Raw genomic sequence first — 576,716 nt, forward strand, 5'->3', positions numbered from 1 at the left:
CATGGTTTCGTCGCAATTATCTTCTTCGTATCTATGTTTATCTTTTCAAATTCTGTGACTGCCAATTTTATTGGTGTCCATTCCCCTTCTACTTTACTGCCTACTGAGCTATTCCTTATTGCTGTATCTATATCCTTAAAGAACTTCAAGCGTACCTCATAATTCCTTGGTACGTCCATATCCCATTTCTTTGCTTATCGATTCTTCCTGGCTAATATTTTGAATTACAGCCTACTCTTCATCACTATAACGTTGAGATCTGAGTCTACGTCTGCTCTTGGGTACGCTCTACAATACAGTATCTGATTTCGGAGTCTCTGTCTGACCCTGATGTAATATAATTGAAATCGTACCGTATCACCCGGCCTTTTCCAAGAATGACTCCTCCCCTTGTGATTCCTGAACAGAATATTCGCTATTACCAGCTGAAATTTATTACAAAACTCAATTAGTCTTTCTCCTCTCTCATTCCTTACCCGAAGCCCATATTCTGCTATAATATTTTCTTCTATTCCATCCACTACTACATTACGGTCCCCCATGACTATTAGATTTTCACCTCCTGTAACGTACTGTATTACCCTTACAGTATCCTCATATACTTTCTCCATGTCTTCATTTTCGGCTTGCGACGTCGGCATGTATGCCTGATCTATTTCTCGGTGTTGGTTTGCTGTCGATTCTGATAGGAACAACCCTATCACTGACCTGTTCATAGTAACACACACTCTGCCCTACCTTCCTATTTATAAAGAATCGTACTCCCGTGATACCATTTTCTGCTGCTGTTGATATTATCCTACACTCATCTGACCATAAGTCCTTGTCTTCTTTCCGTACCACTTCACTGACCCCTACTATACCTAGATTGAGCCTTTACATTTCCCTTTTCTGGGTTTCTAGATTCCCTACCACGTTCAAGCTTCTGACGTTCTTCGCCCCGACTCGTAGTACGTTATACTTTCGTTGATTATTCAATCTTTTTCTCATGGTCAACTCCCCTTCCGGAGATCTGAATGGAGGACTATTCCGGATTTTTTTCCAATGAAGAAATCACAATGGCACTTTATCAGTAACAGATCACATGTCCTGTGGATACACGTTCCGTGTCTTTAATGCAGTGGTTTCCATTGCCTTCTGCAATCATTGCTGATTCTCCCACCTTAAGGGGCGGTTTCCCACTCCTAGGACACGAGAGTGCCCTGAACCTCTGTCCGCTCCTCCGCCATCTTTGACGAGGCAGTTAGCAGAATGAGGGTGAATTCTTACGGTGTGGCGGGTTTCTAACCCATGATCGAAGACATTTTGATTACTAACCGAAGACACAAACTTTTTTTCTTAATTTCGTTTTGTTCGTTTTTGTCCGTTAGGTTTATTCGGGGCGGGCGTCCTGTGACACCCTTTCAAGTTCATCGTTGATCAGTTTACTCAGTGTTTTTTATTACAGAGGGAAGATGACCCTGCGACCGAACACGCTGAGCTAAAGTGCCGGCGAACCCTAGACCAAGGGCGTTGTTAACACAAAAGCTCTATGAATAAATTGATATACAGCTAAGCGACTGTGTGAAAATCATTCCGTTACAATGAAGACACGTGTTTACTGCTTGGGCTGTGGGCTCCACCCTTTCAGTTTGGGTCACTTCGTGATTTTCCGTCAGAGTTAGGCTAGCATTTGAGCTGGTCCTTCCACCAGCGCAAGTGGACATGTTACTAGCTACGTTTCTTATTGTCCCTCCCTGCCGGAGGAACACCCATTAGCTTACTCATAGAGGCTCAGGGCAGAACTTCAACCTCACCAGTACCTGGCCAACGCTTTGGCACGTATGCGTGCTATCTGGATGACTTAAAAGCGTTTGATACGGTAAAAGAATTTTGAAAATGCGGATAAAATGGTGTAATATGAGAAAAAAAATGAAGAATGATTGTTTTCATATGTACATTTACAATTTTCACATTCACCTTTTTCTGGGATTTGATTGAAATCTGAACACATGGGATGCCGTGCCACAGCGGCAAAACAAAGGTAATCCACCTTGTGTGCAAGGTATACGAAACATCCGAAATACCCTCAGACGTCAAGAAGAGTGTGCTAATCCAAAGCCGGTAGTGCTGATAAGTTTGAATGTTATCGAACCATCAGTTTAAAAGGTACGGTTGACAAATAGTGGCCCGAATCATTTGCAGAATAATGGCGAAACTGACAGAGACCAACCTATGAGAGGCTCAATTTTGGTGCTGGAAAGATGCAGGAACGCGCGAGGCGATGCTGACGTTATGGCTTATGGTTCAAATGGCTCTGAGCACTATGGGACTTAACTTCTGAGGTCATCAGTCCCATAGACTTGGAACTACTTAAACCTAACTAACCTAAGGGCATCACACACATCCATGCCCGAGGCAGGATTCGAACCTGTGACCGTAGCGGTCGCGCGGTTCCAGACTGTAGCGCCTAGAACCGCTCGGTCACAGCGGCCGGCTGTTATGGCTTACCTGAGACGAAAGATTGAACAAAGGCCAACCTATGTTTACAGCATTCGAAGACATCGAGAGAACATTCGAAAACGTTGACTGGAATACACTCTGTGAAATTCTGACGGTAGCAGAGACAGTATACAAAGAGCAAAAGGTTATCTCCAATTTGCACGGAAACCAGACTGTTGTTGTAAGTGTCCAATGACATGAGGGGGAAGCAATGGTTGAGAAGGTAATGAGACACATTTGTAGCCAATTCTCGATGTTATTCAGTCTGTGCATTGAGCAATCTATGAAGGAAACGAAATAGATATTTGGAAGGGGTTTACACTTCAGGGAAATGAAATAAAATTTGGGGTGTATCGATGACGTTGTAATTCTGTTAAAATGCTTCAAATGGCTCTGAGCACTATGGGACTTAACATCTATGGTCATCAGTCCCCTAGAACTGAGAACTACTTAAACCTAACTAACCTAAGGACATCACACACATCCATGCCCGAGGCAGGATTCGAACCTGCGACCGTAGCAGTCGCGCGGCTCCGGACTGAGCGCCTAGAACCGCTAGACCACCGCGGCCGGCTGTAATTCTGTCAGAGACTGTAAAGGACGTGGAAGATCAGTTAAAAGCATTGTATGTCGTATTCAGTAGAGGCTATAAGACAAAAATCGACAGAAGTAAAACAAGGGTCATGCAATGTAGTCGAGTTAAATCAGGCGATGGAGAGTGCGTTAAGGAATGCGACACTAAAAGTAGTAGAAGAGTTTTGCCGTTCGGGCAGCAAAATATGTCATGAAGCCGAAGTGGAGAGGCTATAAAATGTAAACTGGAAGCAGCAAGAAAAAAATCATGAAAAAGAGTAATTTGTTAACGACGAATATAAATTATATGTTATAAACTATTTTCTGAAGATAATTGTCTCGAGTGTAGCCTAGTATGGAAGTGAAACTTTGAAAGCTATACAGTTCAGCAACGAAGAGAATAGAAACTACTGAAATGTGATACTACACATGATTCTTAAAGGCTAGAGGAATAGATAGAATAATGAATGAGGAGATGCCGAACCGAATCTGGTTCAAATGGTTCAAATGGCTCTCAGCACAATGGGACTTAACAGCTGAGGTCATCAGTCTCCTCGAACTTAGAACTACTTAAACCTAACTAACTTAGGGACATCACAGACATCCATGCCCGAGGCAGGATTCGAACCTGCGACCGTAGCGGTCACGTGGTTCCCAGACTGAAGCGCCTAGAACCGCTCTGCCACAGCGGCCGGCTGAACCGAATCTGGGAAAACCAAAATTTGTGGTAAAATGTGACTAAAAGAAGGAATCGGTCGATGTAACACATACAGAGAAGTCAAGGAATCGTTAGCGGAGGAAAGTTGTGTGTGAGTGTGTGTGTGTGTGTTTACGGAGGGGGAAAGGAGCCGAAAATTGTAGAAGGTGAACAACGCTTGATTACAGTAAGCACGTTCAAATGGATGTAGGCTATAGTATTTATACAGAGATAAAAGACTTGCACAGTATACAAAAGCGTTGCATGAAACCATTCATCACAGCGAAGACCAGAACAACAACAACACACCAGACCAGAACAACAACAACAGACAACAACAACAACAACAACAACATACGATGCACATTTTACTTGAGATCCTACGTATAATTTGGAATACAATAATTACAACACATTGTGGTGAATCTTTCAATATGCTCCGTGATACCGCATAGCATGCAAATTACCAATGAGATCGTTCTACGTTGGGAGCCAGATGGTAGTGAATCCTTCAGATCTCTGTGATATGACATACACCACGTGATCAAAAGTATCCGGTCACCCGAAAACATATATTATTCCTATTAGGTGCATTGGGCTGCCTACTACTGCCAGGTACTCCGTATCAGCGGCCACAGTAGTCATTTGACATTGTGAGAGGGCAGAATGTGACGCTCCGCGGAACTCACGGATTTCGAACGTGGTCAGATGATTGGGAGTCACTTGTGTCATACGTCTGTACGCGAGATTTCCACACTCATAACCATCCCTAGGTCCACTGTTTTCGATGTGATAGTGAAGAGGAAACATGAAGGGACACGTACAACACAAAAGCATACAGGCCGACCTCGTCTGTTGACTGACAGTGACCACCGACAGTTGAAGAGGGTCGTAATGTGTAATAGGCAAACATCTATCCTGACCATCAAGCAGGAATTCCAAACTGCATCAGGGTCCACTGCAAGTACAATCACAGTTCGAGGGGCTGCGCATAAGCCACACATCATGCCGGTAAATGTCAAACGATGTTTGCTTGGTATAAGGAGCGTTAACATTGGACTATTGATCACTGAAAAAATGTTGTGTGGGGTGACGATTCACGGTACACAATGTGACGGTCCGATGGCAGCGTGTGGGTATGCCGAATGTCCGGTGAACGTCATCTGCCAGCGAGTGTAGTGCCAACACTAAAATTCGGAGGCGGTGGTATTATGATGTGGTCGTGTTTTTCATGGAGGGGGCTTGCACCCCTTGTTGTTTTGCGTGGCACTATCACAGCAGAGGCCTAAACTGTTGTTTTAAGCACCTTCTTGCTTCCCACTGTTGAAGAGCAATTCGGGGATGGCGATCGAGCACCTGTTCACAATGCACGGCCTGTGGCGGAATGGTTACACGACAATAACATCCCTGTAATGGACTGGCCTGCACACAGTCCTGATCTAAATCCTACGGAACACCTTTGGGACGTTTTGGAACGCCAACTGCGTGCCAGGCCTCACCAACCGATATCGATACCTTTCCTCAGTGCAGAATTACGTGAAGAATGGGCTGCCATTCCCCATGAGACCTTCCATCACCTGGCTGAACGTATGACTGCGAGAGTGAAAGCTGTCATCAAGGCAAAGGGTGGGCCGACACCATACTGAATCCCAGCATTATCGATGGAGGGCGCCACGAACTTGTAAGTCATTTTCAGCCAGGTGTCCAAATACTTTTGATCACATAGTGTAGAATGCAAATTACCAGGGAGATGGCCACACGCTGGACTCCAAACGGTAGTGAACTCAAAAATCTGATCCCTGGCACGAAATGACATGCAATTTACGAATGAGATCGTCTCACGCTGGGAGCCAATAATTAAGTGACTACTATGATCATGAAATAAAATAGCAAAAGGTTATGAGATTAAGTGTTGTAAGTAGGCTGTCTAGTTCTTTTATTGGTAACGCCACGTAACGCTCTTTATGAAAATCACTGGCTGTGCTGTGTGCAGTCTGTGGCTGGTTTGCATTGCTGTAATATTCGCCATTGTAGTGTTGGGCAGTTGGCTGTGAACAGCGCGTAGCGTTGCGCAGTTGGAGGTGAGCCGCCAGCAGTGGTGGATGTGGGGAGAGAAATGGCGGAGTTTTGAAATTTGTAGGACTGGATGTCATGAACTGCTATGTATATTATGATTTTTCAACACTATTAAGGTAAATACAGTGTTTGTTCTCTATTAAAATCTTTCATTTGCTAACTATGCCTATCAGTAGTGAGTGCCTTCCGTAGTTTGAATCTTTTATTTAGCTGGCAGTAGTGGCGCTCGCTGTATTGCAGTAGTTCGAGTAACGAAGATTGTTGTGAGGTAAGTGATTTGTGAAAGGTATAGGTTAATGTTAGTCAGGGCCATTCTTTTGTAGGGATTTTTGAAAGTCAGATTGCGTTGCGCTGAAAATATTGTGTGTCAGTTTAAACACAGTCATGTACAATTGTCCAAAGGGGACGTTTCATATGGCGACCCTGCCTGGATTCTTAAATGTTTTGAATCTACGTGTAGTAATGAACAGCTTATAGTCAAAATCATCATGTTGGCGAGTCGCATGTCGGTCATTGTTATGTAGTTTCGGCGGTTCCATCTCAAATTTCGGTGTACCTTGCCAATTTCTTTCATAATTTCCGTAGTGCCCTGAGTTATTGTTTTGTGGCTGTTCCGTATTTCTATGTTCCTCTTCCCGTATTGGAGAGCGAGTGGCCTCTGAAATACGTAATTCTTGTATTACCTGAGTCAGCTGATCTTGTACTTCCCGGATTTCTCTTTGGTGTTGCATATTAATTTGATTCTGATTTCGTTTGAATTTCCTAATTTGTTCGCACTCTTCTGTGTCATTAAAGCGTACCGGTTTTGTGTCATTCAGATTATCATCTACCTTCGTAGATAAGTTAGTGAACTGATCCGAAAGTTCGGCTACTTTCTCCGATAGTGAACACATTTCCTCAGTGTGTTTTACTGAACCAAGTTTCAGAGTGTCCATTTGTGTTGAAATCGAATCTACTGTGTCCTTTAAGTTTTCCTGAGTTTTTGCAAGTTGCGTAACCGAATCGGTAGATGCAACTGAGTCAATTTTAGCCCACAAGCTCTCATGATTTTCATGAACAATTGTTTGCAGTTCTTTTATGGCTGCTTCGTGATTCTGTAATGCATTTTCATGCCGCGAAAAAATAGGTTGAAAATGCTCACAAATTTGAGTTTTTACGTCATTACAGACTTTTTGACATTTCGGTTCAATGTTATGTAACTCAGTAGTTAAATCTTCACGTGTTTGTTCGTGTGGTGTCTAACTTCCGAAGATTTTGTTCCATTGTGTCTAACTTTTGAAGCTTTTGCTGTGTTTGTCTTTGATTTTGTTCCATTTGTTGCATTAATTGCAATAATAATGTATTAGTGTCTGGAATCTGTTCCTCTATGCTTTTCGGCAGAGAATTTGCACCGGCAACATTCACATTTTGACAAGCAGAAAATGCGTCTTGACTTATTTGAGAAAACGGTGAGGACGCCAAACCTGAATCTACAGTATTTGCAAGATTGTGTCCTGTCATTTCGGATTCCTGAGCCGAGCTCTTGCCGACCGATCGATCGATAATGCTTCCCTTTTCACTAATTGTATCACTGCCTACAGCATTATTTGCAGCCCGCTCCATTTCCCTATGCACAATTACCAAATTACTACTTTGAACATTAGTTAATTCATTACTCGGCGGCGCTGATAAGCTACGCTCGTCGTCACTATTATTTCTCAGTTTACTTTGGAGCCTAGTATTACGTTTTTCACACACCATTATTGTCACAATATATTTCACACGACAACACAGAAAAGCACAATTTGAAGAGCAAAATAAGAAAACACATTAACATAGCACTGAAAATAATATCTAGCAGCTGCAAAATACTTGTTGCAAATCTACATGCATGCCACACCGTTTTACTGTACAACAATGAAAGACTGCAACTACAAAGGAGATTCTCTCTACAATTACGCGCTAGCAATAAACAAAATCTACACTAATTATACAAAGTACAAGAAAAAATCAGAAGATTCCAGTGAGGTATCCTCGGCTAAGGGTCGACATATGAAACGTCCCCTTTGGACAATTGTACATGACTGTGTTTAAACTGACACACAATATTTTCAGTGCAACGCAATCTGACTTTCAAAAATCCCTACAAAAGAATGGCCCTGACTAACATTAACCTATACCTTTCACAAATCACTTACCTCACAAAAATCTTCGTTACTCGAACTACTGCAATACAGCGAGCGCCACTACTGCCAGCTAAATAAAAGATTCAAACTACGGAAGGCACTAACTACTGATAGGCATAGTTAGCAAATGAAAGATTTTAATAGAGAACAAACACTGTATTTACCTTAATAGTGTTGAAAAATCATAATATACATAGCAGTTCATGACATCCAATCTTACAAATTTCAAAACTCCGCCATTTCTCTCCCCACATCCAGCACTGCTGGCGGCTCACCTCCAACCGCGCAACGCTACGCGCTGTTCACAGCCAACTGCCCAACACTACAATGGCGAATATTACAGCAATGCAAACCAGCCACAGACTGCACACAGCACAGACCGTGATTTTCATAAAGAGCGCTACGTGGCGTTACCAATAAAAGAACCAGACAGCCTACTTACAGTGTTTAATAAGCGAATGTAACACATTGATTAGACAATTAAAACATGATATGTTTGCTTTCTTTACAGTACCTTTTCTACATAAAATTGCAAATCTCATGGCGGATTTGACTGGCCGTGGACACAGTTATTAAGGAGAAGCGGGGGGGGGGGATGAATCTTCTCACCATTCTTCTCAGTCATGTGTCGTATGTTGATGTCGGGATTGCGTGCCGCCTCGGAGCTGTGCGGTGGCGGGTAGGTCGCCCTCCCCCATGTCCTGCGGCTTTACGTCGAGGCCCGGTTATGGTCTCCATAGCCGAAGCACTGACATCATGGTGTGGGGGGGGGGGATTTTAGGCAGAAAATTGCAATGCTCAGTTGAATGTCTCCTTCCCAAGCACTAGACATCAAGGATTCGTCTAATTAGCCTGGAACAGGAAAAAGTAACAAAGTGACGATGAACATTCGGATGGGAATAAAGATCATATACAAAATCAGCAGTCTAAGTAGGCGATGGTTGGAAGAGCGTCCATGACCTCTTGCTTTCGCGCTGTATCACCGCCTCTCTCTCCACTTCTCATCACTCTCCTTAGCTCACAGGTTCCTCTCTCGGCATTGTCACTAGTGAACTAAATTTTCAGTGCCACCCAGTGACTCGCCTCTTCGTGACGACAGCTCTGAATGCAGGGCGTAAATATTCTGTTTTGCTTGGGCTGGTGTGTTGATTCAGGAGCTGTTGTTTTTCTCTTGTGTCCACTATCGAGGCTGTTCCCAGCGTTGGTCCAGCATATTGTTCCGATGTTTTCCTGCATTCCTTAGTTGACGTGAAAACTGCCACACAACACTTCTTTGTAAGGGCTGCCTCTGTATGAGCTCTGGAAAGTCTTCTGTTTGTGCTTCTTACAAGAATCTGCTGGAGCTCTTGATTTAAAAGCAAGATTCTTACTGTGGTGTCACCGCCAGACACCACACTTGCTAGGTGGTAGCTTTAAATCGGCCGCGGTCCATTAGTACATGTCGGACCCGCGTGTCACCACTGTCAGTGATCGCAGACCGAGCGCCACCACACGGCAGGTCTCGAGAGACTTACTAGCACTCGCCCCAGTTGTACGGACGACTTAGCTAGCGATGCAACACTGACGAAGCCTCTTTATTTGCAGAGAAGATAGTTAGAATAGCCTTCAGCTAAGTCAATGGCTACGACCTAGCAAGGCGCCATAGCAATTGATAGTTATCGTATGAAGCATGTCTCATCAAGAACGATACCTCATGCCATCCTGCGTGAGCTTATAGCGTGCATTTCGGCCTTCCCTAGCTATATAACACTTACTATCTGGAAAATATTTTTTTAAGCAAGCTGACTTCATCCGCAGTTCCATAGTTTCAAACACCTGTCTGTCCGAATTCTTGGCGTGCATGTCTCTATGCCACGTCTCATTGCCTTCAGGGGTCCATGAATACTCGGCATGTCTCTCGCTTTTTAAGGCAGGTGAAAACTGCTGCTGCCATCCAGGAGTTTGACACACTTCCACGTGTGCATTCTTGACGCTTTTGTATCTATGCTTTATCTCAGTGCCTGCAGGGTCTCCGAATTATCGACACATTTATTACCTGCCATTCTCTTCGCAAGGTGTGCATTCTTATGCAGCTGCCAGTCTATCACCTTTGTGGTTGCAGAATGCCCCCAAGCCTCTGTCTCTGCAGGCTGCTATATCAGGTTCGACTTTGTCCTCATCCTGAGTCATTGGCTTTGCGAATCGACGAAAGTGGTCACTGACGGAGGAATTACAATATATAGTGGATAAAGTAGTAAGTCTAGCTAAAAAACAAAACATAGTTTATATTGGTTCATTGAAACTAGAACAAAGACAGATTTCGAGCTGACAGATTTAACCTGTTGGCGGTGGCAGCATTTTAGTAAGAGAAAGGTTAGGAGTGGAATAAGAACATGATGGGCCCAAGTAATGAAGAGCGCTATTGACAGTGGTATGACTGGCTGAGAAATGAAGAGACAGAACTGTAACTAGGAGAAAATTAAAGGATTTGCTTTGCTCTTTGACACAGTGAGCTGACCATACATGTTCTTTTTTAGAGGAAAGTTTGTGAGTTTTACAGTAGGAAGCGCTTCAGCTTTTTCTTAAAAGCAACAGGACACTGAGTAGTGGGTAGAGTTTCAAGATAGTTTGTCTCAGAGGCGGTCAGGAACAACAGGGGAGGAGTTTAAGAAGTGAGATTTTGTGTTTAGATTGTGATGAGATGAAAAGCACTTCATCACTGATGTGAGGTAATGCGATGCATGCACACTGCTGAGCTGATAATGTAGAAAGTTATGGCACTCACATAACTTGTCTGTTCGCAAATCCTAACTTGACGTATGAAACGTTGGCTTGGTCAGATAGATGGATGTTAAAGATGTAACGCGTTTATGTACAGTTCTAACCGTCTGGACCTAGAACTTTCACTACTCGATACATTGTAAGGATACCGTGACAGAAATCCTTGTTAGCGAGCTGCCTAGTATCACGCGCTCGCTGGCGAGCCTCTGATTCTGCAACTTCCTGTAGTTTCTCGCCTTTTTCCGGAGGATTGGACATGGTCGTCTTGCGTCGATACGGCTTATCACTGGGGAGGGCGCGAAGCCAGTAGTGGAGTGTGGTCAGTCGAGTGAACGTGTAATGAATGAGTCGTGAGCGGGAAATACACGAAGCTGAGTTGTAAGGTGCTCAGTTGCACTAAAGTATTTAGTTGAACTGAGAGAAATATATTATTAGAATAAGAATATTGAATCCACCTTGGCTTTTTTAGTGCGAATAATTTTTGAAATTTGTCAGTTTCATTAAAGTGAATGAGTGCGATAAAATTAGGCGTGTTTTCTACTCTTTGCGAGTTGATTAAAGTAAGTTATAGGATATTATCTTTTATTTCAGAAGAACCTTGCCTTCTTATATAATAAATTGTGAAGGAAAAGCCACATCGAATACAGCGAGGCCGCAGTTTGGTTTTCGTAAGGTAGTGGCGGAAGTAAGTCTCTCCCTAAAGTCAGATAGCCAGCCAATATGATCATGTTCGGATCATTTGGAATTAAGTTGTTGAGAGCTTACTATGCAATGGATTACGTAAGTCTAGTGGAGGTTCGGTACAGCGTATGGTAGCACAAGTTCACTGTTGATAGTCTGTGGAAATAGGATCTGGACGACATAGAAGGAAGAAGTTTTACTCTCATTGAGGCAATGTTTTGTGCCTAGTTCAGGTGCTTGTCGAATGTTACAGTAAGATCTTCATTATTTTCTGATATGGTACTGCGATACTGTCGAATAGTATATAGCTGTTCGCGGAATTAAGATGTAATTAAATTCTGAAAGAATACTAAAATTATTTGGGCCTTCTATTTATTTATTTATTGTTCCGTCGGACCAAATTAAGGAGAAGTCTCCATGGTCATGGAACGAGTCAATACATAAAATAATAACACGATAGTAGAAACAGATAAAATGAAATATAAAAAACATATGCAGGCGACAAGTCGTAAGTTTAAATAAAGAAAATCAACGATGTAACACTGGAATTTGCTTAATTTTGTAGCTCTTCCAGGAGCTCCTCGACAGAATAGAAGGAGTGAGCCATGAGGAAACTCTTCAGTTTGGACTTAAAAGAGTTTGGGCTACTGCTAAGATTTTTGAGTTCTTGTGGTAGCTTATTGAAAATGGATGCAGCAGAATGCTGCAAATACGCCAAAGTCCCAGATTTTTCGCCCTTACGAACTATGAAGACAAATTATGATTCATCTGGACAATGGCAGTACTGACATCTTCAGGTTTGGCACTTGAGTTAATGTTGAAATCGTCGGCTTATGTGTGATATTAAGACCAGGAAAAGACTGGTGATATATGTTTTACATACAAGAACAACAACAGCGGGCCCACAAATGAGCCCTGTGGCACTCTTGAGTCAAGTTTCATCCAAGACGTCTTGTGACTGTTTATCAGATAGTTTCCAGATAGTTTCCAATCCCCTGCCGTGCACTATCTGAAAATTCCAGCTGTCCCTTTTTGCAGGGCAATATTTCAGGTTGGCTGTATCAAATGCTTTACAGGAGTCTAGTTGTGTCAAATTGTACCCACACGGTTTTAATGCCATATTTGAGATAATAATTACTTAGCGCAATGTTCGTGATGTGGCGTTTACGGAAATTGGATTGGTATTTGTCGGATAAGTTGAATTTGCTGACGTATTTACTCAGTTCCTTTACGTAAGGTAGAGGAAATCAGAGGGTAAAAATCAAACCGATCATAAGGAAGGTAAATGTGTTAATTTACCTGAAGCACACAGCCTCGTGCGAATGACGGAATCAACTCGCGTAGAGTACCCACTCAGTTTGGCACCACATGTTGTGGCGTGGCGTGCAGTCCGGGCCACCCCTCGGACTGTTCCGATGGACTGACCGGCGATGGACGCGCGAATATTGATCGACCGACAGAACGGAGAGGTCAGAGCTTGTTGGACGCCGCGTGGCCTACCGGTCTGCTCGCAGCCGCCACGCCGTCGTCCGCGGGGTGCGTCGGCTGGCTTTGCCGTGACGTCAGACACGGTGGCTGGGCAGGCAACCCGCTACACGCGCCGAGAGTGTTGCCTTTAAGGAGCACAAGCACAGAGCCCAGCAACAGTGGCTTGGCGTAGCACGTTGCTTTACGAAAGATGTTTTCCTTTGTTAATCCAGTATGTTGCTGTAGGAACAAACTAAACATCGCTCTTCTGTAGGAAACTGTTTACCTTATATTAAATGCAGAAAAAAGCGTCAGTTTACTTCAGCTGTTTGCGCTCGTTTCTGCACAGGCGGAAGTCCACCGCTGCACATTCCTGTTGTTAGTAACAAAGTTGCTGCTACTTGCGTGACTGACGTAGTGACTAGCAAAATCGAGACAGCGAGTTAATGGAAAACACGATGATAAAATCTTCTACTGTCTTTTCAATAAGATTTTTTGCTACGCCAGTGTTCATTTCAAAATCTCAGCTTCACCAGCATTCATATAACTGACCTTCTGATGCTGAAGCTCTAGCTTCAACGTGTAGATCGGCATAGTAATAAACGCCGCTGAAAAGACAGTAGAAGATTTTTATTACCTATTTTTTCACGAAGTGGCTACGTTTTTAATTAGGAAAAGGCGCATGGCGAGTTTCAAATGGAATAAAATATATTCATAGTCAACACACTCATACGAAAATTTTACTTAAAAATAGCTGAAAACGTACAACGGCAGAAATACCAGTCAAGTTACACTGGTGAATGTGAGAGAAAGAAAGATGTAGCAGCGACTGGAATAGTCTGGAAAAGGATAACATATAAACAATTACGCACTTCTTTATAGTTTTGGCACACTTTATATGAAAAGTTAGACGTCTTTGTTACAACTAGATTATTAAAAGTTCATAACGAATTCTACTGCAGGTTTATTAATCTAAGGGGAATGGTTCTTCAGATACGCCTGATCGTTGGTAACTTTTTTCCTGGAACACTGGAAACCAGTAAACACGGTAACTAGTCACATTTCCCTGAAGAAAATGGTAATTTCAATTTCGTGAAGGAAAAATACTTTGTAGTCTGGTGCAGCACAAATTTTACAATATCTGTACGTGCAATGAAGTCTGCTGCCCTCTAAATATCTGCCTCTCACCCACGACTACGCTCGCATATATTAATCAAATGCAACCTCACTAAAAGTCTCTATTTTCTATATGTTACAGCATGATGTATCTCTGTTTGTCACACAGAATTTAAATGATGGCGTCGCTGAAGATCTTCAAGCGTCTCTGAAGCTATAATTGATGCGCAGTGCTCAGCGGCTAAAATGCGATGGGCTTGTGACTAATAAAGTATGGAAGTATGGATTAAACACATTGAGGATTGTACAAGCGTTGCTTTCATTACGTTGAATGGTATTATGTATAACATATCAAACAACAAACGCATTTTCACAAATATTATAAAGACATATAATGTTCTAAAGTCAAAAGTAAATAGCTTCTTCAAAGAGTAGTTATTGTTTCTTATTTAACGTTATATCCTTCAGATCAATAAATATTTTGCGCGAGTTCTAAAGCAGCCTGTGTTCTTTCTCAGCGTTAAAGTTATCTCCATCCCAAATTTCATCCAAATCGTGAAAGCGTAACAGAGAGAGCTACTTTCGCTTATATAATATTAGTATGGATTACATCAGTAACCCTACCCCAATTTCTTAAAGACTCGAACTCCCAACTATGAAACAGTTTGGTCAGATTACAAATGAATTAATGTTACATATTTAACATTAAGCATGTAAGTAAAAAAAGGTTTGAAAACGTTTGAAATTATCTTTAAAATTTGTTGGTAGACACTAATTTGCGATACGTTTTAAGGAAAAGCTAGTATTTCATGCATCTGAATGTTTTTGCCGGCCGTGGTGGCCGAGCGGTTCTAGGCGCTACAGTCTGGAACCACAGGACCGTCACGGTCGCAGGTTCAAATCCTGCCTCAGGCATGGATGTGTGTGATGTCATTAGGTTAGCTAGGTTTAAGTAGTTCTAAGTCTAGGGGACTGATGACCTCAGAAGTTAAGTCCCATAGTGCTCAGAGCCATTTGAACCATTTTTTGAATGTTTTTGAGTACTTACCTCCTGAACAATGTGCCGTACAATGATACTCTTGCAGATAAATTTAGCGATATATGAGGATATTGTCTGCAAAATGTGTTGGGAACAGAGTTCGTAATAAAGAAGTAATAAATTAAAGCGTCATGCTTGATGCTGAAATTATACAGTAGGAACAGCGAAAATGTAGTAAGCGACAAACGTTTTTCCTATCGTCGTTTTGTGGACATTGTCGTCGAGAAAAGGTTTCGTAAAGGTATTAAATTATGTGTAAAGTTTGTTACAAGTCATTAATTGCTCTCATTCTGAAATACTCCATGAATATATTCTGTCTAATTTGTTGTTGCTGTTGTGGTCTTCTGTCCACCGACTGGTTTGATGCAGCTCTCCATGCTACTCTATCCTGTTCAAGATTCTTCATCTCCCGGTACCTACTGCAACCTACATCTTTCTGAATCTGTTTAGTGTATTCATCTCTTGGTCTCCCTCTACTATTTTTACCCTCCACGTTGCCCTCCAATACTAAATTGATGATCCCTTGATGCCTCAGAATATGCCCTACCAACCGATCCCTTCTTCTAGTCAAGTTGTGCCACAAATTTCTCTTCTCTCCAATTCTATTCAATACCTCCTCATTAGTTATGCGATCTACCCATCTAATCTTCAGCATTCTTCTGTAGCACCACATTTCGAAAGCTTCCACTCTCTTCCTTTCTAAACTATTTATCGTCCACGTTTCACTTCCATACATGGCTACACACCACACAAATACTTTCAGAAACGACTTCCCGACACTTAAATCTATACTCGATGTTAACAAATTTCTCTTCTTCAGAAATGCTTTCCTTGCCATTGGCAGACTACATTTTATATCCATGGACCTTGAATTACACTGCCTCAAAGACATAACACAGTCTCCAACTGCAGTACCTGTCTTATCGTGCTAAACGTTTAAGATAAGACTGTACCTTTTAGTGGTAGATACGGGGTCAGTGCGGCGGATAGCTAACCGAGTTGCCGCGTCGGAGAATTTCCCCGTTAGGGGACTCTGGCTGCTGTGTTGTCCTCACGCTCGTATCGTCGTAATTGACATTCCACTGTTAAGATAGTTGTCTGGGGACGACCCGAAAGCCAACATATTTAAAAGAAATAGATCATGAGGATATTTTAAATATTTAAATTCATCACTCTTCCTCTTTTGTTTTTTCCCGTTTCCCTTACGGGGTGTGCATTGTTGTATAGGTCGATGCGATTTTAGTGATAGTTGATGGCCAGAAGTTCTTTCTGACACCATGCTGTCTTCGTTCCCCCTCTCTCCTCCCCCATCTACCATCATGGGACGGAATGCCTGTACCCGTCCACCTATATCTAGAATATTCTCACGTGCAAGTGTGGGAACCTTTTTCTAAATGTTCGTCTTGCGTGTTTCAGAGGAAGAAAGTGGGGATCACCTCGTAGTTACTGAAGTGGATGTGGGAAACGCCCAAAAAACACATCCACGCTGGCCAATTCGCCAACCCTCGTCATTAACGAGCGAGGCGGATGCGATCTGGAGCAGCCTCCCTTCCCAGCGACACGGAAGCACAATACTAACGCGCTCGGCTGTCCGGGCAGGTCATTCAGATTCGCTCAGCAACCATATGAAATACTACAAATAAAATTTTTGTTGCCCCTGGAAACGGTTAAACAGGAAAGTGAGTCCGAGCATGATTAGTCGTTTAGTAACATTGGCTGCTATTTACTAAAAATATTACATTGTCGAGGGACAGGAAAGGGAAGCAGTGATTGGGAAGGGAGTGAGACAGGATTGTAACCTATCTCCGATGTTATTCAATCTGTGTATTGAGCAAGCAGTAAAGGAAACAAAAGAAAAATTCAGAGTAGAAATTAAAATCCATGGAGAAGAAATAAAAACTTTGAGGTTCGCCGATGACATTGTAATTCTGTCAGAGACAGCAAAGGACTTGGAAGAGCAATTGAACGGAATGGACATTGTCTTGAAAGGAGGATATGAGATGAACATCAACAAAAGCAAAACGAGGATAATGGAATGTAGTCGAATTAAATCGGGTGATGCTGCGGGAATCAGATTAGGATATGAGACGCTTAAAGTAGTAAATGAGTTTTGCTATTTGGGGAGCAAAATAACTGATGATTGTCGAAGTAGAGAGGATATAAAATGTAGACTGGCAATGGCAAGGAAAGCGTTTCTGAAGAAGAGAAATTTGTTAACATCGAGTATAGATTTAAGTGTCAGGAAGTCATTTCTGAAAGTATTCGTATGGAGTGTAGCCATGTATGGAAGTGAAACATGGACGATAAATAGTTTGGACAAGAAGAGAATATAAGCTTTCGAAATGTGGTGCTACAGAAGAATGCTGAAGATTAGATGGGTAGATCACATAACTAATGAGGAGGTATTGAATAGAATTGAAGAGAAGAGAAATTTGTGGCACAATTTGACTAGGAGAAGGGATCGGTTGGTAGGGCATATCTGAGTCATCAAGGGATCACCAATTTGGTATTGGAGGGCAGCGTGGATGGTAAAAATCGTAGAGGGAGACCAAGAGATGAACACACTAAACAGATTCAGAAGGATGTAGGTTGCTGTAGGTACTGGGAGATGAAGAAACTTGCACTGGATAGAGTAGCATGGAGAGTGGCATCGAACCAGTCTCTGGACTGAAGACCCCAACAACAACAACTTACATTGTATCTTATGGAGCCTTTTTCTTGACTGAAATAGAAATCCGCTTACGCGTTTCACAGTGGCACAATGGTTAGCACATTGGACTCGTATTCGGCAAGGTGGCTGTTCAAATCCCTGTCCGACAACGCAGATTTAGGTTTTGTGCGAGTTTCCCTAACCCGCTGAAGGGAAATTCTGGGATCGTTCCTTTGAGAAGCACACGGTCGATTTTTCTCCTAGTACTTCTCCACTCCGAGTTAGTGTCAGTCTCTAAAGACCTCACCGTCGACCGGTCACTAAACTCCTATCACCTTTCCTCTCAGCGCAGTTCAGCTTCTCGCCCCCTATGCAATAACGAACCAGGTCCGTGTCCACACTTTCAGCATACTTCCAGTTTTACTCATCCATATCTGATTTTATTTCTATGTTTATTCTTTTGTGTCTTCTGACTTGATCCTACTATTTGTCGTTCTTCCCCGAACTAGTCAAATTCTTTCACAGATTTGAGTCTTTCTGTACTGGTGCTACACCTTTCTATAGTGTAGGCCTATCATAACAGCTGCCTTACAGCAAAGTTATGAAAAATTTAACTAACGCAATCTTGATAGGACTGCCAGTACTATAATAATAATCTGTATCACTAAAACTGCTGTACAGCGTTCACTCTCTATGTTAATGTTAAACGAATCTCTGAGTATGCCTGTTAAGATGTAAGACAGGGTGCAACGGCCCTAATATTTTCAGGTAAAATAAAAGCAGTAATTAATAAATAAATTTCTCACCAAATGTACAATAATATAGGACGAAAATAACGATTATTTTTGGAGAAGCTGAAAGAAAACGACAAACTGCGATTCTTTCGGATCATTATCCGGAGCTATAAGTTCATTATGAGACAAGTAGCTTAAACACTTTCCATTTTCCTGTCAACGCAACACTTCCGACTTTCTTTTATTGTGGCCAGTCCGTCTCTCGTGACATCTAGTGGTCAATTCCGATTTACATAAGGGTGTCCGGATACTTCTGATCAGATATTGTATGTATTTCATGGACACAAAAGAGTAATTTAAATTCTGTTTTCAAATATTGACAACACAGTAAAAGTGAAGGCATGTAGGCTCCTGCGACAATTTTGCGTATGTTTGATTTACATTTTATGTAATTTTTGTGAGTACGATCACCATATATCGTGGCCTTGATAGTCAGATGGTCAAATTTAAAGAAAGGAGCCACTGTATCGTAGAAGAAGTCAAGGATCTTGATTTATTATATTACGAACAAAACGGTCTATACAACAGTTTCTTAGCTGCTACTGTGATTAATTTCGACTGTTGTTCCAGCGACACACAAGTGTCGCTGGTGGTGATCCTTTTCTTTTTGATATGTTTAAACAGACTAATTTGGCCGGAACGCGCCATGGTAGCTAAATAAAATATAATAGACTGTTTTATTCGTAAAATAATAACCAGTTGGTGAAAAGTACCTCACATATTACCTTTGTGCTGCGTAAGTTGCTGATCATGGTCGTTTCAAATGAAACTGCTGGCAAATAAAGATTTGTTTGATCAGTAACTAAGTGACAAAAAACGCGACTATCTTTAAATATTTACGACTTGTGCGGCACGTCCTAGACGAAATCACATTGATGTCTATGTTAGTCGATTAGGAACGACCGAACTCTGTTTAATTTTCTGGATGCTTTTGGAACCTATTTTTACTTAGTTACTTGCTTGTTGCCTATATACAAAATTCACGTTAAACGTTATGATGTGGGAAACGTCAACAGAACAAATTTAGTGCTATGTCCGTCGGTAGAGGTCTTCCAGCAGAGAGTGTGGCTCCATTGTCACTAGTGGACAAGCTCAAATGTTTGGGGATCACCTTCACGCGTGATATACAGCGCACGATCTCATTTAACTATAAACGCCTGCTTCACGCTATCCGCGCGAACGTTCGTGGCAACCTCCTGAGAGCATTGGACATGTTACAGGGGGTGGATTTTGTTAACACTCATCTAGTCTCGCGACTGCCTAATTTAGCACAGATTTTACCGGTGCCAAAGGCAATGGCACACAGACTTCAGGCGGCGTTCGGCTACTTTGTAAGCGCGGCTCTTATCCTCAAAGTCCGCTAGATCATGCTGACACTTCCTCCTCGAGATGGCGGCCTCGGCCTTGTCAACGTGCAAGCAAGAGCAGCTGCCCTTTATGTAAGTACGATGGTTAAGTCGTGGACGCGCCGCCGAACTGGATTATCGGGAAGCCTGATTCACGAACTGGCCCCTCCCTCTCGAGTGGCACCTGTTGCAGTAGTCCTTAATTCTTCCTCGCTCTCACGTGTCAGAACATTTTTCATCGAATACAGTTATGTCCATGCCCACTTACCTAGAACCAGAAACCCTACCGCACGTGATGTTTACCGCCTAATGATGAAAAATCGTACTAGGAAAGTTTTGGTTTTGCGTTCTGTGCACCATATCCTCCTGGACACGAGCGCTCATGCGATCTGGTATCTGGTCGTTAATGGAAAATACATGACACAACTTCGTCTACATGTCATAAAAGTGACAGATTTGCCGCTGTGTCCTCGCAGACGCACACTTGATACGGACGAACATCGACTGATGCGTGGATCTTCTGCAGAGATGTGGAGCTGATTCAAAAGATGCTTGCCTTTCTTCTACGTACGGCTCCCCATGCCATTACACCGAAATCTCTTCTGTTCCCAGATGAGACATACTTCCCACGTACGAAGACCAACCCTATGATCTGGATAAAAGGCCTCTCGATTTCTTATTTGTTCCATGAAGGTGATAAGAGTGTTCTTGATTTTTGGACGTTCCTGCAAGATCGCTTTACTTTTCTCGTGCACCATCCGCGATACCGTCAGTACTGTGCCAATTTTTTGGGTAGTGCCTTCTTCGATCCCCCCTGCAGCTGGGGTGTCCCAGGCATGAGAAGGTAATTTCAGTGAGATTTCGTAATACCAGAACTGATCCAATATATCGGCAAATGCAATATTCTTCGTGAAGACGTGCCTGGAACACACTTGGGATTCAGTGTGCGTCCACCCACAAGTTGGTGGGACGCGGAAGCCATTTTGCCTGTTCTGCCAGGAGGTCGTTTCCTTTAAATTGTGTAATTCCCTTTTTATTTTGTTTGTTATTGATGGTAATTCTACATCAATGTTTTTCGCCTGGAGGGCGTCCTATGTGATCTCACCAAATATATAAAAATAAATAAATAAATAAATAAATTAGAAGGAAAACAAGATGGTAGAGCACTTGCCCGCGAAAGGCAAAGGTCCCGAGTTCGAGTCTCGGTCCGTCACACAGTTTTAATCTACCAGGAAGTTTCACTTATGAATTCAATTTAAGAATAATTTATTTCCCAGCCGTTCGAGCTTATTTAGTGAGGGGTCTTACAGTGGCTTTATGTCTTTACACATCAACGATTACACCCTACCACTGTATTTTAGTCCTTTCCATCGACTCTCAGTGCCTGAGTTATACCTTTCGCTGACACAGACGAGCTTTCTTATCATTTTTCACGCAGCTGGACACTACAACGTCGGTATACGTACTACAGTGTTCCTGCGATGCTCGCTGTGGTTAGGAGATTCTCCTCCACCACTAAGTGTTGCCAATGCTGAAAAAGCACAGCCCGTTACGGCCACAATACATTTGCTTTCTGAATATGCCTAGTAGCTCCTCAACTGGCCACAGGTGGCCGAATGTAACACCGTTCGAGTATTCCCGTCAAGGGGAAATATTTTGAAGCATGTCGAGCCTCGGCCCAAAGGGTGGCATTCAGACCATGTAATGAAAGTTGGAAGATGTTTCCAGAATGAGATTTTCACTCTGCAGCGGAGTGAGCGCTGATATGAAACTTTCTGGCAGATTAAAACTGTGTGCCGGACCGAGACCCGAAATCGGGACCTTCGCCTTTCGCGGGAAAGTGCTCTACTAACTGAGCTACCCAAGCACGACTCACGCCCCGTCCTCACAGCTTTACTTCTGCCAGTACCTCGTCTCCAACCTTCCATACTTTACAGAAGCTCTCCTGCGAACCTTGCAGAACTAGCACTCCTGAAAGAAAGGATATTGCGGAGACATGGCTTAGTCACAGCCTGGGGGATGTTTCCAGAATGAGATTTTCACTCTGGAGCGGAGTGTGGGCTGATATGAAACTTTCTGACAGATTAAAACTGTGTCCCGGGCCGAGACCCGAACTCGGGACCTTTGCCTTTCGAGGGCAAGTGCTCTACCAACTGAGCTACCCAAATTTCATATCAGCGCACAGTCCGCTGCAGAGTGAAAATCTCATTCTGGAAACACCCCCGAGGCTGCGGCTAAGTCATGTCTCCGCAATATCCTTTCTTTCAGGAGTGCTAGTTCTGCAAGGTTCGCAGGAGAGCTTCTGTGAAGTTTGGATGGTAGGAGACGAGGTACTGTCAGAAGTAAGGCTGTGAGGACGTCGTGTGAGTCGTGCTTGGGTAGCTCAGTTGGTAGAGCACTTGCCCGCGAAAGGCAAAGGTCCCGAGTTCGAGTTTCGGTCCGACACACAGTTTTAACGTGCCAGAAAGTTTCAAAGTTGGAAGAGTTGGATGGTGGATGGAGAGGGGTGTTGGAGCGGTGGGGTTGCGTTAGTAAAAAGCCGGGTAACGCCAGGCTGGTCATCTAGTTTTGATTACAAAGAAGAAGGGACTTCGTAACGACGGAAGTTGTGAGGCAGTGATGTAGTGTAGCGATAGTGCAGGCGGCAGCGGCGCGCTATACGTCGCCTTGTACCAGCGCAGTGCAGGGAGGGCTGGGCCGTGTCACGGCGTGGCGCCTGCAATTAGAGAGCTGCGTAATCCCGGGCCGCAGGCTGCTCCTGAAACATTAAGCCGCTTCGCGCGCCGGCCCTTCAATGTTTAACGCGCCGCCGGCAGAGGCGGGGTGGGGGAGGAGGGCGGGAAGCGGAGGCAGAGAGCAGGATGCGGGGGCGGCGTCGCCTTGACCTCGACCCGTGGAGGTGGAGGCGGCGGCAGCGGCGGCAGCGACTGCGGCGGCGCCTTCAGGGGATCCCACGGCGTCTTCTCGGCTTTCTGCCTTAACTACGCTCATGCGTGACCTGTACTCTGCTCTTCAGGCCTCAATATAAACGCTGTGTATTGATACAGATTTTGTGCAGTTCCACTGAAGATATAATGGTAAAGTTCGGTATAAACTGATGAGACAAAACGTAATGACCACTGCCCACCGCGACGCTGGATGTCGCCAGGTGCCGTTGCAGGCACGTGACGGTATAACAAACCGACTTTGACAAACGACACATTATTATTACGCAGAGGTTGTGAACGACTATCTCGAACACAACGAAGCTAGTCAACTGTTTACGTTCTACTGTAGTGAGCATCTACGGAAAGAGGTAAACTATACTACTGGCCATTAAAATTTGTACAACACGAAGATGACGTGCTACAGACGCGAAATTTAAACGACAGGAAGAAGATGCTGTGATGTGCAAATGATTAGCTTTTCAGAGCATTCACACAAGGTTGGCGCCGGTGGTGACACCTACAACGTGCTGACATGAGCAAAGTTTCCAACCGATTTCTCATACACGAACAGCAGTTGACCGGCGTTGCCTGGTGAAACGTTGTTGTGATGCCTCGTGTAAGGAGGAGAAATGCGTACCATCGCGTTTCCCACTTTGATAAAGGTCGGATTGTAACCTATCGGTTTATCGTATCGTGAAATTGCTGCTCGCGTTGGTCGAGATCCAATGACTGTTAGCAGAATATGGAATCGGTGGTTTCAGGAGGGTAATACGGAACGCCGTGCTGGATCCCAACGGCCTCGTATCACTAGCAGTCAAGATGACAGACATCTTATCCGCATGGCTGTAACGGATCGTGCAGCCACGTCTCGATCCCTGAGTCGACAGATGGGGACGTTTGCAAGACAACAACCGTCTGCACGAACAGTTCGACGACATTTGCAGCAGCATGGACTATCAGCGAGGAGACCATGGCTGCGGTTACCCTTGGCTCTGCGTCACAGACAGGAGCGGCTGCGATGGTGTACTCAACGACGAACCTGGGTGCATGAATGACAAAACGCATCCGTGTTTGGCGACATCGCGCTGAACGCACATTGGAAGCGTGTATTCGTCATCGCCATACTGGCGTATCACCCAGCGTGAAGGTATGGGGTGCTATTGTTTGCACGTCTCGGTCACCTCTTGTTCGCATTGACGGCACTTTGAACAGTGGACGTTACATTTCAAATGTATTACGCCCCGTGGCTCTACCCTTCATTCGATCCCTGCGAAACACTACATTTCAGCAGGAATAATGCACGACCACATTTTGCAGGTCCTGTACGGGCCTTTCTGGATACAGAAAATGTTCGACTGCTGCCCTGGCCAGCACATTCTCCAGATCTCTCATCAATTGAAAACGTCTGGTCAATGGTGGCCGAGCAACTGGCTCGTCACAATACCCCAGTCACTACCCTTGATGAACTGTGGTATCGTGTTGAAGCTGCATGGGCAGCTATACCTATACACGCCATCCGAGCTCTGTTTGACTCAATGCCCAGGCGTATCAAGGCCGTTATTACGGCCAGAGGTGGTTGTTCTGGGTACTGATTTCTCAGGATCTATGCACCCAAATTGCGTGAAAATGTAATCACATGTCAGTTCTAGTATAATATATTTGTCCAATGAATACTCGTTTATCATCTGCATTTCTTCTTGGTCTAGAAATTTTAATGGCCAGTAGTGTATTAGTAGGTGCCAAATGGCTGGACGTCCACGACTCTTCACGGAATATGGAGTTCGGAGGCTTGTCTTCTCTGCAAAATGGGATAGATGGTGATCTGTGGCATCTCTTCTGAAAGAGCACAATACTGATGCACGCGCAAGTGTTAAGGAGCACACCGTTCATCGTAGATTGTTGGACACGGAGTTCCGCAACAGACCAACTCTACATGTTCACATGTTGACCCGACGACATCGTCAGTTGCAATTGCAGCCGGCACGGGACCATCGGGATTCAACCACCGATCAATGGAAACATGTCGACTCTTCGGATGAATCACATTTTTGTTACACTATGTCGGTAGTTGTTTCCGTAAACGTCGTCACCGAGGTGAACAGCGGCTCGAAATGTGCAGCTCGCCACGGACGCAGGCTGGAGGGAGCAGTATTACGCTATGGGAGACATTCTCCTGCTCCGCATGATTGGTAGGAGTCTAGCACCAACAACAGGACTAGGGAATTACAGTCCCTTGCTTAGGATGTTCTTAACACTACACCACAAACGGCTGTGACTGGAATGGTGCCTTGACTGGGAAGCATGGAATGCTGATTAATGGCAACGCATTGTGCTCAGCGATAAATAGCGGTTCTGTTCTACCCCGGACGACCATTGTCCGCCAGTATGGGGGCCTGGGGAGAGGTCCTGTTTCCCAATGTTTGAAAGAGGCGTAGCGATGTTACTTCCAGCTTCATGGTGTGAAGACCCATCTGGTGTTACTACAGGTCACGGCTGGTAGTGATTGACAGTACAACAGGATGTCTTGGACATCCTGCGTCCTCATGGGTTACGTCTGATGCGACAGTATCACGGTGCCATTTTTCAAAAGGATAATGCTCGTCAAACGTGGCACGTATTCCTACGAACTTTCTGGATGACGTTGACGTACTCCCGTGTTCAAGACCCCCAGTTCTGTCAGCGATGTGTGGGATCATTTGGGGCGACTACTCCGTCCTAGTGCCAGTGCCCAAGATATTAAGGAGCAGTTGAAACTGGTCTTGGGGCATCCTGCAACAGGAGTGGGTATAACGGGCTTACGACACGCTTCCCAACCGAATCAGTGCATGCTTACAGGCCAGAGATGGTGCACACGAAGTCTGCCGCGATGGACACTTACTCGACCAGAAAATCGACAAAAGTGAGACTGAACGATGTTGCTGAGCAGAATTTAACCCTTTCGGGACTCAAGGCCTGTATACGTGGCCCGACACGGCAGTCATTATGGGACGCGAGGCCCATATACATGGCCCGATTGTAGCGTCACACACCCAGCGCTGTATCTAGGGACTGGCTTGGAGTATCGACACGGGACGGGGCGCATTCTGTTGGGAAAAATGTGAACTACACCCGGAGCGCGGGTGATCGGCAAGTTCTCAACTCCTCTCCCCCCAGTCTTCTCCTTAGAGTTCTGCTAATTGGTCGCGCTGTTGCTAGGGAGCTCGCGTGACACCTACCAAAGTTAGAAAGTTTGTTTTAAGCAAATTTTATGAAATTTTGTAGTTTATTGACATAAATCAAATTTTTCATCCCTCAAAATGGACTTTTGATTTTTCTTCCTACGGACGTCCCATAAGAGATAAATTTGTACAGGGTGTCCGAAAAGACTTTCCCTGATTACATAAATTGACAACTCAGGCTAGAAGTAAGTTACAGATATGAAACTTGTGTCGATTTGTTTACAACTATCAAAGTTTTTTTCTGTTTTAGGTTCGCACTACGTAAGTAGTGGATGAGGTGCAGTGCCCAAGAAGCCATGTTAACCAATCAGGAGAAGGCACAGTGTGTCCTGTGGTACCATGAGACACGATCACCAACCACAGTGCAGAGACACTTCCAGACAACATCTGGAAAGAATCCACCTGCTGTCGAGGGCATTAAAGCCTGGTATGAGAAGTTCAAGAACACAGGATCGGTTGCTGACCTTCCGAGGTCTGGTCGACCAAGAACCCCAGCAGACAGGGTGGAAGCTGTAAGGCAGTCTTTTCTGCGAAGTCCGAAGATATCGGTTCGCAGGGCCTCACGTGAATTACAGATGCCAAAAAGCTCTCTCCATGACATTTTACACAAACGTTTCGTGCATACAAAGTGCAAATCGTTCATGGCTTGTTGCCCAATGACAGAACACGTAGATATGACTTTGCGGTCGAAATGCTATCACGTTTTGAGGACGATGATGGTTATCTCAGACGAATTGCCTTTTCCGACGAAGCGACCTTTTTGTCAGTGGAGTAGTGAATCGCCATAATGTGCGCATTTAGGGTTCACAACCCCATGGCGAGGTCATGGACTGCACCAGAGGCAGTCCAAAGGTGCATGTTTGGTGCGCGCTATTGCACGATCTAATTATCGGGCCATTCTTCTTCGCTGAGGCTACCATCACATATGCAGTGTATCTGGATATATTGCAACTGTATGCTGTTCCCCAGCTGCTTCAGTATCAGCTCGATGTCTTGTTTCAGCAAGACGGTGCATCGCCTATTGGGGTATGGACGTCCGTGCCTATCACGATATGACCTTTCCTGGGCGATGGATTTGGCGTGATGGGCCAGCGGTTTGGCCTCCACGCTCTCCTGACGTAAGACCATTAGACTTCTTTTTATGGGGTTATGTCAGGGACGAGGTCTACCGAACACGTGTACCAGATCTTGAAACCCTGCGGCAACGGATAAGCACAGTCGTTGAATCGATCCCTCCAGAGATGTTGGCTAATGTGTGGACGGAAATTGAATATCGCCTAGATGTGGTACGTGGTGCTCATGTGGAAGTTTATTGATGTGTGAAAAAAAACTTTGATAGTTTGTAAACAATTAGACACCAGTTTCATATTTTGTATCTTACCTCTAGCCTGAGTTATCAATTTATGTAATCAGGGAAAGACTTTTCGGACACCCTATATTTTGTATGTCGTTTTAAAGCTAAAACTTTAAAGAATAAGATGCAACTAATTTTAATATGTCTGATTCAATGCATCACCTCTCAACTAAAAAAAAGTAAAAAGAAAATAAAATTTTTCATTTTTTTTCTATTTTAACATCACCGCCAAGTCAAAAAGTGCGCGATATGAAATAATGAAAATAGTATGCCAGTAAAAAGCGTGTTTTAAGCTTCATTTACAAAAAGAGCTACACCGATAAGTCAAAAACTGTAGACGAAAGAAGCCTAAGGGATGTGGAACCCGCACAGCACCACCGAATTCCTCCGCTTTGGGGAAACGCGCTCCGTCCCGAAAGGGTTAACATTTCTCTCAGCAGGAAAAGAGGTAACAGTCGTAGTGGCGATACATTCGGTAAGTAACACAATGGAAGTTTCTAAAAAGCCACTTTTACAACCGATTTCTGAGATCTTGATTTCCTCAACCCCCAGTATCTCCCCTATGAGCGCATGTGGTCACTTTATTTGTAAAGAATTCATAAGTGACTTCTAAGAAATGGGTCACAAAAAAAAAAAAAATGGTTCAAATGGCTCTGAGCACTATGGGACTTAACATCGGAGGTCCTCAGTCCCCTAGAACTTAGAACTACTTAAACCTAACTTGTGCTGTCACCGCCAGACACCACACTTGCTAGGTGGTAGCCTTTAAATCGGCCGCGGTCCGTTAGTATACGTCGGACCCGCGTGTCGCCACTATTAGTGATTGCAGACCGGGCGCCGCCACACGGCAGGTATAGAGAGACTTCCTAGCACTCGCCCCAGTTGTACAACCGACTTTGCTAGCGATGGTTCACTGACAAAATACGCTCTCATTTGCCGAGACGATAGTTAGCATAGCCTTCAGCTACGTCATTTGCTACGACCTAGCAAGGCGCCATTGCCAGTTACTATTGATACTGAGTCATGTACAGTCAAGAGCGACGCTCATCATTAATGGATTAAAGTTAAGTATTCCACCAGCTACGTCCGTTTTTCTAAAGTCTAAATTCCTTGTCCTGTTCCAGACCTCACGCCAGCCTGCGTGAGCTAAAACGCGTGCCTTTCGGCTTCCTCTAGTACCCGGTGTTGGCTCTCCTGCCAACCCACAACATAACTAATCTAAGTACATCACACACCTCCATGCCCGAGGCAGGATTCGAACCTGCGACCGTAGCGGTCGCGCGGTTCCAGACTGAAGCGCCTAGAACCGCTCGGCCACACTGGCCGGCAAAATGGATCACAATTTTCGCAAATAAATACTCAAAAATTGTATGCCTTTGATTCTGAATTTCCTTGCCGGCAACTAATAAACCCTAATGTGCATGACTTTCTCTCGAAAAGGTAACTAAAGAAAGGGTATCCATCAGTGATATGGCATTATGAAAGTGTTTGTGCAACCCATAGGTCAGGGCCGGCCAAACGCTGCACAGTGTGCAGACGTGCGGAAGTGCTGCACATGTGCGCACGCGTGCGACAGCGAGCGACAGCGACATTTGTTATTAGACATGTGTCCTAAATGAACGGCAGCGGCTCCACTTCCATGTGGTGCAAGCAATAGCGCAACATATCCAATCTCGTTTACCCCTGGTGACCGTAACCTTAACAGAGAAGTAGTGAGAAATGGCAAGTACTGTGAAAAAGCAATGGACGGGAGATCTATGTTCTCAGTCGTTTAAAAATGACTGGGAACTGCAATTCTTTTTTGTAGCCGTTGGCGAAAACTCACAGTGTTTGCTGTGCCCCCGAAAAATAGGCGGCCAGCGTAAGTTTTCAATTGAAAGACATTACAATACATATGACAAAGACGAGTGAAGTGTACTCAACAGTGAAGAACGGCAAGCAAAGTTAAATGTCTTTAAGAAAATGGATGAGACACATCAACTCGATTTTACTGTACGTCAAAGTAACTGATCCTTCTTGAACTCTTAGGTTCTGGGAAACCCTTTTCCGAAGGGGAGTTTGTGAAAGGGTGTCTGATTGATGCTGCAGAACTTGTGTCCTACGAACGTTAACAGGTTTCAAGAAATCAGTCTATCCAAACAAACATTGACAAGACGTATCAGTGCTATGGACGGCGATCTGCACAGGCAGCTAATAAATAAGGCGAAATACATTGTTGCTTTCTCTGCTGCGCTCGATGAAGCAACAGATCTTACAGATACAGCCCAGGTTGTGATATACATACGAGGTGTCGATAACGCACTTTGTGTAACAGAGGAGCGACATCTGTGCGTAGAAACATGCACTACATGAACGCTGACGGCTGCGGCGTGCACGCTGTGACCCGGAAGTTGCACATGTGCAAGAGCGCCGCACGCGTGCAGAATTTCTGGCCGGCCCTGCCATAGGGGGAAGTGGAAATGGAGATATTTCTTAGAGCTATTTCAAGAGGGCAGTGGTAATATCTCTCTCTTGGGTTAACTTGCTGTCTGTTGCCGACGGCTGAATGTTTTCGGAAGGTAGTCGCATACAAGAAATTTATTGCGCTCAGCACTGACGTTTGTTTCCTTCACGATTCCACGGTAACTTTGACGAACACGGATAGCCTCAGTGCTGCGTTTTCCTGTCACACACTCGTAAAACGGCGGAAACGGTCCTCTGTGAGTGCTGTTAATGATTTCTCGTTCCGACTTTTTGAGTCCACAAAGAGGTAAAAGCACTTCGCACGGGCCATTTGATACGGGCAGACGTGCCTGTTTACGTCGGAGCAGAAAGTCGCCGTCTGTGTCGAAGGAGCGAGCAGGTAGGGGCGGTGGTGGGGGAGGGGAGGGGAATCGCATTCCGCCCCATATTCCGAGATAAGACTCGGCGGTGCTTAAAAGCTCGCGAAAACAGCCAGTTTTTCCGCTACATTTGCGCGCGCGCCCGCCGGTTCATTTAGCGATGTTTTTAGGGCGGCCGGAGACAGCGGGTGTTTGTCGCTGCGCGACGCCGCGGTCAGAGGGCACTGCGCTTGTTTACCGCCGCTAAATCTCGCCGCGCGCTCCATGCGGCCAATTTGGCAGCCAGAGTCTCAAGTTCTCCAAGGCGAGGCGCTGCGCTGAGCAGATAGCGCAGGCAGGGGCTGCGTCTTACTTCCGTACCGTCGGCGAGCGAATAGATCAAATGCGCTGGGAATTACACTGACAAGGGAACCTCCCCATCGCACCCCCTTCAGACTTAGTTATAAGCTGGCACAGTGGATAGGCCTTGAAAAACTGAACACAGATCAATCGAGAAAACAGGAAGAAGTTGTATGGAACTATGAAAAAATAAGCAAAATATACAAGCTGAGTAGTCCATGTGCAAGATAGGCAACATCAAGTTTCACGTGTGTGAGGGAGCGCCGCGGTCCCGTGGTTAGCGTGAGCAGCTGCGGAACGAGAGGTCCTTGGTTCAAGTCTTCTCTCGAGTGAAAATTTTACTTTATTTATTTCCGCAAAGTTATGACCTGTCCGTTCGTTCATTGACGTCTCTGTTCTCTGTAATAAGTTTAGTGTCTGTGCTTTGCGACCGCACCGCATAAGCGTGCGACCGTGCGATTAGTAGACGAAAGGACGTGCCTCTCCAATGGGATTCGAAAACATTTGATCGCAAGGTCATATGTCAACCGATTCCTCCACAGGAAAGCACGTCTGACACATTCTATACGACACTGGTGACGGCATGTGCGTCACATGACAGGAATATGTTGTCGTCCCACCTAACTTGTACACTTGGCGAATGGGTAAAAAGATTCTTCTACCTTGCTCGATTTAGGTTTTCTTGTGGTTGTGATAATCACTCCGAAAAAGTGATGAAAACAAAAGAGTTTGTCACATAAACTGAAAATGAGGAATTAAGATTTTCACTCGAGGGAAGACTTGAACCAAGGACCTCTCGTTCCGCAGCTACTCACGCTAACCACGGGACCACGGCGCTGCTTCACACACGTGAAACTTGATGTTGCCTATCTTGCACATGGACTACTCAGTTTGTATATTTTGCTTATTTTTTCATAGTTCCATACAACTTCTTCCTGTTTTTTCGATTGATCTGTGTTCAGTTTTTCAAGGCCTATCCACTGTGCCAACTTATAACTAAATCTGAAGGGGGTTCGATGGGGAGGTTCCTTTGTGAGATGACAAAAGTCACGGGATAGTGATGGCGGCAGTACCGCAAACACAAGGTATAAAAGGGCAGTGCATTGACGGGGCTGTCATTTGTACTCGGGTTTTTCATGTGAAAAGATTTCCGACGTGACTATGGCCGCAAGACGGGAATTAACAGACTCTGAACGAGGAATGGTAGTTGGAGCTAGATGCAAGGGGCATTCCATTTCGAGGGGACTTATGACCTAAGATGTTGAGTCCCATAGTGCTCAGAGCCATTTGAGCCATTCCATTTCGGAAATCTATAGGGAATTGAATATTCCGAGATCCACAGTGCCAAGAGCGTGCTAGGAATACCAAATCAGACATTACCTTTCACCACGAACGATGCAGTGGCCGACGGTTTCGCTTAACGACCGAGAGCGTTTGTGTAAGGTTTTCAGCGCTAACAGATAAGCAACACTGCCTGAAATAACCGCAGAAATCAATGTGGGACGTACGACGAACGTATCCGTTAGCACAGTGCGGCTAAGTCTGGCGTTTCAGTAGTATCTTGCATAGTGTGTGCAATAATGGCAAAGTGGAGGTGAGATCAAAAGACAGTAAGGGCAGATAAGTGTGAGAGCCATCACACAATCATCATAACACTTTATGCATCCAAGTTGGTGACAAGAATAATATACAGAATAATGGAAATGAAGGTTACTGGAATAGCATCATAAAAAACAGCACATCACGTGGTATCAGCACAGACAAAATAGTATCAGAAATAAATGAACATAAGGCATATACATGCTCGTACCAAAGGACACACATTTTTGTTATGAAAAAAAAAATGAGTGAAAGTTTGCAGCGATCAGACCACCCAAGGTATGTGATCCGCTAGGCACATGTCAGAATAAATGGTACCTCTTTCAATTGTTGTTTGCATACACAAGCGTATGAAAACAGAAAAATGTGGAAGGCCTAAACTTACGGTAAGAGCACCGACCTGCAAGATTCTCCCTACCGGGCACGTCGCCGCCTAATAAAATGCTGAAAAATCAAGAATGGTGAAAACAAGGTGCAATAGAAATTGTATAAGCATGGGAAATATGTCAAGTAAAATGTCTGGTGTGTTTTATAGGTTTGTGGACTCATATATAAAATCAAAGCAAGCAAATTTGCTGGTAATGCAAATAACGACTTCTGCAAGACAAATGCCGAATATCATAGTTCTGAAAAGTAGCAAAAAAGTTATACAAAGCTGAAAAGCGTTAAAAAAATATATATGAATAGCAGTAGTGTGATGTTTTCAGAATGCAAGAAGTCTAACTGACGAAATAATTTATGTCGCCAAAATTCACGCATATCAGTAGTGTAAATAACGTAGCTTGTGTTACATAGAAATTTCGTAGAATAAAGGCCGTAAAATTTTCTTCTGAAATTCTTGCTGCTGAAATAAGCGTGCGTATAATTTGGTTCACAATCGTAGCCATATTCTTGGCGCTAAAACTTACCTTATTGGTATTTCAGTAATTTTTCATTACTGCTATACGATGGAGAGTGAAATTCAGTACATATCATTCAGGTGTTGCATAGCTAGAAAAGACGTAAAAAGTGGACAAATTCAGTGTATCAGTGTCAAAATCGTGTCTAACGTCGCAGTCCGGGAAAGCAAAAGCGTATAAAAAGTAATTTACGACATGGCAGTGAAATCCCTGTACTAGCAGGACAGAGCGGGTGAGGTAAATATTTGTGGAAATGGGGCAAAATAAGTTGCTGTCAGTTACACTCAACATATAAATTTTATAAGTTAAAACACATAATAACATAAGCAAGAATTAAAAACTCTCAAGGTTTTAACGAAACAGCTCCGTTGATTTGATTTAAATCGGCTGAAGGCCACATACGATAATCCAGGGCCCAAGGCCTAAGCAAGGAATTGAGGTACAGGGGTTCTTATGGAAGTTTCACTTCTTTCAAAAAAAACTTTTTTTTTACTTCAGTAATGATTCAAATGGCTCTGAGCACTATGGGACTTAACAGCTGATGTCATCAGTCCCCTAGAACTTAGAACTACTTAAACGTAACTAACCTATGGACATCACACACATCCATGCGCGAGGTGAGATCAAAAGACAGTAAGGGCAGATAATGTGAGAGCCATTACACAATCATCATAACACTTTATGCATCCAAGTTGGTGACAAGAATAATATACAGAATAATGGAAATGAAGGTTACTGGAATAGCACTCAAGGGAGAATGGATATCATGGAAAAGTGAGTACAAGTCTCACACAGTATTCTACTATGTCAGGAAGTGTCAGATAGTGTCAGATATGATATGAAGAGGCGTTCAATAAGTAATGCAGTCGCGCGGTTCGAGACTGAAGCGCCTAGAACCGCTCGGCTACTCCGGAAGGCTTACTTCAATAAAAATAGGCTGGAGGCCTTAGCTTAAATCTCTCCCATAGAACTCGGCTGAAGGCCACACATTAAGCAAGAACAGTGTTACAGTTTAATGACAAAACAAAGATTTTCAATGTTAATTCTAAACAGGCTGAAAACTGGGCTGAAGGCAGCATATCAACAAACAATTTAACAGCTTAAGGCCTAGGAATAAGAGCTTCCAGTTTGAAAAGGCTGTAGGCCTTACCTTAAAATATTTCGTGTAAAACTGTGAAGTCCTCACAATAAAGAATAACAATCTTATGACTTAAGGGCAAGACAAAGATTTTGACTTTCTAATTTGTGAGAGATTAAAACACGGCTGAAGGCCACACCTACCATGCAGAAAACAATTTTGCGGCTTAAGACCTAAAAGAACAGCCTTGCAATTTAAATAAGCTAATACTCGGCTGAAGGCCACACACAGTACTTAAAAATAAAAGGAAATGACTATGTAAAACAGAAGAAGCGGCGCTCAAAAGGTTCCAAGGGTCGGCTTGCGAAGTACCACTAACGCACGCTTAGGTGAGACTGACACCCCAACCGACAACCTCTTAATAGGAAGGCTGCACAGCATCGGGACGGTTCACGACCGACCGACAATCTGACCGATTTCCAACGGTCAGAACCAGCAGCACAGAAATGGAAAATATCGGCCAATGAAGAGTAAACCAAGATACCAATAACTTCAAACGCGGCCTCACCAAGATCAAGGCATCAAATACCACTCAAGTTTAAAAGAATACCAAAAACACAAGTCATAACTGTCAAGTCACTACGGGAGGCTGCAGATTCTAGGCAACAACTCACACGACTTGTTATCGGCCGCTATGGCCGAGTGGTTCTAGGCGCTTCAGTCCGGAACCACGCGGCTGCTACGGTAGCAGATTAGAATTCTGCCTCGGGCATGGATGTGTGTGATGTCCTCAGGTTAGTTAGGTTTAAGTAGTTCTAAGTCTAGGAGACTGATGACCTCAGATGTTATGTCGCATAGTGCTGTAAGACGTGTATATTTCTATCCTCTATTGTCAAACCACAATTTATGAAAGATGTTTATATTTTATTAATAGGATTAAGTAGGAATAGTTAATATTTGTCATTTTGGAAATAATTGTGGTAGCAGGGAATGTTTGCATCAAAGTATTGTTGGTGGGAGAGACCGCACACGGATATAATTTTAAAAAGGGCGGGAGAGACAGCGTATGGATACATTTTAAGAAAAGAGCGGGAAAGACGGCGCATTGATACATTTTGTAATGGTGGAAGGGATTGTCTGCACCAGAAAGCATTGTTCGCGGGAGAGACCGCACTTTAGCGTTCGCAGGAAGTCAGTAGTAAGCGAGATGTGAAGCGAGTCGGTAGCAGGTCTGAAGCGATAGGTTGCGAGGAGCGGTGTGCCTGCCAGCCACCAGCTATGATTTACAGGAGATTATAAACGGATGTACAGAGACACCAGCTAACTATTATCATAATAGGAACTAATATTATTGAATTATTATTATTATTATTTTTTTTTGAGGAACTCAAGACTACTAAAGGTATGTCTGTGCAATGTTAGTTGTACTATTATTGTAAAAAGTAAGTCCCATTTGAACGTTTTTAAAATCATTTCATCACCAACATTAAACATTTGAAGAATCGTTTTCAGAATATACTTTATTTTTGCCAGCAATATTGCATTACTGCATTTGAAAAGGCTGAAGGCCTTATCTTAAAATATTTCATGAAAAACTCGGCTGAAGGCCTCATATTAAAGAATAACAATCTTATGACTTAAGGGCAAACCATCAACGTAAAACTTTGAAAAATTTTATTGTTGTCAAGAAAAAGTTTCGCTATGAATTACGTAACTTCAGTCAAATTAATTAAAGAATATTAAATAACGTCAGCTTTGCTATTAAAGAATAACGTCAGCTTTAGTAATAAATACAGCCACTTATTATGACAGCCCACCAGCAGCTAATAGAGTATAGTAAAACAGAGTAAGTTTATTGATGTCGCAGTTCGATGTAGCAGTCGGATGGCTATCCAGTAACAGTAAAAAAGGTAAGGAACAGTTTTGGGTTGCAGGTAACGACTGAGGGCCACGACGACGACACATTCTATGTTTCGTCGAAATAATCAGAAAATCACTTTTAATAAGCAGCGTTTAAATTTGTATGTGAAGATTGCACATATTATAATTGAGAAAGAGAATTAATTTCAAAGGGAAGATTTCATTTGTTATTATTAAGCAACCCCCCCCCCCCCCCCCATGAACCATGGACCTTTCCGTTGGTGGGGAGGCTTGCGTGCCTCAGCGATACAGATAGCCGTACCGTAGGTGCAACCACAACGGAGGGGTATCTGTTGAGAGGCCAGACAAACGTGTGGTTCCTGAAGAGGGGCAGCAGCCTTTTCAGTAGTTGCAAGGGCAACAGTCTGGATGATTGACTGATCTGACCTTGTAACAATAACCAAAACGACCTTGCTGTGCTGGTACTGCGAACGGCTGAAAGCAAGGGGAAACTACAGTCGTAATTTTTCCCGAGGGCATGCAGCTTTACTGTATGATTAAATGATGATGGCGTCCTCTTGGGTAAAATATTCCGGAGGTAAAATAGTCCCCCATTCGGATCTCCGGGCGGGGACTACTCAAGAGGATGTCGTTATCAGCAGAAAGAAAACTGGCGTTCTACGGATCGGAGCGTGGAATGTCAGATCCCTTAATCGGGCAGGTAGGTTAGAAAATTTAAAAAGGGAAATGGAGAGGTTAAAGTTAGATATAGTGGGAATTAGTGAAGTTCGGTGGCAGGAGGAACAAGACTTCTGGTCAGGTGACTACAGGGTTATAAACACAAAATCAAATAGGGGTAATGCAGGAGTAGGTTTAATAATGAATAGGAAAATAGGAGTGCGGGTAAGCTACTACAAACAGCATAGTGAACGCATTATTGTGACCAAGATAGACACGAAGCCCACACCTACTACAATAGTACAAGTTTATATGCCAACTATCTATGCAGATGATGAAGAAATTGAAGAAATGTATGATGAAATAAAAGAAATTATTCAGATAGTGAAGGGAGACGAAAATTTAATAGTCATGGGTGACTGGAATTCGAGTGTAGGAAAAGGGAGAGAAGGAAACGTAGTAGGTGAATATGGATTGGGGCTAAGAAATGAAAGAGGAAGCCGCCTGGTAGAATTTTGCACAGAGCACAACATAATCATAGCTAACACTTGGTTTAAGAATCATGAAAGAAGGTTGTATACATGGAAGAACCCTGGAGATACTAAAAGGTATCAGATTGATTATATAATGGTAAGACAGAGATTTAGGAACCAGTTTTTAAATTTTAAGACATTTCCAGGGGCAGATGTGGACTCTGACCACAATCTATTGGTTATGACCTGTAGATTAAAACTGAAGAAACTGCAAAAAGGTGGGAATTTAAGGAGATGGGACCTGGATAAACTAAAAGAACCAGAGGTTGTACAGAGTTTCAGGGAGAGCATAAGGGAACAATTGACAGGAATGGGGGAAAGAAGTACAGTAGAAGAAGAATGGGTAGCTTTGAGAGATGAAGTAGTGAAGGCAGCAGAGGATCAAGTAGGTAAAAGGACGAGGGCCAGTAGAAATCCTTGGGTAACAGAAGAAATATTGAATTTAATTGATGAAAGGAGAAAATATAAAAATGCAGTAAATGAAGCAGGCAAAAAGGAATACAAACGTCTCAAAAATGATATCGAAAGGAAGTGCAAAATGGCTAAGCAGGGATGGCTAGAGGACAAATGTAAGGATGTAGAGGCTTATCTCACTAGGGGTAAGATAGATACTGCCTACAGGAAGATTAAAGAGACCTTTGGAGATAAGAGAACCACCTGTATGAATATCAAGAGCTCAGATGGAAACCCAGTTCTAAGCAAAGAAGGGAAAGCAGAAAGGTGGAAGGAATATATAGAGCGTGTATACAAGGGCGATGTACTTGAGGACAATATTATGGAAATGGAAGAGGATGTAGATGAAGATAAAATGGGAGATATGATACTGCGTGAAGAGTTTGACAGAGCACTGAAAGACCTGAGTCGAAACAAGGCCCCGGGAGTAGACAACATTCCATTGGAACTACTGACGGCCTTGGGAGAGCCAGTCATGACAAAACTCTACCACCTGGTGAGCAAGATGTATCAAACAGGCGAAATACCCTCAGACTTCAAGAAGAATATAATAATTCCAATCCCAAAGAAAGCAGGTGTTGACAGATGTGAAAATTACCGAACAATCAGTTTAATAAGCCACAGCTGCAAAATACTAACACGAATTCTTTACAGACGAATGGAAAAACTGGTAGAAGCCGACCTCGGGGAAGATCAGTTTGGATTCCGTAGAAACACTGGAACACGTGAGGCAATACTGACCTTACGACTTATCTTAGAAGAAAGATTAAGGAAAGGCAAACCCACGTTTCTAGCATTTGTAGACTTAGAGAAAGCTTTTGACAATGTTGACTGGAATAATCTCTTTCAAATTCTAAAGGTGGCAGGAGTAAAATACAGGGAGCGAAAGGCTATTTACAATTTGTACAGAAACCAGATGGCAGCTATAAGAGTCGAGGGACATGAAAGGGAAGCAGTGGTTGGGAAGGGAGTGAGACAGGGTTGTAGCCTCTCACCGATGTTATTAAATCTGTATATAGAGCAAGCAGTAAAGGAAACAAAAGAAAAATTCGGAGTAGGTATTAAAATCCATGGAGAAGAAATAAAAACTTTGAGGCTCGCCGATGACATTGTAATTCTGTCAGAGGCAGCAAAGGACTTGGAAGAGCAGTTGAATGGAATGGACAGTGTCTTGAAAGGAGGATATAAGATGAACATCAACAAAAGCAAAACGAGGATAATGGAATGTAGTCGAATTAAGTCGGGTGATGCTGAGGGAATTAGATTAGGAAATGAGACACTTAAAGCAGTAAACGAGTTTTGCTATTTGGGGAGAAAAATAACTGATGATGGTCGAAGTAGAGAGGATATAAAATGTAGACTGGCAATGGCAAGGAAAGCGTTTCTGAAGAAGAGAAATTTGTTAACATCGAGTATAGATTTAAGTGTCAGGAAGTCATTTCTGAAAGTATTTGTATGGAGTGTAGCCATGTATGGAAGTGAAACATGGACGATAAATAGTTTGGACAAGAAGAGAATAGAAGCTTTCGAAATGTGGTGCTACAGAAGAATGCTGAAGATTAGATGGGTAGATCACATAACTAATGAGGAAGTATTGAATAGGATTGGGGAGAAGAGAAGTTTGTGGCACAACTTGACCAGAAGAAGGGATTGGTTGGTAGGACATGTTCTGAGGCATCAAGGGATCACCAATTTAGTATTGGAGGGCAGCGTGGAGGGTAAAAATCGTAGAGTGAGACCAAGAGATGAATACACTAAGCAGATTCAGAAGGATGTAGGTTGCAGTAGGTACTGGGAGATGAAGAGGCTTGCACAGAATAGAGTAGCATGGAGAGCTGCATCAAACCAGTCTCAGGACTGAAGACCACAACAACAACAACAACAACAACATTATTAAGCAAGAGATAGGAACCCTAAGAGAAGGTTTCATAGGTTATTGTAGAAGGGAAGGTTGCGTAACAAAAGAGATATAGAGGAGACGGGAAGGTTTCAGTGCTTAGAGCCATCTGAACCATCTGTTATCACACGCGTCAACGGCTGAGGAAACAACAATCCACAAATGACGAACAAATCGTAACAGTCAAGTTTTAAGAACAGGTAACTAATTACTCAACTTGAGGATCCTGCTTCGGAAGAAAGCGAAAAGTCGCTCGCACAGCTAGCGCCTCCAGATGGAACAGCGCGTGCCCGCCGCCAAAAGCCCCGGCCTGGCTTCGCGCTGTGGAGACTGCGTCGCTGCTCAGTTCCAACAAACCAACAAGGTCCAACCACATCCCAACTCGGAAAATGGTGTTCGTCCTGAGGATCCAAGACGTCGTCAACTGAGACGACTGCCGAGCCAACGACCAACGGCAACCCACCTTCGCCGACAGAGGTCCCGGCGTATACCAACACCATACGGACCCGACTACTGCTGGCTGCCAACTCTTCGCCGACTGATCCTGGCTTCAGTGCTCAGCAGACCACATGTCGCCATGCGACGACCAGCCGATCGACCGACCAACAGCCTTCCGTCTGCGTCGACCACGGTCCCGGTGCTTACTCGCACTGTCTGCCTTCCGACTGACTCTGCCGACTCACTGCTCCGTACCCGACTGCACTCCTGGTCCGTCTCCAACTGAACTGACTTCCTTCGGCCGGACGACGATCTGGAGACATTGGCTCGGACCCAACCATGCAGAGGGAACACTACCGAGATCTCTGCGCAGGAAGGAACCGGCTGAAAGACACGTCGTCGATGAGGTGACAGACCGAACGACTAACCAACTGTGCGGACCTCACTGGAGCTCCGTACCCGACCGCCCTCCTGGCCCTTTCCAGGTCACTTCCAGACACTCGACGGCACGGAAATACTATCGGTACGTACTATGGTACGACAGTGCACTATCGATAGACGCTGCTGCTGCCATTCACGGACAGTTAAGGCAGGAAGCTAATGACGCTAGTAAATGAAATAAGAAAACGAGGCGGAAGTACCGTAATAGAAGATGACAAACAATAAATAGCATGAACCGGACCGCGCACGGCTTAGGCAGAATCTGCTACTGTATTGTATTTACATAGCGCAATATATCTGATCCAACTCTGTGTTTGGCTTGGCATAATATTCTCGAGATGAATGTAAATGTGATTAGTTTTGGGAATCGATCTTTCCTAATAAATATGCTTGAAAGTTTGGTGCTGGTGATATTGGACCCTGGTTATTTTATTGTGGACTGATTTGCTGTTGATGACTTAGCGATTAATTTCATGGGATCTGTTCACTGCTGTTAAATCAGATTGGCATTGCGAGTATAAGGAAGTAACTTTGACGCCAGTGGACTTGATGTATGGGCAGCAGAGATTTATTTTGGTCGACGTGGCGCTACATTGCTTCGAAGTAAGCTGTGGCGTGCCGTTATACGGCCCTGCGGCATTGTTGATAGCGCCGTTGCTGGTTTCAAGGACGGCGTAGCACTTACCTGTTGCAGCTATCACACTTGTCTCTCCGTGGCCTCTGACGTTAACAGTTTTAGTAGGCACAAATGGTTCATCAGTGTTTTCTGAGATTATCAATCTACTGTTGCTGATGGTAGCGTTAGAGGAAATACTGACAATTTCAAGCTGCTTAATAGAGATCATGGTTAATTCCTCGCCGGCCGCTTTGACCGAACGGTTCTAGACGCTTCAGTCCGGAACCGCGCTGCTGCTACGGTCGCAGGTTCGAATCCTGCTTCGGGCATGGATGTGTGTGATGTCTTTAGGTTAGTTAGGTAGTTCTAAGTCTAGGGCACTGATGACCTCAGATGTTAAGTCCCATTGTGCTTAGAGCCATTGGAACCGTTTTGGTTAATTCCTCAGTAAAATTTTGCTCTGTATTGTCGATGTTTTTCTTTAAGTGAGATTTGCGTCTAGGCAACATATGTAACGGGCTCTGTTATTTTCAATGGCCTTAATATCTGTATCTACCTATTTGAAACGACTATCGGTCGTTTCTGTGCATGATTTAGGCTCGTCACGTATGCTGGAAAATTGTTCATTGAACTGAGTGGTGGTGTCACCTTGATTTTCTCGTATGCTGGAAAACTGTTCATCATTTTTATTAAACCGTCCATTGAACCGAGCAATGCAGGCATCAGTTTTGTTAATCTGTTTAACCATCATTTGCATGAGAGTTTGAAGCATTGCTTCCAAATTCGTTAGAAATGATGTGTCGGGTGTAGCCTGTGTTCTGCCTGGTGCTGTGGAGGTATCATCCACGACCATGAACGTCTCGTTTGTTGTATTATCTGCATAATTACCACTAATGGAAGCTGAGGATTTTTAGAAACAGACTGGGTACTTTGCACTACTGTGTTCTCTGACATACTATTGGCATTCTGACTGACTGTACAAGTATTAGGGAGTTTATTGACCTGATTCGGTAAAAGAACCTGTTCTGACACCTGCGTGTTAGAAATGTCTACTCAGCGACGTTCGCTGTGCCGGTATCAAAAGTCTGAGCAGATGGTAAATTAGGTGAAATCATACTGTCAGTAAACTGTACATTATTTTGGGAAACGGAACTCACGTTTTCTGTGGTGCTTTGCAACTGTTTCACTGCAGAGTGGTTATTATCATCCTCAAGATCGTTGTCAATAATCGGAAAATCGTCTATTTCTGTATCTTTAACTGTCAATTACGCGCCGGAACCTTGACACTTTTGTGCGGAACCGTAAATCAAATACAGATTACACAGACAAAGACAAAAATTATTCAGTTATCGAATAAAGAAAAAGAAGGCGGAGAATAAAAATGCCAATGAACTGAGGAAGAAATTTTGTACGAATTAGTAAATTGCGATACGCCAAAAAATCTAAGTATTATTATCGCTATAGAGTGGTTGAGAAATACAGAATATATATACCTGACTATTTTAGTATCTAAGATTTCAAAAAGCGAACGACTGGCAGAGCTGTCAGCAAGTGTAACATTCTTTAAATATAATTTGAGATACTTAAGTGAGTGCTTATGCACATAATAAATAAATGAAATTGTCTTACTTGATCTGCTTTGCGGTACACTAAATGAATGCATGATTGTGCAATGGATATAACTGGAGTTATCGTGTAGTGTGTTGTAACAGCAAGTGGTGTATTTACTCTGTGTTACTGCTAGCGAAACATTTAAACGCATTGGTTTGGAAATGCAACTCCCAGTACCAGTAAAGAAATACAGTCACTGCAAAATACATTCATCCCCTTGTTCACTGAATAGTCTGACCCTGTTGAAAACTGATAACATTGGTCCCTGTGCAGATAACAAATAAATTAAATTGTCTTTCCCCTAAAGCAGCAATGGTGGAACGCGATATATTCTGCTCTCTCACGAAAACAATAAAATATGCTAGCGACAGACTCAGCGGTGTGGAGTGCTGGCCGTATTGCTTTGATATATATATAAAATTCTTTTGGCTGATAAATGAAAATATTGAAGAAATATCCAATGTCTTTGAAAAACATATGACCTGGACAGGGAGGCGGTACTGGTTTGGGCGAGATTGTATTCGAAGTTAAGTTTGGCTTTCCAAAATATCTGACAATTGACTTTACATTACTCAGAAAAGTTACATCCTTTTTTACTAATTGATTAGCAAACAATGACATTTATATAGCAAGTATTACCTAACCTCACTAAAAATCATAAAAACAAATCATCAAATTACATATACCTGTGTTAACAAGTCTTAGAAAGGTTACAAAAGGGAAATATCTAAGTAGCCTTTACATAAAATCTGGGGTTATTCAACAACTGCCGATCATCAGCCAACTCGTCTACACTAACGCGCTGGAAACACGAACGTCATAAATATTTACCATCTTTACCTTGCTTGTGAGAAGTCTTCTGCCTCCACATTTACACCTCTAAAACACTTGTACTCGAAATTCCTATATTATAGTTTAACACCTGGTGGCTTCAAAGAGCACACCGCAAAAACCGCTTACCTCATCCTTTCGCATCCATTTACTCTTCGAGTGGGCTAATGAACTAATTGCTCAAAATAATTTTCTGAGAAAGCATTCAGTACAATTTCGTATTACGTTTTATGCCTGCCGCCAGCTTCAAACGTGTAATTTTTGCAGCATATCGAGGGTAGATTGAAGTCACCACCGACTAGAATTTTATGAGCGGGGTACTTATTTAAAATGAGACTCAAGTTTTCTTTGAACTGTTCAGGAACTATATCTACTGATTTGGAGGGTCGGTAAAACCATCCAATTAATAGTTTAGTCCGATTGTCAGTTATAACCTCTACCCATACTATTTCACACGAACTATCTACTTCAATTTCGCTACAAGGCAAACTACCTCTCACAGCAATAAATACTCCACCGCCAACTGTATTTAATCTATCTCTTCTGAACACTCTTAGATCGTTTGAAAAAATTTCAGATTTAGCCAGCTCTCTGTACCTACAACTATTTGAGCTTCAGTGCTTTCTATTAGGGCTTGGAGTTCTGGTTCTTTCCCAACACAGCTACGACAATTTACAACTATAATACCAATCGTTTCTACAACTATCTTACTGTGTTTTACCTTCCCACTTTTAGACGGACGTTCCTTCTGTGGTTCCCTGAGACCCTCTAACCCAAAAAACCTCCCAGTCCCTTCCACACAGCCCCCGCTACCCGTGTAGCTGCCTCGTGTGTGTAGTGGACTCCTGACCTATTAAGCGGAACCCGGAAACCCACTACCCGATGGCGCAAGTCAAGGAATCTGCAGCCTACACGGTCACAGAACCGCCTGAGCCTCTGATTCAGACCCTCCACTCGGCCCTGCACCAAATGATTACAGTCGGTTCTATCGACGATACTGCAGATGGTGAGCTCCACCTTAACCTCAGAAGCAAGACTGGCAGGCTTTACCATTTCCGCTAGTCGCCCGAAACCAGACATAATCTGCTCCGATCCAAAGCGACACACGTCATTGGTACCGACATAAGCCACCACCTGCAGTTGGCGGCACCCTGTACTCTTCATGGCATCCGGAAGTACCCTTTCCACATCCGGAATGACTCCCCCTGGAATGCACACAGAGTGCACACTGGCTTCCTTCCCCTCCTTCGCAGCCATGTTTCTAAGAGGCCCCATTACGCACATAACGCTGGAGCTCCAAACTACCAGCAAACCCACCCTCTGTGAACGCCCACACCTTGCGGGCCGAGAAGCTTCCTCTGCAACAGGGTGGACGACTGCATCCGGCTCTGAGACATCGTCAGCCTCAGATGACGCCCGAAACCTGTTCGTCAAACGAACCGGTGAGGCCCTACGAACGGCCCCTCGGAAAGTTTTCTCTGCCTGCCAGACTTTGGAATGATCTCCCACTCGACCACGGGTCAGTGGTCAACCTCAGTGCAGGTAGTACCCGGGGAGGTCACAGCAGTGGACCGATCGGAGGACACGTGGGACGTGCTCGACGTCCCTCGCATCCCCGCGTTCGATCCCCCACAGTGACGCCCTTTGGCAGCAGCCTCAAGCTGAGTGACGGATGCCAACGCAGCCTGTAGCTGTGAGCGAAGGGTCGCCAACTCAGCTCGCTTCTGTACACATCAACCGCAGTTCCTATCCATTACTGCAGTCGCTCCTGTTTGAAGCTCGTAAAAATATACAACAAACGAACGGTGTACTCACCTTATTAGCAGCAGGAACGCGAGGTGCTCTCTCACTGACGTTCTAACTGACACTGAGTACTAAGCAAACAAAAGCCTTCACGATACGAGGGTCAGTAGCAACGGCGGTACTCTACACTGCACTGTCATTGAAATAAAAGGTTGTGCCCAGTAAGCACTTGAACATGCAAGAAATTACAAGAATAAACTAGTAACTACACAGATAACTGAAAATAAGTCGCTCCTGTTTGAAGCTCGTAAAAAATGTAACAAGCGAACGGTGTACTCGCCTTATTAGTAGCAGGAACTAGCGGTGCGTTCAAATGGTCAAATGTGTGTGAAATCTTATGGGACTTAACTGCTAAGGTCATCAGTCCCTAAGCTTACACACCACTTAACCTAAATTATCCTAAGGACCAGCCGCATAGTCCGCGGTGCGTTCTCGCTGACGGTCTAACCGACACTTACCGATTCATTTTATTGTATCTGGTTCACTTTCAGTACTCTGGTCCCCATCTACCATACGAACGACTGATGAGACAGAAACATCACGGCACGACTTGGCGTCTAGAGAGGAGCCAGAGATAGTAATCACCACGAGGTTGTTCATATGTATTGATCGACCATGAAAATGTGACAAATTCCAAGTCAGTCAGTTGCAATCAGTCTAGAATTCTTCAAATCCCACGGACGTAATCTGTCACAGTCTTTACATGTCGAATCTGTAATGCGTAGCCGGCCGTTGTGGCCGTACGGTTCTAAGCGCTTCAGTTTGGAACCGCGTGACCGCTACGGTCGCAGGTTCGAATCCTGCCTCGGGCATGGATGTGTGTGATGTCCTTAAGTTAGTTAGGTTTAAGTAGTTCTAAGTTCTAGGGGACTGATGACCTCAGTAGTTAAGTCGCATAGAGCTCAGAGCCATTTGAACCATTTTTTTTTGTAATGCGTAGCCGGACGGTGTAGCCGAGCGGTTCTAGGCGCTTCAGTCCGGAACCGCGCGACCGCTACGGTCGCAGGTTCGAGTCCTGCCTCGGGCATGGATGTGTATGATGTGCTTAGGTTAGTTAGGTTTAAGTAGTTCTAAGTTCTAGGGGGCTGATGACCTCGGATGTTAAGTCCCATAGTGCTCAGAGCCATTTGAACCATTTGTAATGCATAAAACAGGTAGCTAGATAGACGTGTTACATAGAGACGTGCCGTCTCTGTTAGTTTCTATTTATTTATTGATCTGAGTTCAAAGAACATTAAACTACTATATATATTGTAAAAAATACAATCTAGTATTCATTACAGAGAATTTCACACTTCATGAGTCCTATGTTCAGTAAGCAGAATTTCACGGTTATTTGCTGCAACCAAGTCTTCCATTTCACAGGGTTCGCTCAGGTTACTGCAGACGAACAAGTGCTCATTGTTCTGTCTGGTCCCACATTTACAACATTGATGCCCCACTTCTTCAAATTAGAAATGCACCCCTTTTCTCAAACTGTTGAAAGTTTTCCAGGTCCCATATTGGAGATGGCATCCTGATCATAGCCCCTCTTTTGCTCTCCATAATCCTCCAGGAGATTTTGTTCTGCACAGCTCAGTTCGGTGGGCTTCTGCTAAACTCTGGACTTTGTGCAGTTCTAAGTGGGAAGCTTCTTCTGGATTTTGGTCGTGAAGGATAGATGTGAGTTTCGAACAATTGATGCCGTGGATCTGTTTCTTGCGCTTTCTTTTCATTCTCTGCTGCTACCAGTCTTCTTACACCTAGAGGAAAAACGTTGTTGATTGGGGTTGGTCTTAGACACCCTGTGACTATGCAGTCTATCTCATTTTTTGAAGTACAGCAACTTAGCATGCGCAGAGTTTCTCCATACTGATGCGTGTACTCCGCAGCAGAGAAACACAGAGTAAGTGCGGATGTGTGGAGGATGTATGTATAATTTCGTAAGGGACCAAACTGCTGATGTCATCGGTCTCTAGACTTACACTCTACTTAAACTAACTTATGCTAAGAACAGCAAACACACCCATGCCTGAGGGAGGACTCGAACCTCCGGCGGGAGGGGCCGCGCAGTCCGTGACATCGCGCCTCAAACCGCGCGGCCACTCCGCGCACCTGTGGAGGATGCTAAGCTGCGTCCTCATGTGGTATTTGTTAACTGGCGGATAAAGTTTTTGCTGGTGCATATCTTTTACCTTGTCTCTGTAAATTGTTTTTTGTAGGTTAAGGCGTGAACCAACTTTAACCCTAATTATCGAGCTGAGCACAGAAATTTAGATTGCGTCCTTTCCAGGTGATATTAAACTTTCTTCTTGCCTCGTTATTGCTTAGTTGGAAGTCACACACTTGAGTTTTGTCCGGGCTGGATTTCAACTGGTTGTCATCATAGTGGATAGCAAGCACTTCGAAAGGGATGTTATATTGGAGTCTACTTCTTCAAATGTCGCTCCCTGAGCAGCAACAGCTGTGTCACCTGCGTAGATGACGTACCGATTTCTAGTGTTGAGTGGCTGATCATTGGTATATATATTTCTAGAGTATAAGAGAAGGACGATATACAATAAGGAGTTTTTAGAACTGGAGGGAAAAGGTGACGTATTGTTACTTGTTGCTGAGGCTGATCTCTCAGCTGGCAGCAAGGGATGGGGCTTATGCAGACGAAGCCATTTTGTGAGATATGGGAAAATTATTACTTGCTAGAGGATATGAGGGTAGCTGGATACTCGAATGTGGAATTCAGGGTATTCGAGCAGCTGAATGGAAACTTGGAAATATTGGTCGGAAAAATATAAAACTATCTTACAAGGTGGGTCTCCTTCCGAGGGTGTCTGCTAGATTGTGTAATATACCACATGAACTACAATGATCCCAATACATTTCTCTGGAGCATACCTGAACTTCGAGTAGTGTCGATGATTCTCCTTCCAAGATTACATCCTGCATTGTCTCAACCCTCCTCAGTTCAGTCACTAATTTAAACGAATATTTTTCTTAACATGACGCATGAAGTACAAGACAATAACATCTTTACAACCGCGATCATGCGTGGAACAGTATTATTCAGTGAGTTTTACATGATCCATATATGCGTGGTTATTCATCTACATCTGTACGCACGCTCTGCAAACTATTGTGAAGTGTATGGCGGGGGACACTCAGCATTGTACCACACGATAAGGTTTCTTCTCGTTCCCATCGCGTTTGGCGAGCGAGAAGAGTGAATGCTTTCATCAGAGGTGTCCAACCCATTGCCCGCGGGTGGCATTCGGCCCAAAGAAAGTGAAACGTCCCCTTTGAAAAATTCTACATGACTGTGCTTAAACTGACACACAATATTTTGTTAGCGCAACGCAATCTGACTTTCAAAATTCCCTACAAAAGAATGGCCCTGACTAACATTAAACTATACCTTTCACAAATCACTTACCTCACAAAAATCTTCGCTGCTCAAGCTACTGCAATACAGCAAGCGCCACTACTGCCAGCTAAATAAAAGATTCAAACTATGGAAGGCACTAACTACTGATAGGGATAGTTAGCATATGAAAGATATTAATAGAGAACAAACAATGTATTTACCTTGATATCATCATATATAAATACAGCAGTTCATGACAAATTTCAAAACTCCGCCATCTCTCTCCCCACATCCACCACTGCTGGCGGCTCACCTCCAACCGCGCAACGCTACGCGCTGTTCACAGCCAGCTGCCTAACACTACAATGGCGAGTATTACAACAATGCAAAGCAGCCACAGACTGCACACAGCACAGCCAGTGATTTTCATACAGAGGTGGCGTTACCAATAAAAAACCTAAACAGCCTACTTACATAGCCCCCATGCTCCCCACAAAAAATTTTACAAATTGGATTGGGCAGTGGCCAATAGAGATTTGAAAAAATTTTTGATAGTTACAATAACAAAGAAATCAAATGCACACACTTATTGATATTATGTTGGTCAAAAGCTCAAATTTTCTCACAGTCTATAAAGACAGTCCTGATCATTCATCACAGTGAAACTGCCGTTTCTTTTCTCAAAGTCTGAGCAGTAAAAGACAATGCACACGGAAGTAGTGGATTTCCATGCCGTCTTGAAGAAGTAGTGTTGTCCTTCCAACGGAAAGACAGTGCTGACTCTTGACATGCAGACAGGTAATGGGCCACAACAGAGCAAACCCACAGCGGAGTCAGTCGAAGTTTTGAAGAATATTGGTGGGTAGGTCATCACAGAGCAGACCCACTGGAGTCCTGGTAGAGATTGTGGTATTCGTGGGCCACCAGAGGTGCAGACCCACTGCAGTCCTTGTAGAAATAATGGTATTGGTGGGCCATCAAAGATGCAGACCTACTGTAGTCTTTGTAGAAATAATGGTATTGATGGATCATCAAAGATGTAGACCCACTGTAGTCCTTGAAGAGACAGCCAGCAGCCATCTGTTGCGACTGTGCAGGTGCACAATCACCATCGAAGAGTCTTGCGGAGAATATAGCAAGTCCATAAACCACCACTTGTGCACTCACAAAGTTTTTGAAATTGTCCTTAGAACCAGCAATGCTGTTATCCAGTCCCTTGCTGAATCATTAACACACGTGCAAACACTATCAGTCCCTACTTCTCACATATTGTCCATATACTATGACCAACAGAAACGTGTGCAGTGATATGTAACTTCCATGTTAATAATATCATGAACTGGTGACAATTACAATTTTATAACATAAGAATACAATAACAAAGGTACAAAATACATCATTAAAAACATAACTATACAGATAACATTTGTAGTACAGGCTTTACAAAAGAATCGAACTAACATATACATCAGTGGAATTATGACATGTGTACATACATAAAAGATCACAATAACTTTTGAAACATCAACTTCACACATGAGCATTAAACAGAACGGAATTAATAATGTCTAACATCTTTACAAAGTAAATAACATATTATTAATGCAAATTATATTTGAGGATAACAGTATTCCTCATCATAGTTCATGTAGCTGAGTATGAGAAAAATTCTACAACATAAGTCTGATGAGGTAAACATATAAAGACAGGAAGAACATATATACACAAGGGTACCCAAACACATAGTGGGATAACACAAAAGGAAAGGACAGGGTTTGTTTCATTGCAGTATTCTGCAAACAAAACTTTCTTTGCTTCTTGGAGATCTCCCTTCATTCATCATTATTCCCAAAAGTCCTATCTAAGCCTGCCTTCTGTATTTTGTTCACATCGTCTGTCAAAAACAGTTTTTCTCTCTGCTTTCTGTATTCTGTTCACATCCTCTGTCAATAATAGTTTTTCTCCACTGTACAGTATCCTTTTTATTTTGCCAGACCATTTTCTGATAGCTTCTCAATGCATTTCTTATAAATTTATAATAGTTAGTTTCTTATATAGTCTCCTCTTAAGCTAACTTAAATCTACTGAGCTCAGATACTAAACTAAGGGACGAGGCAATGCAGCAGCACATAACAAATTAACACAAACAGCAATGCAAAAAAATGGAAAACTGCAAAGCAAGCTACAGTAAATATAAATTACCAAGCAATGCAACATTACAACTAATATGAGCCAATGTACAGTAACAAGAAAAATAAGGCAGTAGTAAAACTAGCTTAACAGAGTAACACAATTTAAAATTCAGTAGCACTATGCCTGGCAAACAGCAGCAGCAAATATAAAAATATAAAAAATATAAAACTTATATCTATACATGACAAAGCTCAAGCAGAAAAGATATTACAGTAAAAACAACAATGCAGATAAGGGAAGTGTATATTCACATCTTAATGTCTATGTAAATTAAAGTGGTGCACCACAACAACTTATTATAAAAAAAATATTACCATGTACTTGAAAAGAATATTATGTGTCCAGTTACTGTTACTAGTCCCTTCTTATTGTTCTTTCCTTTCCAAGTGCTCCTTTTTTAAAGAATGTGGATTACAAAATTATTATTTAATAGATCTGTTGACAGAAAGTGTTCACATTAGCAAATGCATCGAAGTTTATTTTATAAAACTAATGCTGCAACACAGCTGGAAACTAGATATCAAATGAAATAAGCAATTACGCAAACCAAAGCATAAAAATATCATTCAATAGTCATGTGGCATTTCGTAAGTCAGTAGCTCTCAACTCTCGTAGAAAAACACTTGTCATAATCAGGTGTGCAGATGTACGAATATTTCCCATTAATTCATAAGCATTGCAGTAATTAGCACAAAGTACGAGTAATCATATGTTTTCAGGTAATGAGCGTGTAATATTTGCGATGCTTTCTACAAAGGAATGTCAATAGCAAGGTTAATGGAAGTAATGAGGGTGTCGCATTTGCAATATTTTCTCTAAAGGAATGTCAATGGTGAGGATAAAGGCCTGCCTTTTTTCTTTTTTTTTTTCCTACCTGTGCTTCCAGAAAGGCACACCCTAATGGCTTGTTCTCCAGGTGTTTGACACAGCTGCATGCCCACGACGCATTACGTGCAGGTGGTCACTTAACTTTCTTACGGAAATATTTACGACACCAGTTTCCGCTACAGTGACAGTCTCACATAAAAATATTTCACAGGTCAAGAATTAGCGTTGCAAATCTGTACAAAGAAAATCCTATGAATATAACGTTGTCCAAAAAATTTTCGCCGGCATTGTGATACATTCACGCATTTACACACATTTCATAACTCTTAAAGTACGATTCTTGGTTTCCAACATCCTTTTCATAAATCAGAGTCCCTAAACACTACTCATTATTCCTTACCTCATTATACATATACATATTCGTCGACACTTCTTCAATATTTCATCATGAGAAATACGTAGCATAATAAACATTCCTCAACAACATAATACACATCGTCGTCGTAATAATAACATCATAACACTTCAGTCAAATCTCAAAATCGTCGTAACTTCCTCCAATAATTTCTAAGCCTAAAAAAATTCTCTGCTCATGTCAAAAGTGTCAGCTGCCTCAAACGTACTTTAAAAATCATGAATCCATACCAAATACATCATTCAAAGCTCTCATAGTATCACAATGGTTCCGAAAAAATATGAGCATTTCACAAAGTACAGACAAAATACAGTTTTATAAGTGTGAAGTTATCCAACTGTGTAATTACGTAAACATCTGTCACTGATGTAATAAAAAAAGTTTATCTCTCAGTTAAATGATCAGATAGCTGTGTAATTTGTGTGTTAGAGAAATATGGTACCGATGTGTAAAGTTGTATAAGCAAATACCATATTAGCTAGCGTTCCTTGTGGTTGCCAAACACATGGTACACAAAGTAGGCGTATACCCCCCTGAGGATTAATGTAATTATACCCTCAGGTGTTACAGATTACACCAATGGAATGAAATATATCACAGAAAACTTTCTTTGTAATTCAAAAATCTTTAAAAATAAATGTTTTAAGTATAAAATTGACCACTCAAATACGTGTACTGTAGCGCTAAACTGTGCGTCTTGTAACATAATCTCTGTGGAAGTGTCGTAGTTATCGTCCTCCGAAAGCTAAGTTCTGCAGAAGTCAATGTACTTACCTCATGATAAACAAAAGTGAAATGCTTTGCGTATAGATATCATAGTTATTATGCTTATTATTGTGATGAAGAAATTACTGTGCTGTAACGTATTGTTGTGCTACGGAAAAGGCTGTCTCATTGTAGCTATACCACAAAAGTTACTATTAAAACATGTTTTACTTTCCAGAAGAATTCAGAAAAACTGTGCAGATATAAAACAGATACACTGCAAAAGCAACAAGGTAAATTGTATCACACATTAGTAGCGTCGTGATATAGTCATGTAGCTGTCAAATAAACTAACCACTGTGTCACCTGGTATCTCTCAGAAAGCACCTTGAATCCATAATGTATTTGCAAGTACCCCAAAATGTTGCATTAAAATCTCATTAGCAGTGCAGGTATATGTTCTAAGTATGTGAGCCTTATAGTCGTTACGTAATCGTGCAACTAACAAGCAAGAATGTACACACACAATAACACTGTGACGTCTGTTCACTATAACAATGCATTCGTAATTTCTGTTTAAAAATGTTCCCTAGGTTCTAGACTGGATATTTAACTTCAAACATTGTTGCATGTTAACAGTTTCTAAAGCATACTAGTAACGTGAAGTGAAACGTTTTATGGCAAAGACAAAGTTAAAAAGCAGATTATCTTTCAATAATCGGTTTTACATGTGAAATGTGGTACAATCTTTTACTCTTCAAAGTACTCAGAATTTCAGCTTGAACGCAATTATCATGCAGTATACGTCGGTAAAGAATACTGAAATTTTTAACCACACACACACACACACACACACACACACACACACACACAAGCAAGTACACATCATGCACATATGACCACCAAATCCAGCATCTTGGGCTGGAATGCAGGTTTATTTTTCTCTGAGCCAGCCGGCGGACGTGGGTGCCTGCGGCGCGAGTCATTGTCTGTCTCTTTGTTGGCGCGCGTTGTTATTGGGATTAGGAGACCTAACTTCTACAAATTCGCCTTGCCGAGAGGGCCCAGCTCTGTTAGAATCCCGCCAGTTCTGATGAAATTCACGTCTGTCGTTTTGTCGGTAGTTTACATAGTTTCTTGTTTGTCGGTCATGTGGTGGAGAATTTCTCCCTGAATCGTAACTCTGCGCCGAACTGTTGTGTCTGAAGTTATTCTGCCTCCCTTGATAATAATTGTTTTGGTTCCCATATTGTCTGTTTCCCTGATTGTCTCTGTGATAGTCATTACTACGGAAACGCGATCTTTCTCTGTAGTTATTACTACTCTGCCAACGGTTGTCATACGGGTGGTGTCTGTTTTGGTCACGATTTGTGTTGTGAGAATAGCCTTGTCGTGTCAAGTTATTACTTCTTTCATCGCGGAATTGCGACGGATGTGACCTGTAATTGTTGTGCTCCTGTTTCTGCGTTCCCCGATTGTCAGTGTCAATTTCCAATTCTTGTAACAGACCCTGAAATGCTTCAATGTCGTCTTTGCAACGTCCTGCCAAAATAATATGTCGTAAATGTTCAGGCAGTTTGATTAAGCAAATGCGGATGAGTTCTGAGGGGCTGTATGGGTTTGAAAGATACTGATTCTTTTGCAACATGTCTTCAAATTACTTCATAAGACTGGAAAATTCAGATTGTTCGAAACGTTTCATCATTATGATGCTATGTTTTACTCGGTCTTGTGTGGCTTGAGACCAATATGCTGAGAGGAAGGCATGGTAAAATTCTCCTTCACTGTGACAATCGTGAATGACCGATCGCATTCTTACAGCTGGTTCATTCTCTAAATAGCCACACATAAATTCTAATCTGTGTTCTAACGACCAGTTGGGAGGAAAACAATGAGAGAATTGATGGAGCCATGCTTGTGGATGAATGTCGTTGCCAGAATTCTTAAATGTTTTGAATTTACGTGTAGTAATGAACAGCTTATAGTCAAAGTCATCATGTCGGCGAGTCACATATCGGCCATTGTTACGGCGTTTCGGCGGTTCCATTTCAAAATTCGGTGCACCTTGCCAATTTCTTTCATAACTTCCGAAATGCCCTGTGTTATTATTTTGCGGCTTTTCCGTATTTCTAAGTCCCTCTTCCCGTGTTGGAGCGGGAGTGTCCTCTGAAATACGTAATTCTTGTATTACCTGTGTCAGCTGATCTTGTACTTCCTGGATTTCTCTTTGGTGTTGTGTATTAATTTGATTCTGATTTTGTTTGAATTTCCTAATTTGTTCGTACTCTTCTGTGTCATTAAAGACTACCGGTCTTGCGTCAATCAGATTATCATCTACCTTCGTAGATAAATTAGTGAACTGATCCAAAAGTTCGTCTACTTTCTCCGATAGTGTACTTATTTCTTCAGTGTGTTTTTCTGAACCAAGTTTCAGAGTATTTACTGTGTCCTTAAAGTTTTCCTGAGTTTTTGCAAGTTGCGTAACCGAATCGGTAGATGCAACTGAGTCAAATTTAGCTTGCAAGGTCTCATGATTATCATGAACAATAATTTGCAGTTCTTTTACGGCTGCTTCGTGATTCTGTAATGCATTTTCATGCCGTGAAAAAATAGGTTGAAAATGCTCACAAATTTGAGTTTTTACGTCATTACAGACTTTTTGACATTTCGATTCAATGTTATGTAACTCAGTAGTTAAATCTTCACGCGTTTGTTCAAGAGTTTGTTCCAATGAGTCTAACTTTTGAAGCTGTTGCTGTGTTTGTCTCTGATTTTGTTCCAGTGTGTCTAACAGTTGCTGTCTTTGTCTCTGATTTTGTTCCATTGTGTCTAACTTTTTAAGATTTTGTTCCACTGTGTCTAACTTTTTAAGATTTTGTCCCATTTGTCTCTGATTTTGTTCCATTTGTTGCATTAATTGCAATAATAGTGCATTAGTGTCTGGAATCTGTTTCTCTACGCTTTTCGGCAGTGCATTTGCACCGGCAAAATTCACATTTTGACAAGCAGAAAATGTGTCTTGACTTATTTGAGAAAACGGTGATGACCCAAAACCTGAATCTACAGTATTTGCGAAATTGTGTCCTGTCATTTCGGATTCCTGAGGCGAGCTGTTGCCGACCGATCGATCGATAATGCTTCCCTGTTCACTACCTGTTTCAATGTCTACACCACTGTTTGCAGCCCGCTCCATTTCCATATGCACAATTACCAAATTACTACTTTGAACATCAGTTAATTCATTACTCGGTGGCGCTAACATACTGCTTTCATTTTCGCTGTCATTTCTCAGTTTACTTTGGAGCTTAGTATTAAGTTTTTCACACGCCATTATTGTCACAGTATTTCACACAACACAGAAAAACACAATTTGAAGATCAAAAATAAGAGAACACATTAACATAGCACTGAAAATAATATCTAGTTAATTGCAGCTGCGAAATACTTGCTGCAAATCTACATGCATGCCACAACTGTTTTACTGTACAACAATGAAAGACTGCAACTACAAAGGAGATTCTCTCTACAATTACGAGCTAGCACTAAACAAAATCTACACTAATTACACAAACTACAAGAAAAAATCAGAAGATTCCAGTGAGGTATCCTCGGCTAAGGGTCGACATATGAAACGTCCCCTTTGAACAATTCTACAAGACTGTCCTTAAACTGACGCACAATATTTTGTTTTTTTAGCGCAACGCAATCTGACTTTCAAAAATCCCTACAAAAGAATGGCCCTGACTAACATTAAACTATACCTTTCACAAATCACTTACCTCACAAAAATCTTCGCTGCTCAAGCTACTGCAATACAGCGAGCGCCACTACTGCCAGCTAAATAAAAGATTCAATCTATGGAAGGCACTAACTACTGATAGGAATAGTTAGCAAATGAAAGATATTAGTAGAGAACAAACAATGTATTTACCTTGATATCATCATATATAAATATAGCAGTTCATGACAAATTACAAATCTCCGCCATCTCTCTCCCCACATCCACCACAGCTGGCGGCTCACCTCCAACTGCGCAACGCTACGCGCTGTTCACAGCCAGCTGCCTAACACTACAATGGCGAGTATTACAACAATGCAAAGCAGCCACAGACTGCACACAGCACAGCCAGTGATTTTCATACAGAGGTGGCGTTACCAATAAAAAACCAGCGGAAACTGCTGTCGTAAATATTTCCGTTAGAAAGTTAAGTGACCACCTGCACGTAATGCGTAGCGGGCACCCACCTGGGTGACAGCCGCCCGAAAAAAAAAGGCCATTAGCCTTTCAGCGGCACTGGTAAAAAAGCAAAAAAAGGCAGGCCTTTATCCTTGCCATTGACATTCCTTTAGAGAAAATATTGCAAATGCGACACCCTCATTACTTTCATTAACATTGCTATTGACATTCCTTTGTAGAAAGCATCGCAAATATTACACGCTCATTACCTGAAAACATATGATTACTCGTACTTTGTGCTAATTACTGAAATGCTTATGAATTGATGGGAAATATTCGTACATCTGCACACCTGATTATGACAAGTGTTTTTCTACGAGAGTTGAGAGCTACTGACTTACGAAATGCCACGTGACTATTGAATGATATTTTTATGCTTTGGTTTGCGTAATTGCTTATTTCATTTGATATCTAGTTGCCAGCTGTGTTGCAGCATTAGTTTTATAAAATAAACTTCGATGCATTTGCTAATGTGAACACTTTCTGTCAACAGATCAAAACTTTGTGAGTGCACAAGTGGTGGTTTATGGACTTGCTATATTCTCCGCAAGACTCTTCGATGGTGATTGTGCACCTGCACAGTCGCAACAGATGGCTGCTGGCTGTCTCTTCAAGGACTACAGTGGGTCTACATCTTTGATGATCCATCAATACCATTATTTCTACAAAGACTACAGTAGGTCTGCATCTTTGATGGCCCACCAATACCATTATTTCTACAAGGACTGCAGTGGGTCTGCACCTCTGGTGGCCCACGAATACCACAATCTCTACCAGGACTCCAGTGGGTCTGCTCTGTGATGACCTACCCAGCAATATTCTTCAAAACTTCGACTGACTCCGCTGTGGGTTTGCTCTGTTGTGGCCCATTATCTGTCTGCATGTCAAGAGTCAGCACTGTCTTTCCGTTGGAAGGACAACACTACTTCTTCAAGACGGCATGGAAATCCACTACTTCCGTGTGCATTGTCTTTTACTGCTCAGACTTTGAGAAAAGAAACGGCAGTTTCACTGTGATGAATGATCAGGACTGTCTTTATAGACTGTGAGAAAATTTGAGCTTTTGACCAACATAATATCAATAAGTGTGTGCATTTGATTTCTTTGTTATTGTAACTATCAAAAATTTTTTCAAATCTCTATTGGCCACTGCCCAATCCAATTTGTAAAATTTTTTGTGGGGAGCATGGGGGCTATGTAAGTAGGCTGTTTAGGTTTTTTATTGGTAACGCCACCTCTGTATGAAAATCACTGGCTGTGCTGTGTGCAGTCTGTGGCTGCTTTGCATTGTTGTAATACTCGCCATTGTAGTGTTAGGCAGCTGGCTGTGAACAGCGCGTAGCGTTGCGCAGTTGGAGGTGAGCCGCCAGCAGTGGTGGATGTGGGGAGAGAGATGGCGGAGATTTGTAATTTGTCATGAACTGCTATATTTATATATGATGACATCAAGGTAAATACATTGTTTGTTCTCTACTAATATCTTTCATTTGCTAACTATCCCTATCAGTAGTTAGTGCCTTCCATAGTTTGAATCTTTTATTTAGCTGGCAGTAGTGGCGCTTGCTGTATTGCAGTAGCTTGAGCAGCGAAGATTTTTGTGAGGTAAGTGATTTGTGAAAGGTATAGTTTAATGTTAGTCAGGGCCATTCTTTTGTAGGGATTTTTGAAAGTCAGATTGCGTTGCGCTAAAAAAAAATATTGTGTATCAGTTTAAGGACAGTCGTGTATAGTTGTTCAAAGGGGACGTTTCAAAAGTTTCAGTGCGGCCCAAGACCTGAGCAACTATTACACGACCGGAAAAAAAATGCATAAAATTAGTTTTATTTAAAGATATAATAAACTCGATAATTTCAGTTCTAAAATCCAATCACACTACGCTCTTCTCGCACTGGCTCATCCCTCTGCCGGCTTTCTTTTATTTTTCAGCGTATATTGTCTGTATTAAGGATGTATTATGTGCAGCCCGAAGATACTCGTCTTCCTTCCGTTGTGGCCCACGTAAGCTAAAAGGTTGGACGCTCCTGACTTAACTCCTTCTGTGAGTATTGGCGTTAGTCAAACCTAGTTTTGGGGTTGCCTATTCCGAGCAATAGTCCGTCACTGCAGCTCAGTGGTCAGCGTGGAGGCCGCCATGCAGAGGACCGGCGTTCGATTGTTGTTACTGCCAGGAACTTTTCCCTGGTCGAAGCACTGGAGCGGGATGTACTCAGCCTCTTGAGGCCAACTGAGGAGCTGCCCGACGAGTAATAGTGGCTCCAGGCCACGAAAACGGACAACCAGTGTGCCGACTCCAGGCCCATCAATGACGCCTTTGGCAGAAAATGACACGGCGCTCAGTTGGTACCGCTGATCCCGCTCTCTTTATGGGAGTGAAGTATGTCTGTAGATTCTTCACTTAATAGTGATTCTTAAAACGTTATAAGTAGGCTTTCGTGCAAACTTTTCTTCCATGTTTACAATTCTGCCAAGTCAGGTTTTTCAGTATTTCTGTGTCGCTCTTCTGTGTCTCAAACATGTGACAATTACTGCTGCCCTTCTTTGAATACGTTCAGTACCGTTGTTATTTTTTTTTACTATGGACCACACACTCTTGAGCAAGATTCGAGATAGGACGCCAAAATATTTTGTAAGCAATCTCTTTTGTAGACTCACTGCGTTTCTTTCAGTATCCTATCGCCTGCTTTTCCTACGATTGAGCCTGTGTGAACATTCCACCTCAAATCACGTCGTATTGTTACTTCCAGGTATTTGCATGAGTCTACTGATTCCAAATGTGACTCAAAGAAACTGGAGTCATACGATACTGCTTTTCTGCATTTTGCAAAATGTACAGATCTATATTTCTGTAAATCTTACGCAAACTGTCCATCTTTGGACTAGGCTGAAATCTCATCATGGTCTTACTGGATATTTGTGCAGCTGTGTATCATTATACACTATCTAATTAAAAATATCCAGACACTCAAATGTAATGCACTTCACCACTAGATGTCAAATAGGCGGAGCTGCAGTTCTGAAAGGGGCTGGAGACTACTGTACTGTCAATAGACAAGCAGTAACAGCTGACTGAGTTCGGTCAGCAGAGCTTAGTTTACTTCGGACGTGGACTTGACGAGTCAGACCTCATGTTCTGATGGACATGAACTGTCGAGCATTGCGGAATGTGGCTGTAAAAAATCGAAATCAGCGAAAGGAGTCACATGCGAATGAAATGAATAGGATACAATGCTCAAGCGGCTCCTAATAAATCACTTGCAGGGTGACAATTCTTGAACTATATGAAGTAAAATCGTCATAACGTCTGAACGGTATGCGTTAGGACGTTCAAACTGCGCAGTTGGCCGCGGGGCATGACGGGAACTAGTATGTGCATTGCTGTTTCGTCAATAATTAGGGGACTGAGAATCCGCATTTCGCGGTCGAGTAGTCTCTTCACTCTCAACGGGTGACTGCGTGGTGCTCAGTGTCCTGTCACGGAATAATTGGTGCGATATTTCTTGATGGCAGGGTGACTACCGAACGGTACTTGAGGGGTTTGGAAGATTTCTTCGCCTTGATCAAAAGTGACCCTGATTTTGACAAGATGTATTTCATGTAAGACAGAGCTCGACCATATCGAAGCAGGTGAGTGATGCCCTGGAGGAGCACTCTGGGGACCGCATTCTGGTTCCGGATTACCCAGAGGCCACTGGCGTGGGCCTCGGTTGGTCGCTGTATGCTTCGGATATGAACACGTGCGACTCCTTTTTGTAGGGCTATATTAAAGACAAGGTGTACAGCAACAACCCCAATGCCATTGCTGAGCTGAAAACAGCCATTCAGGAGGTCATCGACAGCATCGATATCCCAGCACTATAGTGGGTCATGCAGAGTTTCGCTATCCGTCTGCGGCACATCGAACATGTCATAACCTAAATCCGAATATCTGTAGCGACGTTTACATGTTGAATAAAGTACGTGCACGCCATAATTTATAACTAATTTACGTTTTTTCATGTAGTTCAACAACTGTCACCCTGTATTTCTGTAGTCAGTACGACGCCTCAGGTGATGCAGAGAATAACGCCACTAGACATCAGATGATTGGAAACAAGTGACTTGGACCCTGTGACTATCCGATTGAATAGTTTGCATTTGGTGAATGCCTAGGAAAGGTTATCTGCCATCATCTGTAACGCCAACAGAAAAACATCGATGGAGATAGTGTTAGGTACGGGGATCTTAGGGTGTAGACACCCCATGGCACTTGAGAAAACGCTGAATGCGGAAGGATATGAACACATATGATAGCATTGTATACTGAGTACAGTAAAGGAACAGTTTGGAGACGATGACTTTATCAGCATGGCGATGCACATCGTCTTAAAACACCATCTTTGAGACTGCTGTTTATGGTCAATAACGTTTCTGAATCAGAATGGCCTAAACCCAATGGAACACCTTTGGGATCAGTTAGAAGGATCAGTTAGAACTTCGGCTTCTCTCGATACCCCAGCGTCCAATATAACTAACTTCTCTGGTTTGGGCTTTTTAGGAAAAGCGGGCTGCATTCTTCCACAGACATTCAGACATATCATCCCCTTCAACGCGCAAGTTGCCGAAGTGGAGTCAACTCGAAAGACTTGCACCTGGCGAACGGTCTATCCGACGGGAGGCCCTAGTCACACGACATTTTTATTACCTCATTGAAAGCGCCCCTAGCAGAGTTCATGCCATCATAAAGGCGAAAGACGGAGGCGCCCCTGTTAATGTAAAATAACAGCTATCCAGATACGTTTGATGAGAAAATGTATATAACTGTATCATCTTCCAGAATTCTGAGGTTGCTACTAATACTGTCTCTCACGTCGTTAAAATAAAACACGAACAACATTCGTCCCAACACACTTTCATGCACCTGCTTCAGATTATTGATATTTCCTTCGATGACTTTCCATCTAAGACAACATGTTGTGTCCCTAATGTAGTCACAAATTTTGACTGACATCTCATAAGAGTTATAAAATGGCAACCAAAGGACTATTCAAGACTGTATGTGGAATATATCGGATTGGCGACATACCACCAGACATTCGGAAAAATATATCCGCGATTTCCGAATGTGGCAAGGGCAAATAGATGCGAAGACTATCGCATAAGCAGCTTAACATCTCACGCATCAAAGCCTCTGACAAGAATAATATATATAAGAATGGAAAAGATGACTTAGGGTCTGTTCGCTGACGATCAGTTTGGATTTAGGAAAGGTGAGGGCACCGGAAATGCAGTTCAAATGGCTCTGAGCACTATGGGACTCAACTGCTGTGGTCATAAGTCCCCTAGAACTTAGAACTACTTAAACCTAACTAACCTAAGGACAGCACACAACACCCAGCCATCACGAGGCAGAGAAAATCCCTGACCCCGCCGGGAATCGAACCCGGGAACCCGGGCGTGGGAAGCAAGAACGCTACCGCACGACCACGAGATGCGGGCGGGAAATGCAGTTCTAACTTTGCGTTTGATAGTGGAAGCAAGACTAGAGAAAAATCAAGTTTCGATTTAGAAAAACCTTTCGACAACTTGAAATAGCGCAAGATGTCCGGAAGTATGAGAAAAATAGGAGATTGCTACAGGGAAAGACGGATGTTGTATAAATATACAATGATCAAGATGGAATAATAAGACTGGAAGACCAAGAACGAAGTTCTCGGATTAAAAAGGATGCAAGACAGGGAAGCGGCTTGTTGCCCCCATTGTTCCATTTATACACCGAAGAAGCAATGACGGAAATAAAGGAAAGATTCAAGGATGGGATTAAAATTCTGGGTGAAATGGTATCAATGATAAGATTCGCTGATGAGATTCCTGTCTTCGGTGAAGTTGAAGAAGAATTACAGGAAAGCGAAGGCTTCCACAGCCGTTTTCGCTATCAATAAAATTCTTCGGGGTACGTGAGCGCATTGTCAATATGTAAAATACTCGGACGTTTTGGCCACTGTTGCAAGTGATCTTCGTCAGGGTGCTTTGCTTCAAACTAAAATACGTACTGAGAATGCGGTCACGTACCCTGAAGAACAGCCGGCCGGTGTGGCCGAGCGGTTCTAGGCGCTTCAGTCTGAAACTGCGCGACCGCTACGGTCGCAGGTTCCAATCTTGCCTAGGGCATGGATGTGTGTGATGTCCTTAAGTTATTTAGGTTTAAGTAGTTCTAAGTTCTAGGGGACTGATGACCTCAGCTGTTAAGTCCCATTGTGCTCAGAGCAATTTGAACCATTTGAACCCTGAATAACTTTACTGACAAGAATTATGGATCTGTTGAACGCAGTGAGAGTAAACCAGAAAAAGATCAGAGTAATGAGAAGTAACAAAAATGAGAACTACGAGAAACTCAACATCAAAATTGGTGATCTCAAAGTGGACCATGTTAAGGAATTGTATTACCTTGGAAGCTAACTAACCCATGACGGACGAAACGAGGAGGATATGAAGAGCTTACTAGTAGAAGCAAAGAGGGCATTCCTGGTCAAGAGATACGTAGGCCTCAATTTCAGGAAGAAATTTCTGAGAATGTACTTTTTGAACACAGCATTGTATGGTTGCGAATCATGGACAGTGAGAAAACCGGAGCAGAAGAGAATCAAAGCGTTTGTGGTAGTCTGCTGTAGAAGAATGTTGAGAATTAGATTGACTGATAATGAATGAGGAGGTTCTTCGCGGTATCGGCGACGAGAAGAAGATATGGGAAACACTAACAAGAAGTAGGGACATCGTATACGTGTTGAGGCTTCAGGGATTACCTCCATGATACTAGAGTGAAAACTGTAGGGGAAGACAGCGATTAGAGTACATCCAGCCAATAACTGATGGCGTAGGGTGCATTTGGTACTCTGATATTAAATGGTTGTAAGGTGGGCATGTCATTTTGATTTTTGTAAGTTATCCATGTGCACGTCAAAGACGGAGCAAGTTATGTTACTTTTGTATAATCTTTGGTCTTGTTGTGGCACACAGTCTTTGCCTCCGCGCAGTCTGATACATTCTTAGTTGAAGTGTTGTGCCGGCCGGAGTGGCCGTGCGGTTCTGGAGCCGCGCGACCGCTACGGTCGCAGGTTCGAATCCTGCCTCGGACATGGATGTGTGTGATGTCCTTAGGTTAGTTAGGTTTAAGTAGTTCTAAGTTCTAGGGGACTGATGACCTCAGAAGTTAAGTCCCATAGTGCTCAGAGCCATTTGAACCATTTGAAGTGTTGTAGGTGATGGACGTTTTCAGAGCTGCGTTGACTTTTGATTGTATCTGTTACATGAAGAAAGATTTATTGTAAATGACAGAGAGATTGAATATAATGTATATTTTGAAAGGTGAAAAGAATAAAAATTTTGAATAATTTTTTTAAAAGAAGAAGTTTGAGGTAAGAATGCAGCACAGCCCATCTAGTTTGTCGGGATGATTATTGTCAGCTAGTTAAGTTTGTTCACACGCTCAGAGCTGAGAGAAAGACCAACCTATTTCCCAGAGTCATGAATTAACAGATCAACTGATTAAGCTGTTTGGTTTTTGTAGAAATTCTCTGTTAACATTGTACCTTTTTAAAATCATTTTCACATTGTTAAGCATAGCATTCTTCATACTAGTGTTAAATGTGAAGATCACGTGAAGTTTTTCTCTGTCTTTTTGAATCCCGCTGTTTAAAGGTTTATCGCTATGCACTGCCGCATTGCACCACGTTGTATGCAACAGTTTAAATATGGTTTAGAAATTTTATTTAAAAATGGAAATCTGTCTCAGCCGTTAGCTGCTTGAAGTACGTTGTTGTTCTTTCGAGAAATCTGCAACAGTGTTGTCAAGACGCGAGGTTAGCGGAAGTTTTTATTAGGGCTAGATAATTGTTTTACTTCAGTTGCGCATTTAATATTCTAACAACCCTACCACAACAAAGGTCAAATTTTAATGATTGTGGTGTTGCTCACGCTGCTAAATACTGCATTTTCGGGCAACAACAAAGTTATTATGTGGCAGGTGTCATTAGAGCACAGTTAATGGTCATTTCATGTAATAATGAATAAACTAGGTACTCATCTTTTCGTGTTTCCCACGCTGGTCTCGTTGTAAAATCATGGCTCAATCGTCGAAAATCTAGGTGGTGATGACTCCAAGCTCGGATGCAAAGAGGCCTAGGTTTTATTCTGCTATATTCAAAAGTTTTGTACATGCGCTTCACAAACCATTCTTGAAGACTAAATCATTCAAAGTTAGCACAATGGTGATGTAAAAAAATAATCAGCACTCCAAATTTAAGTTACACTTCTTTGTTATTGCTTTTGTTGCGATAGCACGTAACACACAAACCATCACTTCACAATACAAAACATACTTGAAAACATCTTCCTAACTGTTAAAGTTCACATTTTATAAACTGGCTACAATATGCGTCTTTCCAACATGACGTCCAAGACTTGACTTTCTCAAGGTCCGACTCTAACTCGCTAACTACTAATCGCTTACACACCCAAAAATCAGAGTTACAAGTACGTCAAAGATCATAGTGATAAATGAAAGAATACACATAAGAATAATATCATTGCAATATAAACATATCGATGTATCACAAATGAAATCAAATCTGAATTTTGTCTCAGAAATATGTTAAGTAGTTAACAGAAACACAGTAGAATATTGCTGGTATCGAGAGGTTCAGGTGAGGTGCCGTAATGGTTACGTAATTCAAGTACCATTACAAATATAAAGACAAATTGTATTCAGACCAGTTAGAGTGCAGTTGAAATTAGGTTCTCTATAGTCAAAGGTTAGCATTGGAGTTTAAGTTGGACAACAGTTTGTGGGTACATAGTTTTGGTAATACCGGTAAGTAGACTTTTTATAGAGTGGAAGATGAATTTAGGCCAACTTATATAAGGTTCGCGCAGGAGACGAATTCGTGGTAGGCCCCATCAAACCAGTCCGAAGACCAATGACAGAAATATTTTTTAAAAATCTGATTCTAGAGGTCAAGAAATACTGGATGCAACGGACGTCTTGATCAGTGGCTTAAGGGTATTATGTGATAAAAGCGCGCGCTGGGTTTTGCAGTATTTTCGGCACCCATGCTCATTGACATGGAGGAGGCTATTCTGTTGGAGATACCACGTTACGTTTGACCTCGGTGTAAGTAGCAAAATATTCAGCACGGACTCGTCACGCAGTGGAGGAAAAGACAGCCCCGAGTGGTCGACAACAATCAAATTTACATTGTAAACGGCTTGCAATAAACAGATACCAAAATACAGCAAGATCAAATAAATTTTTCAGGCGATTGCTAGCAGCATCGACACACACTGTGCTGTCTTATAATATGTTCATCACAACGGGAGAGGTGAAAATGGTCCTTTATCGAAATCGGTTGTGATTAAATATTCACTGATCAGCCAAAAATCATGACCACTGCCCACTGCGACGCTGGATGCCGCCTGGTGGCACTGTGGGCAAGTGACGTGCTAACAAAAGTGTGTAAGCGGAGCAGACACGGTCGGGGTACCGCTCTGGCGAAGATATGGGCTGCAAATGGGGAAATCCGTTGAGATAAACGACTTTGACAAAGGGACGATTATTATTACGCGGCGAAGCTGGTCGAATGTTCGCGTGCTACTGACGTAGGAATCTAGGAAAGAGGTAGAAAGGCAGTGAAATTACCATAGGCGCTAAATGGGTGGACGTCCTCGACTCTTCACAGAAGGTGGAGTTCGGAGGCTTGTCTGCTCTGTAAAGTAGGACAGAGGATGATCTGTGGCATCTCTGCCGAGAGGGCACAATGCTGGTGCGTGCACAAGTGTTTCGGAGTACACCCTTAATCGAATATTGACCATGGAGATCTGCAGCAAACCACTACTATGAATTCACATGTTGATCCAACGACATAGTCAATTACGATAGTAGTTGGCACGGGACCATCGGGATTCGACCGTCGATCAATGTATACACGACCATCTACGGGTGAATCACATTTATGCTACACTAAGTCGATGGTCATCTCCACAAATGTCGACATCGAGTTGAACGGCGGCTCGAAACGTGCAGCACGCCACTGACACAGCTGGTGGGAGCGGATTATGGTACGGGAGACATTATCGTATGCTTGCATGAGACCTGTGGTACTAATCTATGACACACTCACAGCTGCGAACCATCTGTGTCCCTTCTTACTTTATGTCTTCCCCGACGGCGATGTCATCTTTTAGTAGTGTAACTGTCCGTGTCTTGGAGCCAGAACTGTGCTACGGTGGTTTGACGAGCATTATAGTGAACTCATGTTGATGTCTCGGCGACCAAATTCCAAAGATATAAACCCTGCGTAACCCATCAGGGTCACTATCGGGCGCCAACACTGGGTACACAAATCAGCGGCCCATTATTTGTGCCAATTATATGACCCGTGCGTAGACATCTAATGCCACACACCCCCATAAACGTACCAACAAACTATTGGATCTCTGATAAGCGGAAACACTGAGTGTTTTGTTCCAAAGACTGACAAACCAGCTATTAAGCTGACTCATCAGTGAATTGTAAGACAGCACAGTGTGTACCATACATTTCTCCAAGCACAGCAACATCGTCGTAAGCTTGCAGAATCCGATCAATTGAATACCGAAGGAGTGAACCGTTACACAAGCAATAGGCGAGCACCGTATCAAATGGCGCTATCTGAAGGCTCCGTGATGACGAGATGTCGACGCCTCGGCGACCTTACGGAACTCATCTGGGTTACTATGGGGCGCCATCACTGCTTACGCAAAACAGCGGCCCATTATTTACGTGATCGCGCGCCCTTGCTTAAGCGCAAAAATCCGCCAGAGGGCGCGCCCGGAGTACCCTCTGCTAGAGCCGTCCGAGGCGTAGCAAGGCATTGTGTCTACTTGTCAATCGCAGCATCTCAGGCTCCATATCCACACAGTGGCTTGGTGCGAAATCCGAATCACCGCCTGCTAGGAGACTTAAGATTCTACAATACATATTTGCCGATGAATTGGACGATAGTTTCGTGGATCACTTGTGCTACTCTTCTTGCAGGCTGGTGTAACCTGTTCTTTCTTCTAACCCTAGTTTCTTGTCAGAGGAATCTACGATGTACTATAGCTAAAATGGAAATTAACTTTTTTTCAAACGCTGTATAGAAATTGACAGTGACTGATAACAGGAAACGGCTAAAACGGTCACATAGTCACCCAATCTGCGTTGCAAGTTTACAATGTAACCCTGTCCAGAAGACAAATTCATAGAAAACAATTATTTTACTACCAAAAGTTTTGTACACTTAAGGTTACTTTTCAACATATTCACCAAAAAGATTGAGACATTTATCGTACCTGTTGACATGCTCTGCAATACCCTCTTCAAAAAATGTTGCCGCCAATGTTTTCAAATGAGCATTGACGTTTTTTGAAGATCTTCATTGGTTTGAAAGTGTTGCCCTCCTATCCACGTCTTTAGTTGAGGGAAAGGGTGAAAGTCGCTGGGTGCCAGGTCAGGACTGTACGGCGGATGATCGAAAATGTCTCACTGAAATTGTTTAAGGAGCCGTTTGGTTGTGCCAGCAGTGTGTGGACAAGCGTTGTCATGGCTCAACACAATTCCTGAAGTGAGCATTCCTCTTTGTTTGTTTTGAATGGCTCTCCGCAAATGTCGTACAGTTTCACAATAAGCAGCTGCATTGATAGTAGTTCTGGGGCGCATAAACTCTACAGGCAACACACCTTTATGGTCCCAAAATACAGTAGCCATAAGCTTTCTGTTGTTGAATGTTAATTTGAATTTTTTGGTTTGTTTGGTGAATTTGGATGCATCCATTGTTGTGATTGTCGTTTTGTTTCCGGTGTGCTGCATTTGATCCAAGTTTCATCTCCAGTAACAACTGATTTCAAAAAGTTCCCTCCTTCATCGTGATAACTGTCAAGGAAATTTAAAGCTGGCGCCTTTCGGTGACTTTTGTGGGCGTCCGTCAACATTTTTGGAACCCAACGAACACAGAGTATTTTGTAGCCTAAATGTTCAGTAGCGATAGATTGTATGACAGATCTTGGTACCTCCGGAGTTTCCATAGACAGAGCAGTTTTGGTGAACCTACGATTTTCTCTAACCATTCTGTCAACACGTTCAAGGTCAGCTGTAGCGACAGACTTGCGTCCTTGGACCTCTTCATCATACACGTCATTTCGGCCATCTTTAGACTTTCGGCATCTACACCATCAGTCACGAAGTTATCACCGTACACTCGGCTCATTCTCCGATGAATTTCTACTGCAGTATTCCCTTCTGCTTGCAGAAACCGAATTACATTTCGTAATTCACACTTGGCAGGAGCAACAATGGCGGCAGCCATGTTTACGTGGCTGTAGTGCAACGCAAACTGATGCCTTGAGGTCGGCAATGGCGGAGTGTGTAGTGCGAAAGTTGCGCAGTAGCCTACAGTGCATGTCCGTTTTGTGCCGCTCGCGTAGCTTCTATACTAAGCGATCGGAGGTTGAAAAAAAAGGGCCTTACATCAGAGGATTTTGAAAGTCTTAGTTTTTAAATGTTCCTATCAATCTTAATTTGAAAAAGTCTTAGTTTTTAAATTTTCCTGTCACACTTGGTTTGATTCAAACTCCTTTCCAGTACACTTCCGCCCACTTTGTGACATCTCTCTTATAAAGTCTGAGCAAAACTGTTTTTCAGTTCTTTTTTGGCATAGCTCAAAATATCTCCCAGAACACGATTAATGGATACGGAAGGCATCAGAAGCCCCCTTTTAGTCATACATGTTCTCTATTTCACAGTGACTTCTGCATGTTTAGGAGAAGTTATTAATTTATTATCAACTTTAGTAGATGCAGAGTCGTATTAGCAGCAGTAATAGTAACAAATATAATAGTAGTATAGAGAAAAAATAACAGAAATCAGACGTCGGTACGCCTTTGAGCTTCTTGCAATCATGTGCTTAATTGTTGCACAGTATTATTGTTGTGTGCCGCTACTGTCACCTTCATGCATAGTTCAGTCAGTTGCCCTAATGCTGGTATTGGCTGAAGCTAATTTTAAGAAGATGATTCATGCGAAGCAGGAAGTATTTTTGAAGGAGTTTTGTAGGAAGAAGTAGTGTCGAAACAAACTTTAATCCTGCTAATATGAATGTTTTGGAAGATTACAATATTTTAGATAGCATTACTTCATCAGAGTATGAAAATTAAATTCCACATCAACAACTTAGAGATGCCAGCACATACATTAGCCATGACAGAATTAATTGGAATTTTGATTCTGCCGGAATACTCGTATGTCTGTTTAGATCACAAAGAAGGCGTCGGGACCAACTCGTGGACTGAAACCAGTAAACCTAAATACGCCAGTGACTATTTCATCTCCAAGGAAATAGATACGAAGCCATCGATTGTAAAAGTATACAACGCAGAAGAGTGGCTGCTTCACATGGTAAAACATGGAAAAATGTTTCATTTGTTGAAATGAAGGATTTTCTTGGTTTTTTATCGTTTGTTGGTGTTGAGAAGAGTTGGGATGTCCCTTTAAGAGAATTATTCTTGGATGAAAAGGCAAATTCTACACATAAGGCCACAATGTCAGTAAATAGATAGAAGGAACTGTCTGTGGGACAATTGGATGACAGCTGTCACACAGACACTTCCTTGTTCCTGTTATGAATGTAAGAACTGATATCTTGGTTACATCCACTCACGGGTGATGCATCTATCATTGCTGTCGATCGTTTGTACATATGTGTGGTAAAACGGGAACTGTAACAACATTTTATTAGTGATTAAAGTTAACAGTTTACATAAACAACTAAGACTTTCATTTCAGATCTGAAGATGGCTCGGTAATGAGCTGGATCCTGTAATCATTAAAGAAAATTTGCGGTCCTGACGTAAGATTTTTGCCACACATGTTTTAATACAGCAAGTCAACTATTAAATTTAGACAATGTGTGTGTGTGTGTGTGTGTGTGTTTGTGTGTGTGTGTGCGCATATCTTGAGGTAGCGTAACTCACGGCGCATCTAGTATTTGAGAATGATATGGATCTACAAGGGCCTGTAAACATAATTTCAAACATTTTCGAAACCATTGTTCATTGACAACCCCCCACAAAATAATGAAAGGAAAAGTTTATATGTTCATACCGTAAAAATTCAGTTTCAGGCATGGCGTTTTAATTTATTACTTCCGTGCTACTGACCCTATAGGCATCACATTTTGGAGATATTTTCTACAAGTATCACTAAATACACTGAAGCGCCAATGAAACTGGTATAGGCTTGCGTATTCAAATACAGAGATAAGCAAACAGGTAGAACACGGCACTGCAGTCGGCCACGCCTATATAAGACAACAAGTGTCTGGCGCAGTTGCTAGATAGTTTACTGCTCCTAAATAGGCAGGTTTCAAGATTAAAGTGAGTTTGAACGTGGTGTTACAGTCCGTCCACGAGCAATCGAACGCACCATCTCCGAGATAGCGATAAAGTTAAGATTTTTCCGTATGACCATTTCATGAGTGTACCCAGAATACCAGGAATCTGGTAAAACAACTAATCTCCGACATCGCTGCGGTTGGAAAAAGGTCCTGCAAGAACGGGACCAATGACGACTGAAGAGGATCGTTCAGCGTGACAGAAATGCAACCCTTCTGCAATGGTGGGCCATCAACATGTGTCAGCGTGCGAACCATGAAACTTCTTTGTTTGAGTCTTAAACTTCTGAATGCAGCTGAACCTACTGTCTCGTTACTTATTTTTATCATTTCAGCACTGACCTACAGAGTTTTCTCTGACAAAAAGAACTCAAACTTAACCTATTCATTTATTACCCACAATATACAAGCGCAACGCAATCTGGCTGCTCTAAAATGACAACATGACTTCAGATAATGAACACAAAAGAATGGCCCTGAATTGCAAGAAATCCTAACAATAACCCATACTTTTTCATAAGTAGCTTACCTCACAGAAAATCTTCATAACACGAACTTCAGCAATTACAGCAAGCAGCAACTACAACCAGATAAACAAAAAGATTCTAACTTCTATAGGCTCTAACTACTAGGAGGCATCTGGTTAGCAAAAGAAAGATTTTGTTGAAGAGCAAACAATGTATTTAGCAGATTTTACCTTATTCATGTGACATCCAATTCCAAAAATTATATAGTGGTCAATAACTTCACTACCCAAACATTACCAATTACACCCATCTTCATTTTACAATGCATGTCCTACCAACACTGAGTCTCCATGAAGCACACATGTCCAAGCCATCCACTCACTAACTGCTAACTGCTAGACAGTCCACTGAGGGCGCAGAGCGCTGTCAGCGATATTAGTTACAGTCTATAGCGCTGCCAACATACGAACATATAAACAGGCTACTTACATAGCCCCGCTGAGTGGCCAAGACTAAGTTGTTCAATTTTTTTATATTAACAATATCAAATAGGTCAGATGCACCCAAAGGTTAAGTAATATGCTATTGGTCAATAAAGTAAAACTTCTCTTCACAGCCCCTAAAGGCAGTTCTAATTCGGCAGAAGTCTATGCCAGTTTTGTGCACAAAGGCTGAGCACTAAAAGAAAATGCACACGTAAGTAGTGGACCATGATACAGTTTGAAGGAGTAGTGTTGTCCTTCCCATGGACACTCATTGCTGAGTCTTGATATGAAGATTTCAGTTGAGAACAATGGTAATGGGCCACAACAGAGTACACCCACAGCAAAGTCAGTCGAAGTCTTGAAGAATATTGATAGAATTGGTGGGTCACCACAGAGTAGACCCACAGTACTCCTTGCAGAGATTATGGTAGTAATGAGCCACCAAATGTGCAGACCCACTATAGTCCTTGTAGAGTAGTAATGGGCCACCAAAGATGCAGACCCACTGTAGTCTTTGTAGAGATGACCAGCAGCCATCCGTTGCGACTGTGCGGGTGACCAATCATAATTGAAGAGTCTTGAGGATAATGTAGCAAGTCCATGAAGTACCACTTGTACACTCCCTATTTTTTTTTTGCAATATCCTTAGAACCAAAAATACTGTTAAGCAGTCCCTTGCTGAATTATCAACACATGTGCAAGCACTAACACAATTATATAATCTCTGTGACCAACAGACAAATGTGTGCAGTAAAATGAATCCCTACTATTTACCTAACTTGAAGAACTGGTGTCTATACAATTACAATTTAACGGTATACAGATACAATTAAAAATGTAAAGAAAACATCATTATAGTAAACAACATGATAATACAAATAACATTGGTAGTAATACAGGGTTTACAAAAAGAATAAAAATAAGCATATATACGAGTATTACAGGAATTATGACATAAGTAAATAAATGAATAATGAGATATAATTAGAAGCATAACAGAATAAATAATGTTTAAACACTGCCTAACATAAAGAACATGGTACAAAATCAGAGATTAGATTTGAGGATAACAGTGTTCTTCATCATAGTTAATGTAGCTTAGTATTAGAAGGAAAAAATTTTTTACCAAGTTTATCTTATCAGGTAAACACACAGAGATAGGAACACAAGGGTACACATAAACATAGCGGAACAACACGAAAGGATAGGACGGGGTCTGTTTTCAGGTGTAAATGTGTGAAAGTGTAAGATTCGGCACTGCAGTACTTGTGGTGCGCATTTTATACCTACTTTATGCTCATACCTGTTTTACTTTCAACCGAAACTACTTCATTTCCAACCAAAACTTCATTTAATTCTCACTGACCTCTCTTACTTCAACATTTGCTTCCTCAAAAAAAAAAAAAAAAAAAAAAAAGTGTGGTCTATCTGCATTTAACCAAAACTACTTCATTTCCTCTTACAAAATAATTATTCCTCATTATACAATACTTTTTGGACAGACCTTTTTTTATAGCTTCTCAATGCATTTCTTCCCAGCTCATTATAACTCATTGTTTTATATAGCATACCCCCTCTTAAACTAACTTAAATCTACTGAGCTCAGATATGCAAACTAGAGAACGAGGCATTGCAGCAGCATACGAAAAATTTACACAAACAACAATGAACAAATGCAAATTGCCAAACAAAGCACAAGCATATCTAAATTAGCGAAGCAATGCAACATTACAACTAATATAAGGCAATTTGCAGCAAACAAGAAAAATAAATCAGTGGTAAAACTGGCTTAGCACATTAATACAAAGTAAAATTCAATAGGACATTGCCTGACAAACAGCAGCAGCAGATAGAATAACTTATACCTAAACATTGCAAAGCACAAACAGAAAAAATATTACAGTAAAAACAGCAATGCAGATTAGGGAAATATATGTGTAAGCTTACAGTAGCATGTGTACATCTGTGATCATCAAAAACTATGCAAAGTGCCAGGACAAGGAACAAGATCTATCACCCAAGTAAAATGCAATGATTCTATGTCACATCTTAACGCTAAAGTGGTGCACCACACTGACTTATTCCACCAAAAAATTACCAAGCCCTTGAAAAGAAACTTATATATGCAGTTCCTGTTACTAGTCTCTTCTCCTTCTTACTGTTCTTTTCTTTCCAAGCGCTGTTTTCTTTGTTTGAGAATGCGGATCATAAAATTATTATTTAATGGATCTGTTGACAGAAAGCGTTCACATTAGCATATGAATTGAATTTTATTTTATGGTGGTGGTGGTGGTGGTGGTTAATGTTTAACGTCCCGTCGACAACGAGGTCATTAGAGACGGAGCGCAAGCTCGGGTTAGGGGAGGATTGGGAAGGAAATCGGCCGTGCCCTTTCAAAGGAACCATCCCGGCATTTGCCTGAAACGATTTAGGGAAATCACGGAAAACCTAAATCAGGATGGCTGGAGACGGGATTGAACCGTCGTCCTCCCGAATGCGAGTCCAGTGTGCTAACCACTGCGCCACCTCGCTCGGTTTTTATTTTATAAAACCAATGCTGCAGCGCAGCTATGAAACAGATATAAACAAATAAACAATTAAGTACAAAGCAAAACATAAAAACTTCATTCAACAGCCATGTGGCATTTCATAAGTCAGTAGAAATTCTCTCAACTCTCATAGAGAGTCACTTGTCATAATCAGGTGTGTAAATGTAAGAATATTTCTCATCAATTCATAAGCATTTCAGTAAGTGGCACAAAGTACAAACTCCAAAGTGTAATCATGTGTTTACAAGTAATAGTGTATGTCATGGCTGTGGTGTATTCTGCAAAGAAATGTTAATAGCGAGGTCAACGGCCTCTCTTTTCTACTGCTATGCCAGCGCATGTGGGAGTGCAGTGAGCTTCAAAGCGGCTGAAGCGACACCATTAAAGTTGACAGGCAACACAGCAATGGGTATTTCGTGCTGGCTAACGCGCAGCCCGGCGCAGCAGAGCATTACATCAAGATCACATACAAAATACATCACTCAAAGCTCTCTCGGTGTCATAATGGTTCCTAAATTAAATGTGAACAATTCACAAAATGCAGACAAAGTACAATATTCTAAATGTGAAGTAATTCACCTGTGTAATTACCTAGACGTATGTCAGAGATGTAGTAAAAATGTTTATTTCTCGCTGTGTTAGAGAAATATGGTACCGATGCATAAAACTGTATAAGCAAATACCATATTATCTAGGGCTCCTTGCGCTTGCCACACGCTTGTTACACAAAGTAGGCGTGCCCCCATGAGGGATAATGTAATTATAACTCAGACCTTACAGATTAAATCTGCGGAATGAAATGTATCACTGAAAACCATCTCTGTATCATTGTAGTTCAAAAATATTTCTAATAATGTTCCTAGTACAAAAAGTAATCACTCAAATGCGTGTCATATAGCGCTAGATTATACTTCTTGCTGCAAGAAACTTTCTGTCATTGCTTAACGGTAAAAATGTGCCAAGCGTTGTGGTTATCGTCGTTCATAACCAACATTTTCCAAAAATCGATGTACTTACCTTGTCATATACAAAAGTAAAGTGCTATACGTATAAATGTCGTAGTTATTACGTTCATCGCCGTGACTTTGAAAGTACTGTACCGTAATATATTGATGTGAGACTGCAGACATAAAACAGATACAGCATAAAAGCAATAATGAAAATTGTGTCACTGATAAGTAGCGTCGCAATATAATCGTGTATCTGTCAAACAAACCAAATATTGTGTCATCTGCGACCTCTCAGAAAGTAGTTTAAGTAAAAATGTTTTTTCAAGTAAACCAAAAAGTTGCAGTAAAACCTCGTTAGCAGTATATGTTTTAAGAACGTGAACCTTATAGTCGTGACGCAATCGTGCAACTAACAAGCAAAAATGTACACACAATAAGACTGAGTCGTCTGTTCCCTATAAAAGTGAACTCGTAAAATTACTGTCTTAATATGTTCCATAGGTTCTTGACTAGATAGTTAACTTCAAAACATCGCTGCATGCTAAATGTGACAAAGCGTAATAGTAACTTGAACTGAAAAATTTAATAGTAAAGACTAAATCAGAAAGCAAATTATTTCTCAATAATCGGTTTTATGAGTAAAAACTATGAAATGTGCTTGTAAGGTTTCAAAAAGGTCCTGCCTATCAGTGTCATTACAGTTGTCAATTGTTTGAATTATTTCTGAATTAAAACATTAGTATCTAATACTTCATCTACGTCATCCCTGTCGGTACTTGAATGTGATTATTAGTGTCAAATTCCATCGAAAGTTCCAAACTGTGATATGATAAAAGGTAAAGCCGATTGATTTCCTCGTCATGGTTTGAAAGCCAATCTTCAAATTTCAAAAGTAGTGACGTACCTTCTTTCTCTAAACTTATTTCAGCTTCGTGAAAGTTTAAAATTGCTTTGTACTCATTGAAAAACTCTACATCTAATATAATCTCCGTCGACGATAATGGAATAATAAGAAAATTCATAATATATCTGTGGCTTTGACAAAAGAATTCTAAGTTAGTTTGTTGGAATACATCTACACTTTTTTCAAAAATTGCACATTGTAACTTAATCTTACGTCAAGGAAATGTGGGGCAATTGTTCGATTTGTTGCATTTACTAAAAGCTGTTTCACTAATTACCGAAATAGGACTGCCGGAGTCAAGTACTACTGTAAATTGTGTGTCATTTGTTGTGATGTGAATTACAGGATATGCAGTACTGTTCTGTTTCATATCATGTTCCTGGCGTAAAACGTCCCTAATGTCTTCCATTTTCACGTAATTGATAGTCATGGCAGCTATGTCGTCAGCTTCGTACGTAAGTACGTTATGTGACTGCCTGCGGTGTGAGTCATTGTCTATTACCGCTCTGTTGTCGCATGTAGTTACTGGTATTTGGAAGTCTAACTTCTACAATTTCAGCTTGTGGAGAGGCCCCTGCCCTATTTGAGTCACGCCAGTTCTGATTAAATGCAAGTCTGTTGTTATGACTGTAGCGTTTGTTGTCTTGTCGGTAATTTCTGTAATTTCTTTCTTATTGATTAAGTGATGGAAAATTTCTCTCTGATAAGTATTCTGGTTCCCATATTGCCTATTTCTACAGTTGTCTCTGTCGTAGTCATTACCACGGAAATGTGACTTTTTCTGTAACTATTGTTATTCTGCCAAAGGTTGTCATACTGGTGATGTCTGTTTATGTCACGATTTGCGTTATAACAGTAGCCTTGCTGTGCCGGTTATTATTTCTGTCGTCACGAAATTGTGATGGATGTTACCTGTAATTGCTGTCGTTTTCTTGTTTTCGCATCATGGAATTGTCTGTATCGATTTCCAATTCTTGCAAAAGTCCCTGAAAAGCTTCGATATCATCCTTACAACGTCCAGCCCCAAAAAAAGTCTTGTATTCAGGCAATTTAATTAAGCAAATGCGAATAAGTTCCCAGGGGCTGTACGGGTTTAACAAATACATACCTTCAAAATATTTTACGGGGCTGGCAAATTCAGACTGTTCGAAATGTTTCATCATTATAATACTGTATTTTATGATAAAAATCTCCTTTACTGAGACAGTCTCGAATAACCGGTCGCATTCTTACAGCTGGTTCATTTTCCATATACCCACACATAAATTCTAATCTGTTCTCTAATGAGAAATTAGGATGAAAACAATGATAAAATTGATTACTCCAAGCTTGTTGATGTATGTCATTACTACAATTCTTGAATGTTTTAAATTTTCACGTTGTGATGAAGAGCTTATAGTCAAAGTCATCGTGACGCCGAATAGCAAATAGGTCATTCTACATCGTCTTGGCGGTTCCATCTCAAGGATCGCTGCACCCTGCCGATTCCTTTCAAAATCTCCGAAAAACCTTGTGTTATTCCTTTATGACTTTTCCGTATTTCTATTTCGGAGAGCGAGTATCTTCTGAAATATGTAATTCTTGTATCACCTATGCCAAATGATCTCGTACTTATCGCATTTCTCTTTTGCGTTGCGTATTAATTTGTTTCTGACTTAGTTTGAATTTCCTAATTTCCTCCTACTCCTCTGTGTCAGTAAAGACTATCGGTCTTTTATCATTCAAATCATCATCTACCTTCGTAGACAAATTTGTTAACTGATCCGATAGTTTGGCTACTTTTTCCGATAATGTGCTGATTTCCTCCGTGTGTTTTTCTGAGCCAAGTTTTAGAGTGTCCATTTATGTCGTAATCGTATCTACCGTGTCCTTTAAGTTTGCCAGATTTTTTAGAAGTTGCGCGACCGTATCGGTACATGCAACTGAGTCAATTTTAGCCTGCTAGGTGTCGTAATTTTCATGTACATTGGTCTGCAGTTCTTTTATGGATGCTTCATGATTCTGTAATGTGTTTTCATGTCGCGAAAAAAAAAAAGCTGAAAATGGTCACAAACTTGTGTTTTTACATCTTCAGAAATTTTTTGATATTTCGATTCGATTTTGAGTATCTCAGTGGTTAAATCTTCACGTGTTTGTTTAATTTCGTCAATTATGTTTCACTTTTGAAGTTCTTTCTACGTTTGCTTCTGAGCTTGTTCCATTGGTTGCAGTGTTTGTTTCTCTGTTTGATCAAATTTTTGAATGAATTGCAATAACAATGTATTAGTGACTGCAACATGTTCCTTTGTGTTTTTCGTCAGTGCGTTTGCAGCGGCAATAGTCATATTTTGAAAAGCAGAGAATGTGTCTTGACTTAATTGAGAAAAGTGTAACGACGGAAAACCTGAATCTACGGTATTTACACTATTTTGTTCTGTTATTTCGCATTCCTGAAGTGAACTGTTACCGACCGATCGATCGACAATAGTTTCCTGTTCAATAATTGTTTCAATGTCTACCCTGTTATTTACTGCCTAGTACATGTCCCTACGCACTAATAGCAAACTATTGTCGTGAACATTTGTCAGTTCGTTACTAGGTGGTGCTAACAAGCTACGCTCGTCGTCACTGTCATTTCCCTCTTTGCTTTGCAGCCTAGTTTTCCACTTTTCGCTCGCCATGATTATCACAATATTTCGCACAATAATACACAAAAAACCATTTTAAAAGCAAAAGTAGGAAGACACACTAAAACAGCACTGAAAATAATCACAATATAATTAGTTGCAAAAGCGACTGCGAGATGCTTATGCAAATCCACATGCATGCCACAATCGCTTTGCTCATTACAATACAGTACAACAATAAGAAACTGCAACATTAAAGGAAATTCCATATATACAATTACGCACTAGCAGTAAACAATAATTTATAATCATGCGCTAATTGCTCAAACTACAAGAAAATCAAAAGATTCCAGTGAAGTACCCTTCTTTGTCTGAGTCTTAAACTGCTGAATGCAAACCTACTGTCTCGTAACTTATTTTTATCATTTCAACACTGACCTACAGAATTTTCCCTGAGAAAGACAACGCAAACGTAACCTATTCATTTGTTACCCACAATATACAAGCGGAACGCAATCTGGCTGCTCTAAAATGACAACGTGACTTCAAATAATGAACACAAAAGAATGGCCCTAAATTGCAAGAAATCCTAACAATAACCCATACTTTTACATAAGTCGCTTACCTCACATAAGATCTCCATAACACGAAATACAGCAATTACAGCAAGCAGAAACTACAGCCAGCTAAATAAAAAGATTCTAACTTCTATAGGCTCTAACTACTATAGTTCAATTCTTTTATCTTGGCGGCTCGCGCATGCTCGCCTAGACGATGGAGATTGCTGCGTTGCCAGTTGCACACGACGCACGTACCAAGAGAAGCAGCGCCATAGTATAGCATAGTTCGCAAGCTTACGTTTAGGGGGGAGCGCGCAGTTCATGAAGTAAAGCCACCACGGCCGCATTAACCCTTTCGCTGCTACAAAGACGTGCTCCCTGCATTCCGCGCTGTGGGCGATTTTGTCACTGCACTGCTCGCCTGTGCAGACACATTGTGTTTCGACTGCTTTGACACTCTTTATCATTCGATTCCACAAAAACTATTTGGCTCAAAAATTAGATTTTTACACATCTTCTTGACTGATACCTTCCCCCCATAAATGATTTAATTTTGTTTCGATGTTCAACGCAGTTATTATGCAGCATTAAATATAGTAAACCTTTGCACGAAATTTTGAAGAGTTTGCAGAGGTAAAGTCCATAGAGTATACTTTCCGGATGGTCGATTTTAGTTGCCACAATGTTGAGAATGAAATGTGGACAAGATACCTATATATTTCATTTAATTTAAGTACCACATAAGTGTCGTATGTAATATTGAGAAATATTCCACCTTTCGCGACTGTAACAAAAGTTTTACTTACACTGGGCACGTTTGGCTTTATTTTAAAGCACTTCAATCAATCAAAAGGAAGTAGACAAAATACATTAAACAAAACTGTGGACTTACAAAAACATTAGGACTTGAATACACCGTCTGTCAGTGAAGTGCACAGAGCTATATCAAATGTAATTTTGTGTGTGGCACACACAAACAGCATTTATTTGCTAAAACACTGATGAGCCAACACAAACGTTGAATATTGTGCTACCGCAGCACAAAATTAGCGAAAGGTGACTTGGCAATGGAGAACACAAAATACAGTCCTCTTATGATGCTTCAAAAGAGAGAAACGCGTCTGGTCTAAATAAGTCGCTTATTACAGTCGCAGAAGACGGATATATTTCAATACCATTGGTAAAACTGCGACTGTGGATCAAAAACAAGAAATAGAACACGAATACCATTGTGTATGTGCCATACCTTTCACCGATGGAAGTGCTTTAAAACAAAGCCAAACGCGCCTTGTGTAAATAAAACTTTTATTACAGTCGCGAAAGACGGAATATTTCTCAATATTACATACGACACCTATGTGGTACTTAAATTAAATGAGATATTGTTATACAGTAAATATTATATGAAATTTAGGTATCTTGTCCACATTTCATTCTCAACATTGTGGCAACTAAAATCGACCATACGGAAAGTATACGCTATGGACTTTTACCTCTGCAAACTCTTCCAAATTTCGTGCAATGGTTTACTACATTTAATGCTGCACATCAAAACAAAATTAAGTCATTTATGGGGGGAAGGTATCAGGCAAGAAGACGTGTAAAAATCAAATTTGTTGGCCAAATAGTTTTTGTGAAATCGAATGATAAGTGTGTCAAAGCAGTGGGAACACCATGTGTCTGCACAGGCGAGAAGAGCAGTGATGACAAAATCGCGCACAGCGCGGAATGCGGGGAGCACGTGTCTGCAGCAGCGAAAAAGTTAATGAAGAGGCAAAGCACTAGAAATTTCATTCAAACGAATAAAATTCGTGAAGTAAGGCACTCCAATATAGTTTTTAAATAAAGAAAATATTAAGCACCGCACGAGGTTTGAACTCATAACCTTTAACTAGGCAGCCCAACACCTTAACCGTTCCGCTACCTCAGCTAATCGAGAACTGTAACTCCATAAGGACTCTAACACCTCACGCAACTACTTATAAACACTGTTGGTATGAGTATGAATTACTCACGCTTCGTCGAAGTACGATAGGAAATAAACAATTACCGCTGTTCTTTATTGCGAAAAAGCAGTTCGTGAGATTGAAACAAACACCTTTCCTTGCTATCGCCTGAATTAGGAGTCTTATTGCTTGTTTGGTTTAATTAATTAATAGAATATGAAGCAATTGGTATATAGAATGCTTTTTCCAAACTTTCTGTAAAAGAAAGTCTGCTATCAAGACATTGCTTTTGTTCTATTACTTTATTTATGACTGAACGTTTCTAAAACTGAAGACACTCGTCCGTGCTCTGCACTGCTGTCGAGATCTGGCAACGACGTTCTCTGTTAATTGGCTGACTGTGTTTTGTGACGTCAGATGCGCAGAACGAACCTAAACTCGGCCGCCAAGATATATGACGCGCACTTTAGAAGGCATCTGGTTAGCAAAAGGAAGATTTTGTTGAAGAGCAAACAATGTGTTTAGGAGATTGTACCTTTTCACGTGACATCCAGTTCCAAAAATTATGTACTCGTCAATAATTCCACTATCCAAACATTACCAACTACATCCATCTTCATTTTACAATGCATGTCCTACCAAGACTGAGTCTCCGTGAAGGACGCATGTCCCAGCCGTCCACTCACTAACTGCTAACTGCTAGTCCGTCCAACCACAGAGCCTCTTACCGAGTGCACAGAGCGCTGTTAAAAAAAAAGTGGCTCTGAGCACTATGGGACTTAACATCTGTGGTCATCAGTCCCCTAGAACTTAGAACTACTTAAACCTAACTAACCTAAGGACATCACACACATCCATGCCCGAGGCAGGATTCGAACCTGCGACCGTAGCAATCGCGCGGTTCCAGACTGAGCGCCTAGAACCGCAGGGCCACCGCGGCCGGCCGAGCGCTGTCAGCGATATTAGTTGCAGTCCATAGCGCTGCCAACACACAAACGTATTAACATGCTATTTACAACCATTCCACGAAACGTCATCGATATGGGCTTTTGGAGCCGAAGGCTCACTCATTTACCCTTGATTACTACACGACACAAAGCTTTACGCCTCACCTGGGTCAGTCAACGCCGACATTGTATTGTTCATGACTGGAAACATGTCGCCTGGTCGGTCGAGTCTCGTTTCAGATTTTATGTAGCGGATGGACGTATACGGATATGGATACAACCTCATGAATCCATGGACCCTGCATGGCAGCAGGGGACTGTTCAAGTTGGTGGAGGGTCTGTAATAGTGTCGGGCGTGTGCAGTTGGAGTGAGGTGGGATCCCCAATAAGTGACTGGTGACACGTACATAAGCTCAAAAATGGATCAAGTGGCTCTAAGCACAATGGGACTTAACATCTGAGGTCATCAGTCCCCTAGACTTAGAACTACTTAAACCCAACTAATCTTAAGGACATCACACACATCCATGCCCGAGGCAGGATTCGAACCTGCGACCGGAGCAGCAGCGCGGTTCCGGACTGAAACGCCTAGAACCGCTCGACCACAGTGGCATGCCGTTCGTAAGCATCCTGTCTGATCACCTGCATCCATTAATGTCCATTGTGCATTCCGACGGGCTTGGGCAATTCCACCAGGGCAATGTCACACCCTACACGTCGATAAGTGGTACAGAGTGGCTCAAGGAACACTCTTGTGAGTTTAAACACATCCACTGGCCCCCAAACTCCCCAGACACGAACACTGAGTCCATGCCACGTCGTGTTGCGGCCCTTCTGCGTGCTCGCCATACACGATATTAGGCAGATGTATCAGTTTCTTTTGCTCTTCAGTGTATATCTGCAAAATTATATTGTTGTTAAGATGGTAGTAGGGAAGGCGAATGGTCGACTTCAGATTATTGAGAGAATTTTAGGAAATTGAAGCTCGTCTCCAAAGTAGACCACTTATAAATCACTATTGCCACACATTATTGAGTACTACTCGAGTGTGTGGGTTGCCCATCAGATTGGATTAGGGAAGATGTCGAAGACATACAGAGGCAGGCTGCTCGGTTTGCTACTAGAAGGTTTTATCAGTACGCAAGTATTGAGGAGATGCTTCGTGAACTCCCTGGAGGGATGATGACGTTCATTTCGCGGGGCATTATCGAGGAAATTTAGAGAACCTCATTTGAGGTTGACTGCGAGACGATTCTACTACCGCCAACGTACATTTCGAGTAAGGACCACGAAGAAAAGAGTAATTTGTTCTCGTATGGAGACATACAGACAGTCGTTTTCCCCTCCCATTTGCGAGTGGAACAGGAAAGGAAGTGGTTAGTAGTTGTAGAAGCTATCTTTCGTCATGCAACATGCGGTGTCTTGCGGCGTGTGTAAGCAGATGTAGCTGTATATGCAGATAGTTCAGGCGGTAACATCAGGGTACTGAGATCCACGGAAAACTGCAATGTCTTCAACAATAGTCGTTTGACACGCGTAACGTCATGTACTCAAGACATTAACTCACTAGTGTAGTAATCTTCCCGCACAGTCAAAAACGCTTATGCGCCGGCGAGAATCCCCTGATGGAAGAGCACCATAACAGTTATTCTGGTAGTATACAAATGGCAGACAATCGATTTAGGACATCTAGTTGCCCTAGCCACCAACGGCATGTGTATGAACTCTTCGACTTACGGGTCAAGCTTATAATAACAGAAAAACGTGATAAAAAAAATAATGAAAAATTCTATGAACTCTATCGTGGAGGGTGTTGTATCTTTCACAGTCTGTGTGCCAACTGCAACCTTACTATCCAGCAGTGAAACGGATTCCCTGCCGAGCACGAGTATTGACATGGACGAAAGGTCAGAGACGCTTGGGCTTCATATCGTGGCAACTGCTTTTAAATGCCTGGGCTAGCAGGACAGAGCAGATTAGGTTGTTTAAAGATGCCAAAATGAGTTCCTGTCAGTTGCACTCAACGTACAAACTTTATTTATCAGCACACAATATTACAACAAGGATGCAAAACACTCAAAACTTTAGTCGACCTCCTTTGATTAACTTTAGATCGGCTGAAGGCCACATTCAGAATCCAAGACACAAGGTTTAACCAAATTGAAATAGGTTCTTCTGGAGTTTTCACCCAAGAATATTTTCTAAATCTTCAATCTAATCGGCTGAAGGCCTTAACAATTTAATTTTAATGGTACTAGGCTGGAGGTCGCATATTAAGCAATAAGAGGAGTTTCAATCAAAAGGCAGAAGGCCTTATCTTAAAACATTTCATGCAAATTGGGCTGAAGGCCCTATTCAAAAGCATAACAATCTTATGCCTTAAGGGCAAGAGAAGAAGATTAATTTAAGAGATATTAAAATTCGGCTGAAGGCCACATATCAACAAATATGTTTAACGGCTTAAGGCCTAGAAAGAGTTTCAATCTTGAAAACCTCTCCAGTAATATTCGGCTGAAGGCCCCATATAAAAAATACAACAATCCTGTTCCTGATACTGAGCGACATATCGAACAAAAGGGGATTTTCACCCTACAATTAAGACTGTCTCCTATTTCCCGGGTTCCCTCACTAGGAGTCTCAGAGCCTCTCACGTGTTTAACTTCAAATTGAAAAGCCGAAATGCGTACCGCCCACCTAGCAATACGATCAGTTCTACGCGGCCTAGCCAACACCCAGCTCAAGGTCTAATTGTCGGTTTCTAGCTGAAAAGACCGATGTTCAAGGTAGAAGCGGTACTTCTCCAATGCGAACAAAACGGCCAACGCCTCGCACTCGTAGACGGAGTACCTAAGTTCGGCACCAGTTAACCGACGAGACGCGTAAGCTAATGGCTGCCTCTGCCCTTCGAACTCCTGGAGGAGAACAGCTGAAATACCAGCATTAGATGCGTCAGTTTGGGCAATAAACCTTTTATTAAAATCTGGTACTCCGAGAACCGGAGCATTGGATATGGCTGCCTTAATGTGCTCGAACGCAGCCTCTTGGGTGGGTCCCAATTCAAAACGCACGCCCTTCCGGCGCAATTCGTTCAAGGGTGCTGCCAGCTGAGAAAAATTTGGGACAAATCGCCTAAAATAGTTCGCCGTGCCTATGAACCTAGCAATTTTTCTTTGATAAACGCTTTCACTAAAATGGATCTATGGTGGACAAAGTGATCAGCTGGGGATCGACACACGACACTAACCGAAACACTAATCGCTTTATCTGACTTCATACACATCAATCCGGGTTATGGCACAAACGCTATGCCACCATCGCGCATCTATACTCTACTATTCCAAAAAAAGAAATATATGGTTCTAAAGAACAGGGTGCTGAGAAACATATATTGGACCCCTACATTGGAGTAGCGAATACTTTACCCTCCTTCTGGTCAGGACGGCACACCACGATGCGTTCGGCGACTGAAGTCATGGATGGCCGAAATCTGTTATTAATGGCGCGCGCCTGAAAAATGCAAGTAGACGATCTTGCGTTCAGTTAATTCGGAACGCAGGTACTTCCCTATGAGCCTCTGAAACCCCAGTGGATTCTAGTGTGCAGGTGGGCCTGTTTGCTGGTGTGCCATACCAATTTGACTCCGTGCCATGACTACGCATGACGGAATATGTCAAATGTTTAGATGGCCGACTCAAGACAAATAAGTACACCCACACATCGCTCGTTGTGTGCGTGATGCTGGAAGCAGTACCTCTGACGGTTCAGAAGGAGACTGGCACAGGCTCTAAGTGGCATACTAGCCAAGGACACAAGTCTCACCGTTCAGGTAAGGACCTGCAGTTCTTTACCAGCAAAGCGCCAGTACAAGAGTGATCTTCTCTTTCTTTCCACTTTCCTCCTCAGCTTAGTAGCAAAAGCCCATTTACATCTTTGACTTCCCCCACTTTAACACGAGCCAGTCACGAACTAGAGAGCGGCATTCGAAGCTGAGAGAGGGCCCCTTGCTCTGCATACACCGATTTGACAAATCAGAGACTTTAAAGTTAATTGCAAGAAAAGGAAAAAAGATTCAGCTTTGCAGCCTCTTTCCCATGCGTTCACGCTATGTCTTTTGCTAACAACATGACCAGGATGGAACCACGCCCCTCCATAAAAAGCTTGTTATCTCTCCTATTGCGTCCATTTCGATGTTAACAAAGAACAGCCATAAACTCGGTAAAAGCCTCGTGCTTTCACAAATATGATTTGTAACAGAATCTGGCCGTCTGGGCGCCAGTGACCTGTCCCACGGAAATTCACAGGATGCTCACAGTTGTCGCTCCGGCTTCCTGCCTAACAAGGGCCCATCCTCTGCTTTATTGCCGGTATACAATGCACTGGCCATTGCAGTGGTGACCTCTCCGCGCTAGTCAGTCTACCTGGACACGGATGCCAACTGAACAGCGCCAACCAACGTGTTTGCACAATGAGACCGCAGAACACGGCCGTCCGGAAATGTTTCCACTGAAGTTCCACAGAAAAAACGTGTTTCCCTCGCCGTGCGCTTTTACTGCAGGCGTTTAAATCAGCATCCTATTCCTTTGAGAGCAGGTAAAGTTTACCGTTATTGCTTCCCTAGAGCACGCAAGCAAGATCATTAACTACTGTCCACCATTTCATCATGATGTATGAAGTCAAATCATAATAAAGATCATCTTCCCTAAGAACATGAACCGAGCGGGGTGGCGCAGTGGTTAGCACACTGGACTCGCATTCGGGAGGATGACGGTTCAATCCCGTCTCCGGCCATCCTGATTTAGGTTTTCCGTGATTTCCCTATATCCTTTCAGGCAAATTCCGGGATGGTTCCTCTCAAAGGGCACGGCCGATTTCTTTCCCCGTCATTCCCTAACCCGAGCTTGCGCTCCGTCGCTAATGACCTTGTTGTCGACGGGACGTTAAACACTACTCTCCTCCTCTTAAGAACATGATGCGGCATAACACCGAATCAGAAGTGTGAGTGCCCTGCAATCTTTCAACCCTACACAACTGATAACAGTAAATGCAATAAATAATTAGACTTCACAATACTACAGTATTACAGGTTATTTGTTTATAGTGCTTAATATTGCCCATTTCGTAAACTGTAACTTACTGTGGTAAAAAGTGTATTTGGTGCACATTGTAAGTGAGTTCTGACTTTGGCAGTTTCTCAAAAAATGTCAAGACCTTACAGAAAACGGTTCAAATGGCTCTGAGCACTATGGGACTTAACTGATGTGGTCATCAGTCCCCTAGAACTTAGCACTACTTAAGCCTAACTAACCTAAGGACATCACACACATCCATGCCCGAGGCAGGATTCGAACCTGCGACCGTAGCGGTCACGCGGCTCCAGACTGTAGCGCCTAGAACCGCACGGCCACTCCGGCCGGCACCTTACAGACTTAAGAGTTATAAACATATAGCTTGTAGTACTGTAATACTGTGTAGTTTATTTACTCCGCTTAATATTTTTCATTGCGTAAAATGTAATTTCAACGTTAAATAACAAGTTTGGTACACAACATTCTGTGCAAGTGAGCTGCATCTTCACTTATAAGACCTAGTGTGGCCTTGCAGATGCTAATAAGTTTTTTCCTGATGGTAGCCTAACAAGCCGAAAACTAGTTAAAAACAAACAAAAAAAACAATAGAACAAAAATAGTGTATGTGTTATTTAACTGTAAAAGTCTGCACTTTTAGCCCTAATTTCTTGATGTGACATGTGCATGCACTGTCAAAGCTGCAGATAAAATGTTCGTCCTAACCTCTCAATCGATTTCAGCCAAACGTACTGTGTGAATAGAAATACTGTGTGAGTAAGAGCCAGCAGCATCCTATTGGGGTAGGGGTGATGAAATGGAGAAAGAAGTGGGGAGTAAGAGATGAAGATTACAGAGAGGGGGAAAGAGGACATGGATGCAGATGTGGGGGAGGAAGAAACTGACGGAGAGTGAGAGGAGGAAATGGACAAGGAAAGGGAAGAAGAGGAGACCGTAACGCGTCCTCTTATATTATTATGTTTTGCTATTGTTATAGTTAGAAAAATCTTTATTCAGTCGATCGTCGAAATTTTGAAATAAAAGTTATTGTGGATATCGCGTAATAAATATTTCGCGTGAAGCGCTGTTGCGACACAGGCAAAGATCAGTTGTGGAAACTAAGTCACTGAATATTACAAATAATGTTATTAAAGAATACGGCCGACTGACTACATCAAATAAGAGGGCACGTACATTCGCGAATGATTAGTGAAAGGGAAAAAAAACGTTAATACTGTGTAGGAAATGAGTCTTAAATATAGTTACGCTTGTACACACTTAAACGTATGCGAACATACGACGGGATAGAGGCACGTACATTTTGAGTGCAATCATCCCCCTTGGCCTGGATAAAAAGAATTACAATTAAATGCATTTATTCATCTTAGAACGTAAATGCGTGGACTTCGAAATTGAATGAAAAGAAAGACTGCAGGTTCTGAATGTCGCGGCAAATCTATTGAAACTGACGGTAGTGGCCACGATGGAAATAGATGAACACATTCACTTACCTCTAGTGTTGAGCAGCGTCGCCGTGAAGATCGTCGTCTCCATCAAAATTCTCTGCATAAAAATTAAAATAATTTTCCAGAATTTCTGGAGCTGGGACCCATGGTATCACAAAAGACGAAATCGCTCTGCTTCAGAATCACTTTCGTCATTTAACCCAATTTTATCAGTAAAAAATGGCACAACACGTCTTAAGACTGAGACAGGATAACCGCGAAAGGTAACTTATTCTAAAATTAATAAACGAAGAGCGTAAAGCTTCTTTTGTTCAGCAAATGCTTTAAGCATTAATCTCTGTTAGTTGAACTAGTGTCTATATGTTCATAAAAAATTTATATAATTCCATTCCAAGACGGGCAAAGAGAGGGGTGAGGAGAAGATGGATTCCGAGAGAGGGAGGAGGAGATGGAGAGAGAGATGGCGAGGAGGAAATGGACAGAGAAGAGGAAGAAAAGAAGACAGAGAGTGAGAGGGTGAGAAGAATATGGACACAGAAAGGAAAGAGGAAGGGATGGACAGAGACGGGAGCAGGGGGAGATGGACAGAGGATGGAGGGTGGAGGAAGCAGAGGGAGGGAGGGGGAGTAGATGGATATAGAAGGTTAAGGAGGAGATGTGCAGAGAGAGGGGGAAGGAAAGAAAACAAGCCCGGATGCCCTGGCAATACCGGATACTCAGCTAGCAGAAAAATAATAATAATAATAATAATAAAAAGGACTGTTCCACCGCTTGTAAGAGAGGAGGAAATCTGTCCCCAGACGTCTGGCCTACGCGGGCGATGTATGGTCTGACATTACGCTGCTTTAGCGTGACCCCCCTAAGGAAGAGCTGGCGCGCCACCATTGGTGCTTCGTTTATCAAGCCCAGGCGGCGCCGCTGCCGGAACAGGGGCCGTTCTCCACCGTCTCCGGCCCGTCTCGCTGACTGCCAGAAGCATCCTCCGCCCCTCGCATTAGCCACTACTCGCCCGGTCTCCGCCCCTGCCTGACGCCTGTACGCCCCCGTGACAAATTCGCTCGCACCGTTCGCGCTACATTGAGCCCGCGTGTCCCCGTCCAGCGGTCATTATGAATGTGCCAGCGTGTATCTCCCTGCACCAGCAGCCCGCGGTCCGCAAGAGTGGGTACAGTGCGGCTGTACGAAGGGTCTCCCCAGCCCGGACGGCACCAACACCGACTCAAAGGAAGGCCTCGGCGCTTGTTGGTGACGTCACGTCAGCTAGGCACGGCGAACGCCAGGTCTGTTGCAGGCAGAAACGCCTGGGCGTGCTTATCACTATAAATCTCTTATTTTTGGACAAAATGTTCCGTATTGTATTGGATTATTTAGATGAAAGATTTTCTTACTATCGTAAAGCTACAAATGAAGATCATATGTCTGCATTACTGAATTCTGTCGAAACAAACGTAGATCAATATGAGAAGATACTTTGCCCCATTGCAAGCTTCAGAAATTTTACATTAAGTAACTATATTTACTTGATCCATTTTGTTATCGAAACCAACCCCAACCCCCTTACAACGAACTCGTTTCTTTTATTTATTTATTTATTTTCGTTTGAGATCGTCAATGGAAATGTGAACTAATTTACATGTGTAAATGTCCAACTGTTGCCAGTCATTAGATTACAGTCGTTTTCAACGAAAGGAATTCTAAACAGGAAACAAAATACACTCCTGGAAATTGAAATAAGAACACCGTGAATTCATTGTCCCAGGAAGGGGAAACTTTATTGACACATTCCTGGGGTCAGATACATCACATGATCACACTGACAGAACCACAGGCACATAGACACAGGCAACAGAGCATGCACAATGTCGGCACTAGTACAGTGTATATCCACCTTTCGCAGCAATGCAGGCTGCTATTCTCCCATGGAGACGATCGTAGAGATGCTGGATGTAGTCCTGTGGAACGGCTTGCCATGCCATTTCCACCTGGCGCCTCAGTTGGACCAGCGTTCGTGCTGGACGTGCAGACCGCGTGAGACGACGCTTCATCCAGTCCCAAACATGCTCAATGGGGGACAGATCCGGAGATCTTGCTGGCCAGGGTAGTTGACTTACACCTTCTAGAGCACGTTGGGTGGCACGGGATACATGCGGACGTGCATTGTCCTGTTGGAACAGCAAGTTCCCTTGCCGGTCTAGGAATGGTAGAACGATGGGTTCGATGACGGTTTGGATGTACCGTGCACTATTCAGTGTCCCCTCGACGATCACCAGTGGTGTACGGCCAGTGTAGGAGAACGCTCCCCACACCATGATGCCGGATGTTGGCCCTGTGTGCCTCGGTCGTATGCAGTCCTGATTGTGGCGCTCACTTGCACGGCGCCAAACACGCATACGACCATCATTGGCACCAAGGCAGAAGCGACTCTCATCGCTGAAGACGACACGTCTCCATTCGTCCCTCCATTCACGCCTGTCGCGACACCACTGGAGGCGGGCTGCACGATGTTGGGGCGTGAGCGGAAGACGGCCTAACGGTGTGCGGGACCGTAGCCCAGCTTCATGGAGACGGTTGCGAATGGTCCTCGCCGATACCCCAGGAGCAACAGTGTCCGTAATTTGCTGGGAAGTGGCGGTGCGGTCCCCTACGGCACTGCGTAGGATCCTACGGTCTTGGCGTGCATCCGTGCGTCACTGCGGTCCGGTCTCAGGTCGACGGGCACGTGCACCTTCCGCCGACCACTGGCGACAACATCGATGTACTGTGGAGACCTCACGCCCCACGTGTTGAGCAATTCGGCGGTACGTCCACCCGACCTCCCGCATACCCACTACACGCCCTCGCTCAAAGTCCGTCAACTGCACATACGGTTCACGTCTACGTTGTCGCGGCATGCTACCAGTGTTAAAGACTGCGATGGAGCTCCGTATGCCACGGCAAACTGGCTGACACTGACGGCGGCGGTGCACAAATGCTGCGCAGCTAGCGCCATTCGACGGCCAACACCGCGGTTCCTGGTGTGTCCGCTGTGCCGTGCGTGTGATCATTGCTTGTACAGCCCTCTCGCAGTGTCCGGAGCAAGTATGGTGGGTCTGACACACCGGTGTCATTGTGTTCTTTTTTCCATTTCCAGGAGTGTAGCTTCATACATCGAAAATACTGCTGAGCTTAAACTTTTTTAAACATGCACATTAGAAAAGATAAATATTCCCCTCTTGCTACTGAAAGGAGAAACTTCATAAGTTAAAAAAATTTATTTGATAAAACAAGTATCTCTCTTTTGCCTCTTCTTCTGCCCCCACCCCCTCCACCGACGTGTACAATCGCAAAATATTTCATTAACATTCAGTGCTCCTCACCCCATAGTCAACCAAGATACTTAAAGAAGAGCATCAATATGTTCACAGTTTCTTGTAAAAGCAACCCATGCATGGGGGCTTAATTAAATTATGAATGCAAATACTTTTTAATTTTTTAGTAGCTGTCTGTCCGATTACGAGGTCTCGTAACCGGTTGGCCCTGACTAGTATTACTCCACAATCTGACTGCATAGAATAACAACAAAGAATGAAAGAAAATTTCCGTTAACACGATTAATTAATTAAGTCCCCAGCAACTATAAAACCTAGGAAACAACGAAACACAAGTGTAGCTGTTCTGTGTGTGGAAGTGTGATTCAACGTACACATCTGGCACGGTTCTTCCTCAATAAGACCAGATATTTTAAACACCATTTATACTGAAGTAATTAAAAAAAACTGAAATACTATAATTGCACATAGAAATCAGAAATACAGTCTAATACAAGAACACGAGCCAGATGCTTTGTTGACTGAACCTGTGACCAAGAGGCATTATTGTTTAAGACATTGAAATAATAAAAAAAGGAATTTTTTACCTTCATATATATTGACGAAAAGCACACTCTGATCATTACAGCATCCCCAATCCAACAATATCTGGTGTCTAGCCCATCAAAACAATATGACAACATCTGAACAAGCACTCTCCATGGGAACTTCTCAACAACGACTCACCACTGCTACATCTCAACAAGCACTCTCCACCACGACTTCTCGACAAGCACTGCCAGTGGAGGCGGCGGAATAATACTCTTTGGCGCAATCTCTGGCGCTGTGGCTCAGTGTAGCCACCTTTCACCCAGTACAAACGTAACTTCCTCAGATTTACAAATATGGTAAAGAAGCACGAATTCAGTTGCTGCTGGACCATGAAGTTGTTTTCGCATGTCAATCCTTAAAACAGGTGGAAATTTAAGTTCAGGAGTACACTATTTGTTAAGAAGTGTAATGAATTTCACTATTAATTGATTGCAGAAATCTCTCAGAACAATGTGTGTTGGTTAACTACCGCCAATAGTTTCACATTTTCCTGTGTCGGAGATGGAGACACCACCATTGTGAGTATGCCTGCAACAGACCTGGCGTTCGCCGTGCCTAGCTGACGTGACGTCACCAACAAGCGCCGAGGGCTTCCTTTGAGTCGGTGTTGACGGCACACCGCTCGCTCCCAGTGATGCCCCACAGTAAACATTGATCCGGCGGGACGGCGCACTGCAGAGGGACGAGGAGGCATTTTTCAATTTGCTTCGCTCCAGGTCAGTCGCGGCCCAGTGAGACAGGAAGATGCCGTCTTCTACAGAGCAAGAAGCCGTAGCGCGTCCTGACGAGCACCACACAATTGCTCTCTGCAGCACGCGTCATAATCCACTGGACGATGGGGCACGGCTAAGGAGGACCACCATCACGCAAAAAGCGACGTACTTGACAAATAATCAGTGGAGTGTCTTCAAAAACATGAAGTATGACTTTTTCCAGGAAGTTTGTGTACGCTTGCTCCATGAGACTGTTTACAAGTAGATGTGGTCCAACTAACCGATCACCAATGATACTGGCCCGCATGTTGAAAAGAACCGCACTTCGTGGTAAGATGGGACTGCTGCATGGTAGTTTTTATATGCCCATATATGTCATTACGGACGTTTGTGATGCGCCTTATTTGAGCTGCGCTTCATCTGTGAGGGGGGAAGCTCGGATTTGTAGCACACTGCTGCAAGAACTGCTGACAGAAAATGACTCATTGAGGGTAATCTGATGTTGGCAGGGCCTGTACACATTGCAAATGATAATGACAAACTGTTTCTCTCGCAACAGTTTCCAAATAGTTGTATGATGAACGCCCACTGGCAGAGCTAATATGAAGAATATCCTCCTTTACATCTGGAGTCTTAGATCTTGGTCCTCTCCTCTTAAAAGCAAAATAACTAAACTTCTCACCGAGACCCAGACTACAATCGAGAAATTCAAATGTCTTCCGATTTGGACAACTTCGCTATCGGTACCGCTCCTGGTACGAACGGCGAGCCAACGTAACATCAATACTCGCTCGCCAACGCCTGAGAGAGATTTCAGAGAATCTGCATCTGGCTCGCAGCACTGCCTGCAAGTGAATCACGGGCTCTGCGAAAACTGAAAAACAAGAAAACCAAAGCGTTTCAAATGTGACGTACAGGGGATGAAGAACGTTAAGTGCGCTGGTGTGGTCATAAATGAGGAGGCTCTCTTCAGAACAGCCAAGGAAACCAATACGTGGGAATCAGTAAATAGAAAATTTTAGAACATCAGGATTTAACATTCATGTTTCGTGATGGACCTGTATAAGGACTAATCTGTACTGGAAATACTGGCACATGTCGACAAATAATTGAGAACGTTTGAAGTATGTACTACTCTGAAATGAATTGATTGGTGCGGAAGTGGAAATCGTGACGAACTAGAACAAACTAGTCACAAGACCGATAATTTCTCCACTCCCACCTCCAAAAAACGACTTCAGGTATTTCATCGATTCTTCTGTCGCCCTTCCGACTCTTGCAACACTAACGCTGAACCAAAAACTTCACTACGACACCCACTCACTCAGTGAAACTACCAAGATTTTATAATGGGGTATGGCTTGGTCTAACCCTGCGATCACGCTAGTATTAGGTTGTTAACGAGATGCCGCGAACACTTTGAGTCACTACAGTTCAAAAAATGGTTCAAATGGCTCTGAGCACTATGAGACTTAACATCTATGGTCATCAGTCCCCTAGAACTTAGAACTACTTAAACCTAACTAACCTAAGGACATCACACAACGCCACAGTTGCCAGTGCTTTTTTTTTTTTTTTTTTTTTTTTTTTTTTTTTTTTTTTTTTTTTTGTCATATGAGTTATTCGAGTCTTACCACTAAGGGAAATTTGGACGTACTGAAATAAATTTGGCTGGAGGAATCTGTACGCTGTAACATCAGAAAATAAAATTCTATAAGCTTCAGAATGTCTTTAATAATTTAACAAACCACCTCAACACTATGTGGTGCTTTTATAAAGTGAAGCTACATGTTACAAACACATTGTATTATATTATGATAGGTCAAGTCCGCCCCCAGTAGCTGATTGGTCAGGGCGACAGAATGTCAATCCTAAGGGCCCGGCTGGGTCACAGATTTTCTCCGCTCAGAGACTGGGTGTTGTGTTGTCCTAATCATCATCATTTCATCCCCATCGACGCGCAAGTCGCCGAGTGGCGTCAAATCGAAAGACCTGCTCCAGGCGAACGGTCTACCCGACGGGAGGCCCTCGCCACACGACATTATCATTATCATTACGATAGATCAAATGGGAATCTCGTTTGCTGCTTTATACGAACTACATGTCTGTATGAACATATAGTCTTCTGAACAAAATGATGGTGAACTATAACAAACTATGAAACGAGAAGCACGTTATGCTTTGAGATTGTTATGTGAGGTAGAAAAAAAAAAAAAAAAAAAAAAAAGCTATTGAACATGGCATACAATATGCTGTGTAGCACGAGTAAACTATTTTATCATTTTATAACGCAAAATAAACATTCCTGAAGGTGACAAGATTTCTTTCTTATTCCGCTAAAAACAAAGAAGCTATATGTTGTCAAATCAATCAAAAGGTCATAAATGGAGTGCCAGTTGCAGATACTTGTTTTGCCGAACCTGAGATGTGGCTGCAGAAAATAAAATGTTCTAATCTTGCACCTATGCTCCAACACGCTCATAATACATGGCGTTAGTGACCTTGAGTCGGAAGAGGTGGCTGAGGTATTAACCATGGTTGAATCCCATCTTTATTAGAGATTTTATATTCGTTCAGTCTCTGTTGCGAAGCATGTCTAAATTTTCGGGGAACAGAAGACCGAATTTTTGCATATGTTCTGCCATTTATAAATTTGAGTAATTCCAATTATATTCCCACTCTGCAACAGTTCGTTTAATAGATTGATTTCTTTTTTTTTTGCCATGTATTTTTCTTTTTACTATAGTCTATACTGGTTGCTATTCCTGTGTGGTCCCATCAGCGCGTGAACAGTAGGTTATGCAACTCATTTTTAGAGTTCCGTACCTCAAGTAGTAAAAATGGAAACCGCATAGGATCACATTTTGTCCATCAGTCTGTATCACTTTTCCACAGGAACGGGTAGCCGTATTAAGTAGAAATTTATGTCGTATACTAAGATGTACGACGGTTCCGCCTCTGTGTAAAACATTTAAGGTTCCAAGTTAATGCAATCAAAAGATACGGTCATTTACATAATATATTTTGATACTTTCACACTTACTGCTAGATGTCATAGATTAACTATTTACGTGTATAATTAAGTTTGTACGGAACCCTCGCAACGCAAGTCCTACTCTCACTTCTCCGATTTTGTTTTCGTCAAGCAGGAAGGTTTTATTCGAGATTTAAATTCACCATACTGTTTACCTATTCTTTGCCTATAAATACATATATTTCAACGTAATCTCCGTCCAATTATATGGCATTACGCTACCTTGAAGTAGGAGCGTACATGCCGCCACTGAACCACTGTACTGGTGTGATTCTCAGCCAAGTTCTAGCTGCATCAGTAACTTCTCCATCGTTGCTGCAGTGCGCCCCACGATATCTTTCCTTCGTTGGGCTAAAGAGGTTGAAGTGAGAAGGTGATAGGTCCAGCTTGTAGGGTGGAAGAGGAAGAATTGCCCACACACGTTTCGTGATCTACTCTTAGGTGTGTAGACTTAGACTGATCAGGCAGAACAGTATGACCACCCACCTAATAGATGACTTTTCAATTCTTTCCTGTAATTCTGTGGTTCCAAACCTTTCTGAGACTATTACTCATGAGTGCAATCAGATATTGGCTAGTTCCCCCCCCCCCCCCCCTCCTCCACCATCAACAACATTAGCCCCTAACTGAACTTTAGAATGAAAAAGTATTTTCTTTGAACGGTTTAACTTTTTAAATGATGAAAGAGTAAATGATATTTAGTTTTCCTGGGTGTCTTATTAAACCCCAAAATAATGAATCACTGAGACAATTGGTATCGGTTAATTCTAACAATATTTTATTTATATTTATAGAAAGATGAAGTAATTTTCAGCGCATCGATAGTGTTTGTTACAACTCCTCCTCAGAAAAGAAAGATAATTATCCACATTGATGGTAGATATTTATTACGAAACGTGTTTCCTCTGTTCCACTCTCCTCCCTAGTGATACCTGCTTCACTTATACCCTGCAAGTCCATTTTAAAATCAACCGAGTCAGAGGGTGTACACTATATCTATTGCTTGTGTACCACTAGATTCCTGGAATCCTTACCCTTGAAATGGTAGAAATTGTGATAAAGGATCACCAAGATTACAAACACTCTCATGATGATGCTCGAGATCACGAAAAGTGCAGTTGGCACCTCGCATCTATCAGTAAGGCCATAAGTTTTTTGTGAGTCCGTAGAAATGGGGAAGAAAAACGTGATTAAACTGTTAGATAGTGGGATCCCAGCTTGTAAATACCAATAGAAAAAAACTGAAACCAATTCTTGCTGCTTTAATATTCTGTGTCAGTCATGACATATCAATTAGAGCAGTGGTTCCCAACCTTTTTAAAACTGGTTTGAAAAGAGTGCAAAACTTACAACGCTCTCCCTTCAACCCGGGAGAGTGTACTAGCCATGAGTACTTTTCTAAGCAAGTTTTTTGTAAAGGCCTTTTGTAGCTTTTTATCACCAATGTACTTTTTGAAATCATTAGACAAATTTGGAGCATGTGGATTTGTTAGCACCAGATACTTGACTTCGTCTGGCACTGAATGGTTTATGCATTCGCCTAAATCAATGAATGTAGCTCTCCAGGCTTGTTGACAGAAGAAACTTAAGTTAATGGGTTGACGTCATCCCACTCATTATCGTCATGGGAGTGATATCAGACGACTCAGTACTACTGACAGTGGCGGACGTTCTTCTCGATAGATAACGTGAACTCTAAGTTGTTGTGAGACGCACTTTCAAGCGGATTGGATCTGCAACTTTTAATGAATCATGCAGGTTCCTTTTCTGTGCAGCAGAAATACCTTTTTGTCGAAAGAAATTGATATCCATCTCTGAAATAAATACAAGCAAACTTAACTTCCGAATAAATTAACAGCAATCTCTTTCAGAGGATCTCTAACCTGCCATTGTAAGCCAGCCTGTGAATTTAGTGTGCCGGCCGAAGTGGCCGTGCTGTTAAAGGCGCTGCAGTCTGGAACCGCAAGACCGCTACGATCGCAGGTTCGAATCCTGCCTCGGGCATGGATGTTTGTGATGTCCTTAGGGTAGTTAGGTTTAACTAGCTCTAAGTTCTAGGGGACTAATGACCTCAGCAGTTGAGTCCCATAGTGCTCAGAGCCATTTGAACCATTTTTTTGTGAGTTTAGTGTCATTTTTATTAGAAATAATAATATGCATTATGTATAAAGATGGATGCTCACCTGGAAAACTGTAAATATTTTGAGCGGATCTAACGAAACAAGAAAACATCTACATCATACTCCGAAAGCCACCTAATGGTGTGTGGCGGAGGGTACTTTCGTACCACTATCTGATCCCTCCAACCCAGTTGCACTCGCGAAAAGTGCGTGGGAAGAATGCTTGTCGGTAAGCCTCTGTATTGGCTCTAATTTCTCGAATTTTCTCCTCTCGATGAATACGCGAGATGTATGGGGGGGGGGGGGGGAGTAATATGTTGTCTGACTCCTCAAAAGTGTTGTCCCGAAACTTCAATAATAAATCTCTCCGTGATGCTCAACGCCTCGCTTGTAACGTCTGCCAGTGGAGTTTGTTTAGCATCTCCGTAACGCTCTCTCGCCAGCTAAACGATCACGTGACGAAACACGCCGCTCACCGTTGGATCTTGTTTATATCCTCTGTCAGTCCCACCTGACAGGGATCCTAGATGGATGAACAATACTCAAGAACCGGGCGAACAAGCGCCTTATAAGCCACTTCTTTCGTGGATGAGTTAATTTTCCTTAAGATTCTTCCGATGAATATGAGTCTGGTATTTGATTTTCCCACTATATGTTGTATGTGGTCATTCCATTTAAGGTCGCTCTGGATAGTTGCGCCTAGGTATTTTATGGCGGACGTTGTCTCCAGCTGTTTGTCATCAAAAGCGTAGCTGTACGGTAGTGGATTTCTTTTGTATATGCGCAATATGTTACATCTATTTACATTCAGGGTGAACTGCCAGAGCCTGCACCATTCATCAATTCTCTGCAGGTGGTTCCGCAAATTCTTGCTATCTTCTGGCGTTGCTACTTTGGTATAGACAACTGCATCATCTGCGAATAGCCTTACAGAGCATCCGACGCTTTCTACTAGATCATTTATGTATATTGTAAACAGCAACGGACCTAACACGCTTCCCTGTGGTACTCCGGATATTATCTTTACATCTGTCGATTTTGTTCAGTTAAGAGCGACGTGCTGAGTTCTCTCTGCAAGAAAGTGTTGAATCCAATCGCAAGTCTGCTCCGATACTTCTTAAGCTCGTATTTTTTCCATTCAACGGCAATGCGGGATGGTGTCAAATGCCTTACTCAAATCAAGCAACGCGGCATCAACCTGAGCGCCGTTGTCCACTGCGCTGTGGATCTCATGGAGGAACAGAGCGAGCTGAGTTTCGCAGGATCTCTGTTTGCGGAATCCATGTTGATTTTTATAGAGGAGGCGTCATAATTCTTGAGCATAAAACATTTTCCATAATTCTACAACAGATTGACGTCAACGATATAGGTCTATAATTTGAGGATCTGTCTTACGGCCTTTCTTAAAAACGGGAATGACCTGCGCTTTTTAGCAGTCGTTAGGCTCCTTACGTTGCTCAAGCCATCTACGATAAATTACTGCTAGAAGGGGCGCAAGTTCTTTCGCATAATCTTGATAGAATCTTAGAGGCATCTTATATGGTCCTGACGCCTTTCCGCTACTAAGTGACTGTAGCGGCTTTTGATTTCCGCGATCGGTTGTCTCAATATCTGCCATTTCGACGTTCGTACGACGGCTGAAAGGAGGGACAGTGTTAACGATCTTACGGGGTGAAACAACTTCGAAAGACCGAATTCAGTATTTCGGTCTTCTCTCTGTTGTCTTCCGTTTCGGTGCCGTTGTGGTTACTGAGAGAACGAATAGATGAGTTTGAACCATTACTGATTTTACATACGACCAAAATCTCTTAGTGTTTTTTCTCAGGTAGGTTGACAACGTCTTACTTTCAGAATCATTGAACGCTTCTCTCATTGCTCTACTTACTTTCATTTTCGCTTCATTCACCTTTTGTTTGGCAGCTAGGTTTTTACTTATCTTGAATCTGATATGAATTGCTCTTTGTTTACATGACTATAACACTAAGGACACTACAGTATACCCATGATGTTTTTATATTTACACTTTTACCGACTTATTTACACTAATTAAAAAGTTATTTGCAGTGACTGAATAGTCCGCCCCCGGTAGCTGTGTGGTCAGCGCGACACCAATCCGATTCCCGGCTGCGCCGGAGATTTTCTCCTCTCAGGGACTGGATGTTGTGTTGTCCTAATCATCATCATTCCATCCCCATCGACGCGCAAGTCGCCGAAGTGGCGTCAAATCGAGAGACTTGCAACCGGCGAACGGTCTACCCGACGGGAGGCCGTAGTCACACGACATTTATTTTACTGACTGAATACACTATAATAAGTCCACACCAGACATTGGGACCTCTATAATGAAAAAGCTCGATTTTGACAAGTTAACAGCGAACTTACGCATAGTTGTGTTATGTTGCCGCGAGGGCTTGGGTGGGACAGAGGAGAAGGGATGATTCGTCAAGAGCGTTGCGCTTGCACGCATTTTCCCGATGTACACGCGCCTTAAGAATTCTTGAACTCATATAAAAAAAACCTGATGTATACATGTAAAAAAACGCTACATAAAAATATTATAGTGTTGAGCCACTTGTACGTAACACCGACTTTTAAATCAATTTCTTGAACGAAAAACACATGACTACTGTGTAATTTTTTTTTTTCCTTTCTCTGAAAGCTAGAGGGAGGGGTACCCAATGGAGGCCCACTCCGTTTTGTCCCCGGGGATGGGCGTTCAAGGCGCGAACCACTTCGTCATAGTGGTCGAGTTAGGCTTGTTCCGCGCACCTACGTCACACATTCTTCGAGAGCCAATGAGCGTTCCGTAGTGTTCTGGGCGCTCTGCTGTAAATGTTGTAACCAATGCGAGCATTGAATGTGATCGTATCGAGTTATTTAGGTAATTTTTTTCCACTTGTAGCGAGTGATCATCGCTGATAGTGTTGCTAGCGACAAATTGGTTCAAATGGCTCTGAGCACTATGGGATTTAAAATCTGAGGTCATCAATCCCCTAGAACTTAGAACTACTTAAACCTAACTAACCTAAGGACATCACACACATCCATGCCCAAGGCAGGATTTTAACCTGCGACCATAGCTGTAGCGCGGTTCCAGACTGAAGCGCCTAAAACAGCTCGGCCACAGCGGCCGGCTGGCGACAAATTCTACGTTACCAAGCGAGAGACATAATTTGCAGGAAACACGATTTCTTCAAAGGCAAAGCACGTCTATGGGCGTACTGCAGTTTTCGCTTGGAACCGGCAACAGTGCAGTCGCTGTCTTTGCCTAGTCTCGCAGTGTTACGCATCGAACTATTGTTGCTCATTTAGTACTAAGGCTAAGTGATTCGGCTTTTTATCGTTACTCAGATATTTTCTAAAAGTTTTGGCTTTGTACTAATAGCACAGTATTAAGGGCTTCTCCTATAGTATTATAAATAAAATCTAAATGTAACGTTAATATTAATTAATAAACGAAAATATGAATTTTAGTGCGCAGGCCAAATGATAATCCCTGCATTTTCATTGCAGCAGGCAACCGGAATACGAGATGATTCACTGTTGCAGTTTCCCCATCAGCGCTATAACTGGGTAGCAGCATCTTATCGCATCTTATCGCCCCTACCTCATTCCACATTTCGAAAGCTTCTATTCTCTTCTTGTCCAAACTAGTTATCGTCCATGTTTCACTTCCATACATGGCTACACTCCATACAAATACTTTCAGAAACGACTTCCTCACACTTAAATCTATACTCGATGTTAACAAATTTCTCTTCTTGAGAAACGCTTTCCTTGCCATTGCCAGTCTACATTTTATATACTCTCTACTTCGACCATCATCAGTTATTTTGCTCCCCAAATAGCAAAACTCCTTTACTACTTCAAGTGTCTCATTTCCTAATCTAATTCCCTCAGCATCACCCGACTTAATTTAACTACATTCCGTTATCCTTGTTTTGCTTTTGTTGATGTTCATCTTATATCCTTTCAAGACACTGTCCATTCCGTTCAACTGCTCTTCCAAGTCCTTTGCTGTCTCTGACAGACATTACAATGCCATCGGCGAACCTCAAAGTTTTTATTTCTTCTCCCTGGACTTTAATACCTACTCCAAATTTTTCTTTTGTTTCCTTTACTGCTTGCTCAATATACAGATTGAATAACATCGGGGAGAGGCTACAACCCTGTCTCACTCCATTCCCAACCACTTCTTCCCTTTCATGTCCCTCGACTCGTATAACTGCCATCTGATTTCTGTACAAATTGTAAATAGCCTTTCGCTCCCTGTGTTTTACCCCTGCCACCTTCAGAATTTGAAAGAGAGTATGAGGGTATACAGTACATTTTCTGTACCTTCTGTTATGAGACATGACACTTTCCTAACTCACCACATCAGTTACACCAAAATTGACAGTTTTAGAGTCTTACATCTACATCTACATATATATACTCCGCTAGCCACCCCAAGCGGTGTGTGGCGTAGGGCACAATTCGCCCCCCCCCCCCCCCCTGTTCCACTCGAGGATCACCCGTGGGAAAAACGACTGTCTGAACGCCTGAATACGAGTTCTTATTTCCCTTATCTTTGAATGATGATCATTACGCGATTTGAAAGTTGGTGGTAATAATATATGCTGCACATCCTCGGTGAAGATTGGATTTCGGAATTTAGTGAGGAGCCCCTTCTGTTCAGCGCGTCGTCTGTCTGCAAGTGTGTCCCACTTCAAACTTTCTATGAGATTTGTAACGGTCTCAAGACGGCTAAATGTACCAGTCATGAATCTTGCCGCTCCTCTTTGGATCTTCTCAATCTCTTGAATCAGACCCAACTGGTAAGGGTCCCATACAAACATACGAACAATAAGACTGGACGAACTAACCTATTGTAAGCTATTTCCTTTGTTGAAGGATTGCATCGCTTCAGGATTCTACCAATAAACCGCAATCTAGAGTTCGCCTTACCCGTTACTTGTGTAATCTGATCATTCCATTTGGGATCATTTCGAATAGTCACACCCAGATACTTGACTGAAAAAAATGGCTCTGAGCACTATGGGCCTTAACATCTGAGGTCATTAGTCCCCTAGAACTTAGAACTAGTTAAACCTAACTAACCTAAGGACATCACACACATCCATGCCCGAGGCAGGATTCGAACCTGCGACCGTAGCGGTCGTGCGGTTCCAGACTGCTGAAGCGCCTAGAACCGCTCGACCACACTGGCCGGCATACTTGGCTGATATTACCGCTTCCAAAGACTGATCATTTGTTTTGTACTCGTACATTAATGGGGATTTTCGCCTTGTTATACACAGTAGGTTACACTTACTAATAGTGAGAGATAACTGCCAGTCATTACACCACGCATTCATTTTCTGCAAATCCTCACTGATTTGTTCACAACTTTCGTGTGATACTACTTTGGCTCTGAGCACTATGGGACTCAACTGCTGAGGTCATTAGTCCCCTAGAACTTAGAACTAGTTAAACCTAACTAACCTAAGGACATCACAAACATCCATGCCCGAGGCAGGATTCGAACCTGCGATCGTAGCGGTCGCGCGGTTCCAGACTGAAGCGCCTAGAATCGCTCGGCCACACTGGCCGGCATACTTGACTGATATTACCGCTTCCAAAGACTGATCATTTGTTTTGTACTCGTGCATTAATGGGGATTTTCGCCTTGTTATACACAGTAGGTTACACTTACTAATATTGAGAGATAACTGCCAGTCATTACACCGCGCATTTATTTTCTGCAAATCCTCATTGATTTGTTCACAACTTTCGTGTGATACTACTTTCCTGTAGACTACAACATCATCGGCAAACAGTCTAAGGCCGCTGTCAATACCATCAACCAGATCGTTTATGTAAATCGTAAAAAGCAGAGGACCTATTACGCTGATATGGGGCACACCTGAAGTTACTCTTGTTTCTGTTGAAGTTACCCCGTTCAAGACGACATACTGCTCTCTGTCTGTTAAGAAAACTTTCTATCCGACTGCATATGTCATCGGATAGACCGTAAGCTCGCACTTTTTGTAGCAAGCGACAGTGCGGAACTGAGTCGAACGCCTTTCGAAAGTCGAGAAATATGGCATCAACCTGGGAACCGGTATCTAGAGCCTGTTGTATATAATGCACAAAGAGGGCCAGCTGTGTCTCGCATGACCGCTGTTTCCTAAAACCGTGCTGGTTTCTGCAGATGAGCTTCTCAGAGTCTAGAAAGGTGATTATGTCTGAACACAAAATATGTTCCATGATTCTACAACAAAACGATGTCAGTGAAATTGGCCGGTAATTATGTGCATCCGATTTTCTACCCTATTTATAGATTGCTATGACCTGGGCCTTCTTCCAGCCCCTTGGAACTTTCCGCCGTTCCAATGATCTCTGATAGATGATAGATAAGAATGGTGCTATATTTGTAGCATAGTCAACATAAAATATTACGGGGATACCGTCTGGGCCAGATGCCTTTCTGGCGTCTAAGGATCTTAACTGTTCTACAATCCCAGATACACTAAACACTATGTCAGCCATCCTTTCGTTTGTTCGATAATTGAAAGGGGAAATGGTGCTGCAGTCCTCTATCGTAAACGAGTTTTTGAAAGCTAGGTTTAGAATTTCGGCCTTCTGTTGATCATCATCAGTTACATTACCCGTACTGTCAGCAAGAGAAGGTATTGAATTATTTGTAGCGTTCATTGATTTTACGCACGAATTCTGGCATGTACTGGATAAATTTTAGCGTCTGGGCGCGATTCAGAGAATGCACATTTCGAAATCGAGTCTTCAGCCACGTTACAGAACGAAGCAGCGGAATTGCATCGCTGTGAAACGTCCGCTGACAACTTTCGCCTCGCTACCTCAACCTGAATATCACGTCTCCCGCCGAACTGCCTTTTATTTCCGCGTCACGAGGCAGTCGGAGTGGGGAAGAGGTCGCCGAAATGGAGTAGCAAATAAAGCTGTCAGAATACGTGCTACGAGAAGGGGGGGAAGGAACGCGGAGGGCAAGGCGCGAGGCCCGAGGAATCGGGTGACAAGCGTCCCCTTGACACAAATCCCGGCCGGCAGTATTTGAAGCAGCGAAACAATCTCCCGCTCGAGGAGGGGGCAGGGCGGGGAGTTGTGGAGGGGAGGGTAGAGGAGGGGTGGGGGGAATACAGGCGCAACAGCCGCGCCTGCCGAGCCGCGCTCCCGATAAACGCGGCCGCGCACTGCCGCCCAGATTGCGTGTGAAATATTTAAATGGCGGTGCGCTGTTTATGCCCTCGTAAAGAGGCCGCCATCTGAGGGCTGCGCGCCTCGTAACGCCGCCCATCATGGCCGGCAGCGCTGATGCCCAGGTGGGCGGCGCAGCGTCTAGCGGCCTCGCTCAAGGAGCCGCCTGAGGAGGTTGGCAGCAATGCCGTGTACCTCCCCTACACCGTAAACAGGGCGTCGAAAAAGTTTGCGCAAAGTGTTTCATTATAAATAGGGTAAAGGGGAAGTGTTGCGACACAAAGTTTAGGAATTAACGAAATGTTTCTGAGTTTCTGCACAGTTCTTGATGTGACAGTTACTTTTCCTTTTTCCATTCATCAGTCTTCTGACTAGTTTGATGGGCCAGCCACGAATTCCTTTCCTGTTCCAACCTCTTCATATCAGAGTAGCACTTGCCTCTTAAGTGCTCAATTATTTGCTGGATGTATTCTAAACTCAGTTTTTAAAAAAGTGGCTGTGAGCACTATGGGTCTTAACATCTGATGTCATCAGTCCCCTAGACTTAGAACTAAGACTAAGGACATCACACACATCCATGCCCGAGGCAGGATTCGAACCTGCGACCGTAGCAGCAGCGCAGTTCCGGACTGAAGCGCCTGTCGCTTGTTACTGTTTTCCATATATTCCTTTTCTCCCCAATCCTGCGGAGAACCTTCATCACTCCTTACGTTGCCAGTACACCTAATTTTCGACGTTGTTCTGTGGCACCACAACTCAAATGCTTCAAATCTCTTCTGTTGCGGTTTTCCCAAACTCCGTCTATTATTCAATGCTGTGGTTTCAAACGTACATTCTCAGAAATTTCTTTCTCAAATAAAGACCTATGTTTGATTCTAGTAGGCTTCTCTTGTTCAGGAATACAATTTTTGTCAGTGCTTGGTTCAAATGGCTCTGAGCACTATGCGACTTAACTTCTGAGGTCATCAGTCGCCTAGAACTTAGAACTAATTAAACCTAAGTAACCTAAGGACATCACACACATCCACTCCCGAGGCAGGATTCGAACCTGCGACCGTAGCGGTCGCTCGGCTCTAGACTGTAGCGCCTAGAACCGCTCGGCCACTCCGGCCGGCTTTTGTCAGTGCTATTTTGCTGTAAAGTCCCCTTTGCTTCCTAAGCAGCAGAATTCTTTGACTTCGTCTATTTCGTGATCACCTGTCCTGATGTTAGTTTCTCGCTGTTCTCATTTCTACTACTTCTCATGACTTCTTTCTTCGATTTACTCTCGGTCCATATTTTGTACTCATTAGACCATTCCGTTCAATAGGTCCTGTAATACTTCTACACTTTTACTGAGGTAGCAGTGTCATCAGCGTATCTGAACATTGATTTAATCCCATTCTTCCGTCACTGTTTCTACGACGTATAGACTGAAGGGCAGGGGTCAAAGACTACACCCTATCTTAAACCCTTTTTAATCCGTTCACCTCCATTCTTACTGTTCCCTCTTCGTTCTTGTTTTTCCTGCAGTGTACCCTACTTTTCTCAGAATTTCGAATCTCTCGCACCATTTTAGATTGTCGACAAATACTACGAACATGTCTTGATACTTCTTCAGTCTTGCTTCCATTATGAACCTCAACGTCATAACTGCCTCCCTGGTGCCTTTTCCCTTCCTGAAACAAAACTGATGGCCATCTAACACCCTCAGTTTCCTTTTCCATTCTTCTACATATTGTTCTTGTCAGCAACTTGGATGCATGAGCTGTTAAATTATGTGTTATTTCTCGTACTTGTTGGCTCTTACAGTCTTGGGAATTGTGTGAATGACTTTTTACCGAAAGCCTGGTGGTATACCACTAGTTTCGTATAGTGTACACAACAACGTGAACAATCATTTTGTTGCCACTTCCCTAATGATTTTAGAAATTGTGGTGAAATGTTATCTATCCCATCTGCTTATTTGATCTCAAGTCTTGCAAAGCTCTTTTAAATTATGATTCTAGTACTGGATTCCCCATCTCTCCCCTCTCGGCTCCTGTTTCTTCTCCCATCATGTCATCAGATAAGTTCTTCCCCTCATAGAGGCTTTCAGCGTTCTCTTTCCACATATCCGCTCTCTCCTCTGCATTTGACAGTGGAATTCTCATGGTTACTTAGGGATACTAACTCGTTAATTTTCAAGAAAAGGTGCACACTGAAGTGACGGCGTCATTGGGTGCACATCGAAGTCGCTGTCTCCCTGTGAGCGATTACATCGAACGCTCGAATCTCGGGATGTCGACGAGAGAGACGAGAAAACACCAACACATTGAAAACATAAGGTATTAACAAGAGAGAATAACAGCAGTTTTTTCACTCGTGGAGAGTTATTAAAGAAATGAATAAATTCACTTACATTGCTAATCAGGTAATCGCCATCGCGCACAACATTGTGTGTGTTGTGTTGGCAACGGGCACCATTCCATTTTTCCCGTACCAGGGATACACTTTTGACGCGTATTTTAGGGAAAGTGCGTGACTCTAACAGGAGAGATATTTGCCAGATTGTCGTAAGTTGTGAAAATGTAAAAACTGAAATATCTAAAATTCATCTCGATTCTCAAGTCAACCGTTTCCTTAACAGAGATGTAAGTGATTTCTAGAGACGCTAAGTGTACTGTGTGTGCACGGATGGGTCGTTGGCCGATGCAAATTCTATAGAATGATTGACGAATGCATGATCAACTCCCTTGTTGTCCATTGATTTGCATGATTTACAAACATCGGTGATCACTTCCGTACCCCGTAAAATGAAATTTTTAGTGAGAGGTACTAACGTTTTCCTTCCCCTGAACCACACAATTAAAATGAAGTACTTTCTTGACTCCCGCTCGATAGCTCAAAAAACTTAAATGTTTTTATTTTGTTCTTAAGTAATCGTCCTCTTCCATACTTGCGAGTGGCGATGTAAGATTCATCTACTTCTACAGTTTTGTTCTGATCACCAATGGGCAAACTATCATTAGTAACAATAACATAACACACTTCCCGACCGTAATAGACAGAAACTGTATCCATTCAATGTTCCCACCTGGACGCAGTCTCCTCCAATGTAAAATTACGTATCCAGGACGCAACAAGTATGACACTGTGGTCAATACTTAGTTTTATACTGTCAAAACACATTATCTTTATTATAGTACTTCTTTTCCTGCTTTTCTTAAACATAAGCTGCAAAGGGAAATTAACTTCCAATTTTACAGAAATTTCGGAGCCCCAGTGACCACAATTTCTCGCGCTATAATTTGGAAGCAATTCATATTGCCAACAGTATACTAGGCATTTTTCAGTATCACTCAAATGGGGAATCAACATCCATATTTTCCGTTTCGAGAGTCGAGCGTTAGATATACTGTACATCACTCACAGCGAGGTCGCGACTTCGACGTGCAAAGTTTTTTTTCTTTTTTTTGGAAATTAGCGCTAATTCTAATGATTTAACAACAAACAGGAGCCAGATATGGTAAAGCTACAAGGTACATCCTAGTTACAAACCTTCTCTAAACGGGGTGTCAAAAAAGCTCATGTACAGTGTTTCTGTACTGATGGAGAAATGAGTAGTGGATTGAGAGACACATTATTGCAATTAACAAAATGTTATTTAGTTTTTACAGGAGTCTTCAACAAAATATGTCCTAGAATGATGGGCGCCTACGACGCATTCACCATTTGATCAAAAGTAAATGAACTCCTATTGGAGGACATCAATATGGGATGTATCGATCTTTAACATTTGTGGCGGTTTGAACTTTGCTGGGGACACTTACGATGAGGTGTCTGAATGTCTGTCGGGAAATGGCAATCAGTTCTTCCCCTACGGCCGAAACCAGAGATGGTAGCCGGCCGGTGTGGCCGAGCGGTTCTAGGGGCTTCAGTCTGGAACCGCGCTACCGCTACGGTCGCAGGTTCGAATCCTGCCTCGGGCAAGGATGTGTGTGATGTACTTACGTTGGTTAGGTTTAAGTAATTCTAAGTTCTAGGGGACTGATGACCCCAGATGATAAGTCCCATAGTGCTCAGAGCCGTTTGAACCATTTTTTGAACCAGAGATAGTAGCGATTTTGGACACTGGGATCTGGAGCGAAGTCGGCACTGTGACTCAACCGAAAGGTTCAACCGAAAGGTCGCTTCAGAGATGCGATCTTATGGCGGGTTCATATTAATGCTGATGCAATGATCGTCTCTGCACTGCTGTTCCTCTACAGTGCACAGGAAATGCGTTAATATCCGTCCAAATTTAGTGTCAAGTGCAACAAGGCAATCACATCCTAGCCACGAAAAGCACCCGCACAACGTAGCACCACCTTCTCCGTAATCCATTGTTGTCACTAGATGTGATGGCAGGTAACATTCTCGAGGTGTTTGCAAAACTCAAACCCTCCCATTAGCGTCATTTACCACTAGACACCACTCGTTTACAGTCATCCCTGTCCAATGGCGTCGCCCTTTACGAGCACCGACTACTGAGACATGTGGCTCATGAGGAGCTCCTCGACCATTTTACCCCATTCGTTTTTACTCCGTACACACAATGATTGTGCTGACTATACTGCTTGTAACACCTTAGGACTCAAGAGTGATTCTCTCCGCACTTCCACTGGTTTTGTGCTATTTTTCCTTCGGTGTTTCACTTTACAGCCACATCACCAACAGTCGAATTTGGCAGTTTCAGAAGGCTGTAAAAATCAGTGATGGAATGGTTAAGTGGCATCACATGACTAGTGCACGTTCGAAGCCGATTACACCCAAGCCTTCTACACCCAACCGCGATCCCCTTCCAAAAGGTTCACTCACTGAAAGCACTGGGGGGTGCAGTTCTCCAGTACATTTCACCATACTGCGACAGCCACATATCGCCGGCAACTACGAAGGACACGGGCGCTGCTCTGTGATAGCAGATTCCGCAATATGGATATGATTCCCCGAACGCGTTACGTCAACACTTACCTAGCGTCCAAACTTATTTTGCGCACATTTTACCGCTAACAACCGCCATGGCCTGCACTTTCCAGGCGGCGTACGGACAATTTGTGAGTGCAGGTCATATATTCAAAGTTCGCTAGATTACTTTTGCGAGGCCTCCACTGGGAGGGGGCCTGGGGTTGACTCACATCCACAACCGCACGCGGGCATTGTACCTACGGACGATGCGGCTGCCGGCATGTGTGGCGGAGCGGTTCTAGGCGCTTCAGTCTGGAACCAAGCGACCGCTACGGTCGCAGGTTCGAATCCTGTCTCGGGCATGGATGTGTGTGATGTCCTTAGGTTAGTTAGGTTCAATTAGTTCTAAGTTCTAGGGGACTGATGACCTCAGATGTTAAGTCCCATAGTGCCCAAAGCTATTTAAACTCTTTTTTTTTTCTTTTTAAGCTGCGGCTCGCATGGACTGCGATCAACAATAGTTTGACGGGGACGCTGGTACAGATTGTCGCGCAGCGAGATTTTCGTCCACCTGTCACCGTGGGCCACATAGATCCGTCTCTTGCCCACATCCGCAATTTTCTGGTCGAACTGAGTTACACGGCCGAGGATCTACCGGCAACGAGGACGCCGAGCACGAGAGAGATTACTACCGTATCTATCAGGCACGACAACCTCGTAACAACGTCGAACAACAACATCCAACCATCCGCTGGACCAGGGTGTGACGACCCGTCCACAGTCCATACCTGCCCACTTACGCTCGTTCCCTGTGGTATATGGTGGTGAACGGCAGATTAGCCACACGCCATTCCATCCATCTCACCGACGACCCTTTGTGTCCGCACTATGCCGTCGTCGATTCGGACGCGCACCGCCTGACGTGTGCTGTGACAGGCAGATGCTGGGATCTTGTACAGTGTATGCTGGCGCTCCTGTTGCGACGACAGCCAGAGTCTGTCACGCCAGACGAATTCCTACACCCAGATACCACTTACTTTCCCACTACAGGAACGAACGCCGTCAACTGGCTGACGGGCATGGTGCTGTATTACATTTTGCAAGCCGCTCCCGAAAACGCTCTGGACTTCTGGGTTCACCTGACAACTAGAGATGTTTCGAACTCGTTCATTCCAGTGAACTACTTCATTCATTTCACTCTTTGCCGTGAAGCGTTCAAATGAAGTAGTTCATTCGTGAAGTACGGAAGCCTGTCAAAGTTGCCCAGTTCGCCGCTCAGCCGCTGCTACGCTCGCTTCGCCTCGCTCGTACAATGAAGCTTCGTAATACTTCATAATTTTACCAACAGATGGCCGAACTATGCAGTAACGTGCACGCAACGTTTTACGCTCTTACAGCGTCTGAGTTAACTTAAATAGAGCATGGTCGAAGGGGACAAAGGAAAGATAAACAGAGAAGCCTGTCACATATAAAGAAGGTATTACCTTTAATCTTGCTCGAAATTTTCTCATGAAGCGTCCAAAAAAGTCTTTATCTGCCAAATGAAATATTATTTGTGGTATTCATGAACTGAAAAATAGGGCTACCAACGAAATGCAGTCCAATTTTATGTTCCTTGTAAAATTTAATCCAAAATAGAATGAGTGTGTTTACCACTGTCACAGTCTACATACCTACGTTAAGTAATTATTCAGAAGTTTTCCTGTAGATTTTATTTTTGTTGAGAATAATAACCCTCCAGATTCAAAATGTAAACTGTCACCTGTAGTCATTGGTACGATTTCAGGTAAAATCCCTCTTTCTGTGTTATTAACAAACCTTTTATTTTCATGTGGGCTGTGCGTGCTCACACAGCCAGCCCCTTCGTTTATATCTTTAATATTCATTTGTCTGCAAGCGCTGCCAACGTAGGGCTACCCGTAGACGCGAAGTATAACTGCACAAATAGTCGCAAGTAATGTCAGCACTGCACGTAGCAGCTGACGCTGCCTTCCCCTCGCCCCTCACCTCTCCAACCACTCGTAAACCTATCGTTCCCCACAAACCCCGCGCGATTCGTCGACAGGCAGCAGAGGGATGACTGAAGTGAAGGGAGGATGAGTGACGTAGCGCCGATGTAGTGGGAGAGGGAGAGGGGAAGAGAGTGAGTGAACTAGAAAAAAGTGTGGAGTGTGCTATCTGTGAAGAGTTTGAAGTACCAGTTCATTGAAATTGAGTGGTTAGTTCACACTTGACGGAAGTGAAGCGTTCATTTGAACGACTCATTCACGAGCTCCCCGTCACTACTGACGACTCATGAGGCGTTCCGCCACCATTCATTGTAGCGCACACGACTGTCAAACTAAATGGCGCATTTTTCGAGGATTATCCTGCCCATTGGGGCGTTCCGAGTACTAGAAGGCACACTTAAAAATGATCGACGGCACACGATTGATCCTCAGAGCAAACGGTTTAGAGGGAGTCCCCTTTACATTCATTACGCGAAGACGACTCGGAAGCTTCTGTTGGAGGTAGCAGGATCCCTTTAAGTGTCAATAAGTGAATTTGATCCAATAGAGTTCTCTAGATCCTATCGAACCCCTTCCCTCTCCTTGGCGCTGGGAGGGCGGGAATGGGACATTGAGGCCAGGCCTCTTTGCCCCCGACCGTTCTCTCAGGCCCTTATGGGGGAAAAAAGACCCTCCAGAAGTCAGACAGTCAGATCGGTACCAAAAGTTGTCTGTCGATAAGAGTATAAACCAAAACTCCGATTTACTTCCTACTATGTGCTTATAACACTGCAACTGTATTTACCTAGCTTGTGTAATCAAATACCAAATTTGGTTTATCACGTACTATGCCCCAACAGAACGAATAGTCCTGTCACGGAAAAGTCACGTGTAACATTCCTGTCCGCTACTGCTATATCATAACCTTAAAGTTGGAGGCAGGTCGTGAAATAAAACTATCTTGTTAAAGCAATTATGGTATAAAGCAACAGAGCAGTGTTACCCTCTGAGAGGAATTTTGTTGTGTTGACCGTGTTGTACCTAACGGAGGTGGCTTATCGGAAGTGAAAGTCAGAATTACGTAAATATTTGAACAGTAACAAACAATAATTTTGACTAACTATACTGTTTAAAGAATAAGGAAAACGGTCGCCAGCCTAATTAGGGAAGAGAAAGATTAACGTTCTCGTTTAAGAAAGTAGGTATGAGTAACTTTAACGGACAAACACAACCTAGACTGGCCACACGCGAGTGCAATGAACTCTGACACATACATATGTTTACAGTAAGATTAAAGTTAACAGCTAGAGCAGCACAAACTATTTGCATAAATATAACGAATAACGAAACGCACTATTACTTTCAGTGCTTATTCAAACTGAATGGTCTTTATAACGTTATTATTACTATTCACTGCAGAATCATTAATTGGACATAGGTTCAGTATTATTGTTCAAATATTTTCCTAGCTGACATAAATTTATAAATGCAGTTCACTGCATTTTTATGAACTGGTCACAATTTAAATATCTCTAAAATAAATACTATTCTATTTAGAATGAAAGTTAAATGGAATTCTCTAACATGTTACTTCTCACTGTCTTTTGAATAAAGAAATTATGGTTTTCATAAATAGTGGTCATCCCGTTACTTGTTACCTAGCATTAGCACAATAGACAAACTGTGGATCCTGTTATACTATTAATATGCACTTCCAAAACACAAGAGAGACAAACACTTTGCAAACTTGTAACTTTCCTCTATTGCAGTTTTCCACTTTTACTACAGTGAAACACAATGTTGACAAATTTGCAAGAAACTGACTCACAGCACTATGATCATTAACTAAGCAAAATTTTACAAGCCTCGGTTTTAAGAACTTTTAATCTTTAAAAGAAAGGGCAAATTGTCTTTATTACCACAGTCTTCTACTTTCAAGTAAATGATTAAATAGGTGACTTTGAAACTTCACAAAACTACATTTACTACCTCCCACAATTTCATGAAATCCACAGTAAATCTGAATATTCCCTTCTTACCAAAGATCAAACAACATTATTTAATTATTTGGCTTTGAGGTTTTCATTTTTTCCACAAACTAGGACACTCGGTAATCATAGTTCAAATGGAGAGGAACCTGAGAGGTGTTGTGATACGGAAAAAATCAAGGTAGGTACATAAATTCAGTTATAAGTTACCTTATATTTGTGCACACTAAAACATCCAATAACCTGATCCTTCACTGTACATTATTATAGTATTCAGATACAGTGATTGCGCAATCTGGTGGCAACTGTATGTTGGTAGGTGGATTTGCAGGTTGAATTTCTGGACTCTGTTCCTTCTTGGTGGCGATGATGGATACCAATTCCAGAATCGTTCCAGCTATTTATCCATCCATCCGAGGCATTGGAAAGTGGCAGAAAAAGCCTCTCTCGGAACCAGCACACTATACAACTTTTACATGGCAGTGCACAGTTTGGTAGCTCGTTCCCGACTGACTCTCAATTCCACCTTTTCTACCTGGGACAACCACAATTTGCGCGCGCTACACAGTTCCGTTCCCGAGGGGAACCACAGCAACTTTTACGTACAGAATAACTAAGAACCCTAAGTGAAGGTCAGCAGTTTACATAACAGCAAACAAACATTTTAAATAAAACAGAACATTTGCACGTATTAGTGTTTCTACAAAAAATTATTCACACAGAAATTACAATTATATACAGTAAGTTTTGTTCGCTCCAAATGGGACAAAGAATTTAAATGACAGATATACTACATTGCATAGAATCAAACCATGACATAAAGTTTTTAAAAAGAAAGGAGTATACAATTTTGTGTTACCGATTCAATCAAACAACATTTACAGAAGCTCAACGATATAACATTAAATAAAACAAAAGCAAAATAAATCAGTAGAGTATTAGAGCTATGGTGTTGGATGCTGTCGTCCAGCATAACGTGCGCCTCAAACTTTAATTAAAATAGCACCAGAAATATGGAGCATAGGAAACGCATAACTGTTGTAAGAGGTATGCGCTATATGCGCTGCCTGCAATAGGCAAGGCATAGGAGAGTCTCTGACCAGAGAGCAGTATGTAGTTAGTTGTTGCTTGTCGCTAGTTGGCAGTAGTCTTGAGTAGTCGGCAGTAGTCGGCGCGTGTCTGCGTTTGCCTGCAGTCTGCTCTGGTCGGGATTCTGGACGATGAGTATGACTGTATAAGGTAAAGAAGCAGCCTCGCGCATATCTAGTAATGTATGTAAACTGTCATCCAATCTTCTTAAAAATGCCCCAATAATAATTTTTATAATATAATTTTTTTTTAAAAAACAGCATTCATTTCAATTTAAAGAATGTATCCAATGCATGATCATTCCTTTGACGAATCACAAATGTATAGGCCAGCATTGCACGGAGCTGTGCCGAAAATTTTTTAGGTAAGAGCAGATATATTCGCAGTTTTTATTGAGGTAAGAATTTTTACTTCTTCTATTCAGAATACAGGGCCGTGGTGCAGCGCTGCTGTCGTCATAAAATTTACCAGGTTACTGAATATTTTTTATTTTGGGGTTTTCGGAATTTTTCTGTTTCAAACTTAACATTAAATGAGAAAAGAATTTTGTGAGTACATTAAATGTGAATGCATTTCTGCACAGAGATCATAAATGGGAACCAATTTTGTTCAGAGGTTACAATATTTAAAAATTCGTTTAATTATTATTTCTGTCGTGATGTTACACATGGTTCATATTTTATTAATATTTTTGCGGGGAGGTTACACTTGGCGACATCCGGCCAGGATCGTATTTCTTTGTGAATCTTCTGAGAAGTAGTCATATATCTGCTCTTATTTACTTAAATGTAGTTTGCATCTGGCGCAACGCATTTACTAATTTGTCACTCTTTCTTTCACAGATCATTGGCAATTTGTTGCTCTTTGTTGTAATTGTGTTTGTTGCATTTTTGCATTGTCCTTGTTTCATTTGTGCTTAATTTTTGATTTGTGAAAAATGCCGCGAAAACCTGTTAACAGTACATAGCGATGTGTAATGAGTGAAATAGCCGACTCGAATAATTTGACCGATAATACTTGCGACACTCAGTGTCTTAATGATAGTCCTCCATTTACAGACAATCAGTGCGTACTGATCACTAGTAATGATTTTGATCCTAATGATGAACAAATAAATTCAATTGTGTCCTCTGTTAATTTAACGACAATTGATGACGCGGGACGTTCTGTTACAATGAATGCTGCCCAGTTTAACACACGCGATTTGCAAAATTTGAATTGTGAACAGATAAATTTTTCTAACGAAAATGAACAGTGTACTCAAAGTACGACAGATTTATTTAATTCCGGTGTAGTGACCAACAGTGCACATCCGATTAGCAAACCTTTTCAAGAATTTCAGAATGACCAAATGGTTACAGAAAACGTGACAATTGCAGGTACGTCATCAAACAGCACAGAGAATACAGTAGGTAATATTGGCTTGGATCAAATTATGACAGTATTGCTACAACCTTTTCAAGAATTTCAGAATGACCAAATGGTTACAGAAAACGTGACAATTGCAGGTACGTCATCAAACAGCACAGAGAATACAGTAGGTAATATTGGCTTGGATCAAATTATGGCAGTATTGCTACAACAGAGTGAAAATTTCAAACAACTTAGTGAACAGAATAAAAAACTTAATGAAAGTCTTAAACAGGCAAAAAAAGAACAAGACAACAATCACAAACAACTTAGTGAAAATCTCAAACAACAAATTAATGAAATTAACGAAAAACGGGACAACAATTTCAAACAACTTAATGAAAATAATGAAAATCTCAAACAACAACTTAGTGAACAGATTACAGCCGTTGCCGCGCAATGTCATGATACTAAAGAACAATTACGTGAGAAAATTATGGCTTGTGCTAGGAAAAGTAGTGAAGAAATTAGATCTGTGGCACAAGAATTAAATAATAAACATGCACCTACAACTAAATTACTTAGAGACGAAATTAGTGCAGTCGCTAAACAATGCTCTGAAAACGCAACACAGTTACGCGACGAGTTTAAATTAATGTCAGCAGAACTTTCACGCACACTGGATGCGATAGTAGACGCGAAATTCGACCAACAGAACAGTCAAATTGACGAACGTTTTAATCACCACCTACAAAACAGTGAAACGCGTTACCGTAAATTCATACAGGAACAAAATAAAGTAAAACGACAAGTCATGGAAACAATTACCGCACAGAGACAGGAAGATAAACGTAAATTGTTTACGAAAGCAAGAACATACGTAGACAACAATATTGCTACAGTATCAGACGAAATTAATACTGTCAAACAATTGAACACCGAACTGCGTGATGAAATTTCCGATCTTAAATCAAAAACAGATACACACACAGTAGACTTTCAGACAGTGACCGACAGACTTGAACAATTAGAACTAATACAGGATCCCGATGCCATCAAAGCAGACATTAAAAAATTGAACGAAACCACACGTAAAATACAAAAACAGATTAATGCTTGTGACACTAAAAACAATGATCAGGTAAAAATACCGACTGAAAAATATGATGAATTGACCAGTCATATTGATGTTATCGAAAGTAATAATGACACCAAATCAGACGACGCTTCACCGATTTCGTTTAATCAAACGCCTGAATTCCAAAATTTACAACAGACGATCAGTGAGATAGATTCGTCCAATAATACATTATGTAGAAAATTGTCAACTTTACAGCAAGAAGTGACAGAGATGAAAAATGTTTCAATCATCAACACGTTACAGCATACGCCACTTTGCGAACATTTGTCAGAGTCACACAGCCAGTATAATTTATCTAATTTACAGAGAGTATGTGAGTTAGATTCCGAACAGTCACAGACAAATAGATTCTCATACAATCCTGAACCTGTTCAGACATACAGAGACGATAATTTTGATTACAAGCATTTTCTATCCATGAGAAAATTTAAAGTATTTAAAAATGACAGAACACAGAGTCACGCTTTGGAGTGGATACGACAATTTGCTTTGTATTTTCATCAGTTTGGCCTGTAATGCAGAAACTAGCACTGGATTGGATACAACAACTTGCTTTTGAATTTTCAACGGCATTGCCTGTAATGCAGAAACTAAAATTTATTTGCAGCGGGTAATTCACCTCAGGGGATTCATTACACTTCGATGAATATGTGCCGAGGCGTGCACAGGGTCCCGAGCCGTAGTAGTCAGAGGTGTACAAATTCCCCTTGCAGCCTGCTTGCCCCTAGCACCTCTGCAACCATTCATGCAGGTCAGCCTGCCGCGATGTAAACACAAGAGTGCACGTGTACTGAGGCATAGTGGGCAATGCGGGCGATACGGGCTCCCGCAAGCCCGGGCTACCTGGGTTCCCGCAAGCCTGCCAAGCTTCACGGGACCCGCTCAGCTTGCTGCGCCTGACAACAGGTTGCGCTGTCAAGCTACCGTGACTAGAGTAGCCAGGTAGTTAGCCTGCAGTTCATTTATCGCAACGGTGGAGGCAGCACAATGAATAGGTCGAACTTTAGTGAGATTGAAAAAAAATTGACAACTTGCGAATACATGCTGGTAACGAAACAGAGCACAAGTGCTGCATGGGAAACGTTTTCGTGTGTCTATGAGGCCGCTTCAAATAAATCGGTAGGTGTGTCTCAATGCAAACTATGTAAAAAGCTCTTAAGTACTTATTCGGGAACCTCGAGTATGTTACGACATGTGTGCAAATTTGACAAGCAGTTCCCTCACTCCGTAAATATCTTGAAAGAGGACAAAGATTTAGTGGCCGAAAAGTGCGTCGAAATGTGTGCTAAGGACCTGAGACCATTTAGCAGTATAGAGGGAGAAGGATTTCTTAATTTAGGGCAGACACTGATCGACATAGGTAAAAAATATGGCTTAGTTGATATTAAAAATGTTATGCCTTCCCGACTGACAGTAGCTAGGAAAGTTCAAACCTTAGCTGATAAAGTGCGCAGCAAAATGCTCCCAGATATAGTGCATGCGATTCGTTCTGGTATATGTGCCAGACAATTACAAAAGGGTGCATTACATGTCCGTGACAATGCATTACATAAATTCAGACTGGCGTTTGAATAAATATGTACTAATGTGCTCTGCGTTTCCTGACTGCCCAAAAACTGGCTCGAATATTCGAAACGAGTTGGAAGATGGCTTAGAAACTATGGGTGTTTCTCGTGAAGACATTGCCAAAATTACGTTTGTCACAGACCAGGGCAGTAACATTGTCAAAGCTCTCGAAGTATATCAGCGTCTTCCATGCATGGCTCATAGTATAAACACAGTCTTGAAACATGTTCTGAGCGAACAGTTTTTGAAAGAAAATGTTCCAAATATATTAGCCATTCTTAATACAGTGCGGGCTACGGTTTCGTACTTCAAGAGAAGAGGTCTCTGTGTGAGACTGAACTCATCTTTAAAGCAGTGGGTTTCAACTCGTTGGAATAGTTACACTCCTGGAAATCGAAAAAAGAACACATTGACACCGGTGTGTCAGACCCACCATACTTGCTCCGGACACTGCGGGAGGGCTGTACAAGCAATGATCACACGCACGGCACAGCGGACACACCAGGAACCGCGGTGTTGGCCGTCGAATGGCGCTAGCTGCGCAGCATTTGTGCACCGCCGCCGTCAGTGTCAGCCAGTTTGCCGTGGCATACGGAGCTCCATCGTAGTCTTTAACACTGGTAGCATGCCGCGACAGCGTGGGCGTGAACCGTATGTGCAGTTGACGGACTTTGAGCGAGGGCGTATAGTGGGCATGCGGGAGGCCGGGTGGACGTACCGCCGAATTGCTCAACACGTGGGGCGTGAGGTCTCCACAGTACATCGATGTTGTCGCCAGTGGTCGGCGGAAGGTGCACGTGCCCGTCGACCTGGGACCGGACCGCAGCGACGCACGGATGCACGCCAAGACCGTAGGATCCTACGGAGTGCCGTAGGGGACCCGACCGCCACTTCCCAGCAAATTAGGGACACTGTTGCTCCTGGGGTATCGGCGAGGACCATTCGCAACCGTCTCCATGAAGCTGGGCTACGGTCCCGCACACCGTTAGGCCGTCTTCCGCTCACGCCCCAACATCGTTCAGCCCGCTTCCAGTGGTGTCGCGACAGGCGTGAATGGAGGGACGAATGGAGACGTGTCGTCTTCAGCGATGAGAGTCGCTTCTGCCTTGGTGCCAATGATGGTCGTATGCGTGTTTGGCGCCGTGCAGGTGAGCGCCACAATCAGGACTGCATACGACCGAGGCACACAGGGCTAACACCCGGCATAATGGTGTGGGGAGCGATCTCCTACACTGGCCGTACACCACTGGTGATCGTCGAGGGGACACTGAATAGTGCACGGTACATCCAAACCGTCATCGAACCCATCGTTCTACCATTCCTAGACCGGCAAGGAAACTTGCTGTTCCAACAGGACAATGCACGTCCGCATGTATCCCGTGCCACCCAACGTGCTCTAGAAGGTGTAAGTCAACTACCCTGGCCAGCAAGATCTCCGGATCTGTCCCCCATTGAGCATGTTTGGGACTGGATGAAGCGTCGTCTCACGCGGTCTGCACGTCCAGCACGAACGCTGGTCCAACTGAGGCGCCAGGTGGAAATGGCATGGCAAGCCGTTCCACAAGACTACATCCAGCATCTCTACGATCGTCTCCATGGGAGAATAGCAGCCTGCATTGCTGCGAAAGGTGGATTTACACTGTACTAGTGCCGACATTGTGCATGCTCTGTTGCCTGTGTCTATGTGCCTGTGGTTCTGTCAGTGTGATCATGTGATGTATCTGACCCCAGGAATGTGTCAATAAAGTTTCCCCTTCCTGGGACAATGAATTCACGGTGTTCTTATTTCAATTTCCAGGAGTGTATTTTGACATGCTTGTATCAGTCCATTCTCAGATTGATTCAGTGAAGGCTGTTTTACATAATGAAGGTGCCTCTGATAAGATGCTGGGTTATGATCACCATATAACTGGCCAGCTTATAGAATTTCTTAAGCCGTTTAAAGAAGCCACAGTTGATCTAGAGAGTGACAAGGATCCAACCCTACATTTAGTTCTACCGTGGTTTTATGCCTTAAAAACTCACTGTACCGTACGGGATAACGATGAAGAGGTTTGTAATTTTATTCCATCTGAATATTATAGAACCACTTGTGAAATATGTATGTTGAGAAAATGTATTTTCAGGACATGAAACCTTTGAAACAAGCCGCTTATGCCTTCCTAGAACAGAAAATGTGCGTTAGTATGTTGCATAAAATTGCAACGTTTATGGTGGCTAACTACCGCACATTAAGAAAGTTAACCGAGGATGAAAAAATTGAAGTTTACCAAGCAGCACGACAGATGTGTGCTGAAGGTAAGCTCCTAAGATAATGCATATATTCTTCATCTACATGTACATGGTTACTCTGCAAGACACACGCAAGTGCTTAGTTGAGGGTTCATCGAACCACTTTCAACTTATTTGTCTCCTTTTCTCGAATTTCGCGCGGGATAGAACACCTACAGCTCTCCGTCTGAGCGCTGCTTTTTTGTATTTTATTCTGATGATCATTTCTTCCAATGTATATGGGACTCAACAATATCTCTTCGAATTTGGAGGTGTAAGTTGGTGATCGAAATTTCACATATAGATCGCGCCACGTCAAAAAACGCCATTGTTGAAATGATTACCACCCCAACTCTTGTGTAATTTCCGCGACACTCTTTCCCCTGTTTTACGATAATACCAAACCAGCTGCCCTTATTTAGACTCTTTCGACCTCTTCCGTCAATAGTAAGGCTCTCCAACTTCGTAGCAATGCTCCAAAAGAGTGTTTTGTCATTAAAACGCCTACAGCATTTTCTGTGTGTCCATTCCTATTTAAGTAGGTCGTAATTGTAATCAGAGGTATTAAGTAGAATCTACAGCCTTTAGATTTGACTGGTTGATCTTGTAAACGAAGTTTAACGGACTTAGTTTAGTACACACAGGGATAACCTCGCTCTTGTCATTATTTATTGCCAACTGCTAATTTTCACACCAAAAATATATACCTTATTTAAATCGTCCTGCAGTTAGTTTTGATCTTCTGGTGACTTTACAGGACGATAAATGATAGCATCATCTAAAACCTATTATAATTTCAACTATGTGTAGTACGATCTTCACATTATTCTGCAAATATTAATTGGAACCTGTACAGTTTCAGTACAAGTGCCCAATCACAGCAACCAAGAAACAAATCCAGGGCCGTACAAAATGGCGAAATTTGAGGACTGGGCAGAAGAGCCTCCTCTCCTACATGATGAAGTCAGCAGATACTTGCAAGAACACTGTGTGAAGAGGGAGATATTCTACAGTGGTGGAAAAATAACTCCCAACGACTTCCTCGACTTGCGTGTGTGGCAAGAAAAATATTAAATATACCAGCCACTAGTGCGTCTAGTGAGAGAATTTTTAGTTGCGCTGGAAACCTAATTAGCGAAAAACGATCACGTCTTAATGCAGACAGACTTAACGATCTCGTCATAATTAATTCAAACACTAATCAGCAGACACATTGAAAATACAGTAGAACATTAAACGGGAAACTATGAGTTTGAGCGCAAATTTACTAGTTAAGAGTGCAGATTTCTTTCTTGTGCTTTCTGGGCGTCAATTTCTGAGATAGAAATTTTGTAATGCATACAGTTCATTTTTATTTTAGACTAAAATTTTTGATTTCAATCCTTCCAAGTGACATTAATTATTGTTTGTAAACCAATTTCTGTTTCTTGGGTTTGCAAAAGTAGCCAAATATTTTTAGGAGTATCTGGTTTGCCCTAAATAATACTTTCAGGGGAACTGAAGGAAAATTGGTAAAGATTTTATGTTGAAAAGTGTTCTGGAAAATAAAATATTCATTTGTGGAGTAAGGCAATACACATTATGAGTTTAAATTACAATTTATTTTGTTGAGTTCCACACACATTGCAAAATGTAATTTTATTCTTGTATTTCTATATTAAGGGGAATCCCACATGCAGAGTCAAGATGCTGAAGACCTAGACACTACAAATACTCCTAAAATGAAGAGCGTCTTTTTCCATGAATGTATTGTAGTAGGAATATAATGGAAACTCTGAGCCACTCTCCACAGCGTCTATATCTGCGTCATGAGGATTCAGACTCGTCGTTTAGGTCTGTGTTATGAGGGTCTAGAGTCGTCGTTTAGATTTGCATCATGCAACTAAACACTCGTCGTCTTAGTCTGCATCATGATGGTCCGAAATATGGTCCCTCATGATGCAGACCTAGACTACAAGTGTGTACTCTCAAGACGCAAACGTAGGAGCTGCGAAAAATGGCTCAGGGTCGCCATTGTATTCCCAGTACTATAGTTTTTAGACGAACTGGATACGAAACAAGTCCTTCGATTTTGTTAAAATGCATTTTGGCAATTTAGAATGATTTTTCCAACTTCGAATGAATTCACAGAACCAGTAAAATACATCCTGGAAACGTAGTTAAATATTTATATAATTGGTGTCATACTTAGCTGAAACATACTAAAGTTAAAGAATCTAGACTTCCAAAATCTTAATTTGGTTCTCATTGCAGTACAGTGGTTAATAGGGGCGTAGATAATTTATTCTTCTGGGGAGGTGACCAATCTTCTTTTTGGGGGGTGGAGGTTCACTTCTTTAGTACAAATATCCATCCGTTTCGGTGTTGAAAAGTGCAGCACAGACTGCATTGCGTTGCCTGGGCATTTATTTATTCCATACTCTCGTAGTCCATCTTCCCTCCCGTTTTTTTCTCTCTATCCATTTAGTCCTCTCCCACTATCTCTTTGATCACCTCCACCCCCCCCCCCCCACTCCCCATCCCTTGGTCGGCCGAAGTCGGCAAGCAGTTCTAGGCGCTACAGTCTGGAACCGCGCGACCGCTACGGTTGCAGGTTCGAATCCTGCCTCGGGCATGGATCTGTGTGATGTCCTTAGGTTAGTTAGGTTTAAGTAGTTCTAAGTTCTAGGGGACTGATGACCTCAGAAGTTAAGTCCCATATTGCTCAGGGCCATTTGAACCATTTTTGAACCCATCCCTTGGCCCATCTCCCCTCCACCCTCTATCCTTCTCCTCGTCCTCTCTCTGTTGGATTCCGCCACCTCAGTTCATCTCCTCTTCACCTATCTATGAAAACTCATCTGTCAACTTTTGTGGTGATCAGTGAATCAGTGTCAAAGTTTATTGCTAGGTAGCATTTATTGTAATATTTTTTGATACGCAGCATTGATAGTTTTGTTTTCTGGTGCGTAAACAAATGAAGTTGAAGGTGTCCCGACAGGGCAATATGCGACATACAAATAGCCATGTGAAAAACATGATTTTCGAGATTGATGCCACAAACATATAACAACTGCCCCTGCAATTTATCTATCGACATGGCAAATGTAAGCTGCACTGGAAATTATAACCGTTTAAAGTCGAATGGCATGTCGGTCGGAATCTTAGTGATATTGGAATCAAACTGTCCTCACCTTTGTACTTTCCTTTTAAAATTGTGGCTTCGATTACGTTCTTCTTTAACTTCTTCCCTGCAAGCCGGGTGCCATTACAAAGACGTGGCTGGTTTACCTTTCGCAACATGATTGCCGCCGGCCGCGGTGGTCTAGCGGTTCTGGCGCTGCAGTCCGGAACGCGGGACTGCCACGGTCGCAGGTTCGAATCCTGCCTCGGGCATGGGTGTGTGTGATGTCCTTAGGTTAGTTAGGTTTAAGTAGTTCTAAGTTCTAGGGGACTTATGACCTAAGATGTTGAGTCCCATAGTGCTCAGAGCCATTTGAACCATTTAGCCACATGATTGCCGATCCGACTTAATTACAGATTGGGAGGCGGTAATCCGGGGAAATCCAGCGAATTTAAAAATTCCGTAGGATAGTTGACTACATCATCTTGGTTAGTAACGGAATAAACCGACTTGTATGTCAGCAATTCGCCAGGTGTCATATTTTGAATCTGAAAATTCATTTCGTTAACATCAAGGTTTTTTGCAGCCAATATAACACGTTCACTCAACCAAAAATGGTTTGCAACTGTTAAACGTTATTTGCTGTGCGCGAATTGTCCAACACGATGACTGTGAATGTCAGACAGCTCTCAAATTTCAAAAAGATCATAGACATTTCGTTTAAAAGAAATATATATATATATATATATATATATATATATATATATATATATATATACATTTCTTTTAAACGAAATGTCTATGATCTTGAAGAGAGTACCTTACAAAAGATTTTGACATCGTTTGCGGGTTACCATGAAAGTTCACTATGTACGCATGTTTCCATGGAGAAGGTTTTTGAATATTTACATGTGCATGTATATGTATATATATATTTTTATATATGTTTATGTATATATATGTATATGTATATATATGTATATGCGTATATATATATATGTATATATGTATGTATATGTATATATATGTATTTGTCTATGAGTATATATATATATATATATATATATATATATACTCATAGACAAATACATATATATATATATATACATATTTATACATATATACATATATATACATAAACATATATACATATATATACATACATATACATGCACATGTAAATATTCAAAAACCTTCTCCATGGAAACATGCGTACATAGTGAACTTTCATGGTAACCCGCAAACAATGTCAAAATCTTTTGTAAGGTACTCTCTTCAATGTACTGTCCGAAATATTATGTAGACAGTGATGTTCCTCTTGATGGTCAAGTGTGCAAAATTTCTTCAAGATTGTAGGTTGGTGTAGAAGTGTGTACGTGAAGTACCCTCCGCCATGCACCATTCAGAATTTTAAGCAGGCAGCGCCCTTCATCCTGCTTTGAATATCAAGTGTGCCAAATTTCATCAAGATCGGAATAAATACGTACAATTTGTCGAGTTCCGTTATGTAAAGGAACCTCTGCCATGCACCATATGAAATTTTATGTAGACTGTGACCTTCCTCTTGGTTTCAAGGTATAGTGTGTAAAATTTCATCAAGATTGTATGCAATACAAACACACGGACACAATGAAAACGCACTTTCAGTTTTTGTCAAATTTTCCAATTTTTCGGTCGATTTTCGAAAAATTTTATTTCATAAAAACCTTGTCCTGAGAATTACGAACACAGCAAAAAAAATTTAGCCGAACTGGTCCAGGCGTTCTCGAGTTTTACGCTTATCAACACATTTGGCAATTAATTTTTATTTATATAGATAACAAGCCCGAAATATACGCGTAAAGGAAGAATATACAAATAAAACCAATATTTTTTTTACCTGAAATTAATACATATATATATAATGTTGGGGTTTGTCTTTTGGTGCTCAGGTAAAATAAAAACTTTTGATTAACGTTCATAATACGACAACGACGCGCGCAGACTAAACAGCTCAGCAGTAATATTAGCAGGCAAGCAAGTTTCCCGCAGCCTGCCCGGGTTGGGTTCTGCTTGGCTTGGCTGGGAGTGAAGCAGCCTGCCTGTTCTGTTGACAACGAGCGGCGGCCTGCCCGCCTGGCCACCGGGCAAGCATGGGCGGGTTAAAAGCGGGACATGTACACCTCTAGTAGTAGTGCTATTTCATCTTTAGTTTTCTGCACTGCTGCCTTCTCTTCTACTATCCTTTGTATCTATCAAAACAGCTCTTCAACTATCGATCTATCTAGGATTACCTATGAGTAAAGAAAACATGATACGACAAGTTTTACCCGAAAGTGACAATTTTCATTAGACACTCCAGAACTACCAGCGTAATTTTAATGAAAGGCAGAAGTGTTATCATCAGTATCATCAAAATTATCAGCAACAGCAAACGCATTTTGGTAACAATAGAGGTTTCCCCACAACAGCAACAAAACCAGCCGGTTAGCATACCTAACCAACGATGTAATGTACAAGGTCAACCAAGCTTTAATGTTTCGCCGCCTACGCGTATAGCGTCGGCTCCACCAAATAGTAACGCACAGCAACAAGGAAATAACTACGTACAGAAACACACCATTTCAATTCCTATCGCAATGCACCGTATAGAAATGACTATGATGACAGACGTAAAAGTAATGAGCACAATTTTCAGCGTACGTTTAATAACAGTCGGTCTTACCAGCAACAAAATCATCCGCAACAACAGATTATCATGAATGAACCAGACAGTAGATATCATCCCGAACGTAATACGTCAGGACGAAATAACAGAACAGTACAAATAGTTGAAATGCCACAGCATCCTCCCGCAAATAATAGCACGTCAGATAGAATTTGACTAGATACAGTACAGGCTGCATCTTCCAGCAACGCAAGCAATACTTTTGACACAGAGAATCTTGTTCACGAAAATGTTATTACTTTTGACGATATCTGAGACATACTTTTACATGAAAAACCAATAGTCTGAATTAGTCAATCTAAAACAAGCCTTGTTGAATGCACCACTTTTATCACACCCAGATCCTACTAGAAATTTTTCCATTGCCACCGACAGTTCTAACACCGCTTTAGGCGTACACATTTTTCAGGAAACTGAAGAAGATGGTTGTACAGTAATTAAAAACATAGCCTTTGCGAGTCGCATTCTGTCACCTGCTGAACGCAATTATTCTGTTACAGAACTTGAAACATTATGTGTTGTATGGGCATTTACGAGATTTCGGCATTTTCTTTATGGAAGTCACACTACCGTTTACACAGATCATAGAGCTATATAGTTTTTACTTTCCGCTAAATTTACACACGACAGATTAAGTAAATGGAAACTTTATTTACAGGAATTTAATTTTTCAATTGTTCACATTCCCGGTACACAAAATATTGTAGCAGACACACTATCGCGTTCTATCAGCAACAATCAGCAAGACATCGCAACCAACTTCTGCAAAGCAAATGTCAGCGTCATGTACATTCAACAAGTTGCATTTGAAAATTTCATTTCGTCGTCATTACGAGACATAGCACAAGTGCAGAGTAAAGACAACGTATGGAAAGAAATTAAACACCTTTAGCAAGATAGGAATAATGTTACCATTAGAAACCATTACACTGTACGCAATAACATTCTGTTTCGCCGCTCTCACCCTGACAGCAACAATTGGTTATTATGCATTCCTGACGAACTTGTTAACAAATTAATTTGGTATACTCATTTAAGTTACGCACATTATGGAGCCAGAAAATGTTTTCTTATAATGAGACAGAACTGTTATTTTAGCAACATGGAGAAACGTATTCGACGAGTTTTAGCGTCATGTAAAATCTGCCAGAAAGTTAAGTCAGATACGACTTCACATATTCCTCCATTACATCCCATTGTACCTGTTAAATTGAGACACATGGCCGCTGTAGACATTTTTGGTCCGATTCCCAGAACTAATAGAGGTATTTGCTACATCTTTGTCGCTGTTGAACTCACTTCAAAATTTGTTACCTTCACTCCGTTACGGAAAGCTACTGCTAAAACTATTTCGAAAGCATTTGTAAAACATTTTCTATTTCATGTAGGGCATGTATTGAAAGTTATTTCCGACAATGGACCACAGTTTCGATCTGCTATATGGATACGTATGTTACGAGCTAGAAACATTTCTCCGATCTATATATCCAGGTACCATGCTTCTTCGAACCCTTGTGAACGATTAATGAAAGAAATTGGTAAACTGTGTAGAATATACTGCCATAAAAAACATATTGATTGGGACGCACACATACTCTCATTCCAGGATGTAATTAATTCCATACCAAATGAATCTACTATGCTATCTCCGTCTGTTATACTGAAAAATGTTGAACCACCTAACAAAATTAAAGAATTAGTAACCTTTCCTACATCTCGTCGACTACGACACCATGAAATAATTGACATTGCGTTGAACAACATCAAACGTGCCGCAGAGCGCCGGAGAAGACAGCAAAAACAGGTTTGTACACGCCGTGACTTTCACATTGGACAGAAGATATTAGTACGCACACATTACTTATCTAATAGAGGAAAAAGTAGATGTAGTAAATTTGAGCTTTTATACGCAGGTCCATATCGAATTCGCAGGATTCCTCACCCCAATATAGTACACGTCGAAACTCTGAGAACCAGAAAAACCAAAGGGAATCACCATATCTCCAACATCAAACCCTTTATTGAATGAACATACTTTATGATTTATCACACTGTAATGCCATTTCCTGATTTTTTATGACCACTTATGCAATTATATTCGCATGAACACTTACTGATGATTATCGTATTTTTTCTTGGCAAGTGCCCGGCAAGGTAAGGTTAGCAGGTCGCTCTTCTTGTCGTTACACATCAGATCGTGCACATTTTTCCAGATGAATTTACACATTTTATGATCACGTATGCAATTATATTTATGTGATTACTTACTGATGATTATCATATTTTTTCTTGGCAAGTGCCCAGCAAGGTAAAGTTAACAGGTCGCTTTTCTTGTCGTTACACATCAGACTGTGCACATTTTCCATTCTTTATGTATGTATGATTGTTTTCCTGTTTTGTTTGTATGCACTATGAAATATTTAAAATGTAACAAACACCAGTTGATTTTGACATTTTGCCTTATGATATCTCAACATTGTGACTATTTTACATTTTTTTGCTGCTACATTGTGATATTCTGTGTACACTTTTGCACCTGTATACTGTCTATGTTTTTTACATATTACGTTTTCTGTCATGCTATGCTGTATGCTCAATTATATCACTATAAACCAGCTTTTATTTAATGGGTATATGATTTGAATGCAAGACACTAATCATTGTTTATCATTTTCAGAAAGAAATAACGTGTAAAAGAAATAAATTAAACAAAAATGGGAATTTCACCTTCGAAATGAACAAAAGAAGATGCAATATCTCGTCACGATGAGTAAATGGATCAGAATTAACGAGCATTACCAAGAATATACTATACACATCCTATGATAGCAGTCTTAACTAATTTTTTCTTTCAGAATACGAGGCGATTGATGCAGGCTGTTAGACAGAACTACACATCTTAGTTTTAGTGATGAAATATGCTAGAAATAAGGAACTCTATACTATGAATAGTTGTGTAATGAATAATGAAGTGACTTTTTTGCAGATGATAATGAATGATGATGAATAGTGATGAATGAAGTTTTTCTTTACAGGTGATGATAATAATGGAGTTATGGTGATATGGATAATGAAGTTTTTCTTTGCAGATGAGAATAATGATGGAGTTTATATATTTACTGCTAGTTAAGAAATGCTATGTAGTTATTTAAGTATTTGTTGCAGTTCGTTTTGACAGTATGTCTTATGTCGCATGGTATGATGACTGAAGGTTTTGGAAAGGACAGCTAGAGGACATATATATTTAATACACATTTCACTACCTGTTAATTCGAAGTTCACTACTTTTCAGCATAATATGCGTTTCTTCTTTCAGCTTAATAGTCCATTTTGTATTTTTTTTTCAGGAGAAGCTATTCATGAAATTAATGTGCTATAAGCATTTGGTCATTAAACATGCATTTTTTTTTACCCATTTGTGTGTGTCATTCATGAATGTGATCACATATACTCTATTTGTTTCATAACCTTGCTACAGCTGACTCATGACGAATGACATTACCTATCCTCATTTGCAGCAATAAGTCAAAAGCAAATATTGTTATGCCCCAGCAATTAATTATCGACCCCAACGCAATGCATTGCTAGCACAAAAAAAAATGTATTAACAGTCCGAAATAATGCTACCAGTTTAAGAGAGTTCTGAGTAATACTGAATGATGGTTTTTTTCTAATCACAGACCTTGAGTAATTGTTACAGTGTGTTACATTTTAAATATGGTATATGTCACTTGAATGATGAAAAATATTTTGTAATATTCAATACTTGCTGACCAACGAATGCCACTGTTTCTTATATTTTAAATTTATATTATGTCACTTTCATGCTATATATATGAATACCAGTAGCTTGATGCTACACTCATTATCTCTTGTTTTGAATGATGACTTCTGATGGTTTGTAACTGGTCAATGAGTGCCAATGTTCTCTGTTAACAGATGAGTTATGAACATTATTCTGTAATACTTCATACATGGTACAGAAATGTTCAGTAACTGGGCGATGAGTGCCACGAATTACTCAAATCAGTTGATAGACTAGTGTAATTATCAATGATGACTGGCATAAGACTTAATTTCCTTCACCTTCTGACCTAATTACCAGAAATTACTACAATATCCGTTTGTCCTGTCTATCCTCATGATCATGGAGCACTCTATTTGGTTTTTGCACTAATTCTACGTTGGTGTACCTTACAAGAACGTGGTGTTGACACGACATGCTGTCCACCGCCTTGAACGATGGAGATGTTATTATGGTCCCACTGTTTGGTGTACCCAATGTACTACCAAAATGATAACATGGAATATTACTACGACATTTCAGTGTCTTGGCTACACTGATTAATACTTCAGGGAAAAGAACTTCAGATTGTCTCACTTGGTGTTGTGCATCTGTAGAAAGATATGGACTTTCAGCCCAGTTGCGTGCAACCTAATGTGCTACAACCATGATGCAATCCTTCCCTTTCCTATGCTAGTTCTTGTAAAATAGTAAAAAAAAAACTACAGTGCGTGTGCACTTTATGTCATTTGTTAATATGATTTGTACTCATTGCGTATACATTTTGTGATTTCCTGATATGTTCTGTACTACAGTGCGTGTGCACTTTTGTCATTTCTTAATATGATTTGTACTCATTGCGTATACATTTTGTGATTTCCTGATATGTTCTGTACTACAGTGCGTGTGCACTTTTGTCATTTGTTAATATCTTTTGTACTCATTGCGTATACATTTTGTCATTGCTTGATATGTTCTGTACTCAGTGCATGTGCACTATATTTTTAATTTCATGTTCTGCACTTATATATATGTATATATTTTGTGATTGTAAACCTAGTTAATTAAGAAAAAATTGTTGCTCATGGCAAGTCCAATTGACTCACCATAGCTGCCAAATTTTTGCCCCCCCCTCCTTCCCGGTGGAGGGTTATGTAAGAGGTGTGCGCTATATGCGCTGCCTGCAATAGGCAAGGCATAGGAGAGTCTCTGACCAGAGAGCAGTATGTAGTTAGTTGTTGCTCGTCGCTAGTCGGCAGTAGTGTTGAGTAGTCTGCGTGAGTCGGCAATAGTCGGCAGTAGTCGGCGGGTCTGTGCTTCTAGTAATGTATGTAAACTGTCACCCAATCTTCTTAAAAATGCCCCAATAATAATTTTTATAATACAGAGTAATTTTTTTTTAAAAAAAGCATTCATTTCAATTTAAAGAATATATCCAACGCATGATCATTCCTTTCACGAATCACAAATGTATAGGCCAGCATTGCACGGAGCTGTGCCGAAAATTTTTTAGGTAAGAGCAGATATATTCGCAGTTTTTATTGAGGTAAGAATTTTTGCTTTTTCTATTCAGAATACAGGGCCGTGGCGCAGCGCTGCTGTCGTCATAAAATTTACCAGGTTACTGAATATTTTTTATTTCGTGGTTTTTGGAATTTTTCTGTTTCAAACTTAACATTAAATGAGAAAAGAATTTTGTGAGTACATTAAATGTGAATGCATTTCTGCACAGAGATCATAAATGGGAACCAATTTTGTTCAGAGGTTACAATATTTAAAAATTCATTTAATTATTATTTCCGTCGTGAGGTTACACATGGTTCATATTTTATTAATATTTTTGCGGGGAGGTTACACTGTGAGTAACTAATATGCTTAGCTTCCGTGGGTGCAGAGTGAGATCGTCGTACCACAGGTCATGGGTTCAGCCCCAATGATGACAATTTTTTTTGCTGTATTATTCTTGAAAGTGTTACGTGGGACTATTAACACTTCTGTAGAGTGATGCAGTTGCTTCTTTATTCTTCTATTCCGATTGTTTATGTTTGTTCTGCGAAATTGCAAATGCAGAATCTGCTTCATCACGAGTGGCGTATGTTCTGTCACACATGTCTAAAGAACACCACAGCTGTCTATATTGTACAAATGTACTAGATAGGTTTACTACTTTCAGCTAACGAAGCGAAAGCAGACTGCCAAAAGAATTTGCTACAAACTCTGAAAATTGCTTTTACGCTTCAGGAACATGTTCTCCTATATAACACTTTCAAGCGCAAACAGTAAAACAATTTGTCGTCAGCTGGTTTGAGCGCGGGACCTTTTTGCAAGACAACCACACGCTCTACCAACTCACACACACGATATCTGCAAAACTATCACAGTTACGCCTTTCCTGTTCTGCGTAGTTCTGGTGTTACTTTTAATTAACGTTAACGCATGTTCTACTGGGCCGGCCGGGGTGGCCGAGCGGTTCTAGGCGCTGTAGTCTGGAGCCGTGCGACCGCTACGGTCGCAGGTTCGAATCCTGCCTCGGGCATGGATGTGTCTGACGTCCTTAGGTTAGTTAGGTTTAAGTAGTTCTAAGTTCTAGGGGACTGATGACCTTAGAAGTTAAGTCCCATAGTGCTCAGAGCCATTTGAACCATTTTTTTGTTCTACTAGACGACAGCACATAGCGCGAATTAAATTTTTGGTTTTACTCCATCCACATACAACGTTTGGTAACGATCTGAGTGTCGGACATCTGAAGGTTTTGGGTTTTATCTCTCCTGACTGACCATTCTGCGATTACTGTTTCTCTACTGGCAACAGAACACACCTCGCCTCCGTTTATGCTAGCTGGTGCGCCTCTAGTAATCAATTCCGTATTACATAGTAGTGTCCGGATGGTTTCAATCATATAGTGTATAGTGTTAAATAATCAACTCTTTATAGGCGACAGATTACATGTTTTATGATTTAAGATTTTACTGTAGTCTCGCCGTTTACAAGGTCTTATTTTAACGCTGGGTACTACTCGACTTTTTGAGGCTCTCTCGGCGAAATTGATAGTTTATTTACTCGCAGATTTGTAACAGATTGCTTGTATAACGAAGATGGCATGAAAATACAGGTGTTTGAAGAAATACAAAATAAGTACTATTGGTACAGTTTTGGGGATGGTCATTGTACTTTAGAGTGAGGGGGTTGAAACAAAAGAGTGAACATATAGAGAGCAACAATACTATCATTCGCGTGATTGGAAGGGAGGACAATGGCTACGGAAAAAAAGCTGCATTGGGTTAGAAGTTACCTACAGGAAATTTTTGAAATTATTTCTTGTACCGTGAAAAGAAGAAAGGAAACTTATACCTTAATGTTCCCTCGATTCGATGTATTAGAGATTGAGCTTCAGTTCGGTAATGAACAGAAGGGACATCAATTGCGGTGTACTTAAAGCAAACACTCCGGTATTATCCAGAAGATATACAGGGCAACCAAAGATAAGGTGAATTAGGATAACCAGATGGAGCCTAAAAACTAACTTACACAGAATAATAATAACTATACTACCTTGTTCGCTCATTAACGTGTTCTGAGGATTTTGCATCTTAGCCTGGAAGTTTTAACAAAGTGGGACGTTACTGTTAGAAATTAATATCCGCTACTTTTATTAAACATGCAAAAACGTCAGAGGTTGAACTGTGTAGTACAGACTGTTATAGTGGGGTATTGTTAGTTTTCTGTTTTATTATTTATGATCAATTTAGCTGTAACTAGTCACGCGTCGCTGTGGCTCAGTCTGGTTAAATGGAAAAGAAAGAAAAGAAAGAGCACGCGATCTTGATAAGTATGGGAATTGTATATACGTCTTAATCTCCTTCTTCCCCCTATCTCTACCCATCTCCTTCTCTCCCTCTCTTTGTCTGTCTCTTCCACTTCTCCCCGTCCATCACCTAGTCCCCTCTTTCTCCATCTCTTCCTGCCCCTCCTCTGTCCATGTCCTCCCTTCCTCCCTCTATGTCCATTTCATCCCATTCCTCTGTCCGTCTCCTCTTCCTCCCCTGTCTCTGACCTATGGCCGTGTTTATTGTTACTGGAAATTCAGGTTCTGTAATAGTATTCTAATCATAAATCGGTAAGCCATAAAAACAATTTTCCTGTTTTCTGAGAAAATTGTCTGCGAGAAGAGAAAAAACGGTACATTGTTGTGTATACTGTTTATGTTTAGAAATATATGTCATGAGAATTAAGAGAACCAATTTGTCTAACGGTTTAAATGCCCCGCTATCGGATTTAGAACGGACTACGAGAAAGAAACAAAAAGCGTCACATTCCTTTCTCGCTGTCAGACTTAACAGGAAACTTGTACATCATTGCTCAAAAAAATACGTAGCCTATGTCCGTCTGAACGTTTAATACAGTATCGTTTAAAACTTGAAGTAAGTCAGTCAAGTACTTTTTGAGATTTTTGGTAACAACCGTTCACCTTTATACAGTACATATTGGTTTATATACTATACATTTTAAAATAGGTATATAAAAAGAAACTCCTGTTCGAATGCATGTTGAGTCAAAATTTTGAAGCAATCATTTAAGAGCTTTCAGGTATATAAGATTTTGAACAAACGAACATCTACGTTTTTGTTTGTGTAGAAAGATATGGAGGTGAAAAGAAGCGAGAGTGTAAGCGAGGAAATTAGTATAATACACACATCAAAAAAAGTTTCGCATCACTCCGGTTCCCAGAACTCCAGAAGATAACGTTGACTGTGGATATTGTGTCACAGACACAGTCCCTTTGACTGTTCAGAGGTCTCACTAAACCCGCCCAAACATGTAAACAACCACGCATGAGCAGCGCCTATTAGACGAAGGGGGGCCCGACAGCCGATCTGTTCCAGTGATTCCACCAGGAAGGAGGTACACGGCTCGTGTTGTCTGTAGTTCACCCACGCCACGCGGTTCGATCGTGTCCACATTGTTACTTTGTGCCAGGAAGGACTCTCAACAGGGGAAGTATCCAGGCGTTTCGGAGTGAAACAAAGCTATGTTGTTCGGACATGGAGGAGATACAGAGAGACAGGAACTTCCGATAACATGCCTCGCTCAGGCCGTCCAAGGGCTGCTACTGCAATGGATGACCGCTACCCATGGATTATGTTGAATAATGCTTTTGGTGCAGCCACAGGACGTCGTGTTACGGCTCAAACTGTGCACAATGGGCTGCATGATGCGCAAATTCATTCCCGACGTCCATCGCGAGATCCATCTTTGGATCCACGACACCGTGCAGCGCGGTACAGATGGGCCCAACATGCCGAATGGACCGCTCAGGATTGGCATCAAGTTCTCTTCACCGACGAGTGTCACACATGCCTTCAACCAGACAATAGTCGGAGGCGTGTATGGAGGCAACCCGGTCAGGCTGGACGCCTTAGACACACTGTCCAGCGAGTGCAGCGGGTGGAGGTTCCCTGATGTTTTGGGGTGGCATTATGTGGAGCCGACGTACGCCGCTGGTGGTCATGGAAGGCGCCGTAACGGCTGTACGATACGCGAATGCCCTCCTCCGACCGATAGTGCAACCATTTCGGCAGCATGTTGGCGAAGCATTCGTCTTCATGGACGACAGTTCGCGCTCCCATCGTGAATATCTTGTGGATGACTTCCTTCAGCATAACGACATCGCTCGACCAGAGTGACCAGCATGTTTTCCAGACATGAATCCTATCGAACATGCCTGGGATAGATTGAAAGGGCTGTTTATGGATGACGTGACCCACCAACCACTCTGAAAGATCTACGCCGAATCGCCGTTGAGGAGTGGGACAATCTGGACCAACTGTGCCTTGATGAACTTGTCGATAGTATGCCACGACGGACACAGGCATGCAACAGTACAAGAGGATGTGCTACTGGGTGTTAGAGGTACCGGTGTGTATAGCAATCTGGGCCACCACTTATGAAGGTTTCGCTGTATGGTGGTACAGCATGCAATGTGTGGCTTTCAGTAAAAAGGGCAGAAATGATGTTTATGCTGATCTCTATTCCAGTTTTCTGTACAGATTCCGGAGCTCTCGGAACCGAGGTGATGCAAATCTTTTTTTGAAGTGTGTATCTGCTATTGCCACTTGTAATGTGGCTGTTCTTTTTCGCCTCTTATTCTTTCTAAACAGTGTCATCTCTCTTTGAGACACCACTCAAAGGACATACAAAGTAACAAAAGAAGTCACACAGGTTGCAGTGTACGTCCGAGGTTACAAGAGCACGAGTTTACCTACTCTCCTAGCCACCAGACTCCTCAGATTTAAATCTAACCGAGAATCTGTGGGACCACCGATCGCGCTATTCGCGCCGTGGACCCTCAACCGAGAAACCTGGCGCAGGTGGCCTCGGACTGCAGTCGCCGTGGCTCCACATCCCTGTAGGTACCGTGCAAAACCTCAATGACTGTCTTCCTCCACGTCTCGCAGCGATCCGCTTTTGACAGTTGGTCACATTAATGTGCAACTTACTCAAAGTTTCCATTGCGGTTGCAAGTGGCCTTTGACAGGATGGAATTAACACATCACCTTGATAAAGACAACTTTTTTTAGTGTAAGGAGATGATAGTGGTGCCCGTTCACCAACTAAAGCAGATGTTTGGTGTACCGTTCACTTCAGTTCAGCAGTATCTACAGCTTTGTGTCTTGTCCACCACATTGTTGAAGCGATTTCATAATAATAATAACAATAATAAACAAACCGCCTTAAGTCACAAGTTGCGTTTATTTACTGCACTAGGCATTTCGAGCCCTGGGGGCTCATCTTCAGGTGCTTTTCAGTGATTTACATCAGGTTTTTTAGCTGTTTGCCTGCTGATATTACATTTTTGTGTTACAACAAGGTATATTGTAGATATAAGTTTAACAGTGTTAATAATATGAAAATAACTTACAGTTTAACATTGTATGATGTCTGCTTCTGATGTGCAGTTGGTATACACAAAATACATCTTCAGTTTTGCAGTACGTAATGGGATATATACATAGTCACACACTTTTTCGCACATTGTAGTAGCAAAACGTAAACATGCAAAAGATTCCCTTTCATACAGATGTTCTATTTCTAAATATAATCGATTTTCTTGTTTCACAGAAGATAATATGATACAGTATTATTAGTACACAGGTATTATTAAAATAATTACTTGGCACCATGTTGTAGGTTGTCAGCTGTTTGTACTATTATAGATTTGATTCCTCAGGAAAGAATAAACTTTTAAAGGTGTAGAAAAAATTGTGGCTGTTAAACTCTGTTTGTTCATTCAAAAAGTTTTCGGAATATTTTTCTTTGTGTAGCATTATTTCTAACCGTTCTAGAAGATTAAGTTTTATACTGTTGGGTTCTGTGTGAAGTACAGTTAGGCTGTTGTGTATGTCGTCAAGTCTGTGTTTATTAATATACACGTGGTTAGCTATTGTAGATTTTTCAAAATGGTTTAGTCGAAAGGCGTCGGTGTGTTCTTTATACCGCGTGTGGAAGGTTCTTCCAGTTTTTCCTATGTAAAATGCAGGGCAACTGTTACATTGTAATTTATATATTCCACTGTGTTGTGTTACTGGCCTGTTTGTGTTCACTGTGTGAGGTAAGTGGTATCGAAGTTTGCTGTTTGTGGAGAAAGATATATATATATATATATATATATATATATATATATATATATATATATTTAATAAGTTAGCTTTTTTGTGATACTGTGCCTAAGTATCGAATGCTTGTGAAGATTTGTTTTGTGTCGGTAGTTTTCTTTTCAGTGTTTTTGTGAGTGATGTTGGTCTTAATTTTTCTAGATAGTTTATCAATTGATTTTACAGAGTAACCATTATTTACTGCAGTTGTTTTGATAGTATCTATTTCTTGTGTTAGTGCTTTGGGTTTTAAAGGTAATGTATGTGCCCTGTTCAACATTGATCTAAATGCAGCATATGTATGTGTGTTCGGGTGGTATGAAGATTCATGTATTGTGATGTCAGTGTAGGTTGGTTTTCAGTAAATGTACAAGTTACGTTCTTGTTGTTCATTCACAATTGTGAGGTCTAAGAAATTTATGGATTGAATTGTTTCATGTTCTATTGTGAACTTTATTTTATTGTGGAGTGAGTTGAATGATGCGAGGAGTTCTTCAAGTTCATCTTTAGTGCCATCACATAAGAGTAGTGTGTCATCTACATATCTCTCGTAATATACAATTTTTTGAACAAGTTTATTTTCTCCTTTGAAGAACTTATTCTCTAAGTGGTTGATGAAAATGTCAGCAAAACACTAACACAAGAAATAGATACTATCAAAACAACTGCAGTAAATAATGATTACTCTGTATCAATTGATAAACTATCTAGAAAAATTCAAACCAACATCACTCACAAAAACACTGAAAAGAAAACTATCGACATAAAACAAATACTCACAAGCATTCCATACTTAGGCACAGTATCACAAAAAATAGCTAACTTATTAAATAGAAATATTAAAATATCTTTCTCCACAAACAGCAAACTTCGATACCACTTACCTCACACAGTGAACACAAACAAGCCAATAACACAACACAGTGGAATATATAAATTACAATGTAACAGTTGCCCTGCATTTTACATAGGAAAAACTGGAAGAACCTTCCACACGCGGTATAATGAACTCACCGACGCCTTTCGACTAAACCATTTCGAAAAATCTACAATAGCTAACCACATGTATATTAATAAACACAGACTTGACGACATACACAACAGCCTAACTGTACTTCACACAGTACTGTACTTCCACCTGGATGACAGTTTTCGCATTTTCAGGTCGTCATGCAGGATTGTGTGCACAGAACCCACAGAAATGCCAACTCTGGAGGCGATCTGTTCAACATTCATTCGGCGATCCCCAAAACAATTCTCTCCACTTTCTCGATCATGTCGTCAGACCGGCTTGTGCGAGCCCGAGGTTGTTTCGGTTTGTTGTCACATGATGTTCTGCCTTCATTAAACTGTCGCACCCACAAACGCACTTTCGACACATCCATAATACCATCACCACATGTCTCTTTCAACTGTCGATGAATTTCAATTGGTTTCACACCACGCAAATTCAGAAAACGAATGATTGCACGCTGTTCAAGTAAGGAAAACGTCGCCATTTTAAGTATTTAAAACAGTTCTCATTCTCGCCGCTGGCGGTAAAATTCCATCTGCCATACGGTGCTGCCATCTCTGGGACGTATTGACAATGAACGCGGCCTCATTTTAAAACAATGCGCATGTTTCTATCTCTTTCCAGTCCAGAGAAAAAAAAAATCGGAGGCCTTAGAACTTGAATGCACCTCGTAGAAGTGCTCGAGATGATCTGATTGGCTGCTTAACATATTACCCAGGAAGAACTCAGGATTTCCCGCACTTTTTACTAGGGCTTTCTGCCTCAAATCTACGAGTCGAGAGAGTCGCTCTGGAGCCGTCTTCTGGTTAATACCTAAGTTAAATCGCTCTGATCAAATTTGTACGAAAATGAACAAATTCGCGTGTTTGATCGGCTCGCGTGTCGCTGACGAAAGTGACTACCCTGCTGCGTAGTTTTGAGCCGTGCTGCGCCTCGCGTTGGTGCTGTTTGCAGGTTTCCGCCCTCTGTTGGAGGCCAGACGGTATCATTTAGTTGGCATTGTTGCGGTTGTTTGTCTTCTTCTCGTGTTGACTGGCGCCACTTGGTTTCGCAAGCATTGCGTGTCCTCTAATGGCAGTAGCGACGGTTGTCGATGTGTAGTAACTGTTGCCCTATCTTTGGGTCGTGTGAGTGGCGAGATCGGTTGAGGACTTACGAGAAGCTAGGTCCGCACAGCGCGCGAGCACGCCAGGGCGGCTGGCGGCACGCATGGACTGCCGGGTGGAAGGGCTGTGGTCATGAGGGTGCACCACTTCGTCATAAACCGGATACAGAAGGCTTTAAAGATGAGTGCCTTTCAATCCAAGTAGAGAAACCTCCACCATTATGACATCTCGCGATTCTCCAGTGACTTGGGTTCGTGTTGCTGCTCGTAGTGTCGCCGAGGTGAAGAGCAGCGATTGCAGTGCTTGGGGAAGGCGGATCTGATTAGCTTTCCTCGACTTCTTATTACTATTTACTGCGTTCAGCTTGTTACGGTTTGTTAAATTCAACCGGCGGCAATTTTTCTTGCCTGGTGGCTGCTAACTCCCCAGTTACCAGCTCTGGGGGTTATTGTATGTAACGACAGTGTACATTTCCTCGCCTTGCCGCTGCTGTCCGGTAAGGCGGGTAGTTTTGACAAATTTCTTGATTGTAGGGCGGTTGGTGATTCCTCTACTCTGGTGGTAATGATTCCTCTCTCGTTCTGGGGGCTCTAAACCCAATATTCTGGACGTGGTGCAGACTGCCGGTTCTGGCTTTGGCGTATTGTTCCATCGTTGCATTTGGTTAATGGGACGTCAGGTAGCTTCAGCAAGATTATCATTAGTCGTTCGTTAGACTGCCACTAGTCTGAGTTACCATCTTGTGAAGTGAATGCAACTCTTGGCTGCCAGTCTCATCGTTCGCCAAAGTGTTTGTTGCCGGACGTTCTCAGAGGTCGATTCCTGGAGCACCGTCTGGATCACTTGCTTGTTTTTTTCAACTAACTTTTGCTATTGTATTTGCTGTTATACAGCAGGTTTCACATTTTTTTATATTATTGCGGTTCCTGGCGTGTAAGGCCATCAGCCGTGATTGTGGTCGCTTGCCTTAAAATTCTAATTTGGTATTTCTATTTACACAGTAAGCCTTTAAAACCTTATTTACTGCCATTCCTGGCGTCTGATGCCGTCTGCTGTGTTTGTGGCGACTTGCCTTTAATATTTCAATACCTGTAGTTTATAAGTTGTAACGAGCTTTAAACAATTCTTATTTTTTGCCATTCCTGGTGTGTAAGGTCTTCTGCCCAGATCACAGCGGCTTGCTTTTAAAACATTATCTGTTGTATCTGTATTTAACGGTGATTTGCTAAATTGTAACTCACGGAAAACGCTACCATTTACATTGTTGTTTATTCCTTCATTAATAACGTGTGGCATTTTTAAAGTATTGTTCAGTCTGGAATTACTGGTTTAAAATAAATTGTGTGTAACTCTAAAAGGCAACCAATAGTAAATGATTACGGCCCCGTCCACAATCGTAACCGAATCCTGCCTTCCCTTGACTACCACCAGGTTTCAATTTTGTGGACGTTTGAGCTTTGAGAGTGGTTTATTTTAGGGGACATTCGCGTGTGAACATTTCACGTCATCCATAAACTCTGCGTGGCGTGTTTCGTGCAAATTGCGAGACATTATGGCGATCACTTCTTTACAAGAAGCCTACTGAAAGACTGAAAGTGTTAACTCGGAAGTAGTCGTGGGTCAATGACTGTTTAGGACGTTCGAAGTGTCGGGTCGGAATAAATATGTACTGGCTGCTTTGGGGCGTGAACTTGTAACAGAGACAGTCAGTAACATTGCATAATTGATCTTGGAATATTAAATACAGATCTGATAGGCATTTTCCATGTTTTAAAGACCATAAATCAACTTAAAGGAAATTTTAGAGATTTTTTTCAAACGAGTCATGCAAGAATCCCGAAAACTCGATGGTTTAACTACCTTTCAGTCCATGTGCTGGAGTTATGTGGCCTTTTCGTGGTAGGTATTTAGTCGAATTTTCGTCAACACTGCTATTGTCGGCTAAACCAGTATTTACCATCGCAGAGTGAAGGGGTAGACGACTTGAAACTAATCCAGGTAGGGGGGATGATTGTTTAATGGATAGTGAGAGAACAACCCGTTCCGCCGCAACGTTTATAAGCTTTTGATAGTCTGCAGTAAGAAGTCTGGTATTCTGTTTCCTTAAAGGTATTTCAAACAAAACACTATGAGTTCCGTGTCGCATTTGATGTATAGGGACTTTCAAAACGATTAAGCCAACTTCACAAAGATATTGATACGTTCGCATCGAAATGTTTTCGGTAATCGGGTGGCGATGCTTCGGCTTGAAGTTGTTTGGTACTCTGGGAGAGCGAGCGGTTTCTGGATGAGCGGTCTGGAAACGCGGCACGAGTGCAAGAGAGAGAGAGAGAGAGAGAGAGAGAGAGAGAGAGAGAGAGAGAAGGGCTTGGGCGGTACAACCGGAGCATTCGGCCAGCAGCACAACATGAGTATTGTGTAGGGCAGAGGTGAGTGTTACCTTGTAAGAAAAGAATCAAATGGCTCTGAGCACTATGGGACTTAACTTCTGAGGTCATCAGTCTCCTAGAACTTAGAACTACTTAAACCTAACTAACCTATCACACACACCCATGCCCGAGGCAGGATTCCAACCTGCGACCGTAGCGGTCGCGCGGTTCCAGACTGTAGCGCCTAGAACCGGTCGGCCACCTCGGCCGGCTTACCTTGGAAGAGCAGAAAGTCGTCTTACTTGGCGGTGGCTATATAATGGATAACCATGTATAAACTCGTCGGTTCCCCAGTGGGATTAACATAATTTTGAGAAGTGGTACAATCTATTTTGGTCGCATTAAAAAAATTCTTTGATAATGTTACTTACCGGCACCTCTCAAACTATTTTGTGTTAGTGGTGACTTGTTCAAATCAAATGGCTCTGAGCACTATGGGACTTAACATCTATGGTCATCAGTCCCCTAGAACTTAGAACTACTTAAACCTAACTAACCTAAGAACAGCACACAACACCCAGTCATCACGAGGCAGAGAAAATCCCTGACCACGCCGGGAATCAAACCCGGGAACACGGGCGCGGGAAGCGAGAACGCTACCGCACGAGTGGTGTCTTAAAAATAATTTTGATGAAATGATTGTCGCATTTATGTCAAATAATAGGTACCTACTACTTTGCAATGTTGTGTAACATGTTGCCAGCCTATTGTGAGACACACAGAGAGAGAAGTAAGACAGCTTCGAATGACGAGGAACTTGCAGCATGGCACCTTGGTGACGTGGCTTGGAATCAGCCACATAAGAGGACGCCATTAGTAGAGATAGATAGCAATATATATGGTCAGACAAAATTCCCACGGCGTTGACTGGCCGAAACGCAAGACAGCAGATTCCTACCCCGTGTCGCGGAGAGCTGGAGACGCAGTGCCGCGCGGGGTGGCCGCGCGGTTTAAGGCGCCATGTCACGGATTGGGCGGCCTCTTCCACCTGAGGTTCGGGTTCTCCCTCAGGCATGGGTGTGTGTGTCGTTCTTAGCATAAGTTAGTTTAACTAGTGTGGAAGTCTAGGGAACGATGACCTCAGCTGTTTGGTCCCTTAGGAATCCACGCACATTTGAACATTTTGGAGACACAGTCGCAAGGAGTAGGCCACCATGAGTGTACGCGTGTCGGTCGTAGCTCCAGCTCGTTACGTTAATCTTATGAGTTCTAATTAAAAACAGAATAATCAACAGTAGCCTCCAGAGCCAAAATACCGAAAGTGATTTCATTTTCATTGGTTACAATCTGTTTTATTGCTCATATTTCGTATTCGCAGTCCGTGAGCGTGAGATCGCGCGTGTGCGTCGTAAATGCATTCTGGATAAGCTGCCTACAATTGCAGACTAGATACAATTGCGTAGTGAACTGTGAAGTGCAGTGTATGTGACGACTCGAATGGATAAATGGAATTACATGGTACCCTTTTTTATATCATGTAAACCGGTAACAGAGAATTCCCTTAACAATTCATCATTGCAGCTAAACCTACGCATACAAATCCGGCGAGTGCACGAGCAGCGCCTCCAATGCAGCGGAAGGGGAATCATGTGAAAGAAACAGGTTAGTAGATTTCACATCAACAACCGCGAGATGTGACGGACCTGCTTGTCTCCAACTACGACACCGCCGCGTACAGTTGCTCCAGTACAAACAGAGACTGGTATCCGGTCTTTCAAACGCAAGGGGAGTATTTTATCTTCTAATCTCTTTTGGATGCTTTTAAATAATTCCTCCACATTGTTCCTAACCGGCGCCTTTGTGATATTTTGAGTCTTAGGGCGTTGCAGTGCAGTCGTCGCATTACTTTAGTAAAGGTTACCAGTGTGTGCTTGATGTAAATTTATGGTACTTAAATCGTTTAATTTTTACTACTGAGTCTGGGCGCAGTAGTTTGCCGCGAGCGAACCGTTGCCTCCTTAACCATTTCAAATATATACTATTGGCCATTAAAATTGCTACACCAAGAAGAAATGCAGATGATAACCGGGTATTCATTGGACAAAAATATTATACTAGAACTGACATATGGTTACATTTTCACGCAATTTGGATGCATAGGTCCTGAGAAATCAGCACCCAGAACAATCACCTCTGGCCGTAATAACGGCCTTGATACACCTGGGCATTGAGTCAGACAGAGCTTGGATGGCGTGTACAGGTACAGCTGCCCATGCAGCTTGAACACGGTACCACAGTTCATCAAGAGTAGTGACTGGCGTATTGTGACGAGCCAGTTGCTCGACCACCATTGGCGCGACGTTTTCAATTGGTGAGAGATCTGGAGAATGTGCTGGCCAGGGCAGCAGTCGAACATTTTCTGTATCCAGAAAGGTCCGTACAGGACCTGCAGCATGCGGTCGGGCATTATCCTGTTGGAATGTAGGGTTTCGCAGGGATCGAATGAAGGGTAGAGCCACGGGTCGTAACACATCTGAAATGTAACGTCCACTGTTCAATGGGCCGTCAATTCGAACAAGAGGTGACCGAGACGTGGAACCAATGGCACCCCATCACGCCGGGTGATACCCCAGTATGGCGATGACGAATACTCGCTTCCGATGCGCGTTCACCGCGATGTCGCCAACACGGATGCGACCATCAGGATGTTGTAAACAGAACCTGGATTCATTCGATAAAATGATGTTTTGCCATTCGTGCAGCCAGGTTCGTCGTTGAGTACACCATCACAGGCGCTCCTGTCTGTGATGCAGCGTCAAGGGTAAACGCAGCCATGGTCTCCTAGCTGATAGTCCATGCTGCTGCAAACGTCGTTGAACTGTTGGTGCAGATGGTTGTTGTCTTGCAAACTTCCCCATCTGTTGACTCGAGACGTGGCTGCACGATCCGTTACAGCCATGCGGATAAGATGCCCGTCATCTCGACTGCTAATGATACGAGGTCGTTGGGATCCTGCACGGCGTTCCGAGTTATCCTGCTGACAGTCACTGGATCTCGACCAACGGGAGCAGCAATGTCGCGTTACGATAAACCGCAATCGCGATAGGCTACAATCCGACCTTTATCAAAGTCGGAAGCGTGATGGTACGCATTTCTCCTCCTTACACGAGGCATCACAACAACGTTTCACCAGGCATTACCGGTCAACTGCTGTTTGTGAATGAGAAATCGGTGGGACACTTTCCTCATGTCAGCACGTTGTAGGTGTCACCACCGGCGCCAACCTTGCCTGAATGCTCTGAAAAGCTAATCATCTGCATATCACAGCATCTTCTTCCTGTGGGTTAAATTTCGCGTTTGTAGCACGTCATCTTCGTGGCGTAGCAATTTTAATGGCCAGTAGTGTATCTGTTACATGAATGAAGATGGAACCCTGAGTTGAATTTTAGCATAAGACAACGAATTTTTTATTTTTTAAAAAGTGATTTGCATTCGTGAAGGCGTGTTTTTTACGTGCATTCACAAGCTTGAGGTACTTTTTCCAGCCGGCCGGAGTGGCTGAGCGGTTCTAGGCGCTTCAGTCTGGAACCGCGCTGCAGCTGCGGTCGCAGGTTCGAATCCTGCTTCGGGCATGGATGTGTGTGATGTCCTTATGTTAGTTAGGTTTAAGTCGTTCTAAGTTCTAGGGGAGTGGTGACCTCAGAAGTTAAGTCCCATAGTGCTCAGAGGCCTGTGTGTATTTTTTCCTTCTGCGCTTAGGATCAAAGATTTCGTTTAACTTTAACAACTGTACAACATTCCCTCCACCGGACGCAAGACAAACATCTAGACGATAGGGAAACTTCACCTTAGTTTTTCCAGCCTGTCTAGAACTGCAGCAATGAGAGCAGTTGCTATGTGGCGCGCTGCCGTTCACCCAAAGTTGTTAGAAGGGGAGGCACTGCGCAAATTGACCACAAGATCACTAGAGGCGGAACCGCTAGTATAAAAGGAGGCTGGGGGTCTCGTGTTGTCGACAGAGAACCAGTAATAGCAGCATGAGTCGGTTAGGAGAGCTCAGTGCCTTCGAACTTGGAACAGTCATTGGATGTCACCCAAGTAACAAATTCATCAGGGATAGCCTTCTGATGCTGCACAAGTCGACTGTTGGTGATGTGATGGTGAAGTGGAAAAGTGAAGGAACAACCACAGCTAAATCGAGATCAGAAAGGACTCATGTACTGGTGGACAGAAATCCTCTAACAATGAGGGGGTGGATGTAAAAAGATCTGCTGAAATCAGCGGAAAGAATGAATCGTGATTTCCGAAGTGCTTCTGACGGTTCAGCTAGCATAATGACGGCACATGGAGAATTTAAAAAAAATTGAATGCAGTGGCCGAGCGGATCCTCATAAGCCACATAGTTCTGACAAGCGACGCTTTAGGTGGCATAAAGAGCGACGCTACTTGCAGTAGATGGCTGGAAACGATTGATTTGGAATGATGAATCATGCTGTACCCTGTAGCAATTGGGTGAAAGTTTTCGGACTTGGCGAATGTCTTGTAAACTTACATGTTTTCATGACAAAGCACCCTGTAATGAAACAGGATGTGTCAGACAGTGGGTTTTGGACAATAAAATTCCTGGAAAGGACTTGGCTGCCCAGTGTCCCGAACTGAAACTATTGGAACATCTTTAAGATGAATTAAAGCATCGTGTCCTCTCCATGCCCCAATGTCCAACATCACTAACTTTTCTAGCTTCGGTTCTTGAGGAAGAATGGGAATGCCGTTCCTTCACAGAGATCGAGACACTTCATTGGAAAGTGTCATCGTTCAGGCGAAGGGATTTACCCCATATTAATGCAAGGAAGGCAGATTGGGTTTAACGTCCCTTCGACATCGACGTAAATTTTTGGAAATTTGTAGTAAACTCCTGTGGGACAAACTTCTGAGGTCATCGATCCCTAGGCTTACACACTACTTTAATCTAACTTAAACCATCTTACGCTAAGGACAACAAACACACCCATGGCCGAGGTAGGACTCGAACCTCCGACGGGGGAGGCGAGCGACCCGTGTCAAGGCGCCTGAGACCGAGCGGCTGTCCCACGCAGCAAAATCAAGGCCATTATAGACGGAGCACAAGATCGGATTGTTTCAAGGATAGGGAAGGCAATCGGGTGTGCCAAGGAACCATCCCGGCATTTGGCTGGAGCGATTTAACGAAATCACGGAAAACGTATACCTGGATGGCCGGACGCAAGTTTGAACTGTCGTCCTCCCCAATGCGAGTCCAGTGTACCAGCCACTGCACCGCCTCGCTCGGTCCCATATTAATGTCTACTAACAAGCCTCCGGATTCTTGTAATCACATAATGTAGATGAATTTTTTCACCGATCGAGGTGGCGAAGAGATTAGAGCACTAGATTCTCATTCTCAAGGACGGTGGTTAAAATCCGTCTCCGGCCATCCGGTTTTGCGTGATTTCCCTAAATCGCTCAATGCTAGTGAGAGGATTGTTCCTTTGAAAGTGCGCGGTCGATTTCCTTGAAACATCCAGAGCTTGTGCTCCGTCTGTAACGACCTCGATGTTGACTGGAAGCTAAACCCTTATCTTTCATTCCTTAACGGGACTGTTCACAAAATAATATCTTACCCTTCGACCAAGAAGGCCAGTGTGTGTTGCGAGATTCATACGCCCATATGGTTAACGTTTAGGCAGCTCAGTGTTAATAACTGCTCTTACATGCAGGGGTCAGTGGTCCTCCGTCTCGTTGGAAAATAAAATTTTCGGGATTTTCTCGCAGTCTTGGAAAATGTCGGATGTCTAGCATACCCATCTTATGTGAAAGGGTGTGTGAGTGTCCTAGTTGTAACAGGGACACCGCTGCCGGGAACCAGATGAAATGGCAACTTACAGTTGACCCAAAGCTAAATTTTAGTTCGACAACACCGTTCTGCCACCAATCATGTAGGAGAAGTGAAATCGAATGACTAAGATGAATAGATAACATTCCATCAGAATTTGTAAAATCATTGGGGAAAGTGGCAACAAAACGACTATTCACGTTAGTGTGTAGAATATATGAGTCTGGCGATATACCATCTGACTTTCGGAAAAGCATCATCCACACAATTTCGAAGACGGCAAGAACTGACAAGTGCGAGAATTATCGCACAATCAGCTTAACAGCTCATGCATTGAAGCTGCTTACAAGAATAATATACAGAAGAATGGAAAAGAAAATTGAGAATGCGCTAGGTGACGATCAGTTTGGCTTTCGGAAAAGTAAAGGGACGAGAGAGGCAATTCTGACGTTACGGCTAATAATGGAAGCAAGGCTAAAGAGAAATCAAGACACTTTCATAGGATTTGTCGACCTGGAAAAAGCGTTCGACAATATAAAATGGTGCAAGCTGTTCGAGATTCTGAAAAAAGTAGGGGTAAGGTATAGGGACAGACGGGTCATATACAATATGTACAACAACCAAGAGGGAATAATAAGAGTGGACGATCAAGAACTAAGTGCTCGTATTAAGAAGGGTATAAGACAAGGCTGTAGCCTTTCGCCCCTACTCTTCAATCTGTACATCGAGGAAGCAATGATGGAAATAAAAGAAAGGTTCAGGAGTGGAATGAAAATACAAGGTGAAAGGATATCAAAGATACGATTCGCTGATGACATTGCTATCCTGAGTGAAAGTGAAGAAGAATTAAATGATCTGCTGAACGGAATGAACAGTCTAATGAGTACACAGTATGGTTTGAGAGTAAATCGGAGAAAGACGAAGGTAATGAGAAGTAGTAGAAATGAGAACAGCGACAAACTTAACATCAGGATTGATGGTCACGAAGTCAATGAAGTTAAGGAATTCTGCTACCTAGGCAGTAAAATAACCAATGACGGACGGAGCAAAGAGGACATCAAAAGCAGACTCGCTATGGCAAAAAAGGCATTTCTGGCCAAGAGAAGTCTACTAATAACAAATACCGGCCTTAATTTGAGGAAGAAATTTCTGAGGATGTACGTCTGGAGTTCAGCATTGTGTGGTAGTGAAACATGGACTGTGGGAAAACCGGAACAGAAGAGAATCGAAGCATTTGAGATGTGGTGCTATAGACGAATGTTGAAAATTAGGTGGACTGATAAGGTAAGGAATGAGGAGGTTCTACGAAGAATCGGAGAGGAAAGGAATATGTGGAAAACACTGATAAGGAGAAGGGACAGGATGATAGGACATCTGCTAAGACATGAGGGAATGACTTCCATGGTACTAGAGGGAGCTGTAGAGGGCAAAAACTGTAGAGGAAGACAGAGATTAGAATACGTCAAGCAAATAATTGAGGACGTAGGTTGCAAGTGCTACTCTGAGATGAAGAGGTTAGCACAGGAAAGGAATTCGTGGCGGGCCGCATCAACCCAGTCAGTAGACTGATGACCAAAAAAAAAAAAGATGATAGTCTTCGTGTGCTTATCAGTGGAAAACTTATTTTGCGAATTTCCCCTATAAAATCAACTTTGCTCAGAATTCTGGACCTACCGATGGTTGCTGAAGTGTAGGATGTTCGGATGAAGAGATCAGAAAAATACTGACATCAGGTGTATTATTTAAAAAAAGTGCTAAGATTGCATGGAAAGTTAAAGGGGAACAGCTCGTTTTGTTCAAATTTGCTTCTGGCCAAGCTAGATCATAGCAAGGTCTTTTTATCGGTGTTTTTGAGTGGTGCCACTTTAGAATAGATGATCGAAAAGCTTGGAAGTGAGAAACGCACCACCGCAGAGAAAACAGTGAGAGAGATCAGCGCAAAATCACCCGTAAGGTTGGCTGTATGGGCTACACTATGTGATCAAAAGTATCCGGACACCCCCAAAAACATACGTTTTTCACATTAGGTGCATTGTGCTGTCACCTATTACCAGGTACTCCATATCAACGACTTTAGTAGTCATTATATATCGTGAGAGAGCAGAATGGGACGCTCCGTGGAACTCACGGACTTCGAACGTGGTCAGGTGATGGGGTGTCATTTTGTCATACGTCTGTACGCGAGATTTCCGCACTCCTAAACATCCCTAGGTCCACTGTTTCCGATGTGATAGTGAAGTGGAAACGTGAAGGGACACGTACAGCGCAAAAGCGTACAGGCCGACCTCGTCTGTTGACTGACAGTGACCGCCGACAGTTGAAGAGGGTCGTAATGTGTAATAGGCAGTCATCTATCCAGACTATCACACAGGAATTCCTAAGTGCATCAGGATTCACTGCAAGTACTATGACAGTTAGGCGGGAGGTGAGAAAACATGGATTTCATAGTCGAGTGGCTGCTCATAGGCCACACATCACGCCGGTAAATGCCAAACGACGCCTCGCTTGGTGTAATGAAACACTGGACGCTTGAACAGTGGAAACACGTTGTGTGGATTGACGAATCGATGGCGATCCGATGGCAGAATGTGGATATGGCGAATGCCCGATTAACGTCATCTTCCAACAGTAAAATTTGGAAGCGGCGGTGTTATGATGTGGTCGTATTTTTCATGGAGGGGGCTTGCACCCCTTGTAGTTTTGCGTGGCACTATCACAGCACAGGCCTACACTGATGTTTTAAGCACCTTCTTGCTTCCCACTGTTGAAGAGCAATCCGGGGATGGCGACTGAATCTTTCAACACGATCGAGCACCTGCTCATAATGCACGAAATGTGGCGGAGTGGTTACACGACAGTAACTTCCCTGTAATGGACTGGCCTGCACAGAATCCTGACCTTTGGGATATCTTGGAACGCCGACTTCGTGCCAGGCCTCACCGACCGACATCGATACTTCTCCTCAGTGCATCTCTCCGTGAAAAATGGGCTGTCATTCCGCAAGAAACCTTCCAGCACCTGACTGAACTTATGCCTGCGAGAGTGGAAGCTGTTATCAAGGCTAAGGGTGGGCCAACACCATACTGAATTCCATCCTTACTGATTGAGGGCACCACGAACTTGTAAGTCATTTTCAGCCAGGTGTCCGGATACTTTTGATCACATAGTGTATATTTCACTGGTGGAGACACCCCGTTAATGCAGTCAGACTAACAGAGACAGACTGTCCAGCTAGTCTTAGGCAGTTTCTCGTTTGTCCTTTTGGTTTTGGAACGTTTGTGAAGTCTCCGCGGAAGTCTATCGCCTTCTTAACCAGCATCTTATTCTAACCTCCACCTGCCTGGGATCAGATGTGCGTAAATGGTGTCAGCAACCAGGTCGCGACGGGGGAAGATGCTGACGGTCACCGCGATCAATGAAACTACGCGCTCACGCAGTCTGCGAACCGTCTGCACACTAAACTACTTTGCTAAGAGTTGTTGCCAATGCAGCCCTCTCCACTTAGTTACCCTCAGGGACAATGTCCGCACTCTTTCTCTCAGGACACTTCCTCCCGCTTTTTACTGATTAGACTCCCTTGGGGCTGGACGAACTTTTTAATCTTTTGTAATCCCGTGGAGAAAAGGAAATAATAAAGGACAATTCGGTGTTATTCCACTCTGTAAAGGGTGCCCTGCAATTCTTTTGTGGTTGAGGTTCCATACACACAAAAATTAACTCATTTTCTGCGTGTCTGTTACTTGTCTGTGGACTTCCCCCTGTACCTGTGGACTTGCACCTTTTTCGCTGAAACGTCTGTTGTGCGTTCTGTTATCCAATGCTACCCTGGTCAGGGAAACTTTCAGGTAGGCAATCATTTATCCGGAGATAGCCGGCGGAAGTTACAGTTAGAGCAACAGGTCCAATAGTTACGATCAATAGTATTCCACCATTTCATTTTGCTGTCTCTTTAAAAGATAATTTTAAAACTAGGACAGCCACAGCTAAAGTTCAAAAATGGTTCAACTGGCTCTGAGCACTATAGGACTTAACATCTGAGGTCATCAGTACCCTATAACTAAGAACTACTTACACCTAACCAACCGAAGGACATCACACACATCCATGCCCGAGGCTGGATTCGAACCTTCGACCGTAGCGGTCGCGCAGTTCCAGACTGAAGCACCAAGAACCGCTCGGCTACGCCTACCGGCACAGCTAAAGTAATTACACATAACTGACTGACCAGTTCATACAGTATAACAACAGTTTACATATAGGTGTTAAAATTATTAAAATATAAAACTGAATGAAAATTTCAATATTTCGCTGTAGCTGTATTTATTTAAGTCGATTAGAGACTCACATAGCCGGATTGACAGTTTTTAAGTTGCATCTTCTGGTGTATATCTGTACAGAAAATTTTATGAATTAATACTTTGATAAAGAGGAAATGAAGTTACTGCGATATCTTAAATTTCTGCGTGAGTAGACTTAAACAAAGAAGAAAATCTTATTCATCTAGTCAGAAAACTAGCTGTGTATCACATACGCCACACAAACAGTTCGAAATTACTTAATAGTGTCAGTACACGGACGGCACCCACCACACACGCTCCGAAAACACTCTTGACGTCTCGTAGTTTGTGCTGATAGCTGTTACGATTACTATTATATTAGGGACAAAAATACATCAGCGTTTCGGCTTCCGGTAAATTTCATTTTCAGCATAAGATGCTTCCCTTCGATAATTGGTGCCCCTAAAAGATGAAATTAATTTTTCATTGTGGTTCAAAGTATTGATTTTATTAGTTTTCCTCACTAAGTTTATTTTTATTCTTCAGTCACTCCAGGACCCAGTATTATCCTGCATAATATTTAAGAGGAGCATCGTCTGTTGCTTGGCATAGGGCCACAGGAACATATTTTAATCGATAAACTAAAGTCCCTCCGAACAGGCCGTGAAGGCCCAATGGCACCGACTGACCGCCGTGTAGTCCTCAACCCACAGGAATCACTGGATGCGGTTATGGAGGGGCACGCGGTCAGTTTACTAGACCGGAGCCGCTACTCCTCAATCAAATTGCTACTCAGTTTGCCTAACAAGGGCAGAGTGCACTCAGCTTGTCCACAGCGCTCGGCAGACCGAATGGTCACCCATCCAAGTGCTAGCCAAGCCCAGCAGCGCTTAACTTCCGTGATCTGACGGAAACGACAAGGCCGTTGGCATTTTAATCGATAAAGTGATGACAATTCGTGATTTTAACAAGTCAGTCCCGTTTTTGGCCCATGTTACATCGGGACTGTCCCCATTTCTGTTCCCTTTTAGTTACTGGTTCACCGGTTTTTAATCAAGGACAGCTTCTGATTCCCAATTCCATTCCTTCGCTTTCGTTGATAATTGATGATGGTTTTTAGCAACTGAAAAAGGCTGAGAAATTTGCCTTACCACGCCAACTGTTACTCCGCGGTATTCTGTAATAACTTTGTTTACTATGTGGCTTAGTATTTGTAAGTAACCATCTTTTGGTATGAGATTAAAAATATTCCAGAATGAGATTTTCACTCTGCAGCGGAGTGTGCGCTGATATGAAACTTCCTGGCAGATTAAAACTGTGTGCCCGACCGAGACTCGAACTCAGGACCTTTGCCTTTCGCGGGCAAGTGCTCTACCAAGAGCAAAGACAAAGGCAAAGGTCCCGAGTTCGAGTCTCGGTCGGGCACACAGTTTTAATCAACCAGGAAGTTTCATTAAAAATATTATTTATTAAATACGTACAGGTTCGCTCTCTGTGTGGCGTATGTGATCTACACATAGCTTTCTAACTCGATGAATAATATTTTCTTCCTTGTTTAAGTCTCTTCACTCTGTAATTTAAGCTATCTCAGATAACTTTATTTCCCCATTATCAAAGCATTAATTTATAAAATATTCTGTACAGGTATAGAGCCGAAGATGCAACTTAAAAGTTACGAAACCGGGTGTGTGAATCTGCAATCGACTTAAATAAATACAGCTACAGAGGCCTCTGGGACTTTTCATTTAGTTTTATATTTTAATAGTTTTAACATCTGTGTGTAAACACCTGATATACTGTATGGATTAGTCAATTAGTTATGTATAACTCTATCACGTTGAGATTGAGATACTCGTACATAACCCTCATTTAATGCTTTCCTCTTGAGTTGCTGACTCGGTGGCAAACCACTTATAAATCACCCATCATTACATAAGAATTTCGCCAGAATATAAAGTGCAGCCTCCTCTTTCCTCAGATTATTATCTGACTGTTAACTGTAGCTCTCTCCGTTAATGTTACGTACTGTATAGGAAGCATGTGTCTGTGTACTTCTTACATGAGAATATCGTAATAGTGTCTGATGGTACTTGACAGAAAACAAAATTTATTGTGCTCGCCACATCACCTCATTACAGAATGGCTGGCTCAAAGTCAAGTACTACAAGAAAAATTACAACCCTTTCACTTGACGTCGTTAGCCAAGTAACGACATCGGCCAAGCCCGGAACAAGCGTTTCCACAAGTTACGACTCTCCTTTGCTTGCTTCACGACTGACACTTTTCGTGCATTTTACGAACAACTTCCTTGGTTTAGGTGAAGTAGTTACACGAAACATATGCAGTGAGACAATTTTAGACACGAAATGGTCAGTTTTATTTTCCTCAGATTTTGAGAGCTGCAGGACTGTAGCGATACCTAGTCATCAATTCGATCGTTTAACTCGCTCTCTCTTTTGAGTTTTGTGTTTTACCGCCACGCTTGTTTCTTCCGTTCGTTCCAGATGTTCCTTCCAGTCTTGTATATGCACTTCTGCTTTATTATTTACTGTAAAAATACTCACTTCTTTTCTGATATTTTCATTAAGAATCCTGTCCAGCATAGTGCAACCTTTGACTGATCGTAAAAATGTCATCTGAGCCTCCCAAACATGGACAGGGTCTTTTCTCTTCATAGCTACAGTACAGTAGGCCATGCATATTATAGAATTTCATTTTTGTCTCTTTCTGTATTTTTTTAATGTTCCACCTATTGCGCCATTGTCGCATGTAGTCTGACATTTCTGTAATATAATATCTACATCTTTACCTTCGTACAAACCAACATAGCTCCCTAGGAAATTGAAGTACTGAATTTATTTCAAAAGCTGATCTCCATTTAGCTTTTAGCATAGCACAGCTTAGCACTGCGTATTTACCATGGGATGCCATTGTCTTAGTTATGTTTAATACTGTCTTAAAATTATAATTCTCCCCGTCATGTTTAAAACATGGTCTGCTCTTTGTAGTTATTCTTCATCATTTACCATTAATTTAATGTTGACAGCGCTTAATAGTATGTTAATATTTTTTATTTTTATTTTTAGGGCGCTTTTTTCCATTTTCGGATGGCATCATATTTTTAAATCTTAAAAAGAGTAGACGACAAAATAAACCGTTGCCTCATACCTTGTTTTATTAAAATGCTTTCCCCTCTGTAACTGGGATGTCAGGTATAATATGAAACGCCCCCCTAGAAAAATTTATGAATTACTGTACTGATAAACCTCTACGTTATTTGATTTTCAAACAGCTGAGCAAAACTGAACGTACTCAGACATTACTCTCTTTACTTATTCTGATGAACACTAAACTGACACACAATATTTTTAGCGCAACGCAATCTGACTTTCAAAAATCCCAACAAAAGAATGGCCCTGACTAACAATAATCTATACCTTTCATGAATCACTTACCTCACAAAATCTTCGTTACTCGAACTACTGCAGTACAGCGAGCGCCAATACTGCCAGCTAAATAAAAGATTCTAACTACTGAAGGCGCTAACTACTGATAGGCATAGTCAGCAAATGAAAGATTTTGATAGAGGACAAACAATGTGTTTACCTTAATAGTCTTCAAAAGTCATTATATATAACAGTTCATGATATCCAGTATTACAAATGTACTGTTTCTGATGGACACACGTCCAGATCATCCGCTCTCAAAATTCTGTCATCTCTCTCCCCACATCCACCACTGCTGGCGGCTCACCTCCAACTGCGCAATGCTACGCACTGTTCACATCCAACTGCCCAACACTACAGTAGAGAATATTTCAACAATGCCAATCAGCCACAGACTGCACACAGCACATCCAGTGATTTTCATACAGAGCGCTACGTGGCGTTACCAATATGACAACCTAAACAGCCTACTTACAAATACAAGAATTAATTCACCTGTAAAGACGACGTCGCTTCTATCCGGTGACGGCATATGTCACCTGTAAAGACGGGTCGACTTCGATCCGATGACGGCATATGTTACCTGGGGGATAGTAGATCCACTCACAATGATTCCACTGTCGTCCGCAAACAGGCAGCGCAGTGGGATAGCTACCAGAGCTCCATCTGAGTCTACCTTTTAATAGGGGATATTCACAGCCAGAAGGCTCAGTGTGGTGCAAACATGTGAAGCAAGCATGCAACAATTCCACACAAACTTCCTACAGCCTAAAGAGCGAGTTTGAAAAGGGTCAAACTGTGTCTTCTGATTGGCCCCATGGTCGTTTTGGAGTATTGCCACACAAGTTGGATGTGCTGCGTCAGTTGTGCAACGACTCTGGTACCAGTGGTCAGTGACCGTCCTCACACACGTAGATGGGGTTCTGGACGTCTACGCAGCACAGACGGCCGCCAGAATCACCGTCTAATGACCACAGTGATAGATCGTACGGACCCGTCAGGTTAGCCGAGAACGCTAATGCACTGCTTCCTGGACTCAGGTAGGCGCGCCGGCCCAGGCTCGAATCTGCCCGGCGGATTAACGACGACGGCCGGTGTGCCAGCCAGCCTGGATGTGGTTTTTAGGCGGTTTTCCACATCCCCCTAGGTGAATACTGGGCTGGTCCCAAATTCCGCCTGAGTTACACGGCTCGCAGACATATGAACACTGTCGCACTATTCCATGGATTACACTTGTTGCAGACAGTGCGGTATACTAATTATGTCCCCGGGGGGGGGGGGGGGGGGTACAGAGTGGCGCCCGGAAGGGCATCCGGCCAACCCTTAAACCGATTAACCATGCCGACCCTGCCTAACTGTGGGAAAAGGCACAAGTGAAAGAAGAAGAAGAAGAAGAAGAAGTGGTAGATCGTACGGCCAGCACAGCACACAGGCCTTGTGAGTTCAGACCTGTCAACAAGAACTGTTGCGAAACGGCTATTAGCAGTGGGACTACGGGCACACTCACCTCTAGTCCATCTTCCACTCACTACACAGCATCGACGTTCGTGGTTCGACTGGTGTCGTCAGAGGTTCACTTGAAAGATGAAATTGCTGACTGTGGTCCTCAACCATGAAAGCAGATTCTGCCTGCAGACAAGTGACGGTCATCTGCACGTACGACAAAGACCTGGTGAACGCTGTGTCGCGGAGTGCATTCATCCAAGACACATTGACCCCCACCACAGGCCCTGTGGTCGGGGGTGCGATACGCTACAACTCTAGATGATCCTTGATGTTTCTAGATGGGACACTAACCAGCTTCCCATTCTCGCAGAACGTTCTTAGACCAATTCTTTTGCCGTTCTTGCAAAAGGACGGTGATGTGTTGTTCCAACACGGTAATGCTTCTCAGACACTGCCTGTGAAATTCAATATGCTCTACAAGACGTGCAGCACCTTCCCTGAGCAGAACAATCTACGGACTGGCGTCCAATCGAGCACATGTGGGATATGATGGGACAAGAAGTGACTCGTGCAACACATCGACCAACAAGCCTTACATAACTACGTGAACGAATCGAGTAAGCGGGGCATAACGTATCCCAGGACGGTGTTCACCATACGTATGATCGACTGGATGGCAGAGTAAACGCCTGCGTTGCCACCTGTGGAGGCTACACCACGTACCAATATGGATGTTTCAGGGTGGGTTGTTGCCTCAGAACCGCTTGTGCTGCTGATCTGTAAATGCAATAATTTCATGTGCTCCATATCCAGTGTTGCAAACAATAAATCTTTGAGTGAATTGGAAACCTCTAGAAAGGGTGTACTCTTTTCTTTCTGAGAGTGTGTAATTTCCATCATACAGACTCTTGATGAAGTTTATTACACTACTGCCCGTTAAAATTGCTACACCAAGGAGAAATGCAGATGATAAACGGATATTCATTGGACAAATATATTATACTAGAACTGACATGTGATTACATTTTCACGCAATTTGGGTGCATAGATCGTGAGAAATCAGTACCCAGAAGAACCACCTCTGGCCGTAATAACGGCCTTGTTACGCCTGGGCATTGAGTGAAACAGAGCTTGGATGGCCTGTACACGTACAGCTGCCCATGCACCTTCAACACGATACCACAGTTCATCAAGAGTAGTGACTGGGGTACTGTGACGAGCCAGTTGCTCGGCCACCATTGACCAGACGTTTTCAATTGGTGAGAGACCTGGAGAATGTGCTGGTCAGGGCAGCAGTCGAACATTTTCTGTATCCAGAAAGGCCCGCACAGGACCTCCAACACGCGGTCGTGCATTATCCTGCTGAGATGTAGGGTTTCACAGGGATCGAATGAAGGGTATAGCCACGGGTCATAACACATCTAAAATGTAACGTCCAATGTTCAAAGTGCCGACAATGCGGACAAGAGGTGACCGAGACGTGTAACCTGGATTCATCCGAAAAAATGACGTTTTGCCATTCGTGCACCCAGGTTCGTCGTTGAGTACACCATCGCAGGCGCTCCTGTCTGTGACGCAGAGTCAAGGGTAACCGCAGCCATGGTCTCCTAGCTGATAGTCCATGCAGCTGCAAATGTCGTCGAACTGTTCGTGCAGACGGCTGTCGTCTTGCAAACGTCCCCATCTGTCGACTCAGGGATCGAGACGTGGCTGCACGATCCGTTACAGCTATGCGGATAAGATGCGTGTTATCTCGACTGCTAGTGATACGAGCCCGTTGGGATCCAGCACGGCGTTCCGTATTACCCTCCTGAACCCACCGATTCCAGAGTCTGCTAACAGTCATTGGATCTCGACCAATGCGAGCAGCAATGTTGCGATACGATAAACCACATTCGTGATAGGGTACAATCCGACATTTATCAAAGTCGGAAACGTGATGGTGCGCATTTCTCCTCCTTACACGTGGCATCACAACAACGTTTCACCAGGCAACGGCGGTCTACTGCTGTTTGTTTATTAGAAATGGGATGGAAACTTTCCTCACGTCAGCACGTTGTAGGTGTCGCCACCGGTGACAACCTTGTGTGAATGCTCTGAAAAGCTAATCATTTGCATATCATAGCATCTTCTTCCTGTCGGTTAAATTTCGCGTCTGTAGCACGTCATCTTCGTGGTGTAGCAATTTTAATGGCCAGTAGTATAATATGCTCTACAAGACGTGCAGCACCTTCCCTGGGCAGGACTATCTACGGACTGGCGTCCAGTCGAGAACATGTGGGATGTGATGGGTCAAGAAGTGACTCGTGCGATACATCGACCAACAACTCTTACGTAACAACGTGAACAAATCGAGCAGGCGTGGCACAACGTATCCCAGGACAGTGTTCACCATCTGTACGATCGACTGGATGGCAGAGCCAGCGCCTGCATTGCCACCTGTGGAGGCTACACCACGTACCATGATGGCTGGTTCAGCATCGGTCGATACCTGTTGCCTAAGAACCGCTTATGCTGCCGATCTGCAAAACCAATCATTTCATGGGCTCCATATGCAGTGTTGCAACAATAAATATTTGAATGAATTGGAAATCTCTAAAAATGGTCTTTCTGGCAGTATGTGATTTCCATCATACAGGCTCTTGATGAAGTTTATTAAGTGATCTGAGTATCCACAATTTGGCGTAATTTCTCGCAGCATGCAAAATTTTACATAACTTTTAGATATTTTTTCATTGTTGTTGTCGAAAAGTCATCTTGCATACATGTTCGTAAGTTTTAGGTAGGTTCGGCAGGATAATACTGGATTTCTTCCAGTGGGAGTGCTTCTATCGATTCAATCCGGACCTCGACCTGATCTAAGTAAGTGCTGCAGTATTAAATTTCCGCGACAACTCGGCCGCACAATTTTCCATACGGAGGAAACCTGCGCGCGGTCGTATGACAGTAACCACGGGGCGGCGAACACGTCAGCAGGCCGGCATGCAGATCTCGCGTCCTCCCCCAGCCCCCCTCCATCCCGCACCCATCCGCAGTCTGCGCAGTCGATGGCGTCGCCACTGGGCCGTGATAGATCCAATTGAGCTGGCGGCGCGGGGCCTGGCGCGGGCGATATCGCTGACTCAGGCCGACACGTCTGCTGGGAGAACCTCCCCCCCCCCCCCCTCTCGCACCCACTCGCTCCTCACTGCTCACTGCGGGTCGTAGGGTGAAAGGGTGGGGGCTTGACGACGGCGGGGGAAGGGGGAGGACACCACCGTCTCGTCCCGCTCTGTGACTTTTTCTGCGCGATCCCGCGGCGACTGACGCGGAAATCTGAACCTGACGTCCCGCCTTAAAGACCGACTGCCGACATCGATAGATTCCGCGTCTTGGTGGCGCGTATTACGGAAAGACGTAGCCAATTTATAAGCTCCTGGAGAACGTAGGGTAAGGTGCCAGCCTCATTTCGTAAATGACGCTAAGGTCAGCCTCGGCGACTGTACGGCAAGAAAGGAAGAATGAATTGGTTGCTGGTGTTAATAACGATCGTCCTCCTTTACCTCCTCTGTATTACTGCAGATGACGTGTCACTGAGCACATTTGTTCTGTGCGTGCAGTACACGCGAGGCGCCTAGTTGTTTCCACTGCACTGTGCGAAATACGAAGGTTCTGTTACAGTTCACTAACCTGCTGTCTTCAAGTTGATGTACCCAGCGCAGAAAAGAGCACGCAGGTCGTAGGTTCTGTATCTTGAGGCTGAAACTGGCTTTTAGCGAGGTTCTGTTCTGAAATAATGAATCACTTCCTTGGAATGCGACTCGCGTATTTTGATATAGCCACACAAGAAGACTACATGAACTTAATACAACACCTTCTGATACAGCAAAGTACATGATCAAACACAATGTTTACGAAAATGTATCTTTACACTATTTGTGGCACGTGTCTGTGCCTCATGACTACCGGAGTGAATCTTTTAATACTGAATACTGGCAAACACATCCTGCCACAGACAACATGTCTGTTCTTCTCGACTGCCTAATCCAGAGTGACGAACAGGAGCTTAAATGAAACTTGGAAACACATCCTACGACAGACAACATGTCTGTTCTTCTCGACTGCCTAATCCAGAGTGACGAACAGCCCGAAACACTTCGTGCGCCATACCAGAAAAGGCGTGACCCGAACGCTTCCGAAGTGCTTCGTCTGCCATTTCGTCAGTCTTTTGTTTTTGATTTAAATTGTTTTTAATAATTCTAAAACGACTGACTGATAGTCAGCTGTTGAGAGATATTTATATTAAAAAGTGAAGTCATTCCAATGAGTAGTTTAACCAATAATAATAACTATACTTTAACGTTTTGGCGCCCTTGCTCCGAACACAGCAGCCAATCACAGAGCAGTAGCATTATGCAGGCGGTCTTTCTCACGGGAGTGGTACCGAATCTAACATCTGTCACAGGTACCTCACACCACATTTCGTCATCTCCACTGCTCTGGGAACAGCTTCTTGGAGCCTAATGTGATGGCTGACTAAGTCAGAAATATTACAACTGGATGTCACCATCACAGAGACAATTAAGTGGGATTGGGTTCAACACTTGAAGAAGACGCAAGGGTTCTTCCGCCAGCCGTAGCGTACTCCGATTTCAAATTGTCCCAGCATGAGATAACTGGTGCATGGCTTGCGGTAAGTCGGGGTTGAGGAGGAGACTGGGTGAGCTGTGTTGAGGACGAGGGTAGTCTCTGGAGATAAGGTGCTCTGAACGTAAAACTAATACACGTACAACGACGATAATTAAACAATTTATTTCTTATACAGCAATTTAGACTTCTCATCGTACTTCCAGGAGAGGTCAGTGTTCTGTAATTTTGCTGACAGTGTATATCCTATTTTCCATGTCCTGCTAAGGATGTGCCTTTTCTCAACCCAACAAAAACTTATTTTTATTAGAGGAAAACAGAGAGGACATAGTTGACTGTATAATGAACCGTGTTCATTATACTGAAGTTAAAAAATGCACTCAGCACTCCGTCTCCAGGCCACAACTGGCCCATCGAGACCATCCGACCGCCGTGTCATCCTCAGATGAGGATGCGGATAGGAGGGGCGTGTGGTCATATGGTCAGCACACCGCTCTTCCGGTCGTAACGATGGTTTTCTTTGACCGGAGCCGCTACTATTCGGCCGAGTAGCTCCTCAGTTTGCATCACGAGGCTGAGTGCACCCAGAAAAATGGCAACAGCGCATGGCGGCCTGGATGGTCACCCATCCAAGTGCCGGCCACGCCCGACAGCGCTCAACTTCGGTGATCTGACGGGAACCGTTGACCGAAGTTAAAAAAATGGTGCAGCAAAATTAAATGAGACAATACAGTTGAACAAACACACATACGAGGAGTGTGAGAAAAGTAATGAGACTGATTTTTTACCGTCCAAAGTTTTTATTTTCTTCAAACAATATTGTCACCTTCAAAATCATTCCCTCCAACAGCTTTACACTGGCGGAGTCGTTGTTCTCAGTTTTGGTAGCAGCACTGAAAGGCTTCAACAGGTAGAGCCTTTAATGAAACTTTTCAATGTTCTTCAGAGTCCCAAAATGACGTCCTTTTAAGACTTTTTTAATTTCATGAAAAGAGAAAATTCGCGAGGATTCAGATCAGGTGAAAAGGGGAGGAAAATTTGAAACAGCAGGAATGCCTTCTGAGGTCAGAAATTCAGTGACGGAAGCGGCCGTGTGACATGGGGAGCTGTCATGATGCAGCAGCCATTTTGACACAAACTTTTCACATATAAAACTTCGCTCAAAATTTGACGTACGTTGAGAGTGTTTACATTTAACAGGCCACCCATGATCCTTATTGTTAAACAGCGATCTAATCTCACAAGAACACGCACTCGTTCGAGGTTTCCGCTGGTTTCTGAAGTTGAACTTCTGCCTGAGCGAGTTTCATCTTCAGCGTGTTCTCTGCCGTCCAAAAATTATTTGTGCCAGCAAAAAAACCTGTGCCAGCAAAAAAACTTGTGCTCTTGATAAGGAATGTGCCCCATAGGCCTGTTTCAACTTTTCGAAGGTGACAGTCGCAGAATCCCCAAGTTTGACACAAATCTTGATGATATTCCGCTTTTCCATTTTCGTAACACACATCAGAAACACAAATTCACTGATGGTGCTCTCAAACAACACGTGGTGGCTGTACGTAGCTGAAAGTCGGACTGAGCCTCTGGAAGGGATGAACACTCAGGTCTTCACAAGAAGAATACCACCCAGTTGCCAGATCACTCGCAGTGTTGTCAGTCTCATTACTTTTCTCACACACCTCGCACATACACATTATGCAGAAACCCTAGAAGCAGCACATTGCACTACTGCAGTTACTCACTGCAGGCAGTACTCTATCAGGGGCCTAACAGTGCTGGAAACGACGGAGTATGTAACAAGGAAGAGTAACAATGACTAGACAAGTTCTACTCATGGAAAAACACTGCTCACGTTTCCACGCGGCGTCATCGATCGATACGGACCGAGAACGACTGCACAATTTTACTGCACTTTTAACAAAGCGATACTGCCAGTTTTATGGCTTCACCGTTTAAAATATTTCATTGAGCTGGTCCCCGACCACCTGGCTTCAGTTACCAACTCAAGGCGGTGGGCACTGGGGGATGGGAAATGATCACTCCCTAGGCTTAACGTGTCCAAGTCAAGGGCAAGAAACTCCCACACTTGTCAAGACGTGGAGAGGCAGTGCCGATACCAGCGGGATTACGTTATGTACTGTAGCCTTGACTCCAAGCTGTCGGGAATATTGGTATCCCTCCGTCTAACAGCCAAAATTAGCACTCACTTTAACGCACTAAAACCTTCAAAGCATATTTCATGCCCTTATTTGCAACTTTATTGTTAATTTACACAAATATTCGTATGACAAACCCCAAGCCAAACAGATGTGTGTAACAACATATGTGATCAAAAGTATCCGGACACCTGTCTGAAAACGACTTACAAGTTCATGCCGCCCTCCATCGGTAGCACTGGAATTCAATATGGTGTCGGCCCACCTTTAGCCTTGATGACAGCTTCCACTCTCGTAGGCATACGTTCAGTCAGCTGGAAGGTTTCTTGGGGAATGGCAGCCCGTTCATCACCGAATGCTGCACTGAGGAGAGGTTTCGATGTCGGTCGGTGAGGCCTGGAACGAAGTCGGCGTTCCAAAATACCCCCAAAGATGTTCTGTAGGATTCAGGTCTGGACTCTGAGCAGGCCAATCCATTATAGGGATGTTACTGTCGTGTAACCGCTCCGCCACAGGCCGTGCATTATGAACAGGTGCTCGATCGTGTTGGAAGATGCAATCGCCACCCTCAAATTACTCTTCAACAATGGGAAGCAGGAAGGTGCTTAAAACATCAATGTAGGCCAGTCGTTCACCAGCAGCGGATGTGATGTCGCAGTCGGTCAGGCAGTCCCCTCGCCGACAGCTTCTGTACAGTGGTGTACGCCTAAGCTACTTGAGTTCTATTCTAATGCGAGTAATGGAAATAATTACAAGAACGGAAGAGAAGCCATGTCTCCTCAAGGATACTAATCGCTACCGGGTGCGCAGAAAATGTGACGTGCATACGAACTAGTTGTGCGTGAATTCCGAACGGAGTAAGTGCCGAGGCAAGTGGCAGGATCATGGCTCAATAGTGACATTCTTGTCTTCCTGGCGAAGCAGACTTGCAGATTCAAAAGCGAATGCACAACTGCATGGAAGGTGTCCACAAAAAAAGTGCCTGTTCTCCAAATTCTTAAAGAGAAATTTCAAGGTTTGATAAGGGTTCAGTTTTCGTCGCAAATATGCCAGACTGTGAGAACTCCAAGATTCCATTGTGTACAGCAAGACGGGAAGCTACCGGGATGACTCAGAGCCATGGCACTAGTTCGGGGATTCAACTAAGCGGAGACGTTTCGAAATTAAGTTATGGTAGAAACTTTTTGAAAATTGACGGTGAGTCTGTTCTTGACAAAACAATCCTGGTGTTTGGTTGTGAAGCAACAGAGAAAATACTTACACACGATTGCTTGACACTTGACACAGCGAACAGTTTTTTTTAAAAAATACAGGTGTTAAAACTATTGAAACTGGATGAAATGTCCAATGATCCGCCGTAGCTGTATTTGTTCAGCTCACTTATAAATCCACACAACCGGTTTTGCAACTTGGAAGAGTTGCATCTGTAAGTAGGCTGTTTAGGTTTTTATATTGGTAACGCCACGTAGCGCTCTGTATGAAAATCACTGGCTGTGCTGTGTGTAGTATGTGGCTAGTTTGCATTGTTGTCTGCCATTGTAGCGTTGGGCAGTTGGCTGTTAACAGCGCGTAGCGTTGTGCAGTTGGAGGTGAGCCGCCAGCAGTGGTGGATGAGGGGAAGTGAGATGGCGGATTTTTGAGAGCGGATGATCTGGACGTGTGTCCATCAGAGACAGTACATTTGTAAGACTGGATGTCACGAACTGATATATATAATATGACTTTTGAACACTATTAAGGTAAATACATTGTTTGTTCTCTATCAAAATCTTTCTTTTGCTAACTGTGCCTATCAGTAGTTACTGCCTTCAGTAGTTTGAATCTTTTATTTAGTGGCAGTAGTGCCGCTCGCTGTGTTGCAATAGTTCGAGAAACGAAGATTTTTGTGAGGTAAGTGATTTGTGAAACGTATAGGATAATGTTAGTCAGGACCATTCTTTTGTAAGGATTATTGAAAGTCAGATTGCGTTGCGCTAAAAATATTGAGTGTCAGTTTAAGCACAGTCATTTATAATTTTTGAAAGGGGACGTTTCACGTCTTCTGGTGCAAATATAAATGCTACATCATAAGTTACAGAACCCCGCAGAGTAATAACTGGTGTGGCTAGGTGAAGATTTCAGCATTCCTCAGTTGATAAAATGATAGAAAAGGCCATCGTCAATGATGAACGTCGTGCCTGTGTTAAGAGGCGAATCATAAGCACTCTTCTTAAAATATGCTCCCTGTTATATCCTAGCCAGTAATGCCACCCGAGCCCGCTGCCAAAAAGGTTGGCAGCATCAAAGTCCGGACGCCGTCCGCATAAGCAGCGCCAGCGAGACAGCAAATCGCCGCAAGTCTGCGCGCGCCACCGCTGGCTTCTGGCTTCTTAAGCGCTGGAGTCGCGAGCGCTAGGACAGTTCTGTATTCGCCGCTCAGTTGTATACTCGCCACCGAATTGTGTACTGGCTAGTCAGTTGTGTGTTCATCGCAGCAGAGTTGTTGTTTGTCGTCAGCCGACGCTGACCTAGCCGCTCCGACTCGAACTAGACAGATCTCTGTAGACACGGAGTTCACTATTGTGTTTCTGTATCTTCGTCAATAAAGATAAGTACCGACTTTTATTTACTCAGAGTGTTTGGGTTTTTATCTTTCTGTTCACTGTTCCAGCGGACCGGTCGGCCCGCTATTAAAAGTGTGGCGGTGACTTCGTAAGCCGTTTCTACAGCGAATTGTTTGTCGCTACGAACACCGCCACAAAACTGGCAACGAGGTCTTCCGAACTCGTGTGCAGGGCTGGTTCAACTCGTTCTTGTTATACTAATTATAGAAATAAAATTTTGGGGGCTGGTTTACTTTGTGTTCACTATGTCTGCCGAATTACAACAGTTGATCTTGTTACAGAGTCAGCAAATACAAAGTCTGGTGGAAGCAATCGCCAAACAAGCGGCTAATCCTCCAACACAAAAGGAACAAGCACAGGCGGCACCACATTTCCGTGCTTTTGATGCATCCAGAGAAGAATGGCGAGAATATTTCGCGCAGTTGCAGGCGCACATGACAGTCTACAAAATCACAGGTACTGAGCCGCAGCTTTATTTCATTTCCACTGCAGGCGTGGAAGTCTATCGACTACTTTGTAAGTTGTTCCCGGAATCCCAGCCAGAAGCTTTAGACTATGACGTTGTTGTTAACAAGCTTGCTGAGTATTTCGAGTCGCGAGTTCATGTGGCTGCAGCCAGATTCAAGTTCTTCAGATTAAAGAAACTGCCACATCAATCTAATAAACAGTGGTTAACAGATTTACGGGGCCTCACCCGTCAGTGCCGATTTAATTGTATGTGTGGAGCTTCCTACAGTGATGTCATGTTACGAGACGCTATTACTCAAAACATTGCAGATTCTCGTATTCGTGCTGCTATCTTAAAGTTGCCTGACCCGTCATTAGAGACTGTGATGAACATCATTGAAGCCCAAGATACTTTTGACTATGCTGAGTGTGAGTTAGATCAGCCATGTATTTCTCAAATTGCCTGTGCTAAGCAAGTTACGTCACGCCCGCGGCCCCACCGGCAGAGTCAGACTGTAAACACTAGCCGGCCGCGTCATGTTAAACACATTCATCAGCCGCGTGTGCAAAATGCAAGAGTTAAGTCTTGCCCTAAGTGTGTTCTTGCTCATCCTCGTGAACGTTGCCCGTTAAGAAACGCGGTTTGTCACTTTTGTCAAAGGAAAGGACACATCCAGACTGTTTGTTTGCGTAAACGCAAGAACAATTCTAGTGCTGCCCAGCCCATGGAAATTCATGTTCTTCAAAGCCAGCCCGCCCAGAAGGTCGCGTTTAAAGACTCTTCCACGGTTCGTGTGGGTAATAAACTTGTTCGCAACAAGCCACCCACCCAGCCCTCTGCTCTGCGACCCAAGCGTAATTCAAACGCTGTAAAAAGTAATGTACAGACTGCAAGTGAAGCGGGGGTTGTTGTTCCACCCGCCCAACCCACGAGTTGTCATAAGCAGCGAACACGCGCTATACGCGCTGATTTTGTGTCTTCCGCCTCCACTGCACCGACCCAGAGACAGTGTAATAAACTATTTGTGAAGCTACGCATCCAGGATAAGACCTTCAATTTTCAATTAGACACTGGTGCGTCTGTGACTCTCATAAATAGTGCTACGTATGCGGCTATCGGCCGCCCTAAACTTTCAGCGGCAAAACATTCTTTGGCTACTTATAGTGGAGAACAAATTCCTGTGTTAGGTGTATGTAGCGTGCCAGCCACATTCCGTGACAATACAAAAACAGTTTCATTCACAGTGCTCCGCGCTACAGACAGTGTAAACATTTTCGGATTAGACTGTTTTGACTTGTTTGGCCTGTCTATCCAGGACAATGTGTTGCAAATTAATTCTGTTGTTGTTCCTCAAGACAGCATAACCGATTTGTGTAAACGTTACAGTGACATATTTAGAGACGAACTAGGTTGTGCTGCGAACTTTGCCGCTCATATTACGTTAAAAGATAATGTTCAGCCTCGATTTTGTCGTGCTCGTCCAGTGCCTCACGCCCTCCGGGCACCTGTAGAAGATGAACTTCGTCGTTGGCAAAACAACGGTGTTATTCAACCCGTTTCAGCGAGCCAGTGCGCTTTTCCCTTAGTTATTATAAAGAAACCGTCTGGCAAGTTACGTTTGTGTGCTGATTTTAAGTCGACAGTTAATCCTCAGACTGTCATTGATTCTTTTCCTTTGCCTAGACCGGACGAGCTGATGGACAAGTTAGGGGAAGCTCGTTTCTTTTCCAAAATTGATCTCCGTGAAGCATATTTGCAATTGCCCCTCGACGAGCAATCACAACAGTATTTTGTCATAAACACGTCGTTGGGGTTGTTCCGTTTTCTGCGTTTGCCTTTTGGTTGTGCGTCAGCTCCAGCTGTTTTTCAGCGTTTTTTGTCACAATTTCTGGCTAATGTGCCATCGTGTTGCAACTATTTGGACGATATTGTTGTGTCCGGTCGGACGCCTGCTGAACATTTCCGTAATTTGGAGTGTTTGTTTACAGTGTTGTCTCAGGCAGGCCTACGTTGCAACATCGATAAATGTTCATTTTTCCTTACGGAGTTGGAATATCTGGGACATGTTATTAATGCTCAAGGCATTCATCCCTCCCAGTCACATTTAGCAGCTATTCGTGATTTGCCCGCCCCTCGCAATCTGCATGAATTGCAAGCAGTTCTTGGCAAATTGACATATTATATTAGGTTTATACCTAATGCATCACAGATTGCTGCACCGTTGCATCGTCTCCGCCGTAAGAATGTTCCGTTTGTGTGGTCAGCTGATTGCCAATCAGCCTTTCAGCAGCTTAAAGAGGCTTTATTGAATGATCGTTGTCTGGTCCATTACGACCCTAACAAGCCTCTGGTGTTAGCTTGTGATGCCTCTTCTTTCGGCCTCGGTGCTGTGTTGTCTCACCGAGTCGGTAACACCGAACGTCCTATTGCGTTCGCATCTAAATTGCTAAACAAAGCTCAGTGTAATTATAGCCAATTGGACAAGGAAGCGTTGGCTATTGTGTTCGGTGTCACAAAATTCCATCACTACCTCTATGGTAGACCATTCTATTTAGTAACAGATCACAAGCCCCTGACGTCACTGTTTCATCCGTCTAAACCAGTTCCTCAGCGGACAGCTCAGAGACTACAACGTTGGGCTCTTTTGTTATCACAATACCAGTATGAGATACTGTATCGCCCTACAGCTCAGCATGCAAACGCTGACGCGCTTTCTAGATTGCCGATTGCTGCGGATGATGTCTTCGATTCCTCTGACGACTCTTGCCATCAGATTGACGCCGATGAGCATCAATCCCTCCGGGATTTTCCGATTGATTATCGTCAGGTGGCACGTGAGACAGCTACAGATCCTCATCTGAGTTTACTATTACGTTTTGTTCAACGTGGTTGGCCGTCCAAGGCAAAGGACATATCGGATCCTGTGGTTCGTCGCTATTATCCGCAACGTCATCTGTTGTCTGTTTCGCACGGAGTTTTGCTGTTACGCACCGAGAATGACCAGCTTCGTGTAGTGGTTCCCCAAGTGCTCCAATCCAAGGTCCTCGACTTGTTGCATCAAGGTCATTGGGGAGTGGTCCGCACCAAGCAGCTTGCCCGCCGGCATTGTACATGGATCGGCATTGATAAGCAGATTAAGCAGATGTCTACAGATTGTTCGACGTGTGCCGAACACCAAGCTGCTCCGCCTCAACGCTATTTTGAGTGGGCACGCCCTGCCGGTCCCTGGCAGCGAGTACATATTGATTTCGCTGGTCCATATGGGAATTCTCGTTGGCACATCGTGATAGATGCATTTAGTAATTTTCCGTTTGTTGTGCCCTTGCAGTCTACAACGTCTGCACAAACTGTACAGGCGTTGACTTCAATTTTTTGTATTGAGGGTCTTCCAGAAGTTTTAGTGTCTGACAATGGTCCACAATTTACCTCTGCTGAATTTGAAAGCTTTTGTTCTGCCAATGGCATTCGCCATGTTCTTACTCCGCCGTTCCACCCTCAATCGAATGGTGCAGCGGAACGTTTTGTACGCACATTCAAGGATCATATGTACCGCCTTCGTGCTACGCACTCTCGTCAGCAGGCCCTCATCACGTTCCTGTCGTCGTACCGGACCACGCCACGCGACGGCCCTTCGCCTGCGGAGCTTCTCCACGGCCGTCGTCATCGCACCCTACTACGGTTGTTGCACCCCCCGGATCGACCCGCCGCTTCTGAGCATCGCACGCGTTTTCAGCGCGACGACGCCGTTTTTTTCAGAGTTTATCACGGTCGCCGTCGTTGGGAACGTGGTACCGTGATAAGTGCCCAGGGTCGCGGTTTTTATACTGTTCAAGGTGCTACTGGGGTGCACAGGAGGCATCAGAACCAGTTGCGCCGCGCTGGCCGCCCGGATTCTGCCGCTCGTTCTTTGTCCACAGATTTGATCCGCGGCGGGTTCCAGCCGCGCCTTCCGACTTCGCTGCCGCCCCCAGGGCAGCAGCAGCGGCCGTCGCCGCTACCACGCCGACAGCCCGTCCCGTTGATGCCTCCCGCGCAGCTTCCTCCGGGAGCGCCCCCGGTGGTCGCTCTGGCGCCTGCGGTCCCTCTTCAGTCGCCACCGCCTTCGGAGCTGATGGACGTCGACCCCTCAGCCGGGCCGCCTTCCCACGCGGTGGCTGTGCAGCCTGTCCTGCAGCCGCTTTCCTTGGGCACCCCCAAGGAGTCTGACACCGCAGCGCCTTGTCCGGCGCCCACTCAGCAGCCGTCGACGCAGCGTCAGGAGACGCTGCCTCTCTTCGTGGGTCCCGACGCCCCGTCGCGTCCAGTACCAGAAGCTGCGCCCGTGGTCACAGGCGTGCACCCTGACCTCGGTTTTCAGTCGGTGTTTCCCGAGGCCCCACGCAGCCAATGCTGGGGTGCGGACCGGGGACTGCCACCGACAACAGTCTCCGCCCCGGTCTCTTCTGCTACGCCTGCGGCCAGACCCCTCCCCCGCCGTCGACGCTCGCCACGTCATTATTCAACGACGGTGCGGCGATTTGGGGGGGGGGGGGGAGTGTTATATCCTAGCCAGTAATGCCACCCGAGCCCGCTGCCAAAAAGGTTGGCAGCATCAAAGTCCGGACGCCGTCCGCATAAGCAGCGCCAGCGAGACAGCAAATCGCCGCAAGTCTGCGCGCGCCACCGCTGGCTTCTGGCTTCTTAAGCGCTGGAGTCGCGAGCGCTAGGACAGTTCTGTATTCGCCGCTCAGTTGTATACTCGCCACCGAATTGTGTACTGGCTAGTCAGTTGTGTGTTCATCGCAGCAGAGTTGTTGTTTGTCGTCAGCCGACGCTGACCTAGCCGCTCCGACTCGAACTAGACAGATCTCTGTAGACACGGAGTTCACTATTGTGTTTCTGTATCTTCGTCAATAAAGATAAGTACCGACTTTTATTTACTCAGTGTTTGGGTTTTCATCTTTCTGTTCACTGTTCCAGCGGACCGGTCGGCCCGCTATTAAAAGTGTGGCGGTGACTTCGTAAGCCGTTTCTACAGCGAATTGTTTGTCGCTACGAACACCGCCACAAAACTCCCGTCTGCCTATGTCAAGCAACAAAATGCCCCTCATGCCTTGTCCTTCCCCGAATTACATCTGTGAGGGTTTTTTTGTTGCTTGACATAGGCCAACAGGACCACATTTTAATCGGAATGTGTATAGTTAGCCGGCCTCTGTTGCAGAGCGGTTCCAGGTGCTTTAGTTCGGAACCGCGCTGCTGCTACGGTTGCAGGTTCGAATCCTGCCTCGGGCATGGATGTGTGTGATGTCCTTAGGTTAGATAGGTTTAAGTAGTTCTAAGTTTTGTTGTTGTTGTTGTGGTCTTCAGTCCTGAGCCTGGTTTGATGCATCTCTCCATGCTACTCTATCCTGTGCAAGCTTCTTCATCTCCCAGTACCTACTGCAACCTACATCGTTTTGAATCTGCTTGGTGTATTCATCTCTTGGTCTCCCTCTACGATTTTTACCCTCCACGCTACCCTCCAATACTAAACTGGTGATCCCTTGATGCCTCAGAACATGTCCTACCAACCGATCCCTTCCTCTAGTCAAGTTGTAGGGGACTGATTACCTGAAATGTTAAGTCTCATAGTGCTTCGAGCCATTTTTTTTTTTTTTTTTTTTTTTTTTTTTTTTTTTTTTTGTTTACAGATTCACGACCTAACACAGACATGACATCCGTCACAGAAGATGTTTTTTTTTATCATTTGACGATGGCTTTTTATCAACTGAGAAGTGCTGAAAATCTTTACCTAGCCACGTCAATTATTACAGTGCGGCATTCTGTAATCTATGACAGCATTTATATTTACACCAAACGATTCAACTCGAAAGTTGCGAAACCAGTTGCGTGGGTTTATAAGTGACCTGAAGAAACAGGGCTACAGCGGACCATTGGACATTTCATTCTATTTCATTTCAATGGTTTTAAAACCTGTATTAAAAAAAAAATCTGTTCGCTCTATGAAATGTCAAACAGTCATGCATAACTGTTTTAGTTCTGGTTGCCGCAGTTTTAAAATTATTTGGAGAAAATACTGTCTATAAACTGTCTATAAATAAAACTGTTCTTATGAATGGGACATTTGACAATTGCTCGAAACACTTAAAACAGCTGTATACCACACACGTTGACGTCGGAAGCACAGAAGAAGAGACCAAGGTATTCCTAGTTTCATTTGCTTTGTTCTCTGACAAAAGTCGAAATACGTATGAAAGACTTTTTTTGTGGGACGTAAAATAAGGTGCCTATATGGTCACCGAAAACTGCAATGCTAGACTTTGAAGAGACTACGATTAACGTAGTGAAAACAGTATTTCTCAAAACATCTCGTTCCGGCTGAAATTTTCACTTCAACCTATGTCTGTGGAAGAAAATACATGAATCAGATTAGCAAAGAATACACCGATAGAGAAAAATCAGACTGTTTTGCCACATGTGTGCTGCACTGGCATATCTTCACCAATCAATGTTACTGAAGCGTGCGTGGTAATAATAGAGGAAATGTGTATTGGAGAAGACATTATGAATTCGAAACTACACGTTCAATCAGCGGGTGGAAAATCCTGACATACCAACGCATGTGGAAATCTCTCAAGCAGCTTCACAGGGCCACGAATGCTGTCGAAGCCTAGCCTAGGAAACTAAATTCAATCAACAAAAAAACAAACGAATGCATATTTTATGTTAAATAAGCCAAAGGATGAAGCAGTAAATACTATATTTGAAAATGAAAAACATTCCCTTGGCCTGTCTCTTCAAAACAGAAGAGAGAGATACATAGATCTTAACAAAAGGTAAAAAGAAATTATAAAATATACACTGAAGCGTCAGAGAAACTGGTTTAGGCATACCAACTGAAATACAGAGATATGTAAACAGGCAGAATACGGCGCTGCGGTCTGCAGCGCCTATAGAAGGCAACAACTGACTGGCGCAGTTGTTAGATCGGTTACTGTTGCTACAGTGGCAGGTTACTAAGATTTAAGAGAGTCTCAATGTGGTGTTATAGTCGGCGAACGAGCTATAGGACACAGCATATCCGAGATAGTGGTGAAATGGAGATTTTCCCTTACGACCATTTCATGAGTGTACTGTGAATATCAGGAATCCTGTAAAACAAATCTCCGACATCGCTGGGGCCGGAGAAAGATCCTCCAACAAAGGGACCAACGATGACTGAAGAGAACCGTTCAGCGTGACAGAAGCGCAACCCTTCCGCAAATTGCTGCAGATTTCAATGCTGGACCATCAACAAGTGGCAGCGTGCGAACCATTCAACGACACATCATCGATATGAGCTTTCGGAGACGAAGGCCAACTCTTGTACCCTTGTTAGCTTTACGCCTCGCCTGGGCCCTTCAACACCGACATTGGACTGTTGATGACTGGAAACACGTTGTCTGGTTGGATGATTCTCGTTTCAAATTGTATCGAGTGGATCGACGTGTACGGGTATGGAGACAACCTCATGAATCCATAGACCCTGTATGTCAGCAGGGGACTCTTCAAGCTGGTGGGGTTCTGTAATGGTGTGGGGTGCGTGCAGTTGGAGTGATACGGGATCCGTAATACGTCTAGATACGGCTCTGACAGGTGACATGTCCGTAAGCATCCTGCCTGATCACCTGCATCCATTCAGGTCCATTGTGTATTCCGACGGACTTGGGTAATTCCAGCAGAACAATGAGACACTCCACACATCCAGAATTGCTACAGAGTGTCTCCAGGAACACTCTTCTGAGTTTAAACACTTCTGCTGCCTGCCAAACTCCCCAGACATGAACATCATTGAGCACATCTGGGATGTCTTGCAACGTGCTGTTTAGAACAGATCTCCATCCTCTCGTACTATTACGGATTTATGGACAGCCCTGCAGGATTCATGGTGTCAGTTGCCTCCAGCACTACTTCAGACATTAGTCGAGTCCATGCCACGTCGGGTTGCGGCACATCTGCGAGCTCACGGGGGCCCTACACGATATTAGGCAGTTTCTCTGGCTCTTCAGTGTATAACGACTTGGGGAATCAACGTTGTGTTTGGAACCTCTGGTTTTCTTACAAAAACCGAGCGAGGTTAGCACACTGGACTTGCATTCGGGAGGACGACGGTTCAATCCCGCGTCCGGCCATCCTGATTTAGGTTTTCCGTGATTTCTCTTAATGACTTCAGGCAAATGCTGGGATGGTTCCTTTGAAAGGCCGACTTCCTTCCCCATCCTTCCCTAATCCGATGAGACCGATGACCTCGATGTTTGGCCCCTTGCCGTGAATCAACCAACCAACATTTCTTACAAAAGAATTGAGAGAGAAATTAAAACTGACAAAATAAGACAAGAAGATTAATCATTTGTTGCAGTAACGTTGTAGAAAAAAGGTAAAAATAAAATATACGAAAATAAAAAGGTAAATATTAATTAAAAAAAACCATTTAAACGTGCCTATGAAAACGTCCTTAGCCAGTCTTAATCAATGACGGAATACGAGGGAATTTTCGTATTACAAAACTGTCGACAGAGCTTCCCACTGTTATGGCTTCCTTTGACGGTCGTAAAACACACGTCGAAAATATTTGTTGTCTAATACACCAGAATAACATTCCGGATCGCCAAGCGCACGGTGGGAAAGCCCACGACGTCGATTTACAACACAACAAAAAACAACAGATAGAGACAATTGTTTACAAGATTCACTGATGGGTGGGGCACATGGCTCGTCTCCTTTCTGGTAAATGACTTTCGTGACGACACATAGAGCGTCCAGGATCTGAATGAGAACAAAAATCGTGTATCGTCGAGTGTCCATCGTTTGCAAATCCTGACACAGGTGTAAAAGCTGGAAGGAAACGTTAAAGTAGGACACTAACAAATGGTTCAAATGGCCCTGAGTGCTCTGGGACTTAACATCTGAGGTCATCAGTCCCCTAGAATTTAGAACTACTTAAACCTAACTAACCTAAGGACATCACACACATCCATGTCCGAGGCAGGATTCGAACCTGCGACCGTAGCGGTCGCGCGGTTCCAGACTGAAGCACCTAGAACCGCTCAGCCACAACGGCCGGCTAGGACACTAACAAAATAACTAATAAACGAATGAAAAGTGCAGAGATGAAAGATCTTAGCAAAGTGGCTAGTTGCCATTAGCTAGATAGGAAGAAAATGAAGTTTTCAGTCAATAACTACTAAATAATGAACATGAGCGAGGAAATAAAAATATGCGAGAACAAGTGATACGAGCTCTTTGAAGAATGCGTAGAGTTAGTATTATAAAAGCACTGCCGAACTACAAACCAAAACAAGTAACAAGACGGAACAGACCACTAAAGGAAAGATATCTGAAGCATTCCGAAAAAAAGTTTTTTGTGTTTTCTGAAAGAAATGTGCATCTATTTTGTTGTGATTACATGCATTAACCTAAGCACTGTATTGAACAACATGCCTGTTGGTGTGCATCTGATGACTTGATTGCATGTCATCAGTAAATTAGCCGGAAAAGGTATCTTCCTTTGCTAAAAAAGTAAGTAATTCTGTTTTTTTTCGTTTTTTTTTCCCTGAGGGAACAGCATCGCTAGTTATGTAGTTACTTCACACACACACACACACACACACACACACACACACACACACACACACACACACACTCACTCATAGTCATATACACTGATGAGTCGAAACATTATGACCACTGCCCACCGCGAAGTTGTATGCCGCTTGGTGGAGCTGAGTGCACTTGCAGTAAGAAAAGTATATGAGCGGAGCGGAGACGAATGGAGAACTACTCTAGCGACGATAAAAGCGCAAATTCGGAAATCCGCCGACATAAGTGACTTTGGCAAAAGCTAGATTGTCGTGGCCCGGTGCCTGGGAGCGAGCGTCTTGGGATCGGCGAAACTGGTCGGCTGTTCGCGTGCTACTGTCGCGACCATTTGTGGAAACTGGTTGAAGAATGCTGAAACCACGAGTAGGCGACAAGAAGTTGGGTGTCCATATCTCGTTAGGGAACAGAGGGATCGGATGCTTGCCCACTCTACACAGCAGGATTGGAGGCGATCTGCGGCAGATCTGACGGCAGATTACAGTGCTGGCTCAGGCACAAGTGTTTTGGAGCACACCACTCACCGCACAGTATTGAATATGGTGTTCTGCAGCAGATGACACCTGCGTGTTCCCTTGTTGACCCACCAACACTGTCACTTATGATTACACGGGCACAGGATCGTCGAGACTGGACTGCGGATCAACGGGATCTCGACGCCCCGTCGTATGAGTCCCGTTTATTGTTAAACCAGGTCGACGGCCGTGTCCAGATGTGCCGTCATAAAGGCGAACGGCTTTTCTAAACACGCAGCGATCCACAGACGCAGGTCAGTGGAAGCAGTATTATGCCTTGGAGGACATTCGCCTGGGCTTCCATGGGACCAGCGGTAGTAACCGATGGCACCGGCACACCTGTAGACTACGTGAACATTGTTAGGGACCACCTGTGACTCTTTATGCTTGACGTCTTCCCCAACAGCGATGGCATCTTGGAGCAGGGGAACTGTCCGTGTCAAAAGACCAAAATTGTGCTGCAGTTGTAAGGGATCCGTGATCCCATGAACATAGATGCTAGTATCCGACACGCAGGTCGATAGTAGACAGTAGCCGATTGTCGAGCGCTGCAGTAGGCCGTGAGATGAGTGTCGAGTGCAGAGTAGTACTGGAGAGTGACGAGTGAGCGGTAGTGCGGAAAGACGGGCAAGAATGGTGGTCGAGTAAAATTCACCGGAGTATGACGAGTAAGCACGTCCCCTGATCGTCGTGGGGTTGACCCTCACTAATACCGATTCGCGAGTGATATGAAAAAGAAAGTGACAAGTGCCGAATTACGTGTTTCGCGTCAACCACGTCGGCCAGCAACAACCATAGATTACAGTGAGGATTGTTGTGAATGTTAACCATCAGCATTGCGTGTGGCGAAGTACTGAAAATCAACAACCAATAAAAAGATATAACTGTGATTAGACGTGTAATGCGAAGGTAGCAACTGCCTCAGCATTTGTGTGTTAGTAGGAAATATATATCAGTTTGTACATCGCAACCTTTGTGGTCCTTAATAATAGACAAACTTTCAATCATTAGCTATTCCATCTCAGAACAGCCGCATTCGGTTGAAATACTCCCGAAACCACAGCAGAAAAACCGATAGCCTTTCATCCATTAAGCACACGGTCATATAATCATAATAATTAACTGTTTGGCGGATTCGATAAATTACACAAAACCCAGTAAAAGAATTAATCGGGGGTGTTTCACAGTGGTTTGAGGAGGATGATAGTGAAATTACGTTGATGTCTGGGCCATCAAATTCGGCTTATCTGAATTCGATGAAAACCAACTGGGATGTTATCGGGTGCAGCTCTGCGCCCACAATTCAACCGCCCATAAATTACGGGATGCCGGCAGCTGTGACCGAGCGGTTCTAGGCGCTTCAGTCCAGAACCGCGCTGCTGCTACGGATGCAGGTTCGAATTCTGCCTCGGGCACGGCTGTGTGTGATGTCCTTAGGTTAGTTAGGTTTAAGTAGTTCTAAGTTCTAGGGGACTGATGACCTCAGATGTTAAGTCCCAGAGTGGTTAGAGCCATTTTTGAAATTACGGGAAGTATGTGACCTAGTGTGTCGGCATATGGTCCCACAAACCTCAGGAAACCTATCAAGTACTTGTCGAATCCATGGAACGCAGAATCACTGCTGAATTGTGTCCCAGAGTCAGACCAACATGCTTTTTAGTAGGTGGTCATAATGTTTTGGCTCATCAGAGTATGTATACCTCTTTTCCATTATCATACAAACTTACACCAAATATTCAAAATAATCACTGCCAAACCCGACAAAAAGAACACAATGAACAAGGGGACAGCAGCAACAAGATAATCTCTTAGTGAGTGTGGTGTCTTAGGCCGTTCTAAATTCATTTTGTCAATTTGTGATACTAAGTAACGATGACTGCTGAGGACGAGTCGCTTTCTCACTGTTCTCCTTATTTAAGGGTACAATTTAATGTTGATTTTTCATGCAAGACATAGAGTTTGTGAGACGACAGGAAATTGGAAATTTATGGTATGTTCCTATGGGACCAAACTGCTGAGGTCATCGGTCCCTAGGCATACACACTACCTATTGTAACATAAAATAACTGACGCTAGGGGCAACACACACACACACACACACACACATACACACACACACACACACACACACACACACACACACACACACATGCCCCAGGGAAGGAATGTAACAGCTGCACCAATGTAGTATAACTTCTGTGTAGAACAAATCCAACAGTCTATTCAGTGTTAAATAGTTTTAGATTGCGTTATCGACATTTTTAACCACAGTAAATAGTCCAGTCAGACAAACCTTAGTCATTGCGAAACATAAGCCACTCAGAGGAGTGTTAACTGATTGTTGCATATTTTTGCGGTCATCAGTACTTGTTTCATTTTTGCCGTCACGCTTAACGTGTATTTTTGTACAATTTTAACCAACAAACTTGTGCCATAACTTTTATAAAACATCAATCCCGTATTGATATATTAATCACGCATCGACATTTGACTAAAATAATGATAGGACCACCATTTCATTAATACTATTTAAGCATTCAAGTGCGTTTAGATTCTGATAACTGAGATAACCTCTAATGCAGCCTATCCACAAAAAAACAAAAAGGGAAAATCAGTTGAGCAGATGAATGGGACAGGTAGTCATGTAGTTTCCTAGTTAAAGGTATTGCCGTCGGGGCGGTAACTCATAGACGCCTGTCGTCTTCCAAAACATACCTCAAGTCCAGTGTAGTTTTGCAATGTGTCAAAATGTGTGTAATGAAAGTCTATAATTTAAACTGCAGAACACACCAATGATACAGTCTGACAAAAAATATGCACTACTTTAGTATGTGAAAGAAGAAAAATAATTATACAAGGTACTACTTTTGAAGCAAAGAAACTTACTTTTCCTTCTGTTTTGTAAGATAAGATGCTGGCATGCGTAACAGCATGTATACACTACTTGAAAATTAAAATAAAGTCGGCCGTTGTGGCCGAGAGGTTCTAGGCGCCTCAGTCCGGAACTGTGCTGCAGCTGCGGTCCTAGGTTCGAATCCTGCCTCGGGCATGTGATGTCCTTAGGTTAGTTAGGCTTAAGTAGTTCTAAGTTGAGGGGACTTATGACCTCAGATGTTAAGTCCCATAGTACTTTTGCCATTTGAACCATTTGAATGAAAATAGAAAACCAAGAATTCGTCGACTTAGCAGAGGAATACACACTTGAGGACATTAAAGCAAATGGTCTTGCCGACAGAGCTATATGCAGCTGAGTACAGTCGACAGGACGTGCGAAATGTCAGCGCTAGTACAGCAATGCAAGCTGCAATTCTCCCATGGACACGATCGTAGAGGTGAGAAATGTAGTGTTGCGGAACGGCCTGCTATGCAGTTTCCACCTGGTTTCTCAATTGGACCAGACCTCCTCTCGGTCGTGCAGACCGCGCAAGGCGACGTTTCATAATCTCCCAAACATGATCAACAGGGGACAGATCTGGAGGTCGTGCTGACCAGAGTAGTTGACATACAGCTTGGAGAGCACTAGGCACGTGATACATATGGATATACATTGTCTTTTTAACGTCACCTTATCTGTGCACGAACGGTAGCACGATGGGTTGAATGATGGTTTGGATGTACCGTGCAATGTTGAATGTTCATTTTACAATCACCGCAGGAGAACGGTTATTGTAGGAAATGGCTCTTCACACCATGATGCTGTGTTTTAGCCCTGTCAGTTTCTGTCATATGCACTCCAGATGTTGACGCTCACCCGCACGACGTCAACGCTTCCGGCCATCACTGACACCGAAGCAGAAGCGACTCTTATCACTGAAGACAAAAAGGCTCTAACCGCCCATACTTACGCGCCTATCACGACACCACTTGAGGAGGGCTGCACAATGATGGGATGTTAGCAGAAGACACCCTAGAGGCACGCAGAATAGCAGTCCTGTTTTACAAAGGCGGTTGAGAGTGGTCCTTGCTGATATCCCCGGAGAAACAGTCCCTAATTTGCCGTTCAGTCGCGGTCCGATGCGGCACTTCGTTAAATACACTACTGGCCATTAAAATTGCTACACCACGACAGGAAGAAGATGTTGTGATATGCAAACGAGTAGCTTTTCAGAACATTCACACACGGTTGGCGCCGGTGGCGACACCTACAACATGCTGACATGAGGAAAGTTTCCAACCGATTTCTCATACACAAACAGCAGTTGACCGGCGTTGCCTGGTGAAACGTTGTTGTGATGCCACGTGTAAGGAGGATAAACGCGTACCATCACGTTTCCGACTTTGATAAAGGTCGGATTGTACCCTATCGCGATTAGGGTTTATTGTATCGCAACATTACTGCTCGCGTTGGTCGAGATCCAATGACTGTTAACAGAATACGGAATCGGTGGGTTCAGGAGGATAATACGGAACGCCGTGCTGGATCCTAACGGCCTCGTATCACTAGGAGTCGAGATGACAGGCATCTTATCCGCATGGCTGTAACGGATCGTGCAGCCACGTCTCGATCCCTGAGTCAACAGATGGGGACGTTTACAAGACAACAACCATCTGCACGAACAGTTCGACGACGTTTGCAGCAGCAGGGACTATCAGCTCAGAGACCATGGCTGTGGTTACCCTTGACACTGCATCACAAGACAGGAGCGCCTGCGAAGGGGTATTCAACGACGAACCTGGGTGCAGGAATGGCAAAACGTCATTTTTTCGGATGAATCCAGGTTCAGGCATCATGATGGTCTTATCCGTATTTGGCGACATCGCGGTGAACGCACATTGGAAGCGTGTATTCGTCATCGCCATACTGGCGTATCACCCGGGGTGATGGTATGTGGTGCCATTGGTTACACGTCTCGGTCACCTCTTGTTCGCACTGACAGTGGACGTTACATTTCAGATGTGTTACGATCCGTGGCTCCACCCTTCATTCGATCCCTGCGAAACCCTACATTTCAGCAGGATAATGCACGACTGCATGTTGCAGGTCCTGTACGGGCCTTTCTGGATACAGAAAAAGTTCGACTGCTGCCTGGCCAGCACATTCTCCAGATCTCTCACCAATTGAAAACGTCTGGTCAGTAGTGGCCGAGCAACTGGCTTGTCACAATATGCCAGTCACTACTCTTGATGAACTGTGGTATCGTGTTGAAGCTGCATGGCCAGCTGTACCTGTACACGCCATCCAAGCTCTGTTTGACTCAATGGCCATGCTTATCAAGGCCGTTATTACGGCCAGATGTGGTTGTTCTGGGTACTGATTTCTCAGGATCTATGCACCCAAATTGCGTGAAAATATAATCACATGTCAGTTCTAGTATAATATATTTGTCCAATGAATACCTCGTTATCATCTGCATTGATTCTTGGTGTAGCAATTTTAATGGCCAGTAGTGTACAACGGTCTTGGCGTGCATCTATGCGTCGTGCTGTCCGGGTCCGAGGATGTGCGCCTTCTGCTGACCAGTGACGAAAACATCGACGAACTGTGAAGACTTTTCGCTTCACCTGTAGCGCAATTCTCCGGGAACACCACCCAGTCTTCCACAGACCCGCTATAAGCCCTCCCTCAAACTCTGTCAAATGCAGAAACGGTTCACGTCCTCGCAGTCGCGGCATGCTAATGATGTTGCAGACACAGACGGACCTCTGTATTCCACGCCGAACTGGCTGCTGCTGGTTCTGGAGGTGAACAACTGCTGCTAAGCTTGCATCATTCCACGGATGATAACACAGTTCCTGGTCTGTCTGCAGTGCTGCGCGTTTGATCATGGCGTTAACTGCTGTCTCGTAGTGTCCCGTGCAGATATGGTACGTCTTAGGCACTTACGCCAAGGTGTTCTTTTTTCATTTTCTATTAGTGCAATCAGTGTATGAAACAGAAGACGAATTGAAAGTTTTTACAGTATTTTACAGAAATAAGAACGAGATCCATAAAATCATATGCAGGTACCGCAAGACCAAATAAATGAAGAAAAAGAGAAAGAGTTAAAAAAAGTCAAGCCATGAACACAGAGAAAATAGCGAAAGGAACTTTTAACATCAGGAGGATGAAATAGTTTACCCGATGAAAACGCTGTAGCCTGTAAGAATAACTGTTCTTAAATGAGAATGGAAACATCCCCCAGGCTGTGGCTAGGCCATGTCTCCGTAATATCCTTTCTTTCAGGAGTGCTAGTTCTGCAAGGTTCGCAGAAGAGCTTCTGTGAAGTTTGGAAGGTAGGAGACGAGATACAGACAGAATTGAAGCTGTGAGGACGGGTTGTGAGTCGTGCTTTGGTAGCTCAGTTGGTAGAGCAATGGCCCTGGAATGGCAAAGGTCCCGAGTTCGAGTCTCGGTCCGGCACACAGTTTTAATCTGCCAGGAAGTTTCATAATTGTTCTCATTAAAATAAATGTCCAGAAGGACGACTGTTTTAAAATAACAGAAATATCTTAACACTTGTCCTATGTAAAAATTTCTGATATTCACAAGAACCTTATGTGTACACACTGCTTAGGAAGAAAGAAGAAAGTCTGGGCCTAACGTCCCGTCGACATCGAGGTCATTAGAGACGGAGTACAATCTCGGAGGATGTGAGGGATGAGGAAGGAAATCAGCCGCGCCCTTTCAAAGGAACCATCCCGGCATTTGAGCCGTCGTCCTCCCGAATGTGGGTCCAGTGTGTTCGCTACTGCGGCTCTGCTTAGAAGCAGAACTTGTATTTAATGAGAGAAATAATTCACATTACACGAATTTTACAGTCTCACATCGTTCTCGACTCAACTTTCCAATGCTACTGGAGAGTTTGATCCAAGAGGAATCAAGGTCCCGGGTCAAAGGAGGTTTATGGCTAAATGGGGTAGCGCCCAGGATCAGGAGACTCGAACTGTTCGCACCTACAGACAAAACCGCGAGTCAGCACCTGACAGTGGGTTTTTATATGAGAAGACTGGACTCATTTGATTTAGCTGCACTACAAGCCTTGTATACAATTAGGTTCTTAGGTGAGTCTACCGTCTTCTTGATCCTGAATATTATAACTTTTAATTCTGACATCTGCTATATTGGTGTTTACTAGTAAAATATCTATGGGCCAAAACGTTATGGAACCTGATTAAAAAAGTTTGGTCCACCTTTGAATGCAATACAGCACTAATTCTGCGTGAGTTAGTCCCGACAAGGGGGTGGGGTGGGGAGTGGGTAGACGGGAGGTGTGTGTGTGTCTCCAAATATTTACGAATATATCAAGAAGTTCGCGTAAAATACGAACCAGTGTCTGTGGGTACGGAGATGGCGCCCGGTAGCAACGCATAAGCGTTCAGATCGGGCAAATTTGATGACTAAAACATCAACGGGTGTCCTCCGTCACGCTCCTCAAATCAGTGTAGTATGATCCCAGTCTCGTGGCATGGACATTCATCATGCTACAATGTGTAAGTATGCTGTTTAGCTTTTTATGTTGGTAACGCCATGTAGCGCTCTGTATGAAAATCACTGACTGTGCTGTGTGCAGTCTGTGGCTGGTTTGCATTGTTGGAATTTGCTATTGTAGTGTTGGGCAGTTGGCTGTTAACAGCGCGTAACGTTGCGCAGTTGGAGGTGAGCCGCCAGCAGTGGTGGGTGTGGGGAGAGAGATGGCGGAGTTTTGAGAGCGGATGATCTGGACGTGTGTCCATCAGAGACAGTAAATTTGTAAGACTGGATGTCATGAACTGATATATATATATATATATATATATATATATATATATATATATATATATATATATATATATATATTATGACTTTTGAACACTATTAAGGTAAATACATTGTTCTCTATCAAAATCTTTCATTTGCTAACTATGCCTATCAGTCGTTAATGCCTTCAGTAGTTAGAATCTTTTATTCAGCTGGCAGTATTGGCGCACGCTGTATTGCAGTAGTTTGAGTAACGAAGATTTTTGTGAGGTGATTCATGAAAGGTATAGGTTATTGTTAGTCAGGGCCATTCTTTTGTAGGGATTTTTGAAAGTCAGACTGCGTTGCGCTAAAAATATTGAGTGTCAGTTTAAGCACAGTCATTTATAATTTTTCTAAGGGGACGTTTCATATGTCGACCCTTAGCCGAGGATACCTCACTGGAATCTTCTGACTTTTTCTTGTATTTTGTGTAATTAGTGTAGCTTTTGTTTATTGCTAGCACATAATTATAGAGAGAATTTCCTTTGCAGTTGCAGTTTTTCTTTGTTCTACAGTAAAACAGTTGTGGCATGCATGTAGAATTGCACGAAGTACTTCGTAGCTACGCTTGCAATTAATGAGATATTATTTTCAATACTATGTTAATGTGTTTTCTTATTTTGCTCTTCAAATTGTGCTTTCCTGTGTTATCGTGTGATATATTGTGACAATAATGGCGTGTGAAAAACGTAATACTAGGCTCCAAAGTAAACTGAGAAATGACAGTGAAGACGAATGCAGTGTGTTAGCGCCACCGTGTAATGAATTAACTAATGTTCAAAGTAGTAATTTGGTAATTGTGCATAGGGAAATGGAGCGGGCGGCAAATAATGGTATGGACAGTGAAACAATTAGTGTACAGGGAAGCATTATCGATCGATCGATCGGCAACAACTCGCCTCAGGAATCCGAAATGACAGGAAACAATCTTGCAAATACTGTAGATTGAGGTTTTGCGTCCTCACCGTTTTCTCAGATAAGTCAAGACACATTTTCTGCTTTTCAAAATGTGAATATTGCCGGGTCAAATGCACTGCCGAATAGCACTGAGGAACATGTTTCAGACACCAGTGCATTGTTATTGCAATTAATGGAACAAATGGGACAAACGCTTCAAAAGTTAGACAAAATGGAACAAAATCAGAGACAAACACAGCAAAAGTTAGACACGATGGAACAAAATCAGAGACAAACACAGCAACAGCTTCAAAAGTTAGACTCAATGGAACAAATGCTTGAAAAAACATTTGAAGGTTTAACTGCTGAGTTACTTAAAATAGAATCGAAATGTCAAAAAGTCTGTAATGACGAAAAAACACAAATTTGTGAGCATTTTCAACCAATTTTTTCGCGTCATGAAAATGCATTACAGAATCATAAAGCCATAAAAGAACGGCAAACTATTGTTCATGAAAATCACGACATCTTGCAAGCTGAAATTGACTCAGTTGCATCTACCGATTCGGTTACGCAACTTGCAAAAACCCAGGAAACCTTAAAGGATGCAGTAGATTAGATTTCAACGCAAATGGACACTCTGAAACTTGATTCAGAAAAACATACTGAGGAAATCTGTTCACTATCGGAGAAAGTAGCCGAAGTTTCGGATCGGTTCACTAACTTATCTACAAAGGTAGATGATGATCTGAGTGACACAAGACCTGTAGCCTTCCCTGACACAGAAGAGTATGAACGAATTAGAAAATTCAAAGAAAATCAAAATCAAATCAATACACAGTACAAAAGAGAAATCTGGGAAGTACAAGATCAGTAGACGCAGGGAATACAAGAATTACATATTTTAGAGTTTTAGAGGACACTCGCGCTTCAATACGGGAAGAGGGACATAGAAATACGGAACAGCCACAAAGTAATAACACAGGGCACTTCGGAAATTATGAAATAAATTGGGAAGGTAACCGAATTATGAGATGGAAGCGCCGAAAAGAAGTAACAATGACCGATATGCGACTCGCCGACTTGATGATTTTCACTATAAGCTGTTCATTACTACACGTAAACTCAAAACATTTAAGAATTCTGGCAACGACATTCATCCACAAGCATGGCTTCATCATTTCTCTCATTGTTTTCCTCCCAACTGGTCATTAGAGCATAGATTAGAATTTATGTGTGGCTATTTAGAGAATGAACCAGCTGTAAGAATGCGATCGGTCATTCACGATTGTCACAGTGAAGGAGAATTTTATCATGCCTTCCTCTCAGCATATTGGTCTCAAGCTACACAAGACCGAGTAAAACGTAGCATCATAATGATGAAACATTTCGAACAATCTGAATTTTCCAGTGTTGTCAAATATTTCGAAGACATGTTACATAAGAATCAGTATCTTTCAAACCCATACAGCCCCTCAGAACTCATCTGAATTTGCTTAATCAAATTGCCTGAACATTTACGACATATTATTTTGGCAGGACGTTGCAAAGACGACATTGAAGCTTTTCAGGGACTGTTACAAGAATTAGGAATTGACACTGACAGTCGCGGAACGCGAAAACAGGAGCACAGCAATTACAAGTCACATCCTTCACAATTCCGTTATGACAGAAATAATAACTGGACACGACAAGGCTATTCTTACAACGTAAATCGTGTCCAAAACAGACACCACCCGTTTGACAACCGTTGGCAGAGTAGTAATAATTACAGGGAAACATCAACTCTCCGTGGTAATGACTATCACAGAGACAATCAGAGAAAAAGACAATATGGGAACGAAAATAATTATTATCAAGGGAGACAGAATAACTTCAGACGCAACAGTCCACCGCGCAGTTACGACTCATGGAGAAATTCTCCACCACGAGACCCACAAGAAAAAAATTACAGAAACTACCGACATGACGACAGACGATATAATCTTAACAAGAGACCAAAATTTAACCAAAATTGGCGTGGTTCAAACAGGGCAAGTGCCTCTCGACAAGGTGAATTTGTAGAAGTTAGGTCTCCTAATCCCAATAACGACGCGCGCCAACAAAGGGACAGACAATGACTCGCACCGCAGGCAGCCATGTGCGCCGGCTGGCTCAGCGAAAAATAACATAGACGCTAACCTTGAGAAAAATTTTAGCATTCCTTACCGACGTATACAACATGATAATCACTTTGAAGTTGAAACTTTGCGCATTAGAAAACATGTAAAACCGTTTATTGAAAGATAATCTGCTTTATAACTTAGCCTTTGCTATAAAATTTTTGACTACACGTTAACTAGTATCTTTGTCACACTTAGAAACTGTCAACATGCAACTATGTTTTAAAGTTAACTATCCAGTCAAGAACCTAGGGAACTTATTTAGACAGTAATTACGAACGCATTGTTATAGTGAACAGACGACACAGTGTTGTTATTTGTACATTCTTGCTTGTGAGTTGCACGATTACGTAACGACTATAAGGCTTACATACTTAGAACATATACTGCTAATAAGATTTTAATGCAACATTTTGGTTTACTTGAACAGAAATTCTTTATTCAAAGCACTTTCTGTCAGCTTAAAGATGACTTAGTATTTGGTTTCTTTGACAGCTACACGATTATATCATGACACTACTAATGTGTGACACAATTTACATTGTTGCTTTTGTGCTGTATCTGTTTTATATCTGCACAGTTTTTCTGAATATTTCGGGAAAGTAATACATGTCTTAGTAGTAACGTTTGTGGTATAGCTACAATGAGACAGCCTTTTTAGTAGCACAACAATACGTTACAGTATAGTACTTTCTTGATCACGGTAATGTAGGTAATAACTACGATATCTTTACGCATAGCATTTCACGTTTGTTTATAATGAGGTAATTACATTGACTTCTCCAGAACTTAGCTTTTGGAGGACGACAACTACGACACTTCCACATAATTATCTTACAGCAAGACGCACATTAAGCGCTAAAGGACCCGTATTTGAGTGATTAATTTTGTTCTTAAAACATTTATTTTTAAAGATTTTTGAATAACAATGATACAAAGGTTTTCCATGATACATTTCATCCCATTGCTGTAATCTGTAACACCTGAGGGTATAATTACATTAATCCTCACAGGGGTACACGCCTACTTTGTGTATTATGTGTGTGGCAAGCATAAGGAGCCCTAGCTAATATGGTATTTGCTTATACAACTTTACACATCGGTACCATGTTTCTCTAACACATAAATTACACAGCTATCTTATTATTTAACTGAGAGAGACAAACATCTTTCTTACTACATCAGTGACGCATGTTTACCTAATTACACAGTTGGATAACTTCACACTTATGAAATTGTATTTTGTCTGTACTGTGTGAACTGTTCATATTTTTTCAGAGCCATTGTGATACTATGAGATCTTTGAATGATGTGTTTGGTATGGGATCATGATTTTAAAGTACAATTGAGGTAGATGACACTATTGAAATGAGCAGAGAATTTTTTAGAAATTATTGCAGAAAGCTACGACGTTTTTGAGATTTGTCTGAGTTTTTATGATGTTATTATTGCGATGACAATGTGTACTATGCTGTTGAGTTATGTTTATGAGCAACACACTGATGCTACCATATATGAGGAATGTGATTACAGTCCGCAGCTCCTGGTCGTGTGGTAGCGTTCTCGCTTCTCGCGCCCGGGTTCCCGTGTTTGACTCCCGGTGCGGTCAGGGATTTTCTCTGCCTCGTGATGACTGGGTGTTGTGTGATGTCCTTAGGTTAGTTAGGTTTAGGTAGTTCTAAGTTCTAGGGGACTGATGACCATAGATGTTAAGTCCCATAGTGCCCAGAGCCATTTTTTTTTAATGCGATTACGTGTTTATATGTATATGAATAATGAATAGGAGTTAGGGACTCTGGTTTGTGAAAAAGGATGTTGGAAACCAACAATCATACTTTAAAAGTTATGACTTGTGTGTGCATGCGTGAATGTATCACAATGCCGGCGAAAATTTTTTGGACACTGTTATATTTACAGGATTTTGTTTCTACATGTTTCTACTGTAATTTCTCGACTTGTGAAATTTTATTTTGTGTGAAATTGTCACTGTAGCTGAAACTTCTGTTGTAAATTTCGGTAATAAAGGTAAGTTACCTTGACGTAAAGCATTGTGGGCGTCCAGCTGTGCCAGCCTTCTGGAGAAACAGCCATTAGGTGGAGAAATAAGAGGCCGCAAACCTCGCTATTGACATTCCTTTGTAGAAAGCATTGCAAATACGACACGCTCATTACTTGGAAACATACAATTACTCGTACTTTGTGCTACTTACTGAAATGCTTATGAATTGATAGGAAATATAATTACATCTGCACACATGATTATGACAAGTGTCTTTCTACGACAGTTGAGAGAATTTCTACTGAGTTATGAAATGTTGCATGGCTATTGAATGATGTTTTTATGCTCTGCTTTACATAGTTGCTTATTTCATTTGATATCTGGTTTCCAGTTGTGTTGCAGCATAGGTTTTATAAAATAAAATTAAATGCATTTGCTAATGTGAACACTTTATGTCAACAGATCTATTAAATAATAATTTTATGATCCACATTCTTCGAGAAAGGAGCATTTGGAAAGGAAAGAACAATAAGAAGGGACTAATTGTTGTGGATTGGCAAGAGCGCCAACCCACTATGAGAGGAAGCTGAAAGGCACGCGTTTTAGCTCACGCAGGCTGGCGTGAGGTCTGGAAAAGGTCAAAGAAATTAGACTAGCAAAAAACGTACATAGCTTGACAGTACAAGTTTTACAGCATCAATAGTAACTGGTAATGGCGCCTTGCTAGGTCATAGCAAATGACGTAGCTGAAGGCTATGCTAACTATCGTCTCAGCAAATGAGAGCGTAATTTGTCAGTGAACCATCGCTAGCAAAGTCGGCTGTACAACTGGAGTGAGTGCTAGGAAGTCTCTCTACACCTGCCGTGTGGCGGCGCTCGGTCTGCAATCACTGATAGTGGCGACACGCGGGTCCGACGTATACTAACGGACCACGGCCGATTGAAAGGCTACCACCTAGCAAGTGTGGTGTCTGGTGTCTTGGTAATTTTTTTTGTAGAATAAGTTGCGGTGCACCACTTTAATGCATAGACACTAAGATGTGATTAGACATTTCCCTTGTCTGCATTGTTGTCTTTTGTGTACTATTTTTTCTGCTTGAGCTATGTCATATTTAGGTATAAGTTATTGCATTTGCTGCTGCTGTTTGCCAGGCATAGTGCTACTGAATTTCACTTTGTATTACTCTGTTAAGCCAGTTTTACTACTGTTTTATTTTTCTTGTTTGCTGGACATTGCCTTATATTAGTTGTAATATTGCATTTGCTTTGCTAATTTAGATTTACTGCTGCTAGCTTAGCCAATTTTCATTTTTTTGTCATTTCTGTTTGTGTTAATTGTTTTGTGCTGCTGCATTGCCTCGTCCCTTAGTTTATGCATCTGAGCTCAGTAGATTTAAGTTAGCTTAAGTCGGCTATATAAGAGAATGAGTTGCGATGAATTGGAAGAAATGCATTGAGAAGTTATACGAAAAAAGTACAGAAAGCAGGTATAGATAGGACTTTTTTGGAATAATGATGAATGAAGGGAGATCTCCAAGAAGTAAAGAAAGTTTGTTTGCAAAATACTATAGTAAAACAAACCCTGTCCTTTCCTTTTGTGTTATTCCGCTTGGTGTTTGTGTACCCTTGTGTATTTGTGTTTTTCCTGTCTTTATGTGTTTATCTGTTAAGAGATATATTGTAGACTTTTTCTAATATTATGTTATTTACTTTGTAAAGATGTTTAGACATTATTATTTATTCTATTCTGTTTTAATGCTCATGTGTGAAATTAATGTTTCGAAAACTATTCTCATTATTTTATATATTTACTTATGTCATAATTCCTGTAACACCGATGTATATGTCTATTTCTATTCTTTTGTAAAGCCTGTGTTACTACAAATGTTATCTGTACTATTATGTTCTTTAATGATGTATTTTGTACCTTTGTAATTGTATTCTTATGTCGTAATTTTATAATTGTTTGGATACCACTTCTTCAAATTAAGTTTCATTTCACTGCACACGTTTTTGTTGGTCGTAATACACGCAGAATATGCGAGAAAGGAAGGGGCTGTTAGTGTTTGCACGTGTGTTAATAATTCAGCAAGGGACTGGTTAACAGCATTGCTGGTTCTAGGGACATTTCAAAAAAAATTTTTGTGAGTCCACAAGTGGTGGTTCATGGACTTGCTATATTGTCTGCAAGACTCTTTGATGGTGATTGTGCACCTCCACAGTCGCAACAGATGGTTGCTGGCCGTCTCTACAAGGACTACAGTGGGTCGGAATCTTTGATGACCCACCAATACCATAATCTCTACAAGGACTACAGTGGGTCTGCATTTTTGATGGCCCACCAATACCATTATTCCTACAAGAACTGCAGTGGGTCTGCACCTCTGGTGGCCCACCAATACCATAATCTCTACCAGGACTACACCAACCTACCAATATTCTTCAAAAGTTCGACTGATTCTGGTGCGGGTTTGCTCTGTTCTGGCCCATTATCTGTCTGCATGTCAAGAGTCAACACTGTCTTTCCGTTGGAAGGACAACACTACTTCTTCAAGACTGTCTTGAAATCCACTACTTCCGTGTGCATTTTCTTTTACTGCTCAGACTTTGAGGAAAAAAAACCCACTGCAGTTTTACTGTGATGAATAATCAGGACTCTCTTTATGGACTGTGAGAAAATCTTTGCTTTTGACCAACATTGTATCAATAAGAGTGTTCATTTGATATCTATGTTATTGTAATTATGAAAAATTTTAACAAGTATGTATTGTCCAGTGCCCAAAACAATTTGTAAATTTTTTTGTGGGGAGCATGGGCGCTATGTAAGTAGGTTTTTATGTTGGTAACGCCATGTAGCGCTCTATATGAAAATCACTGACTGTGCTGTGTGCAGTCTGTGGCTGGTTTGCATTGTTGGAATTTGCTATTGTAGTGTTGGGCAGTTGGCTGTTAACAGTACATAGCGTTGCGCAGTTGGAGGTGAGCCGTCAGCAGTGGTGGATGTGGGGAGAGAAATGGCGGAGTTTTGAGAGCGGATGATCTGGACATGTGTCCATCGGAGACAGTAAATTTGTAAGACTGGATGTCATGAACTGATATATATATATATTGTGACTTCCGAACACTATTAAGGTAAATACATTGTTCCCTATCAAAATCTTTCATTTGCTAACTATGCCTATCAGTAGTTAATGCCTTCAGTAGTTAGAATCTTTTATTCAGCTGGCAGTATTGGCGCACGCTGTATTGCAGTAGTTTGAGTAACGAAGATTTTTGTGAGGTAAGTGATTCATGAAAGGTATAGGTTATTGTTAGTCAGGGCCATTCTTTTGTAGGGATTTTTGAAAGTCAGATTGCGTTGCGCTAAAAATATTGAGTGTCAGTTTAAGCACAGCCATTTATAATTTTTCTAAGGGGACGTTTCAAATGTACCATCTCTGTCGGGGAAGACATCAAGCATAAAGGAAGCCAAGTGGTCTGCAAGATATTTCGGGAAGAAGAATATTTTACTTTTAATGTCCACATAGTCCATAGGTGTGATAGTGCCTTCGATTACTACCTCACGTCCCATGGAAGCACAGATGAATGTCACCCATAGCCTAATACTACCCCTACGTGTACGTGTCTGTGACGCGGGGCATATTTAGAGGAGCCTGTTGTCTGGATAAACCCGTATGGAGGCACCACCGTTTGTAGGGAAGCAATTCGACGCTAGTAATGCGTGTAACGTATTGACTTCTCTTCTAATCGCCGGCCAAGGTCAGTCTAAGAGACTGCCTGAGCACACGCTACGAGCCGTTAACAAAGAGATTGAAACATATACTTACGTAAAAATTAAATGTTTAGGTATAATTTCAGAACTTGGTCGGATTATGTAAGACCCCGAAAACGTTAATAAGTGTGGATATCAACATGACTCACTAATTACTTCAAAAATCCACTTTTCGTAAAATTCTAAAGGGCACACAGTATTAAAGCTAAAAACTCCTACTTTTGGTATTAGATGTAGTTCATCATGAAAGCTGGCCGGTGTGACCGAGCGGTTCAAGGCGCTTCATTCTGGAACCACGCGACAGCTACGGTCGCAGGTTCGAATCTTGCCTTGGGCATGGATGTGTGTGATGTTCTTAGGTTAGTTAGGTTTAAGTAGTTCTAAATTCTAGGGGACTGATGCCCTCAGATGTTAAGTCCCATAGTGCTTAGAGCCATATGAACAATTTTTTTTTCACTATGAAAACACATGACAGAAGTTTACAGCAAGTTTGTTTTAGCTTTTGAATTATGCCACTTTTTTGAAATTTTAGAAGCGCATATTGATATTTTCATGTCTATTCTTGTGTGTGTGAACACTGATCATAATATACTGTTTCGTTAAATGGGAGTAGACTTTTATATGCCGTCGCGGTTGCTAATTCCTTTACATCATTCTTAGTGAGTCAACATTTTATTTGAGTTTAGGCGAACTGAGAAGTGGTTCTGTGGAAAGAAGACTATGGACAGCATGTTCCATTGCTTTCTGGGGTTTTGCTCAAATAGTTTTCGGGCCACCGTAAAAGGTTGTGGTGCTCAATAGTTGCACAAGACTACCAATCATTTCAACTACAAAATTAAAGAACAAAGGGAATAGCATAAAATTTTAGCCGCAGCTCCACACGTTGATGTGTTGTAACAGGAAACATGATTTATCCGACCAGGCGACAGGTTTTCAATGATCCACGGTCCAATATCGATGATTCCGCTCCCACTACAACTGAAAGATTAACGATGTACCACAACAAGTACGGGTCTGCTACCAAATCTCACGTCCATCAATGTGCGCTGAATGCTGTGCTCCGATTCACTTGTGCTTGTACCAGAATTGTACGCCGTTGTCAAGTCTGCCACAGTTGGCCACCTATCGTACCTCACCGAGTCTCCGACTGCATCATTTTGTTTTGAGACTTGGACGTCCAGAACCTTGTCAGCCACTCGTGACTTTTCCCGTACTTCAGCCACTTTCCATGCATGATCACGATAGCGGCAGGCAAACAGCCGAACAGCTTCGCCATATCTGAGACTCTAGCTCCAGGATGCCAGGCCATAACGATCTTTCATTTGTCAAAGTCACTTACATCAGTGAATTTCGCAATTTGCGGCCTAGAATGATTCCCCACTCGAAATGGTTCAAATGGCTCTGAGCACTATGGGACTTAACATCTGAGGTCATCAGTCCCCTAGAACTTAGAACTACTTAAACCTAACTAACCTAAGGACATCACACACATCCATGCCCGAGGCAGGATTCGAACCTGGGACTGTAGCGGTCGCGCGGTACCAGACTGAAGGCGCCTAGAATCGCTCGATTCCCCACTCGCCTCTGCTGCACTTGTATACGTTTTTTATACAGTTTCACGTCTCTTCACTGTCAATAAGCGGCATTCAGCCTCACGACTAATAGTGGTCATAATGTTCTGGCTCTTCAGTGTAAATTTTGCATAAGTAGAAATTAGATCGAAACAATAATATGCTTGTCCATGACATTAGACAGATTAAAATAATATTACTGCACGCTTTTTTAGGCTCAACGTCCATCCTCAAAACTACCTGAACCTTACAGGAGGAACTGTTCGTGAAACTGTCGATATTCGACAACGTATAACTTGAAAGGTGTGTTTGTGTAATTTTATAAGCAATTTTCTTGTTCTTGGATGTCTCAGGATGCGCATATGATATTCGTATCATTTCGTTATTCGCGTAGCCTCTTCAGAGACCCAGCGCTGTCCGGGGACTACTTAGGTCTTCTTTGCTCTGCGAAGATGCGCAGCTGTTGAAGAGTTGATCGCGAGGCGATGAAATCGGAAGTTGTAGTTGAGCGTTGTGGCAGTGGGCTTGTACGGAAAGGACGCACAACGTTGTGCTCTTGGGAATTATTTTAATGTTGTAATAAAACACAAAATTATTATTATAAAGTGAATATGATCATTACGCACTGAATGAGATGAATGGATTTCATAGGATATCCTATTTTAGGAAGATTAGGATTTAAGGTAACGAATGAACTAATTTTACTTTATTGTGGCAGCATTTAGTCAGGCATTCGTTCAACTCAGACGTCCAAACCAGGAATTTCTTGCTATTTTTTAAAGTTTTCCACAGTCAGTTTTAATGGATTTCAAAAGACGTAAATAACTCAATCATTAGTATGAGGATTTTTGTGCTAGAAGAAATTTTCATGTTGGGGTCCTGTTTTTTATTTCCCCAGCAATGATCTTACGTAATTGTAATTCTGTAATGGAGTATTTTCTTATTGATTGATAAGCCTTCAATAGTGAAATTTTGTATAGTGTCAAGAAAATTTCTGAGACGATTTTTTTGACAGTATTAGTGCTTAACTGTAATCGTGAGGTTAGCTTATGCACCATTTCTTTTCTATGAATGGAGTTTTTTGTATGCAACAGCTTAGGTACATTCAAAAGGAGATTACACATTCGGAAGAAGACAAGTTAGAAATAAAGCAAAAAGATGCACTTTCACATAATCATCTTTATTCTTTTTATTTATTGAGATATCTTAAAAACTTATCAAGGATTTCGGTGAGAGTTATTTATATGAACAGTAAAACAAGGCAAAAAATTGTCAAAAATTCAGTTTGTTCGTCATTTCATTCGCTTGCGTTTATTCCCCGTAGAATATGTACTGTGGAATTGGAACCGTACTGAGCGGTGGCTCTATGAGCTACAGATGATAGCAGATATTTTCAGTTAGTACCTACTTCATGTACATAAATGAAGAATTTCCCTCACCTCTTGGAAACCAGCTCCACCAAAAGAAAATCTATATCTCAAGCAACAAATTTGGAGAGTGTGGCTGATTGTTTCTCAATTACTGAATGACGTACAGCTCGTATAATTATTCAGTAATATGCTTAATAATTATTTTAATATTTTCCGGGAGAGACTTGTATTTCTTTCGAATAGCACTGGTGCCTAGGGAACCAACAAGCTTAATGTCATCAACTCCAACTTACACGCACGTCGTAAGTCTGTTTAATGCTTCTGTCAAAAAGGCGACTGATATATTCGTGTGGCCATAATTCCTGACAGGCTTTTAGGTCCTTTGGGAAATTCATGTTTCCAACAAATACTCGTAAACATAAATGGGACCAACCATCGGTGATAGAAACAGGTACTGTAAAAATACACTCCCAGTAAGATCCCATAAAACAAAACAGACCAGTTACTGATTTACGACAACGTCCATCTGTTTGTGAAATTCGGACGATACGCTAAAAGCGTTTTAGCCCAATAGGTAATTTTTTCTAAGTGAGGAATACAGCTGCTGCAACACATTGCCGACGAAAACAGATAAATTCTTATCCATTTTGTTTGCTTCATTTGACAAAAATGTGCTGCGTATATTACATTGACGACTCCAGTGCAGAACAGTACGCTTATTATTTTACTTATTTATTTATTGTTCCGTGGGTCCAAATTAAGGAGAAGTCTCCATGGTCGTGGAACGAGTCAATACATGAAATTATAACACGATATTAGAAACAGATAAAATGAAATATAAAAAAACATATTCAGGTGACAAGTCGTAAGTTTAAATAAAGAAAATCAACAATGTAACACTGCAATTTGCTTAATTTTTTCGCTCTTCCAGTAGCTCCTCGACAGAATAGAAGGAGTGAGCCATGAGGAATCTCTTCCGTTTAGACTTAAAAGAGTTTAGGTTACTGCTAAGATTTTTGAGTTCTTGTGGTAGCTTATTGAAAATGGATGCAGCAGACTACTGCACTCCTTTCTGCACAAAAGTCAAGGAAGTGCATTCCACATGTAGACTGGATTTCTGCCTAGTATTAACTGAGTGAAAGCTGCTAACTCTTGGGAATAGGCTAATATTGCTAACAACAAACGACACTAAAGAAAATATATACTGTGAGGGCAATGTCAAAATTCCCAGACTATTGAACAGGGGTCGACAAGAGGTTCTCGAACTTACACCACACATAGCTCGAACAGCCCGTTTTTGAGCAAAAAATACCCTTTTTGAATCAGAAGAATTACCCCAGAAAATAATACCATACGGCATAAGCGTATGAAAATATGCGAAGTAGACTACTTTTCGTGTTGAAGTGTCACTTATTTCGGATACTGTTCTAGTGGTAAATAAAGCAGCATTTAGTTTCTGAACAAGATCCTGAACATGGGCTTTCCACAACAGCTTACTATCTATCCGAACGCTAGGAACTTGAACTGTTCCGTCTCGCTTATAATATGCCCGTTCTGTCTGATCAAAATATCGGTTCTTGTTGAATTGTGAGTTAGAAACTGTAAAAACTGAGTCTTAATGTGATTTAGCATCAAATTATTTTCCACAAGCCACGAACTTACTTCATGAACTACATTATTTGATACTGTCTCAATATTACACACAAGATCCTTCACTATCAAGCTGGTGTCATCAGCTTGTTGTATACCACGATGAAATTGAGTAACGCACTTCTGGATCCACATTCATCCCTGACGCCCCTCTGTTTCCAAGTTGTACCTCAATATAACAGTAACACTTAACTTCATTCGTAAGTTTCAGTTGGTAACGTTTTGCATTTATTTTTTGTATGATTTGTTGCTGTTTGTGTTTATTTCTGATTTTGTACCGGTACCGAATATGAAAAATTTATATACCTACTGTGTGGGCAAAATCAAAGTTATCCGGAAAATATTTAGAAGACTGATGCGGAAATGACCCTTGTCAATGAACAGGTGAACTGCTCATCACAGAAAAAGCTGGAAACCATGATTGAGATGCATCACTCGGTTGCTGGCAAATGTCTGCCCATGTAAATCTCGCACACGCTCCTTCCGAATACCTCACTCTGTCATAACATATGAGTGAGTAAGAGGATCACCAGAGGTGTTTAATCACCAGTTGAACGCAACACATACTGGTATTCACGATAAAATAGCGAGTGTTCATTGGCAAGTGTTATGCGATGTACAGTACGTGGAAAACGTGTAACGAACTGTTTGCGCGAGACAGGAAGCGTTTTGGGGAAGCCTCCAGCAAAGTCTACAACGCAAAACTTAAAGCTCTGCTCTGTAGCGAATGAAAAACACAATTATCCTAAAAAAACTCATTGTTCGAGTGAAGGAAAGTCTGGAAGGAAGTCTGAGAAAATCTCAAAGTTGTTTATCCGTGCAAGTGGGAATTCAGAGACCGTAGAGTCGAAATATTACCAAAAAGTGACTGCGTCTTTATCTTTTCAAATTTCCTGTTGTGCTTAAGTTAGAGTGTCGAGTCGAACTTTCACGTGTTGACTTCTGTGGACGGTTTCTGAATGAGATGGAATCTGGACTTTTTGGTTCTCTGTTTTTCATTTTTTCAGGTGAGTCCTGGCTTTTGTTAAAGTAAGAGAAGTCGCTTGAAATGTGTTATTTTATTGTTCCAAGTCGTCAGTCTTCTGCCTGTCCGCCACAAATTATTGTCCTGTAACAACCTGTTTATCTTAGAACAGTACTTGCTACCAATGCCCTCCATTACTTGTCGGCTATATTACAGTATCTTTCTTCCCCTACAGTTTTTACCTTCTACAGCTCCCTATAGTACCATGGAAGTTATTCCCCGATGTATTAAAACGTGTCCTGTTATCCTGTTTCGTCTTCTTTTCAGTGTTTTCCATCTTGTCCTTTCTTCATGCTACATAGAACTTCCTCATTTCTTACCATATCAGTCTACCTAATTTCAAACACTTTCTAAAGCATTAGATGCCAAACGTTTCGAATTTCTTCTTTATCAGTGTTCCTACTGTCCATGATTCACTATCATACAATGCTGTGCTCCAAACGTTCATTCTCACAAATTTCTACCTCAAATTAAGGCCTATGTTGGAAATTAGCCGGCTTATCTGGCCAGGAAAGCCCGCTTTGCCTATACTAGTCTGCGTTTTATGTCCTCTTTACTTCGTTTGTCTTATATTATTCTGCTTCCAGGGCAGCAGAATTCCTTAACTTCGTCTACTTTGTTGTTACCATTTTTTTTGGTTAAGTTTATCGCTAATCTCGTTTCAGTTTCTGTTCATTAATGTCACCTTTCTTCAGTTTATTCTCAATCGACACTCCGTCCTCATTATACTACTTGTTCTATTCAAAACGTCCTGTAATTCTTCTTCACTCTTATTGAGGATACCAATTTCATCAGCAATCTTTTCGTTGATATCCTTTCCCCCCTGAATTTCAAGCCACTCTTGGTTGTTTCTTTTTTTTTTCATCAACGAGTTTCACCCGGCATGCTTGTGGAGACAATTGAAATTCATGCTAGAATACGATAAGCAAACTACGCGTGTTTTTTGCACTCGATAAATGATAAATACCTTTATCAAAGATTTTACTTTCGAGGTATCGACTCAGTCTTGTTGCATTGTCTTCTTTGGAGATGTTTCATCTCTGTAATCGTTTTTAGTCGTTGTGTGGCTGAAAACAGGAGAAACTCTGGTTGTGTATTACGAAAAAATTTGCAATTTAAGTCCCAAATGACAATAAAATCGTCAAAACACCTCCTTGCTATCTTCCTTTCTTCATTCCTTTCTATCTCTCTTCCTTCCTTCCTAATATGGTATTTTCTCGGTTTGTTTGTCTTTCGGCTATGTTGGGTGGGTGAGTATGTGCACGTATTTTTGTTAGATGTTGGTGTTGTTCACTAGTTTATTATAGAAAATAGTCTATAAACGTTTAGAGAGGCTTGGCAGCGTAGTTTTGACCGGCAAATGTTCCAATTTTTTTCGAAAGTTATTTTTGTACATATCTCTAGTAGGCCTCAACAATTTGTAATAAAATCAGTAATTATAATTCATTATCATCGATTATATTTTTGTAGTGTATAACATGATGCATTTTTAGTCCCTCATATAATTCTGTTTGCGAACAATTTAAATGTGAAAATAATTTGAGGGTGTATTTCGACTTACATCAAGAACAAATCTAATTAACTACATTTTTCCAGCAAATAAGATTGCCTTTTAATTTGTGTTCTTGCCAACTTGAAGCAGTATTGTAATTAACATATATTTTCTGCAGTTATAAGCCTAGTCAGGTTAGTTTTACGGTATCGATCTCTTACGCCTACCATCTAATATCACCTGTTACTTTATCATGTTATCTATACCTATTTAGGAATGGAAATAGCATTGAGTACTTAATCTATAGTTAACAGTCGTGTTTCAGGCACTAATTTGACGAATATATGCATATGTGAAAAATAACATTGCGAAACTTGATGTAAACATTGGACTGTTTTGCGTTGTAAGCATATTTTCGCAGACGTTTTAGGCTTGGAAAGAACATTGTGACATTTGACAAATGTCATAGATGCGGAAAATAATTAATTTGAGTATTGTGTTTTCATCAATGGTACTCATATCCAACAGTGAATGTCGGTATCTACTAATGATGACAAACAACAGAAGCTTAACCAGTAGTTGATTTTGCTTTGCGTTTCTGAAGTTCTGTAGAATAACATTTAAAGTACAACTCATCTTCGACAAGTATGTATTACTAATTCATCTAGCACATCGCATAAGCAATTGTAGGTTTTTAACTATTTATGGAGACAGTCCGTAAACAATTTTTTGAAGTCACTAATGAAAACAGTTCACGGCGTATTCTTAATTTTACGCAGTTTAGATGCTTTATATGTGTGTGATGTATTTCTTGATAAATAATTAAAGTCGTTCAAATAGTTTTGAGTACCACCCAGATGCGGGCTATTTTGCAATGGGCTCTTTTATTGTAATAGTGGTAAAAGAATATAGGCTCTGATTGGAGGAGAGGGTAGTGGTACATTATGCAGTGTGTGTGTGTGTGTGTGTGTGTGTGTGTGTATGTGTGTGTGCGTGCGTAGTTTTTTAAACCCCCTGCATTTTGCCATCTATATTTTTTTTAAATTCCAGCAATCCACCAACTTTAATTTTTATAATTCCTATAATCCACCATCTTGATGATGTCATTAATTGAAGATTAATGTTGACATCTTACATGCATTTGTCAAGATCATTGATGATGCCATTCATTCAAGATCAGTGACCTCATGGGGCCTGGCTTATGGCGTCACAAAGGTAAACAAATTAAAAGTTTACGTTTGTTCAAATACAAACTGGACTCATTAACAGCCTCCGTCGCGAGCTACTAACGATTTGTTCCGTATAACTTCTGACTGTGTCAAAAGAGAGAGAGAGAGAGAGCGCACGCCGGCCTGCACGCGCGCGCCCACGCACACACACACACACACACACACACACACACACAAGGCAGTTGCTTTGGGTGTAAACGATTTCTTGGCACACAACAGCTCCTGCATTCTTTTTCTTGTACCGTTACTTTGGAAGAGAACGTCTATATATGATAAACATTTAAGCTCTTGGACACCTCAGTATACTTCGATCGATTGCCCCCGAATAATTCAATAGTTCTTCACGTTAGTGAGTGCACTAAACGACTTGAGTCTACCTCCAACCTAGAGCATACCCCACTGTTGTGAAATTTCGATACAAATTCGATTCATTTCCATCACACCTCATGCTATGCCTGTGGCTGGCCAGTAATGTGCCAACGAGGCAGCGACACACATTGTTATCCAAACTGTGTTCGTTGCACCAACCGGCTTCCCTACGACTGGAACGCAGTGAGCCAAATGACACAACACAGAGAAGACATCCTATTTGTACGCCTTCTCTCTCAAACTGTTTCAGGTTCAGCAACTAGACGACTCAGTGCGTCAGTGTCGACCTCAAAAAACCCTTTAATTTTTGGACGTAAGAATGTATGTGTAGACTTTGCCGAGTATCCATCACCTTCTTTGCTGTTACTGTCAGAAGGGCACCATTAAAAAATAAACACAGGATTTAAAAAATAAGTTAACATAAATCTGTTTACTACTTGATTTAAAGATGAACTTAAAACAATTATCGGAAATTTTAATGACAATATGCAAGTTTTCAAATTATTTTCTTTACATGGCAATGATTTTTAGTTGTATCATTAACAAAGGCATTATGCAAACAACATCTTATTATTTCTCTGAGCTTTCTCAAAAACTATGTGACGCCAGTGCATAGAATGGGCTAAAAGGTGAATGCCGTGTGTCAGAAGGCTTTGTAACTTTCTAGAAATTAAAATTTTGACGAATATACTTGACCGATAGTGAAGTTTATAAAATATATATTGTTTATGTTATTTGAATTGAATGCAGAAACTAAAAGAAATCCATTCTGTAAATGAATTATCAGTAATTAGTTTTCAAAAGAGCGAAATAATAGTCATTCCAGACACAGTTAATGTTAACACGAGATGCGCACGTACTACCTGCAAAAATAGTAAGTTGATTAATACCTTTTAAAGACAGAGGTCGCCAGTGTACAGCTGCTGCTCTCGCTGTGATGTGGGACATACATATGGTTCAACTGGGGCTGAAAGTGAAGACTGCTCATGTGATGGTTTGCTTACAGATAATGATCTGACGAGGCTCATCAACTCTGCGCCAACGAAATGAGTTAAGTCCTGTTGTCTTACATATATTTGATTTTATTGTAATAGGATCCTACACTTTGCAACTATTTCCTCTTTATCTTCATTGATTTTATTTTGTGACGTTTTCTGGCATTTTCATTCTAGATCTCATAATATATTTTTGTTACAGTTTGTGGGCCATAACTTTTATCAAAGGCATCATAAGAATGCTAATTTCTTTCCTGATGTGGGCACCATTTAGAGCAACTCTTAGAATTTTATGTATCACTGTGTGGATAAAGGATGCTTGTGTCAATCTGGGTGATTAGGATGTGCCTTTAAGATAACATCTGTGCATGTTGGTTTTAAATTCCCATAGAATGTTTACCTTCAACTTTTGAAATAGTTAAATATAAGTAAATATTTTCTGTACTACTTGAAATTGTATTGTAAATTGTATTTTAGGATGCATTACATTTAACCCATCTGTTATATTTCCTAAAAACGCTGCATCCCCATTGTATGGCACACTGAGTTGTCGATATGTCTCCTGTAGTAAATGAGGCTATATATACATAAATAGTTTCTTTTCTGGATGGTTTGTCCCTCCTAGTGTATTTCCCATTGAAATATCATTGTTTTGCTGATAACATTTGCTATTAAATGTAACACTGTTGGATTCTCTGATTGCATGACGTGCATAGTGGGATCAGTAAATTTTCTTTTACACTAGCTACGATTTCGTCTACCAGGGTGCTTGAGTATACATTTGCAATGTCCATGGATGCTAGTTTGGTGCCTTCTGGTATATTTACATCCTTAGTGTTATAACCGAAGCTTTAGCTGTTATTTATGTTTTACTGTGGACGTGAAGTTTTCCTTCAGTTTCTGATTCAACTCCCGATGAGACAAATATGTGTAACCGTATTTATGATTTACAGTTGGTTATATAAGTTTTTTTTCCTTTGTGTAGGTTAATCTGCGTACTTAAAGCAGTTGCATGTGAGTTCATTAGTATAACTCTCTTCTCTTCTTACCTCCTAAAAGAGAAAAAGAGAAAGGTCAGTTCCTCTACTTTCTAGTTCAGCAGCTTATGAAACTTTTTAGTTCGATTCTTCTTAACTTCTTTTATTTTACTGGATGTTAAAAAGCTTTCCGTTTCTCATACGATTAATAGTCTTCTATTACCAGTACTGTATTGCCTTAACCTTCTTTTGTAATAATAACTTTGTGCTCATGTCAGTTCTTACTCAATTTGCTGAGTACCTTTTCCTCATAATATTCGTGAAGTGAATATTTCTGCATTTCTCGAAAATTTCGTTACTTTTGTTTATGTATTAAACTGTTTATATCTGTTCATTTTTCGTACATCATTCATTACTTTCAACTGTGCTATTTTTCTTTTGACACTTTTTTGGTTCTGATTACTTTGCAAGTTGAACTAGTGAACCCAACAATGCTTCGCAATTGTTAAGTATGTATGGGAGTTATATATACGCCCTACACTCCTTATCCCCTCTCTCAGTATCCCTCTCCTCCTTCCCCCTATCTCTGTCCATCATCTTCCCCCTACTCCCTGTACATCTGTTAGTATACTCTTTCCATCCATCTCCTCCCTCATCTTTCTGTCCATATCATCCTTCCCCTTCTTTATATCCATTCCTCCCCCTCCCCCTTTTCTGTCCGTCTCCTCCTTCCCCTCTCTCTGACCTTATTTATTGTTACAGGAAACGGAAGCTTGATTGAGAAATCGCTTGGAATCATTAGCACACGGGGTATGAGAGTGATCTTTCCAGCTACTGGATCTGCGAGAATAGCAGTTTTAACGACAGTATTTCCCATGGTTTTAGTCTATGAACAACCATAAAAACAACGATCCTGTTTCGTGTTAAAAATGACTGCGGAAAGGAAAACAAAACCGCACGTTTTCAAAGCACAGTTTAGCATGTTCCTTTCGCAGCCGGTTTAACAGAATGTTTTTATTGTATAACATTTTTACGGAATTGGCTTCTGTTGTGCATTGTCTGTCAGTTGGTCCTGCCACTCAGTCGCTTCGTCGAGAAGGGATTCACCCAACAGGATCTTTCCTTGAATTAGTGAGAATCGGAACAAAAAAATTTCAGTTAGATCATGAATTTATTGAACGAAATCTGATTTCACTGCTTTGACAACAATTTGTTGGTGTTTGTAATGCATTCATCGCAATGCTTGGTGATGAACCCTTTTTTCTCTCTTTCCGTCCTGAGAGAAAACAAATAGCCCCGATGGTTCACCGACTCACGAGCACCTCACGTACTATTTCCCATGGAAAAAACACGGCAGTTCAAGGTTTATTCTACACACTTCCAACGACTGACCTAGCGATTTACTAATCGTCATCGCGAATGCAAGGCGAACCGGAAAGTGGACACGCTTAAACTGAAATGGAAATTCGGTTGGAATCAGTGGTATTCTTGGAACCAGAACACCCTCGTCTTTGAACTTACCTGTGACTATCGTTGTTTCAGTCATCTTGATTATCAGCTTCTTAACAGCGAGTCTTGTGCCATTGTATAGTTTCGGTTGGTTCAGATTACGTAACGTGATTATCACCGAGCCGACCTTGAGCTGTTAATTGTGGGGTGATATTCCTGGCAAATGCAGTGAATTCAGTTGTATTACTGACGACTTCATCTTGCATGCAACTGGACAGCAGTTTTACTTCGAATTTTTATGTTAAAATCGTGTACGTACTTATTGATTTACGAGCCTCGGTGAAACTTTGTGTATCGTAAATTTTTGTTTGTGTGATGTCTTTGTGCATGTGACATGTGACGCAGTTAAAAACGAATCCACCTTAAAAGTTAGTATAAAAAATGGTTGTTCAATAATATTCGGCCCAAATTATTGCCATTTGGAAGGAACTGTTGTACTTGCTTATACTCTGCAAGAGATGCTCGATCGAATTTCTTGACCAGAAAGCAATAATGACAGTGGCTCTGGTGGCGGTATCAACTGTGGTAATTTGACCGTTACGCTCGCGCACCATAGTCCTGGCGGTTCGTGCAGAAACCTCAAAGCACTGCAGTGACTACAAAGATTGTCTTTGCTCCGAAGTCGACCTGCGGCATAATCGACATTGGATAGTATCCGCACGCTAAACGTTCATTTCCAATTTTCGCGTTTAGGTATCTGTTTTGACGATTTTCCAAGTATTGTATCCGTTGTTCCGGAGTCGTCATGGATCGCGTTTGAGAAATTCTTATCCGATTTGCCTCCATACGTTGTCTATGCTCTTCTTCAGCCCCATTGACACGACAGTCATCTAGTTGGCTTAGGTTGCGCGTACGCCGACCGATATTTCGGCGCCTCACTGGTGGCATTTCTTTCCAAAGAAATAAACCACGAACTAAAATCAACTGAACGTTTTCAACACACCATATCACCAGGAATTGATATCAATTCAGTCTTTGCAACACACGAAAGATATGATTCCCAACCATAACACATTGAAATATCACTTTCACTTGTATACTTGTACATCTACATCTACAGGGATACCTGCAAATCACATTTAAGTGCCTGGCGGAGGGTTCATCGAACCACCTTCACAATTCTCTATTATTCCAATCTCGTATAGCGCGCGGAAAGAATGACCAACTATATCTTTCCGTACGAGCTCTGATTTCCCTTATTTTATCGTGGTGATCGTTCCGCCCTATGTAGGTCGGTGTCAACAAAATATTTTCGCATTCGGAGGAGAAAGTTGGTGATTGTAATTTCGTGAGAAAATTCCGGAGCAACGAAAAACGCCTTTCTTTTAATGATTTCCAGCCCAAATCCTGTATCATTTCTGTGACACTCTCTCCCATATTTCGCGATAATACAAAACGTGCTGCTTTTCTTTGAACTTTTTCGATGTAGTCCGTCAGTCCTACCTTTTTCTCAAAATATAGTATCCATTGCGGTATTTGTAGTTGTTTTGAAAACATCTACAGCAGAAAAATAATGTGACTGCAGAATTGTCAAACCGACCTTGAGATGTTTTTGATGGAGATTTTCGTATAAAAATACCATGCAAGTTTACGACTTTTTCTGGTGGATTTCCCAAAAATGTCATACAAACCTTCTCTGACATTTACGAACACAACAACAACAACAATAACAACAAAAATCAGCCAAATCGGTCGAGCAATTACCTAGCGATGATGTTTCATAGATGCAGCAACTGATTTTTATTAATATAAATACTATTGCTGCAATACACCAAGTGTGTAATGCACATAGTGTGCAGGATATAGTTCAGGTCACAGGCGGATCTGTGATATAACGGAGGTGTTTTCCGTACCATGACATGTGCCCGCTCGTTCAGATTACCGTTAACATGAAACACGATTTTTATTGGAATGTTCTCTGTGACCAACTGGTTCTATTTCTTTAGCATCTTCATCATGAGCATGCTGTGGACAGTTCCCCCTTTCAAGATAGCAACATCTGTGTTCACAGGGCGGCACATATACCTTCCTGCTTGACGAACATTCAGTTACGCTACAGTATCTCGAATGGCCCAGAAAATCACTCATTCTGAAGCCCGTAGAAAAATGTCTGGGACTATTTGGAATAGTGGGTGATACGTAGCAAACAACATCCTGCAGTTTGGTAGTTCTGCAGGATGTATTCAACAATGAGTGGTTTCAGCTTGATTTGGCAAACCCGATGAAACAAAAGGACTTTCTTCATTGTTGTACTGAATCCATTATTAGTGAGAGAGGCGGTGATACACGATGTAAGCGAGTTGTCTCCTGGGGTTGCCTGATGCTTTTGTCCAATGTACTTATTTCGTCAATAAGTGCTGTAGTACACGTTCTAACTGCCACAGCCGTATTTATGCTATGAAACTAAAGCTCCCAAAAACTGGAGTTTGGATCTCTCGCTCGTCCTTTTACTCCAAGCGACGAGCGATGGACGGCCATAAAAGATTCTTTCCAAAATGGAACGATGACTCTGAGCGAAGGGGAGATAAGGGGCGGAAAAAAAGCGAAAAAAAGAAACTACGAGAGGAAGACAAGACTAAGAGCGGCTTGGCGCGCATATTTCGTGGATTAAACGGCGTCAAAGAATCGAGCTCGAGCTGAAGTAATTAGGCAAATGAAGGCAGCGGGAACAAAAGCCTGCGACCGGGAGTGTCTGGGGAGGAAGGAACAGCGCCCGGCCATCAGCACAGGCACGGAGATCCCGTCGTCCCTCCAGGGAACTACGGCCAGCAGAGGCATACGCACGCTAATGCACTGCGTGGTAATGGGCTCTGTCATCTCTGCTCGGTAGAACATTCGAGCATTTAACAGAGAACACACAAATTGCCAGGCTTGTGTAGCATTTATTTATATTGTAGAAAATGTGTTGACCGACATAATTAAACAAACCGGCATTGATACAGATGAAATTATGATCGATTTGGATGTGATCCCTTTGTTCACTTAAGCTCCGATGGAAAATACATTAAAATTATTAGCAAACCACTTTCCTCCGGAGACCATAAAATTACTTCGCCAGACGCGGGTGCACCACACCAGCTGTGCATGGCAGAGGGTGCTTCGTACCAATGTTGAGTAGCAACGGCTGCTTTGTACCGATGTTGCGTGGTAAAGGGTACTTCATAACCAATGTTTCGAAGCACAGCCTATCGATTTTACGTGACAGAAGGTACTTTTTAGCGGTGTTCCATTTGGATACGTGCGGAAATGTCACACAGAAAATGTAGCTCGCGCCAGACTGGTTCTGAAGTCGGACGGCCCACAAATGACCTTAGCTCGCATCAGAATTTTTATCATAAATCTATGCAATGTCCCAGGACCAAAATTACCGCCATGGTGCTCAAATATTTCAGCCATAGAAACTTAAAGATTACTAGTGTACAGGCAGAGCTGGTAAATATGACATATTTTTGGCAGACTTTCGCGAAACCCTTGACATCTGTCTTCAGGGTTCCACCGGCACTGGTTACTCACTGTTTATTAAACTCTCCAGTAAGTCAGACAAACTTATGACCATTCGCGTCGCCCTTCTTTTATATGTTCAATAACATCTAGTGTTAGTCGCATTTGCTATGAGTTCCACATACTTTAACATTTTTCTAAGTTGGGTCGTAGGAGTGTTTTGTAAGCAGTCTCCTTCGTACACTGACTGCATTTTCCCAGTATCCAACTAACGACCGAAGATCTGGCATCTGCTTTCCCTACGATTATGTCTATGTGATTATTCCTTTCTTGTTCCCAGAAATCGTGACACTCTGGTGTTTGTGCCAACTGAGATTCCAACTGTGTAATATTGTAGTCTTAAGAAGCCAACGTTCCCTGTAAGATAATTATCGGTAGAGCCTACACCTGCAACAGACTTTAAAGTTCCCAAACAAATTGTGAATGGAAGGCCAGGCGATAGGAATATGTGTTCCACTAATGACAGTGCAGAGACAGGCTCATTTATTGTGGTGGAGTGAAGGAAGGAAGATTAGGATTTAACGTCCCATCGACGACGAAGTCATTAGAGAGAGCACAAGTTCCGACTGGATAAAGAAGGGTCTGGAAATCGGACTTCTCCTCGTCAAAGGAATCACCCCCGTATTTGCCTTAAGATATATAGGGAAATCATGGAAAACCTAAATCACTATAGCCCCCCAATGGCGATAAGAACTGTACTCCTCCAGTGACTTCCATCCTTCCGGATGGAGGGGTGAGCTACATCGATATTTTACCATTACTGAACAAGATATTCACAGCTGAATTCCGCTTCTGCACAATGCTTCTCGTCTCACACTGCCTAGAAGGAACTGTGATAAAAAGCAGACTCACAAAAATAGGGTTGAAACTAACTAGTGAAAGGTGGCTACACTGAGCCACTGCGCCAGAGATTGCGCCAAAGAGTACTATTAAGCCGCCTCCACAGTGCCTGTTAAGAACTCGTAGAAGTCAGTGCCTGTTAAGAACTCGTAGCAGGCAGTGCGTGGGCAGAGCTCGTAGAAGACAGTTCGTGTTGAGATGTGCGAGTGGGCAAGGCTTGTCGAGATGTTGTAGTTAGGAGTGCTTGTTCCATGTTTTATCCAGTTATTTGATGGGAGAGATAGCAGATGTTATTTTAATGAAGATATTGTAACGATCAGAGTGCTTTTCGTCAATATATATGAAGGTAAAATATTGCATGTTTTTTCATTATTTCCATGTTTTAAATAATGCATCATGACAGGTTCAGTCAACAAAGCACCTGGCTTGTGTTCTTGTATTAGAGTGTAATTCTGCTTTCATTACGCGATTATAGTATTTGTAATTTTCTTTTATCACGTCAGTAAAATTGGTATTTAAAAATTCTTGTCTTGTTGAAGAAGAACCGTGCCAGATGTGCGTTGAGTCATACTTCCACATACAGAACAGTGATACTTGTGCTTGGTTTAGTAGGTTTTATAGTTGCTGGGGACTTAATTAATTAACTGTGTTAACGAAAATTTTCATTTTATTCTGTGTTGTAGTTCTATGCAGTCAGATTGCGTAATAATACTAGTCAGGGCCAACCGTTTATGAGAAATAGCGTAATCGGACTTACAGCTATTAAAAACAAAAAGTATTTGCAAATTTATTTAATTAAGCCCCCATGCACTAGGCGGTGGCTGAAATAAGACTTTTAATACCAGATAGAAAGAAGGTTGTAACCCCAATAATTTAGATCATTCATAGGTTTCAGTCTATTTAGGATTGTGTTTTGTTTGTATTTTTTACTATTTCTGTTTATTCTGATTTTGTACCAAGCATAAACCATTTCTATATGCATAACATAAGCTACGAAATCATTGTAGGGTTACTGGTGCACATGTAGGATCGACAGAATTTTAGCGATAGGACAGGAAAAGCTGGATGGAAGTACCCCTGTGCTAAGGAGGAAAAAGCAAGCCAATGGAAAAGGTGGAAGGCGCGAGGAGAGCGTGCTGAGATCAAGGGTCCAGTCAGTAGTCAGCCAACATAGTGCATATCTAGAATTGTATACGGGGCTAAAATCTTTACAGCTATATAGAAAAATCGGATTGTTGCTGGCTCCATGGTACAAAATGAGGAGTGTTTTAACACAGCTCCATGATAAGTTGTTAAGTAGATGAATTTTGCGTGAGCTTTGTAAACGCTGAGGCTGAATCAATATAATATTTGATGCCATCAACGTAGTACTTGACATTGTCAACGTAGTTTGATGACAACCTACTCTTCGTTCAGTGGAAAATTTTCGGGGCTGACAATAGTCAAGATTCTCATTTACTCCAGCAGCGACTAATATCTTTACGGAACATTTCGAAGAACATGTGTTAAATTCGGCTCCATCTTGCTTTTTTTGTTATTATAGTTTGCATTATGGCAACGCCCTTGCCGCAATGGTAACAGCGGTTGCCGTCAGATCACCGAAGTTAAGCGCCGTCGGGCTAGGCCAGCATTTGGATGGGTGACCATCCGGTCTGCCGAGTGGTTTGGCAAGCGGGGCGCACTCAGCCATTGTGAGGCGAACTGAGTTGTTACTTGATTGTGAAGTAGCGGCTCCGGTCTCGTAAACTGACATATGGCCGGGAGAGCGGTGTGCTGACCACATGTCCCTTCATATCCACATCCAGTGACGCCTGTGGTCTGAGGGTGACACGGCGGCCGGTTGGTACCCCTGGGCCTTCCAAGGCCTGTTCGGACGGAGTTTAGTTTTTTTTTTTTTAATTTTACATTACGTTATGTTACACCAATGATACCATTACCGCTTTCGACTCTCACGATAGAGTCAATCTAACTTCTATACCAAACTGTACGTCCTTGAATATTTTGAAAGCCCACCGCACCTTGTAAAACTATAAGTGCTAGTTCAGATAAACTTGGAACAAGTTCCAAACAGAAATTTATATCAAAACTTGAAAAACGGTACCCTGTATTATGCTATCTGACTTGTAAAAGGTAAGAAATGACGTGCTGGAGCCCTTGCACACAGAATTTTATCCCAGATCTTCTGTGATGGGATCCTGAATGACGCTGCCTGACTGGCAAAATGTAAATAGTGGTGTGCTAGAATCTATGCAAGCGCAACAGGGGTGTTTCTTTGTAAAGTATTTCCAAAAAACATAGATTAAATACTACGTATACACACTGCCCAAACAAACACCAAATTTATAATGAATCTCGCCTTATAAGGCATTATTGCAATGATTATGTGACCATTTAGGCTGATTAGATCATTGCTATGGTACTTTTATTTCACAATGCTGATTCTGTTTTCCAAGGTGACAGGGTCCACGTTAACATAGTTCTCATCGTACGGCACTGGTTTTATGAGTACGAGGATGCACTGTCGCGTTTCAACTAGTACCACAGGCACCCCATATAAATGTTATTGAGTCCTTGTGATCTACATTGGAGAGAAGGGTACGTGATCCCTGTCCACTACCATCTTCGTTACCTGAACCTGCCACTATTTTGCTGGAAGGATGGTATAAGTTTCCATTAAAAACCATGTATTTACCCATTCCGAGACGACTGGAAGCCGTTTCGAATGCAAGCGGATTTCCTACACCGTATTACACATGGTAACGTGTTCTGTATTTGATGCCGTCACACTTTTGTCAACCCTCTGTACATAGTGCGACAGTGTGTATTTATCCAAGCTTGATCGTGAGTATTAGCACTATGCTATAATTGTAACGAAGTGTAGCAGCATAGATCTCGCCGTTGCAAGAAAACTATTGTGGCGTCCCTGAAAAAATTCACCACATTCAGAGAATTCTAGACTCTCATTTCATTCATGAAAGGTATGGTCACTGAACTTGTAAGTAGGCTCTTTAGGTTTTTGTGTTAGTAACGTCACGTAGCGCTCTGTATGAAAATCACTGACTGTGCTGCGTGAAGTCTGTGGCTGGTTTGCATTCTTCAAAATTTCGACTGACTCTGCTGTAGGTGTGCTCTGTTGTGGCCCATTACGTGTCTGCATGTCAAGAGTCAGCACTGTCTTTCCGTTGGAAGGCCACTACTACTTCTTCAAGACTGCATGGAAATCCACTACTTCCGTGTGCATTTTCTTTTACTGCTCAGACTTTAAGAAAAAAAAAGTGCAATTACTACTGTGATGAATGATCAGCACTGTCTTTATGGACTGTGAGAAAATCTTTGCTTTTGACCAACAGTGTATCAATAAGTGTGTGCATATGATATCTTTGCTATCGTAATTATGAAATTTTTTTTCAAATCTGAATTGGCCAATGGCCAAACCAATTTGTTAAATTTTTGTGGGGAGCATGGGGGCTATGTAAGTAGGCTGTTTAGGTTTTTATGTTGGTAACGCCGCGTAGTGCTATGTACAGTATGAAAATCACTGACTGTGCTGTGTGCAGTCTGTGGCTGGTTTGCATTGTTGGAATATTCGCTATTGTAGTGTTGGGCAGTTGGATGTGAACAGCGCGTAGCGTTGCGCAGTTGGAGGTGAGCCGCCAGCAGTGGCGGATGTGGGGAGAGAGATGGCAGAATTTTGAGAGCGGTCGATCTGGACGTGTGTCCATCAACAAGAGTAAATTTGTAATACTGTCTACCATGAATGATGACTTTTGAATATTGTTAAGATAAATACATTGTTTGTTCTCTATCAAAATCTTTCATTTGCTAACTATGCCTATCAGTAGTTAGTGCCTTCAGTAGTTAGAATCTCTTATTTAGCTGGTAGTAGTGGCGCTCGCTGTATTGCAGTAGTTCGAGTAACGAAGATTTTTGTGTGGTAAGTGATTCATGAAAGGTATAGGTTATTGTTAGTCAGGGCGATTCTTTTGTAGGGATTTTTGAAAGTCAGGTTGCGTTGCGCTAAAAATATTGTGTGTCAGTTTAGTGTTGATTAGAATAAGTAAAGAGAGTAATGTCTGAGTACGTTCAGTTTTGCTCAGCTGTTTGAAAATCAAATAACGTGGAGGTTTACTAGCACAGTAATTCAATAATTTTTCAAAGGGGATGTTTCAAACTGTCGAATCAGATCTTAAGCGAGAGCTTTTACATAGAGTGGTTCAGACCACATGTTGCTGAGACTGTTACACTATGCTGCAGAAGTTACTTTTTTCCATCTGTCCCATGTGACTGCCACGTGTAACTGTGACTCAGACTGTGACGTGTGACTGTGACTGGCACTGTGAAGCTCTCTGTGTGGGTCACGTCCCACCAATGAAATTGTGATCCTAGGAAGAGAAAGATACAGGGTGACGTTTTAATTTATTACTTATTCGTTTCTAAATTTATTTGCAGCACACTCTGCAGATAGTAACCACATATACCACTGAATGTATCTGCAAAGTTATATCGTGGTGTGATTCGTAGTTCAGGAAAGAGGACGCCACAAAGAGTAAAAAGGGGGACATTGAAACAACTCAGGAACACATGGAACAGTTTAATACAAATTTGTTATGTACACGACATATTTTTATAAAAATATTGTGGGAAGATACCACTGCTACTCCTAGGTTTGGGAGTGTGAATAAAAGAGGCGACGTAAAAATGATCCTGACGAAACGACGGGGTGAAATTCGCTAAACATACAGGATGTATCATAATTGATGGCGTAAACAGATACAGTTGTAAGTACACGATACTGGAAGCAAAAAAGTCTTAGTAAACATAGGGTCGAAAATGCATACCTTAAGAGCTACGAGCAATTTTTCATCTTCGACACTGTGAAGCAAATCTCTTCTACTGCAAGTTCTTTGCTTTCCATATTTTGGGAACTGGTTGTATGGCACAAAACAAGAAAAAAAGTCCAGTAAACATGTGCTCTAAATTGCATTCCTTAAGAGCTATGAGCACTTGTTCATCTTTGCTACTTTGAAACACAACTCTTCTAATGATCAAGAGCTCGTAACTTTTAAGGTATGCGTTTTTGAGCGCATGTTTGCTGAACATGTTTTTCTTATTCTGGTCCTTACTACCACTTCCCAAAACATGGAAAGCAAAGGACTTGCAGTAGAAGAGATTTGTTTCACAGTATCGAAGATGCAAAATTGCTCGTATCTCTTAATGTATGCATTTTCGACCCTATGTTCGCTGAGACTTTTTTGCTTCCAGTATCGTGTACTTTCAACTGTATGCGTTTACGCCATCAATTATGATACACCCTGTATAGGTGAAAAACGTATGCAGATGTGTGTGAAATATGTTAAAGACTTGTGAGATATTTGACATGCGCGGCGGGTAAAAGGCAAGCTACATACACTGATAAGCGAAAGCGTTATGACCACTGCCCACAGCGACGCTGGATACAGCTGGTCGCGTTGCGGTCACGTGACGCGGTAACAGAAATAAGTAAGCGGAGCAGACACGGAAGGGCGATCACCAACCGAAGATATGGGCTGCAAATGGGGAAATCCATTAAGGTAAGCGGCTTTGAAAAAAGGTCAAATTATTATTACACAGAGCCTGTGAACGAGTATCTCGAAAACGGTGAAGCTGGTCGGATTTTCACGTGCTACTGTCGTGAGCATCTACGGGAAGAGGTAGAGGACAGGGGAACTACCATTAGGCTTTAAATGGTTGAACGTCCACAACTCTTCACAGAACATGAGGTTCGGAGGCTTGTCTGCTCTGTAAAGCAGTATAGATGGCGATTTGTAGCATCTCTGGTGAAAGGGCACGATGCTGGTGCACGTACAAGTCTTTTGGAACACACAGTTCATTGTACATTGTTGAACATGGAGCTCCGCAGCTGGCCACCCCTACGTGTTCACATGTTGACCCAACGACATCGACAATTATGACTGCAGTGGGCACGGGACCATAGGGATCTGAACGTCGTTCGATGGAAACGTGTCGGCTTTTCGGGTGAATCACGTTTTTGCTATAGTAGGTCTAGGGTCATCTCCACAAACGCCGACATCGAGGTGAACGGCGGTTGGGAAAGTGCAGCGCGGCTCGGACACAGGCTGGTGGGAACAGTATTATCCTACGGGAGACATACTCCTGCGCTTACATGGAACCTGCGGCAGTCTTCAAAGACACACTGACAGCTGCGTCCCTTCATGCTTGACGTCATATACGACGGCAATGTCATATTTGAGCAGTATAACTGTCCGTGACTCGGAGCCAGAACCGTGCTACAGGTGGTTTTACGAGCATTATAGTGATATTGATGTTGATGTCTCTATATCCAAATTAGCCAGCTGTAAATCCTATGGAGCCTATGTGGATCGCTATCGGGAGCCATCACCACTTACGCAAATCAGTGACCCATTATTTATGCGAATTACAACACCTGTGCGTAGACTCTAATACCAAATACCTCCACAAACCTACCAAACAACTGTCGTAACCACGATACCCAGTAAGAGTAATGTATTTCGTTCCAAAGACGGACAAACAAGCTATTAATGCTTTGGTTCATCAGTGTATAAAGAGAAGGACTCTGAGTACCAAAAAGGAGGAAATTTGTGAGTACACAATGTGGGGAGTACAGTGACAACGTTTGTTATGCAATTTTATTGAAGACTGGTATACTACGCGGCCATCGCCATATTACATCAGCAAAACACCTGAATATATCCAATAAATTTATGTTACGACAAAAAACCCTCGTGTTAGGTGATCAATGTATGTCTCGGTTACAATGTCGCAAAAAATGCACTATTACTCTAAGTTTTCACATTTCCTGATACAAGCGTGTTGATAATAGTAGGAAACCGGTAACATTCCCCTCCCCCTCCCCCCCCCCCCCCCAACCACCCAGTTTCTCAAAGAATGGAATTCTCTTGCATAAAACGGCCTTAAACATCTGATTGCTTTAAAAACGAATTAATGTGTTAAATGATTAAAGTTAATCAAGTAAAATCTTACAAAAACTACTGAAAGGTGGCTACACTGAGTCACAGCGCTAGAGATTGCGCCAAAGAGTATTACTGCGCCGCCTCCACTGGGACAGTAGTAGTTCAGAGGTTGCCGTGGGCAGTGCTTGTTAAGAGGATGTCGATAGCGGTACTAGTTGAGGGCATGTTGTGTGCAGTTGTTCTGTTGGGCGAGACAACAGATGTTGTTCGATTGGGGATGTTACAATGATCACAGTGTATTTTTCGTCAATATATATGAAGGTAACAAAAAAATTTTTATTTCAAATTTCCTAAATAACAATGCCTCTTGGTCACAGGTTCAGTCAACAAAGCATCTGGCTTGTGTTCATGTATTAGACGGTAATTCTGGTTTGTATGTGCAATTGTAGTATTTCTGTTTTTTTTAGTTACTTCATTGTAAATGGTGTTTAAAATATCTTGTCGTATTGAGGAAGAACCGTGCCAGATGTGTACGTTGAATCACACTTCCACACACAGAACAGTTACACTTGCGCTTTGTTGTTTTGTAGCTTTTATAGTTGCTGGGGACTTAATTAATTAATTGTGTTAACGGAAATTTCCTTTCATTTTTTGTTGTTATTCTATGCAGTCAGATTGCGTACTAATACTACTCAGGGCCAACCCGTTACGAGACTTCGTAACCGGATATACAGCTACTACTAAAAATATTTTCATTTAAAATAATTGAGCCCCCATGCACTACTTTTTCACGCATGCCAATTTTTATAACACCATATCTGCTGACCTATCTGTCGTACCTTCAGTGATATATGTGGATAATGTATGAGAAAAGTGTTGTGAAAAGTGTTAACAGTAAAAAAAAAATGAAAAACTAAAACGTAATGTGTGATGCTGAAATTTTCCTGCATGAACAACGAAAATGTAGTAAGCGATAACCTTTTTTCCTTCCATTATTTTCTGAGCTATGTTAGCGATAAAAAGTGTGGAATGTATTTGAATTATGAGTAAAGTTTGTTCGAAGTCACTAAGTGTTATCATTCTCGAACATTTTTTAGATTCGGTCAATAGTCGTACGAATATTGAAAATCCATTTTTTCTGTTCCTGGAAGCCGTTGGAGAGGCAACCTTCATCTGGAGTCGGGTGACCAGCTGTTTTCTAAGACAGATAGATGTTTTACTTTGCAGAAAGTTAATTGCCGATCGTCATACCGTCAAAACACTCACACAGAGACAAAGTACAATTTAACTCGTTTTGCGATGATGCGTAACACGAATAAATTGGGGATTCTCTAGTAAATATCCTTTGGAGGTGATTGGGAAGTTTCGGTGAGGAAACCGCATATTCAGTCTGTAAACCATGAACTTCTGGGGGAAGGGTGAGGGGAAGAGGCGACCTGTTGCAAAAACGTTATATTATTGTTTACTTTTCAGCCATTGTATTTCTTCCCACTCTTCATTCCACCCATTAAGGTCCTCGCTTTATGTTCAAGGGTGTAGTGGGGTACATTGAAATCCGAGGACAAAACTTAATATGTGCCCAGTTTGCGCTGCGTTCTGTGAGAGCAGTTCACCATACTCGTTTTATTGGAGGCTTTCACACGTTGGAAATCACTTGCATTATTACCTAATGATTGGAATCGATCGTCCAAACTCGACCGAATCCTAAGCAAACATGAAGCTTAAGCGATGTTTCACCCTCTAACTTAGAAGTCTGCTCCGGTCAGTTCTATGCAAGTTAATGCGGTGCTTCATAAAGTGTCTCTCTCTCTCTCTCTCTCTCTCTCTCTCTCTCTGTGTGTGTGTGTGTGTGTGTGTGTGTGGTCCCGTCAGAGTGTAGGCTTTCAAACGACACAAAGTGTTTAAGAACGACGCGTGGAACTTCGACGCTACACTCACCTGCTACAAACGCACAACTGAACACCACATCTAGGTGTCCCATTAAACGGACTACTTGATCCTTCCGAGATTCGATCAATCAAGCAATCTTCCGAATTTCGTCTGGCGGAGGAATCATTAAGACAACATACCGGTGTCGTTTTCGACAGAGTATGAAATACGGTACCGTACTTTCAGAGGTTGACTCTGGTGAAAAATGAAACAGTGTCTCAGTACAAATATCCCTTAGCCTTTCGCCAGAGAGCACCACCGGTAAAGAGGGCGAGCAGGTGGATCATATCTTTGGCTCTGGAGTGGTATGTGTTCAGCTGCCACTGTCTGCGGTACCAAGCGCGTTTGGCACGTCTACATGTTTATTAGGCAGGAGGGAGGGCTGCACCAACAGCCTCCTCCGAGAAGAGACAAATAATTTCTGAAGTATTAGACTAGGAGATGAGATGGATACCGCTGCATGTCTCAGAGTATTTGGATCCGGCGGCAGTTCCCCAGAGTACCATACGTTTGAGTCGCAGCCTGACACTAGCAAGGCAGGCGGCAGTCGCGAATCATGCAGCGCGTGGAAACCAAAATCTGTAAAAATCCGATGGTGGAAAATGCTCTGGACAGCAAATGTTAAGTTAAATAAAACCAACATCGATGAACAAAACCATAAAGTTCCAAATCAAAGCAAAGCTCCAGGAAAGACAGATACAGTAGTGTTCGAGTACTGGCGGAACGAAGGCTTCAGTGACAATCTATGAACTACCGATCGCCCTCTTTTTTTGTACGTAAGTTTCATACTTTAGGAAGAGTGGGATGTTCGAGTCAGCAGCCCATTGTCAGTAGCCGGACTAGGGTATTACCGACCCATATGTAGGACGCCGTGAACACCACAACACAAACGACTGCCTTCGGAATGGTGCCGTGACTGGAATAGTGATAAAACGCGTCATTTCGTTCACTGACGAATCGCATTTGTCAACTACCCGGATGGCCAGAATTGGATGAGTATTGCGGCCATCTGGTCAGAGGTCCCATTCTTCCAATGTTTTGGACAGGCAGAGAGGTGTTACACCTGGCTTCACGGTATGGGAAATAGGGCTGTTGATAAAATATCGACATTTTCGCAAACAAATCGATATGCATCGGTAGCGTTTTTGCAGTGAAGTATCGATATCAGAGCGAAAATGCTGTATGGCGACATTTTTATTTTCTATTATATCTATTATGTTTTTTTCACAATTATCGGTAGAAATTTGAAGTTATTGTTTTGAAATTGTACTAGAACATAACATTACTTTCACTGTGTGAAGAAACCTTACTACTTTTTGAGCTGTCATCACGTCTGACACTGTGAGATAAGTTATGTGGCACAAAATAAACCCTATTGCACTGAGATGTGGCGGCGAGAATGGTATAACAAGATCTCGGATGTGAAAAAATATCACACCAGCTGCGTTAAAAAACAACTTTTAACGCAACTAGTATGCTATTTCTTCACATCGGTATTCTTCAAAAACAGTTGCTGAAAATGATGATAAAAGTCTAAATGACAACAAGATTGATTTGCCATGGACAGAGACGTGACAGGGAAAATGCTGACGTAATCGACGCTCGGCCCTTCCAGTAGAAACTGGAACGGTTAGCTTCACAGTGCTATTTTGACACTACAGCTGTTAGATGACTGGTGTTGTCAGAAATTAAAAAAATAGGGTAGTCGAAATGAACCGTTTCCGGACAAATCCGATATGTGACGAAACCGAATGACGGACCCATCAAACACCTTTTATTGCGCCACTTACATGCAGTTACCATTGCTAGCAAAGTGGTTATCGCCAAGCTTGAACATGGATCGTTTTCCTTCCAATTCTTGCTCTAAGGTGGACAGACAGACTGCTAGCTTGTTGGTGTACAGAACGTCTAATAATAAATGAGTACTTAAATATACAGCTTTAAAACCGGCAGTATATTTACAATGTGCAGCCGATATTTTTGTAGGCCGTTACGCCGATATTTTTTCCGTTGTTATATCGATATAACCATGTACTTTTCCGACATACCGAGAGCCAATAATGATAATTTTTTAAATATCGATATATCGGAGCCCGCATCTCGTGGTCGTGCGGCAGCGTTATCGCTTCCCACGCCCGGGTTCCCGGGTTCGATTCCCGGCGGGGTCAGGGATTTTCTCTGCCTCGTGATGGCTGCGTGTTGTGTGATGTCCTTAGGTTAGTTAGGTTTAAGTAGTTCTAAGTTCTAGGGGACTGATGACCATAGATGTTAAGTCCCATAGTGCTCAGAGCCATTTTTTTTGATATATCGGATTCCTGATATTTTTAAAAATATCAATAGTCCTCTGGAAACAATCGGGTAGCACTTCAGATTATGGCTGCTAGTGACTGAGCGAACTCTGTGGACATCCTGCATCCTCACGTGCTACCTCTCATGCGACAGCATTGTGATGCCATTTTTGAACAATCTATCCTCGTCCACACATGGCACGTGGCTGTTTCAACATTCTTAAACCATTTAGTAACGATTCTGTCAACAGTGGCAGTATTTATATTAGGCGACTAGTTTCAAACCTTACAGGTTCACTTTCAAGCCTGGCCTAATGAGACTGCACTGAGAGTGCCTGTTCTTAGTAATAAACATCAAAGTGGCAACACATGATTTGTAAATGTTTGCAGAGTTAATGCCATAATCCACTCGTGCCTCCTATCTAGTCAAAATCAAACCGGATGTCAACATAGCCAACAGCACCAGCAAGAGCACCTTTATCATGCCTTCTGAGACTCTAGTGGCATTTCGCGATAATTGATAGCTGGTAATGCAAGAGTATTAGGAGGGGTCTGCATGGCGCGATCTCTAGGATTAAATGATTTTTAGATAAAGCGTGCAGATGACGTGGAAAAGGGCTCGTATACAGAGGCCGGAGGCATTTTTAAAAAATTTCTTTCTTGACTTTTTATATTTTATTTCTTAATTTTAGTTTAAAAAATGTCTCTGAGCACTATGGGACTTAACATCTCAGGTCATCAGTCCCCTAGAACTTAGAACTACTTAAACCTAACTAACCTACGGACATCACACACGTCCATGCACGAGGCAGGATTCGAACCTGCGACCGTAGCAGTCGCATGGTTCCGGACTGAAGCGCCTAGAACCGCTCGGCCACCGCGGCCGGCAAATTTAGTTTAATTTTATTCCGTTTTTAGTTGAGAGTATGTAGGTTTTCACATTTAGGCAAGACATAATGACGTTTTCAATTTTTAACGGCTGCATTAGCTACCCAAGATAGTGTATTATGATCTCACAGCGAATAAATAGGAAATACAGCGCACTGTGTGACACGTAGCACTATGTTTCGCACGAGACCGCTTTGTAGCGGATATCGTACCATTTTAATGTAATACGTGGTTAGATATTGAAACGTCCCCTTTGAAAAATTGTACAAGACTGTGCTTAAACTGACACACAATATTTTTTTAGCGCAACGCAATCTGACTTTCAGTAATCCCTACAAAAGAATGGCCCTGACTATACCTTTCAGAAATCACTTACCTCACAAAAATCTTCATTACTCGAACTACTGCAATACAGCGAGCGCCACTACTGCCAGCTAAATAAAAGATTCAAACTACGGAAGGCACTAACTACTGATAGGGATAGTTAGCAAATGAAAGATATTAATAGAGAACAAACAATGTATTTACCTTAATAGTCATAATACACTCCTGGAAATTGAAATAAGAACACCGTGAATTCATTGTCCCAGGAAGGGGAAACTTTATTGACACATTCCTGGGGTCAGATACATCACATGATCACACCGACAGAACCACAGCACATAGACACAGGCAACAGAGCTTGCACAATGTCGGCACTAGTACAGTGTATATCCACCTTTCGCAGCAATGCAGGCTGCTATTCTCCCATGGAGACGATCGTAGAGATGCTGGATATAGTCCTGTGGAACGGCTTGCCATGCCATTTCCACCTGGCGCCTCAGTTGGACCAGCGTTCGTGCTGGACGTGCAGACCGCGTGAGACGACGCTTCATCCAGTCCCAAACATGCTCAATGGGGGACAGATCCGGAGATCTTGCTGGCCAGGGTAGTTGACTTACACCTTCTAGAGCACGTTGGGTGGCACGGGATACATGCAGACGTGCATTGTCCTGTTGGAACAGCAAGTTCCCTTGCCGGTCTAGGAATGGTAGAACGATGGGTTCGATGACGGTTTGGATGTACCGTGCACTATTCAGTGTCCCCTCGACGATCTCCAGTGGTTTACGACCAGTGTAGGAGATCGCTCCCCACACCATGATGCCGGGTGTTGGCCCTGTGTGCCTCGGTCGTATGCAGTCCTGATTGTGGCGCTCACCTGCACGGCGCCAAACACGCATACGACCATCATTGGCACCAAGGCAAAAGCGACTCTCATCGCTGAAGACGACACGTCTCCATTCGTCCCTCCATTCACGCCCGTCGCGACACCACTGGAGGCGGGCTGCACGATGTTGGGGCGTGAGCGGAAGACGGCCTAACGGTGTGCGGGACCGTAGCCCAGCTTCATGGAGACGGTTGCGAATGGTCCTCACCGATACCCCAGGAGCAACAGTGTCCCTAATTTGCTGGGAAGTGGCGGTGCGGTCCCCTACGGCACTGCGTAGGATCCTACGGTCTTGGCGTGCATCCGTGCGTCGCTGCGGTCCGGTCCCAGGTCGACGGGCACGTGCACCTTCCGCCGACCACTGGCGACAACATCGATGTACTGTGGAGACCTCACGCCCCACGTGTTGAGCAATTCGGCGGTACGTCCACCCGGCCTCCCGCATGCCCACTATACGCCCTCGCTCAAAGTCCGTCAACTGCACATACGGTTCACGTCCACGCTGTCGCGGCATGCTACCAGTGTTAAAGACTGCGATGGAGCTCCGTATGCCACGGCAAACTGGCTGACACTGACGGCGGCGGTGCACAAATGCTGCGCAGCTATCGCCATTCGACGGCCAACACCGCGGTTCCTGGTGTGTCCGCTGTGCCGTGCGTGTGATCATTGCTTGTACAGCCCTCTCGCAGTGTCCGGAGCAAGTATGGTGGGTCTGACACACCGGTGTCAATGTGTTCTTTTTTCCATTTCCAGGAGTGTATATATAGCAGTTCATGACAAATTACAAAACTCCGCCATCTCTCTCCCCACATCCACCACTGCTGGCGGCTCACCTCCAACTGCGCAACGCTACGCGCTGTTCACATCCAGCTGCCGTTGCCCAACACTACAATGGCAGACAACAATGCAAACTAGACACAGACTGCACACAGCACAGCCACTGATTTTCACACAGAGGTGGCGTTACCAATGAAAAACCTAAACAGCCTACTTACAGTATGCATGTCAAGCTAGAAAATATGTTAGATCATGATGTCTGAATTTGAAATAATGTTTCGAAGGAGAGTACTAACGTGCATCTGTAATTAGATTAGCATGTTTAGTTAGCAAATTATGTCTGGTGTGATGCTGGCGTAATCGTTAGGGCACTGTATGAAAAACGTTGTTCATGCAGCATGAATGACCAGTAACGCAAAATTGTTCAGAGCCATGTAAAATGCTTGAGCATCCGCATTTAAGTATTCCTCCTCTGTGACTTACCACAACAGGACTCTCATGAACGGATACGACCTATGAGTACAGGACAAGATGATTTCAATGTGGTCACGCTTGACTAGAGGTGGTAGTTCCGTGAGACGCTGTTTAGTGGGACTATCAAACTGTTTTTTTCTAAAAAAACGATATTTACTGTTTTTTAAATGTTTTATGTATTTAAACTATTTATGTATGTAGACTTTTGGAAGATCACCATGCATATATACGATGCAAAACTTGTAATGAAACAACAAATGTGATTTTCATTTGTTTCATTGTACTTTATGTTAAATGTGGCTGGTTAATAATGGCGCTGCGGGACCCCATTTTAATTCGATGATCCCATTGGCTGTTCAAATATGTAACGTGTACACGCCACACTAGTACACTACTGGCCATTAAAATTGCTACACCAAGAAGAAATGCAGATGATAAACGGGTGTTCATTGGACAAATATATTATACTAGAGCTGACATGTGATTACATTTTCACGCAATTTGGGTGCATAGAGCCTGAGAAATCAGTACCCAGAACAACCACCTCTGGCCGTAATAACGGCCTTTATACGCCATGGCATTGAGTCGAACAGAGCTTGGATGGCGTGCACAGGTACAGCTGCCCATGCTGCTTCAACACGATACCACAGTTCATCAAGAGTAGTGACTGGTGTATTCTGATGAGCCAGTTGCTCGGCCATCATTGACCAGACGTTTTCAATTGGTGAGAGATCTGGAGAATGTGCTGGCCAGGGCAGCACTCGAACATTTTCTGTATCCAGAAAGGCCCGTACGACATGCGGTCGTGCATTATCCTGCTGAAATGTAGGGTTTCGCAGGGATCGAATGAAGGGTAACGTCCACTGTTCAAAATGTCGTCAATGTGAACAAGAGGTGACCGAGACGTGTAACCAATGGCACACCATACCATCACGCAGGGTGATACGCCAGTATGGCGATGACGAATACATGCTTCCAATGTGCGTTCACCGCGATGTCGCCAAACACGGATGCGACCATAATGATGCTGTAAACAGAACCTGGATTCATCCGAAAAAATGACGTTTTGCCATTCGTGCACCCAGGTTCGTCGTTGAGTACACCATCGCAGGCGCTCCTGTCTGTGATGCAGCATCAAGGGTAACCGCAGCCATGGTTCAAATGGCTCTGAGCACTATGGGACTTAACATCTAAGGTCATCAGTCCCCTAGAACTTAGAACTACTTAAACCTAACTAACCTAAGGACATCACACACATCCATGCCCGAGGCAGGATTCGAATCTGCGACCGTAGCGGTCGCGCGGTTCCAGACTGAAGCGCCTTTAACCGCTTGGCCACACCGGCCGGCACGCAGCCATGTCTCTGAGCTGATAGTCCATGCTGCTGCAAACGTCGTCGAACTGTTCGTGCAGATGGTTGTTGTCTTGCAAACGTCCCCATCTGTTGACTCAGGGATCGAGAAGTGGCTGCACGATCCGTTACAGCCATGCGGATAAGATGCGTGTTATCTCGACTGCTAGTGATACGAGGCCGTTGGGATCCAGCACGGCGTTCCGTATTACCCTCCTGAACCCATCGATTCCATATTCTGCTAACAGTCATTGGATCTCGACCAACGCGAGCAGCAGTGTCGTGATACGATAAACCGCAGTTGCGATAGGCTACAATCCGACCTTTATGAAAGTCGGAAACGTGATGGTACGCATTCCTCGTCCTTACACGAGGCATCACAACAACGCCATTCAACTGCTGTTTGTGCATGAAAAATCGGTTGTAAACTTTCCTCATGTCAGCACGTTGTAGGTTTCGCCACCGCAGCCAGCCTTGTGTGAATGCTGTGAAAAGCTAATCATTTGCATATCACAGCATCTTCTTCCTGTCGGTTAAATTTCGCGTCTGTAGCACGTCATCTTCATGGTGTAGCAATTTTAATGGCCAGTAGTGTATCTGTATTTGTGTAATACTTGTAGATTTGCTGTTATTCACTGTATTGATGTCAGAGTTAATGAAGGTGTTCAGACGCATCTACATTTAAAACGCGACACTCCTACTGGCTGCGGACGTGCGCTTGTACGTGAGGCGCGACGCTAGCGCCATCGAAAATCCTAACAATAATACAAATCCAAAAAGTATGAAATTAAAGAAATACGGCCTGCCGGTGTGGCCGAGCGGTTCTAGGCGCTTCAGTCTGGAACCGCGCGACCGCTACGGTCGCAGGTTCGAATCCTGCCTTGGGCATGGATATGTGTGATGTCCTTAGGTTAGTTAGGTTTAACTAGTTCTAAGTTCTAGGGGACTGATGACCTCAGATGTTAAGTACCGCAGTGCTCAGAGCCATTTTGAAAGAAATATGAAACTACCTCCACCTCTTTTAATTGCGTAAACTCATTTCAATCACGAATCCCAATAGTGGAAACCCCATTGCTTTTCATAACTCATTAACCTCACAGAAAATCTTCATAACACGAACTACAGCAAGTACTGCAAGTAGCAACAACAGCCAGCTAAATAAAAAGATTCTAACTACTATACACTCTAACTACTAGGAGGCAAAAGGAAGATTTTGTTGGGGAGCAAACAATGTATTTAGAAAATTTTACCTTATTCACGTGACATCCAGTCCCAAAAATTATATAGTTGATAATAATTCCACTATCCAAACATTATCAACAACTTGTATCATCATACATTTCCTTACATATTTTCTTATAAACTCATCATTTCATCTTAATTTACATTGTGTGTTCTACCAACACAGAGTTTCCACTAGGAAAATCATGTCCATACTCGCTAAATGCCCGTCCGTCCAAGCACAGAATATCTTGCCAGGGCGCAGAAGGCTTTCAGTGATATTAACACAGTCTATAGCTCTGCCAACATACAAACAGGCTACTTACATAGCCCCCCTGCACCCCCTAAAAAAATTTTACAAAGTGTTTTCGGTAGTGGCCAAGACTTACTTGTTAAAATTTTTATATTAACAATATCAAGTAGAGCAAATGTACAGAAAGGTCAAGTAATATGCTGTTGGTCAATAAAGTACAAATTCTCCTCACTGGGACAGTGAGGAGAATTTGTACTTTGCCTTTGTCACGTGACATCCAGTTCCAAAAATTATATATTTGTTAATAATTCCACTATCCAAACATTATCAACAACTTCCATCATCATAAAGACAGTCCCAATAATTCATCAGAAGAGAAGTCGACTCCAGTTTTACGCACAAAGGCTAAGCAGTATATGAAAATGTACAAGTAAGCCGTGCACAACCATGCAATGCTGAAGAAGTAGTGTTGTCCTCCCCACGGAAACACAGTACTGACTCTTGACATGAAGATTTGAAATGGTATCGTAAACTGATAATGGGCGAAAACAGAGCAGGCCCACAGCAGTATCAGTCGAACTCTTGAAGAATATTGGTGGAAGAGCCTACTAGCTCGGTGGTAACGTGCTCGGCTCCCATGCAAGCGGCCCCGGGTTCGATTCCCGGTGGGGATGGAGATTTTCGCTGCTCAGGGGGTGGGTGTAGTGTTGTCCTCCTCCTCATTTCCTCCTAGTCACCGGCGCACAAGTCACCCACTGTGGCGTCGAGTGAAATACGACTTGCACTTGGCGGCTGAACTTCTCCGAATCGGGGCCTCCCGGCCAACGACGCTCCTTTCCATTTTGGTGGAATAGGTGAGTCACCACAGAGCAGACCCACTGTAGTCTTGGTATAGATTATGATAGTAGTGAGCCAGCAAAGGTGCAGACCCTCTGTAGTCCTTGTAAAGATGGCCAGCAGCCATCCGTTGCAAACAATGTATTTAGAAAACTTTACCTTTGTCATGTGACATCCAGTTCCAAAAATTATGTATTTGTTAATAATTCCACTATCCAAACATTATCAACAACTTCCATCATCATACATATCCTTGTATATTTTCTAATAAACACATCATTTCATCTCTCTTTACATTGCGTGTCCTACCAACACAGTCTCCACTAAGAAAATCATGTCCATACACGTCTCTATCCACTCGCTAACTGCTAGTCCATCCAACCACAGAATCTCTTGCCAAGGGTGAAGAGCACTGTCAGCGAAATTTTCAAAGTCTATATCGCTGCCAACATACAAACAAACTACTTACAATATCAGCAGCTCTCTTCTAGAATATACTTTCGAGTGAAACGTTCAGCATAGAGAGGGGAGGGGGTCGGTCTCTCACCGCCTGTTCCATTCTATTCCTGCATTTTTTGCTGTATTTATTTAATTTATTGTGATTGTAACTGTGCTCCAAAGTGTTCTATATTCTGTTGACACTATACATACGCCCAGTCTAATTAATGAATACTGGGAGCGACGTTAAGGAATTCTGCCTATTCCACTGCTGCCAGCATCTCTCACGCAGTATACTAAGTTAGGCTGTGTGCGTATTGGTACTTCTTGCCTGCAAGAAGTATGATTCTGCGTAGTTACTGATATTCAGTTTATATTATCTATTTCCTGTTACAGCTGCCAACGATATCCATTACTACCACTCGTACTTAGGGTATTAGGTTGTTTCACCACGTTTACAGCCCTTCAGCTGAGTGTTATTCTTATCTCATGCTGTGCTCCTTTTCCACTCATTACCTTTCTCTCCCTCTCTTTCACACACACACACAAACACACACACACACACACACACACAAACAAACATACACACAACACACACGGACGCACAAATATACTCTTTTTTCGATGTTTAGTCTTATTACTTTCTGGTTCGATCCATTTACATTTATTTACTGTTTAACATTTTCAGTTACATACTATAGCTCTGTCAAAGGTGACAGTTACTCTGTATTTGCACCTGTTCCTCTTTTGTAATATCTTTTCCAATGCTGTTCACAGGTACCGTGTCCTCATAGATGACGGTAGTCAACTGCAGTGTGATGGTAACTCAGTAAGCCGAAAAGCTGGCCGTTGTGGCCAATCGGTTCTAGGCGCTTCAGTCTGGAACCGCGCGACCGCTACGGTCGCAGGTTCGAATCCTGCCTCGGGCATGGATGTGTGTGATGTCCTTAGGTTAGTTAGGTTTAACTAGTTCTAAGTTCTAGGGGACTGATGGCCTCAGATGTTAAGTCCCATAGTGCTCAGAGCCATTTGAACCATTTTTTAAGCCGAAAACCAGTGAACTAAATAAATTGCTATTGTAGATTCACAGTTTTGTGCTTTGCATTCATAATAGTACATTGGCTTAAGAGGTATCTTCCCGAGAAATGACTGCACTTATACAGGATGGTTTAAAATGAAATGTGTCATATTCCAACACGAAAAACTAGAAGAAAAGATCCTATGATGGTAAGTCCAGGAAACGAGATACGGGCCAATGTGTCCCCTGATTCCCCACTGTCTGTAACGCCGAAGTAGACACTACAGGCAGTGCTGCTCGTCGTTGCCACTCATTCTGGGACATCCTTCGCCCTTCATCGCAGTGATCCATTGTCTTGTTCAAATACATCTGGCTCCATTCGGATTCTGTCACATGCATTGGTCGCACGCTCCTGTAACGTTTGCACGTTGCCGATAGGTTAGATATTCATTAGCGCCTGTAAATGTCACCATGGCCAGAAATCCAACGGATTCAAGTGCAGCTGACGCGGAGGCCATGCTACGGGACTTCCCTGACCATCACATCGTTCATGAAACGTTGTGGTGAGGTGATATAACACGTGCTCCATTGTACGTAAGCCACAGGCACTGTGTTCCTGCAACAGCAATGTTCTCTATTAGCTCTGGTGATTCATCGCACAGAAATCTCTGATCAGCAGAACCACCAAGTCTGTTTGGTAATGTGAATAGCCCTATGAGTCTGCCACTGACAATTCCTACGCGTACACTGACACTGAAGCGATTCTGAGGCTTCGCCTCAGTGGTCGATACAGAACTTGCATCTGGCCTGAAGTGCATTTTGTGGTAATTTACTAATCCATAACCTGTGAATCCTGTTTAATCTGTAAATACTGGCACGTTATCGTCTTGTCCCAGATCTCAACAGGTGTTGGTTTCAAGTCATACCAACTGCAGAGAAAAAAATTAGTAGACCCTTTTTGAGGTTTACAGTTCACTCAATATTGTCGCAGAAGAATCTGAGTAGCACAGTAACCGTGATGTAGTGGTTATGATAATAGACAGTTACATGGAGAGTCGTGAGTCCTAAGCTCACCTGAATTGTAAAATTTTGATTTATACAGGGTGAGTCACCTAACATTACCGCTGGATATATTTCGTAAACCACATCAAATACTGACGAATCGATACCACAGACCGAACGAGAGGAGAGGGGCTAGTGTAATTGGTTAATAAAAACCATACAAAAATGCACGGAAGTATGTTTTTTAACACAAACCTAGGTTTTTTTAAATGGAACCCCGTTAGTTTTGTTAGCACATCTGAACCTATAAACAAATACGTAGTCAGTGCCGTTTGTTGCATTGTAAAATGTTAATTACATCCGGAGATATTGTAACCTAAAGTTGACGCTTGAGTACCACTCCTCCGCTGTTCGATCATGTGTATAGGAGAGCACCGAATTACATAGGGATCCAAAGGGAACGGTGATGGACCTTAGGTACAGAAGAGACTGGAACAGCACATTACGTCCACATGCTAACACCTTTTTATTGGTCTTTTTCACTGACGCACATGTACATTACCATGAGGGGTGAGGTACACGTACACATGTGGTTTCCGTTTTCAATTACGGAGTGGAATAGTGTGTGTCCCCACATGTCAGGTCAATAGATGTTCAATGTGGTGGCCATCATTTGCTGCACACAATTGCAATCTCTGGCGTAATGAATGTCGTACGCGCCGCAGTACGTCTGGTGTAATGTCGCCGCAGGCTGCCACAATACGTTGTTTCGTATCCTCTGGGGTTGTAGGCACATCACGGTACACATTCTCCTTTAACGTACCCCACAGAAAGAAGTCCAGAGGTGTAAGATCAGGAGAACGGGCTGGCCAATTTATGCGTCCTCCACGTCCTATGAAACGCCCGCCGAACATCCTGTCAAGGGTCAGCCTAGTGTTAATTGCGGAATGTGCAGGTGTACCATCATGCTGATACCACATACGTCGACGCGTTTCCAGTGGGACATTTTCGAGCAACGTTGCAGATCATTCTGTAATTGAAAACGGAAACCACGTTTGTACGTGTACCTCACCCCTCATGGTAATGTACATGTGCGTCAGTGAAAAAGACCAATAAAAAGGTGTTAGCATGTGGACGTAATGTGCTGTTCCAGCCTCTTCTGTACCTAAGGTCCATCACCGTTCCCTTTGTATCCCTACGTAATTCGGTGATCTCCGATACACACGATCGAACAGCGGTGGAGTGGTACTCAAGCGTCAACTTTAGGCTACAATATCTCCGGATGTAATTAACATTTTACAACGCAACAAACGGCTCTGATTACGTATTTGTTTATATGTTCAGATGTGCTAACAAAACTAACGGGGTTCCATTTAAAAAAAACGTAGGTTTGTGTTGAAAAACATACTTCCGTGCATTTTTGTATGGTTTTTATTAACCAATTACACTAGCCCCTCTCCTCACGTCCTGTCTGTGGAATCGGTTCGTCAGTATTTGATGTGGTTTACGAAATATATCCAGCGGTAACGTTAGGTGACTCACCCTGTATATTCGGTTCGAGTACATTCTAGAAGTATTCAGAAATGTTAAGAATCATTGTGAAGGAATGTTTTGTAACTGTATATATACCGTATGCGTTCTGGCCCGAGGCAGTTAGCTCCACGCTCTTGTACGTGCAAATGCTAAATAAACCCTCGTTAAGTGAAGTTAGTGTTCGTCATTCATCTAACTACACCTTCTTATAAGTGACAATATTTATTGTTTCCACAGTGCATATGGAGTGCACGAAAGGATTCGATTTGCAGATCAATAGCACAAGCGGTTCTGAGGCGACAGGTATCGAGCCATGCTGAAACACCCATATTAGTATGTGGTATAGGCTGCACGGGCGGCAATGCAGGAACTGACTCTGGCGTGCCGTCGATCGTACAGATGGCGAATAGTGTTCTCCGATACGTTACACCACGCCTGCTCGACCTGTTCACATAGGAGTTGTTGGTTGACGGTTCGTACGAGTCGCTTCTCGTCCCATCGTATCCCAGACGTGTTCGACTGGCAAGTTTGGAGTTCGTACTGGCCAGGGAAGTTGCTGCACTTTTTGTAGAGCACGGTCAGTTTCACAGGCGGTGTTTGGGCGAGCATTATCCTGTCGGAACAACATATCACTCTCCTGATGCAAGAGCAGCAAAAAAAAAAGTCTGACAAATTTCTGCATGTACCGAGCACTGGTTAGCGTCCCCTCCAGAAACACCAAAGGTGTACGAGAGTTGTAGCTTGTCGCTCTACAGGCCGTAAGGCCTGGGATGGGCCAGTGTGTCTTGGACGAATGCACTCTACGAGGCAGCGCTCACCAGACCTACGTCGTACGCGCAAACGGCAGTCACTTGCCTGCAAGCAGACTCTGTCTTCATTGCTGAAGACCACGGCGCGCCATTTCATCTTCCAAGTGATCGTCTGATGGGACCAGCCGATCCCAGATCCCTGTGGCGTTAGTGGAAGACGGGCTAGAGAAGTGCATGCCCCTTGTCCCGCTGCTAATAACCGGTTCGCAACAGCCCTTTTAACATGTCTGGGCTCACAATCCATTTTATCTGTGCTGTAGCAGCAGTAAGAACTACCACTGCTGCGCTTACAGTACCACGATTCGGGCGGGCGTCTGTGCTGCGTGGATGTCCAGAACCTAGCCTACGGGCCAGTCTGTTCACGTGACCACTGATACCAGCATTGTTGCTCAACTGACGCAGCAGATCCGACTTGTGTGGCAGTTCTCCGAAAGGGCCATCCAGCCGCTCGGAAGGCCCCACCCCCCTCAGTTGGCTCTAGGAAGTACGAGTGCATATCCGTGGCAGAAATACAAAGCGTTTTAGTGCCAGACCACAGGTGGCGCAGCGGTTAGCACAATAAATTCGGTATTATGGAGAACGACGGTTCAAACCAGCGTCCGGCCATCCAGATTTAGGTTTTCTGTGATTTTCCTAAATCGCTTCTGGCAAACGTCGGTATGGTTCTTTTAGAAGGGCACGGCCCATTTCCTTCCCTATCCTTCCCTCATCCCAGCTGACCGATGACAGTGCTGTTTGGTCCCCTACCCCCAAGTCAGCCAATGAACCAGTGCCAGACCAGGGAGTATTGTCTCTGTTCACACGTGGGAATGACCTATAACCATAGTTCGATACAACTTCGCACTGCCGCGTAATGAAGAGAAAACGAAAGCCCAAAATATCAGACCAACTGTGTGGTTGGACCGAAGAGTTTCTAGCAAACAAAACATAGCATTTCGCCCTGAATGGAGAGACGTCTTCAGACATAAAAGTAAATTCGAGCATGTCCCAAGAGAGTTACCTAGGACCATTAATTTTCACAATATACGAGGTGCCACAATAAACTAATGAGACTGATGGGAAAAAAAATGTTGCTTACCGTTTTATTCAAGTTTAGTGTTGTCTCCTTCAAAGTAGTTCCCTTCTGATTGCACACTTTTTCCAGCGGTTCTGCCATTGATGGTAACATTTCTGGAACTCATCTTCTGTAATATCCTCCAAGACCCTCATCACAGCTTTTTGGACATCTTGTGTTGTTTGAAAATGGTGTCCCTTGACGGCCATTTTGACTCTTGGAAATAGAAAAAAATCGCACGGACCGATATCTGGTGAATAAGGTGGCTGTGGTAGTACTGAAATTTGTTTTGAGGTTAAAAATTGCCGTACTGACGGAGCAGAATGGGATGGCGCATTATCGTGATGCAGAATCCAATTAGCAGCAATGTTGGCACGGACACGAAGAACTCTTTTACGAAGTCTTTCTGAAATTTCTTTGTAGTAATATTGGTTAACTGTTTGTCCAGGAGGCACCCACTCTTTATGAATAATTCCCTTGGAATCAAAGAAGCACACAAGCTAGCTTTTCATTTTTGACTTTGACATGCGAGCTTTTTTTGGTCTGGGTGATCCCTTTGAGCACCATTCCGAACTTTGGCGTTTTGTCTCTGGATCGCACTGAAGAAACCAACTTGCACACCGTTCAACAGTTCTGGATTGATTTCCGTTTGCTATAACAGATCGGCTGCCACATTTTTCCGTGTTTCTCGCTGTTGTGGTGTGTGATTTTTGGGAACTATTTTTGCACAAATCTTTCTCAAAGCAAGATCTTCAGTTATTATTAGACGTGCCGTTTCTCGATTAATGTTCAGTTCTTCTGCAATCATTTTCACGGATAATCTTCGATAAGATCGTACGAGTTCACGCACCCTGGCCAAGTTGACATCCGCCAGTGAGGTTGATGGTCGTCAACTGCGGTCTTCGTCTTCAACATTCGTTCTGCCTTCACTAAACATTTTATGCCAACGAAAAACTTGAGCTCTTGACATAACCTCCTCTCCAGAAGCCTTCTGAAGCTTACCATAAGTTGTCGTCGCGTTTTCCCCCAATTTAACGCAAAAAGAAATGGCATACTGTTGCACAATATTATGCTGTTCCATTTCCCTGACGAGAGACACTAACAAGTGTTAACTCACGACTGAGCAGTTGCATCGATGTGCCGCTTGGACTAGAAGCAGCTTATAGACGAAGGTCAAAGATATTGTGCCTACGCAATACTGCAGGGTTGCCACATCTTGCAAAAAAATAAGTCTCATTGCTTTATTGTTGCACCTCATATAATCAAAGTAGCAGGTAACATCGAAAGTTCTTTGAGGCTTTTCGCTGATGATGGTTCAAATGGTTCAAATGGCTCTGAGCACTATGGGACTCAACTTCTGAGGTCATCAGTCCCCTAGAACTTAGAACTAGTTAAACCTAACTTACCTAAGGACATCACACACATCCATGCCCGAAGCAGGATTCGAACCTGCGACAGTAGCGGTCCCGCGGTTCCAGACTGCAGCGCCTAGAGCCGCACGGCCGCAAGACCTGAAGAGGATTGAGTTTGACGGAGAGAGTGGCAATTGACCTTCAACATAGACAAATGTAACTTATTGCGTATACATAGACAGCAAGACCTTTATTATTCGATTGCGCGACCCCAGAACAATGACTGGGAGTATACGCATGAAGCGATTTGTAGTGGAACGACCACATAAAATTGAGGTTAAGGCAGGTGCCAGACTGAGATTCGTTGGCAGAATTCTAACATTCTGCGTGGTGTCTGTTTGTTCTAAGTCGTGTCTCCCTACCACTTTCGCGCAACGACGCTCTGAGCGTGTTTTTTAGGGAATTGACTAGTTTGAAACTGGGACCTGTTGCTGGTAAGGAGACGCCAGACCACACATGACATGTAGAGTTCAGAAGAGTTCAGTGAGACTAGCGATGATATAACCAAATACTTAATGATTTCAGCGTCAGCTCCACTGCACTCCCTGTAAAAGAATCTTAATACTAACTAAATTTAGTGGAAGGGGTTCAAGGCTTTCCTATTTTTAGTTAGCTGGTAAAATAACGTCGAAAAAGCAGTTAAGTTTACCATTGGAAATTTTATTCTACTCACAAAACATTGTTTATAAATTGCACTATTGGTAAAAGGAAATGTTTTAATACAGGATGACAAAAACCAACTGCGTTCAACAAAAATGTGGACGAATATTCCCTGAATGGGTTTCCAAGTTCTACAATGGATCGAAGGATGACCTATGCCACATCACATCTATAATCTAGGTTTAAATTAAGTTTCACAAAAGAGAAAACTATCAAAATGGTCTACAGTTACCCTCAATTATCTTTAATTACTTATATAACTTGTCGTAAATTACAGTGGCTGATGTGGCTTCTCAATAATTATATAACATAAAAATCATCGTGTTTCAGATTTTAACTCACGTAGCAAATGTGAATACCATGAGCTTTAATTGACGAACGACACTAGTATTACGCAAAACGGGGGTGTAACAGATGAGACTTCTGCAGTTCTGAGTGAAGCTTTATGCGCTGTTATGCGGCATCGCGTGCGTTCATTACCTTGTCGTTGGTTAGGCAGCTTCAGGGGGGCAGCGGGCGGCGCAGCTCCACCTTCGCCGTCTCGGAAGCAACGCCTTTCTCTAACTTCTCCTTACTACAATTTACCGAAGTTGGTTTAAAAAAAAAACTATCTGGCTGTGTTTTCATCTGACCAATCAGGGTCTCAATGTTAACCTTAAGCTCCGCCTACAAAAATTCTGTCTATCCAATGAGAAACGTTATACTTTTCGTGGTGGGGCAGTGTTTTTAACGTTTGAAACATAACAGAGACGTGAAAAAGTCTCACGCTAAAACTTGCGGCTGGTGTAGCCCTTTTAGTGTTATCGTAAGATCTACTCTGTTCTTCTGGAGGGCTCTAGCTTTTAACATGGGCTTGGGGGTGGTCCTGTCGGTTAGCTGGCAACGTGGGTGTCCGTCCCTTATCGTGGGAGCTTCTAGCTTAAGACGGTTCTGCTCTCGGCTTCTGTTCTCGTTTCTCCCCTCGGAACTGCGTCTGTCTCACGGTGGGAATGTATGACATGCATTTAGGCATTCTTGTGTTAGTCTTGCTCACTCGTTACTCGTATTACTTTGGTTAATTTAATGTCACAATTTATTCGGAGCTATGTGACATACTACTGGATTTGCTTATCATGTCAGGGTTTTCATGGAAGGTGTTGGATTTGCCTGACACCTTACAGAATCCTCGGGAAATGTAGTCAGTCAACCAAGGATGTAGCTCTCAAAGCACTCGTTCGACCAATACTTGAATACTACTCGTCAGTGTGGTATCCGTACCAAATAGGACTGACAGAGAAAATAGAGAAGATCCAAAGAAGAGCAGCACGTTTCGTTACAGGTTCATTTCGTAAGGACGAAAGCGTCACGATGGTGATCAAACTCCAGTGGGAGACACTGCGGGGGAGTCGTTCCGCATCACGGCGTGGCTCGTTGTTTTGACGCAGGAAAAAATCACAACAAGAAGAAGGAGCTGTGCGACATAAACGGAAGTTGGCGCCGTGTTTCTACTTCTGAAAGATGGTGCCTATTCAGATTTCGCTCCAGGAGCATGAGAGTCGCGCTAGTCCTGCCACTATAAGGATGCGTATCAGGCTTGGTTTACATACACGCTGAAACGGTCGTGAGCGTTACTTACCTTTGAAACGGGACGTGGTGAATTGATATTAGTAGAGACTGCCTTTAGGGCGACAAAGACGCCTTTGTCAACGACCCACCGAGTTTGAGCGAGGTCGTGTAATAGGGCTACAAGAAGCTGGATGTTCCTTCTGCGATACTGCAGAGAGATGTGACAGGAACGTAGCCACTGCATATACCTGCTGGCAGTGGTGGTAGCGGGAATGTACGTTACCGAGAAGACTAGGCTCCAGACGGCCACATGAAACTACTGAGGCGGAAGACCATCGTGTTCGATGTGTGGCTGTGGCGCATCATACTGCATCTGCAGGAGCAAATTGAGCACCGGTTGGCACCACGTTGCCTAACGAATTAAAATGATTACTTCAAGGACAGTTCCGAGCCAAATGCCCTGTAGCGTGCATTTCACTGACCCCAAACCACCGCCATTGGCGACTTCAGTGGTGTCAAGCGACAGCTCATTGGAGGGCAGGGTGGGAGGCCTGTTGTGTTTCCTGATGAAAGCTTGTTCTGCCTCGGTGCTATGGGTCGTATGATGGTTAGGAGGAGGTCAGATGAGGGCCTGCAGCCAACCGGTCTGTGTTCTAGGTACATTGGACCTACATCTGGAGTTGTGGTCTTGGGTGCGATTTCGTTCGATAGCAGGAGCACTCTTGTAGTTACCCACGCAGTCTGACTGCAAATTTGTACCCGAGTCTGATGATTTGCCGTGTTGTGCTGCCATTAACAAACAGCATTCCAGGGGATGTTTTCCAACAGGATAACGCTCACCCACATACCGCTGTGTAGCCCATCATCCTCTACAGAGTTACGACATGTTATCTTGGCCTGCTCGATCATTAGATCTGTCTCCAATCGAGCACATACCGGGCATCATCGGACTACAACTGCAGCGTCATCCACAAACAGCATTACTCGGTCCTATATTGACCGACCTATAGCAACAGCCGTAGCACTCCATCCTACAAACTGACATCCAGCACCAGTACAACTCAATCCATGCACGTTCGAATGCTTGCATTCAGCATTCTGGCGCTTGCACTGGCTATTAATGCACCAACATTTCACATTTGTTGTGACTTATCTCGCGCTCATATTAACCTGTGCTCTTGTTAACCACTTACATACGAGGGTCACTCCAAAAGAAATACACATTGTTTTTTCTTAAATCCGTCTTTTATTCTACGTGTTTGAAAGTTTTACAGTGTGTAGATACATCCTTTAGGAACAGTATTTTCATTTCTCCACATAATTTCCATCCCTCTCAACTACCTTACTCCATCTTGGAACCAGCGCCTGTATACCCGCACGGTAAAATTCTGGACCAACCTGTTGGAGCCACTGTTTGGTATCGTGCACAAGGGAGTCATCATCTTCAAACCTTGTTCCACGAAGAGCCTTTCAGTTTCCCAAAGAGATGAGAGTCACATGGAGCCAGGTCAGGACTGTAAGGTGGGTGTTTCAGTGTTGTCCAGACGAGTTTTGTGATCGTTTCCATGGTTCTTTGACTGACATGTGGCCGTGCATTGTCGTGCAACAGCAAAACATCCTGCTTTTGCCGATGTTGTCGAACACGACTGAGTCGAGCTTGAAGTTTCTTCAGTGTCGTCACATACGCATCAGAATTTATGGTGGTTCCACTTGGCATAATGTTCACAAGCAAGAGTCCTTCGCAATCGAAAAACACCGTAGCCATAACTTCTACACTAGTAGGTGTTGTTCTGATTTTTTTTTCTTGGGTGAATTTACATGATGGCACTCCATTGATCGCCTCATCGTCTCTGGCGAAAAATGATGGAGTAATGTTTCATCACCTGTCGCAATTCTTCCAAGAAATTCATCTCCAGCGTTCTTGTACTGTTCAAAAAGTTCGCTGCATAGCGTTTTTCTTGTTTCTTTGTAAGCCACTGTCAACATCCTGGGAACCCACCTGGCACAAACCTTTTTTAACGGCAACACTTTCAGTATTCTGCAAACACTTCCTTCCCCTATCCCAACGTAGCGTGACAATTCGTTCACTGTGATGCGTCTGTCAGCAGTCACCAATTCGTTAACTCTCTATGCATTGTCTGGAGTGTGTGCAGTACGAGGCCTGCCGCTGCGAGGACACTCTCCAACATTGCCGTGCCCGCTTTCATAACGTAACCTCCTTGCCCACCGACTAACTGTACTGCGAACGACAGCAGCATCTCTATACACCTTTTGCAACCTCTTATGGATGTTTCCCACTGTCTCGTTTTCACAGTACAGGAATTCTATGACAGCACGTTGCTTCTAACGAACGTCAAGTGTAGCAGCCATCTTGAAGACATGCTGTGGCGGCGCCACTCACGGAAACATGTTGAACTAAGTTTGAAAACAAGTGGGAAGGGTGTATCTATGCACTGTAAGGGTCAATTCTAGTGTCCGATACCACCCGTCAGCTTTGACCAATGACGTAATGTGTGATGTTATTTTGTTTGTGCCGCAGTTGCTGTCGATGAGAGTTAAATGATTTCTTTGGATTTTCTCGTTGCGCTTCTATATTAAAAATTCGATGTAGATTGTTTTGTTTTCATCTCGTAATTTGTTTTCGGCAGCTTTTGTTAATGAAAGTAGTCGTGATTTATAAGTAGTCGTGATTTATAAGGTCTTGATTTCTCACGCTGTTCGTTATGGATGGGTCAGTTGTTTTTACTGCGAAAATTCTGCTTCAGAAAATGAGTGACCGTAAATCAGCTATAAAATTTTTGCAATCATTGGGCGTCATTGCGGGGAAAGAGAAGGATTTCAGTGTTGCAAGGCCATTTAGATGAATACTGTTGGAGGAAGGTTATTGTTTATTTCTTGCATTTATGAAAGTAGTCAGCAAAATTACATGCCTCGTTATGTTAGTTATGTGTTGGTGGGTCTGATATTTTTTTTTTTTTGTTTTACGTTGCGTTTTTTTATGTTACTGTATTGTGCGAGTGTTACTTTTTTGGTTTCTCTGGAGGGAGGTTTTTCTGTCGTTTTAATATTTTTTGGTTACAATGGTAAGCCGAGGGGTATTGCTGTGTCTTTGCCGTAGGGTTTATGTGATTGTCTCGTGGTTTCATTCTTTTTATTATTTTAAACTTTTGCATCTGATTGAGGGCGGGAAGAACTGATTTGAGCGGTACCTCATTCGTGCCTGGACTTTGTGTTTCTTATCATTTTTCATTAGTTATACCTTCTAACATTATTATTTCTTGTTATGTTCTTATTTCGTTCTTGTTAGCCTCGATCTTTGACTCCTTTGGAAGTTCATATGAGGTAAGTTTCTTTTTATGTAGCCACTATTATGTTTTCCTTTTTGATGTTTTTGCTACACTTGTCTTATTTTTACTGTCACACCTGGTGTATCGATTTTACTGAGTGTTATTTGGAGCTACTGCAGCTGATGTGACTTTCGTGTAGTATAGTTATCGGTTGCAAGGTTTGGTCTTTTTTGCATTTTATTTCTTTGCGTGTTCAGTAATGTGTGTAAAGATTTTCATTTTTTGAAAGTCTAGTCGTATTCTGTAGTTCAGTAACAAGATTATTTTTTACGCACGTTTCTGATATGTTGTAAGATTTTTGCGCAACAAACAGTAATATTGGAATCGGTAACTAGAAATGACCTCCTACATAGGTTGCTTCTAGTTACCGTTTCCAACTATTCGACGATTCATTATTTAGATCGGTTTTGCAGTATGTGTGGAAAATATGATAGAACGGGCTCTGCTAACGGTATACTGCGCCTTCCACATCGGTGGCAACAGGTTCTATACAACGCTGTTCTATTATATTACATAATATATGCACTCTTAATTGCTCTCGTGTTCTTATTTATTTCAATTATCTTCAACTCGTTTAAATGAAATGAGCGCGTAAATAATAGTCGCAACAAATGTATTATTTTATGGCATACTACATTCATTTGTTTACGAATATAATCTGTTCCATTCATAGATTGTCCATTGCAGCATCTTTGCCTTACGTGTGACGTGATTGGTCAAAGCGGACGGGTGGTGTCGGGCACTACAATTTATCCCACTGTAAAACTTTCACACATACAGAATGAAAACTGTATTTTTACAAAAATAGTGTGCATTTCTTTTGGAGTGACCCTCGTATCTTACCTAGAAAAATATTCAGGAAATTTTATTAATTATTGTTTAGTGTTGTGAATTTTTCACGTCATTGGGGTCTAGTGAAGCAGGGGATACAACCCGTCGGCTTTGACCAATGACGTCATACATTAGTCATAGTGATGTCTTCACTTCGAGGCATAGTTAATAAAACAGTTCTGTGCTCCGGATAAGCGCTATCATTGTACATTAAAATAATTATTCGTAATGATATTGAGGTAATTTAGAGTATTAGTTTGTTATTGTAGAACAATATTTAGTGTCTTATTTTCATTATAGGAATGGATTTGTCTGTTTGTGGGTATGTAATTTTCTTTACTGTCTGTCTACGCGAGCTTCGGTTATTCCTCGATATTTCCGTGTGGTAAGTTCACTTTTCCATTTGCTTCTTTCACTATTTTGACATATTTCACTGTTTTATCCCACCAATGTGTGTATTTTCGTGTTGTGAAGTACGTAATAGAAATTTCTCACCTGTCGATCTTCTTTCGTTTCTCAGCACTAGTACTAGTGACACATTTTCGAATGTGTACTTGCTATATTACAGGCGAAATCCCCGACACAACTAGAATTTGTATCCCGACCTTGACTTCGCCTTTATACTGACACTATATATGTCAATTGGCGAGCAAGATAACAAATGTAACGGATGGGATACTATTAGCGTCCAAGGCAACAAGAAAACTGTACCCCATAGTGAAGTACGGGATACAAATTGTACATGTGTCGTCTTCTTGTCTCCGTGTAGTTCAATTGAGGTACAGGTTGCATATGTAACGTACGTCTATTTCCACCTTTTCGTTTCCAGTGTACATGTATAGAGGTCAACGGAAGTCTGGTATACATATATTACATACGTAGGTCATTCTGTCATCAGTAGTACTGATATGTACGTAACAAAAGACTGTTAATAATAGCGGAGACGAAATATACAACACATCTACAAAACTTCCTGGCAGATTAAAACTGTGTGCCAGACCGAGACTCGAACTCGGGACCTTTGCCTTTCGCGGGCAAGTGCTCTACCATCTGAGCTACCGAAGCACGACTCGCGCTCTGTCCTCACAGCTTTACTTCTGCGAGTATCTCGTCTCCTACCTTCCAAACTTTACAGAAGCTCGCAGGAGAGACGTGTACTTCCTTCCTCGTGGAATGACTGGAACCTTCTGCAAGGATCGCAGGAGAGCTTCTGTAAAGTTTGGAAGGTAGGAGGCGAGGTACTGGCAGAAGTAAAGCTGTGAGGACCGGGCTTGTGTCGTGCTTCGGCAGCTCAGATGGTAGAGCACTTGCCCGCGAAAGGTAAAGGTCCTGAGTTCGAGTCTCGGTCTGGCACACAGTTTTAATCTGCCAGGAAGTTTCATATCAGCGCACTCTCCGCTGCAGAGTGAAAATCTCATTCTGAACATGTCTACAATTTGTATCTCGTTTTCCACTTAGGGTTTGATACATCGTTCGAGTGAAGAACAGGACAGAAATGCTAATGAAAACGAAGAAATCGACGTACGCTGAACTTTTATCCCGTACTGCACTTAAGCAATACAGTTGTTTCGAGATACAACTAACACACATGTAACGTGATGTATTCTTTGCTAGTAATATGTTTCATTCATTTCTTTCCATTGTATTTTGCGGAGAAATACTAAGATACAAACATGCGATATCGTTAACGTGAAAATACTAGTGGGCCTTATATATGTGAAGTACAGTTTTTCTCTCTTGCATTCCTTTGTTTTTGAACATTCTTCCCAGCTCTTTCATCTTTGTAATACATGCTCTCTGGCCAATTCTGACGTCATTGGTCAAAGCCGACGGGGTGTATCCCCTGCTAAACTAGACCCCGTCATTGTGTATTGCTTCCTCCTATGTGTTGCTCGTGAAAAGGTCGCGAAGGAAAAAAAAATTAGAGAGATTAGAGTCTACACGGAGGCATACCAGCAACCGTTCTTCGCTCGAACCATAAGCGACTGGAACGGCTTGTGGGGTATAGATGTGAGTGTACGCGGCCGCTCGGGCTGGTGACGGCTGATGTCCACCGGTGGTCTGTTGCGGGGGCGGGCGCCGTCTCCTAGCGACGGCAGCAGCGACCGCGGCAGGATGGTGCTGAGGGAAGCGCCGGCCCCAGCCACCGCCGCCGCGCCCGCCCACGCGCACTCCTCCGCCCCTGGCGGACGCGTGGCCCCCGGCCCACAGCCCTCGGTTCAAGTCCCCGGTACGTACCCTCAGGCCGAGGGCCAACTGCAGCCGTATCCGTCCCACTAGTTGGACGGCCGCATACTACCGCACTCGTCCGACCAATCCCACGACACGTAGCTGCACTGGAACGCGTCCACAGTACGCGACAAAGTTGGCCGCGTACCACCGTACGCGGCTGTTTGACGGAGGGATCGTAATGCAGTGGGATTGGTCGGACGTAGTCGGCGCAAACGAGCGCTCGTTGCTGTTTTTGTCTGGGTGTATTTTGTTCTTAATTATGAACTGTGGGGTAATTTCCAAGAATGATTGCCTATAGAAGTCGTGGGGTCCAAACGATACATATCGAACGTGCGATTGTAAATCGATCATACGACTCCGGTGTCGGGTGTTGTGAGTATGTTGACAGTGGTCACTGCAGCAACGACAAAAGACGATCGTTGCAAAAATGCTTGTAATTGCAAAGGAGACGACTTACCTTACTCGTCGTCGGTGTTGTAGTCATGTGAAAGTCCATTACGGTGGTCTGGATGGATGATTTGGAAGAGTCGAACCATGTATTCTTCCTGATACTCGTTCGTTTTCTGCACTGTCCGCAATGATATTGTAGCGGTATTTCAGCATCTAATCAGTTCTTACGAAGTTTTTCACACTTCGCACCACCACAGTCTACACAGTCCCTTCTTTCCTCGTCTGGTAGTACTCCATACTTGCGACAAAAAGTCAAACAATTTTTAAGCTGGATAAACATGGAATTAGATTTTTCCATGTGAGAGAGTCCGCCAAACAAATGTCAAAAGACATCCCACTCACTAACGACATAAATCGTTTGAGTTTCTCTAGCAACTCACAAAAAATTTGCGAAGGTGTGTAATTTAGAGCAACTAAAGGAACGACGGAAAACAGATAAAAATAACGATCACAAATAATTGATCACGACACCCGCCACCGGAGTCGCATGATCGATTTACGATGGCACGTTCGATATGCATCGTTTGGACCCCGCGAATTCGATAGGCAATCATTCTTGGAAATTACCAAATGTGGACGTGAAGAGTTTATAGCTGTTGTGAAAGAGAACAGGCCACGGCTGAAGTCTAGATCAGGGAGAGCAGAAGTCTGGGCGGTGCTTGTCTACTGCTCATAGGTTGGCAACGCCTCATTTCGCGCTGCCAGTTGGATGATTCGGTAATTTCCAAGAATGATTGCCTATCAAAGTTGGAGGTCTCCAAACGATACATTTCGAAGATGCGATAGCAAATCGATTATGGAAGTCTCGTGGCGCGCGTTACGAGTATGTTTGAAGGTGTCACTACAGAACGACAAAAGAAAAGCGTTAGAGAAGCTCTTATAAATTGAAAGGAGACGACTTACCTTACTCGTCGTCGGTGTTATCGTCTTGTGACAGTCCACGTGATGTATAAGCTGCAGGGAAAATTCCTTTTTTCCCGTACCCAGGGTAAACTCTGCCAATATCGCGCAGGAATATCGGCAGAGTGTCGGATGCGTCGACTTTCCCCTGCGAACGCAAGTTGTGAAAGTATAGGCACTGGAACAAATACAGTTCGTCCCTCTGTCCTTTTTTTAAAATATTTTTTAAATAGAGGTGGAGCCCCTCCACGCCCACACCGGCATGATGGCCAACACAATAGCTCTACTGCCATCTCTGCATAAGGGTTAGTATTCACTAAAGCCAGGTATCGCAGGATGTGGGTACTGCGATCTTTACGTACGTCTGGTTAAGGTTAACCATTAATACGCTCTCGTCTGGAGATAGATTGGGTCGAAGTCGAACGAAGGGTAGCGGGGAAGGGCAGAAGAAAAAAAGTGCCAGGGCAAGAGCCTCTGCGATAGTTAGGTCGGGTGGTAAGAGCAGTAGCGGATGTCTTGCTGCCTGCGATAGGTCGTGCATGGGTAGGCTTTGTTAGTAGTGGGTAACATGCATGTCGATACCTTGACGTTGTGCGGTTGTGTTGCTCGGAGGCTGGCGCTGGGTGCCGTTGCAGAGTCCTCGTTCAGCGTCAGCAACCTGCAACAGTTAGGTTTATTAGCGTTTTTGTGTCCGATAGGTCATATATCGGATGCACAGTGTAGGGTGATGTTGGCGGTTTGTTTGTGCGTCAGTGGGCGAGCTAGTCGGTGTCCCTGCTGTGGCCTGTTGGTCGGCTCTAATAGCAGCTGATAGTTACCAGTCAGTGTTGCTGGTATGCAGGAGCTTGCCGACGTTTGTCGCTTGTTTGCGTATGTTAGTTTACCATAGATGTCTATGCCTTAGCTAGCAGTGTCTTTCGCCGCTTGTGCTTCCACCTATGGTTCTGATCGTAGTTTCCCAGAGTGAGGATGAAAGGATTGTTCGAGTGTCTCGAGTTCCTGTATAGTCGTGTGGCGTGTTTTTTCTCTGTCCTGGACGCCCTTCTCTTTTTATGGTAGACTTGACAGACTTCCACAGCCGTTCTATATTGTGGTATGGACACTGGCGTCATCTGAAGAGACAAACTCCACAGAGTGGTTCACGAATTCGTACTCGAACCCTTCAGCTTTGAGCGTCTGGTACGACTGAAACCCGTCTGTGATGACTTTTTTTCCAGGCAGTATGAAATGTTTTATGAGACCCACTAAAGTCGCCTTTTCTCGGTACAATGCCGTCCCAACGAAACACTTGCGTGACTCCCTTTCTATCCCACCAAAAACCCAAACATGATCTACTTCACTTTTAGAAGGTCGTCCTCTCTGATTCTTTCGTCTAGCAAATATGAGACTCGTCTACTTCTACTATTTTATTCGGTCCACCAATTGGCACACTGTCATTTGTCACTATCACGTAGCACAAAACCCGAAGTAGTCAGACACGGCATTTGCCGATAAATCAGTTTCTGATGCTCTGATTTGCAACGTATAATCTCGAATCCAGCACGATACGAGAATTACGCTCGTCTGAATCGATAATTTAGAGGACTCGAACCACGTATTTTTCCTGATGCTGGTTGGCTTTCGGCAAAGTCCGCAATGAAATTGCAACGGAATCTCAGTGTCCACACTCCTCTTACGCAGTTTCACAGACTTCGCAGCACCAATCAACACAGTCCCTCCTTTCGTCGTCCGGTAGAAGTCCGTATTTCCGGCAAAAAGTCAAACATTTGTCTACACTGGATATGCATGGAATTAGAGTTTTCCATGTGAGGCAATCCGCAGAAGAAACTTGAGAAGCAGCACACCTTACACTCGCTATGAAGAGAAACTGTGTCGATTTCCCAATGGAATCACAAATAATTACGGCGGTAATGTAATGTACTCGAATTGAAGAAACAACGCAAAACTGAAAAAAATGACGATCAGACATAATTTATCATAACGCGCGCCACGAGACTTCCATAATCGATCTACTATCGCATCTTCGATATGTATCGTTTGGAGCCCTCCAACTTCGATAGGCAATCATTCTTGGAAATTACCGAAGATTCTATGACGTAACCAATGAGAGGCGAGTAGAGGAGGAATCTATTTGTAACGCCGAAATTGTAACCACTGGCTTGTTTGGGTTTTTCCGGTATATTAGTGAGTTTATAGAGAAATATTTTGTGATTGCTATAAAGTGAACTGATTTATGTGATTTATTTCTGCACGGCCCCGACGTCCGTTAGTGCATGTCTCATGGTTAGTTACAAAGACTCGAAAATGTATCAAATGTGGTGTTGAAATGACTATGCAATCGATCAGTGCGACACACGGACTAAGTGGATGAAAATTTCTTAATTAAACCATAGGACAAGGTGGGTGGATCAATGTTTATTAATAACAGAGTCGCGCGTTCAATGTATTAATAAACATTGCTCCACCTACCTTCTTCCATAATTTAATTAGAAAAACATAGATCCACCTATCCTCTCCATTGATTTAATTTAAGAACATCGATCCACCCACCTTCTCCCATGATTTAATTGGAAAGCATTGATCCCCTTACTAAGTGTCCTCATGCAGATCGATTACGTAGCAACGCAGAGCAGAGAAATATTTCACTGCTTCTTCGAATATAATCATTTACAGCAATATGTCACCCTTCTTTCCAAATGTATTACCTCGAAACACGTCGTCTCCCTGCTGGTCTCTCATTAGCTGCGTAACACATGCAACTGATACATCTTCTCTTGATCCCGTCATACCACACGGCGAGCGCTGACAACATTCCTGTAAGAAAGATGTAAATATGGCACTGACCCTTCTCTAGACTTTTGCCCAGGCCACTACAGTGACCCAAGTGAAACGGTCCCTAGGCCGACTGTGGCCGTCTACGTATCAAATCTCCCAGACAACAGTGCAGATCTATTCCGTATACAAACATGTAGATACAACAACCTCTCCATTGTTACACATTTTTCGTAAATTATTTTTAATAAATTTCAGAAATGTTATTATAAGTTTAACTTTGTACAGTTTCTTTTCTTTTGAGACCGTTAAATATGTGTAACGCTCACGGCAATGTTAAACTCAAACGCTCCCCAGGATGCGTAGTTTCCCTGCTTCGTATAGCGCTGACCCAGAGCTTTCTTCGCTTGGGTTTGATCCGTTCCTCGTAAAGTATGCATTTTCTAGAAACCACAAATCACTATACCTTGCCCGATAAAGCAGTTCAGTTACCTCGTGAGTGCCAGGCTTGTGGTGAATGTTATTCGGCAGCTTAGGACGAGCTTCATCGGTTGGGCAGAGTCGTACGACGAAACGGACGACATGTTTGCGGAACGCCCAGCCTCGCACCTCGCCACTGCTGCCGCTTTCGGTACCGCTACGTCAGTGTGTTACGGGATAAGGAAGAAATTACGATACTGAACTTCGGCTTTGACCAGTAGCGTAGCTTACGAACTTCAAACGACGTAAACAATACGGCTGTTGTAACGTTATGTCACTGGTCACTGGCGATATTCTGAAAGACAAAGAATACATAAGATTTTGTGTACGACAATTTACTACATCGGTGGAGGGGGCAGTAGTGCGATTTTCAACTGTGATCAACCACATAGACTGATGATTCCAAATATTATGACCACCTGCATAACGGCTAGTTTGTCCGTCTCTAGAACGAAATGCATAAATTATTCTGCGTATCAGGGATCCGACAGTTTGTTGGTAGGTTCGTGGCATTAGATGTCTGCGCACAGGTCATGTAATTCGCATAACTAACAGGCCATTGACTCGCGAATGCGGTGATGGCGCCCGATAGCGACCCAGATAGATCACATGGAATTTACGTCAGGCGAATTTGGTCGCTGAGACGTCAACGTGATTTCACTCTAATGCTGCTCAAATCCCTGCTTCCGGTTCTGGCTCCGAGACACGGACAATTATACTGCTGAAAGGTGTTATCGCCGTCGGGGAAGACATCAAGCATGAAGGGATGTAGGTGGTCTGCAGCTGTCAGCGTGTCTTCGATTGCTACCACAGGTCCCACGCAAGCGTAGGAGAATGTCGTCCACAGCGTAATACTACTCCCACCAGCTTTCGTCCGTGGCGCGCTGTACGTTTCGAGCGGCGATTCATCTCGATGACGGCGTTTGTGAAGATGACTATCGACCTAGTGTAGCAAAAATGTGAATCACCCTAAGGGCCGACAAGTTTCCATAGATTGACGGTCGAATCTCGATGGTCTCGTGCCCACTGCAATCATAATTGACGATGTCGTTGGCTCAACACGTGAACACGTAGAGGTGATCTGATGGGAGCTTCATATTCAACAATGTACAATGAACGGTGTGCTCCGAAGGACTTGTGCGTGGACCTGCACTGTTCTCTTTTGGCAGAGATGCCACAAATCACCATCTATCCTAATTTACAAAGCAGGCAAGCCTCTGATCCCCGCGATCTGTGAAGAGTCAGAGGCGTCCAACCATCTAGCACCTAGTGGTAATTCCACTGTCATTTTACCCCTTGCTGTAGATGCTCACGACAGTATCTACATCTACATCCATATTCCGCAAGCCACCTGACGGTGTGAGTACCTCTATCGGATCTCCCTTCTATTCCAGTCTCGTATTGTTCGCGGAAAGAAGGATTGTCGGTATGCTTCTGTGTGGGCTCTAATCTCTCTGATTTTATCCTCATGGTCTCTTCGCGAGATATACGTAGGAGGGAGCAATATACTGCTTGACTCTTCGGTGAAGGTATGTTCTCGAAACTTCAACAAAAGCCCGTAGCGAGCTACTGAGCGTCTCTCCTGCAGAGTCTTCCACTGGAGTTTATCTATCATCTCCTTAACGCTTTCGCGATTACTAAATGACCCTGTAACGAAGCGCGCTGCTCTCCGTTGGATCTTCTCTATCTCTTCTATCAACCCTATCTGGTACGGATCCCACACCGGTGAGCAGTATTCAAGCAGTGGGCGAACAAGCATACTGTAACCTACTTCCTTTGTTTTCGGACTTCATTTCCTTAGATTCTTCCAATGAATCTCAGTCTGGCATCTGTTTTACCGACGATTAATTTTATTTGGTCATACCATTTTAAATCACTCCTAATGTCTACTCCCAGATAATTTATGGAATTAACTGCTTCCAGTTGTTGACCTGCTATATTGTAGCTAAATGATAAACGATCTTTCTTTCCATGTATTCGCAGCACTTTACACTTGTCTACATTGAGATTCAATTGCCATTCCCTGCACCATGCGTCAATTCGTTGCAGATCCTCCTGCATTTCAGTACAATTTTCCTTTGTTACACCCTCTCGATAAACTACAGCATCATCCGCTAAAAGCCTCAGTGAACTTCCGATGTTATGGACAAGTTCATTTATATACATTGTGAATAGCAACGGTCCTACGACACTCCCCTGCGGCACACCTGAAATCACTCTTACTTCGGAAGACTTCTCTCCATTGAGAATGACATGCTGCGTTCTGTTATCAAGGAACTCTTCAATCCAATCACACAATTGGTCTGATAGTCCATATGCTCTTACTTCGTTCATTAAACGACTGTGGGGAACTGTATCGAACGCCTTGCGGAAGTAAAGAAACACGGCATCTACCTGGGAACCCGTGTCTATGGCCCTCTGAGTCTCATGGACGAATAGCGCGAGCTGGGTTTCACACGATCGTCTTTTTCGAAACGCATGCTGATTCCTACAGAGTAGATTTCTAGTCTCCAGGTAAGTCATTATGCTCGAACATAATTCGTGTTCTAAAATTCTACAACTGATCGACGTGAACATTCGACCAGCTTCTCAGTTTTCGAGATACTCGTTCACACGCTCTGCATAATAATAATCTGTCGTTTTTGAAAGTCATTTATCTCAATGAATTTTCCTATTTGCAGCCCATATCTTCGCTAGGGTGGATCGCCCGTCCCTGTCTGCTCGGCCTACGTACTTTTGTTGCCACGTCACGTGCCCATAAGGCCACCAGACGCCATTCAACGTCGCGTTGAGCAGTGGTCGTAATGTTTTGGCTTATCAGCGTAAGAGGTGAATTCAGAAAGCAAGTTACACATTATTATGGCTGTCCAAGTAACTTTCATTGAATGCTGGTCAACATGTCAAAGTAACAGATACCTGACACTGTTCTTCAATGTAGTCACCAAGTCTCTGCAAAAAACTATCGGAACGTTCTAGCAATCGCTCAGTATCCCGACAATGCAGATCCGCCCGTTAGTCGCGAAGTCATTCCAGAACAGCCGTGTAAAGGTCCTCATCGCTAGAACATCTTTTTCGCCACCTGATGCTCTTTCAACTTGCAGAAAAGATGAAAATTGCGCGTTTCAAGATTTGGAGTTCCCGATCAGCTTCACCTACGTTCGCACGCTCTCGGTCAAATTGATGGCACCATTTCACCAAGGCTGGTCCCGACACTTGTGTTCGGTCCGTATTCCACCAGAATTCCACGGCGAATCGGTGTGCAACTTAGACGTTTTGTCCACGAGGGTCGTATTGCCCCGCGTACTTCAACTCTATGGTGCGTTTACAGTTACCGCTCCACGTCACACTGTGGTGCACCTGTTAACCCTACCACAGCAGAACTCTGTGTGCAGGAAACCGGGGACATGCACGCCCTTCTGACAGTGTGTGCGTGGGTCGACGTGTGTAACTAACTTTATGAAGTCCCCACGTATAAATGAGAGAAACATTTCTTGATAAGAAAAGAAGTCTATTCCAGTATCATAAAAACAAGTTCTGCCCTAGCAGTAGACATCAGCACACCCTGTACGAACTAAAAAGTTCATTATCTTCAAAAATCTTACAAGGAACCCCTTCACTGCGAGGTCGCAAGTTCGATCTACAGTAAGGCTCATATGAAAGTGCCGTGTTAACAGTTATGAAGGGGAAAAAATATTAGCTGCTAAAGACTCACCATGTGCATCAGAAGGGCGACAGAAAATGAGTGTCCGGTAGGTGTAGAGACAGCCTTCTATGCAATGTACGTATTACATTTCACAAAATGGATACCATAGACATTCAAGAAATGTTAAATCAAAGCACCAACTTGCACCGTGAACCCGGATGATAAATGGCGCACTACAGTGATCACAAAGGTTCGAACTATCAAGGTCGAAGGCGAACTCCTTGGGATTTACAAACCGTGCAGAACGTTCAGGTAGGTATCTAGTCTTAAAGAATGCATATAGAATCATATTGGTACAACGCAGCGACGAGAACTGATTGAATGTGATAGCATGCAACCGAATGCGACAGCGTCTGTCGTGGAGTATATGGTGAAATTGGCTATCCCTTAAGACCTAGTGCAGATAGTACGATAACATGTTTTATAGGTACGGAAAAAACATCGGGAGGCTGATTTTTGCCAGTGGTTCTAGATAGTATGAATTGCAATGTCACACGCTTATCATGATGGATAGTTTTCTCTAAAGGATTGTTACACGCGGACTAGAAATCAAGCAAAAGCAAGTGATTTTGAACAGAAATTAGCCAATAGCTTTGGTCGTACTATAGTTGTAGTTCTCTTACGCCGATTTTCCCACTCTTGTTTGCTGTGACGTAAATATTCCCAACTGCTCTTGCAATATCACGCACACGATGAAGGATCGTAAGGGGAAGAGCACCACCAGTTTCTCGAAGCGCAATAAATAACTTTACAGCCAATTTATCATCCAGACTAACGGTAGGCGTAATTGTATACGAATGTGTTAGGGCATTGATGTTAGGTGATAATGATACAACTCTCTTGGTATTTTCATATGCATTTACTCATCAAGTTCAGCTTGGTCGAAGTTGAAAACGAATTCCTTACTGAACGATAGGATAAGTTAGTTATCTCATCTACAAATTTTCGCACCGATTCCGCTGTTTGATGTGCATCGTCAAGTTGACGCGTTGTTCGAATTTCGATGACTTACGTCTTCCAGTTTTGTAGCACTGAAGTTGTACAACCATCTACTGCATCCCTTGAAAGCATTGTAATCTGTTTCGCGCGCTCAATATCATGCACATCCCGTAAACTGTATCGAGCATCCTTGAAACGCGCAAACACCGTTTTTGGTAACAAGTGCGCTTCGTCCTCCCTTGAACACCCGTAGTTTTTCTAATGCGCTGTTCGGTCATATTGTTGCGGACTTATTCGAAATCTGATCATAACTTCTTCTTTCTTTTTAAAATGTTGCCGATTATCTTCCATATACGTAATTATGTTTAATACCCGCTCTTTGCACAACAATTGTCCTTCACTACGTTTCACTGGAGACCTGCTTTGTGGCTCCTTGTCTGACAAGGACGACGAAGTACATGGCTCGAAACCTGTTGCAATATCACATTCAACTGTTAAGCACGTATCATCGTCTTTGTACTTCTCATGTACATTGTCCACACAGTCGAGCGTATACGACGCCACACTTTCCACTGACTCATCTTGCAGAAACGCTAATATTTCATCTGCCACCTCTTTCTCACTCTGCGACAGTCCTTAGGTTCCTTCCTGACGAAGTATAAACTTGGGCAACTGATATTGTAGATATAAAGCGATGTTTGCTTTGTTTATCGTTGCCAGTGCTCTGTTTTGTATCAACACCACTAACACTGTAGCACTTGTGGGTTACTCGATGACTAAGCAGTTGAACTATGTTCCATAGCCTCATGCTGTGTTCACTGTTAGATACCTCAGTTCCCGTCCCATGTTGCCATTAACAGCCAACATTGTGCTTGCATGATAGACAATGTGTGGGGCGTCGAATGCCGTAAACATCATTGATCTTTTGACACCTCGCTCTCAAGGGGTTTCCGTAAGCTAGTATTGGTAGAGAATTTCACCTATAAAGCTCAGGTTTCGCGTATATGGACTTTTCAGCAGCAAATCGAAAATGGTTTGACCAGAAGAACTTTAGCTATTTGTCAATAGCTTATCGTAAAAACAGCACTACAGATGGGGTGAAGACAGCGATGAACAGTGTGAAATTAAAAAAAAAGAAAAATAAATCAAAACTACTATCGATAAATGCACTTACGCCACACAGCTCAAGTGGATACTGCGATACGCAGATCGCAATAGAATTGTGTATTAAGTGTAAATATAAATGGTTGTCACAACAGTAACTTCAACTATTTATCGGGAAGAAAACACCTGAGTGTCGAGGAAAAGCACTGCATTTGTACTGGCGATACCAGATTATGCATAACATACATATACCATTGTGTCGTGAAGGCGTTCGGAAGAGTCAACTGGAGTATACTGCTGACAATTTTAGAAGATGTTTCCATAGACTGGAAAGAAAGATGGTTAGTAAAAATGTTCACAAATCTGAAAATGACAGGGTAAGGAATAAGGAGAAGGGGGGAAATGACCATTGGAAAGGGTGTGAAGCAAGCAGTTTCACTGCCACCGAAGCTGTTCAGCATATATGGAGAAGAACTGATGATAGGTAAGGCCTTAGAGGACACAAGAGGCGCTGTAATTGGCGAAGAAAGGATGAAGACTATAAAATACGCGGATGATCAAACAGTACTGGCGTAACCGGAAAAGGAGTTATCAGACATGCTGAAGAATACTGCAAGAACGGGCGAGGAGTATGGAATGAAGATAAATATAGTAAAGGCAAAAGTGATCAGAATAAGCAAGAAGAAAGCACAAGTGGTGGTGGTGGTGGTGGTTAGTGTTTAACGTCCCGTCGACAACGAGGTCATTAGAGACGGAGCGCAAGCTCGGGTTAGGGAAGGATTGGGAAGGAAATCGGCCGTGCCCTTTCAAAGGAACCATCCCGGCATTTGCCTGAAACGATTTAGGGAAATCACGGAAAACCTAAATCAGGATGGCCGGAGACGGGATTGAACCGTCGTCCTTCCGAATGCGAGTCCAGTGTGCTAACCAAAAGCACAAGTGAACACATTCTTGTACGAAGAAAAAACACTGAATAAATAAAATCTTTATTGGTTCAAATGGTTCAAATGGCTCTGAGCACTATGTTACTTAACATCGGTGGTCATCAGTCCCCTAGAACTTAGAACTACTTAAACCTAACTAACCTAAGGACATCACACACATCCATGCCCGAGGCAGGATTCGAACCAGCGACCGTAGCGGTCACGCCGTTCCAGACTGAAGCGCCTAGAACCGCACGGCCACACCGGCTGGCAAAATCTTTATTGTACCCGGGAAGTTTAATGGCATGGAACGAAAGCTCTATTGAAGATATAAGGAAGAGGATATTCACGGAGAAGAGAGCATCTAGGAAGGTGAAGCAATTACTAACTGGTGCATTGTAACGGAGCTGAGAAACGTATTTGTTAAACATTGTGTTTGAAGTGTAGTGTTAAGCAGCAGCGAATCATAGGAGGAGGATGGTTAAGATGAAGGGAACTGATAGACCTAAGAATGAAGGAGTAATAAAGAAAACAGGGGAAGAAAGAAGATTATTGAAAGCGATCAGAAAGAGAAAATAATCTTGGCTGTGGCATGTACCGAAAGTGAATTGTTTGCAACCAAGAATTATAGAGGGAAAAATGGAAGGAACGAGAGGAAGAGGACGAAGGGAACTGGAATATTGAACGACAGGAGAAATAATCTAACATACGAACAGATGACGGAAGATGCCCAGAAGGACGCGATGGACAGCCTCCAGTTTAAAGTGTCGTAAGATAGATACTCTAAAGAAGAAGGAAGAAAAATATACCTAGTAAAGAAGAAATAATAATAAATCCATTAAATATTACAACTCCATCCGAAACAGAAGAGCCAGTATATTGTTTTTCTTTCACAGCAGAGATTTCAACTGTAATTTATCTATAAATCAACGAAAATATGGCAACAAATAGAGCTGGAAAGAAACACAGTTTAAAATGCTTACCTAGAAATGGCGTCACAAATGGCTCTAAGCACTATGGGACTTAACATCTAAGTTCATCAGTCCCCTAGACATAAAACTACTTAATCCTAACTAACCTAAGGACATCACACACATCCATGGTCGAGGCAGGATTCGAACCTGCGACCGTAGCAGCAGCACCGTTCCAGACTGAAGCGCCTAGAACCGCTCGGCCACCGCGGCTGGAAATGGCGTCACAGCAACCATTACAATTTCGTCAGAATCAGAGCCGTCGCTTAGTATCGCCAACTCTTCTTGACTCTATACGTACCAGGGTACAAATACGGGCTGCGATACCACGTTCTGAAACGCACACCTCTTGTATTTCGCGGACGGTTCAGGTTATCGAAACGAGATCCCATATGTGGTAGTAATTCGAGGGATACCTAAGTCTGTTGTATGGGTAAGACCCTTAAATTTGCTATCGAGCAAGATATATCAAACAAATGTTTTTTTAATGGTACAATATACAGTACAAGGTGTTTATACCAACACGCCCCATTGTCAATTTACTTTCAATACAAAATTAAACGAAATAGATTTATTTACTTCTCAAAAATAAGTTATGTGTCAAGTTAAGTTAAAAAATTTACAACTTCAAATCAAAACACATCCACGTAAGGCTCTGCGACGACGAGAAGAATGTGTAGTCTCTATTCACTGTCCGTCCAGGTCCACTGCAGCATGTCCGGAGGTACGATGCCGATGATTTCCACAGTCCGAGTACGAAAGTCTTGAAGATATCGCGCTGCAGTGGAGAACGTCCTGTTCTTCACGCAACCCCAGAGAAAAACATCCAGTTGTGTGATATCTGGAGAACGTGGAGGCCAATTCATCGTCCAACCGGCCCAATACAGCGTTCTGGAAATGTTCGATTCAGAGTTGTCCGAGCATCCAACGACCATTGAGGTGGAGCTACTTCTTGTTGAAACCAAAGGTTTGGTTGCAAGTAGTCAACCTTGGGAAAAGCAAACACCCCCAAGAAGTCTAGGTACGTCCTTCCTGTAACGGTCTCCACAACATCGGAGAACGGCCCAATCGTCTTGTTTGTCGCGTTGACAGAGGAGATAGAGAAGATCCAAAGAAGAGCGGCGCGTTTCGTCACAGGATTATTAGGTAAGCGTGATAGCGTTACGGAGATGTTTAGCAAACTCAAGTGGCAGACTCTGCAAGAGAGGCGCTCTGCATCGCGGTTTAGCTTGCTGTACAGGTTTCGAGAGGATGCGTTTCTGGATGAGGTATCGAACATATTGCTACCCCCTACTTATACCTCCCGGGGAGATCACGAATGTAAAATTAGAGAGATTCGAGCGCGCACGTTCTTCCCGCGAATCATACGCGACTGGAACAGGAAACGGAGGTAATGACAGTGGCACGTAAAGTGACCTCCACCACACACCGTTGGGTGGCTTGCGGAGTATAAATGTAGATGTAGATGTGGATCACGCCAAACGGTCACTTACGGACTATTCGCACCTTATTACTGATACAGAGTGTATTCCGTTACGCCCCACATGCGAACGTTACTTTTATTCAACGTTCCAGAAACATGGAATATGGCATCTTCTCAAAATACTGCGCTTGACAGGAAAGTAGGATTCCAGCCGATTCGGTTAAGCATTTTACAGGCAAATCCGTATCGCCCTTGTTCGTTATCTGCCTTCATGGCTTGCTGAATCTGCATCTTGTATGAGTACTGTCACAACCGCTTTTTGGGAACCTTATGAATTTGTGCACGTTGTATCTTGAAGACACTGTTAAGTCTGACGTACTGACTTGCGTGGGCTTCGCTAGAACGCAAGGCGGACTTTTTCAACGTGTTCTTCAGAGACACGCCGAACCCCTGCATGCGGCTTAGAATGCTGTTAGTGTCCAGAAACTGCCTTCACCATGCTTTTATCCTCTTGGCGTCTGGTGCTGCTTTCTTGTGATCAGAACGAAACTGCCTTTGTATCGTAGCAATGAATTTAAACTCTACGCACCAAAGCATCTACATCTACATCTACATTTATACTTCGCAAGACACTCAACGGTGTGTGGCGGAGGGCACTTTACGTGCCACTGTCATTACCTCCCCTTCCTGTTCCAGTCGCGTATGGTTCGCGGGAAGAACGACTGTCTGAAAGCCTCCGTGCGCGCTCTAATCTCTCTAATTTTACATTCGTGATCTCCTCGGGAGGTATAAGTAGGGGGAAGAAATATATTCGACACCTCATCCAGAAACGCACCCTCTCGAAACCTGGCGAGCAAGCTACACCGCGATGCAGAGCGCCTGTCTTGCAGAGTCTGCCACTTGAGTTTGTTAAACATCTCCGTAACGCTATCACGGTTACCAAATAACCCTGTGACGAAACGCGCCGCTCTTCTTTGGATCTTCTCTATCTCGTCCGTCAACCCGATCTGGTACGGATCCCACACTGATGAGCAATACTCAAGTATAGGTCGATCGAGTGTTTTGTAAGCCACCTCCTTTGTTGATGGACTACATTTTCTAAGGACTCTCCCAATGAATCTCAACCTGGTACCCGCCTTACCAACAATTAATTTTATATGATCATTCCACTTCAAATCGTTCCGCACGCATACTCCCAGATATTTTACAGAAGTAACTGCTACCAGCAGAGTTTGTGCCTTCTCCTGAACTGACGCTACTTTCGCTTGGACGGATGACAATCAAACAATGAAAACTCACCAAACGTTGAAAAAGTTGGGCATCAACTTTTGGTCTTTCTACACCCTGCGCAAAAATGAGACCTGAAACAAAGAGAGATTTACTGTTTTTAAACAGCCTAAAAATATGAGTCATTTTGGTGTAGGCGCCTTGTACTTTTTAACGGCCCTTGTGAAGACGCTCATAAATGGTGACGTCGAAGATTCTCACAAAAAATATGGAGCGTGGGAGTGGAAGACGTTTTAAGTGTCTTTATTTCCACAAAACTCGTTTTCAGTGCTGCTGTGTTTTCGGTAGTCCGTTGCATGTCGCTGGAGTTGATCCAGGTGCCAAACCATGGAGAGTCAAACATGCGTAAATGGCTGACGCATGGCATGCTTTCCTCTGGAATTCCATATTGTAAAAGATATGAAAAGTGGCTTTTGTTGATTGAAATTTCTCATAATCAGAGATGGGAACGAGCGATCTGTATTTGCTTTGAAGCAACTTTTAATTGCCAAGATCGCATTCAGTACTATTTGTTCCCGATGAGCGGTTTCAGAAGAACTCTGTCATCTTCCCATCTTCAGAAGTTTTTGCTGTTACAAGTTCTGCCGTGTTTACATTATAGTGGATCGTATGTAGCACATTCCACACAGGTTTATTAAAAATAAAATAAAAACAGGTTTGTCACAAATAAAAACAGTACTGTTAAGAAGCACCTTGTGTAACCAGGGTTCTTATACACCTCTGACATTGCACTTATAACCTGTTAGAGGTTGAATTGCGTAACAGTGCACATTTTTACACACACATTACGGGCTAAACACATGATGTATCGACATTCTTTGAACTACACAGTTCACTGCATAAAAGTACAAAATACAGGTTGATCCTTGCAAAGAAGAAAACAGCAACCAGCGACTGTTAATAGTGCTATCTATTCCCAAAAATAGCGCCGCTACTGGCTTCGAACCAACAGTTTTGTCTTCAGACGGCGGTTCAATTTCCCGTTATATTTGTTGCGAAAAAAGTGGTCCAACTAAAACATTCATATTTCTTTACGTACTACACGAATATGTAATAAAAATGGGGGTTCCTATTTTAAAAAAAACGCAGTTGATATCCGTTTGACCTATGGCAGCGCCATCTAGCGAACCAACCATAGCGCCATCTGGTTTCCCCCTTCAAGCTAGACAAGTTTCGTGGCCGATCGGTTCTAGGCGCTAGGCGCGGTTCAATTTCCCGTTATATTTGTTGCGAAAAAAGTGGTCCAACTAAAACATTCATATTTCTTTACGTACTACACGAATATGTAATAAAAATGGGGGTTCCTATTTTTAAAAAAACGCCGTTGATATCCGTTTGACCTATGGCAGCGCCATCTAGCGAACCAACCATAGCGCCATCTGGTTTCCCCCTTCAAGCTAGACAAGTTTCGTGGCCGATCGGTTCTAGGCGCTACAGTCTGGACCGCGCGACCGCTTCGGTCACAGGTTCGAATCCTGCCTCGGGCATGGATGTGTGTGATGTCCTTAGGTTAGTTAGGTTTAAGTAGTTCTAAGTTCTAGGGGACTGATCACCTCAGAATTTAAGTTCCATAGTGCTCAGAGCAATTTTTTTCGACAAGTTTCGTTCTTTGTAGTTTTTTCGTTTGACGCTTATTTCGTGAGATATTTGGCTCGGTCACGATCAATGTATAATTCGGTACTTAGAAAATTTTCCACTATTTCTTATCTTCACATATAAATGTCCCAGTGAATAACATCAAAATCTCCATGAGGCTTTTAGCGGATGATGCTGTTGTATACAAAGACGTCGCAACGCTAGAAAATTGTAGAGAAATTGTAGAGAAGAAGACCTGCGGACTATCGACACTTGGGACTGGCAGCTGACTCACAATGTACACAAGTGTAAGGTATTTGCGTACAAACAGGCGGAAAGAAATTTCATGTTTTGAGTACAAAATCGTCGAGCAATCAGTGGAGACAGTAATGTCCATTAAATACTTAGGAGAACGAGTTCAGAGCTCTTTATAGTGGAATGACTACCTAAAACTATTGGAAGGAAAGGCAGATGTCAAGCAGCTTCATTGGAAGAATCCTTAGAAAATGTAACGAAGATGCCAGAAGACATTTTCTCGGGATGACCTGAAACTATTAACTTCCATGACTTTATTTTTTTTCGCTGTCTCACTTTGATTTTTTATTGGTGGTTGAAGCGTGAAAGTTCTGCCTGCAAACTGGGGCGCTATTTCTGCTGCTCGCTGCACTAACGCTGTAATTAGTGTACTTCTGCAAATGACAGCTCGTGGCTGATTACACTCGGAAACTCGCAACTAGCTGTTCCCTTTTATTGGCGAGCTATAACACTCAGTCAGTTTGCGCTAGACTCTGGTTTTAACATCACAGCCTGACGCAACAATTAAACCCTTTATTCCGGTAATGGACTCTGCTCATGACGTAGGGCCAGAATCCACAATTCCAGCTGTCCTAGTTATTTTCAGTTTTGAAATCCGCTAAAATCTGACATTCAACGTTTTTGCAAAAATCCAGCAAATTGACTTCGATTGAAGCAACTCAGAAAACAAGTGAGAACACACAAAGGCAGAGGTACAAAACACTTTGCTTAAACTTGCGAAATAATACACATGGACGTCAGGTGACTAATAAAAGAAAGAGATAAAATCTCCGGACCCCGACCATGATTTTCATGTAATTTCACTCGATTATAACACAAAAGCTAAGTTTGGAAATCACTTATCAAACCTCTCCAATATGAGATAGTCCTTCATGATTTCTGCTCTCTGATATGTGACTGGCTCTGTTCGTATTGGTATATAATTAAATTTGTAATGAGAGGGTAAATAAATAAAATATAAAAACAAAGATGGAAGTCTCTATTGATCCATCATAGACAGAGGACATCAGCTTGTCAGGTAATTATCCACGAAATTCGCCAACAGCTCTGTGATTGAGATGTTATTTTATTTTATTTTGACTAGCAGTTTCGTGATTCTACTATCCCATACTGTCCTATAGTTCCATTTATTCCTGGATGTCGTGAAATGAAAACCGTGTCTCAAATGCTTCATTGGAAGACTTGATTGCAATCAAGCACTTGGGATACGGTTTTCAATTCACGACATCCAGGAATATATGGCACCATATGACAGTATCGTTTATTTCTGGAGAGATGAAATGGGGCCTGAAGATGGGATAGTGGATTGCCGAAACTGATAGTCAAATTAAACTAAAATAACATCTCAATTACACGACTGTTGACGAATTTCATTGGTAAAGATGGAAATGTTTTCGTAAGTGAGCGAAAAGTGAGTAAATCCAAGTGTACAGATGTCAAATTATGATAGTATCCAATGAAAAAGTGATGATACAAATAAATTTATAAAAACATTCTCAGAAGACGAAAGGATCTACTACTAAAGACAAATACAACGAAAAATCTGTCAGGAACAAAGAGGGCTATAACAGATATTTGCGGATTAAAAGACTGGAAATGGAAATGAAGTTCCATGTTTCTTGACAGAGCGTGGGGGAACGATGCAGAAGACCCGCACTGCCGTACTAGGCAAGGTCGTAATGGAGGTGGTTTGCCGTTCCCTTCCACCGACCGTAATGGGGATGAATGACGACGAAGAAGGCGACACAACAACACCCAGTCATCTCGGGGCAGGTGAAAATCCCTGACCCTGCCGGGAATCGAACCGCGAGACCACTAAAAGACTAGCTCGTGTAAACTGGGTCTGACAAGTAACAATGTGTGGAAATACGAACTATGAGCAAGGAATTAAACGTAGCATAAATATGCTGTGAGTGCAACAATAAAACTAATATTCTATGCACGGATTCCATAATATCAGGGAATAACAACACTGAATTAATAAATACGCTGGCACACTATATGATCACAAGTATCCGGACACCAGGCTGAAAATTACTTACAAGTTCGTGGCGCCCTCCATCGATAATGCTGGAATTCAATATGGTGTTGGCCCACCCTTAGCCTTGATGACAGCTTCCATTCTCGCACGCTTACTTTCAAACAGATGCTGGAAGGTTTATTGAGGAATGGAAGCCCATTCTTCAGGGAGTGCTGCATTGAGTAGACGTATCCATGTAGGTCTGTGAGGCCTGCCACGAAGTCGGCGTTCCAAAACATCCCAAAGATGTTCTATAGGATTCAGGTCAGGACTCTGTGCAGGCCAGTCTATTGCAGGGATGTTACTGTCCGTCAGAGGGCGTGCATTATGAACAGGTGCTCTATCGTGGTGAAAGATGCAATCGCAATCCCCGAATTGCTCTTCAACAGTGGGAAGCAAGAAGTTGCTGAAAACATCAATGTAGGCCTGTACTGTGATAATGACACGCAAAACAACAAGGGGTGCAAAACCCCTCCATGGAAAACACGACCACATCATAACACCACCGCCTCCGAATTTTACTGTTGGCACTACACACGCTGGCAGATGACGTTCACTGGCCATTCGCCATACCCACACTCTGTCGTCGGATCGCCACATTGTGTACCGTGATTCGTTACTCCACACAACGTTTTTCCATTGTTCAATCAACCAATGTTTACGCTCCTTACACCAAGCGAGGCGTCGTTAGTCATTTACCAGCGTGATGTGTGGCTTATGAGCAGTCGCTCGACCATGAAACAGAAATTTTCTCACTTCCCGCCTAACTGTCATAGTACTTGCAGTGGTTCCTGATGCAGTTTGGAATTTCTGCGTGATGGTCTGCCTATTACATATTACGACGCTCGTCAACTGTCGGCGGTCTCTGTGAGTCAACAGACGAGGTTGTCCTGGACGCTTTTGTGCTGTAAGTGTCCCTTCACGTTTCCACTTCACTAACACATTCGGAAACAGTGGACTTAGAGATGTTTAGGAGTGTGGAAATCTCGCGTACAGACGTATGACGCAAGTGATACCCAGTCCGTGAGTTCGCGGAGCGCCCCATTCTGCTCTCTCACGATGTCTAATGAGTATTGAGGTCGCTGATATGGAGTACCTGGAAGTAGGTGGCAGCATAATGCACCTTATATGAAAAACGTATGTTTTGGGGGTGTCCGGATACTTTTGATCACATAGCGTTATCTCTTACAATCAGTATCATCTGAAGAACCCAAGGTCATGTAAATAGCTTCAGCAAAAGGAACTGTTCTTTTGGAAAGATGCATGTAAACACCAATATTCAGCGTTCAATGAACGCAACATAGAAAATTCATAATCACTGCAAGACAACTAAAAATTGTGACACGTTCGTACGAATAAAAGAAATAGTCATTCCTTCGGTTCACTGGCCACCTCTGCGGATTTAGCAGATTTGACACTCAAATATTACCAGATATTTCGCTGTGCTGCTCTTTGGATGTCAGATGCACACAGCCACAAACATGGCACAGTTTAAATTTTTTTAACAACATTTAATGGTAGACTGTGTAAATCACGGAATTTCCTGATTTTTTAGAATGGTTTGAGAAATTTGCTTTTCAACATTGTCTCTGCTCGCCATTAAAACTTCAGGAGTAGTACGGAGCGTAAATACAGAAATTTTGACTTGTTGTGCATTTACAGTTTAGTAAGAATACATAATTACATTTGTAGGTGGTTCGGAGGTACGCGAGGTTTGAAATTTAGTTACATTGCTGCCACGTCTTTCAAAAATGGTTCAAATGGCTCTGAGCACTATGGGATTTAACATCTGAGGTCATTAGTCCCCTAGAACTTAGAACTACTTAAACCTAACTAACCTAAGGATATCACACACATCCATGCCCGAGGCAGGATTCGAACCTGCGACCGTAGCGGTTGCGCGGTTCCAGACTGAAGCGCCTAGAACCGCTCGGCCACTGTGGCCGGCCCACGTCTTCCGAAGGGCCGAGAAATCCGGTGGGTGGGCTATGTAGGCCACATGCCGGAAAAAGATAGGTAAAGAAGGCTCTTAAGAGGAAACCAAACATCAGATGCCCCATATGATGACCATGACAGTGCTGGATAAACGACTTGGTGAAGGATCTGGCAGCTCTGGAGGAACCGAGCACAAAACAGAAAGTAATGGAGACGGTTTGTGGAAGCAGTGCGTCGTCAGCAGGGCTTGTGATCCCTGGATATCGGTACGAATGCAACAGCATGTGCTACCAGTATGTTTCAAAACGCCACGCATAAAAACAGGATTTCACCGGGGCTCATGCCTCGGGTTCTGTTGGATTGCCGTTGAGCTAGTGACCATTTGCATGTCCAGCAGGAGGATCGTCTTACTGCAACTATCCTACAGTACAGAGTCAAAGTTTGATTATGACACACTTCCTCCAGCTTAGGCAAATGGAACAAATCGGTTGGCTATTTTTGCATTACATGTGATCTGCAATGTGCCTTAAACGGCTTACAGAGGGACCATTTAGATAATGGGCCGTTATTGAGGAAATCAGAAAAAAGCGTTTGTCGCCAGTTTTTCGCAGTCAGGGCCAGATACCTAAATAACTAACCGCAGTAAATTGGTCAAATTTGAACGGTATGTTCACTAGGCGTTTATGTAGAAGTGCCACCTTCCAGTTTTCAAGTATCTCTATCCGTTATCGGGAAACACAACAGAAACATTGTTTTTGGATACCATAATAGAACCCCGGATTCCAAGAGGCTATGCACAAAAAAAGGCCTGTAATTTTTACCATGTATTATTAAGAGGTCTTCTCTAACAACATTGAAAATTTTCTTGGTATCTTTATCCATTTCCGAGAGAACAGATGATCAAACGTATCCTACTTGCACACGTAAAATACGCAAGTAAAATCCGGCGTGAGGTGAAAGCGTAGCATAGAAAGTGACGTAACACGGATAAATAGGTTCATTGGAACCCCATGTTGTAATACGGAAGTACATGCAAAATTTTTATGCTTGTAAAATATGGTCTGAGCTGTAAATAAAATTAGTTTTCCGTTATTTCAATTTCACATAAGTAAACCATCAAAGTTCGTTTCATACTTTATACCCGTAAAGTTCTTTTCATATGAACGACATGCCCTGCTGTAGCAGGGTAAAGAAGGGAACGAGCGGAAAAATGCTCCTGTCGGAGCACAAAAAAAAAGCGAATACGTTCATGTTTAAATGACTCTGACTGAAAATTGAAGTATCATCTGCCTCATTCTACATTTATCAGTACCTTTAAACTTTTTCCCAAAAATTTTGGTGTGTGAACAAATTCGAATATTTCCAGAATGAATTTTCACTGTGCAGTGGAGTGTGCGCAGATATGAAACTTCCTCGCAGATTAAAACTGTGTACCGGTCCGGCACACAGTTTTAGTCTGCCTGGAAGTTTCATATTCGCATATTTTTGTACTGAGAGAGAAGTGGGAAAGAGACGGAGAAGTAATAAATAGTGGAAGATAGTGGACAGTGATTGTGGTATAAAAAGAGCGAAGGATACAATGGCAGTGTGAGAGGAAAAGAGGGAGACAGTGGCAGTGGAACGTATTTGATAGTAACAGAACAGTGCCAGGAAAAGTGACGAAGGAGACAGTGCCAGTGGGAGGCTAATAAAGAGAAGGAGAATGTTGAAGTGGGTGAGAGCCAGTGACATTGAGACACAGAGTTTATAACAATGACAACGAGGAAGAGAGAGACAGTGATCGTGAGAAGAGACAGCAGCAGTGGAAAAGTATGAATGAGATTGCAGCAGTAAGAGAGAGCAAGAGGGAAACATTGACAGTGAGAGAAGACGGTAGTAGTGGGACAGAACGAAGGAGACTTTCACTGTGAGTTAGGAGACAGTGAAAGCTAGTGAGACGAAAGGAGATAATAACAATGGGTTGGGACGAATGAGTGAGCGAGAATGGACAGGGTATGAGCGACTTATGGTGATGGACTAGTGGGTGTGAGTGAGATACAGATAGGGGAGCTCGTGGGCGTGACATGTGAGTTGTATGTTAAAAAGAGTGCAAGTATGTTCGAGTGCCAAAATTTTGGTAAAATTTTTAAAGTTACTAAGGAAGGTAGAACGAGGCAGCTGGTACCTCTCTTTTCAGTCAGTATTTTTAAAAACGAGCACATTCGCCTTTTTTGCGCTCCGATAGGAGCATTTTTTGGCTGGTGTATGTACGTACTTGTGTGTATGGTGCCACCTCTTGCAACGAGAATGGCTCAACCCGGCTTCACACCGAGTCGAACTGAGCTTGGATGACGGATACGGGTGCGTCATTGCATACTCCTCCAGTTCATCAATCTTAGTAGCTGGTGAGAGGTGGCACGCCAGACTAAAGTGCGTGACGTGACTGTACTATCCAACATGACTGAGTGATCTGTCGTATCCCACACGTAAATGTTGCCTGGGACAGGACGACAGGGTTTGGGGAGAAAGGAAGTCTTGACCTATGTTATTAAAATTCCCTTATGAAAAAAAGATAAGGATTGGAAATAGTACTTCTGAGTTTATTCAGTGAATACCTTCCACCTGGTATACATTTGTTCTAAATGAATTGTATCCATGAAATACCAACTGTTTATAAAGAGATGGTGACTAAAAGCACTGTTTCATGTATTAAAAGAACCAGTCAGTACTAATGGCATCTGCACCCACGACACAGCAGTCCTCAGCTACCAAGGACAGAACTCCATGTTATGTTCCGAACTACAGCAGAAAACTCTGCTCAGCCCTGCTGCGCTAATAACTTCGGCTGTTTCTGCCAATACTACTATCTCTTCACTTCCACAAGGACTTATCTATCCTATCTATTTTCTATCCTGATTGCTGTAACTGCTTCCGAGTTTTAATAAATTTCCCCTTCACCCTTATCTTGTCGTAATGAAGGTCCCTCGCCATCTCATTGGCTCTAATTATGCAGAAGCTGAGTGGAGGAAGGGAGACATCTGTTGTAAATTCATGTCCTTCAGCTGCTACAGGCTATTCGTGACGTTTATGTGCCTCTTCCAGACACTCTCTCCCTTATCCCTCTCTTCAGCCGTCGGCACACGGGACGAGGCAGCTAACGTTGACATGCACACAGACGGTATATCCCACGTTGCGAGACTCAGCGCCGTCGCCCACAGCACGACCCGGTTAACGTGATTCTGCACTCTCAGCGCTCTCCAGTGGTAGTTGTAGGCTTTATATGGTTCGTAAACCATACGGTTTGTTCACAAAAATGGACGTGCGTAGAAATCCTGCGAAAGCTCTATTAAAACGAACATTTCCTTTTCTGACCATAAGCTAGTCACATAATTTTTCTACAGTACAGGGTTATTACAAATGATTGAAGCGATTTCACAGCTCTACAATAACTTTTATTATTTGAGATATTTTCACAATGCTTTGCACACACATACAAAAACTCAAAAAGTTTTTTTAGGCATTCACAAATGTTCGATATGTGCCCCTTTAGTGATTCGGCAGACATCAAGCCGATAATCAAGTGCCGGCCGATGTGGCCGCGCGGTTCTGGCGCTGCAGTCTGGAACCGCGAGACCGCTACGGTCGCAGGTTCGAATCCTGCCTCGGGCATGGATGTGTGTGATGTCCTTAGGTTAGTTAAGTTTAAGTAGTTCTAAGTTCTAGGGGACTAATGACCTCAGCAGTTGAGTCCCATAGTGCTCAGAGCCATTTGAACCATTTGATAATCAAGTTCCTCCCACACTCGGCGCAGCATGTCCCCATCAATGAGTTCGAAAGCATTGTTGATGCGAACTCGCAGTTCTGGCACGTTTCTTGGTAGGGGAGGTTTAAGCACTGAATCTTTCACATCACTATGCGTGAAACTTGCCCGCACGCGTTGAACCGTTTCTTCGCTCACTGCAGGCCGACCCGTTGATTTCCCCTTACAGAGTTGGTGGATCTTTGTTGAACTTCGTCCTGAAGTGTCGTTGCACTGTTATGACTGACTGATGTGAGTGCATTTCAAGCACGACATATGCTTTCTCGGCTCCTGTCGCCATTTTGTCTCACTGCGCTCTCGAGCGCTCTGGCGGCAGAAACCTGAAGTGTGGCTTCAGCCGAACAAAACTTTATGAGTTTTTCTACGTATCTGTAGTGTGTCATGACCATATGTCAATGAATGGAGCTACAGTGAATTTATGAAATCGCTTCAGTCATTTGTAATAGCCCTGTATATATAAATAATGTGTAATAAGACAAACATAAAAAAATTACATGTCCACTCGGGAAAGACATCATCTGACAGAAGTTCACCAAATGAAGCAAACTCAGTCCAGACAGACAGCGCACTTATAACATCAAATACTACAGAAATTATTTCTATTAATTACATATGAAACCCCCACAACCTTTTAGAAAACACGAAGGTGGAAGAAAAATGGGTACAGTCAGATGCGAGCCTTCATCCGATATATTCGCATTTCCATATCGCGGTGCCTCATACAACTCCTTCATAGTGAAATTCGACTTATGCTCACCTCGTTTTGTGTACTTTAAGCAATGCAGTGTTATTGACATTTAATTGTACAACAAATTCTAATGAGAACGACATGTGACTTCCCAGCGTAATAAGTTTTGAAAGTCTCTTCGGGTTTGCTGCCGACCCTAAAATCAACTCGAGTCGATATTTCGGAAGTACAACTGTTTTTCATCTTCAGGAGTACGCTGCCTGTGCTGTTGAGTCCCGCTGGGAACAGTTCATTAGCTGTATAACTCCTCCAATAACACGATAATAGTGCTGAACTTGGAGCAGAAGTCAGAAATTTCTTGCGTGGTCCCTGTTTATGACACAAGTACGCTTATCAGCCAGAACGTTACGACCACTCAACTAACAGCCAGTATGCCCACCTTTGGCACGGATAACAGCGACGATCACCGTGGGATGGAAGCAATGAGGCCTTGGTAGGTCACTGGAGGGAGTTGGCACACAAGTCACCTAATGCCCGTAAATTCCGGGGATTGGGGCGATGAGCTCTGACAACACATCCAATCACATTCCAGATGTGTTCCATCGGTTTCAGATCTGGCGAGTTGGGAGACCAGCACGTCAACTGGAACTCTCCACTTTGTTTCTCGAACCACTGCATCACACTTCTGGCCTTGTGACACGGTGCATTATCTTGTTGAAAAATGCCACTGCCGTTGGGAGATACAATCATCATGAAGAGATGTAGGAGGTTTGCAACGAGCGTGCGATGCTGCTCGGCCATTACTGTGCCTTGTACGAGCCCCACTGGACACGTAAATGCTACCCAGAACATAATAGAGCCACCGCTAGCTTGTCTCGGTCCCGCAGTACACACGTCAAGGAGCTGTTCACCTGGAAGACGACTTATTCGCATTCGCCGCCTCCCCCCCCCCCCCCCTCCCCCCCCCCCCCCCGCCCTCAGCATGATTAAGAAGGCAATCGGGTTTCATCAGACCATGCACAACGCTCTGACACTGCGTCAACGTCCAGTGCCGATGGTCACGTGCCCATTTCAATCGTAGCTTCCGATGTCGTGGTGTTAACATTGGCACATGCATGGATGGTCGACTGCGAAGGTCCACCATTAGGAAGGCTCGGTGCACTGTGTGTTCAGGCACACGTATACTCTGTCCAGCTTTAAATTCTGATGTTAACTCCGCGACAGTTCGCCGCCTGTCCTGTTTTACCAGTCTGTCCGCCCTAGGACGTGCGACATCTGTAATGAGGGGTGGCTGGACGCGGTTTCACCTTGGATTCGCCACGTATTGAAGACACTCACCACAGCACACCTCGAACACCCGACAAGTCGCACAGTTTCCGAAATGCTGCAGCCCAGCCTCCAGGCCATCACAATCGGCCCTCCGTCAAACTCAGACAGATCGTGCGACTTGACCATTCTGCACATGGACACCACGCTCACTGATAGTACATGCACCGTGCGTGTGTCTGATTCACAGTCATTCCTCGCCAGATGACGCTGCTATCGCCTGGACGGGTTTTTATCGATAGTAGGTCGTTGGTTATAGTGTCCTGGCTGATCAGTGTAAGCATAGCAACTATTGTGTCTTTGTTTACCGCAGTGTTGGCTGTCTTACACAGTCTTATTGTTTACACAAGAAATAGTGGAGTCAGGAGTATTCTTGGTTTCGTCGAACGCTCTGTTGCCCTGAATCAAATGCATGCAAAACAATCGGAGCATCTAAACGCTTAAAATGGTCTCTAATGTTATCATACTTACAGGCGAATGACATCAACGTATGTTCATAAACAAAATTACTGGTATAAAAATCAAAATGCTGTGGACGTACAAGTCTCTCGAAGACTACCTGTACACGAACAAGCGTTTAGAGGGTGATCACCACAGACAGAAAAACAATGCCTGTCAAAAACAGATAGTACTCAGAAGACATGGCCGATGCCAATGTAATAACGTACACAAACACATCTTCGCTAGGTATGTGAGCGACTAGACTTGCAATTCAGAATGAGATATTTACTCTGCAACGGAGTGTGTGCTGATATGAAACTCCGTGGCAGATAAAACAGTGTGCCGGACCGAGACTCGAACTCGAGACCTTTGCCTTTCACGGGCATGTGCTCCACCAACTGAGCTACGCAAGCACGACTCACGGCCCGTCCTCAGAGCTTTACTTCTGCCAGTACCTCGTCTCCTACCTTCCAAACTTTACAGAAGCTCTCCTGCGAAACTTGCAGAACTAGCACCCCTGAAAGAAAGGATATTGCGGAGACATTGCTTAGCCACTGCCTAAGGGATGTTTCCAGAATAAAATATTCACTCTGCAGCGGAGTGTGCGCTGATATGAAACTTCGTGACAGATAAAACTGTGTGCCGGACCGAGATTCGAACTCGGGACCATTACCTTTCGCGGGCAAGTGCTCTACCAACTTTTTTTATTTTATTTAAATACGCTTTTTCTGAACGACAAACGAAATATGCCCCATCTGTTGCCTTTGTTTGCAACATGGCTTGAATAAAAATAAATGTAAATTCCATTGAGAAGGCAGTTACATAATTGTAATGGAAATGTAACTGCATCTGTAAATTTCGTTCTCCGTGCGTGGAAAAACGGAAAGAAGCAAACTCATTATTGCTGATAAGTAAAATTTCCTTCTTCGGAAGGTAATGAAGTAAAATAGGCTTCTTTTGCTTGATTTTACACGTAATTAACATAAATGTGTCTTCGTGTGAAAAGAAAAGGAAAGAAAGACAGAAACTAAGTAAAGAGTGTACACCAGTTCCATCACTGTGCTTCCCCGTAAACAAAGTAATACACATAGGCTTAACTGGTCTATACTGATGATCTTCTCTGATTACTTTCTGTTGGAAATCCTCCTCCTGCTACGTGAATTACAAACTTTAACAAAAAATCATTCGTCTAATATACGAAATGCTTGGATGTATAATGTAAATTACACTTGTCTATTGGTTACAGGATTGTTTTAGTTAAAAAAATTGCGTAATTTTCTTTGTATTTTTTAGTACACATCAACTTGTGGTGCTCAGTTGTAAGGTATACTCAGAAGTCCTCCTAATTGCTTGATTCTATTGTTAGGATGTAATGCATCGTTTGACCTTTCAACCAGTTAATTGCATCTCGTTTTATTTTAGGGTAAGGTATACCGTCAGGGTTTAAAAATTCAGCAGTCGTAACGGCATTGGGCGTAGTTCTGCTGACGCTCGCTATCTTTTGTCTTATGTAGAGCCATATTTCTTTTACCCTGTCACACAGCAATCTATGCTCTTCGGTATCTGGTATATTACATAATGTACACAGCGGTGACTCGGCCAATCCAATAGAGTGAAGTTTAGAGTTCGTCGTAATTTTTCTGTTTACAGCAAAGTACCAGGTCGATTTGACATACGTTGGCAGGTTCAGGCAGTGAATATTTTCCCATATTGTTTCCCAGTTATAACAAGGATACTTTTGTTCTACGTCGTTTCTGGGTTTGTCTTTCATCAAGTTATTGTAAAGTTCTTTTACTTTCATGATGATGTCGTTTTCAGGAATCCTTGCCTGTATGTAGCTGTATTCTACGAAAAAGTATTTCAAGTGGTATAGTCCGTTGGGTATGTGTTGGACATTTATAGGTGCACTGACGTCAGCAGGAGCTATTTCGTCCTTGTAGATGTTTCATAAGGGAGGCAAGCAGGGGCTCGATGGCGATGGCGAAGAGTGCCATTGACATTGGACACCCTTGGCTAATGGAGCTGGTGACGTCAGTTGGGCGTCTAATGTGTCCATTGATGACAAATCTGGCTGAGTTGTTTGTTAATGTATTTCTTACTACCGCAATGAATCTAGGTGGGAAGCCCATTGCGCCCATGGTGCGAAGGAGGAAACTATGATTAACTCTGTCGAAGGCTTTATCAAAGTCGAGTGAGATGAGTGCACATTTTATTTTGCAGACGTCGGCCGTAGAGATTAGGTCCCTGTAATCACAAAGGGTCTGGAGAATTCTCCTATCTTTGCCCACACTTGTTTGATAAGGGCCAGTGACGCTAGTCACTGTGGTTTTCAGCCTGCGAGCGAGGATGCGGCCAAAGGTTTTGTAGTCGCTGTTTAAAAGCGTAATTGGCCTCAGAGCGCTTACAGATTTCGTATTGGTAGTTTTTGGCACTAACACTACGAGTCCCTCACAAAATTCTTTCGGGATGTCATTTTCAGGGTTTAGCAGTTCGTTGCAGATGAGAGTAAACTTGCCTTTTACGAGGCCACTGAATCTGCGATAAAATTCTGCCGGAATTCCGTCTGCCCCTGCAGCCTTATTTTTCGTGCTTCCATATATAGCTTCTTCGACGTCTTCTTCAGTCACTTCCGAGATGAGAGTTTGTGCTTCCGCGTGGCATACTTTGCCCTGGAGGTTGATCATTAACTCGTCTTGAAGCTGTTCGTCAACCGGCTGACTAGACATTAAGGATTCAAAATGCTGTACGATTGCCTCTTTACTCTCTCTTTGCTTCGTCAGCTTCCTTCCATCATCAGTTGTTATTTCAGATAATATCTTGCGAGACGCCCCTTTGCTTTCAAGAATGACATGATAAATGGAAGTGACCTCGTGCTGTGCTATATTCTGGGCACGCGACCTTATTTGGTAGCCTTCCAGTTTTTTACGCCGTAGTGCTACAATTTTTGCTTTAATTTTGTTAATTCTGTCGTAGTTGTCCACAACTGTTGCATCGGACTTGTACAAATCCCTTAGACATTGAAAGTAAAATTCTATAGTTGATTTGTACCAAAAGTTTTTGTCTTTTGAGTAGTTTATGAAAAACCTCCGTATATTAGGTTTGGCATGTTTCAGCCACCAGTCAGTGCCAGAGTTGTACGAGCTAAATTTGCTTTCACACTGTCTCCATACCTTGTAAAATGCCTCCTGACAAGCATGGTCTTCCAGATGTGACACGTTGAGCTTCCATGTGCCTCTACCTCGGAAGGTCCCTTGTTTTATCAGATTGGTTGTGCATATGTATGCAGTATGATCCGAAAAAACGATAGGCCATACTTCGGACTGCAGAGTGAGGTGTTTCAAATTGTGCGTTACATATATCCTGTCGAGACGGCTCGCCGAGTGACTTGTGGCGTGGGTGAAGCCAGGGGCTGCACCGTGCATATGTTCCCATGAGCCTATTAGTCTTGTAAGAGGTCCGAGCAGATGTAATTTCGATGTATTGCTCATGCGCTGCCTGCGATATGCAAGGTATAAGAGAATCGCTGACCAGAGAGCAGTGTTGACTGAGTAGGAACTGTGTAGCTGCAGCAGTAAGTTGTTGCTAGTCTGCAGTCTGCTCTGGTCTGGAATAGTGTATCGTGTTGGCTGGGCTGGTCGCGGTGTAGCGATGCTGGAGCCTGAGTATTATTGTATAAGATAAAAAGCAGCCTCGCGCATATCTAGTAATGTTATCTGAACTCCCATGTAAATGTTTTTAACACTGTCCTAATAATAATCTATGTCATATGAAGTAATTGTTTTAACAAGCATTCATTTCAATTTAAAGAATTTACTAATTTCTCCAATCCATGAGCATTCCGATTGTTGTAAAAAAAAAATCACTTGTTTCCTTTCATAAATGACAAATCTATCGGCCAGCATTGCACAGAGCTGTGTCGGAAAAATTTATTGTAAGAGCAGATATATTCGGCAATTTTATTGAGGTAAGAATTTTTCCTTTTTTATTCAGAATGATCTTACAGGGCCGTGACGCAGCACTGCTGTCGTCCAAAATGTACCAGGTTACTGAATTTATTTTTTATTACGAGGTTTAGGAATTTTTCTGTTTCGAGCTTACATTAAATGAGAAAAGAATTTGCAGAACGCTGCAAATAAATTTTAGATTCTGCGTTACAGACAATGCCGGTGAAAATTCAAAAGCAAATTGTTGCATCCAGGCCAATTCTAGTTTCTGCATTACAGGCCAAGCTGATGAAAATACAAAAGCAAACTGTCGTATCCAGTCCAAAGGATGACTCCGTATTCTGTCATTATTAAGTACCTTAAATTTTCTCACGATTAGAAAGTGCTTGTAATCAAAATTATCGTCTCTGAGTGTCTGAGTATGTTCAGGATTGCATGAGACTCTATTTGCCTGTGTCTGTTCGGAATCTTCTAAGTCACGTACTCTCTGTAAATTACCTAAATTATACTGGCTGTGTGAGTCTGACAAATGTTCGCAAAGTGGCGTATGCTGTGATGTGTTAAAGGCTGAAACATTTTTCATCTCTGTCACTTCTTTCTGTAAAGTTGACAATTTTCTACGTAATGTATTATTGGACGAACCTATCTCACTGATTGTCTGCTGTAAATTTTGGAATTCGGGTGTTTGATTAAACGAAACTGGTGACGTATCGTCTGATTTGGTGTCATTATTACTTTCGATAACATCAATACGACTGGCCAATTCATCATACTTTTCAGTCAGTATTTTTACCTGATCATCGTTTTTAGTATCGCAAGCATTAATTTGTTCTTGTATTTTACGTGTGGTTTTGTTTAATTTCTTAACGTCTGCTGTGATGGCATCGGGATCCTGTATTAGTTCTAATTGTTCAAGTCTGTCGGTCACTGTCTGAAAGTCTACTGTGTGTGTGTCTGTTTTTGTATTAAGATCGGATATTTCATCATGTAATTCGGTGTTCAACTGTTTGATAGTATTAATTTCGTCTGATACTGCAGCAATATTGTTGTCTACGTATGTTTTTGCTTTCGTAAACAATTTACGCTTATCTTCCTGTCTCTGTGCAATAATTGTTTCCATGACTTGTTGCTTTACTTTATTCTGTTCCTGTATAAATTTACGGTAACGCGTTTCACTGTTTTGTAGGTGGTGATTAAAACGTTCGTCAATTTGGCTGTTCTGTTGGTCAAATTTCGCGTCTACTTTCGCATCCAACGTACGTGAAAATTCTGCTGACATTAATTTAAACTCGCCGCGTAACTGTGTTGCGTTTTCAGAGCATTGTTTAGCGGCTGCACTAATTTCATCTCTAAGTAATTTAGTTGTGGCTGCATGTGTATTACTTAATTCTTGAGCCACAGATCTAATTTCTTCACTACTACTCCTAGCACAAGCCTTAATTTCCTCACGTAATTGTTCTTTAGTATCATGACATTGCGCGGCAACGGCTGTAATCTGTTCACTAAGTTGTTTGTTCTGTTCATATAGGTTGTCGTGTTTTTCATTCAACTGTTTGAAGTTTTCATTAAGGTTGTCTTGTTTTTCATTAAGTTGTTTGAAACGGTCGCCTTGTTCTTTCTTGAATTGTAGTAATAATGCTACAACTTGATCCATGCCAAAATTACCTACTCTATTCTCTGTGCTGTTTGATGGCGTACCTGCAATTGTCATGTTTTGTGTAACCATTTGGTCATTCTGTGATTCTCGAAAAGGTTTGCCAATCGGATATGCACTGTGAGTTACTACCTCGGAACCAAATAAATCTGACGTATTTTGACTACATTGTTCATCTTCGTGAGAAAAATTTATCTGTTCACAATTCAAATTTTGCAAACCGGGTGTGTCAAACTGGGCAGCGTTCATTGTATCGGAACGTGCCGCGTCATCAATTGTCAAATTTAGTGTGGACATAATTGAATTTATTTGCCCATCATTAGGATCTGACTCAATACTAGTGATCGGCAGGCACTGATTATCCGTAATTAGGGGATCATCATTATTACACTGAGTGTCGCAAGTATTATCGGTCAAATTATTCGACTCGACTATTTCACTCATTGCACATCGCGATGTACTGTTAACAGTTTTTCGAGGCATTTTTCACAAATCAAAATTAACCACAAAATGAAACAAAGACAAAGCGAAATGGAACAAACAATTAGAACAAAGAGCAATAAATTGCCGATGATCTGTGAAAGAAAAAGTGACAAATTAGTAAATGCGTTGCGCCAGATGCAAACTACATTTACGTAAATAAGAGCAGATATATGACTACTTCTCAGAGATTCACATAGAAATACGATCCTGGCCGGTTGTCGCCAAGTGTAACCTCCCCACAAAATTTTAATAAATAATAATAATGAATATGATTCTAATTTTAGTGCAACCTCAGAACAAAGTTGGTTCCCATTTATAATCTCCCTACAGAAATTCATTCACATTTAACCTCCACACAAAATTTGTTTCCCATTTAATGTACTCACAAAATTCTTTTCTCATTTAATGTAAGCTCGAAACAGAAAAATTCCTAAACCTCGTAATAAAAAATAAATTCAGTAACCTGGTACTTTTTGGACGACAGCAGTGCTGCGTCACGGCCCTGTAAGATCATTCTGAAAAAAAAAAGAAAAATTCTTACCTCAATAAAATTGCCGAATATATCTGCTCTTACAATAAATTTTTCCGACACAGCTCTGTGCAATGCTGGCCGATAGATTTGTCATTTATGAAAGGAAACAAGTGATTTTTTTTTTGCAACAATCGGAATGCTCATGGATTGGAGAAATTAGTAAATTCTTTAAATTGAAATGAATGCTTGTTAAAACAATTACTTCATATGACAAAGATTATTATTAGGACATTGTTAAAAACATTTACATGGGAGTTCAGATAACACTACTAGATATGCGCGAGGCTGCTTTTTATCTTATACAATAATACTCAGGCTCCAGCATCGCTACACCGCTACCAGCCCAGCCAACACGATACACTATTCCAGACCAGAGCAGACTGCAGACTAGCAACAACTTACTGCTACAGCTACACAGTTCCTACTCAGTCATCACTGCTCTCTGGTCAGTGATTCTCTTATACCTTGCATATCGCAGGCAGCGCATGAGCAATACATCGAAATTACATCTGCTCGGACCTCTTACAGTCTTAAGTCATTAACTATACGTTCCAGTTCAGTACACTTGTTGAAATTGGGAGTTTGGTCTTTGGCATGCAAAACTCAGTTAAAATCTCCTCCCAGGATAAGGTGTTCATATCGAGTTCCAAATAGTGGGACAATTTCTTCTTTAAAGAACTCCGTTCTGCGGTGCCTGTTACTGGATCCTGAAGGGGCATACACGTTAATGAGCCGTATGTTGTTTATTGTGGCCGCTATGCCTTTACTGTTTGGTAGTTTTACAACATCTTGGACTACTGTGCCCTCCTTTGTGAGCAGAGCCGTGCCCATTTCCGCTCCATGCCCTGGGTTTGTAATGGCGTTGAAGCCAGGTACGTTACCAAGCTCAATGTCTGTCACTTCTTGTAAAAGTATAGTGTCACTGTCAGAAGCATATATAAAATCTTTTAAGTTCTGTAGTTTAAAAGAGCTATGAATCTTATTAAGGTTTACTGTCGCGATTTTGTATGCTTGTATGTCAGACATTCTTCCTTCTACTTGATCTAACTTTAAAAAACATTCTTCTGTTTTGTCTCGCAAGCGTCAGCTTTAAAACGCATTTTAATAATATTCACCGGTAGAATATGTTTCAGTAGTGTGTCCTTGTGCTTTAGAATGTTCGTTCGCGGAGACTTCTTCGTTGAAGAAATCAGCCACCTGTGGGGCTAGCTTACAGTCTGTCTTCGTTTCTGAAACTTCTGTCATTTCTTCGTCGGCATTGTTATGGTCGCTTTCGTCTGCCCAGCTGGTTGAGGTTGTCGTCGTGGGTGGGACGGATGAAGCTTCATGAGAGTGACTCGTTTCTTGGGGATGGTTGGATGCTTTCTTTGTTGGCTTTCCTTGGACGTCTCGTTTTTCCAGCGCAGAAGGGGAACGCTCCTCAGAAACTGGTGTCGCTTTCGTGTTGCTATAGATCTGTTGGCTTAAGGTACCACCTATTTCCTTCGCTTTTTGTCGTAGTGTGGGAGCTGTCTCCTCTGCACCTTTGCGCGCCAGCCGGCGTTTCATATTTTTCTTTGGAGAATTGCCTCTCGACGGACTTTCTTCAGGATTCAAGATGGTGTCGCTTTCCTGCAAGGTGTTTCGGTCTTCAACTTCCGGCGGACCTGCTGCCTTAACAGTTGCAGGTGCCTGTTTCGGTGGAACTTCAACTGTTTCCGTAGATTGGCGGGCCTCTTGTAGGTCGTCAGCTATGACGGCACTGACGTCCATCGGAATTTCAGTGTCGGGAGAATTCGTATTTGCACACGATTCTGGGGCTGAGGAAGCAGTCGGCCGTTCGCGTGCCACGGCGGCGTAAGTTCCCGGCAGTGTTGTCATCGTCCGTGGCCTGGCGGCCTCGCCGGCCGGCAGCTGCGCCACGCGCCGCTGTACACATTCTGCGCGAACGCGTCCAGGCTCGTTACAGGCGGCACAGGTTCGCGGTTGGTCGTCATAAATTACTATCCCTCTATATCCGCAGACATTGATGTACGACGGGATGTGCTTTTGTAACTCTACTCGAAGCTGCCGTACGCCGTTTAGTACTGGGAATTTATGCGCGCTTGACCATTTCTCGGCAAAGTTGCTGAGCACTTTCCCGAATGGTGAAATTACGGCATTAATTTGGTCTGTTGTAAACTCAAAAGGCAACTCGAAGATTCGAACTGTGCGAATGCCAAAACCAGCATGTGCAACAGTAACTTCACCAACGTTTCCGTCTGAGTGCTAAAATTTCATGACACCTCCGGAAGACTCAACTATTTTCCCGCACTACTCGGAACTACGCATTTTAACAAACACGACACAAGCTACAATCGACAGGTGGATCCCAATTACATCATTAAAGGAGAGCTTCACATCTTCTTCTAACCAATTTTCTATTTCAAACGACTTGGGTCTGGCATATCTAGGATCAGTTTCAACGTATCTTTTCGACTTGGTTGAGCCATCACTGCATGCTACTCATTACTTCTCGAAGTGTTCTATAAACAGAGTTTTAAGCCACAGCAAGCGCAACACTTACCACGCGGAAGCACAGGGGGCGCAGCGCACACCACACTGCGTACTACCTCCACGCCGTCCGCCGGCGAACTATCAAACCAACTGAGCTACCCAAGCACGACTCACGCCCCGTCCTCACAGCTTTACTTCTGCCAGTACCTCGTCTCCTACCTTCCAAACTTCACAGAAGGTCTTCTGCGAACGTTGCAGAACTAGCACTCCTGAAAGAAAGGATATTGAGGAGACATGGCTTAACCACAGCCTAAGGGATGTTTCCAGAATGAGATATTCACTCTGGAGCGGAGTGTGTGCTGCTATGAAACCTCCTGGCAGATAAAACTGTGTGCTGGACGGAGACTCGAACTCGTACGACACACGGTTTTGTCTGCAGGAACTTTCATATCAGCGCACACTCCGCTGCAGAGTGAATATCTCATTCTGGAAACATCCCTTAGGCTGCGGCTAAGTCGTGTCTCCGCAATATCCTTTCTTTCAGTAGTGCTAGTTCTGCAACGTTCGTAGGAGAGCTTCTGTAAAGTTTGGAAGGTAGGAGACGAGGTACTGGCAGAAGTAAAGCTGTGAGGACGGGGCGTGAATCGTGCTTAGTAGCTCAGTTGGTAGAGCACTTGCCCGCGAAAGGAAAAGGTCCCGAGTTCGAGTCTCGGTCCGGCACACAGTTTTATCTGCCAGGAAGTTTCAGACTTGCAATTTTCTACGTCATATAAAACGATCACCAGAGTTCACTAGTATTGTTCGTGTTCAGCTGCCAGACCTGGCAGGGCATATAACGGGCATGGATAGCATTAAAAGTTGAGTGACTGTTGTTCAGGACATAGAGATGCCGCGCTCTCGTGTAAGACAGTTTTATCAGCACCGGCAGAATCTGAAAGGGGCCTCATTTTGGGTCTCCCATTGTCCGGCTGGTCGAATCATGCAATATTCGGATTTATGAGCTATTTAGATGTGAAAGTGGGCCGATGTTGGACTCCGGGGGCAGGCACTTCCGTCGCCAAGGTACCGATCGACCATGACTGACCACTGGGGGTGTAAGAGAGGATCGCCGTATTTTGCATCAAAAACATCGTACCACCCCCTTCACATTTGCTCGTGCCGTCCGAGAACAAGAAATGGAGTGATGAAATCTTCTCGAGTGGTCAGTCGAGTGGTCATGTCGTCCTGTCGCAACGCCTCGAGACGTTTCGTATCTGTCTTCTTCGCATGAAGATGAAGGGTGCGAAACTCAGATTTCATCATTGGAATACGCCGAGTACGATTGCAATCACATATAAGAAGTGGAATCTCTGTAACATGCTGCGGCATCCTGCATAATTGGTTGAAGGCAGGAAGCAGCTTGTCTAGAGAATTGCCGCCCCATACGTAGGCTACCGACAACACCACAACAGAAACGGCTGCGTCTGGAGTGGTGCCGTGACGGGGAAGCATGGGCTGCTAATGAATGGCTTAGCACTGCGCTCAGCGATGAATCACGGTTCTCTATCATCCGGGGTGACAATCTGCGGTCACTATGGCGGTGACCTGGCGAGAGATCCCATTCATCGAATGTTTTGGAGAGACCCAGCAGTGTTACTGATGGCGTCATGATATAAGGAGCCATCGGGTGTGACTTCTGGTCGCATCTGATAGTCACTGACGGAACTCTGAAGGCGGAATGACACGTCACGTGTTTGTGTGTTACCTCTCATGCGACAGTACCATGGTTCTATTTGTCTTAGATGGAAATGCCCGTTCACCCATGTCTCGTGTCTCCATGCACGATATTGAGGTATTCACGTGGCCAGGAAGGTCCCTATGTAGTCCCAGACATAACATGCGTGTGACCAGCTCGGACTTCCTACTCCACCCCATTGCCATTCTCTGGGATACTGGAGACTAGCTATAACAGTTGTGGACCATCATTCTGCAGGAGAGGATACGATGACTTTATGACATCTTTCTCAACCGAATCAGTGCATACATCCAAGCCAGAGAGGGTGCGATGTCATACTTAAATGGGCACATCCTGCCAAGTTAAATGACGTCACATACCCTCTCAAGCCATGAAGTTACATTTTATTTTCTCCTCCCCTTCCACGTGCTTCACTTTTTTGTCAGGCAGTGTGGTAGTGTAAATTACCGGTTGTGTATGAGTTTACGTGTAACTGGAATCCATACATGTTATAAAAACGGATGTACATAGGTTGAGGCACCCACATGCGTTGCTCATACTGTGGCATCAAGCAGTCAGGCCTGCAATATGAGAGGTCTGCCAAGAGAGTGGATTTATTCTTGTTTATCGAGTAACATCAATGACTGATTATGAACTTTATTACTCACAATTAAGCTACAAATTATTCTCCAGTTTGAATATTACGCAACGGAAACGGATAACGCACGTCTGACTTAGTAATTTACACAACTCTGATTGTTCACTACGCGCTGGCAATACCACACTTTCTTTCTTACCCAACGGCTTTGATCAACACGTGGCCATCGCACTGAATATGAATGGCACATGCATTATAAATTCTGGTTATCATGACTACACAATATGCGATGAACAAGGCCACCAATATTTTTCTTTTCACTATCTTTTTTATTCCGACAAATTCTATTCTGATTCAAAGATAACCTAAACACACCATTACATGTTATACAACAATTACATATGAGAAACTCCGCCCAGTGGGCATGGCTTTACATTGGTGATTATCTTATGGTATCCTAATGATCTAACGCTACAGTGCGTTTTCTTGATAGGATGGTGGATCTTTTGCTATATCTCACACTTCGACTCTCACACCCATCATCACGAAAATTTCCTCCAGACCGAGCGGTACAAAAAGGAACATGCATAATGCACTGCCTCTGAAGCTATCTTGCTACTCTTCCATGCAAACCACACATAATTAAATTACGTGAAATACATCACACTGGCAACATAGAATACAATCACAAAGAATAGTCACAATGTTAGAATCACTTCACTTTCAGCTTTCCCACTTCAATTAATATTCATTCCAGTTTCACACGACACTGCCCCACTTCGAAACTTTTCTTCCCTACTACGAACTCTGGAGGATATATGCACGTCTTCCTGTGCAATGCAAGCCAAGTGGCGTTGCTGGATAGACGGCTGACTCACCTTACTTCTCTCTCAGAGTATTATCGTTTGAATCAAGCGTCACACGGAAACATAACACGCAAAATAATATTAAGAACATATTCATCACACACGCGAGTCCTCAACTGATACCGTGGACGAGTACTTCTCTTTATCCTTTGTCTCATACACAGATTGAGACTCACACAGTACTCACCACGTGGAAGTACTCGTCTCTAATTTCAAGTCCTGCACACACCATTTCTTAAATACTTCCAACTTATAGTACACACGCCAGTAATTCAGCTTAACTTTAGCACTCGGAAGTATTTCAACTTAGTACTAGCACTCGCAAGTATTTCAACTTATTGATACATGTGGTTCCATTGTGACCATTGGTCACTTCAGAAGATTACTTCGATCCCCTTAATATTACCTGCCTGTCATTTAATTCTCCCCTCAAAAGTTCCTGAAATAGAGAAATTATTATTCCAAGCTACTCTTAAGTATTTCACATCCATACCATTCTCTCCACTCTTTTGTCTTTATGGAACGCAACTAAGACAGGTCTTACCAACACAAGATCCAGCGCCAGAGTGCTGAAACATGGCCGTTCTTCAGGTCATCTCGCACCTCTGCCGAGGTGGGGGAGCACCATGCTACTGTATTGGCCAGCCACATTTCAGGTGCTGAAAGCTCAGGTAAATTTCATCTCTTTGGTTCACCAAAGGTGACCAAAGGACCGTCTCAAAGATGATCATATATTGCACATTCACTATCTGCGGTTAGCAGACGACCATACATTCATTCATTTCACAGATCTCACCAAATTGGATGCAGGGATTTATTTTGTGCGAGTGCACATGTGATCAATTAAATAAATAAATTGTCCTTCTTTCCTACACTGGTATCCGGCTTCGGTGTATTAAGTGAAATTGAGTTATTGTTACAAAAAATATGTTGTTCTGACAAGAATAACGAAGAATATTGTACCTATTTTCAATGTCGGGCGGTACTGTACCCTTTAAATGTACATGCGCATGTAAGTAAGTATGTGCGTGCGTTCCACATCATCTCCTAAACCACTGGACCAATTTCAGCCAAATTTGTTGCTCATATTACTTAATGTCAGGAAACAGTCGCTGTGGGGACAAGAATCACTTACCTATTAGAAGGGAGTGAGTGAGAAAGAAGTGTTTCCCACAACGCGCGAATTCCCAGACTTAGTTGATACGTTACTTGAGACTGAGAGCACTTAGTTACTTGCAACAATACTTCAAAATTCCCAAAACTTTTTCTCTCTGACGACCCCCCACGATACGACGAGAGCGAAAAAGTTTGTCGCTTGCTACATTTTAGCTGTTCATGCAGCAAAACTGCCGCATCAGGCCGACATTTTAATTTATCCCTTCTTTACTATTAAATACATCCGCGATATATTTTGTAGACAGTATTCACATATATCATTGAACGTACATGCAATATTGTATCATTATACGAAATATAACTCGGAAGATACTACATCTTAAACACCGAGGTGCGTGGAACTCTGCCAAATCATGCATGACGTTCAAAGTTATTATTTCTTCGCTACTAACTCTACTCGCAATACATTTTGCGGACAGTGGGTAAGGAGGAGATGGACAGAGATGGGCAGGAGGAAATGAATAGAGAGTAGCAAGAACAGATGGACAGAGAAGGGTGAGAAGGAGATGGACAGGAAAAGGAGGGAGGAGTGATGGAATGCTAGATGAGCAGATAGAGGGCACAGGAGGAAATGGACTTCGCGGAAGGGGGGGGGGGGGGGCAGATGGACAGAAGGGAAGGAGCAGATCGACTGAGGGGGAGGAGCAGATGGGCGGAGAGAGTGGGGAGCAACAGATAGCTAGCGAGAGGAGGAATAGTAGCAGATGGACAGAGAGGGGAAGAGGCAAACATGGATAAAGAATGGGGAATGGGGGATGGAGGAGGTGGACAGGGAGAGGGAGGAGAAGGAGATGGACAGCGAGGTAGGTGGAAAAGAGGGAGAGAGACGAGGAGATGGACTAAGAGCAGTTGATAGACTAAGAGAACTGTAATAAATACATACCTGGACAATTCCGGATACTCAGCTAGTAAAGACATATACTTGATTTTGAATTTCTGTTCACGTACTTGCTTTTCTTTTAGAAGGGTGCTTCCACGCATATCGACCATGCTGTAATTGGAGTTACTCCTATCAATTTCGTGGTGTTAACCTTTTATTCCGTACTTTTCTTTGGAACACCAAATGATCTTTTTTGTATTTGTAATTATTCAAGGATGTCTGGAAAAACAGTGAAAAAATAATACATTCTTAATTTGGAAAAAAAAATTATTTACACTTTGCATTTATGCAAAATTATGTGGAACTTACTACATGTGCTCATAAACGTCACTCTGCACTTATGGAAAAGTGTGTGAAATTGACATTATTAATAAACCTTTTCATCGCTTAAAACAGAGTTTTATACACCAGATGAACAATAGTTAAGACTGAATTAATGTTACTATCGAAAATTACATAGATGTATAGATGTGTAATAACTGTTCAAATAGTTTTTCTAGTTCTGGTCCCTTGGAATTTCCCTTACGAGGCTAATCACAACGTTTCCGCATGATCAGTATCTGGTTCATTATCTGATCTGAATTTTAGATTATTTCCTTCCCCACTGTCAATTTTCGTTTGTGTACAAACTACATTTCTGCACACAGAACGAAAAGTCTGTATCCCCATTTATGTGGTTTATCTTTGACATAAATTTTCATGTGTTCGCATTGGTTACGTTGCACAAATTTGTTAACCAAGTGACACTCACTCTTTGCAACCGAAAGATATTTTTTATTCATGTGATCATTTATAGGACTAATTTTGTAGAATTTGACACGATCTCGACTCTCGAGGGCTGGACCCTTTGTATTGTCCTTGAAATGAAAAATTGTCGTCAAAATCTCAAAATACCTCTGAGACACTGTCTGTTTTACCAGCTCGGCACCAGTAACATCATTCCAGTGTTCACAAACAGCAGTAGGAGGAGCCAGATTACTAATAACAGTTAGGACTGTAAATATGTAAGGATCATGAGCATTACAGTTATAGGTTTTGTTTGGTTTCTTCTGTGCACTGTAAAGATTAGTTTCATCTATAATTTTTACCATTAATTCGTCAATTTAAAAAATATTGAAAAACTGATACGGCGTAGATAACGCATTGAGTGGCCCAATGCGGTGTTTCCTTTGAATCTAATAAGGTCATTTACAAATAAACACTTTGTTTTTACAAAGTGATTCGATTTTTCTGTACCTTTGGGTGTTTTTCAGAAGTTTGTAGTAGTCGTATATCAGAAAGAAGTTCATTATATCATCCCCCCCCCCCAAAAAAAATATTTGAATTATGTATAGTCCATATAGTAATATCAGGCTCTTCAGAACTAAACCCCCAAAATCACAATTGTTACCATTTTTCATTGTCTTGGCATACTTTGCATTAAACTATCACAGACATCATTGTCACTGTCATTGAGAATTTCATCAATCCATGCACAGTTACTTGTTTCACATAGATCAGCTCTATGGTAATTACTTTTAAGTAATAAAATCGAATACAGGTTTTTAATCACCTTTCTAAGGCTTTCATATTTCTCAATAGCATCACTATTTAAACACAAATTATATAAAAAGATCTATTTTCATTCATATTATTAAGCAGCCGACTGTCACTGCCATAGCTGGTAAATGAATTAGTATGATCATCTATACATGTCTCCTTGCTAGTATTTAAATAAAGAGTTCATTTGCTGTGATACAGTCATTAACATCCCTTAATCTTTTAACAGTGTCCTTGGGTACCTACACAGCAGCATTGTCACTACTAATAACAGGGGTTCCGGACTGCAGCGCCAGAACCGCTAGACCTTCTTGTTTAAACAACCAAAATACTTTTCGTCTTCATTACTATACTCAGTATCACTTATTTACAATTGATTATATTAATTGACATCAGTATTACCACAAACATCATCAATATCACTACTCATATTACCAACATCACCATTTCGTATTTCATTACTGTTTAACTATCCTGTTTCACTTAAGTTGCAGCCAGTTAATACAGTATTCACTTTTTTCGTATCTGCTTCTTTCAATAGTTCCTGAATTTCAAAACCATCGCAAAAACCACTTACTTCAGCGTTTGACAAATGACAAGTCTGTATTCTGTTATAGAATTCCGATAAATTAATTTCTTCTGTATCCTCTTTTCCAATTTCTGTGTGCTGACTTTCGTTATTTGCATATTTTGCTTTACTTGGTGATCATACTTCTTTCTCAAGAGATACAGTGTTAACAGGACAGTACACATCTTTAAGATTTAAGATAGCTACTGATCGCTTCACTAGAGTGTTTTTCTTCTGTGTCCGTATTAGTGTAATTTCTGGTCCGTTTGTTACTTACTTCATAAGCACCTAACATGTGGACTGACAATGGGACACTAGCTAGTTTTTGTTTCCTGAATTAATACCCCATCCTGCTTCATAGTGTAGTAGTTATCATCTCTTTTAGCCCGAAACATAACACATCGTATACAAAATCGTATGAAGTTCATTCAGTTAAATAGCTGATATAATGTTCACCTATACAAGAATCGATGGTAAACGTGGTATCGGTTATTTCTATAAAAAATGGTTATGTTAGAGGAGGATGTCTCATTACAACCTTCCAGTTATTTCTCTACATAGTCACCGCTCAGGCTTAGACGTCTGTCGTTGCGTCATACCAACTTACAAGTACCCATGTCACAGAAGGCAGCCGCCATTGCTTTCCACCAATTCTCTGTACTGGTCTATAGCTCGTTGTCTGTGCCAAAATGTTGTCTTCCTAGCCGGCAGTTCATGTGAGGAGAGATGATACTCAGAGCAAGCCAATTAAAGGCTGTATTGTGGGAGATCAAACATTCACATAGAAATCGCTGCAGGAGCTTCTTCAATGCCCCTGCAGAGTGCCGCCGAGCATTATCATGAAGAAGGAAATGCTTGGCAGTTATGTTGTATTATGTTATGTGGGCTGCGTAATATCATGCGAAAGCTCTCACCAGGCCCTTGTATTTGGCGGGAGACACTGTTTCCTATATATCTTTACGTGCTGAGAAGAGCGACGTGACGCGGTCGACATATACATTAGAGGCACTGGCCAAAACGTATGAGCAACGCATCATCAGATTTTAACTGTTGTTTCCATTTCGCGCCCAATCGGAGCTTACTTTCCGAAGACCTCTCGTAATTCATCTACATATTTCCAAAATTAGCCTTTCATGTTGTTTGGCTCATAGACCAGGTCCCACAATACCTCAGCTGGTAACTTTCTTTTTGAGGCATCTATTTGGGTGAGTTCATCTAAAGGTTTGCTCAAATCAGCTAACTTTTAAGTTGATTTTTGCAAAACTGTTTCATGCTGATATGCTCTTCCCTGCAATTTGGTCCATTGAGAAATTTACTTTTTATTTTAGCTTGTTTAGTCTCTGACCAAAATCTATCTACAAATCCTTCCTCGAAATTTGCATAGTCTGAGTCTTCATTAGTATACCGATTAGATCAACTTAACGCTTCAACTTCTAGAATTTTCTTAACAAACTTAATTTTCATGATGTCAGTCATATTAAACACAAAATTATCTCTGCAATGCTGCAGAAAATCTACAGAATGTGAACTACATTCACCTAAATGTTTTTCACTGGAATGTTGCAAAACATGGTAACAACATTGTTAACAAGATTCCCGTTAACTACATCATTGGGCAATACTTCAACTTTTGTGCACAGAACTGGAACACTACTTTCTAGGGTGCTGGTTTTGTTGTTACTTAATATTACATTCTCTGGAAATTTATTGTATGCTGTCCTGTTTGACAAAATTACTTTCAAAAAGTACCAGTTTAGCAACAACATTAGTTTCCAAAGTTGAAATTTGACTTTTTACCTTGTTGCATTCTTTCGAAAGTAGTTTTGTTTCTTTTCCCTCTATCTTCAGTGTTTTCATCTTTGATATTTTTTACTTCAGTTTTAAATTTAAGTTCAATTTCTTTCATCTTGGACTCAACATTCTATACTCAACCATCTAATTCACTAATTGTTCCATTGAAATCGTTTAGTTGAGCTGTATTATTACTGATACAATCAAAGAACGCTCCTATTGAATGATCGAATTCTATGAACTGGTCCTTACTTTCGTGTTTAAATCTTTTGAACAGAGTATTACGATTTCAAGTTTCTCATTAACATTTTCAAACTGAACTTTATTATCTTTAAGTTGATCTTATTGTTTTAATAGTTTACCAGTGTCTTTTTCCTGTTCTACTAATTCATCAATAAAGCTTTCTTGTTCTTGTTTCATAACACTACTTGAGTCTCCCACGTCTATATTCCTGTTCAATTACTGTCATTGTCAACGATGTCACTGTCAACGATTATGCAATGAAACACTTAACCATTGAAAGAAAGGAAAAAAATAAAGAAAATATTTCTTTTAAGTACTTGACTTGGTTGTTGGACGTCGACGGTGTTAATTGTTCACCATAAATTTTATTTTTAATCCTTTTCTTCATGTTGATTACGAACTGCTTTTGCAGTTATTGTTACTGGTTTTTAGCTGTGGTTCAAACTTGTCTGACTGGTCATATAAATTACGTACTTAAAATTTTCACAGCATATACACTTTTTAATCTGCAGCAAGAAAAATAATCCAACATAGTATTTACATTTTACTTTCAGAAGATCCTGGACGAGCCCCCATATTTTAACCATAACCACCGTCTTATAACCCAAAGTCGATTCAGCAATTTTCAGTAATTCTCAAGTAAGTTTAAATTTGGGTGGCTGGCCACAATTTCACAGCACTTGGCTTGCTGAGATAGTGACGCACTGCAGAGAAAGGTAGCAATGGTAGAATTTAAATAAACATTTTTCATAGTACTCATTTGTTACAGTACTTCGTTGTTGTCGAAAGTTATAGGACTGTAATCCAATCCATGCTAGATTCTGAAATGCACCTTCATATACTTGTCTAAGGGGTGCTCGGCTTCATTTTCATAAACGATATGAGCACTGGTTGAGTTTCAGTTGTCGAACAGATATACTTTTAGTTATTTCATTTCACAATACACTTAAATTCAACCTCCATGATAACTAAAGACGTACATTACTCGTACTCCATAATAGACTGAACAAGAACAAAGATTTACCTATAACAACCTGTAGCGAAGACAATAATAATACATATCAATCTATGCAAAATTGTCTTTGGAAAGGTGATTACAAAAACAAAGCTGAAGTAGTTGTTTATCATTGCCTGTCTTTTTGAGAAGTCAATAATAATCATAGTAACTACAGAAAGTGTTTTTATATGTTGACGTTTATACGTTTTAGTATAGCTGTTTGGTAGTGAGTTTCTGGGTTTTGAGTCTTTAACTTGGGAATCAGTGACTTCATATTACTGAAGATCGTCTAGTGCATTTTATCTCACTATAACCAGTTTTATTACAATCTCCAGACACCTCTTCGGCTTGGAAGATCACTGACTTTAATAGAATTGTCTTTAGTGATGAGTACAGTTTTCTTTAGTCCCGAGGACCTGTGAAGACGTGTGTGGAGACGCCCCAGACAACGGTGGGATAACAATGTGACTGCGTTTGGAGCATTATGGACAGTACCCTGCAACCAGCTCGGGATTTTGACGAAAGGGGCAGAATTCGACACGATTTTCCTGAGGAGGACATCCAATAAGTCTATTAATCAACTCGAAACCCAAAAACTACTTACGTAAGGGCCAGAGGTGGGACAATGCGTTTACGACTGGCTCAATCTTTGAAGGTCTTTCTCTTAAATAAACCACAGAGTTTTTCTGAAATTTCAATAAGTTGTTGATCTGTACATGTACATTGAATCTGCTGTTACCCGTCTCATTCGGAAAATTCCTTCGTGACATATCTGCTTTTTTTAAAGAGTATATTAACTACCAGAAAAACAAACTGCTACCAACAGTCACCATCAAAAGAGTGACAATACCGAAAGGAATGGTTAAAATTTAGTGTCCATTATTCGCTCTATTAGCAGCTGCTACTACACAAGAGGCAGACAGTGAAGCAGTAGCGGTAAGGTGGTGGTGTGTGGCCTAATCAGGGGTGCGCGAGCAAGAACGAAGCCGCGAGCGCACGCACCATCGCGACCTGCCACGGCGAGCGTCCAGCGAGTACCTGCTGGACGAGGAGGGGGCGCGGTCGGTGTCTGTGACAGACATCCGCGCGCCCGCGGAGGACCTTTGGAGGGACCGCAGCACAGTCCTGGAACGACACGGCTTCGTCCCGGAGGAGGTCATCGGATCCGGCTCCTACGCTGTCGTCAAGGTGACCATCTACGTCATCCACATCTACGTCTATATTTACGCTCTGCGAGCTACACTATGTGATCAAAAGTATCCGGACACCCCAAAAACATACGTTTTTCATATTAGGTGCATTGTGCTGCCGCCTACTGCCAGGTACTCCGTATCTGCGACATCAGTAGCCATTTGACATAGTGAGAGAACAGAGTGGAGCGCTCCGCGAAATCACGTACTTCGAACGTGGTCAGGTGACTGGGTGTCACTTGTGTCATACGTTTGTACACGAGATTTCCACACTCATAAACATCCTTAGGTACACTGTTTCCAATGTGATAGTGAAGTGGAAACGTGAAGGGACACGTACAGCACAAAAGCGTACAGGATGACCTCGTCTGTCGACTGACAGAGATCGCCGACAGTTGAAGAGGGTCGTATTGTGTGATAGGCAGACATCTGTCCAAACCATCACACAGGAATTCCAAACTGCAACAGAATCCACTGCAAGTAGTTATAACAGTTATGCGGGAGGTGAAACTTGAATTTCATGGTCGAACGGAGTCGTGTGAAGTTAGCACCCCCTTTTATTAGAAATGTACATTTCTTTCATAGTTCTTTATAGATGTGCCATAGTTCTAGAGTTCTTTATGCAAAATTTGCATAGTTCTGCAGAATTTAACGAAATAAACAATAATACTCGAAAATATTTTCGTATCGGAAACATTCTTTGTCAATTTCCGCAAAATGTAAATAAGTACAAGAGTTCTGAGCACAGTTTTGAACAGAGCTCCAAGAGTTCTATCGAAAATCCAAGTAACATTTTTTTGTGCAGCTAATAGTTTACGAGATAATTGCAATTTAAGGAGAAAATCTTTTCACTGACTGTGAAGTTGGCACCCTTTTTTTCAGAAATGTATATTTTTTCAGAGTTCTTGATAGATATGCCATAGTTCTAGAGTTCTTTGTACAAAATTTGAATAGTTCTGTAGAATTTAGCGAAGAAAACAACAATACTCCAAAAAATTTTCGTATCGAAAACATTCTTTGTCCATTTTCGGAAATTAAACTCGTACAACGGTTCTGAGGACAGTTCTGAACAGAACCCCAAGAGCTCTATCGAAAATCCCAATAACATTTTTCTATGGCGATAAGAGTTTATGAGATAAATTGATTTAATGTGGGACACACTTTCTCTACAGAAAATATAAATATATTCGTACAACAGTTCTGATGACAGTTCTGGACATCACACGAAGAGTTCTATCGAACATCCTAGTAGCATTTTTTTTGCAGGTAATAGTTTAAGAGGTAATTGCAACTTAATTAAGAACTCCATAAGAGCTCCTACTGTGAAGCTGGCACCCTTTTTTTCAGAAATATATTTTTTTTCAGAGTTCTTGATAGATAAGCGATAGTTCTAGAGTTCTTTGTACAAAATTTGAATAGTTCTGTAGAATTTACCGAAGATAACAACAATACTCGTAAAAATTGCGGTGTCGAAACCGTTTTTTGCCGATTTTTGCAAAAAGTAAATTCGTACAACAGTTCTGAGGACAGTTCTGAACAGAACCCCAATAGTTCTATCGAATATCGTAATAACAGTTTTTTGTGCAGCTAACACGTTACGAGATAATTGCAATTTAAGGAGGAAACCTCTTCACTTACGGTGAATTTGGCACCCTTTTTTTTAGAAATATATATTTTTTTCAGAGTTCTTGATAGAAATGTCATAGTTCTTGAGTTCTTTGTACAAAATTTGAATAGTTCTGCAGAATTTAGCGAAGAAAACAACAATACCCGAAAAAAGTTTCGTATCGAAAACATTCTTTGTCAATTTTCGCAAAAAGTAAATTCGTGCAACAGTTCTGAACAGAACACCAAGAGCTTTATCGAAAATCCTAATAACATCTTTTTGTGGCGATCATAGTTTATATGGTAACTGCTTTGATGTTAGACCCACTGTCTCCACAGAAAAAAATAAATTCGTACAACAGTTGTGATGAACAGTTCTAGATAACACCCCAAGACTTCTATCGATAATCATAATAACATTTTTTGTAGTTATAATAGATTGTAAGATAACTGATTAATTGTGAGGCTCACTTACTCTACAAACAAATCATGTCCAGTCGTACGTTCTGATGACAGCTCTGGATAGCTTTGTAAGAGTTCTATCGAAAATACTAGTAACATATTCTGTGCAGGTAATTGTTTACGTAGTAACTGCATTTAATAAGGAATGCTTATGAGCATTTCCCGTGACGTTTGCACCCCTTTTACGAGAAATATACATTTTTTCATAGTTCTTGATGTGTATGCAATAGTTCTAGAATTCCCTGCTCGAAACACGAATATTTCTGCAGAATTTCGGGAAGAAAACAACAACTCGGCAAAATTTTGGTATAGTAAAAAATTATTTGTCAGTTTGGAAAAAATAAATTTGTATTACAGTTCTGTTGGCAGTTCTGGATAGCACCCGAAGAGTTGTATTGAAAACGATAAGAACATTTTTGTGGCGATAATAGTTTATACGATAATTATTTTAATCTGATACTCGCTTTCTGTACGAAGACAAAATTCGTAGAGTACTTCTGATGACAGTTCTGAATAGCACCCACAGAGTTCTACCAAAAACTATAATAACATTTTTTGTGACGATGACATTATATGAGATAATTAATGTGGGACTCACTTTTGTCATGTAAAATTAATAAATTCGTACATAAGGCCTGATGGCATTTCTTAATAGGACCCTAAAAGTTCTACCGAAAACTGTAATAACATTTTTTGTGGGGATAACAGTTAATGAGATAATATCATTTACGAGAGACCCACTTGGTCTACATTATAATAAACTGGCACAACCCTTTTGCTGACAGTTCTGGATAGCACCTAAAGAGTTCTTTTAAAAACCCTCATAACATTTTTATGGTGCCAATAGATTATGAAATAGATAGTGTGTACACTCTGCAATGGGTGTGCGCCGATGTGAAACTTACTGGCAGATAAAATCTGTGTGCCGGGCCGGGTCTCTAACACCAGGCTGTGACGAAGGAATATCGTCACAATATTCTTAATTCCAGGAGTGCTACTTCTGCAATTTTCGTAGGACAACTTCTGCGTAATTGGGGACGCAGGAGATGAGGTACTACTGGAAGCACAGCTATGAGGACGGATCGTAAATTCTCACTTTTATTTTGGAATTATGTGAGACATAAACAATGTTACAATGTGCAATGCAGTACACAAGAAGCTCTTTTATCCGGACTAGGTGGGACCGGAAGTAATCCGGATAACCGAAAATCCGGATATATATTCTAATAATTACAAAATATTTAAATGTTCAGCATTGTACAAATTCCGGTACACCTTCTTAAGACTGACTGTAGTAACTGTAGGTGGAAGCGTGGGATGTGCACGCTTAGATGATTCAAAGAGAGACGGCTCGTCTGTGCAAAACAAACAGATGGCTGAGAGAGCAGATACATTCACACACGCCACTAACCAGATGGTGGCACACATGTCGAGAAGCGCACCAGAGGCACAATGAGCTGTGGTGGAGCGTTGCTGGCGTGGTTACTATGCGACTTACTTGATGGGCACCAATACACCGTTATATTAATGTACAGTACTTGAGAAACAATGTCATTCACACACTCTGAGCTCCTTAATCACTCAGTACTAGACTAAATCACCGGCCTATTGATAAGCAGTCTATGTACCTCACCGACTACATATCTTCGTGTTATAAGAAAAAAAGAGAAAAATACCAAGGGACACAAAATATGAATCCGGATAAACCGGAAATCCGGATTAGTGAGGACCAAATAAACGAGGTTCTTGTTCACAAATTTCGAACTCCTTATTAACGTTAATACTGTATCCCCTCAACATAATAACATCTCTATCAGTCATGTACTGAATTAGGATTTAAACATACTACTTAGTTCATTTGTACAATATATTCATTCAAATATACTTCCATTTCTATACATTGTAAAGACTTTTGACTCTCGCTGTAGTGTAACTCATCAAACTTCCACACTTCCTTCCTAACTAGAACAAATGTTTACAACAATATTAATGATTGCAATTTCAAATTTATTCGTTACACACAGCACATGTTTTTATGTATCCTTGCGTCTGGTGCTGTTACCATCTAACTTTCATCCATGAGGGTCTTGGGCATATTTTTAGCTGTTATTGGGTCCTGGATGTCATGAGAGCTCAAAACAATTACTGTTTTACGTAATAAAATTCTTTTGGTTCTTCCTGATTTTAAAAATACAAACTTCATGTACAGTAGACTACACAGTCATTCTCGTGCTTAAATGTCATTTCGTTTAATTTGGGCGCCGCAGTTTACGTAGAACCTCGTTTATGTAATATCTTTGAAGAACCTGTCGACTGTCGTATGTGCAGGAAAAATGTTTACATGGCATAAAATGAAAATCAGAGTGCGGTTCAGCAGTTGTAATATGTTTTAATGATGGAGTAAAAATCATTGAAATGGCTCTGAGCATTATGGGACTTAACTTCTGAGGTCATAAGTCCCGTAGAACTTAGGACTACTTAAACCTAACTAACCTAAGGACATCACACTCATTCAATGCCCAAGGCAGGATTCGAACCTGCGGCCGGAGCAGTCGCGCGGTTCCAGCCACTCCGGCCTTCCTGATGGAGTAAAGATTAAAAACAATGAGCAGAACAGGCATCAAAACTAGAAACAACATGAAAATTGTACTGGTATGGGCGCACAGGCAACATGTCACATAAACCGAAAAAGCTGCTGAAAGCATGAAAAAAGGAGGCCAGAATAAGAAAGAAAAGAAGTAAAACTAAAGAAAATGAAAAGATCACGAAAGGTACCAACAAGATTATGGAGCAGGAATGGTTTGCAATGTCGTCATTGAGAAGAAAATGACATACAAATCTTTAGTTTCAATTTTCTGTAATCAACGTGTTTGCTTACAGAGATACTGTTACCGGTATCTCATCCACTATTAAAGCTACATAAACAAGTCTACGGGTGAATAATAATATAGTGCTTGCCTATACACTGAACCACATTATTTAACAATGGATTAAATATTTTAAACTGCAGTATGTCATGTTATGTTCTTAAATTATTAGGAGAAAAAATTGATTCTTAAAATACGTTTTAATTTAATTAATCAAAACATGAAACTGGTAAATATTACTGGTTTGATGTTTCAACAAGGTAATAATTCAAAGAATAAAATTGGTTTTTATCTATTATTTTGGAATAGCGTTTAAGTACATTGAACCTAAAATAACAATTATGTGTAATTCAGTATGCAAGAAAAACATCAATATTCACTGCACAATGTATTCCACAGATTTACAATTTTTTTCACCTAGAGCTCACAATATACCAATTCTTTGATATCATTCCTGAATCTATTGACAGTCTTGCATTATTAATTTCAAAGTACCAGTAAAAACTACAGGCCGTGATGTACAGGTCCCGTTAACAGCTCTTCTTCAGGATAAACTAAAACTCAGAAGGAAATACATATGTAGGGAATTCAGTAATAAATAAGCATCGAATTTATGAGGTGTGAAGCAACTAAGAAAAATAAGTACAAAAATATATACGTGAAATTTAGGGTATAAATGCTCTTATTCTAGTAACTAGAATAGAGGGCTGTGGTTCCAGAAACAAAGATACTAAGAATTAACATAAGAGCTGTATTTGTAATATTTAGATATCAACTTTTAGCAATTGCTTACCTTATACAGCAAAGTTCCTATGTAAAAACTACTTTTTTCGTCTCGTCGGTCTTGTAGATGCCATTTGAAAATTTTCCTGTCTTGACATACATGAACAGGTGTGGAGAAATTATCGTTTCTTTTGAAACTCTCTGTACATCTTTATACAGGTCATCGTACTGCTTCCAGTAGGTTCCATCGAAGACATATGCCGTGTAGTGTTTGATGGAGCTATTATAATGAATGGCACCAACAAGAGTGTACTCTTGATTGTTAACTAAGATTTCTTTCGTGATCGTTTGCAACACACATTTCTGCCTCTGATTCGGAGAAAACTGATCTTCAGTTAGCGGACAAGTTGTTATACTACACTCCTGGAAATGGAAAAAAGAACACATTGACACCGGTGTGTCAGACCCACCATACTTGCTCCGGACACTGCGAGAGGGCTGTACAAGCAATGATTACACGCACGGCACAGCGGACACACCAGGAATCGCGGTGTTGGCCGTCGAATGGCGCTAGCTGCGCAGCATTTGTGCACCGCCGCCGTCAGTGTCAGCCAGTTTGCCGTGGCATACGGAGCTCCATCGCAGTCTTTAACACTGGTAGCATGCCGCGACAGCGTGGACGTGAACCGTATGTGCAGTTGACGGACTTTGAGCGAGGGCGTATAGTGGGCATGCGGGAGGCCGGGTGGACGTACCGCCGAATTGCTCAACACGTGGGGCGCGAGGTCTCCACAGTACATCGATGTTGTCGCCAGTGGTCGGCGGAAGGTGCACGTGCCCGTCGACCTGGGACCGGACCGCAGCGACGCACGGATGCACGCCAAGACCGTAGGATCCTACGCAGTGCCGTAGGGGACCGCACCGCCACTTCCCAGCAAATTAGGGACACTGTTGCTCCTGGGGTATCGGCGAGGACCATTCGCAACCGTCTCCATGAAGCTGGGCTACGGTCCCGCACACCGTTAGGCCGTCTTCCGCTCACGCCCCAACATCGTGCAGCCCGCCTCCAGTGGTGTCGCGACAGGCGTGAATGGAGGGACGAATGGAGACGTGTCGTCTTCAGCGATGAGAGTCGCTTCTGCCTTGGTGCCAATTATGGTCGTATGCGTGTTTGGCGCCGTGCAGGCGAGCGCCACAATCAGGACTGCATACGACAGAGGCACACAGGGCCAACACCCGGCATCATGGTGTGGGGAGCGATCTCCTACACTGGCCGTACACCACTGGTGATCGTCGAGGGGACACTGAATAGTGCACGGTACATCCAAACCGTCATCGAACCCATCGTTCTACCATTCCTAGACCGGCAAGGGAACTTGCTGTTCCAACAGAACAATGCACGTCCGCATGTATCCCGTGCCACCCAACGTGCTCTAGAAGGTGTAAGTCAACTACCCTGGCCAGCAAGATCTCCGGATCTGTCCCCCATTGAGCATGTTTGGGACTGGATGAAGCGTCGTCTCACGCGGTCTGCACGTCCAGCACGAACGCTGGTCCAACTGAGGCGCCAGGTGGAAATGGCATGGCAAGCCGTTCCACAGGACTACATCCAGCATCTCTACGATCGTCTCCATGGGAGAATAGCAGCCTGCATTGCTGCGAAAGGTGGATATACACTGTACTAGTGCCGACATTGTGCATGCTCTGTTGCCTGTGTCTATGTGCCTGTGGTTCTGTCAGTGTGATCATGTGATGTATCCGACCCCAGGAATGTGTCAATAAAGTTTCCCCTTCCTGGGACAATGAATTCACGGTGTTCTTATTTCAATTTCCAGGAGTGTAGTATCCATCGTCAAGTAGCATCCGAATTTCTTTTCTTCGACTGCTTCTCCTTTACATTTCTTGCATTTTATGATAGTCTTTAGACCTCCATTTGTGGCATCTACAGCCTCTTGCATGAAATTATAACCAAGTCTGAAAAGCACATACGTATAAACGGAAATATAATGTTGTTTCACTTACCGTGAATTTAGGCACGTCAGACAGGATGTCTTTTTGTTGCAAATCGGGATATCTTCTAATATTGTCTCGTATAATTCCCCAACAATCGACTCTGCATTCAGAGACAATATTTTTCGAGAGATTATTCTTCTTTTTAGGAACGGTATCACATATAAAATATCAAATCTCTGCTTAAAATGCTGGGAGTTATAATTTTTTTGTCCAAAACATCCAAAGCCAGATCCAAAAATGGATGGCTCACCATTTGAATGGTACTTTTGAAATCATCACTCAGTGATATTGCTTGCATGAATAGGGTCATCAAATAATCGAAACCGTACGTTCCCTTCAAGTTGTAGGTAGGAGTTTTGAATTTGCTTGAGGACCCATTTGGGAAAAGTGGCAAATTAATGTCTATGAATTTCTTAGTCGAATTCCAGTTTGGGCAATCATCTAAGTAGTTTTTATTGCTCTAGTTTGCATGCTCGATGTGACAATGATTTCATTTTGAAGCTTTTTCAGCATTGCACTCTCCTCCATTTTATTGCTACAGGTCTCTCGGTTTTCTTCTGTTTTCTAACCAGAGGATGAAATTTCAGTGACATCCCTGGTGAAGTATGATTCTCGATAGTCTTTTGTGGAATGAAATATCTCTTTGGAGTCCAAATTCGGAAGTAAATTATTATCTGAAGACCGCTGAAAACAATCACTATCACTCTTGACTGAGAGACTGTTGTTCTCCGCGAAGTAGGAGAAATTCTGTATTCAAAACTATCAAAAATTTTGTTTAACTCTGTCCCATTGCCATCTTCGTGTTGGATCACATCATAAGGTATTGTTCAATGTGCTCCCAGAATTATCGAGTATATGATTGCTTTTGGGGTTTGTTATCTTCAGCTTCTTATTTTTTCCTCTCCAGTTTTCTTCTTCATAGTAAGGCAATGATGCTTCAGTTGGTTTGTGCTTCACAGCTTGCTTTGAATCTTGTTTTTCCATCATAAGTGGCGCTAACAGTTTTGTTTCCTCACGCAGCCACTCCAAATGTTGAAAAATGAATTTGTCTACTTGTAAAGGCAGCTTGTCAAAGCCCATTGTCTTTAATTTTGAAAACTGTCCTTCAGTCGCTGCTGATGAACGAATAGATAAAGGAATATGGAAAGAAGGATACATAACAGCTGTCCACAGTGGTATATAGTACATCAACTCTTTCAGCATCTCTGAGCATTAGGAATGTTGTACGGATTCACATAAAAGAGATTGTCATCCTTAGTCTGATTCGCGATGACTTCAGCTTCATTGTAGATACGTTTTGCCCTATCAATCCACGCGTTTCCAGTAGATTCCTGCGTTCAAAATTGACTCCAAAAGATAGTCATCATTGTTTTCAACAACATCACTTTTCTTGTCATCATCTTTCTTTTCGTCAATATAAGAATGACGTGGACCACCTCTTATAATGTTATCGAGGTGGTGCTGATGATCCATTGATGAATATTCTTGACCGCACTCATCAATACCAAGATGATCACTCAACGCAACAATCAAAAGTGAGCGCAAAGCACTTTCAATATCACGAAAATCTGTCATCATGTACATATGGGCCAAAACTTGAAGATAAAGTTGTTTGACTTGTGATTTACCTCTCGAGAAGCATTTCCACCTCGAAATCATGACCACAAAATGGTTTAAATCTATTCTCAAACAACACGAGGGTAGAACTACTCTTTCATGCAAAACAATATGACTATAACACCTATTCAAATAATCTGTTAAGTCCAAGCAATTGGCTATTGGTCTAGAAATGGCAACCAACAAAGCCTTACCAAAACCAGTTACCATGACTTTTGGTCTGGGAGCTCCAGATCTGACGATTTCCATAAAGAAAAATGACAAGAATGATGAGTCATGCCTAGAGGATATCGTCTGATAACTTGGGCAACTGATTGATGATCTGTTGATGATATTTGGATCTTTACTAGTGACATTTACTTCGCAGATGCACATGTACTGATACAGGTATATGTACTTTGACTTAATTTCCACACTGTCAGCCCTGTCTGACAGATCCCCAAATCGTGAAATAACTCGAAATGCAACGCCACCTGCAACAATAAAATTCACAATCTCCCAAAATACAAGCAAAGCTGGGAAGGCAAGCAATTTAAATGTGATTCCCAGCTGACACATACCAGGAAAAAAATTGAGAATGACGCTTAAATACACAGTTGCCCCAAATGGAAGATCAGCTGAAAGAACATGCAATTTAAATGTGACTCCTAGCTGCTACACATCATCTGAAACATGAATCATATACACTGCTATTGATTTGATGACAATATTTGTGCAACTGACTTTAATCTTTCAGCCAATATATACAAAAGAATGGGTCCAATCCAATTGCGTGAATTTCGTCCCGATGGGTTGTATGTTTTGCGATTTGCAGCTTTTCAACAGGCTTACCAGTTGTTATACCAAATCGTTTGTCCCTTTCCTCTTCTTTAGCCTTTCTCAAGACATCAGCATTTGGTAAATTTGGAGGAATCATGTCTCCGAAAGACATATTTTTCGCTTAATCATTTCGCCAAAGAGCTGCAGGCATCCTGTTATCAACCAATTTAGCAGCTACCTGTTGTCTTCTCGTGCCACGAAGTTGTCTTCTTTTCAGGTGATTACTATCGTCTGAAAAGTTAGAAAGTCTACAGTTCATTATAATATCGTTGTCCTTTTTTGGATTCTTCAGAGCAATCCCTTCGAAAGTGGCTCCGCATTCTGTACATCTTCCATTGATCTTCAAGAAGTACTTTGAACTTGAACTTCCACACCTTTTGCGTATATAAAAGAAAAGGCACATGGAATTTTGTGATGTTCATAAATTTTATCAGCCATCAAATCGGTCCATTTCCCTATTTCCAGTCTTGAAGGCTTTCCAACTTTCCTCTTTGTTGATTTTATGGTAGACCACTTTTCTGCTGACAGTAGTAAGTCAAATTGCTTTATCATATCCTTGTTGCACGAAGAACCAAAAACATTCCACGAGTCATCTTTGCTGTCGTCGTCTTTTTCTTCAACGAAACATTCCAGCCTGAAGGCGTTTCTAAAAAAAGTAAGCAGATCATGACGATCTTCTTTAATTGTTGTGTAAATATGTTTTGAAGACATTTTCGAGCCGATGTCGGTCATGGCATCGGACCGTATTTTGGAAGACCGGATGAGACAGAGTGAACTGAATGCCTCTATCATCGATTACTTTAAATTCCTCCATGCTGAGAAGGCGTTTCAATTCTGGTAGATTGTACATTTTTATGGGTATTATGGTCCATAAATATCACTTACGCAACAGCACCAACTGCACAACAGGCACCGACTGCAGAAGAGCTCTGACTTAACGAGCATAATGATTACTCGCATGAGAGTGAGTAGTATTGTTACGTTTAGTCATTAGGGGCAGATCAAGGAGCGAAATGCAGCGCTGGCGGGCGCCTTCACACGACGCGGCACGCGCCACCCAAAAAGTGCAGCTGTTGTTGTAGCTTCCTTTCTCTGTATGCCTCTCATTGTTGTATGATTCAGAATCGACGCTAATGCTCTCTTGATGAGATATGAGCCGATTGCTCGTTTTTATCCACTGTGCCCATTCGTATTTCATTTCAGCAATTAATTTATTTGTTTATCAACGTAGTAAGTAGTACAAAGCTAATTCAGAATGTAAAATGCTCTTAAATTCTGTTTGAACTGTTTAATCGTCAGTGTCCACTGTCTGACCGTCAAATATCAAATTAATACACTGCACCTGGTTGCGTTATTTTATAGGAATTTTATTATTTTAAGTGGGATGTACTAGATCATGTTGAAGAAATCCAAAGCATATTGTTCGAAGAGGATAATATTATTCGAAATTTACCTGTACCAATAGGCGCAGCCAAAGCAGCCTTTGTGATGCTGTAATTGCCTCATAGATAACGATATTTGTCTATTGTAGTTTTGTATTCCAATCAGCATTTTGTGAGCGTCAGAGCTTCATTTCAGGGTGAGAGAGGGGTAAAATCAATAGATGTTATTGAATTGAAAGCATTCATCAGTCTCTTGTTTTTAATTGTTGTTAACAAAAGTAGCAGATCAAGCCTGGAAGATCTGTGTGGAACTGTTGGGGATGGCATTGAAAAGTTTCACCTCGCAAATGAACATAAAACGTTTCAAATTTATTCTGGAGTGCCTTAGATTTTACAGTCGCGCTGTTCCTGATGAAAGGAGACAATTGGACAAGCTAATAGCAATTCGGGAAATATTTACTGTGTTTGTACGCAAATAGCAGAAATCTTATACCCTCGGAGAAAATGTTACAGTAGACAAGAAGCTGGAAGGATTCTGTTGAAGGTGCAGTTTTCGCCAATATGTACCTTTCAAAACAAACAAGTATGGTTTTAAAGTTTATGCTTTTGCGGATTATTAAGTATTTTACCTGTACAGTTTGGAAATATACGTTGTGTTGCAACCAGAAGGATTTACTAACCGAGCAATAAACATTTTGATGTTGTTCTGTGACTGTGTAAACCTATACATCAGTCAGGTCGAAATGTGAAAGCGGACAACTGGTTTGCTAGTACTGGAATGGTAATAGAGCTATGAAGGGAGAATTTTTATTTTGTTGGCATGATGAAGAACAACAAGCGTGAGATTTCTCTAGAGTTTGCTATCAGTAAAAGAAGGATTGCCCAAAGTTCCTGTTTTGGCTTCCACAAGACTGAACTTTAGTTTCCTCCATACCTACAGAGGGGAAGTGTGTGATCCTGGCATCACGTTTGCATGAAGATAATTCGATAAATGCTGACACTGTAGAAAACGGAAGCCATCCATCGTAAATTTTACAATAGCGTTAAGTGTGGTATTTTCACAGTGGATAAGCTGAATGCTTTGTACAACGCTGCAAGAAATGTGCGCAGTTGGTCAATGGTTATATTTTTGTAATGACCAATACGGTTGGAATATATGTACAAGTGATTTATTGTGGCAACAGTAGTAATTGTATCAGAAGGAAAGGGTTCCTGAATCAGCTATGTTATACGTTGTTGTTTTCTTCGCTATATTCTGCAGAACTATTGAAATTTTGTACAAAGAACTCTAGAACTATAGCATATTTATCAAGAACTCTGAAAAAATATACATTTCTGAAAAAAAAGTGTGCCAACCACACACTAAGTGAAAAGATTTTCTCATTAAATTGCAATTATCTCACAAACTATTAGCTGCACAAAAAAATGTTATTTGGATTTTAGAAAGAACTATTGGGGCTCTGTTCAGAACTGTCCTCAGAACTGTTGTACGAATTTAATTTTTGCGAAAATCGACAAAAAATGGTTTCGACGCCACAATTTTTACGAGTATTGCTGTTTTCTTCGGTAAATTCTGCAGAACTATTCAAATTTTGTACAAAGGACTCTAGAACTATCGCTTATCTATCAAGAAATTTGAAAAAAATATACATATTTTTGAAAAAAAGGGTGCCAGCTTCACAGTAGGATTTCTTATGGAGTTCTTAATTAAGTTGTAATTACCTCTTAAACTATTACCTGCAAAAAAAAAATGCTACTAGGATGTTCGATAGAACTCTTCATGTGGTGTCCAGAACTGTCATCAGAACTGTTGTAGGAATATATTTATATTTTCTGTAGAGAAAGTGTGTCCCACATTAAATCAATTTATCTCATAAACTCTTATCGCCATAGAAAAATGTTATTGGGATTTTCGATAGAGCAGTTGGGGTTCTGTTCAGAACTGTCCTCAGAACTGTTGTACCGGTTTAATTTCCGAAAATTGACAAGGAATGTTTTCGATACGAAAATTTTTTCGAGTATTGTTGTTTTCTTCGCTAAATTCTGCAGAACTATTCAAATTTTGTACAAAGAACTCTAGAGCTATGGCGTATCTATCAAGAACTTTGAAAAAAATATACATTTCTGAAAAAAGGGTGCCAACTTCACAGTCAGTGAAAAGATTTTCTCCTTAAATTGCAATTATCTCGTAAACTGTTAGATGCACAAAAAAATGGTACTTGGATTTTCGATAGAACTCTTGGAGTTCTGTTCAGAACTATGCTTAGAACTGTTGTACTTATTTACAATTTGCAAAAATTGACAAAGAGTATTTTCAGTACGAAAATTTTTTCGAATATTGTTGATATCTTCTCTAAATTCTGCAGAACTATTGAAATTTTGTGCAAAGAACTCTAGAACTATGGCACATCTAACAAGAACCGTGAAAAAAATGTATATTTCTCGAAAAAGGGGTGCTAACTTCACACGACTGTCGAACGGCTACTAATAACCCACACATCATTCCGGTAAATGCCAAATGACGCCTCGCTTGGTGAAAGGAGCGTAAACATTGGACTGTTGAACAGTGGAAAAACGTTGTGTGGAGTGGCGAATCACGGTACACAATGTGGCAATCCGATGGCAGGGTGGGAGTATGGCGATTGCCCGTTGAACGTCATGTGCCAGCGTGTGTAGTGCCAACAGTAAAATTCGGAGGAAGTGGTGTTATGGTTTGGTCGTGTTTTTCATGGAGTGGACTTGCACCACATGCTGTTTGGCGTGGCACTATTACGGCACATGCCTACATGGAGATTTTAGTCACCTTCTTGCCTTCCACTGTTGAAGAGCAATTCGAGGATGGCGACTGCATCTATCAACACGATCGAGCACCTTTTCATAATGCACTGCCTGTGGTCGAGTGGTTACACGATTATAACATCCCTGTAACGGACTGGCCTGTACAGATTCCTAACCTGAATCCTACAGAAAACCTTTGGGATGTTTTGGAACGCTGACTTCGTGCCAGGCCTCACCGACCGATATCGATACCTCTCCGCAGTGCAGCACCCCGTGAAGAATGGGCTGCCATTCTCCAAGAAACCTTCCAGCACCTATCTGAACGTATGCCTGCGAGAGTGGAAGCTGTCATGAAGGCTAAGTGTGGGTCAACAACATACTGAATTCCAGCATTACCGATAGAGGGTGCCGCAAATTATAAGTCATTTTCAGCCAGGTGTCCGGATACTTTTGATCACAAAGTGTATCTGGCTTTGTGTGGAGGACAGTACGTTTGATGCCTATATCTTATTCCCCTTACCTGTTTCGCTGAAGGAAAAGTGTCTCCGAAGAACTATTTTTAGTGTGCCTTCGTACGATCTCCATCACATTCACAATAAGGAGTTTTGCACAATGCTCCTGTTTTCGGAACGATTTTGCAGTTTTCCGTTTCTTTTCCAACACTGCTGCAGCCGTTTGTCAGTTGCAAATTACATTGAAGTATTATGAAAAACAAAAGTTATGAACAAAAGTGACATTGAGGTAGCCCGGGGAGTGGGACGCAAAGATGATTTTTACATTAAGGTGACAAAGTAATGGGATAGCGATATGCACACACACACAGATGGCGGTACTATTGCGTATAGAAGGTATAAAAGGGTAGTGCTTGACGGAGCTGTCATTTGCACTCAGGTGAGTTTGAACGCGGAATCGTAGTTGGACCTAGAAGCCTAGGACATTTCATTTCGCAGATCGTTAGGAAATTCAGCGTTCCGTGATCCACTTTATCAACGATGTGCCGAGAATATCAAGTTCGGGCATTACCTCTCACCACGGACAACGTAGTGTGGCCGGCGGACTTCACTTGACAATCGAGAGCAGCGGCGTTTGCGTAGAGTTGTCGGTACTAACATGCAAGCAGTACTGCGTGAAATAATTGCAGAAATCAATGTGTAGCGTACCACGAACGTATCCGTTTGGACAGTGAGCAGAAAATTGGCGTTGATGGGCTGTGGCAGCAGACGAACGACGCGATTGCCTTCGATGACAGCACGACATCGCCAGCAGCGCCTCTCTTGGGCTCGTGATCATATCGGCTGGACGCTAGAGAACTGCAAAACCGTTTCTTGGTCAGATGAGTCCTGATTTCAGCTGCTAAGAGCTGATGGTAGGGTTTGAGAGTGGTGCAGACCCCACGAAGCCATGGACCCAACTTGTTAACAAGGCAGTGTGCAAGCTGGTGGTGGCGTCATAATGGTGTGGGCTGTGTTTAAATGGACTGATCTGGGGCCTATGATCCAACTGAACCGTTCATTGGCTGGAAATAATTGTGTTCGACTAGTTGGAGACCATTTGGTGCCATTCATAGACTTCACGTTCCCAAAACACCTAGAAAATTTTTATGGATGATATTGTGCCATGTCACTGGGCCATAATCGTTCGCGATTATTTTTGGATGTGAGGTCCGCCAGTTATGCAAAACACCGTTTTTATCAGTACCCAAACATGTTTCGGCACCACTGTGCCATCATCAGTGATTTTTCGTTTTTATTTATTCTGCAATGTGAACAGATTTTTAAATGATTATAAAATTATGTGCATTTTTAGTTCAAACAACAGATCGTTTCTTTTTGCAAATACCTTTACATTTGGTGTGCATGAATTTTCTCATCAACATCATGACAAGCTACCTGTAGTAATTAACACAAAAGTGATCCAAAAAATTCATGCACACCAAATGTAAAGGTATTTACAAAAAGAAACGATCCGTTGTGTGAACTAAAAATGCACATAATTGTATAATCATTTAACAAAAATGTTCACATTGCAGAAAAAATAAAACGAAAACCCACTGATGATGGAACAGTGGTGCCGAAACATGTTTGAGTACTGAGAAAAACGGTGTTTTGCATAAGTGGCGGACTTCACATCCAAAAATTTTAACTGCAAACACGGCCAATACAAGGAGCTGCAAATAAAAAAGATGGATAATTCGTTCGCGATTAGTTTGAAGAACATTCTGGACAATTCGAGCGAATGATTTGGCCACTCATATCACCGGACATCAATCCCATCGAATATTCATGGGACATAATTGAGAGGTCATATGGTGCACAAAATCTTGCACAGGCAGTGCTTTGCGATTACGGACGGCTATAGAGGGAGCATGGGTCAAAATTTTTGCAGCGGACTTCCAGCAACTTGTTGAGTACATGCCACGTAGGCTTGCTGAACAACGTCATGCAAAAGTAGGTTCAAAATGGCTCTGAGCACTAAGGGACTCAACTGCTGAGGTCATTAGTCCCCTAGAACTTAGAACTAGTTAAACCTAACTAACCTAAGGACATCACACACATCCATGCCCGAGGCAGGATTCGAACCTGCGACCGTAGCGGTCTCGCGGTTCCAGACTGCAGCGCCAGAACCGCGCGGCCACTGCAAAAGGAGGTCCAACACGATGTTAGGAGGAATCCCATGACATTTTCCAGCTCAGCGAACATTTTCTGCAGAGAAGTGTGTGTGTCGATTTTAATCATTCTCCTCGCATTTTCAGTTTGCTTGAATTACATTTGAAGGACACTATTCTGTCTTTGCAAGACTCTGTGACGTTCCTTGGCCTCATTTTCTGTTCCAAACTGTCGTGTTTACCACACCTGAAGGACGTGAAAACAAGGGCACAAGAGGCACTGAACATCTTTAAGTTCCTTAGCCACAGTTCTGAGGAGCAGACAGGGCGCGTCTGTTCCAGTTTCATAGAGCTTTCGTGAGATCACTGCCGAATTGTGGGTGCACGGTATACATATCAGCAAGACCTTTTTACCTGCTGATCATTGATGCTGTTCACCAAGTTGGTGACGGATGCTAACAGGATCAGCCCCATAGTTAGTATCTGTGCTGAGACTGGGGAACCGCCACTTACCATTCAGCGGCAACTCCTAATAGTGCGTCGAGTATACAAGATCTTCGCTGCACCGACTTCACCAACGTACCATAATGTTGCTCGTTCAGCTATGCAACGCCTTTTGTCCAGTCGGAGAATACGGTATTACAGTGCCTATGTTGTTAAGAAGTGCGATGTGATGTTCCTTGCGACATGCACATGAACAGGCACTATGGTGACCACAGCCGTTATGTAATATCCCAGTCATTGTCGTCATTCTATCATACGCCGGAGTCCCCCCCTCCCAAAAAAAAACAAAAAAAAAAAACGCAATAACATTTCGGTGGGTGGAGCCTGTGTAGTACGCATTTCTACCACTAGGCGCGTATACCGCAGCTGAGTGCCAGTTCAGTGCCTCCTGTGTTCCCGACCTGGTTTGTTCTCTTCATCTGCAGTGACTGTTTTTGCTAGCGCTGTTGTCTTCTTGTTTCTTTTTTTATGACGGAAAGCTTAAGTGAACAACGTGCGGCTGTAAAATTTTGTTTTCTATTCCGTAAAAATTTCATTGAAACTGTTTCAATGTTGAAAACAGCTTACCATGATGGCGCTATGGGAAAAACTCAAGTGTACCACTGGTTTTCTCGATTTAAAAATGCCGACAGGTCGATTGATGACAAAACTCGTTCTGGGCGTCCATAAACTGTCCGAAATGACGGAAATATTGAAAACATTCGAGAGCTTGTGCTCACAGACCATCGTCAGACAACTGATCAACCGTCGGAGATTTGTGGGTTACCTTGGAGTTCGGTTCAGCGAATTTTAACGGAAAATTTGAGAACGAAAAGGGTTGCTGCCAAGCTTGTTCCTTTGGTTCTGGCTCACAATCAAGAGGAACGGCGAGTTGAAACATGCCGTGCTTTGAAACAACAGCTAGAAACTAATCCAGATTTTCTGTCAAAGTGGTGATGAGTCTTGGTGCTATGGTTACAACCCAGAAACATAGCAACAATCAAGCCAATGGAAGATGTCATCGTCGGCCCATCCAAAAAAAAAAAAAAAAAAAAAATGTTGTCCAGTCAAGTCAGGTCAAACATCAAAACAATGCTGATTACCTTTTTGATGCCAAGGGCGTAGTTCATTCAGAGTTTGTTGGCCCAGGTCAGACCGTCAATCAAATCTGTCATTTGGAAGTTTTAAGAAGATTGCACAACAGTGTTCGTCAAAAAAGATCCGATTCGTGGTAGATAGGAGACTGGTTTTCCCACCACGACAAGACATCTGCAAACACAGCCTTCTCCGTTAGACAGTTTTTGGCTAAAAATGATATGGTTCCGCTGACCCACGCACCTTACTTGCCTGAACTGGCTCCGTGCGACTTTTCTGTATTTCCAAGCATGAAAAGGAGCATGAAAGGACACCGGTTTGGCAACATTAAAGAAGTCAAGAAAAAACGACGGAGGATCTGTCAGCCATTTCCAAAGAGGACTACAAAAATGTTTCGAAGAGTGGAAGCACTGGTGGGACAAATGTATTGGTTGTAATGGAAAGTACTTTTGAAGGTTATAAGGTTGTTTTGCAAACAATTTGAAAATACATGGTTTTGTAAAATAATTGTGGTTTTGTTTGGGTACCCTCTCGTACAGCTGATGATTATCCATGTTCGCAATTTAGAATACATTTCACACTTTTCTCCAATCGTTCACGACGAACCAGGCGTTTGAAATCCGCGTAGAGTGTGAGCTGCAGTCGCTTGGTGTGAGGCAAGTACGGACCCAGATCCAGAGTTTTAACCGACTGCCACCCTGGTTACTGCAAGGCACAGCGTAATTTTAGATTTAGTGCAGTACATGGGAGGATAAATTCCTGTTTATGCTTTTAATTCGATATTTTCCAACATTTGAAGTGAGCAGCACAACTACTTTGCCATGTTCACGGATGGGTCTAAACAGAGGGACTCCGTTGGTTGCTCTATTGTTTTTCCCTGATCGTGTCCTCAAGATTCGGTTTCCTCCAGATTTGACTGTCTTCGATGCCGAATTATACGCGATCCTGAGTGCGCTGGAGCATATGAGATGTGCCACGTCCTCTTTAGATGTGCCATGTCCTCTTTAGAAATTTCTCGTCTGCTCCGACTGCCTAAGTGCTCTTCAGTCTCTACAACATTTGTACCTGGCAGATAAGGTAGTCCAGCGCATCCAGGACACCTACCCAAATTCCAAAGGCTGTAGAAGGAAATGTTTTGCTGCTTGGTTCCAGAGCAGGTGTGTAGAAAATGGAACGAAATGTCGAATGTAGCTAGCCAAGGAGGCGAGTCGTGACCCTCAGTTCGGTGAGCGTGTCATTGATAACCTCGTCTTTCAACGCCCCTAATCCATAAACACACACAAACACAAGCACGATATCCTGTTTTTCTGCTTCCTCCCGTCGTAGTCATTTCGGGAGAGAGAGACTGAAACTGATAATATGTGTTACATCATGTGGCACCAGTTTGATGTTTATCAAATTTTGTGGAGATATTCATCATGTAACGTGTATTAAATGATTAAACTGTCATTCCATTTTGAACTGAAGATCACCATCGACCTCTGGTATGATTTTTTTTTTTAGTAATTTAATTGAAAGCTTTGTTGCTTTGGTAAAAATAAAATTGGTTATTTTTGTCGTGACAGAATAAATTACTATTAATAACACCAGATTTGTCGGAGAACAGCAGCAACATGTGTAATTGATCCAGCTTTTAGAAATTGTATTACCTTTTAGCGGAAAATTCGTGCGGTACTCTCCGACGTTAGAAAAGTCGTGCTGTTCCGTTCGGAGCAGGAGCCGGCTGTCTTTTCTCATTCGCGATATCGAAAATTACTAAAAAAAATTAACAGAAATTTTTTTTCGGTGGAAGATCGCGCGGAGATAACAGACGGAAGTTACATGAAAGAAACATAAGGGACCAACTAATTGGATTTGTACGAACATATAAACGGAACTGAAAGAACTTGGAATAAATACTATAACGATGTCGTCACGACAGCTTCCTGTTCCGACAGAACACACGCTGGATCATAAGCTCCATAAATCTTTTAAACAGGAAAGATTATCACAAGTATAATTAATTAAAATAAGGTTGAGAGATTTTCTTTGAAATTAAATAAACTTCAAGGCTTCAAGTATTATATTATGAAACGGAAACTTACATTAACATGGCCACCCATTGTGCCGGTGGAGCGAATTTTCACGATATACATTCTCGCTTGTTTGTGGCTACATATATTTTTTAATCACTTAAACTCTTAAAGTTACAATAAAATGATTATATCAGTATGGAGCACAATACTTTTGCGTCCGACTCGCAACACATTCACAGAACAGCTAGAGAGCGGCGCGGCTCCCTGCAGAAGTAAAAATTGGCAATTGTTATTTTGAAACATAGGTGCATCGTTTTTTTACTGATCGATAGCAGCGTATAACAGTTTATAGCTATCGTGATATTCTGCGCTTTTCAGGAGCGCGGCAAAGATATCTGGTTACAACATTCATTGGTATATATTAAAAGTTCGCACATACTGACGCGAATACAGAAAAAAACTTTTACATGTTAAAAATCGCAGTGATAAAGGCTGTAATGTCACAGACCTCACTATGAGGTATTTGGAAGCAAATAGCCACCACCGTCGACTAGAGGATTTTCTAGTCATGCTTGAAACACCTGCTGTGTCAGTTTATGAAGACTGGTGAATGGAAGCCAGTATGAAATTATAGGTCTTCTCAACTGATGCCATACAACCTCCATGGCTGACGGATCAGGGGACTGGGTAGGCCGTTCAGGAGTCCGCACGTTCCTCAACAAGTCTGCGGAGTGAACTGCAGTGTGCCGTCTTACACTATCCTGTTGGAATGTGCCATTTGGCGCACTGGTCATGAATGCTATTCTCGTCCATTACTGGAGAGCATCCAGTCTTCCTTCAACAATTACGGCCCGGCCGAAGTGGCCGAGCAGTTCTAGACGCTACAGTCTGGAACCGCGCGATCGCTACGGTCGCAGGTTCGAATCCTGCCTCGGGCATGGATGTGTGTGATGTCCTTAGGTTAGTTAGGTTTAGGTAGTTCTAAGTTCTAGGGGACTGACGACCTTAGCTGTTAAGTCCCATAGTGCTCAGAGCCATTTGAACCATTTTTTCAACAATTACGAAATAAGTATTTATGTTTAATGAGAAGCTATAGTTACAATATTGAAATTTCTAGATGAAATTCAACATAACTTTAATAGATAGGCCTATAGAAATACTAACCAAAACGACATAAGAAAATCTGTGCAGGGCCGGTACTCGAACTCGTATTTCCCGCTTGGCTTACCATGTCGGTAACTTGACTACAATGCAATAATGTTACAGAAGGTTGTTTCTTGTGTCTTTTTTGCGCAGTCATTCCTTTTTATCCACCTTTTTCTCAACACCTACCAATTTCTGCGGCAAATCCCAACAATTATTGCTTGAGCTAAAATGTAAATTTCTTGGTAATTAGCAATGCGACAGACATGCATTTTGGGTGGTTTATAGATAACAGCCCATCCTACACCTACAATTTGAAATAGCGTGAAAATTTACCCCTCACTGACTACAGTTTTAGAAAAACTGAAAACTGTGGGGCCTTATCCCCACTAGCCTAGGTGCATGACATGGAAGTTTGTGTCGGTCTGGAAAGCTGATATGAAACTTTCTGACAGATTATAGCTGTGTGCCGGACCGGGACTCGAACTCGGGACCTTTGCCTTTCGCGGAAAGTACTCTACTAACTGAGCTACCCAAGCACAACTCACGAACCGTCCTCACAGCTTCAATTCTGCCAGTACCTCGTCTCCTACCTTCCAAGCTTCACAGAAGCTCTTCTGCGAACGTTGCAGAACTAGCACTCTTGGAAGAAAGGCTATTGTGGAGATATGGCTTAGCCACAGCCTGGGGGATGTTTCCAGAATGAGATTTTGACTCTGCAGCGGAGTGTGAGCTGATATGAAACTTCCTGACAGATTAAAACTGTGTGCCAAACCGAGACTCGAACTCATGAAACTTCCTGATAGATTAAAACTGTGTGCCAGACCAAGACTCGAACTCGGGACCTTTGCCTTTCGCGGGCAAATGCTCTACCAACATTTTTAAAAAAATATAATTTTGTTCATTTTCGTTCGTTGTATCTGCTTGGGGCGGACGTCGCAAGACACCCGTTTCAGTTCGTCGTTGATCCATTAACTCAGATTTTTATTGCAGAGAGCTTCTAACACTCTGACCGAATACGCTGAGTTACCGTGCCGGCACCAACTGAGCTACCCAAGCCACGCCTCATCGCCCGTCCTCACAGGTTTAATTCTGCCAGTACCTCGGTCTGGCACACAGTTTTAATCTGTCAGAAGTTTCATATCAGCGAACATTCCACTGCAGAGTGAAAATCTCATTCTGGAAACATCCCCCAGGCTGTGGCTAAGCCACGTCTCCGCAATATCCTTTCTTCCAGGAGTGCTAGTTCTGCAAGGTTCGCAGAAGAGCTTCCGTGAAGTTTGGATGGTAGGAGACGTGGTACTGGCAGAATTGAAGCTGTGAGGACGGGTTGTGAGTCGTGCTTGGGTAGCTCAGTTGGTAGACCACTTGCCCACGAAAGGCAAAGGTCCCGAGTTCGAGACTCGGTCCGACACACAGGTATAATCTGTCAGGAAGTTTCATATCAGCGCACACTCCGCTGCAGAGTGAAAATCTCATTCGGGAAACATCCCCCAGGCTGTGGCTAAGCCATGTCTCCGCAATATCCTTTCTTCCAGGAGTGCTAGTTCCGCAAGTTTCACATAAGAACTTCTGTGAAGTTTGGAAGTTAGGAGACGAGGTACTAGCAGAACTGAAACTGTGAGTACGGGTCGTGAGTCCTGCTTGGGCAGCCCAGTTGGTAGAGCACTTACTTGCAAAAGGCAAAGGTCCTGAGTTCGAGTCTCGGTCGGGCGCACAGTTTTAATCTGCCAGGAAGTTTCATATCAGCACACACTCCGCTGCAGAGTGAAAATCTCATTCTGGAGACAGAAAACCTCTTCTCGCAAAACCAATAAACATATTCTTGTGGTAAGAAAAGTCAATTTGGGAAACCATTAAATCTTTCATGTAAAAACAATAAAATTCTTCTCTAACATCATTAAAAACGTTTCAGAAACCAATTAACTCTTTCTGGAAGAAACTGTCAGTACTAGCGGGCCCATCGGCACCGACCGACTACCGTGTCACCCTCTGCCAATGCTTCACTGGATACGGAATGGAGGGGCACGGGGTCAGCGCACAGCTATCTCGGCCGTTGTCAGTTTTCGTAACCTCGAGACGCTATTGCTCGGTCAAATAGCTCCTCAGTTGGCACCTTACACCGCCTTCATTTCCTCCCATCAAGGAAATCTCTCTGCCAGTACAGGTATTCGAACCAGTGTCCACATGTCAGTCAGCTGTGCTGACCACTCAGCTAAGGAGGTGGACTTCTGAAACAAAAAAAGTAGTTGTACTCTTCTGGAAAAGAGAGAAAAAAGCAACTCTTCTTTACATTTGCGTTGTAGCATGTTTTTTAATTCCCAGTATTTTTGAGCGAAATAATTCCAATATTGATGTCGTAACTATATAAGGGACTGATATGACCATGTGTCACAGGTACCGTTTATGCTTTGTGGTCGGACTGAAGAGCCAATCATGTCGTTTTGTACTGAGTTGTGGTACTGCTAAAAGTGCCGCACGGATCATATGGACCGATCTTTTGCGGCTCTTGGCCAGAACATCAGTAGAAGCTCGACTCGCTTATCTTTTTCAGGATCCTAAACACTCGAGCAGTATTCAAGAATGGTTCTCACCAACGTCCTGTACGCAACCCGTCTATATAGATGAGCTACACTTTTCTAGAATTCTCCCAAAAAACTGAAACCTTCCATTCGCCTTCCCTACTACTCACCTTACAAACTCGTTCCGTTTCATATCGCTGTGCAACACTACGCCGAAATATTTAATCGAATTGATTCTGTCAAGCAGTGCACTACTAATAATGTATTTGAACATTACAGGGCTGTTTTATGCTTTCGTCGGAATGAATTTAAATTTTTCTACATCTACGAATTCCTGTCATTCATTAAGTTAGTGAGAAATTCTGCCCAAGCTACCCTGTATCTTCCTATAGTCACTGAAGGACGATACTTTCTCGCAGACTACAGCGTCGTCGGCCAACAGCTGCAGATTTCTGCTCAACCTTTTTGTCAGATAGTTAATGAATATACAGGGCGTTTCCGCAAGGGGGTGCAAAAATTTAACAGGATATAGAGGATGCTCCACTGAACAGTCTGAGGTAGGGAACCTGGAATCGGAGAAGCCAACTTAAGAAGGTAATAGGCTTAAAATCACGTTACTGTGAACTTTTTTATTTACATTAGTTAAAGATAACTGCAAATACCATCACTGACACAATGAACGTACCATTTGTACTGTATCTTATAGAATGTGCTGAAACTGACGGCCATAAACCTCAATGCAAGCATGACATCGGCGAACAATATTCTGACGCAGCTTGTCAAATATTCCTGGTGCGTTTCGAATCACATCACAGGCAGCTACAATTCTGGCAACTAATTCCATCTCCGTATCCACTGGTGTCTCACACTCAAGTGACTTTAGATATCCCCATAGGAAATAACCAAGGGGGATCCAGATCAGGTGACCCCGCAGGCCATGGAATAGGACCTCTCCTTCCAATCCTGCGACCAGGAAGTACAGCATTGAGATGCTTGTGGACATCCGCATTGAAGTGAGGTGGTGAACCGTCATGCTATATCCACATCCTCTCACGAACAGCCAAGTATACGTCCTCCAACAACTCAGATAGAACTCTTTGGTTGGCCGGCGTGGCTGAGAGGTTCTAGGCGCTACAGTCTGAAACCGCGTGATCGCTACAGTCGAAGGTTCGCATCCTACCTCGGGCATGGATGTGTGTGATGTCCTTAGGTTAGTTAGGTTTAAGTAGTTCTAAGTTCTAGGGGACTGATGACCTCAGATGTTAAGTCCCATAGTGCTCAGAGCCATTTGAACCATTTAGAACTCTTTGCACGAACTTCAAGCACAGGTGGCCCTTCAGATAGCCAGGTAGACTTCTTAGTAATCAGGTTCGTCCTCCTTGTTTCTTTGCAGGAAGTAAATAATGTACATGTAAATAAGCGGCACAGTACGTGTAAAGGTGTACGTACCTTAGTTGTAAGTAAGATGGAAAACAGTAATGCTAGACAAAGCGGTAGACAAGTTTACTTCCATATCTCCTTATGCTGGCTTCTCTGACCCCAGGTTCCCTATCTTAAAGTGTTCAGTGGAGCATTCTCTATGTTCTGTTAAATTTTTGCACGCTCTTACGGAAACACCTTTGATAGAGCAGAAGAGTGATCTTATGACCCTTCATTGGAGCATTCCTGACGACTTCTTGTCTCTGACGAATATTCACTATACAGGAAAATATAATGGATACACGAATTCTTTACAGACGAATGGAAAAACTGGTAGAAGCCGACCTCAGGGAAGATCAGTATGGATTCCGTAGAAATGTTGGAACACGTGAGGCAATACCGACCCTACGACTTACCTTAGAAGAAAGATTAAGGAAAGGCAAACCTACATTTCTAGCATTTGTTGACTTAGAGAAAGCTTTTGACAATGTTGACTGGAATACTCTCTTTCAAATTCTGAAGGTGGCAGGGGTAAAATACAGGGAGCGAAAGGCTATTTACAATTTGTGCAGAAAGCAGATGGCAGTTATAAGAGTCGCGGGGTATGAAAGGGAAGCAGTGGTTGGGAAGGGAGTGAGACAGGGCTGTAGCCTATCCCCGATGTTATTCAATCTGTATATTGATCAATCAGTAAAGGAAACAAAAGAAAAGTTCGGAGTAGGTATTAAAATCCATGGAGAAGAAATAAAAACTTTGAGGTTCGCCGGTGATACTGTAATTCTGTCAGAGACAGCAAAGGACATGGAAGAGCAGTTGAACGGAATGGACAGTGTCTTGAAAGGAGGGTATAAGATGAACATCAACAAAAGCAAAACAAGAATAATGGAATGTAGTCGAATTAAGTCGAGTGATGCTGAGGGAATTAGGTTAGGAAATGAGACACTTAAAGTAGGGATCAAAATAACTGATGATGGTCGAAGTAGAGAGGATATAAAATGTAGACTGGCAATGGCAAGGAAAGCGTTTCTGAAGAAGAGAAATATGTTAACATCGAGTATAGATTTAAGTGTCAGGAAGTTGTTTCTGAAAGCATTTGTATGGAGTGTAGCCATTTATGGAAGTGAAACATTGACGATAAATAGTTTAGACAAGAAGAGAATAGAAGCTTTCGAAATGTGGTGCTACAGAAGAATGCTGAAGATTAGGTCGGTAGATCACATAACTAATGAGGAGGTATTGAACAGAATTGGGGAGAAGAGGAGTTTGTGGCACAACTTGACTAGAAAAAGGGATCGGTTGGCAGGACATATTCTGAGGCATCAAGGGATCACCAATTTAGTACTGGAGGGAAGCGTGGAGGGTAAAAATCGTAGAGGGAGACCAAGAGATGAATACACTAAGCAGATTCAGAAGGATGTAGGCTGCAGTAGGTACTGGGTGATGAAGAAGCTTGCACAGGATAGAGTAGCATGGATAGCTGCATCAAACCAGTCTCAGGACTGAAGACCACAACAACAACAACAACAACTATTGCTACAAAGTCTTCGAGGTACCCACTTATCCGAGAACATGTTCCGTGTGCACGGTCCTTCCAGTGAGGCACTGGTCAAAGGCTTTCTGGAAATATGGGAATAATGAATCTGCCTGTTGCCCTTTATCCATGGTAAGAGCGAGAAAGGAGCAGGCTGAGTTTCGTACGAGAGATGATTTCTAAATCTAGGATTCCACTTGAGACCGTTTGTATTCACCGCTGACTCTGGTCTTATTATTTGCAGAAGGCACACTCGCTGAAGTACAACAGGGATGTGGCGATCAAGATAATCTCCAAGTTCTACGCTCCTTCTGACTATATGAGGAGGTTCCTGCCGAGGGAAATCGGAGTGGTACAGAACTTGAAGCACAAGAATATGGTCAGATTCCTGCACGCCATTGAGACGACTCATCGGTAAGCTGTAAAGTGTTTGGTTTGTTGTTTATTTGTTGTATTGGAAACTGAACTGGACTGGACTGGTTTCCTATTCTTTAACTTTGAGTATGTTGTATGTTGTAATCCTGAGCAGTGCAAGTGGGGTAATTACGAAAAATCTATCTGATAAAATGAGTCACCAAACCATTCTAAAACTGTAAAACTGTATATTAATTAACTTTTACTACAACAATCAAAAAACTTAAAAATGTGTACTAAATAAGCTGTTCCATGAAATTCTGTGGTTCACAGTACTGCGAACAGTAGTACAATGCGTGACATCACAGTGACTGATGGTGTCACACACAAAGCTAACAGAATAAAAATTATACATAAAATTACAAATCGAATTTTGAGGGAGTAAATGTCCAAAATGATTCTGTAAAAATTTCCTATAATTTAACGTATTAAAACTCACTAAACAAAATTCCAAACATTAAAAGACATACACGCGAACGTAACACTGCACGGTGAGAATAAGACTGCGTGCATAAGAAATGAGATCTGCGCGAAACTTACCCGGAAGTGATTTAACTGTATCCCACTGTGATGTTAAACTGGCCCTAAGAAATTATCATGGCTTACTTGTGGCTAGGGAAACCCGGTACTGCACGAATATGATGAACATTATAGCACAGCGCAACTGCAAACCATCTAAAGAAAAGAAAGCCTTGCGCAGTGCAGCATATGCAGCTATTCTAAGTATATTAAGTTTTAGTTTTACTTTTGTACAAATGTGTAATGGGGGAAACTGTTATTAGAATATTAAACTTTCGTGTGGAGACGATGGAGGATATTGCAGTTACTGAATGATGTAAAAGAGACTAGCAGTCAAAAAATGTATTGAAACTCTGATCCTTTAACAATTGCAATCAATTTTACAAAAAGCATTTATACAAAAACCATGCCATGATACTAGTTACTGAAATGATAAAGAACTGGTGAATTTCCAATGCTGAGTGCAGGCGATGTGAGCAGATAACGTTTTTTAATCACGTCTGATCAATTAAACTACCTAACCCGAACCAATAAGAAAAAATCCCACTTAAAAAAAAATGGTTCAAATGGCTCTGAGCACTATGGGACTGAACTGCTGAGGTCATTAGTCCCCTAGAACTTAGAACTAGTTAAACCTAACTAACCTAAGGACATCACAAACATCCATGCCCGAGGCAGGATTCGAACCTGCGACCGTAGCGGTCTTACGGTTCCAGACTGCAGCGCCTTTAACCGCATGGCCACTTCGGCCGGCTAATCCCACTTAAACTTCCACTTTTTTAAACACATCATAAATTACTCACAAGCAAGCAGTGCGGCGACAGCAGTACCTGCAAATCGTCAGCGACAACATTAACAGAAAATCGTCTGTGCTCCGTTAACAATTTGTAAGCTGCTTAGCAGTGTGACCAACACCCAAATAGATCACATACTTCTCTTAGAATGCGGTTCGCAACGACAATGCTAGTGGCAAGCATAGATAACACTAATCATATTCAGAACCTCTGTAGCGTAATATGTCGACTATTGAAGACTTCTGTTTAAAAAGTATCAAGTGTACAGATATGAAGTACGACACATTGTGAAAATATAGAGCTCAATAGAGCTCGCATCACTTTTATTGAATACTAAAAATAAGCCAGAAATCTTAATACTGTATCAACTTGTATGACGCCAAGTTTTATCCAAAGTGGTTGCTTACAATATTAAGAAAACATTTTTGATGAAAATATGATTTTTCTTCTGTCTTGGTGAGAATGTTGCCAACCTTTTTGGCTCATTAACCTGAGAAACAGTGTTCTGGAAATGAATACACATAGAACAAACAGTAATAATTGTCTCATAAAAAATCACTGTCTCAAATGAGAAATGAATAAGTCTTCAATGTAGAAAGGGTCAAGCTATTCATGCAGTTCTGCGGCATTCTTCTGGCATTGCTTTTATTTCATGTTACAAATTAACTAACACTTCGTTGATCATCTTAGGCTGTTTCTGATTTCTCCAATGTTCCTTGAGCTACTTGCTTCTTGTTTTCTCTCTTCTACTATTCACTTTTTTCTTAAATTTTTTGCGTTTAGAAAAACTCCCTATACCTCAGTTATAAATATAGTCGTTCTACTTTCGTTTAACTTACTTTTCTTCTGATCTTATAGAATTTTTTAAACCAATTAGGTTTACCTGCTAGTATTTCAAAGTGTCAACACTTTTCTCGAGTAGCCTGCTATAAATCAGTGTTTTTTGTTATTTATTTATCGTATGGCTTTACCAGTGCAAGTGAGGTATTGACATCGTAAATTTATATAACATAACATATAAATACAAATATACATATACACACATACATAATAATATAAACAGAACAAACACCAGTCATTATTAAATCTGAGCAAAGTTGAAATATAATCACAGCTATAATTCGTCAAAAAGTTATATCCAAATGTGACAGCCATTTAATGGCAGCAGGGCTGGCCTCCACGAAGTCTCTCCAGTCACCACAGAATCTTCGCAGTGGGCAATCTTGCACTAGATGTTGTAATGTTTGTTCATCAGTTTCACAGTCACACAATGGGTTATCATTGGCGCCCCATTTGTACAGCACGGATTTAGTTCTCGCGTGTCCAGTTCTCACACGGTTAAGCTGGCGCTAGATTTCACGAGGAAGCTGCATTCCTGAGAGTTGTTGGCTGGGATCCTCTATATTGTGTCGGTTAATGTCACTATTGCTTCACTTGGTTTTCCAGGATTTGTGGCAGTCATAGGTATTTCCTCGGGCAAGTGTTCTGTCTTCCCATATTGTCGCTCTTGATTTAAGGCGATGTCGACAGCGGTCATCTAGTACTTGGTGTATCGGTAGTACTCTTGCCTTATCTGCCTGATTTATTTTCGGCCATTCCTGAATTGTTGCCTGCTGTCTACGGATTTCAGGCGGAGTGATGTTTGAGAGAACGTGAAGCCATTCTAGAGGTGTTGACTTTAGTGTCCCTATTATTGTCCTCATGGCTTCATTGATCTGGGCGTCAATCTTCTTCATATGGGCACTCCTGCTCCACACAGGGGCACAGTACTCTGCCATGGAATAGACGCGTGATAGTGCTGCAACACGTAGTGTATTTGCATCCGCTCCCCATGTGGTACCTGCCAATCTCTGGATGATGTTATTTCGGGATTTCAATTTCTGGCTAGTTACTTCCAGGTGTTTCTTGAAGGTAAGTGACCTGTCAAGAGTTATGCCTAAATATTTGGGAAATTTGTTATGTTTAATTCGTTTTCCGCAGAAAGTAATATTTAGTTCTCTGTCTGCTAGTCTGTTATTTAAATGGAAGGCGCAAGTCTCTGTTTTATTTGGGTTTGGGCATAGTCTCCATTTTTTGTTGTACTGGTTTAGTACTTCTAGGTCAGCAGTTAGAGTTCTTTCACCATCTTCTAGCCATTTGCTTTGAGTAGCTATAGCCATGTTATCATCGTAGCAAGACTTGCTTGACTCATTGTCTATCAGGTCACTGATATAAACATTAAAAAGCATTGGAGCCAGTACAGATCCCTGGGGGAGTCCGCTTTTTATTCCTTTTGACATGCTGCTTTGTGACCCCAGGTTTCCTTTGAAATATCGCACTTTCAGCATTTTTTCCAGCAGGTTTGTCAATTTCAAGCATGGAATCATCTTTGAAATTGATCAGTGTTAGGATGTGCCCACAGTACAATAATATTCCTTTTTCTAATCGGACATATAGCTCAGCCACTTATTTGAGTCCTCCTTCTACGTTGCTCTTCATGTGAAACATTCCTGCTGGTCAATATATTTCTGATAATTTTCCTTTCTTATTTAATAATATACAGACGGAAAGACTCACCACACTAGGAAACAATTATGCGACATAAACGAAATTAGGTAGGAGTGCTTCTACACCTGAAAGATGAAGTCTATTCAAAGTTCGTGTCAATCGCACAAGAGTGGCTCCAGTAGCGCAGTTATGAGGGTGCAAATCAGATTTGCTTTAAACACACGCTGTAACGGTCATGAGACTGGACGTGGTGAGTTGATGTTAACCAAGAATGTCTTTAGAGCGACAAAACAGCCATTATCACCACCTCAGTGGGTTTGAACGAGGTCATGTAATACGGAAATGAGAAGCTGACCGTTCCTTCTGCAGTACTGCAGAAAGACTTGGCAGGAATGTAGCCACTGTACTTGATTGTTGGCAGAGGTGGTCACGAAAATGTACAGTCGCAGCCAGACCGGGCTCTGAACGACCGCGTGACACTACCAAGAGGGACGACCATAGTGTCCGGCGTATGGCTCTGCCTCATCGTACTGCATCTGCAGCACCAGTGTGAGCAGCAGTTGGCACCACAGTGACACAACGAGCTGTTACAAATAGGTTACTTCAAGGACAGCTCCGAGCTATAAGCCGTGCAGCGTGCGTTCCGCTGACCCCAAACTACCGCCGTTTGCGATTTCAGTACTGTCAAGGAAGAGCTCATTGGAGGGTGGCTTGCAGGTCTGTTGCTTTTGCTGATGAAAGCTGATTCTCCCCTCGGTACCAGTGATGGCAGTGTGGTGATTAGAAGGAGACCATATGAGGGCAGGCACACTGGACCTACAGCTGGAGTTATGGTCTGAGGTGCGAGTTCTTATGACAGTAGGAGCACTCTTGTGGTTATTCCATGCACCCTGGCTGCAAATTTGTACTTCAGTCTGGTGATACGATCTGTTGTGCTGCCATTCATAAACAGCATTCCAAATGGTGTTTTCCAACAGGATAACGCTCGCCCACATAACCGCTGTTGTGACCCATCACACTCTACAGAGCCTCAAACGTGTTGCCTTGGCCTGCTCGATCACCAGACCTGTCTCCAGTCGAGCACATACGGCACATCATCTGACGATAACTTCAGCGTTATCCACAATCAGCATTAATCGTCCCTAGGCATGGAACTCCCTCTCACAAACTGACATTCGGTACCTGTGCAACATAATACATACAAGTTTGCATGCTTGCACCCAACATTCTGGCGGTTACACTTGTCATTAATGTACGAGCATATCCCTTTTGGCTGGCCGGGTGGCCGAGCGGTTCTTGGCGCTACGGTCTGGAACCGAGCGACCGCTACGGTCGCAGGTTTGAATCCTGCCTCGGACATGGATGTGTGTGATGTCCGTAGGTTAGTTAGGTTTATGTACTTCTAAGTTCTAGGGGACTGATGACCTCAGCAGTTAAGTCCCATGGTGCTCAGAGCCATTTATACCATTTGAACTTCACTTTTGCAACGGCTGGTGTCGCGCTTACATTAACCTATGGTCTTGCAATGTTAATCACTTGAATATATTACCTAGGAAAATGTATTCCCGAAGTTTTATTACTCTCCAATAATTATTTTCTGGTGTTGCGATTTTTCCTCCGTCAATGTATCTTCGTTTTCAAATTTAGTACCTTAGACCACAGTTTTGACGTATTCGTGCGTTACAGCTGATTTATTATGATTTAGTGCAAACTTCGCGGGTTGTTATTGTTTTCTTGTTGCGAACATCTTTTGTTAATTTTATTGCTAAACTTTTACTTATTAATGTTTCATTGATAATTTTTTTAGAAGTTATTACTCTGTATGACCGCCAGATGCCAGTGCTGATATTTTTCATCATTTTCCCGTGATTTGTGTCTTACCTATTTTCTCTGTATGTCCTATCTGGTGATTGTCCCAGACGAGAAGCAATACCGCAATAACGGCTGAACGTGGATTTTGTAAGCTACCTCCTTTGTGGCTAGACCACAGTTTCCGAAGGTTCTTCAATTGAATCTCAGTCTGGCGTCTTACTTTTTTAAAAATACACTCCTGGAAATTGAAATAAGAACACCGTGAATTCATTGTCCCAGGAAAGGGAAACTTTATTGACACATTCCTGGGGTCAGATACATCACATGATCACACTGACAGAACCACAGGCACATAGACACAGGCAACAGAGCATGCACAATGTCGGCACTAGTACACTGTATATCCACCTTTCGCAGCAATGCAGGCTGCTATTCTCCCATGGAGACGATCGTAGAGATGCTGGATGTAGTCCTGTGGAACGGCTTGCCATGTCATTTCCACCTGGCGCCTCAGTTGGACCAGCGTCCCAAACATGCTCAATGGGGGACAGATCCGGAGATCTTGCTGGCCAGGGTAGTTGACTTACACCTTCTAGAGCACGTTGGGTGGCACGGGATACATGCGGACGTGCATTGTCCTGTTGGAACAGCAAGTTCCCTTGCCGGTCTAGGAATGGTAGAACGATGGGTTCGATGACGGTTTGGACGTACCGTGCACTATTCAGTGTCCCCTCGACGATCACCAGTGGTGTACGGCCAGTGTAGGAGATCGCTCCCCACACCATGATGCCGGGTGTTGGCCCTGTGTGCCTCGGTCGTATGCAGTCCTGATTGTGGCGCTCACCTGCACGGCGCCAAACACGCATACGACCATCATTGGCACCAAGGCAGAAGCGACTCTCATCGCTGAAGACGACACGTCTCCATTCGTCCCTCCATTCACGCCTGTCGCGACACCACTGGAGGCGGGCTGCACGATGTTGGGGCGTGAGCGGAAGACGGCCTAACGGTGTGCGGGACCGTAGCCCAGCTTCATGGAGACGGTTGGGAGTGGTCCTCGCCGATACCCCAGGAGCAACAGTGTCCCTAATTTGCTGGGAAGTGGCGGTGCGGTCCCCTACGGCACTGCGTAGGATCCTACGGTCTTGGCGTGCATCCGTGCATCGCTGCGGTCCGGTCCCAGGTCGACGGGCACGTGCACCTTCCGCCGACCACTGGCGACAACATCGATGTACTGTGGAGACCTCACGCCCCACATGTTGAGCAATTCGGCGGTACGTCCACCCGGCCTCCCGCATGCCCACTATACGCCCTCGCTCAAAGTCCGTCAACTGCACATACGGTTCACGTCCACGCTGTCGCGGCATGCTACCAGTGTTAAAGACTGCGATGGAGCTCCGTATGCCACGGCAAACTGGCTGACACTGACGGCGGCGGTGCACAAATGCTGCGCAGCTAGCGCCATTCGACGGCCAACACCGCGGTTCCTGGTGTGTGCGCTGTGCCGTGCGTGTGATCATTGCTTGTACAGCCCTCTTGCAGTGTCCGGAGCAAGTATGGTGGGTCTGACACACCGGTGTCAATGTGTTCTTTTTTCCATTTCCAGGAGTGTAGTTTAATATGATCTTTCCACTTTCATTTGCTTCATGCGCATAGTATGGGTATTTAATGAATGTGACTGCTTCCAGTGTATATTGGCTAATCGCGTAACCATATCATGAAGGGATTTACGGCTACGTATGAGCGATTTGGAGGGTTTTCTCCATCATAAGGTGGCAGTTCCAATTCTTCGCTCAGGTTCATTCCTCCTGAAAAACAAATGATGTCGAATATTTTTTTTTTAAGGAACATGCCGCCATTTGACTACTTTACTGTTTATTTGAGTACAATCCAGTTTTTAAGCATTTGATTTTCCGTCTTTCACATATCATGCAGGACACTTAACATGTTGTCAGGCTCAAAGTTGGCCATAAATTAAGACAAACACTGGCTCCCCACGAAATGCCAGATGTAAAATCACCGTCTTGTAACAGACCTGTAAATAATCGTGAGAGCATGTCAAACTTACTAAAAACAGGCTTACGTTGCTAAATAAAAGATGAGCACATGTCATTTAAAAACTTGTTTTAAGTTTATCACCTTCACCACAGAATACATCTGCGGGATTAGTAAGGAAAAAAAAAATGTTTTGGAACTGATGTATCATCGCCTCCTCCTGTGAATCTAGGGGCTTCAGTCTGGAACCGCGTTGCTGCTGCGGTCGCAGGTTCGAATCCTGCCTCGGGCATGGCTGTGTGGCTTCCCTTAGGTTAAATAGGTTTAAGTAGTTCTAAGTCTAGGGCACTGATGACCTCAGATGTTAAGTGCTTAAGGGGACCCGGAATGTCCTATACCTCCAATGTTTAATATAAGGAACATTTTATAATGAACTATTAACACCAGAATGATGAAACTTTTACAGTGCAATATTACATATATTTGATACCATGTATCACATGGATTTTAATTTATTGGCGTTTTTTGGGAAGATATTAATTATTTTGTTACTGAAAATAACTGACACATTTTTGGCATAGTATCTTTGAAATAAAATCTGTTATCAATTATGTATCACAAAAAGGCTATGATACAAGGTGTATATTGGCACTGCTTACATTCCTTGAAAATCTTAATTCTTTATCTCTAATAGTTTAGCAGAAAATGTTCCTTATATGACAAAAAAGTGAACTTGTGGAAAACGAGTTTCAAAGTTTCACTAACATTTTAGTGGAGTCCAGCACCATAAGAGGGGTTTTCACTGTCACTAGACATCTCCCCATCTAGCCTTCTTTTCACGCCTTTCATTCTTTGTGTGGCTTGCCTCTCACACTCCTTTTCTTTCCTTTCAGCATCCCGTTTCCTGTCATTGTCTATCGACATCATTGCACTCAACATGTACTTTCCGGGCATCACATCCAACTTCTGCAGCACATTGCACTTTACAATGTTACCTTCGTTGTACGTATCAATGGCATCATATACTACAAAATGAGGAGTATGAATTTCCACAAACACATTTTTTGGGATTCTGGTCCAAATTACATTATTCACACTCTCATTTTGATTTTGTGTACGTCCATGGAGACATTTGTTCAAAAGTTCAGTTGCAGAAAGATCTCCGAAAATTGGTTTTATAGCCTTCATGAAAGTTTCTGGTAGACTGTGATGATGCTTGTATACACGTTCAGATCGCTGATATTTGTTGTACTTGCACCAGGAATTGGGTCCCTGTGGGCATAGTCATGTAGTGGTTCCTCGTCAGTCGATAAGGTGTGGTAGTAAAGTGCCATTGTAGCATTTTCCATTGCATCAGTACTGTGAGTATTTTGTCTTATTGCCAGTCCATAGTCTCTCTGCAATCTGTTGATTACCTCGTCTGTCAATCCTTTAGCTACACCCAAAGGTTTTTCATCACTGAGTACTTGGCCTTTCATTGTGGTCTTCAGTCGACGCAGCCTTGTTCCCATACGTTTCTGAACGTGGCTTGGCTCTGAGCACTGTGGGACTTAACATCGATGGTCATCAGTCCCCTAGAACTCAGAACTAATTAAACCTAACTAACCTAAGGACAGCACACAACACCCAGCCATCACGAGGCAGAGAAAATCCCTGACCCCGCCGGGAATCGAACCCGGGAACCCGGGCGTGGGAAGCGAGAACGCTACCGCACGACCACGAGATGCGGGCTCTGAACGTGGCCTGTGCACTCCTGTTTAGTAATGGTAACATCATTTCCATAAGGTTTCAGCTCAGATACAGCAGCAAAAGACTTCGAATCACCATCACCCAGGAACTGTAGGTATCTGACCTTGTACCACAGAAGACAGCGACTGAAAATGTCTTTCACACCGGAAACCTCCATGGCCCCACTAGACCCACTGTAATTCCTTCGACAGTTTTCTGCATGCTCATCCTTCACTCTTTTAGGACACCTACAGTGCTTGAATTTAATTACAACATCTATAACTTTTGTAGTATCAGCACTTGTTGCCGTTATTACGCCATTATGTGAAGTGTGCCCGCGCTTCTCCCACGTACCATCTATTGCGACAGTCAGGTCCCAAGGATTCTGAATATCTGGAATTTCTTCATTCACCGCCACAGCCTCCTCCACTGCTTCTTTCATGGATTCTTGGGCAATATCTTCAACACAGGATTCAACAACCGAGTTATATTTTGAGAATTTAGTTGGTGCTGGTGGTAGATTCATTACACCAAAAAACATTTCACCAGCAGAGTATCCCTTACCGATTGGCCTTAGAGCATAAACACATCTAATATTTACACCATAGTACTTGCTTTTCTCACTATCAGTTTCACCTTGGCCTATTTCGACATATTCTGAGTTCCAAAATGAAACACTGTAATGACAACTAGTACAATGGAGACAGACATTGCTGCAAGTCCTATGTGTCGCTTCACATTTACTGATATACTCAATTTTCAACATTCCTTACACAGTACTGAACTCTCAATCACCTTTGAGGGCAATGAAATGTTAATTCTTTCGTTCACATTATCCTCACTACACTTCTCCAATAAACTGCAGTATTTTTCAGTTGATCCTTGCAACTTCTTGCTTGTGCTAGAGACAGGAGTGGATTTCCCTTCATGAATAAGCTCACTATTTTCAGAATCATTTCCCAAGGTCGGAGAAATTGTCACAGTTCCACTAGCATACCTCGGAGGAGGCTTCTTCCTCTTGTAAACCCTGTTACTAAATGGAGGCATATTTGATAAGTTTCAGTTACGCAATAGGAATACAACACAAATCGTCCAATAACCACCAAATGCTCAATGTAAACTACAGTATCCAAAGACTACAATACGCAGACAAAACAATTGCCTATCAAATCGTGTTGCCAACATAATATAAAGTCTTTGGATAGATCAGAAGTTTAGAAAAACGATGTTTTCAATGAACATGTATCCATGGAAATTCAATGTCGCGACATGCCCTCTACAGCACATTATTCAAAATAATATTTTCAATACTTGGAGTTGTGCTAGAGGTCATATTAATATGTCATTTTAAAGAGGAAGATCTGTAGTATTTTATTTCACAATAAACTGAAATAAACTGAAAACCCAAAAGTTCATCATTTTTAGGTTCCGGGTTCCCTCAATGCCATGTAAACCATTTGTGAATCTAGGTTGTGTACTCTCTTCAAGAACTCTGCATTCTGTGTTTCCAAACTTCACCAGTAATGTATCAAGTATTTGGCATATTTTGGCTTACAGAGATGTGGTAAGGTTTTAGTCTTATGACGTACAAAGATGATTAAAAAGTTAAACCACAGAAGATAGCGTTTTTTACACTTTCGTCATAATTTCTAGTCAGCAAAGGTTTACTTGAAAATAGGTCCAATCGTGGATCATACATGACTTTATGACTCTGAATGCCTCTCTAAATACGACGTTGGCGCATTTGCACTGTGACCCTCATGGCTGCTCAATCAACTGCACATACTCGTAGAACTGGAGCACCAGCGTCCACCATTCCATGCTGGCGGAAGAGATGGACCTCGCTCACATTTATCAGTGCAAACCCGTGTAGTCCACAAGCGCATTAAAATCTCTTCGTCATTTCCAATCGGAAACAGGTGTTCTTCTTGGTCACTTCTTCCGTTATAAATTCCAGAGACAGTCACAGGTTCTGTTGTATGCTACACTTTCTTGATATTATCTAATGTCATGCTTAGGTGAAACATTAGCGAGTATGAAGACCATGCAGTTGCTCTTACGTTTGGAAGCTAGCACAACAAACACAAGAGAGAGGTTACATGCCGTGAAGTATTTATGTTGATATAAGGGTTGCAACCGGTTGATACTCAATAGGAAACGAATTTTGAACACATGTTAAAGTTCAGCACTTTATCGCACTGGTTTAGCTCGCGTCATCACCAAGTGCGAAGATTAGGACTAATTAATTAACAAATGTAACGAATATGATCATGGCTATCAAATCGTGTTGCCCTCTGTTGCCCTCTGAAACGAAAAACTATTAGTAGTCTTGTGGCGCTGTATCATTTGAGAGATACAGATGCGAGAGAGTGTGCTGGGACTTACCCCAGTTCATTGCTACTGGCGCCACATCATCACAACGCGCCTGTGCGTATCATACAAAGTATTGCGCCATAATCTGGGAGTGAAGTTAAAAATTGAAACACCTTTTCCAAACTTTGCCAGTATATGCTTCAGTATATTAATGTTAAAGCTGTTAAAATCTCAGAATGAGCAAATGAATAAGTTTTGTTAAATATGTTATTTCAAGGAAAAAACATGTGGCGATTAATAATGAAGCTGGAAATCCAAATTTTTTTCAGAATATCCAAATGCATGCCACAATAAAAAGTAACGGGTCTCAACTTGATTGGTGCAACATTTTTGTCGAAATTGGCGTTTTAACGAAACACTGCAAGGGTTAAATATTACACTCAGGAAGATGATAAGCTTCCGTTTTATATAAAAAAACATTAACTATGTGACTTCATTAAGCTACCTCTAATAGTTTTCAGGTATTTACTAAAAACCAAATTTGGAAGAGAAATGTCGCTATTCGTAATACATCAAGCATCATTTGTATTTGGGGTAGAAAGTTCTAATTACAGCATTCGATTACATTACAGAAACAACATATTTGTACCAAGTTTCAAGACTTTAGTGTAAATAACAGTCAATACGAGGACTCTTAAAAGAGGTAGTTCAGAGGTCATGTTCTACTGTCGGTTCCGTTCTAGAAATTCTAAGCGGCAAAGTTTAAGTGCAGTCGAGCTATAACTTTTCCAGTAACGAAGGCAAACTTAACTTTAATTATATAAAGATTGTAAATTGTTACACAACAGATTTATTAATTAATACACGTCCGAGAAAGCGGCCATTTAGATGCTTCTACCTGTGCGTGCAGTGGTTGATAGTAGACGTTCCGTTCGGCGGCCCGCTACGCCCATATATAAATACTGCCAGAGAGGCAGTAGGAGAGACACTTCGCACAGACACACTTCCGCGTCAGTCAAGCGCCGGCATAAGCTGTGTCTCGGATGACGTCACAGACAGGCAGCTATCAAAAGTGTTTTCGGTAAAAGTAGGAAGTGAACTCGCGAGGACTGTACACCGTCCTGGAGTAACCGTTAACGTGCTGCCTGTAATGTTGAAAAATCCGCTTGACAATTGGCGAGATTATTTTCCACTTTTGTAGCGAGCAATGAACTTTGATGATTAGAAGTCAGAGTGATAGATATTTTACTTGGAACTTACCGTAGAGGTCGCCTCTGAACTAACAATAGTGCTGTTTACGATAGGGACATTATTATTATTATCAGGAATATTATTATGTTTATGCGTGTGAACTTTTACTGAACATATTAATCAGTTAGAACTCAAAACTTTGTTTATAGTCTTAGTATATGATCCCACTAAGTAAATAGCAAGTAAGAACATTTTCTTTCATTGAACAAAAGAAGAATGTCGACTTGCAGGCTACAAATTACGGTCAGTATGTTCTCCAACGCTTTCTGGCTGACCCCAAAAATAGTTTTCAGGCTCTTGTAAGTACGGCGACGAATATTATAATTGAAATCCACCCGTCACCTCCAGTCTCTTGTGAGTGGTCATGATAGCATGTTAGTGACCATCTAACTACAGCATCCACAAGAGTAATCTTGCGTGTTTATTCCCAACACGTTGTCATTCGTTGACTGAAGAACGGATCGCCATGACATTAATCTTCAAAGTGTGTCCTTTAAAAGACGGCCACTGTGGTGGGACCGTCTCTCGTAACTGCACACCCGCACGCCACCCGTGATTCACTTGTCAAGTGAAAGACGATCCTTTGAAGGTCGACGCTGTCTGCTGGAGAGGTATACAGGAACGGGCAGGCATCTCTTAGGCAGATGCGAAAGTTATGACTGCTGCCGGTCAGTCAGACCACTACGCATTATAAGCCTCGTGCAGTTTAAGCGCAAAATACTCTCACTCCTGGCAGGAAATCGAGAAATGTTATTTAAATGCTTGTCTTGTGCATTTGAGATAGGGGCATTTGACCAGCAACTTCTAACATTGAGGTGAGACTACAACAAATGTCGAACAATCGAGTTGTATTCACATGACTGGAAAACATTCGTGCGTTAGGGCTCTATAAAATTGTGTTATTTTCGCGTTGCATTTTGCATTCAAATGATTCAAATGGCTCTAAGCACTGTGGGACTTAACATGTGAGGTCATCAGTCCCGTGGACTTTGAACTACTTAAACCGAACTAACCTAAGGACGTCATACACATCCATGAACGAGGCAGGATTCGAGCCTGCGACCGTAGAAGCAGCGCTGTTCCGGACTGAAGCGCCTAGAACCGCTCGGCCACAGCGGCCGACTTTTGCATTCAAACTTGCCGTGGAATACGTTACGGCGATATTAGTGAACGCAGGAAATGGGACAGGGGCAGTCAGAGTGGCAGAGTGAGAATCGAATGTGGCGAATGCAGCCAGTGTCCAGTGCAATACGCGTCCTCCACTTTTGCTCATTCCCTCCTTCCCATGTGTTGCCACAGATAACATGTAGCTGTTCCCATTTATACTGAAAGTACATGACGTGTGAGAGGACTATATGTACTCTGCTTCATCAAGGCAGAACACAGAGCTTCTGTAATGGCTCAACCACCTAACCTTGTAAGTAGGCTGTTTATGTTTTCTCTATGTAAGTAGGCTGTTTATGTTTTCTCTATGTAAGTAGGCTGTTTATGTTTTCTTATTGGCAACGTTACGTAGCGCTCAATATGAAAATCACTGGCTGTGCTGTGTGCAGTCTGTGGCTGCTTTGCATTGTTGTAATACTCGCCATTGTAGTGTTAGGCAGCTGGCTGTGAACAGCGCGTAGCGTTGCGCAGTTGGAGGTGAGCCGCCAGCAGTGGTGGATGTGGGGAGAGAGATGGCGGAGGTTTGTAATTTGTCATGAACTGCTATATTTATATATGATGAAATCAAGGTAAATACATTGTTTGTTCTCTATTAATATCTTTCATTTGCTAACTATCCCTATCAGTAGTTAGTGCCTTCCATTGTTTGAATCTTTTATTTAGCTGGCTGTAGTGGCGCTCGCTGTATTGCAGTAGCTTGAGCAGCGAAGATTTTTGTGAGGTAAGTGATTTGTGAAAGGTATAGTTTAATGTTAGTCAGGGCCATTCTTTTGTAGGGAATTTTGAAAGTCAGATTGCGTTGCGCTAACAAAATATTGTGTGTCAGTTTAAGCACAGTCATGTATAATTGTTAAAAGGGGACGTTTCATATGAAACGTCCCCTTTTAACAATTATACATGACTGTGCTTAAACTGACACACAATATTTTGTTAGCGCAACGCAATCTGACTTTCAAAATTCCCTACAAAAGAATGGCCCTGACTAACATTAAACTATACCTTTCACAAATCACTTACCTCACAAAAATCTTCGCTGCTCAAGCTACTGCAATACAGCGAGCGCCACTACAGCCAGCTAAATAAAAGATTCAAACAATGGAAGGCACTAACTACTGATAGGGATAGTTAGCAAATGAAAGATATTAATAGAGAACAAAGAATGTATTTACCTTGATTTCATCATATATAAATATAGCAGTTCATGACAAATTACAAACCTCCGCCATCTCTCTCCCCACATCCACCACTGCTGGCGGCTCACCTCCAACTGCGCAACGCTACGCGCTGTTCACAGCCAGCTGCCTAACACTACAATGGCGAGTATTACAACAATGCAAAGCAGCCACAGACTGCACACAGCACAGCCAGTGATTTTCATATTGAGCGCTACGTAACGTTGCCAATAAGAAAACATAAACAGCCTACTTACATAGAGAAAACATAAACAGCCTACTTACATAGAGAAAACATAAACAGCCTACTTACAACCTCTTCCAAAAATGGCATTGTCCTTCTGCAAACTCAACACTCAGGTTACGAGTCCGTTTTCCTTGAGATGAGGCTATAAGAAATTAGTGGGATAGCTAAGGCTCTCAGCACTACGAAATAAACAATCAAATTTCAGTCAGAGATTCCAGAGGTTTTTAAAAGGTTTGATCAAAAAATACGATGAATAATTTTATTAGAAACAAAATAATGGGCTTACATGGAATTTGATTTGCTCTCCTTCAAACTACTGTCCTTGGCTGGCAATGAACTTATATCAGCGTTGAATCCATGACTTAATGCATTTCTGGACGGTTTATTTTGGAAGGGCGATCAGTTGGTCTGTTGCGGTCCTCTCAGCGGCAGGAAAACGTTTTCTTTTAAGCCAGTTTGAACTTTTGAAAAGAGCCAGAAGTCGTAAGGTGCCAAATCTGGTGAGTAAGGTGGATGAGGACAGACAGCAAGACGTTTTCCTACCAAAAACTCGTGAATCAAAAGCAGGGTGTGGCATTGTGTCATTTTTCTAATCTCTTTCTACGTGCATAGTTTCGCAAACGTTGCAGTAGGCCCTAGCAAAATTTGGCGTCTACAGCTGTTCCCCTTGGAACGAACTCTGATAGCACTACATCCTCAATATCGAATTCGATTTTGACTGAAGTGCCTTTTTTAGGGCGAGGAGTTTCACTGGTTTTGCACTGGAAACTCTGAATTTTCGTCTCATTGTCATCCCCATAGCCACAAGCTATATCTCCAGTTACAAATTTGGACATGAAGTCACGATCTGAATGAAGACGAACCGTACCAGCTGACACACGAGTTTCCTTCTCTTCATCACTTAAAAGCCTGGGAACAAATTTTGCACTCACTCATCTCGTTTGCAAATTATCGGTTAAAATACTTTGCATGGACCATTATGAGATTCTAAGTTCTTCGGTATGCTCCCGAATAGTTACCAGCCTGTTTGAATGAACAGTTTTTGTCACTTTTTGCACGTTTCCTTCTGTTTTCAATGGTTAATGGAAGTCTGGAAAGTTGCTCGTCTTCTACCGACTCATTTCCGCTTTTAAATCCTCTCTGACCAGTACTGAAATTACAACATTATGATCAAACACCAATTTCAACATTTTATGAGTTTCTTTGTGCAGCTTGAAACAGAATTTAATGTTCATACTTCGTTCGAAATTTATGAAGCGCGACAGACACTTTAAACTCAACCTCACTCTAGCGTCTCTGGACGCTGACTGAAAAGTCAGAAAGTGTCGCATTTGAAGTTGCCTGTCTCAGCGGATCACGCTATCGGATAAATTAAATCAAATGGCTGTAGCCTCAGCAGTTGCTGCTAAAAAGACTCATTCGCCGTATATTTTTATCACAACACGTATAATTACCACAGCTGACAAAACCTCAATCTGCTGATAACATTTTTACAAATATGCGCTCATAAAGTCACGTGTTTCACAGTTAAAATTAATAGCAGCACTTGTAATACTTGTACGTTCAGTAAATTGGAGAAATCACATTCGCGAAGTAACTTACACATCACCTACTCTGTTATTCTCTGCTTTGCAGACATATTCGTGATTATTTAAGATGATGCTATACGCCATGTAACTCAGATTTTAATCGTGCGTAACACGAACTGTACCATACAATTTCTCGTGCGCGGCTGGTAGTCGGCATGAATCACTTCACACGGCGTGTACTTTTGGTGAGAGCCGAAGATGCACAAAGTACTTCTTCTGAATATCGTTGTTCTAATAAAGTTAATGGAAGTTGTTATTAAATTGTCACCTGAACTGCTTGGATGATAGCTTATATTGAGAGCTGGTATTTAGCACGGTAGTCAATAAGATCTGAATTATACTTTTAAGATATAAGTAAATGAAAATTAGAGATTTGGCACCTGGCTGCTGTAGTAATTGCCAACAAGTTCGTCGTCCTGCTAACTGGTGCAGTTTCTCATGGGACTCGTGTCCACTATACCACCTGTTATTTGCTCTCACTCTGTCTTTCAAGTCATTCATCGGCTACTGTGATCTCAGCCTCCGTATGAACTGAACTTTGGAGTTGGATTTTAGGTCTTCTAAACCCAGAAATGTCACAGTGTTAAGCCTTTGTTCTCGTCTCAGCCTCAGTATGAAGTGAACTTTGCAGTTATGTTACAGTGTTACAGTGTTAAGCCTTTGTTCTCGTTTCCGACCACATGTTAACACGAAGTGAGCGGTATCTGTTTCTTAGTCAACCATCCATAAATTCAAGTGACTCGGAAGCAATCTCTCTCTCTCTCTCGCTCTCTCTCTCTCTCTCTCTCTCACTCGTAAGATCATACTTCAGAATCGTGTAACTTTCTTTCTGATTATATTTGTACGACGATGTTCTGATGGTCTGTTAGTTTAACCCGATATATAAGGAGTAATTTTATGCACATTGCTTACTCAAACATTATAACCGTTATTCGCGAATTTCACCGTGTGTACCGTGTCTCCACATGCGAATCATTAAGATTTACTTCATAAAAAAGTATTTATATTTTCATCTGTAAGGCGATGTAAATGTGAGCGGTAGAGAAGGCGTCATCGAGAACTTTTGCTTCCACCAGACAATCTCTCAGTTTTTAAGTGGCCAAATGTGACAAACGTTTTTGTCTTCCATAAACTGGGTCTATGGCAGACAACTTATTACACTTTGAGTCACTCTAATACGAGGGCTTTAGTCTATGTTTTAACGTAAATCTCGTCTGTGTTTCTTTCAAGTAAACTCCTCCCTTTGCGTAAAGTTTACCATCTCCGAAACTTGACCCTATGGAACGTCTCTTTTTCCAGTCGTCCCAGGGCAACGAGACCATTTGGGATTCGTGCCAAGCATTTGCTTGAGTCCCTTGGTGTGGAGCGTGTGGCACCCCAACTCCAGGGTTTTACCCGCCTGCCTCCATGGTTGCTCCAGAGGCCCAGCGTCCTTTTAGACTTGTCAGAATACCGGAGGAGCTGCACTCCTGCGTTTGTTTTTACCTCCTTATTTTACGATATTTTAAACCAGCATCCCGACCATGTACCAGTATTTACGGATGGCTCTAAACAGGGGGACTCTGTTGGTTGTGTGCCCGCATCTCGTGGTCGTGCGGTAGCGTTCTCGCTTCGCACGCCAGGGTTCCCGGGTTCGATTCCCGGCGGGGTCAGGGATTTTCTCTGCCTCGTGATGGCTGGGTGTTGTGTGCTGTCCTTCGGTTAGTTAGGTTTAAGTAGTTCTAAGTTCTAGGGGACTGATGACCATAGATGTCAAGTCCCATAGTGCTCAGAGCCATTTGAACCATTTTCTGTTGGTTGTGCTGCTCTTTTCCCTGATCGAGTCGTCAAGTTACGGCTTCCTGCGGCGTTTACCATCTTTGATACCGAATTGTTTGCGACCTTGCGGGCATTGGAGCAGATGAGATGTGTTCCCAGTCTTTAGTTTCTCATCTGTTCTGACTCCCTGAGTGCCCTTCAGACCGTGCAACACTTGTACCCAGCGGATACGGTCGTCCAGAACATCCATGATGCCCTACTCCCCCTACAACGGCAGGGGAAGGAGGTTTCTTTCTGCTGGGTGCCGGGACACGTGGGTATTAGGGGAAACGAACTGGTGGATATGGCTGCCAAAGATGCATGTTCTCTCCCTCACGTTGTTGAATGTGCCGGCCCCCTATATGCTGTTACCTCCCTATTGCGTTTTCGTGTTTTGCGTCAATGGGAAGAGGAGTGGCTGGCAGTCGGTGAAAATAAGCTGCGTCTGGTCAAGGCCACCTCGCGGCCATGGCGTACGTCCTACCAGTCATGCAGGCGGGATGAGGTTCTCCTCACTCGCCTCCGCTTCGGGCACAGTCCCTTAACGCATGGTTTTTTACTCCGGCGGGAGGACCTCCCCCCCCCCCCCCCCCCCCCCCCTCAATCTGCAGTGCTTGTGGCGTCCAGATTACTGTCCGCCACATATTACTTGACTGTCCTTTATTCTCTGACCAGAGGGCGGTGGTTTCCCTGCCACCGGATTTGCCCTCTATTTTGCAAGACGACGCAACGACTGTGTTTAAGGTCTTACGGTTTTGTGTCCTGTCCAACTTGTTGCCTCAGATTTTAGGGAGTGGAATTTAATGTGCTGCTGGGTGACTGGCTCACCCAGGTTTTACGTAAGAGGTCCGCCAGTCACGATTACCTACTTGTTTCACTTCGATTTCTGTTCTCTTTTCCTTGTGTTTCCTTTCCTTTTTTAGTGCGTTTCTTCTCCTCTTGTTTTGCCTCTGTATGTGAGGATTTGTAACTGCGTCAGGTCTGTGTCTTTTAGCCGTTCTCCTTGTTCGCTGTCCGTCTTCGTCCCTTCACTGCATGTGTTCCTGTTTCTATGCGTTTGGGCGCTGATGACCACGCTGTTTAGCGCCCGAAAAACTAAAACCACACACACACACACACAATAGTAGTCAGATTGTGCTGTTAATGGGTCATGTTCAGTGTCCTTTCCCCAGAAAGGAATTCCATAGCTAAGAATTGAGTGTGCATATAATTAGTATGTAACTAAATATCATTGGCTGGTACATGTTGATGACAGGACGTTAAGGGCACAACTTGCTGACGACATTCTCTTTGCACGTATCTCACATCACTTCAACTGAGAATCTCAATGACTATAATATTACTGTCATCATCAAACACAAATTTTTACCCATGATTAACACTAATGGAAAAATCATTGTTATATTTAGGAACAGTAGTGGGACCTAATATGCTACCCTGGGGAACTCATGTTTTAAGATATTTTGGTTCTGATAAGTGTTTTAGTGTGGGTTTAGACTTACTTGATGTAGATGCTATCTCTACCCTTTGTGCTCTATGCGTTAGGTTTGATAGGAACCAGTCATTATCCATGCATTTCATTCCTAATGCTTATAATGCATATAGTAGAATCTTTTGGTCAATAGTAACAAAAGCCTTAGAAAGACCTAAAATATGCCTGTGACACATTTATCTCTGTCACAGCATCAAGTACTACTTTTTTTAATCCCACTACGGATGATTCTGTACTTCACCACTTCGGAAATAAAATTGCAATTCACACAAAATGTTGGCTGGCTGGAGTGGCCGTGCGGTACTAGGCGCTACAGTCTGGAGCCGAGCGACCGCTACGGTCGCAGGTTGGAATCCTGCCTCGGGAATGGATGTGTGTGATGTCCTTAGGTTAGTTAGGTTTAATTAGTTCTAAGTTCTAGGCGACTGATGACTTCAGAAGTTAAGTCGCATAGTGCTCAGAGCCATTTGAACATACAATGTTGCGTTTATTCAAGTAATACAGTAATCTGTACTTCATATATGATTCGATTATGCTTGAAATGGCTGCAACTGTTTTGGGCTGGTAGTTTTCAGAGTCTTCTGCATTATCGCTGTTTAGCAGAAGTACAGCTCTTTTTTTTTTAGTCATCAGTCTTCTGACTGGTTTGATGCAGCCCGCCACGAATTCCTTTCCTGTGCTAAACTCTTCATCTCAGAGTAGGACTTGCAACCTACGTCTTCAATTATTTGCTGGATGTATTCCAGTCTCTGTCTTCCGCTACAGTTTTTGCCCTCTACAGCTACCTCTGGTACCATGGAAGTCATTCCCTCATGTCTTAACAGATGTCCTATCATCCTATCCCTTCCCCTTATCAGTGTTTTCCACCTATTCCTTTCCTCTCCGATTCTGCACAGAACCTCCTCATTCCTTACCTTACCAGTCCACTTGCGTCTTTAAAATATTTTAGAAATGTCCCTATGTGAATGATTCATTTATTATCTTTCCTATGGGCGCTTGTATGCTCTGTGTGTATTGCTTTGGTACGGAAATTGATAACTCATTTAACCTACTGAGTTTTATTTTTTACATTTTTTACAGTTTTGCTGACATGCTCTGTGGTCAGTAGTAACATCATTGTACTTATTGCATAAATATTTACGTATGATATTTTTTTTCTGGGAATTTTTTGTTGTAATTTCTCTGCTATACTTGAAAATTCTCATTCATATAGTTTGCAAGGTGGTGTGGATCATTTATTACTTTGTCTGCCCTCCATTATGCTATTATGTCTTTTTTATCTCTCCCTGTTTCCTTTTACTGATTTACCACAATGTTTTGCTTTTATTCCCTGCATCCTATAGTATTTTGTCATTAAGTGATTTTTCTTGGAGCGATCAGCACCTTCCTATAAATATTTTCTACCTATGATAGAAATTTAAAAACTCTTGTTCTTTATGACTTTTTTTTGCATGTAACTGACGTACTTATGAATTTAGGACGACTTATTAACATCAGATGTTACCCATTTGTTTTTTTGAGACCTTGACACTAATGTGGGTACTTCTGGAAATAACTTTTCAAAGTTAATTTAAATAATGTTGAAAATTTAGAGAATTTTGCAAGTACATTGATGTCTCTCTACATTTCATCCCAACTTTTGTTTGCTGATTATCTTGAAAAATTTTGTGTTTTGATTTCTGATAAATATCTTTCTTAGGCTTTTTCCCATACCTGATTCCACTGTTATTTTTTTGGCAGAAATGGCCTGGTAACCTAAGAGCTTTTACATATACATCTTAATTATCCCATGAAATGATAATGAAATCAAGGCCATAAGCTGTCGACAAGCGTTGATATACATCAACGGGGACAGCTGAAATTGTGTGCCCCGACTGGGACTCGAACCCGGGACCTCCTGGTTACATGGCAGACGCTCTATCCATCTGAGCCACCGAGGGCACAGAGGATAGTGCGACTGCAGGAATTTATCCAATGTACGCTCCACGTTTCATCGACATTCCCAACTTAATGCCCACACACTACATTCGTAGTCCCCCTGCTCATTACACTCATTACTCGCGGCAGACAATTTTACCGAGTCCCGTAAGAGTTCGGGCAATGCGTGTGCATCCAGCACAGAAGAAGAAGGTCAATGGCCGGTTAGCCTTAACCGTATATGAAGATGGTATCCATTCTTTCGGACATTTCCGAAAGAACAGATACCATCTTCATATAACTATCCCACACATTTGTAGCAACAAGGTCGACTAATGATGCAGTGACTGTAATAACACTTGTTGCACTAGTGACCAACAGGGACAGTCCATAACTCTGGCCGGCCGGCGTGGCCGAGTGGTTCTAGGCGCTACAGTCTGGAACCGCGCGATCGCTACGGTTGCAGGTTCGAATCCTGCCTCGGGCATGGATGTATGTGATGTCCTTAGGTTAGTTCGGTTTAAGTAGTTCTCAGTTATAGGGGACTGATGACCTCAGAAGTTAAGTCCCATAGTGCTCAGAGCCATTTGAACCATTTGAACCATAACTCTGAAGGATATTTGTAAGGCTCCTGTTAGTTTCATTTGTGATATTTCTGTTTATGTTCATGTATCTACATGGAATTACGTTAACTTTTGTACTTGAGAGTTTATTTAGGACTTCTGTTAATTTACGGAAAAAAAGGTGCACATTGTCACTGAGTGGTCGATGCAGACACAAAATGATTTGTTTCTTTGTGAGGTCAAGCCCCGTGAATTGAATGGCTGGTATTTCAAAGAATTTGTCTTCACTAAGGTCACATCTTCATTTAAACTGTGTTCCTCTTCTGATAAAAACGCATGGTCCTCCAGTTTTGAAGTAGTCCTACAGTAAGAGTCTGTCTTATCGTACAACGATAATACTATATGTTGGATTTCTGCGCATCTACACCGTTTGTCACTGACACAAATTACGTGCAGTTCAGACGTTCAAACTCTACTTCAAACTACCGTTGTTTATTTTTTATTGATTGAATGTTTTGAAGAAGAATTGTTAAGTCTTTGAAACGTCTCATGTTACTTTTTCTGATAGTTGTTGTTCTATATCCTATGTGACATGTAGTATATGCATCATTTGGTTCTATTTTATGAGTGATTATTTCAGAATTTTTTAGACTGCTTGAGATGCTCTTTAGGCAGTGGATGCTTTTGTTAGGATTTTGCTGCACAAACAGCTCTGTTCCTGTCAGGGAAAAAGGTCTAGACTGAAGTTATTACGTTTGGCCAAAAAGAATTAACATAACGTTAAAAACAGCATTTTTTGCCAAGGAATAAAACTGTATAATAAATTGCCCACGGAGACTAAAAAGATTACCAAAAAGAACTTACTTAAAAAGGAAGTAAAATATAATAGTTAGGCAACACATTCTGTACTGTGATGGATTACTTAGGTAAGACACTGTAAGAGTATGGTAAAAAAATGGAAAACAAATAAGAAATAATAACGATACTAAAACATATACCATTTCACAAACCGCTTTCACTTTAAGTCTTTTCCTCCATTTTTCCTTTTCTCAAATTTGTGCAATGCATGATACTAAGCGCGTGTAGTGTTACATTATGAAACAATTGTGTATAGTGTCTGCAGTGACTGGGAGTGAGAAAGGAATGAACAGTGTAGCGCTAGTCTTTTACATGTTAAATAAGGCATTTGTAAAACATTATTGTACACCATGGATAAACCGAATGAGGAAACACTGTTTTCAACAGACTGGCCTTGCTTTAGGGAGAGTGGGGGTTCCAGTCTTCATACCGTTATCCTGATTTAGATTTTCCTTGGTTTCCCTAAATTAATTCAGGCAAATACCGGGGTAGTTCCTACTGTAATGTATAAGGCCTGTTCCATCGTTGTCAGACTAGACTTGTAAGTATGTAAAAGCCTGTATCCAGGGTGAATACGTGATGATGTTAATAACTTCGAGGTATGATGGAAAAGAGGAAATGCATCAATTTGAGATAAGGGACTCTGGTGCAGAAATCACTGAGACGAAAATTATAAGCGAAATTCGTTCTGGTGACCTCTGACAGTGGATAAGTGTACCGGTACTGTTATTCCTATGGTTGAAGGTAAGCAGCTTTCAGAATTGGTAACATGGACCAAAACAAGGAAAAAATCTATAGTAAACATGAGCTCTGAAATCCATACCTTAAAAGATATGAGCACTCGTCCAGTAGAAGAGTTGTGTTTCACTGTAGCGAAGATAAACACGAGCTCATAGCTCTTAGGTATGGATTATAGAGTCCATGTTTATTAGACATTTTACTTGTTTTGACCCATATTACCACCTTTAAAAGTTGCCTACCTTACAACCTCAGCAGCAACAGTGCCCGTACATGTATTCGACTGTAAGAGGTTGTTGTTGTAGTCTTCGGTTCAAAGACTGGCTTAATGCAGCTCTCCATGCTACTCTATCATGCACAAGCCTCTTCGTCTTCGAATAACTACTGCAATCTACATACTTGTAAATCTGCTTACTGTATTCGTCTCTTGGTCTCCCTCTACGATTTGCATCTCCCCCCCCCCTCCCCCCCCCCCTCCACATACACACACACTTTCCTACAATACTAAATCGGTGTTTCCTTGCTGTCCCAGAATGTGTGCTATCAACCAGTCCCTTCTTTAGTCAAGGAGCGTCACAAATTTCTTGACTTCCCAGTTCCATTCAGTATTTCCTCATTAGTTTCCTGATCCTCCCATCTAATCTTCAGCATTATTCTGTAGCACCATTGACGACTACTTCCTTCTGAGGAGTCCCCGCCCGGAGATCCGAATGGGGGCCTAGTTTACCTCCGGAATGTTTTACCCACGAGGATGCTTCAGCCGATTCAAATGACTCTGAGCACTAGGGGACTTAGCATCTGAGGTCATCAGTCCCCTAGAGCTTAGAACTACTTAAACCTAACTAACCTAAGGAAATAACACACATCCATGCCCGAGGCAGGATTCGAACCTGCGACCGAAGCGGTCGCGCGGTTCCAGATTGAAGCGCCTAGGACCGCTCGGCCACACAGGCCGGCCCAAGAGGATGCCATCATCATTTAACCGTACAGTAGAGCTACATGCCCTCGTGAAAAGTTACGAACCTAGTTTCCCCTTACTTTCAGCCGTTCGAAGTACCAGCACAGCAAGCCCGTTTTGGTTGATGTTCCAAGGCCAGATCAGTCAACCATCCGGACTGTTACTTCTGCAACTACTGAACAGGTTGTTGCCCTTTTCAGATAGCCCGCCGTGGTGGCCGAGCGGTTCTAGGCGCTTCAGTCCGGAACCGCGCGACTGCTACGGTCGCAGGTTCGAATCCTACCTGGGGCATGGATGTGTGTGTTGTCCTTAGGTTAGTTAGGTTTAAGTAGTTCTAAGTTCTAGGGGACTGATGACCTCAGATGTTAAGTCCTTTAGTGCTCAGAACCATTTGAACCCTCTTCAGATACCACACGTTTGTCAGGTCTCTCAAAAGATACACTCCGTAGCGGTTGCATCTACGGTGCGGCTATCGGTATCACTGAGGCACGCAAACCACCAAATCGGCGGCTTGGTCGATGGTTCATGAGCTCAGACCAATTTTCGCTTATTCGTTTGTTGCCGGTCTAAAACCCCTAACCTGAAACTGATACATTTGCCCTCCTCCATCATCCATTTATTTATTTAATCGTATGGCTAGGGCACCCCGTCGGGAAGACCGTTCGGCGGGTGCCGGTCTTTCAACTTGACGCCACTTCGGCGACCTGCAGTCGATGAGGGTGATAGGATTAAGATGAGGACAACACAACACGCAGTCCCTGCGCGGAGAAAATTCCCCGATCCAGCAGGGAATCGAACCTGGGCCCATAGGATTGACAATCCGCCACGCTCACTATTCAGCTACCGGGGGCGGTCTACATCATTCATGAAAGTTTGTGATATCGTCACTGAATCACCTTGAATGTGAATTACATTATTTTTGCTGTTCTCATATTTTAATAGCAATAAATGACCAGTGATCTATCGTTGAATATCACTTCTAACACCGGTACTACGATTACTACTATGCACACAGCATGACTTACATGTCCTGCTATACGAAACGATATTCCATTTTTGGAAGGGAGCCAAACTAAAACTTACTGAGTGCGTTGTCTCACAAACTGCGCCACCTCGCTTGGATTTAGTGCGCCTTGTGGACGCTAGTGCAAGATGTCGTCATGAGAACTCTGGTACCTGCAGGATCTACATCGTGATGGAGTTCGCGCCGAACGGCAGTCTGCTGGACGTGATCCAGAAGGACGGACACATCGACGAGGTGCGCAGCCGCCACTGGTTCGGGCAGCTGGTTGACGTCGTCTCCTACATCCACAGCAAGCGCGTTGTCCACAGGTAGGTCCGCCGCTCCGCCACGGCTTTACAGGGCGCACGGCAGTGCCGATGCGATCATCATGCTACTCCGGCCAATATGGAAACTAACGTTTGTTCAGTAAAAGTGGTTTATTTTTGAGCTTCTTGGTATGCTGAATCCCAGTATGTTACGAGTAAACCGTGTCACTCAACATCTTTAACAGCTGACACTCAACATTTAAAGGGCTGTATTTTTAGCAATTAATTGTACGACGGTCACTCCAAAAGAAATGCACACTATTTTTTAAGTCCATCTTTTATTCTACATGTTTGAAAGTTTTACAGTCTGTAGATGCATCCTTTAGGAACAATATTTTCATTTCTCCACATAATTTCCATCCCTCTCAACTGCCTTACGCCTTCTTCGAACCAGAGCCTGTATACCCGCAAGGTAAAATTCTGGACCAACCTGTTGGAGCCACTGTTCGGCAGGGTGCACAAGGGAGTCATCATCTTCAAACCTTGTTCCACGAAGAGAGCAGCGAATTGACGCCTGGTACAGGGAATGGCAATTAAATCTCAATGTAGACAAGTGTAATGTGCTGCCAATACATAGAAAGAAAGATCCTTTATCATTTAGCTACAATATAGTAGGTCACCAACTGGAAACAGTTAACTCCATAAATTATCTGGGAGTACGCATTAGGAGTGATTTGAAATGGAATGATCATATAAAGTTGAGCGTCACTAAAGCAGATGCCTGACTGAGATTCATTGGAAGAATCCTAAGGAAATGCATTCCGAAAACAAAAGGAAGTAGGTTACAGTACACTTGTTTGCCCATTGCTTGAATACTGCTCAGCAGTGTGGGATCCGTACCTGATAGGGTTGATAGAAGAGATAGAGAAGATGCAACGGAGAGCAGCGCGCTTCGTTACAGGATCATTTAGTAATCGCGAAAGCGTTACGGAGCTGATTGCAGGAGAGACGCTCAGTAGCTCGGTACGGGCTTTTGTTGAAGTTTCGAGAACATACTTTCACCGAGGAGTCAAGCAGTATATTGCTCCCTCCTACGTATATCCCGCGGAGAGACCATGAGGATAATATCAGAGAGATTAGAGCCCACACAGAGGCATACCGACAATCCTTCTTTCCACGAACAATACGAGACTGGAATAGAAGGGAGAACCGATAGAGGTACTCAAGGTACCCTCCGCCACACACCGTCAGATGGTTTGCGGAAAATGGATGTAGAGTCTTTCAGTTTACCAAAGAGATGATATTCGCATGGAGCCAGGTCAGGAGTGTAAGGCGGGTGTTTCAGTGTTGTCCATCCGAGTTTTGTGATCGCTTCCACGGTTTTTTGACTGACAATGTGGCCGCGCATTGTCGTGCAACAGCAAAACATCCTGCTTTTGCCGATGTGGTCGAACACGACTCAGTCGAGCTTGAAGTTGCTTTAGTGTCGCCACATATGCATCAGAATTTTTGGTGGTTCCACTTGGCATAATGTCCACAAGCAAGAGTCCTTCGGAATCGAAAAACACTGTAGCCATAACTTTTACAGCAGAAGGTGTGGTTTTGAATGTTTTTTTCTTGGGTGAATTTGCATTATGCCACTCCATTGATTGCCTCTTCGTCTCTGGTGAAAAATGATGGAGCCATGTTTCATCACCTGTCACAATTCATCCAAGAAATTCATCTCCACCATTCTCGTACTGTTCCAAACGTTCGCTGCATACCGTTTTTCTAGTTTCTTTGTGAGGCACTGTCAACATCCTGGGAACCCACCTGGCACAAACCTTTTTTAACGTCAACACTTTCAGTATTCTGCAAACACTTCCTTCCCCTATCCCAACGTAGCGTGACAATTCCTTCACTGTGATGCGTCTGTCAGCAGTCACCAATTCGTTAACTCTCTATGTATTGTCTGGAGTGTGTGCTGTACGAGGCCTGCCACTGCGAGGACAATCCTCAATATTGCCGTGCCCGCTTTCATCACGTAACCTGCTCGCCCACCGACTAACTGTGCTGCGGCCGACAGCGGCATCTCCATACACCTTTTGCAACCTCTTGTGGAATGTCTCCCACTGTCTCGTTTTCACAGCACAGGAAGTCTATGACAACACGTTGCTTCTGACGAACGTCAAGTGTAGCAGCCATCTTGAAGACATGTTGTGACGGCTCCACTCACGGGAACAGGTTGAACTAAGTTTGAAAACAAGCGGGAAGGATGCATCTACACACTGTAGAACTTTCACACATGCAGAATGAAAACTGTATTTTTACAAAAATAGTGTGCATTTCTTTTGGAGTGTCTCTCGTATATATAACGGGCGGTTAAATGAAAACCCAATACCTGCCACAACCGGACCATGGAGTGATTCCGTTCAGAAGTAATCACGATACGTGTTAAGACATTTATACCACAGCGAGACGAGACGAGCGATACCTATAACGTAGAACGCGGTTGGCTCTGCGAAATCCACAACGGCACCGTTTATTGCACTTCCTCGTCCGGCTGAAACCGACGTCCAAAGATGTCTCTCTCCATGTCGGCAAAGATGTGAAAATCACTCGTTGAAGAACTTGGCTTGTACTGACGAAGTTGCAGTGTTCCCCAGCCAAGTCGCTGAAGCGTAGCCTTCGTTCGATTCGCAGTGTGGGAACGGGCCTTATCGTGCTGTCCATCCGACAGCATTCCTGGGCGTTTTGACGTAAGGCGCGTAACAGTTTCTGCAAAGTGTCTTCATAGTGCTGCTCATTGATTGTGGTTCCACGCTCGAGGAACTCGACGAGCAGAGGGCACCTGCAGTCGAAGAATGAGGTCATCACGACTTTACCGATACTTCTGTAAACAGCTGTGGCCTTCCGTGACGGAGGAGATGTAGATTATTTCCACTGGCGGCTTTACCGTTTGTCCTTGGGCTGTCGGACTGAATCATCGTGTTGCACTATAACGCTCGTCCCCACACTACCAACCTGTCGAAGGCTATGCTTCAGCGATTTGGTTGGGGAACACTGGAACGCCCTTCCGTGGGGCCCGGCTCTTACACCGTGTGATTTTCACATCCTTGGCGACCTGAAGAAAGACAGGAGTGGATTTCAGTTTCAGTCTGACGAGAAGATGTAAGAGTGGGTTGCGGTTGTGTATCTGTTAGCGGCTGACCCCGTTCTACGGAGCAGGAACTGATCGTTTCATCTCCCAGTGAGATAAATGTCTTAATGCTCGCGGTGGTTTCTTTGGATTGGAATTATTCGATGGTTCTGTTGTGGCGGATGTTCGGTTTTCATTTGACTGCCCCTCACATTTCAAAAACTATATTAATTAATAATAATAATAATACTTTCGTATGTCGATGGAAGCGTTGCATTGGTTAGTACACAATAACAAACCTGGCAGTGGTGTGGCCTGGAATTCTAACGCAAATGGTGTGTGGGGCGTAGTACAGCCCGTCTACTTTATTACATATTTTGAATATTTTAACGCTGAAATTAGCTGTTTAATCAAATATGACTTATTGCTATTGATTATTATTATTGCATATTATTAATAGACAGTGACAGTAATGAAGCTGAATGTTATTTATTAGTTATTAATCAGATACCACTCACAACTATTGAGTCATACGCTTCTAATTTCTCATCCAGAGTAACATATTCACTTACAGAGAGAAGTGTCTTACAGTTGCTAACAAAGACGTAAGAACGTCTCTAATCGGAGCCCATGTTTCTACTTCATTCGTGGCAGCTCACGTATGTTAGTCATCAAAAGTAAAACGGCTCAAGAGTAATCTGAGTCTTGGGGGGGGGGGGGGGGGAAGGGGGGTCATAGTAGCCCAAAAGTCCTTACTCCACTTCCATGAAATGGCCAAAGATATTCCAAATTCAACCAACTGGCCTCGCTTGTGGGTTGCTGCAGAATACAGGAGCCCACTGCCATCATTTCGTGCTTCGTTATAAATTTTAGTATGTTTTCGTGTCAATACATCTCTCTCTCACTCCCTATCCGCTAATTTGTAAGCAATTTCATCAATGATATCAGAAAACATAAAAAGATTGCAACACTTTAATGGTGAAGCACTATGTATGGCACCAACAGCGACTCTTGGAAGAGGGGTAATCATGTACCACCTTGATCTAACATTATGTCGTGAAAATTATTTTCTCCATTTAGTCATTCCATATTTTCCATGTAATAACTATCAATGACCTCACTTTCATCGTTTTCATCTTCTTCCTGCCCTGAAGATGTGTCTTGATCGTTGTCACTAACTGTATCCTCTTCATCTCCATCATCGGAAGCAACTGACCTCTCATCAAGTACGTGATCAATCAATACTAGGACTTTGTCCCCTTCTGGTTCATAACAATCCATATATAACAATATTTACTATTAATTGTACGATAAGAGCCGGCCGTTGCGGCCGAGCAGTTCTAGGCACTTCAGTCTGGAACCGCGCGACCGCTACGGTCGCAGGTTCGAATCCTGCCTCGGGCATGGATGTGTGTGATGTCCTTAGGTTGGTTAGGTTTAAGTAGTTCTAAGTTCTAGGGGACTGATGACCTCAGATGTTAAGTTCCATAGTGCTCAGAGCCATTTTTTTGTACGATCAGACATCATATCTTATGCAAAATTGACAGAAACATGCATGAAACAGCTTACTTGCTTTTTTCTTCTTGTGGGACGAGAATGGTGTGTAGGGGCTTTACAGGACAGATGCTCGTTTCAAGAGCATCTCACTAAGTTTTGTTCTCAACTGAAGTTACAAAAACACACTCTGCTGACATCTCGTAGCAAATACCTGGACTATAAAGCAGTGTGATGTGTCATCTAGCAATTAACTATAGAAATTCGTCGTAAGGGGTGTACCACACCCCTACACACTACTGCCGGGTTAACAGCGTGTTAGTCAACCTTCGCAACGTAACACGGCAGCGATCCTCCGCGGCATGAATTCTACGTGTCTTGGTAGATTTTCGCAGGTATGCAGCATCAGATGACGTTGCTTATGTCAATCAATCACTTACCGTAAATTACTGACAGTTGGGTTTTTAAGGGGCGGTTGCTACAAAAATGATAATTTTCTGCTTAACCCAAGATGCGACCTGTTCGTTGTTTAACAAAGAGACAGCTGAGGGTATAACCGGGGTCCACAAAGAGGGAAATTATGTGGTTAATCGTACGGAAAATGTGTTACAGAAACCACCGTTAAGTGTCACTGGACACGACTGTTGTATTGTACTGTATGGAACTGGGGACCTAGAATCGACGGAGAGGCTTCGTCCCCGCCGTAGCTCGCAGTGGTACACAACCCCACAACAGGCTACAGCAGTCCACTCACCCCACCGCCGCCCCACACCGAACCCAGGGTTATTGTGCGGCGGTTCGGCCCCCAGTGGACCCCCCCCCCCCCCCCACCGCCCGGGAACGTCTCACACTCTCACAATAGACGGGTGTAACCCCAATGTTTCCGTGGTAGAGGAGTAATTATGGTGTTCGCGTACCTGGAGAAAGTGTTTGCGCAGCAATCGCTGACATAGTGTAACTGACGAGGAATAAGGGGAACCAGCCCGCATTCGCCGAAGCAGATGGAAAACTATCTTAAAAACCATCCACAGACTGGCCGGCACACCAGACCTTGACACTAATTCGCCGGGCGAATTCGTGCCGGGGACCGGCATCAGCAGTGCGTTGGACTGCACGGCTAACCGAGCGGGCAGACACCACTATTAGTCGTGCAACCTGTATTTGGCCACCACAGAGGAGAGCCGACGGCCGGGCTATACTGCGACGGGTGTCAGGGATTCCCCCTCGAGGACGGCTTCAGATAAAAAAGAATTGAATTGTATTGTCAGTTTTTCATATTCTGTTTTACAAGATCTGGTGTGCGGAAACTATTCAGCGTCGGGCCATATTTGATTGATATTGCCTCTGAATAACTGTTCGACAGTTAGGGATAAGAATGGTGTCTTCGATTAGTACCACAGAAGAACAGGTGAATGTCCGTCACAACGTCATACTTCCCCCACCTGCCTGGGTCGTGACGCAGTGTACGCTTCGAGCAGCCGTTCTCGTGTGTGAAGGCGTATTCTGATACTACCATCGACCGGACGTAACAAGAAACGTTATTCGTCCTCCTAGACGAGACGTTTCCACTGATAAATAGTCCAACCTGGATGACCCCTTTACCCACTGCAGTAGTAAATAACGATGTCGTTGCATTGGCTTGGGAACGAGTAGAAGTCGCTGCTGCTGAGCCCTATGTTCAAGAATATGCGCTGAACGCTGGTTTCCGAAACACTTATGACTGCACCAGTATTACACTTTCCCGCCAGATCTGCGCAGATTGCCACCTGTCCTGCTGTAAAGAACGGACAAACCTCTGATCTGCACGTTCTGTGGTGCGGCATAGGAGTCGAATGGCTTCTCTCTCTCCCTCGGTTTCACCGTACTTGAATCACCTTCCATAGATGATCGCGACAGTAGCACGTGAGCAGTCGACCAGCTTCGCCGTTTCCAAGATGCTCCTGCCCAAGCACCAGACCATAACGATCTATCCTTTGTTCAGGTCGCTTATATCAGAGGATTTCCTTGCCCGTATTGTCACTAGAATGATTTGCCATTCGTCTCTGCTCCGAATTCCATCTTCGCCGCTTCCGAGATGCGTCTCCCGTGAGCCGGCCGCGGTGGCCGAGTGTTTCTAGATGATTAATTCCGGAACCGCCCTGCTACTACGGTCGCAGGTTCGAATCCTGCCTCGGGCATGGATGTGTGTGATGTCCTTAGGTTAATTAGGTTTAACTAGTTCTAAGTTCTAGGGGACTGATGACCTCAGGTATTGAGTCCCATAGTGCTTAGAGCCATTTGAACCATTTTCGTCTCCCTTGCATTGGACCATAATAATCTCTCCTTTGTAAAAGTCGCTCGACCCTACAATCGCTAGAATGATTCCTTAGTCGCGTCTGCGCCTCTTATGTAGTTTCGTTTCCACGTTACGTGCTCAGAACGTCACAATGCGGTACTCAGTCTCGCGGTGCGCGGTAGTCATAGTGTTCGGTCTCATCAGTATTAACTACTATGAACAGCTCTTCGATTCTTCTTGCTTCTGTCCAAGAACCATTTCGATGCGAATAAAGTGCTAATACGATATTCTACATTTATTAGCGAAACAGGTTGGTAAACCTGTACCCAAAGAAGAAGAACGAGGCGGCTGCTGTGACCGTGCGGTTCTAGGCGCTTTATTCCGGAACCGTGCTGCTGCTACGGTCGCAAGTTCGAATCCTGCCTCGGGCATGCATGTGTGTGATGTCCTTAAGTTAGTTAGGTTTAAATGGTTCTAAGTCTAGGGGACTGACGACCTCAGATACTAAGTAACATAATGCTTAGAGCCATTTGAACGATTTGAAGAAGAACGTTCCAAGTATCCGTGCAAGAAGTTTCCTCATTTGTCAGATGTGAGACAGAGAGAATGCGTGTTTGTTCGACCTGACATTTGAAAATTGGTATTAAGTTCCAACTTTGAATAAGTAAAATATGATGAATGGATTTCATTTAAGGCGTTTGTTACTAAATTCGAAGGTAAAAGGAGGGAGTGCATTATATCTGTGTTGTAGCATATGTGCTGGAAAAATTCAAGACGTTGGATTACATGACAAGTCTTAAGATGTAGTTTCTGAATAGCTGTCTTTATTTATTCCCTGAAACTACGGTTGATGTCAGTGACGTACAAGGTGAGCGCTCTATTAAGACCTGAAAGTAAAGGAAATCTGGTATACGGACCGTTCAAATACCAATATGATGGAAAACACGTGTTGGTCACTTTATCGATACGCACAAAAGGCAACTCTTCGATGATAAAGCTGTATTAGATCCCTTACTAGGTGATAAAAGGAAAATATAAGCCACAGAACATTTAACTTCTACGTAATTACTTGTCAATAAACCTTTGTTCACGTTAAAAAGATAAATTATATTTTTGTTCACTTTTCTATATTAGAACGAAGTGAAATAGTAACACAACTGTACGTGATACAAAGAGGTCGTATTGAGGTCCAACAGTAGCGAAAATCAACAAGTTCTCATATCTGGGCTACGACATTACTATACATCTCGTCGTCATGTTATTGCTACAAAAACTTCGATGTGTGTGTGTGTGTGGAATTGTCAAGAACTTTCGGAGTTGGGGATACAAGACATTTCTGAAACTCTACAAAGTTATGTTAATGCCAAACATGCTGTATAGAAAGGCTCTTGGAGTAAGACAGATAAGAAGAAAGCACAGAAAAGAGATTTCTCAGGAGGTTTTGCGTCACAAGACAAGAAGACAAGTGAGGCCATCAGAAAGGAACTCGAGATATAAGGGGCAGTCAAATGAAAACGAGCAGATGGGGAGAAAGAAAGTAAAATGTTTATTGTCTCAAAAGTAATCGCCATTACTGTTAACATATTTACACCGTTGTGAGACAAACGGTCAGTGTCTTCATGGAGGCATATTTGCGGTTGCCTGCGGTAACATGTTGTACTCAGACGTGCATCTCTTCATCCGAGGCAAATCGACGACCAAAATGTGGAAATCGCATGGGGAGACATTGGGACTGTGTGGAGAATGTGTATAGGCTAACCAGCGGCACTTCTGCAGCGTAGCCCTTACACATCCTCTACACAGTCTCTCTCTCTCCCCATGCGATTTCCATATTATTGCTTTCCTGAAGAAAGACATTCGTGGCCGTAGATTTGTTTCGGACGAAGAGGTGCACCCTTGGATACAGTCACGGTTCCATAGGCAAACACAAACATTATTTCAGGAAGACACTAACCGTTTTGTTTCGCAGTGGATAAATGTATTAACAACTATGACGATTGCTTGGCTCTGAGCACTATGGGACTTAACAGCTGTGGTCATCAGTCCCCTAGAACTTAGAACTACTTAAACCTAACTAACCTAAGGACATCACACACATCCATGCCCGAGGCAGGATTCGAACCTGCGACCTTAGCAGTCGCACGATTCCGGACTGCGCGCCTAGAAACGCGAGACCACCGCGGCTATGACGATTGCTTCTGAAATAATAATCAGTTTACGTAGTTTTTTCCACCTCTCTCATTTTAATTTGACTACCGCTCATATTTAACCGTAATGAAGAGATAATAAACTACAGAATGGAAAGGAAACAGTCATTTAGAAAAATGAATGACACAAGAATTTCAATGGTGTTCTGAAATACGTGCCGAAAATAGGAAAAAGAAAAGTATTCTTGCTTGTTTTATTTATCGACATCCAGACCTAACACATAAAGACAGGCACCATGTACTTTATCCACTTACACATATACTGCGTCGATGAAGGCAGGGAATATGATGTACATCGTAACATGCCATAATGAAACATAACATAATGGTTATGTAAGAAATATAATTTGGTGAGATTATTTTGACAGAAGTTCATCACTTTTTGATGTATGTTGCTGAGACTTTGTATCTTTGTCTCTCTAATGAAAAGTTGTATAGCCGTCTGTATTTGGTAATACCGTCCGTTGTTAATAATGTTATCACGTTCGTTGGTTGTTTGTTTTCTGGAGACACAACTTCCTACGTAGTCTTATGCTGTAGTTTGGAGAGGCCGAGCGGTTCTAGGCCTACAGGTTCGAATCCTGCCTCGGGCATGGATGTGTGTGATGTCCTTAGGTTAGTTAGATTTAAGTAGTTCTAAGTTCTAGGGGACTGATGACCTTAGAAGTTAAGTCCCATAGTGCTCAGAGCCATTTGAACCATTTTTTTGTAGTTTGGAGCCGCCGAAAAAAAATATGATTCAGATATTCTTGAGAACTGGAGTCACAGTAGAGACGCGGCACCATAATGCGTCAACACGGATGCTGGTGGTACCTCTCATGGTTGAGTCAAAGGACTGATGTTGTCACTTGGAATTTTTGCTGCAGTTATACTTTTCATAACATTGATGTTACATGAATTTAGGGACCACTGTTGTTTAATCTCTTTCTAGAGAGCTAGGTAATGGTGGAAGAGACGACTGGATCAAATCTTTCGAGGGTACAGCAAATCAAGGGTAGTTTAATCTTTGGTGTTATAACAGATACGTACGTCAACAATTCAGTTGAGGCAGCGACCACAGCGAGTGAGGTATGTCGACGCTGCGAGCAGAAATGCTGAGATTCAGTCCTCTGTAGCCCATGAATCGTAGAGTTTGCAGGGGAAGCAGCCAAGGAGCGGAATTTACCTTTTCTTGTCTTGGGTTAGAAAGGGGCTGAAACTCTCCCGATACCTTCTTGTTGTCAGTAACAGGTAGATTTTTCATCGAAATTCTTTTCTTCAACGTATTCCTTCGAATTCGATAGGTGATTGCACTAGTTTTGAAAGCCATGCCGTCCTCCATGCCATACTCATTCCGTAACTGAATGCCTCCCTTGCCATTAAATGTGCACACCATCGCTGTAAGGAAAAAATAATTTTATTGGTTCAAATGGCTCTGAGCTCTATGGGACTCAATTGCTGAGGTCATTAGTCCCCTAGAACTTAGAACTAGTTAAACCTAACTAACCTAAGGACATCACAAACATCCATGCCTGAGGCAGGATTCGAACCTGCGACCGTAGCGGTCTTGCGGTTCCAGACTGCAGCGCCTTTAACCGCACGGCCACTTCGGCCGGCAATAATTCTATTACATAATAATAATTATTATTATTTATGTTATCATTATTTATTAGGTAATTATTACATTTATTTTTAAAATTATTATTTAAGATGATTTATCATTTGTTACAGTACATTCAGTAGTTTTTCACATAAATAAAAGCCAAAACACAAGACCGAACGTGGTGGCACATGATTTGCACACTAGACTCGCAATGCGTAGGAAAACGGTTCAAACCCGCGTCCGACCATCCTGATTTAGGCTTTCCGTGATTTTTATAAATCGCTTCAGGCAAATGCCGCGATGGTTCCTTTGAAAGGGCACAACCGAGTTACTCCCCCCATCCTTCCCCAATCCGATGGGACCCGTGACCTAACTGTCTGGTCCCCTCCCTCAAATCAATCAATCAATCAAAAACGCATTAAACGAAATTAATTCGCGGCGGGTATATTGTTCAGTGACCAGCTAACGTGCCCGCATAAACGTTGTTCCCCAAAATCTGTTGTTAGTGGGCTCTCCCACAAAGCATTTGTAAACATGAGAATTTGTCACTGAGTACGAGGGTCACTCCAAAAGAAATCCACACTATTATTTCTAAGATCCATCTTTTGTTCTACATGTTTGAAAGTTTTACTGTGTGTAGATACACCCTTTAGGAACAATATTTTCATTTCTCCACATAATTTCCATCCCTCTCAACTGCCTTACGCCATCTTGGAACCAACGCCTGTGTACCCGCACGGTAAAATTCTGGACCAACCTGTTGGAGCCACTGTTTGGCAGCGTGCACAAGGGAGTCATCATCTTCAAATCTTGTTCCACGAAGAGAGTCTTTCAGTTTCCGAAAGAGATGATAGTCACATGGAGCCAGGTCAGGACTGTAATGCGGGTGTTTCAGTATTGTCCATCCGAGTTTTGTGATCGCTTCCATGGTTTTTTGACTGACATGTGGCCGTGCATTGTTGTGCAACAGCAAAACATCCTGCTTTTGCCGATGTGATCGAACACGACTCAGTCGAGCTTGAAGTTTCTTCAGTGTCGTCACATATGCATCAGAATTTATGGTGGTTTCACTTGGCATGATGTCCACAAGGAAGAGTCCTTCGGTATCGTAAAACACTGTAGCCATAACTTTTCCAGCAGAAGGTGTGGTTTTGAATTTTTTTTTCTTGAGAGAATTTGAATGATGCCACTCCACTGATAGCCTTTTCGTCTCTGGTTAAAAATGATGGAGCTGTGTTTCAAAACCTGTCACAATTCTTTCAAGAAATTCATCTCCACCATTCTCGTACTGTTCCAAACGTTCGCTGCATACCGTTTTTCTTGTTTCCTTGTGAGCCACTGTCAACATCCTGGGAACCCATCTGGCACAAACCTTTTTTATCGCCAACACTTTCAGTATTCTGCAAACACTTCCTTCCCCTATCCCAACGTAGCGTGACAATTCGTTCACTGTGATGCGTCTGTCAGCAGTCACCAATTCGTTAACTCTCTGCACATCGTCTGGAGTGTGTGCAGTGCGGGGCCTGCCGCTGCGAGGACAATCCTCAATATTGCCGTGCCCGATTTCATCACGTAACCTGCTTGCCCACCGACTAACTGTACTGCGATCGACAGCATCATCTCCATACACCTTGTTCAACCTCTTGTGGATGTTTCCCACTGTCTCGTTTTCACAGCACAAGAATTCTATGACAGCACGTTACTTCTGACAAATGTCAAGTGTAGCAGCCATCTTGTAGACATGCTGTGACGGCGCCACTCACGGGAACAGGTTGAATTAAGTTTGAAAACAAGCGGGAAGGATGTATCTACACACTGCAAAATTTCACACATGCAGAATGCAAACTGTATTTTTACAAAAATAGTGTGCATTTCTTTTGGAGTGACCCTCGTAACAACTCTTTTAACACAAGTAAGTTAGGGAAACATAACTTGTTAGGTCAATTTTTAATAATTACATGGAATGAAACTTGATGAGAATACTTCAAAAAAACACAGAAAACGGGACAGCGAGGTAACGCGAAATTTTGTCTCATTCAGATAACTACGAGCAACTGAGGGTTTTTTCGGTGACACCTGTACGACGTTTTCGTACCAGTGCCGCACTGCACGGACTCACAAATTCAAATGGCCGTTATGCTCTCACTAGCCAATACGCCCGCAGCCCTCTACTTTTATTGGTATTTGTATTCGGCTATGAAGGCTGCAACAGGATACAAGCGCATAGGATGGTGATGAGAAACTACACGCCCTCACTTTAGTTGCTCTTTGCTGGGAACCACCGCAGCTCGTAGTAGTTACACCTGGGTCGATCACTGCAGCACCAAAGTGGATTATCTACAGTTCTGGTGGAGACTAGCTGTATGCCACTGTGTGTAGACTGCCTATTTGTAACGATGCAGGAGACCTTGAGCAGCGGCATAATTTAGAGCGAGGCCGGGTCTCCGCAGGGACATCAAGTGCGAGAACCTGCTGATGGACGCCGAGATGAACGTGAAGCTGTCCGACTTCGGGTTCGCGCGGCGCTTCACGCCGCCGTCCAAGGACGGCCCCGGCAGCCCGCTCAGCGAGACCTTCTGCGGCAGCTACGCCTACGCCGCCCCCGAGATCCTCAAGGGCAGGCCCTACCGGCCCGACCTCAGCGACATCTGGTCCATGGGCGTCGTGCTCTACGCCATGGTCTTCGGGCGCCTGCCCTTCGACGACTCCAACTACACCAAGCTTCTCAAGGTGCGTGCATGGAGGAGCCCCCTAGCACTGTTCACACTAGGGATGCAGATAAGATACGGATATATCGAAATTTTACAAAAGCCATCGACATATACTAGCGATTCCCGTTGCCATGACAATATCGATACCAAAACAGCAATATCGAGTGCCGATATTTTTATTTTACATTTTTTTTCCTCAATTTTCGATAAATATTTGAAGTTATTGTTTTGAAATTGTAGTAGAACACAATTTTACATTCCCTGTGTGAAGGAATCTTACTATTTTTTGATGATTCATCATGTCCAGTCTTTCTCTTTGACTGTGTGAAGCAAGTGTAGACTATGAGAGAGAGAGAATGGAATAACAAGATTTTCGATGAAAAGAAATAGCACATTAGCTGCATTAAAAAACGATTTTTTAACGCAACTAGTGCGCTGTTTCTTCACATCCGCATTCTTCAAAAACAGCTGCTGAAAATGATGGACAGATAACTAGGTGACAAGAATGGCCTTTGCTGTGGGCGAAGACATGTGAGGGGAAATGCTGACTCGGCGTTAACAACAGAAACTACAACGTTTAGCTTCACCACGCAATTTTGATACTACAACTGCTAGGTCGCTGGTGTTGGTAGAAATGAAAAAACAGGGAAGTAGACAAGAAGTATTCTGGACAAATCCGATATGTGACGAAACCGAACGACGGACCCTTCGGACACCTTTCATTGAGCCACTTACATGCAGTTACCATTGTTGCCGAAGTAATTATCGCCAAACGTGAAAGAGCATTGTTTTCCTTTCAGTTCTAGATCTAAGGGGGACAGGCAGGCTGCTAGCTTATTGACGTGCAGAATATCTAATAATAAATCAATAATTAGATATACAGCTCTAAGATCAGTAGTATATTTACAACGCGCAGCTGATATTTTCATAGGCCAGTAGGTCGATATCTTTTCCTTCGATATATCGTTACTTTTCCTCGATATACGTAGAGATGTTAATATATTCTTTTAAACATCGACATATTGGATTACCGATATTTTTAAAAATATCAACAGTCCTAGTTCAAGCCTGAGCTACGGGAGTCCTCCAATGGGACATCCGATACAGTGTTGGGTATCGATAGCAATATACATTGCCTAAATCAATGCAGCACCCATAAAGACTGTCTTCAGTGGCACAGGGGTCAAATATCTGAAGACTGAAGAAACGTAGAGTTACAACGCGGAGTGGCACGCGGAGTGGCCGCGCTGTTTAAGGCGCCATGCCACGGATTGCGCGGCCGTTCCCGCCGGTGGTTCGACTCCTCCCTCGGGCACATGTGTGTGTGTGTTGTTCTTAGCATAATATAGTTTAAGTAGTGTGTAATTCTAGTGACCGATGACCTTAGTAGTTTGGTCCCTTAGGAAATCACACACGTTTGAACATTTGTACAACGCCTCTGAGACAGCACCTTGAGCTCCTGTTGCAGATACGGCGGGCGAGTACACTGTTCGTTTCTAAATTACTTTTATGACCTTCAAACAGGAACGACTCATTTCGTTACTGGCACAGTTTTTTAATTTCCTGCGTGTTGTGTGCTTACTAGGTACAGTATGGACATGGACTGTGACTGTCGTGAGCTGAGTTGGTCACCCTTCGCTCACAGCTCGAATGATATGAATTACCTCGAAGAAAAAGTTTTATTGACAAACAGCCAACATGGATTCAGCAAATATCGTTCTCTTGAAACACAACTAGCTCTTCATTCTCACGAAGTAATGAGTGACATCGGCTGTGGAATCAAACTGAGTCCGTATTTTTAGATTGCCAAAAGGCTTTCAACACCGTTCCTCACAAGCGCCTTCTAATCAAGTTGCTTGCCTATGGAATATCGCCTCTGTTGTCCGAATGGGCTCTTGATTTTCTGGCGGAAAGATCACAGTTCGAACTAAGTCACGCAAAGTCACCGAATAAAACAGAAGTGATATCTGACGTTCCCCAACGAAGATTTACGGGCTCTCTTCTATTCGTGATCTACATGCACAATTTAGGAGATAATCTGAACAGTACTCTTAGATTGTTTGCAACTGACGCTATCATTTACCGTCTTGTAAAGCCATTAGATGATCAAAACCAACTGCAAAATGATTTAGATCCACATGAGTACTAAATATAATCCGCTAAATTTCCGTTCCATGATAAATTACACAAATCTGAATGGTGTAAATTTAACTAAATACTTAGGGATTACAATTACGAATAACTTAAATTGAAATTATCAGATCAATTTATTGGCAGAACAGTTAGAAAATGTTACAGGTCTACTAAAGAGACTGCTTGCACTACACTTGTCCGCCCTCTTTTAGCGTATGACTTTACGGTGTGGGTTCCACAACGGATAGGATTGACGAAGAGAATAAGTCCAGATAAGGGCGGCACCCTTTGTGTTATTACTAAATAGGGGAGAGAGGGCCACTGATGTGATACCCACACTGGGGTGGCAATCATGAAAACAACGGCGTTTTTCGTTGTGACAGGATCTTCTCATAAAATATGAAACAGCAGCTTTCTCCTCAGAGTGTGAAATTATTTTGTTGGTGACCACCTACATATAGAGAAATGATCATCATCATAAAATTAGATATACCAGAGTTTGCACAGAAAGATTTAAGTGTTGGTTTTTTCCACGCGCTGTTCGAGAGTGAATCAATAGAGAGATACACAATGTGATCAAAAGTATGCGGTGACCCTACAAAACATACGTTTTCATATTACGTGCATTATGCTGCCACTTACTGCCAGGTATTCCATATCAGCGACCTCAGTAGTCATTAGACATCGTGAGACAGCAAACTGGGGCGCTCCGCGGAACTCACGGACTTCGAACGTGGTCAGGTGATTGGGTGTCTGTACGGGAGATTTCCAGACTCCTAAACATCCCTAGGTCCACTGTTTCCGAGCTGATAGTGAAGTGGAAACGTGAAGGGACATGTACAGCACAAAAGCGTATAGGCCGGTCTCGCCTGTTGACTGACAGAGACCGCCGATAGTTGAGAGGTTCGTAATGTGTAATAAGCCGACATCCGTCCAGACCGTCACACAAGAATTCGAGACCGCATCAGGATCCACTGCAAGTACTATGACAGTTAGGCAGGAGGAGAGAAAACTAGGATTTCATGGTCGAGCGGCTTATAAGCCATACATCACGCCGGTAAATGCCAAACGACGCCTCGCCTAGTGTAAAGAGTGTAAACATTGGACGATTGAACAGTGGAAAAACTTTGTGTGGAGTGACGAATCAAGGGTACACAATCTGGCGATCCGATGGCAGGGTGTGGGTGTGACGAATGGCCAGTGACCGTCATCAGCCGGCCGAAGTGGCCGTGCGGTTAAAGGCGCTGCAGTCTGGAACCGCAAGACCGCTACGGTCGCAGGTTCGAATCCTACCTCGGGCATGGATGTTTTTGATGTCCTTAGGATAGTTAGGTTTAACTAGTTCTAAGTTCTAGGGGACTAATGACCTCAGAAGTTGAGTCCCATAGTGCTCAGAGCCATTTGAACCATTTGACCGTCATCGGCCAGCGTGTGTAGTGCCAACAGTAAAATTTGGAGGAGATGGTGTTATGATGTGGTCGTGTTTTCATAGAAGGGTTTTGCACCCCTTGTTTTGCGTGGCACTATCACGGCACAGGTCTACACTGATGTTTTAAGCACCTTCTTGCTTCCCACTGTTGAAGAGCAATTTGAGGATGGCGATTGTATCTTACAACACGATCGAGCACCTGTTCATAATTCACGGCTTGTGGAGGAGTGATTACACGACAATAACATCCCTGTAACGGACTGGCCTGCACAGAGTCCAGACCTGAATCCTACAGAACACCTTTGGGATGTTTTGGAACGCCGACTTCGTCCCAGGCCTCACCGACCGACGTCGATACCTCTCCACAGTGCAGCACTCCATGAAAAATGGACTGCCATTCCCGAAGAAACCTTTCAGGACCTGATTGAAGGTATGCCTGCGAGAGTGGATGCTGTCACCAAGGCTAAGGGTGGGCCAACACCATACTGAATTCCAGCGTTACCGATGGAAGGCACCACGAACTTGTTAGTAATTTTCAGGCAGGAGTCCGGATACTTTTGATCACATAGTGAAGTTTGAAGGTGGTTCGATCAGCCCTCTGTCATGCACTTAATTCTGAATTGCAGACTAGTCATGTAGAGGCAGATACAGAATTTAGATGTAGTGTTTCATTTTGCACGGTCATCGGTGATGAGATGGTGTTCAGGAGAACTGTCTGTGCGCCCTCTGTTTCGACTCTATGGGCAGTAACTGAGAAGAACTTAGAGATGAACAGTGTTTGAAACATTCATTCTGGGGTACAACCATGCCTCACGATGAGAATGTACTCATGTTGAACTGCTCCAGCCGTTTGAATGCGGTCGCACTGTGGGCCCGCAAGGGCTGGATGGATGTATCGACGGATTGCTGGACATGTGGGGCACAATGTGTCGGTGGTGTGTCCCGGCTTTCAGCAGTGGTCTGGAACGTGCCTATATCTATAGGCAAGATTCTGGATGTCTGCGTAATACAGAAGCTAGTCTAGGCCGAAGTATTGTTCTAGTAGCGGTGGCCGACGGAAGATTATCCAGCAATGAAATCCGGTCATCTGCTGTGTTATCAGCGACCGTTGGGAACAGTCTTTTTCCAGCAGGACTAAGACTACTGGCGCCTCTGTCCAGGTTACTACTTATACAACGGCACCACCAGGCGCAGCTATTCTGGTATCCTGGAGTAGTCCAACGGAGAGCTGAATGACGCTTTGTTATCTTCAGTGGAATGATTACATTCTGTATGTAATTCATGGACATATACATGGAAGGCATACACCTGGTGAGGAGCCTACTCCGGAATGCATTATCCAAAGACACAAAAATCCTACCCTAGGCTTCACAGTGTCAGAACCATCAGTAACAAATCGTGGTCACGTTTGATGTTTCTGCAGCATAAAGTAACCTGTGCCCCCTACATTGCACAGGATGTTATCTCTGCGCACTGCCATTTCTTCGACAGGCAGATGACGTGCTTGCTCAGCAGGACAGGACACCTCAACGTACATCTGCTGCATCGCTACGTCCTCTTCCTGGTGAGTTAACAACTGACCTAGACAGCAAGGTCACCAGATCTCTCGCCAGTTGGACACATATCGGACATTATGTAAAGGGAACATAATCGTTATTCAAGGTCTGTAAGAACAAATGCTGTGTTGAAACAAAAGATGGGGTTACTCAGACGGGGGTGTTCTGTCTACTGACGCGACTCTTTGGGCACCCTGTACTGTTATACTGATGAGCTAAAACATTATGACCACCTGCTGAATAGTTTGTTTGTCCGTCTTTGGAACGAAATGCATCACTGATTCCGTGTATCGGGGATCCGACAGTTTGTTGGTAGGTTTGTCGAAGTATATGGCATTAGGTATCTACTCACGGGTCATGTAATTTGCGTAAATAATGGGCCGCTGATTTTCGCACGCGTGATGGGGCCCGATAGCGACGTAGATAGATTCCATAGGATTCATTTCAGGCAAATCTGGTGGCCGAGATATCAACAACGTGAATTCACTATAGTTCTCCATGAACCACTGTAGGATGGTTCTGGTCTGTGATATGGGCATTTATACAGCTGGAAGATGACATCGCTGTTGCGGAAGACATCAAGCATGATAGGATCCAAGTGGCTTGAGCGTGTCTTCGATTACTACCCCAGGTCTCATGCAAGTACAGGGGAATGTCTCCCACATCACAATATCGCTCCCAACAGTCTGCGTCCGTGACACGCAGCACTTTTCGAGCCGCCGTTCATCTCGACGACGGCTTTTGTGGAGACGACCATCGACCTAGTGTAGCAAAAATGTGATTCACCCGAAGAGCCGACGTGTTACCATTGATGGAGAGTCGAATCCTGATGGTACTTCACCCATTTCAATCCTAATTGACAATGTCGTTGGGTCAACATGTGAAGACGTAGGGCTGATCTGCTGTGGAGCTCTATGTTCAACAATGTACGACAGAACGGTGTGCTCCGAAACACTTATGCGTGCATAAGCATCGTGCTCTTTCGGCAGAGATGACAGAGATCATCATCTACCCTACTTTACAGAGCAGACAAGCCTCCGAACCCCATGTTCTGTGAAGAGTCGTGGGCGTCATATCATATAGCCCCTGGTGGTAGTTTCACTGTCCTTCTACACAACGTGATCAAAAGTATCTGGACACCTGGCTGAAAATGACTTACAATTTTCTGGTGCACGCCATCGGTAATGCTGGAATTCAATATCATGTTGGCCCACCCTTAGCCTTGATGACAGCTTCCACTCTCGCAGTCATACGTTCAGTCATGTTATTGAAGGTTTCTTGGGGAATGACAGCCCATTCTTCACGGAGTGCTGTACTGAGGAGAGGTATCGATGTCGGTCGGTGCGGCCTGGCACGAAGTCGGGGCTCCAAAACATCCCAAAGGTGTTCTGTAGGATGCAGGTCAGGACTCTGTGCAGGCCAGTCGATTATAGGGATGTTATTGTCGTGTAACCACTCCGCCACAGGCTGTGCATTATGAACAGGTGCTCGATCGTGTTGAAAGATACAATCGCCATCCTCAAATTGCTCTTCAACAGTGGGAAACAAGAAGGTGCTTAAAACATCAATGTAGGCCTGTGCTGTGATAGTGCCACGCAAAACAACAAGCGGTGCAAACCCCCTCCATGAAAAACACGACCACACCATAACACCACTGCCTCCGAATATTACTGTTGGCACTACACACGCTGGCACATGACGTTCACCGGGCATTCGAGATATCCACACCCTGCCACATTGTATACCGTGATTCCTCACCCCACTCAACGTTTTTCCACTGTTCAATCGTCCAATGTTTAAGCTTCTTACACCAAGCGAGGCGTCGTTTGGCATTTACCGGCGTGATGTATGGCTTATGAGCAGGCGCTCGACCGTGAGATCTAAGTTTTCTTACCTCCCGCCTTACTGTCATAGTACTTGCAGTGGATCCTGATGCAGTTTGGAATTCAGGTGTCTGCCTATTACACATTACGACCCTCTTCAACTGTCGGCGGACTTTGTCAGTTAACAGATTAGGTCGGCCTGTACGCTTCTGTACTGTACGTGTCCGTTCACGTTTCCACTTCACTCTCATATCGTAAACAGTGGACCTAGGGATGATTAGGAGTGTGGAAATCTCTCGAACAGACGTATGATACAACTGTCATCCAATCACCTGACCACGTTCGAAGTCAGTGAGTTCCGCGGAGTGCCCCATTCTGCTCTCTCACGATGTCTAATGACTACTGAGGTTGCTGAGATGGAGTACCTGGCAGTAGGTGGCAGCACAATGCACCAAATATGGAAAACGTATGTTTTTGGGGGTGTCCGCATACTTTTTGTCACATAGTGTACCTGTTTCAGCACGTGCATATTCGACCAGCTTCGCCCTTTTCGAGTTTCTCGTTCACAGGTTCTGCGTAATAATGATCTGCCCTTTGATAAAGTGGCTTGGATTCCGCCATTTACAGCCCATATCTTCGCTATGAAGATTCCCCATTCGTGTGTATTCCGCTTACATGGTTTTGTAACCGCGCCAAGTGAGCGCAACGCTACCAGGCGGCATCCAACGTCTCAATGGGCAGCGGTCGTAACGTTTTGGATATTCAGTGTATGTTTTTGTTTCATTTGATCTGAATTTTTTATCATACATTCCTACAACGATGAACTACCTGTCGCATCACTTGTCAATAAAATCACCTTCTCGTTGGTGGTGTTGCATTTTTTCCGGCAATGTTTAACACTGGAATAATTTCAGCCATTACGACAGTGTTGAAATGTACTGATTGTTCTTTTGTGTAAAAACTCCATTCTTCTGCACCTCCACAGCTGAATAATGTAGGTATTTAGTGATAACCCCACAGCTGTGTTCCAGTTTCGATTCTTACTCCAGAAGCCAAGGTGTAATTAGATGAATGACGAACACTAACTTCACTTAACGAAGGTTTATTCAGCACTTGCACATACAAGAGCGCGGAGCGAACTGCTTTCGGCCAGAACACAAACGATATATAAACAGTTACAGAACATTCCAGCACAATGATTCTTGGCATTTGTAAATACTTCTAGAATGTACTCGAACCGAGTATAGAAATTAAAATTTTACAGTTACCCTCCATGCAACAGTCTAGCACCATACCCGCTGCACCACGGTGAATGTGCTACGGAAGTTCTTTTTGCAGCAGCAAATGAATGTCTTCACGTAACTAAAGAGCATGAAGAAGTCAGGATCCCTGCAGGCACTGTTTGCTGGCGTGTGTCAGGCGGTCAGCGAAGTCGTTTCAGTGTCCTCGTCGTGTTCTAGCCCTTGTAGCCTTGTAGGGTTATGTGTGGCGTTTAGACATTTTCGAATCATGACAACGCACATTACTGTCATTTTGTGGGAATCAGTTAAGAAAACTGTAGATGAGTTTTCGGTCACTTGAAGTTGTTCGTTTAGAACGAAACCATTTGTGTCACAATAAACATCCCTGAGATATGGCTTTGGAGCTTTTTATTAACATTTACGTCTTTATATATCTTTGAGTTTTTTTAAGTGCTTATTTATGATAAAAGATGAAATATAGAAAGTGCAGTATGTTTTCGTGGACCAAATTGCGTACAAGGTGATATGAAAACGCGTGTGGTAAAATATAAATACAAACAAAAATAAATCGTTTGATACAAATGTATTCATGCCATTGTTAAAAGCATTTATAAGACAAAAGTTCTCATATTAGCATGAAAGGCAAAATATGGTATTAATGCTATATTTTCATGAACCAATCCGAGAATAATATCAAGTGCAGCCGTAAGCAGTAAAGGAAAAAAATATTCCAACAGTCATGACATCAACCAAAACAAATCACTTACTTGTGACAGCTACGAAATGCTATAATTACCTTTGAACTGATCTGGAGTGTGACCGTTAGTGAGGAAGGTATTTCTCTGCAAATGCATGATTGTTCCTAACCAACAAGTACCCCATATGCTGAGCTATCTTATACATCAGAGAGTCCTTATCTGATTGTTTACGTTGGTGTTCAAAAAAATTGATCAAATGGCTCTGAGCACTATGGGACTTAACATCTTTGGTCGTCAGTCCCCTAGAACTTAGAACTATGTAAACGTAACTAACCGAAGGACACCACACACATCCATGCCCGAGGCAGGATTCGAACCTGCGACCGTAGCGGTCACTCGGTTCCAGACTGAAGCGCCTAGAACCGCACGGCCACACCGGCCGGCTACGTTGGTGTTCCTGTTCATGTAGTGCATTTTGAGAGTCCACAGTACCACAGTCTTCAGACTAATTTCTGTGAGGTATACTATAGCGTCACTGAAATTTCTGTGAATTCTGCTGACGTAAGCATCTGCCGATGCGTTGACTCTGTACGCACGGCACGTGCCCGTATCGTCTTCGTCTGTACATAGTAATGCATCAGTAGCTGACTATACGAGGTACTGCTACACGCTGTTATCACACAACCTCTTACAGTACATTCATAAGGATTACGAATGATCTAACTACTCAGTTTTGGAAATTCTGCGCAAGGGGGAACGGAACAATGAATAAGGACAATTAAACATGAAAGATGAATAGGATGGGTCTGACACACTGACTCCAGAAGGCACTAGAATAAAAGCAACAGGTTCAGCAAACATGACTACGATTGTAGCTAGCAGACGCTTGGACAGTTACAGATGAGCAGGTTTTCAAGATAGCGCCAGATAATTTTTGCCTAGATTGAAGGTGGGAACACTAAGACATGGAGATATTTCAGCGAACTGTACTTGTGTGATACAATACACTGTTCTGCAAAACGTAAGGATGAGATAGATAAGCTATCTCAGCGTATTAATTATTCGGTAGAAATAAATGAAAACGCGGGAGCATGTTGCCGGAAGTCTCCCAGTCGAGCAAAGAACGTTGGACGTCAAGTGGCGTGAAGTCAGCGTTACTTATAGCGTAAATGGGGCCGACCATGCAAAGCGAGGCAGTTGAAGGAACGGGAGAAGACTGTGTCTGTTGATAGGCCAGCAGTTACGATGCTCTGTGGTGGTGTTCTTCATTACAACTTGGCCTAGAGACAACATTTGAATGACATCAGACGTGGCATAATCATCGGGAAACTAGAAGAAGGACGAAGTGTGACGATTGTTGTTATGACCAGACAAAATTACAATCGTCCGGCCTCAACCGTGAATTCTTTGCTCGCTCTGAGAGACAGCTCATCGAACAACAGCAAATGAAATGTAAGTTCACTTTATTTCGCGAATGATTTACTTAACTTGGTACAGTCCTTTGCTGCAGGAGTGCTTGATAATTTACAAGTGTCATTGACTATTAAAATATCACTTGATGAACTAATTAACAAACTTTTCTCTGGAAATACAATGTTCATCATTTATAAAAGTACATTTCCATCTAAAACTTGAATAACACTTCAGTCCCACGCGGCGATGTTGACTGCTTCAGCTGAGGTCACGAACTGGGGCTGAGTGCTTTCATGCTCGGCTCTGTAATGACCTCTGCGCGAGGACATTACTGTGCTGAGACAGATGGCGTGTCTCCTTCAGCTTCTCCCGTTCGTCTTTTGGATTGCAGCCAGATCTCACCATCGATGTGCACCGTCGACTTTGCTGCGGCACTGCTATCTCTGGACCGTATCACAACTGCAGGCCAGGAGTCTGGTGTTGCTCATAGCATTGTTTCACGTGCATGGGGAGCGTTCTGAACCACAAGCACCACTGCCGGAAAGAGAGGAAGTTGTCGATTACGGTCAACTACAGCAAACAGATGACCGATATACGGCACAACAGACAAGAAGGGGCGCACGACAAACATTGGTTGGAACCGTATTTAACAGGACTGGAACGCATACAGTCGCAAGCTCCAGTGGCACTGTGCTTGTATAGGGTAGTGGTTTTCCCAGCGACCTATCTGTTGTGTTCCCTTGACAACCGCCCAACGGTGGCACTATTTGCAACAGTGCAAAGAGCATAGCAACTGGACCAACAAACAGTGGGGTCGCATGTTCATCTCGGATGAGGGCAGAATCATCCTCTGTAGTGATTTTGGGCCCTCATATGGCAAAAGGTGGAACATGAAATGCACCAAGGGACATTGTCGAATATGACCGTTTCGCTGGTCCCAGAGACATAGTGTAAGGAGGCCTTATCTTGCATGGGCGTACTGACCTCCACATCTTTTCACACGTTACACTCACCGCTCAACGTTATTGTGACGTTGTGCTACTTCTCCAATTGCGTCTTTTCAAGGACACATTCGACCATGGCTTCATTAATTTTTGTGGATGACAATGCGCGTCCGATTCGAATAGCGCAGATGAAGGTGCTCTTGTAATGAGAGGATATTCGGTGAATGGACTGGTGTGCCCCTGTTTACCACTTACATCCCATCCAGCAGCTGTGCGATGCGTGGGGAGACGCATTGCAGTGACTCCACATCCACCAACGACCATCCACAAGAACTCCCCATCAACCTTGTGACCAAGCAGAGCATGCATTGTTGTCCGTGGTGATCACACATCCTATTAAGAAAAGTGTCTCGACTATTGTTATGTCTAGGGGACCATCATAAACAGCGGTGTCTTTACACTAATTATTGTCTTTCAATAAAGGTGTAATTTCTGTTCGTCTCATTGTGTATTTCTTTCAGTTACCGTCTGTAATCGACCTCAGTGGTTCTTTCTATGTATGGTCCAAGTTTCATCGATCTGTGTTACACGGTAGTGACACATCATGCGGAAATCGCTTTCATCCTTAAATTTTGCACACCAGTATTTTACAGGGTGGTACACTGATAGTGACCGGGCCAAATATCTCACGAAATAAGCATCAACCGAAAAAACTACAAAGAACGAAACTCGTCTAGCTTGATGGGGGAAATCAGATGGCACTGTGGTTGACCCGCTAGATGGCGGTGCCATAAGTCAAACGGATATCAACTGCGTTTTTTTTTTAATAGGAACTCCCATTTTTATTACATATTCGTGGTGTACGTAAGGAAATATGAATGTTTTAGTTGGACCACTTTTTTCGCTTTGTGATAGATGGCACTGTAATAGTCACAAACGTATAAGTACGTGGTACCACAGTGTGGACGGTATTTGCTTCGTGATACATTACCCGTGTTAAAATGGACCGTTTACCAATTGCGGAAAAGGTCGATATCGTGTTGATGTACGGCTGGTGTGATCAAAATGCCCAACGGGCGTGTGCTATGTATGCTGCTCGGTATCCAGGACGACATCACCCAAATGTCCAGACCGTTCGCCGGATAGTTACCTTATTTAAGGAAACAGGAAGTGTTCAGCCACATGTGAAACATCAACCAGCGACCTGCAACAAATGATGATGCTCAAGTATGTGTTTTAGCTGCTGTCGCGGCTAATCCGCACATCAGTAGCAGACAAATTGCGCGAGAATCGGGAATCTCAAAAACGTCGGTGTTAAAAATGCTACATCAACATCGGTTGCACCCGTACCATATTTCTATGCACCAGGAATTGCATGGCGACAACTTTGAACGTCGTGTACAGTTCTGCCACTGGGCACAAGAGAAATTACAGGACGATGACAGATTTTTTGCACGCGTTCTATTTGTCGACGGAGCGTCACTCACCAACAGCGGTAACGTAAATCGGCATAATATGCACTGTTGGGCAACGGAAAACCCACGAGGGCTGCGACAAGTGGAACATGAGCGACCTTGGCGGGTTAATGTATGGTGTGGCATTATTGGAGGAAGGGTAATTGGCCCCCATTTTATCGATGGCAATCGAAATGGTGCAATGTATGCTGATTTCCTAAGTAATGTTCTACCTATGTTACTACGTTTCACTACATGACAGAATGGCGATGTAAATCCAACATGATGGATGTCCGGCACATAGCTCGCGTGCGGTTGAAGCGGTATTGAATAGCATATTTCATGACAGGTGGATTGGTCGTCGAAGCACGATACCATGGCCCGCACGTTCACCGGATCTGACGTCCCCGGATTGGGAAAGTCGAAGGATATTTGCTGTCGTGATCCACCGACAACGCCTGACAATATGCGTCAGCGCATTGTCAATGCTTGTGCGAACATTACGGAAGGCGAACTACTCGCTGCTGAGAGGAATGTCGTTACACGTATTGCCAAATGCATGGAGGTTGATGGACATCATTTTGAGCATTTATTGCATTAATGTGGTATTTACAGGTTGAGCTTGATGGACATCATTTTGAGCATTTATTGCATTAATGTGGTATTTACAGCTAATCACGCTGTAACAGCATGCGTTCTCAGAAATGATAAGTTCACAAAGGTATATGCATCACATTGGAACAACGGAAATAAAATGCTCAAACGTACCTACGTTCTGTATTTTAATTTAAAAAACCTACCTGTTACCAACTGTTGGTCTAAAATTGTGAGCCATATGTTTGTGACTATTACAGCGCCATCTATCACAAAGCGAAAGACGTGGTCCAACTAAAACATTCATATTTCCTTACGTACTACACGAATATGTAATAATAAATGGGGATTCCTATTTAAATAAACACAGTTGATATCCGTTTGACCTATGGCAGCGCCATCTAGCGGGCCAACCATAGCGCCATCTGGTTTTCCCCTTCAAGCTAGACAAGTTTCGTTCTTTGTAGTTTTTTTGCTTATTTCGTGAGATATTTGGCCTGGTCACGATCAATGGACCACCCTGTATACCGACATTACTCGAAATTTTTGTTTAGTATTTATAAAGTTAAGAATAATGTCAGGTTAAGAAACGTCACTGTATAAACTTTAGTTAGGTCTCAAGGTACCGATATTTCAGACATGCTGCCCCAAGGATTCAGCAGGAGAAAGGGTCAGAGGTTTTTGTGCTATGGCTGTAAGAACATCGGACACCTTTCATTGGTATCGAGTGCAGTTTGACAGAGTGCAGTGTCGGGACATGATCCTCCTACCTATTGCCGAGACCATCCGCCAGCATTTCGGCTTTCAAGACGACAGCGCTTAGGCACATCGCGTCCACGTCATGAGTACCTCCATCCATGAGAAATCAGGCCACTGTCAACCGAGTGGAATGGCCTGCGGTATCTGTTGGAATGAACTTAAATGCGCGTGCTTCGAACCAGTTGTAACTTGTATTGCGTGGACGCAGGAAGTCCCCCACTCCCTCTCCCTTCCCCACACACATTCGATGACCTCTCGGAAGAACTACTATGAAATCGTGGGACAGGCGTGAACCGCATCTTCTGCCCACATTGTGCACAGCATGCCAATGAGGACCCAAACAAGTTGCAATGCACATGGCATTAAACGCTATTCAGTAGCAGAAATGCAAATGTGTGCCGGGTCAAGACGGTTTATTTATTATTGTTATTGTTTTGTTATTTACTTTGCAGTAAAATTAATTGTTTTCATCTTCGTACTGACCAACTAGGATCACTTCCTCTCCTTCAGCTGTTGTTTCCTATTTTTCCAGTTCTGCTTCATCTCCTCTTCATGATGTATTTTTCTTTCTTTTTTCCATATTGTACTCCATTACTTCTTTATTCTTCTTTGAAATCCTTCTAAATTTAGTATTTTATTCTTAAAAAGGTTTCTTTCCGTAATTTCCGATTCTTTGGTGTTGTTTCTTTCAAGTTCTTTCTTATTTCTGTAATCCATGTTGATTTCTTTTCGCAGAAGTAGAATATTAATTTGTTTCATTAGCCTGCTGTAACTTATGCATTGGCGATGTGAAAAGAAGGTTAATCTTTGCTGTGCCATTACTTCTGATATTTTCTCTATATTTTCGTACATCTCCTCGTTATTTCATATTTTGCAAACATCAGTAGTTTGTATTGCACGAATTGTTTTTTAGTTAATCTTTTATGTTGCTCTATTCTGTTCACTATGTTTTTGATCGTTAAGCATTCACATAGAGATAAACATCCTGGTATTACTGCAGTGGCATAATATTTTAGCTCTGTTTCTCTAGATATGTATTTCATATTGTAGATTTTTTTGGGCAAACCAAATACCTTTTGCACTTTGTTAACCCTTATATCTATTGCAAGTTTTTAAAGTCCTTCCTGATGTATAATTTCTTCAAGATATTTGAATTTACTAACTCGCTCTATTTTGGCTATTTGTGTTTATATCTATTTTGGTGCGTTTTCTAAAATTCGTTATGAATTTTGCTTTTGGTTCTTTTCTTCAGCTGAAATCATGAAACCTATATCCTGTTTTTCCAGTATATTTATGTGTGTTACTGCTTGTGTCGTATTTTGTGAAAGTATTGCAAAGTAGTCTGCAAAGACTAGGCAGTTAATTTGAATTCGATTTCTTTCCCTTCCCAGAATTATTGATTCTAACTAGCTGAACACCCAGGATTGCCGGGGTTTGTGTATATTCCAATCTTTCACCTCTCTCTGTGCATCTTTTCCTGCCCCCTCTCTTTTTATCTCCTCCTCTCCTCTCTCTGTCCATCTCCTCCTCTTTCCTGTTTCTGTCCAGCATCTATTCTCTCCTCTATCTGCCCATTTCCTTCTCCCCTCTTTCTATTCATCTCCTCTCTGTCTAGTTCCTCCTCCCCCTCTCTCCCCGTCACTTTCGCTCCTCCTCTCTTTTCATCTCCTAATCTTTCTTTTGTCTGTTCATCTCCTCTTCTCCCCTCTCTGTGTCCGTCTCCTCATTCTCCCTTTCTGTCGATTTCCCCCTCACATTCTTTCTTTCCATCTCCTCCTTCCTCTATCGGCGTCCATTTCCTGCTTTCCTCTCTCTGTCTGTCTGCATCCTCCTACTCCCTTTCACCATGTTATCATCCCCACCCTAATATGATGTTGCTGGTTCTTACCCTCACACTATTTCTCTACAGATAGTAACTGCTATGTGTATCAAGTTTGGTTGAAATGGAAGTTTGGATGAAATGGGCCCAGGAAAATTGGGAGGAGCTTTTCACCTGTGGTTTTGCCTATGTACGCCCATGTCACATATATTTCACTTACATTTACCATATTTCACACATATTTCTAAACATATGTCACCTATATCTCCAGCGAATCACGTGCTGCACTTCCGTTTTCACGCAGTTCAACGTTCATGACAATTAAAACGTCATGCATGATGAACGACAGTTTTACTTCATGAACAGCAAAAATCTAGTAGCCGACAAGCTTTTATCCTTTTATCTTTCTTTGGTGGGCGTCAGTGAGAAAAAGTATCTTAAAGGTTTGAAATTACGTGTAAAGTTTGTTGCAAATCACTAAGTGCTGTCGTTATCAGATGCTGGGTGAGTCGGGCTATTTGCTCGTCTTGAGCTACTCTTCTTTTCCAATCATACCCCAGCCCCGTTGAGAGGTATGTGGTTCTTAACCCCATAGTAGTTATTTACTCACACTAAGCGATATGTGGATCAAGTTTGGTTGAAATCCGTTCAGTCTTTTAGGAGATATGGAACATACATACATCCACTTTTATTATACGCCATGAAATTCTGACTTCTTAGGTGCAGAATCGAGATTCTGACAGTTTTTTTTTCTAAAATGCAGCTAAACAGTATAGCAACAGGCCGTCCCCTTGTCTAATGTCATTGTTGCGTTTCAGATATTTAACTTCACTTACGGTTTTTGTAACAGTTTCACGAATTATGTTTTTTACATCACATTCTCCAATGAGTTTATTTATTGTTCTTATACCTACCAAATCAAATGCTTTCTTGAGATCAATAAACGTTGATATTATAGCTTACTGGTTGACACTCTGTGGCGAATTGTTGATTTTAAGTAAAAAATGTGTTGTGTCCAAGACTTTCCATTTCGAATATCACCCTGTCATTTTCCTAGTTGTCAGTCTAAAGTTTTTCCAGAGAAATTTTTGGAAAACAGCTACTGATTTTCGAAACTTTATTATAAAATCAGACTATATCGCCAATATCAACATTTGTTGGTGACTGGCCTCAGGTCAAAGGTCGACCGTCTTCGGACCATACTCCAAAATTGACGTGTGGAGGCTGCTGAGCAGTTGACAGCATCTGGGGGACTACGCCAGTTCTTGCTATTTGGATCGGTCTCCACACATCAACTTTGGAGTACAGTCTGAAGATGGTACGCCTCTGGACTGTAACCGGTCACCAATAAATATATATTTGTGCGGTATAGACTGTTTTTTTAAGTATTAAAACTTTGTCAATTTAACTTTAGAAGCATTATTGATAATATATTTTGTGTACCGCAGTTGTTATTATTATTTAGCTATTTAAGACGTATTGTATCATCCTTACTCCCCTTGAATTGAAGCCCACCCGTGGTCACAGATGTGATGAAAATGAAATTAAACGTGTTGCTCCTCCTTGACAAGTGTTCTGACAGTTTCTTCCGTAACGGAAGCGAGGGTCCAGTAGGCAATAAGCCACGTGAAGAGTGGTTGAGGACGGGTCGAGTCTGAGACAGGGGCTATTCTGCCCGCACTGCGCAGCAAGTGCAGAGCCGGGTGGTGTTCCCCAAGGAGCCGCAGGTGTCCTCGGCGTGCAGGCTGCTCATCACGCGCATCCTGGCGCCCATTGTGAGCCGCGCGCGCCTGCCCTCCATCAGGGACGACCCCTGGATGGCCTTGGGCGGCGAGCGCGGTGCCTCCACATCTTCCGAGGACGGATCCCAGGTATGTGTCCTTTGCTCGTCACCACTGACGACGGATGCATTAATCGTAGGTATCTACACTACGTTCGTAAAACATTTACAGCCTGTGAAAAATAAAAAGAGCCTAGAAATACATCTACGAGGGGCGTTTAACAAGTAATGAAACATTCCTTTTCTCGGCCAATATCGATTGAAAAAATACAGAATTTTCTGTGAGACATCATGGGATACTCACAACCAGCCAGGATACCCGAGAGCGCTAACGCGCTGCTTCCTGGACTCGGGTAGGCGCGCTGGCCCCGGATCGAATCCGCCCGGCGGATTAACGACGATGGCCGAAGTGCCGGCCAACCTGGATGTGGTTTTTAGGCGGTCTTCCACATCCTCCTAGGTAAATATCGGGCTGGTCCCCACGTCCCGCCTCAGTTACACGACTCGCAGACATTTGTAACACATTCACACTATTTCACGCCTTACACTCGACCCAGACAGCTGGGGTGTATTTAATTCAGTCCCCGGGCGTATGAGGTGGCGGCAGGAAGGGCATTCGGCCACCCCTTAAAAATAACCATGCCAAATCCGTCCTTAACCCTGCGCACAATGCGGGATAAAGGCACTAGCGAAAGAAAGAAAGAATCATGGGATACTCCCGATTCACCCCCTATAGTTTCATGAAGTTCCGATAGGTCGCATGGCTATTTGTAGCCCTAAAAATGGCGTCTCTAAGCAGAGTGGAAATACATCAGGACGAGATGAGATATCTGTAAGATTCTACAAAGATTACGAGAAAGGACTTACTCACCTATTTACCAGCAGTTCACCGTAGGTCGCTGGAGCATCGGAGGATATCTAGCGACTGGAAAAAAGGGTCGTAGGATAGGTGTACATAATTATAGACCTACATCACTAAAGTCTATCTGTTATAGAATTATCGAATATGTTTTGTACTTACGTGTTATGAATTTTTTGAAGAACGAAAATCTCCTCGAAGTTCAACATGGGAAGACGCAGAGATCTTGCGAAAGTCAGCTCTTTCTGATCCTCCATGAGAACCACAATGCTGCAGACATCAGCGCTCAGATTGATGCAATGTTCGTAGAATTCAGGAAGGTATTTGACCCCGCCCCGCACCTCCATTTACTTAAAAGATACGAAATTACTGAGCATCGGACCAGCTTTACGACTGCATTCAAGACTTTCTTACAGAGAGAACTGACCACTCGCTATTACCGGAACAAAATCGACGGATGTAATGGTAATTTCAGTAGTACAACAATGAAGTGTGGTAAAGTCTTCACTGTTTACAATATCTGAAATACATATGAATATGTATGAAATATATATACAGGAAACGTCGGAAGTTCAGTGATGCTATTCGCAGATAATGCTCTTGATTCCAATAAGGTAGCAACGCCAGGAGACTGTAGCGATTGGCAGAATGACCTGCAGAGCATTGATGAACGATTCAGGGTCTGACAGTTGACACTGAACGTAAATAAATGTAAAATATGGTGCACACATACGAATAGAAATCCACTAGTTTACAGCTATACCACTGATGAAAAATTGCTGGGAACAGCATCTGCCGTAAGATATCTAAGAGTAACCATCCGGAGCGGCTTAAGTGGAATGGCTGTACAAAACAAATAGCAGGCCGCTGTGGCCGGGCGATTCTAGGCGCTTCAGTCCGGAATCGCGCCGGTACTACGGTGCAGGTTCGAATCCTGCTTGGGCATGGATGTGTGTCATGTCCTTAGCTTAGGTAGGTTTAAGTGGTTCTGAGTCTAGGGGACTGATGCCCTCAGATGTTAAGCCCCATAGTGCTTAGAACCATTTTTTGCAAAACAAATATTATGAAAATCAGAAGGTAGACTGACATTCACAGAAACAATCTTAAGGAAATGTAACTCCTCCACGAAAGACCGGTTCTTTAATATTGATCATCACGCTGGGGCCTTTAGCAGATAGGACAAATAGAAGAGATGGAGAAGATCCAACGAAGAGCAATGCCTTTCGCACAGGGTCGTTAAGTCGGCGCGAGAACCGTTCGCGAACAGAATAGGGAAAGGGGGAACAGACAGTGCTATCAGAAGTACCCTCCGCCACAAACTGTCAGGTGGCTTCCCCAGCATTGAGGCAAATCTAGAAAATGTTTAATGCACATTAAGATGGGCAACCCAATATACACTACTGGCCATTAAAATTGCTACACCAAGAAGAATTGCAGATGATAAACGGGTATTCATTTGACAAATATATTATACTACAACTGACATGTGATTACATTTTCACGCAATTTGGGTGCATAGATCCTGAGAAATCACTTCCCGGAACAACCACCTCTGGACGTAATAACGGCTTTGATACGCCTTGGCATTGAGTCAAACAGAGCTTGGATGGCGTGTACAGGTACAGCTGCCCATGCAGCTTCAACACGATACCACAGTTCATTAAGAGTAGTGACTGGCATATTGTGACGAGCCAGTTGCTCGGCCGCCAATGACCAGACTTTTCAATTGGTGAGAGATCTGGAGAATGTGCTGGCTAGGGCAGCAGTCCAACATTTTCTATATCCAGAAATGCCCGTACAGGACCTGCAACATACGGTCGTGCATTACCCTGCTGAAATGTAGGGTTCGGCAGAGATCGAATGAAGGGTAGAACCACGGGTCGTAAAACATCTGAAATGTAAGGTCCACTGTTCAAAGTGCCGTCAATGCGAACAAGAGGTAACCGAGACGTGTAACCGAGGGCACCCCATACCATCACGCTGGGTGATACGCAAGTATGGCGATGAGGAATACACGCTTCCAATGTGCGTTCACCGCGATGTCGACAAACACGGATGCGACCATCATCATGCTGTAAACAGAACCTGGATTCATCCAAAAAAATGACGTTTTGCCATTCGTGCACTCAGGTTCGTCGTTGAGTACACCATCGCAAGCGCACCTGTCTGTGATGCAGCGTCCAGGGTAACCGCAGCTATGGTCTCCGAGCTGATAGTCCATGCTGCTGCAAAAGTCGTCAAACTGTTCGTGCAGATGGTTGTTGTTTTGCAAACGTCCCCATCTGCTGACTCAGGGATCGAGACGTGGCTGCACGATCCGTTACAGCCATGCAGATAAGATGCCTGTCACCTCGACTGCTAGTGATACGAGGCCGTTGGAATCCAGCACGGCGTTCCATATTACCCTCCTGAACCCACCGATTCCATATTCTGCCAACAGTCATTGGATGTCGACCAACGCGAGCAGCAATGTCGCGATACGATAAACCGCAATCGCGATAGGCTACAATCCGACCTTTGTCAAAGTCGGAAACGCTATGGTACACATTTCTCCTCCTTACACGAGGCAGCACAACAACGTCTCACCAGGCAACGCCGGTCAACTGCTGTTTGTGTACGAGAAATCGGTTGGAAACTTTCCTCGTGTCAGCACGTTGTAGGTGTCGCCATCGGCGCCAACCTTGTGTGAATGCTCTGAAAAGCTAATCATTTGCATATCACAGCATCCTCTACTTGTCAGTTAAATTTCGCGTCTGTAGCACGTCATCTTCGTGATGTAGCAATTTTAATGGCCAGTAGTGTACATTATCCGCCATTGGGGTTGATGATGTAAGTTGGGTTTCCTATCTTACGGTGCATGAAACATTTTCAGAGCCAGTTTTTTTGCCTAGCCTGTACATCTACGAGTGGTATTCGTAAATTAACCTGTCTCTGGCTGTTCAGAAGAAACAAATGCTTCTAGCATTATGGCGTCTGCATTGTTGCAGAAGGATGCTTTATTGAGTGTGTAAGCAGCAAGCGATTGAAATAGTGTTATTGTGTCTCCGACGAGTTACGAGGTACGTTCTGCCATTCGCTTCCTGTGGGCATAAGGAGACAATGCTGTCGAGATTGACCGTCGATTGTGTCGTGTGCATGGCCATGGGGTTATGAGTGATGGTTTTGTGAGGGAGTGGTTCAGGAAAGTCAAGGTTGGTCACACAGATGTGAGTAATGAAAGTGGTCGAGGGTGATGTGTCAGATTTGACTGATGAACGTCTGCAACACGTTAACGTAGTAGAACGTGCGCGATGGCGGTTCGAAACTTCCGAACATTCTGAACATGTGCCTAAGATTTCAAGGACTATCATCCTTGACACCGTGACAGACAAGTGGGGTTACCATAAGTTTTGTGCATGGCAGATACCGAAATGTCTAACGGTCGTTCACAAAACTGAAAGAATGGGCTCGACGTTGATATTCCTTCCGCACTACATGAAGAAGAGAAGGAATTTCTGAACAGGATTATGGCTGAGGAAAAGACGTGAGTGCAGTACGTGAATTCTGAATCGAAGGAGCAGTCCAAGCAGTGGATGGTGGATGGATACTTATTCACTCAATTGACAAAAAGAAAGTTCAAGCAAACGATGTCAAACCACAAAATAATGGTTGAAGTATTTTTGAGATCGCAAAGGAATTTCAACAACAGATTTCGTGACGGACAAGAATATTGTGACATCACAGACTTGTTATGGGACTCATACAAAATTCGGGCCGGCCGGAGTGGCCGTGCGGTTCTAGGCGCTGCAGTCTGGACCCGAGCGACCGCTACGGTCGCAGGTTCGAATCCTGCCTCGGGCATGGATGTGTGTGATGTCCTTAGGTTAGTTAGGTTTAATTAGTTCTAAGTTCTAGGCGACTGATGACCTCAGAAGTTAAGTTGCATAGTGCTCAGAGCCATTTGAACCATTTTGAACAAAATTCGGAAGGTCAATCCAAAATAAACAGTCCAGGATGATTACCGATAGAATCATCTCCTTCCTCGACAATGTGCTACCCCATGCTGCAAATCGAGCTTTGACATTCTGGCTGTGGTTATTTTTCAATATCTTCCCTATAGTCCGGAGTCGGCACCAAGCGATTTCATATCTTTGTGGAGAGGAAGGAGTTCAGCACTTCACAACAGATGATGGAGGGATAAATGAGCCGGCATCACGGCATGATAAAAGTTTGAATTTGTATCATGACTATGTGGAGATGCAATGTCAACATGTGCGTACAGAGATTGTACAACTTTTTTGCCAGTTGCTTTCTTTTCTCAATAACCAGTCTGTGGTTAGTAAATCAATATCTACGTTTACATTTACAGCAACATAAATATCTACATTTTGATCTACATCGTCATCCACATCAACATCTATGTCTACACCTACATACATATATACTCTGCTAGCCAGTCCGCAGTTCGCGGTCTAGTATCTAGCCTCTACATAGCGGTGAGAACGTTTGTGATTCGGAGATATTTGTTGAAAGCAGGAAGGGTAACATGTGATGAACTGGGTGTCATGATAGGACCATCAGGATGAATGCATTCGGCGTTATTCTGCGCAGTTTATCGTAAACAGGTTCTGTCAGGACACGAATTTTCATGCAAACAAGCTGAGACATCACGAAAGCTCTTACAAAAGCTATCATTAACTATTTTTGCAGACCTTTTAGACAGTGAGTCGATACACGCGCATTTCACGGCAATGTGTCAGCCACAGAGGGCAGATTAGCATGGCTAGACGCAGCTCGCATGTCCCGTTAGGATAGCTAGGGAGAAAGCAGTCGATGTTATTGTGGAACAGATTTCTGTAGCGGGACCTGTGACGTCAGTATCCATAGGTAGAAGGGTATCGCACCAAGAATGGTAAACACGAATGCCCAGAGGGGCTCGCAACGTGGACCGGAGTGAGCACGCCGCCCGGCTTGCGTGCCTTGCAGTTCTGTAGGAGAGCAGTTCGCTGGTATGTCGTGGTTGACTGTAGTTTGAAAGCGTTTTTTACAAGCACTGAGTGTTCCTGCAGTGCATATTTTCTGCTGTTTGTGCATTGTGAACATGTTGGCAGAGTGTTATATATGCATTATGTCAGTGATTTACGAGTTGTTTTCGTGTCTATTGCATTAATATGTAGGCTGTGCAATCCATGATTTCGACAGTTGATGATTAGCAAGCGTGTTTGCAGAGCGTTTTTCATGCATTATTTCGACAATTTACGAGTTGTTTGCGTCTCTGCACATCAGTGTACTGCATTATTTCGGTGATTTATGAGTAGTTTGCAGTTCTGTAGGCTGTTCAATGCATTATTTTGTCAGTTTACAATTAGCAAGCGTGTTTGCAGAGCATTATATATGCATTATTTTGACAATTCACGAGTTGTTTGCCTGTCTGTACATCAGTTTACTGCATTATTCAGGTGAATTACGAGTAATTTGCAGATCTGTAGGCTGTGAATTGCTACTCCAAGCACGTCAGAATGTGTTTTGTATCAGTGTAGTAAATGAACTACGTGAAATCCGTCCCTAAATAAATTGTTCCGAAATAAATAAAGTGCACTCCTTCCGCTCTACAGCAGCCCAGCACAGTTGGCAACAATTGAGACTGGGGTCGCACATAGTATGTTCTGCTAGTGACGGTGATGCTACCATGACACTGTGCGATTTTACAACTGTGGTGCTGAATTTGAGGTCGCAGGTCTGAGTGGCTGTGTCTTTCGAGGAGCGAGTTGTAACAAGAAAACTACTGTAAGTGCCAGATGGATAAACGCGGGGCTTTCGACTAGCCAACAACTTCCGAGAGACCAGTTTAGGCACTTTTTCCTTCACCCATATCTCCTGGATGGCCTGCTAATTGAGATAGACGGGACAATCTCAGGAAGTGGCAAGGAGTGGGAGAAGGAGTTGAGCAATCGCCCTTGTGGGCATCCCTACCGCAAGTAACATATTTGGCCATGTTCCGACAGGACATTCGAATATGTTTGTAACATTGAGACTGGTAGCAGTGCATCGGTTTTGGAGTATACAGTCCGACTGTGATGACTTCATAGCCTACTTTGGACTTTGATGGAAGCACTATCACACCAAACGTTTAGGCACTAAGGTTGCATCAACCTTTTTCGTTACCTGATGAACTGCAGTGATGTCCTGATCAGTGAGGTAAATTTGGATTTCTCCCTTGGTCAGACGATCGAGCTGCCTAGTGTAAATACCAAGCAAAGACTTCAGTGTTCGATGGGTCTCAACATGACAAAAACATACATGGAGAAGCGAAGCTGAAAGCAGTATTTCGGCTTAAGAATCACAAAAGCAAAGTTCCATTACGTAAACGAGAGCAGCATTTCACAGGGCTGGCAAATGCATCAACACCTTTCTGAATTACAAACGAATTAACTGTAGCAGACCTTCCTCTGTACGTGACGCCATGAGGAACCGAGGTACAGATGGAAGAGTCTTGGAATCTTTAGCCTTATTCCGTTTAAGCTTAGTATACGTATACTGAGATGGTGACTGGCTCATTTCGAGAAAATCCCACATGGTTGACTGCGTCTCCGATGGCGCACTCCTTCCAACTGGGGGCTACCCTCAGAGTGGGCCTCACCCACCTTATGTGGTTGTTCACATGTGACGAAAAATTGTGGTCTCGACTATTTCTGCAGCAGTTCACAATTTCCGAGAGGTCAACTTGGTTCTTATTTTACATAGCCATCTGATGTCCATATAACATTGAGAACCTTTTAGATGGTGAGTCGCCATGCACGCATTTCGCGGCAATGCATCCGCCACACTGGGCAGGTAAGCACGGCTAGATGCTGCTCGCACGTCCCGTTACGATAACTAGGGAGAAAGCAGTTGATGTTATTGTGGAACAGATTTCTGTAGTGGTCCCTGTGATGTCAGTATCGATAGGTAGAGGGTATCGCACCAACAATGGTAAACACGAATGCCCCGAGGAGTCTTGCATATGGGGCCAGCGTAAACACGCTGTCTGGCGTGCATGCCTTGAAGTTCTGTAGGGGAGCAGTTCGCTGATACGTCGTGGTTGACTATAGTTTGAAAGCGGTTTTTACATGCACTGAGTGTTCCTGCAGTGCATTATTTTCGGCTGTTTAAGCATTGTGAACATGTCGGCAGAGTGTTATATATGCATTATTTAGGTGATTTACGGGCTGTTATCGTGTCTACCACATTGTTTTGTGAATAGGTCTGTAGGCTGTGCAGTGCATGGTTTTGACAGTTGATGATTAGCAAGTGTGTTTGCAGAGTCTTTTACGTGCATCATTTTGACAATTTATAAGTTGTTTGCATGTCTGTACATCAGCGTACTGCATTATTTCGGCAAATTACGAGTAATTTGCAGGTCTATAGGCTGTGAATTACGACCCCAAACACATCATAGCATGTATTTTGTATCAGTGTAATAAACAAACTACGTGAAATCCCTCCCTAAATAAATTGTTCCAAAATTAATAAAGTACACTCCTTCCTCTCTCTAGCATTCCAGCAGAGTCTGAGTCTTTTTGCCCACCATTTTTGCCCCAGACTGCGACAGAGTGAAAGTGCACTATGGTGGCAGTACTGTGTACTAGGTCAGTTGAATTCCAGACCTCGTGGTGGAGACACTGGATGGAGCTACTGCCTTAAATTGTTTAAATAAAGATTGAAAATAAAGACTTACATCCATCCTATCCACCAAACCAGCACTTGCTGAGTTCTTTCCCCGCAATCCCCCGCCCTCCTCCCCAGACTGCCTTTTTGGATTACTTCATGGAAGGGACGACAGCACCCTCTGGTGGCGATACTGCGTACTATGTCAGTTGGACTCCAGACCTCATGGTGAACACACTGGATGTAGCTACTGCCTCTAACTGCTTAAATAAAGTCTGCCTGCAAAATAAAGACTTATGTCCATCCTATCCAGTACAGGCTGAGTCCTTTTCCCCGCCAGTTTCTAGGAAGAGTTGATGGTTGGATGACTTAGGCTAGTGAAGGTAGTGCAAGGGACCTTTTTCCCGTCACTTTCTTCGGTTAGTGAGGAAGCTGTGGTGTGTTGCATTGTCCTGCTGGAATTTGGAACTTCCCGCCATTTTCTGTTGGAGGGGTAGGGAGGGATAGGGGATCGGTTAATGGAGTTAGCCTAATTGACCTATTTTCCCGCCAAAATTTGTACTTTGCACCATGACATCATTTCGAAATTGCCATATCTATCGCTGTCATCTTGGATCCACCACCTTTAATACATTTGGCAACAATGGAGTGTGGGGCCACACATAGTTTGTGGTTTGTTCTGCTGCTACCGTCTCCTTCTCCTCCTTCAGCTGTGCAAAAAGGCACCACATCTTCGCCTCCGGCTTCGAAATCACCTGCTACACAACTGGCAGACCAGAAAGGACAGAAGGAATACTCCCACGAAGACTTTTTACATCCCTCCAACCAAAAAACATCTGAGTCTTCGTCTGGCAACGGAGAAAGCTCCAAGAAGTCAAACAAAGGCAAATGGTCTTCTCCTTCACCGACTCGACGATCCTCACCTGGTCTAACTCCTTTCGCCAGTGTTTATTGCCAACAATTTTTCTCTCCCGGAATCCACAGGCTGACCTAGTGAGAATGCCGATGCCTCTGTAGGTGCCATGAAGCAGGACCCTCCAGCCTATGCGTCCTGTAGCTGTGAGTTTTCGAATGCTGGCATTTAGCAGCAGCTGGGATGACAACTCTTCATTTTTTCGCTCCTCTGCTTTGCCCATCATGAGTCTCCTCCAATGATTCGTGGCATTAGATCCATCAAGGCGCAATTACAGTTGCCCTTGGAAAGGTTGTGTCCATTTATTTTCTGCCTTTCGAATTTCTTTGCAGGCCACTTTAATCTTCTCCCTGAGGATGGCATTCCATCTCATGATGGAGGCATACTGCCCATCTGAGATGAGATTCATAGTCAGACAGTCTGTAGCAGTCCGCACTTTCCTACACCTTTTCTCTTTGTGACGTCTACATCCCTTTATCATTCTGTCCACCAGTGAGGACTTCCTCCACTTGCTCACCCCTTTGTGCTGATTGGTGACTTTAACGCACACTATTCTCCGTGGAGCTGTTCCAGAACCTGTCCAACAGGTGCCCTCGTTGCTGACCTTCTAAATCAACTCAACATCATGCGCCTTAACACTGGAGCATCCACATTCCCTTCAGACTCTACACACAGCTATTCCTATTCGGATTTCTCGTCCTGCACTGTCCGGCTTGCCTGTTGTCTCGAGTGATTCGTTCTCTTTGACACATACTCAAGCAATCATTTCCCATGCACTAGCCATTCTTTGTTGAAAAAAATTCTTTATTCTTGATCTTTATATATTATACAACCCACAACTTCATATGGTTGGTGGGTCCTTAAGTGTTACAACATCATTATTATTGGCAGCTAATGAGAGTGTTTACAGGTGAGCTACAGTACAGCACAAGGTGTTACAATGGGCAATTTATTTTCTACATATTGCTCTTCTTATTCTAATGGCTACTTATGACTAAACCTCTACTGCCTGCAGTGTCACAGGTGTGTCAGTGAAGAGTATAAACCCACTGCACAGCCTTGCCCACCGAGCTAACCCCGATGAGCGTGCCCCTGACACTAGGCAGACCAAGGATGACCTGAATCGCTGCAGGTTCCTGTTTTTGTTTCCTATTTTTAAGACCTACTAACAAAGATTCTATTCAACGTCAAGTCCGGTGCACGTCTCAAAAAAAATTTGGAAATTTGTCGTAAGGTTTTATGAGAACAAACTGCTGAGGTCATCTGTTCCTGAACTTAAGCACTACTTAACCTAACTTACACTAAGGATAACATTCACACCCATGCCCGAGGAAGGACCCAAAACTCCAAGGAGGGGAACCGCGCAGACCGTGACAAGGCGCAGTAGACCACTCGACAACCCCGCGCGGCGCATGTCTCAGTTCGGTTTATTGTACTCCACTCCCCCTAGTCCTGCATGTAGAGGATTCCAACTGAGTTGTAAGTCGGCCTATCGTCGCAAAGTCGGTACAGGATCAGGGTACTGGGACACATTTGGTTACTTGTTACTGTTCACGAATGTCCCTCTGATATCCTGACAGAACTTTCCGTGATACCTCGTTTGCTAAGTTGTTTAAAGTTCGAAATGTATCCTCACGTCTCAGTAGGAAGTACGTGTCATTGTTTGGTAGTTGATGTCGTAACGCAGCTGCTACATCATTGAGAAGCGGGCAGTCATAAACCACATGGTCGGGAGTACCCTCCGATGCGCCACAGTCACACGCAGGCGTAGCCCTCCTTCCAAACCGACACAGATATGTCGGATAGGGCCCATGACCAGTGAGAAAGTGGAACAATCCCCGAGTTGGTTCAAAGTACTTCATTCCTAACCGTTCTTTCACGTAGGCAAGAGTTGAAATGTTCTTCGGCCAGTATCATCAGTCTCCCACGATTCCTGCCACAGCTCCTCGCCTCTTCTCCTAATCGCACCCTTGTCCCCAACCCTAACGCCCAGTGCTATCCGTTTGCTGACTACTACCCAACACAAGTGTAAACCCACCTGACAGCTTTCTAAGGCTGACTGGAGGCTTTATTCCTCCCTGGCAATCTTCACCGGACAACATTTTCCCAGTTGCGATGACCAGGTAGAATACCTTACAAAACGTTATCCTTACTGCCACATAACGTTCCATTCCTCGAATTTCATCTTTACTCCGCTGTGTCCCTGTCCCTTCGTGGACTGAGGCTTGCTACGACACCATTCGTGCGCGGAGACGTAATATCCTAAGATGGCGAACTGTATTCGTTACAAGTAATTGCGTCGGCGGTGTCGTCACATTCTTCGAGACAGCGACAAAGGTTAGTGGCATTTCATTAACTAGTTCTTTTAACAGCTCCACTCCCTCTTCCATCATGTGGGTCCATCGGGTCTCTGGCACCAAGATCCATTCCCCAATTTCTGGCCTGATCATGTCATTGTGGACGCCATTCCTATCTCCAACGCCTTAGGCCGCTATTTGGCGGAGATTTCGAACTCTGCCCTCTACCATCCTGTCTTCCACCATTGGTAAGGAGTGGAAGAGGTTCGAGTGATACCCTCCACCTCTGAGAACAGTGAATGCTGCAACACCACCTTTATTATGAGGGAGCCAGTTCGTGCTCTCACTTCATCCCTGTCTTGCGCTCCAGGGCCGGACGATGTTCACACTCAGATGTTCTTTTGCGGGCAAGCAATTTCTCCTTCATATGTACGAGGGTCACTCCAAAAGAAATGCACACTTCTTTTTTTTAAATCCATCTATTTATTCTACATGTTTGAAAGTTTTACATTGTGTAGATACATCCTTTAGGAACAACATTTTCATTTCTCCACATAATTTCCATCCCTCTCAACTGCCTTACGCCATCTTGGAACCAGCACCTGTATACCCGCACAGTAAAATTCTGGACCAACCTGCTGGAGGCACTGTTTGGAAGCTTGCACAAGGGAGTCATCAACGTCAAACCTTGTTCCACGGAGAGAGTCTTTCAGTTTCCCAAAGAGATGATAGTCACATGGAGCCAGGTCAGGACTGTATGGCGGGTGTTTGAGTGTTGTCCATTCGAGTTTTGTGATCGCTTCCATGGTTTTTTGACTGACAACGTGGCCGTGCATTGTCGTGCAACAGCAAAACATACTGCTTTCACCGATGTGGTCGAACACGACTCAATCTAGCTTGAAGTTTCTTCAGTGCCGTCACATATGCAGCAGAATTTATGGTCGTCCCCTTGGAATGATGTCCACAAGCAAGAGTCCTTCGGAATCGAAAAACACCGTAGCCATAACTTTCCAGCAAGGGATGTGGGTTTGAATTTTTTTTTCTTGGGTGAATTTGCATGATGCCACTCCATTGATTGCCTCTTCATCTCTGGTGAAAAATGATGGAGCCATGTTTCATCACCTGTCACAATTCTTCCAAGAAATTCATCTCCACCATTCTCATACTGGTCCAAAAGTTCTCTGCACACCGCTTTTCTTGTTTCTTTGTGAGCCACTGTCAACTTCCTGGCAACCCACAGGCACAAACCTTTTTTAACGCCAACACTTTCAGTATTCTGCAAACACTTCCTTCCCCTATCCCAACGTAGTGTGACAATTCGTTCACTGTGATGCGTCTGTCAGCAGTCGCCAAATTGTTAACTCTCTGCGCATTCTCTGAAGTGTGTGCAGTACGAAGCCTGTCGCTGCGAGGACAATCCTCAATATTACCGTGCCCGCTTTCATCACGTAACCTGCTTGCCCACCGACTAACTGTACTGCGAGCGACAGCAGCATCTCCATACACCTTGTTCAACCTCTTGTGGATGTTTCCCACTGTCTCGTTTCACAGCACAGGAATTCTATGACAGCACGTTGCTTCTGACGACCGTCAAGTATAGCAGCCATCTTGAAGACATGCTGTGTCGGCGCCACTCACGGGAACAGGTGGAACCAAGTTTGAAAACAAGCGGGAAGGATGTATCTACACACTGTAAACCTTTCACACATACAGAATAAAAACTGTATTTTTACAAAAATAGAGTGCATTTCTTTTGGAGTGGCCCTTGTACAATCGCATCTGGGCAGATAGCTCGTCTCCCAGACGCTGGCGTGAAACCACTGTCGTACCCATACCGAATTCAGGTAAGGAAAATACCTGCCTTCTAGCTCGCGCCCCATTTCTTTCGTTCGCTGTGTTTGCAAGGTGATGTACCGTATGAGCCGGACGGAGTGGCCGTGCGGTTCTAGGCGCTACAGTCTGGAACCGGGCTACCGCTACGGTCGCAGGTTCGAATCCTGCCTCGGGCATGGATGTGTGTGATGTTCTTAGGTTAGTTAGGTTTACTTAGTTCTAAGTTCTAGGCGACTGTTGACCTCAGAAGTTAAGTCGCATTGTGCTCAGAGCCATTTGAACCATTTGAAACGTATGATTCATGCCCGGCTGGTATGGTGGCTCGAGTCTCACATTTCCTAACAACTGCACAGTGTGCTATAACCATAAACCATTTATGGTCCGTCTGCCACCCGGCATTGCTGGCTCCCTTTTTGTCGACGATTTTTGCGATGTATTGCATTTCTCCAAGGACTTGTCTCCTTGAGCAGCGTCTTCAGTAATGTCTTGATCGCCTGTGCTCGTGGAGCATAGACAGTGGCTTTCGCTTTTCCACTGACACTACTGTTTCTGTGAATTTCTGGTGGCGCAATGGGTTTCGTCCACCGTCTTTACAGCTCGAGCCTGTTGCTCTACCGTTTTCTGAAACTATCAAATTCCTGAGGCTCGTGCTTGACAGAAAACTTTCTTAGTCCTCTGAAGCGTCTTACCTGCCTGCCCACAGCACGCAGTCCCACAATGTCCTACGTGTCCTGAGCGGTATTTCCTGTGAAGTGGATCGGACCACACTCCTCCGTTTGTAACGATTCCTTATCCATTCGAAACTAGACTGTACGTGTTTCGTTTATGAACTTATACGTCTGTCCATCTTACACTGTATAAATAAAATCCACCATTGTACAATCCATGTGGTCACTGGCGCCAATCACATTGGCCCAGTTGCAACTCTCTATGGAGAAACTGCCAAGCTACCGCTGCCATACCGTCTACTCAACAGATACGCATGCCGTTTGTCCGCAGTGCGCGGCCACCCGTCCTATGCCTCGTTCTTCGATGACTCATTTGACCTCCAGTATGGGGCGCGTCTCTCTTTTTTGTTACCTTCCATAGTTCACTTTCAGATATTGCTCTGGCAGCTTAACTACACGCTACATGCTACTTTCCCAATGGGCGTGAACCCTTCACCACCTTGGCCTTGTGTGACGGCCGGTGTTCACCTTGGACTTAATTCGTTTCCTAAGGAAATTACTCTAGATTCGATCTATCGCTGTAAGTTTCTCGACCTTCGCACAAAATTTAGGGATAGTACCTTTGTGTATACTGATGGCTCTCGGACTGTCCACGGCATCGGATGCGCCTTCGTCATTGGCACCAACGATTTTCAATATCGCCTTCCGGAACACTGTCCAGTATTTATAGCAGAACTCTTTGCCCTGTATCAGGCCACGCAGTACATCCGGCAACACAGGCTTTTCAATTGCGATCATCCGCTCCGACTCACTCAGTACCCTTCAGAGTTTCGGGATCCAAGAAAGTGTCCACTTGCTCACTCATGAGGGAGCCACTGTGACGTTTATGTGGGCTCCTGGATACGTCGATCTGACGGGAAACGAGGCTGCTGACGTTGCTGCCAAGGCTGCAGTCCACATACGTTGGCCCGCTAGTTCTTCCATTCCCTACAATGATCTATGTGTTGCCGTCTGTCAGCAGGTGGTGTCACTTTGGCATCACCACTGGTCTCCCCTTCATGCGAACAAGCCCCGGGGAATTAAACCGCTCCCAGCGGCTTGGCCGACCTCCTCTCGGCTCTCTCGCAGTGAGGAGATCATTTTAGCTAGGTTGCATGCCACTATTTTTTAAGTGGCTATCCCCCACCACTTATCATCAACCTTTGCCAGTTCACTATTTCCTAACTGAATGCCCTTTTATTTAACCATTTACTTTCTAGCATCTGTTTGCCGCCTGAGTTGTCAGCCACTTTAGAGAACGACGGGCGGGCTGTGGCCCGCGTTTTTCTTTTTATCCGTCGTAGCAATGTGGCGAAGGACATTTAAACTGTAGTCCGGAACCTCCGTTCTCTCTGCGGCGTAGTTTATGGGACTTTCTCCAAGAGTGGATCCTTGCTCTTATCTCTCACTTCTCTCATCGATTGGGATTAAAGTGCAGCTATTTTTAACTCCTTTTTCGTATTGGTGTTCTAAGGTAATGACATTGGCTTCAGGTCATGACGCAACTTAACCAAAGTTTTAATGTAGGCTGCAGCATTCACAGTGATCCTGCGTTCAGTAAAACCCACCAAAAATGCACCATGCATGTCCTAGAACAGTGTCACAAGTACTTTCCTAACAGACTGGGTCACTTTGATTTTTTTTTTTTTTTGCTACTGGGGATCCAGCATGTTTCTGAACCATAGAGGTCTGCATGGTTTCGGACGTGTAGTGGTATGCCCCCGACTCATCACCACTGACGATTCTTTTCAGAAAGTCACGCCCTTCTGCGACGTAAAGCGTTGAGTGATCCAAGCCTGTCATGATTCGCTGGCTCTTATGGTTGTCTGTCAGGTTCTTAGGCACTCAGCGAGCACTAACTTTACCGACTTTCAACGTGTCATGATCAATAACTACATCGCACCGTAGGAAATACTGAACTGCCGCGATAAGGTTCGCAGCTGCACATGCCGGTCGTTCAGAATTGGTTTCTCAGTGACATTCTGCGGGGTCGCAGCTGTTACCGTCCTCCCGGAGCGTGGCGGATCACTAAGGTTCACATTCCCTTCTTGGAAGAATGCTCACCACCTGGAGATGTGCTACGTTACATACAGTCATCTCCATACACGCGCATGTCGCTGTGAATTTTACTCGGTTTATGCCCTTTTTCACCACAGATATCGAACTTCACTTCGCTACTCTTCTCAAGCTGACGACAGTAACATGCGTGCCATGTTTATTTCTAAGTTCAGGCTTCTCTCACTAAAGCTCCACACGAAAACAAAATCCCCTCTGTATCGAAATCTTCAAACCGTATCGTCGTGAAATTTTAACATTCCAGCTGCAATATCAGGAGAGAAAAAAATTATTATTCGTTACTTTCCGATCCTTCCTCCTACTTTTCGAACTATTTGTATGACATGTCGACAGATAAGCCATATTTCGTCGGTCGTGCAACATCTTTTACCTTGAAACAGAAGCAAGTATTTTATCATGGAACAAATGATAACTAAAAATGAACTGAGTTTCTTTAATGTCTTATCAATTTTCCATGTCTTGAAAATGGAAATTCGCGCTAGTTTCCAACATTTTCTGTTGTAAAATGTGTCTAAATTGTAAATGGTTCAAATGGCTCTGAGCACTATGGGACTTAACATCTATGGTCATCAGTCCCCTAGAACTTAGAACTACTTAAACCTAACTAACCTAAGGACAGCACACAACACCCAGCCATCACGAGGCAGAGAAAATCCCTGACCCCGCCGGGAATCGAACCCGGGAACCCGGGCGTGGGAAGCGAGAACGCTACCGCACGACCACGAGATGCGGGCGTATCTAAATTGTAACCGGTTTTCTTCCATCACGGCTTCAGTTAACATCAAGAACTCATTTCGGAATATGTACCCAGGAATTCTACCTCCTGTATCAAGTTGATGGATCATTTCGCCCAATTTTCAGCAGTATATTGTGACACACATTTCGAACGTTTCTGAATGTTTCATCTCTGTCTTCCTTCTTGTCCACGCTTCACAATCATACAGAGCCGTGCTCCAGGCCGGCCGATGTGGCCGTGCGGTTCTAGGAGACCGCTACGGTCGCAGGTTCGAATCCTGCCTCGGGCATGGATGTGTGTGATGTCCTTAAGTTAGTTAGGTTTAAGTAGTTCTACGTTCTAGGGGACTGATGACCTCACATGTTAAGTCCCATAGGGCTCAGAGCCATTTGAACCATTTGAACCTAGGAGCTACAACTGCCTCATAAGCGAAATGTGTTACGCTGATTTTCCGTCTGTGCCAAGAGTCACAATCTGAGTTAGCCCCTTCCTTCCATCATTACCTCTTCATACATGAAACTCCTCACTTTTGTTGTCTTTTTACTTATGTAAACCAGGAACAGAGATCTTACGTAGTTTTACGAACATAAATAAAAATTTAACGAGAGGCTGGTTTTACTGTGTCTAGCCAGTTGTAGATATAGAAGTTGTGTCCTCTTTTATGGTGATTTATCTGTATACTGTCAGAACTACTGCATAATCTTAATAATCGATACAAGAAACTCTCGATATTATATATTATACACTAGAAACACAAAGAAAAAAGTTATGATCTGATTTAAGAATAATAATAGAAAGAACACATGATGAATCCTTAACTAACTCTAAGATAATGTTTTACTTCCCACCTTCTATTACTTTTATTACGTGCCCTTCTTGGTACAGTACCCAGGCATGATGTGAGGTTCAGATGGCTCTGAGCACTATGGGACTCAACATCTGAGGTTATCAGTCCCCTAGAACTTAGAACTACTTAAACGTAACTAACCTAAGGGCATCACACACATCCATGCCCGAGGCAGGATTCGAACCTGCGACACTAGCAGTCACGCGGTTCCGGACTGAAGTGCCTAGAACCGCACGGCCACCGACGCCGGCATGGCATGATGTGCTGTACTGTTCTACTATTACTAGTTTCACTCTAACATGTCCTTATGGATACAATACCTGAACATGACATGTACTACAACGATTTTCATACATTTTTTTGCAGTTTTTGGAAAAAATCCGACGCTGTTACATGCAATTAGTGTTTTCTACATTTAAAAAAAGCTGCTAACTAGTCTAAACAAGTATTTCAGATCCTTTGCTTTCTCCGATTTATTGATCAGTTATACGTTTGACGATTTACAGTTTGCAATCATATCTTTAGCATTTCACAATTTTCAGTTTCTGAGGTACAGTTGTCAAGATATTATTATTATTATTATTATTATTGGAACCATAAATTACAAAACAAGAAAAATAAAATACAGTATGTATATGGAGAATTACACATATAAATGAACATGCAATAATCATACATAAAAGATTATCGGACTATCTCATCATAATTGTAGTTATGAGTTAGGCCCTTGATCTAGTTCCAGCCGATGGAGCCCACATAGCGATAGTACTGGGCAGCGTCGTATATATTTGGTCATTTCGAATGAACAGTTCCAGTTCTGTTTTAAGCTACCGTTCCACAACATCAGTGACCGTAGTACACATTCCTGGATCGGATATTGCATCAAATACGATCTTCCCACTTATTCATATCCTTACGAAGGCAGCACATGAAACGTTCTGGTGTACCAGAACAACAACCGCACCGCAGGGGCAGTTATCACTGGTCTCCTCCTGCATGTCGTACAAAGAACTGGAATATGGTCCATGGCCTGAAATGAAATGGCTCAGTCCTCTTATTGGCTTTAGGTGATTCATTATCCATCTCTCTACCACATCTGGAAGGTCACTAACCCTTGTCCTCGTTGTGGCGTTGTCTCACTAGTATTTCTATGTGCAAGTCATCATTTTTACACAGTTTTTGAGTTCAGTGGGTGCCACATTATGGCGTGAACACCACGATTGCGGATTTGTATAGCTTATAAAGTGAGTTACATTGAGACGCATAGGATGCTCATACAGCAGTTCCTGCACTTGCTCTAGCAGCCATCTATTTTAGGTAGCTGAAAAATGAAACGTTCCCAATGATTATAAGAACGTACAGCTCATTCCTGTTTTCAAGAAATATAAACGAACTGACGCACAAAACTGTAGATCTATGACGCTGACCTTAGCCTGATGGAGAATTTCTGAATACGTTTTATGCTCGCACATTACGACGTTTATGGAGACCAAATATGCGCTTCTGTTGAAATCAACACCCACAACTGTCGTTGTGTAATTCAGCTCTTTCTGTTCGTTCACAAGAATCAGAATTCGCCCAGGTTGATCCTATTGTTCCCTGACTTGCGGCAAGCGTAGGTCGCGTTTCCCCGCTGTGACATAACAGGCAAAATACATAAACTAACGTATTGTATTGCACGTAAATGGGAGGAAAGACCCATTATTGCATGAGTGGACCATTGCAGAGATTCCAGAAACACTCACACGCGGTAAATACCTCAGGGCATGCTTACAGAGCGATTTAAAGTCAAACTGCAATATAAAACTAATCGTAGGAAAGACAGACGGCTGACTGAGACCTCAGCAAATGTAGTCAACTACCGAAGCACACAGCATACAAAACCGTCGTTCGACAGAAACTTGATATTGCCCTTCAATCTTGGACATGTACCAGAAGTGAATGGTGGGTAAAATAGTGATGATACAAAGAAAAGCAACGCGTTTCGTCACAGTTTCGTTTACTAACACGAAAGAGTGACGAAGATACTCACCCATTTCCAAAGGCAGAGATAACAAGAGCGGAGTTGTGAATCGCGATGTGGTTTACTGTTAGAATTCCGTGACTGTACGTTTCTAGAAGCGTCAACCGCGTATTGTTTTCTCTTTCGTATATTTCGCAAAAAGATCACGATAGCAGGATTAGAGAGTTTCGAGTTCACACGGAGACTTACCAACAATAATTATTCTCGTGCATCATTCGCAACTAGAATAAAAAAAGGATAGATGCGACAGTGTGACACAAAGTACTCTTCATCATATAACATAACGTGACTTGCAGAGTATAGATGTAGATCGAAAGTTACAGTACTCTTGAATGAGTAGGGGATACCGGGGTTAGCCAAAGATATTGGTTTCTGGTGTTTCTATTACTTTGTCCAGTACCTGAAGGGATTGTGCTGAAACTGGCGGTGGCGTAACAGTTTTTACTACAAAGTCATGTAGGACCCTTTAGTTAAAATATGTATTTAGGTACATCAAAGAACACTTTTTCTAAAAGCTTACCCCTGTTCCAAATAACCCTAGGTGTGGTGTTAGTTGGCATACCCCTGGGTGTGAGTTGGCGCAACCTGACGTAGATAGTCAAGGATACTTTTGACAGAACAGAGCAGTTTTGAAGGAAAAAAAAATGTTTTATCAATACTTGGGGTACGCTCCTTTTCAAAACGTAAATTCTTCAAAACATGAATTCTTCATGAAGAAATAATACGTGACCAAAATTGCATTTGTTCTACATGTATAAACAACAGTATGAACTAAACTGTGTCAACAAACAATGAATTCGTCTAGGAAAATGTTTTCTGCGTATTATTATGGGTACCTGAAGTTATTCAAATAGAATTAGTTCAATGTTTTAAGTCAAACACGAATGCAGGAGTTGGGCACTCGTTTACTTGAACAGACGGGTTCAAGTTACGCACAATTTTACATTTTTCGTACCAAATTCAATCATCCCCGACTGAGTATTTCCAATTTTTCCCTTTATTGCCTCGAATCTGATTTGCCATCGGTTTCGACAAACTTACCAGGGTACTGACAGGCATGGCGCATCACCAAAAAAGTCATTTAAGGTATTTAGGTGATCACGAGATCCTGAAGTTTTTGGTGCATTCGTTGTTGATCATGTTCGGTTTCACCTGTTGGTATAGCTATGCCAACTAACACCATACCTAACTATACTAACTAGTCCCAAAGGGTTGTCAAAAATAAAATGGGTACCACACAATCACATACATCAGAAACGAATGATTGTGATACGTTCATACAAACAGCGTTAATCTCTCTTTCGAAAATCACCATCAACAGTGCCCCATTGCGAACTGCAGGTTTACTAGGACAAAAAAAAAAAAAGATGAAACAGGGGTGTTTCCTTCGCGACGTTTCCAAGCAGAGTGAAGTTACGGCGGATAGCGCATCTCTATGTACAATTCCCACCAGCGCGATGGAGCACTGTAGCTCCACGGTGTCAGGAAATAGAAACTGTGTGCCAAATAAAGCCCGGTTTTCCCTAACAAGGGAACCTCCCCATCGCACCCCCCTCAGATTTAGTTATAAGTTGGCACAGTGGATAGGCCTTGAAAAACTGAACATAGATCAATCGAGAAACCAGGAAGAAGTTGTGTGGAACTATGAAAAAAATTAGTAAAATATATAAACTGAATAGTCCATGCGAAGATATGCAACATCAAGGAGAACGCCCGGCAAGGAGCACCGTGGTGCCGTGGTTAGCGATAGCAGCTACGGAACGAGAGGTCCTAGGTTCAAGTCTACCCTCGAGTGGAAAGTTTAATTTTTTATTTTCAGTTTATGTGACAAACTCTTATGTTTTCATCACTTTTTTGGGAGTGATTATCACATCCACAAGAAAACCTAAATCGGGCAAGGTAGAAGAATCATTTTACCCATTCGCTAAGTGTACAAGTTAGGTGGGTCGACAACATATTCCTGTCATGTGACGCACATGCCGTCACCATTGTCGTATAGAATATATCAGACGTGTTTTCCTGTGGAGGAATCGGTTGACCTATGACCTTGCGATCAAATGTTTTCGGTTCCCATTGGACAGGCACGTCCTTTCGTCTACTAATCGCACGGTTTTGCTGTGCGGTCGCAAAACACAGACACTAAACTTATTACAATGAACAGAGACGTCAATGAACGAACGGACAGATCATAACTTTGCGAAAATAAAGAAAGTAAAATTTTCAGGGGAGGGAAGACGTGAACCGAGGACCTCTCGTTCCACAGCTGCGCACGCTAACCAAGGGACCACGGCGCTCCGTAACTAACATGCACCTTGATGTTGCTTATCTTGCCCATGGACTACTCAGTTTGTATATTTTATTAATTTTTTTCATAGTTCCACACAACTTCTTCCTGTTTTCTCGATTGATCTGTGTTCAGTTTTTCAAGGCCTATCCACTGTGCCAACTTGTAACTAAATCTGAGGGGGGTGCGATGGGGAGGTTCCCTTGTAAGTATTGGTTGGAGGCATCTGCAGAGTAGCGGAGAGCTCGATCATTTACACTGGTGGCTCCAAGGATGAAGCACCTTTGTTACTGGGGAAGGCGGTTTTAGATAGGCCTTTTAGCCAACTCTCGATTTTTAATACAAAGCTACTTTTTATCAGGCTGCCTTGTTCATCTAGCAGTATGAAATTTCCGAATCTGATGCATACTCTGATTCAGTCAGAGCTCTCCAGAGCGTCTGTGCGATGTACACGCACGATCTTTTGTGGTGTGCGTACTGTAAGACCTTCGGTACACACACCATCAGATTATTTGACTTGTCACTCTAACGAAGTAGGCGAGTGTCAGCAATATGTCTCGTGGTCTTATCGTGGCGTGTTTATCTTCTGCCGTTAGATCAGATGATAGAAATGCCACTTGCACGCATAGAGTGGCAGATTGACGGTGACCAACTTTAAACAGAACTTGATTAATTTTCACACACATTTATTAAAATAATAAAAAGTATAGACATTACGTAACTTGATTCTGGATGCTGTTTACAATTGACAATCTGAAGTTCCTTTGGTCTTGGTACGTTAATCTTATTCTCAGATATCTCTGATACTTGACAAAGTGTCTATACATTTCTCTTCATGGCCATGTACAGGAATATGATAATCTTATTAGGCGCAGACTGAAACTTGACTACAGACTAATGCCGGCTAATGCAGACAAATGCAGTCTAATGCAGACTAATGCAGACTAATGATCGGGGGTCTGTACACTCATTATAATACCTCGAGCGTTCAGGTATCACTGCGTGAGTGTGATCCGCGAGGAGAAAAGGTTCTACGTTAGCAGCAATCTCATTGGCTGCGTTACATATTAATACACGGATCGGCGGAAGCAGAATTTGGTCCGTCTCTAAGACAGCGCCATCTCGTAGTGCGGAGACGGACGAGCGCTGCGCCTGCGCTGTTGTGCTTAGCGGAGCGCGCTCTAGTGGGAACGTTGTGTACGTGCTGACTATGCGGAACTATGTACACAACATCTTTTAATACAACGAATAGAGAATACCTTCATTCTCTCGCTGACGGAGGTAACAAATTGTCACTCGTTTGGGTTATTGGACATGCAGGTGTGTTGGCAAATCAGGCTATTGATGCTGCAGCCAAGGCTTCAACTCTACTACCTAGGACGTATAGCGCTTCTTTCCCGTGAGACGATCTCAGCTATGCTATTTGTAGGAAAAGTCTGTGATTCTTGTATGAACACGGGTCGTCTCCCTGATCAAGTAGATTACCCCCTACCTGCGTCTTCAGCGTATTCATGTCGTCCATCACGTTCAAGAAGATAACTTTAAGTAGACAGCGTATTGGGCGCTGTTTTCGTATCAATCATCATGTGTTAAACGGGGACCACGCACCGCTTCGCTCTCACTGTAACAAAACACTGACGGTGCGTCACTTTCTTGCCCATTGTTACTTTTTTAGCTCTTACACTAAAATTCGAGATATTAGCAGATACAGCACAGATCATAGAACGCGTTCTACTCTTTACTTGCCACGCCAATATGGCGTGGCAGATTTATTCTCATTTGCGGTTACCAGTTGTCCTAGAAACCCGTACCACAACTGTCTCTTAGAAAAGGTACTCGTTGTAATTTTTCGTTCTATTTTTTCACTAGGGGTTTTGCTTTTTAACTAGCACTCCAGATTCAAGGTTGCTACCAGTTACACACTGCCACAAAAGTTGCAAGACCCCTCAAGGACTGTGTTCAGTGGCACCCTACTGTAATATGTGCGTTCTGAAGGGTTGTAGAGTTAATGATTCATTTTTCATAATCATCGACCATCAGATGGTGCTCACGTAGCGTGTCTGTGCAACCTCTCTTTTGACTCTGCAGGCAGTAAGTGTGCTGAATGTAGAGCTGAATAGTGCCTGCAACATTAATTCTGCCGTATAGCCACGCCCCAAGTACGTCCTGCTGTTGAACAGCTTCAGTCTTTTGAGTAGTGTCACGTCGTACGCCTGTGGGTAGCTGGGTGGACGTAACGATGGATTGCTGCATTTGTTGGGCACAATGTATCGGCGATGTGTTGCTGCTTTCAGCAGAGGTGTGTGCAACATTTCCGTTTCCACACCTGTAAGCCAGATTCTGGACGTCCGTGTAGTGCATGCGCGCATCATTATGCGAAGGGTGGTGGCCGACAGAATACCATCTAAGGACTAAATCCGGACGTATATTGCACCTGATGTTTCGACAAGGTCCATTGGCAGGATTACAACCACTCCTACCTTCGGCTACCACTGACACGACGACACCGCCATATATGGCTATTCAGGTGTTATAAAAGAGTCGACTGGAGAGGGAATGGTACTCTGTTGTCGCCAGTGTTGAGAGTAGGTTCTGTCTGCGTGCGAGTCATTGATGTACACGTGTATGACGAAGACCTGGTAAGCTGGTCCCTCCATAGTGCACTGCCCACGACACACAAGTCCCATCGCCATGGTGTGGCGGTTTGGGGAGGGGGGGGGGGGCGGAATGAGTTATTACTCACAGTTACATGTGGTGTTTCTGGAGGGTAAAACACCCAGTGCCCACTACATAGCAGAGGCTATTATTGTCGGATTTCTGCCAATACTCTCAGAGGAATGTGATGTAATTGTACATGTCGGCAAAATATCTGAATGGTGCGAAAAGTGGCAGTTGACCCTAAATAACGAAAAGTGTGAGGTCATCCACATGAGTGCTAAAAGGAACTCACTAAACTTCGATTACACGATAAATCAGTCTAATCTAAAGCCGTAAATTCAACTAAATAGCTAGCTATTACAATTACGAACAACTTAAATTGGAAGGAACACATAGAAAATGTTGTGGGGAAGGCTAACCAAAGGTTACGTTTTATGGGCAGGACACTTAGAAATTGTAACAGACCTACTAAGGAGACTGCCTACACTAATCTTGTCCGTCCTCTTTTAGAATACTGCTGCGCGGTGTGGGATCCTTACCAGGTAGGACTGACGGAGTACATCGAAAAAGTTCAAAGAAAGGCTGCACGTTTTGTATTATCGCGAAATATGGGAGAGAGTGTCACAGAAATGATGCAGGATTTGGGCTGGAAATAATTAAAAGAAAGGCGTTTTTCGTTGCGACGGAATCTTCTCACGAAATTCCAATCACCAACTTTCTCCTCCGAATGCGAAAATATTTTGTTGACACCGACCTACATAGGGCGGAACGATCACCGCGATAAAATAAGGGAAATCTGAGCTCGTACGGAAAGATACAGGTGTTCGTGCTTTCCGCGCGCTGTACGAGATTGGAATAATAGAGAATTGTGAAGGTGGTTCGATGAACCCTCTGCCAGGCACTTAAATGTGATTCGCAGAGTATCCATGTAGATGTAGATGTACATGTAGATATAGATCTCTAGATCTCTCGCCAATTGATCAGGTATGGCATGTGATAAAGCGGTAATTTACTCGTTTTGGAGGGCCTGCCAGAACTACTGCCGAATTGCAACAAAAGACGCAAGATGCTTGCGACAATACTGAAACGTCAGTGGACGCCTCACGATAAGGAGACAAACTGGCATGGAAAAGGTGCAGGCTATTTATTACAAGTCATTTGTTACTTCACAAGAGCCCAATAATCTTTTATTCCACAGATCCCAAAAACACTTACAAAACACAAATGATTCAGACAGTTACCCCCAAATTTCTTCAACCAATTTACGATTAATTAGTTAATTTAAACGAATAAGATGCAATAATTTAGTCAGGACTGCAAGCAAGTAATACAATCAAATAAACTCACCCACGCGCTTAGTTCTGGGCAACAATGATGCTAAAGATTACAATTCCAACACTGGCTGGCCAAAGGGGGTGCTTGACATTCATGAATATAACTTACGATAAATGTAGCAAAATAAAAAAAAAACTAAACAAGTCTGGTATCTGACGATCTGAGACCCGCTAAGTATTTTATACAACACAAATATTCAATATTCAACACAAATATTCAGTATTTGATCAATCAGAGAAGCACCTTGGGCATAATCGAAATACTGATGTGGAAAAATAATAAAATGCCACTTAACATATTGAGCATTACAGCAGTATTGAAACTATTACATTGAAACCAAACTTCAAACAGGGAAAACGTGGAAAGGGCAGGTACAGCCGCCCAGGTCTGAGCAAGACGGTTTAGAACAACGGGAACTTGTGGTTAAATTAATGTCCGACTGCAACGAGATAGAAACTCAGCTTAAGAGGGATGCCGTAACAAGTGAGGAGGCCGCAGCGTCTCATAGGCTACGGTCAGACGGGGAGTGGCTCGCCGCCCGCGCTCGCATACACAGCCGACGCGGACAGGCTACGCCCGATAAACCTGTGGGTAACAGATAAGAGCCTGGGGAAGCGTCTGCAAACACTACGAACAGCTCGGAAAGCCGAGAGAAAACAAACGTATAGTTCGTGCATAATAATCATAGAACATATGAAGATGCTCAGAACAAGACAACAAAATCAATGTGAGCGTGACCACAAGCCACAAAAAACATTACAATAAGAATTACTAAAAAGATTAACCGGTTAAACTTACAATAAAATATAACAACAAGTTAATGTAATAAGCAGGAAATCATAGGGTATTCAACACATTAAGTGGCTCACAAGACAACATGCAAATCTTGACGGCTAACACTCGAACAACTACAATGGTAATTATATTCAGAACAATAAATATTAAATTTTCTGAACGAGGCAAAATCTCACCAGAGTAATGGCACTTAATTACCCAAATGATCCAAGATTCACTGGGCAGTTAGCGTTTGCTTACCACGGCTATAGGCAATTTTGTAGTCGTTACCTAGATGAGGGAAGCAACAACTTTCAGTAACAATAAGACTCAATCCCGAATTCAGTGGTTACTATTACACGTGATGACCTAGAACATAAGACACAACTACTTTCAGGTCCGAATGAGAAGGTAAGCAGGCACTGAAGAATTTACAATTAAAGGAAATTTTAAAACACACAAATAAAGCACTCAGATAATTTCAAACAGAGACATCACAAGGTAAATTTAACACTTGAGACAGAGTGATGGAGAACCACAGGCGTTCCAGAGTAGTGCGAGTAACATCAACACGGCAGCACACATGCTAATCAAGTAACGAATTCCTTACCGGCAATGGGCAGAATAGATGGCACCAGAAAGTGAACAGCACTCCAATACCCACATCAGCAACTACGCCTCCTCAATCCAGGGTGAACCGGCTGCGCCGAAATTAGGCCCAAGTACTGCCGAGCAACACGGCTCTACAGACGACCAGCCACTTAGATAGTGGTGCACCCGGAAGATCCGTGTACGGCTCGCAGTACGTCACATGTGCCTCTTCTCTCTCTGATTGCAACCAAGTGACTGCCCATGTGGTCAACAACCCACTCGCTGGAACTATAATCAAGGACTCAACTAAGAGGCGACCGAAGCGCCACCTGGCGACAAGACAGAGACGGATAGCGCCAGCAGGAAAAGATGTAAAAACACAGAACGAGCAGATACGGCTCCAATATATAATAGAATGCCGTTAGACGCCAATTGGTCATTCACTTATGAGTGTGAATACCTGCGTTGCCGCCAGAGGCTGTTACACTCTGTACTGATGCGACCGTTTGGACACCTTTAACTGTTACGTATGTGTTTCATTTAATCTGAATTTATACCTACGTATACAATGATGAATCACCTGTCACATCAAGTGTCAATGAAATGACCTTCTCTTGAGGATTTTTTTTTTCTGGCAGTGTATTACCCACCCACTGTCACAGGTGTCAACTATCTTCTACATTTACATCTACATCCATACTCTGCAAGCCACTTGACGGTGTGTGGCGGAGGGGACCTTGAGTACCTCTATCGGTTCTCCCTTCTATTCCAGTCTCGTATTGTTCGTGGAAAGAAAGATTGTCGGTATGCCTCTGTGTGGGCTCTAATCTCTCTGATTTTATCCTCATGGTCTCTTCGCCAGATATACGTAGGAGGGAGTAATATACTGCTTGACTCCTCGGTGATGGTATGTTCTCGAAACTTCAACAAAAAACCCTACCGAGCTACTGAGTGTCTCCCTCACAGAGTCTTCCACTGGAGTTTATCCATCACCTCCGTAACGCTTTCGCGATTACTAAATGATCCTACAACGAAGCGCGCTGCTCTCCGTTGGATCTTCTCTATCTCTTCTATCAACCCTTTCTGGTACGGATCCCAAACTGATGAGCAGTATTCAGGCAGTGAGCGAACAAGTGTACTGTAAACTACTTCCTCTGTTTTCGGACTGCATTTCCTTAGGATTCTTCCAATGAATTTCAGTCTGGCATCTGCTTTACCGACGATTAATTTTATATGGTCATTCCATTTTAGATCACTCCTAATGCCTACTCCCAGGTAAAATTTATGGAATTTACTGCTTCCAGTTGCTGACCCGCTATATTTTAGCTAAATCATAAAGGATCTTTCTTCGCAGCACATTACACTTGTCTACGTTGAGATTAAATTTCCATTCCCTACACCATGCATCAATTCGCTGGAGATCCTCCTGCATTTCAGTACAATTTTCCGTTGTTACAACCTGTCGATATACTACAGCATCATCCGCAGAAAGGTTCAGTGAACTTCCGATGTTATCCACAAGGTCATTTATACATATTGTGAATAGTAACGGTCCTATGACATTCCCCTGCGGCACACCTGAAATCACTCTTACTTCGGAAGACTTCTCTCCACTGAGAATGACATGCTGCGTTCTATTATCTAGGAAATCTTCAATCCAATCACAAAATTGCTCTGATACTCCATATGCTCTTACTTTAGAATGAGATTTTCACTCTGCAGCGGAGTGTGCGCTGATATGAAAGACGAGGTACTGGCAGAAGTGAAGCTGTGAGTACCGGTCGTGAGTCGTGCTTCGGTAGCTCAGTTGGTAGAGCACTTGCCCGCGAAAGGCAAAGGTCTCGAGATCGAGTCTCGGTCGGGCACACAGTTTTAATCTGCCAGGAAGTTGCTCTTAGTTTGTTCATTAAACGACTGTGGGGAACTGTATCAAACGCCTTGCGGAAGTCAAGAAACACGGCGACTACCTGGGAACCCGTGTCTGGGGCCCTCTGAGTCTCGTGGACGAATAGCGCGGCCTGGGTTTCACGCGATCGTCTTTTTCGAAACCCATGCTGATTCCTACAGAGTAGATTTCTAGTCTCCAGAAAAGTCATTATACTCGAACATAATACGTTTTCCAAATTCTACAACTGATGGACGTTAGAGATATAGGTCTATAGTTCTGCACATCTGTTCGACGTCCCTTCTTGAAAACGGGGATGACCTGTGGCTTTTGGAACGCTACGCTCTTCTATAGACCTACGGTACACCACTGCAAGAAGGGAAGGGGGGGGGGGGGCAAGTTCCTTCGCGTACTCTGTGTAAAATCGAACTGGTATCCCATCAGGTACAGCGGCGTTTCCTGTTTTGACCGATTTTAATTGTTTTTCTATCCCTCTGTCATCTATTTCGATATCTACCATTTTGTCATCTGTGCGACAATCTAGAGAAGGAACTAAAGTGCAGTCAGTCTTCCTTGTTTGGAAAAAGACATTTAGTATTTCGGCCTTTAGTCTGTCATCCTCTGTTTCAGTACCATTTTGGTCACAGAGTGACTGGACATTTCAGTTTTGATCCACCTACCGCTTTGATATAAGACCAAAATTTCTTAGGATTTTCTGCCAAGTCAGTCTTCAAGAAACTCTCAGTGCTTGCCCTGGAAAATGGCCCATTTTTTTGTTTGATCGGGGCGCTTTCAACTTCAACTGTGTTATACTTTGCACTGAGGCGACAAAAGTCACAGGATACCTCCTAATGTTGTGCTGAACCTCCTTTTCCCGGCGTACTGTAGCAACTCGGTACGACACGGTCTCAGCAACTTGCTGGAAGTCCCCTGCACAAGTGTTGAGCTATGCTGTCTCTGTACCCATCCATAATTGCGAAAGTATTGCCTGTGCAGGATTTTGTACATGAACTCAACTCTCGATTATGTCTCATAAATCTTCGATGGGATTCGTGTCGGGCGATACAGGTGGACAAATCGCTCCCTAGAATTCTCCATACTGTTCTTCTGATCAATAGCGAACAATTGTATCCCAGTCGACATGGGACATTATCATCCACAAAATTTCATTCTTTCTTTGGGAACATGAATGGCTGCAAATGGTCTGCAAGCAGCCGAACATAACTATTTCCAGTCAGTGATCGGTTCATTCCACGTAAACACGGCCAGCACCAGCTTGCACAGTATCGAGTCGACAACTCGCGTCCATGGCTGCGTGGGTCTGTGGCACACTCGAACGCTACCATCAGCTCCTAATGTGGTATCGATAGCGACGATGCCACGGCGTAAGTTAAGTTGGCACTACTACGAGACACCGACGACAGCGCCTTCTAGCAGGCGCTGTTGAGATCTACGAGTTCCTCTGCAGATTCTCCCCCATTTCATCGAGAGCAGACGGCCTGGAACATCGCTTAAACTACAGTGTGTGCTGACTTGCTATTGAGACCTTGTACTGCTCACGACGGGATGTACGCAAAGTTATGTAACCATTTATTAACTTGTTTTTGCGTATAGTAAACATCTAATATTTTAATCGCAGTACCGAGGTGCTTGTCCCCCCCTGCTCCTACTCGCTTTCTTCATTCGGCCTGCTCTTCAGTTTGCAGGAGCAGATCCACGCGCCGCCTTCCAGGCGGGATACAAAACCTACCAACTGAAATCGGGAGTCACCTGACCAGGCCACTGTTTTCCAGTCGTCTAGGATCCAACTGATATAGCCACGGGCCCAGGAGAGGCGCTGAAGGCGATATCGTGCCGTGCCATAAGCAAAGGAACTCGCGTCGGTCGTCTGCTGCCATGGCCCACTAACGCCATATTCCGTCTCACTGCCCTAAGGATGCTTTGATCTTACGTCCAGCATTGATTTCTCCGGTTATTTCGCGCAGTGTTGCTCGTCTGTTAGCACTGACAACTCTACGCAAATGCTGCTGCTCCCAGTCATTAAGAGACGGCCGTCGGCCACTGAGATGTCTGTGGTGCGAGTACTGCCTGAAATTCGGTATTCTCGGCACACTCTTGACAGTGTGGATCTCGGAATATTGAATTCCCTAGCGATTTCTGAAATGGAATGTCCCATGCGTCTAGCTCCAAGTCCCATTCATCTGCATCTACATCTACATTTATACTCCGCAGGCAACCCAACGGTGTGTGGCGGAGGGCACTTTACGTGCCACTGTCATTACCTCCCTTTCATGGTCCAGTCGCGTATGGTTCGCGGGATGAACGACTCCCGGAAAGCCTCCGTGCGCCCTCGAATCTCTCTAATTTTACATTCGTGATCTCCTCGGGAGGTATAAGTAGAGGGAAGGAATATATTCGATACCTCATCCAGAAACGCACCCTCTCCAAACCTGGACAGCAAGCTACACAACGATGCAGAGCGCCTCTCTTGCAGAATCTGCCACTTGAGTTTGTTAAACATCTCCGTAACGCTATCACGCTTACCAAATAACCCTGTGACGAAACGCGCCGCTCTTCTTTGGATCTTCTCTATCCCCTCTGTCAACCCGACCTGGTACGGATACCACACTGATGAGCAATACTCAAGTATAGCTCGAACGAGTGTTTTGTAAGCCACCTCCTTTGTCGATAGACTACATTTTCTGAACACCCTCCCAATGAATCCCAACCTGGCACTCGCCTTACCAACAATTAATTTTATATGATCATTCCACTTCAAATCGTTCCGTACGCATACTCTCAGATATTTTACAGAAGTAACTGCTACCATTGTTTGTTCCGCTATCATATAATCATACAATAAAGGATCCTTCTTTCTATGTATTCGCAATACATTACATTTGTCTGTGTTAAGGGTCAGTTGCCACTCCCTGCACCAAGTGCCTATCCGCTGCAGGTCTTCCTGCATTTTGCTGCAATTTTCTAATGCTGCAACTTCTCTGTATACTACAGCATCCGCGAAAAGCCGCATGGAACTTCCGACACTATCTACTAGGTCATTTATAGATATTGTGAAAAGCAATGGTCCCATAACACTCCCCTGTGGCACGCCAGAGGTTACTTTAACGTCTGTAGACGTCTCTCCATTGTGAAGAACATACTGTGTTCTGTTTGCTAAAAACTCTTCAATCCAGCCACACAGCTGGTCTGATATTCCGTAGGCTCTTACTTTGTTTATCAGGCGACAGTGCGGAACTGTATCGAACTCCTTCCGGAAGTTAAGGAAAATGGCATCTACCTGGGAGCCTGTATCTAATATTTTCTGGGTCTCATGAACAAATAAAACGAGTTGGGTCTCACACGATCGCTGTTTCCGGAATCCATGTTGATTCCTACAGAGTAGATTCTGGGTTTCCAGAAATGACATGATACACAAGCAAAAAACATGTTCTAAAATTCTACAACAGATCGACGTCAGAGATAAAGGTCTATAGTTTTGCGCATCTACTCGACGACCCTTCTTGAAAACTGGAACTACCTGTGTTCTTTTCCAATCATTTGGAACCTTCCGTTCCTCTAGAGGCTTGCGGTACACGGCTGTTAGAAGGGGGCAAGTTCTTTCACGTACTCTGTGTAGAATCGAATTGGTATCCCGTCAGGTCCAGTGGACTTTCCTCTGTTGAGTGATTTCAGTTGCTTTTCTCCGCGTTCAAAGTCTGTCAGTTCCCGTCGTGTGGCCGTAATCACGAGGGAAAACTTTTCACATGAATCACTTGAGTCCAAGTGACAGCTCCGCCAATGCACTGCCCTTTTATCCTTGTCTACGCGATACTACTGCTATCCCTCTATGTGCGTGTCGCTATCCCATAACATTTGTCACCTCAGTGTGAGACACCAACAAGCAGACCGACAAGTTCCGTAGACTGGAGAGTTGGCAGCTGTTGGCGGTGTTGCAGAGAGCCTCCACGGCGTCGGAAGGCGGTGCGCAGGCGGGCCCCAGCCACCAGGAGCCACAGCCGGTGCCGCTGGTGACCAAGGAGGCCCTGGAGCGCGCCGCCAGCAAGGGACTGGCGCAGGCAAAGAGCGACAGCCGCCGGCGGGCGCTCGCCACGTCGCTGCACACCGAGCGGGCCAACTCCGATTCCGACGCCTCGCCGGTCACGTTTGAGCGCCCCTCCAAAACCTGAACGCCGGCCGGTCGCTCCATCCAGTCGACGCGAGAGAAAATCTGCTCCCGAGACGTCGACGCTGCTGAGCGTCTCTGCTGCCCCTTATCGGCATTAGATCTGTTTCGAAGAGAGTGTCAAAGATACATGCACACTAAGTGCTTGTCGAGAAAAATTAATTCGTCGAAAATTCTACCTTGTCCGCGGCAATCCTTAATAAATTGGATGTATGAATGGTAATTGAAGCATTAAAATTATTAAAATAGTTTCAGGCTTCCTCAAGAGAGAGATGGTTGGCTGGTTGGCTGGATGATTAAATGGACCAAACTATTTGGACAACAGTCCCTTTTTCCTTGATCAGACAGGTCTAAGTGACTGTAGACCCGCCAGGTTAGCCGTGAGCGCTAACGCGCTGCTTCCTGGACTCGGGTAGGCGCCCCGGCCTCGGATCGAATCCTCCTGACGGATTAACTACGAGGGCCGGTGTGCCAGCCAGCCTGGATGTGGTTTTTAGGCGGTTTCCCACATCCCTCTAGGTGAATACCGGGCTGGTCCCCAAGTTCCGCCTCAGTTACACGGCTCGCATATATCTGAACACTTTCCCACTATTCCATGGATTACACTAGTCGCAGACATTTGGGGTACACTAATTCCTTCCCAGGGAGTACGGGATGGCGGCAGGAAGTGCATCCGGCCACCCCTTAACCTAACATTGCCACATCCGATTAACCATGCTGACCTTGCATCTCCGTGGAAAAACAGGCACAAGCAAAAGAAAGACAGGTCTACGTGACTGTACATCAGACATGGCTTACTGTGCAAAACCCAGGGGAAGAAACCCTCAGGGGCTACCAAAGGTCAATGAAGGCTAGATAAGGAACGAAAAAGATGTAATGGAGACATAGGAAGAAAGGCAGGTGAGGTGCCCCATCTAGGGAGCAACCAGTAGTCGACAAAAGCAAAGTGCTATGAAGGGACATACATCCCCCAACCTCCACCACTTACCAGAGGTACCCCACCCGCCTACTGCATAGGAAAAACTAGCATCACCGACAGGGCAAGAGAAGCACAGATAGACAAAACGTGAACAAGTCGAACAGACCACTCTAGAGGAGGGAGAAAGAGTAAAACAGCAGGTAGCGTGAAGGCCCAGGTGGACCACAAAACCCAAACAGCAGCAACCCAGTCTGGACAGAGAATTCAACAGAGTGTTCTGCCAACCCCTCAGTGGTTTGGTAAGGTTAATAGGCCCTCCCTTAAAGAGTGTGGTAAAAGCCCACATCATGAATAAAAAGTAAAAAAAAATGGGACAAATGCCTCTGAGCACTATGGGACTTAATATCTAAGGTCATCAGTCAATGTGGTTTAGTCAGTCCCTACACATCCTGCAACTGCTCCCATTTCTGCAGCTTTGCGCATGTGATCGTTCCAATTTAAGTTGGAACTGAGCAAAGTCGGAGAAAGCCATATACAGCACCTTCTGCAACACGTGTAGAAACAGAACGACCTGAGTTAGTGCAATACAACCGTGTTTCGACCATTCGGTGGAAATGTGCGCCTTGTGGTGTATCTTCAAACTAGATACAGATATTACAGTCCGAAGCAGATCCGCGTCCATTCACATCTATCAGTCCAACATGCTATCATCGTTATTCTGTACCATCCAACAGAGAAAATTTAATAACTATGAAAGCTCCACTAACTTCATCCGATATATAACTCACCGAGGTGATGTTTTTGACGCGATGACACATAGCTGCGATGTGGGTCCAGTGCAGAGAGGAAGTTGTTGTGATGCTTCCCAGAATAGCATTCCTCCTAGCATTCCCAATGGGACACCCATCCGTCATTGAATTTACCTGTCAAACTGCTGCTGCTGTCGGTGCAGGACGATCCTATTAAATATACAGCTTTTGATCCACTGTGTAGGTCAGTTTAAGGTTTCATCACCTCTGCTGTAGGAGGATGATCGTATCCCGCGGAATATACAGTAAATCGTAAGAGACGTTCCCTGTGGCCCTGTCTCGTTGTTTCAAACATTAATTTTTTTCTGCTGTAACACGCTTTTTATACTGCCATACATTTTGTTTTTCTGCTACGACTTCGATGTCTGTGTCAGGTTCTAAACTGACATTAAGAGGTTCTGGTCCACGACCGCCCGCAGAAAACTAGACGTCGCACAATGTAAATCGTATTGTTACTATGGCTACCATAATACGCCACAGATATTGGATAATTTTAAATAAAAGAGAGTTAGAACATAAGCTAACTGTGGGAATTTTGCGGCGTTGTGGATGGTTTCCAAACTACAGTCCGAAAGTGATTCACGAACTCTATATTTAACCTAAGGACATCACACACATCCATGCCCGAGGCAGGATTCGAACCTGCGACCGCAGCGGTCGCGCGGCTCCAGACTTAAGCACCTAGAACCGCTCGGCCACACCGGCCGGCCAATAAAAAGTAAAACTAAGTCAGTCGTAGAGGCATCGTCTCATAACGTCAGGGGTAGCGACTCAGGGAGATTAAGAATCAGTCGCAGGGCAGCTAGGTTGGGACAGTTCAGTAAAATGTGGACCACCGTCAAACGAGAACCACAATCACAGTGAGGTGGGTCCTAGCGATGGAGGAGATGACCACGAGTCAGCCAAGTGCGACCGATGCGAATATTCTCACCCATTTGCTGTGGCGGCAAATCGGCCGCCCCTGCTCGCATGTGAAGAACCAGATCCTTGTTCATCAGAACACAGATACTGTGAAGTCCAATCCACCGTCTGAACTTCCGATGTCTAAAACCAGCCACATTTCACTTCCACATCAAAACCAAGAGCGCCTTTTCATTGTGTCCCTTCTCCTGACACTGCTGGCTGCGCCGTTGCGGCCGCAGCCGATCAGGAAATAAATTGCTGTTTCCGCCAATGGCGTGAAAAGTGCCACGTTCAATGAATTCCCACCACAGACTGTCTCCAGACCCAGGCCAGTCAGAGCACATCTTCCATCCTCCTAGCCAGTTTCCTCTAGAAATTCCCGTCTGATGACAGTAGGAGAAGAGCGAATCAGAGCGTTGTTTATGCACTTCCTAATTTCCAGAAGCCTAACCATCGTGATGGGAACTCCACCAGGCTTCTTTTGCTTTCAGAATTCTGTACGAACCTGGCGGTTCTCACACATTCTTAGAGCTACAGGACTCGACCGACAAAAAACGAAGTTTTATAAAATACATTCCCCAGCATTAAGTAACGTCATGAGACTTTTAGAATGATGAAACTAAAGTCTCCCGCCTATCGCCAGTCGTGACAAGGCGCAGATGAATTTATCATATAAGTGGAAGGAGGAAAGCCAGACGGCTTGTAACCTTTCATATTCACTAGTTTTTCATTGTGTACCTGTGTCATTGCTATATTATTTTCGCCTAATTTAATCCAGTATGCGAACTATGGACGAGTGAATGGTACGTAGCAATTGCCGGTAGTCGTAGACTGCTTGAGTAGTTTTCCCAATTAGTAGCAGCATGGGCACAAACGCATAGGTTTAATTTTTCCATCAGGGCAGGTGTTTGTTCAGGTGGACCCAGTTAGGTAGGTAGGGGGTACCGTAGTCCTTTTTTATGGCTACTACCTCTCTCCCTGATAAAAGTCAGAGGGATTATGGTACACCTGGTGTGGGACAATCTGCCTACAGAGACCTGGTAAGACAAAAGCGCCTTTTGCACGTGTTGCGGACTGAGATATTGGAATGTACTTAGTGTCTGACATTTTTTGCGTAATAATCTTTATTTCAGCATTTTGGAAATTAGGGTGAAATCACACTAGTTATTATTAGGGTAATTTCATATGATATTCATTATTATGCTTTCGTTAGGAAGTACTTTGTGTATGACATGCTTTGGTACCGCATAGAGTACAGTACAAAGAAATTTATTCTCTTTTATAGCTAATAATGTGGAACTGATTTCAATGTATAAAATAAATTTGTGAAGTATGATTGTGCAAAATATAGGGTTGAATTTTTATATTTTTTATGATTTGTAGGAAGCTGAAGGTCGGTGGCATTGTTCAGCCGTGACTCCACATGGCCGGTGGAAGAAATCAAATTCAGTCTTTCATTTATCTTTAGTACATACTTGCACTTTCACTACTTACGCAATATATGCTTAGGTTACCAAACTGACGATGATTTTTCTCATAGTATAAAAGGATTATCTTTGTGCATAAGCATGTATGTTCAACCACATGTTACTCAGAGTGCAACTAGGTGGTAGTTATCAGTAGCACAGAATCACCTATATTACTATCTTTTTGATAAATGAACATTGATGTGAAAACATTATTTTCTGTCCTACACACCATAATCTTTTGTGCACATATCTAAGCCTTCCACAACGTTGTACCGTCCGATAATACAAATTGCTCATAAGGGGTTAACTATTCACTATTCAAACGTTGACAAATTTACTTTTTTTTAAGTGCAGACCCTGCTGTACACTATGTTGAGTGTATTTTTATGTATACATGCAGTCACATCAATCAAACTTAACAAGTAAATCATTTCTGTGGAATAACTGGAAGAGACCCATCTCTTGTATATTAAGATCCTTTCAAATACTTATTGCACTGCTGTTTAATGAGACAGGTTTTCATGTGCAAACGTAGATTTTGTGAGCTGATTTTTCCACTGAATGGTTTAAATCAGGCAAAATTCTCTGTTATATGCTATAAGAAATTTTATCAGATCAAAATAAAGATATCAGACCTATTAAATCAAATAACAGATCAAAATAAAGATATCAGACCTATTAAATCAAATAATAACTAAAAGAAAAGTAAGGATATTAAATGTACAACTTTTTATGTGAAAATCAACCCAATTTAGGTAGTCTAGACTGAGCCAGTTACAAGAGAGGGTATGAAAGTCTCATTTTACATAATTGAGCCTGCCAGTCTATATTATTTCTTTATTTCGCCATGCCTGACGCAATCAGGATCATTTATACTTCATTTAGATAAGTTTTACATAGGTGATCCAGCCAGGATAGCTTCTTTTATTTAGTTAGATTCGTTTCAATATAATACACATCTAGAGGAAAGAAATAATCAACACAAGATATTTCGTCAAATTTTTATCGATGGAGTACTCCACGCAACTGTTTATCGAAACTTTGCAACACGATGAGATGACGACACTGCTTCAAACGGGTTTAAAGTATTTGTTTGGGGAAAATGAAGTGTGAGCTACACCGTTTGTTCACTGTGGATGAACAGGATGATTATTTACATATACCAAGAGTTCGCTTCTCCAACCATTGTTTAATTTTGCACCCTGTACACCCACAACTCAACTAAAAACTTAACCTTCTTGTTACTGTACTGTGTAAGGCTCTTGCTACATTTTAAAGATGGATGATCTGTGAAAGTAAGTCTGGATATGCCTTCAATGAAGAAAAATGTCCCATTAAATACAATGCTTACCACCCTTCTCCCCCGCCACCCCCACCCCACGAATGATATTAGTACTGTGATGTGACTGCCATGAGAACGAGTTAGTATAAAATTAACTAGACACCGACCACAACTTTTCTGAACAACAATTTACAGTGGGCATAGAAAAAGAAAATTGAATTTATGTGAACATGAGTAAACGCATCAGATGTCTCACCACTCATAAATGTGTTTAAAGCAACATGCAGGGCAGTGGGTATGTGGATGCAATTTATTGTAATCCCTCACAGATACAAGGAATTAGATAAGCACAATTTCTATAGAATGGAGCACTGAATTTTTCCCAGCCGTAGCTACAAAACTACACAAGCGCTTACCTATTCCCCTTGAAGTGCGGCAGCATCAGACTACCGGCAACTGGGAAGGTCTAGCCGTGTTAGCAGCTCGACGTTCATGGCTTCAGAATCGTAACAGCATGGAGGCGGTGCCTGACTTCACAGTGACTTCAGTATTACTACTGAAAGGAACTTTTGGTTGTAGTTTTATAGAATTAATCTTCTTATTTTAGGAACAACAATTTTTATGAGTGTAAATAATTAATATTCCAAATCAGACAAGATAAGTTCAATTAATGAATATACAGGTGATGAGATTGTCATACTGGGAAGCGTTATTAATGATGAGGAACATTTTCATGAGTTTGTTAATCATGAGGATGATACTTAACGACCTGTAAGTGAATACCATGATGTAGCATATAACGAAATTCTTGAGGCAAATGGTGTCTTATGATGTAGCATACAACAACATTGTTGAGGTTAGTGAGGAACAAGGTAATAATGAAAATGTGAGTCATGTTGAATCATCCGAACTGTCAAGCAGTGTTGATGAGATTTGTATTGGGACTCTCAGAGGATCTAATTATAGGATTTTATTACTCTAAAAGAGAAAGACGCCAAAATGTTTGCGTGGGCAGACTGAACAGAGTAATAACAACAATACGAAAATTTGGGTAGGAAAATCGAACAAGCAAATAACAGCTTACAGCAAACTAATAATAAGATTGATGAATCTAATAACTGAATCAATCAGCTGACCAAATCTTTTAAAGAATTAACAATGGAATTTAAGGTTGAATTGTCTAAGTATCAGAATAACACGTCAGAAGTCGCTGAAAAAACGCAGGGGAAATTAGCAGGAAAAAATTAGTGCTCACAAGATCAAAATCCAGGAACATGACTATGAAATTATTTAACTAACTCTGATATTGGGAAGATAGTAACTAAATCTGACCAAACTGCTAGATTTGCTTGTAACAAGATTACAAATTCCGAGTCAGAAATTAAAGAGTAAAAAAATTACGTGAAAATTCTTGTGAGTTATGTAATGTCATAACTCAGTCACAACAAGGCAGATGAGGTTTATGTAAAAATCGATTATTGAAAATATACGAATAGATGCTAATAGGCAGGAATTGAATGAATATGGCGCTCAATTTGAAAACAGAATTACAGAAAGGCTAGAGGCTCGGTATTTACAGGAACGGAGCCGAAAAGGTGTAGGTGGTTCTGATGCAACTGATGACAGTTTCTTGGGGTGTGCAAGTTCCACGAGGTTTCGAAAACAGGCTCAATTCATCCTGTTTCTTTCGTGAAGCAATTTCATAATACGTTCAGTGATCGCAGGATCATAACATGCAAAACATATGACAGATCTATTAATACTTTTCTTAGCCAATACTGATCAAACACTGCATAAAAGACAGTGCATAAAGATATTTTCATAAGAAAAAAATTTCTTGATGGTGGGTGTCACAGCCACAAAGATTTCTTCCAGAATTACTGGGAAAGGAATTTTTATTGAGATTTAAGAAAGGGATCAAATTTCAATTGTGTTAATTAAATTGCCTGTAAGTGCACAAGAAAAGATATTGCGAATTCCAAAATATTCTTGGACACCTGGATTTTTTTGTCTGGCATACATCAACATAGAGAATGGTATAGAGGTAATGGCTGGAGCAAGAAAAACGAAGAGAGACAGTTTTAGGGGACCACTTGCTAGAGGTAGAGATGGACGGAATTGTGGAGGTTATCTTAATAATTATGGACATATTCAAGGAGAGGTCAGAAATGACGAGTAAAGGATAAGGTTAGATGAAGTAAATGATACGGGGGAAATGGAAAGACCCAGCAAGAAAAATAGTTAGGGATTTTGACGCAGTACAGCCAAAATCTGAACCAGAAAAAGGGCCACTCAATGTTAACTACTTAGGCTATGATGAAAGAGATGCTATTAATGAAGACTTTTTGTCTGAGGTTGAAAAGGAAGTAAATGAAAGCTGCCAGAAGGTATTAAATTTGTGGCTATATGGTACTGAAATATTAGCTATTCGCGTGTCAGGAAGTGATATTTGTGGGATTAATGAGGAACTTTACTTAAAGATAAAATAAGGAAAGAAGATTCCAAAATTGCCAGTGAAAGGGATAAGAATTATTGGAGCCATAGGTGCAAAGAGTAAGCTCGTAAGAAACCAAGGAATGTTGGAAGTTGAGACAAAAGATAGGGGGTTTGATGTGAACGTGATTCTTCCAAGATTACGTGTAGTATTAACGTTGCGAACGAATTGCTTAACAGAATATTGTGCAGTTCTAGATATTGCGATAGGTGCCATACAAATCAAAATAGGTGAAGTTTAAGCTGAATTAATATTTGTAGGATGTGTGAGCCCAAAGAATAAACAGAGTGAGGTTCACATTAAAATTTTGAAGAACAAAGGTAATGACTACCCTGATGAAAGTGGCAGTTAAATATTGGAAGTTACAGACAGTACAAATGCAGCTTCTAGAGATGATTCGAATTGTACTATATATGATGAGCAAAATGTGCCTTTTTGATAATGTTACTGAGGGAAGAGGACTTGAAACATGTGAAGTTAAATTTCGTAGCATCTGAGGAAGACACTGATGAAGTAATTAATGAGAAGGTGTGTCGTTTGGTAGGTGCTGGATATGATAAGGAAGAACTACGATAGGTGTTAATTAGGAATCATATAAAAGTATTCTCTTTAACAGCTGTTCGGGGAAGGGCTATGTTTACCGGTTTGAAGTAAAATAACATGGCCCTTTCAAGCTGCGGCCACATGTAATTCCTATAGCAAAACGAGAGGCTGTAAATAAAAATTTCAATCCATGCTAGTATGGAATATTATTGTGAGACTGCTAAACAAATATTGTAGCATTATTGTTGTGGTAATGAAATCAAATGGGTCTGTTAGAATTCAAACGTCCCCTTAGAAAAATTATACATGACTGTCCTTAAACTGACACACAATATTTTTTAGCGCAACGCAATCTGACTTTCAAAAATCTCTACAAAAAATGGCCCTGACTAACATTAACCTATACGTTTCACAAATCACTTACCTCACCAAAAATCTTCGTTACTCGAACTACTGCAATACAGCAAGCGCCACTACTGCCAGCTAAATAAAAGGCATAGTTAGCAAATGAAAGATTTTAATAGAGAACAAACAATGTATTTACCTTAATAGTCATAATATATACAGCAGTTCATGACATCCAGTCTTACAAATTTCAAAACTCCGTCATCTTTCTCCCCACGTCCACCACTGCTGGCGGCTCACATCCAACTGTTGTCCCCACATCCACCACTGCTGGCGGCTCACATCCAACTGCGCAATGCTACGCGCTGTTCACATCCAGCTGCCGCTGCCCAACACTACAATGGCAGACAATAATGCAAACTAGCCACAGACTGCACACAGCACAGCCAGTGATTTTCATACAGAGCGCTACGTAACGTTGCCAATAAGAAAACATAAACAGCCTACTTACATAGCCCCCATGCTCCCCACAAAAAATTTTACAAATTGTTTTGGGCAGTGGCCAATAATGATTTGGTAAAATTTTTCATAGTTACATAAAAAAGAAATCAAATGAACACACTTATTGATACAATGTTGGTCAAAAGCTAAAATTTTCTCACAGTCCATAAAGACAGTCCTGATCGTTCATCACAGTTAAACAGCAGTGTTTTTCTCAAAGTCTGAGCAGTAGAAGAAAAAGCACACGGAAGTAGTGGATTTCCATGCAGTCTTGAAGAAGTAGTATTGTCCTTCCAATGAAAAGACAGTGCTGACTCTTGACATGCAGACAGGTAATGGGCCACAACAGAGCAAACCCACCGCAGAGTCAGTCAAATTTTTGAAGAGTATTGGTGAGTAGGTCATCACAGAGCAGACCCACTATAGTCCTGGTAGAGATTGTGGTATTGGTGGGCCACCAGATGTGCAGAACCACTGCAGTCCTTGTAGAAATAATGGTATTGGTGGATCATCAAAGGTGTAGATCCACTGTAGTCCTTGTAGAGATGGCCAGCAGCCATCTGTTGCGACTGTGCAGGTGCACAATCACCATCGAAGAGTCTTGCGGAGAATATAGCAAGTCCATAAACCACCACTTGTCCACTCACAAAAAATTTGTTTGAAATGTCCTTAGAACCAGCAATGCTGTTATCCAGTCCCTTGCTGAATTATTAACACATGTGCAAACACTAACAGTCCCTACTTCTTACATATTGTCCATATACTATGACCAGCAGAAACGTGTGCAGTGAAATGGAACTTAGAAGTTAATAATCTGATGAACTGGTGTCAATTCCAATATTATAACATGAGAATACAGTAACAAAGGTACAAAATACATCATCAAAGAACATAACAATACAGATAACATTTGTTGTAATACAAGCTTTACAAAAGAATCGAAATAACATATACATCAGTGTTACAGGAATTATGACATAAGTAAATACATAAAAGATCAGAATAACTTTTGGAACATCAACTTCACACATGAGCATTAAAACAAAACAGAATAAATAATGTCTATGCATATTTACAAGGTAAATAACATATTATCAGAAAAATTCTACAAGATAAATCTTATTAGCAAGACACATACAGACAGGAAAAACACAAATTCACATAGTGTAATAACACAAAAATACAGGACAGGGTTTGTTTTCAGTGTGACATTTGGTACTGCAGTCCACCCCAAAACTTCATTCCATGTATCTTTCCTCTTATTTCAACATTTATTCCACCAAAAAAATTCTATCCATGCATGCTTTCTGTATTTATATGCTCACACATTTCTTACCTCATTATTTATTTTCCATTATCTTACCTCATCATTTATTTCCAAGAAAATCCTACCTAAACCTGTTGTCCCTAAACCCTACTTTTTTGGTTCATATCCTCTTTCAAAATACTTTTTTGGCCAAACCATTTTCTTATAGCTTCTCAATGCATTTCTTCCAATTCATCATAGTTAGTTTCTTATATAGTCTACCCCCTCTAAAGCTAACTTAAATCTACTGAGCTCAGATGCTAAACGAAGGGACGAGCCAATGCAGCACAAAACAATTAACGCAAGCAGCAATGACAAAAAATTCAAATTGGCAAAGCAATTGCAGTATTACGACTAATATAAGCCACTGTGCAGCAAACAAGAAAAATAAATCCGTAGTAAAACTGGCTAAACAGCGTAATACAAAGTCAAATTCAGTAGCACTATAGCTGGCACACAGCAGCAGCAAATGCAATAACTTATATCTAAACATGACAAAGCTCAAGCAGAAAATATTACATTAAAGACAACAATGCAGACAAGGGAAATGTATATTCAAATCTTAATATCTATGTAATTAAAGTGGTGCACCACAAGAAGTTATTCTACCAAAAAAATTACCAAGTAGTTGAAAAGAAAATTCCGCATGCAATTCCTGTGAAGGGAAATGTCTCTTTATGCTCCTTCGTTTTTTTTTGAATAGATCATAAAATTATTTACTGGATCTGTAGGCATAAAATAGAACAACTATTAAATTTTATTTTAACCAATGCTGCAGTGCAGCTAGAAGCTAGATATTAAACAAAATGGGTAATAAATACATAAAGCAAGCCATATGGCATTTCTCTCAACTAGCAAGACAATAGCTGTGAAATGTTTCTTATCGTTTCATTAGGCATTTTAGTAAATATCATAAATTAAGAGCTCCACAATATAATCATATGTTTTCAAGTTTGAGTGTGTCATATTTGTGATGCTTTCTAAAAAGGAATGTCAATAGCGAGGATAATGGCCTCCCTTTTTTTTTCTACCTGTGCCTCTGAAAAGGCACACACTAATGGCTTTTTCTCCAGGCGTCTGACACAGCTGGGTGCCCACAACGCAATACATGCAGGTGGTCACTTAACTTTCTTACGGAAATATTTACGACAGCAGTTTCCACTACAGTGACAGTCTCATACAAGAATATTTCACAGGTCAAGAATTTCTGTTACAAATCTGTAGAAACAAAATCCTATTGATATAACAGAGTCCAAAAAATTTTCGTCGGCATTGTAATACATTCACACATTTACATACATTTCATAACTCTTAAAGTACGATTCTTGGTTTCCAACAACCTTTTTCACAAACCAGAGTCCCTAACCACTACTCATTATTCCTTACCTTATTCGTCAACACTTCTTCAATATTTCATCATAACAGATACGTAGCATACTCAAATAACTCATATAGCATCAACTTATTGATGATAAACATACCGCAACAGCATAATACACATAGTCATCGTAATAATAACATCATAACACCTCAGTCAACTCTCAAAATCGTCATAGCTTCCTCCAATAATTTCAAAACCTAAACAAATTCTCTGCTCATGTCAAAAGTGTCATCTGCCTCAAACGTACTTTAAAAATCGTGATCCCATACCAAATATATCATTCAAAGCTCTCATAATATCACAATGGGTCCGAAGAAATATGAACAGTTCACAAAGTACAGACGAAATACAATTTCGTAAGTGTGAAGTAATCCAACTTTGTAATTGCGTAAACATGTGTCACTGACGTAGTGAAAAAAATGTTTATCTCTCAGTTAAATGATCAGATACCTGTGTAATTTGTGTGTTAGAGAAATATGGTACCGATGTGTAATGTTGTATAAGCAAATACCATATTAGCTAGGGCTCCTTGTGCTTGCCAAGCACATGGTACACAAAGTAAGTGTGTACCCCCCTGAGGATTAATGCAATTATACCCTCAGGTGTTACAGATTACAGCAATGGAATGAAATGTATCACTGAAAACCCTTGTATCATTGTACTTCAAATATCTTAAAAAATAAATGTTTTAAGTGCAAAATTAATCACTCAAATACGTGTACCGTAGCGCTAAACTGTGCGTCATGTTGTAAGATAATCTCTGTGGAAGTCTCGCAGTTATTGTCCTCCGAAAGCTAAGTTCTGCAGAAGTCAATATACTTACCTCATGATAAACAAAAGTGAAATGCTTTGTGTATAGATATCGTAGTTATTACGCTTATTGTTGTGATGAAGAAAGTACTGTACTGTAACGTATTGTTGTGCTACGGAAAAGGCTGTCTCATTGTAGCTATACCACAAAAGTTACTACTAAAACATGTTTTACTTTCCAGAATAAAACAGAAGACTGTGCAGATATAAAACAGAAACACTGCAAAAGCAACATTTAAAATTTTCACTCATTAGTAGCGTCGTGATCAAATCGTGTAGCTATCACATAAACTAACCACTATGTCATCTGGTATCTCACTGAAAGTGCTTTAAATCCAGAATGTATTTTCAAGTAAACCAAAATGTTGTATTAAAATCTCATTAGCAGTACCAGTATATGTCCTAAGTATGTAAGCCTGATAGTCGTTACGTAATCGTGCAACTAACAAGCAAGAATGTACAAATACAACACTGTGTCGTCTGTTCACTATAACAATGGATTCGTAATTTCTGTTTAAAAATGTTCCCTAGGTTCTAGACTGGATATTTAACTTCAAACATTGTTTCATGTTAACAGTTTCTTAAGTCTGACAAAGCATACTAGAAATGTGAAGTGAAAAGTTTTATGGCAAAGACAAAGTTAAAAAGCAGATTATCTTTCAATAAACGGTTTTACATGTGAAATGTGGTGTAAACCTTTACTCTTCCTAGTACGCAGAGTTTCAACTTCAACGCAATTATCATGTGGTATATGTCAGATTCTGTAAGGTCCATTGTAAACTAGAAAGAATTTGTGACTCAAGTGTTTCTTCTTATGTGACAATGAATGAGCTTTAATGAGAACTTTCTGACCAATATATAATTTCTTTGCATTTGCTTTACCATGTAGTTTTCTCCTTTTGTCTGCTGCAGATTTTATATTTATAATAGGCAAATAAATTATGTCTTTGTGTCGAAGTTTACGTGTATTCGGGAAAGGTACAAGCTCTCTGATTCTATTTGGTGGTTCTTCATTCTTTAGTACAAGAGTAGGTGGTAAAGCAGTGGAGTCGTGAGGCATTTCATTCAGCACGTTTTGAAATAAGTGTAAATATCTGTCCCAATGCTGATGCTTTCTGTGACAATAAAGTCTGCAAAGCTTATTGATTTCTTTCATAATCCGTTCAGACGGGTTACAATGTGGTGAGTACAATGAAATAAAAACAGGTTTGATTTTATGATTCCGAAGCATGCGTGACCAAACGGCAGATTTGAATTGCGGTCCGTTATCTGAAATGACTTTACTAATGTGTCCAACTTCACGTAAGAAATTTTTAACAAAGGCGTTTGATACAGACCGTCCAGTGGCTTTACGTAAGGAGTGAAAGAAACAAATTTTGAAGTAAGTTCAACAGCGACTAGAACGTAGGAAAATCCATTAGATGTTCTGACAAGTGGTCCCAAGAGATCAACAGCAGCAAATTCTTTTAATTTAGAAGGAATAATAGGAAACAATGGAGCACGTTGTGAGACAGTAGATGGTTTCGCCTTTTGACAAAGTTTACAAATAGACAAGACTCTTCGAATTCTCTTTTCCATATTGTTAAAATAACAAGTCGTTCGAAGAATATGATAACATTTTCGTTGACCAAAATGTGCGTAGCTGAAATGAATGTACCAAATGAGCTTATTAACAAAATCGTCTGGAATGCAAAGTACCCATAGCTTGTCATCAACAGTGCAGCGTTTGAAGAGTATGTTGTTTCTAACCAGGTAACAATGCCGAATCTGTGTGTGTGTCTTTTCATGCCATTTGCTCTTGATGTCTTTCCAAATCGGATCTTCATCTTGTTCATGAGCAATGTCCTTCAAAGACGTGGTGATGAAGTTTTCAAAGGCGACTTTCTGAATGTAAAGAATACTGAAATTTTTCTCGAGGTTACCTTCTGTGTTACTTTTCTCAAGCCCAGCCGGTGCGCGTGACAGTGCGTCCGCAACAATGTTCTCCTTGCCGGGAATGTAGACTATTTGTGAAGCGGAATTCTTGCAGAAACAATGCCCAACGTTTTAACCTGTCATGATTTAATTTTGAAGACATAAGAAATTGTAATGCACGATGATCACTTTATTCTTTTACGTGCTTACCAGTTAGTAAGAAACGGAATTTGTTAAATGCCCAAACGATAGCTAAAGCTTCTAATTCAGTAACGGAATTTTTTTTCAGTTTTTGTTAGCACTCGGCTAGCAAAAGCAATGGTTTTCTGAACAGTAGTGTCATTTTCTGTGGTTTCTTGAAATAAATGGGCACCAAGACTGACTTTAGAAGAAACCGTGCTAAGGCAGAAATCTTGTGACAGATCTGGATGAGCTAGTATTGGCGCGTTAAGTAACGCTTCTTTCAAAGAATTGATTTCCAACTGTGCTTGTTCGTCCCAGTTCCAAATAGTATTTTTTCCAGTGAGAGGACAAAGTTTTGGTGTAACAAGAATTTGCATATTCTGAAATCGACGGTAAAAATTTACAAGACCTAGAAAACTGCGAACTTGTTTTCTTGTGGATGGAACTGGAATGGCTCTTACTGCTTCAACTTTTCAGGATCCGGCTGAATACCTTCAGAAGAAATAATATGTCCCAAAAACTTCACCTTTGTCCTACCAAATTCAGACTTTTCCAAGTTAACTGTAATTCCAGATTCTGCAAAAATATGTAACACGCTGTTGAGGATGCGATTGTGTTGTTCCCATGAGGCTTCTGCTATCAGAATATCGTCCACATATAAGGTGATGTGACGTTTTAAGAACTCAGGTAATATGGAATTTAGCCCGCGAATGAATGCTGCCGAAGAAATGATCAAACCAAAAGGAAGTTTCCGAAACTGATAACAAACGCCGAAACAAAGGAAAGCTGTGTATTTTCTACATTCTGGATGAAGTTCGATCTGATAAAAACTGGATCTGAGATCAATAGAAGACAACACTTTTACACCATTAAAATTTTGAAGAAGTTCTTCCATCGTTTGCGGCCTGTCTGTTTCAGGAATGATGATAGTATTGATTTGTCTCGAATCTAAGACAAGTCTGATCGATCCATTTTTCTTTTCAACAACATGTAATGGATTGTTGTATGAGCTTACTGCAGGCTCAATAATGCCCTCATTAAGCATAGATTATATTTCTGTTCTAACACGGTCCCTATAATGTGCTGGAATTACGTATGGTCTGACACAAAATTTAGTATTCTCACGAACACGAAATTGGTATTGAAATCCCTTGATTGTTCCTGTTTTGTGAGTAAAAACTGTGGAATGTGCTTGTAAAGTCTCAAAAAGGTCTTGCCTATCAGTGTCATTACAATTCTCAATTGTTCGAATTTCATTCTGAATTAACTCATTAGTATCAAATATGTCGTCGATATCATCCCTGTCAGTACTTGCAGAGTGATTGTTAGTGTCTAGTTCCGTAGAAAATTTCGAACTGTTGTCTAACAGAAGGTAAAGCCGATTAATTTCCTCGTCATGGTTTGAGAGCCAATCTTCAAATTTCAAAGCTATTGACTTACCTTCTTTCTCTAAACTTATTTCAGCATCGTGAAAATTTAAGATTGCTTTGTATTCATTCAAAAAGTGTACTCCCAATATAATTTCCGTCGACAGTAATGGAACAATGAGAAAGTTCATAGAGAAGCTGTGGCTTTGACAAAAGAATTCTAAGTTTGTTTGTTGGCGTACATCTACACTTTTTCCAACGATTGCACCTTGTAATTTAATCTTACGTAACGGAAGTGTGGGCCAATCGTTCGATTTGTTGCATTTGCTAAAGGCTGTTTCACTAATTACTGAAATGGGACTGCCAGAGTCAAGTACCGTAGTAAATTTTACGTCACTTACTGTAATGTGAATCACAGGATATGCAATGTTGTTATGTTTTATGTCGTGTTCCTGGAGTAAGATGTCCCTAATGTCTTCCATTTTTACGTAACTACTAGCTACGGCAGCTGCGTCGTCAGTTTCATATGTACGTTTTGTGGCTGCCAGCGGTATGAGTCATTGCCTATTGTCTCTTTTTTGGCGTGCGTCGTTATTGGGATTTGGAGACCTAACTTCTACAGATTCACCTTGTCGAGAGTGCCCTGCTCTGTTTGAATCCCGCCAGTTCTGATGGAATTCGGGTCTGTCGTTTTGTCAGTAGTTTACATAGTTTCTTGTTTGTCGGTCATGTGGTGGAGAATTTCTCCCGGAATCGTAACTGCGCGCTGAACTGTTGCGTCTGAAGTTATTCTGTCTCCCTTGATAATAATTGTTTTTGTTCCCATATTGTCTGTTTGTATGGTAATCTCTGTCGTATTCATTACTACGGAAATGCGATCTTTCTCTGTAACTATTATTACTCTGCCAGTGGTTGTCATATGCGTGGTGTCTGTTTTGGTCACGATTTGCGTTGTAAGAATGTACTTGTCGTGTCCAGTTATTTACTTCTGTCGTCACGGAATTGTGACGGATGTGACCTGTAGTGATTGTTTTCCTGTTTTCGCATCCTGCGACTGTCTGAGTCAATTTCTGGTTCTTGTAAGAGTCCCTGAAAAGCTTCAATGTCGTCTTTGCAATGTCCTGCCAAAATAATATTTCTTAAATGTTCAGGCGATTTCATTAAGCAAATGCGGATGAGTTCTGAAGGGCTGTATGGGTTTGACAGGTATTGATTCTTGTGCAACATGTCTTCAAAATATTTGACAAGACTGGAAAATTCAGATTGTTCAAAGTGTTTCATCATCATGATGCTATCTTTTACTTGGGGGTCCGCCCCGGTAGCTGAGTGGTCAGCGTGACAGACTGTCAATCCTAAGGGCCCGGGTTCGATTCCCGGCTGGGTCGGAGATTTTTCTCCGCTCAGGGACTGGGTGTTGAGTTGTCCTAATCATCATCATTTCATCCCCATCGACGCGCAGGTCGCGGAAGTGGCGTCAAATTGAAAGACCTGCTCCAGGCGAACGGTGTACCCGACGGGAGGCCCTAGCCACACGACATTTCCATTTTTTTTTTTTACGCGGTCTTGCGTAGCTTGAGACCAATATGCTGAGAGGAAGGCATGATAAAATTCTCCTTCACTGTGACAATCGTGAATGACCGATCGCATTCTTGCAGCTGGTTCATTCTCTAAGTAGCCACACATAAATTCTAATCTGTGCTCTAATGATCAGTTGGGAGGAAAACAATGAGAGAATTGATGGAGCCATGCTTGTGGATGAATGTCGTTGCCAGAATTCTTAAATGTTTTGAGTTTACGTGTAGTAATGAACAGCTTATAGTCAAAATCATCATGTCGGCGAGTCACATGTCGGTCATTGTTACGTTTCGGCGATTCCATCTCAAAATTCGGTGTGCTTGCCAATTTCTTTCATAATTTCCGAAGTGTCCTGTGTTATTTTTTTGTGGTTGTTTCGTATTTCTAAGTCCCTCTTCCCGTGTTGGAGCGGGAGTCTCCTCTGAAATATGTAATTCTTGTATTACTTGTGCCAACTGATCTTGTACTTCCCGGATTTCTCTTTGGTGTTGCGTATTAATTTGATTCTGATTTTGTTTGAATTTTCTAATTTGTTCGCACTCTTCTGTGTCATTAAAGACTACCGGTTTTGTGTCATTCAGATTATCATCTACCTTCATAGATAAATTATTTAGTTGATCCGAAAGTTCAACTACTTTCTCTGATAATGAACTAATTTCCTCCATGTGTCTTTCTACTGTGTCCTTTAAGTTTTCCTGAGTTTTTGCAAGTTGCGTAACCGAATCGGTAGATGCAACTGAGTCAATTTTAGCTTGCAAGGTCTCATGATTTTCATGAACAATAATTTGCAGTTCTATTATGGCTGCTTCGTGATTCTGTAATGCATTTTCATGCCGCGAAAAAATAGGTTGAAAATGCTCACAAATTTGTGTTTTTCCGTCGTTACAGACTTTTTGACATTTCGATTCGATTTTATGTAACTCAGTAGATAAATCTTCACGTGTTTGTTCAAGCGTGGTGTGAAGGTTTTGTTCCATTGAGTCTAACTGTTGCTGTGTTTGTCTCTGGTGTTGTTCCATTGTGTCTAACTTTTGAAGCTTTTGCTGTGTTTGTCTCTGATTTTGTTCCATTGTGTCTAACTTTTGAAGCTTTTGTCCTATTTGTTGCATTAATTGTAATACCAATGCGCTGGTGTCTGAAACATGTTCCTCAGTGCTTTTCGGCAGTGAATTTGCACCGGCAACATTCACATTTTGACAAGCGGAAAATGTGTCTTGACTCATTTGAGAAAACGGTGAGAACCCAAAACCTGAGTCTACAATATTTGCAATATTGTGTTCTGTCATTCCCGATTCCTGAGGCGAGCTGTTGCCGACCGATCGATCGATAATGCTTCCCTGTTCACTACCTGTTTCACTGTCTACACCATTATTGAGCCCGCTCCATTTCCCTATGCACAGTTACCAAATTACTACTTTGAATGTCTGTTAATTCATTATACAGCGGTGCTGGTAAGCTACACTCGTCGTCACTATTATTTCTCTGTTTACTTTGGAGCCTAGTGTTACGTTTTTCACACGCCATTATTGTCACAATATTTCACACGATAACACAGAGAATAAGAGAACACATTAACATAGCGTTGAAAATAATATCTGGTTAATTGCAAGCTGCGAAATACTTGGTGCAAATTTACATGCGTGCCACACCTTTTTTACTGTACAACAATGAAAGACTGCAACTACAAAGGAGATTCTCTCTACAATTACGCGCTAGCAATAAACAAAATCTACACTAATTACACAAACTACAAGAAAAAAATCAGAAGATTCCAGTGAGGTATCCTCGGCTAAGGGTCGACATATGAAACGTCCCCCTAGAAAAAATATACATGACTGTCCTTAAACTGACACACAATATTTTTTAGCGCAACGCAATCTGACTTTCAAAAATCCCTACAAAAGAATGGCCCTGAGTAACATAACCTATACATTTCACAAATCACTTACCTCACCACAAATCTTCGTTACTCGAACTACTGCAATACAGCAAGCGTCACTACTGCCAGCTAAATAAAAGATTCAAACTACGGAAGGCACTAACTACTGATAGGGATAGTTAGCAAATGAAAGATTTTAATAGAGAACAAACAATGTATTTACCTTAATAGTCATAATATATATAGCAGTTCATGGCATCCAGTCTTACAAATTTCAAAACTCCGCCATCTTTCTCCCCACGTCCACCACTGCTGGCGGCTCACATCCAACTGCGCAACGGTACGCGCTGTTCACATCCAGCTGCTGCTGCCCAACACTACAATGGCAGACAACAATGCAAACTAGCCACAGACTGCACACAGCACAGCCAGTGATTTTCATACAGAGCGCTACGTAACGTTGTCAATAAGAAAACATAAACAGCCTACTTACAGAATATGTCGGATGTTAGGGAAATGTTTAGAGGTAGAGAATTGATCTGTATCAAAAACGGCAATAAACTCAGAACAGAATCCTGTGGCACTCCGCCACTTTACATGCCCCGTTCCAACACAAACCTCTTTCTGTTTGTTGACATTGAAGCACAAATTTCTGCTCCCTGCATTCCAAAAAATGGTTGAAATGGCTCTGAGCACTATGGGACTCAACTGCTGAGGTCATTAGTCCCCTAGAACTTAGAACTAGTTAAACCTAACTAACCTAAGGACATCACAAACATCCATGCCCGAGGCAGGATTCGAACCTGCGACCGTAGCGGTCTTGCGGTTCCAGACTGCAGCGCCTGCATTCCAGACATGAAGCATAGCATTGTGGGGTTTCTTCCTTTAGCTCATCGTTTTTCAAGTTGTGTTAAAATTTTACTTGATCCACACAATCAAATGATTTTGTTAAATAAAAAAGTTACTGTCCTCAGCCTATCGTTTAGCCCCTGATACTGCCCAAACATGAAAGAATAAATTCAGTTTTCTGTGGGAACTCCTTTCCTGAAGTCAAAGTGCAAATCTGACAGCAAATTACGACAACTGAGATGTTGCACCACTCTCCTAGACATCTGAGTGTATTTGGGCACCGTACACTTCAAGACAAAAGAACTAAACTCAGCTGGCGATCAAAGGTACATCTTTGAATGCTCGTCATCGGTTGGCTCGCAAACAACTGCGAGCACATTTATTCGACTTAGCTATTCGCGACAAGAAATGTGCTTTTTATGTTAATTACATGGAAACAAGAAAATGACAGATCCGTAACAAAAAGAATATCCTCTTACAACGATCGATGTACACGCACAAGAATTCATTTTACGCATCTAGTTGTGTGGTTCCCCATCTCATAATACTTTAACACATTTTGCCACGTGCATAATTTTGACCCAGAGCGTTTCACAGCGCTTTAAAAATCATGGTAGATCTCAACTCCCAGTGTAAATGTTCGAAACCTACCGCCGCTAGTAAACAATTTATGGTGATCATCTTGATGGATTATTTTACGTGGAACACACATAGATGGACTGCTAACCAACCTCTGTTGCAAGAGAGGCAGTCGTAATCTGCTGCCATATGGACTAAATATATTACAACTGAAACAAAGACGACAACATATGTGTTAGGCCCATGCTATAAAGTGGTCAGCACATAAATTTATTGTGGTGGTATCTAGGCTCTGAGATATTTTTAAAAAAAAGAAGCCTTTGTATATCGTCTAATTTCCCCTGATTTACTGTCGTTGTTATTTTTCAAGGTATAAGTGAGACTAAGTAGGAATATCTGGAGTAGCAACACAGTGTGGCGCATGGAAATGTATGGTGGTGGGTACTTCTGTTGCGACCAGCATTTCTCCCCTTATGCTCTGCTGTCAGGTAGTATGATTCGTCTGTCAACCTGATTTTGACTCATGCATGGTATACTCACAGCGCGCTACATACTGACAAGGGAACATCCCCATTGCACCCCCCTCAGATTTAGTTATAAGTTGACAGAGTGGATAGGCCTTGAAAAACTGAAGACAGATCAATTGAGAAAACAGGAAGAAGTTCTGTGTAACTACGGAAAAAGTAAGCAAAATATACACTGAGTAGTCCATGTGAAAGATAGGCAACATCAAGGAACGTGTAAGCTCAGGAGCGCCGTGGTCCCGTGGTTAGCGTGAGCAGCTGCGGAATGTGAGGTCCTTAGTTCAAGTCTTCCCTCGAGTGAAAAGTTTAATTTTTTATTTTCACACAATTATCAAAGTTCAGGCACTCACACATAATCAACTTCGCTTTCCATAATTCCAGGACATGTTCAGATTTGCTTGGACATATGGACATATGCAGGATTTGACGGTCTACACACGGAAAAATTTGAAAACGTTAAAAACGTGAAAACTGTGCGACTGTGAAACTGTTGCATTCATTTGTTGCAGTTTATGTGACACACTCTTATGTTTTCATCACTTTTTTGGGAGTGATTATCACATCCACAAGAAAAACTAAATCGGGCAAGGTGGAAGAATCTTTTTACCCATTCGCCAAGTGTACAAGTTAGGTGGGTCAACAACATATTCCTGTCATGTGACGCACATGCCGTCACCAGTGTCGTATAGAATATATCAGACGTGTTTTCCTGTGGAGGAATCGGTTGACCTATGACCTTGCGATCAAATGTTTTCGGTTCCCATTGGAGAGGCACGTCCTTTCGTCTACTAATCGCACGGTTTTGCGGTGAGGTCGCAAAACACAGGCACTAAACTTATTACAGTGAACAGAGACGTCAATGAACGAACAGACAGATCATACGAGTAACTTTGCGAAAATAAAGAAAGTAAACTTTTCACTCGAGGGAAGACTTGAACCCAGGACCTCTCGTTCCGCAGCTGCTCACGCTAACCACCTTTTTTTTATTAGTCGTAACATTCCACAGTAGTACATAATTTTCAGCTGACATTTAAAAGTAATAAAACAAACTAAAATTAATTACAGGTTCCTTGGTTAACCGGCCGAAGTGGCCGTGCGGTTAAAGGCGCTGCAGTCTGGAACCGCAAGACCGCTACGGTCGCAGGTTCGAATCCTGCCTCGGGCATGGATGTTTGTGATGTCCTTAGGTTAGTTAGGTTTAACTAGTTCTAAGTTCTAGGGGACTAATGACCTCAGCAGTTGAGTCCCATAGTGCTCAGAGCCATTTGAACCATTTTTTTTCCCTTGGCATTTTAGAAAAAAATCCAAGTCTAAACCAGATAGTGATGTTCGTCACTTGATCGTATTTGTTTTTTAAAGATCAAATTGTCTCTCGTTTCTTCATGATCTGCATCGCATAATCGCAAATGAAGTTCACATAACTATTCGTCTGAGGAAGTTGGCGTATGTATCATAATAATTATTCATGCATGGTAGCTTGTGATTCTGGTCGGAAATGTACGTCCAAAAATTTTCTTCGCTCCTTTCTTTACTGGACAGCAGGTAAAATACCGCGTGTCCCTTCAACCAGTTGACGGCATTTTTCTTCCAGGTGGGTTATAGCTCCTCTTCTGGGTATAAAAGGCACGCTGGCGTTATCAAATACGGCGGTTTTCTCTGCATAGTTGCACATTTTTTTCTGATTGAGAACCATATATTATTCGCATTTCCACAGACAAATTGACGTTCATCTGTATCAATCAGGTTGCAAGTGGTACAAAAAGGGGAATCAGCCAGGTGAATGGAATGTAGTCTGGAGTTCGTTGGAAATTTCCTATTCACAAAGTAGTACCACAATGACCGCACTTTTGTTGGTAAATACGGGTGGTGTATGTTCCTCCAGATATCATGCCAAGGGTGACCGACGTATTTTTGTTCTATGATGTTCTTGGTCTGAAAGTGCATTAAGTTTTGGTATATTTTCTTGACTTTGATGACATCTTTCTCGGGTGTTCCCAGTTCAGTTTCTACGACGAAATGTTTTAGGTGGTAAAGTTCATTTGGGATGTGGTGAACGTCTATTGGGGCGTCCTGGCTGGCCGGCGCTATTTCATTTAACAGGAATGCGGTGACACTGTTGACTGACCGCTTCCACAGTTTATTGTTTTACAGACGTACAATGCTTGTGCCTTATTGTACACGTCTGTGAGATTCAATTCACCATTCCCAGTCGGTAGAGTCAATGTTTGGTACTTGACTTTGAATATGTGGCCGCGGCTGACGAAGAGGCCAAAAGCAGCCAAAATCCTGTTCACCACTTCCCTCGGCATTGGCAGGGCTTGCGCCACGTAATTTAATTTAGAGGACAAATAGATGTTGACGAGAGCCACTTTTTGTATCTCATCAAGAGTACGGAGATTGTGCTGACGTATACATGCACGGATGGTGTTGAGGATTCTTCTGTAATTAACTGCGATGGTCTGCCGAATATTCCTTGTATACTCCACCCCAAGACATGTCATGGTGACAATTTCCTTTATTGGCCCATGAATGGGAACTCCTAAACCGCTTCCAATATTCATTATGCCAGACTTATTCCTATTCATTTTCGCACCAGACACTTGTTCATATTTGTTTATTATGTCGAGTGCTTTCTCTATCTCGTCGTTGTCTTTGACAATAAATGCAACGTCATCGGCATATGCTCTGCAGACAATCCTACGGCCGCGTGTAGGTTGTGGCTAAGGCGAAAAAGCAATGGCTCAATTGCTATTGCAAAGAGTGACATAGACATCGGGCACCCTTGTCGCACCGAACTTTTCATTACAGTGGGCCTACTGAACTGACCGTTTACCATAACTGTCGATGTTGACTTCTGCAGAAGATTTGTAATAATGTTGATAAAACCTTGCGGAAAGTTCATGGCACGCATGGTGTGAGAAAGGTAAGCATGATTGACTCCATCGAACGCTTTCTCAAAGTCCAGTGATACGATGGCGCATTTTATTTTACAGGCTGCGGCAATGGAAATAATATCTCTGTAGTCGCACAGTGTTTGGTAAATTGATCTCTTTTCCTACGCTCGATTGATATGATCCAGTGACTGTGTTCAATGCTGATTTTAATCTTTCGTTTATGATGCGGGCAAATATTTTATAGTCCGAATTAAGGAGAGTAATAGGCCTAAAATTTGTTACAGATTTTTCTGCGGGATGTTTCGGGATTAGAACAATGGTTCCTTCTAGGAAGTCGCGTGGGACGCCATTGGCGGGATTCATTAATTCGTTACAGATACACGTTAATTTGGGAATCAACTGCCTTCTGAACATTTGATAAAACTCCGCCGGGATTCCGTCAGCCCCAGGTGACTTATTTTTCGGGCTTCGTGTTATAGCGTCTGGACCACGGCAACCCTGAGCTCACATTCTCCTTGGTGTTGCATATCTTGCGCATCGGCTACTCAGTTTGTATATTTTGCTTATTTTATTCATAGTTCCTCACAACTTCTTCCTGTTTTCTCGATTGATCTGTGTTCAGTTTTTCAAGGCCTATCCACTGTGCCAACTTATAACTAAATCTGAGGGGGGTGCGATGGGGAGGTTCCCTTGTGAGGAACGGAGGACGTCTCATCCGTCTTCCAAGTTCACCTAAGGATAACTGGCAGGTGCCCAGTTGAAATACCAAGGAACGTACTGAACGACAACCGGCTGCAAGCTCAAAGTTTGTTTGAACATTTCTTCCCTTTGTTGTTCCATTTGAAGTTACTGCGTGCAAGCCTCTGCATATAATATAATTTCTCCTCTGAATTACCCGTCTAGATTTTTTGTCGAGGTACAAGTGGGACGAAGAACTGTATTTACTGAATATTAGCGTAACCTAAGGTTTCAGAATTTTAACTGTAAAGCTCTCCGCAATTGTCAGTTACTCCTTGTAGCGTTTGATACTGTTATTTGATGAATAGCTCCGTAACGCTCTTACTTACGGAATTATCTTGTGACGATACGTGCCACTCTCATTTGGATATTCTTCATCTTGTCTGCTGTCAATAACGCAAGAATCGGTCGAGTGAGTGTTTTGTAAGCCACTTCTTTCGAGAATTACTTAACACTCTCACAGTGAATCTAAGTGGGACATGCGCTTTTCTTGTTACTAATTTCGTGCTGTCGCTCCACCTCCGGTTGCACCGGGCTCTCACATTCGTATCTTTTACGGTTGTTACAGTTTCCATCGAATTGTCACCAGTAGTGTAATCGAATAGATGATGCTCATCGCGTTACATTTTGTTGTGTTGAGGACCAACCGTCAGTCCCTGGACAAAGCGTCAAATTTGCAAATCGCTACAGCTAACAGAACGCAGCAAGTCATTCTCAATGGAGAGAAGTCTTCCGAAGTGAGAGTGATTTCAGGTGTGCTGCAGGGGAGTGTCGTAGGACCGTTGCTATTCACAATATGTATATAAATGACCTTGTGGATAACATGGGAAGTTCACTGAGGCTTTTTGCGGATGATGCTGTAGTATATCGAGAGGTTGTAACAATGGAAAATTGTACTGAAATGCAGGAGGATCTGCAACGAATTGACGCATGGTGCAGGGAATGGCAACTGAATCTCAATGTAGACAAGTGTAATGTGTTGCGAATACATACATACAGGTCCACTTCATTATGAGGAAAACTAAAATGTTCTACTACGAAGTGGTCTTCTCAACGGACACTGAATTCAGGTACAAATATTCTCGTTGTGGTAATCATGTAAAATATCTGAATTTCCACAGTGAAATGAGGGATGTTAATTTTTGGCGGACAGAACACAGCGCGTTACCCTGAATGGAGAGTGGTCGACCTAAGTGGTGGTATCTTCAGACATCCCACAGGGTAGTGTGTTGGGACCTTTATTGTTCATGTAATACATTATTGATCAAGCAGACAATATTAACAGCAACCTTAGACTTTTCCCAGAGGATGCAGTTATCTGTGATGAAGTACAATACAAACTGTGCATGTATCTAATTAGATCTACATAAAATTTTACAGTTATACGGAGACTGGCAGCCTGCTTTAAATACACAGAAACGTAAAATTATGTAGTTCACTAAACGAGAATAGGCAGTATTCCGTGTGTATAACATCAGTGATTCACAATTAGGATCAGTTAACTCATACTGAAGTACCTTGCGTTGGCGTAATCAGGTTAACCGCCCAGGTATAAACAAACGAAAAAAATTCAATCGAATAGAGAGAGACACAATTCAAGTTAATAAAGAGAAACCTTGGGAATCGTGAAACAAACAAAACTCGTTCGGTTAAACACTTCGACCCTTGGAAGGAGAAATTAAAGTTTTGCATTAAAATATCTGACATTATCGGCTGGAGAGCTATCAGTTAATTCAAGGTAAAGAAAGCTCCTGCTATAAAGTTTTTATTGCCTTGATCGCGTGTAAGTACAGGACAGGACTAACGACCATCTTCAGATTCACAAGTACAAGTATAAAATCATGCTGTCCCATAATCCGCACTTTTGTACACTATCTTCGTAATCGACTTGTAATAAAAATAAAGTAGAACATAAAAAATATAGGTGTGTCTTCATGAGAGAGTCATACAAGTTTTGTAGTTATGAACTATCTCAGTAAAGTAAAAATCCAAATGATGTCTTTTAAGTAGAACATAAAAATACACTCCTGGAAATTGAAATAAGAACACCGTGAATTCATTGTCCCAGGAAGGGGAAACTTTATTGACACATTCCTGGGGTCAGATACATCACATGATCACACTGACAGAACCACAGGCACATAGACACAGGCAACAGAGCATGCACAATGTCGGCAATAGTACAGTGTATATCCACCTTTCGCAGCAATGCAGGCTGCTATTCTCCCATGGAGACGATCGTAGAGATGCTGGATGTAGTCCTGTGGAACGGCTTGCCATGCCATTTCCACCTGGCGCCTCAGTTGGACCAGCGTTCGTGCTGGACGTGCAGACCGCGTGAGACGACGCTTCATCCAGTCCCAAACATGCTCAATGGGGGACAGATCCGGAGATCTTGCTGGCCAGGGTGGTTGACTTACACCTTCTAGAGCACGTTGGGTGGCACGGGATACATGCGGACGTGCATTGTCCTGTTGGAACAGCAAGTTCCCTTGCCGGTCTAGGAATGGTAGAACGATGGGTTCTATGACGGTTTGGATGTACCGTGCACTATTCAGTGTCCCCTCGACGATCACTAGTGGTGTACGGCAGGTGTAGGAGATCGCTCCCCACACCATGATGCCGGGTGTTGGCCCTGTGTGCCTCGGTCGTATGCAGTCCTGATTGTGGCGCTCACCTGCACGGCGCCAAACACGCATACGACCATCATTGGCACCAAGGCAGAAGCGACTCTCATCGCTGAAGACGACACGTCTCCATTCGTCCCTCCATTCACGCCTGTCGCGACACCACTGGAGGCGGGCTGCACGATGTTGGGGCGTGAGCGGAAGACGGCCTAACGGTGTGCGGGACCGTAGCCCAGCTTCATGGAGACGGTTGCGAATGGTCCTCGCCGATACCCCAGGAGCAACAGTGTCCCTAATTTGCTGGGAAGTGGCGGTGCGGTCCCCTACGGCACTGCGTAGGACCCTACGGTCTTGGCGTGCATCCGTGCGTCGCTGCGGTGCGGTCCCAGGTCGACGGGCACGTGCACCTTCCGCCGACCACTGGCGACAACATCGATGTACTGTGGAGACCTCACGCCCCACGTGTTGAGCAATTCGGCGGTACGTCCACCCGGCCTCCCGCATGCCCACTATACGCCCTCGCTCAAAGTTCGTCAACTGCGCATACGGTTCACGTCCACGCTGTCGCGGCGTGCTACCAGTGTTAAAGACTGCGATGGAGCTCCGTATGCCACGGCAAACTGGCTGACACTGACGGTGGTGGTGCACAAATGCTGCGCAGCTAGCGCCATTCGACGGCCAACACCGCGGTTCCTGGTGTGTCCGCTGTGCCGTGCGTGTGATCATTGCTTGTACAGCCCTCTCGCAGTGTCCGGAGCAAGTATGGTGGGTCTGACACACCGGTGTCAATGTGTTCTTTTTTCCATTTCCAGGAGTGTAGTTCAAACGTCTGGTAATGACAAAAAAAAGTGCTGTACTAAGCTTTGGCCCTAAAAGACAGGAAAACAACTCTTAATCATAAGTTCTTAACACACTTCAGGTCAAGCCTGTTCAAAATTCGCAACACAGTGTAATTACGAAGTCCGATAGAAGTTCTATATCTGACAACACGAGCAGGTGAAGAGCAGTTAAAGTTTCAAAGAAGAATGTTCTATGTCTAGCGAGGTCGAACGACAAGCAATCATAGAAATAGTACAAAATTAAATGCAAAATGTTCAGATGCGTGTGAATTCCTAAGAGACCAAACTGCTTAGGTCATCGGTCCCTAGACTTACACACTACTTAAACTAAGTTAAACTGGAAAGTCTCTTCGGGTTTGCTGCTGGATCCTAAAATCAACTTGACTGGATATTTCGGCGATCCGACTGGTCGCCATCTTCAGGGGAATGCTGCTTCTGCTGATGAGTCTCGCTGATAAATGACGCCAGGCTGCAAATAGCCAGGCTCAGCGGGACTCACCAGCAGAAGCAGCAGTCTGCTGAAGATGGCGACCAGTTGTATCGCCGAAATATCCAGTCAAGTTGACGACTTTCAAGATTTATTACGCCGGGAAAGCCTACTTAGTCATAACCTAAACTAACATATTCTAAGAACAACACATACACCCACGCCCGAGGCAGGGCTCGAACCTCCGGCGGGAGGCGCCGCGCAGTCCGTGACATGACGCCTCAAACCAACGAAGTTAAGAATCAGTCTTCCTGTCGAGGCTGTGGTCATCTGCAGAGAGGCCACACTACAGGACACAGGGCGAGGAAGCTAACTTGTTCAACGATTGCAGGGTAGCGACGTCCACGGAGTGTGCTCCTGATTGCGGAAATGCAATAAGCATTCGGCGTCTGGCGCAGTAAGCTCGCCCGGCGGGAGCTCGCTGCCCAGGGCCCGTACGCCGCCCTTTTTACAGCCCTCAGTGCCAGCATACATTGTCTGGCCCCTGTCAAGTGGCTGGCGTAAGAAAGATCCATGGCGTGAGCGACCTTTGCGGGCGCTTTGGTCGCCATATGATGGTCGAATGTGCCGCAGCAGCCTCCAAATACAAAGAAAGTACAAGTAGAATACTGTGGCCGGTAGATACGCAGTCGACAGTGCACGTGTGGGGAGAACCATAGCCGCGCGGAGTGGCCGTGCGGTTTGAGGCGCCATGTCACGGACTGCGCGGCCCCTCCCGCCGGAGGTTCGAGTCCTCCCTCCGGGGCCCGCATCTCGTGGTCGTGCGGTAGCGTTCTCGCTTCCCGCGCCCGGGTTCGATTCCCGGCGGGGTCAGGGATTTTCTCTGCCTCGTGATGGCTGGGTGTTGTGTGATGTCCTTAGGTTAGTTAGGTTTAAGTAGATGTAAGTTCTAGGGGACTGATGACCATAGATGTTAAGTCCCATAGTGCTCAGAGCCATTAGAACCATTAGAACCTCCCTCCGGGCATGGTTGTGTGTGTTGTTCTTAGCGTAAGTTAGTTTAAGTAGTGTGTCAGTATAGGGACCGATGACCTCAGCAGTTTGGTCCCTTAGGAACTCATACACACCCACCATCGTGGTGGGGGCTGCGGGTAGGCGCTGTAGGGAAATGCCGAGCTCTGGAGGGGAAGTGCCGTTCGAAACTGAAGCCTACACTCACTTTTTTTTTTGTTGTAAATATTATGCGGGGTCCCTTGAAGCCCACACTTGCACGGTGGCCATTCAACAAGATGTCACTTCTTCTTTGGTTAGTGTCTAAAGAGAATACCGCCGAAAACGCAGCGATTTATGTTCGCTTGGTTTGTTAACCATTTGCAACTTTCAGAGAAGTCTCACGAGTGGAGAATTTTGAGCGAAATCTACACATTTCTCCTGCGCCCGCATCTCGTGGTCGTGCGGTAGCGTTCTCGCTTCCCACGCCCGGGTTCCCGGGTTCGATTCCCGGCGGGGTCAGAGATTTTCTCTGCCTCGTGATGGCTGGGTGTTGTGTGATGTCCTTAGGTTTAAGTAGTTCTAAGTTCTAGGGGACTGATGACCATAGATGTTAAGTCCCATAGTGCTCAGAGCCATTTCTCCTGCTGCCATGTTAAAATTTGCCTCTTTTGCCAAAACTCTCCAGAGTTTACACAGTCTCGCCTCACCAACACGTTGTGCACAGAATTCTGAAACTGTGGTGTATTAAGTGAATTATCACACTGTGGTGTATTAGCTGAAGAACTGAGGAAAAGTAAGGTCAGCATCATACGAAAGAGCACATCCTCGGTATAAAATAAAGGTGTAATGACTTCACTTACGTTGTTCCAAAACCCATAGCTATCGATCGCCCTTAAAAATTGCATTCTTTCATCGGAAAAGTCTGTAGTCAGTGGAATAACACGGTAGACAATGAAACTTTGCCTAATAACGATATGTCAAAATACACTCCTCTTTGTGTGCTACCGTTTGCCAAAATCTCATTTCGATTTCTCAAACCGTCTATGAAGTATGTGGAATGTTGTGGACATTTCACTCTGGCTTTATTGCTGGCGCGGCGCCATCGCAAATGAGTGTGCAACGTCAGATCAGTTTTCTCTAGATTGGTGGCAGATATAGAGCTCTGCCCAAGCCTAAAGAAAAAAAATCAATATGTTAGCTAAATTTCAAATGCAGAAATATGTTATGTAATATGCACCGAAAGCAGAACCATAGCGACCCCTACTTTTCATTGCAACCTTTCTCGATGTCCGCGCAATGTCTTACTTCCACGTAAATATCACAATAACTATGGCGATTAACGAGATGATGGGTACATGATAATGCACCTGACAAGTAAAGCTACAAGTAAACCAAAAATGAAATTTTTTACCAGAGAGTTTCTGTAAAATCGCTTGAGAAAAATTGCAGGGCGTGCGCGTCGATTCTCTCATCCCCAACTGGCCGAAAGATGCCAACGCTTATTGGCCTCCTCTTCTGAACAAACGATTGTACTCGACCAGCACTTTGGACGAAAACTGGTCACCGCACACGGCCAGCGTATCCTGACCAAACCTGTATCTTCTGCAAAGAAGCACACAGCCTCCTTAACTGGGATATGGTTTAGATTGCAGGCTGCTCAGACGCTAGGTCTATCCATAGTACATACACACACCTGCGTGCAAAAATTTATGGGGATATGAAATGGAACGGTCGCTTTGGCTCAGTCTCAGGTAAGTCAGGTAGAAGACTTTGGTTCAACTTCAGCATTCTGGGAAAATGCAGTCAGTCTACAAGGCAGACTATTTACAGTCACTTGTGTATCCCATCTTAAAATATTGCTCAAGTGTGTGGGACCCTACTAAATACGATTAGCAGAGGAGTTTGCATGTATACAAAGAAATGTGCCAGGAATAGCCACAGGTTCGTTTGATCCATGCAGAAATATCTCAGAAACGTTGAAGAACCTGACTGCCAAACACCTGAAGACAGATTCAGTTATGCAGCGAAGGGCTGCTTACAAAGTTTCAAGAATAAGTGTTAAGTGAAGAACAAAGAGACATTTATCAACCCCTTACGTATCGCTCCCATAGGGACCGTGAAGATGAGTTTAGACTAACTACCGCAGGCATGGAAGATTCAATGCAATCATTGTTTCCGCGCTTGCACGCAACTGGAACTGGGAGAAATTCTAACATACAGTACCATTATTAATACACTCTGTCATACACTTCACAATGGTTTCTGAATTATATATGTATCCATGTAGACATATACACTGAAGCACCAAAGAAATTGGTATAGGCATGCATACTCAAATACAGAGGTATGTAAACAGGCAGACTAAGGCGCTGCGGTCAGCAACGCCTATACAAGACAACAAGTGTGGCGCAATGGTCAGATCGGTTACTGCTGCTACAATCGAAGGTTATCAAGATGTAAGTGAGTTTGAACGTGGTGTTATAGTAACGAATGAAGTGTGGATTTTCCCGTACGGCCGTTTCACGAGTGTACCGTGAATATCACGAATCCGGTAAAACATCAAATCTCCGACATCGCTGCGGCCGGAAAAAGATCCTGCAAGAACGGGACCAACGACGACTGAAGAGAATCGTTCAACGTCACACAAATGCAACCCTTCCGCAAATTGCTGCAAATTTCAATGCTGGGCCATCACCAAGTGTCAGTGTGCGAACCATTCAACGAAACATCATCGATATGGGCTTTCGGAGCGGAAGGCCCACTCGTATACCCTTGATTACTGCACTACACAAAGCTTTACGCCTCGCCTAGGCCCATCAAAATTGACACTGCACTGTTGGTGACTGGAAACATGTTGCCTGGTCGGACGAATCTTGTTTCAAATTGTAACGAGCGGATGGAGACAACCTCACGAATGCGTGGACACTGCATGTCAGCAGGGGACTGTTCAGGCTGGTGGGGGCTCTGTAATGGTGTGAGGCGTGTGCACTTGGAGTGATATGGGACCTCTGATTAGTCTAGATACGACTTTGGCACGTACCGTAGCACCCTATCTGACCACTTGCTTCCATTCATGTCCATTGTTCATTCCGACGGACCAGGGCAATTCCAGCAGGACAATGTCACGTCCCACACGTCGAGAATTGATACAGAGGGGCAACAGGAACACTCTCCAGAGTTTAAACACTTCCGCTGACCAAGAAACTCCCCAGACATGACATTATTGAGCATATCTGGGATGCCTTGCAACGTGCTGTTCAGGCGAGATCTCCACCCGGTCGTACTCTTACGGATTTATGTACAGCCCTGCAGGATTCACAGTGTCAGTTCCCTCCAGTACTACTTCAGACATTAGTCGAGTCCATGCCACGTCGTGTTGCGGCACTTCTGCGTGCCCGCGGGGCCCTACACGACATTACGCACGGGTAGCAGTTTCTTTAGCTCTTCAGCGTATGTAAACATAGAATTGCTAATGATTTAAGTCATATAAAATTACATGTTATGGAGACATATTAAGTCTCAACTTTAGATATGATAATGAATACAGGCAAAGCAATGAATTAAAATTCGTATCAAAGACATGATTTGAACCATGGTGTTCTGCTCACTAGGCAGATGCACCAACCACTCCCCCGCTCCGGAAGTGGGGATAACACAGATCACATTCAGATCACATACCCGGATCACATTCATTACCATACTTAATGATTTTTGCGCAAATAATGTCTCTTTATTGAGCAGTGTGTTACACTAAACGCTCGAAGCAAAAAATTCGAGCCAGGTGGTACTGTGTATCAAACACTGGAGTCACGCTGTGGAGGGCGGAAGTTCAAATCCCACCAAGGCCGCACTCATTTAAGTTTCCTGTCGTTACCCGGAACTCGTTAAGGTGAATGATTTGATGGTTCGTCTGGAAAGACACTACAGTCCCCTATGTCTGTCCTTACCCAATCTGTTTTTTTGTTCCTTCCCTAATAGCGGCGTCACGAACTCTACGTTAAATTCTAATCTGCAGTCTACGTGGAGAGGCGCCGGACAAAAAGCATTTCTTGCAGCCTACTAGCAGGGGCGATGACGCTACAAACGGTTATAACCGACCTCTCCTCCCTCTGTCGGTATTGACCAGAAGTGGGACGAAGTGGTCTTCTTGTATCACTGAGTTACGATTTCTGTCAATGGAGAGGAAAATTGAACACTCGTATTTCGTCTGCTGATACACAAAGGGCCCTTGGCAGTGGTATCAGTAGCCATACACGCATGGTCATTGTATTACTATCACATACCTTATATTGCCTCTTCCTTACGCTTTCGGAAGAGAGTTAACTTACAGTACAATGCAGTAACGTGATTTCAGCAGCTACCATATTGTGTGGCCAGCCATAGACATCGAGGGAGACGTCGTATGTGTCGTTCTACTGAGAGACAATTTGCTCCATAGGGCAGGTACGTAACATGATGAAAGTCGGCGCTGAGTTTAACGTACTTTTTGACGGAGGACAGGGAAGGGGTTCTGCGGTCTGTGAAGGATGAATGAAGTATGAAATGGCTGTGCAAACCAGAAAAATGTTGTTATTTTACCCACTTTGGATCTTGTGACATTCACGGCCGTTAATGATAGATGGTGAATGACGCAACCAGCCTCAAATACTTTTAAATGTCTTAGTTTGGTGTCTTAACCGATGGGTGCTATGCCCATCATCAGGTGGCTAATACATTCAGTTACACAGATGTTTTGATCAACAGCATGTTGTCTGTTCCTGTAATGCAAGGCGACGTGTATGTTGTCGAATTGCAAACAGCACATTGAAACGGTACAGTAGTTTCCGCTCTATAAGCAGCAGGTTTCGCTGCTCGCTCGCACCGGGAAATAGAAACAGAGGCGGCTCCGCGGCCAATTTTATTACACGACGCGGCCGGCCGCGGGTGCAACAGAACCCATGTGGACGAGTGGAAAGAAATGTGTAAGGCTTCATAATACGTATTTATATGTGTCGTGTATTATGCATTTCTTGTACGTGAATGTGAATCTGCACATGAACTTTCCTAATCCTCCTCACACCTTTCCGTAAAGCGTGGCCAAATCTTTGTTGGGAAGTAGTTCTGTAGTATAGTAGTGCCAACCTTACTCCTGGGTAGGGGATCAGAGAGACAGCACAGGCAGGTAAAAGTCAAAGACTTTCCAGTGTCACAAAATTTGGGGTGGAGAGGTTGGTCACAGTCAAGTGGTTCGACCACCCCCTCCACCGGGGCCCAGGAAGACCTCCGGGTGCTCGCCATATACCAGGAGGGTTACAGAAGACGGGTAAGTGAGCAGACGTGCCCTCAGTGCGTCTGTCTCAATGTTCAAGCATGGAAGAGAGGTATTTGAATATTTGTACTACTTCTTTTATTTCCATCTTCGGATCGTGTAAGGAAATGAAGGTTCTCGTTTAATTTCGGAAATTTGACCCCCTGTATTAATGTATCTGGTCCCCAGTTTGCCTGTTATCCTCCTCACGTAGTGGATGTCCTATGTAAAATATTGGGAGGCTTTGGTGATATACATTTGGCCAACGCAATTCCGTCTTGCTCGTAGAAAAGTGCGTGCAGATTGGTATATAATATACCCGAGCTAAAAGTTGTAAAATTGTCATATCTGTAAACTGGAACAATTGCTGCAATCGCTGTAAAATCGAGTGATAATATTTAAAATAAATACGTAATCAATTGTCATCAATCTTTAACATACCTTAAAAATTACAAAGAAGTCAAGTTAAAGGAATTCATTTACAATAAAAGATATAGAATGCAGGGACGCACACATCAGCGTGTGAGCCCTCCGGCCCCTTGCCTAGTATCGTACAGAAAGGGCACGCTTTCTAGGTAGCGCTCTCAGGCTCCCCTCCCCAGTAATCCGTTGCGCAATTTTGATTCAGGGCTTGACGACATCAACTTTCATCTGACGTCACTAGGCAAGGAGGTTAGACGGTAAACTTTCAACATGTATGGCAAATAAATTACTGTGGGACACTTTATTATATTCTTGATGTCACAGTTGAGTATTAAACATGTGATACGTACTTGATGTTTCTATTTACAGTGAAAAGATTATCATTAAACAAAGATAAAAAGATATTAGTTTCCTGCTAACCGAGGATGTAAACAGAGCAAGGATGATGTGTACGATGTGCCAAACGCAGAGTGTTTACTCTAAGAGTAAACTTCTTATTAAAAAACAATAGTAGAAATATTTTTAGTATGACTGCAAGCTACAAACTAGACATATATGTACACACAGCTATATACCCAGATATTTGATTATGATTACAGTTTATAATTTAGCAACAGGAAATACAGAATTAAAATGCTGGAGGGTGGGATGATGGACTGAGACCAACACATGGTTCATCAGTATATCAGTAAAAAATTGTATGCATACAAAGTATCGTGATGAAAAAATTTGTTGCTGTCATCTCATCCTCCAATTTATTAATCTTGTATTTCCTGCAACTAACTCATAAACTGTAATGATAAATCTACACAGGATGTTAGGAAACTACCGTTACAGACTTCTAGGACTTGCAGAGGGAAGTCAGTAGATAATGGTCTGAATAGGAACTCATGTTCGAAAACGTACCGTTTCCGTTCTAAGACGGTTTCAGTTTAGGTTCAAATGATTCAAATGGCTCTGAGCACTATGGGAATTAACATCTGAGGTCATCAGTCCTCTAGAATTTAGAAGTACTTAAACCTAACTAATCTAAGGACATCACACACATCCATGCCTGAGGCGGGATTCGAACCTGCCACCGTAGCGGTTGCGCGATTCCAGACTGAAGCGCCTAGAACTGCTCGGCCACACCGGCTGGCTTTCAGTTTAGGTGTTTCACTCATCAACTTGAGGAACTGAATTAAGCGTGACGCAGTACAATTACTAGGCAACAATTCGGAAGGGAACATAATGTAACATCCTTTTGTCACTTAAGCACATTTGTTCCTATTAACTCCAAAACATTAAGCATTTTCATTATTCCTAAACAAAAAAGAGCCCAGCATACGCTACGTACAGAACAGTACTGATGCATTGCAACAGAGTTTCGATGTGGCGACCACCGCCGGCCGGGGTGGCCGAGCGTTTCTAGGCGCTACAGTCTGGAACCGCGCAACCGCTACGGTCGCAGGTTTGAATCCTGCCTCTTGCATGCATGTGTGTGCTCTCCTTAGGATAGTTAGGTTTTAGTTCTAAGTTCTAAGGGGCTGATGACCTTAGAAGTTAGGTTCCATAGTGCTCAGAGCCATTTTTGGCGACCACTAACGCTGTTGCAGACGCTGTATCTACGAAGCACGTTCTGGTACACAGTCTCCATCCCACCTGGTATCTCTTCAGTTTCTAGTGCAACGGCTAGAACTCGTGCCAAAAGATAATTCTCTGTCTATTCATACAACATCACATCAGGTGACTGTCTGACGTAATACACGTCATCCAGTCTACCTTATTACATACCAAGACAAGCAGCTCTGAGACTTTTCTCTCTCTCTGTCTCTGTCTGTCTGTCTGCGTGTCTTTCTCTCTCTCTCTCTCTCAGCAAAAAAGAAAAAAAAATGGTTCAAATGGCTCTGAGCACTATGGAACTTAACATCTGAGGCCGACAGTCCACTAGAACTTAGAACTACTTAAACCCAAGTAACCTAAGGACATCACGCACATCCATGCCCGAGGCAGGATTGTAACCTGCGACCGTAGCGGTCGCGCGGTTCCAGACTGAAGCGCCTAGAACCGCTCGGCCACACCGGCTGGCCTCTATCAGCAGATATAGACGTGTTACACATCTGGATTAAAACCGTCGTAGAACGGAAACGCTTCCGGACATGGGTTCCTGTTCAGAATATTATGTACTCAATCTCCTACAGAAGTCCTAGAACTTTCTAACTGGAATTTCCAAACTCCCTGTGTATACTGGGTGTTTCAGAAATAATATAGGCAATCATTATAAGGATACAAATCTAGGGTTTCTGACTCATAGTTAGTGCGCTAGACAACGGCAAAGCACATTCGTTTTGCGAGGAGGAAACATCAGAAACATTACTGTACCTTGTGATTACTGCAATAAGAACTAGAAGTGTGAATTGATGGCATAACTCAAGCGTCGAACTAGGGAACGGTGGACATTGGTTATGATTCACTGGTTTGTTCTCGGACGCCTTCTGCAGCAACAGTAATTAGAGCTACGAGTTATTCCACAGTGTTTACAGGAGTTTCATACACAAGAGCCTTCACGTGGCTTCAGAGATAAAAATCAAGTAGTTTGAGATCTTGGGATCTTCCAGATCAGTGAACAGGTCCATTACGTTCAATCCAGTGTCCAGGGTAGTCTGTCCACGAATCTTCTCACTCCATTTTGTGAAATAGGGAGGTATCCCATCATGCTGGAAGAACATTCTATTCTGGTTTGAAGCAGCACACCTTCGAGAAGATCGGGAAGTACGTATTCGAGAAATACGAAGTAAACACGACCAGTTAGACGATGTGGAAGAATGTAAGGTCCCAATACTTGGTTGTGAATAATTACAGCCCAAACATTAGCTGAAAACGCACCTGAAAATGGTGGACAGCCGTACCTCGAGGATTTTCACGAGACCATACATGTGAGTGTGAGTTGTGATTGTTGAACATTCTCTCGTGGATGAAAGTCGATTTATCAGTCCACAGAACAAAGTTGAAGTCGGGACTTGACATTCTTTGCTGAAAAAACCATGCGCAAAGTCGTTCCGAATTGGAAATCAATGGGTTGAAGGTGCTTTGCGTTACACAACTTGTAGGGATGACGATGACCGTCAGGAAGAGTCTTCCAAACACTGCTAAAACTAACATTTAGAGCATGATCAACGGAACGTATGCCATCTGAAGGATTGTTTTCGAACGTCTGTAGTACTTATTCCTTGAAACCAGGATTGCGTACGCTCCATGGTCGACCTCGAGCGTGGTAAGATTCCTCTAATATACTCCTTTCACGGAACGACGATCGACAGCAGCAGATGTTCTCTGATTTGATATTTGTTTGTTTGGATAACGTTCTGCCTACAACCACTGTGCTCCTTCCACAGTTCCCCTAGCACCACAGACCAAGTGCGTGTCTGCAAGTTCATTTCAAGTAAAACGTTCCATGTCCTATGCATGACAACACAGAGTGAACAATCATTTTACTTTTGCAAGTGCATATCATTGTTCCACAACACAATACCTTGTAACCTCCCCACAAAAAAAAAATAATAAAATAAATATTATGGATAGTGATCTGATTACAGTGAATATTGGCACTCATAGGCCAGTTATAAACCATTTTTTGCATTATTCAAAAGTGATCATTCAAAGCAAGAGTTAATTAATGGTATACCATTTACATAATTCATCTAGTTATAGTAATCATTGGCACTCATTGGCCAGTTACAAACCATCAGATGTCATCATTAAGACAAATTTAAAATATAAGAAGTTAATTAATGGCATAGTATTAACATAATTCATCTAGTTATAGTCATCATTGGCACTCATTGGCCAGTTACAAACCATCAGAAGTCATCATTCAAAACAAGAGTTAATTAATGGCATAGCATTAACATAATTCATCTAGTTATAGTAATCATTGGCACTCATTGGCCAGTTACAAACCATCAGATGTCATCATTAAGACAAATTTAAAATATAAGAAGTTAATTAATGGCATAGTATTAACATAATTCATCTAGTTATAGTAATCATTGGCACTCACTGGCCAGTTACAAACCATCAGAAGTCATCATTACGACAAATTTAAAATATAAGAAGTTAATTAATGGTATAGCATTAACATAATTCATCTAGTTATAGTAATTATTGGCCAGTTACAAACCATCAGAAGTCATCATTCAAAACAAGAGTTAATTAATGGCATAGCATTAACATAATTCATCTAGTTATAGTAATCATTGGCACTCATTGGCCAGTTACAAACCATCAGAAGTCATCATTAAGACAAATTTAAAATATAAGAAGTTAATTAATGGTATAGCATTAACATAATTCATCTAGTTATAGTTATTATTGGCCAGTTACAAACCATCAGAAGTCATCATTCAAAACAAGAGTTAATTAATGGCATAGCATTAACAGAATTCATCTAGTTATAGTAATCATTGGCAATCATTGGCCTGTTACAAACCATCAGAAGTCATCATTCAAAACAGGAGCTAATGAGTGTAGCATCAAGCTACTGGTATTCATATATAATAGCATGTAAGTGACATAAGACAAATTTAAAATATAAGAAACAGTGACATTCATTGGCCAGTTACTAAACATATAGCAAGTATTGAATATTACAAAACATTTTTCATCATTCAAGTGGCATACGACATATTTAAAATAATTATTGGCACCCATTGGCCAGTTACAAAGTATTCATATCGTTTTATAAAACATTATTCAGTATTATTCAGAAGTCATCATTCAAAATCAGAGTTAATTATTGGCATAGCATTTATAGAGTATAACAAAAATATTATTTACAGAAATTATTGGCATAGCATTTATACATTGTTACAAAACATCATTCAGTATTACTCAGAACTCATCATTCAAGTGACATAGGAGATATTTAAAACGTAACACACTGTAACTATTACTCAAGGTATGTGGTTAGAAAACATCATCCAGTATTACTCAGAACTCATCATTCGAGTGACATAGGACATATTTAAAACGTAGCACACTGTAACCATTACTCAAGGTCTGTGGTTAGAAAACATCATTCAGCATTACTCAGAACTCTCTTAAACTGGTAGCATTATTTGGGACTGGTAATACATTTTTTTTGTGCTAGCAATGCATTGCGTTGGGATCGATAATTAATTGCTGGAGCATGAAAATATTTGCTTTTGACTTATTGCTGCAAATAAGGATTACTAATGTCATTCGTCATGAGTCAGCTGTAGCAAGGTTATGAAACGAGTAGAGTATATGTGATCACATTCATGAATGACACACACAAATGGGTAACAAAAAATGGAAGTACTGGAACAGGTTTAATGACTAACTGCTTATAGCACATTAATTTCATGAATAGCTTCTCCTAGAAAAAATACAAAATGAATTATTCAGCTGAAAGAAGAAACGCATATTATGCTGAAAAGTAGTGAACTTCGAAGTAATAGGTGATGAAACGTGTACTCAATATGTATGTATTCTAGCTGTCCTTTCCAAAACATTCAGTCATTGTACTGTACGATATAAGACATACTGTCAAAACGAACTGCAACAAATACTTAAATAACTACATAGCATTTCTTAACTAACACTAAATATATGAACTTTATCATTATCCTCATCTGCAAAGAAAAACTTCATTATTCATATTACCATAACTTCATTACTATAATCACCTGCAAAGAAAAACTTCATTATTCATATTAGCATATTCTTCACATAACTATTCATCATCATTCATTATCATCTGCAAAAAGACACTTCATTTTTCATTATTCATATTACCATTTACTTCATACAACTATTCATATTACCACAACTTCATTACTATAATCACCTGCAAAGAAAAACTTCATTATTCATATTAGCATATTCTTCACATAACTATTCATCGTCATTCATTATCATCTGCAAAAAGACACTTCATTTTTCATTATTCATATTACCATTTACTTCATACAACTATTCATAGAATAGGGTTTCTTATTTATAGCATATTTCATCACTAAAACTAAGATGTGTAGTTCTGTCTGACAGCCTGCATCAATTGCCTCGCATTCTGAAAGAGAAAATAGTTAAGACTGCTATCATACGATGTGTATAGTATATTCTTGTTAATGCTTGTTAATTCTGATCCATTTACTCTTCATGACGAGGTATTGCATCTTCTTTCGTTCATTCCGAAGGTGAATTTCCCATTTCATAGTAATCCACTGTGGTTTGTTTAATTTATTTCTTTTACACGTTATTGCTTTCTGAAAATGATGAATAAGGGTTAATATCTTGCATTTAAATCATATACCCATTAAATAAAAACTGGTTTCTAGTGAATTAATTAAGCATACAGCATAACATGACAGAATACATAGTATGTCAAAAACATAGACAGTAGCCAAAAGTGTAGAATAGTCGAGATATTGATATATCATAAGGAAAAATGTCAAAGTCAACTGGTGTTTGTTACATCTTAAACATTTCATAGTGCATACAGACAAAACAGGAAAACAATCATACATACACGAAAAATGGAAAATGTGCACGGTCTGATATGTAACGACAAGAAAAGCGACCTGCTAACCTTACCTTGCCGGGCACTTGCCAAGAAAAAATATAATAATCATCAGTAAGTAGTCATATATTTGTAATTGCATCATTGGTCATACAAAAATTAGAAAATGGCATTACATCTACATCTACATCTACTTTTATACTCCGCAAGCCACCCAACGGTGTGTGGCGTAGGGCACTTTACGTGCCACTGTCATTACCTCCCTTTCCTGTTCCAGTCGCGTATGGTTCGCGGGAAGAATGACTGTCTGAAAGCCTCCGTGCGCGCTCTAATCTCTCTAATTTTACATTCGTGATCTCCTCGGGAGGTATAAGTAGGGGGAAGCAATATATTCGATACCTCATCCAGAAACGCACCCTCTCGAAGCCTGGCGAGCAAGCTACACCGCAATGCAGAGCGCCTCCCTTGCAGAGTCTGCCACTTGAGTTTATTAAACATCTCCGTAACGCTATCACGGTTACCAAATAACCCTGTGACGAAACGCGCCGCTCTTCTTTGGATCTATCCTATCTCCTCCGTCAGACCGATCTGGTACGGATCCCACACTGATAAGCAATACTCAAGTATAGGTCAAACGAGTGTTTTGTAAGCCACCTCCTTTGTTGACGGACTACATTTTCTAAGCACTCTCCCAATGAACCTCAACCTGGTACCCGCCTTACCAACAATTAATTTTATATGATCATTCCACTTCAAATCGCTCCGCACGCATACTCCCAGATATTTTACAGAAGTAACTGCTACCAGTGTTTGTTCCGCTATCATATAATCATACAATAAAGGATCCTTCTTTCTATGTATTCGCAATACATTACATTTGTCTATGTTAAGGGACAGTTGCCACTCCCTGCACCAAGTGCCTATCCGCTGCAGATCTTCCTGCATTTCGCTACAATTTTCTAATGCTGCAACTTCTCTGTATACTACAGCATCATCCGCGAAAAGCCGCATGGAACTTCCGACACTATCTACTAGGTCATTTATATATATTGTGAAAAGCAATGGTCCCATAACACTCCCCTGTGGCACGCCAGAGGTTACTTTAACGTCTGTAGACGTCTCTCCATTGATAACAACATGCTGTGTTCTGTTTGCTAGAAACTCTTCAATCCAGCCACACAGCTGGTCTGATATTCTGTAGGCTCTTACTTTGTTTATCAGGCGACAGTGCGGAACTGTATCGAACGCCTTCCGGAAGTCAAGAAATATAGCATCTACCTGGGAGCCTGTATCTAATATTTTCTGGGTCTCATGAACAAATAAAGCGAGTTGGGTCTCACACGATCGCTGTTTCCGGAATCCATGTTGACTCCTACATAGTAGATTCTGGGTTTCCAAAAACGACATGATACTCGAGCAAAAAACATGTTCTAAAATTCTACAACAGATCGACGTCAGAGATATAGGTCTATAGTTTTGCGCATCTGCTCGTCGACCCTTCTTGAAGACTGGGGCTATCTGTGCTCTTTTCCAATCATTTGGAACCCTCCGTTCCTCTAGAGACTTGCGGTACACGGCTGTTAGAAGGGGGGCAAGTTCTTTCGCGTACTCTGTGTAGAATCGAATTGGTATCCCGTCAGGTCCAGTGGTCTTTCCTCTATTGAGTGATTCCAGTTGCTTTTCTATTCCTTGGACACTTATTTCGATGTCAGCTATTTTTTCGTTTGAGCGAGGATTTAGAGAAGGAACTGCAGTGCGGTCTTCCTCTGTGAAACAGCTTTGGAAAAAGGTGTTTAGTATTTCAGCTTTACGCGTGTCATTCTCTGTTTCAATGCCATCATCATCCCGTAGTGTCTGGATATGCTGTTTCGAGCCACTTACTGATTTAACGTAAGACCAGAACTTCCTAGGATTTTCTGTCAAGTCGGTACATAGAATTTTACTTTCGAATTCACTGAACGCTTCACGCATAGCCCTCCTTACGCTAACTTTGACATCGTTTAGCTTCTGTTTGTTGTTGTACCACGGTGGGTTTTTCCCGTCCCTCACAGTTTTAGTCGGCACGTACCTGTCTAAAACGCATTTAACGATTGCCTTGAACTTTTTCCATAAACACTCAACACTGTCAGTGTCGAAACAGAAATTTTCGTTTTGATCTGTTAGGTAGTCTGAAATCTGCCTTCTATTACTCTTGCTAAACAGATAAACCTTCCTCCCTTTTTTTATATTCCTATTAACTTCCATATTCAGGGATGCTGCAACGGCCTTATGATCACTGATTCCCTGTTCTGTACATACAGAGTCGAAAGGTTCGGGTCTGTTTGTTATCAGTAGGTCCAAGATGTTATCTCCACGAGTCGCTTCTCTGTTTACAGTGTGATAAATCATAATGTATGTTCATTTAACAAAGGGTTTAATATTGGAGACATGGTGATTGCCTTTACTTTTTCTGGTTCTCAGAGTTTCGACGTGTACTACATTGGGGTGAGGAATGCTGCGAATTCGATATGGACCTGTGTATAGAAGCTCAAATTTACTACATCTACTCTTTCCCCTATTGGATAAATAGTGTGTACGTACTATTATCTTCTGTCCAATGTGAAAGTCACAGCGTGTACAAACCTGTTTTTGCTGTATTCTCCGGCGCTCTGCGGCACGTTTGATGTTGTTCAGCGCAATGTCAATTATTTCATGGTGTCGTAGTCGACGAGATGTAGGAAAGGATACTAATTCTTTAATTTTGTTAGGTGGTTCAACATTTTTCAGTATAACAGTCTGAGATAGCATAGTAGATTCATTTGGTATGGAGTTAATTACATTCTGGAATGAGAGTATGTGTATGTCCCAATCAATATGTTTTTTATGGCAGTATATTCTACATAGTTTACCAATTTCTTTCATTAGTCGTTCACAAGGGTTCGAAGAAGCGTTATACCTGGATATATAGATTGGAGAAATGTTTCTAGCTCGTAACATACGTGTCCATATAGCAGATCGAAACTGTGATTCATTGTCGGACATTACTTTCAATACATGTCCTACATGAAATAGAAAATGTTTTACAAATGCATTCGAAACAGATTTAGCGGTAGCCTTGCGTAACGGAGTGAAGGTAACAAATTTCGAAGTGAGTTCAACAGCGACAAAGATGTAGCAAAAACCTCTATTAGTTCTGGGAATCTGACCAAAAATGTGTACAGCGGCCATGTGTCTCAATTTAACAGGTACAATGGGATGTAACGGAGGAATATGTGAAGTCGTGTCTGACTTAGCTTTCTGGCAGATTTTACATGACGCTAAAACTCGTCGAATACGTTTCTCCATATTGGCAAAATAACAGTTCTGTCTCAGTATAAGAAAAAATTTTCTGGCTCCGTAATGTGCGTAACTTAAATGAGTATACCAAATTAATTTGTTAACAAGCTCGTCAGGAATACATAATAACCAATTGTTGCTGTCAGGGTGAGAGCGGCGAAACAGAATATTATTGCGTACAGTGTAATGGTTTCTAATGGTAACCTTATTCCTATCTTGCCAAAGGTGTTTCATTTCTTTCCATATGTTGTCTTTACTCTGCTCTTGTACTATGTCGTGTAATGACGACGAAATGAAATTTTCAAATGCAACTTGTTGAATATACATGACGCTGAAATTTGCTTTGCGGAAGTTGGTTGCGAAGTCTTGCTGATTGTTGCTGAGAGAACGGGATAGTGCGTCTGCTACAATATTTTGTGTACCGGGAATGTGAACAATTGTAAAATTAAATTCCTGTAAATAAAGTTTCCATCTGCTTAATCTATCATGCGTAAATTTTGCTGAAAGTAAAAACTGTATCGCTCTATGATCTGTGTAAACGGTCGTATGTCTTCCATAAAGAAAATGCCTAAATCTCGTAAATGCCCATACAACACATAATGTTTCAAGTTCTGTAACAGAATAATTGCGTTCAGCAGGTGACAGAATGCGACTCGCAAAGGCAATGTTTTTAATTACTATAGAACCATCTTCTTCAATTTCCTGAAAAATGTGTACGCCTAAAGCGGTGTTAGAACTGTCGGTGGCAATGGAAAAATTTCTAGTAAGATCTGGATGTGATAAAAGTGGTGCATTCAACAAAGCTTGTTTCAGATTGAAAATTCAGAATGTGCTTGGCTATCCCAGGACCAAATAGTGTTTTTACCCGTCAATTGACATAATCTAGGGGTATCTAAAGCAGAGTAATGAGTAAATTTACGAAAAAAGTTAATTAATCCCAGAAAGCTGCGTAGTTGTTTCTTCGTCGTAGGAACAGTAATGTCACATAAAGCTTGAAGTTTCTCCGGGTCAGGCGCAATGCCTTCTGCTGAAGTTACATGTCCAAGAAATTTTATAGAAGTTTACCCAAAGTGCGATTTACTGAGATTAACTGTGAGTCCTTGTGCACGAAAAGTTCGTAACAGTTGTTCAAGAATCAGATTGTGTTCAGACCAGTTAGCTTCTGCAATAAGAATGTCGTATACATACGTCGTGATTCTGTCTTTTAATTCTGTCGGAAGTATAGTATTCAAACCGCGAATAAATGCTGCTGAAGAAATTGTTAAACCGAACAGTAATTTGCAAAACTGGTAAGAGTCACCAAAACAGAGAAAAGCTGTGTACTTTCTACAGTTCGGATGGAGCTGAATTTGCCAAAATCCCGATTTCAAATCTAATGTGGAATAAATAGCAGCACCATGAAATTTCTGTAGAAGTTCTTCTAGTGTCGGTGGGCGATCTGTTTCATTAATAATAATGTCATTGATGTGACGCGAATCAAGTACGAGACGAAGTGAACCATCCTTTTTCTTAACAATATGTAGTGGGTTTATGTACGGACTAACTGCCGGTTCAATAATACCTTGGTCAAGCAAAGCTTGCAATTCTTCCTTAACTTGTTCTCTGTGAATATACGGAATGTGATAATGTTTGGCTTTAAATGCGTCGTGCTGTTTAACTTGAAATTCATACATAAAACCGGACATAGTACCAGGGACGTTGTCAAAAACTGGAGTTTGCTGTAAAAGAATTTTGCGTAGTTGCGTGCGTTTGTCGTCTGTATTTGCACTGCTCTGTTTCACTTTATCAGAAATCATCTGCATTATGTGATAGTCGGCTTCGTCTGGAGTATTATAGTTGTGTACGTACGTATCTGTGAACAATGTGGAATGACAGTCTATGTTACGTGATGCGGAAATGACCTCTGTGCGATTAATTGTTTGTTCTTCTGCAGATAAAGAGTGCTGAAATTCTGAAGCCAGTTGTACATTTTCATCCTTTAACATTAAATAAGAGTTCTGAAAGTCAATAATTGCGTCATGTTGTACCAGAAAATTCGTACCTAAAATAACGTCTGTTGTCAATAAGGGAACAATCCAAAAATTTGAGTGAAATGTATGACCTGCAATACAAAATGCTAATTGTGTCTGTAATTTTACATCTACTCCTTTACCAGATACTGCTCCTTTTACTTTAGTTTTGCCTAATGGTAACGTAGGACAGGTATTCTCTTTGTTACATTCGTTGAAAGTTTCCCCATTTATAACTGACATAGGTGATCCAGAATCGATTACTGCTGAAAATTTGGATGATCCAATCTTTACTTCAATGACAGGGTGGGAAATGGTTTTTTGAATAACTGGTTTTTCCTGCAAAAGAGTGTCTCGTATGTCGTCAAATTAATAACATTTTCGTGAACAAGATTCTGCGTATCCGAAGTATTGCTTGCGTTGCTGGAAGATGCAACCTGTACTGTATCTAGTCAAATTCTATCTGACGTGCTATTATTTTCGGGAGGATGCTGTGGCATTTCAAATATTTGTACTGTTCTGTTATTTCTTCCTGACGTATTACGTTCGGGATGATATCTACTATCTTGTCCATTCATGATAATCTGTTGTTGCGGATGATTTTGCTGCTGGTAAGACCGACTGTTATTTAAGGTACGCTGAAAATTGTGCTCATTATTTTTACGTCTGTCATGATAGTCATTGCTAAATGGCGCGTTGCGATAGGAATTGAAATGATGTGTTTTCTGTATGTACTGGTTTCCTTGTTGCGGTGCGCTTCTATTTGGTGGAGCCGACGCTATGCGTGTAGGCGGCAAAACATTAAAGCTTGGTTGATCTTGTACATTACATTGTTGGTTAGGTATGCTAACCGGCTGGCTTTGATGCTGTTGTTGGGAAAAACCTCTATTGTTGCCAAAACGTGGTTCCTGTTGCTGATAATTTTGACGATACTGATAATTAAATTTTGTCTGTTATTGAAGTTCTGGTGGTTGTCGTTCCTGAAGCGTCTATTACCTTTACTATTGAAATTGCGTGGCTGATCGTAATTGCTGTATGCTTGTTTACCGTGATGAAGGAATAATCCGACTGCTGAACTTCCAAAAGGTGTAACAGATCTCTGAATGCCGAAATATTTTCTTTCTGCTGACCCGTTAAAAGTGACACTCTTAATGATTGTGGTAATTTAGAAATGCATAATTGAATAAGTGCAGATTCACTGTATGGCTCACTTAAGTACTGGTTTTGTTATACCATGTGTTCAAAAAATTGCGTGACAGTGGAAAAATTTGAGTTCTCATAATTCGGTAAACTAATTAATTGATCCTTGATTCCACGCTGTGTCGTCTTCGACCAATACGCTGACAGAAAAGCATTCTGAAATTCGTCTACCGAATAGCATTGTCTCGCGATCGGTCTCATATGAGTTGCCGGTTCGCCTCCAAAAAAACTGCAAATAAATTCAAGTTTATGTGTTACGGGCCAAGTCGGTGGAAAAGCAAAGCTAAATTGTTGTATCCAATCCAATGGGTGAATCTGTGTTCTGTCATTTTTACATACTTTAAATTTTCTCACTGATAGAAAATGCTTGTAATCAAAATTATCGTCTCTGTATGTCTGAACAGGTTCAGGATTGTATGATAATCTTTTTGTCTGTGACTGTTCGAAATCTAACTCACGTACTCTCTGTAAATTACCTAAATTATACTGGCTGTGTGAGTCTGACAAATGTTCAGAAAGTGGCGTATGCGTGATGTATTAAAGGCTGAAACATTTTTCATCTCTGTCACTTCTTGCTGTAAAGATGACAATTTTCTACGTATTGTATTATTGGGCGAACCTATCTCACTGATTGTCTGCTGTAAATTTTGGAATTCGGGTGTTTTATTAAACGAAACAGGTGACGTATCGTCTGATTTGGTGTCATTATTACTTTCGGTAACGTCAACACGACTGGCCAATTCATCATATTTTTCAGTCAGTGCTTTTACCTGATCATCGTTTTTATTATCACACGCATTAATTGTTTTTGTATTTTACGTGTGGTTTCGCTCAATTTTTTAACGTCTGTTTTGATGGCATCGGGATCCTGTATTAAATCTAATTGTTCAAGTCTGTTGGTCACTGTCTGAAAGTCTACTGTGTGTGTTTCTGTTTTTGTTTTAAGATCTGAGATTTCATCATGTAATTCCGTGTTCAACTGTTTGATAGTATTAATTTCGTCTGATACTGTACCAATATTGTCGTCTACGTATGTTTTTGCTTTCGTAAACAATTTACGCTTATCTTCCTGTCTGTGTGCAGTAATTGTTTCCATGACTTGTTGCTTTACTTTATTCTGTACCTGTATAAATTTACGGTAACGCGTTTCAGTGTTTTGTAGGTGGTAATTAAAACGTTCGTCAATTTGGCTGTTTTGTTCGTCAAATTTTGCGTCTACTTTTGCATCCAACGTACGTGAAAGTTCTGCTGACATTAATTTAAACTCGTCGCGTAACTGTGTTTTCAGAGCATTGTTTAGCGACTGCACTAATTTCATCTCTAAGTAATTTCGTTGTAGCTGCTTGCGTATTTCTTAATTCTTGAGCCACAGATCTAATTCCTTCACTACTATTCCTAGCACAAGTCTTAATCTCCTCACGCAATTGTTCTTTAGTATCATGACATTGCACGGGAACGGCTGCAATCTGTTCATTAATCTGCTTAAAGTTCTCATTAATTTGTTCGATCGACCTGTCTTGTTTTTCATTCGACTGTTTCGAATTATTGTCTAGTTTTTCAATTTGTTGTTTGAGATTTTCATTATTTTCATTAAGTTGTTTGTTCTGGTTGTCGTATTTTTCATTGAGTTGTAGTAATAATGCCATAACTTGATCCATGCCAAAATTAGCTGCTGTATTTTCTGTGCTGTGTGATGGTGTATCTGTATGTGTCACGTTTTGTATAACCACTTGGGCATTCTGTGATTAGAAAAAGGTTTGCCAAACGGATGTGCACTGTTGACCACTACATCGGAATCAAATAAACTTGACGTGTTTTGTGAATATTGTTCACCTTCGTTAGAAACAATTATCTGTTCATTACGTACATTTTGCAAACCAGGTGTGTCAAACTGGGCCACGTTCATTGTAACAGAACGTGCCGCGCCATCAATTGTCGTTAAATTAACAGAGGACACAATTGAATTTGTTTGCTCATCATTAGCATTAAAATCATTATTAGTGGTCGGTACGCACTGATTGTCTGTAAATGGAGGATTATCGCTATTACACTGAGTGTTGCAAGTATTATCGGTCTTTAATCGAGTCAGCTTTTTCACTCATTACACAACGCGATGTGCTGTTAACAGTTTTTCGCGGCATTTTTCACAAATCAAAATTAAGCACAGAAATGAAACAAAGACAAAGCAAAAATGGAACAAATACAATTACAACAAAGAGCAATAAATTTTCCGATGATCTGTGAAAGAAAGAGTGACAAATTAGTAAATGCGTTGCCCCAGATGCAACTACATTTAAGTAAATAAGAGCAGATATATGACTACTTATCAGAAGATTCACACAGAAATCCGATCCTGGCCGGTTGTCGCCAAGTGTGACCTCACCACAAAAAAAAAAAAAAAAAAAAAAAAAAAAAGAAATAATAATAATAATAATAATAAAATAAATATTATGGATAGTGATACTAATTTTTGTGTAACCTCAAAACAAAATTGGTTTCCATTTATAATCTCTGTACAGAAATGTGTAACGTCCCCTTAGAAAAATTACAAATGACTGTGCTTAACCTGACACACAATATTTTTAGCGCAACGCAATCTGACTTTCAATAACCCTACAAAACAATGGCCCTGACTAACATTAACCTATGCGTTTCACAAATCGCTTACCTCACAAAAATCTTGGTTACTCGAACTACTGCAATACAGCGGGCGCCACTTCTGCCAGCTAAATAAAAGATTCAAACTACGAAAGGCACTAACTACTGATAGGGATAGTTAGCAAATGAAAGATATTAATAGAGAACAAACAATGTATTTACCTTAATAGTCATAATATATATATATATATAGCAGTTCATGACAAATTACAAAACTCTGCCATCTCTCTCCCCACATCCACCACTGCTGGCGGCTCACCTCCAACTGCGCAACGCTACGTGCTGTTCACATCCAGCTGCCCCTGCCTAACACTACAATGGCAGACAACAATGCAAACTAGACACAGACTGCACACAGCACAGCCAGTGATTTTCACACAGAGGTGGCATTACCAATAAAAAACCTAAACAGCCTACTTACATAGCCCCCATGCTAACCACAAAAAATTTTACAAATTTTTTTGGGCACTGGCCAATACATATTTGTTAAAATTTTTTTCACAATTACAATAACAAAGAAATCAAAGGCACACACTTATTGATACAATGTTGGTCAAAAGCTAAAATTTTCTCACTGTCCATAAAGACAGTCCTCATCATTTGTCACAGTAAAATTGCAGTGTTTTTCTCAAAGTCTGAGCAGTAAAAGAAAATGCACACAGAAGTAGTGGATTTCCATGCGGTCTTGAAGAAGTAGTGTTGTTCTTCCAACAGAAAGAGAGTGCTGACTCTCGACGGGCAGACAGGTAATGGGCCACAACAGAGAAATACCACAGCAGAGTCATTCGACGTTTTGAAGAATACTGGTGGGTAGGTCATCACAGAGTAGACCCACTGTAGTCCTGGTAGAGATTACAGTATAGGGGTGCAGACCCACTGCAGTCCTTGTAGAAATAATGGTATTGGTGAGTCATAAAAGGTGTAGACCCACTGTAGTCCATGTAGAGACAGCCAGCAGCCATCTGTTGCGACTGTGCAGGTGCACAATCACCATCGAAGAGTCTTGCGGATAATATAGCAAGTCCATAAACCACCACATGTCCACTCACGAAAAATTTGTTTGAAATGTCCTTGTGCATTCACAAAGTTTTTGGAATTGTCCTTAGAACCAGCAATGCTGTTATCCAGTCCCTTGCCGAATTATTAACACACCTGCAAACACTATCAGTCCCTACTTCTCGCATATTGTCCATATACTATGACCAACAGAAACGTGTGCAGTGAAATGTAACTTACAAGTTAATAATATGATGAACTGGTGACAATTATAATTTTATAACATGAGAATACAATTACAAAGGTACAAAATACATCATTAATGAACATAACAATACAGATAACATTTGTGGGACAGGCTTTACAAAAGAATCAAACTAACATATATATCAGTGTTACAGGAATTATGACATAAGTAAATACATAAAAGATCAGAATAACTTTAGAAACATCAACTTTACACATGAGCATTAAAACAGAACAGAATAAATAATGTCTAAACATCTTTACAAAGAAAATAACATAGTATTTGAAAAATTCTACAACATAACAACATCAGCTAAACACATAAAGACAGGATGGTCACAAATACACAAGGGTACACAAACATATAGCGGAATAATACAAGGAAAGGACAGGGTTTGTTTTACTGCAGTATTTTGCAAACAAAATTTTCTTTGCTTCTTGGAGATCTCCCTTCATTCATCATTATTTCCAAAAAGTGCTATCTATACCTGCTTTCTGTATTCTATTCATATTTCTTTCAAAATAATTATTTCTCAGTGCACAATACTCATTTTTACCAGATCTGTTTCTTATATCTTTTCAATGCGTTTCTTCCAATTCATCGCAACTCATTCTCTTATATAGTCTACCCCCTCTTAAGCTAACTTAAATCCACTGAGCTCAGATGCTAAACTAAGGGACGAGGCAATGCAGCAGCACAAAACAAGTAACACAAACATCAATGACAAAAAATTCAAACTGGCAAAGCAATTGCAATATTACAACTAATATGAGGCAATGCGCAGCAAACAAGAAAAACAAATCTGACTTAGCAGAGTAACACAAATTGAAATTCAGTAGCACTATGCCTGACAACCAACAACAGAAAATGAATTAACTTATACCTAAACATGACAAAGCTCAAGCAGAAAAAATAGCACACTAAAAATGGCCATGTCTAATACCTATGTCACATCTTAACACTAGAGTGATGTATCACGAGAACTTACACTAGCAGATAAGTTACCAAATCGTAAAGATATTATTTATGCAATTCCTGTGAAGGTAAATGTCTATTTATGTGCCCTCATTTTCTTGGAAGTAGATCATTAATTTCTTATTGAATGGATCTGTAGGCATAAAATAACTATATTAGTACATATATTAAATTTTATTTTAACCAATGCTGCAGTGCAGCTAGAAACTAGATATTAAATAAAATAGGCAAAGCAAGGTGTCAAACGTCATTCACTAGCCATATGGCATTTCATAATGCAGTAAACAATCTTTCAACTAACAAGACAATAGACATAAAATGTTTCCCATCATTTCCTTTCAGTAAATATCATAAATTAAGAGCTCCACAGTGTAATCATATGTTTTCAAGTTCGAGCGTGTCGTATTTGCGATGCTTTCTACAAAGGAATGTCAATAGCGAGGATAATGGCCTCTTTTTTTTTGCACCTAATGGCTTCCTTTGGTCAGACGTCTACCTCTCAGCTGGGCGCCCAAAACGCATTACGCCAAGGTCACTTACCTTTCTTGCTGAAATATTTACAACGGCAGTTTCCGCCACAGTGACAGTCTCATATAAAAATATTTTACAGGTCAAGAATTTGCGTTACAAATCTGTAGAAACAAAATCCTATTGATATAACAGTGTCCAAAAAATTTTCGCCAGCATTGTGATACATTCACGCATATACACACATTTCATAACTCTTAAAGTACGATTCTTGGTTTCCAACAACCTTTTCCACAAATCAGAGTCCCTAATCACTACTCATTATTCCTTACCTTATTCGTCGACACTTCTTCAATATTTCATCATTACAGATATGTAGCATAATCAAATAACTCATATAGCATCAGCTTACTGATCATAAACATACCGCAACAGCATAATACACATAGTCATCGTAATAATAACATCATAACACCTCAGTCAACTCTCAAAATCGTCGTAGCTTCCTCCAATAATTTGAAAACCTAAAAAAAATTCTCTGCTCATTTCAGTAGTGTCATCTACCTCAAAAGTACTTTAAGAATCATGATCCCATAAGAAATACGACATTCAAAGCTCTCATAGTATCACAATGGTTCCGAAAAATGTGAGCATTTCACAAAGTACAGACAAAATACAAGTGTGAAGTTACCCAACTGTGAAATTGCGTAAACATGTGTCACTGATGTAGTAAAAAAAAAGTTTATGTCGCAGTTAAATGATCAGATAGCTGTGTAATTTGTGTGTTACAGAAATATGGTACCAATGTGTAAAGTTGTATAAGCAAATACCATATTAGCTAGGGCTGCTTGTGCTTGCCAAACACATGGTACACAAAGTAAGCGTGTACCCCCCTGAGGATCAATGTAATTATACCCTCAGGTGCTACAGATTACAGCAAAGGAATGAAATGTATCACGGAAAAACTTCATATCATTGTACTTCAAATATCTTTAAAAATAAATATTTTAAGTACAAAATTAATCACTCAAATGCGTGTCCTGTAGCGCTAAATGTGCGTCTTGCTGTAAGATAATTCTGTGGAAGTGTCGTAATTATCGTCCTCCGAAAGCTAAGTTCTGCAGAAGTCAATGTACTTACCCCATCATAAACGAAAGTGAAATGTTTTGTGTATAGATATTGTAGTTATTACGTACATTACTGTGATCAAGAAAGTACTATACTGTAAAGTATTGTTGTGCTACGAAAAAGGCTCTCACATTGTAGCTTACTACTAAAACATGTTTTGCTTTCCAGAAGAATTCAGAAAAACTGTGCGGATATAAAACAGATACACCGCAAAAACAACATTGTAAATTGTCACTCATTAGTAGCGTCGTGATATAATTGTGTAGCTGTCAAAGAAACCAAATGCTAAGTCATCATTAATTCCACAGAAAGTACTTTAAATCCAGAATGTATTTTCAAGTAAACCAAAATGTTGCATTAAAATCTCATTAGCAGTACTGGTAAATAGTCATTACATAAACGTGCAACTAACAAGCAAGAATGTACAAATACAACACTGTGTCGTCTGTTCACTATAACAATGGATTCGTAATTTCTGTTTAAATAAGTTCTCTTGGTTCTTGACTGGATATTTAACTTCAAACATTGTTTCATGTTAACAGATTCTAAGTCTGACAAAGCATACTAGTAATGTAAAGTGAAAAGTTATATGACAAAGACAAAGTTAAAAAGCAGATTATCTTTCAATAAACGGTTTTACATGTGAAATGTGGTGTAAACCTTTACTCTTCCTAGTACGCAGAGTTTCAACTTCAACACAATTATCATGTGGTATACGTCGGATTCTGTAAGGTCCATTGTAAACTAGAAAGAATTTGTGACTCAAGTGTTTCTTCTTATGTGACAATGAATGAGCTTTAATGAAAACTTTCTGACCAATATACAATTTCTTTGCATTTGCTTTACCGTGTAGTTTTCTCCTTTTGTCTGCTGCAGATTTTATATTTTTAAGAGCCAAATCAATTATGTCTTTGTGTCGAAGTTTACGTGTGTTCGGGAAAGGTACAAGCTCTCTGATTCTGTTCGGTGGTTCTTCATTCTTTAGTACAAGAGTAGGTGGTAAAGCAGTGGAATCATGAGGCATTTCATTCAGCACGTTTTGAAATAAGTATAAATATCTGTCCCAATGCTGATGCTTTCTGTGACAATAAAGTCTGCAAAGCTTATTGATTTCTTTCATAATCCGTTCGGAGGGGTTACAATGTGGTGAGTACAATGAAATAAAAACAGGTTTGATTTTATGGTTGCGAAGCATGCGTGACCAAACAGCAGATCTGAATTGCGGTCCGTTATCTGAAATGACTTTACTAACGTGTCCAACTTCACGTAAGAAATTTTTAACAAAGGCGTTGGATACAGACCGTCCAGTGGCTTTACGTAACGGTGTGAAAGAAACAAATTTTGAAGTAAGTTCAACAGCGACTAGAACGTACGAAAATCCATTAGATGTTCTGACAAGCGGTCCCAAGAGATCAACAGCAGCAAATTCTTTTAATTTAGAAGGAATAATAGGAAACAATGGAGCACGATGTGAGACAGTAGATGGTTTCGCCTTTTGACAAAGTTTACAAATAGACAAGACTCTTCGAATTCTCTTTTCCATATTGTTAAAATAACAAGTCGTTCGAAGAATATGATAACATTTTCGTGGACCAAAATGTGCGTAGCTGAAATGAATGTACCAAATGAGCTTATTAACAAAATCGTCTGGAATGCAAAGTACCCATAGCTTGTCATCAACAGTGCAGCGTTTGAACAGTATGTTGTTTCTAACCAGATAATAATGCCGAATCTGTGTGTGTGTCTTTTCATGCCATTTGCTTTTGATGTGTTTCCAAATCGGATCTTTATCTTGTTCATGAGCAATGTCCTTTAAAGATGTGGTGATGAAGTTTTCAAAGGCGACTTTCTGAATGTAAAGAATACTGAAATTATTCTCGAGGTTGCCTTCTGTGTTACTTTTCGCAAGCCCAGCCGGTGCGCGTGACAGTGCGTCCGCAACAATGTTCTCCTTCCCAGGAATGTAGACTATTGTGAAGTGGAATTCTTGCAGAAACAATGCCCAACGTTTTAACCTGTCATGATTTAATTTTGAAGACATAAGAAATTGTAATGCACGATGATCACTGTATACTTTTATGTGCTTACCAGAAAGAAAGAAACGGAATTTGTTAAATGCCCAAACGATTGCTAAAGCTTCTAATTCAGTAACGGAATAATTTTTTTTGGATTTTGTTAGCACTCGGCTAGCAAAAGCAATGGTTTTCTGAACAGTAGTGTCATTTTCTGTGGCTTTTTGAAATAAATGGGCACCAAGACCGACTTTAGAAGAATCTGTGCTAAGGCAGAAATCTTGTGACAGATCTGGATGAGCTAGTATTGGCGCGTTAAGTAGTGATTCTTTCAAAGAATTGAATTCCAACTGTGCTTGCTCGTCCCAGTTCCAAATAGTATTTTTTCCAGTGAGAGAACAAAGTTTTGGTGTTACAAGAATTTGCATATTCAGAAAACGACGGTAAAAATTTACGAGACCTAGAAAACTGCGGACTTGTCTTTTTGTGGATGGAACTGGAATGGCTCTGATTGCTTCTAACTTTTCAGGATCCGGCTGAATGCCTTGAAAAGAAATAATATGTCCCAAAAACCTCACCTTTGACCTACCGAATTCAGACTTTTCCAAGTTAACTGTAATTCCAGATTCTGCAAAAATACGTAACAAACTGTTGAGGATGCGATTATGTTGTTCCCATGAAGCTTCCGCTATTAGAATATCGTCCACATATAAGGTGATGTGACGTTTTAAGAACTCAGGTAATATAGAATTTAGCCCGCGAATGAATGCTGCTGAAGAAATGTTCAAACCAAAAGGAAGTTTCCGAAACTGATAACAAACGCCGAAACAAAGGAAAGCTGTGTATTTTCTACATTCTGGATGAAGTTCGATCTGATAAAAGCTGGATCTGAGATCAATGGAAGACAACACTTTTACACCATAAAAATTTTGAAGAAGTTCTTCCAACGTTTGCGGCCTGTCTGTTTCAGGAATAATGATAGTATTGATTTGTCTCGAATCTAAGACAAGCCGGATCGATCCATTTATTTTCTCAACAACATGTAATTATTGTTGTATGAGCTTACTGCAGGCTCAATAATGCCCTCGTCAAGCATAGATTGTATTTCTGTTCTAACACGGTCCCTTAAATGTGCTGGAATTACATATGGTCTAACACAAAATTTAGTATGCTCACGAACACGAAATTGGTATTGAAATCCCTTGATTGTTCCTGTTTTATGAATAAAAACTGTGGAATGTGCTTGTAAAATCTCAAAAAGGTCCTCCCTGTCAGTGTCATTACAATTCTCAATTGTTTGAATTTTATTCTGAATTAACTCATTAATTTCAAATATGCCGTCGATATCATCCCTGTCAGTACTTGCAGAGTGATTGTTAGTGTCTAGTTCCGTAGAAAATTTCGAACTGTTGTCCAACAGAAGGTAAAGGCGATTAATTTCTTCGTCATGGTTTGAGAGCCAATCTTCAAATTTCAAAGCTATTGGCTTACCTTCCTTCTCTAAACTTGTTTCAGCATCGTGAAAGTTTAAGATTGCTTTGTATTCATTCAAAAAGTCTACTCCCAATATAATTTCCGTCGACAATAATGGAACAATAAGAAAGCTCATAGAGAAGCTGTGGCTTTGACAAAAGAATTCTAAGTTGGTTTGTTGGTGTACATCTACACTTTTTCCAAAGATTGCACCTTGTAATTCAATCTTACGCAACGGAAGTGTGGGACAATCGTTCGATTTGTTGCATTTGCTAATGGCTGTTTCACTAATTACTGAAATGGGACTGCCAGAGTCAAGTACTGCCGTAAATTTTACGTCATTTACTGTAATGTGAATCACAGGATATGCAATGTTGTTATGTTTTATGTCGTGTTCCTGGAGTAAGATGTTCCTAATGTCTTCCATTTTTACGTAATTACTAGCTACGGCAGCTGCGTCGTCAGTTTCATAAGTATGTTTTGTGGCTGCCAGCGGTATGAGACATTGCCTATTGTGTCTTTGTTGGCGCGCGTCGCTATTGGGGTTTGAAGACCTAACTTCTACAAATTCACTTTGTCGAGAGGGCTCTGCTCTGTTTGAATCCCGCCAGTTCTGATGCAATTCAGGTCTGTCGTTACGATCATATCGTCTGTCGTCATGTCGATAGATTCCATAGTTCCTTTCTTGTCGGTCATGTGGTGGAGAATTTCTCCCTGAATAGTAACTGCGCGCTGGGCCGTTGCATCTGAAGTTATTCTGTCTCCCTTGATAATAATTATTTTGGTTCCCATATTGCCTGTTTCTCTGATTGTCTCTGTGATAGTCATTACCGTGGAGAGGTGATCTTTCCCTGTAATTATTACTACTCTGCCAACGGTTGTCATACGGGTGGTGTCTGTTTTGGTCACGATTTGCGTTGTAAGAATAGACTTGTCGTGTCCAGTTATTGTTTCTGTCGTCACGGAATTGTGACGGATGTAACCTGTAGTGATTGTTTTCCTGTTTTCGCATCCCGCGACTGTCTGTGTCAAGTTGTAATTCTTGTAACAGTCCCTGAAAAGCTTCAATGTCGTCTTTGCAACGTCCTGCTAAAATAATATGTCGCAAATGTTCAGGCAGTTTGATTAAGCAAATGCGGATGAGTTCTGAGGGGCTGTATGGGTTTAACAGGTACTGATTCTTGTGCAACATGTCTTCAAAATATTTTAGAAGACTGGAGAATTCAGATTGTTCGAAATGTTTCGTCATTATGGTGCTATGTTTTACTCAGTCTTGTGTAGCTTGAGACCAATACGCTGAGAGGAAGGCATGATAAAATTCTCCTTCACTGTGACAATCGTGAATGACCGATCGCATTCTTACAGCTGGTTCATTCTCTAAGTAGCCACACATAAATTCTAATCTGTGTTCTAATGACCAGTTGGGAGGAAAACAATGAGAGAATTGATGGAGCCACGCTTGTGGATGAATGTCGTTGCCAGAATTCTTAAATGTTTTGAATTTACGTGTAGTAATGAACAGCTTATAGCCAAAGTCATCATGTTGGCGAGACGCATATCGGTCATTGTTACGTCGTGTCGGCGGTTCCATCTCAAAATTCGGTGCACCTTCCCAATTTCTTTCATGATTTCCGAAATGCCCTGTGTTATTATTTTGTGGCTTTTCCGTATTTCTAAGTTCCTCTTCCCGTGTTGGAGCGCGAGTGTCCTCTGAAATATGAAATTTTTGTATTACTTGTGCCAACTGATCTTGTACTTCCCAGATTTCTCTTTTGTATTGCGTATTAATTTGATTCTGATTTTGTTTGAATTTCTTAATTTGTTCATACTCTTCTGTGTCAGTGATGGCTACAGGTCTTGTGTCATTCAGATCATCATCTACCTTTGTAGATAAGTTAGTGACCTGATCCGAAAGTTCGGCTACTTTCTCCGATAGTGAACACATTTCCTCAGTGTGTTTTTCTGAACCAAGTTTCAGAGTGTCCATTTGTGTTGAAATCGAATCTACTGTGTCCTTCAAGTTTTCCTGAGTTTTTGCAAGTTGCGTAACCGAATCGGTAGATGCAACTGAGTCAAATTTAGCTTGCAAGGTCTCATGATTTTCATGAACAATAGTTTGCAGTTCTTTTATGGCTGCTTCGTGATTCTGTAATGCATTTTCATGCCGCGAAAAAATAGGTTGAAAATGCTCACAAATTTGTGTTTTTACGTCATTACAGACTTTTTGACATTTCGATTCGATTTTATGTAACTCAGTAGTTAAATCTTCACGTGTTTGTTCAAGTGTGGTGTCTAACTTTTGAAGATTTTGTTCCATTGTGTCTAACTTTTGAAGCTTTTGCTGTGTTTGTCTCTGATTTTGTTCCATTGTGTCTAACTGTTGCTGTGTTTGTCTCTGGTGTTGTTCCATTGTGTCTAACGTTTCAAGCTTTTGGCCCATTTGTTGCATTAATTGTAATAACAATGCACTGGTGTCTGAAACATGTTCCTCAGTGCTTTTCGGCAGTGAATTTGCACCGGCAACACTCACATTTTGACAAGCGGAAAATGTGTCTTGACTCATTTGCGAAAATGGTGAGGACGCAAAACCTGAATCTACAGTATTTGCAAAATTGTGTCCTGTCATTTCGGATTCCTGAGGCGAGCTGTTACCGAGCGATCGATCGATAATGCTTCCCTGTTCACTACCTGTTTCACTGTCTACGCCATTGTTTGCAGCCCGCTCCATTTCCCTATGCACAGTTACCAAATTACTACTTTGAACATTAGTTAATTCATTACTCGGTGGCGCTAACACACTGCTTTCGTCCTCACTGTCATTTCTCAGTTTACTTTGGAGCCTAGTATTACGTTTTTCACACGCCATTATTGTCACAATATTTCACACGATAACACAGAAAAACACAATTTGAAGAGCAACAATAAGAGAACACATTAACATAGCACTGAAAATAATATCTCGTTAATTGCAAGCGCAGCAGCGAAATACTTGGTGCACATTAACATGCATGCCACAACAACAATGAAAGACTGCAACTACAAAGGAGATCCTCTCTACAATTACGCGCTAGCAACAAACAAAAGCTACACTAATTACACAAACTACAAGAAAAAATCAGAAGATTCCAGTGAGGTATCCTCGGCTAAGGGTCGACATATGAAACGTCCCCTTTTAAGAATTATACACGACTGTCCTTAACCTGACACACAATATTTTTAGCGCAACGCAATCTGACTTTCAATAACCCTACAAAAGAATGGCCCTGACTAACATTAACCTATGCGTTTCACAAATCGCTTACCTCACAAAAATCTTGGTTACTCGAACTACTGCAATACAGCAGGCGCCACTACTGCCAGCTAAATAAAAGATTCAAACTACGGAAGGCACTAACTACTGATAGGGATAGTTAGCAAATGAAAGATATTAATAGAGAACAAACAATGTATTTACCTTAATAGTCATAATATATATATAGCAGTTCATGACAAATTACAAAACTCCGCCATCTCTCTCCCCACATCCACCACTGCTGGCGGCTCACCTCCAACTGCGCAACGCTACGCGCTGTTCACATCCAGCTACCGCTGCCCAACACTACAATGGCAGACAACAATGCAAACTAGACACAGACTGCACACACCACAGCCAGTGATTTTCACACAGAGGTGGCATTACCAATAAAAAACCTAAACAGCCTACTTACAAATGCATTCACATTTAACCTCCACACATAATTTGTTTCCTATTTAATGTACCCACAAAATTCTTTTCTCATCTAATGTAAGCTTGAAACAGAAAAATCCCTAAACCTCGAAATAAAAAATAAGTTCAGTAACCTGGCAAATTTTGGACGACAGCAGTGCTGTGTCATGGCCCTGTAAGATCATTCTGAATAAAAAAACAAAAATTCTTACCTCAATAAAAACGGCGAATATATCTGCTCTTACCTAAAATTTTTCCGGGACAGCTCTGTGCAATGCTGGCCGGTAGATTTGTCATTTATGAAAGGAAGCAACTGATTTTTCTTTTGCAGCTATCGGAATGATCATGGATTGGAGAAATTAGTAAATTCTTTAAATTGAAATGAATGCTTGTTAGAAATTACTTTATATGACAAAGATTATTATTAGGACATTTTAAAAAGATTTACATGGGAGTTCACATAGCATTACTAGATATGCGCGAGGCTGCTTTTTACCTTATACAATAATACTCAGACTCCGGCATCACTGCACCGCGACCGGCCCAGCCAACATGATACACTATAGCAGCCCAGAGCAGACTCCACACCAGACTAGCGCAGACTTACTGGTACAGCTACACAGTTCGTACTCAGTCAACACTGCTCTCTGGTCAGCGATTCTCTTATACCTTGCATATCGCAGGCAGCGCATGAGCAATACATCGAAATTACATCTGCTCGGATCTCTTACATAAAATTACATCTGCATTACATCTGCTCGGACCTCTTACATAAAATTACATCTGCATTACGTCTGCTCGGACCTCTAACAACCTTACCTTTGGTACAACACTTGATTACGAATTACGTTGAGGTGGAAGCGAAGTATACAAAAGACAGCTCACTTCAGGTACACAGCACAGAATGAGGACAAGGGGAACTAGTACAGAGTTTCCTCGGTAGGACGCGGGTAAAATGAAAGCAAATGACAATTACGGATGCGTACCGTCGGTTATCGCACTGCCAGACGGACCGATGACTTTTTGAGGTGGCCTACCGTTGTAAATAAGTATCAGCGACTCCATGTTCGTAGACTTAAAACAATTACCTATATCCAACCTACCATCCCATAAAAATTACGTACTTATTTCTGAAACATCCGGTATAAATGTGTGTACATATGAAGGGCTTGTTTCAATAGTGGTACAAGTCCATTACCTCCACTTTTCTGTCTATAACGCTTCTGACAATGATCCAAACAAACAGAAAGAAAGGTTCATCTCTAGCAAGAAGCCATATGCTTGAATATTTCTGGTATCTCAATTGCAGATTTTTCAGCGCTCATTTAACTTTAGGACTCTGTGTCTCAGAATGAAAAAAAGTGGACTTGTACCACTATTGAAATAAGCATATATGACTGATTTATAGTATGGAGTCATAATAAAAACAATTTGTCCTATTTTCTTTTAATAATGATAAGTTTACTCTTCAAGCGCAAACATTTTTTTGTTATTAACACTCTGTGTTTTGCACATTTCACACATTATCCTTCTTTTGTTTACATCCCCGGTAAGCTGGAAATTAATATCCTTTTATCTTTGCATAATGATAATCTTTGCATTGTAAACAGAAGTATCAAGTACATATCACATCTGTGACGCTCAAGTGTGACAATAAAAATATCACAAAGTGTGCCACAGTAATTTGTTTGCAATATGTGTGCTGTTTGCAAATTCAACAACATATACATCAACGTGAAAACTAAATGGACCACAAGATAACAAATTGCCATCTACTGGTACCTGTGTAAGTGAATAGAAGGATTTCGCATTATATCAAAATAAATGTGTTTTTATTAGTGAAACAACTTATAAAGTGACACTAAATATTCAAATATTCTTATGCAGTGTCGGAGCAGACGAGATGCTGTTGATCAAAACATGTATGTAACTGAAAATATTAGCCGTCTGATGATGGGCGTAGTAGACTGAAACCGGTTATGACACAAAAATAAAACATTTAAAAAGTATTTGTGGCTGTTTTCATCATTTACCAACTAAAAATGGTGCCTGACGTGAAAGACATCCAACACGGTTGGCACACCAAGCGATACATGTGATGTAGTACATGATTTTAATGAAACCCGTCAGAGGCGTAAGAGCAGTATTTGAAGAAAACATTACCAGCGGATGTGACGGTTCATCTTAAATTACAATCTATTAAGATTGAAAACACACATTATCTGTTATGATTTTGCCTAACGTTTCCATAACACTTGGAGCAAACACTGTCCGTTTGTAGTAAATGGAATTTACCTCAGTCCGTTAAAATTACAGGCTCTTCTGACTAGTTATTCCCACAAAACTTAAGAGATACAGGTGTCCAACGCAATAAGCAGTCTATTATTTTGCACTGTATTCTGGCAGTTTGTTTGGCAAGTACAGGGTGATCAAAAAGTCAGTATAAATTTGAAAACTTAATAAACCACGGAATAATGTAGATCGAGAGGTAAAAATGGACACACATGATTGGAATGACATGGGGTTTTATTAGAACCAAAAAAAAAAAGTTCACAGAATGTCCGACAGATGGCTCTGGACAGCAAAACTGCTACCGTGACAGGTGAGAGGTACGCCAATATGTTACCGAATCGCATCATCCCCAGCCTGGCTGATAAACACCTGCTGGAACGTACGATGTTTATGCAGGATGGCGCTCCACCCCAAATTGCTAGACGCGTGTAAGATCTCTTGCGCGCGTCGTTTGGTGATGATCGTGTGCTCAGCCGCCACTTTCGTCATGCTTGGCCTCCCAGGTCCCCAGACCTCATTCCGTGCGATTATTGGCTTTGGGGTTACCTGAAGTCGCAAGTGTATCGTGATCGACCGACATCTCTAGGCATGCTGAAAGACAACATCCGACGCCAATGCCTCACCGCAACTCCAGACATGATTTACAGTGCTGTTCACAACATTATTCCTCGACTGCAGCTGTTGTTGAGGAATGATGGTGGACATATTGATCATTTCCTGTGAAGACCATCATCTTTGCTTTGTCTTACTTCATTATGCTAATTATTGCTATTCTGATCACATGAAGCGCCATCTGTCGGATATTTATGAACGTTTGTAATTTTTTGGTTCTAATAAAACCCCATGTCATTCCAAGCATGTGTGTCAGTTTGAACCTCTCTATCTACGTTATTCCGTGATTTATTCAGTTTTCAAATTTATACTGACTGTTTGATCATCCGGTATACCATTCTGTAACGTAACACCTCACAATGTGTAATATCCATAGCTGTTTTATAATGTAAATGAAATTAAGAATTATTGAGCTTTTCCCATTATACCATCATGTTACAACTTATACAAAAATATTAATTGGTGATGGACACAAAAAATGCTTTTGTGAAAAAAAACTCCTATCCTCAGTCTATTGTTTAGCCTTTGACAGTGCCTTAAACGTAAAAGAATAAATTGCAATTTCTGTGAGTACCTCCTGATGCCAAAGTGTAAGTCTGATATGTAAGTACTGAGAAGTTCCTCCACTTTCCTATAAACGATATTCATACATGTTACGTACCGCACTCTCGAAGAACAACATCGATCAAATTTATCCATTGTCGCTATTGGTGATGAGAAATGGAGAAAGTAACTCTATAATAAAATATATTATACCCCTGACGCAAGTCCATTGCCTATTGTTCGTGTTGACCGATGTGAAATTTTTTCCGCATTCAGATTCATCTATCTGCTCTGAGTCTTCTTACAACCAGGTGCCGAATTTTGGCTGCCCCCAGAGCAGCGCATCTTAATCTGCAAACAGAAGTGTACTGTGCTGAGACATTAACTCAGGAACGAATCATTTGCATATGAGTAGATTAATTAAACAAGGTAAAATTTCACTGCGTCAGACATTCATTTATGACAGGATACCTTTGTTTACTGTTGTTACTTATTTCTACATCTACTTCATACTGAGCAAACCACAGCATGGCGTCAGGATACATCTGGTACCACTACCTAATGCCTCCATCTCTGTTCCACTCGCGAATGGCGCGTGGAAGGAAAGACTCTCGGTAAGCCTTTGCGTTAGCTCCAATTTCTCGAATTTTCTCGTCGTGGTCATTTTGTGAGAAATATGTGGGAAGACGTAATATGTTGTCCGATGCTTCACTCTAAATTTCAATAGTAAACCTCTTCGTGACGCACAACACCTCTATTATAAGGTCGAGCATAACAATTTGATGAACATCTCGTGCTGACTATACGAACCAGTGACGAAAAGCGCGGCTCTTCGTTGGATCTTCTCCGCCTCTTTTATTAGTGAGATAAGGATCCCAGATCGATGAACGAAACTCAAGAATCGATCGAACATTGAGCCGGTTGTTGTGGCGGTGCGGTTCTAGGCGCTTAAGCCCGGAACCGCGCTGCTGCTACGGTCGCAGGTTCGTATCCTGCGTCGGGCATGGATGTGTGTGATGTCCTTAGGTTAGTTAGGTTCAAGTACTTCTAAGTCTAGGGGGCTGACGACCTCAGATGTTAAGTCCCATAGTGCTCAGAGCCATTTGAACAATTTTTTTCGACCGAACAAGGACCATGTGAGGCACTTCCTTCGCGGACGTGTTACATTTCCTTAAGATTCTTCCTATGAATCTCAGTCGGGTATTTGCTTCATCTTCTATTTATTTTATGTAGTCATTCCACTCACGGCCTCTCTGGACGGTTACTCCTAAATATTTTACAGTAGACACTGTTTCCAGCAATTTGTCATCAATGGAGTAGAGTAGAGGATTTCTTTCTCTGTGTATGCGCAGTATGTTGCTTTTATTTGTGTTCCGTGTCAACTGCCAGAGCCTGCATCGTTCATTGGTCCTCTGCAGGGCGTTCTGCATATCGATACTGTCTTCGGTCGTTGCTGCTTTATTACAGACAATCACTTCATCTATGAACAGCCTTAATGAACTTCCGACGCTTTCTGTTGAATTATTTACATACATTGTAGAAGTAATGATCCTATCATATTTCCTTGCGGCACTTGGAAATTATCTGTACATGTGTCATTTGTGTTCTGTTAAGAGTTACGTGTTGAGTTCTGTGTGCAAAGAAGTTTTGAATCCAGTACCAAATCTGGTCCCATACTCAGTTAGCTCTTTTTTTTCCACTAAATGGCAGTGCGGGACAGCGTCAACTGCCACCCGTAAGTCAAGGAAACCGGGGTCAACGTGAGCGAAGTTGTCTACAGCACTATGGCTCTCACAGAAAAACAGAGCGAACTGAGTTTCGCAGATCTCTGTTTGAGGAATCCATGTTGATTTTTATAGAGATTTTCGTTCTACAACACCGACGTTATTCCTTAACATGAAACTTGTTCCATAATTCTTCAACAGATTAATGTCAACGATACAGACCCTTCTTGAAAACAGAAATGACCTGTGCTTTGTCCAGTGGCTAGGTTCCCCTCGTTGCTTCACCGTTGCTGGAAGGGATGCAAGTTTTTTCGCCTAACATTTGTAGAATATTATAGTTACATCATCTGGTACTGATGTCTTTCGACAGCTATACAGTTGTAGTTGCTTTTCTATTCCGCGATCGGTTATCTTAGTATTTGCCACTTCGACTTAGGTGCTATGTTTGAAAGGGTGGACAGTGTTACGACCTTCTGCGGCCAAATAATTTCAGAATACCGAATTCAGTATTTCGGCCTTCTCACTATCATCTTCCATTTCGGTGACGTTATGGTCGCTGAGTGATTTAAGAGAGGATTTTACGTAACACGAGATCCTCATACGGGTTTTTAGTCAGATCGATTAACAAAATTTTACTTTCAAAGTTATTGAGCGCTTCTCTCATTGCTCTTCTTACGCTCATTTTTCGCTTGGTTCAGCTTTTGTTTATTATCTATATTTTGACTCCTCTTCAATCTGTGATGAAACTGTCTTGGTTTGCGTATCAATTTTCTGAAGCGGCTATTAAGCCACAGTGTGTCTTTCCCACTCCTTAAGACCTCTTTCGGGACTTTGTTGTTTGTGCTCCACATCTTTGTCCTCACTACTAAACATGAGAAGCTGACTTCTTAGATACCCTGCGATTTGCATCCTGTCACTCTTGCTCCACAAAAACATTTTGCTGTATTTCTTAACATTCCTTGTACAACCCGTGGTCATTGTTGATATTACAGCCTTGTGATCACTGATACCTTCTGCTAAGTTAACTGGTTCGATAAATTCAGATCTGCTTGAACCTAGGAGTTGATTTTTACATGTTTAAGTTTCAACTAATGAAAGGACTCTTTTATTAGTTGAAACTTAAACATGTAAACCATGTAAAAACATGTAAACTAATAAAAGGCTTCTTTCATTAGTTGCAACGTAAACATGTAAAAATCAACTCCTAGTATCAAATAGACCTGAATTAATCGAATCAGTTAACTTAGCAGAAGGTATCAGTGATCACAAGGCTGTAATATAAAGTGGCTTCCTGCATATGCAGGATCAAAAGGTGCAAGAGAAAGTGAGGAGTGCATAAATACTTACTGCCTCGCAGAACAGCTGGACTGTTGCTAATCAGGGTTCCTGCAAATACACCGTTAGAAACACAAGTTTTTTCCATAGCTAGTGTCTTTATTTATTCATTGAAATTCAATTATATTATTCTTACTATCAATGCAGTATTATGTATTTACGCCATTTATTTGTTGATGGGACAGTACGTTGCTGACTACTTTACACGACTAAAAATTACTATGCATCTAATAAATGTGTTTTTATATTTTATATGGTGCACAAACCAAAGACAGACTAAAATCCAGAATTTCCAAGCCTATACTGATGAAAACGACTTTCGTCATTGGAATGTTTCTAGTCAGACTTTTCCTTATATCATGCGTTTTCGTTTCTCCACAAAGTAGAGGTAGTTCTAACTTTCACTTGCAAACTGTAGTCAAAATTTTTCCACATCAAATTCCATTAATGAATACAAGTTTTAGTATTGCACGTAATGGCAGCACAAGAGTGTACAGAGCTTCTAGAAGGTGAAGTACTCTGAAAACAGGTTATTTTTTGTTGTAGGCTATTTTGTCGAAAACTGACGTCTTGAGCTCTTGGCTGTTTACGTAGGAGATATCGGCAACCAGCCAATTTTTACAATGCTATTTATTTTTTAGATATCTGTATTTAAATAAACAGCATTGTAAAAAGTGTCTAGTTGCTGTTATTTTTTTATGTAAGAGTCAACCTACATTTTGTGTTCATTGGCAGCTATCTCATGACATTTTTAAACAGGAGATGCTTCATTGTGGCAGTATTGCTTTAGTAGTTTTGAAATCTAATAGTTATCCATTTACTTATTTTGTGCATTTTACTAATAATAATTTTTGAAAATGGAGGTGAAGGAGCGAAGTTGAATGAATAAAATCAGGGAGACGTAAACACTGTGCAAGAACAAGTTGACGAAATGTTGAGGAAATCTGAACTTTTAAGTATAGCCATTAAAGCTGCTTTAGCCACGAAAGTTGAATCGAAAATGGATTTTATTAACTGAAAGTGAGCAAATTTCTCGTGCAAAAGAAGATTAATCTCACAGGAGCTATCGTCTACCGTCAGTGGCAAAGTTCAGGCTGTCCGTCTTAACCCTTTTACTGCTGTGCATGAGCTAACTTGTCATACACCGCTGCTCTCCAGCTGCTGAGTCCGTGGTTAAGAGTGGCCCCCGAAGATTTCCTTAAGCGCAATTGACGTGTTTACCCAGCCCGTTCCTCCATCCCTCTCACTTCTGCGGGTGAGTTACTTCCACATCTAACAGAACTTTCAAGTATTTATCATACCACAATCATGCCTCTCCGTGTGCTATCATTTTCAAAAGAACCTCTTTTTGATATCTTGAACCATTTATTAAAAGTGATATCATCATAATAACATGATTCCTGGTCTGGAAGGACGGAATCAGACGTGTCGTGCACGATCATCTGCCAGATATATAAACCAATAACTCGAAAGTGAAATGAGATATTGTTCCATTCTCAGTTTTAAATTAAATTTCGATATCTTCTCTACATTTAATACTCAGCAGTTTCTGAGGTAAAATATACCGCACGCAAAGTATACACAATCTTTTTTTTACCTCTCCAAACTCCTAAAAATTTCATGCAATGCTTTACTGAATTTAATGCAGCACGGAACTATGACGAGTAATGAAAAGAAATTCAGTCCTTTATCGAATGATATTATCATACTGCATGATGTGGAGCAATTTATCTGATGTCCAAAATAGCATGATCATGGGCTTTTGGGAAAATGGTGAAGTTTGTAAACCGTTCACATGCCACTGTGGTTAAAGTATACCGTTGTAATATTAGTAATTTTCGCCTCACAAACATTGATATACGCTCAATAGTAAACGCCTGATGGCCTAAAGTTATCGAATAACTGTAAAGTAAAAGGAATGAACCATCGCTTAGCAGCGACAGAATCTACTATTCTTTATCTTTGCCGTTCTTGCGCGGTGTCTGTAAATCTCTATGTACATGTATCGATTAATGATATAAAAAAGAATTCTGTTGTTTGAAGACAAATGAGGCATTGGGCGCCTCACCTTTTGTATTCCATGAAAGGCGGACGCGGAAGGAACTGCTGCGTTCCGCATCGGTATTTTATATTTTATGTGAAAATATTCAGTAAATATGCTAATTGTTATTTTTCCAACCAAAAAAACATGTAGTTTCTTGTAATTGATTACGAACAGACAGCATCAAGATGACATTTCGACTGTTATGTATAAAGCATTTAACCACAATGCTCATCTATTATAATTTAATATGAAAAGGTACGTAGAATTAAAAAACGTGTGTTAAAGATAAGTGTGCTTATTTTAGTAAATTAACCTCGATGATTTCCATCTCCTCATTTACTTGAATTTTAATTATTTTGTGTTAGTTCACCACGAAAAAAAAAACAAAAAAAAACGATCACGCTGATGGGCAGAACGCACCATGAGGCAGAAGGAACATAAATGTTTTCCTATTATTTCTGAATCAGCTCTTTTTTTTGAATTGTGTAGTGTTGCATTTCTTTTTAAGTCTATAAATCTTCTGGTCCGTTAGTGTTGTTCCAGGTATGACTACATCGCGACTATAAAAATGCACAGAAATGAAAATGTTTCTTCCGAACGATCTCAAATAAATCTATCTGCTACCCTTGTTCAAAATAATCCAACCAGGTATTTAATGCTCAACGTATATTATTATAATAGTGTAATCAGTCCCTGATTATGTTGCCAAGTGGCCCACCAAAATATTCACTTTTTCGACATTTTTCAAAAAATACAAAATAACAATTATTTTTCTTTTCGCCCCCCAAGAGCAACGCTACACCGTTCATGGCAAAATGGCGCTATCCAAAGCCTGTGCAGAGGCAACTGTGTTGCACCATGGGCCATAGATGACAGGATTGAACGTCATGTGCGGGTTTATATACAATCAAATAGACGCACAACTGCTGAGTAACTGCCTGCCCAGATGAACGAATGTCGTACCATGTCTTCTCAATGATCGTTCAGTGATCGTTGCTGCTTATGAACCCCTGCAGCAGGTGCCCGGTTTATGCACGCACACTGACTGCCGTTCATTGTCAACAAAGGTTGGAATTTGCACACTAGTACCACAACTAGGCGTGCACTGGGAGGTGATGCGAGGCCTTTTGAGATGATCACGTTTTATGTTGCATTGGAAAGATGTGTAAGCCGTGAAACGTCTGAAAGGGAACACCGTGCAAGTATTATGATCTGGGGAGTGTTTACGCGGGATTCCCTGCGTGATCTCGTCATTCTGGAGGGCATAGTGGATGTACACAGGTATGCATCATTCCTTGGGGACCATGTTCACCCGTACATGCAGTTTTTTGCCCTCGTCACGATGGCATCTACCACCAGGACAATTCACAGTGTACGTGCGTGGTTCGAAGAGCACGAGGATGAGATTACTGTATTCTCCTAGCCAGCAAATTCTGAGGATGTAAACCCAGTAGAAAATCTGTGGCACCACCTCAATCGGGCTGTTCGAGCTACGGATCCTCAACAGAGAAATCTGGTACAGCTGTCCACAGCTGTGGAGTTGGCATGGCTCCACATCGGTGTCGGTAACTTCCAGAATCTCATTGACTCTTTTCCTGCATATCTTTCATTGTTCTGCGCTGCAAAAAGTGGTTATTCAGGCTTTTTACAGGTGGTCACATTAATGTGACGAGGGAATAAATCTTCTCGTGATCGTCCTCACGGAGTTCCACTCCAATAGTGGTTATTTGGCACTATTTCTGAATTAGTTATTTAATTAAAAAGCAACGGCCTTGTCTCAGTGGATGCACCGGTTCCCGTGAGATCACCGAAGTTAAGCACTGTCGGGCGTGGTCGGCACTTGGAGGGTGATCTCCATGCCGCCATGCGCTGTTGCCATTTTTCGGGGTGCACTCAGCCTCGTGATGCCAATTGAGGAGCTACTCGACCGATTAGTAGCGGCTTCTGTCAAGAATACCATCATAACGACCGGGAGAGCGATGTGCTGACCCCACGCCCCTCCTATCCACATCCTCCACTGAGGATGACACGGCGATCGGATGGTCACGGTAGTTCACTCGTGGCCTGAAGACGGAGTGCTTTTTTCTTATTTAATTAAAAACCTAGTAATTGCTACACTCACTACATTAAAATTGCCCTTTCCTCTATTAGAACACAACACTATTTATTTACAACTTGTTTAGTAGTGGATATGGCTTGGGTAATTGTTTATTCCAGCCTTATATTGGATAAGAAAAACAATGAAATCTCTGTACATGAATTACACTGACAAAAATTCGGAGTTTGCTCTTGCAATTGACTTTGATTTCTTATCCCTATGTGTCTTTGTATCGGTATTGCACTGAAAATTTGGGTAAGAGTACGCATGTGGAAGGTATGTGTAGTGTGTTTGCATGGGATCACAGATGTCCCATTCACTCACAGTGCTTGGTGTTCGCAACAGTAATACCCACTTTATTCTTCAATCTTGCTTGCAGTACCCCTTGGCTCTGTATCGGGTGCCTTTTTCCAGCAATGTTAGTTGTACGTTAACAGTGATACTCTGCACCTACAGGTTTATCTACTCTGCCTGCCTAAAAAGTGAAACATCCAAAAGTCATGGTCGCATATCAATGTAACCTTGTACACATACACACTATTGGCGAGTGTACAAATGATTAGTGATGTAACTGTCTGGAACTTAGAGAATGGGGCCCAGAGTGCATTTGTGTTGTTACGTGGAGTGTTGTTATCAGGCCTGGTAGGGCATATAAGTTGCTCTAAGATGTTGAGTAATCACCGACGTACATGGAGATTCTGAGTGCTCTTGTGAGGCAGTGTTATCAGCAACTAACAGAATTTGAAAGGAGCCTGATTGTGGATATCAATTTAGCCAGCTGGTGAAATTATAAAATATCCAGTTTTGTGGGCAGTTAAAGGTGAGAGAGGCCCCCGTACTAAAACCGTGAAACGTGAGGGCAGGCATACTCTTAGGTAAGGTATTGTTCGGCCAAGACACCATGTTTTGCACCAATATCGTAAACCCATACATCGGCGACTGCCATCCAAGAACAAGTAATGGACTCCCTACAACATTCTGTGTCATTTCACACCACTGATCGGACGCTAGCAGCAGCCAGGCTAGGGAACTACAGTCCCCTGACATGCCTGGGAAGCATGGACTGCTGAAGAATGGTGTCGCATTGCGTTGAGCAATGAATCGAGATTCCACATTGTGCCAGATGACTTTTGCTGGCGACTATGGTGGCGATCTGGAGAGATGTCCCATTGTTTTAATGCTTGGGAGAGGCACAGTGATGTTACTCCTCTCGTCACAATGCAGACTTCATCGACATCCTGCATCCTTTTCTGTAATCTCCTCAGTGAGAGCATCATGAAGCCAGTTTTCAACAGATCAGTGCTCGAAGAGATGTGGCAGGTATATTAGTGAACTGTCTAGATGTTGTGGTATTCTAGTGGCAAGCAAGATAACAACTTTTGTCCCTGTGTAAATAGTCACAGGATTCCACTGCCCGCCGCCAGATTCGAACGTGGGCTCGCTTCTGGGGATGAGGAAGAGGATGGTGGGGTTGCGCCCACGGATGGTTCCTGATGACAGAACAACAACATTTAACGATCAGCTGCGATACAGTTGATTGGGCCGGCCGGTGTGGCCGTGCGGTTCTAAGCGCTTCAGTTTGGAACCGCGTGACCGCTACGGTCGCAGGTTCGAATCCTGCCTCGGGCATGGATGTGTGTGATGTCCTTAGGTTAGTTAGGTTTAAGTAGTTCTAAGTTCTAGGGGACTGATGACCTCAGATGTTAAGTCCCATAGTGCTCAGAGCCATTTGAACCATTTTGAACTTACCTTTACGATAACTCCCCTTCCGCGGCTTGCTGCGTAGATTATACCTACTATATAAAAATAGTGTGTGCTGAAAGTGAGCTCTTGTCGTGCTACTACATATACTTTTGACGTTTTCATTCGTTTCTACGCTTCTGTCACAGCAGCAGTGTATGCCAAAAATGTATAAACGTTTGGATCCTGACCCTCACTAAAATATAAGGTTTCTTGCTGTTTATTGTTAGGTGGTTTGTACTTCTACTCTTGTGTAGGTTAGAAGTGGTAAGATTAAACAGCTATGCTTAATAGTATTCGTGCTTTTCTGTATGTTCCGAACAATTAGCCCTTATTGGCGTCAAGAGTAATATAAACTTTGAAAGTCGCATGGGTTAGATATATTTATCCAAAGACGAAGAAAAATCTTCTTGTGTCCAATTCCTCTAGTCCACTTCTTTAAGGAGATCAATTTTTTGTAACTTCTTTCGTCCACTCATCTTGGTCAACCTGTAGTAAAATATTTTGCGAGGCCCGTGCGCAAAGACTCCGGATTACACTATTACTTAACCTAATGTGCAGTGAGCAATATACTATCTTGCCTGACGATTGGAAATACATTTCCTCGCTTCTCATTTGCTAATCACAAATGTATTGTGGCAAAATTTCCTTCTTATAATCCAGTGTCATTTGCCACATAAATGTACTAATTTTTGATTTCCGTAAATACTGTGTAAAAGACAGAATAGCACAAGTATGTTTGTGTTGTGATTTTGTTCTTTAATCTCGTACCCCGATCTATAGCCTTACTTTCTTCTTACTATTTTTGGTCTTAGTATTTCATACACAAGCAATGTCTGTGCTGTTAGTTTTCTTTATATTTCCCAACTGGAAGTTCTGCAGTGGTTCTGCTTACATTTTCCCGCAGGGTTTGAATATATGAGTGTCAAAAGAGGGCATCGGAGGGCGTAATGTGACCAATTACTGTTTAAGGTATTCGTAGTCACCAAATGTGTATTATCAGTTCAAATGGTTCAAATGGCTCTGAGCACTATGCGACTTAACTTCTGAGGTCATCAGTCTCCTAGAACTTAGAACTAATTAAACCTAACTAACCTAAGGACATCACACACATCCATGTCCGAGGCAGGATTAGAACCTGCGACCGTAGCGGTCTCTCGGCTCCAGACTGTAGCGCCTAGAACCGCACGGCCACTCCGGCCGGCGTATTATCGGTAACCTCGATTATATTCCCAGCTGAACTTGGATTTCTCCACTGCAGCTCCCCATTCAGATTCGGACCCGGATTCGATTGCTGGTAAGTATTTCTCCCCTGATTGCATTGTGGCTGGTTTCTGTGGTGGTATTACCATTGTGGACTATGAAAATTCCTGTTCGTACTGTACTGCGGGTGACTATTGGGCGGTGAACCCCACTGACTTCTGAAAATCTCAGTTGCCGTTACCGTGGTTCGAATAACCGGTGTGATACCTGTCATCATTCCTCCGTCTCACTATTGCATGTAACAGTGTCGGATTTCTTTCCAAAAACTGCAAAAAAATGTATCAAAATCGTTGTAGTACATATCATGTTCAGGTATTGTATCCATAAGGACATGTTAGAGTGAAAGTAGTAATAGTAGAACAGTACAGCACATCATGCCATGCCGGCAGCGGTGGCCGTGCAGTTCTAGGCACTTCAGTCCGGAACCGCGTGACTGCTACGGTCGCAGGTTCGAATCCTGCCTCGGGCATGGATGTGTGTGATGTCCTTAGGTTAGTTAGGTTTAAGTAGTTGTAAGTTCTAGGGGACTGATGACCTCAGAAGTTAAGTCCCATAGTGCTCAGAGCCATTTGAACAGTTGATTGTTGGCCCTCTAGGTGAGGTTTGCTTCCGCTCGTAATATTGTCACGTAAAAGAAGGTGTAATTAGATGAATGACAAACAATAACTTCACTTTACGAAGGTTTATTTAGCACTTGCACATACAAGAGCGCGGAGCGAACTGCTTCCGGCCAGGACACATGCAGTATACAGGGTGGTCGGAAATTCCCGTTACAGACTTCTAGGCGTTGAAGAGGGGAGTGAGTACAACGTATTTTGAATAGGAACCCTGCCCGCATCTCGTGGTCGTGCGGTAGCGTTCTCGCTTCCCACGCTCGGGTTCCCGGGTTCGATTCCCGGCGGGGTCAGGGATTTTCTCTGCCTCGTGATGGCTGGGTGTTGTGTGCTGTCCTTAGGTTAGTTAGGTTTAAGTAGTTCTAAGTTCTAGGGGACTGATGACCATAGATGTTAGGTCCCATAGTGCTCAGAGCCATTTTGAATAGGAACCCATGTTCGGAAACGTCATCTAACGAGACTACAGAGCGTCAAAATTACAGGCACGGGCGTCTGTAAATGTACGTATACACGGGGTGATATCGTGATGTTACAGACTTTCTAGGATGATGGAGAATGATAAATGCATTAATTTGAAGTAAGGATCCCTGTACCGGAAACGAACTAGTCGAAAGTTATAAACGAAAACCGTTCTGATACCTCTGACAGTTGAATACATGTACCGGTTCTTGTGTTGTGAAGAGTGTAGGTCTGGTAACTTTCAGTGGTGGTAGTGTGGAGAAAACCGAGAAAAAATGTTCAATAAACGTGGGCTCTAAATTGCATACCTGAGGAGCTATGACCATTCATTTGTCTTCGCTAATGTGAAACACGTCTCCTCTACTGAGCAAGTGTTCATAGCTGTTAAGGTACGCACTTTAGAGCCGACGTTTATTGGACATTTTTCCTCGTTTTTGTCCACACTACCACCACTGAAAGTTACCAACCCTACACTCTCCGCAACACAAGAACCGGCACATGTATTCAACTGTATCAGAATGGTTTTCGTTTACAACTTTCGACTCGTTCGTTCCCGGTACAGGCATCCTTACTTCAAATTAATACATTTATCGTTCTCCATCATACTCGATAGTCTGCAACATCATTACGGAATCACCCCGTGTATACGTACAATTACAGACGCCCGCGCCTATAATTTTGACGCTCTGTAGTCTCGTTGGATGACGTTTCCGGACATGGATTCCTATTCAAAATACGATGTACTCACTCCCCTCTACAGGCCCTAGAAGTCTGTAACGGGAATTTCCGACCATCCTGTATATACAACCGAGCGAGGTGGCGCAGTGGTTAGACATTGGACTCGCATTCGGGAGGACGACGGTTCAATCCCGCGTCCGGCTATCCTGATTTAGGTTTTCCGTGATTTCCCTAAATCGCTCCAAGCAAATGCGAGGATGCTTCCTTTGAAAGGGCACGGCTGACTTCCTTCCCTATCCTTCCCTAATTCGATGAGACCGATGACTTCGCTGTCTGGTCTCCTTCCCCAAACAAACCTCAACCCTGTATATACAGATACAGAACATCTCAGTACAATGAATCTTGACATTTTTGGATACTTCTGGAATGTAGTCGAACCGAATATAGAAATTAAAAATTTACAGCTCAGAGTAGCTTTAAACTCACGACCCTCAATGTAACAGTCTAGCATCATAACCACTACACCACGGTAACTGTGCTACCTAGCTCCTTCTGCGGCAATATCCTCGGCGGCGACGAAGGTAGTCGGCAGACGCTCATAAGCACGCCTTCTCCTGCAACTGTAGCGGCGCTGGCGTAACTGGAATCCGCTGCTTCAGCAGCGGCGCTACGGCCTTGCTGGGTGGTACCGCGGCGGCTGATACCATGCGCCGCGGGCCTCTGTTGTGATCGTGGGTGGAGGGCGTGGCTGCGGCGGTATTGGGACAGGTCAGTGCCCTGTCTCAGTGACCGCCCCCAGCGGCGGCTGCCTGGTGTCGGTGGGCCAGGATCCCCAGCTCCGGACCCGGTCGTGGTGTTTGTGGAGGCAGCGTCCCAGGACGATGACGACACTGCATTACAACGCACCCCAGGCGGTGACTCCCATGACAGGCGACTGCCTGCTGACAGCGTCCGACCATAGTGACACTGACGACTACAGCAGCGGCGTCTCTGTGGTGCCTCCTCGGCGAGGACCTGCATTACGACAGTAACTATTACAATGACTGCGGTGACAGTGGCGACTCTGAACTGGTAGCGGCGCTGAGTGGCGCAGGATCGACGTCACTCCAGCGCTACAAGATTGATGACGAGCTGTCTGCCGGCCCTTAAGTACAGTTTCTGCCGCTGATGTCTGTGGTTGTTCCTCTCCGGTAGGTCAGTGGAATATTCTGATGGTGCTCGGCTGGCGCAACTGACCCGATTACTGCCCTCAATGCTGACACCCTGGCATACAGTGAGCTGCTTCTGGTCATGTCCTCCGCTGGTCAGTGACATGGTGTTCTCCTTCATGTTGCTTAACTCGACGCTACGGAGACCCACTTCTGTCACGGCACCGTGCCACTGAGCTGTGCAATAGAATGTAACACACATACGAATTCTCGCTCCCAATATTACTTCACATTTTAACTAACTTCATTACTGTACAACTCCTATCTTTAACTATCTTAATCACTCTAGTCATTTCACCCTCTACACCTGATAGAAGATGTATAGACCTAGCTTGGACATTAACTCCGCCCCAGTGCCAGTATCGGTGGCTATCAAGGACCAGTTCCAACAGATTTCCACAGGAGGAGATAAAACTGCTTTATGGCACCCTCCCAAACCCAATCAGTGCATGCAAGCAGGCCATAGGATGATGCAACTTCATAATGATAAGAGGTTTCATACTGAACAGCTCTTTATAAATTTGACCCGGTTTTTAATCACTGAGGTAACATCACCTACCCTGATAGGCTACATTGTGAAGTTTCATTTCGCCGCCTATTCTCGGTGCTTCAGTTTTTTTTTTTTTGTCAGGCATTGTATAAAGAGTTGGCCCATATGCACGTCTTATATGGGTTCACTGTAGTCCGGGAACGAGCTGCAAAAAGACACTGCTGAGCTGTTCCCATTGCGATGGCAACCACGTCAAGGTACAGTGTTTCGTCTTGGAATGTTGCATTTCTGTTTGTTCTGTGTTGCACGTTTTGGTGTTTGTATGTTACAGGCCTTTTCACTGACAAGTTATACAGTGTTCCGTTCGTTCTAATGGACGAAATTGTATCCTCAGTGCTATCGGTACTGCCACTAGTATGAGAGACGACCCCAAAAAGCATAGATCTGACAAAAATATAAGCTGTTTGGTTACTTACACAGGTCACTTGCTCTTCACACGCACCACATTTATACCACTGAAATGTCATCGGACCTCTCACCGAACAGTCTATCTACCCCAAAAGTTGTGGATTTTTTAGTAATATACGTTCCTGTTGATTTTTTTTGGACGTCTCTCCCTGTCCACCCCTACTAACACTGTCATGGGTAAAACGTTACAGGTAATAGGTGGGAAAAATTGAAAATTATCAATTAAATCATGGTTTCGGATTACTGAACGAATTATATGCAGAAGACTGGAGCAACTGGTAGAGCACAATCTCGAAGAAGATCAGTTTGATCTCCGGAGAAATGGCGGAGAAATGGACGGATAAGCGAGGTACTGTTACTCTAAAATTTATCATAGAAGGCAAACTGAAGAAAGGCAAACTTATTTTCATAGTATTTGTAGATTTAGAGAAAAATTTTAATAATTTATGCCTAGAATATACTTGAAATTCTGAAGATAAAAAATATAAAATACAGGGAAGGACAGGCTGTCTACAACTTCTACAAAAGAAGACTATAGCTATAACAGTCGAAGGATACGAAAGGGAAGCAGTTACAAAAAAGGGAGGAGGACTGGTATTTAGCCTATCCTCGATGCTATTCCATTTCTGTAATGAGCAAGCAGTAAAATAATGGATGCATTTCGAAAGGTAATTAAAGTTCAGGCAGAAGAAATGAAAACTAGGAGGTTTCTCGGTGACGTCGTAATGCTGTCAGATACGGCGAAGGACAAGGAATGCCAGTTGAACGGAATGGTTAGTGTCTCGAAAAAAGGGTTACATGTTGGACATTAACAAAGGTGTATCAAGGGTAATATAATCGACTTCGATGAGGCCATGTTGAAGGAATTAGGTTAGGAAATGGCTCCTAAAAGTAGAAGTTGAACTTTGCTATTTGGGCAACAAATGAAGTGTTGTTGTCGTTGTGGTCTTCAGTCCTGAGACTGGTTTGATGCAGCTCTCCATGCTACTCTATCCTGTGCAAATTTCTTCATCTCCCAGTACCTACTGCAACCTACATCTTTCTGAATCTGCTTAGTGTATTCATCTCTTGGTCTCCCTCTACGATTTTTACCCTCCACGCTGCCCTCCAGTACTAAATTGGTGATCCCTTGATGCCTCAGAATATGTCCTACCAACCGAACCCTTCTTCTAGTCAAGTTGTGCCACAAACTCCTCTTCTCCCCAGTTCTATTCAATACCTCCTCATTAGTTATGTGATCTACCCATCTAATCTTCAGCATTCTTCTGTAGCACCACATTTCGAAAGCTTCTATTCTCTCCTTGTCTAAACTATTTATCGTTCATGTTTCACTTCCATACATGGCTATACTCCATACAAATACTTTCAGAAACGACTTCCTGACACTTAAATCAATACTCGATGTTAACAAATATCCCTTCTTCAGAAATGCTTTCCTTGCCACTGCCAGTCTATATTTTATATCCTCTCTACTTCGACCATCATCAGTTACTTTGCTCCCCAAATAGCAAAACTCCTTTACAACTTTAAGCGTCTCATTTCCTAATCTAATTCCCTCAGCATCACCCGATTTAATTCGACTACATTCCATTATCCACGTTTTGCTTTTGTTGATGTTCAGCTTATACCCTCTCTTCAAGACACTGTCCATTCCTTTCAACTGCTCTTCCAAGTCCTTTGCTGTCTCTGACAGAATTACAATGTCATCGGCAAACCTCAAAGTTTTTATTTCCTCTCCATGGATTTTAATACCTACTCCAAATTTTTCTTTTGTTTACTTTACTGCTTGCTCAATATACAGATTGAATAACATCGGGGAGAGGGTACAACCCTGTCTCACTCCCTTCCACTGCTTTCCTTTCAAGTCCCTCAACTCTTATAACTGCCATCTGGTTTCTGTACAAATTGTAAATAGCCTTTCGCTACCTGTATTTTACCCCTGCCACCTTCAGAATTTGAAAGAGAGTATTCCAGTCAACATTGTCAAAGGTTTCCCTAAGTCTACAAATGCTAGAAACGTAGGTTTGCCTTTCCTTAATCTTTCTTCTAAGATAAGTCGTAGGGTCAGTATTGTCTCATGCGTTCCAACATTTCTAGTACATCAAACTGATCTTCGCTGAGGTCAGCTTCTACCAGTTTTTCCATTCGTCTGTAAAGAATTCGCGTTAGTATTTTGCAGCTGTGACTTATTAAACTGATAGTTCGGTAATTTTCACATCTGTCAACACCTGCTTTCTTGGCGATTGGAATTACTGTATTCTTCTGGAAGTCTGAGGGAATTTCGCCTGTCTCATACATCTTGCTCACCAGATGGTAGAGTTTTGTTAGGCCCGGCTGTCCCAAGGCTGTCAGTAGTTCTAATGGAATGTTGTCTACTCCCGGGTCCTTGTTTCGACTTAGGTCTTTCAGTGCTCTGTCAAACTCTTCACGCAGTATCATATCTCCCATTTCATCTTCATCTACCTCCTCTTCCTTTTCCGTAATATTGTCCTCAAGAACATCGCCCCTGTATAGACCCTCTATATACTCCTTCAACCTTTCTGCATTCCCTTCTTTGCTTAGAACTGGGTTACCATTTGAGCTCTTGATATTCATGCAAGTGGTTCTCTTTTTTCCAAAGGTCTCTTTAATTTTCCTGTAGGCAGCAGCTACCTTACCCCTCGTGAGATAAGCCTCTACATCCTTACGTTTGTCCTCTAGCCATCCCTGCTTAGCCATTTTGCGCTTCCTGTCGATCTCGTTTTTGAGACGTTTGTATTCCTTTTTGCCTGCCTCACTTACTGCAGTTTTGTATTTTCTCCTTTCATCAATTAAATTCAGTATCTCTTCTGTTACCCAAGCATTTCTACTAGCCCTCGTGTTTTTACCTACTTGATCCTCTGCTGCTTTCACTATTTCATTCCTCAAAGCTACCCATTTTTCTTCTACTGTATTTCTTTCCCCCTTTCCTGTCAATTGTTCCCTTATGCTCTCCCTGAAACTCTGTACTACCTCTGGTTCTTTCAGTTTATCCAGGTCCCATCTCCTTAAATTCCCACCTTTTTGCAGTTTCTTCAGTTTTAATCTACAGTTCATAACCAAGAGATTGTGGTCAGAGTCCACACCTGCCCTGGAAATGTCTTACAATTTAAAATCTGGTTCCTAAATCTCTGTCTTACCATTATATAATCTATCTGAAACCTTTTAGTATCTCCAGGGTTCTTCCATGTATACAACGTTCTTCCATGATTCTTGAACCAAGTGTTAGCTATGATTAAGCTATGCTCTGTGCAAAATTCTACCAGGCATCTTCCTCTTTCATTTCTTAGCCCCAATCCATATTCACCTACTACGTTTCCTTCTCTTCCTTTTCCTACTGTCGAATTCCAGTCACCCATGACTATTAAATTTTCGTCTCCCTTCACTACTTGAATAATTTCTTTTATGTCATCATATATTTCATCAATTTCTTCATCATCTGCAGAGCTAGTTGGCATATAAACTTGTACTACTGTAGTAGGCGTGGGCTTCGTGTCTATCTTGACCACAATAATGCGTTCACTATGCTGTTTGTAGTAGCTTACCCACACTCCGATTTTTTTTATTCATTATTAAACCTACTCCTGCATTACCCCCATTTCATTTTGTATTTATAACCCTGTATTCACCTGACCAAAAGTCGTGTTCCTCCTGCCATCGAACGTCACTAATTCCCACTATATCTAACTTTAACCTATCCATTTCCCTTTTTAAATTTTCTAACCTACCTGCCCGATTAAGGGATCTGACATTCCACGCTCCGATTCGTAGAACGCGAGTTTTCTTTCTCTTGATAACGACGTCGTCTTGAGTAGTCTCCGCCCGGAGATCCGAATGGGGGACTATTTTACCTCCGGAATATTTTACCTAAGAGGACGCCATCATCATTTAATCATACAGTAAAGCTACATGCCCTCGGGAAAAATTACGGTTGTAATTTCCCCTTGCTTTCAGCCGTTCGCAGTACCACAACAGCAAGGCCGTTTTGGTTAGTGTTACAAGGCCAGATCAGTCAATCATCCAGACAGTTGCCCCTGCAACTACTGAAAAGGCTGCTGCCGCTCTTCAGAAACCACACGTTTGTCAGGCCTCTCAACAGATACCCCTTCGTTGTGGTTGCAGCTACGGTACGGCTATCTGTATCGTTGAGGCACGCAAGCCTCCCCACCAACGGCAAGGTCCATGGTTCATGGGGGGGAAATGAAGTGAAAAGGGCAGAAGTAGAGAGAATGTACAACGCAGAGTGGTAATAGCAAGGAAGTGAGTCAGAAAAAGATAATTTTGGTGAGATCTATGCACACTGAAATGAGAAAAGTCATGGGATACCTCCGAATATCGTGTGGAAACTCTTTTTACTCGGCATGGTGCAGCAACTCGACGTGACATGGACTCAGCAAGTCGTTGGAAGTCCCTTGCAAAAGAATTGAGATAATGCTGCCTCTACAATCGTCCATAATTGCGAAAGTGTTCTCGGCGCAGGATTTTGTGGACGAACTGATCTCTCGAACGTTTTTCGAACCAGTTTCGAATTACTGTGGCCCAGCTACACGGCACATTGTCATCCATAAAAGGTCCATCGTTGTTGGGGAACATGAGGTCCATGAATGGATGCAGTTGGTATCAAAGTAGCCGAATACAGGCATTTCCGATCGAAGATTGGTGCAGTTGGACCAGAGAACCCAGTTCATTCCATGTAAGCACAGCCCATGCCATTATGGAACCACCACCAGTTTCCACAGTACCTTGTTGACAACTTGGGTACATGACATCGTGGAGTTTGTGCCACAGTGGAACCATGAGCTCTTTCCGACTGAAATCTGAACTAATGTGACCAGGCCACGGTTTTACAGTCGTCTAGGGTCCAGTCGATATGGTCACGAGCCTAGGAGAGGCGCTGTAGGCGAAGTGCGTTAGCAAAGCCTCTCGCGTCGGTCGTCTGCTGCCATGGTACATTAACGCCAAAGTTCCCTGCACTGTCCTAACGGATACATTCGTCGTAAGTCCCACATTGATTTCTGTGGTTATTTCACACAATGTTTCTTGTCTGTCAGCGCTGACGACTCTTAGCGAAAGCCGCTGCTCCCGTTCGTTAAGTGAAGGCCGTCGGCCACTGCATTGTCCGTGGTGAGAGGTAATACCCAAAATTTCGTAATTTCGGCACACTCTTGACACTGTGGATCTTGGAGTTCCATAACGATTTCCGAAATGGAATATCTCTTGCGTCTAGGTCCAACTACCACTCCACGTTCAAAGTCAGTTCACTCACGTCGTGCGGCCATAATCACGTCGGAAAACTTTTCACAAGAATCATATAAGTACAAATGACAACTCCACTAATGTATATTCACATTTTCAAACTGAGATATAGTGAAAAGCATGGCAGTTCGTATTCAACCTGTTAGCTTCAAAGAAATGACAATTGGCTCTGGTATAAGGAAGTCGAGCTTTGGTCGGACTTACACGAGACAAGCGAATGCAGAAAAAATAAAGAGAATGAAACAGTCTTCCTATTAATTTATTTTAATTAAGGTTCTCAGAAGGGTGTCAATGTCTTCATTTTTGTTTAGTGGCGGACTACCTCGTAAGCAGGGAACATTGATAGCGGCCTTTAGACCTTCATAGCAATATTTGTTTCGAATAACGTGTTCCATTGACAACACAAATTTTTAATTTCTTCTGACTCCAGTAATCTTCAATTTGTCAGTATTGGCTTCAACCATATGAGAGTGCACAATGTACATTTCTGTCCATTAAGATAGCATGCCATGATGGTAATATGCAACAAATCTCGAATAGGCACGACGTTTACAACGTGTCTGGATACGCACATGGTGACCAACTCTGTGCAACCACACAGAGCACTTGACAGTAGCGCCATGTACTTTCAGAACGCATGAAAAGATTAAGCAACGGGTTTCTCTTACCTGCCTGGCAGTCGATGCCTCCGCACACCAGACAAGAGGTGCAGGCAGCTGGGCCGCAAGGAGGAGGTGCATAAACGGCTTTCATAAACACGGAGACGCACTGAAGAGCCAAAGAGACTGGTACACTTGCCTAATACTGTGTAGGGCCCCGCGAGCACGCAGGAGTGCCGCAACACGACGTGGCATGGACTCTGTCAATGTCAGAAATAGTGCTGGAATGCATTGATGCCATGAATCCCACACGGCTGTACATAAATCCGTAAGAGTACGAGGCGGTGGAGATCCCTCCCGAACAGGAGACTGTAAGGCATCACAGGCAACAGGTCCAGGAAATCTGTCACTTGCTCACTCTTGATGGACCCACTGTGATGTTTCTGTGGGTTCCTGGTCACGTCGGTCTGACTGGAAACGAGGCTGCTGACGCTGCTGGAAGGACTGCAGTCCTCGTACCTCAGTCCACTAGTTCCTATATTCCCTCCGATGATCTCTGTGTTGCTATCTGTCAGAGGGTGGTGTCACTTAAGCATTGCCACTGATCCTCCCTTCATAGGAATAAGCTCCTGGTTATTAAGCCTTTCGCAGTGGCTTGCACGACCTCCTCTCGGTCATTTTAACTAGACTGCGTATTTGGCACTGCCTTTTTAGCCATCGCCATCTGTTAAGTGGTGCTTCCCCACCACTTTGTGCACAATGCGCCCAGCTTATAAATGTCCGCCACTTCCTGACGGAATGCCTTTTTTTAAAGCTTTTAAGTTCCCGTTTGGGTTTGCCGTCTGAGTTATCGCCCGTTTTAGCGAACGACGAGCGGGCTGTCGACCACGTTTTACTCTTTGTTCGTCTTAGCAGTGTGGCAAAGGCCATTTAATTTTTAGTTCTAGACCTCCGTTTCTCTATGGGGTATTTTATAGACCTTTTTCCACGTCCCTGTGTTTAGCTGTCTTATCTTCCGTCTATTGGAATTGTCGTATAGTCGTTTTTAACTTTGTCTTCGTGTTTCACAGTTTTGACATGGGCGAGTGTGACCATAGTTGTATTGCGCCATCAAACAAAACAAACAAGGAACAGTGTTCATGTCTGGGGAGTCTGGTGGCCAGTGGAAGTGTTTAAACTCAGAAGAGTGTTCCTGGACCCTCTCTGTAGCAATTCTGGGCGTGGTGGGTGTCGTATTGCCCTGATGGAATTGCCCAAGTCCGTCGGAATGCACAATGGACATGAATGGATGCAGATGATCAGACAGAATCGTATGTAGACGTATCAGGGGTCTCATATCACTCCAACTGCACGTGCCCACGCCACTAACAGCCTCCAGCAGCTTGAACAGTCCCCTGCTGACACGTAGGGTCAATGGATAAATGAGGTTGTCTCCATATCCGTACACGTCCATCCACTCGATACAATTTGACACGAGACTAGTCCGACCAGGCAACATGTTTCCAGTCATCAACAATCCAATGTCGGTGATGACGGGCCCAGTCGTGCAGTCATCAAGGGTACACGAGTGGGCCTTTGGCTCCGAAAGCCCGCTTAGATTATGTTTCGTTGAATGGTTCGCACGCTGACACTTTTTGATGGCCCAGCAATGAAATTTGCAGTAGTTTGCGGAAGGTTGCATTTGTTTGACGTTGAACGATTCTCTTCAGTCGTCGTTGATCCCGTTCTTGCAGGATCTTTCTCCGGCCACAGCGATGTCGGAGACTTGATGTTTTAGCGGATTCCTGATATTCACAGTACACTCGTGAAATGGTCATACGGGAAAATCCCCATTTCATTGCTACCTCGGAGAAGCTGTGTTCCATCGTTCGTACGCCGACTGTAACATTGCGTTCAAACTCATTCAAATCTTGACATCCTGCTTGTAGCAGCAATAATCGATCTAACAACTGCGCCAGACACTTGTTGTCTTATATAGGCGTTGCTGACCGCAGCGCCGTGTTATACCTGTCTACATATCTCTGTATTTGAATACGCACGCCTACACCAGTTTCTTTGGCCCTTGAGAGTATTTTTCTTATATAGCCTGGGCTGTTTACCAAGGAGTTTACGCGTCGCCTCGACAGCTTCTGGGGGCGCCAACCTCGGCGACAGGCAGCGTGGTATCGTACCAGAGATTGCTGTTGGCAGAGCATTATTTTGCTGCGCCAAGTCACGTGCTCTGACAGCGTCACGCGCGTATCTATCCGCGCTGGAATATTTAGGCCACAGCCATTTCGTGCAAAGTGAGTTACGCCTCAAATCGGCTGTACCAACAGTTCCGTCCGACAGCATCAGTAGTTCAGTCTCAGTACTATAAATTGGCAGTACCAGCAGTTTCGTCTCCGTACTCTTATGCCAGCAGACCCGGCCCGATTCGTAGTTCTCTTCACTACTAGTACGTCAGACGCTTGCATTACCGGCCCAGTGACGCCCCAGAATTTTACGCCGCGTCCTTCCACGACTCTGTGGTTCATGGTGTAGGCACATCATAGACAACGTTGTATGAGAGAGATTTCTGTTGTACGCAGTAGTGTGGATATCCATAAAAGAACGCTGTAATTGACTTTTGTTTTGTTAATAAAGTCATTCTTTTAAAACTGTGCCTTGCGGGGTAGCCGTTCAGTCTGAGGTGTCTTGTCATGGTTCGCGCGGCTCCCCATCGTGGGTGGTTCGAGTCCTCCCTCGGGCATGGGTGTGTGTGTATGTGTGTTGTCCTCAGCGTAAGTTAGTTTAAGTAGTGCGTAAGCCTAGGGACCGATGACCTCAGCAGTTTGGCCTCACAGTCCTTACCACAAATTTCCAATTTTTTACAAATATCTTTGCTTACTTATCAGGACGAGGACACTTCAGGTTGATTGTGAGGAGGTCGTATTACGTCTCGCTAAGAAAGAAAATTGCCTACCAGCACATGTTGGGAATTTTAGCGGCAGGATGGTGACTCATGGAAAATGCGGTTTATTGCTCCGCAGTATCGTTGCTGTCGTTGGTCGGAGTCCCATGACTGTCATGCAAATATGGAGTCGATGGGTTCAAGAGGACAACACTCAACGTCATGCAGGAGCTCAGAAGCTCTGAAATTCTAGTACACGACAGGACAGAAACACAAGTATTGTTCGCTTGGCTGTGATGGATTATTCAGTCATGTTACATACCTTGATTCAAGAAATAGGCTTCTTTACAACAAAATGAATATCCACAAGGCTAATGCAATGACGTTTGGAGCACCGTGGATTGTCAGCAAAGCGACCAGCACTGCAACTTCGCTTGGAGCCGTAGATGGATGCGGACCAGTACTGGTTTCCATAATGACAATACTGTACGCAAGAGAAGCAGCTCGTCGTCTTTTCATATGAGTGCTGGTGTAGGGGATATTCGTCGTCGTCATATGAGACCAGCTCAAGGTGTGATTATACGCTGAGGCACTGAGTGCACAATACCATCGACTCTGGTTTGCATAGCTAAAAATCTGGGCATCACAATTTACATCTCGGATTCGTTAAAGCTGGTGGCTATCTTCTAGGTCTGCGTGACAATATTTTTCAACAAGATAACGCATCATCGTCGGTTTTCTTTGGTGCCCTTACCTACCTAGTTACAAAAGGCGTTGGACTGTTGCCATGCCCAGCACATTGGCCAGATATTTCACCCACCGAAAATATACTGTCATGGGTTGTTTAGAGACTGTCATGTCACCTCTCACCAGCCACTTCGATTCATGAAAAGTCACATACAATTGAAGCAGCGTGTAACGGAATGTCATCAATGCTCAGTTCGACTCGATACGTAGCCGGAGTGATTCCCTTTACTCTAATGTTATCCACATTGTGTCAGAAATTTCCCTACTATATTTACAAATTAAATCATGTGCTCTTTCCATTACACTGCATACGCGCAGTAAATAAAATTTTATTATATTTTATCCTATACCGAGTTGAAATGTGAATGAACAGCAGTCTAAACAGAGGTACCTCGTTTGATGCAGAGCAACAGCACTTTTTTTACTTATAGGAATTACATTCACTACGGCGGTATGCATTTTTCAGAATAATACGCACTAGGGCTGGCAGTGGAAGTGTAAAACGCATTCCGAGCATTTCCTCCTCTGCCGCGGAGTGATTTACTATGGCCCATTTCAGCCCCAACTTTTACAGCGATGTAGTATCTTTCAGACAGCTGGAAATATAGAGAAAACCGTAAACGAACTGAGCTGCCACTGCTAGAAGAAAGAGACTCGCGTAGTGTTTCTACCAGAGAGCCTTCCTGTGGACGTTCGCCTCAGGAAATCCCGGCGAGCCCTTATGTACAGAACAGAAATTGCCCATACAGCATGCTATCCCTACGTTTGTTCCGACGCTGCGCTCGGCTGAAAAATTTCCGCGACTTCTCATTCCCGATCTCCTAATACTGGGGCATTATGAGGACATGGAAACGCGTCCCGATAGAAAGAGAATGGGGTATTAACAGCTCATCAGCTACTTTGCTTCCAGAGGAAGCTCATATGCGCGAGTCGTGCACCATTGTCGGTGAGATTAAAAACCTCGGGACAATGATGTATACATGTCAGCTCATATTGCGGATGGAGTGGGGTGCGTTTTCTAAAGTCCCGTCCTTCGCTCTTGGAGGTCTTTAGTTCTGTACCCGGCAAGCTGCGCTGTTTAGTTGCTACAATTGATGCTAAGAGTATTCATGCTTAAATACCTGCAACCCAGTGACAAATCTCGTCTAGTAGTTTCGTCGTAATCATTCAATGCCTTCCAATAATACTACAATACAAAGCGCATATAGTACAATGCTGCGCGAATTATTAAGAATAATAATTCCTTCGTCGGTCTGTATTTAGATGTGAAACAGAGGAATGACTACCGATTTCACGCCTCCCTTTTATTTTCTGTTTCCTCTATTCGAGTTTTTAAAAACAATCCGTTAATTGTGAACTAGTCTAAACGTATTCTAATGTGCAGTAATGGTCATCAGCTCCCCTCTGAATACATTTTTGTTCACTAACAACAGAAATCCCAGCTTCATCCTTGCTAATTAACATATCTGCTAGCTGGTGTTGTGACCCTTGAGGCTCATCAATCATCTGTGTTAGGACCACATGATGCATGAGTACTGTACAGCTAGGGATACAGGTTCAAAAGAACTGTTGCTCATGAGAATACCTGCAGTTCATGATGGTGTGGGTGACTCAATATTCGTAAGTGGCTTTGAGGCCTACACATAACAGGGGACCACAGACTATCCCAGCAACACAGTGTGTAAGACAATGCTCAATTACTGGATAATACATACTGATGAACCAAAACAACATGACAGCCAACGTAATATAGTGTTGGTGCACTTTGGAACGAAATACAGCAGCGAGTCTGCATTGTGTGGAGTACATGAGTCCATGTTAGGTTTCCAGAGATATGTAGCACTATATGTCTGTGCACATGAGTAGTACAGATATGCTGATTCTGGTGCAAAGAACATTTTCGAGAAAATAATCCAGTTTGCAAACCAAGAATCTAATTTTGCAATTTCTCCCAACCAAAAAATCTCATTTCCCTATATTGAAAAACTAATCTCTACATAAATGCAATGAAAACAAAAATGATCAACAAATATGAACTATTTAATAGCTTAGAAAATTAGAGTAAAGGAACTGTTAATTTAATTAAAAAGTAAAATTTTTTAAAAATTTATTTAAATTCAGCAACACAAATTGGATGTTCTTTACTTTTTTTCTTTTTTCACCACAATAAATTAACAGTAATCCTAGAATTTTACCTGAAGTATCATTGTCATTTGTAAAGAATTCATTATATCAACCTGGAAGAGTAATTTCATATTTTTCATCTAAAAGTAATAAAATTTGGACACTAAATCTAGAAGGCAAATTTGAGTTTTTGAAGTAACAAACGTTTTATGATTTTAAGTTCTGAATATAGTGAACAATTCTGAACAACCATCTCGGTAATTGTTAAGTTTAGTTAACAGATTTTCAATACTACCATTCATCTACATTTTTATTTATAAAGAAAACATTTAAAGGATAAAAGAGTTACATATATTTGATAGAAGTAACAATTCATTGCTCTCTTCAAAAATTTTAATTTTTGAAAAATTGAAGTTTTGAGGATTTATCTTATCTAGTTTACTGAAAATATTTTTAAGAGGAAATGAAAACAAGAAGTTCTTTAATCTTCTCCAATATTTTATTCATTTGTTTAACTAAACATTTTCAGTACACATCTTACATTGTGAATTATAAGTTAAATTCTTTTTAACATATATAATAATGCATGAAATTGTGTCATCTGCAATATTTTCAGTAAGGAATGCACATAATTTCATTGTTTTTTTTAGTAGTTACAAAATCCATTCTTCTAGACATAAGAATAACATAAATAGGACAATTTTGAGAAAATTGAATGGACTTACATTTACATCATTACTTAATTGTATTCTTCTAAATATCTAAAAGAATCATAAACGTTTAAGAAGTTATTTCATGGATCAAGATTCCACAATTCTTGTGAGAAACTTCATTTCTTGAATTTCAAACACAGATATTTTGTAATTTAACATGATTGAATGAAGAAGAAGGAAGTAATTGATTATTCTTTCCATTAGATTAGAAAACAGTGAAAATAAAGTAAGGCACATCAGATACTGTAGAAATTCAATGATTAATAATATCTCGATCAAAGTTACTTTTCCCCTTCAAACCAACAAATTTAATTGTTTGAAGTTCAAAGAAGCAAATTGGAATATTTGTATTTTTAAGTCTTTCTTCTTCTAATTCAAGTGAACATTCTGGTTTATATTTAACAATAGGAACATGGTCAAAATATCCACAGGTGTGCTGCCGGTCTATAGTGTCCAACGGGCACAATTTTTCGGCGATCATACATGTCGCCATCATCAGGTGAACTGACGGACTGAGCTCCGGTGAACGTGCCGGCACGGAGATCCGTACGCTATGGCTGCTCAGAGGGAACTGGGTTCGGTCGCACAACACAACACAAAGGATGGGGCCCCTCCACGCCCGCACCAACATGGTGACCAACACAAAAGTTCTACTGTCACCTCCGTATGCATGTTAGTTTTGAATCAAGGCGTCACAGGATGCAGGCTGTGATGTTATCCATGCGTCTGGGTAAGGCTACTCATTAACATGGTCCATCAGGAGATAGTAGTGGTCGAAAGCGATCGAAGGGTAGCGGTTGTAAGAGCAGAGGAAAAAAAGTGCCAAGGCCAGCGCCAAGGGAAAAAAACCTCTGCGACAGTAGGACGGGAAGTAAGAGCAGTAGCGGTTTGCTAGCTGCGACAGAGCATGCAAGGTGAGGGGGGTTAGCGTGAGGTATCGTGCAACGTTACCTATGTACTGCGTGGTCGTTCGCTGGGTCAGTCCGGTGCCGCGGCTGGGCTCCCTCGTTGTCTCCTGGGCCGGCCGCAGTGGCTTACTCCCTGTAACACAAAAGTTCGGCGCGGCAGCGCGACGATGCTTGCGCGATGAAGACTGCCCTGGCGGTTTTCTTCTTTGCACCCTTCACCTGCGGTGCTGCTGGGGCAACCGCTGGGACAGGCGCGCGAACATCCTTCTGCGAGGTCGCAGGAGTGTTCGCAGGTACTACTGCACTGAGGCCTTGGGCGAAGACTGCTCGCAGTTGCCTCAAGGCCTCTTCCTTCTCTGTAGCCACGGCGGCTGCGAAGGCAGCCCTCTCCGCCGCCATGACGGCTTTGAGAGCTGCTGTGGCCTCCTTCACGGCGATGCCGAGCTCGAGGTCACATCTCTTAGCGGGAAGGCGAGCTGCGTCCTGGCTGCCCGTTTCCGAGCGGCCGTCCCCGCCCCTGGCAGGTGGATCCGCTGCTGCGCCGTCCCTCAGCTGCACCGGGCTGATCTCCGCCCTACGCCGTTTCCGACGTCGTCTTCTCTTCTGCTGCTGCGTCGGTGCGGCCGCGGCCGCTTCGCCGCCCCCGGCACGGCTGCGGCTAGAGAAAGCCGCACAACCGCGCCAACTGGCGACGTGCGGGCCGCCACACCGGACACAAGTCGGCAGAGCTTTGCTGCCGCGGTCGCAGGCGCGGCTGTCGTGCTCACCTGAGCACTTGACGCACCGCGCCGCGTTGCGGCAGTACTTCGCAACATGGCCCTCGCCCTGGCACCTGAAGCACTGGGGCTGAGGATCCATGGCGGTCGGGAGAGCCTCCGTCGTAACCGGGAAGCCCAGCAACTTCCGCAAGTCGAAGATGTCGCTCCCGCCGTCGACCGTTTGCACGGTTACGGCATAGAGCGGCGCCCTCTTCCTGTTGGTCCGGTTGTGCAACCTTGCGGCTGCATTACCAAACCCGGCTCGCAGCAGCCCTTCCCGGACCGCTGCCTCGTCACAGCACCAAGGCAACCCCCTGAGGAGTGCCTTAGTCGTCTTCATCCTTCCTACGGAAGGTGCCTTCTCACGCGCCGGCGGCGCGTCGACGATGTGGTCGGCCACTGCGACCTTGATCGCCCTGTGGTCGGCCACGTTTGCGGCTCGAACGCAGATCAGCGAGTCTGTATCGACAGACTCGTAGACCACCTCGTTCCGAGCGCAATTCGTCATGGCGTCGAACATCGCTGTCCACCCGCCTTTGCACTTGACGTACAAAGGGGGGACAGGCCGCGACTCGTCTTCTCGGGAGTTCCTTGCACGGTCGGCAGACTCAGAGAGTCGCACAACCGAAGGACCCTTCGTAGCGGCAGGTTTCCTCTGCGCACCCTTCTTTCCCATGCTGCGAGGCGCGGAACACGACAATTTGCACGCGTTGTCAAAACAACGCACGACAATTTGCTCTCCGCAGCGCCCACAGCACAGAAAACCTCTTCACGAGCTCTCAGCGGCCGAGTAAGCGAAGCGCGCAACAGCAGCGATGCGCTCGCCTCGCCAGCTCAGGCCGCTCGGGGTTCGGTCGCGGCGGCGGCCGATTTAAATACTCTCCGCCCGCGGCGCGCTCCCTCCGCCGTCCGCGCCCCGCGCCACGGTCGCGCGGTCGAACAGATTGCGACGGCGTCTGAGATGACGTCGGAGTGATGGCTCTGTCTGCCGTGGTCGTCACAACTATACGTTTGCTCGATTTACTCTTGATTAACCCGATCGCTGGTTCCCAAGCCTTGCTAAGATTATAGCCACAGTCACGGTTTATGAGGTCGTCATTGGTGCGAATTTCGATGGCCTCTCTAACAACGCTGTCCCAGTATCTCGACGTCTGTACCAGAATCCTCGTGCGGTCATATTCCATGGCGTGATTTTCCGACAAACAATGGTCAGCGACCGCCGACTTGCTCGGATACATCAGACGAGTGTGCCTCTGGTGTTCACGGCATCGATCCTCGACGGTACGCATCGTCTGACCAATATACGACTTGCCACATTGACACGGAATCTGGTACACGCCGGCCTTCCTCAAACCGAAGTCATCTTTGGCGCTCCCTACCAGTGCACGAGTTTTATTTGGAGGACAAAACACAGTTCCGACCCGATGTTTCTTCAGAATGCGAGCGATTTTCCCCGAGAGTGCGCCTGTGTATGGAATAAATGCAGTGCCTACCTCCTCCCTCGTGACTTCATCCATGTCAAGAGGTTGTGCTGCAGTGGTTGGGCGGAGAGCACGTTGAATCTGCCACTCTGAGTACCCATTTTTTCGAAATACAGTTCTCAGATGTTCCAATTCCTGGGGTAGACTCTCTGCGTCAGAAAAATCCACCGTATAATGTTAATGGGTAAAGAGCTTTATTTTGTTTAGTTTTAAATTTTCCATTGTTAAGAATATGTAATTCCATATTCAAATAATTCGAAAGGGAAGAAGTTAAGTGAAAAAGAGTTGAAGAATAAATAAAAGGATGTTCGTTTCAGATAAAATATGACTTCCTCTTTTTACAGTAATAAGATCAAGAAATTTAAAAACATAATTATCATTTATTTTAATATTTTATTTAACATCGTATCCAAAAAAGAGTCAGTTCCATCTGTTTGAATAACATCAAAAGTCGTATAAAGCTGCCAAAAATTATGATGAATCCAAACATCACCAATATTAATATTTATTTCAGTTTCCTTGTTAGGAAGATTTAAATTATATTTTGTTTTGTCATTAACAGGAAATGAGTAAAATTGATAATTTCGATTTGGTTCATGATTAATTAAGGAAATAATTTATTAATTCATCTCTAAAACTACTGTTACATAAGCAACATTCAAGTCAATTAAACTATACTTTCATCAGTATAGCTGTTTCAAAATTTTTAATGGTATCAAATTTGGAATGTTTATAGGATGATTTGGTTCCAAATTATTGGACCACCAACTTAAGAATTAGGTTTAAATGAATAAATAGTATTGGTTTCTCAATGAAAATGGTCATTACATTTAAGAAAAGGTCTATCAGCCAATTTAAAACATACATTAATTTATTGAAATAGAATGATTTTAGAACATCTTTAGAAACAGTCTTTATTAGGTTCAATAATTTTATTATTAAATCCTAAATACCTTGCAATATTATTTTCTTTTATATTATGTATAATTTTTTATCACTTTCGACAGCAATTCTGTTTAAAATTGTATCTGCTTTAATATGAATATTTGAATTTTTGAATGAATATTTTTTCTAAATTTTTCACACTGTATAGACTGACAGGGATTGCCATTGTGTCTCCATCACATTGAAGTTTATTATTTTTCGATATAATACTTGGAGTAAAAAAAGTGGAATAAAAAGCAACTAACAAAACGTTTTTTAAGTTTCTCTTATTGAAGCAGTTAGCCTAATCTCTTTTTTAGAAGAGAAGGAATATAACTTGCTTGAAATAATCTACTCTTTTATATTAGCAAGAATTATGACAGATTGGGAATCAAAAATAAGAACGCCAGAAAAGAAACCAAAAAATAAAAATTGTTACCTTTTACCAAATTGTATTTGATGTGCAACCATTGGACAAGGGGCTGTGTAAAAACAACATTAATGGCTGATAGCTATATTTTTACACCTGGAATGTAAATCTAGAAAATATAGTCACTTGTATGTTTATTCTAAAAGTTTAGAACAACCAAAATACAAGAAATTTATAAAAAGATGTAAAAACATTGAAGATCAAATTAATGACAAATTTTTTAGTTTTATTGAAAGTAATGAAGAAATTACTTTACTAGATCAATGTCAAAATGATTCAGTTACATAGGAAGACTTCATTCTTGAAAATTAAGATATAGTTAGAGAATATTTTTATAGAGGAAGACAAAAACAAACAGATCGTTTTTATTGAAGTCAAATACAAAAACAAGTAATTATGGATAATTTAAGATTTTAAAGTATTTTTAGACAAGATGATACAAACTTAAATCACATTTTCATTAATTTCTGGAGTCTGATTTAAAGGTTGATGAATTCAAAGAAATATGTGGTAAATATTGGAATAAAGATAAAATAGGTTTTATTATGACTGATGTGACAAGACAAATTAATGAAAGTAAATATAGAGAAAAGATTAAGAATTTTTAAACATTGAAGACAAATATTAAATGTAAACAATAAACATAAATACTGAACATAAATGTTAAATTAAATGTTAAACAATAACATCAAACATAAAATGCTGAACATAAACAATAAACATAAATGTTAAAGGTAAAATATAAATTATTGTAGTGTTTTTATTACTAATAAATGTCAAAAAAGCCAAATGGTGTAAAATAGTTAAAGAAAAATTAAAAGAAGAGTTTATAAATGGAAAAAGCAATTAAGAACAGAATATGATAAATCAAAAGAAAGAGCAACCAGTTGTCACTGCAATAGAAAATGTTAAGCAATAACTGAAGTATTAAGAGAAAAAGTATTAAAAGCAGTTTAAGAAAATAGAGAAGTTAAAAACAAATGATTCCTTATAATTGACATTATTTAGAAGAATTTAATGATATTATACAATATGAATGGATTGATGATAAGCAAGCTAAGTATGACTTCACATTATGTGAATCACAAATGTATAAGGGGTTAGAGAATCATGAAAAAGTAAGAAAATTAATAGCGAAGATATTAATATGTATTATATAGAAAGTTAGAATTAATCAGTCATACTGAAAATAATGATTTAGAATTAAGACCTGTTGAAACCTTTTAATTTGTTTGCAAAATTCCCAGTACAATTTGATGGAGATAAATGAACTGTTGGTGATAGGTCATATGAAGGTACAGATATATTAATATATCGTTTAACTGAAAAACAGATAACTACACAAATACACTATTACAGGCCCTGATTTATCAAACTACGCAGAGATATTATTCTATTCAAAAGCACTATTTTCTGATAATAATGTAAATAAACTGAAGTTGAGTAGAGGAATAAATATAAATATTTGGTAACAGAAATTTTTGACGACTTTTTTTCCAGGACTGTGCCAATAAACTTTACAAGTATTTACTGCAAAGTCAGGCTGAAAACGTTGTAGAAGGTTTAGTAAAAAAATTCAGAATAGCCAGTAGTTTATATTTGGATGCATGATGCTAGAAATTTAATTGATAGATTGACAGTAATACATGATGAAGAATTAGCAGGAAATAAAAATTATCATAACGAAAAGGCTGGAGTAACCCAAATGTTAACAAACAAGTTTAGTGATTATATAATTAATAATTCCAAATGAGTTCTTTTTTAACTAGATTTTTGAGTAAATTACCATATACATACTGGAAACGTGAAAAATGTGGAAAAGGTTTAGTTAATTGACAAATTACCATTTGAAATGCATCTCCAGGCTATCACTTTTATGGCCTATGAATTGAATTAGAAGATCAGTTAGGTATCACAGAATTGATACTTTAGCTGAACAATGTAAGGAACATGATATTTGTTATACCAATAATAAGCAACTAGAAAAATACATGAAGTAGATAAAAAACTTCAATCAGTTACAAAAGAACAAAATCATTAAACTGATGCTTCATTAGAAGCCGATATAGCGGAACTGCAATTGGAATACTTATGCATGGAAAACGAAAATTAAGAATGGGTTAAATTTCGACAAAAGTGGAAGGGTTTATAAAAATTGTTTACTATGTTCCAATGAAAACAAGTGACTAATTTTTCAACTGATAATTCTTTGCTACCAAGTCGAAAAGTAGGCCAAAATCAAATTAAATTAAATTAAATAATGAGCAATTCTATAGTGCTAAACCATTTTAAATAATGCACAAAAAAGGGATAAAAACTGGTGGAAATTTACTTAGTGCATTAGGTTTTCCTATTGTGAAAAATATTGTAGAGTATCTAACAAAAATGAGAGAAGGTTCAGAATTAAACCAACTTGTAGATAGATTTCCATTATTAGAAGCTGCATTACCTTATGAAGCAATAACAGGTTCACTTTATGGTGGTACTCCAGCAAATGGAAACAGTTTTAAATAAAAAAAGGTGATAAGGTATAAGAAAGAATTTGAAGGACAAAAATTACATAATTGGAAATGGGATAGAAAGGAAAGGAAGTAAAAGCATTTCAAAGTAATAATTGAAAATTTAGTAATCCTTAATCTAATTTTGGTATTGAATAATTAGTAAAACAATCAAAAAAAATAATCATTTTTTGGTGATTTCATGATTTGTGGATTTCCTAATGAACCAAAAAATTTAGAGTAACTACATCTACATATACATGATTACTCTGCAATTTACATTAAAGTGCTTGGCAGAAGGTTCATCAAACCACAATCATACTATCTGTCTACCATTCCACTCCCGAGCAGTGCGCGGGAAAAACGAACACCTAAATTTAGATTCATCTGATAATGTTGGAACTCATTGGAATTGTTATTACAAAAACAAGTATTTGGGACTTTATTGGATTGGTATGGAGGAAATTCTCCACATCAACTAATTAACTATTTTGGAAATAATGATACGTATTACAACATCAAAAGAAAGGATAAATTCAATGAAGTAATTTGTGGCCATTAACGTTCATTTGTTTTTAAATTTTCATGCATGAATTAGAAGTATAATGATATTTTAAATTTAATAAATAATCATTTACAAAAATAAAATCCAAAAATTAATAATGAATTAACTTAAAATTTGAATATATTCAATCAAAAATCAGAGACTTTCAGTCATCAATAGAGTTAAAGATAAATAAAAAAAAATGGCTCTGAGCACTATGGGACTCAACTGCTGAGGTCATTAGTCCCCTAGAACTTAGAACTAGTTAAACATAACTAACCTAAGGACATCACAAACATCCATGCCCGAGGCAGGATTCGAACCTGCGACCGTAGCGGTCTTGCGGTTCCAGACTGCAGCGCCTTTAACCGCACGGCCACTTCGGCTGGCTAAAGATAAATAAAAAATAAATTTATCATTAGACTCGGTAGAAGGAAAGGTAGAAGATTTCAATCATAAATTGATCCAAAAATAAATAATGCTAATTGAACAAATGCAGAAGGAAATTTAATGATGTTTTTAAAGTAATTAGATGTCCATTAGTTTTATAGGTAGAAGAACTGCAAATGCAAACGATCTATTACATTTAAAAGAACTAGTGAACTAATATTATTTACAGATGAATTATCAGTTCTTGTTGCAAAACAAGCAATTCCTATACAAAAGAGGAAACTAAAATTTCTTTAGGGATTTATTTAACTAAAAACGTAAGTGACTTAAAACACTTAAATAATTGAATTTACTTTTATGACTGAAGGTGAAAAAAAACTTTACAGTTTCAATGAATACAACTTGATTTGTAAAAAAGTTCTTGTTATTGGTGTAAATATAAACAGAGTTTTAACATTTGATCATTTCCACGGTTTGATAAGTGTTGTTCACAAACTTCATAAAGTAAGTCTTGAAATTCAAGGACTGAAAATAGTTGGCAAACAAAATTTTCTAACTGTAACATTAAAAGATTCTGTTTAAACTGTTCCAGTTGATGTAAAGACAATTGTGCTTGGTGAAATAATTTAGCTATTTTTTATTCTTTGTAAATGAAGAATGATAATCACATATAGTGTGTGAAGAGCAAAAAGTTTACTGGAACACTTCATACTGAGAGATAAACAACAAAAAATTAAAAAACGACATTAGAAATATTTGTACAATTTGTATAACTAATAAGAGTAAATGTGTAAAAAAGTCTTGTACTGGAATGTCTAAATATTTTTGAACAAATAATTAACTAATTATGTAAGACGATTAGACAGAATTTTAAAAGGAAAACGTGTAATTCGTTCTGGAATTGATGATTTATGGCAATCTGATTTAGTCGAAATGGAAGCAGGTTATCTGAATGGAATTTCGAAAAAGAGTAGGGGATAAAAATATTTATTAACTGTCATAGGTGTTTATCAAAATTTTCGTGGGCAATTCCAGTTGAAGATGACTAACAGGTAAAACTTAAGTTGATTCTTGCAAGAAAATATTTTAGTTGAAACAACCAAAAAATTTACTAACAGATAATGGCATAGTATTTTATAATAATGAATCTCAAGAACTGATTGGTGAACGAATTAGTACAACACTGAAAGAAAAAATGTTGACGGAATTACTCATAAAGGAAATTATAAATGGGTTGTCTTAGTGTCTAAATTAATAGATGTATATAACACCAAACATTCAACTGTAAATATGGTCTCAAAAGCTGTAAATAAGGGATCTGAAAATATCTTATTGGAAACTGTCTACATAACAAATTTGGTAGATACTGAACCTTGATATAAAATGGTAATAAAGCAAGAATAAGTAACTTTAAGGCAACTTCTGAGTTAGGAGATACAGCAAATTGGTCAAAAAAAATTTTGGAAACGAAAGATGTCAATTATACCAATCTAGTCACATATAAATTGAAAGATACAAAAGGTGAAAAAATAAAACGAAATTTTTATCAACAAGTACTGGTGAAAACGAATTTTCCAGTTTTTTTACCTTGTTGGCAAAGATTAAAATAAGACAGGTTATAAAGTTTCTATAAAATCGTTCTGTTTTGATAATTTCCACAGTAGTTGTATAAATAAAATCAATGTAACTTTTAAAAATCTTAATAAATACGTTTATATATATAAATGGAGTTAGTTATTGAAAATCTAAAGATGTTTGATATTGAATATAATATTCATTATGGTTATTGTTTCACTGAAAGGGATAGAATTTATTTTGATGTTCGAATAAAGTTTAACTAAAATAAAAAAGAATGTGAAAATTATTTGAAGATTTTAAATTTTTGGTTGATGGTGTGTAATGATGGTTTAGTGAATGTTGTTGATTCGATGAATGTAAGGAATCTTATTTAAAATTTGATTATGGAAGAAGAACTTCGAAATTTAGTTTTATATTCTATGGAAAGTTTGTTAGATAATTTATATCTTCACATAATTGTTCGGGTAAATTTTCATACAAAGCAGTGAAACACTTCTGGTATCAAACGGTTCTTAAATTTTCTATTGGTCTTTGTTTAAATGTATTGAAATTGGTACAAAATTAAATTCTTAAAAATTCTTCACGATTTAGATGCCTATTTCGGACAATCTGTATTTGATTTTATGCATTTTTAATTATATTTTTAAAACATAATATTTGTAATTCAAATCATGCAATCTTAAAATTGTCTACACTTAATCTATAAAGTTCACCCATATGTTTTGGAATAGCATTTCTAAATTTCTCCTATTCTTATATATCGGCTACTTCTTTCACTTTGAAACATTCATTATTTTTTTCATCAATAATTATTAAAACATTTTAGTCATTATGTATAAATCTATTGTTTTCCGATCCACAAGCGACTCTATTTATGTACGAAAATTAATATATTTTTACTTTTTAATTTTTCTTATAAGTAGAAGGTAGAAAAAAAAGGATGTGTCCAGTTCACAATGAAGAAAAAGAAATTCATAAGGAAATTAAAATTACAAGACAAATTTTCATTCAAAATCAGGTTGGAAAGATTGTGAAAGAAAGAGACAAAGATAATAGGCTGATTAAAATATTAATTTGTGAAAATTGTGGAAGGAAATTAAAAATTCTTTAAAATACATTCATACATATATAATATTATATTCATACAAAACAAGAGAAATTATTGTAAAAAATATTAAAAAAATAAAGAAAGATTACCGAAAAGTAAATGTTTTCATAAAAAATTTCGTTTATAAATTTTATTTTCCAAGAGATCAAAAATTGAATTATCATTAAAAATATTTAAAAACAAATAAATTTTCTTGTTTTTCATTTAAAGTTCTGTGCAACTGCTTAATTCTCATAATAAATAATTTTCGTCATATTTTATTTTATGTAGATATAATTTTTAATGAGCAGATGGGAAAAATTAATTCCATTTTTTAATACAACACATTTATCATGAGAACATAAAACAATTTCTACATTCAGCAGAATATATATTCACGTTTAAATGATGTAATCAAATTTCTTATTTCTATATTGTTTTATTTTGTTACTTTAACAGTTTCTATAATTATTGAAAGTAATTTCATTTGCACAATAGATTTCTTAAATGCCCTATATTTTACTTTTCTTTCTCATCAATGGTATATCGACATGCATTCGATCTTAAGCTACTGTGCTCTGACATAATTATTTCACAATTTTCATCTTTCATTTGTCCTAAAATTTTCTTATTTTCCTGCAGAAGCCCACAAAGATTATCATTTCGATAATCCTTTATATAAAATTCGTTTGTTGATGCTATCATATATTTATAGAAATCTTCAGTCTTTATATTGTAACTGAAAGTATCAGTATCCATATAACATAAATCAATATTTTCACCATACTTCAGTTTCATAACGTTGTAAAGAAAAACATACATTTTTAAGTTCGAAATATCTACAATTCTCATTCCAATATAAATTGGATTGTTGAATATAATTTAAATTTCTTCATATCACCTGCTATAAAATTTTCTGAAAATACTGTAGTATTTGTTGTGACTGACAATTCGCAATTTTTCACAAACACAACTTTTATTGATGTAAGTTATCAAGGTTGATGACTGAACAACAAACTAAAATGAAGAATAACAATGTTCATGATTTGTTTTTGAAACATAATTCGTGAATTAACTTGGACCTCATATGATTTTAATATTATGTCTAATTCTAATATATTCCATTGTTTCTGCATAATTAAATTATTAATTAAATTGTAGAAATCTTCTCAAATTTGTTTGCAGCCTTTTTTCTTATTTCTGTATTAAAATCAACCAACCTGATTGTGAAATGATAGGATTCTATGAATTTTCTTTAATTAAAATCCAGCATTTAGACATTGTTTACGACTTCTATAATGCACAAATATTTCTCTTTATTATTTAAAATTTTTAGTAATTTATTTATTCCTACAGGTGCTAAAGGCTAATCATATGTAAATCAAGTATTTTTCTTGGTTATTCAAAACCAACTTCTAAGATAAAACCATATCTATAATCATCTGACATTTTAAGAATTTTTTCTGCATTAAAACATTTTGGAGTTTCCCAACTGAAATTTGTAAATGGTAAAAGTTGCGAATTACCCAAGTGTATAAATTATTTGCGTCTAAGTATGTAATAAAATTTGATTGTGTTCTTGGCTTAAAGCCAGACACAGTGGTCTAGCGGTTCTAGGCACTCAGTTCGGAACTGTGCGACTGCTACGGTCGCTGGTTCGAATCCTGCCTCGGGCATGGATGTGTGTGATGTCCTTAGGTCAGTTAGGTTTAAGTAGTTCTAAGTTCTAGGGGACTGATGGCCACAGATGTTAAGTCCCATAGTGCTCAGAGCCATTTGAACCACTTTGTTGGCTTAAAATTTGTGATATATTTGTTATTTGATTTTGCAAATTTTTAAATACTTTGAAAAATTCCACCTAGTATAGCTTTTTCAAGAAATAGTATCATATAATAATCATGTGATAAATCTAAATCAATTTTTGTCATTTTTAAAAATAGGAACCCAAGATAATCCTGGAACTGTAAAATACCAAGAGGGATCAAGGTTATAAGATAAAGTACACATAACTGTAAAATTTTCGAAAACATCTGTCACAATTAAAATATCAGATTTATTATATGATTTTGCATATTCATTTAAATTTTTGATATTGAATTTTCCAAAACTTTTTTGCAGTAACATAATCATCATAAGAAATATTATCTTCATTAAGTCTTAAGTAAATCATAGTTTTTTGGGTGACTCAGTTTGTGGTAAGTTTCCTTTAGAATAAATACTTAGTAAGAGTAAAATTCATTTTTAATTATTAAATATAGTTGTTGAACTTCAAATAATTTTGCTGTTTCTTTAAGTAGTTCATTTGTAAGATTAGAAAATAACCTATCTTGAAGCCATAAATTTAAATGTATCTATAAACCGTTATGTTAAAGCATCTTGAAGATATTTAGTAACGAAATATACTTTTATTCATTGTTTGAAATTGCATCAATAACTTTATTACCTTCTGCTAATTCATTAATAAACAAATTTGTTAAATTATGAGTAGAAACTGGAATAAAACTAGGTTTTTTTAAAGATTGCATTCTTTATGTGTAATTCTACAGTATTTTTCTGCTCAGTACCAACCTCTTACTTTCTTTTAACCAAAGGTGAATTGTTTTTCACAAATGTCCCAATTTTCTGAATGTTTATAATTAATTATACCTGATGTAGTCTATTTCATCGGAAAGTTTTGACTATATATTCTAGCAATTTCTTTTGATTGCTCTTTTAATATTTCAACGAATTTTTGCTGCATCTTTAACTGTATAAGTAACTATATTTTTATAATGGCCATTTGAATATTTAACATAATAACAGAATGAAGTTGGTAAGCGTTTTAGATATTTGCTAATGTAAGGTTTTAGTATCTGGTTGACAAGTTTAAGTACCATTTAATAAACATTCTAAATGTGCATAAATGACAAAAGGAACTTGTAATGAATTATTACAATTTTTAAATTAAATTTTTTTTACTTTTAAGAGTCATTTCTATTTTTACTTCTTTATGTTCTTTGCAATCTTTTTCATGAATTTCTAATTTTTATTGCAAATGTAAATATCTTAGGAATCGTTCAGAAACATAAGTTTGATGTCCTTTTCTAGTTGCTTGTGAACTAATTTGTCTAGGAAGACTTTATCCAACAATAATCCCAATTATTTTTATTTCAAATTAAAAAGAAGGTTAACTTGTGTTTGTTGTTTATTTTGTGTATGCCAGAGAGGATGTACAATAATTTTTTCTTCTTCTTCCCTAGCTGTATGTGCATTAACATTAATTTAAGTATTTGCTTTCTTTTCAAATTTTGTAATATCTGATAACTTAATAGGAAAGTTAGGTGTCCATTTTGCAAAAATTTCAATCAATTTCTAATCCTGTATTTTTATATTTGCTAACTGTCTCTGCAAACAGTCTATGGGATATAATTCTTATTTTAGTGAGTAAAGAACATATTTTTGATCTTTGTTTTTTTACATTAACTACAGCTTTATTATCTTTAAATACCTATGGTAAATCAGTATAAGAAGAACCAAAAACTGATTGTATCTCTCAACATTGAATTCTAGACTTTCTATATTAAATAAAGGTCAACCACGTTTTACCTCTGCATTTCTTCCATTTTAGTTAATAGTTTATTCACTGGTTTTTGATAATCTTCTAAATCAATTTGGTCTTAATAATTCTTGAATAGTTGTTAATATAAAACGTTCTTTTATTTCTTCTTATCTTTTAAAATTATTATAAAATTTCTTGTTGTCTTTGATTGAATATCTTTGTATTGAAATAATTTTTAATTTCGTAATTATTTCATCTTTAACATCATTAAAAAACTCTTGTGGTTTCACAATATTATCATCATTATTAATTTCATAAGTTTTTAGTCTTTATTTAAAAGCAGAACATTTTCTATAAATTCGTTTAGGTGAGTTGCAAAAATCTTCATCATCTACAAAAATAGAACCTGGTTACTTTTCCTGATAATTTTTTGTTTAATTTCTTGATATTTATCTACTAGACACTTTGAATATAATTATCATCATAATTACTTGTAATTTTTTCTCAAATATATTAATAAGGATGATTAATTGTTGTTTATTAAGATTAGAGAAATTTTTAAAATTTTTTTCCTTTTACTGATTTCATGAAAATTGCTTAAAGATTTTTTACTCAATCGTTACCAATATTAATTGTACCTAGAGACTTTCTGATAAAGTCAATTATTTGTTTTTTTCCAAATTTGGAATATTTTTTTTGTTTTACAGATTTGATGAATTTCTTTTAAATTGTTTTATTGAATTCTTCATCATTCTCATTGATATTAATATTGTCTAGAGAATTTATAATAAGATCATTTTATTTTCGTTTATTAAGTTCAAATGGGTATGAGCACCATGCGACTTAACATATGAGGTCATGAGTCCCCTAGACTTAGAACTACTTAAACCTAACTGACCTAAGGACATTAGACACAGCCATACCCAAAGCAGGATTCGAACCTGCGACCATAGCAGTCACACGGTTTCAGACTTCGCGCCAAAACCCCTTGGCCACCGCAGCCGGCGTTTATTAAGTGATGAATAACTTTTCAATTTTTCTGTTTAGCAATTAATCAAAGTTCTTTTAAAGTTTAATATTTTAAGTGTCTCTTCTTTATTTCTTTATTAATTTCTTTCATATTAAATAATAAATTCAAACTGGCTCTCTCTAGATAGATTTGAGTGACCATTTCCTTCGCAATAATCTTGTAAATGTTTGAACTCATTCCAGACTTCCCATTACTATGATTTTCTAAGTTTTTAGGTAATTTAGGCTTGCTAATCTTTTTCATTTGCACTGTTCTTTTATTGAAAGTACTTTGATTTTTAGTTTTTATTCTAAATGTTTACAGTAATAATGTACCTTTTGAGATTTAAGGATGGCTCATATTTATAAGGAAAAAATCGTTAAATTAGAAATCTTTTTAATGAGGAAATGAGAATTTTGTTTTTTTCAATATGGGGATATAAGATTTTTTTATTCTTACTAATAAAGAAAAAAATTTAGTATATTCGCTAATTTGTAAATGAGAATTTAGTTTTTCAGATTAGAGAAATGAGTTTTTTTTGGTTGAGGGAAATTTTGAATTTAGATTCTTGCTTTGCAACTGGGAATTTTTAATCATAAATGCACTTTTCGCCAAAATTGGCATGTCTACACTACTCACATGCGACATAATCATGTATATAATTTCTCAATTCAGCACCACTTTTTCTCAACGCCTACTAATTGTACAGATATAGATGAGATATTGTAAGAAAGGTTTTTTAACTTTCTCCTGACATTGAATACCAATTTAGCTCTGAAATGTACTTTTTGTAGAAAATTTTGAGATAAGAGAGACTTTAAACTGTCACAGACAGAAGTGAGTATTATGTGTTTTTTAAAGGTAAGTTACTAATCACGAATAAGACCCCCATTTCATATTATCTTACTACAAATATAATTTTATTTGTCTGAAAGTACTTGTTAACTGAATAATTTGTATATAGCAGTGTCACAGATAACAGTGGCTACTGTGGTAATCTAATATCTCTTCTCACTGTTCAACTCAGCTTTTCTAAATGAGTATTGCTAATTTCTGAAACCACTAACATATTTATCCTTATCCCCTTGAACTGTGATTTGCTTTTTGCTACTATGGCCTAACTTGTCTACAGAAAGTATGAAGTGCAATAAAAAATATCAAAATATGGTTAGAGGTTATTGTGGCCTCAGTGATACACCATGGAAGAAACGAACACCCACTGTGATCTATACATCTGATATTTATTTACTTCTTCGTATTTTGATTATTATTGCCATTGATGTTCTCTTCAAAAACATATACATAGTACATATAAATACTACAGTCAGAATTTAGAAATTACATGGTATAATGCTTGGAAATGTATATACAAGGATGTATCATAATCACATAATTATTATTTCACATAGTTTGGTACATTTTAAAAATGTTTTCTGTTCATTCCCACAGCTACCCTTATTCCAACTGCTACACTAAATATCAAATACTATACGTAGGCAGCCGCAAAACGCGCGGTAAATCATGTGCTGCCTCGCTCCTTCCACAGTCCAAACGAATGCATATCACTCATTACAAAGGTAAAGGGCAAAAGTTAAAGTACACACATAATTGGTAAAAGTGGACTGTATTTATAGACTACATTGAGAAACGCAGTTACAGAAGCATTCGCGCTGCTTGGTGGTCACGGCCCGTTTCCCCTTGTCCTGACCAGATCGGCCGTGCATTGTGTGGACGGGCAGGCAGAAAAAGTCCCTACCTGCAGCGAGCGTCCGGTCGCTGCTGCACCCCTGTGGCGCGTTGCACCATACAGAACACTATAAAAGTACGAAAGTTTCTCACAGGTCCACCTTTCCAGTAAATTATGGACTCTTGATATTTGGGCGTGGAACTGGAACCTGACAGCGTCTCAGATGCCTTTTATCGGCTTCAGGCAAATTTCGTGGCCAAGAGATCAACATGAGTTTACTATCATGCTCCGCAAACCACTGGAGATCCATCCTGGCCTTTTGACACAAACAGTTATCCCACTCAGACAGACCATCGATGTCAGCAAAGATATCAAGCTTGAAGGGATACAAGTCTTCCTCAGTAATCTCGCAATCTGTTGCTGTCATTGGACCTTCGATTACGTCCACAGGTCTCGTCGCAGCCTAGGCGAATACTTTGTTGATTGTTACAATGTCTGTGTTTAAACAGGTTCTTTACCTTCACATTAAAATATCCTTAAGAGACACACAGATGTCTGAAGGACACTGTAATATGAAGATAGAGACACTGTACAAACAAATACGAATAGTGTGTTCATCCCTTGACGATATAAAATGACAATAAAGTATTTGTCTCTCGGTGTGAGCGAATCACGAAATGTGCGAGCATAAGTGTTGTGGACTCCGTGACATATGGAGGCGTGATCAGATAGCAGAAGTTATTAAGGTCACCGCTCGCGATAAGCAGGAAATCCAGTTTCAGATTCTGGTCTAGTACAAATTTTCATTCCTCATAAATGGCTAGCCTCTAGTTTCCCAAGTGAATACTGTAATCACTGCTCTGTGTCTGTGGCGTGGTGTACATTCTAGTATCCATTCCCTGATACGACCAACCACTGGATTCAAAAAGAAACTTTATTCTCTCGACCAAGTGACACATTTCCACTGATCCTGTGTATTAAAATCATAACTGACAATATCGCTTAAGTCAGTCATATGGTAAGCAGATGTTTTGATTCATCAGCATATATTTATTACTTCTTTACTTATTTATTTATGAATTTATTTCATCTGGGAACGCGAGGGGCGTCAGACCTATGTCTAACCAGATATCTTTTCTGTGTCAACAGTAGAATTTGTATGGTACATGAACAAGACATACCACCCATCTAAAAAGGTCGGAGAACGATTTTTGTTGGCGTTTGAGCAAACTCAGCTCAGTAAATACGGCGGCAGCTTGTGCTAACAACTGTAAAAACAGATTCACCTTCTACCAGTCAGTTGTGAGCAGGCAGTGTTAAGCGTTGTTTTGTTAATAACTGTAACTGAGCAACATCTCTAAGCCAAATGTCCAAGACAGTCCCCAGAATGTTTTGAAGAAGGAAGAAGTGTGTGCAAAGTCTGTAATATACATCTTGACCTCCGAACAAAAACAAGGATGTGTGAACACCTGCACCAACAAGATTACAATGCAGAACCCAGACATTTCATTGCTGGCAAAAATCGTCATGGGTGACAAGACTTTATGTTATCAGTACGAATCCAACGCAAAACGACAAACTGCAAAATTTCGTATGTAGGGTCAAAGCTTATATGACATGATATAACAGACATTCAAATGGATGTGACATGCGAGTTGAGCAACATCCCAAAGATGAATTTTTGTCAGTTTAACGTGGCTGTGTGAATGTTCATTGGGTTGTACTTGAGTGGAGGATGGGAAGTGGGAGGAGGGGAGGGGGACAATGTAGAAGATCTGAAACATTAAAACTATCATCTTAAACTTTCTCTAGTTTTTATTTATCCAGCCCCAAAACCTTTTGAACTGATGTGGTATACTGATAATAATAATAATGATAATAATAACAATAAGAAGAAGAAAAACGGTGATGCTGCAGATTTACCCTCTTATTAGTTGTCGTCAAATTGCCAGCTGTTAAACATTGACATCTTTGATTTAATTAATTAACCATTGACCATGCCATTGGTGGGGAGGCTTGCATGCCTCAGCGATACAGATAAATGTATTGTAGATGCAACCACAATGGAGGGGAATCTGTTGAGTGGCCAGACGAAGGTCTGGTTCCTGAAGAAGAGCAGCAGCCTTTTCAGTAGCTGGAGGGCAACAGTCTGGGTGATTGACTGATCCGGCCTTGTAACATAAAAAAACCGACCTTTCTATGCTGGTGCTGCAACTGGCTGAAACAAAGGGAAACTACAGCTGTAATTTTTCACGAGGGCATCCAGCTCTACTGTAAACATACATGATGGCATCCTCTTCGATTAAATATTCTGAAGGTAAAATAGTTCCCTATCTGGATCACCAGACAGGGACTACGCAGGACGATATCCGTATTAGGACAGACAAAACTGGCGTTCTACCATTCAGGGCGTGGAATGTCAGATCTCTCAATCAGGCAGTTAGGTCAAAAAATTTAAAAAGGGAAGTGGATAAGTGAAAGTTAAATATAGTAGGAGATAGTAGTGTTTGGTGGCAGGAGGAGCAGGATGTCTTGACAGGTGAATACAGTGTTATAAATGCAAACTCAAATAGGGGTAATGCAGGAGTAGGCTTAATAACGAATAAAAAATAGGAACACAGATAAGCTACTATGAACAGCATAGTGAACGCATTATTGTAGCGAAGATAACACGAAGCCCACACCCACTGCAGTAGTAGTACAGGTTTATATGGCTGCTAATTACACAGATGATGGAGAGATTAAACAAATCCATAATGAGATAAAAGAAGTTATTCAGATAATTAAGGGGACGAAAATTTAATAGTTACAGGGGACTGGATTTCGATAGTAGTAAAAGGAAGAGATGGTGAAATAGTTGGCGAACAAAGACTGGGGAAAAGTAATGAAAGAGGAAGCCGTCTGGCAGAATTTTTCACAGACCATAATTTAATCATAGGTAACAATGGTTTGAGAATAATGAAAGAAATTTATATACTTGTAAGAGACCGTGGACACGAGAAGGTTTCAGATTGATCATACAATGGTAAGACAGAAATTAGGGAACTATGTTTTAAGTTGTAAGACATTTCCAGGGGCAGGTGTGGACTCTGACCACAATGTACTGGTTATGCACTGTAGAGCAGACCTGAAGAAATTGCGAAAGGGTAGGAATTTAAGGAGACAGGACCTGGATAAACTGAAAGAACCAGAGGCTGCAGACAGTTTCAGAGGGAACGTCAGGGAACAACTGACAAGAACAGGGGAAAGGAATGCCATAGGAAGAGAATGGGCAGCTTTGAGAGATGAAATAGTGATAGCAGCAGAGGCTCAAGAAGCTACAGAGATAATGGCAAGTGGAAATCCTTGGGTAACACAAGAAATATTCAGTTTAATTGATCAAAGGAGAAATTATAAAAATGCAGTAAATGTAGCAGGCATTAACGAATACAAACTCCAAATAGAGGAGATTGATGGGAAGTGCAAAATGGCTAAGCAGGAATGGCTAGAGGACAAATATAAGGATTTGTAAGTAGATATCACTAGGTGCAAGATAGATGTTGCCTACAGGAAAATTAAAGGGATCTCTGAAGAAAAGAGAACAATCTGTATGAATATCATAAGTTTAGGAAAGGCAAACATACGTTTCTATCATTGAAAACTTACAGGAAGCTTTTGACAATGTTGATTGGAATATCCGCTTTCAAATTCTAAAGGTGGTAGGGGTAAAATACAGAAAAAGAAAGGCTATTTGCATTTTTTACAGAGACCAGACGGCGTCGAGGGCCACAAAAAGGAAGCAGTGAAACAGGGTTCTAACCTCTCCCCAATGTTATTCAATCTGTATATTAAGCAAGCAGTAAAGGAAACAAAAAAATGTGGAATAGGAATTAAAGGTCAGGGAGAACAAATAAAAACTTGAAGTTTGTCGATGACACTATAATAGTGTCAGAGATAGCAAAGGACTTGGAAGACCATTTGAAAGGAATGGACAGTGTCTTGAAATGAGGTTATAAGATGAGCATCAACAAAAGCAAAACGATTTTAAACGAATGCAGTTGAATGAAGTCAAGTGATGTTGAGGGAATTAGTTTAGGTAATGAGACACTTAAAGTAGTAAATGAGGTTTGCTATTTAGGCAGCGAAACAACCGATGATGGCCGAAGTAGAGAGAATATAAAATGTAGACTGGCAATTGCAAGAAAAGCCTTTCTGAAGAAGAGAAAATTGTTGACGTCGAGTATAGAATTAAATGTCAGGAAGTATTTTTTGTAGGTATTTATATGAAGTGTTAGCCATGTGTAGAAGTAAAATATCGATGATAAACACTTTAGACAAGAAGAGATTGGTCGTTGATTGGTTTGTAGATTAAAGGATTTAAACTGCAACGTTATCAGTGCCTTTTTCCTTAGGCACCATGTCCCGAATTAAAACCATAACCTGAAAGAATCCTATATGCTGAAATCTGGGGAAGGAACAAAACACGTAAAGCTATATGTATAACAATACTGAACCAAAGGACGAAAGTAGCAAGCCACAATTGAAAACATTAATATAAAGAAAAAAGCGATAGAAGCTGTTAAAAAAATATAGCAGATGGCCTGGCCACAATATTAAAAGAGGGTTAGTCAGCCAGTCTGCAACACACTAAAATCTGCAGCCTAAATACACAAGTCAAGAGAAACGCAGATGTTGAAAAGACGGAATTCAAGTCGAACAGACAGCACCAGAGGTAGCGAGGAAGTGTTAAAATACAGGTTGGGTGAAGGACTGGAGAATAAGATAGACAAAAAGAGAACAGGAGCTATTGAAATGTGGTGCTACAGAAGAATGCTGAAGATTAGGTGGGTAGACTACGTAACTAATTGAGAGGTACTCAATAGAACTGGGGAGAAAAGAAATTTTTGGCTCAACCTGACTTGTAGAAGGGATCAGTTGGTAGCAAATATTCTGAAACATGAAGGGATCACCAATTTAGTATTGGAGGGAGCATGGGGGATAAAAATCGTAGAGGGAGACCAAGAGGTGAATATAGTAAGCAGATTCAGAAGGATGTAGTTTGCAGTATTTACTCAGAGATGAAGAGGCTTGCGCAGGATGGAGTAGCATCGAGAACTATATAAAACCAGTCTTTGGGCTGAAAACCACAACAACAAATCAATTATATTCATTGGGCAAATATGTTTTACTGCATAGATGTCTAACGGTTCTTGCTTTATTGATCACTGGCTACCTCTTACTGACTGCTACTGCCGAATAAATGGAAAACTATAAATGATTCAGCTTTTATTATTCCCATCAAGTTAATTATTGCACAGTGGATAACGTGCCTTAATCCTGTCATCAACCAGAACAGTCAGTGTAGTGGAAGGGTAAAGGTTTGCAAATTTCTTATTCTATTTCATCATAGATTTAGACTATTCTGATTAGTTCTTATTTACTTTTCAATTAAATAATTTGAATGATACAGTGTCAGTTGCTAGGAATTTACATTGATGAGGACTATGGGGACATGACACTGTAACAAGATCAGTGCTGAGGTAATTTGACATTCAGATTGTATTCATTTACCAAAGAAAAGCCTCACAGTCTGAATTACTCATACTCAACACACAATCAGAAATCTCAGTTACTTTTCATCAAACAAACCTCTTACTTTCAGTTACTATCAATTAAATAAAAAGAATTCTTAATTGCTTTTCACATTTACCACCTCGAGCGTAATTATTCCCAGCTGTAATTTACTTGGTACCCTATAACTGAATAAAGGGCGTCATACTATTAGGTAGTGAGGGGATATATGCAACACACACGATTCGAAGACATGCCAAACATTACATTGAGAGGCACCCAAATGCCTTGCTGATACCGTGGCATCAAGCAGTCAGGCCTGCAAGATGAGTGGTCTGCCAAGCGAGTGGATTCATTCTTATTTATCGAATAACATGAGCCCTAGTACTCACAATTAAGTTACAAATTATTCTCCTGTTTGAATATTACGCAACGGAATCATCTGTCTATTAGTAGTTTACACAACTCTGACTGTTCACTATGCACTGGCAATACCACATTTTCTTTCCTACCCAACGGCTTTGATCAACACGTGGCCATCGCACTGAATATGAATGGCGCACACATTATGAATTCTGTATATCATGACAACATACTATGCGAAGGAAAAGGCCACCAATCTTTTTATTCTCACTATCTTTTTTATTCCGATATATTCTATAAGCTAAACACACCATTACATTTTCTACAACAATTGCACATGAGAAACTCCGCCCAGTGGGCATGGCTTTACATTGGTGATTCTCTATCTTATGGTCTCGTAATTATCTAACACTACAGTGCACTTTCTGGATAGGATGGTGGATCTTTTGCTATATCTCACACTTCGACTCTCACACCCATCATCACGAAAATTTCTTCCAGACCGAGCGGTACAAAAAGGAACATGCATAACCCACTGCCTCTGAACCTATCTTGCTACTCTCCCATGCAAACCACACGTACTTAAATTACATGAAATACACCACACTGGTAACATGGAATACAACACAAGGAATAGTCACAACGTTATAATTACATCACTTTCAGCTTTCCCACTTCAATTAATATTCATCCCAGTTTCACACGACACTGCCCCACTTCGTAACTTTTCTTTCCTACTATGGACTCTGGAGGATATATGCTCGTCTTCCTGTGCAATGCAAGCCAAGTGGCGTTGCTGGATAGACGGCTGACTCACCTTGCTTCACTCTCAGAGTATTCTAGTTTGAATCAAGCGTCACACGGAAACATAACGCGCAAAGTAATATTAAGAACATATTCATCACACACGCGAGTCCTCAACTGATACCATGAACGAGTACTTCTCCTTGTCCTTTGTCTCATACACAGATTGAGACTCACTCAGTATTCACCACGTGGAAGTATTCGTCTCTAATTTCAAGTCCTGCACACGCCATTTCTTAAATATTTCCAACTTATAGTACACACGCCAGTAATTCAGCTTAACTTATGCACTCTGAAGTACTTCAACTTATTGCTACACGTGGTTTCATTGTGACCGTTGGTCACTTCCGAAGATTACTACGATCCCCTTAATATTACCTGCCTGACATTTAATTCTCCCCACAAAAGTTCCTGAAATAGAGAAATTATTATTCCAAACTACTCTTAAGTATTCCACATGCATACCATTCTCTCCACTCTTTTGTCTTTATGGAGCACACCTAAAACAGATCTTACCAGCACAAGATCCAGCGCCCGAGTACTGAAACATGGCCATTCTTCAGGTCAGCTCGCACCTCCGTTGAGGTGGAGGTGCACCATGTTATTGTATTGGTCAATTACATTTCAGGCCCTCAAAGTTCAGGTAAATTTCATCTCTTCGGTTCCACCAAATGTGACCAAATGACCGTATCAAAGATGATCATATATTGAACCTTCACTGTCTGCGGTTAGCAGACGACCGTACATTCATTCATTTCACAGATCTCACCAAATTGGGTGTAGGGATTTATTTTGTGGGAGTGCACATGTGACCAATTAAATAAATAAATTGTCCTTCTTTCCTACACTGGTATCCGGCTTTGGTATATTAAGAGAAATTGAGTTATTATTACAAAAAATATGTTGTTCTGACAAGAATAACGAAAAATGATGTACCTATTTTCAATGTCGGGCGGTACTGTACCCTTTCAACGTAGCAACATCAAAAAATAATGATAAGGCTTATGAAATGAAATCAGCAAAACACTGATTGTTTGGTTGAAAAATAACGTAGTTCATAATCAGAGAGGACTACACTGGCTCCTGTTAGCACAGAGAAGTGAAAATTTACCTAAGTGGCCTTGTTAAGTAGAACATGCAAATATGGCCTAGCTATTCACTCTCTCCCTCTTAATTCCGTAGAATGTAGTGAAATTGTATTTAGAATGAACACAAGTATTGCAGGACACTACCCCACATGGAATCATCATCATCATCATCATCATCATCATTTAAGACTGATTATGCCTTTCAGCGTTCAGTCTGGAGCATAGCCCCCCTTATAAAATTCCTCCATGATCCCCTATTCAGTGCTAACATTGGTGGCTCTTCTGATGTTAACCTATTACTTCAAAATCATTCTTAACCGAATCCAGGTACCTTCTCCTTGGTCTGCCCCGACTCCTCCTACCCTCTACTGCTGAACCCATGAGTCTCTTGGGTAACCTTGCTTCTCCCATGCATGTAACATGACCCCACCATCTAAGCCTGTTCGCCCTGACTGCTACATCTATATTCATTCCCAGTTTTTCTTTGATTTCCTCATTGTGGACACCCTCCTGCCATTGTTCCCATCTACTAGTACCTGCAATCATCCTAGCTCCTTTCATATCCGTAACCTCAACCTTATTGATAAGGTAACCTGAATCCAGCCAGCTTTCGCTCCCATACAACAAAGTTGGTCGAAAGATTGAACGGTGCACAGATAACTTAGTCTTGGTACCGACTACCTTCTTGTGGAAGAGAGTAGATCGTAGCTGAGCGCTCACTGCATTAGCCTTGCTACACCTCGCTTCCAGTTCTTTCACTATGTTGCCATCCTGTGAGAATATGCATCCTAAGTACTTGAAACCGTCCACATGTTCTAACTTCGTTCCTCCTATTTGGCACTCAATCCGTTTATATTTCTTTTCCACTGACATTACTTTCGTTTTGGAGATGCTAATCTTCATACCATAGTCCTTACATTTCTGATCTAACTCTGAAATATTACTCTGCAAACTTTCAATCGAATCTGCCATCACAACTAAGTCATCTGCATATGCAAGACTGCTTGTTTTGTGTTCACATATCTTAATCTCACCCAGACAGTCTATTGTTTTCAACATATGATCCATAAATAATATGAACAACAGTGGAGACAGGTTGCAGCCTTGTATTACCCCTGAAACTACTCTGAACCATGAACTCAGTTTACCGTCAACTCTAACTGCTGCCTGACTATCCATGTAAAGACCTTTAATTGCTTTCAAAAGTTTGCCTCCTATTCCATAATCTCGTAGAACAGACAATAACTTCCTCCTAGGAACCCGGTCATATGACTTTTCTAGATCTATAAAGCATAGATACAATTCCCTGTTCCACTCATAACACTTCTCCATTATTTGTCGGAAGCTAAAGATCTGGTCCTGACAACCTCTAAGAGGCCTAAACCCACACTGATTTTCATCCAATTGCTCCTCAACTAATACTCGCACTTCCCTTTCAACAATACCTGAGAGGATTTTACCCACAACGCTGATTAAAGAGATACCTCTGTAGTTGTTACAATCTCTTCTGTTTCCATGTTTAAAGATTGGTGTGATTACTGCTTTTGTCCAGTCTGATGGAACCTGTCCCGACTTCCAGGTCATTTCAATTATCCTGTGTAGCCATTTAAGACCTGACATTCCACTGTACTTGATGAGTTCCGACTTAATTTCATCCACCCCAGCTGCTTTATTGCACTGCAATCTATTGACCATTTTCTCCACTTCCTCAAACGTGATCCTATTTCCATCATCATTCCTATCCCATTCTACCTCGAAATCCCACATGGAAACCAAATCAAATTCAAAGGCACAAAAAGAAAAGAAAAAGAAAATGGAGCTAACAGAAATTTTATCTTAGTGGCCAGTATTCAACTACAACTTGAGTATGCGATCTGTCATTCCTTTAACTTTAAATGGATCGTATCTGCTGTGGACTATGCCGTGGTGGGCTGCTAAAGTGAACTGATACAAGTAACACTGAAAGCTAACTCACTTACAAACCAAGTTAAGTATGAAATTTAGTCATATTTAAACAATCCTAATTCCACCTCACCTCCTTGTCGATAAAAACTGCAGAGCCGACTCATAATAATTCACCTGATCAGTAATTGCTCGTTGTGCCTTTGCACGGCGCACACATTTACATGGCCACACGTGGCAGACCGTGTGGCACTGCCGCTCATGACAATGGAACTACAAAAATTAATCATCTTTTATGCGCAAAATTACTCTCAGTGGGAAGCTATCTTCCTTAGCAGTTGTCAAAACATTGAACAGGAGCCCACAATTATATGTACTGCCTACCTAGTTTGGGGCAAAACACGTGGCCACCAAACCAGTACAAAGAAAAACTTCTAAACATTGGAAAATGATATCCGGAATTTATCTCATCTCACTGTAAATCACGAATGGCAGTTGTTGCGGTTAATACATTTGTTCATATTGAAGAGTTTCGGAACCAGATGGCATATTATGATCTTTGTAGAAAAACAGTAGATATGTTAAGATTGACATTTTTCTGTCACATTCTGGTATCTTTACTTTTTATCGTTGAATTGTGCTTGGGCAGATGGGGATACGTCCATTCATTATTTAATAATAACCATTCAAGTGAATAAATCGGTGTACAGAATTATTATTGCCCTATGGCACCTTTTACAGTAGAAAAGAAGGAGTTTAGCGCTTTTCGAGACTGCAAAAGGAGGTAAGTGAAAACATTAATTCCTGGATGCCTTGCACTGTGTCAAAATGGCCGCTTGCACGGTATGTAAAAAAAAGCAAGTGTAATTTGCAATCATTTCAAGAGCTTACAGTCTTTAACTTTCCGATCTCACAGTCAAAGCATAAAAGGAGAAATAGTTTTGTTCAGGTGACCCCGTCAGAGAAGCCCTCTGCCTCCCGTATACCGATATACCAAGAATGACGTACTTTGTTTTTGTTTTGTTGATCGTGAAACTAACCATAATCATGACATATGGCACCAGGAAAAAACTCGTGAATCTGAGTTTCAAAATTATCGATTTATCTTTCTCTCACTAAGCAGTCAATAATTTTTCTATCCTTCCTAGTAAACGCAACTGACACATATGGAGATTTTACACTGGCGACCGTTTACACGACGTAAGTCTATACATATTTATTATATGCACAAAGCAGCAATACTGTCACTACATAAATCTTCGTTTCATATTATATGCGACTGAGCTCATGTCGCCGAGCAAACTACAGTAATGAGGAAATATTTTCCAAAATTCTGAGACAGTATAACCAAAACAGAAAAATCTGGAAAAAAACCGATTCTGAAACATTTTCTCGACGGCAGCAAAACAGCACATAGGGTAAATAAGGTTAGTACTCAGTCATTGAAGTGATACACTGCGACTTAGAAGGAATAACTTATGACATTTCCAGTGGCGTATTTAAAAATTTTGGGCCCCTAGGCGCGCCATATTATATGCGGCCCTCCGCCCCAAAAAAAACCATGTTTTAAATAACAGCTATTACCGGATTACTTCACAGTTGCCGTTTTGGGTGGGGGTGCTGTGAACTGTTTCCGTACTCTGCTGTTCGTTGTTCTGAAGGACGCCTCAGCGGTCTAGTCGCTCTCAATCAAAATGCAATACGGTTCTTGAATTGTACTTGGTGTACGGCAGCGGATAAAACAAACTTAAACCTGCGTTGTGTTAGCACATTCTTCTGACGAAAGACAACAGAAACGAGCACAAGGAAAATAACTTTTCTTTTATGGCCTAAAAATTCAGCAGAGCGTGTACGAGACAACGGATTTTTGTTATATACACGCTTTTAATAAGTTCTTTTGCACGAAACCGTTGAAAATGAAAACAAAAACGTTGCGTTACGATCTAAAAATTGAAGCGAACATGTCATACATTAGAAATGTATGACACGTACTTTTATAGAGATGCGTTCAAAATTTAAATTAAACTGTCGTTTTACGATCTATTTACCTGAATGTGTAGCGCATAAAAAACACGTTTGGTATTAATACGTGCATCTATAGGAAAGTGTAAGAAATGAAAATGAAATAGAGATTTCGGTGCACGAGCTAATAACTAAATACAAACTAACAAACACAGAACTGGATTTGCTATTACATAGTTTTACAAACTAGTGAGGAAAAATCAAATTTGTTTTATAATCTAATAGTTATCGTGTATTGCATTAGGGTCTGTTTAGCTAGACGCTGCATAATAAGCGTGCACAATACCCTTAACCCACGTAAAGGCTGAACAGTTTTGTACTGCCGCTACTGCTCTCACCATAGCTCTTTCTAATGGTATTACCAAAGCTTTTACGTATTTGTGGACAGAACTGAACTACGTTATTTATTAACACTTTTACATCTGAGCGTACTCTCCGATAACGATCATTTCCGCGATAAATATACATTTTAGCAAACGCCAAGAATACGCATCAGTTATAATATACTGCAGCATCAGTATGACTTGACTGTACAGCGCCGAGCGGCCTGTGTCATTCGGGTATTGTTTAGTACTGACGGGCGTCTTCGGTCACTTCTGCATACAAACGATGTTTTGTTCCCCGTTCTGACATCGGCAATTGAAGAATAAACAGGTAATATGTGGTTTATAAATCCAATGAACGTGGTCTTAATTATAATAAAAATCACATTATAATCTTAAACTGTTATAACTATTATGAATAAATAAACAAACTCCACAGTCAGCGAAGTTTGCGTCTGGCTTTGACGACAGAAAACTCGTTGACCTGATCTTCAAGGTTAAGACAATCATCAGTTAGGTCGACTTTGATGTGAAGAATGGACAAGGTGTTCAATCTCTCCTCGTACAATGTAGAACGTAGGTACGAGTTCAGTCTTTTAACAGCTGAAAAAGAGCGTTCTGCTGAACAATTTGTAAGTTCCATACATAGAAATATTCTGACAGCAATGTCAAAATTCGGAAACACGGACTGTAACCTCTCTTTTCGTAGTAATTTACTCTTTTCGACTGGTATATCACTAATCTCAGAAGGTTTCAGAGGTTCCGCGAAATGTACACATTCACTAGGGAAGGAAGGCTCTAAATCAGTGTCGTATGACCCTTGGAGTTTTGCTGCACATTTAGTAATATCGTCAGGTGAACTGTTTTTAAGACTGCTGAAAACTGTGAATGAGTGGAACAGTGTTCTATAGCTTTCCTTCCTTCTCACTAATGCGGCGTACAAGTTGTCGAGTACTTGGAGAAATGTTCCGACTCTACATTTTTCCCTTGCAGTCAGATAAACTTCAGAGTCCCCTTCTTCATCATCATGAAGTTTGCGTTTTCGTGATCTCTTATAGGTACATTCATAGTCTATATCAGTCACAGTTTCCATGGATTTATTTTCATAATAGTCGAACATGCCACGAACAGATGCAAATGATTCATATAATTCATGCACTATTTTAGTATAATATTTACACTTTGCACTACTAAATCTCTGGAGTATGTCCTTCCAAACTGTCATCATGAATACTGCTTCTAGTCTGCTGAGTTGATTCAATAAAGTTGAAGCCTCATTTCGCACAAGTGACTTTTCAGACGTATTATTGGCAATATGTACAAGGGCATCGATAACGCCTTCCCATTTTTCATATAGACTTACACATGCTTCGTCTCTTGTTGACCAACGCGTTTTTGATAAACTTTTTAGCGTTTTTCTTCCTGATTTCATGAAAGAAAGAAGTTTCTTGCAGCTCTGTGTAGAAGCAGAGAAAAATTATAAAGATTTTGCACTACACTGAAAAATGAACATGCTTTACCACAACAGCCTGCAGCACTAGTGCCGACTAAATTCAAAGAATGTCCTGCACAAGGCACATAATGCGCTTTCGGATATCGTTCTTTAACGCGTGCCTGCAAACCAGTGTAGGTTCCTGAAATATTGCTTGCGTTGTCTTATGACTGGCCTCTACAGTCAGTAATATCCGTGGAATTGGTAGACAAGACTTTTAGTAAGGCTTCACCTAAGTTTTTGGACTTGTGTCCCGGGATTGGTTAAAACAGAAGCAAACGTTCAACAGGTTCAGCATTCTCGTTCACGCATCTTAATATGAAAGATAATTGATCAATATGTGATATGTCCACAGTAGAATCTACTATTATAGAGAAATATTTGGCCCGTTTTATTTCACTTATGATACTTCTTTTTATTCGTTCAGAAAGAAGCTCTATTATTTCATCGCAGATTGTTGAAGAAAGAGAACTTGTATTTCCCTTGCCTGGATTTTCCATATCTTTCAATGTGCTCTGCGATAAAAGGATCAAACACGGTTATAAGTTCAAGAGACATCATAAATTGACCATTATGTAATGAATGGAACCTTTCAAAGTGTCCATGCAGAGGATATCCACGACTTGTTAGCTTCTTCACTACTGCAAACATTCATTTCAACACACTGATCCAGTACATTTCTTTCTGTCTCACCGTATGACTCGAAATGTTTATCTGTTATTTCAAATGACTTTTTTCTTGTTAAGAGCTCGAACGGAAAGATTTAGGTGTTCCTTTTTCCCACGCGCCATTCGAGAGTGGAATGGTAGAGAAGTAGTATGAAAATGGTTCGATGAACCCTCTGCCAGGCACTTAAGTGTGAATTGCAGAGTAACCATGTAGATGTAGACTCAGAATTTTTGTGTTCGAGTGAATTCTCATGATAAGATGAAATAATAGAAATATTTTTCCTGTCTGCAATACCATTAGCACCACTCGCGGCCATACCTCAGAACAATTTACATGGTGTACAAATAACAGCACCGGCCCTACAGGAGAATACTGCAAAATTACGCAGAGTTGATTCACCATTTAAAAGCTTACGTAAAAAACATTTTTGTTCAACTATCTGGTTTTATCGCCTATTGATCTTCTTGAATAAGAAAAATCACCGTTACAATTTTGATTAATACCACGTTGTAAGAAATGTCCATTGTTGATCCATTGACACACGATTCTGCAGGATCACTAACGAGGTTATTTCTATTTGTATTGACTGATTCGACACTTAGTTTTTCGTGAAACTCGAAATAAGGAACAATTTGATTTTCTTCATTTTTAAATTTTGTTTCGTCTGTATTTACTTCTTTTACAACATCTACAGTGTCAGAAATATCATCCATACTACTTGAACTCTTAAGTCGAACCAGCAATATTTTTTGAGAGAAATTTATCTACTCTGCCAAGCGGTTTTAGAACAGTGGCTTCTCGTTCTCGCCTTTCCTTCGATAATTTCCGAAATGCCACCCCACTTAATTTTGTACATTTGCTTTTTTCACTGTTATTCATGTTAAGGCACTCACAAAATTGTCAACCAACAGTCAAAACAAAAGAAAAAAAATTGTAAAAAGAAAGAAAGAAAGACTGTATCCAATTCCAATCGTACTACACCGCACATGAGCACAAAGCTTTTTACATTAATTAAACACGAGCACAAAGACTTTCATTTAAACACGGAGCGATTAACTGACCAAGTCTGATTACTCGACGTAACTGTGCTATGAAAGAACGACTATGCAGAATAATTTAATTTCATTGTCGCCTGTTTCTTTGTTGTCAGTGAACAGCAGAAGCACACCTGCCAGCTGGAATTCGTCTCGTAAAGAAAACGGGACAGTCCCTTTTTTGGCTTCTGTTTCCCACGTAGCCGGAATTTTAGCTGAGACGCAAATATGTTCTGAATATTTTTGACACTGTCTTTCTAATTTAAAAAGCAAATATTTCTTGCAATTTCTTGCAGTGAGGTGTGCTGGATCGACTCTCATCCCATTTATTCTTGTAACATTTTAGCGGTTTCTGTGGGCAGAGAAGACAGAGTACAAAGTTGAAGTAGTCTTGTTGGCAGTTGCTGTGGTGTGTTGTGATTTATGCTATTATGTCTACATGCATATGCACCTGTTGTTCCAACATAAAATAAAAATAACCTTTCCTCGGAGAAAAAAAGCTTAGTTAAGAAGTTTAATACAAATTTTGCAATGCTACGTACTATTCAATAGCAAATAGTGGTAACTTTGATGTCGTGCAGGCTGCAGCACAATAAGCGAGAAACGAAAGTTCGTTTCTTCTTCTTTTTTCGCCAGAAAAAGTAACTACGTAAATAAATAAAATTTTTAAGTTGTTGTGAAGTGTATAACACATTATTAGATATTTTGCTTAAGTTCTTTTCGTACAAACAGGTGTTTAAAAATGTAAAACATTCCCAGTATCAACATGTTTTGTTAAACGTGTGTCATTAAATCAAAGCTCAGATATTGAAACCACAGAGCTTTCACATTAATTACAGTAATGGAGGATTGACTTGACACTTCCCTGTAATTTCTACAAGAAATTTACGTGGAGTCTGGTTTTACATGCGAAGGCCCACACATGTTACAGTATTTAAGAAACTGCTGATTAGTTTATCACAGCTTTTTAGGGGTCCCGGTATTTTCATGGGGAAAATATGGTAGGGTTAAGTAGAAACCGACAACATTCTCGGAATTATAACGTTTCAAACATTGTATTGTAAATTACCGTCCTGACAGCTTGCTTCAAGACAGAAAACCATTGTTAAATTTCCAGTCAGTCACCAAGTAAACTATGTATATTTCGAAGCTTGTATTCTCGAATTTCATTATTAAGGATTATTTAAGCTATCATGTTGTTTAACAATATTAAAAACTTATGTCGTTTGTAAGCGCAGTTATTTTTAAAATGAGTACAGAGCAAAAAATGCCAGCCCTCGTAAGGTCCCGCCCCTAGGCCCGAACCGAGCGAGGTGGCGCAGTGGTTAGATACTGGACTCGCATTCGGGAGGACGACGGTTCAATCCCGCGTCCGGCCATCGTGATTTAGGTTTTCCGTGATTTCCCTAAATCACTCCAGGCAAATGCTGGGATGGTTCCTTTGAAAGGGCACAGCCGACTTCATTCCCCATCCTTCCCTAATCCAATGAGACCGATGACCTCTCTCTCTGGTCTTCTTCCCTAAACAACCCAACCCCCTAGGTTCGTGTCTAGTGGGCCTATATGTAAATCCGCCACCGGGAATTTCAGCAGTGGAAACTACAGTAAAAAGCATGCCAAAACAGATAAAACAACCGACAATCGATTTTGATAGAATGCTGTCGGAACACACAACATTACAGTCCACATTTCAACAGCTAGTCAGTCAAGTAGATGACATAGCAACAGTACATGGAAAACAAGTTGATGATTTTCTACGAGAGTCTTCACTTGATAACAGGTTAGAGACAGAGCTACAGAAGGCTGTTAAGCAAATGATTACTGATGCGTACACAGAGAAGAAAACGTCAGTATTATACACTCCTGGAAATTGAAATAAGAACACCGTGAATTCATTGTCCCAGGAAGGGGAAACTTTATTGACACATTCCTGGGGTCAGATACATCACATGATCACACTGACAGAACCACAGGCACATAGACACAGGCAACAGAGCATGCACAATGTCGGCACTAGTACAGTGTATATCCACCTTTCGCAGCAATGCAGGCTGCTATTCTCCCATGGAGACGATCGTAGAGATGCTGGATGTAGTCCTGTGGTACGGCTTGCCATGCCATTTCCACCTGGCGCCTCAGTTGGACCAGCGTTCGTGCTGGACGTGCAGACCGCGTGAGACGACGCTTCATCCAGTCCCAAACATGCTCAATAGGGGACAGATCCGGAGATCTTGCTGGCCAGGGTAGTTGACTTACACCTTCTAGAGCACGTTGGGTGGCACGGGATACATGCGGACGTGCATTGTCCTGTTGGAACAGCAAGTTCCCTTGCCGGTCTAGGAATGGTAGAACGATGGGTTCGATGACGGTTTGGATGTACCGTGCACTATTCAGTGTCCCCTCGACGATCACCAGTGGTGTACGGCCAGTGTAGGAGATCGCTCCCCACACCATGATGCCGGGTGTTGGCCCTGTGTGCCTCGGTCGTATGCAGTCCTGATTGTGGCGCTCACCTGCACGGCGCCACACACGCATTCGACCATCATTGGCACCAAGGCAGAAGCGACTCTCATCGCTGAAGACGACACGTCTCCATTCGTCCCTCCATTCACGCCTGTCGCGACACCACTGGAGGCGGGCTGCACGATGTTGGGGCGTGAGCGGAAGACGGCCTAACGGTGTTCGGGACCGTAGCCCAGCTTCATGGAGACGGTTGCGAATGGTCCTCGCCGATACCCCAGGAGCAACAGTGTCCCTAATTTGCTGGGAAGTGGCGGTGCGGTCCCCTACGGCACTGCGTAGGATCCTACGGTCTTGGCGTGCATCCGCGCGTCGCTGCGGTCCGGTCCCAGGTCGACGGGCACGTGCACCTTCCGCCGACCACTGGCGACAACATCGATGTACTGTGGAGACCTCACGCCCCACGTGTTGAGCAATTCGGCGGTACGTCCACCCGGCCTCCCGCATGCCCACTATACGCCCTCGCTCAAAGTCCGTCAACTGCACATACGGTTCACGTCTACGCTGTCGCGGCATGCTACCAGTGTTAAAGACTGCGATGGAGCTCCGTATGCCACGGCAAACTGGCTGACACTGACGGCGGCGGTGCACAAATGCTGCGCAGCTAGCGCCATTCGACGGCCAACACCGCGGTTCCTGGTGTGTCCGCTATGCCGTGCGTGTGATCATTGCTTGTACAGCCCTCTCGCAGTGTCCGGAGCAAGTATGGTGGGTCTGACACACCGGTGTCAATGTGTTCTTTTTTCCATTTCCAGGAGTGTAGAAACAAACTGAGTTAGGTCTGATACAAAGAACATTTACACAGGATCTGCCTAAGTGGAAGGATGATGTACAAAAACAAATAGGAACACGACTGGAGTAATTACAAGAAGAATGGAATAACATTAAGGAGCAAGCAAGGAATGGTAGCCGATATACGGGTAAGAGTAATGATGAATGTCATAGTCTAATTTCTCATGCAAATATATGTGCACAAGTAACAGTAGCTAGCACAAACGTAGTACCATAAAACGCTGTTACACAAAATGTTGAGGCAGACACCACACTTTTATCAATTATACTAGAAGAAAGTCTGCTAAAAACCGACGATTCCAAGTGTTCATTGTAGAAAGGAAATCTGTTCATTCAATTATTTTCGTAAGAGCTGTTAGAAACGTCTTGCCTACAGGTTGGTTTGGACAACAAAAGATCCAGTATGTATTGGGTTTTATACAAGGTGGCACTGTGCTTTGTGCCTCCGAGACGGCAACTGCTGCCAAACATTAGCACAATTTGAAAACACGTTCTTTGCGAAATATTAGTCGCACCGTGCGCAGGAAAAATTTAGTAAGCAAGTACACTACTGGCAATTCAAATTGCTACACCACGGAGATGACGTGCTACAGACGCGAAATTTTACCGACAGGAAGAAGATGCTGTGATATGCAAATGATTAGCTTTTCAGAGTATTCACACAAGGTTGGCGCCGGTGGCGACACCTACAACGTGCTGACGTGAGGAAAGTTTCCAATCGATATCTCATACACAAACAGCAGTTGACCGGTATTGCCAGGTGAAACGTTGTTGTGACGCCTCGTGTAAGGATGAGAAATGCGCACCATCACGTTTCCGACTTTGATAAAGGTCGGATTGTAGACTATAGCGATTGCGGTTTATCGTATCGCGTTATTGCTGCTCGCGTTGGTCGAGATCCAATGACTGTTAGCAGAATATGGACTCGATGGATTCAGGAGGGTAATACGGAACGCCGTGCCGGATCCCAACGGCCTCGTATCAGTAGCAGTCGAGATGACAGGCATCGTATCCGCATGACTGTAACGGATCGTGCGGCCACGTCTCGATCCCTGAGGCAGAAGATGGGGACGTTTGCAAGACAACAACCATCTGCACGAACAGTTCGACGACGTTTGCAGCAACATGGACTATCAGCTCGGAGACCATGGCTGCGGTTACCCTTGACGCTGCATCACAGGCAGGAGCGCCCGCGATGGTGTATCCAACGACGCACCTCGGTGCACGAATGGCAGAACATCATTTTTTTCGGATGAATCCAGGTTCTGTATACAGCATTGTGATGGTCGCATCCGTGTTTGGCGACATAGCGGTGAACGCGCATTGGAAGCGCGTAATCGTCATCGCCATACTGGCGTATCATCCGGCGTGATGGTATGGGGTGGCATTGGTTACACGTCTCGGTCACCTCTTGTTCGCTTTGACGGCACTTTGAACAGTGGACGTTACATTTCAGATGTGTTGCGACCCGTGGTTCTACCCTTCATTCGATCCCTGGGAAACCCTACATTTCAGCAGGATGACGCACGGCCGCGTGTTCCAGGTCCTGTACGGGCCTTTCTGGAGATAGAAAATGTTCGACTGCCGCCCTGGCCAGCACATTCTCCAGATCTCACACTAACTGAAAACGTCTGGTCAATGGTGGCCGGGCAACTGGCTCGTCACAATACGCCAGTCACTACTCTTGATGATCTGTGGTATGGTGTTGAAGCTGCATGGGCAGCTGTACCTGTACGCTCCATCCAAGCTGTGTTTGACTCAATGCCCAGGCGTATCAAGGCCGTTCTTCCGGCCAGACGTGGTTGTTCTGGGTACTGATTAGTCAGGATCTATGCACCCAAATTGCGTGAAAATGTAATCACTTGTCAGTTCTAGTACAATATATTTGTCCAATGAATACCCGTTGATCATATGCATTTCTTCTTGGTGTAGCAATTTTAATGGCCAGTAGTGTAATTAGTTCAGAGCTACACATGGAGACGCTGGGAACGTTAAGAAAATAGTGGAGCCAGGGGGCAGGCTACGTCCAGCCAGCAGCAGTGTAACGCCTACAACCACGAACGTGCACCTGACGCACGTCCCCTGTTTGCTGGCGCACAGCAGGCTGCGCCGGTGTCGGTGCCTGGATCGGCCGGCGGCAGCTCTTCGAGTCATGAAAGGAGACGGAGGAATGATGACAGGTATCACACCGGTTATTCGAACCACGGTAACGGCAACTGAGATTTTCAGAAGTCAGTGGGGTTCACCGCCCAATAGTCACCCGCAGTACAGTACGAACAGGAATTTTCATAGTCCACAGTCGTAATATCACCACCGAAACCAGCCACAATGCAATCAGGGGAGAAATACTTACCAGCAATCGAATCCGGCTCCGAATCTGAATGGGGAGCTGCAGTGGAGAAATCCAAGCTCAGCTGGGAATATAATCGAGGTTACCGATAATACGCCGGCCGGAGTGGCCGTGCGGTTCTAGGCGCTACAGTCTGGAGCCGAGCGACCGCTACGGTCGCAGGTTCTAATCCTGCCTCGGACATGGATGTGTGTGATGTCCTTAGGTTAGTTACGTTTAATTAGTTCTAAGTTCTAGGAGACTGATGACCTCAGAAGTTAAGTCGCATAGTGCTCAGAGCCATTTGAACCATTTGAACTGATAATACACATTTGGTGGCTATGAATACCTTAAACAGTAATTGGTCACATTACGCCCATCGATGCCCTCTTTTGACACTCATATATTCAAACCCTGCGGAAAAATGTAAGCAGAGCCACTGCAGTACTTCCAGTTGAGAAATATAAAGAAAACTAACAGCACAGACATTGCTTGTGCATGAAATACTAAGACCAAAAATAGTAAGAAGAAAGTAAGGCTATAGATCGGAGTACAAGATTAAAGAACAAAATCACAACACAAACATACTTGTGCTATTCTGTCTTTTACACAGTACTTACGGTAATCAAAAATTAGTACATTTATGTGGCAAATGACACTGGATTATGAGAAGGAAATTTTGCCACAATGCATTTGTGATTAGCAAATAAGAAGCGAGGAAATGTATTTCCAATCGTCAGGCAAGATAGTATATTGCTCACTGTACATTAGGTTAAGTAATAGTGTAATCCGGAGTCTTTGCCCACGGGCCTCGCAAAATATTTTACTACAGGTTGACCAAGATGAGTGGACGAAAGAAGTTACAAAAAATTGATCTCCTTAAAGGAATGGACTACAGGAATTGGACACATGAAGATTTTTCTTTGTGTTTGGATAAATATATCTAACCCATGCGACTTTCAATGCTAATATTACTCTTGACGCCAATAAGGGCTAATTGTTCGGAACATACAGAAAAGCACGAATACTATTAAGCACAGCTGTTTCATCTTACCACTTCTAACCTACACAAGAGTAGAAGTACAAACCACCCGACAATAAACAGCAAGAAACTTTATTTTTTAGTGAGGGTCAGGGTCCAAACGTTTATACATTTTTGGCATACACTGCTGCTGTGATAGAAGCGTAGAAACGAATGAAGACGTCAAAATTATATGTAGTAGCACGACAAGAGCTCACTTCCAGCACACACTATTTTTATATAGTAGGTATAATCTACGCAGCAAGCCGCGGAAGGGGAGTTATCGTAAAGGTAAGTTCAAAATGGTTCAAATGGCTCTGAGCACTATGGGACTTAACATCTGAGGTCATCAGTCCCCTAGAACTTAGAACTACTTAAACCTAACTAACCTAAGGACATCACACACATCCATGCCCGACGCAGGATTCAAACCTGCGACCGTAGCGGTCGCGCGGTTACAGGCTGTAGCGCCTAGAACCGCTCGGCCACTCCGGCCGGCATAAAGGTAAGTACAAGACAATGAAATGAACATGAACCACAAACATAACTGAAACAATGAGATCAGTGGATACGGTAAACCTAGTAGGAGAGTAAGAAACGGTACACACTTAGAGGTGCACACATGCCACTGAGTAAAAAGGAATAAGAAAAAAAACTTAAATAATCTGCTCTACTCTAGATTCGTCTATTGCGAATTTTTTTATTGTTATTACTGTTTGTATTAAGATCTGAAACTATCAGTTGGTAATTACCGCGAAGTTGCGCTCTGGACCTCGTGGAAATGAAATTCTCCCCCACCCCCCTTCCCCCACCCAGATAAATGTGTGGTGAAAACAGTAATTCACATCTCAAATTTGAGAAGGTTCCGAGCGCTTGAATGTGCTCCGAAATTTTGATGCGCAAGTAACCAAAACCGCATTTACGATGAGGAAAAAGAATACTGTAACTTTACAAGGCTTGGCTTCAATACGACCCGTGTATACATAGGATTCGCGTTTCGGTATGCTGGAAGCACAAGGCAGTCTCATATAGGCCGTTTCTGCTTGCGCCCTGAAAGGGAGCAATACCTCTAATAATTGTCTTGTAAATAATACATCGTATATAAATGCGTATGCTGCTGGTGTTGTTTTCAAACAACTAAGAGTTGTACTCATGAGCGACAGCGGAATGAAGGAAGACTTATGAAGTTAAAAAAGAAAAAAAAAAAAAGAAAACAGACTATAAACCGAGTGACTACATTTGAGTAGATCAAATATAGTGAAGTGAAAACGGTGGTTTAAGGACGTTCTGCTCTCGTTGTGGAGGAAACGTTGTTCGGGACTTGCAACGGTGGACAGTAAAAGTATCTACAGACAGCGTGGTGCACGCAGATAGAGAGTACGCAGTGTCACCCGGGAACCATTACTGAGGAAAGGACTCTGGACTCCTCCAAGAACGTTGCTACTCTTCTCCGGGTGTGATGGAGCCCGATGCAAGTAAACCCACGATGAAAGAAAGCAGTCGATAATCCACGCTCATAACACACGTACGGTTACAAAGCATGCCGCATCGCTACGGTTTTCATATTTAGCTGGGACCTCGTCGGGACACTCTGAGATGGCGGTGTAGAAATGAAGTAAAAAATGTAATATAATTAATTTTTATTTAGAGGACAATTACAAGAAGCTTCTTTTGGCAGAAGTAATTCGTAAGCCATAGTTAACGGAAGATTTCGCCTTTTTCAGCAAGTTTTTTTCCCTATTATTTATTTATGAAACTCCATGGAAGTCAGCTTGTAGTTAAACTGGCAGTATAAGATTGATTTCACAGTACCTGGCAGCAATCTGTTTCTTTCATCAGTTCACTAGGCCAACATTAGCGAAAATACTCTTTCCACGGCGGCTGTCCACCGAGCGAGGTGGCGCAGTGGTTTGCACACTGGCCTCGCATTCGGGAGGAAGACGGTTCAATCCCGCGTCCGGGCATCCATATTTAGGTTTTCCATGATTTTCCTTAATCGCTCCAGGCAAATGCAGGGATGGTTCCTTCGAAAGGGCACGGCCGACTTCCTTCCCCGACCTTCCCTAATCCGATGAAACCGATAACCCCCCCCCCCCCAAACAACCCAAACTCCTCCACAGCGACGCTGGGTGCAAGAATAGAAAACAAGCAGTCGTAAAACTTTAGCAGTTGGTGTTTGCGTTCAGGGTTTCCAGCTTCTTTAAGAAAGTAAACCCAATCCTTCTTCCACGGAGTATTAGGTTTCCATTTCTTCCGAGTCACGCTTAGTTTCTAAAAAGCTCTTCAGGTATATGAATTCCTGAAAACAATTGCCGCCCGAAATCTTCACACGAGTTTTAGTCAGGTATATAATAGTGTTTTCAGTCATCACATAATCCGGGGTTTCAGATAGCATCATCGAATCAAATACTTCACATTTATTAAAATAAATAGCCCATTTCTGTAAGTAATCAAATGCTATGCTAGAGCCGTTGTCTCTTCCTCGGATATCGAAATCAAATCAATAATTTCTTGGTTAGGACTCTCATTCTTTAATTTGTTCAAATTAGTCTTGGTTTGCATGCCAATAAAACTGACAGTCTCCTTTTCATCAGAATCTTTGAGTGTCGATTAACATATTTCTTATTTCAATTAAGGACACTGTTCTTCTCCACCCTTTTTATATTGTTTTCAGATAGTGCCAAGTTTGACTGCAGAAACGTGAAATAAAATTCACTGATCGGACTACTGAAAAAACCTGAAATTATTTTATGTGATCTGCCTTTGGCGTCAAAAAATTGTTTTAATTGAATCCAAAGCTTACGGATTCTCTCAACAGCGAGCATTAACGACAGCAATCATGTTTTTGAGTGAGATGGAAGAGTGATTATGGACAACAACTTATAAGTAGAACTCTTGCAGTTTCCCTGTCCTTACAGTACACACCGAAAAATAAATATTTTCGTGACTATTATTTCAGTGTCGACAGTTAAGACTCCAGCGACGCGTGATATAGTATTGTGGAGAAAATGGACAGGGCATCCAATTCCTTCTATACTTTTTTCTAGATCTTCTTTAATTTGGTGAAACATTCCGCTGGCCGCATCGATGGAGCTTTCCGAAAATGGCATTTGTATTGTCACCACGAAAAGCGATTAATTTACCTAATGGAGTTCGCAGTTGTCTTAAAGTGTCTAAACAAAATTTCGCAATTGTCTCCGATGTTTCGTTATTCAGCGAGTCAAACTTCAACAGCCTCCTTTGCATTCCATTAATTTCAGTAAAGTATTGAACAACTAAAGGAAACATCTTTTCAGCCTTATGATTTGAAGCGTCCGTGTCTATACCGTAAAATGAAATTTCCTGCAATTGTTTTATGCATTCTGACACGGAGTGTGGTGCAAGAATATTTCTAACAATCGCTGTACACTGGTTTGCGGCGACTTTGGAGTCAGGATGCATTGCGGCATTCAGTTATTTGTTACAGTCAAGAGAACTGAAGGACTGATGCCACTTAACAACTTTATAAGCTGCTGTTAATTCTGCAGCAGCAACCTGCAATTCTTCCTGAGTATCTGCTTTAATCATGAATGTCGAAACAGGCTTTGACGTCGATGCTATCGCGAATCTTTTTGTATGATTCTTCGTAGGAATGTGATGCCCCACGTCTGCCTTACCTTGGTGAAGTTACCGAGGTGAAAGAGCTACAAGTCACACAACGCTTCCTGATCTACACGTCATTTCTTGATAAAAGACCACTCTTTTGTGTAATCATCCGAAAAGTGACTCATTCTCTTTCCATACTTAGACATTTTCGTAAGCTGTGATAAGGTAAGTTTATTAGACGGTGAACAGTTGACAATAACCCTTTAGTCATCGAAGTACATGTCACTATACACTTCACGCCCTATACACCCGCAGTAAACACCTCAAACATTACTAACTTACATTAGTTGTTCGTATTACATTTAGAAACAATCGTCTTATCAGATTGTTATTAAAATGGGAAGTGTCCGATGATTCCGCCTTGCACTGTTTAAATGGTACCAGCCCCATGCTACTGGAGAAGTCTTACACTTTCTCGAATGTTCGCCCTAGATCTAGAAGATACAGGATACGCAACACGCAATTTCATCTGTGAGACGACCTTGTTAACATAAAAATGAAACTAACCGAAGCTTCATTTGCATATAGCGCTAACAGATGGCGTTGCTTCAGCACTTCAACCAACCTCCTAACAGATCGGGACCAAATGGAGTCTTGTTCGGACGTCGAGACGAGAATTTTCATAACGGTGAGGGTACCGATATATCAGACGGATGGCAATCCTACGCACCGCGTAACTGTGGTGCATAAGAAGACTAGCTGCGGCGCTGGCCATACTGATTTTTTGAATATGCACTCAAATATGCGCCAGCATTCTTGCCGTCAAATAGACGTAGAGACCGTGTGAGTTTCAAAATAGGAAACGAGCTTCACAAAGACACTGATGCAATATATTATGGAGGATTCCGGAGTTAAAACTTACCCACATTCGGATCTCGGGGAGGGGAGCACATTGAGAGTAGACATATTTGAAAGGAAGAAAAGGACAGTGAAGGAAGGAAAGATAAGGATTGGAACATGGAATGAGAGGACACTTCTGCAAGCAGGAAAGCTAGAGAATGCAAAACAGGAGATGAAAAGGAACAGATTAGATGCCCTCGGTTTGTGTGAAATGATATGGGGAGAGAATGGCGAGATATAAAGTGGAGATTACAAGCTCTTCTACTCAGGGTAAATCAAGAGTGGTGAAAACGGAGTAGGAATATTGATAGGGCAAAAGCTGAAAAATAAGGTAATGAAGGTACAATATACTGATAGACGACTGATGATGATACTACTGAGGGGTAGTTCAAAAGATTTGGTGTTAATACGGGTCTCGTATATGCCAAGCAGCCAACACAGAGATGAGGAAATGGAAGAATATTATGAGAAAATACAAGAACTGATCGAGACAGAAAATAGAAATGCCTGCATTATCATCATGGGGGAATGCAGTGGTGGGTGAAGGAAGAGATGAAGATACAGTAGGAAATTTTGGATTAGGAATAAGAAATGAGAGAGGTGAACGACTAATTAGTTTCTGTAAAAAAGTTCATTAGCAGTGGGTACCAAATTATTTGAACACCACAAAAGGAGACGTTACACATGGATATCAAATTTGGATAGGGAAAGATATCAGTAGGACTACATCCTGATACGAAAAATATTTAGGAACTGTCTGAAGAATGCCAAAGCTCATCCAGGAGAGGATATAAATTCAGGTCACAACCTAGTAGTGGGAGAAATATATGTGAAGTTGAAAAAGTCTGGAAAGGTAAAGCAAAAGAAATACTAAACATAGAAAGACTCAAAGAGGTAGGAAAGGCATCAGATTTGGAAAACAGATTTATGGAAAAATGGGAAAGTGTTATTGACAAATGGATAAAAATGAGGGAAGGACTCATGGACTCTGTCAAAGAAGAACTAGGAATTAGAGTATCCCATAGTACTAGGAAAGAATGGATAAAAGAAAATATGCTGAAAAAGATGGAAGAGCGGAGAAAGTGGAAAAATGTAGGAACTGAAGAAGGCAAAAAGAAGGTACAGGAAACTCAATAATAAATTAAGAAGAAAAACTGAAGAGGCAAGGGAAAAATGTATGAAACAGAAATGCGACGAATTAGAGAAAATGGAGAAAGAGGGAAAGTATGAAATGATGTTTAGACTGGCTAGTGAGATACGTTTTGAACGTAAAAGAAAGAAGAATAACATGGAAATAGAAAGAGGGGATGGTACTCTAGCAGAAGAACCACAGGAGGTTTTGAATATATGACAAGAAGACATTGAACGCCTGTATAAGAGGAATGAAATACAAGAAGTTAAGGTTGAGGGGAACAATATGTGCCGGAAGATGGAAAGCGATTCACCATCTTGGAAGCAGAAGTAGAAAAGGTGCTGAAGGGGGTGAAGAATAGGAAGACACGTGGAATTGATGATTTGCCAGCAGAACTGTTGAAGAGTCTGGGAAAAAAGGCAAGAAAAGAAATAGTCTACCTCTGTAACGAGATATATGACAAAGGGGAATGGCTTGAGGACTTCCATGCAACAGTTATGATAGCAATAGAGCAAAAGAGAAACACTAAAAAATGTGAAGAGCATAAGACCAACAGTCTAATTTCTCATGCAGCTTAAGTCTTGCTGAGAGTGTTGAATAGAAGGCTATATGGCAAGCTGGGTAGAGGGATTGCTGAGGAGCAGTTCGGATTTAGAAGAGTAACAGGAACAAGAGACGCTATTGGCGTGCTAAGAACTACAGGGGAAAGATATATGGAAAAAGAGGAATCTTTGCTATTTTTATAGGTTTAGAAAAGGCTTTAGACAGAGTTCAGTAGAACAAGCTGATGGATATTTTGAAGAGGAAAGGAGTAGATTGGGAAGAGAGACGACTGATACAGAATCTGTATTTACACCAGAAAGTAAGGATAAGGATTGGAAATGATACGTCAGAAGGAAGCAGCATTGGACGAGGTATTAGACAAGGTTGTTGCCTTTCCCCACTGTTGTTTAACGCATAGCTTGAAGAGATTATTGCGAAAGGCTTAGGTGGGAAAAGAGGAATGTGTATTGGTGGAAAGAGAATAGAATGATAAGAATTGCTGTGACATGGTATTAGTGGCAGAAAGAGAGCGGTCAGTGAATAACATGCTGAAAGATCTGAATGAAGCTTGTGTGGAATACGGGATGCAAATAAACACAGCAAAAACTAAAAGTATGGTCATCAGCACAAGACGCAGACTGTCCAATATTAAAATAGGACAATCTACCATTAGCCAAGTAAGTGCATTTAAATATCTTGGCAACACAATAACTGAAGACTTGAGATGTCACCAGGAGGTTAAAACTCGAATTGGCATAGCGAAGAAGGCATTCAAAGAAAGAGGAGACTCTTATGTGGCAAATTAAATAAAGATCTAAGGAAAAAGCTTGGCAACTGTTTTGTCTGGTGTATTGCCCTATATGGGGCAGAATCATGGACGCTCAGACGAGAGGTTGGAAAAAGGTTAGAAGCATTTGAGATGTGGATGTGGAGAAGATTGGAGAGAATAAGCTGGATGGAAAGACTGAGTAATGAGTATTCAAAGGGTTGGTGAGAGAAGATATCTGCTGAAGGTCGTAAGAGAAAGGAAAAAGAACTGCATGGGACATTCATTGAGAAGGGAGTACTTGCTAGGAGAAGCTTTTGAAGGACTGGTTTGTGGGAAAGACTAAGAGGAAGAAGGAGATACAAGATGATGGACGACATAAAGGGAAGAGGAAATTATGCAGACCTGAAGAGGATGGCAGAAGACCGGACAGTCTGGAGAACTACCATGTGAAAACCTGCCTTTTGACAGAACACTGATGATTATTATGATGTTGAGACAGGACATAATGTATTCTCAATGGATAGATATGTACCCAATAGAACTGTTCATAAAGGGAGGGAAACTTCTTTGGGTGTAAAATCACTGAAAGAAATTCCAAAGAAACAGATTACTGCATAATAGGTGTAAAACAAAGCGAAAATGCGTTTGGCTGTCCAGAGAGCAATGCGTGAAGGCTCCAGTGACTACTGCAGCGGAATATTGTCCAACAACCTTTCACAGAAATCAAAGAAATTCTGATTACATGTAAAGGCTGTTAGTGGCACCAAAGTTAGTGTCCAGTCCCTAGCGAATGAGACAGGAACTGAAACTGAGGGTAGCAAGGCAAAAGCTGATATGCTCAACTCCGTTTCCAAATGTTCCCTGACTAAGAAAAACCCAGGAGAACTGCCTCGATTTAATCCTCGTACCACTGAAAAGAAGAATGAAATAAGTATTAGTGTCAGTGGTGTTAAGAAACATCTGAAATCTTAACAATCGAACAAAGCTCCAGGGTGCGATGGAATCCCTGTCAGATTCTACACTGAATTTGCGGTTCAGCTAGCTACTCTTCTAATTGTAATCTATTGTAGATCCCTCGACTAAAGAAAGGCGACCAGTTCTTGGAAAAAGGCAAGGTCACACCCGTCTACAAGAAGGGTAGTGGAAGTGATCCACAAAACTACCGTCCAGTATCCTTGGAATCGATTTGTTATAGAATCTTAGGACATATTCTGAGCTCAAACACAAGGAGGCATCTTGAACAGACTGACCTTCACCACGGTAAACAGCATGGACTCCGAAAACATCGATCATGCGAAACCCAACTCGCACTTTTGTCGCGTGACATACCGGAAGCTTTGGATCAAGGCAGTCACATAGATGCACTATTTCCTGATTTCCGAAAACCGTTTGACTCTGTACCACACGTAAGCTTATTGTCAAAATCATGATCATGAAGGATAACAAGTGAAATTTGTGACTGGACTGAGGACTTTTTGGTAGGGAGGACGTAGCATGTTCTTGAACAGCGATCATCGTCAGATGTGGAAGTAACTTCGAGTGTGTCCTAGGAGAGTATGTTGGGTTCAAAAATGGTTCAAATGGCTCTGAGCACTATGGGACTTAACTTCTGAGGTCATCAGTCCCCTAGAACTTAGAACTACTTAAACCTAACTAGCCTAAGGACATCACACACATCCATGCCCGAGGCAGGATTCGAACCTGCGACCGTAGCGATCGCGTGGTTCCAGACAGTAGCGCCTAGAGCCGCTTGGCCATCCCCGCCGGCAAAGTATGTTGGGACCCTTGGTGTTCATGTTATATATTAATGACACTGCAGACAATGTTAATAGTAAAATCAGGCTTTTACTGAAGAGCTAAAGTGGTATACCTGCCTAATATCGTGTAGGGCTCCAGCGAGAACGGAGAAGTGCCGCAACACGACGTGGCATGGACTCGACTAATGTGTGAAGTAGTGCTAGGGGGATTGACTCCACGATTTCTGCAGTGCTGTCCATAAATCCGTAAGAGTATGAGCGGGTGGAGATCTCTTCTGAACAGCACGTTGCAAAGCCTCCCAGATATGCTCAATAATGTTCATGTTGGGGAGTTTTGTGGTCAGCCGAAGTGTTTAAACTCAGAAGAGTGTTCGTGGAGCTATTCTGTAGCAATTCTGGACGTGTGGGGCGTCGTATTGTCCTGCTGGAACTGCCCAGCAGGACATGAATTCATGTCGTTGGTCGTCATCGTTGGTCCCCTTCTTGCAGTATCTTTTACCAGCCTCAGCGATATTGGAAGTTTGATGTTTTACCGGATTCCTGATATTCACGGTCCACTCGTGAAATGGTCGTACGGGAAAGTCTTCACTTCACTCCACCTCGGAGATGCTGCGTTCCATCGCTCGTGCAGCGACTATAACACCACGTTGAAACTCACTTAAATCTTGATAACCTGCCATTGTAGCAGCAGTAACCGATCTAATAACTGCGCCAGACGCTTGCTGTCTTACATAGGCGGTGCCGACTGCAGCTCCGTATTCTGCCTGTTTACATATCTCTGTGTTTGAATAAGTACGCCTGTAGCAGTTTTTTGGCCCTTCAGTGCAGATGATGCAATTATCTATAATCAGTCACTATATGAAAGAAGCTGCATACATTTTCAGTCAGATCTTGATACGATTTCAACGTAGTGCACAGATTGGCAGCTTGCTCTAAATTTGCAGAAATGCAAATTTTTGGACTTGACAAAATGATAAAACGTACCTATGACTACAATGTCAATGAGGCACTGTTGGAATCGGCCAAATCATACAAATATCTGGATGTAACACTCTGAAGGGATATGAAATAGAATGATCGCGTACGCTCAGTCGTTGGTAAAGCAGGTGGTAGACTTCAGTTTATTGATGGAATACTGGGGAAGTGTAGACAGTCTACAACGGAGATTTCTTACAAATCACTCGTGCTACCGCTTCTAGAACATACCTCAAATGTGTGGCACCCGTACCAGGAACGACTAACAAGGAATATTGAACGTTTGCAGAGAAGGGCAGCACGAATGGTCACAGGTATGTGCAAAGATGAAAATATGAAAATAGTACGCAAAATCCAATACAAGCCCCAAACCCAAGATCCAAATTTCATAAAAAAAGAGAAAACGAAGTCCCACTGTGATAGCATTACTTTAATAGTAGCAAGTATACTGAAGAGAAACAATGTAAAAGGAAATCCAGTATAAAGTAACTTAGTATTTTTGCAAAAGAAATTAAAACAGAATCCTTTTTGTATGAAATTAAAGTAAAAGTAGACCGCAAAGTAGTGTACTTATAGATCATCGAGTAGAAGAAGTGACCTCAAAGAATACTCCTTGTGAGTACTCTCTGGGGACACCGCGGAATACAGAAGTTACACATTGTTAGCGTGCTTCTAGCGCTCGCTTGATCGTGTCGTAACGTGTGCTCTTGTACGTAGGCGATAAGCGACTGTTTCTACATTTTAGAGATTTGCGATCTGCTAGAAATCATTAAGCTTGAAATAGGTAGATCAGCAACTCTGAGTGCACCATTACGTGAAAAGAACCGAAATTTGTCTTAAAGTGATTATTATCAATGGAAGACTGAATTTTGTCCCAAAGTGACAGACTGTTAGTAATTCAACGAAAAAGGAAGTTAATATTAGTATCGAAATGTGAGAAAATACTTAGATTTCGTTAAAGCAACTGGTGAAATCTGGATCTCACTGCAAACTCTTTGACAGAAATTTACGTAACTAATTCCACCCAATTTAGGAAAAGGATACTTCTTTAAGACAATGATAGGATGTGCTTAGACTATAATAAACCAACATAGCGTAAATTTACCGTGTTTGACATTTATTTCAAACCAAATAACATTACGTGCTTACGAAACATTTTATCAGTTCAACGATACAGATTAATAACAGAGCGCTGCATTCTTTGCCGCTCTAAAAAAGTTATCGTACTGATGCAGACTATTTAGCTTACGTAAACTGAAAACTTTAGTGGAGAAATTATTGCTGTATATAGACTGCACCATGATTAGTGCAATAATAGCAGTTTGTATTCATGTATGTGTAGCTGTGCTCGTATACGTCGGGGAGCATATGATTATTTGAGCTGGCCGGTACAATTAATATGCAATCGGCGTGAATATAGCGCACTCTGCGTGAATGTAGTGCAACAGGACAGACTTCTTTCATAACGTTCCACATCAGACAGTATACTGACATTCTACCGCTAGCTGGTCAGAGAACAAACTTCATCAACGAACATTTTCAATAGAAGGAGCGGTTACAAAGTCCATTAAAGTTTCAAGAACCGGCTTTAAATGATTACCGTAGGAATGTACTAATCCCCCTAAATATCGCTCACATAAGGATCGTGAGTATAAGATTAGAATAATTACTGCACGCACAGAAGCACTCGATCATTCTTCCCGCCTTCCATACCTGAATGGAACAGAAAGAAACACTAATAACTTAATAACTGGTACAATTGGACGTACCCTCTGCCATGCACCTCACGGTGGTTTGCAGAGTGCAGATGTAGACTAAAAGCTCATCAGTTAACACAAAAGGAGAAATCTCGAGACATCCCAGACATAAACTTACCGAGAATGAAATGCTGTAATAAAGTAGAAAGTAGTACTATAGTATAAGATGTTATCTAATATCTGTTAAACTATTTGTTTCATGTGAACTATCATTTGAGAGAGGTCGACATTTCTCAAAAGCACCTGGCACCAAGGGAAGTCTCTGGCACCAAAAAAATACGCTTTGAAGGCCTTTTCACGGACGAGTCACACGGCAGTTCGATTACCTAGCCCGTTCCCCAGTCATCCTACGATTTTGACGTCCAATAAGTCACTCAAAGAGAACAATATACGTATGTAGGAATCTTGTGTATTTTTCCAGTTTCCGTTTCAGGTACAAGGAACTGTAACTGTTTTATTGGTATTATTGAAATATCAATGTAAAATATATACAAAGAGAAATCAGCTTTTATGAAGTGATAAGGAATAAGTTATGCGATGAAATTATATAGTTTAGAAAGATTTTTTGCATGTAAACGCAGTATTGTATGTGTTACTGTAGCTGAAAGAGCAGAACAAAAGATAATTTCATATTACTGTAGAAACTGATATCTGAAAGAGTCACGTATAAGGTCTTCGAACCTCAAAGCAACGTGGACAATAATGAGTACTAAGATTTTAAAATACACGAGAACACTCCGGCACATGTGAAAGACAGTATGTAACAAATATTTTGTGAAGTGAATCACTGGGCTCAACTGTTGAATCTTTCTTGCTTATTTAAACTTTTCCGTAAGTGTCAAGCTGGTTTCCGACAAATGTGTAAAACTTACTTTTGGTATTTAAATATATAAATCTCAGTGCAGGAAAATTGAACGGAAATATGCAGAGCTCACGCTACACTTTGTGAAATCGATACGAGGCGGTATATCAAACAGTTCGTCTGTGAGAAAGCACTCCATTTTCAATGAAATTTACGTACGCCACCTGAATTCAAAACTTAATGACTCAGTTTAAAATGTTGGCCCTGAATGTTGCTAATCTTTATCTTTAGTCCATCAAAGAATCACAGTACCAAATTGATACTGTAATTACACAGCAAAGCAACATAAAAACTAGCACATCTGACTTTCTGATAATACTGCTTGAAAATTCACAAGATAGCATTTACTGAAATCTTTTACTGGTATTAAGCCTCCGAACTGATACTGATATTGTCTCCACAAATGCACTCAGCCAATCACTGTGCCTCGCAGTGGACCTGAACCGTAATGGTAATTAAATTTATTAGCCTAACTGTGCACAGGGAATGCTCGACTTATCTGTAACTTGCTGCTATTAGGAATAATGATGTGACTGTCAAAAATTAAATTTTTTTGGTGTACTTGCGATAAGCAGTGCAGTATGGTATCTTACCAATCTTCATATATGCTTCTCAGTACACAAATCGCGATGTGCAATGACAGGGTGCAAACAGGATCATGAACATAAAAGACAATTGGGAATAATCCTAACGACTGATAAATAAGAAGAAAGACTCCAAGTTTAACCGTGCTTTATTAAGCCATAAGAACACTACACCTTTCGATAACATTCTCACACCTTGGAAAAGTTAGCAAAATGTTTCTTAATAACTCTCATGTGTACAATGACCTCCCTTTACACTTATTTCAACTTTACGACAAGATCGCATGCTTCATTACAAAATTTCTACAGCAAACTTCAACAATACACGATGTGCTACCGATAAGAAGCTACACAGTTACAAACATATAAAACTGGATTACCTTAAAAGTTAGCTTTCGTCGTTCTTCCATTAATATAGTCTCATTTGGATAATATCTTCCCTCAAAACATTATAACAAAGTCCTTTTTAAATAATGCTGTCTTCGCTACACAGCAGGTCAGCTTCTATCCTTTTTGAACCAAGCACATTGCCAGACTGTATAACACACTGCTACTCTGACAACGAAAAATTAACGTCTCTGTCGAACATCTCTAGTCTCAAACACAATCTTACAAGGGATATGATTATAGACGTTCAGCACATTTATCAACTTCGCAACTTCATTCACATTTGTGACCAAAACTTCCTGCAAATCGTCATAGCAAATGGGGCAGCCTCCTTTCACTTGTGAGTGTGAGCTGCACAGACTTCGCCCAAGGGGGCAGTGAAGAGAGTCAATATGTAATTTCGTTGCCAGATGGAATGTTATGATTTCTGTAGAATAACAGTAGATACGTTAAGGTGGTTGTTGTTTTTTCACATTCTGGCATCTTTACTTTTCTGCATTGGACAGAGTGTGGCCAGATGGGAGTATATCAGTTCATTATTTAATAATAAGCATTCAAGTGAAAAAATCGGTGTACAGAATTATAATCGTCCTATGACACTTTTTACTGTAAAGAAGGAGAATGACTTCAGCGATCCTTCGAGGCTGTAAAATGAGGTAAATGAAAACGGATTAGTTCCTGGCTGGCTTGGGCTGTGTCCAAATGGTAGCTTCACGATCCGTAAAAATTAAGCGAGTATAATTCTCACCCTTTAACTTTCCGATTTCACTGTCAAAACAGGAAAAGGAGTAATAGTTTTCTCCAGGCCAGCTCATTAGAGACGCCCTCTGCCTCCTGCATACCGATGTAATGCGAGGCAGGAATTTTTTTCTACATCATAAAGCTAGCCACGATCATGAAATATAGCACTTGGAAAAAACCCGTTCCTACCTCTCTCGCTCAAGTAAATCTCTTTGTGTACTGCGACTAACGATTTAATCGAGAGTCTTCCTCAGATTGCGGGCGTATCCGACTTTCAAAACTATTAAATTATTTTTGTCTCACTAAGCACTCAACAACATTTCTATTCCCGTCAGTGAAAACAAGTCACATGGAAGGATATCTTACCAAATTACCAAATACATTTAAATCTTAATTGTAACGGGTATTATTCACGGGGTGCGAGCTGTTAGTCGTTCCATAGTCGCAAAGATAGGTCCGCGAAAAGTTGAAATAAACCCCACTGAAGAATTCGGACTAGCTTTCTAAGGGATTTACCAAAAGTGGCAACTGCTAAAGGTGCGGGAAACCTTGAGACTGAACCGATTGTAGCTCCCCATTGATTTTGGCGCGAAGTGTGCCCAACACGAACACACATCATTAAACAAAATTTACGCAAATTAATTAAACTGTGCATGAAAATGAAGCACTTTTCTTACGCTGTGAAAAGATGAACATTTAGCTAATGATCGATGATGAGAGAGGGCACTATGCTGTTGGCCAGTACCATATATTAACGGTCATAATTTATTAAGTTCAATCATGTACTGAGACAAAATTACTACAATTACCACATACCTTGACGTTTATTTATTTTATTTATTTATTTATTTAACCTGATCAGATTAGGGCCGTCAGGCCCTCTCTTACATCGGACCGGTGTTCCACAAATGAGCATTTCACACATCAGAGTTACATCATGACCATAGTTTAAATGAGAAAATTAGCTTACTCTAGTGATAATATCAATAAAGAGTAGTGACTAAGACCTAATAAAGTAAATGCGGCAGTATTTTTACAGCAGGTGCTTTACATACAGATTATGATAAAAGCAATAATAATAACAGTAAAAAAAATCAAATAATAATGATAAACATGACTAAGACCTAATAAAGTAAATGCTGGCAGTATTTTACAACAGGTGCTATACATACAGATTATGATAAAAGCAATAATAATAACAGTAAAAAATCAAATAATAATGAGAAACATGAGAAAATATTGGCAATAGTAATGAAGGTTTGTGCAGATGTACATTAATGTCTTGATGTGTAAAGTAGATGTTTCCTAGTATAGCGAGTTTTGGGGAAGGGAGATTTAAGGAGGGGGAAAGACGGAAGTAATGAGGTGAAGTGCATTCATGTACAGAGGAAGGCATTACTGCTTAAGTAGATACGTCATTAACTGTTTTTTGAAGCCGGGCATGTTTTTAAGTTCTCTAACACAACGAGGGAGGTTATTCCAGAGTCGGGTTCCCGCTGCTGTGAATGACTTGGAGAAGGTGACTGAGCAATGCAGTGGAACGGAGAGGATTTTATTATAATGGGAACGTGTGTTTCTGTCATGTTGTTCCGACATGAGCGTTAGGGACGAGGAGAGATGTAAGGGACAGTGTACATTTATAAGGCAATAGATGAGACAGAGTGTATGGAAATCTCTGCGTTTGTCTGCACGCAGCCAGGACAATTTTGCTTATGCTGGTGAAATGTGATCAAAACGTCGAACGTCACAGATATATCGGACGCAGGCATTCATGACCAGTTCTAGACGTCGGGAATTTTCCTGAGAGAGGCCTTGTAGGATAATATCGCTGTAGTCAATGATTGGAAGTATAAGCGTTTGTACTAATTTCTTTTTCAGATCGAAAGGGAAGAGTTTTTTATATTTTTGTAGAACATGAAGGGATGCTAATGCTTTTTTGCACACTGCAGTTACGTGCTCTGTCCAATTTAAATTTTCATCTATTATTACTCCCAAACTCTTTGCTGATGGAGAGAAGTTAATGTTTGTTCCATTTAGGATAAGAGGTGGTACGGATTCCTGATGTTTTGGGCTAATGAGCTTAGAGTGACCAACAAGTACCGCTTGGGTTTTAGATGTGTTTAGTTTTAGACCTATGTCCTGTGCCCATTTTGACAGTGCATCGAGATCAGTATTGAAATTTTCAATAGCTTTCTTGAGATTGCTTGGTTTCGTACTTAGATACAACTGAAGGTCATCAGCACACATATGGTATTTGCAATAGGTCAGAACCGATGACACATCATTCATATACAGAGAGAAGAGTATAGGACCTAATACTGAGTCTTGGGGAACGCCTGACACTACCTGCCGCCATTGTGATTTTATATTCCCAGACAGGACGCGTTGCTGCCGAGACGTCATGTATGAGCGAAACCATGGCACTGCACTTGGTAAGAAATTTAGACCGCTAAGTTTGGCTAGTAAGATGTCGAAGTCGACAGTATCAAATGTTTTGCTGAAATCTAAGAAGCAAATGATAGTCGCTTCTTGTCTGTCCATGGCAAGTTTCAGGTCATCTGTCAACTTTATCAGAGCGGATGTTGTGCTTCGATGTTTACGGAAACCTGATTGGTATTCGTCTAGTAGGTTGTTAGTAGTTAGGTAGTTGGTGAGCTGGTCATGAACTATATATTCTAAGGCCTTAGATAGTGCAGGAAGAAGGCAGATGGGGCGGTAGTCAGAGGGTGCTGTGGCGATGTCCTTTTTAGGCAGTGGCTTAAATTGTCCCAGTTTCCAGGCCTCAGGGAAAACACTTGTGATTAATGAATCGCTGAAAATGTCTGTTATAGATGGAAGTAGTTGGTCAATAATAAGTTTTACCATCTGGATAGTGATACCATCACGTCCAGTAGATGCTGATCTAATCCGCATTATGGCTTTCTTGACAGTACTGCAAGTGACTTGCTGTAGATAGAATTTTTCTTTGCTACAGTCGTTCATCCCCATGAAGTAATCAATGATTCTCTGTTTTTTTTTGCGGTTCAATTTTGGTTGTAGGTAATGTGATGAATCGGTTTAGTTCTTCAGCTGGGACCATGGGATTTCTGCAACTTTTATTTTGCCTAAACCGAGACAACGGAGATTTTTCCACAGGATAGCTGGTCTACATCTATTGTCAGCTGATCTACGGGCATGTCTGAGCTTAGCGTTTCTCACCGCTTGACTGACTTTGTTTCGTTTCTGCTTGTATACAGCATGATTTTCAGGTGTAGGGTGTATCTTGCATGCTCGATGTGCAGCATCTCTGAGATTCATGAGCTGTTTTAGTTCATCAGTCAGCCCAGGTGCAGGTTGCCTTTTTACTTTTCTGGTCTTTATTGGAGCATATTTGTCATATAGTTGAGTAATTTTGTTAGTGAAATCCTGGAGTTTGTCGTTTATGTCCATGAGAGGAGTAGAGGTCAGCCCCCAAACTATTTCTTGTGCCTCAGTTTCGAGTTCATGCAAATTTATGCGTTTGAGGTCTCGGTATGTAGACAGTTTTTGTTTCTTTCTAGGGCCTTCTAGTGAATACGTCATGGAAATGATGTCATGGGCAGACATGCCAGGGGCAGATATTTGAGAGGTGCGGATTATTCTGTTCGGAGATTTCGTTGCGAATATATCTATGAAAGTGTGACTGGTAGTCGTGTGATGAGTAGGTGCCAGCTGAAGTAGCGTCATATTTGAGGAAGGAAGCATCCTCTTAAATATCCAAGTGGAAGGACTATTGCACAGAAAATTAATGTTAGTGTCACCTGCTATAATTACATGTTCATATGACGATTCGAGACTAGAGAGGGCAGTTTCGAAGCAGGCGAACCCATCTACTTTAGGAGGTTTGTAAAGGACACATATTAAGCACTTTCTGTTAAGTGATTTGATCTCTATGAACATATATTCCACTTGTTTATCTACATACTGAGAAAGATATTGCCATCTAGGTTTACGGAAGTTGTAGGAATACTTGGTTTGAGCCAAGTCTCTGATAAAAGTATTACGTGCATATCAGCAGTTTGAAATACATATTTGAACTCGTCGAAATGAGCTGGCAGAGACTGGACATTTGCAGGTGCAATATGCAGCTTGGTGCGTTCGGGTGTTGATTGCCCGAGGAGGCTGCCGACCGATGTTTGCGGGTCGTGGTTGGCGGTGACAAGAGGGTCTGGCATGAGGAAATGCGGAAGGCGTGTGAAGGAGGGAGGGGGGGGGGGGAGTTCTACATTTTCAACAACCCAAAAATTATCACACCTTCATTCACTATTCTGCATTGGAAGGTAAATACAGGTTACATGAACTGTGACTAGCAAAACAGAACACAGTAAATGTTCATTTCCAGATTCAGATGGCCGTGGCGTGATAAAATCGTGGCACGTGGCCGCTTCTTCTGCCATTTCAAACTGCAGTTATCATTGTCACTATCATTATTGTCTATGGAATTTGTCTTAAATGGAGCTAACTGACAGCACCACATCAAAGTTAAAAAAATATGTATAGTGATGTCGAATATAAATGTAAGTCTTATTAACATTGTATTAAGCAAGTTCCTTACTGCGTTCTTTTTGAGTGTGAATACTGAATAACGACATCTAACAGGAATGTGTGAATGCAGTGCGGGACGAATCAATGTCGTGAAGACGTTGACTAATCATGGGAAGAGCATGAAATATTAATGTATGATTGGCAGGTAATATGGGAGGAAGAAAAAAGAAACAATGTGAATGTACTACTCAGGCTCACATCACTCGCACCACTCGTATATAACGTAAAACCATAAAGGGCGATGTTACAAATTTTGGGCGGTAATGGGTAAGGGTAAAAGTATCAATTTCAGGTAAGGGATCTTGGTCCGCAAATGACCGAATTGAAAAGTTGCAAACGATATTCGTTCTGTTACCTCTGCCAGGCCCGACGAGAGAGGGTATGGGGATGGGAGGGGGCAGTGGGGGGCGGGGGGGAGGGGGGAACAAAATCTCCATGGTCCAAGTCTCATGGGGGCCCAACGCTCTCAAGATTTCGGATCCCACAGGGTGCTCAGTTGGCAAATATCAGGCTGCTGTTGTAAAATAAATATTGTATCATATAACAAATAAAAGGACATTACCACAGCACCAGTGTAGACAACCTAGCTCTTGCTTTCCACTTCAAGTCTTCGCTGTTATGATTCGTTCTGTCCAGTGCATACAACTCTTTTTCGTTTTTAATCTTGAATGCACAGTACTTTCATTATACATCGTGCGCTGAAACCATATAGCGATGGAGTCGAAAATGCGCTTTCTGTAATGTTGATGTCAGAAATTTTGCCAAACCATTTCTCCAACGAATGTACATGTATACAGCTACGAAAAGTCTGATAGGATTGCCAACAACATTTAAAGATAAGGAACTTCTGATGCCATCACAAGATGATTTTGCACGACATATCCGGAAAATGTTTTGAATTCAAGAGCAAATGCAAAACAAAATATTTCTATTTGTATATACACTCCTGGAAATTGAAATAAGAACACTGTGAATTCATTGTCCCAGGAAGGGGAAACTTTATTGACACATTCCTGGGGTCGGATACATCACATGATCACACTGACAGAACCACAGGCACATAGACACAGGCAACAGAGCAAGCACAATGTCGGCACTAGTACAGTGTATATCCAACTTTCGCAGCAATGCAGGCTGCTATTCTCCCATGGAGACGATCGTAGAGATGCTGGATGTAGTCCTGTGGAACGATTTGCCATGCCATGTCCACCTGGCGCCTCAGTTGGACCAGCGTTCGTTCTGGACGTGCAGACCGCGTGAGACGACGCTTCATCCAGTCCCAAACATGCTCAATGGGGGACAGATCCGGAGATCTTGCTGGCCAGGGTAGTTGACTTACACCTTCTAGAGCACGTTGGGTCGCACAGGATACATGCGGACGTGCATTGTCCTGTTGGAACAGCAAGTTCCCTTGCCGCTCTAGGAATGGTAGAACGATGGGTTCGATGACGGTTTGGATGTACCGTGCACTGTTCAGTGTCCCCTCGACGGTCACCAGTGGTGTACGGCCAGTGTAGGAGATCGCTCCCCACACCATGATGCCAGGTGTTGGCCCTGTGTGCCTCGGTCGTATGCAGTCCTGATTGTGGCGCTCACCTGCACGGCGCCAAACACGCATACGACCATCATTGGCACCAAGGCAGAAGCGACTCTCATCGCTGAAGACGACACGTCTCCATTCGTCCCTCCATTCACGCCTGTCGCGACACCACTGGAGGCGGGCTGCACGATGTTGGGGCGTGAGCGGAAGACGGCCTAACGGTGTGCGGGACCGTAGCCCAGCTTCATGGAGACGGTTGCGAACGGTCCTCGCCGATACCCCAGGAGCAACAGTGTCCCTAATTTGCTGGGAAGTGGCGGTGCGGTCCCCTACGGCACTGCGTAGGATCCTACGGTCTTGGCGTGCATCCGTGCGTCGCTGCGGTCCGGTCCCTGGTCGACGGGCACATGCACCTTCCGCCGACCACTGGCGACAACATCGATGTACTGTGGAGACCTCACGCCCCACGTGTTGAGCAATTCGGCGATACGTCCACCCGGCCTCCCGCATGCCCACTATACGCCCTCGCTCAAAGTCCGTCAACTGCACATACGGTTCACGTCCACGCTGTCGCGGCATGCTACCAGTGTTAAAGACTGCGATGGAGCTCCGTATGCCACGGCAAACTGGCTGACACTGACGGCAGCGGTGCACAAATGCTGCGCAGCTAGCGCCATTCGACGGCCAACACCTCGGTTCCTGGTGTGTCCGCTGTGCCGTGCGTGTGATCATTGCTTGTACAGCCCTCTCGCAGTGTCCGGAGCAAGTATGGTGGGTCTGACACACCGGTGTCAATGTGTTCTTTTTTCCATTTCCAGGAGTGTAGTTTGACAGAAAGAATCGTGGAAGTGAAAAAATGAAATGACATGAAAGAGTTACATTGGCCATGCTGAGGCTTGGAGTAATATTCTTCTTTTGCTCTTCCGTAGAACAGCCAACTTACATACAAACTCTGATGTTACTTTATGTGATGTTATTCACTCTTGGCCTTCAGAAGTTCATGTCACAAAATTCGAGATTCAAATAATGGAAGTTTTCTCGGAATATTAGAGGTCTTGAGTCACTATGATATAATTCTTGCACATCAGCATAGTCAGAAATGGACAAGAAGCTGGAAAGAAATTCAAGTGCCTAACTATCAAGTGATACCTAATGAATTTATTCCTAGTTGTACCCATCAGGTCAGAAGTGCCCGCTTGGAAAGGTACTGTAGCATCTATAGCGCCCCTGTCTCAGCAGCACTAGTGTGGGAACACCTGAAGGAAAACTTGGAGAACATTTCGCGAAATTTTAGTGCCTTATCCGAGAAATACCTTGAGTAGTTAATCAGAGAACCGAAGCGTGAAGGTAACGTCTTAGACCTGCCGGTGAGAAACAGACCCGAACTTTTCGACGCAGTTAGGCCAGAATAAGGATTTAGTGATCAGAAGGAACACGGAACACGGCTGAAAATAGGAATACAAAGAAAGGTAGGAAGATCTTTTGCTTAGCAAGAGCGACACGTAAGAGATTTCAGATTGACTTAGCAGTCAGCATGAAGATTTTATCTCCAGCAATAACAACATTGAGTATATCAATGGACAAAGTTCAAGAGCATTGTACAACAGACTTTAGACAGGTATGTGTCGAGCAAAGCTGTGACTGTTGAAAAGACACACCGTAGTTCTACAGCCATTTTAGAAAACTGCTGCGAAAGCAAAGAAAGGCTTAACTGCAAATTTAAACGTAGTCAAAGCCTCACAGACAAACAAAAATCAAACAAAGCCAAATTAGCTAAAGGAGAGCCATGTCTGAAGCGTTCAACAAATTCTAAAGTAAAATTCTCTCTACCGATTTGACAGAAGATCCTGAGAAGTTTTAGGAAACAGCTGTATTAAAGGGTGCACGGGAAGGTTCAATTCAAAAGTAATTAACGCATGTATTAAAACATTTATCCCACTTGGATCAATTCCTGTTTCGTAAAACGCAGTAAGCAGCTGCCGGACCCACAACCGCACCCGCTCTTGCGCTTCTTCGTCCGACTGAAACTGACGTTGGCGAATGTCTTTTTTTTTCAGGTCTCCAAAGATGTGAAAATCGGACAGTGAATGTTCCAGGCTGTGTGGAGGATGTTGCAGTGTTTCCAAACCAAATAGCTGAAACGCAGCCTTTGCCCGATTGGCAGTGTGCGGCCGGGCAGTCATGCAACAGGATGGTCCCGTCCGGCAACAGTCCTGGGCGTTTTGAGTTTATGGCGCGTCGCAGTTTCTGCAAAGTGCTTCACAGCATTGTACAGTACATTAAGTGAGGTTTCGCTTTCAAGGAACTCGACGAGCAGAGGGCTATCCGGAATCGAGGAAGAAAGTCATCGTGACCACTCCGTAACTTGTGTGAACAACTTTGAATTTCTATGGCGGGGGAGATGTGGGATGTATCCACTGCTGGCTTTGCCGGTTGCCCTCAGGCCGTCGGAACGCTGTCAGACGGAATCATCTTGTTGCACGATAAAGCCCACTCTCACTTTCGGACAAAGGCTTACGCTTCAGCAATATCCTCGGTTAAAGGCGCTGCAGTCTGGAACCGCAAGACCGCTACGGTCGCAGGTTCGAATCCTGCCTCGGGCATGGATGTTTGTGATGTCCTTAGGTTAGTTAGGTTTAACTAGTTCTAAGTTCTAGGGGACTAATAACCTCAGCAGTTGAGTCCCATAGTGCTCAGAGCCATTTGAACCATTTTATACAGCCAGGATGATTCACCGAGTGGTTTTCACACCTTTGGCGACCCTAAGGAAGGCATGGATACACATCGGTTTCAGTCGGACGAGGAAGTGCAACAGTGGGCATTCCACTAAACAGGAATTGATCGTCTCCTCTCCAATTGGGACAAATGTATTAATGCATGTGGTGATTAATTTCGAATGAAACCATTCCATGGTCCCATTTTGCTAGGTAATTGGTTTTCATTTGACTGACCCTCATTAATCAGTAAACGGATCGAGGCCATCTGTTTGGACACTCTGTGGCCGTAATGCCATTGAAACTAAGGAACGACACAGTAGAGGCCGAAATACTGAACATCTAAACAAAGGCTGATATCGATAAACGTGACCATGCAAATGAAATTGATCAACTGAGGAAGGCAACTGGACCTGACGGGGTACTGATACGATTCTGCATAGAGTATGAGTTCGTACTTCCCGTCTTCTGGCAGCAGAGTGCCGTAGGTCTTCGGAGGAGCGAAGTGATCCTGACGATTGGTAAAAAATACAGGTAATTACCGTTTTCATGAAGTGTCGTCCAACAGACGGACGAAACTATAGGGTATCTCTGATGTCGAGCAGTCGTAGAATTTTGGAACATGTGTTATGCTTGCGTATTATGACATTTCTGGAGAGCGAAAATCTCCTCTGTAAGAATAAACATGAGTTGTGAGAACAATGATCCAGTGAAACCTAGCTCGCTCTGTCCGTCCACGATACACAGAAAGCGGTAGATACCGGGGCCCAGAATGTCGCGTTCCTTGGCTTCCGTGAAGCATTCGATACAGTTCCGCACTGCTGCCTAATGTACAAAATACGAGCGCACAAAATATCAGATCAGCTGTGTGGTTGGGCTGAAAAGTTTCTAACAAACAGAATATTGTTCAAATGGCTCTAAGCACTATGGGACTTAACATCTCAGGTCATCAGTCCCCTAGACTTAGAACTACTTAAACCTAACTAACCTAAGGACATCACACATATCCATGCCTGAGGCAGAATTCGAACCTGCGACCGTAGCAGCAGCGCGGCTCCAGACAGAAGCGCCTAGAATCGCTCGGTCACAGCGGCCGGCTAACAAAGAGAATACAATATGTCATTCTCAATGCAGAGAAGGCGTAAAAATTACTTCGGGCGTACACGAAGGGAGCGTTACAGGTCCACTATATTTCAGAGCATACATAAATGACGTAGTAGAGAAGATCAAAAGTTGCATGGGACTTTTTGCGGTGATGCTGTTGTATACGGAGAAGTCGCGACGCTAGAAAATTGTAGCGAAATGCAGGAAGACATGGAGAGAATCGATGAGTGATGTATGCATAAACAAATGTAAAGTATTGCGAATATGTAGACTCATTATTGTATGAGTACACGATTGTAGAACAATCACTAGGAGCAGTTACTTCCATAAAATATCCAGCAGTAGGCATTCGAAGTGAATTAAAGTGGAACGACCACACAAAATTAATCGAAGGAAAGGCAGCCGCCAGACAGATTCATCGGAAAAATGCTCATGATATGTAGTACATCAAGAAAGCAGATAGCTTACAAAACCCTCGTTAGACTAGTACTTCAAAATTTGTCATCTGCATGATATTCGTGCCAGATAGGATTGACTGTGGAAATAGAGAAGGTCCAAAGAAGAGCAGCGCATTTCGTTACAGGTTCATTAGGTAAGCATGAAAGCATTACAGAGATGATCAACCAACTCCTTTGGCAGACGCTGCAAGAGAGGCGTTCTGCATCACGATGTGGTTTATCGTTAAAGGTCCGAGAGCGTACGTTCCTAGAAGAACCGACAAATATATTGCGTCCTCCTACGTATATCTCACGAAAAGACCACAAAGAAAAAAAAATTATGGAGATTTAAGCCCACACTGAGGGTTACCGGCAATCGTTCTACTCGCGAACTGCTAGCGACTGTAAAGTAAAGGACAAAGTGACAGTGGTATAAAAGGAATACTCTGTTACACAACGCAAGGTGGCTTGCAGAGTACAGACGCAGATGCAGCAGAAGTAGGAACAGAGAAATAACGAGAAATATCATTCAGTTATTGTTGATGAATTCCTGATTCAAATCATGTTAAACAGACATTATTCAACCTGCATTATACTTATTGCAATAAGGAAATTGATAAATGTAAATTAAATGAACATTTTAGAAATTCGTAGATTGTAATCAGAAACCAGCAGTTGCTACTACAAATTTAATACGATCAATACTTGAGAAATAATTCCTACCAGTGAATCCCGCAGACAAGGTCACGATAACGAAAGTAATATGAATGGGTCTTGTAAAGGAATTCAGGCACATTTTCTTCAGTGGAATGATCTTGTGCTGAGTACATGCAGCAGATACTGTTTCCGGAGTGACTCAGTTTCTTTACAACCTGTTCAGTTGCAGCCCACAATGAGGGAAATTTCCGAAACAGTGTGCTGGAAATTCTTTACATTTCATGTCTGATACTTATTGGAGTGCTCTAGGACCAATCGCAACTCTCTTGGATAAGTTTCCCATTGCTTTTGGGACTCTCATAAGTTAAATTTGTAAGCTGACATCTGCAAGTACACTCTGAAAATCACCGTGAGGTGCATGGAAGAAGGTACGTCCAATTGTACCAGTTATTATCGTTTTCTCCCGTTCCATTCACGTATGGAGCGCGGGAAGAATGATTGTTTAACTGCCTCTGTGAGTGCTGTAATTATGCTAATGTTATCCTCACGATCCTTGTGTGAGTGGTACGTAGTGAGCTGAAGTATGTTCGTAGACTCATCATTTAAAGCCTGTTCCTGAAACTTTCTTAGTAGACTTTCTCCTGACAGCTTGCGTCTTCCTTCTAGTGTCTGCCAGTTCAGGTTCTTCAGCATCTCTGTGACACTCTGCCAAGGGTCAAACAAACCTGTGACCATTCGTGCTGCTCTACTCTGTCTACACTGAATATCCCCTGTTAGTCCGATTCTGTACGGTTCCCACACACTCGAGCAATATTTTAGAACGGATCGAACGAGTTATTTGTAAGCAATCTCTTTTGTAGACTGACTGGACTTCCCCAGTATTCTAACGATAAACCGAAGTCTACCATTTGCTTTACACTCATCATTCCACGTCATATCCCTACGAAGCGCTAAACACAGGTATTTGTATGAATTGGCCGATTCCAGCTGTCACTCACTGACGTTATAGTCATAGGATACTACGTTTCTTCGTTTTGAGAAGTGCACAATCTTACATTTCTGAACATTTGAAGCAAGTTGCCAATCTTTTCACCTCTCTGGAATCATATCAGTATCTGACTGAATATTTATGCTGCTTCTTTCAGACAATATTTCATTGTGTACAACTGCATCAACTGCAAAAAGTCTGAGATTACTAGCCGGCCGATGTGGCCGAGCGGTTCTAGGGGCTTCAGTCTGGAACTGCGCGACCGCTACTGTCGCAGGTTCGAATCCTGCCTCGGGCATGGATGTGTGTGATGTCCTTAGGTTAGGTAGGTTTAAGTAGTTCTAAGTTCTAGGGGACTGATGACCTCAGAAGTTAAGTCCCATAGTGCTCAAAGCCATTTGATCCATTTTTTTTTAGATTACTATTAGTATTGGCCTCAAGGACATTAAAATGAATAGCAAAGGTCCCAACACACTTCCCTGGCCCACGCCCGGAGTTACTTCCACATCTGACGATGAATCTCAGTTCAAGATAACATGCTGGATCCTCCCTGCCAGAAAAGTCCACAATTCTGTCACTATTTTCACTTAAAACCCATTATGGTCGCGCTTTTGACAATAAGCGTAGATGTGGTCGTAAGTCAAACACTTTCCGGAAATGAACAAATATTACATCTACCTGACTGCCTTCATCCAGAGCTTTCAGTATCATGTGAGAAAAGTGTGATTTGGGTTTCACGAGATCGATGTTTTCGGAATCCATGCTGGTTGGCGTGGCGGAGGGCATTCTGTTCGAGACACCTCATTATGTTTGAGCTCAGAATGTTTCCTAAGATTCTACAACAAATCTGTGTCAAGGATTTTGGAGACTAATTTTGTCGATCACTTCTACTACCCTTCTTGTAGACGTATGTGACCAGAGCTTTCTTCTGACTACTGGGCACAGTATTTTGTTCGAGGGATCTACGATAGATTATAGTTAGAAGAGGGGCTATCTCAGTTGCAAATTCAGTATAGAATCTGGTAGGGATCCCATCGGGCCCTGGAACTTTGTTTAGTTTTAACGATTTCAGCTGTTTCTCGATACCAATGACACTAATACTTAATTAACTCGTCTTTTCAGTGGCGCGAGGGTTAAAATCCGAGTTTTCCATTGTAAAGGAACATTTTAAATAGAGTTAAGCACTTCAGATTTTGCCATGCTGCCCTCCATTTCAGTTCCTATCTCACTCACTGGTGACTGGACTCTAATTTCGATGCCACTAACAGACAGGTTATTTGAGAGTATTTTGCTACGGTAGTCACTGAAGGTTACACGCATTGCTCTCTTGACAGCCAAACGCGTTTCATTCAGCATCTCTGTACGTATAGTCCTCTGCTTTCTTTTACAGATATTACACAGTAATCACTGTTTTTTTAGAAGTTTTTTTACAGCGATTGTATATCATGGAGGGCCCCTCCCATTACGAACTGTTCCACTGTGTACATGTCTATCCAGTGCTTGGTCAGCTATTCTCTTAAATGTGAGCCATAGTTTCTCTACATACTCCTGCCCTGTGCTGGAGGTTTCAAGTTCCCCACTGAGATATGGCACTACTTACTTTTTGCGTGCTTTACTGAACACATATCTTTCTGCTTGTTTTAGTTCTCCTTCGTACTTTGGTAATTATTGTTGTCCTCAACCGCAACATTGATACTACTCTCTATGTGAACATCCTCAAAGAGCTCAAGTCAGGGATTTTCTCTGCCTCGTGATGACTGGGTGTTGTGTGCTGTCCTTAGGTTAGTTAGGTTTAAGTAGCTCTAAGTTCTAGGGGACTGATGACCATAGATGTTAAGTCCCATAGTGCTCAGAGCCATTTGAACCATTTGAAAGAGCTCTGGTCTGTTTGTTCCATTATATCAACTACACGTCCATCATAAGTGAGGTTCCGAACTATCTGTTCTAGGTTATTTTCAGAGAAGACTTTCAGTAACGTTTCACAGGATGTCTTACCTCGTTCACCACTAACAAAACAGTAATTTAACCAGTAATTAAAGACTCCACCAATGATTACAGCATGATTGCGGAACTTTCATACAGGCGAACTGGGGCTTTCTCTAAAGTTTTCGGTTACGTCAGGAGAGGAGTCTAGTGGCCACTCCTTCTCTAGTTTGTCGAACAGACGACAAAATGGTAGATATCGAAATAGACGACAGAGGGATAGAGAAACAATTAAAATCGCTCAAAAGAGGAAAGGCCGCTGAACCTGATGGGATACCAGTTCGATTTTACACAGAGTACGCGAAGGAACTTGTCCCCCTTCTTGTAGCGGTGTACCGTAGGTCTCTAGAAGAGCGTAGCGTTCCAAAGTATTGGAAAAGGGCACAGGTCATCCCCGTTTTCAAGAAGGGACGTCGAACAGATGTGCAGAACTATAGACCTATATCTCTAACGTCTATCAGTTGTAGAATTTTGGAACACGTACTATGTTCGAGTAATGACTTTTCTGGAGACTAGAAATCTACTTTGTAGGAATCAGCATGGGTTTCCAAAAAGACGATCGTGTGAAACCCAGCTCGCGCTATTCGTCCAAGAGACTCAGAGGGCCATAGACACGGGTTCCCAGGTAGATGCCCTGTTTCTTGACTTCCGCAAGGCGTTCGATACATTTCCCCACAGTCGTTTAATGAACAAAGTAAGGGCATATGGACTATCAGACCAATTGTGTGATTGGATTCAAGAGTTCTTAGAGAACAGAACGGAGCATGTCATTCTCAATAGAGAGAAGTCTTCCGAAGTAAGAGTAATTTCAGGTGTGCCGCAGGGGAGTGTCGTAGGACCGTTGCTATTCACAATATGCATAAATAACCTTGTGGATGACATGGGAAGTTCACTGAGGCTTTTTTCGGATGATGCTGTGGTATATCGAGAGGTTGTAACAATGGAAAATTGTACTGAAATGCAGGAGGATCTGCAGCGAATTGACATATGGTGCAGGGAATAGCAATTGAATCTCAATGTAGACAAGTGTAATGTGCTGCGAATACATAGAAAGAAAGATCCCTTATCATTTAGCTACAATATAGCAGGTCAGTAACTGGAAGCAGTTAAATTATCTGGGAGTATGCATTAGGAGTGATTTAAAATGGAATGATCATATTAAGTTCATCGTCGGTAAAGCAGATGCCAGACAGATTCATTGGAAGAATCATAAGGAAATGCAATCCGAAAACAAAGGAAGTAGGTTACAGTACACTTGTTCGCCCACTGCTTGAATACTGCTCAGCAGTGTGGGATCCGTACCAGATAGGGTTGATAGAAGAGATAGAGAAGATCCAACGAAGAGCAAGGCCCTTCGTTACAGGATCATTTAGTAATCACGAAAGCGTTACGAAAATGATAAACTCCAGTGGAAGACTCTGCAGGAGAGACGTTCAGTAGTTCGGTACGGGCTTTTGTTGAAGTTTCCAGAACATACCTTCACCGAGGAGTCAAGCAGTATATAGCTCCCTCCTACGTAGATCCTGCGAAGAGACCATGAGGATAAAATCAGAGATATTAGAGCCCACACAGAGGCATACCGATAATCCTTCTTTCCACAAACAATACGAGACTGGAGTAGAAGGGAGAACCGATAGAGGTACTCAAGGTACCCTCCGCCACACATCGTCAGGTGGCTTGCGGAGTGTGGATGTAGATGTAGATGTAGATGTAGAGTCTAGCCCAAACAATCTCACATACAGCTTCAGTTTCTATCTCGGTGGATTCGATTTTGGGACCAATAAACCACCTCCGCTTCCAATTGACTATGCTTTCGATATATACTTAAATTTTCCCCGAAAATATCACGACTATCAATTTCGGCGTTTAGCCAGTTTTCTTTACCAAGTACTACGTCAGCTTCACTACTTTTCAGTAGAACTTCGAGCTCTTGTACTGTGTTGTGAATGCTTCGGCGGTTAACCACTAAGATTTTAATACTCTAGCCAGTGGGAGGCATTTTCTTCGATCTTACACTGATTCTTGTGGGTTTCCTATGGGTTTCGTTATCTGGACTGAATGGAGAATTACTTAATCTAAAGAAAACCTTGTGTGCACCTCACGCAGAGTCAGCTACCTGGATAGTAGTCTCGGCTGTGTAATGCACATCTGACTCATTTAGGGGGATCCTACACTTTTCAACCCTATGGTGCGAATCCAGAAAGTCGTAGCCTAGCTTTTCACAGAAACTTCGAAGTATCTGGTTCAGCCATTTCAGTCGACTCATAACCAGGAGGCCACGATCAATTCTAGGGATAATGCTGCAAATTGTGAGCTCCATTGAAAAACTATGTGCAAGGCTGGTCTTCTCAACCTTCTCTGCCAGTTGCTAGAATGATCTAAGTATGACCTCGGAGTCCTGATGACTGGTATCATTTGTTCCAACGTGCTCCACAATCTGCAGTTGCTTGCACTCTGTTCTCTCAATGGATAGTGGAACAGCCCCTTCCACGTGTTGAACGAGGATCCCAGGCATACACACTGCGTGCACCACGTTGGATTATGTGAGATCTTTCAAGCGTTTAATCATGGTAGCAATTTGGCTAAAGTTGTTGGTACCAACTGACTACATAAGCATATTATTACAACCTCGAAACACTACAACTGATGCTGAGGTAAGCCACGGAAACTGGGACACCTTCCTGAATACAAAGCTGTTGCCATCGCAGTTAATATCGATCCTGAGCGTCCGTAGAGATGAACTCTAGGAAGAGAAACTCATTTCGTGGTGAAACAAGGAATGGAGTGACATACGAATTTAGAAGATTTATTCAAGATAAAAGTTATTTATACAGATGAAATAACAATTTCAGAGACTTTACTGGTCTCGTAAAGATACGATTTTGTGCACATAGACTGAAGGGGCGAGTGAAAATTTGTACCAACGCCGGGAATCGAACCTGGGTCTCCTGCTTTCCAGGCAGGTGCACTAGCTACGAAGGGCCTTTGTTCGTTATTGTTCGTTGTATTTGGTCGTAGCGCACGTTATGACATCCGTTAAAGTTCGTTGATGATCCCTTCACTTAGTTTTTTATTATAGAGGCCAGCTAGCTTCCTGATCGAATGCTCTGAGCTACCGTGCCGGCAAGCCACCTAGGCAGAAGGTTTGGCACAGCTACTCGTATTACCCTGGTACCTCTCCCTCCTCGACTGAAATTCTCTCTGCCACCCCAGTCTACTGTATATTTCTCCACCATACACAGGAACAGAAATGCCGAGGCTCTCCATGTGCTATGTGAGGGTCGAACCTACAGGTGCCAGTGACATATATATATATATATATATATATATATATATATATATATATACATATATATATTGCTGAGATTGTAGGGCAGGCAACATTCAGAGGTGGTAGTATGGACCAAACCAAAACAAAAATGGGGTCTAAAATGCATTTCTAGTGAGCTATAGCCACTTGCTCAGTAGTAATTCCCCAAGTTTACAAGTGGCGAAGATGAGCAAGTGCTCGTAGCTCCTAAGGCACGCATTCTTAGAGCCCTTATTTTCCAAACTTTTTTTCTATTTTCAGTTTATACTACCTACTCCAAAAATATGGAAATCAAGGAGCTTGCAATAGAAGAGATTTGTTTTACAGTATCGGAAACGAACAAGAGCTCATTGCTCTTAAGGTGTACATTTTGGGGGCCATGTTTAGTAGATATTTTTTTCTTGTTTTGGTCCATACTGCCACCTATGAAAATTGCTCTACTCTGCTGTCTTAGGAACAACAGTATCGGTACATACATTCAACCATCAGACGCATCTGAACGAGTTCGCTTATAACTTTCAACTAGCTCGTTTCTAGACCAGGGTGCCTTAACTCAAATGGATACATTTACCCTTCTCCATCATCCCTGGAAGTTTGTAACATCATTACGAAATCACTATCATGGGATGAATAATGGATGCTAATTCTCTAATATTCAAACAAAGATGCGATGCGAGCAGAGTCCTTATCCTGCTCATATGGATACACAACAACAGGAGCATGCACCTCAGTTGCACCTGGAAAATCATGCAATACTGATCTACGTCACTGCTATGCAGCCAAGCAACGATCTCAGTAATAATCCTGGACGCTGCAGCTTAAAAATGTTTGTGTCATTATTACAGAAGACATATGTCTGAACATTGCAAATGCTCAGTAGGCATAATGGTTTTGTCAGTTGCAGGCAGCGAAAAGGAGAAGGTTGTCTCTCCCCAATTGCGTCAAGCAATCTGGTAGGCAGAACAGGCTCTGTGCTCAAAGCGCAGCTTGAGGACATGCTGTTTCAGTATTTAATCAAGGATAAGGCCTCCCTAGTAGATTAATACATAGCTGTAGAATCTCTGACTCATGTGAGTGATTCACAGGTCGTGCAATGATACATAACATAAAAGATGTTTATAATAGACGGCTTTCGCTGTAGTTGTTAGAATAAAAGTTAATTGATGAATGGAAACCTGGTGTCTTCAGGTGGTCTTCAGACTTAATTGTTAATAATATTTTACGTTACAGAACGTCTTGTAGACGACGTTATTGTAGAGAT

The 576,716-nt window shown here is 42.1% G+C and overlaps 1 protein-coding gene across 1 annotated transcript; it reads left to right on the plus strand.

Annotated features, from left to right (window-relative positions):
- The first annotated feature begins 123,529 nt into the window (after window positions 1-123,529).
- Window positions 123,530-379,564, plus strand: LOC124620240 (MAP/microtubule affinity-regulating kinase 3-like). Its single transcript, XM_047146908.1, has 8 exons — window positions 123,530-123,668; window positions 173,121-173,534; window positions 293,924-294,147; window positions 321,473-321,642; window positions 348,219-348,368; window positions 361,432-361,711; window positions 379,244-379,426; window positions 379,508-379,564. Exons 1-8 carry the CDS (start codon window positions 123,530-123,532, stop codon window positions 379,562-379,564), a joined length of 1,617 nt encoding a protein of 538 aa, XP_047002864.1.
- The last annotated feature ends 197,152 nt before the right edge of the window (window positions 379,565-576,716 follow it).

This window comes from Schistocerca americana, chromosome 6, assembly GCF_021461395.2.
Source record: "Schistocerca americana isolate TAMUIC-IGC-003095 chromosome 6, iqSchAmer2.1, whole genome shotgun sequence".
Taxonomy (NCBI): Eukaryota; Metazoa; Arthropoda; class Insecta; order Orthoptera; family Acrididae; genus Schistocerca; species Schistocerca americana.

Bases quoted from the DNA above. Each gene is read 5' to 3' on its own strand.
- LOC124620240 (XM_047146908.1), top strand. From the start codon at position 123,530: ATGGCGAAATTTGAGGACTGGGCAGAAGAGCCTCCTCTCCTACATGAT. The intron at 361,712-379,243 runs GTGCGTGCATGG...CGCACTGCGCAG, and splicing joins ACTACACCAAGCTTCTCAAG to CAAGTGCAGAGCCGGGTGGT. The intron at 379,427-379,507 runs GTATGTGTCCTT...AAACATTTACAG, and splicing joins CTTCCGAGGACGGATCCCAG to CCTGTGAAAAATAAAAAGAG.